The sequence below is a fragment of the Anomaloglossus baeobatrachus genome, chromosome 7, assembly GCF_048569485.1.
Source record: "Anomaloglossus baeobatrachus isolate aAnoBae1 chromosome 7, aAnoBae1.hap1, whole genome shotgun sequence".
Classification (NCBI taxonomy): domain Eukaryota; kingdom Metazoa; phylum Chordata; class Amphibia; order Anura; family Aromobatidae; genus Anomaloglossus; species Anomaloglossus baeobatrachus.
This window is the reverse complement of record NC_134359.1, coordinates 111,014,544-111,591,259: the sequence shown is the minus strand read 5'-3', so window position 1 is coordinate 111,591,259 and position 576,716 is coordinate 111,014,544. Positions and strand designations below refer to the sequence as shown.

The 576,716-nt window shown below is 44.5% G+C and overlaps 1 protein-coding gene across 2 annotated transcripts; it reads right to left on the bottom strand.

The window, feature by feature from the left end:
• Nucleotides 1–283,191: 283,191 nt before the first annotated feature.
• Nucleotides 283,192–571,715, bottom strand: SATB2 (SATB homeobox 2). 2 transcript variants are annotated; one of them, XM_075318964.1, is made up of 11 exons: nt 571,236–571,715; nt 570,011–570,232; nt 507,634–507,792; nt 474,578–474,704; nt 472,192–472,315; nt 443,833–443,935; nt 433,946–434,412; nt 393,241–393,453; nt 390,379–390,543; nt 334,016–334,213; nt 283,192–284,322 (listed from the first exon to the last, which is right to left on the bottom strand). In XM_075318964.1, the coding sequence occupies exons 1-11, from the start codon at nt 571,441–571,443 to the stop codon at nt 283,861–283,863; spliced, it is 2,448 nt and encodes an 815-aa protein (XP_075175079.1). In that variant the 5' UTR covers nt 571,444–571,715; the 3' UTR covers nt 283,192–283,860. The 2 variants fall into 2 exon arrangements, with proteins under 2 accessions (XP_075175079.1, XP_075175080.1); XM_075318965.1 differs by lacking the exon at nt 393,241–393,453.
• Nucleotides 571,716–576,716: the final 5,001 nt, after the last annotated feature.

The window sequence follows — 576,716 nt, the reverse complement described above, 5'->3', positions numbered from 1 at the left end:
ACCGTAAAGCTTTCAACTGAAGTAAAGCCATGACAGCAGCGTGCAGCGGCGGCTCTCTGCACTTGACACGATCATTCAGGGGTCTATGTGCTTGCGGACAGCAAGAAGCAGGTAAGAGGACACTGCGGGAATGGTGGAGTGGTGAAAATATTTTTTTTGTCTGTAAACAACAGTATAATAGAGAACAAGAAGTGAACATTACTAAATGATGGGCACATTGCTGCCGTGCAGATTACTAAACAATAGGCACATTACTATGGGGAAAAGAATGGGGCACATTACTACAAGGGTGGGGACAAGGATGGGGCACATTACTATAGAGCGGAAGGATTGGCACAGTACATTTTATTGATATCTATTTTATTTTTTTAAATGTTCCAGTAGCTGCTGCATTTCAAACCCTAAACTTATACTTCATTGAATAAAGTTTCCCAGTTTTTTTGTGGTAAAATTAGGGGCCTGGGCTTATACTCGAGTATATACAGTAAATATAAACTCTTTCTAGCTCATAAGTTGAATGAGTTACCATTTCCAACAAGAATACTGAAATTCTGATATCCAAAAAATATGAAAGCTGGGAAAATATCAGACTGGATATGGCGATATGACAAATAACCATTCAAAATTATGTAACCAGACTTTAGAACATTGGAAAATCTCTCTATGTAAAGCCATTTCCATACAGATTGCGGGAAAGATTTTTGTATTGTCTTGATGTTCACATGGCTGGGGCAAATTATTTGTCAGAACCCAATGAGGTTATGAAAGATATGTTTCTATCTATTGTGAGACTCATGTGGGATTAGTGGATGAGGGCAGGTATATCTCACCCCGGTATCGGTCCTATGTGACTTAGCCTGGCCAGGATCACCTGGCTACTAATGGATTAATGGGAGGTGAAGGACGGAGGTAAAAGGAATCTGGGAAGTTGGGGGAGGGTCTCCATCTGGGAACACAGTAAGCCTGTCTGTGTAGGAGACACTTGTGAGGAGCAGTGCCTGATGTTTGTATGGTGTAGCTGGAAGGGAGAAGCCCTCCAGTTGGTAGTTAGGATATCATCCTGTATAGTTAGCGCCGGACAGGCAAGGATTTATTTTGTTGGTGTTTTTTTTCTTTTTGTTTATGCTTCACTGCAATAAACCTGACCAAGCGTCAGTTACACCTTGAATTCGGCTGTCTGCCTGAGGTGAATACGTGCCCTTTGAACCCAGCAAAGGCGATCCCGGAGCGTGTTATCACACTATAACAAAAGACTTTAACTTTAATAACCAAAAGGTAAATACTCCTTTAAAGGGAAGGTGTTCTAAGAAAATGACCTATTGTTTAAAACAGATTTGTATGTTAAATGTATTTTTTAAATTTTTATAACATTTTTGCAATTTTTCATATTATTACCTGCAAGAAAAAAAAAATCAGAAATCTTGCAATTTTCTCTCTGGCCACTAAAACTAATGCCATATTTATATTTCCTGCTCTGATCAGATGACTTTTCTCATAATTATCACAGATAGCATTAAAATGAAACACCCTCTCCCTATATATACAGTAGTATAACAAAAATGAGTACACTCCATGCATTTTTGAAAATATTTTATTATATCTTTTCATGGGACAACACTGAAGATAGAACCTTTTGATACAATGTAAAGTAGTCAGTGTACAGCTTGTTTAAGAGTGTAAATTTGGTGTGCTCTCTAAATAGCTCAACATACAATCATTAATGAACACTACGTATCCTTTGCTGTACATATAAAAAGCCATAGAACTTAGTACAGTTATACACAACAAAAAAGAAAAGTATAAGGCCTAAAATAATTTTTATTAAACATATTAAAATCAAAAAATTGCAAACAACATTTATAAATGGTGGTACATGTACAAGGAGTAGACAGAAAAACCACAAAAGAATTACAATTGTATATATACTAATTTGTCCCTACCTGACAGTGGAGGTTGGTGCCCTAAAATCACATAATGGTGCCCCTGACTCGTGAATGGCTGACCCTGAGTGTTCTTAAGTGCGCCATAAGCTACAAACCAAGTGTAACACAAAAACAATTTTGAACATAAAGGAAGAGCACACAGGCACAGTGCTAGGAACTTGCAAACACAGTCATAAAGTAATTACATAATAAAAGAAATCAAAAGGAATAGTATCAGCCCCTTAAAATATAATAACAAGTTAGTTATAGAGGACAAACAAAAGACTGAGATATTAAATAGGCATTTCTCATCTGTGTTCACCAAGGAACTGACTGTACCAGGGATCATTCAACAAGTGAAAAATCAAAGTTCACCACCCGCTATAATTAATTTAACACAAGAAGAAAAACGCCTATGTCTGAGTAAATTAAACATTGACAAATCCCCAGGGCCAAATGGCATTCAACAATGAATATTGAGGGAAATGAGCTCCGTAATCGACAGACCACTGTATCTCATCTTTTTAGACTGGCTTGTAACAGGGTTGGTGCCTCAGGATTGGAGGAAAGCTGATGTGGTACCGATATTTAAGAAAGGTAAGAGGGTAGATCCAGGCAACTACCGTCCAGTATGTCTGACATTAGTAGTACGCAAAGTTTTTATGGGCATTTTCACCAATTTTTTTTCTTCATTTTTTTGAGGGAAAAATCCGCAGCGTGCGCACAGCTATTTTTTTTCTCATAGGATTTGCTGGGAAATGTCTGCACAAAGATTGCAGACATTTCTCAAGAAATTTCAGTAGCAAATCCGCAGGCAAAATTGCGGGTAAAACGGCCTAGTGCGCACATAGCCTAAGGCCACATCTAGAATATGTGATCCAGTTTTGGGCTCCACATTTTAAAAAGGACATTCAGAAGTTAGAGGCAGTTCAAAGGTGGGCAACTAGCCTACTACAAGGAAAGGAAGGCCTCCCATATGATGAGAGGTTGAAAAAGTTAGATATGTTTAGCTTAGAAAAAGACGTCTCAGAGGAGATCTCATTTATTTGTTTAAATACATGTGTGGTCAATATAAAGGATTGGCTCATGACGTATTTCTTCCAAAGACAATACTAAGGACCAGGGGGCATACACTGAGAGTGGAAGAAAAGCGATCCTGGCAGCTAAATAGGAAAGGGTTCTTTACAGTTAGAGCAGTCAGACTGTGGAATGCCCTACCACAAAAGGTAGTAATGGCAGATACTATAACTGCCTTTAAAAAAGGGCTGGATGATTTCCTCAGTACACACAACATTGTTGGTTATAAATGACTACGTGACCAAATGTAGAACTGGTGGAGGAAGGTTGAACTAGATGGACCTAGGTCTTTTTTTCAACCTAAGTAACTATGTAACTATGAATAACTGAATTCATGGAAACTCATACTGTGTTTGGTGAACTGGGGATACATCATACTGTGTGTTGAAGAATGTACTGCCATGAGGCTTCATACTGTGTATGAGAGAGTGTACTGTGGAGGTCAAACTGTGTTCAGGGGAATGGATTGTGGAGGAGTATTATACTGTGTGTGGAGTAATGTATTATGTGAAGGACATCATACAGTGTGTAGGGGTATAAACATTGTGTGCAGAACTATTAGGCAAGTTGTATTTTAGAGGATTTTTTTATTATTGATCAACAACTATGTTCTCAATCTACCCAAAAGACTCATAAATATCAAAGCTTAATATTTGTGGAAGTTGCAGTGGTTTTTTTTTAGATTTGGCTATCTTAGGAGGATATCTGTTTGAGCAGGTAACTATTACTGTGCAGAATTAGTTGGCAACTTAATAAAAACCAAATATATTCCCATCTCACTTGTTTATTTTCACCAGGTAAAGCAATATAACTGCACAAAATTTAGAAATAAACATTTCTGACATGCAAAAACAAAACCCCAAAAAATTAGTAACCAATATAGCAAGCTTTCTTTATAATGACACTCAACAGCCTACCATCTATAGATTCTGTCAGTTGCTTGATCTGTTTACGATCAACATTGCGTGCAGCTGCCACCACAGCCTCCCAGACACTGTTCCGAGAGGTGTACTGTTTTCCCTCCCTGTAGATCTTACATTTTATGAGGGACCACAGGTTCTCTATGGGGTTCAGATCAGGTGAACAAGGGGGCCATGTCATTATTTTTTAATCTTTTAGAGCTTTACTGGCCAGCCACGCTGTGGAGTAGTTGGATGGATGTGATGGAGCATTGTCCTGCATGAAAATCATGTTTCTCTTGAACGATACCGACTTCTTCCTGGACCACTGCTTGAAGAAGTTGTCTTCCAGAAACTGGCAGTAGGTCTGGGAGTTGAGCTTCACTCCATCCTCAACCCAAAAAGGTCCCACAATTTCATCATTGATGATACCAGCCCATACCAGTACCCCACCTCCACTTTGCTGGCGTCTGAGCTGGAGTGGAGCTCTCTGCCCTTTACTGATCCAGCCTCTGGCCCATCCATCTGGCCCATCAAGAGTCACTCTCATTTCATCAGTCCATAAAACCTTTGAAAAATCAGTCTTAAGATATTTCTTGGCCTAGTCTTGACGTTTTATCTTATGTTTCTTGTTCAAAGGTGGTCGTTTTTCAGGCTTCCTTACCTTGGCCATGTCCCTGAGTATGGCACACCTTGTACTTTTTGATACTCCAGTAACGTTGCAGCTCTGAAATATGTCCAAACAGGTGGCAAATTGCATCTTGGCAGCTTCACGCTTGATTTTCCTCAATTCATGGGCAGTTATTTTGCGCCTTTTTTGCCCAACACGCTTCTTGCGACCCTTTTGGCTATTTGCCATGAAATGCTTGATTGTTCGGTGATCACGCTTCAAAAGTTTGGCAATTTCAAGACTGCTGCATCCCTCTGCAAGACATCTCAGAATTTTGGACTTTTCAGAGCCCGTCAAATCTCTCTTCTGATCCATTTTGTGAAAGGAAAGGAAGTTGCCTAATAATTAAGCACTAGTGATGAGCGAGCATGCTTGTCACTACTCGGTACTCGCACGAGTATCACTGTACTCGGGCTGCTCGGCGGGGACCGAGTAATCTCGCGATACTCGTGCTTTACTCGTGGTCTTCATTTCTGCATGTTGGCGCTCTTTTGAGAGCCAGCCCTCATGCAGGGATTGGCTGGCAGACCACTGCAATGCCACAGCCCTGTTAGTTGTGGAATTGCAGTGATTGGCCGGCCTGCACAGCGTCACCGAGCCTTTATATAGGCCGGCGCGCTGTGCTCTGCTCACAGCTATTCTGACAGTGAGTGTAGGGAGAGTGTCGCTGATTCAGGGAAAGCTTTGCGGCCCTTTATAGCTTTTTCAGTTGCAGGGCTGCAAACAGTGTGACCAAAAGTCCTTCTCAGGACTATTCTAGTTGTATACAGGCAGGCAGGGTATAGCCAGGTCGGCGTACAGTAGCAGAGTCCTTCTCAGGACTATTGTTGCTATATACAGGCAGGGTATAGCCAGGTCTGAATACAGGCTAGTGACCAAAAGAGTCCTTGTCAGGACTATTGTAGCAGTATACAGGCAGGCAGGCAGGCAGGGTAGTGGTGACCGTATACCAGCCTTCATATCTGGGGCTGGTGTACACAGTGTAAAACAGTCCAGATAGTGTCTGACTTGTCTGTACTGTAATTGTCGCTCCCCAAAAAAACCTGTTAGGTTATTATTGCGTCCGTGCTTGGTTTTTAAAACCGCACGTGTGTGCCTGTTGGTGGCAGCGTACAGGTGCACTGGTGTGCGTTTTTACCAAACTATTATATAACGCACAAGTGTAGTGTATAATACACGTCAGTCAGCAGTGGCTGATAGTGTCAGAGTTCTTAATTTTTGCTCCTAAAACCTGTGTTAGGTTCTTAGTGCGTCCGTGCTTGCATTTAAAAACCGCACGTGTGTGCCTGTCGGTGGCAGCGTACAGGTGCACTTGTGTGCAATTTCCAGAAACTTTGATATAACGCACAAGTAGTGAATATACACGTCAGCAGTGCACAGCATTGCAAAATGCGCAAGGGCATTGGCAAGGAACAAGGAAGTGGACGTGATGGTGGTGCAGGCAGAGGCCGAGGTCGTGGGCAAGCTCTAATTTCGCCACAACAAAGGGCCACATCTAGTCGCTCGCACGTCCTGTCCCAAATTCTTGGGGACCGCAGCAGTACACCGCTCTTGAACCAAGACCAGTGTCAACAGGTTGTTAGTTGGATAGCGGATAATGCTTCCAGTCAGATTGGCACCACCACAAACACTCTGTCTTCCACACGGTCAAGTGTCAGTAGCCGTGATACTGCACCGCACATTTCTGAACCTGATCCTCCTTCCTACCACCAGGCTGAGTACACGTCCTCCTCGGACATTAATGATCCCACACTTGGACACTCGGAAGAGCTGTTCACGTTTCCATTCACACATTCTGGCCTCTCGCCAGCTCATATTGAAGTGGGTCATGAGGAGATCGTCTGTACAGATGGCCAAATATTTGAGCAGCCACGTTCTCACGAAGTTGGCAACGTGTCTCAACAAGTGGTGGACGATGATGAGACACAATTGTCAGCAAGTCAGGAGGAGGAGCAGGGTGCGGAAGAGGAAGACGACGTGGTGGATGATCCAGTAACTGACCCAACCTGGCAGGAGGATATGCAGAGCGAGGACAGCAGTGCACAGGGGGAGGGAGGCGTAGCATCACAACAGGCAGTAAGAAGCAGGGTGGTGGCCCCAGGCAGAAGTCAGGCAACCGTTCCCCGGAACAACACGACGACACAAGGTGCCTGTAAAAATGTTAGGTCTTCACGAGTCTGGCAGTTTTTTAAGTTGGATCCAGATGATTCAAAAAAGGCCATTTGCAACACCTGCCGTGCCAGCATCAGCAGGGGTACCAAAACTAGCAGCCTGACCACCACCAGCATGATCAGGCACATGTCAGCCAAGCACCCGACTTTGTGGGAAGTACAACAGAGTCGAGGAGCAGTGCTTGCTGATGTCACTGCTACGTCTTCGCTGGTTGTGCATGCGAGCCAATCCTCTGTCCATGCTGCCTGCGAACAAGCCTCCTCCACTCCTGCACCTGCAGTTGCCTACGCAGAAAGAACACCATCATCAAGCACGTCCTTGTCCCAGCGCAGCGTTCAGTTATCCATTCAGCAAACCTTTGAACGCAGGCGCAAATACACTGCCAACACCCCACATGCCACAGTTCTAAATGCTAACATTTCGCGACTGCTTGCGCTGGAAATGTTGCCTTTTAGGCTGGTGGAGACAGAAGCATTCCGTGACCTGATGGCGGCAGCTGTCCCACGTTACTCGGTCCCCAGCCGCCACTATTTCTCCCGGTGTGCCGTCCCCGCGTTGCATAACCACGTGTCACAAAACATCACACGTGCCCTGAACAACGCTGTTTCACCCAAGGTCCACCTAACCACAGACACGTGGACAAGTGCTTGTGGGCAAGGCCGCTACATCTCGTTGACGGCACACTGGGTTAATATTGTGGAAGCTGGGACCCAGTCTGAGCGAGGGACGGAACACGTCCTTCCCACACCAAGGTTTGCAGGCCCTACCTCAGTCAGTGTTTCACCCACACTCTACAGCTCCGGAATGTCATGCTCTTCAGCCTCCTCCTCCTCCTGCGCATCCTCATCCACTGTGCCCTCCACACCAGTCACAAGCTGGAAGCACTGCAGCACTGCCTCGGCGAAGCGGCAACAGGCTGTGCTGAAGCTAATCTGCATAGGTGACAAACCCCACAATGCAGAAGAGCTGTGGACAGCTCTGAAACAGCAGGCAGATCACTGGCTCACACCTCTGAACCTAAAGCCAGGAAAGGTCGTTTGTGACAATGGCCGGAACCTGGTGGCGGCTTTGAGGCGAGGCCAGCTGACACATGTTCCATGCGTGGCCCATGTGCTCAACCTCGTGGTTCAGCGGTTTATAAAGTCATACCCAGAGCTGTCTGATCTGCTGGTAAAAGTTCGCCGCCTGTCTGCACATTTTCGAAAGTCACCTACTGCTTCAGCCGGCCTTGCCGGCTTTCAGCGCCGTTTGCATCTTCCGGCTCACAGACTGGTGTGTGATGTCCCCACGCGTTGGAATTCAACTCTGCACATGTTGGTCAGGATATGTGAGCAGAAGAGGGCAGTTGTTGAGTACCTGCATCACCTAAGCCGTCGGGAAATGGGTCAAACTCCACACATAACACCTGAGGAGTGGAGATGGATGTCAGACCTATGTACCATCCTCCAAAACTTTGAGGACTCCACCAAGATGGTGAGTGGTGATGACGCCATTATTAGCGTCACCATACCGCTACTCTGCCTTCTAAAACGGTCCCTGCTGAAAAACAAACATGATGCATTGCAGGCGGAGCGCGATGAGTTGCAGCAAGAAACAGTAGTGGGTGTGGGTGATAACACACAGCCCAGCCTCGTCTCATCACAACGTGCAGTGGAGGACTATGACGAGGAGGAGGATGAAGACATGGAGCAACTCTCCGGCCAAATTGAGGATATGACATGCACACCAGTCATATCCTCGATTCAGCGTGGCTGGCCAGAGGACAGGGTAGATGAGGAGGAGGAGGAGGAGGAGGAGGAGGAGGACAGCATGTTCAGTCATCTTGTTGGTCAGGCTACTGAAGTCCTGGCTGTTAAGAGTCTGGCGCACATGGCTGACTTTATGGTAAGCTGCCTGTCTCGTGACCCTCGCGTTAAGAACATCTTGGCCGACAATCATTACTGGTTGGTAACACTGTTAGACCCATGCTACAAGGAGAACTTTTTGTCTCTTATTCCCGTGGAGGAGAGGTCAACCAAAATGCAGCAGTTTCGGAAGGCCATACTCACGGAAGTAGGCAAAGCATTCCCCTCACAAAACGCTAGCGGCATAGGTCAGGAATCAGTGGACAACCGAGGCGTACAGCCGAGAGAGGCACAAGTCCAATCCGCCAGAGGTAGGGGAACAGTCTTTAAGATGTGGGACAGTTTTCTCAGCCCCTCACGTACCAAAGCCCCTGAGGTGCGGGGTAGTGCCACAAGAAATCCTAAGTTTGCCCAGATGCTGAAGGAGTACCTTGCAGATCGAACAACTGTACTCCGACATTCCTCTGTGCCTTACAATTATTGGGTATCCAAGCTGGACACGTGGCATGAATTGGCTCTCTACGCCTTGGAAGTCCTGGCCTGCCCTGCTGCTAGCGTTTTGTCAGAGCGTGTTTTTAGTGCCGCAGGTGGAATCATTACAGATAAACGCACCCGCCTGTCAACTGAAAATGCTGACAGGCTGACTCTGATAAAGATGAACAAGGGTTGGATTGGGCCAGACTTCACCACACCACCAGCAAATGAGAGCGGAATTTAAAGTTTGCCATGTACCTCCACTCACCCATGGGTACACTTCTCGACTTTGGATAATCGCTGGACTGCTCCTCCTTCTCCTCATGCGCCATCATGATGACCGTTACAATAGTTAGGTCTTTGTTTCAGGTATACCCCCAGTGGTAAATTTTTTCGCCCATTCTTTGCAGAATGGACATTACAACGACAGGAGACCCGCTCCTTTGCAATGGGAACAATGTTTTGAGGCCCTCATGCACGTCTCTACCCAGGGACAACGTGGAGCCTCCCAATTTTTGGCTGCCCTGCCTAAGGGCTATACTGAAATACACCCACTTCCTTAAAATGGACACTTAATGTTTTGAGGCCCTCATGCACGTCTCTACCCAGGGACAATGTGGAGCCTCCCAATTTTTGGCTGCCCTGCCTAAGGGCTATACTGAAATAGACCCACTTCCTTAAAATGGACACTTAATGTTTTGAGGCCCTCATGCACGTCTCTACCCAGGGACAATGTGGAGCCTCCCAATTTTTGGCTGCCCTGCCTAAGGGCTATACTGAAATACACCCACTTCCTTAAAATGGACACTTAATGTTTTGAGGCCATCATGCACGTCTCTACCCAGGGACAATGTGGAGCCTCCCAATTTTTGGCTGCCCTGGCAAAGGGCTATACTGAAATACACCCACTTCCTTAAAATGGACACTTAATGTTTTGAGGCCCTCATGCACGTCTCTACCCAGGGACAATGTGGAGCCTCCCAATTTTTGGCTGCCCTGCCTAAGGGCTATACTGAAATACACCCACTTCCTTAAAATGGACACTTAATGTTTTGAGGCCATCATGCACGTCTCTACCCAGGGAGAACGTGGAGCCTCCCAATTTTTGGCTGCCCTGGCAAAGGGCTATACTGAAATAGACCCACTTCCTTACAATGGGCACTTCAGGTTTACAGGCCATAATGCACGGCTCTATCCAGGGACAATGTGGAGCCTCCCAATTTTTGGCTGCCCTGGCAAAGGGCTATACTGAAATAGACCCACTTCCTTAAAATGGACACTTAATGTTTTGAGGCCCTCATGCACGTCTCTACCCAGGGACAATGTGGAGCCTCCCAATTTTTGGCTGCCCTGCCTAAGGGCTATACTGAAATACACCCACTTCCTTAAAATGGACACTTAATGTTTTGAGGCCATCATGCACGTCTCTACCCAGGGACAATGTGGAGCCTCCCAATTTTTGGCTGCCCTGGCAAAGGGCTATACTGAAATACACCCACTTCCTTAAAATGGACACTTAATGTTTTGAGGCCCTCATGCACGTCTCTACCCAGGGACAATGTGGAGCCTCCCAATTTTTGGCTGCCCTGCCTAAGGGCTATACTGAAATACACCCACTTCCTTAAAATGGACACTTAATGTTTTGAGGCCATCATGCACGTCTCTACCCAGGGACAACGTGGAGCCTCCCAATTTTTGGCTGCCCTGGCAAAGGGCTATACTGAAATAGACCCACTTCCTTACAATGGGCACTTCAGGTTTAAAGGCCATCATGCACGTCTCTATCCAGGGACAATGTGGAGCCTCCCAATTTTTGGCTGCCCTGCCTAAGGGCTATACTATAATACACCCACTTCCTGACAATGGACACTTAATGTTTTGAGGCCCTCATGCACGTCTGTATGCAGGGGCATTGGTGAACCTCACAATTTTGGACTGCCCTGGCAAAGGAAAATACTACAAAGACTCACTTCCTCAAAATGGGCACATTAGACTCAAGAGGCCTTCATGTACGTCTCTTCTCAGGGACATCGGAGTGCCACACAATGTTTTCACGTAAAATCTTTCATGTATTAATCTCAAAAAGTAACATACACCAGATCTATCTCACTATTGGGTATGTGCCCTTAACATTTCCGCCATGAAAAATCATTTTGGGGTCATTTTGGAAGGTTTTCTGGTGAGTCCGTAAAAATGGCGTAAAACGCGGACAAAATTGTTCACAGCTGTGACTTTTGAGTGATAAATGCTTCAAGGGGTCTTCCCCATGCTGTTGCCATGTCATTTGAGCACTCTTCTGAGACTTTTGTGCCATTTTTAGGGTTTCTCCATGCTGCCGGGAGGTCATTTCACAAAAATACTCGGGTCTCCCATAGGATAACATTGGGCTCGTTGCTCGGGCCGAGTACACGAGTATCTTGGGAGGCTCGGCCCGAGCTTCGAGCACCCGAGCTTTTTAGTACTCGCTCATCACTATTAAGCACATCTTATATATGGTATTGATGTCATTACACGACACCCCTCCTCATTACAGAGATGCACATCACCTGATTAAGTTAATTGGTAGTTTGCTCTCATGCCTATACAGCTTGGACTAGGACAACATGTATAAAAAGTATCATGTGATCAAAATACTCATTTGCCTAATAATTGTGCACACAGTGTACTATTGAGGGATCATATTGTATGTGGGAGAATGTAGTTTGGGGCCATTATACTATGTGTAGGGGAATTTACTGTGGCAGCATTATGTGTGTGAGGGGGATGTGGGGACACCATACAGTGTGTCATAGATACTGTGGAGGGTAGCAAAAATGGTACACTACTGTAAAGATGAGCGATGTTCGATTCGAACTGTTCGCCAATTTCAAATTTGAGCACACACACACAACGAAAAATCCTTTACTTGGAATAAAAGACAAAAAAATACCCACATTTACCTCTTTATTAATCCCCAAACAACAATCCAGGTCCAAAGTAATCCACACGACGCTTGCAGCTCTGCTACATGAAGCTGACAGGGAGCGCCGTAGAACACGAGCGCTCTGTGTCAGCTCCACGCAGCAACTGAAGTGAGCCGCGCTGTGACCGGGGACTTCACTCAGGTAATGCCTGCATGTGATCTCTCTCTCTGTCACCGGAGACTTCACTCAGGTAGTGCCTGCATGTGATCTCTCTCTCTCTCTTTCTCTTTCTCTCTCTTTCTCCCTCTCTCTCCTCTTTGTAGCTGAATAATCCACTTCTAGATTCTCTACTGCAATACAGAGGTCAAGATTACCAAATCTTCCTATGCTTTTCATTCTATGCAGTGGCTCAATGGGTAGAGCTGCTGCCTAAGGAGATTTAGGTCATGAGTTCGAGTCCCGGCCGTCCCGGTAAAGAATTTAATTTATTTATAATTTTAAATTATAATTATTATTTATTTATCATTATAATTTAATTTAATTATGTACTCAGGGAAGGAGCTGGAAATCAGCTGTGAGCAGCGGGACACACCACTAAAATCGGAGCAGTTCACAGAATGAGGCTGCATTGCTCTCTCCTCTCTCTCCTCTCTCTCGTCTCCCTCTCTTCTCTCTCTCTCTTCTCTCTCCTCTCTCTCTTCTCTCTCTTCTCTCTCTCTCTCTCCTCTTTCTCTCTCTTCTCTCTCTCTCTTTTCTCTCTCTCTCTCCCTCTCTTTCTCTCCTCTTCTCTCTCTCCTTTCTTATCTATCTCTCTTCTCTCTCTTCTCTTTTCTCTCTCTTTTCTCTCTCTCAGACCTGGCGAGGATTAGCTGATGCAGTCACCTGACGGAATCAGCTGACACTATAAGTCGAGCGGTGAGGCCGGCTTCTTACCGCCCGGCCGGCTAAATTATCAGCTGATGCTGTCGGACAGGAGTCTGCACAGAAGTGGGTAGTTTGTTTTTTATATGTTTTTTGCACTGATGCATCAGCTGATTGTATAAAAGTCGTTTATACAATCAGCTGCTGTGTCATGTGATTCAGGCCCTTGAACCTGACACATCATCTGATCACTTTGCTTCCAGCAAACCGATCTGATGATATTGGATCCGGATTGGATGGCGCAGGACCCTTGACCCAGGATTACTGCGGAGGGGGGTTCTTTATTTCAATAAAGATGGAGTCACTAATTGTGTTGTGTTTTATTTCTAATAAAAATATTTTTCTGTGTGTTATGTTTTTTTTATCTGTAGTAGAAATTCATGGTGGTCATGTCTAATATTGGCGTGACACCATGAATTTTGGGCTTAGGGCCAGTTGATAATATACAGCTAGCCCTAATCCCATTATTACCCAGCGAGCCACCCGTCACCAGGGCAGCTGGATGAGTTGGATACAGCGCCAGAAGATAGCACTTCTATGAAAGCGCCATTTTCTGGGGCGGCTGCGGACTGCAATTCACAGCAGGGGTGCCCAGAAAGCTTGGGCACACTGAGCTGCGGATTCCAATTCCCAGCTGCCTATTTGTACCTGGCCGGACACAAAAATTGGGCGAAGCCCACGGCATTTTTTTTTAATTATTTAATGAAATTCATGAAATAATTAAAAAGAAAAAGGGCTTCCCTATATTTTTGGTTCCCAGCTGGGTACAAATAGGCAGCTGGGGGTTGAGGGCAGCCTGTAGCTGCCTGCTGTACCTGGCTAGCATACAAAAACATGGCGAAGCCCACGTAATTTTTTGGGGGGCAAAAACCTCCTGCATACAGTCCTGGATGGATTATGCTGAGCCTTGTAGTTCTGCAGCTGCTGTCTGCTGTCTGTGTGTATGGAGGAGAGCAGACAGCAGCTGCAGATCTACAAGGCTCAGCATCCTCCATCCAGGACTGTATGCTGGAAGGAGAGACAGGGGGAGCAGAATTAAAAGGCTCAGCATGCTCCATTCACTAGTGTATGCAGGAGAGCAGACAGCAGATGCAGAACTACAAGGCTCAGCATACTCCATCCAGGACTGTATGCAGGAGTTTTTTGCCCACCAAAAAAATGATGTGGGCTTCTCCATGTTTTTGTATGCTAGCCAGGTACAGCAGGCAGGTACGGCTGCACCCAACCCCCAGCTGCCTATTTGTACCCGGCTGGGAACTAAAATTATAGGGAAGCCCTTTTTTTAATTATTTCATGAATTTCATGAAATAATTAAAAAAACAAAGAAACGACATGGGCTTCGCCCCATTTTTGTGTCCAGCCAGGTACAACTAAGCAGCTGTGGATTGGAATCCGCAGCACAGTTTGGTCCGAGCTTTCTGGGCTCCTCTGCTGCGAATTGCAGTCTGCAGCCGCCCCAGAAAATGGCGCTTTCATAGAAGCATCATCATCTGGCGCTGTATCCAACTCTATTACTTTATTACCCAGCAGCCCTTAAGCCGGGTGGCTTGCTGGGTAATAAAGGGTTAATACTAGCTTTGTTTTACAAGCTAGTATTAAGCCAGAGATTCTTAATGTCAGGCAAGTTTGACCCGGCCATTAAGAATCTCCAATAAAGGGTTAAAAAAATACACCACACAGAGAAAAAATACTTTAATAGAAATAAATACACAGACACACTTAGAGACTCCATGTTTATTACTCTCTCCATGATCCTGGTCTTCTGTCTTCTTTCTCCTTCAACCCATGCAGCTCTGCTACATCAGACAGCACTGCATGGGAGGAAGACGCTGCTGTTCTCGTGCAGTCTAATCACTCAGTGAGTGAGCAGAGGCTGCGGGTTGTAAGCAGTGACGTCACTGCTGACACCATTGCTATAGTAATCTGACAGGCGGGTTACTATAGCCGCTATTCACTGGCTGTGGCATCCAGTCCCTGCATGTGGACTGACTCTGTAAAGAGCGCTGACATGCAGGAACGGGGAGCCAAGCATGTGCCCAAGCATCTTGCCGGTACACGGAGATGCTCAAACCGAGCACCGCGTACCGGAGAGATGCACTGACAGGACCTATCATGACGTCTAGCCATGTGACCAGTCTGTAGCCAATGAGATAATAGACATGTGACTGGTTACATGCTATGTCGACGTCACGGAAGGTCCTATCATCAGTGTTGCTTACCGGGAGGGCGCAGCGATGATCGGAAGGAAAAGCAGCAGGAGACAGAGTGCAGGACGCGTCACGGGGACCTGTAAGTATAATGGTAATGTTTATTAACTGTATGTGTACATGTATAATGTGTTTGTATGTGCTTGTGTTTACCTGCCATTGTTTTCAATGGGGTTCAAAGATGTTCGTCGAACGTTCGTTGAACGTTCACCGAACTAACCCGCCGTTTGACGAACCGAACTCGAACACTAGGGGGGTGGCTCAACACTACAATATTGTGAGAAATATTTCATTGTAGGTACATCTAAAGGGTACCAAGGGTGCAACGTTAGAGAAGTGGCTTAGTTGTCTTTCCAAGTGGGCATTCAATATGTAATAGCTTTTAGCATACAGTCACTGCTTTACCTGAGGAGTTTCAGACTCTGACCTTGGCAGGTACTCAAAAACATCATCTTTGAAGTATAGACCAAGTTTTGTTTACACCTGGAGGCAACTTTTTGGTTCTGTGCCTATAGTTTCACAGGACCTTTTGATAACCTTTCTAAATTGCCTCTGAGTGTGAATTCTGATGAAAAGTGGAAAAGTTCTATTTTATATTCCTTTAGGCATTAGACATTGTAAGTCACAATAGAGTGTGTGCAAAATGGAACCACAGATTAATATGTGATGTAGTGCATTTTCGGGATAATACTGTAAGATATATGCCAGGTGATGGAAGATACAGTAATTGTATGTTTCTTTCAGGTCTGCATAATAAAATAAACTACACGTTTTGCTTCACACCGGTTGATAAATATGTTATTAAAATATTCAAAATCTGTATGCGGCAGATCTTGAATATGGTGATGTACATAACTACGTAAGACTCCTTCAGATGGAATTTTTTTCTCATATATAAAAGAAACATATCAGTCTCAATGGGTGTTTGTCGTGAGGAATAAGCTGGGCTCAACTGCAAAGACCTGGTGCTCAGAAAAATGTTTCCATGGGTGTTTGGTCCGTTTTTGCCATCAGTAATTTTTTTTTGTATACTAAAAATAAAATAAAAAATTACATATCTTCTCCATGTGATATCCACTATTTCAACAGACCCATAGACTTGTTTGATGATTTTGAGGCATGTCTTAGATAAAAAAAAAACAGAGGTCGCCTTGCTGTTGGGCTCAGATAAAACTGGCCATTTTTGTGTGCTAAGTATCTAAATTTTTGCATGTTTTTCATAGCAGTAATGCATGTGCAACTATCTCCTTATTGTTAGCTAAAAATCAGGCACTTCTCCATGATTTTTTTGCATATGGTCCACCAAACATGCATGTGCAGCACCATTGACTGTAATGGATACATGTTCTATCTGAGAAAAACATGGATGAAGCAAAAATGATAATAATAATAATAATAATAATGAGAAGAAGAATCTTTTTTTCAATAGCGCCAACATATTCCGCAGTGCTTTACAATTCAGGAGGATCATATACAAACAAATAACAGTTATAGAAAATACAATAATTCGAGGAAAAAAAGACAACCCTGCTTGTGAGAGCTTAAAATCTACAATGAGGTGGGGAGGACAAGGTACAAGTGTTTATTTACAATGGCAATCCAGCCATCTCAAGGAATGGATAGATAATGGCTGCCTAGAACAGTTGGCCGGAACCTTGAGATGCATTTGGGTGCCATGGAGCTTGACTTGGGGTTATGTTCTGAGAATGCGTGGAGGAACTATGTGAATTTAGTTTGGCTAGGGAGTGTGATAGGCCGCCCTAAAAAGATGCGTTTTTAGGGTGCGTCTACAGCTGAGTAAGTTGTGATTCGTCCTAGCTTCTTGGGGTGGAGCGTTCTAGAGGATTGGTGCAGCTCGGAAGAAGTCTTGGATTCGGGAGTGGGAGGTTCAAGTTAGTGTGGATGTTAGTCGAAAGTTATTTGCAGAGCGTAGAGAACATGTGGAGTGATAGACAGAGATGAGGGTGGAGATGTAGGGGTTTGGTGCACTTTGGAGAGCTTTGTGAGTGAGAACAAGCAGTTTGAATTGGATCCTGTGATATATGGGCAGCCAGTGCAATGATTGGCACAGAGCAGAAGCATCCGAGTAGCGGTTAGCTAGATAGTAGTGATGAGCGAGTACCAAAAAGCTCGGGTGCTCGAGGCTCGGGCCGAGCATCCCAAGATACTCGTGTACTCGGCCCGAGCACCGAGCCCAATGTTATCCTATGGGAGACCCGAGTATTTTTCTGAAATGACCCCCGGCAGCATGTAGAAACCCTAAAAATGTCACAAAAGTCTCAGAAGAGTGCTCAAATGACATGGCAACAGCATGGGGAAGACCCCTTGAAGCATTTATCACTCAAAAGTCACAGCTGTGAACAATTTTGTCTGAGTTTTACGCCATTTTTACGGACTCACCAGAAAACCTTCCAAAATGACACCAAAATGAATTTTCATGGCGGAAATGTTAAGGGCACATAGCCAATAGTGAGATAGAGCTGGTGTATGTTACTTTTTGAGAATAATACATGAAAGATTTTACGTAAAACATTGTGTGGCACTCCGATGTCCAAAATGCACGTTTTGTGCTTTTTACTAGCGATGTCGGTCATTTTTTTTTTTCACTCTATCTCCCGTCGGTCGGTCTCGCTCTGTCGGTCTCTCTCTGTCTTGTCTGTCCCCCTCTCACAGTCTGTCGGTCATTCTCCCCCCTCTCTCTTACTTACCGTTCCCCGATCACTGCCGCGGCGCTGCACAGCTGTTCACTAAACTCCGGCGGCTTTTCCTCTTTTGAAAAAGCCGGCCGCTCATTAAACAATCTCGTATTCCTTGCTTTTCGGCGCCTATGATTGGTTGCAGTGAGACACGCCCCCACGCTGAGTGACAGGTGTCTCACTGCACCCAAACACAGCAGCCGGTGGGTGTGTGTATACTGTGCAGTGAAATAAATAATTAAATAATTAAAAAACACGGCGTGCGGTCCCCCCAATTTTAATACCAGCCAGATAAAGCCATACGGCTGAAGGCTGGTATTCTCAGGATGGGGAGCTCCACGTTATGGGGAGCCCCCCAGCCTAACAATATCAGTCAGCAGCCGCCCAGAATTGCCGCATACATTATATGCGACAGTTCTGGGACTGTACCCGGCTCTTCCCGATTTACCCTAGTGCGTTGGCAAATCGGGGTAATAAGGAGTTAATGGCAGCCCATAGCTGCCACTAAATCCTAGATTAATCATGTCAGGCGTCTCCCCGAGATTCCTTCCATGATTAACCTGTAAATTACAGTTAAAAAACACACACACACGAAAAATCCTTTATTAGAAATAAAAAACACTAACAAAGTCCCTCATCACCAATTTATTAACCCCGACAAACCCTCCATGTCCGGCGTATTCCACAGTCCTCCAGCGTCGCATCCAGCTGTGCTGCATGCAGGTGACAGGAGCTACACCTCCGCTCCTACAGAATACACCTCCGCTCCTGTCAGCTTCACACAGCAACTGAAGACAGCCGCGCGATCAGCTGAGCTGTCACTGAGGTTACCTGGATCCAGCGGTGGATGCAGCGGTGGCCGCGGGTAACCTCAGTGACAGCTCAGCTGATCGCGCTACTCACCGCTGCTCCGGTCAGCTCCACGCAGCAACTGAGGTGAGTATAGCGATCAGCTGAGCTGTCACTGAGGTTAATCGCGGCCACTGCTGGATCCACCGCTGGATCCAGTGATAGCGGATAACCTCAGTGACAGCTCAGCTGATCGCGCTACTCACCGCCGCTCCGGTCAGCTCCACGCAGCAACTGAGGTGAGTATAGCGATCAGCTGAGCTGTCACTGAGGTTAATCGCAGCCACCGCTGGATCCAGCGGTGGCCGTGAGTTACCTGACTGACAGCAGCTGATCGCGCTACTCACCTCAGTTGCTGTGTGAAGCTGACAGGAGCGGCGGTGTATTCTGCAGCTCCTGTCACCTGCGTGCAGCAGAGCTGGACGCGACGCTGGAGGACTGTGGAGTACGCCGGACATGGAGGCTTTGTCGGGGTTAATAAATTGGTGATGAGGGACTTTGTTATTGTTTTTTATTTCTAATAAAGGATTTTTCGGGTGTGCGTGTTTTTTAACTGTAATTTACAGATTAGTCATGGAAGGTATCTCGGGGAGACGCCTGACATGATTAATCTAGGATTTAGTGGCAGCTATGGGCTGCCATTAACTCCTTATTACCCCGATTTGCCAACGCACTAGAGTAAATCGGGAAGAGCCGGGTACAGTCCCAGAACTGTCGCATATAATGTATGCGGCAATTCTGGGCGGCTGCTGGCTGATATTGTTAGGCTGGGGGGCTCCCCATAACGTGGAGCTCCCCATCCTGAGAATACCAGCCTTCAGCTGTATGGCTTTATCTGGCTGGTATTAAAATTGGGGGGACCGCACGCCATTTTTTTAAATTATTTATTTATTTATTTTACTACACAGTATAGACACGCCCACCGGCTGCTGTGATTGGGTGCAGTGAGACACCTGTCACTCAGCGTGGGGGCGTGTCTCACTGCAACCAATCATAGGCGCCTGTGGGCAGGGAAAGCAGGGAATATGAGATGGCTGTGTGAAGAGCATAGCGCGCCCGCCGGTATAAAGGCTTGGTCACGCTGTGCGGGCCGGCCAATCACTGCAATTCCACAACTAACAGGGCTGTGGCATTGCAGTGGTCTGCCAGCCAATCCCTGCATGAGGGCTGGCTCTCAAAAGAGCGCCAACATGCAGGGATGAAGACCACGAGTACAGCACGAGTATCGCGAAATTACTCGGTACCCACCGAGTAGCCCGAGTACAGTGAGTATCGTATCGTATCGAGTAGTAACAAGCATACTCGCTCATCACTACTAGATAGGTGACCCTGGCTGCTGCATTAAGGATGGACTGTAGAGAAGAGTCTAGCTAGGGGAGATCAATTCAATTAATAGAGAGTTACAGTAGTCAAGGCGGGAGTGGATCAGGGCCACAGTGAGGGATTTTGTCGTTTCTATTGTGAGAAAGTGGCGGATTCTGGAGATGTTTTTGAGGTGCAAGCGACAGGAGCGGGCAAGAGATTGTATGTGGGAGGTGAAAAACAAAAATCTGAATAAGGCTTAAGGCCTGTTTCACACGTCAGTGAAAACCACTGACGTTTTTCGCTGACGTGTAAAACACGCATATGTCCCTACGTGTGCCGTGATTCGCGGCACACGTGGGTTGTCTAAGTGCAATCTGGGCTCCGTTTCCGTGGCCCGTGATTGCACTTAGAGATTAACTCACCTATGCGCGCTCCCGCTCTCCATGGTGCTGATGGCTCCCACGGTGCAGGATCCGGCCGGCGCTGACCCCCGCAGCAGCTGCTTCCGGGTCGGCTGTGTCGTGCATCATGAATATGCGCGACAGTTATGAGCCGGCTCAGAAGTAGCAAGCTGCACGGGCTGCAGAGGACATCGCTGGAGCCGGGTGAGTAAAAATGATTTTTATTTTAAAAGCACGTTTTTTTCTGGCACGTGTCTCACGGATCACACCACTGCGTGGTCCGTGGGACATTAGTGATGCCAGAAAAAATTGGACATGTCTCCGTGCGGCAATCACGGACACGCGGGTACGCCGCACGGAGACACGTGCAGTGAAAAATCACTGATGTGTGAGCAGACCCATTTATTATAATGGGTCTGCGTATGTCAGTGATTCTGGTACGTTTAAAAAAAAGCACAAACGTACCAGAATCACTGACGTGTGAAAGGGGCCTAACATAGAGAATTCCAATTAGCCCTGTTTAACACATCAGTGAAAAAACAGAGGTGTATCTATTTAGGCTTTCTGGCACCCGGGGCAAGACTTCAGTTTGGTGCCCCCCCATGTGACCAATCATTCATATGTGATTTGCACACTCACAGTCACGTGATGACGAGCTGTTCTTAATATTTTAATTCTCTCAATGTTCAAAGAGAAACATAGGAAGAAAAGCCAGTTGTCACATGCAAGCATGAAAATCTCATATGAGTGGAGTGGCCAAATGATGACTGCTGGAACCAGAAGCAGAGCTGAATCCTGACAGGGAGTATATTACATGCTGTTATGATTGCGCTAGAGTGCTTAATTTTATAAGTATTGGGGTTGTCCAGGTTTGAGATGAAAATCTGCAGTCACTATGTGACTGCAGACTTCTGAATTTTAACAGTGCGCACACTGCCCGCTGTCAGGATTCTCTGATGCCGGCGGTGAGAGTGGGAGGTAATGAAATTGCAAGTATGTAATTTACATATATGTGGTCACGTGCCGAATAGACATGCGTGGCCTTGCTCAAAATGAATTGACTGAGGCTGGTCACGTCAAATCAGAATGTGGGCAAAAAAATAAAAATCGCATACTTGCGCTCACATGACCGTCCATTATTGCCACTGGTACCGGAGAATCCTAAGTGTGCAGAGAATGCTTTGTGAGAATTCAGAAGCCTGTAGTCACCTAGAGTCACTGCAGAATTTAATCTCAAACTTAGACAAGCCCTTTACTGATACAATTAAGCAATGTATCCTAATTCTAAGTTAATGAGTTGTATCAATCTTACAATTTATGAATTGTTACTTGTGTACAGGATCAGAACTAATAACAGCACTAGAACCAGCAGAGGTACAGAAATACATAATTATAACACCCAACAGTACAGAAACACAGCATTACAACCCCCAGCAGTACAGAAATTCATCATCAGAACCACCAGCAGCACAGAAATACATCCATATAACCCCATCAGTTCAGAAACACAGCATCAAAACCCCCATTGGTACAGAAATACATAATCAGAGCCACAAGCAGTACATGGTACAACAATTGTAATGTCAGGTCAGACCCATACACATTTGTATTGCATGAACCTACAACTTCCAGTACATTTAGGGCCGGCTCCAGGTTTTTGTGGGCCCCAGGCAAAACAGTCTCAGTTGGCTCCATACACACACATAGAAACGTCCATATACATATTTAAAGACAAATTCACAAGAATACATCTAAATAGTCATAGTCACACAGTCATATACACTGACATACATACACACACATCATACTAGAGGTTTTAACCCTGCTGTTCTGTTCGCATTTGCTATACACTTGTACTGTTCCCGGTCAATATGACCCGACCTATTAATTCTTGATATTTAGCTACTCTAATTGTTTTATTTGAATACTTTTTTCATTGAAATACTGTATGTGAACATGGTTGATCATAAACAAATGAAAAATTTAAATTCAAACTTAGTTATTTATTTTTTTCATAAAAAGGTTACACAGGCTTTTTGCAATTCTCTTCCATTGTTGACATTCTGCACACAAATAATAAAGAAGCTTTACATTACTATTACTAAAACATGAAATTTAACTTTTTGAAAACAAATCTTATAAATCAACAAATGAAAAATCATAAAAACTTCAACCTTTTTAGAAAGAAAAAAGAAAAAACTGAACATGTTCATGCGTTTTTACACTGAACACAATAATAAGACACATGTCCTTTACACAGATATTTTGAACATCCAGCACATGTCAGATTAGTCTTATTGTCACAGGAAGATGGACAGAAGCTACATCTCTTCCTTTTTTTGCTGGTAGCTGTGCTGGTGGAGGCCGTGGATGTGGAGTCTCTTTCTTGAGCATGCTGGACACTTTTTACAATGGCTGTTGCTCCATCACTTCTGGGGGTCACTTTTCTGCTCTCAATATATGGCCTCACCAGGGATTTTCCCAATTCCTCAAGAAATAATCTTCTTTTATGCAGCTTATTCCAGTTCCAATCGGGGTCGATTTCTCTCCATAAGACAAATGCATTGTATGCAGAAACGTCCAGTATGTTATAAAATAAAATCATTGGCCACCGATTGGTTTTGCGTTTGCATGTATATGTTGATATTGCTTGGTCTAAAGTATCAACTGCTCCCTTTGTGGCATTATAATCCAAAATAATGTCAGGCTTTCTGTCTTCTCTATCACTTACGGCATTGTCATGGTGCATTGTGCTCATTAGAATTACCTGTTTGGTTTTTTTGGAACATAAGAAACAACAGTTGTATTTCCAGAAAATAAAAAGTAGAACTGTACACCTCTCTCTTGCTAAGGATACCTTGCGGTAGTTCAGGTTTATTTTTTCTCATAGTATCCAGCATGGTAAGTTGTTTTTTCTTCAACATCTGGTCTAGTTGATAGGATGTAAAAAAGTTGTCACATGTGACATTTTGTCCTTTTAGTCCATGAGTCAAATCTAGAACAACACGCATACCCTGATTTTTTTCAGGTCTTTCATCAGGGGTTTTTCCTGTATACACCATTTTGAGATGAAATACACATAAAAAACCATAACTTTTGCAGTCAGAAATAATCAGAGACCTGTAGAACAGTATAAAATGCTACGGGTCATATTGACCCGAACAGTACAAGTGTAACAATCAGCATGTAGCAAAAAGTAAACAAAAAAAAAACAAAAACAAAAAAAAAATGTAGAGCTCCACAAATGAGGAGAAGTCAAGGAACCACTAGTTTCAAATCCTGATTAAAAAAAATCTGCAGGGTCTCAAAAATCATTTCGGGTCATATTGACCCGAACAGTACAGCAGGGTTAATATTGGGAAGCCGGCAGCAGCCTCACTCACCTCCCCCGCTTGTCTCCCTTCCATCTCCTTCTGGGCATGTGGCTGTGCCGGGCTTATTGGTGTCCATGGCTAACAGACATGGCCACACACAGTGCACACTGACACTGCTATATACATCACAGGAGAGGCTGGAGACATACAGCAATGGGGGCACATACAGCTTCAGAGGGGGGCATACAGCTCTGAAGTGGCATACAGCACTGGGGTGGAAGGACATACATCTCTTGGGGTATGCAGCACTGAGGTGGTGGGAGATACAGCTCTGTGGGGTATACAGCTCTGGGTTCGTATACCGCACTGGGGTGGGTGGACATACAGCTCTGGGGGTATAGTGCACTGGAGTGGGGAGATAGACACTTCTGGGGGGTATACAGTACTGGGGTTGGTGGACAGACAGTTCTGGGGGTAAACAGCACTGGGGTCAGGGGTCAGACAGTTCTGGGAGCATACAGCACTGGGGTGGGGGGACAGACAGTTCTGGGGTATACAGCACTGGGATCAAGGAACAGACAGTTCTGGGGGTATACAGCACGAGGGTGGTGGGACCAACAGTTCTGGGGGAATACAGCACTGGGGAGAGGGGACAGACAGTTCTGGGGTTATACAGCACTGGGGTGGGGTGACAGACAGTACTGGGGGTATACAGCACTAGGGTGGGGATATACAGCACTGGGGAGAGGGGACAAACATTTCTGGAGGTATACAGCACTGGGGTGGTGGGGACAAAGTTCAGCACTGGGGTGGTGGGGGGTACAGTACTGGGGGTATACAGCACTAGGGTGGGAGTATACAGCACTGGGGTGGTGGGGGAAAACAGTTCTGGGGGTATACAGAACTGCGGTGATTGGGATAATCAGTTCTGGCGGTATACAGAACTCTGGTGGTGGGGACAAACAGTTTTGGGGGTATATAGCAAAGGAAGGGGGTGGGGACAAACAGTTTTGGGAGTATACAGCACTGGGGTGGGGGGAGTACTGGGGATATACAGGACTAGGGTGGGGGTATACAGCACTGGGATGCGTGGGACAGATAGTACTGGGTGTGTACAGCACTGGGGTGTGTGGGACAGATAGTACTAGGGTATACAGCACTGGGGTGGGGAGGATGACATACAGCTTAGCGGGATGTTGATGCGTCGGCTCCTCTGTGGGTTGAGCCTAGAATGTATGGGCTCCTTCCAGGTTAGTGGACGTGACCACCTTCATGACAAATTAAGTCATACCTAGAAGGAGCCCATACATTCTAGCATCTATCTTCATCTGTGGGACGGGAGTGCCAGTGCACAGTGTGTGCTAGCTCCGCCCACAGACAAACGACCCTGCACGCAGCAGTGAAAGCTGCGTGCAAGTGAAGAGTAAAGAGCCAGCAAATCAGGAAAGTGCGGCCTCCGGCAGGAGAGCTTTGGTACCCGGAACTCAGACCGGGCGCCACAGCATACATCACCGCACTTGCTGACAGCCAGGTGCTGACGCCGGCCCTGGCCGCCAGGGAAACTCAGAGTACTGCATCAGTTGGCCCGACAGCGCAGATGCCCTGCCAGCGCAGATGCCCTGCCAGCTCCCCCCTAGATACGCCTCTGGAAAAACACAGACTTTTTCACTGATGTGTTAAAAATGCATAGGTCCCTCCATGTGTCATAATTCACGGCACACGTGGGTTGTCCATGTTCAGTCCGTGAGACGTGAACCATCAGCACATGGCGATAAGCTCACCTGCCCCCGCTCTTGCTGTCCGTGGCGCTGAACTCTTTGGCTCTGCTGTGTTTCCACCCCCGCTGCAGCTACTTCCGGGTCGGCTGTGGCTGCATACATGAATATGCATGAAAATAAGCAGTCGATGAGTTAAAAATGCTTTTTATTTTCAATGCCCGTGTTTTTCTGGTACGTGTTTCACAGACCACACCATAGTATGGTCCGTGGGACATCAGTGATGTAAAAAAAAAACAGACATGTCTCTGTGCAGACACGCATGTACGCCGCACAGAGACACGATCAGTGAAAAATCACTGATGTGTGCGCAGACCCATTGATTTTAATGAGTCTGCGTATGTCCGTGATTCTGATACGTATAAAAACTAGCACATACGTACCAGAATCACTGACGTTTGAAAGAGGTCTTGGGTTGGTTCCATCATCCATAATATAAGTACTTTCTTGCAACAGTATTATTCATATACCTGACCTCCCAGAGAGCCACAGTTAGAGCACCACACACCAGTGAAATCTTTACACCTGATTGGAATTCTGTTGGTTTTCTAGATGTGTAATTTGTTATAGAATTATATATTTATATATATTTAGTTTTCAGCTTATGTGTTTTTACATTTTTCTGTTCTAATTGTTCCTCAGTGTAGAAATGCAAACATTTTGTTTTAATGTAAAGAGTCTTTGCATTCATTAAAAAAAAAAAAGCAGAATTCCCGGCATGAGCAGCAGAGGGGTTAACTGATGATGTATGCTGCAGTACACTCCTGCACCTGTTCTCAGCTGACTCCGGCCTCCAACTGCAAATTCAAGACCACAAACTGTGGTTTTTTATATTGAGCCATAGACATGTTAGCTATATTTAGAGCATAAGATATTATCCACATGCTAGATCATCCTTTCAAGACCTCATTTACGCAAAAATACTTATAGGACAGTTTGATAAGTAGGCACCTGTACAGAGATCAAGCTAATTATTGACATAGCATACACTTATTAGTGACCAAATCCAGCGTAGAGTATATGTTCACATCACATAGTCACTGAGCCTGAAAAACAGAAGCACAGCTATTGGTGAGAGCTTGGAGAAATCAGAATTTTACTGCATTTGTGATATCAATTATATGGATACATGGCTCATTTTAAATCTGGAATATATTTACAAATATACAGTATTAATTTATGGGTAGTTAGGAACAATGATTGGTCAACTGCCTATTTATATAACTGGATCAGCAATAATGATAACACCACACATTGACTTAGTAGTACTTTAGCAAGTATTTTGTATCCGTAATTGTAAACCTAATCCAGGAGTGAGCAGAAAACAAGAAAGAGGTGCTTATCTTTCCATAAGGCCTCATTCACATTAGCACTTAAATCAGATGAGTGCAATGCAAAAAAATCTTGCATTGCACTCCGACCAATGTTAATTAATGATGCAGGATAGATCTGTGATTTTTCTCTCATATGGATTCATCATCAGCAAAAAATCACAGTATGCTGTGATTGGTAGCATGTATGGGATCACACGCATCCATATGTAGCTCCCCTGACTATATCAGGGTGCTACAGGGAACTGCATCCTGTCCTTCAGGGTGCAGGACCCAACCCCCATGGTTCCAGGTTCCCAATAACCAGTGTCACACCATCAGCACTACAAATCCCAACCACACCTCACATCAAACCTGTCAGACACACCAGTGGGATGGTCAAGCTGGAGTAGGGCCACTCACCTAGGGGTCAGGCAGCCTGTTGGGAGGGAAGTTCCAGTGAGGTCAGGGGAGTCGAAGAGTTGAGAGTAGCCCTCAAAGAGTGAGGAACTGGGAGTAGTAGCTCCCAGGGAGCGAGACATAGGGTGGGTCGCAGACGGTGGTCTGGGACCACAGGAGTCGGGCACTGGTGGCAGTGACATTGGAAAGGGTGCGACGGACACAGTCTAGGAGGACTGTCAGCATCAGAGTAATAAATAAATAAATAGAACTCCAAAAGAACTAACCGGTACCGATACGACGGGGTACAGGACCCTAGGTCGGGTGCAGGTTTTTCCGTCCTGATAATTAACCTGGGAGAGAGAATATCTTCATGAACTTCCCTAAGAGCTCAGAGATTGAAGGCATCAGCACAACGCAGGGGATAAGGTTCTCCATAAAAAGCAGCCCAACTGAATTCCCAAGTGCCAGCCATCAAGAGCACAGCTACCCTACACACAGGTAGCGGGGCCCCAACAGCTTCATGCCAAGGGACCACAACAGACACTAAAATTGTGCATGGAGGCCAGGTCCGGACTATCAAGTGACACTGGTGGGAGCGGACACCTGGATGGGCTCCCTTGTAGAGACTGTGATGCACAGTGCCTTTGGTTTATCATCAGTGTGAGTGTCTGCTTCATAATCCTCATCCTGCACCACGACTAGCCACAGTGAGTAACCTGGTCCCCTTGCACCCTGCGCTCCCAAACATCCCACTAAAATCCCCAGAGGCCGGAGCCTTCCCTACCTGCGAAGGGACTGACACCTTGCTGCTCTACACCATCTGCCCCGGTACTCCTTGCAGCAGCGGCGGTACTCCCATTACCGCAACCTGCAGGTGTCGTCATAAACTTCTCCCCTGTAACTATCCCCTTTTCAAGGATCGGAGTGTTAGCCGAGCCCGGGTCCGGACCACTCGAGCCATGGCCACCCCCAGATCCGAGCACCCCGGTCTGCGCCCGGGGTGGCACACATACAAGTCTATGCGTGAATGTGAAACATCAGACTGCACTCAGATGTCATCCAAGTACAGTCTGATATATGCCAAGGTAGGCAATAGAGAAGTTTGAGTGATTAATCTCTCCATCTTTTCTGCACATGTGCGCCAATCCTTGCATGCAAGAGTATCAGATCACAGTGTAATGACACTCGTCTTCAGCCGAGAGTTATTAGCATTTTGCTTCCACAAAATATAATACTCACAGCAGGATAAAGCAGTGGTCAACTGCTCAGGCCAAGAAAAACGAATGCCCTAACAGGGTGCAGCGAAACTCCCAATAGATGGAAGTATCACAGGTGCAAGAGGAGCAAATCACTCACACAACTCCAGAATATAGAGGGGGTCATCGCTGGATGATAAAATTGCACACTAGTGGCTTGCATAGGGCTCCATTCAAACTTACAGGTGCATAGTAACCCAGTCTGCAGCCTATTACATGCCCATACTATTCGATCAGGCAGGCTGCCCGGTACTAATGTGCACCATACAGTATAGGGATGGGGACTCCATTATGCAAGTCCAAACATAAAGGGGCCTGGCTGCACCCCATATAAAATGTCATGTGTGGAAAAATAAAACCGTGACGTGGTTTGTCGGCTACCGTTATTTTGGCCATAATATTGCCTAATACCTCAGATATTTTGTATTTATTTTTATGCACATGACATTTTATATGGGGTGCAGCCAGGCCCCTTTATGCTTGGACTTGCATATTGGAGTCCCCGTCCCTATACTATATGGTGCACATTAGTACCGGGAAGCCCACCTGGTCGAATAGTATCGGCGTGTAATAGGTTGCTGACTGGGTTACTATGCACCTGTAAGTGTGAACGGAGCCCTATGCAAGCCACTAGTGTGTAATTTTACCATCCAGCGATAAGTGGTCTTCATTAAAAATGTTTTACCATTTTTGCTGCTGTAGTGTCACTAAGCTTTTTCTAGCTGAGTAATTTTACAGAAATGTTACAAATCTATCAGGACTCCTGCTCCTGATTCCGAGTGCCCTCTCTGTTTGACTCCATCCTTCCTTCTGTATAAGCGGTAGTTCGAGTGAGTGGGTTGTACATAAATCTTCAGCAAAAAATAATAGCGTATCTCAGAGGGCGCAGAAAATAGGATAAAGACAAGCAGGAAAGCACATAGTGAAAATGTATAGTATTGGAACAGTTGTAATACAGAAAAACAATTGGAATGAGAAGCACCTTGGATATACATACATTAAATCCAGTTTACAGTATATTTCAGGGAAAGACACTTCCACGTGAGAAAAATCTGTAAGTTGGATAAGGATGCAAACTGCATATCAGGAGGTCTGAAAATCTGCACACTGCAGAATCAGGAGCAATTCCTAAAAGAAGAAAGTATTGCAAGCATTTAAAAAAAACCCGGGATGGATTAACATAGAACTTAAGCACATGCTAAAAAAGAAATATATATATATCAAATGGAAAGAGGGGGCATATCTAAACTATTAAACTATATACGGTAATGCTATCTGCAATGACTGCAGGGCAAGGGTTAGAAGAGCTAAAGCCAGTAAAGAAGTGAGACTTGCAAGGGAGACAAAAAACAATTGAAAATGTTTTGCACAGTATGTCAATAGCAAAAGAAAAGTCAAAGATGCTGTAGGAATTTTACAGGATGAAAAGGTCAAAAATGATGTTGAGAAAGCCAAACTTTTAAATTCCTATTTTGCATCTGTGTTCACTTAATAAGCAAATGTAACATCAATTGATCTTCACTGTACTGTTGAATGGATAAAAGAATCCACACTATCTATAAACAGAGAGATGGTGAGGAACACTTAGCTTATTTAAATGAATTTAAATCTCTGCTCTAGATGAATTACATCCTAGGCTACTGAAAGAGATAGCAGATGATATTGCAGAATCACTAGCCAGAATCTTTGAAAATTCCTGGAGAACTGGAGAAGTCCCAGAAAATTGGCTGATCCTTATAGTCCCCTAGGGTGACTAGTAAAAGAAAAAAGTTAAGAAAAAAGTTTTAAAAAATTATAAAAAAATAAAAGATCAAATCACCCCCTATTCGCCTTATTAAAAATTAAAGGATTAAAAAAATAAAAAATATACACTTTTACACATTTGGTATCGCGAAGTTCAGAAATGCCCGATCTTTCAAAATATAAAATCAATTAATCTGATTGGAAAACGGCGTAGCGACAAAATATTCCAAACGCCAAAATTACGTTTTTTGGTGGTTGTGAATTTTGCACAAAATGCAATAATAAGCGATAAAAAGATAGCATCTGCACAAACATGGTATCATTAAAAATGTTAGCTTAAGATGCAAAAAATAAGCCATTACTGAGCCCCATATCCTGAAAAACGAGAGCGCATTGGGTTGTGGAAAATGGGGAAAAACATGAGCCACTTTTTTTGAACAAACTTCTGAATTTTTGTAACCCCTTAGCTAAAAGTAAACCTACGTTTGATGTCTATGAACTCATATCAACCTGAAGCATCACACCGACACATCAGTTTTACCATATAGTGAACACAGTGAATAAAATATCCCTAAAACAAGCATGCAATTGCACTGTTTTTGGAATTTTTCCGAATTTGCAATTTCTTTGTCGTTTTCCAGTACACTATATGGTAAAACTCATGGTTTGATTTAAAACTACCACTTGTCCCGCAAAAAACACGCCCTCCTATGGTAAGATTGACGGAAAAATAAAAAATTACGGCACTCAAATAAAGAATGGGAGCAAAAAAAACCCCAAAAAAAACAAACAGAAAATCGACTGGGGGTGAGGGGGATAAAGGTAACTACTAACATAAAAAACCATTATTTATGCTTTTTGTTCCCATAGCCTTTAAAGAGTTATTCTCAAAATAGCAAATTATGGGAATAAGTAAAACTATATAGGAGGGGGAAAACTTTTTAAATAACACTATATAAAAAGTATAACCACAGATAAGCATATTAAGGCTATGTGCCCACGCTGCGGAAAATGTGCGGAATTTGCCGTGGATTTTTCCCGGAAATTCCGCGGATTTTTCAAAAATCTGCAGCGCAGCTACTCCCCAGCCATTTCTATGGCATTTGGGAACTGCTGTGCTCACGCTGCGGATTTTTCCGCAGCGGAAATAATGCGGATTTCCCTGCGGAAAAATCAGCAGCATGTCAATTATTCCTGCGGATTTCTCCGCAGGGTCTCATATACTTACCTGCCTTGATAGCAGACAACCGAGTCACTTTCTCCGTCCGGTGTACAGCAGCACAGTGGATCCAGGTACAGGAAGGAAGAGGTGGGCGGGGCCAGCACGAGCTCCGGTCATGTGACAGCCGGAGCTAGTTCAGGCCCGCCCACCTTCTCCTGCAGATGCTGACAGAGTGACCCGGCCGCCGGAAAACGAGGTGCTGCATGATGGAGGTAAGTATGAACACCCGATCACTGCAGCACTTGTTCTGCATTGAGGATGCAGTGCCGAAGCCATGGTACTGTATCCTCAATGCAGAATGCCCGCAGCATATCCGCAGGACATTCCGCAGCATGGAAACAGACAAAAGTTGTGGTGCAGTTTCCTGGGAGCACCTGCGGAATGTCCTGCGGATATATCCGCAGGACACTGTCCCCGTGGGCACATAGCCTAATAGTAGCTTTACTACTGTTGAAAGAAAAATATAGTTTGTTTTTGTAGAACTATACAGTTATGGTGTGTATAACTTTACTAATGCGTCCAGTATTTCCATGAACAATGATTTCTTCAAGTAAGGAAAGCTTGAAAGAAAATGAGGACAGTTACAAAAATCATCCATATAATGCTGTCCAACAATGGAAGGAGAAAGCTGTATAGATGGAGAGGTGCCAATCCTTTCATAATAATACATGAAGGACAGAAGAAACAAAGCTTTATGCTGCTTCTTACAAATATTTACTAAAGTGGTGAAGGATGAAGCAGGTTAAGGTGCATTAATTGAGCTTAAGAGGTACAAGGGAAGCAAACGGAGATAAATATTACCGTCAATATAAAAAATCTTAATGCTGTGTTCAAGTACGAGACAATCTTATCTGCAATGCCGTTCTTTCCCAAAGTCTCGCTTTTTATAGAAGTACAATTGTTTCCTTTGTGTTTCAGGTGTATAGTTCATTGTAAATAACAGAAAAATATATTTGATTTCAGGTTTTATGCAGTGTAGCGTACTTCAAATGTTTTTTCTAATAGAATCAAGACTGTTTCATACATATAAAAGTATTCTTATTAAATGATTTTTGCAATGAGAAAAATCAGGATGAAATACAATCATATTTATGTTCTATGAAAGGCCATAAATAAATAAAGGTAATTAAATCTAGTATAAAGCTGAGTGAATGGTGCATTTACAATCACAAAATGTTGCACAGACACACCACATTTGACTCCTTGAACATCATAGACAATGTTTTGAGGGGAAAATTGAACACAGCGCTTTACAGTTATTCACACAAAAAATTACTTACATTAAAGTCAATGGAGCTGGGAGCTACAGGTAATTAATAGGAGCTTTAATTTGTTGCAATAGGCAATGAAAGACATTCTCAGTATAAGGGATCATTCACATGACCGTTCATGCGGTCCACCAAAAACGGTCCTTTTATTTCATGGATGCATCCGTTTGGCATCCGTGTGACAACTGCATCCGTCCCATTCCGTTCTGTATACGGTCCGTGTGTCATTCGTGTGACTTCCGTTTTCTTTACGGACCGCAAAAAAACGGAAGGAAAGTTACATGCAGTCCAGGGTATCTGGTCAAATGCTGGTCCCCATATAAAGTCTATGGGGAACAGAATCTGAGGCAAAGGGGTAGGAGCAAGTGCTGCATACTCACCGATCACCGACACAACTGTCACATTGCTCCCATGGCAGCTCTTTGATCTTCCCGAGCCGGACGCTCATTAGGCTTATACATATTCACTCCTCCCCCATCTGTGATTGGTTACAGTCAGATGCGCCCCCATGCTGAGTGACAGCTGTCTGACTGCAACCAATCACAGCCACTGGTGGGCGGGTCAATATCGTACAGTACAATAAATAAATAATTAAAAAAATAGCATGCGGTACCCCCTATTTTAATACCAGCCAACATAAAGCCTCACAGTTGCTGGCTGGTATTCTCAGGCTGGGGAGACCCATGTCATTGGGAGCCCCCCAGCCTAAAAATATCAGCTTGCAACCAGCCGGAATTGCCGCATCAATTAGATGTGACAGTCCTGGGACTTTACCCAGCTCATCCCGTTGCCCTGGTGCGGTGGCAAATGGTGTAATATATGGGGTTGATGCCAGATGTGTAATGTCACCTGGCATCAAACCCAGAGGTTTTAATGTCACGGCGTCTATCAGATACCCAACATCACAACCCAGGCAGTAATAAAAAAAAAAATACAGACGACAAAAAAATTTTTATTTGAAAAAACACTCCCCAACACATTTCCTCTTTCACCAATTTATTGGAAAGAAAAAACAAATCTGGGTCCAGCGCTCACTTCAGGAGGTTAGCCAGGTACATTACCTGAGGTGATTAAGTCTGCTGCATTCCTGATGTCAGTGCTCGTCACTGAGTTCAAAGACCGCCGCGTTCACAAGCTGAGTATCGTGAGCGGCCCATTACATCGCCACTAGTCACAGTCTCGGAAGTGATCTGAAAATGCGATGGGCATAGAAGTCAGTGACAAGCGCTGATGCCAGGAGTGCAGGACTTCATCACCGAAGGTAATGAACTTTACTAACCTCCTGGCGGCAATGCTCATCATCCCCGTGGCTGCTCGCACACTGCTGTGCGGGCAGCTGCTGACACTGCAGTGCGGGCAGATGCTGACACTGCAGTGCGCGCAGATGCTAACACACTGCAATTCGGGAAGCTACTGACACACTGCAGTGCAGGCATATGCTGACATACTGCAGTGTGAGCAGCCACGGGGCTGGTGCGGGAGTGGGACACAGACTGCAGGAGCACCCGACAGAAGTCACACTGAAGTGCTTCCTTGCGACTTCTGGGGATTTTGCAGAGCCATTGACTTGTATTCAGTCATGATCCATTATTACCGAACAGAATAGGACGTGTTCCATATTAACGGAACTGACATACGGCATCCGATCTGTTTTTTTGTAGGATCGGATGCACACGGAAGTGCTTCAGTGTGCCATCCGATCCTACACAAAAGACATTGAAAAGATGGACCAGTCAGTCACTGACAAACAAAACGGTCATGTGAATGAGCCTAAGACAGCTTATGTGTGAGATAATATGATATCGGTAGAGACAGACACACACACTGAGACAGACAAAGACAGAGACAAACACACAGAGACAGACACACAAACACACAGAGACAGACACAGAGACACCACAGAGTCAGAGACACACAGAGACAAAGACACACAGACATACAGTCATGGCCAAACGTTTTGAGAATGACACCAAAATTATATTTTCACATGATCTGTTGCCCTCTGGTTTTTAATTGTGTTTGTCTGATGTTTACATCACATACAGAAATATAATTGCAATCATATTATGAGTACCAAAAGGTTATATTGACAGTTAGAATGAGTTAATGCAGCAAGTCAATATTTGCAGTGTTGACCCTTCTTCTTCAGGACCTCTGCAATTCTCCCTGGCATGCTCTCAATCAACTTCTGGACCAAATCCTGACTGATAGCTGTCCATTCTTGTATAAGCAATGCTTGCATTTTGCCAGAATTTGTTGTTTTTTGTTTGTCCACCCGTCTCTTGATGATTGCCCACAAGTTCTCAATGGGATTAAGATCTGGGGAGTTTCCAGGCCATGGACCCAAAATCTCTATGTTTTGTTCCATTAGCCATTTAGTGATCACCTTTGCTTTATGGCAAGGTGCTCCATCATGCTGGAAAAGGCATTGTTGGGCGCCAAACTGCTCTTGAACAGTTGGGAGAAGTTGCTCTTGGAGGTCATTCTGGTACCATTCTTTATTCATGGCTGTGTTTTTAGGCAAGACTGTGAGTGAGCCGATTCCCTTGGCTGAGAAGCAACCCCACACATGAATCGTTTCAGGATGCTTAACAATTGGCATGAGACAAGACTGGTGGTAGCGCTCACCTCTTCTGTTAATAAGCTGTTTTCCAGATGTCCCAAACAATCGAAAAGGGGATTCATCTGAGAAAATGACTTTACCCTAGTCCTCAGCAGTCCACTCCCTGTACCTTTTGCAGAATATCAGTCGGTCCCTGATGTTTTTTCTGGAGAGAAGTGGCTTCTTTGCTGCCCTCCTTGAAACCAGGCCTTGCTCAAGCAGTCTCCGCCTCACAGTGCGTGCAGAAGCACTCACACCAGCCTGCTGCCATTACTGAGCTAGCTCGGCACTGCTTGTAGTCCAGTCCCACAGCTGAAACAGTTTTTAGATACGGTCCTGGCGTTTGCTGGTCCTTCTTGGGCACCCTGGAGCCTTTTTGGCAACAATGGAAGCTCTCTCCTTGAAGTTCTTGATCATGCAATAGATTTTTGACTGAGGTGCAATCTTTGTAGCTGCGATACTCTTCCCTGTTAGGCCATTTTTGTGCAGAGCAATGATGGCTGCACGTGTTTCTTTAGAGATAACCATGGTTAACTGAAGAGAAACAATGATACCAAGCACCAGCCTCCTTTTAAAGTGTCCAGTGGTGTCATTCTTACTTAATCATGACTGATTGATTGCCAGCCCTGTCCTCATCAACACCCACACCTGTGTTAATGCAACTATCACTAAAACAATGTTAGCTGCTCCTTTTAAGGCAGGAATGCAATGATGTTGAAATGTGTTTTGGGGGTTGAAGTTCATTTTCTTAGCCAATATTGACTTTGCAAGTAATTGCTGTTAAGCTGATCACTCTTTATGACATTCTGGAGTATGTGCAAATTGCCATTAGAAAAACTTAAGCAGTAGACTTTGTAAAAATTAATATTTGTAGCATTCTCAAAACTTTTGGCCATGACTGTACACAGAGGCAGACACAGACACAGAGACACACGCACACAGAGACAAAGTACACAAAGACACACACACACACAGAGACACACAAACACACAAAGACAGAGACACACACAGAGACACACAGAGACTAGTACAGAGATACACAGAGACTGATACAGAGACACACATAGACTGATACAGAGATAGGGACACACAGAGACACACAGAGACTGATACAGAGAGGCTGATAAAGAGACAAAGACACACACATAAACACACAGAGACAGTGACACACAGAGACAGAGACACAGACATAGACATAGACACACAGACACACAGACAAACACACAAGGAAAAAGACACAGACAGAGAGACAGAGACACACAGAGACAGACACACTCAGAGACACACAAAGTCAGAGACACACAGGGATACATAGAGACAGACACACAGAGCAGACACACAGACACACACAGAATCAGAAACACAGAGACAGACACACACACAGAGACAGACATAGAGACAGAGACACACAGAGCAAGTGACAGAGACCCACAGAAACAGAGACACACTCACACAGAAGAGACACACAGAGACACAGACACACAGAGAGAGACAGACATAGAGACAAAGAAAGAAAGAGATACAGAGACACACACACACACACACACACACACACATAGAGACACACAGAGACAAAGATACACAGAGGCAAATACAAACAGAGACAGACACACAGAGACCCACAGAGACAGAGACACACAGTAACAGAGACACACACACAGAGACAGACAAATAGAGACAGAGATACAAAAAGGCAGAGACACACAGAGACAGAGACACAGAGAGAGAGGCAGAAATAGACTGAGAGAGACACACAGACATAGAGGGAGACTGAGAGAGATAGAGAGACACTTAGCTACTATCCTGGGCAATGCCAGGTACTACAGCCTGTTTTTAATATTTTCTAATAATAATATTTTTATTATAAAAATTAAAAACTTTTTTTGCTGGTTATTTAAGTATTGTAGTATGGTGCTGAGACCTATTTTCTTTTAAAGTGAATCTGTCACCAGGTTTCTGCCACCTAAGCTGAGAGCAGCATAATGTAGGGACAGAGACCCTGATTCCAGTTATGTCACTTACTGAGCTGTTTAGTGCAGTTTTGATAAAATTACTGTTTAATAAAAAGTAGATTATCATTAGAGGACTACTTTGCGTCCTGGAGATAGTCCAGAATATTCATGAACTCTGTATAACTGCTAGATCTGCTGCAGAGAAAACATTGATTTTATCAAAATGACAGCAAACAGCTCGGTAAGTGACACATCACGGAATCAGTGTCTATGTCTCTATATCATGCCGCTCTCAGATGGGGGAGCAAAAACCTTTGAAAAATTCCCTTTAAGGGAATTGTTTTACCCCTTCCCAACCCATTGAATTTCTATTTTTGCTCATTTGGTTTCTTTCCTCCCCCAATTCAAGAGCCAAAATTTTTCTGATGACATTGCCAAATGAAGGCTTGTTTTTTCTGCAAAAAGTTGTACTTTTGAGTGCCATCATTCATTTTACTATAAAATGTACTAGAAAATTGTAAAAATAATAATAAATGAGCTGAAATGGCAGAAAAAAAAATAAACAATTTCAACTTTTTTTGGAGTTTTTCTTTCACGGAGTTCATTGTATAGTATAAATCACTTGGAAGCGTGATTTTTCAGGTCAGTCAGTAGTGTAGCTACCGGGTGAGCATCGGTGGCAGTTTGCCCTGGGCTCTACAATCCGAGGGGCCTGTCTGGAGCTACTGCCACTGTTAACTATATCAGTGTATACAGAGTCGATAAAGTTAATCTGTGTGGTGGAGCAGGAAGACAAAAGGTACCGTCACACTAAGCGACGCTCCAGCGATCCCACCAGCAACCTGACCTGGCAGGGATCGCTGGAGCGTCGCTACACGGGTTGCTGGTGAGCTGTCACACAGGCAGATCTCACCAGCAACCAGTGACCAGCCCCCAGCCAGCAGCGACGCGTGGAAGTGATGCTGCGCTTGGTAACTAAGGTAAATATCGGGTAACCAACCCGATATTTACCTTGGTTACCAGCGCACACCGCTTAGCACTGGCTCCCAGCACTCCTAGCCAGAGTACACATCGGGTTAATTACCCGATGTGCAGTCTGGCTATGCGTGCAGGGAGCAGGGAGCCGGCGCTCGCCGCGTGAGAGCGGCAGACGCTGGTAACGAAGGTAAATATCGGGTAACCAAGGAAAGGGCTTCTTGGTTACCCGATATTTACATTGGTTACCAATGTCCGCAGAAGCCAGCTCCCTGCTCACTGCACATTTAGTTGTTGCTCTGTCGCTGTCACACACAGTGATGTGTGCTTCCCAGCGGGAGAGCAACAACTAAAAAATGGTCCACGACATTCAGCAACAACCAGCGACCTCACAGCAGGGGCCAGGTTGTTGCTGGATGTCACACACAGCAACATCGCTAGCAAGTCGTGCCTCAGCAGCGATGTTGCTAGCGATGTTGCTTAGTGTGACGTGGCTTTTAATCTCCCTGCACTGCCACTCTCTGTTCTGTTGTTTCTTGCAATCTACAGAACAGCTGGGTAATGGCACCAGCACATGCACAGGACATCAGAGACCCAAAGTTGTGATGTCATTGTGTCGTGCAAGGACTCTGATGTCAAAGGATAGGTCAATGTTAAAGTATTGGACAACCTCTTTAATATAGCAATGTATATTATAATCTTAAAAGTTATCAATTGTTACTTGTGTACAAGATCAGAACTAAAAACGCCACAGAAATATATCACAAGTACCACCAGAGGTACAGAAACATATAACTACAACCCCCATCAATACAGAAACACAGCATCACAACCAACAGTACAACAGTACAGAAATTCATAATCAGAACAACCAACAGTAAAAAAAATTCATCATCAGAAACAACAGAAGTACAGAAATACATCCATATAACCCTCATCAGTACACAAACACAAAATCAAAACCGTCAACTTATAGAAATACATCACCAGAACCACCATCAGTACATAGTACTTCAATTGTGATGTCAGATCAGACTCATATACATTTGTATTGTGTGAACCTACAACTTTCAGTACATCCTTAACAATGGTAAGAAGACACTGAGCGTTATCAGTCATTATCAGACTGCAGACCATACAGGAATCACAGTACTAATGAGAATTAGTCAGTATTGAAAATAAACCTTTACCAAGGTACCTTATAGATGATATTGTCTGTGATCGAAGTAATCTTTCTTTTCTTCATCTTGTCCAGTTGCCATGATAACTTGTAACATGCACAATTCCTCTTTGCAGACTTTAATTTTTGTCTTCTGCAGCACATCCTGGCACAATACCCTTAAAAATAGTGGAATGATTAAAATAAACCTATATAAAAATATCTGCTCTACACTGTGCCCCTAAAAAAATAATTGTCCTGCACTGCCTGCTCCTTTCCATGTTGAGCCCCCTCTTCATACTGTTATCAACGCTGTGTACTCCTATACTGCCCATTCTCTATACTGTGCCCCATCATCACACTCCCCCCTCCTTAGCATACTGTCCTCTACTTGATGTGGCCTTACACTGTCCTCCCATGTTGCATACTCTCCATACTGCCCCCTCCCAACTAACCAATCTCTATTCTTTGCCCCTCACATTTTTCTCTTCCAATACTGTCTCCTCACTACCTCAGCACTCATCCCCCACACCCCATACTGTGTTCATATACATCCCACCTCACCCACCGTCCCCATACTGTGTCAGTATACATCCCACCTTACCCTCTCTCCCCTTATTGTGTCCATATACCTACCCTTCACACTCTCTCCACATACTGCATCCATATATACATTCCAGAATGACTGTGTAGTGAGCCACGGGGCAGGTGTTTTAACCTACTCATTGCCGGGCCGGGGATGCAATTCCTCTGTGTCATCATGGGGTGGCCTGGCCCCGTTCTGTTGCCCCGAAGCGTACAGGAAAGAGGGAAGGCAGTGTACGGGAGGCAGGATGCAGATAGGGGTAGTAGTGATGGTTAGAAAAGTCTTTTAAGATCATGAAGCTACCTGTGGTACGTGGCCAGGGATTGGGTCCACCACTGCGGGTGTTGCTCTCCAGGGCTGATTGTGAGGGTCGCAGCCGGTATGGTGTCGCTCCCCACAGGTGGAGCGGGATTACCCTGGGGAGGATGACGGAGGATGACGGGGGTGGTGGTAGTCCCCTGTTGGCGCCGAAGTGCTGGGTGACGGCGTCGGTAAAGGAGAGGCAGAGGCAGGGGATGCGGTTCCAGGTTTTTTACTCACAAGTAGTTCAAGCGCTGCCCCAGAGTACCGATCTCTGCCATGATGGGCTCCAGCTGATCCCGGATAGTCGGCGGTCACCGCCAGTGCTCGTGAAAGTCTTTTAGTGAAGTGTCCCTTGGTTGCTATCCAGCCGAGCCTCCTGCTCCAAGCGAAGGGCCCACAAAGAGAGAGAAACACTAACTCCAGTTGTCAGTGCTAGATGTTATCTCAAGCTGTGCCCGGGAAGGTCTGCTGTAAGTGTGATGGTTGCGCCTACTTCTACCCCATAAGGTACCTGCCCCCAGTGGTTGTTCTAGTGACTGGGAAAGTCCCATGCTTCGTGATGGCTAACTATTCTTGCTGCCCTAGTCCAACCCCCTGTGGGAAGGCACTTTGCTGTTGTGTGTGTGTGTTTTGTGAAGGCACCAGCAGTTAACCCCCTCCTAACCCGGGATTGATATTACCCCTGAAATGAGGTGTAATACCCTGTGGCGCCTGAAGCCCATGGGCACCACAACCGCTTACCTGCCGCCGATTCCGATGACATCTCACCTCCTCTGCGGTGTTCTGCAGAGATGCCGGTCGCTTGATGAGGTAAACTCATTATACTACTGTGATGTCAGGAGCCAGAGCACGTATCTACACATCAGGTGAGAGAGCTCATTGTAGCTCCACTGAACCCACAAGTGTCTGCCGGCTTGCATGTTGGTTTATTTGTATTAGGTTCGCCAAAAAAATTACTCCTAAAAAATAGCATTTAATATCTATTGATATAAACCTCACTCAAGGTACAATAGAATACATACAAATATATCTAACAACAACAATACACCAAAATAATACACCAATGACACCATCGTTATCATGCCCATGTTGCAGATCAGTTGGTCAATCCCTAAGTTAATGCTACTACCTCCCTACCTACCAACAGAGGTTAAATTCCCTGATTGGTTTGGCTCCCCTCCACTGAGGTTTTTAATAAAGGGAATCTGTCCCCAGATTTTTGCCACCTAATCTGAGAGCAATATAATGTAGGGGCAGAGATCGAGATTCCAGTGATGTGTCACTTATTGGGCTGCATAGTGTAGTTTTGATAAAATCACTGTTTAATCAGCAGGAGATTATCATTACAGGACTACTTGGTGTGCTGCAGGGTAGTCCAGCATAGTCATGAGCTCTGTATAACTGCTAGATCTGCAACAGAGAAAACATTGATTTTATCAAAATGACAGCAAATAGCTCAGTAAGTGACACATCACTGGAATCAGCGTCTCTGTCTCTACATTATGCTGCTCTCAGATGGGGGAGCAAAAACCTGGTGAGAGATTCCCTTTAAAAGATATTAAAGGTTATTTTTTTAACGAGTATTTTTTTCGGTGAACACAATCAAGCATATATACTCCTATTTTTGTTATACTAACGCCCTCCCCCTCAGCCCTTCCCAGCAAAGACTCCGGCTTTTGTATAGAGTCTGAGGGAGGGAAGATTTAAAATAATTTTCTTTTTAAATCTTGACCCTGGCACTGCACCTTGCAACCCGCCACCCTAGGCACTGGACTTTTGGTGCCTTGGGGTAAATGCAGGCTTGGTACCAGGTGTTGGACACCCATGGATAACACAGTCATGACTGACTTTTCCTATAAATAGGTCATCAATAGTTTATTCTTGGACAAGCTGTTCAACAAAAGAAAAGTCTGCAAAACAAGGTCACAACATTAGGGAGCAGAATGATACAGCAACAATTGAAATCAGTAAGCTTGTATAAATTATTCTTCACCGCCATCAAAATTTTGGTATTGAAAAAACTAATTGTGATCCCTTTAAATGTTTAGCCAAAAACTTAAAATGATCTAAAATGACAAGTCTTAGTATTTCTGACTTAACCAATGACCCACTGCTTTTCCACCAGTCTCTTATCACTGGGTTCCAGTGATGATATGTAATGATGACATTTGAGCGCTGCAGTCAATCATAGGCTGCAGTGGTCACATGTTGTCTCAGATCATTGTGGAAGCCTGGTGAGTAAAGACATAATCTCAGAAGCAAGACTCAGCCCTGGAACTGGGCATGATGAGAACGTCACAATTTGTTTTTTTACTACAAAGGGCACTCATAGGAAAAACTTTTCTGAAAGGAAACAATCCCTTAAAGGTACAAGTTTCATTTTTAATGGATATAAATACATCCAAAACTAAGCGCATGTGTTTTCATATAAATGAATAATATATCTCACAACGGGGAACCCCATTCAAGACAATTATAATATTCTATCTAAATAGCAATGCGTCTAAAGGAGTATATATACAGTATGTACACATGGCATCCCACAGAGTCTGCACTGTCGTACGCCAAGGCCGAGCAGCTCCAGACTAATGAATTGTATGGTTTCTGCCGTACCGGCTCCCTGTCCATATACATAAACCCTTCAGGTTTTTCTAGGCTCAGTCTAAATTCTTCAGCATGTTGTTCCTATTAAGCTGAATTGTTATTTAGCCTCTTTGACCTTAGCAATGCTTCTGAGCACTTAACACCTTGTTCTTTGGGAGATTATTGAAGGGTAGCATTACAGAAAATAGTGTTTTTCTAATTCTTTAAGTTTTATTTTTTTTGCATTCTACGTTAGTTTAAAACATTATTTTTATACCCAACTTGCAATTATCGATCTTCAATCTTAAGATCTCTCCCCATCTGCTAGCTGGCCGCTCCTGAAACCTCTACTTTCTCTTATGCACAAAGCAGAATATGTAAAAAATAAATCTTTCTCTGTGCAAAGTATAATTTCTTCAGGTGCAGAACAGGTTTGAAAAAAATTGAGTTTTTATTGCATGAAAATAATTTTAAACAGCAATAATTTAGGTATCCATAACGAAATAAAGCTTGGACTTGCTCAAGGCTGAAAACTGCACTGAATGTGGGCTGCTGTTGTATTTCAACTGCTTGATGCACTTAAAGTCATGGGTACGGGACTGCAATAGACCAGGTGAGTGCTGCTGAGAGCAGTTCTGCTATTTATATGTGAGGCCGCATGGCACATTTTATAAAAATATTTTAGTGTAGGACTGCTTCAAATGAGATTTGCCGTGACGTGGCGAAGCAGCTCAAGAAATTGCAATTTTTTGCCAAAAATCTCAAAAAAAAAAAAAAAAAAAAAAAAAAAAAAAATTTTTATAATGCAGTTTGGAATATTTGATGCCTTAGTGCACATTGGTGCTGGCTCTTTGTTGTTTCTTTGTTGAATTGGTCGGTGGTTGACCTCCACCTTGCTATGCACCCCAATTTTGGATGTATTCCATCTGTATAGATTTTGGCGTTTGGTGACTGTTCACATTGGGTCATCAGGCTTTGTCCACAGGCTATATATATACTTCATGCAGCATTTGCTTGGACCTGTCCCGCCCACAGCCATGACTCAGTCATGGGTACGGGACTGCAATAGACCAGGTGAGTGCTGCTGAGAGCAGTTCTGCTATTTATATGTGAGGCCGCATGGCACATTTTATAAAAATATTTTAGTGTAGGACTGCTTCAAATGAGATTTGCCGTGACGTGGCGAAGCAGCTCAAGAAATTGCAATTTTTTGCCAAAAATCTCAAAAAAAAAAAAAAAAAAAAAAAAAAAAAAATTTTTATAATGCAGTTTGGAATATTTGATGCCTTAGTGCACATTGGTGCTGGCTCTTTGTTGTTTCTTTGTTGAATTGGTCGGTGGTTGACCTCCACCTTGCTATGCACCCCAATTTTGGATGTATTCCATCTGTATAGATTTTGGCGTTTGGTGACTGTTCACATTGGGTCATCAGGCTTTGTCCACAGGCTATATATATACTTCATGCAGCATTTGCTTGGACCTGTCCCGCCCACAGCCATGACTCAGTCATGGGTACGGGACTGCAATAGACCAGGTGAGTGCTGCTGAGAGCAGTTCTGCTATTTATATGTGAGGCCGCATGGCACATTTTATAAAAATATTTTAGTGTAGGACTGCTTCAAATGAGATTTGCCGTGACGTGGCGAAGCAGCTCAAGAAATTGCAATTTTTTGCCAAAAATCTCAAAAAAAAAAAAAAAAAAAAAAAAAAAAAAAAATTTTTATAATGCAGTTTGGAATATTTGATGCCTTAGTGCACATTGGTGCTGGCTCTTTGTTGTTTCTTTGATGCACTTAAAGAGGTAGTTCTCTAGTTATTTTTCCAAGACACATTGATATTGTGTTGAGAAACAAGGTTTCTCTCAAATACCTTGTGTTGCCAATACAACCTGTGAGCGGCGCTATTGCGGACCACTCTTCCCCTTTGTGTGACCTCCACGGGCTATGTGACCTCTGATGTCCATTGATGTCATCTCAACTTCCAGTTGACCTGATATCACCGAGCCCGCCCTCAGGCTTCTGTGACTGACTGGTCTGTGGGCAACTTTTCACCGCTCATCACAGCCCAGTATCTCTCTGCTCTCTCCTTCACTGCAGAGCGCCACAAGTAGGAGTGATGCTGGGCTGTGATGAGCGGTGAAACAACGCCCATAGCCCAGTCACTCAGGGAGACTGGGGCCGGCTGCGGTGATGTCAGGTCAACAGGAAGTTGACGTAACTTCACCAGATATCAGAGGTCACGAGAAGGGGATCAGCAGACCGCAATAGCACAGCTCACAGGCACTATTGCCAACACAAGGTATTTGAGAGAATCCTTGTTTCTCAACATAATATCTATGTGCATTGGAAAAATAACTAGTGAACCACCCCTATAATTTTGCAGGTTAACAGCTGCCTCACACCCAAAACTGTGCATCTGATAGAGTTGCGCCATTTGCAGAGTTAAAAGTGGTTTTCTGCAAAACTAAGTGGATTTTGAAACGAGAAGCTCATGGGCTGCACTAACTTAAGCCTCTTCATTATCATCCCATCTATAAACACGTCCAGTGCACATACGCAACCTAGAGTCTTCAAGTGTATATATAGCCAGGACCAAGCTGTTTTCTTTTTGTTGCATCTCAAGTTTATTATGGGGTCTGCAGAGAATTCAGAACATAATAAAGAACAATCAATTCGCAGAGAGTAACTTAGCTGAAAATCGAATTTCCGGGACAAGTCCTCTTGAGTCTTCAAAATCAAATCTCACCAGATCCGCTTATCTCTAGTATATAACCACCATTACCCTATAAGTTGCACCACTATGATTTCTATTATATATAAAAACATATTGACATTTTTTAATTTCTCATTTCTCCATTGATTAAAGTAACTTTGCAATGTCACGATTCTCTATGCATTGCATCTCACAGACCAAGAGATGCTCTGCGGCGCTTACAGATCTGAAAGTGTGTCCATTCCCTGTGCAGAGCATCTTTCCATTTGAGATGCTCAGTGGCTCTTACAGATCTGGCAGTGTGTCTCTTCCTTTGTGCAGAGCATCTTGCCCTTGGAGATGCAGAGTCTAGGTTGGTTCTGGGAGGTGCTGATTACTCAGGTGTTCCATCTTCCAGGTAATTGCTCAAAAAAAGTTTGTTTAAAAGAACTGAGAGTCCTCAGTAGTTGATACCTTTTAATGTTCTGACGCCCTCAAGGTGATTGTCTCTATCTGTAGTGTTGGAACATATCCGATTGTACCTGATGGCCTGACTGTACACTATAGAGTTTTTTATGTGTTTTGGATGAAAACTGTCCCATTTAAGGTATGTTGGACGGTCAATTGGCTTCTTCTTTGCATTTGACAATAACATATATCTACAGGAGACTGGGACTGCAATGGGAAGCAAAATGGCACCACAATATGCAAATCTTTTGCAAAAAGAGTAATTGCTCAGGATTCTTTACTGAACATGCTCCCCCAGAACGCTGCCAGTTGTTTTCGCTGGCTCTGCTGTGTTGCCATAGTTTGTGTGTCTACTAGTATTCTGATCTTGGTTTTCTGACCCAGGATTGTTATTGGACTTCTATCTGCCTGCTCCCTATTCCTGTTGTGCATTCCTGTCTTGGACCCTGGACCATTATCTAACTATGTCTTTGCTTGCTCCCTTTTACTACTACATGCTCTTCTGATATTGTGACCCTCGGATTGTGCCCTGACTACGTCTCTGTTTACCCCTCATGATTAAATGTGACCTCCTGTTACCAGACCTCGGCTTTCCTGACTGCCCTTCCGTTCATGCGACCCCATAAGGTAGTGACAAGTGTTACATACAAATTGTCTATACTAAATATATCATACCGTTTTGTGTATATGACGCACCCGTGGGGTCTTGGGAATTACTCGTCACCAGGCCGGTTTTGGGGGTTTGGGTTGTCACAGTGGCCTAGCCCGGCACCGTGATCGCATAGTGTCAACCAAAATGATGGAGAGATGATGGTGATGTTGGGAGTAGTTGTCTTTTGTGACGCCACCTGTGGTGGTATGGTAGGGGAGCCGCCGCTGCGCAAGGTCTCTCTCTGCTGGGGCGGATGGTAACGCAGCTCAGATGTTGCAGCTCTCCACAGGCAGAGCTAAGCACCAGGGAGGTTGTTGAGAGTAGTTGTCCACCCCAGTGTGGAAAGCAGAGGGCGTCGGAAGGATCAGATGACACAGCAGTTGCAGTTTAAGGTGTTTACCCACTGAGTTGCTCTTACTGTTGGACTGCCAGACTCCACTGTGATGGGCTCCGTCCAGACGATCCCGGATAGTTCGGGAACCGGTACCGGTGGGATACTTTGTGAGTCCTTCCTCCCTGCGCTCTGTTGTGTGAGTCCCTGCGACTTGAAGCTACACAGGGACCCGAGTCCTTGGGGTGGTTATGTTCCCCGTCTGGTATATCAGGTAGCGTGAGTCCGTTGAGGGGCCACCCTCTGGTCACGGCTCCTGGCTCTATATGCTGCTTTGCCCCGGGCTCTGTTGTGGGCCAGAAGACTTGAAATCCTCTGCCCGGCGGATTCTTCTTGCAGGCCGTGAAGTGCCCACCCGCCTTGGGCTCCGCACCCTGAGAGGTGCACCGATCCTGAGAGAGCTATGAGCTCTCCTCTCAGCGATCGTGTGCTCCTGCGTCTCACTTCATTCCCGGTGGTGTCTTGAATCTCTAGAGTGTGTGTGTGGCTCCTACTCCCCTGATAAGTTGGCACGCCCACTCGAGCCCCAGAGCTAGTGGGTGGGATGCCCCAGACGATATGGTGACGATCCTAAATGACCCTACCCTAACCCCGGGCAACTGGCTTATGTGTGATTGTGGATGTTGTGAACCGGCACTGACCCGGGATGAGTACCACACCTCTCTGGTGAAATGCAGTACCCTGTGGCGATTGCAGCCTCAGGAGCACCACATATGCAGATCTTTGTCTTCCCCATTACACGCAAACAAACCTTGTATGTCATCTGATCTTGTGGTCATAAATGTAAAAAACAAACAATTATTTGTTTTCCTTTTAGCGGCTGATAGATCTGTGTAGAAACCCTCTAAGGTAAAAATTAATCTTGCAGAAATGTTTCCAGTTTGTCAAAATTATTTACAGTTTGTTGAGTCGTTCAGTTTGTTGAGTCGTTCACTTTAAGATTCTGCTGTCTGCTTAATGACTACATATATCTTGATTGTACAAACTATAAGGAGTGGATGCACTGAATAGCTTGTCAAAAACACACACATGGTTAAACATCGCCGGACCAAAGCACATTCTCTAGATGCAGGTCAGTGGGTTAGTTGGACGCTACTTGCCGCCTCCAGAATGGTTTAGAGATGTTTATAGTATCTCATGCCTGTTCTTTCTAAAAGATGAAGGCAGTGACAGCATCGCAGTGACCCCACATACTCAGGCTGAAAGAGGTTTTGTTCAGAAACACAGATCTGATTCTGCAGCAAGTGTCAGATAACAGCAGTCTGGTAATCCAGCAATGAGAAGTCAATTAGGTCAAACTCTGACTCCGTGCTCTGGTTTATTAACAGAGAAGTTCATTAATTTAACTAACTTCAGCAAAGCATGCAAAAGCAAGTTCCTTAGGCCGTCCTATTCCTACACACACTGGCTGCTATAACCTAGGTTTAAAACCGGCATCAGCTGTTCACAGTGGCGTAACTAGACTTTGATGGGCCCTGGTGCAAAGTTCGGACCTGGGCTCCCCTCTACCTACACCGACACTTGGGGTATAGAATAATGACGCTGACACTTGACTCTTTCCCTCAGCACCCAGCTTCCCCATGCTCTGCTATACATCTTTCCCTGAGCACCTAGCTTTCCCATATCAGAGCATGGGAAAGCTGGATGCTGAGAGATGTATAGCAGAGCATGGGAAAGCTGGGTGCTGAGGGAAAGAGCCCTTTTCCCTCAGCACAAAACGTTCCCATCCACTGCTTGTATCTTTGTCCCCCCTTGTATATAGTTTTCCCAAATACAATAATGGCCCCTTTATAGGCTTCCATATTGTATAAAGGGTCTCCCATAACCCTTCATATATTAGAATGCAGCTACATAGTCCTCCATGTATTATAATGCATTTCCCATAGTTCTCCATGTATTATAATTCACCCCAGGCCTCCATGTATGATGCAGCCCCCCAATGCTCCATGTATTCTACTGGCAGCCCCACATGCTTCATGTATACTGCTGGCAGTCCCCCCCCATGCTCCATGTATACTGCTGGCAGCCCCCATGCTCCATGTATACTGCTGGCATCCCCCATGCTCCATGTATGCTGCTAGCAGCCCCCGTGCTCTATGTATACTGCTGGCAGCCCCCATGCTCCATGTATAATGCTGGCAGCCCCCATGCTCCATGTATAATGCTGGCAGCCCCCATGCTCCATGTATACTGCTGGCATCCCCCATGCTCCATGTATGCTGCTGGCAGCCCCCGTGCTCTATGTATACTGCTGGCAGCCCCCATGCTCCATGTATAATGCTGGCAGCCCCCATGCTCCATGTATACTGCTGGTAGCCCCCCATGCTCCATGTATACTGCTGGCAGCCCCCCATGCTCCATGTATACTGCTGGCAGCCCCCATGCTCCATGTATACTGCTGGCAGCCCCCATGCTCCATGTATACTGCTAGCAGCCCCCCCCCCCATGCTCCATGTATACTGCTGGCAGCCCCCCATGCTTCTCTCTCCCCTAGCCCCCAGGTATGCACTGATTTAAAAAAAAAAAAAAGTTCTTACCTGTCTCCTCGTTCCCTCACTGCTGTCCTCACATGTCCTCGTTCCCCCGCTGCTCTGTCATCTCTCCTCCGTTCCCTTGCAGCTGCGGTCGGCATCCTCCCGACCTGCGCTCTGTGTCCGAGCACAGCGGACGCACAAGAGTGACGTCACCGCGCAGGCACAGAGGGAGAATGAAGGAGCGTGGAGCTACACGGGACGCTCCACGCTTCTTCATTGTTGCTGTGCGTGATGACGGGAGAGGGGGGCCCGGTATCAGCGGCGGCACGGGTCATATAGCGGCCGCGTGGTCTGCGCCAGATCAGCACAGCTCCTCTCACAGAAAGGAGCTGCTTGCTGATCTGCAGAGCGGGCCCCTAAGCTGACAGGCCCGGTCGCAGTCGCGACCTCTGCGACAGCGGTAGTTACGCCCCTGGCTGTTCGGTAAAAATTACATCCAGGAAATATACAGTCATATGAAAAAGTTTTGGCACCCCTATTAATGTTAACCTTTTTTTTATAACAATTTGGGGTTTTGCAACAGCTATTTCAGTTTCATATATCTAATAACTAATGGACTGAGTAATATTTCTGGATTGAAATGAGGTTTATTGTACTAACAGAAAATGTGCAATCCGCATTTAAACAAAATTTGACCAGTGCAAAAGTATGGGCACCCTTATCAATTCCTTGATTTGAACACTCCTAACTACTTTTTGCTGACTTACTAAAACACTAAATTGGTTTTGTAACCTCATTGAGCTTTGAACTTCATGGGCAGGTGTATCCAATCATGAGAAAAGGTATTTAAGGTGGCCACTTGAAAGTTGTTCTCCTATTTGAATCTCCTATGAAGAGTGGCATCATGGGCTCCTCAAAACAACTCTCAAATGATCTGAAAACAAAGATTATTCAACATAGTTGTTCAGGGGAAGGATACAAAAAGTTGTCTCAGAGATTTAAACTGTCAGTTTCCACTGTGAGGAACATAGTAAGGAAATGGAAGAACACAGGTACAGTTCTTGTTAAGCCCAGAAGTGGCAGGCCAAGAAAAATATCAGAAAGGCAGAGAAGAAGAATGGTGAGAACAGTCAAGGACAATCCACAGACCACCTCCAAAGACCTGCAGCATCATCTTGCTGCAGATGGTGTCAATGTGCATCGGTCAACAATACAGCACACTTTGCACAAGGAGAAGCTGTATGGGAGAGTGATGCGAAAGAAGCCGTTTCTGCAAGCACACCACAAACAGAGTCACCTGAGGTATGCAAAAGCACATTTGGACAAGCCAGTTACCTTTTGGAAGAAGCTCCTGTGGACTGATGAAACAAAGATTGAGTTGTTTGGTCATACAAAAAGGCGTTATGCACGGAGGCAAAAAAACACGGCATTCCAAGAAAAGCACTAGCTACCCACAGTAAAATTTGGTGGAGGTTCCATTATGCTTTGGGGCTGTGTGGCCAATGCTGGCACCGGGAATCTTGTTAAAGTTGAGGGTCGCATGGATTCAACTCAGTATCAGCAGATTCTTTACAATAATGTGCAAGAATCAGTGACGAAGTTGAAGTTACGCAGGGGATGGATATTTCAGAAAGACAATGATCCAAAAGACCGCTCTAAATCTACTCAGGCATTCATGCAGAGGAACAATTACAATGTTTTGGAATGGCCATCCCAGTCCCCAGACCTGAATATCATTGAACATCTGTGGGATGATTTGAAGCGGCTGTCCATGCTCGGCGACCATCAAACTTAACTGAACTGGAATTGTTTTGTAAACAGGAATGGTCAAATACAGGAAGCGACTAGAGGCTGTTATTTTTGCAAAAGGAGGATCTAAAAAATATTAATGTCACTTTTATGTTGAGGTGCCCATACTTTTGCACCGGTCAGATTTTGTTTAAATGTGGATTGCACATTTTCTGTTAGTACAATAAACCCCATTTCAATCCAGAAATATCACTCAGTCCATCAGTTATTAGATATATGAAACTGAAATAGCTGTTGTAAAAACCCAAATTGTTATAAAGAAAAAAGGTTAACATTAATAGAGGTGCCCAAACTTTTTGATATGACTGTATCTACTGACTATTATAAAACTCCTAAATAGTTGTAAAAATGTAGAATAAACGAGTCATAAAGCAGCGCACCTTCCTAGTGCCTATTCAGATGCGTTCACAGTATATTTAGACTCTATTGACCATCTGAATTTCCTGCACAGATCATAATCTGCTCCCCTGTTCTGTCTTCACACTTAAAGCTGTTTCTGATATTGGTATGTTAAACTGACCTATCCCTGCTGTGTAATTAGTTATGTGTTGTCTTCTCTTCTGTGAGTTGTTTCCATACATATTGTAACTCTTTGATCTGCTTCCTTCTCTCTTGCTCACCTGCTGTTCATCTTGTGTAATGAGACTGGTATAAATTTAGGGCACTAGGTCTGTGTACCTTGGTCTGTGTACTTCTACTAAGTGCTTCATAAGTGCTCAGAAATATACCAGAAATGTCCCAGAAGTGACCAGAAGGTGAATTCTACTTCTTTAACTGTGTGTCTTTCACTTGCATTTTGTTCCTTCCCACTTGAAAACCTAATTCGCACCATGTTCACTTATGCCCTCACAGTCTTTGCTCCACTCCTCCTCACTCTCCTTCGCTATCCCCAAACCCCAGCACTCTCCAAACAAATATTCATCTCCCCTTCCCTCTTACCTCCCCACCTGTCCTCATCTGCTGATCTGCTCCTAAACCTCAGATCGCTTCTAGTATCGCGCAGACCAGGCCGTCCACTCTCCTTCTCCCACCTGCTCTCCCTTTCTCTACTTCTCCTCACTGCTGGCGACATATCTCCCAATCCTGGACCCCCACAGATGGGACACTCCTCTTTATCACCCCCCTATCGCTCCCTATCTAGTAGTAACTACCGCAACCTCTCCAACATAAAATCCATTCCCCTCTCTGCCACTCCGCAGCCCCCCCTCTCTGGAGCGCTCTGGAATGCCCGTTCCGTCTGTAATAAACTGCACTTCATTCACGACCTCTTTACCTCTAGCAATCTATCCTTCCTGGCCCTCACCGAAACATGGCTGACACCCACCAACACTGCCTCCCCTGCTGCGCTGTGCTACGGCGACCTCCACTTCACCCACACTCCTCGCCCTGGCAATAGACAGGGTGGAGGAGTGGGCCTCCTCCTTTCTAACAACTGCAGCTTCACCCCAATGCCACCTCTACCCTCCCTTGTCCTGCCCTCCTTCGAAGTGCACTCTGTCCGCATCTATTCTCCCTCCAACCTCCAAGTGGCCGTCGTATACAGACCCCCGGGCCCAACCACTGCCTTTATCGACCAGTTCTCTGCCTGGCTTCTACACTTTCTCTCTGCTGACATCCCCACTATCATCATGGGTGACTTCAACATCCCCACTGACACCCGCCAGTCAGCAGCCTCCAAACTCCTCTCCCTCGCCTCATCTTTTGGTCTAACTCAGTTGTCCGCCTCTGCCACCCACAAAGATGGCCACACACTAGACCTTATCTTCACCCGTCTCTGCTCTCTATCTAACCTCACTACCTCCCCTCTCCCCTTATCTGACCACCATCTGCTGACCTTTTCAGCCCTGTCCTCCTCACCTGCCCCCCCTGTCCAGCACCTAACACACCCCCGCAGAAACCTTGCACACATCAACATACACACCCTTTCTGACTCTATCCTACCGCTGTCCTCCATATCTTCACTCCACGACACAAACAGTGCCACCACTTTCTACAACGCCACTCTCACATCAGCTATTGATTCAGTCGCTCCTCTTGTGAACGGCAGAGCAAGACGAATCAATAGACAACCCTGGCACAACAGCCTCACTAAAAAACTACGGCAAGTGTCTAGGGCCGCAGAGCGGCGCTGGAAGAAAACGCATTCCCAGGAAGACTTCACCACATTCAAAAATACAATTCACACATTTCACTTGGCCCTTACCTCCGCTAAACAGGAATACTTCAGAAACCTCATTTCCTCTTTAACACACAACCCCAAACAGCTATTTAATACTTTTACCTCCCTCCTTCGCCCACCACTGCCCCCTCCAACCTCCCACATTTCCGCAGAAGAATTTGCCACATATTTCAAAGATAAGATCGACCAAACCAGACAAGTCTTTTCTGCTGAACCACCACAACCCCTTCATATAACAGACCACTGCTCCTCCCCCATAAACTTCCTCCCCACCATCACCGAAGGAGAGCTTTCACATCTTCTCTCAAAAGCACACCTCACCACATGCGCACTTGACCCCATCCCATCCCACCTCCTCCCCAACCTCACCACTATCCTTATTCCAGCCTTAACCCATCTCTTCAACCTATCTTTAACAACTGGTACCTTCCCTTCTGCCTTTAAGCATGCAACAGTCACACCTATCCTAAAGAAACCTTCCCTCGACCCAACCTCTACTACCAGCTATCGACCCATATCACTACTCCCACTTGCCTCAAAACTCCTGGAACAGCACGTGCATGCTGAACTTTCCTCCCACCTCTCCTCTAACTCTCTCTTTGACAACCTACAGTCCGGCTTCCGTCCACATCATTCCACTGAAACTGCCCTGACTAAGCTCACAAATGACTTACTTACTGCCAAAGCTAACAACCACTTCTCTGTACTCCTACTTCTAGACCTATCCTCAGCCTTCGACACTGTTGACCACTCCCTGCTACTACAGATCCTCTCTTCCCTTGGCGTCAGAGACCTCGCCCTCTCTTGGATCTCTTCATACCTCTCCAACCGCACTTTTAGTGTCTCCCACTCCTACACAACCTCTTCATCCCGTTCTCTCTCTGTTGGTGTCCCTCAAGGCTCTGTCCTGGGACCCTTACTTTTTTCTATCTATACATTTGGCCTGGGACAACTCATAAAGTCCCATGGCTTTCAGTACCACCTATACGCCGATGACACTCAGATCTACCTCTCTGGTCCAGATGTCACATCTCTGCTGTCCAGAATCCCGGAGTGCCTATCGACTATATCTTCCTTCTTTTCCTCTCGCTTCCTAAAGCTTAATGTGGCCAAAAATGAACTGATCATCTTTCCTCCATCTCACCTGCACTCTCCACCTGACCTATCCATTACAATTAATAACATCACGCTCTCCCCAGCACCCAAAGTTCGGTGCCTCGGAGTGACCTTTGACTGCCCTGTCCTTCATACCACACATCCAATCCCTCTCCACCTCCTGCCGTTTTCAACTCAAAAATATTTCCAGAATCCGCCCTTTCCTCAATCCCCAATCTACAAAAATGCTAGTGCACGCCCTCATAATCTCCCGCATCGACTACTGCAACATCCTCCTCTGTGGTCTCCCTGCTAACACACTCGCCCCTCTCCAGTCCATCCTTAATTCTGCTGCCCGAATGATCCACCTCTCTCCTCAATACCACCCCGCTTCTCCTCTCTGCAAGTCCCTCCATTGGCTCCCAATCTTCTATCGTATCCAATTCAAACTACTAACCCTGACCTACAAAGCTATCCATAATCTGTCTCCTCCATATATCTCTGAACTAATCTCTCGCTACACTCCAAAACGTAACCTCCGGTCCTCCCAAGATCTCCTTCTCTCCTCCTCTCTCATTCGCTCCTCATGCAACTGACTCCAAGACTTCTCCCGAGCATCCCCAGTCTCCTGGAACTCGCTGCCTCAACACGTCAGACTATCTACTACACTTGCAAACTTCAAACGGACCCTGAAAACTCATCTGTTCAGAAATGCCTATAATCTACAATGACCTCACTGCCCCACCACCGTGCGGAGCTGCCGCCCCACCACCGTGCGGAGCTGCCGCCCCACCACCGTGCGGAGCTGCCGCCTCACCACCGTGCGGAGCTGCCGCCCAACCTACACCCCACCTACTGTCTCCTCCCCAAAATCCTTTAGGATGTAAGCCCGCAAGGGCAGGGCCCTCTTCCCTCTGTGATAGTCTGTCTATTGTAACGTGTATATGTATTCTGTATGTAACCCCCTCATGTACAGCACCATGGAATCAATGGTGCTCTATAAATAAACAATAATAATAATAATACATTTGGTGACTGTGCCAATTTTGCCATTGGAAACATTTCATAGACTGCCATTAATCAATCATGTGCGGAAAAGGCAGAGGACCAGCTATGGGGTGCTACATTTCTATATGTAATATGTCTGCCAAAAGTGGTCTTTTCGGCATAACAAGTCTAAGTAATGTGTAGGAAGTTTAGTCTAGATTGCAAGATTATTCTGGAGCACAGAACCATGTAACTTTCCTATTGTTGCATGTGGCTGGAAAAGGTAAGTACCAATTCAGTTTCCAGAATCATTGTTACTTCTAAGAGTTTACTTAACCATTTTCAAACCAATACAGCAGTATAAATCAGCAACTTAACCAACGCATTTCAATGTGTTATGCATCCATTCCTTACTGATGGTATTATGATATGCTTGGCCAATATACATTAATGTGCATTTACCTACACTGCATTAAAGACTGTAGTTGATTGCATATGTACATCTGTAGATGCAAAGAGATGCAAATTATTTTAGCTTTTTTATTTTTATTCCTCCTCCACATAAAATTATGTGGTTGTAAATTTGTGAACACCCTCTTATACACTGATGAGCAAAAGGGTAACAATGTTTTGATATTTTTATTTTTCAGGCTCCATATCTCACCATCCACTACAGCTTTGAATGCGAGACAACCATCATTTTATAGACAATCATCTTGGCTATCTCATTCATAAATTTGGATTGCAACTATTTAGCATATGATTATTTATGCAGTTTTTTGTCATGTCACTGCATTGCTACTGCTTTGATCCTAAAAAATCTAAATATTAAATTTTAATATTTTGTTAGCATTTTAAATATCTACCTTTGGCTTTCACCACTTTCTGAATCCTTCTTGGAATGCTCTCGATCAGATTCAAGAAAGTCTTGACCAAAATCTAATCACAGGTCTTTTCTACACATTCCCAATGTTGGTGCATACGGGTCGACTCACTTGGGTATGTATACTAATGAGCAAAAGGGTAACAATGTTTGGACCTTTTGATTTCAGGTTCCATATCTCACCATCTGTTACGGGGGGCTGTCTGATAATAACTTAAAGGAGTATCAGACAGTCAGGGTCCACCGTGCAAAGACTTTGCTGCAGACTATGGCAGAGTGCAATACCTCTGTTAACTCACAGAAGGATATAATAAGTAAGTAAAGCAATTCCTCCCTTACTTGGAGGGTGTGTGGAATGATCTCTATTAATAATCACAGAGACAAATGCAATGTGTGCAAAATGGCACCTACCTAGGTCCGCTCTTCTAGTGGTGCAAAAGAGACGAACAGCAGCGTAAGCCGCACAAAGCTCCTACCTGCGTTCGCTCCACTAGTGTGCGAGGACACGAACCACTAGATATGGCACCTGCCTAGGTCCGCTCTTCTAGTGGTGCAAAAGAGACGAACAGCAGCGTAAGCCGCACAAAGCTCCTACCTCTGTTCGCTCCCCTAGTGTGCGAGGATACGAACAACTGCCCGACGCAGTATAAGGAACGTTACCCTAGCGGCAACGTCCACCTACGAGTCGAATCACAAGGCCCAGCCAGACCATGTGCCTCAGGCACCTGCCTATGTCCGCTCCCCTAAGAGGTAAGGATACGGACAGCAGCCGAAGCTGTAAGGTATAAGAACGCTACCCTGTCGGTAGCGCTCACCTAGCATAGACAGAGAAATGCCTAGAGGAACGCGCACAGAGCGTCTACTCTTATGCATGAACCAAGAGGACTGAGCGCCATGCGGCGTGTGTCAGGGTCTTATATAGACTCTGTGCCTCATCCAAGATGGAGGACACAGAGCCAATCCGCTGCCAGAACGACAGGAGTGACGTCATGCTGGCCTATCACCGAGCAAGGCGTCACAAGCACATGACCAGCGACCAATCGGCATAGAAGGTGTCAGAGACATGTGACCTCGTGTCAGCGATGATGTCACCCGCACATGTGCAATGGCTCCAAGATAGGACTTAGTCTCTGGCGCTCGCACATGTGCAGTAGCAAGAAATCTAGACTTAGTCTCCAGCGCTCGCACATGTGCAGTAGCAAGAAATCTGGACTTAGTCTCCAGCGCTCGCACATGTGCAGTAGCATGAAATCTGGACATAGTCTCCAGTGCTCGCAGCAACCGTAACACCATCCACTACAGCTTTGAGTGTGAGACTTCCTTCTTTTATCATCTTGGCTATTTCATTCATAAATTTGGATGCAACTATTTAGCACATGAATAGTTAAGCAGATTCTTGTCATGTCACTGCATAGTTACTGTTTTGCTCCTAAAAAAAAAAAATCTAAATTTTTATTTTCAATATTTTTTTAGTATGTTGTAAATCCATCTTTGACTTTCAATACTACCTGAATCCTTCTGAGCACGCTCTTGATCAGATGCAACCATTTCTGAACCAAAATCTGATCACTAGTCTCTTCTACACGCTCTCAGTGTTGGTGCATAATGGTCGACTCAATTGCGTGTGTATATAGCTTCTTCTTTAACTCTACCCTCAAGTGTTCAATTGGGTTGAGGTCTTGGGACTGTGGGAGAAAATCCAGCTCCTCTACTTCATTGTCATTGAACCATTTCTTTGCCAATCTTGACGTATGCTTCGACTGCTTGTCCTGCTGGAGCACTATGTCATCCTTTTATGCCCATAGTACTTGAGTGTACAAAGTAACTCATCTTGTAGGATATTCACATATAGTTCAGCATCGAGACTACCATTGATCCTGGTCAAGTATCCAACGCCTTTTTCTGTGAAACAACCCCCAAATTATCAGCCCTTTTTCACTTGTTTCTTCCAGATCCATTCGCACCCATCAGAGCCTAGTCTATTGACTTTTGTCTCATCACTCTAAATCACTTGTTTCTAATCTTCTAATGTCCACTTTTTGTACTTTTTTCCAAACTCGAGCTGACGCTTCTTATGATGATATTGAAGTGAAGACTTCTTCACCTTTTTGCGGGCCACCATTCAAGACTCGTGTAATGTGCATTGCATATTGTTTGCATGGACATCTGTGATATCCCTATTATTATCCTATTATGAAGCATACGAGCCACCTCCACTGCCATGTCTGTCACGCCAGAACTAATAGACTTTGTGATAAGCCAACTTGTTGACTCTGCTATTTTGCCTGGACATACACCTTTTGGCTTTTGAATGGATCGATGGACTTAATTTATATTATTACAACTGTCATGGCGCTCACATGAGGCAGTTTAGCAATTTTCTTGACCGAGATACCGCGCTTGATGAGCTGTATGATGATGCTTTCTTTTCTTGGGAAATCTTCATGGCTGCTTCTCGTTTTGAACCAGTGACCTTTCCCTTTTGGAAACAACCTAAAAACACACTGAGCTATTAGGGAATGTGAGAACAGGTTGTAATTTATAATATACAGAAAGAAAAAGATTTTTCCACCACCAGGAGCAAGATTGTAATAATGCAGTGACATGACATGAGTTTGCACAACTAATCATATGCTACATAGTTACAAGTCAAATGTATATATGTTATAGCCAAGATGATTGTATTTAACATCATGGTATCCTCATGTTCAAAGCTGTAGTGGATGGTGAGATATGGAGCCTGAAATTCAATAGTTGAAAACATTGTTGCCCTTTTGCTCGCCGATGTAATTGGGGATGAGGTCATGCTTGGCCAATCACATTTAAGTTCAGGTTAAGTAGTAATCATTACACTGCTACCATCATTTAAAGGGATCATGATTATCCCCATATAAAGCTTAGTTATTCTAGTTTGATTTTCCTGACATTTTCACAGCTGCTTTCAACAGTAAAAGCAAGGTCCATAATCAGCTTACAATACAGCAAAGGGATTTCATTGTTGAAAGTTATCAGTCAGTAGAAGGTTAGAAAAAGTCTCCAAGACATTAGATATACAATGGAACATTGTGGAAATAAACAAGAAGTGGCTTAGGGGTACTTCTCACATAGCGAGATCGCTAGCGAGATCGCTGCTGAGTCACAGTTTTTGTGATGCAGCAGTGACCTCATTAGCGATATCGCTCTGTGTGACCCTGAGCAGCGATCTGGCCCCTGCTGTGAGATCACTGCTCGTTACACACAGTGCTGGTTCATTTTTTTGACGTTGCTCTCCCGCTGTGAAGCACACATTGCTGTGTGTGACAGCGAAAGAGCAACGATCTGAATGTGCAGGGAGCAGGGAGCCGGCGTCTGGCAGCCTGCGGTAAGCTGTAACCAAGGTAAATATCGGGTAACCAAGGGTAGCCCTTTCTTGGTTACCCGATATTTACCTTGGTTACTAGCGTCCGCGGCTCTGAGGCTGCCAGTGCCGGCTCCCTGCTCCCTGCACACGTAGCTGGAGTACAGATCGGGTAAATAAGCGAAGCGGTTTGCTTATTAACCCGATGAGAACTCTGGCTAGGAGTGCAGGGAGCCAGCACTAAGCGGTGTGCGCTGGTAACAAAGGTAAATATCGGGTAACCAAGCGCTTGGTTACCCGATATTTACCTTAGTTACCAAGTGCAGCGTCGCTTTCAGGCATCGCTGCTGGCTGGGGGTTGGGGGCTGGTCACTGGTCGCTAGTGACATCTGCCTGATTGACAGCTCACCAGCGACCATGTAGCGATGCACCAGCGATCCTGACCAGGTCATATCGCTGGTGGGATCGCTGGAGCATCGCTAAAGTGTGACGGTACCCTTACAACCTGCACAACAGGGACTTTATCGAGAACTGAATATTCCTCAAAAACTGATGAAGATACAGGTAGAGAACTGGTCCTGTATATTCCAAGAGGCTCACAGCAACATTAAAGGAGCTGCAGGAATTTCTGGCAAGAACCAGTTGTGTACTGTGTGTGATAACAATCTTCTATATTCTTAAAATATCTGGCCTGTGGAGTAAAGTGGCAAGATAGAAGCATTTTCCTACAAAGAATAACATCCAAGCTGATTTCTATTTTGCCAAAACCAACATAAAAAAGAGACAGTTCCACTCTGTAGTGCTAAGATATGTAAACAATGAATATTGGAATATAAATATGCATTATTTTATTATATGGAAAGCATGTAAAAATTGAGATACTTAGCATACAAAAATGACCAGTTTTATGTGAGCCCAACAGCCAACGTTTGCTAATTGCTGGGTCCCTATCAAACTAATGCCTCTCTTTTGGTTAAAAAAAACCTACTGTTAAAGGGCGGATAGGAACCTGCTAATAAAGATTTTAAAATTGCCTAAGGCTGAAGAGCAGGAGTGCTCAATCAGAAGGCATGACGCTATAATCTAAGAAAAAACGCTGATGGCACTTCTGTTATGATTCAGGGACCGAGGAGGATTAAAAAATGCGGAATCCCAAAAAGGTAACAGAGTGGCTGGAAACTTAACGGACTGCAGACCTAATCCTGACACACAACTAACAGTAGCCGTGGGGCATGCCTACGATGACCTGGACGCCTGGACAAAGCCGGAGAGCTAAATAATCTCACAGATAGAAATATAAGAAAGCTAATCTGCCTCAGAGTAGTCCCCAAAGATAGATAGATAGCCCCCCACATGTAAATGGTACAGTAATATAGAAAAATACCATACAAAGCCAGAAAAGACAGATTCAGCAAAGGTGAGGCCCAAACTATCTTTATAGGAAAGGATAGGAAAGAGCAACTTTCTGCTGCCTAAAAAACCCTAATATATACCAGCACTTCTGATATGAAAAAATCCTGAGGTCACACAACCTCTCCCCCACTGTACCAGCACTCAGGTGTTACTGGGATCCAAAAACACTAATACAGATGAGGGACTGAATTAATACCAAGCATGACAAACACAAACCTTGCAGAATAATGGAGCTAAGTATACAGACATTCCCAGCAGGGAATGATCCCATTCCACCAAGAACTCCACACAGACAAAATAGGAATCATGCATTAATATCAAAGCAGTGAAAACAACAAGAAGTGGAAAACAAACAGCAGAGGTACAAAGATCACTTATCTGAGAGGAGTTCTGGAAGTGAGCAGACCTGGTTACAGAATGTCCTTAACACACAGGAGCAATTGACCATTGGCAAGTAACCAGAGAAAACTATTCAGTTAAATAGCTCAATCTGACCCTGATTGCCATTCCTCCACAGGTGTGTGGCTTTCATTCCACACATCAACTGCACCGCCAGCACTGACCAGAAGAGGGAGCCCCAAACTGGAAAACAGGTGACCACTGAGCATGAACCATAGTAAGAAAAAAAAAAGAGACAGTTGCATTTTGTAGTGCTACGATATGTAAATAGTGAATATAGGAATATAAATATGAATTACTGCTATGAAAAGCATGTAAAAATTGAGATACTTAGCACACAAAAATAGCCAGTTTTTTGTGAGCCCAACAGCCAACACCAAAGTGACCTCTTATTATTGAGTCCCTATCAAACTAATGCCTCTCTTGGGTTAAAAAAATCTTACAATTTATGGGCTGGTAGGAACCTGCTAATAAAGAATTAAAATTGCCTAAGACTGAAAAGCAGAAGTGCTCAATCAGAAGGCATGACCCTATAATCTAAGAAAAAAGACTGGTGGCACATCCTAACTTTCTAATGTCTGCAGGTGCAAACTGAGCATGCATGCATGTTACTATGTTTCATGCTCAGTTTGCACCTGTTCACATTATAAAGTTAGGAAGTGCCATCAGTCTTTTTTCTTAAAACCTACATCATGGGCAGCATGGTGGCTGGGTTCAAATCCCACCAAGGACAACATCTGCAAGGAGTTTGTATGTTCTCCCCGTGTTTGCGCGGGTTTCCTCCAGGTACTCCGGTTTCCTCTCACACTCCAAATACATACAGATAGGGAATTTAGATTGTGAGCCCCAATGGAGACAGTGTTGCCAATGTATGTAAAGTGCTATGGAATTAACAGCGTTATATAAATGAATAAATATTATTATTATTATCAAGTCAAAAGCATGTGAGAAAATGTGTTACAGTCTGATGAGATCAAAGGTAACTTTTATGCAAAGCCACCAGTGCGCATCATCAAAAGAATACCATTACGTGCTGCTGCGTCTAACAAGTTGAATATCTTGTACATACAAGTTATATATGGAATAGTGACTACACAGCTTGATGCTGCTGTTTAATATCCTTCTTGCTGTTGCTGCTTCTATCTAGATGATACACAGAGGGAAAACGAGCAGGAAACTCTTTTCCGGTGTGCAGAGTTTGGAAGACATCATTGCAGCTAGTCTCCACCACCTAGCTCAGAAACAAATAAAAATTTGAGATGGATCCTGGTGAAAAATGCAGGATACAAGTCAAATAATGGCCATAAATAGTGTAATTCCACGCACATGACAGTCACTTCCAATGTCAAGCATGCTTTCAGTTTGTTTCAGTTGAACAGTTGGAATTACTGGTATTATAGACATAAGGTTGATGGTAAATCCTCCCGAAATAGTTTCAGAATAAATATGTCAAAAGGCAGAAGTTCCTTGTTTGCATATTTTAAAGTACTTTTGGGCACTTCATTTGGTGCCTATAGTAAGACATTATATCAATGTAAACATTCTTATACACCATCATTAGCCAAACATATCCCACAAGGAAGAATCACAGCTACAGGTAAAACCTTTTTCCAAGGGTCCTTTCAACATATGTTTGGTTGGCATAAAACAGTGTATCATTGCCTCGAGGATATTAAATAAGTAAAGAAATTGCAAGTTTCACCATCCCTTGTTGTTGAGCAACAGACATAAAGGACATCTCTGAAAGTTTCCTACTCTCTTCTCCTGGCTTCTTTACAATGTATCTTCTGAATTTGTCACTCAACCTGTAAACCTGTTAATGATTCCACTGAGATAAATTCCACTGGTCGTTTCTGTGTTTGTATTGAAACATTCCCACCACAACCACTTATTAAAAATCCATGGCTGTGTTCATTTTTCAAGTTAACACTTAATAAAAGCAGATTAATAAATAACAGTGAAGTGTTATATTGTTTTCTTAGTGTGTTCTGTTAACATCTCTGTTTATTCATTTGATACCTCATGTGAACCCATGACCCTGACATTTTTAAGGCTCAAAACAGAGATAATATATGCATGCAAAATATCCATGACAAATTGATCTTGTTTCATTTTTGCCTGTTATTCAAAATAATAATAATTATAATTATAACAATAAAACAATTTTTAATATTATTTATTATTATAGCGCCATTTATTCCATGGCGCTTTCCATGTGAAAAAGGGGAGGCATACATATCAAGTACAATAATCATGAACAGTACCAGGCACAGACAGGTACAGAGGACCCTGTCCGCGAGGGATAACGGCCTACCAGTACAATGTGGTATTAAAAATAAAACATAGACCAGCAGCTAGTAGAGATGAAACTTACAGCAGGGGTTGAGACATCAATACACATTAGATTAACATTGGATTTGGCCTACAGTCAAATGTGTATCAGGGCTCTTGACTATCAATTGACATATGATGTCAGATAAGGATATGGCGTGTCCAGTTTTGGACTTCAGATGTCTTTGTTTTTAGTAAGATAACCCACAACCAGAGATATCTGGAAGCAGCAGTCTCATGGAGAAAAGATGATACTGCTAGTGCTCCCATGTATTGGTGAGTCGGGTGAGACAGCTACTGGCTAAACAATCGGCGAAACCATCATTGAGTCAACAGCTATTTGAAAGGCATGGGTGGTTTTGGGATACAAGAAAACAATAGAAAGGGAAGAGTTTAGATAATGCTAGAAAAATAAGAAAAACACAGAAAAGAGAGGGGAAACAAAAATGGAGATATCTGTTAGGCTTCCGCTTTGCTGGATGGCAAGTGAACAAGGCAAGAGACACTGGAAACTGCAGAACCAGAAGGGCAGATGAAGAGGAAAACAGCAGATCTGAAGCAGCACACAGATGGTTAAGTATCAGGATCCAGAGCAGCTAATAGCTTATTGTAAACAGTCTCTAATAACATTTTGTAATGCTCACAGCAAATGATGGGTTAACTAGCAGAGAGTAAGCGCAGTCTTAACCTGCAGGTATGAATGTTTGTAGATATTACATTAGTTTGCAAAGTTGAATGCAGCATAGTGATCTGTCTCTAAATATCATTTCATAATATTTAGTGCAAAAGACGGGTTAAACATCATTTCTTGAGGAGCTTAAGGTGCTAATTATAGAAATCACAGACGTCTGAGACGAAAGAGCATGTTGTTTGTATTTTATTTCAAAATAAATGATTTTTGGTGTTTGTGTTTATTTGTTTTTACTTACAGGATTAGTAATGGGGGTCAAATAGACCCTACCCACTACTAATCTGGGGCTTAGTGTTATATGTGAGCTGTCATTAACCCCATATATTTCCCCGATCCCGATTGCACAATGGCAATCGGGATGAGTTGGGTAAAGTTCCAGGATTGTCGCATCTAATAGTTGCAAAAATTCTGGGCTGCTGCAGGCTGTTATTTTTAGGCTGGGGGACCCAATAACCATAGGCCTCCGCAGCCTGAGAATACCAACCCCAGTTGTCTGCTTTATCTTGACTGAGTATCAAAATTAGTTGGGGAGCGCACCCCATTTTTTAAATTATTTTTTTAAATAATTTAAAAAAGACACATGGGATCCCTCTGATTTTGATATACAACCAAGATAAGCACATAGCTGGGGGCAGCAGCCTATAGCCATATTCTTTATTTCTCCTGAGTATCACAATATATGGGGCATCCTATGCCATTTTTTTCTTTTTTTCTTTTTATTTTTACACCACTATATGGGCGAAGACAGTGTGTGTGAGTCCAACCAATCACAGAAGCTGTCACACAGGGGAGGTGCAGACTTACTTCAACTAATCACAAATGCTGGAACTGGTGGTGGGCAGGGAAAGCAGTGAATATGTATGAGTATTAATGAGCAGAGCAGGAAGTAGCGTTATAGCAGCGGGGAAGGTCGGTAAGTATAACGGTCCTGTTTTATTCTTATTATACTTTTTTCTTTTTTTTCCCCTGTGAAGCATAATTTTACAAATTAATACAGAGAGTTTGGCTACTTTATCTATAAGTTAGCAAATGTAAATTCTAGATTCAGGAGCATCTAACAAGTAACGTGAGCCTCTGTTAACCTTACCACAAATTTTTCTCCAGTCACGGAATGGAGTAAGATTTCTGGCATCAGGAATGGAGACAACAGTTTTAAACTGTGTACCTTGATGTACTTCAGTAATTTCAAAATCAATGAATTATGTGATTGTCACGACTAACACAAATAGTTGAACTCTAATCACAAAACTGATAAATATTCACAAATAGGATGTGTCTCACTATTCAGCAGTCTTGTGATTGAGTAATAAATAGCCTGTGTCACTTCAGTCTGTCTCACACAGTCATTAAATGGAATGAAGAAATCAGGGTATGAGTGATGAAAGATATTTGCAGATTGCAGAATTTGATGATAAAGGGTCTGCCATGAGAGCTGGTAGGGTAGTGCAATGTCAAAAAATGTGCATAGTATAAAAAAGATACATTTTAAGCTTTTAAAATTATTTCTCCTACATTTACAATGGTTGGAGTTATTGAAAGCATGGGTTAGAGCTAAAATCATAGGGGTATTCCCATCTCCAAGATCCTATCCCAATATGTAGTAAGTGTATTAATAATAATAATAATAATAATAATCTACATACATAATTGCCAGTTGCGGATGTAACCATATCACACAATGCACTGCGGCACTGTCAGTTGCGCAGCCGTGGTTTGCTCCCACATCATAGCCTTGGTAACCAGGGACAACAGTGCAGCTGAAACCCAAATTGTGGGCTGAGTAAGCACAATTCTGTTCCCAGTCTAACATTGTACTACCTATACAATATCCAGTTATAATGAGGTGTTGGTGTTTTAAATTAAACATTTGCGATGTAACAGAGCAGTAAGGAGGCGTGGCCAGGTATGTCCGCCCTTGCCGGACATCGCCATGCCTCGAGCAATGTTGCGGCGAGCGACGAGACATGGCGGCACTGACGAGACATGATGAGACATGGCGGCACTGACACGAGAGAGAGAGAAAAAAAATACATACTGTACCACCTTCAACAGCTTACAAGAGACCACATAGTATAAACACACACACAGCACACAGGAGAGACACCACATGGTGAACACATCTCAAGAAACACAACACCAGATACCAATATACAGCACACAAGAACACACAAGAAGGAAGAGACAGTGCACAGGGGTGAAAGAGGTCAAATGACACAACACATACAATACTCAAGTGCAGAGGGATGACATACAACAGATATGTTGGAAAGCGCAAACAGTGTGACACATGTCGACTGCTCCTGTCAGCACCACTAAGCATAGACAGATGTTCATTTCCCCGCACTCCTGATGCAATAGCATCGGGCCTATTTCTAGTAATAATAATAGCAAATACCTCCAATTAGAAATGTAGTATAGTTCTTCTGATATACCCATATCTCTTACCTCATGTGCAGGGCATTGCAGCTTACGTATCCATGGTTACTACCATGAGCTACTAAGTAACTTACTATATGAATACCAAATGGATACCAAAGCTGCAATGACCTGCCATGAGGTAAGTGACATGGCTATATCAGGAGAACCCCTTTAAGTCAAGGGTTAGGTTTAATTTTAGGCCTATGGTATAGCTCGGTTCCATTTGAGAAAAACAGTACAATTATGCTAATCAGACTCTGATCAGAGTAGAATCTGATTTTCTCAGAGGTGGAGAGAAAAAAAGTTCTCCACTTCTCCATTCTGTTAGTCTGTGAAAATTGACCATCACTCGAATATCATCCAAAACAGCAAGGCCTCAACAAAGATGGTTGAAAATCAGCTTCGCAAACACAGTAATTTTGAGTCCAAAATGGGCATCTTTGACGCTACACTAATTGTCCAGTAAGAAAACAACAAACATTAGTTTGTTTAGTATAATCATACAAAGGAGGATATGACATTGTTTTATGAAGTCATTTGCACAGATGACCAATGGTTTGTGCAACATTGATTGAAACTTTGATTTATTTATTTTTTCATTTTATTTTGAGTATCTGCAAAATGCAGAAAATAATATAGTTCTACAGAGCAGACTATATCCATATGTGTGAATGTTATGGTGTTTTGTTATGGAAATAATGTACTTTTGAAAAGTTTAAAGGAATCTGTCATCACTTTGACCTTTTTAAACTGTTAATATGGACACACAGGTTATATAATGCTGAAAAAAGCCATACCTTTATATCTCACATCAGATGCCTTGTTGTGGGAAAAATCATCTTTTATCACTTTATGTAAATGAGCTCCTCCAGGCTATGGGGCAGATGCTGCCTGGAACATAACTCCGCCTCCAGAGGTTATTTTAAATAAAAGGGGTGTTACCAGTGTGAAACAAGTAACTGACACAGAACAGGAGAAATTAAATTTGAGAAATGAAGTATGCTCTAATATACATAAAAAGGTTTTTAGATAATATTCTACTCTAAAAAATAACATACACCAGCATATTTGGTATTCATGTAATCAGAACAAAAAATAAATCTAGAGGCATGCAAAAGTAAAAACTGTATTTATTTAAACATTGGTATACATAAAATTTAGAAAACAAATCCTGCATTTTTTGTAAGATTTAGAAAAAAAAAAGAATAGCTATAATACAATGGGTAAAATCCATATGGAGAAAGGTCAGCGCTAAGACCCAATATTCCTATAGTTCTACAGCTAGATTTTTAAGGCAATAAACCCCTTATTGCTTGGAATTAGAGCTTTTTAGAGTCTTTTCAGGGGTATTTTGAGTATTTATCGTATTATTGTGCAAATTTATGTGTTTTATGTCTTACATTCTTGTAATTTTTTAACCACAAATATTCCCACTCTGTGAGTGGAAATGGAAATAAAAATATAAATACAGATATAATTTGGTTCAGCGCAGATTTTTTACATATAAGAATATATATATATATTTTTTTTTTTCTAGCTATAATACAACTCCACCTCAATAAATTAGAATATCCTCAAAGTTAAATCATTTCAGTAATTCAACACAAAAAGGGAAACATATACGGTATTATATAGTCATTATACACAGAGTGATCTATTGCAAGTGTTTATTTCTGTTAATGTTGATGATTATGGCTTACAGCCAATGAAAACCCACAAGTTATTATCTCAGAAAATTTGAATATTTTATAAGACTGAAAAAATGATTTTAAACTCAGAAATGTTGGCGCCTACTGAAAAGTCTGTACAGTAAATGCACTCAATACTCGGTCGGGGCTCCTTTTGCATGAATTACTGCATCGATGTGGCGTGGCACGGTGTAATACTATTGTATATACTGAGGATTTCGATTGCGTTAGGGCAATGACAACCAGAGACGAGTTCTTGGTGCAAAAGACGTTTTATAATATGTAACCGCAATATGTGCACAGAACAGAATATACACAATAATATGTAACCGCAATATGTACACAGAACAGAATATACACAGTGGAACATAAACACAGTAAATACCTGCTGGGTTCAGAGCAAAGGGGAATTCCCGGGGCCGCGCACTGGACTCCCCTAGGGAGACCGCCAGAAGCGAACCCCTATACAGGGGCTGTCCGGCAATCACCCCATAAGGCCCAAATGTACAGCAGCCGGGACACAAAAAGGGCAACAGATATAGTCCAAAAAATGTCCGTACGTGATGGGAGTCCTAGGGTGGATATGAATGGAAGGGACCGGGCAGAAGTGCCGACCAGAGACGGCAGACAGAGTCCGAGCACAGTTGGATGAGAGGTGAAGTCCAGAGCTGGTGTCAGGTGTTTCAACTGGATCCAAACAGCAATCAGGAGATGAGAGCAGCAGGGCAGGAGTACACAGGAAGCAGTATACTCAGGCAACTAGACTAAGCTTAGGGGCGGGCTTTTAAACAGATGAACAGGAAGTAGGGCAACAGAACAGAAAACTCCGATCCTTCAAAAGAAAACTGGAAATCCCGGAACTCTGACAGTACTCCCCCCCCCCAGAAACAGCCTCAGGACGGATCAGGGCCAGGCTTGTCCGGGTACCTCCGATGAAACTGAGCAACCTTCCGGGGCGCTCGGATATTACCCACAGGTTCCCAGGAATCGTCCTCGGGGGAGTACCCCTGCCAACGTACCAGATACTGAAGCCGATGTCGATGGAGCCGGGAGTCAATAATGTCCTCAACCACGAACTGCTCCTGGCCATCAACCATCACCAGCGGAGGAGGAGGCACGATACGACCATGAAACGTATTAGGGGAAACCGGTTTAAGCAGAGAAACGTGAAAGACCGGGTGTACCTTTAAATTGTGCGGCAACCTCAGCCGACAGGCCACAGAGCTCACTATCCCGGTGATCTTAAACGGACCAATGAATTTCTGCCCCAGCTTCTGCAAAGGAACACCAAATTTCAGATTTTTGGTGGATAACCACACCGAGTCCCCTACCTTATACATGGGTGCCTGTTTCCGGTGAGTCTCTGCCGACTTCTTGTAACGCTCCTGAGCCGAAGCCAAAGAGTCCTTTAAAACCTCCAGATTCCGTCGTAGCTCCGTCAATCTGTCCTCCACCGCTGGCACCGAAACCGCCACCGGTGACCTAGGCAAAATATTCGGATGGTAACCCAAGTTAGCAAAAAAGGGCGTTACCTTAGTGGAGCTGCTCTGAGTGTTGTTATACGAGAACTCCGCCAAAGGAAGCAGCTGCAACCAATCGTCCTGCAGATGGCTGACATAACATCGTAGGTACTGCTCCAGGGTTTGATTAGTCCGTTCGATTTGCCCATTTTTCTGGGGATGGTATGCAGAAGACAAACAGACATCAATATGGAGTGCCGAACAAAACCCTTTCCAGAACTTAGACGTGAACTGCACGCCCCGGTCAGAGATGATCTCATCCGGTACCCCATGCAATCGAAATATATTCTGGATAACCAAATCCACTGTCTCTGCGGCTGAGGGAAGACCGGTACATGGAATAAAGTGGGCAGCCTTTGTCAACCAATCCACCACCACCAAAATGGTATTGTTAAATACGTCGCTCTCTCAACCACACACCATTCCGAAGGACAAGAGTCACATCATTCGGGGGGCCAGCAAGAAATACGTCACCATCATAGGCCAGCTTGATGTCCTTCCACAAGTCCTGGTCCCAGATTACTCCAACAAAATTGGCATCTGATAAAACGGTCTGAGACGGGGTTCCAGGCATGGAGTCCATGGCGTGGATTCGGGACAAGGCATCGGCTTTCCCATTACGTGACCCTGGATGGTATGTAACGATAAAATTAAACTGGTTAAGGAACAGGCTCCAACGGGCTTGCCGTGGAGACAGGCACCTGGCAGATTTAAGGAATTCTAGGTTACGATGGTCTGTGAGAACTATCACTTGTTGCGCTGCTCCCTGTAAGTGGTGTCTCCATTCCTTAAAAGCAGAAATAATCGCCAACAATTCCTTGTCCGCAATGTCATAGTTCTTTTCTGAAGGGGACAACCGGCGAGAAAAGAAAGCACACGGGTGCAAGAGACTCTTGTCCCCAGTCCTTTGTGAAAGGATAGCCCCTAATGCATAATCGGAAGCATCGACTTCCACAATAAAAGGGAGTGCGGGATTTGGGTGTATTAGTATTGGTGCTGAGGTAAAACAAACCTTGAGACGATTGAAAGCTTCCTGGGCCTGGGCGGACCACACAAACTTCTGCCCTTTTTTGGTTAACAGAGTGATAGGACGGACGATCTCTGAAAAGTTACGGATAAAGCGTCTGTAAAAGTTAGCAAAACCGACAAAGCGTTGTACCTCCTTGATGTTTCCCAGTTCCGGCCAGTCTAGAATTGCCCGTATCTTGCCAGACTCCATGTTCAGTCCCTGAGGAGAGATGACATATCCTAAAAATTGTATCTTTGAGCAATGGAATTCGCACTTCTCCAGTTTAATATACAGGTGGTTATCCCTCAGACGGGTAAGTACTGTCTTGACGTGCTCCTGGTGTTCCTGTAGGGAATCAGAAAAGATCAAGATATCATCCAGGTAAATCACCATGAACTGGTCCATTATATCGCTAAAAATATCATTGACTAGGTGTTGGAAAGCCGCTGGGGCGTTACAAAGTCCAAAAGGCATCACTAGATACTCATAATGTCCATACCGACATCTGAACGCTGTTTTCCACTCATCCCCGGGACGTATGCGGAGTAGATTATATGCCCCACGGAGATCCAATTTAGTAAATATTTTGGCCTGTTGTACTCTCTCCAATAGTTTGAGAATCAATGGTAACGGATACCGGTTCCGGATGGTTATCTTATTTAGTTCCCGGTAGTCGATACAAGGTCTCAGAGTCCCCTCTTTCTTTTTCACGAAAAAGATGGGTGCCCCTGCTGGTGAGGTAGAAGGTCGAATAAATCCCTTGGCTAGGTTTTCATCGATGTAATCTTTTAGTGCTTGTAACTCAGGTGCTGCCAACGGGTAGATATGACCAAACGGGATCTCTGCCCATGGGAGTAAGTCTATGGGACAATCATATGGTCTATGCGGGGGAAGCCGATCCGCTTTTCTTTTGTCGCATATATCAGCGAAGTCATTATAAACCGGGGGTAGAACAGGTACCTGTACAGTGCCCTCCGCATTTGGTGTTACTGGAACCGGTACAGTTGGACTAATGGTCGGACCACTCTGGGGTGGGAAGGATATTTCTTTAGTCTCCCAATCGATGACTGGATTTGTAGACCGCAGCCAAGGAATTCCTAAAATTATCGGAAAATGGGGAGAAGAAATCAACATGAAAACAAGGGTCTCCTGCTGACCTGGTTTCATCACACATTCAAGGGGTACTGTCTCCCGATCAACTGGTCCGGAAACTAATGGAGAACCGTCTACCGTCTCCATGGTAACTGGTGAGGATCTTTGTTGAGTCTGGATACCGTGTTTCCTGGCAAAAGAAGAGTCCATGAAATTTCCCCCTGCCCCAGAGTCTATCATAGCAGATGTAGGAATTAACTGTCCCTCCCACCGTATCTGAATGGGAAGCGAGCAATGGGTGTATTTCCCTTCTGGGTCCTTAGGTGAAGTTGGCATCAATGTCGAGGGAAATACCGCATCCAGGTGTAAACTTGCCTCAGAGATATCGGACTCTGTGTCCGTGTTGTCACACTCTGCCATTGCTGCCAGTACCTTATTCGGGCGATTTGGACGTTTTGGGCAGTCAATCAGAAAATGGTCCGATTGACCACAATAGAAACACAAACGCTCACGGAGCCGGTGTTCACGACGTTCGTTGGTCTCTCGCTTTTGTAGAGAGTCCACTTGCATAGGAACATCCTCGGCCTCCCGTGGCGTCTTGTGAGCGGGCTCTCTATAAGGAAACGAAAAGTTGATTACCCGGTTTACAGCTGCCCATTTTTCCTGTCGGCGTTCCGTCAAGCGGGTATCGATACGCACACAGTGTTGGAGAAACAGTTCAAAATCCCGTGGAGATTCGGCACGAGCTAACTTGTCCTTGATGGTACCGGACAAACCCTTTCTGAACACTGATAATAACAGCAATATTTCCCCAGTCGGTGTCTACCACTAACCTTTTGAACTCAGTGGCGTATTCGACGACAGACCGCTTTCCCTGACGTAAGGAAAGCAGAGCCGATTCAGCGGTAGCACGGCGATTAGGATCATCAAACATTTGCGCCATTGCTGTTAAAAAGTCATCCAGGTTATTTAAACGGATATCATGATTCTCTATTATAGGATTAGCCCAAGCCAGTGCTCGTGAGGTTAACATGATTATACATAACACTTTTGACCGGTCAGACCGGTAATAATCAGCATGTACATCAAAAAACAGTATACACTGGTTAACAAACCCACGGAACTGACTTCGATCACCACTGAAACGAAATGGGGGTAACCTAGGCATACCGGCAGCTGATACGGACGTAGTGGGGGCGGCTTCTAGAGCCTCCACCCTGGTTTGCAAATCCTGAATAGCCGGACCCAGTACCTGGTGATCATGGCCCAGCTGTACCTCCACATCTCTAAGCTTAGTTTGCACCGCCTCCATCTCCTGCTGCAAGGAGTTAAGCATGGAGAAAAGCTGATCTACTCGTGTCTCAGTCATTGCCCCAGCGAAATCCTCTTATTGGCCTGAGTATAATGTAATACTAGAAAAAAACCAAAGAGAAAATTGCATGAAAAATACCCTGACTATAAATAAATAAATTGCAAGTGCTAAATAACAGGGTACTTAGTGTATACATTTTTGCAAAAAGGTAAAAAGCTGTCTCACCTCGTCAAGGTGTACCCATCTGAGACAGTCCCTAACCTACTGAAGTTAAAAACATTATCAATACCTGACTTGTGTCATGTCAAACTCCAATATGAATGGTGGCAAGTGGTCAGCTGTGTCCCAGATTAAATACACAGTGAAGTGAGACGCAAGTAGTTGTTCAGTCTCAGTATTAGGAGGGCTGCGCCCCCAACTTGCAAAAAAGCAAGATAACATACAAAAAACACAAAAAAAAAAACAGTTTTTTCTAGTCTTAAGGCTGCAATTCACATGCTTAATGCTGCATGTTTACTGAACATTGTTTCAGCTCAGGTTTTTTGTGTTTTTTGTATGTTATCTTGCTTTTTTGCAAGTTGGGGGCGCAGCCCTCCTAATACTGAGACTGAACAACTAATTGCGTCTCACTTCACTGTGTATTTAATCTGGGACACAGCTGACCACTTGCCACCATTCATATTGGAGTTTGACATGACACAAGTCAGGTATTGATAATGTTTTTAACTTCAGTAGGTTAGGGACTGTCTCAGATGGGTACACCTTGACGAGGTGAGACAGCTTTTTACCTTTTTGCAAAAATGTATACACTAAGTACCCTGGTATTTAGCACTTGCAATTTATTTATTTATAGTCAGGGTATTTTTCATGCAATTTTCTCTTTGTTTTTTTTCTAGTCTTAAGGCTGCAATTCACATGCTTAATGCTGCATGTTTACTGAACATTGTTTCAGCTCAGGTTTTTTGTGTTTTTTGTATGTTATCTTGCTTTTTTGCAAGTTGGGGGCGCAGCCCTCCTAATACTGAGACTGAACAACTAATTGCGTCTCACTTCACTGTGTATTTAATCTGGGACACAGCTGACCACTTGCCACCATTCATATTGGAGTTTGACATGACACAAGTCAGGTATTGATAATGTTTTTAACTTCAGTAGGTTAGGGACTGTCTCAGATGGGTACACCTTGACGAGGTGAGACAGCTTTTTACCTTTTTGCAAAAATGTATACACTAAGTACCCTGTTATTTAGCACTTGCAATTTATTTATTTATAGTCAGGGTATTTTTCATGCAATTTTCTCTTTGGTTTTTTTCTAGTCTTAAGGCTGCAATTCACATGCTTAATGCTGCATGTTTACTGAACATTGTTTCAGCTCAGGTTTTTTGTGTTTTTTGTATGTTATCTTGCTTTTTTGCAAGTTGGGGGCGCAGCCCTCCTAATACTGAGACTGAACAACTAATTGCGTCTCACTTCACTGTGTATTTAATCTGGGACACAGCTGACCACTTGCCACCATTCATATTGGAGTTTGACATGACACAAGTCAGGTATTGATAATGTTTTTAACTTCAGTAGGTTAGGGACTGTCTCAGATGGGTACACCTTGACGAGGTGAGACAGCTTTTTACCTTTTTGCAAAAATGTATACACTAAGTACCCTGTTATTTAGCACTTGCAATTTATTTATTTATAGTCAGGGTATTTTTCATGCAATTTTCTCTTTGGTTTTTTTCTAGTCTTAAGGCTGCAATTCACATGCTTAATGCTGCATGTTTACTGAACATTGTTTCAGCTCAGGTTTTTTGTGTTTTTTGTATGTTATCTTGCTTTTTTGCAAGTTGGGGGCGCAGCCCTCCTAATACTGAGACTGAACAACTAATTGCGTCTCACTTCACTGTGTATTTAATCTGGGACACAGCTGACCACTTGCCACCATTCATATTGGAGTTTGACATGACACAAGTCAGGTATTGATAATGTTTTTAACTTCAGTAGGTTAGGGACTGTCTCAGATGGGTACACCTTGACGAGGTGAGACAGCTTTTTACCTTTTTGCAAAAATGTATACACTAAGTACCCTGGTATTTAGCACTTGCAATTTATTTATTTATAGTCAGGGTATTTTTCATGCAATTTTCTCTTTGGTTTTTTTCTAGTCTTAAGGCTGCAATTCACATGCTTAATGCTGCATGTTTACTGAACATTGTTTCAGCTCAGGTTTTTTGTGTTTTTTGTATGTTATCTTGCTTTTTTGCAAGTTGGGGGCGCAGCCCTCCTAATACTGAGACTGAACAACTAATTGCGTCTCACTTCACTGTGTATTTAATCTGGGACACAGCTGACCACTTGCCACCATTCATATTGGAGTTTGACATGACACAAGTCAGGTATTGATAATGTTTTTAACTTCAGTAGGTTAGGGACTGTCTCAGATGGGTACACCTTGACGAGGTGAGACAGCTTTTTACCTTTTTGCAAAAATGTATACACTAAGTACCCTGTTATTTAGCACTTGCAATTTATTTATTTATAGTCAGGGTATTTTTCATGCAATTTTCTCTTTGGTTTTTTTCTAGTCTTAAGGCTGCAATTCACATGCTTAATGCTGCATGTTTACTGAACATTGTTTCAGCTCAGGTTTTTTGTGTTTTTTGTATAATGTAATACTATTGTATATACTGAGGATTTCGATTGCGTTAGGGCAATGAGAACCAGAGACGAGTTCTTGGTGCAAAAGACGTTTTATAATATGTAACCGCAATATGTACACAGAACAGAATATACACAATAATATGTAACCGCAATATGTAAACAGAACAAAATATACACAGTAATATGTAACCGCAATATGTACACAGAACAGAATATACACAGTGGAACATAAACACAGTAAATACCTGCTGGGTTCAGAGCAAAGGGGAATTCCCGGGGCCGCGCACTGGACTCCCCTAGGGAGACCGCCAGAAGCAAACCCCTATACAGGGGCTGTCCGGCAATCACCCCAGAAGGCCCAAATTTACAGCAGCCGGGGCACAAAAAGGGCAACAGATATAGTCCAAAAAATGTCCGTACGTGATGGGAGTCCTAGGGTGGATATGAACGGAAGGGACCGGGCAGAAGTGCCGACCAGAGACGGCAGACAGAGTCCGAGCACAGTTGGATGAGAGGTGAAGTCCAGAGCTGGTGTCAGGTGTTTCAACTGGATCCAAACAGCAATCAGGAGATGAGAGCAGCAGGGCAGGAGTACACAGGAAGCAGTATACTCAGGCAACTAGACTAAGCTTAGGGGCGGGCTTTTAAACAGATGAACAGGAAGTAGGGCAACAGAACAGAAAACTCCATGTTAACAAAGGGCAAGATCCTTCAAAAGAAAACTGGAAATCCCGGAACTCTGACACACGGAAGTGATCAGCCTGTGGCACTGCTGAGGTGTCATGGAAGCCCAGGTTGCTTTTATAGCAGCCTTCAGCTAGTCTGCATTGTTGGGTCTGGTGTCTGTCATCTTCCTCCTGACAATACCCATGGTTTCTCGATGGGGCTTAGGTCAGGTGAGTTTGCTGGCCAATCAAGCACAGTGATACTGTGGCTATTATGCACTTGCATATTACCAAAACCAAAGCATTCTGGCTCCTAGAAAAAAAGTTAACATCATGGGGATATATACAATTAATAACATTGCTAAACTTGCTTGTACCTTGGCTCCCAGAATGCATGATGGGAATGGGGTTAAAAGGATGTTTTGTTTGTTCTTCTATTTCAATGTAATAAAATTATTATATTTAGAATTTTTAGAAACAACTCAAAGATTATCTGTAAAACAAATGGCTAAAATAAATGTATAACTATTATATTAACAGGTAAAATACTTCCAAACCATATCTGTTGTGGCAGACCTATTTTCAATCAATGTCGTAAATACTAAAATGTTGAAGCAATAAGAGTTCAATATAATTTCATTAGTGAAAATATACTATTACCAGTTATTACATTACTCTAACAACACTAATAAACTATTACAAAAATAATATTTAGTAATGGCAGTTGTGGCTAATGAGTGCAAATAGATTTTGTTTACTTCGTATCCTGAATAAGGCCAATTCTATTATGGTGCAGGAAGCAGAAATGTCTCGGAATGGAGCCATCAAGCAGAAACTCACACTGTTCCATTGCTGTATAACTAAATCAAAACCAACTTTCAGTATTAATTCAACTGTAATAATGACTGTAATTTAAAATTAAGAACATGCTACTGATAATCATTCTTTAGAAAGAAAAGATATCTGTCAGTGATGGGATCTTTTCAGCTGAGCTCATTAGAGAATTTACTGGAATTCACAACCAATTTACGATGACTCGATAGCGTAAATTATGATCATGTATTGGTTTAGAGGAGGCAAAAGCAATGGGGAATCAAAAGTTTGCCCAACTAGCAGTGAATCTTGAGCCAAAGAAATATACAAATTAGCTGTAGATTTCAATTAATAGCAGATTATGAACCAATTAACTCGTATAGTGGTTCACTGTTTTTTTAGGCATTTTCTTGCTAAAAATGGATGTAGTGTGGGTAGGTTTCTTCCATTGGTTTTATAAGTGGGTTCCCCTTAAAATAATAACTAAAATAGTTCAGTATTGAGAAAATAAACCATAGGTATCCAGCAATGCAAAGAAATCAGTGTTGCAGACATAAAGACAGCAAAAAAGGGAACTTGTCACCACTTTTTTGCCCTGTAAGCTGTGGCCACCACCAGTGGGCTCTTATATACAGCATTCTAACATGCTGTATATAAGAGCCCAGACTGCTGTGTAGAATATAAAAAACACTTTGTAATACTTACCTAAACCGGTCGCTGCTGTGGATGTGTCTCAAATGGCGTCTTCATCCTCCAGTGGCGGCGCTGCCTCTTTCGGCAATCTTTGTCCTATACCTTCTGAAGCTGCGGTGCATGAGGCGTCCTACTTCATACACACTCGCCGAAATTCAGATCCTGAGCAGGAGCACTTTGATCTGCCCTGAGCACGGCAGATCAAAGTATTGTAGTGCGCATGCGCGGAACCGGCGAGTGTGTATGACGTAAGATACGTCTTGCACTGTGGCTTCAAAAGGAGGACGAAGATGGCCGAAAGAGGAAATGCTGGCACCAGAGGATGAAGACGCCTATTTGAGCAACATCCACTGCAGCGACCAGTTTAGGTAAGTATTATAAAGTGTTTTTTATGTTTTACACAACGGCCTGGGCTCTTATATACAGCATATTAGAATGATTAAGGCGTAGTCATAGGGCATCGTCAAAATGCATTGGTCTGGATAAAAAAAGGAGTGGAGGTCTATGGGTATTTGACAATTTTAATGCCACAATCTGGATATTTTTACTTTGATATATTAAAGCTGTTTTCATGTCTGCAACACTGGCTTCTTTGCATCACTGGATACCTATGTTTTTTTCTCAATGCTGCATGGCCCGGACCCAGGCTGATCCTGGGAACCTCATACAAGGTGGAAGGGTGGGCTGACTTATTACAGTGTGTGTAACAGAGTTCAGTGTTACAATTAATAAGAAAAAACATTATTGCAATTCCAATCTTGGTCAAAATTCTGTGATAAAAATATACCCTTAAAACCTTTTATTAAATATACTTTAAAATAAGGCTTAATACATACCAAATAATTAGATAAATAATATACCAATGGCACAGTAACAATGTCCAGGCAGATTGGTCTATCGGCAGTGATCAGTGTATTACAAAGGTGATAATTACAAAAAAGATTCCAAATATAGTTGAATAAAATAATCTAATAGAGTAGTATAGTCCTATCACTGAGAGACCCTATTTCCTAAAGGTGAACCCCTAATGGCAGAGGTTGCCACCCTAATAAGTACAAATGGCGTTCGCGCTCAATGCTGATCATCTCTGAGGATCTTTAGTTGGCACTATCCTGCCAGTAACCAGAAAAGGGGATGATCATGTGAGTACAAGTATGTGATTTGCAACATTATGACTAGACATGTACAGCCTCATTTGGTTCACTTGTATTGAGCGAGGACCTGTATTTCTAGTTGGCACTTGACTGTATGTGTGGTGCCCCTGAGGCGTCTGTCGCCACAGGGTACTGCATCTCCTTTAAGATGTAGTACTCATCCCAGGAAAGGAGAGGTTAATCGCTGGTGATTCTCACATTCACAACCACACACAGTCAGGTGCCTTCCCACTGGGGGGGATGGCCTGGCGTAGATAGGGGGTGGCCATCATGAAGCATGGGACTTTCCTGGTAACTGGGACAGCCACCTGGGGGGCGGGCACCACTTGGGGAAAAGGAAAGGAGCATCTTCACACATAGTCTGTTAGCCCTGGGCACAGCTTGGGGTGAGATACATCTAGGACCTCAGTCTAATCTTTTTCTACTCACACTTCTGGGAGCGTCATATGACCTGTGGTTTGGAGCATACAGCTCAGCCCCGGTTCTCTACAGCTATATGGGATTCCAGAGTCTGTGGTGAATGCTGGAAACACCCACGACCTGTTAGATATTCCACATATACCGGGATTGGAAGGACCCAGACCAGAAAAGACTCACAGTGGGAACACCGGTGATGACCTCGAATTGCTCGGGATCAGCTGGGGCCTATCACAGCGGTGGCCAGTGCATCGGAAACGGCAACCGGGTTACTTAAAGAACTGTGAGTAAAACACCTGGAACCCACAGAGACTGTGTCTGCCTGTCCTTGCCAGCGTCGCCGCCTTGCACTTCGGCGCCCGCCATTACTACTCCCCTCATTATCCTCCCTTGGGCCTGCTCCACCTGTGGGGAGCAGGAACACCTCAGCTGCTACTACCATCCGCCCTGGAGGACAGGGACATGCAGTGGCGGCTAATTCCCTGGCCGCATACCGCAGGTGGCATCACAAAATCAACCTCCACTATCATCCATCACCACCCTCTCCTTTATTATACACCTCGGGGCTAAAAAACTGGGTGAAAGGGCCACCCCCAAACCCGACATCGCTAGCCATGGCGACAAGTAATTTAACCCTTGTCGCGTTGGTGCTATATATGTATGAAAATCGCTCCCAGCACCGGCATGGGAGAATCATAACAACATGCTTACTCTGCACTGTGAGGATTCATAAGTCTACATAGAGTGACTGCAGACTTGTACCCAAAGCTTGGCTAAAGCGGGCTTTACACGCTACGATATATCTAACGAGATGTCGGCGGGGTCACGTCGTTAGTGACGCACATCCAGCATCGTTAGTTATATCGTAGTGTGTGACACCAACGTACGACCCTGATTATGCGTTAAAACGTTGGCCGCATACACGTCGTTAATTTTCTAAAAATTGTACGTCAGGTTGTTCATCGTACCCGGGGAAGCACACGTCGTTCCGTGTGACACCCCGGAAACGATGAACACATCTTACCTGCGTCCCGCCTGCAATGCGGAAGGAAGGTGGGCGGGATGTTTACGTCCTGCTCATCTCTGCCCCTCCGCTTCTATTGGCCGGCTGCCTTGTGACGTCGCTGTGACGCAGAACGTCCCTCCCACTCCAGGAAGTGGATGTTTGCCGCCCACAGCGAGGTCGTTAGGAAGGTAAGTACGCGTGACATGGGGTTACTCGTTTGTGCGACATGGGCAACAAATTGCACGAACCCCACAAACAATGGGGGCGGGTGCGATTGCATATGAGATCGCATATGAAATTGAAATGTGTAAAGCAGCCTTAACCCTTTTAAAGGTTAAGCTATGCTGCCTTTTTCACTGTCTTGTCCACCACTCTAGACTAATTCAGGAGGACTGCTCTACCAGGCTACACAGTAGGCCCAAAAGCCAAAAGAGAGCAAGACCAGCTTGTAGTATCTACTGATCCACAGGGATTCACTTTTACCCCCTTTACATGACTTATCTACAGCCTCCTTTGGTTTTGATCACACTGTCCCATCCCACTATGAGTACCCTCACTAAGCTACAGTACATCACCTCACATTTTTGTAATTTTTTTCCTTTCCATAGGACACCACTGAAGATATGACACTTTGATACAATGTAAAGTAGTCAGTGTACCTATTGCATAACACTGTAAATTTGATGTGCCTTCTAAATAACTCAACACACAGACTTAACTGTCAAAACCGCAGGCAACAATAATGAGTACACTCGTAAGTCAAAATGGCTAAATTTTGCCTAAAGTGTGAATATTTTGTGTGGCCACCATTATTTTCAAGCACTGCTTTAATTCTCTTGGGCATGGAGTTCACTAAAGCTTCACAGGAGCCAATTGAATCCTCTTCCACTCCTCCATGATGAGATCACGGATCTGGTGGATATTGGAGACCTTGCGTTCCTCCACCTTCCGTTTGAGGATGCCACACAGATGCTCAATAGGGATAAAGTTTGGAATCATTCTTGGCCAGTCCAGCACCATTACCCTCAGCTTATTTAGCAAGGCAATTGTCATTATGGAAGTGTGTTAGGGGTCATTTTTCATGTTGGAACACTGCCCTCCGGCCTAGTTTCTGAAGAGAGGGGATCAAGCTTTGCTTCAGTATGTTACAGTACATGTTGACAGTCATGATTCCCTTAATGAACTCTAGCTCCCTACAGCCAGCAGAACTCCTGCAGCCTGAAACTATGACAATCCCACCACCATGCTTGACTGTAGGTAAGACACACTTTGAACTCCTCACCTGCTTGCCTCCACACATGCTTGACAGTATCTGAACCAAATAAGTTTATCTTGGTCTCATCAGACCACAGGACATGGTTCCAGTAATTCATGTCCTTAGTCTGTTTGTTTTCAGCAAATTTCTGGCTTTCATGTGCATCATCTTTAGAAGAAGCTTCCTTCTGTAATGACCGCTATGCAGACCAATTTGATGCAGAGAGCGGCATATGGTCTGAGCATTAACAGGATGATCACCCATCCCTTTATCCTCTGCAGCAATGCTGGCAGCACTCCTACATCCACTCTGGATAATGTTGAGCATGTGTACTCAACTACTTTGATCAACCATGACAAGGCTTGTTGTGAGTGGAACCTGTCTTGTTAAACTGTTATATAGTCTTGGCCACCATGCTGCAGCTCAGTTTCAGTGTGTTGGCAATCTTCTTATGGCCTATGCCATCTTTGTGCAGAGCCATCCCTGAGGAAGCCACACTCCATCTTAGCCCATTGTATATTCGTATGATGTTCTGGTATGATCATTAGTTTGCCAATAGGCTATCTGGTAACTTACATTATTTTTATGTGGTTGCCTATACTTGGCTTGTATACTATTTTGTATGTGGAATGTTACTTTTTTATTGAGAGTTGGAATATACAAGGGTTTTGTCCATTGTTTTGTTGTACAATTCCCTATTTAAATGTTTTTATTGTTCTCTTGCACATGATTTTAATTAAGAAATATTTTGCACTTTATTTGGCTTAAACAGGTGATCTTGCTCATATTGTACATTAATTACATACTGCCTCTATATTACCTATTGTGGATGCATGTGCAGTCTCCAGCACCCTTTCTTTTCCCTTTTCACTTGTTTACCATTAGGTGCTTGCACAGCTTCCTTATATCCCAGGCAGTGCCCACTCTCCATTGTTTCGAAGTTTATGATTATCATCATATTTTATTTGTATGCACTAACTTTGGCAGTTGAGCATAGCTTATTCTTATATATAGTACATGAATACATAACCAAAACCACCAGAGGTACAGAAATACATAATTAGAACCCCTATTAGGACAGAAACACAGCATCACAACCTTTAGCAGTACAGTAATTCATCATCAGAACCACTAATAGTACAGAAATTAACCACCAGCAGAAAAGAAATTAATGATCAGAATCAACAGCAGTAAAGAAATTCATCCATATAACCCCATCAAATCATCACAACCCTCATCAGTACAGAAATACATCACCAGAAACACCATTCGTAAATGGTACATCAATTGTAATTTCAGGTCAGACCCATATATATTTGTATTGCATGAATCTACAACTTTAAGTACATCCTTAACAATGGTAAGGAGATACTGAGAGTTATCAGAATATATATTTATATATATTTATATATACACAAAATTATTGCAAATAAACATTTACGTTCAGGTACCTTATAGATGACCTTGTCTCTGATCGGAGTCGTAACTTTCTTTTCTTCATTTTGTCCAGATGCCATGATGACTTTTCACATCCACAGCTTGTCTCTGCATACCTCCATCTTGTCCAATCTTCTACAGCACATCCTAGCATAATACCTTTAAAAATAGAATGATTATAATGCTCCTATATAAATATATCTGACCTACACTGTCCTCCTGTATAAGTAATTGCACCTCACTGCATTCTGTGCACAAAATAAAACACACACACTGTCCCTCTTATGATACATGGCCTCCACACGGCCCTCATATGTCTGTACTGAGCCCCGTCTTCCCATTGTCCTCTACACTGTGTGTCCCCAAAACTGCCCAGTCTTTATACTGTACCCCCTCATTGCACAACTTTTCTCGCTATGGCCTCACAGGGCCCCCCATTCTGCCCCTCTCTATACCGCCTCCCAACTACCCAGTCTCTGTTCTGTGCCTCCTCACTTTTTTGTCATCCCATACTGTCTCAACACTACCTGAACAGCCATCCCCCCCTTTTTCCTCATACTGTGTCTGCATAGATTTCCCCCTCGCTCTCCATACTGTGTTCACACTCATCTTGCCTGATTGCTTCCCATACTAAGTCCTCAAATTTACCACACCACTCTCCATAAAGTCCTGAAATTCCCCTTCTTCTTGCTCTCCATACTGTGTCCTCAAATTTTTTCTTCCTTTGCTTCACATACTGTGTTCGTATACACTTCCCCCTTGCTCTCCATACTATGTCTGTATACATCCCCCTCACCATACTATGTCCATATACATTACCCCTTCACCCTTTCTCTCCATACTGTGTTAACATACTTCCCCTTCACACTCTGTCCCCATAATGTTTCTATATATACATTCCGCCCTCACCCTCTCTCCCCATACTGTGTTCATATACTTCCCCTCTCACCCTGTCTCCCCATACCCTGTCAATATACATCCCCTCACCCTTTCTACTCATAATGTGTCTATATATACATCCTCCTCACCCTCTCTCCCTATACTCTGTCCACAAATACATTCCCCCCTCACCCTCTCTTCCCATAGTGTCTCCATACATACATTCCCACCTCATTCTCTTTCCCCATACTGTGTCCATACGTACATTTCCCCCCTCACACTCTCTCACGCTGCACCTTCTCTGAGACAGCTGTCAGTTCAGATAATAGTCGACTCCCACCACACGGAGTGGCAAAATGGAGAGACTCTTGGACCACTGCATCAAAAGACCTGACAGCGGCCCCCTGCCAGCTGCACCTGGGGGACAGGCCTGCTCGCCCTTCCCTTGTTATGCCTGTGGATTAACATCACATTTGCAGGTTAATAGTGTTTTTTACCTGACAGGTTCACTTTAAGTGTAACTTGATAAAAAGAATACAGGAACATGAACGTTAAAGCCAGGTGTCATTTTAAAAATTACATAGTTACATAGTTACTTAGGTTGAAAAAAGACCTAGGTCCATCTAGTTCAACCTTCCTCCACCAGTTCTACATTTAGTCACTAAGTCATTTATAACCAACAATGTTTTGTGTACTGAGGAAATCATCCAGCCCTTTTTTAAAAGCTGCTATAGTATCTGCCATTACTACCTCTTGTGGTAGGGCATTCCACAGTCTGACCGCTCTAACTGTAAAGAACCCTTTCCTATTTAGCTGTTGGAATCGCTTTTCTTCCACTCGCAGTTAGTGCCCCCTGGTCCTTAGTACTGTCTTTGGAAGAAATAAGTCATGTGCCAGTCCTTTATATTGACCACACATGTATTTATACATATAAATGAGATCTCCTCTGAGACGTCTTTTTTCTAAGCTAAACATATCTAACTTTTTCAACCTGTCATCATATGGGAGGCCTCCATTCCTTGTAATAGTCTAGTTGCCCGCCTTTGAACTGACTCTAACTTCTGAATGTCCTTTTTAAAATGTGGAGCCCAAAACTGGACCCCATATTCCAGATGTGACCTTACAAGTGATTTATAGAGGGGTAACAATACGTTGGGATCACGGGATCTAATCTCTCTTTTTATACACCCTAAAATCTTGTTTGCTTTAGCAGCTGCTGACATTGAGTGCTGCTGCTCAGCTTATTTGTAATGAGAATACCCAAGTCCTTCTCCTGTTCTGTAGTCCCGAGTTTACTTCCATTTAATGTATACGCAGCTATAGGATTACTCCGTCCTAGGTGCATTACTTTACATTTATCAACATTAAATCTCATTTGCCAAGTATCTGCCCATTCTGACATCTTATCCAGATCTTTTTGTAATATTGTACTATCCAGGTCAGTTTTTAATATCCTACATAGTTTGGTGTCATCGGCAAAGACTGACACTTTACTATCAATCCCATCCACAAGGTCATTAATAAAGAGAGTAAAAAGAATCGGTCCTAGCACAGATCCCTGCGGCACCCCACTGCTGACTATAGCCCATTTAGAGAATGTACCATTTATGACTACTCTTTGTTTCCTATCTTTTAGCCAATTCCTTACCCAGTTGCATATTGTGTCCCCTAGTCCTTGCTTCTGGAGCTTTAGTATAAGGCTATTATGTGGTACAGTATCAAATGCCTTTGCAAAGTCCAAATAAATCACATCAGCTGCATTACCAATATCCAGGTTTGAACTTACCCCCTCATAGAACCCCAACAGGTTGGTTAGACACGACTTATCTTTCATGAATCCATGCTGTTTGTCAGTTATCATATTATTTTCTGCAATATATTTTTGCATGTCATCCCTTAAAATGCCCTCAAAAACTTTGCATACTACTGATGTCAGGCTTACTGGACGGTAGTTGCCTGGATCTACCCTCTTACCTTTCTTAAAAGTGTACATTACCAGAGCTACCATCTTCTTGAGTACTGTATGTCCTGCCTACAAATATCTAACTACATACAGATACAGCAGCAAGTGATCCTTTATTGCCATATTTTAAGCAGAAGCAAGTGGGGCACATATTTTCTTCCTATTTTCAATACCTATGTAGCTGTGCGTCTGGATTAACTCTGTGATCGAATTTAATAAGAGTAAATGTGGTTTTATTATCAAGCTGTGCCACTAAGATCATTGATATTGCAAACAGATAATCAAGGGGCACCCAGACTATCTTCTCTGCCTACGCAATAAATCCCTAGCAGTAAACGATACGGGCAAAACATTACCTTTCAAAAAAGGGAAACAAAAGCTCAGTAGGTTTATAGGACACAGGAATGACTGTGAAATGACAATCACGATTACACAGGTTATCAGCTCAGATACTTTACATAGAACAGAGGTGCCTCAAGCGCTGATTCTCTAATGATAACTCAGGCAAGTTATTGCTCTCCTGTAGTCTCTAGCCCAATTCTGTAGGACAAGCTGGGTCAATAGATTTTACCATAGCTGAGAAGGCAAGTCTTGTCTGCCTCTTCAGTGATATATTTTGTCTCTGCTATAATTTCAGGACCTACTTTTCTCAGCACTCTTTAATTGAATGATATTTCAGGAAATATGGGTTTAATTCAGGAAGAAATGTCTGATACTATGGGCTGTAAAGACTTAACGATATTTGGAAACAGACAAGAAATATCAGAAGAAGAATACAAAAACTTAAGGCATACTTAAAACTTTTGATAAGGAACATCAGAAACATTTATCATTGCAAGTCAAGAAAAATGTTTCCATGCGCTCCACCCATCTATATTGGACACTACCCTATCCTGCAGAATTTGAATCACAAATAGCACATATGACTCATTTTAGCCTATTTCCAAATGAATACATGCTGGAGTCAAAGGTGTCTAAATCATTACGAGGTGCACACCATTTAATGAATCAGGAGCAACTGAATAGTGTAATGCAGTCTCCGTGCTTCTGATCACAAATCTTACTTCAGTCACTGCTTTTTGAAGTTAGGTACTTCACATATTTTAATGAATGAGAAGCCCCACTCATTCCTCCTATGTCCTGCACCATCCCCACAAATTTGAGGAAGCTGAAGAAAATTGGGGAGAAAACACCAAACTTCGTGAATAGGGATGGACAAACTGAAACAGTAAAGTTTGAGGTACGTACCGGACACTGGGGTGTCCGGGTCTTGGACTCGAACATTGACTATTAAAAAAGTCTATGTCCAAGATCGAAGTTTGGATACTGTTCTTATGTTAAGCAGAGCCAATCAACAACTTTATTGCGTCTCAAAGTTTCCTGTACCCTGCTGTGAACAATAAAGAAAAACAATGACATGGGCCTCCACCTTTTTTTTGATAAGCAGAGCAGGTAAAGCAGACAGCTGGGGGCTGCAACCCTCATATGAAAGTTTTATCTTGGCTGGTTATCAAAAATAGAGGGGATTCCAGGCCATTTTTTAAAATCATTTAAAAAAATAATTAAAACAACAGCCTATGGTCCCCCCATTTTTATAACCACCCAATGTAAAGCAGACAGCAGAGGGCTGGTATTATCAGGCTTGGAGGGCCCATGGTTATTTAGCCCTTCCCAACCTAAAAAAACAGCCCGCCGCCACTCCAGAAGTGGCACATCCATTAGGGGTCAGTAATAGATAGGCATCTAACAGACACCCCACTACTAACTCTGTAAATATAGAGTTAAAAAAACACACAAATAGGTGAAAAAAGTTTATTTGAGTAAACACTATGCCACATGCTCTAGTTCACCAATTTATTGAAAAAAAATAACTGTCAATGTTCCGACGTAATCCAATTGAGGAATAAAGACTCCCTCACACCAATTTTTTAATTAAAAAGAAAACCTGGAAGTTGCGACATAATCCAATGGAGTAATGTCGCACAACATCAATCGATTCCTATGGAGCTTTGTTCTGAGAACACTTCCCGCTGATCAGGGGCAGCCTGGAATTTTTCAAGCTTTTAATCAATAGATATTAGTTTAATCATAATTTCCACAATTGCAGGGTACTGAACAAATTATCCTACCCGTGTAGTATTCAACCCCCCGTGGTTCTGGGTCTCTATGCTGCAGTGTTGCTTCCTTCAGCATTCACAAATCCTAACTACACTTTGCACCACACCTGTAAGGCACACCAGTGGGATGCTTAAGCAGGAATAGGGACGCCCACCTAGGGGTCAGACAGGTAGGTGGGAGGTGTCGAGGCCCGTCAGTTCTGTGGTGACCCTCGAGCTGTGAGGAGCATTGAGGAAGCTGGGAGTTGGAGCTCTAAGGGGAAAGAAAACTAGGTCGCAGATGGTGGTCTGGACCTAGAGGAGTCGGACTCCCGGTCGCAGGGGATTGAGGCTAGGTGCCTGGAACCTGTCAGAGAGGACGGTCAGCAGCCTGGTCCTATCACCGGTCTGGGACCGAAGGCACGACAGGGTACGCAAACCCTAGGTCGGGGAGAAGCTTCAGGCAACCCGGCAATTAACCTGAGGAGAACGGGGCCTTTATGGACTGTTCCCACTAGCTGCAGAATTGGGGCACTAGCGCAATGAGGGGGATAGGGCTTTCCTAGCAAGCAGCTCACTGAAATCCCAAGCGTGAGCCCTGAGAGCAGGCTCCTCCACTTAGCCACAGTGGGGAGCGAGGCCGGGATAGCGCCAAGCTACCGGACCACACCGGACACTCTAAAATCTTGTGCCAGGAGGCAGGTTACAGACCACCAGCAGCACTGCAGGGGACGGGACCTGGACAAGCTCCCCTTGAGAGGCAGCGGCATTCAGAGACTTGGTTTACCTTGTTGTCAGCATCTGCTTCATTGCTGAGTGAGAACCCGACTGATCCCTGCACTGTGTCCCCACATCACCATCCAGACTCCTGGGGCCTACCCCTACCCGTGGAGGGCAAAGTCACCTAGCTGCCCCACTCCATCACCCCGGTTACTCCCAACGGCAGCGGCGGTACGCCCAATTACCGCACACCACGGGTGGCATCATGAACTATACCAAATCTCTTGTAAATACCACCTTTTATATTTTGAGTGTGGTCCTGAAGCCCCCTGGTCCGGAGACCCTCGATCCACGAACGAACACCACCCCTGGATCCGAGCGGTTCGACCGCTGCAGGGGCGGCACATTTCTGTGCTGAGATAATCTATATATATGCCCCGGCTATGTACTGTGTAATGGCCATGTCTGACCCTACAAGGACATGGCCTGATCATACCTTATCTCCTGGGCAGGGGAAGAAGCAATAGAGAAAATACAGATATTACAGCACGTGAAAATATCTGATTCTTTTTGTGAGGTAAAATATTTCCCTACCTGTTTTTAAAAATATTTTACCTCAAAGAAAGAGTTTGCTATCCCGTACTGTATTGTCTTTGTAGTTTTTCTAATCCTCATCTACCCAGGGAGCTGTGGTATGATCTGACCCTGTTCCTGTATGGTCAGACACAGCCATTACACAGTACATAGCAAGGGCACTTTTATAAGATTATCTCAGTACAGGAAACATTTTTTAATCCCTTTATGACCTTGGATATACAGTAAAGGGGGCTTTACACGCTACGATATCGTTAATGTTTTATCGTCGGGGTCACGTTGTTAGTGACGCACATCCGGCGTCATTAACGATATTGCAGTGTGTGACACTTACCAGCGTCCTTAAGCGACCTCAAAAATGGTCAAAATCGTTCACCATGGAGAGGTCGTCCCAAACTCAAAAATCGGTAAGGGTTGTTTATCCACGTTGTTCATCGCTCATGTGGCTGCACACATCTCTGTGTGTGACACCGCAGGAGCGAGGAACGTCTCCTTACCTGCCGCCGGCCACAATGCGGAAGGAAGGAGGTGGGCGGGATGTTACGTCCCGCTCATCTCCGCCCCTCCGCTTTGATTGGCTGGCCGCTTAGTGACGTCGTGGCGACGCCGAACGTCCCTCCCCCTTGAGGGAGGGATTGTTCGGCAGTCACAGCGACGCCGCCGACCAGGTAAGTGCGTGTGATGCTGCCGTAGCGATAATGTTTGCTGCGGCAGCGATCACACGATATAGCATGTGCGACGGGGGCGGGTACTTACACGCTCGATATCGCTAGAAATTGCTAGCGATATCGTAGCGTGTAAAGCCCGCTTAACAGTACGACCTATTTTTTTGTGACTTCCCAACCTTGGACATACCGGTACCTCCTGGTAATCATGCACCACCGTGACTGAGGCCACTGTGATTGCAGGAAAGTTGCTGTTGTTTCTGTCAGCAGGTCACCAGGGGTCATCACCATGGGTGGTTTTGCCTACTACTCTGATTGGTTGCTCAATTTTGAACAGCCAATTACAAAATTTTTAATGTTTCAGGCAAATGAAATTGCCAGAAACATTGCTGTCCAGTTATGATCGGTGCTAAAACAGCACTGATCATACAGTAGGCTAGAGCTAGGCAACAACAGCGTAACCAGCCCCAGTACTAATTGGAGCGATCAGTGAGCAAAGACCCGGTCACACCTCACAGTGATTGCTCTGCTCCATCTCATTCCAGCTTGGAGACGTGAGGAGAGAAGTCAATCTGGTACCGAATCTGGTACCACAAGAGCTTGGTTTTGGCCTGGACTTTTATTCCCCATTTTTCCCCCTTTCGCACCACCTCCGTGCATGTGTCCTGCAGCCACTGAGCCACTGATCAGTGATGCACATCAGTCATCATCATGTATGCTCGCTTTTGGCCAGGACTTTTGTTTGCTATCCATTTTTTCACCCTATGCAATATGAGCAGGCGCCCCCGCTCAACAAAGTTTGACCCTCCTTTTCCCTGCACTGACCAAACTATATTGGTGCTGCTATAGTAAGTTCAGGGGCAAAATGCACACAGTGAAATACACCTAATTATAATACAAATAGAGATGACCAATACAGCAGGGAAACCCCCACAATCAATCAATTAGTCTTCAAGGGGATAGAGATGTTACTGAGCTGCACGGGGAGAGATGTAAATACACTATCATAAATAGCCTCCAAATCCATAGTGAGGATATACTCAATGTATCATAAATCGGTTAGAGGATCACCACTCAATATAAATAAATCTGATCTAATATGATCAATCAGCTATACTATATATTGGTCAAAGGACCTCATAACAGCAAAGGTCAGTCAAACACTAATATATGCTAGCACAGCACATCCACAGTGTGGAAGGTATTAATAAATCAGGCTATACACAAATAAAGAACATTTACTCAATGGCAAATAATAAATCTTATTCTCTGAGAATTTTGTTACTCTCAGAGTAGCCGAAACAAATTTATATGCCCAACATTTTTTTACATAGAACCACACTTCATCATTTTCTAACTGGACTCCCATTGACACAGTACAAATGATAAGGTTTCTGGAATAGTTCTTCAAATGGGGATAGTAAAGACCAGGGGCATAACAACCGCTGTCACAGAGATCACGACTGCGACCGGGCCTGGCGGGGTTAGGGACCCGGCACCCACCCTGCAGAGAAGCAGCCGGCTCCTCTCTGTGGGAGAGTAGCTACGCTGTTCAGTGGCAGACCACTCAGCCGCTATGCAGCCCGTGAGTCAGGGTGGCCCTGTGTCAGCGGCGGCTCTGGGCCCCCCTCGCCAGTCATTGCATACAACAATGATTCAAGATGTAGCGGAGGACTCGCTCCATCCTTTCTCATTCTCCCCCTGTGCCTGCTCTTGATGTCTCTGCCGATGGGTCCCAGAACCAGCAAGAGGCCCATGCTATGCTTCCTTGCAGCTCTCAGCTCTGCTCACTGCTCTACAGAACACTCTGCCCCTCCCCTGGCTAAGAGTGCGGGGGAGAAAATGTTAGGACTCACCACTCAGGAGAGGATGGTGACCTCAGACAAAGAGAAGCTGATTCCTAAAGTTGTGTGTGTTGAGCTGATTTCTGTAGGAGAGGAGGGCAGAGCTGATGGGGCAGCTGGAAGATAGAGGCCGTGTGACTTCCTGGACTAGCCAGGTAGTCACATACATACCAACATACACACCCCCCACCCTAAACAGTTACAACAGTCAATCAAAAACCCTTTTTGCCTCCCTCCTAGGTCTGATGTCCACACCAGGTGGGGCGGAGCCAGGCGGTTGGCCCCACCCACCAAGGAGTTCACAGGCCTGGAGGCGGGAAAAGTGTCAGATCAGTTTTGGAGGTGGAAGTGAGAGGAGTAAACACTTCAGGTGTCTGGGTAGGAGCCCAGGCACTGACAGCAAGGTTGGCAGATGGTGGTGGCCATCTGCAGGAGTTGGTGGAACTCTGCGAAGCCGTAAGGACTGGGGTCGGGCATTGGCCCGCCGGTACCGAATCGGGGAGCAGAGTGAAGCTAAGCACACAGGCAGGGCCATCGGACCCTGACCAGGCTTGGAGCCGCCGTCAATAATCAAATCGAAGTGTGACAGGAACCCCAGGGGTTCCCCAACAACCACGTCCCGACAGAAGGCAACAGTCCACACCGTGAGGATATACAGCCACTGCCACAGGCTAGAGATCCAAGGGCCATTGCCTGAAGGCAAAACGGGCTCCTACGGCACTATACGCCGGGGAGCGGACTACCGGTGGGCAACCACAGGAGTCAGAACATTCTAAAAGGTGCAGGGAAAGACAGCCACCATCAGCCGTCCGGGGAGAGCACAACAACAACACTGCAGCCGGCTGCGGGACCCGTCCATCCGGCCGTTTTGGTTTACCAGATACTCTGTCAGTGATTGCCTGAGTGAGTACACCAGTGCCGTCCGGCACCACGCCGCGCAGTCCCTGCACCCCAGCCATCCAGCCTCCCCATTACGTCACCGGGCCCCGGGATCACCAACCCTCTACCCTCGGAGGGGACAAGATCCTCGCTGCTCCCTACCATCTCTCCCGGGATCCCCGTCACCAGCAGCGGTGGTGCCATCATCACCATGTCCCATGGGTGGCGTCACGAACTCTCTCCCCAAACAAACCATCCCTTTTCACTCACGGGCGAGGAGCGCTGCTCGAGTCCCCGGGTCCGGCCCACCGCTCGAGCCTCGAGCAGTAGCAGAAGCCCCGGACCAGAGCGTGGCGAGCGCATCCCCTTCCGCCCGCGACAACTTGGCGTCACGAACAGGATAGAACCGATCTACTTACCAGTAGAAGTACGCCTTATGGTCTCTGCCGGCGGTGTCTGGCCGAAAAATTTGAAGCGCCGCCATCTTTGGCGCAAAGATTTCCCGCTCGAGCGTCTTCCCCGAGCAAGGAAGGCGCAAAAGTGAAGCCCCGCCCCCTGAGAGGAAGTGCTAAAAAGAACCAAGGGGGGACGGGAAAAAGATGTCTGCGCCCGACGGAGCCGTTGGAGGAGTGGCGGTTGCAGCCGCAGCAGCGCCCGCAGATGGCAACGGGGTAGCCCGTGCTCCGGCCGCAAGAGTGGGGGAGGCCGCGGGTCCAGCGGTCACCCAGGTAATGCCGTTCTCCCTGCCCTATGTGCCCGGTGCTACCTGGCTGCCGCAGTACGATGGGAAGCCTGATGCTTTGCAGGTGTTCCGGAAAAAGATTAGCCCGGTCCTCGAATTATATCCCTTAACTGACAGGCAACGGGCAGCGGTAGTGCTAGGACAGCTCACCGGCGCGGCTGAGCAGGAGACGGAGACCTGGACCAACGCGGACCGGGCCTCAGTGACTACCATTTTCGAGAAACTCCAAGTCGCTTTTGAGACCCACACGGAAGCGGAATTGCGGATACAGTTCTATCAGTGTCGACAGCGGCCTGCGGATAATATAAGAGACTATGCCCTGCACCTGCAAACAGCCCTCCGTACGCTGAAGCGGGTGGACACTATTAATGATGCGGACAGCAATAAGATGCTAGTGGAACAATTCCTGCAAGGGCTGGGGTCTGCGGAGGACCGCAACCAGCTACGGCTGTGGGCCCTGGAACACTCGAATCTGGACTTTGCAGTATTGAAGGAGTGGGCCATCAAGGCCCTGCAGGCCCCAACGCCGGATGTTCCTGAGGTGGCCCCATGGCTGGCTGAAACCGCTCCCATTACAGTGGCACCTCCTCTCCCGGCCCTACTCGCCCCTGCAGCGCCCGTCGGGATGAATGAGGAGCTAGCTGCCCAGGTCCGCAGCATGGATGGAGACCTAGCCAAGATCCTTGCCGCACTCCAGCTTCCCAGGAGAGTCAGGCCCCCGGGGAGGATCCAGCTCGCCGACAGCCTGGAGGACGTCCCCTGGATGCAGCGGAGAAGGACCAATGACTCACGGTATGGGCCTCCCATTTGTTACAGATGCAGCAAGCCTGGCCACTACCCTAGGCGGTGCCCGTTAAACGAGCAACCCCTGGGGCCAAGGGCCAATCCTCAGGAGTAGACACCAACGGCCCCCCCGATTGGCAAGACTGGTACGTTGGAGCTCGCCCCATCATCCCCCTGGCAGTGGACGGCATCCCGTTTATGGCCCTCTTGGACACAGGATCACAGGTAACCACTATACCATATACACTGTACCAGCAGTATTGGGGTACTGATGAACTTGCCCCCTCTGATGATAGCCTGACCCTTGTAGCAGCCAATGGACTCCATCTAACCCAAGTGGGATACAAACAAGTGACCCTGACCATGGGACGTGCGGAGTTAAAGGATCAAGGGATGATTGTGGTGATGAATGAGCCCAGTGATCATACCCCGAAAGTAATCTTAGGGACCAATGTGATGGAGCATTGTATGAGTGAGGTGCTGAGTCTGTTGCAGCAGTTGGCCGCCACAGCAGGAGGAGGCCGACAGAGAGCTGTGCAGCGTGAGATCCGGGCCCTTCTATATCGGCAGTAAGTGAACTCAACTGGTGGAGAGATTGGTGGAGTAAGGGTGATGGATGTGGCCCCCTTGGTAGTGCCACCCCGAAGCGAGATGATGATTTGGTGCAGGGCAGCAGTAGGCCCCCAGGGGCGCGACTACCCGGCGATGGTGGAACCCACGCCTTCTGAACACTGGCCCACGGTGATGGCGGCCAGAGGGGTGGTTGACGTCAAAAAGGGGAGAGTGCCTGTAAGAGTGCTGAATTGTGGAGAGGAGGAAGTCAGGCTCCCCCGTTACGCTACCCTTGCCAAACTGCTCACCCTAGACCCTCACACCATTCACGAGGCCGCCCCTCCTACCTCAGCATCCCCTGCCAGTAACCATATACCCCCTGAACAGTTAGAGGAGTGGTGCCAAGAACTACATGTAGGCACTGAAGCTACACCCACGCATCACAAGGAGGTGGTATACAGGGTGGTGCAAGAATATAAACAAGTTTTCAGCAAGCACCCATTAGATTTCGTGAGGATTAAAGGGGTTCAACACCATATACTTACAGGCGTACATCCACCCATTAAAGAAAGATATAGTCCCATCCCGCCAGCACATTATCAATGCGCCAAAGACATGTTGAGGAACATGAAGGAGGCAGGTGTCATTCGGGATAGTTGTAGTCCCTGGGCAGCCCCACTGGTGCTGGTGAAGAAGAAGGATGGCACCATGAGAATGTGTGTGGATTACCGGAAGATCAACCAGATCACGCATACAGATGCCTATCCTCTCCCCCGTATCGAAGAGTCGCTAGCTGCACTGAGAACTGCTAACTTCTTCTCTACCCTCGACCTTACCAGAGGATACTGGCAGGTGGCGGTTGCACCAGAGGACCGTGAGAAGACTGCATTCACCACTCCTATGGAACTCTGCGAGTTTAACAGCATGCCAAATTCAAAAATTCAAAAATATCTCCCGGATCCGTGCTTTTCTTAACCAAGAATCTTCAAAAACATTAGTGCATGCCCTCATCATCTCCCGCCTCGACTACTGCAACCTCCTGCTCTCTGGCCTCCCTTCCAACACTCTTGCACCCCTCCAATCTATCCTAAACTCTGCAGCCCGCTTAATCCACCTCTCCCCTCGTTACTCCCCAGCCTCGCCACTCTGCCAATCCCTTCACTGGCTTCCCATCGCCCAATGACTCCAGTTCAAAACATTAACCATGACATACAAAGCCATGCACAACCTGTCTCCTCCCTACATCTGTGACCTAGTCTCCCAGTACCTACCTGCACGCAACCTTAGATCCTCACAAGATCTCCTTCTCTGCTCCTCTCTTATTTCCTCTTCCCACAATCGTGTACAAGATTTCTCCCGTGCATCCCCCATACTCTGGAACGCTCTACCTCAGCACATCAGACTCTCCCCTACCGTGGAAAGCTTCAAGAGGAACCTCAAGACCCACCTCTTCCAACAAGCCTACAACCTACAATAGCCCTCAGCCCAGTAGACCACTGCGCAACCAGCTCTGTCCTCACCTATTGTACCATCACCCATTCCCTGTAGACTGTGAGCCCTCGCGGGCAGGGTCCTCTCTCCTCCTATACCAGTCTGTCTTGTACTGTTAATGATTGTTGTACGTATACCCTCTTTCACTTGTAAAGCGCCATGGAATAAATGGCGTTATAATAATAAATAATAATAATAATAATAATAATGCCATTCGGGCTGTGCAATGCCCCTAGAACCTTCCAACGGCTCATGGAGTGTTCCCTGGGACATCTCAATTTCAAAACGGTTCTACTGTATCTAGATGATGTGATCGTATACTCCCAGACATACGAGGCCCACCTGGAACATCTGGCTGAAGTGTTCGCGTCCCTAGCCAAGTATGGGATGAAACTGAAGCCCTCCAAGTGCCACCTACTGAAGCCTAGGGTACAGTACCTCGGACACGTGGTGAGCGCAGAAGGTGTCGCCCCAGATCCCGAGAAGATCACTGCTATCCAGGGATGGCTGAGACCGACCACAGTGAGAGAGGTGAGACAGTTCCTGGGCCTGGTGGGCTACTACCGTCGCTTCATCAAGGGGTACACGAAGATGGCCGCCCCCATGCAAGACCTCCTCGTGGGACAGACCAAGGGTGGCAGGTCCCCTGGATCTCCGTTTGTGTGGGAGAAGAAGCATGAGGAGTCCTTTCACCAGCTGAAGACGGCCTTGATGGGAGAGGAGATCCTGGTGTACCCTGACTACAGCCTCCCGTTCGTCCTCTACACTGATGCCAGCAATGTGGGCTTGGGAGCAGTCCTGTCCCAGGTCCAGAACGGGCGAGAAAAGGTGATCGCCTATGCCAGCATATAACTCCGGCCCACGGAAAGGAACCCCGAAAATTACAGTTCCTTCAAGCTTGAGTTCCTGGCCCTGGTGTGGGCAATCACTGAGAGGTTCTGACATTATCTTGCAGTGGCAAAATTAACGGCTTACACGGACAATAATCTGTTGACCCATCTGGACACGGCCAAACTGGGTGCTCTGGAACAGCGGTGGGTGGCCAGGCTAATTATGACTTCACTATCAAATACAAAAGAACACCAACGCGGATGTGTTGTCCCGGATGCCCCACCTGCCGGATGGGGGGTCGGAAGACGATGACCTTGAAGAAATTGAGCTGCCCGCGTTCCATCGGCCACTGGTCGAAAAATTACATGTCAAACAACAACAGGCGAACCTGGACCCGCTACCCAGTCAGGGATGGCGAGAAGCCCAAGACAAAGTGCCTGCCGTCCAATTGGTCAAGACCATGATTGAACAAAGCTCCTTCGGAATGGATCCGGCAACGCCCCCTGAGGCCTAGCGGCTGTGGAAAGAACGAGTTTGGCTGTACCTGCACGAGGGGAAGCTGTATCGAGGGCTGATCAACCCGAAGACTCACGAGAAAGTTTGTCAGCTGGTGGTCCCTCAGGCCAGCGTGCACAAAGTCCTACGGGCATATCACGATGGCGCCGGGCATTTCGGTTGGAAAAAGCTGGAGATGTTGCTGAGAGAGCGGTTCTATTGGAGTGGGATGCAAGAATCTGTGAGGCTTGGTGCCGAGAGTGCGGCCCCTGTGCGCTGAGAAGGAAGGATGAAGTCAGCCAAAGAGCCCCTCTACAGCCGATCATCACCCATAAACCGCTGGAGTTGGTTACCTTGAACCACGTCAAGCTTACACCCAGCCGGAGTGGATATGCCTACGCCTTGATCATCGTGGACCACTACTCCAGGTTCATGGTGGTTGTTCCAGTCAAGGATTTGACCGGCCGTACCGCAGCCAGCGCATTCCAGGCCTACTTATGTCGACCGCATGGATACCCGGAGAGGGTACTTACGAACCAGGGTTCAGCCTTTGAAGTAGAGATGTTTCAAGAATTCTGCCAATTGTACGGTTGTAAGAAGATCAGGACCACGCCATATCATGCCCAAACTAATGGGATGTGCGAAAAGATGAACCATCTGGTCCTGAACCTCCTCAAGGTGATACCGTTGGAAGAGCGGAACCTGTGGCCAGAAAAGCTGGTCGACCTGGTCGACATGTACAACAACATCCCCAGTAGTTCTACCAAATGCACCCCGACGTATCTGATGAGAGCCCGACCAGGCCGGCTGCCGGTGGACCTGGAAATGGGCGTGGAAGCTCCTGAGGCCCTCCCTTCAACTGATGGCTGGGATACTCGGCGGAAAATCCAATACCGTCAAGTCCATGAGTATGTGGAGAAGAATCTCGGTCAGAGCCGAGAGAACAAGCGCAACGCTTCAATAAGCGAGCGTCAGCCATCCCCTTTGAGCCGAGAGATGTCGTGCTGAAGTGGAAGAGATGGACCCATAAGCTGGATGACCAGTATGAAAGGACCCCGTATTTCATACAGCCCATTGAATGGGAGAATGAGAATGCTTATCTGATCAGTCGCGACCAGGGGAGGACTGCCACTACGGTTTCCAGGGACCACCTGAAGAAATGTCCTCACCCCTTGAGAGTGACAAACGAAGTTCCAGTTCCTACGCCGAGTGGGGAAAAGGAGAAGAAGGTGATCCACACAGTGATGGGTGATTTTCCAGCAGACTGGCCTATGCAAAACGGTGCGGTGATTGTTCCGGTGATAATGTTCCCACAACACGTGGAAGAAAAGGAGACGGAAAAGCCCGCCAGTGAGCCGCTCGAGCAAGCGCCCAGGGATGCACCTATACCCCCTCCCCTTGGGTCTCCACTTGCCATACCTGCCATAAGGGAAGAGGAACTGACTGTATCCTCTGTCCCCTTGCCCTCGACTGAAGACATTGGGCCCAGAAGGTCCACACACCCCAACCTAGGTCGGCCCCCACTTAGGTACAGGGAAACTACCATCTAGGGGTGTCGTATGTTAATTGTGTAAATAGCTGAATGAATGAACACTAAATCAAACCGAGCTTTTCACCTGATAGTCTACCATGATTATCCCGGCCGTTGCCGGCAAGTTGTCCCCGGAGGGACCCTATGTGTTTTACCGCCCACATGAGAAACTGCTCATGAACATGGCCGAGAACTGGCAGGCCACCTACGAACTGGTGGGTTTGTAAATAGTTTGGTGGGCTGGTTTCCGTTTGTGCCGCCTCCAGAGAGGCAGATTGGAGGAAGGGCCCGCAGCAGAGCAGGCTGGGGCCCGGCCACCAGCAGGACCGGTGGCCATCCTCCGGGGATCAGGGGTCCCCCTGGACGTGGGGTCCCCTGAAGTGACAGCCGGGTGCGAGACACCGTACCTGTTCCCGCTCGGGTAACCTGTAACTTGACTGGGGAAGAGGGGTGCTTCCCGTTTCTTAGGGGCAGCTGAAAGGATCAGGTTATTTGGGTGGGGGAGCGGATGACCATGAACCCATCCGTTTTAATAAAAATGTTTGAAACGTTAAAGCACTGTACCTCCCGTAAGGGAAGATTTGAAAACATACTTACGTTAAATGTTTAATATGTTAAATTATCTTTTGCAGTTCGAAAAATAAAAACGGTGATGGACGGGCAGCCCGCAGACGATCTGCATTTTACCAAGGGGGAGTGTGACGCCCTGGACTAGCCAGGTAGTCACATACATACTAACATACACACCCCCCACCCTAGAAAGTTACAACAGTCAATCAAAAACCCTTGTTGCCTCCCTCCTAGGTCTGATGTCCACACCAGGTGGGGCAGAGCCAGGTGGTTGGCCCCACCCACCGAGGAGTTCACAGGCCTGGAGGCGGGAAAAGTGTCAGATCAGTTTTGGAGGTGGAAGTGAGAGGAGTAAACGCTTCAGGTGTCTGGGTAGGAGCCCAGCCACTGACAACAAGGTTGGCAGACGGTGGTGGCCATCTGCAGGAGTTGGTGGAACTCTGCGAAGCCGTAAGGACCGGGGTCGGGCGTTGGCCCGCCGGTATCGAACCGGGGAGCGGAGTGAAGCTAAGCACACAGGCAGGGCCATCGGATCCCGACCAGGCTTGGAGCCGCCGTCAATAGTCAAATCCGAGTGTGACAGGAACCCCAGGGGTTCCCCAACAACCAAGTCCCGACAGAAGGCAACAGTCCACACCGTGAGGATATACAGCCACCGCCACAGGCTAGAGATCCAAGGGCCAGCGCCTGCGGGCAAAACGGGCTCCTACAGCACCTATACGCTGGGGAGCGGACTACCGGTGGGCAACCACAGGAGTCAGAACATTCTAAAAGGTGCAGGGAAAGACAGCCACAATCAGCCGTCCGGGGAGAGCACAACAACAACACTGCAGCCGGCTGCGGAACCCATCCATCCGGCTGTTTTGGTTTACCAGAGACTCTGTCAGTGATTACCTGAGTGAGTACACCAGTGCTGTCCTGCACCGCGCCGCGCAGTCCCTGCACCCCAGCCATCCAGCCTCCCCGTTACATCACCAGGCCCCGGGATCACCAACCCCCTACCCACGGAGGGGACAACATCCTCGCTGCTCCCTACCATCTCTCCCGGGATCCCCGTCACCAGCAGCGGTGGTGCCATCATCACCACGTCCCGTGGGTGGCGTCACAAACTCTCTCCCCAAACAAACCACCCCTTTACACTCACGGGCAAGGAGCACTGCTCGAGTCCCCGGGTCCGGCCCACCGCTCGAGCCACCGAGCAGCAGCAGCAGAAGCCCCGGACCCGAGCATGGCGAGCGCGTCCCCTTCCGCCCGCGACAGCCGCACAACTCCACATCCACAGCAGGAGTGGAAGAGCAGGACAAACAGAGAGGTGAGTATATACTTATTGGATCTGTCTGTGTTTACATACATATCTATTAGTGATGAGCGAGTACCAAAAAGCTCGGGTGCTCGAGGCTCGGGCCGAGCATCCCAAGATACTCGTGTACTCGGCCCGAGCACCGAGCCCAATGTTATCCTATGGGAGACCCGAGTATTTTTATGAAATGACCCCCGGCAGCATGTAGAAACCCTAAAAATGTCACAAAAGTCTTAGAAGAGTGCTAAAATGACATGGCAACAGCATGGGGAAGACCCCTTGAAGCATTTATCACTCAAAAGTCACAGCTGTGAACAATTTTGTCCGAGTTTTACGCCATTTTTACGGACTCACCAGAAAACCTTCCAAAATGACACCAAAATGAATTTTCATGGCGGAAATGTTAAGGGCACATACCCAATAGTGAGAGAGAGCTGGTCTTACTTTTTGACTACTCACCTCAGTTGCTGTTTGAAGCTGACAGGAGAGGCTGTGTATTCTGCAGCTCCTGTCACCTGCATGCAGCAGAGCTGGAAGCGACGCTGGAGGTCCGTGGATTACGCCGGACATGGAGGGCTTTTTGGGGCTTATTAAATTGGTTACGAGGGAATTGGTTTGTGTTTTTTATTTCTAATAAATGATTTTTTCATGTGTGTGTGTTTATTTACTGTAATTTACAGATTAATCATGGAAGGTTTTTCGGGGAGACGCCTGACATGATTAATCTAGGACTTATTGGCAGCTATGGGCTGCCATTAACTCCTTATTACCCCGATTTGCCAACGCATCAGGGCAAATCGGGAAGAGCCGGGTACAGTCCCAGAACTGTCGCATTTAATGTATGTGAAACGCCCACGCCGGGGCTTGCAGGGCTCGCACGGTCACCGGGCCGGTGGTATTCGGGGTCAGGCTGTGAGTGGCCCGACCCGGCTTCCGTGACCCCCGGCGGGTTTCAATAAAAAGGAATGTCCGACCGTCAGTCTGGTGTTACAAGGGGGACGGAAGGAGGGTAACGGGGTCCCTGGGGGGGGGGCTTGACATCGTTCCCCCCCAGGAAATGGTACGGGATGGGGTCAGGGGGTGCTTGCAGCGCCACCCGTGGTTTACGGCCAAGTGTTCAGCCGCCGCTGCGCGGTATCTCTCCGGGGCAGGTGTTACGGGCAGCCGGATGGAATCGCTTCCCACGGGTGGAGCGGGGGAGCCCTGAGAGGTTAATGAGACCCAGGGCAACAGTCCTCAGGGACACTGGGGGCACAGTGCGGCGGCATTACTCACAGCAGTCACGGTGTGCGGTTCCAGTTGTTCTTTATTTAAAGTCCGTTTCACATCGCCCCCGGGTGCTGGTCCTTGCCGCCTGTAGCCTTTGGTCGGTCCCGGGCAGGTAGGAGGAAGGGGTGTCTGGTGAGGTGTTCTGGGGCTCTCTCCCTTTCGGTGCGTTAGTGCCGTCCCCGTGGCATAGAGCATCTTGGGAACTCGCCGCCTCTCTGTCTCTCTCATCCCCGGTAGCGGACCCACACAACCGCCACCGGGTACAACTTTCTCCAGGGAACCCCAGTCCTCAGCTCCATTCCCCTCCTCTAGCTGTTATCAGCCTTGGTCTCGTGGCATCTCCTCAACAGGAGCTGTTCTCTGGACGTCTGCACTCCCTTGCAGCCCCTGACGTTCTGCCCAAAACTTGTGTGTGCTCTGCACTAAGCTCACTCCTTCAGGCCCCCCTCCCCTTGGTTGTCATGGGGACCTGCCTGTGTCCAGCCACCTGCTCATTAAGGAGACAGGATGAGTCATGGACTCAGAACAAACGTCATGCTGCAAATGCTGTTAACTCCTTCCTGCCAGTGTGATGTTATGGGGACCCTTCTTCCTCCTGCCCGGGAAAAATGGGGTAACATTTAATACCCTGTAACGACCCGTTTACAGGGGCGTTACATATGCAGCAATTCTGGGTGGCTGCTGACTGATATTGTTAGGCTGGGGGGGCTCCCCATAACGTGGGGCTCTCCATCCTGAGAATACCAGCCTTCAGCCGTATGGCTTTATCTGGCTGATATTAAAATTGGGGGGACCGCACGCCGGTTTCTTTAATTATTTAATTATTTATTTCACTGCACAGTATACACACGCCCACCGGCTGCTGTGATTGGGTGCAGTGAGACACCTGTCACTCAGCGTGGGGGCGTGTCTCACTGCAACCAATCATAGGTGCCTGTGGGCGAGGAAAGCAGGAAATACGAGATGGCTGTGTGCAGAGCACAGCGCGCCCGCCGGTATAAAGGCTTGGCCACGCTGTGCAGGCCGGCCAATCACTGCAATTCCACAACTAACAGGGCTGTGGCATTGCTGTGGTCTGCCAGACAATCCCTGCATGAGGGCTGGCTCTCAAAAGAGCGCCAACATGCAGGGATGAAGACCACGAGTACAGCATGAGTATCGCGAAATTACTCGGTACCCGCCGAGTAGCCCGAGTACAGTGATACTCGTGCGAGTACCGAGTAGTGACAAGCATACTGCATTATAAAACATGGAGAACTATGGGGCTGCATTATAATACATTCAGGATTATGGGGCTGCATTATAATACATGGAAACCTATGGAGTGCACTAAATGGTATGTGGGCTGCATAATACAATATGAAGGACTATGGGGTGCATTATAAAATATGGATGACTATGGGGGCTGCATTATAATATATGGAGGACTATAGGGGCTGCATTATAATATATGGAAAACTGTGGGGTGAATTATAATACATGGAGGACTATGGGTGCAGTAAAATATATGAAGAACTATGGGGTAAATTATAACACATGAAGGACTATGGGTGCAATTTAATATATGGAGGACTATCGGATGTAGTATAATATATGGAGGACTATCGGATGCATTATAATACATGGAAGACTATGGGGGTGCATTATAAAACATGCAGGACTAAGGTGGATGATCATAGAAAGCTGGGTGCTGAAGGAGAAATGTATAACAGAGCATGGGGAAGGTGGGTGCTGAGGACAAGATGGATATCAGAACATAGGAAAGCTGGGTGCTGAAAGAAAGAGAGATTTCAGATTATGGGAAACTGAAGGAAAGAGCCAAGTGTCAGCCACACTATCCCATACCCCGAGTGTCAGCGTCATTATCCAGTACCCCGAGTGTCGGCGTCATTATCCCATACCCCGAGTGTCGGTGTACACTTGGGGTATGGGTCAAAACTTTGTGTGGCGCCCTGGACTAGCCAGGTAGTCACAGGTACTGCAACACACACCCCCACCCCGAGACAGGCACATCAGCCAGACACAAAATCCTTGTTGCCTACCTCCAGGGGCTGATATCCACACCAGGTGGGGTGGAGCCAGGCGGTTGGCCCCACCCACTGAGGAGTCCAGAGTCCTGGAGGCGGGAAAAGGAAAAGAGTTCAGTTAGGGAAGTGCAAGTGTGAGGAGTGAAGAGGAGTGTAGGAGTAAACTGACCATGTCCGGGTGTCTGGCCTGGCCACTATGAGCAAGGTTGGCAGATGGTGGTGGCCGTCTGCAGGAGAGGCAGATCAACGCGGAACCGTAGGACCGGGGTCGAGCGGTGGCCCGCCGGTACCGAACCAGGGAGCGAAGTGAAGCCAGCACACACCGGCAGGGCCTGTGGACCCCGACCAGGCTTGGAGTCACCGTTAAGAGATCAAATCCGTTAGTGACTGGAACCCCAGGGGTTTCCTAACATCCAAGACCCGATAGAAGGCATTCGTCCGACCAGTATAAGGAAATACAGCTACCGCCACAGCTAGCGTTCCAAGGGCCAGAGCCTGCGGGCAAAAGAGCTCCTCTGGCACATATACACGCTGGGGAGCGGGTTACCGTTGGGAAGCCAACGGGACCAAACATACACAAAGGTGCAGGGAAAGGCAGCCACCACCAACCGTCCGGGAGAAACCACAGCAGCCGGCTGCAGGACACGTCCATCCAGCCGTCTGGTTTACCAGAGACTTTGCGTACATTTGTGGCTGAGTACAATCGTGCCATCCGGCACCGCGCTGCGCAGTCCAGGCGACCCTGCACCTTGCCAGCCCTGCCTCCCCGTCACCTCACCGGGCCCCGGGACCACCAACCCCTACCCACGGAGGGGGAAAACAACATCCCAGCCGCTCCCTACCATCGCTCCCGGGACCCCCGTCATCAGCAGCGGTGGTGTCCAACCTCACCACAACCCGTGGGTGGCGTCACGGACTAAAATCCCCCAAACCAACCACCCCTTTCACTCACGGGCGAGGAGCGCCGCTCGAGTCCCCGGATCCTGCCCACCGCTTGAGCCACCGAGCAGCCATCACAGCAGCGCCGGACCCGAGCGTTAGCGAGCGCAGCGCAGTGGCGTCCTCTCCGCCCGCGACAACTTGGCGTCACGAACAGGATCTTACCGTTCTGCCGGCTGGTAGAAGTGCAACTTGTGCCCCGCCGGCGGTGTCCGGCCGAAAAATTTCAAAATCCGCCATCTTGGGCGCGAGGCTTTTCCCACTCGAGCGTCTTCTCGAGCAGTGGAGGCGCGAAAGCTGAAGCCATGCCCCTGAAGAGGAGGTGCCGAGAAAAGACCAAGGGGGGGCGGCAACAAGATGTCTGCGCCCGATGGAGCCGCTGGAGGAGCGGCGGTCGCAGCCACGGCGGCATGTAACTAGCGCTGCAATGTGCAGGGACGCCAGGACTCTGCTGAACCATGTTCCTGGACCCAGCCGCAAGATGTGCCAGGAGCTCCAGGCCCAAGTCCACTTCATGCTGGCAAAGTGGACGTCGGAGATGAAGGGCCTGGCCGCAACCGTTTGGGCATCCGAAGTGGAGGTGGTCTCAGAGGAGCGGGTAAGCGACCCACGCCCCTATGTCCCCGAGGGATCGGTCGATATGGCTGAGGGGCCCGGCCTGCTGCCGTCCACCACACTACCTCCCTCACTGCCCATGCCCGCGGCCAACGCCCCGACCGACCCGTTACCCCTGTCACCAGTAGCGGAGCCCGCAGCGTTCCAGGGAGAGGGCCCAGACCTGCGACCCCTGGGCCTTATCTTTGTCACCGCCCTGGCACCCGTCCCAGCTTCCATCCCAACTGCGACGGAGATGACGACGGCCCGGCAGTCCGCCTGGCCTCAGCGGAGGCGATCCTCGACCAGAGGCAAGCACCGCAAGACCCGTCGACCGCTCCCAAACACCGGGCCTCGGCTGAGGCACGGCGGGGATGCAGCTGCCAGGAGGCAGAGCAGGCCACGTCACAGCTGGGTCCCTCATTACCGAAGGTACCGGTCGTAGTTGCCATGGTTGGACTCTGGCTGGGCCCATCCCCCACACCGCCTGAACCGGAGCAAGCAGAAGGAGCTCCACACCGTGAGCGGCAGCAAAGGCAGCTTGCCGCGGATTGCTGATTAAGAAAGAGAAGTCAAAGTTGTCCCCGTTGGGACCATCAGTACCGTTACTCTGTTAAGTAAATGAATGAATCAAACCGAGTAAATAACCTGATTGACACCGTGATTGACCCGGCAAGTTGTCCCCGCAGGGACCCTTTGTTACCACCGGCATGAGGAACTCTTCATGGACATGCCTGAGAACTTGCAGGGCACCCACGAACTGGTGGGATTGTAAATAAGTTGGGGGCATGTTTTCCGTTGCCGCCTCCAGAGAGGCAGATTTGGAGGATGGGCCTGAAGGAAAGTGATGGCCCAGGCCCGCCACTACCGCAACCAGTGGCGAACCTCTGGGGGTCAGGGGTCCCCCATGGATGTGAGGTCCCCTGAAGTGACAGCCGGGTGCGAGTCACCGTACCTGTTCCCGGACTGAGGTCTGGATCTGGACTGGGGTCAAGAGGTGCTGCCCACTTCTTAGGGGCAACATCAGGGCTAGGTTGCTTGGGTGGGAGAGCGAAAGCCGTCCATCCGTTATTATTAAAAATGTATATATATATGTGTGTTTTCCAACGTTTAAGTGACATGCCTCCCGTAAGGGAAGATTTGAAATCCATAGTGTGTTGTTTTTATATTTTTACAGTTGAAAAGAAAAATAAAATCGGTGATGGACGGGCAGCCCACGGACGGTCTGCATTTAACCAAGGGGGAATGTGGTGTCCTGGACTAGCCAGGTCGTCACAGGTACTGCAACACACACCCCCACCCCGAGACAGGCACATCAGCCAGACCCAAAATCCTTGTTGCCTCCCTCCAGGGGCTGATGTCCACACCACGTGGGGTGGAGCCAGGTGGTTGGCCCCACCCACTGAGGAGTTCACAGTCCTGGAGGCGGGAAAAGGAAAAGCGTTCAGTTAGGGAAGTGCAAGTGTGAGGAGTGAAGAGGAGTGTAGGAGTAAACTGACTGTGTCCGGGTGTGTGGCCCGGGCACTAAGAGCAAGGTTGGCAGATGGTGGTGGCCGTCTGCAGGAGAGGCAGATCAACGTGGAACCATAGGACCGGGGTCGGGCGGTGGCCCGCCGGTACCGAACCGGGGAGCGAAGTGAAGCCAGCACACACAGGTAGGGCCTGCGGACCCCGACCAGGCTTGGAGTCGCCATTAGAGGTCAAATCCGTCAGTGACCGGAACCCCAGGGGTTTCCTAACATCCAAGACCCGATAGAAGGCAACCGTCCGACCAGTATAAGGAAATACAGCTACCGCCACAGCTAGAGTTCCAAGGGCCAGAGCCTGCGGGCAAAAGGGCTCCTCTGGCACATATACATGCTGGGGAGCGGGTTACCATTGGGAAGCCATCAGGACCGAACATACACAAAGGTGCAGGGAAAGGCAGCCACCACCAACCGTCCGGGAGAAACCACAGCAGCCGGCTGCAGGACCCGTCCATCCAGCCGTCTGGTTTACCAGAGACTTTGCGTACATTTGTGGCTGAGTGAGTACAATTGTGCCATCCGGCACCGCGCTGCGCAGTCCAGGCGACCCTGCACCTTGCCAGCCCTGCCTCCCCGTCACCTCACCGGGCCCCGGGACCACCAACCCCTACCCACGAAGGGGGAAAACAACATCCCAGCTGCTCCCTGCCATCACTCCCGGGACCCCCGTCACCAGCAGCGGTGGTGTCCAACCTCACCACAACCCGTGGGTGGCGTCACGGACTAAAATCCCCCAAACCAACCACCCCTTTCACTCACGGGCAAGGAGCACCGCTCGAGTCCCCGGATCCGGCCCACCGCTCGAGCCACCGAGCACCCATCGCAGCAGCGCCGGACCCGAGCGTTAGCGAGCGCAGCGCAGTGGCGTCCTCCCCGCCCGCGACATTTGCACCAGGGCCCATCAAGCTCTAGTTACGCCACTGGTAAAGACGAAAGTTTGGCAATATTTGAATGTTGATGTTTTATATAACACTCCAATATACCATATGGCTATGACTCGTAAACGTTTTGAGGCCATCTACAAATTTTTGCAATTCAACAATATTTAAATTCTCATCTGCTCTTGTTTACCAGGACTCGGACTCGTGAGCTCATTGTCCATAGGCAGCAGCTCTACCATTGAGCCACTGTGAAAGACACAGGGGGGTTTTCATCCGACACATCCCTGGGCCGGGGTGCAGATCCTCTGCGTCATCACGGGCTGGCCTGGCCTGGTTTCATGACCCCGAGACATACAGGAGGGAGGGAAGGTAGTGGATGGGAGGCCAGACGGAGGATGGAGATGGTAGTGACGGTTAGGAAAGTCTTTAATGATCGTGATGCCACCTGTGGTACACGGCCAGGGATGGGTGCCGCCGCTGCGGGTGCTGCTCTCTGGGGCTGATGGTGAGGGTCGCAGCCGGGATGGTGTCGCTCTCCAAAGGAGGAGCAGAATTACCCCGGGGAGGATGATGGAGGATGGATGGGGGTGGTGGTTGTCCCCATTGGCACCACAGCGCTGGGCGACGGCGACGGTGAAGGAGAGGCAGAGACAGGGGCTGCGGTCCCAGGTCTTTTACTTACAAGTAGTTCAAGGACTGCCCCAGAGTACCGATCTCAAAACAAAAAACAAATTGTAATGTGCCTTTTCTCCTGTTACCCTTGTGAAAATGCTAACTTTGTGGCTAACATTTTGGTGGAAAAAAGTTAAATTTTTATTTTTTTCCTTCTACATTGCTTAGTTCTGTAAAGTCTGCCCTTGACCACAGACTCAGGATGACTGTCACAGACAGACTTGGGCTAGCCACCAAGTTGGCAGGATCTCAAGAACCCTGAAACCTTTAACCCCTGTATAGGGATTTGGAAGTACACAAGGTCCAGCAGATTGCTGCCTATATAAGGCTGCAATCCAAGAAAGAGTGGTCGCCAGGCAGGGTCCAAACCAGGAGGCACAAAAAGGGATAAAATTGGCAGGCATGAGCGTAGTAAGGAAATCAGGCAGAGGTCAAAACTGGAGATGGCAGTGAGGTACAAAAATGGCAGGCAGGAGAGTAGTCAATCAGCAGACAGAGATCAAAACACAGGAATCAATAATCAGAAGAGAAGAAGAACCAGACACTAGCAGGAATACAAAACTATCTCTGACAGTGACCAGCAGACAAGAGGGGGAATTAGAAGGGTGTGGTGTCTTCCCATTGGCTCTAGCTGAATGGTGGTAACTTTAGCTGGAAGACAGACGCCACCTACAGTCAGCCAGTGGTACTGCAGGTCCCAGGGAAACCCAGCTTAGTGGATGAGCAGAGCCTGCGCCCACCACAGCCACTGGCAACGAATCCTCTCCTATCACCAGCACAGTCCATGGTGGGAATACAGCAGCACCTGATGACTGAAGCAGAAGTCGCAGGAGCGGACTCTGGTGAGGATATGACAAGTTCCTGTGAAGCACCAGAAGGGTAAATAAACTTCTTGGAGCAGTTTTAGGGGTGCAGTTTTTAGAACGGTGTCATTTTTGGGTATTTTATGTCACCTAATTCCCTCAAAGTTACTTCAAATATGATGCACTCCCTAAAATAATGCTTTTGTAAATTGTGTTGTAAAAAGGAGAAATTGTTGATAAACTTTTGCAACAAAAAAATTATGTTTCAAAAATGATCCTGTAAAGTAGACATGTGATGTGAGAAATGTTATTTATTAACTATTTTCTATGACATATCTCCTCCGGTATTGTGCACTAGACCTCACTGAAGTCGGGACACGTACACCATAGTGAGCATGACCGGAAGTGCCAGGACGTCTGATCATGCGCACTGACCCTAAACCTGGTGTTCTGAAGTGGTGACAATTGACGCTCGTTACCGCTGATGCCGCTCGGCAATGGGCATTGAATAGGATGTTAGCACGCCCCTGTGGGTGTGATAACATGCAAAGAGGGTAGAATGAGTGCAAGAACTAACGCCCTTGTGACTAGTCTCTGCGCTCATTAGCATATCATAAAGGATCTTTAGAAATACTTTTCTAAAGATCCCTTTATCTATGCTACTAAATACAGAGACAGTTAGGCAGGGATTAGCAATATGCACCCAGAACTGGTTATGGCTCTGGGTGCATATTTCTAATCCCGGCCTAACTGTCCCAGGCTGACAGGTTCATTTTAGGCCTAAAACACACGTCCTTGAAAACCACGCACGTGTAAAACGGGCCGTTTTTTAGGTCCGTTTTTATGGTATGTGTGGCCTGCGTGTGTATCCCGTATGCTAGCCGTATGTGCGTGTGGAATGTCCATGTGTGCGTGAGTGAAATAACTGACATGTGTATGTGTTGTCCGTGTGAAATGTACGTGTGTGATGCAAAATGTCGTTACTACATGTTGGAAGACAGAGTAGCGGGATGAGAATGAACTCGGGTGAACTTCACCTGACTTCATTGTCATGCCGCGGCTCTGTCTGTGGGCCGTGTACTGATTAGCGATCACCTGTGAAGGATTCACCGGTGACCGCTAATCCCCCGAGTGACTGAAGTGTCCCCCCCTCTCTCATACTCACCGATCCCCGATCACCGGCGCTGCACGGCGTTCACACTGCTCCGCCGGCTTTTTCTAATTTGAAAAAGCCGGCCGCTCATTAAACAATCTCGTATTCCCTGCTTTCTCCCCCCACCGGCGCCTATGATTGGTTGCAGTGAGACACGCCCCCACGCTGAGTGACAGGTGTCTTACTGCACCCAATCACAGCAGCCGGTGGGCGTGTCACTATGGAGTATAGAAATAAATAAATAAATAATTAAAAAAACGGCGTGCGGTCCCCCCCATTTTAATACCAGCCAGATAAAGCCATACGGCTGAAGGCTGGTATTCTCAGGATGGGGAGCTCCACGTTATGGGGAGCCCCCCAGCCTAACAATATCAGTCAGCAGCCGCCCAGAATTGCCGCATACATTATATGCGACAGTTCTGGGACGCACCAATTGTTTTTGCCATTTGGGTTTTGCACTGCAAAGCTGAGTTTTTGACCAAAGTTCTGCAACAAAAAGGCTGCAGTTTGAACTGCATAGTGTGGACAAGAAACCCAAATTCCCATAGACTTTGCTTGAAAAGCAGAACACAACCATTTTGGCATTAAACGCTGCAGTTGAAAAAGCAGGTAAAAAGCAACGTGCGGACATAGCCTCACATCCAGAATTATTTTATGAAATGTTAAACCTCCAGTCAATCTATTTTCTTAAGAACCAGAGCACAGATTCCAATACAGCAATGAAGGTGATCAATATTGCATACTTTTGCAGGATTTGGCTCTATCGTGTCGGCAGCTGTCAGAAAACATTATCTTCCTGCAGAGAAGATTACAGCATCTCCCTCAGCCAGCTCAGGGCATCTGTGTATTCGCAGTGGTCCACAGCTTGCAGTTTGACAGCCTTAGGGGTTATTCCTCTACCTGTGAGGTACAAACTCTGATTAATCAGCTTCTAAATGTTGCTTTCATTTGACAGTGAGGTCATTTCAAATGACAGAACGTGTACATAACTGTACATTTCCTCTAAGTCAACTGGGAAACATGTAATTTCTGTGGACTTAATGTGTTTTAACAAGTCTTCAGGGTTTTGGTCAAAATAGTAACTTTATAGGACTAGGACATGTGTCTAAATCCCAGTTAAAAACAAATTTTTCATAATATTACGCAGTTTATATTATTTTGAAGTCTAATTATTATGATTATTTAGTTAAAATGTAAGTTCTTTACAGACATCATCACTCACTATGCGGCACACTATCTAAACCCCTATCAGTATTTCTTTGGAGCATGCGACAGAGTACCTGGTGGAAACCCAGAGCTGCAATACAACAGTGCCAACCACTAAGCTACTGCGCTTGACGTTGGCATAGTGGAGTCCTGGTGACCCCTTACACTGCTACCATACCCCCGCCCCCAATAGCTTAACCCCTTATTGAAATGACCACAGACACATAGTTGGATGAAATGGCCACAGCAGCCTTTTATTTAAACATAACTTATAATAACATTTATAAAACAGGGGGTTGTGGTCCTCGAAGCTCAAACAATCCTGTGATCACCCAATACTCTGATCCTACCTTCCCCCTCAACCCCATTACTCCCAGCCGCAACCACCAACTTGGGAGCACCAAACAAATATGAGGGGGAAAGGTTAAACCACCAAGCACGGGAACCGACCCCACCAAGCCGATGTTCCCCCATGATCACCAGACCACTCCCCAAACCAGTAATTAACGGGGGGGTTCCACCTCCATTGGGACCCCCCAATCCAATTTTCACCAACTTCGAGGACCCCACCCCCACCACCATAACGAGAGCGCTTTTACCCCCTCAAACGCTCGAGACCCCCTTCCACCGGACAATGCCATGGCCCACTCAATACCCTCCTGAATCCCCAAAGACCACAAATCTGTTCCCACTGCATTCAGGTGAACCCCATCTGCCAACCAGTAATCCTGATCCACCGCCTCCAAATCAAAATGACGGACCGCCACCCCCCCATTCCTCACTACAAAACCCGAAATGGCCCGATTGATTTTTATACGGGTCTTATGCAGCCTTTCAACTGACCGAGCCCTACGCCACGTCCGTCTCGGGACAATCTCTGACCAGACCGTCCGAAGTCCTGGTACAGACACCCACAGCCTAAGTAAATCAAGTTTAATATCTCTGATCAACTCCCGGCCCGCCACCATCCCCACATCATTCCCCCCAACGTGCAAGACCAGAATATCTGGCGCCCGGTCCAATCGCATTGCCCTGTGCATCTCGGGCAACACCCGTATCCACCGCATGCCCCGGATACCCAACCACCGGATTATCGCCACACTTCGTGCAAAGCCCAGCTGACGACCCTCCGATCGAATGTCTGCCCGGATCGCTGCCCAGTGCACAAAGGAGTAGCCCAATATCCAAACCAAACGGGAAAGGTCCCCTGCAAAGGAAGAACAAAAACATTACAGTACCATACCATAACCCAACAAAACCAAAACTCCCCACATCGTGAACCATGCTAAGGGCGCACATAACTCAAATATCTCCTGGATTCCCACCGACCTATCCTCCGTACTACCTCCGGACTCAACCCGCACACAGCCGCCTCTGTCGCCGCTCCAATCCTAAAAGAATGAGGCGCATAACAACCAGGATCCAGGCCAAGACCTTCCACACACCTCCGGAAAATTGCCCGAAACTGATAATTCGACAAGAACGAACCATCCTCGTGACAAAGCAATGGCCCATCTACCCGCGGTCCCAACCCCCTAAACTCCCGCAAACACCGCACCGGATACATTGCCGATTCAGCCACCAGCCCCAGTACCACACGCCGTCCTCTGCCGGCTTGATCCGTCTTGGACCTCCGGAGCCAAAATTCCACGCTGTTGTTGAATAAAAGAACATCTCGCGCCTGAATCACCCCAGAACCTTGCCGACTAACCGCCACCAGTTCCCCAATCCGGAGCGCTCCAAAAAACGCAAACGAAAACGCCAGACGAAACAAAATAACCTCAAAAACAGACAAACACACCGCACTCAGGTGGGCCCCCATTCGCTCCAAGAGAGCAAAAGACACTGGCCTCCTTCTATCCACACAACTCTGCCCCCGGCGAAACCCCCTCAACGCCTGCCGCACCAAAAAGGTTTTCGTCAAATCCGGCCTATTCCGCAACTTAAACCCAAAGGCCAGGCCCGCCACCACCCGACCCACCTTTGCCTGGGACCAACCCCATGCCGACCACCGCCCGATCCACAAGAGCAACACGCCTACCTGATCCTCCACCGACCGAATCAAACCAAAAGACTGCACCCAAGCCGCCCATTGATGCCAAGCCTGCTGATAAGCCGTCCAAGTCGCCTCTACCAACGATCCTTTGATCAAGTGTCCAACGGCCCTCATACCACACTCCATAGTTCAGGAGGGCACGGCAATCCCATGGCCATCGCCCCCGGCGCCAATTCCCTGAAGCGATCCCACTGGAAACGAGAGAGAGCATCAGCAATAGAATTCAACACCCCCGGCACATGCGACGCAGATACACAAGCATTGATGGACAAACAGGCCAGCACTAATCTCCGCAAAACTTTAAACACCGGAGGGGAATTGGCCGAGATATTGTTAATCGCTAACACGACCCCCATGTTGTCACAGTAAAACCGCACCCGCCTGTTCCGAAAATACTCCTGCCACAGAGTCACTGCCACCAAAATCAGAAAACTTTCCAACAGCACCAAATTCTTCACCAGCACACCACTCTCCTCCAAAATAAGCCCCAAAACCCTGACCCCCAGATGCATCGGTAAATAGGTCTAACTCCGAATTACCCACTAGAGGCTCCATAAATAGGGACCGCCCGTTGTAGTCCGCCAAAAAATCGTCCCCAAACCTCCAAATCCGCCTTAACGTCGGCTGACAGACGCACAAAATGGTGAGGCGCTAGCACCCCCACAGTGCCATCGCAAGCCGCCGTGAAAAAATCCGCCCCATCGGCATCACCCGACAAGCAAAATTGAGTCTGCCCAGCAATGATTGCACCTCCCTCAGGGAAAGCTTTTTGACCCTCAGCGCCCTCGCTACCTGCTCCCTGAGAGCGACCACCTTGTCCGCCGGTAACCGAAACTCCCACTTGTCCGAGTCAATAACAATCCCAAGAAAAGAAATACATGTCCCCGGACCCTCTGTCTTCCCCGGCGCCAAAGGGACTCCAAAACGCTGGGCTACCCACTCGATCGTTGCAAGCAAACTCTGGCAAACCCCCGCATTCCCTGGACCAACACATAAAAAATCGTCTAAATAGTGAATAATAGACTGCAAACCCGAAACATCCCTAACCACTCACTCCAAAAAGGAACTAAACGCTTCAAACAATGAACAGGACAACAAGCATCCCATGGGCAGGCATCTGTCAACAAAATAATTCCCTTCCCAAAAACAGCCGAGCAAGCGTACACTGTCCGGATGAACCGGCAACAACCGAAATGCGGATTCAATATCCGTCTTAGCCATCAGAGCCCCCCGTCCACACCGCCGCACGCAGGCTGCCGCTTCGTCAAACGACGTATACACCACCGAGCATGACTCAGGATCTATACCATCGTTCACCGATTCCCCCCCCCCCCGCAGGTAAGATAAGTGGTGAATAAGCCGAAACTTATTCGCCTCCTTCTTCGGCACCACCCCCAACGGTGAAACCACCAGATCCGGAAAAGGCGGGGACCGAAACGGCCCCGCCATACGCCCCAACGACACGTCCTTTTCCAACTTCTCCCGTACCACCTCCGAATGCTGGCTTGCCGACTGTAAATTCTTCAAATGCCCCTGCCCCGGACCCGCTCCCGAAGGAATGCAAAACCCAAATTGAAAACCTCTCGCTAGCAACTCTGCCTCCTCCCTCCTAGGAAACCTATTTAGGTAAGGGAGCATCTCTCGAAGCTTCACTGGAGTCTCCCCCTTTTGAATTACCAGGCCCCCCTCTGACCCTGCTACGTCGGAAACACCTCGACGCCCCGTGATTGGTACCACTACAGTGTGAGCAGTGGTGTTTAAACTTACACTGCTCCCCAAACTTGCACTGGCCCTCATTGAAGAGCCAGCAAAGCCCTGATTTTTGCGATCCCGACTGACCTCCAGCTCCCCCGCCGGCCTGCTGGCCATACCGCCCCCCAGCCTGGCCGGAAGCCCCGGCCGCCCCTGGAAAGGATTGCCCATACCGAGTCGGTGCCATGACCCGCAACCAGAGCCCAATATCCTTCTGGTCCCATCTTATGGATGGCCGAATGGCTTTCCGCTGACGAAACTGTTCGTCATACCGCAACCAGGCCTGCCCCCCATACACCCTATAGGCTTCCCCTATAGAATCCAAATAGCAGAAAAGGTGCGAACAGTTGTCCGGCGCCTTTTCCCCTATTACACTGGCTAAAATTGCAAACGCTTGCAGCCAGTTTGTAAACGTCTGAGGGATCAACTGCCACCGCCGCTTCTCATCATCCTCTTTTTTGTTGTCGTCTTTCTTAGGCTTGTCCAAATTAAATTTCTCTAACAGCAACAAAGAGAAGATTTCAACATAATCATCCCTCCAAATTTTCTCCCTAACTTCCTTCTTTAAATGCGAGCCCAGCGGCCCCTCAAAACACACGTAAACCTCCCCCCTCGCCTTATCATCCAAATGAATCCGATCCTTGTCTTTTTCTGTCTGCACAGAAACCGACACTGGCTCGGACCCCCGCCGTACCTCCGCCGTACTCGCGGCCGCCACCCCCACACTCGGGACCCCCGATCCCACCCACGCCGAAGCACAACTTCCGACACTCCCGCTCCCCTCCAGTCGCGCCAACAACTGCCTGACTTCCGACAAAACCTCCCCAACCCCTAGTGACCTCGGCGGAGCCGCCTGCCCCTGAGCCATCCCAGCCCCAGCCGGACCCACTACGCTACTTGAAACATCATTAGCCAAAGGAGACAAACAACAAACAGAGCTGTACTGACCAAGCTGCGCAGGAGCTGTGATCCCACCAGCCGTCAATCCAGAATCCTGCCGTCCAGCCATCACTGGCGCCGCGTCCCTCTCCTGCCTGAAGTCCTCCACTGGTCCGATCGGCGAAGGTAACCTCGGATCGGTCGGTCCCGAGCCCAATCCAGGTGGTCCACGCACCACCGCTCCTGGATCCCGACCACCAGGCTGCCGCTGAGACCCAGAGCAGTCCCGCCCTGGCCTGCCGACCTCCTGCCAGGGATCCCGCCGTCCGTCCTGTGCTTCCCGTGCCATCCAGCCAGGCCGCCCGACAGGAACATCGCCAGTGCGGCCCGCCGCATCCTCCAGGTCCTCCTGACGCCAGGTAGCAGTAGGCCCCTCCCCCATATCGGGCCGAGGCTTACTAACTACCGCCGACCTCAGCCGCGGCCTTGAATTCCTCCCGGCGCGGAGGGGGCTCCCGAGGCTGGACACCTCCCCCACCGCCGGAGGGTCCCTAACGGGGCTTCCCCGCTGCCGCTGAGGCCCCGCAGGCACTGCACCGGAACGCCCCGGCTCAAACCGCGGCCTGCGAGCAGGCTGCGCCTGCCCCGTGGCCCGCCCGGAGCCGCCGGGAGAGAGATGCTCCGGAGGCCTGGACCTGCGGCATGGCCGCCCCATGGTCACAGGAGAGACCTCCGCGGCCAGCTCCGGAGCCCCCCCGACCGCCGGCCGCAACAAGCGGGCCGCGCCTGCGGCCTAGCTGGGGCAGACGCACCCGACACCATGCCACCGGCCAGCACCACCCGCAGCTGCTCCTCCAACCAGCCGGGTGGATGGTGCCGGGCCGCTCCCCGCAGCTCCTCCATGAGACCGTCCATGGTAGGTGGGAGGACAGGGTTTTTTTTTTTTTTTATAGAAGTGTCCGTTTGTGCAGCAAGTGTACAACCACTTCAGCTGCAGCCGCAGCAATGACTCCTTTTCCCGCTATCTAGCCCTAACGGTCCCTGAACCCCCACCCCTCTTCCTCTTCACCCTATCCCCCCTAGCCACATCATGCCGGCCTCCACCTACCCCCTGGGACGGGGATGGAGGTTCCAGCCGGGCACTGTCCCATTAAATTATTCATTTACTTTTCTAAAACCTAACACCACCCAAAATAAAAGAGAAGCTTCACCTTTCAAACTACAGTGGATAATATATTAAGAGACAACCAATTTGGCTAATTTTCATTCTTTACTGTTCCATTCCTTGCTCACTGGTAGAATACAAAGATAGGGGCTGATTTATTAAACTGACCTTTCGCACACTGGTCTTAATGAAGACCTCATTGCAGTATGACGTGACAAATTCATTTTGCCAATTCGGCATAACTTTTTAGTGGCATGCGCACCCATGAGATGCTTTAATCTGGAGGGAAAATTGCATCAGTTGTACAAAGTTTGAGAAACTTCAGGTTGCGTAGAAAAATTGCAACTTTCAAAGCATTTTACACCAGTATTCTGGCATAAAAGCGTTAATGAATATATCCCATAGTTATCCCGGTATTCCTTGAATGAAGAGAAAAGAAGAGCAATTACAATATTCGAATGGCATTGTGACAGACCCTTTCTCATTTTAATTTTTGTGATAATAGAATAAGTGTCACAGCAGCCCTAGCTGTCCCTACTCGCAGAGATACATTTAATGGTGATGATGTCTGGGCCACCTTTCTTGCCCTGTTCCTGGCCAGCCCTGAACTAATACCCCCTCTCCCCCAATCCAGGGAAGGACCGGAACAGTAGTGGTAGAATCCACAGATATGGATAAACTGGGGAAACCAAAACTCTAGCATGCAGTACGCTCACACAGAGTAATCAGACAACAAACGATAAGAAGGAAATTAAAGAGCAGGGAGGACATAACCAGATGACAGGAGGAATTGCACAACACATCAAGTAACGCGCAGTAACTCACCAGTTATTGGAGCACAACACCACATGGACCAGTTTAGAAAAAGCTATAGTCAGCATAGCAGGACAGATTCCTCCATCTTAACAAGGCAGGGAGTAACTGTGATAGCTCTCCCACAACATGCGATCTAAGAAGTAATCAGCAGGCTAGTAGAAATTAACTCCTGCTAGTCCAATCAATAATGAGCATTCAGCTGGTCGACGACAGAGTCTGCCTGTGCAATGCAGAAGCCCCAGAGAAAGTATAGTGAGGAGTATCAGAGTCTATAGACTGAACAGCGTCTGATGCCGCTCTGATACTCGATGAGCCAGAATGTGAGTTCAACTTCACCATCTAAAACCATGCCTTTGCAGTGAAGAAGGGATGTCAAATCAATGAAAGAACTGTATATTATTGATTTGCCACAATTTATTCAATGTTAAGATATTGGCAGCTTTGTACACAGTTACAAACACCCTCATCAATCCCTACCCCAATGGAATTCCAAAGTTTATTTCCCTAAATTAGTCACACACTATAGGCACTTTAAAGCCAGGTAACCTGTTATTATATTTGGAAAGTGTGGAAGGACACTGGAGCAATCAGGAAAACCTACACAAATATAATCTGTGATATCAAAATGTCATAAGAAGCCATTTATACGGATGTAACCAAGTTTACCTTAACATAGATAACACATGACTGGGGTATTTGACACTTTATTTAACAATATCAAATAGCAAAATTAGTTTATCTTAACCCTCTTTAGTGAGAACGTTCTGTGACAAGATGGTGCATTATTTGTCAAATTAAGCTTGGCTACATCTGTATGGCAACGTTAAAGGTAGTTTAGATAGATGATACTGAAAGGTCAAATCTTGTAAGAGCAAGGATAACCTTGAAATAAAGAGCATAAAAGTCATCCATAATCTGGCAACAGGCAAACAGAAAAAAATAAAGGATGGTATTTCACAACCAGGCAAGGAAGATTTAACAATACAACATGACAAACTTGGAGTAAAGGGTACTTTACACGCTGCGATATCGGTACCGATAACGCTAGCGAGCGTACCCGCCCCCATCGGTTGTGCGTGACGGGCAAATCGCTGCCCGTGGCACACAACATCACTTACAACTGTCACACGTACTTACCTTCCCTGCGACGTCACTGTGGCCGGCGACCGCCTCCTTTCTAAGGGCAGCGTCACAGCGACGTCACACGGCAGCCGTCCAATAGAAGTGGAGGGGCGGAGATGAGCGGGACGAACATCCCGCCCACCTCCTTCCTTCCTCATTGCGACTGGCCGCAGGTACGAGGTTGTTGCTCGTTCCTGCGGTGTCACACATAGTGATGTGTGCTGCCTCAGGAATGATGAACAACCTCGCTAGTCGCTACTGAATAGTCAACGATTTTTGGTAAGTGAACGACGTCTCACAGACCAACGGTTTTTGCCTCTTTTGCGATAGTTTAAGGTCACTCATACATGTTACACGCTGCGATGTTGCTAATGATGCCGGATGTGCGTCACAAACACCGTGACCCGGACGATATATCGTTAGCGATGTCGCAGCGTTTAAATGGCCCTTTAGACAGAATACAACACCTCGAATTTGAAAGAAGAATCAGAGTTATTTTCTTTAGTCTGAACCTATTGCCACATCAGAGCCCTGTTTTCTAGAATAGGCTAGTCCTGGTGCTTATTTGGCTAGGGAGACAGAAGTGGAGTTTCAGCGAAACCATGAGGGAATTTTCATTCCAGTGTTGTCTGGCATTGGAGAAGTATCTGAACTTCTTCAGCTATATATGCTTTCATACAGGGAAATACAGGGAACAAAATCACTGATGAATAGACAATAATTAGAATTGAGGGTGCTATAGTTGGTGAAGGGACTGAAAAGGAAGGAATTCTGTCCATTTTCAGCAGCCATGCTTCTTATCCGCTTTAAAGTAAGTGGCACCATGCACATTAGCTGATATGCCATAAAAGTTTATGATCGGAAACTCAAACTTTATCTATTAAAGCTTCACTTGACTAATTTAATACCATGGGCCTCACCATCTGTAGAGGAAGTCCATTTTTATATTTAAAATATCTGTTAATTATGCTTGCTTTGCCTTCTAAACTGGATAAAACATTAAAATACAGACATAATGAGTTAATTGTGTTGCTGAACCATCGAAAGGACTGTCCAGAATGTCATCACTTCTGTAAAAACTGCCTCCTTAGCGAAGTGTCACCAACAGCACTACTGGGGGCTCCTCACTGGTGACACCAGCTTCATAGAAGCCCAGAATTATAGTGCCCATATTATAGATGGGGTTTTTTTTACCACAAAATTGATTGAGTTTTTTTTACTCTATCCTACCAAGTAGAGTTGTCCTCCACTATCCTGAGTCCCCCAAAATAATCTTTGCATCATTGTATTGTTGATTAGCTTAAGGCCCCCTTGACACGTCCATGAAAGTCACGCACGTTTTTCACGGACGTGTCAAAGGTGCGTATTGTCCTCCGTGTGCCGTATTTATGGCACAACATGTGTTCTCCATGTGTTATCCATGATAACACACGGAGAAGGGGAACTTTCTCCTCACCTGTGCCTGACGTCGCTGTCCGTGGTGCTGATCTTCAGTCTCCGCTCCTGAAGACTCCCCGCTGCTGCTGCTTCCGCCCGCAGTGGAGTGAATATTCAATGATCATAATGAGCGGGGGTCGGAAGCAAGTGACAGCAGCTATAGAGACAGCAGTGCTGGAGAAGGTGAGTATAGATTTTTTTTTTTACAAACGTGTGTTTTCTCCGGTGCGTGTCACACGGATCACATCCGTGCGGTCCGTGTGCGGGCCGAGTGACACCTGTGATGCCGGAGAAAAATGGACATGTCTACGTGTGGAGCACATGGGCACACGCATGCTCCACACGTACACACGGTCCATACGAAAACAGGCACGTGTGCGCAGACCCATTGATTTTAATGGGTCTACGTGTGCCCGTGTCTCCAGCATGTGAGGAAACGGACCAAACAAGTACCGGAGACACGGATGTGTGAAGGGGGCCTAAAGTGTATCCATTGTTTTATTTTTCGTCATAGGTCAATAGTACAGAAGAAAGTAAGCAACTTTGTAATGTATCTTATGAGAAAAATCTTTTTGGATGAATCCTACAATTTCAATATTCCCAATTCACAGGTATACTACGTATTCAGTGAACATAGATATTTATATTACTGAAATAAGAGATGGCATTGTGGAAAGGAGATGGGAGGAGGGGCAAAGTTTTTTGTCTATAGCTCCTCCCTCTGCCTATAGCTCCTCCCTCTTCATTTAACTTCTCCCTTCTCCCCTTCACCTTCGCTCTTCTACACAGAATCTCATTAGTAACAACTGCCATCTCCTATCTCAGTATTGGAAAAACCTGTCTTCACTGAATATAGATTGTACCTGCATAAGTAGGGAAATCTGCTGACGATAATGATTACTTTTCTACTGGAATTAATGATCCACTAAACAAATGAGCATTTTAACTTATTTGTTGGGCTATTGCTGGCATGTTTTCATGGGATCGTTATCAATTATTGGATATATGGACCATTATGTATATGGGCCATTATTATCAGGCAGATCAATAGGGCAGTGATAGTGATCTTGAAGCCTTCTTTGAATCCTCATTTCTGGATGCTGTTAGGAGCCCTTTGTCAGTGTTGGTAAAACATTCTGACAGAGTAATGGCATCCAATGACTGTATAAAGTGCTTTGCCGCATCATTAAGGAAGAGGACAATGTGATCTGGTGCATCAAGATATTTCTCTTGCTTGAAGAATAGTAACATAGTAATGTCGCGGGCGGATGAGGGTACACCGCGCTCTCCCACTGCTCGGGTCCGGCTGGCACCGCGGCCTGCTGCCGCTGCTCGGTGGCTCGAGCGATGGGCCGGATCCCGGGGAGTCGAGCGGCGCTCCTCGCCTGTGAGTGAAAGGGGTTGTTTGGGTGTGGGGATTGTTTATTGTCCGTGACGCCACCCAAGGTTGTGGTGATTTGTTGACACCACCGATGCTCTGTATGGGGATCCCGGGAAGGATGGTATGGAGCAGCCAGTTGTTGTGTTGCCCCTCCGTGGGTAGGGGTTGGTGATCCCGGGGCCCAGTGATGAGGTGGGTGATGCAGGGCTTGGTGGGCGCAGGGACGCGGGGGCAGCTGACCAGCTGAAGCACTGTGAAAGTGCGAAACGGCCGTCGTTTGACACGTCTTGGTGTGTGCTCCCTCCCCCACCAGCCCTCTCCACTCATGTAACCTCCACGATTGAATAAATCGCACATAGCACAGCAAAAATATCTGGTGAGTGCATTTTTTACTTTTTATTTTGGATAACATAGTAACATAGTTTGCAAGGCTGAAGGAAGACCTTATGTCCATCTAGTTCAGCCTATTTTTAGTGCCGCTGTTCTCCAGTGTTGAACCTCTTGAAGGCAAAAACCCAGAGAGTAGAAGCCAATTTTCTTGATAGGGAAAAAAAAAATATTTCCTGACTCCTAAGCTGGGTCAACTATCTACCTGTAATATGTTATTCATACCCTTCTATACTATTGCTATCAAGAAAAGCATCCATTCCTCTCTTAAATTCATTCAGTGAGTTGGCCATCACCACTTCCTCAGGAAGAGAGTTCCAGAGCCTCACTGCTCTTACCATGAAGAACCTTCTATGCTGGTGCAGAAATATTCTTTCCTCCAAATGAAGAGAATGACATGGATGCACAATGAGCAGGAAGCTGACTATACTTTTACCATGCGATTTTAGCTTGGCGGAACTGACTATGACTTGAGGGCCATGTGTTTGGTCCTGTTCCATGTCTATGTGTTTGGTCCTATCTAAAGTTCTATGATTACCAGATGATTCGGACAATATGGCTATCCCATTTAGAGGCACAGTAACATTTTTCTGAACAGTGCATATAACACACAATATTACTGTAAGTTGGTAAGTATGGCTACACCTTATGGCTACACCCAAAAACCTTAGAAATTAGATAAATGGCCACAAAAATGTGTAATTATTTTTACAATCATTACCTCTTATTGACTAATCTTACTATAAAGGTTTGCTTACATCTGAGTATAAATACGCCTAGTGTAATGGGATAAAAAAAATCGCATTGTACTCATACCAATCTTATTCAATGAGGCAGTGTTCATCTGAAAGTTTTTTCCTAAGCTGAGTAAAAAGTTACACCTTGGTGCATATTGCCACGTATATCATGCAAGACTCATCAATGCAAGTCAAGGGGTATGATAATAAAGTGACATCACACGGACCATCTGTATGTAGTCCGATTTTCACACACACATCTCAAAGGGGGAAAAAAACCTAATATAGATGGATAGATAAATAAATAGATAAAGTTAAAAAGTTATTAGCTAGATAGAAAAGATAAATATCCTGTAAATATATAATGTCACAATCCCCCCACTATACTAGTGCCTTTCATGTGCAGTTTATTCCATAGTTGTTTAGGTTTGTTTAAGGTAATAAATAAAGGGGGAAAAAAAATATGCAGTGTCACCTTAATTTTATGAAACCAGCAAAGGTAAAGCAGACAGCTGAGAGCTCATATGATCAGGCTGGGAAGGTCCATAGTTATTGGCCCTTCCCAGCCTAAAAATACCAGCCCACGGTAGACATTTAGCAATAGACATGGGAAATGTCATGGGAAGTGCTGGACTATGTCAAACCTGCTGGTGAACTTTACTTTCTAATAAATTGATGAACAAGGGGAAGTCTCCTGTTTTATTTCTCTCTTTATTTTGAGTGTCTTTTTTAATTAAGTATTTGTATGTGTTTTTTTTCACCTTCTAGGTTAGTAATGGGGGGTCTGATAGACACCTCTCCACTACTAATACCCAGGCTTGATGCCAGATATGATTTTGTACAATTCACATCTGACATCAACTTCAACTACCATTACCCCGATTGCCAAAGCACCAGGCCAATCGGGAAGAGCTGAGGCAAAGAACCAGCATTGGCTCATCTAATATGATGCCCCACTTCTGGGGCGGCTGTGGGCTTGTATCTTTTGGCTAGGAAAGGACCAATAACCATGGACCTTCCCAGTTTGATAATATCAGCTCTCAGCTGTCTGTTTATTTTGCTGGTTTCATAAAATAGTGGAGACCCCATGTGTTTTGTTTTCCATTTATTTATTTATTATATTAAAGGGAACCTGTCAGGTCCAATATGCACCCAGAACCATGAGCCTTCCTAACCGTCCCTGTGTACACTAGCATAGTTAAACAGATCTTTAGAAAAAGTATTTCTAAAGATCTTATATCATATGCTAATGAGCTAGGGGACTAGTCCTCTGGGTGTTAGCTCCCCTGGCTACTCGACTCCATTAGCATGTTAGTACACCCCTGTGGGCCCCTATGGGTGTGCTAACCTCTCCGAGGCCATCGCCGCCCGACGTTGAACTTTGGCTCAGTGCGCATGAACCCGGAATTTCGGTCATGCGCACTACGTCAGTTTGAAGCCAGGACGCATACACCCGGCTTCATAGTTCGCATGACCGAGACTCCATGGTCATGTGCACTGAGCCGAAATTCAGTGTCGGGTGGTGATGGCAGCGGAGAGGTGAGTGAAATCTTCATCTGATGCTGCGCATTCATTAGCATGTTTGCATACCCACAGGTGCGTGCTGACATGCTAATAGAGCCGACTAGCCAGGGGAACTAACACCCAGGGGACTAGTCCCCTTGCTTATTAGCATACGATAAAAGATCTTTAGAAATTCTTTTTCTAAAGATCCCTTTATCTATGCTGCTAGATACAGGGACAGTTAGGCAGGGACTAGCAATATGCACCCAGAACTGCTCGTGGTTCTGGGTGCATATTGGACCTGACAGGTTCCCTTTAAACAAGCCTAAAAATCTGTTAGAATGAACTGCACATGAAAGGCACTGAAGGGAGCACATTTATAATATGTAGAGGAGTTGTGACATTATATATCTGCAGGACATCTATCTCTTCTATCTAATATATTTCTATCATTTATCTTTTTATTTATTTATTTAGCTATCTATATTAGTTGTTTGTTTTTTCCTTTGAGATGTGTACGTAAAAAATGGATGGCATATGAATGGTCTGTGCGCCTTCCAGCGTCGGACTGACTACCGGAGAAATCTCCAGTAATGCCAGGCCTGGATTCAGGTACCTGCATTGCACTCCGGAGCTCTCACCTGAGCTCCAGAGTGCAGCCTAGACTGCACCGTGAGCGCCGAGTGATTGATTCCCCGGCGATTGCGGTTCAGTTCATGACAGCTGCAGACATCCCGGGCTGATCTCCAGAGTTCAGGTGAGAGCACCGGAGATCAGTCCGGGATGTCTGCAGCTGACATGAACTGAACGCAATCACCGGGGAATCAATCACTCGGAGCTCGCGGTACAGTCTAGGCTGCACTCTGGAACTAAGGTGAGAGCTCCGGAGTGCAATGCAGGTACCTGAATCCTGAGGCCTGGCATTACTGGAGATTCCTCCGTTAGCCAATCCGACACTGGATCCTTCTATTTTTTTTGTATTGGCAAGTCTCGTCTGATATAAGCGGCCATACACAGTATGCTGCAATATTCTACTCCAACAGATTACAGCTGAGGAAAAACTCAAAGATGAACACTGCCTCATTGCATGAGATTGGGGCGAGTGCAATGCGATTTTTTTTTATCAGATTGCACTCAGTATATTTATGCTAAGATGTGAGTAAACCCTAATACACATAATACACATAATATTCCTCAGGAGAGATCTGCGCAGCTAGATATAGCTAATATTAAAAAGGATGTGGCTTTTAGGGAAAAGCTTGTTCGGAGGACCACCATGAACTCAACTTAGATTTGGTTTGGAGCTCTTCTGCAGAATTCTTCGATAGATGAATAATTGCAGAGTGATGTGGCTTATGCTGCAAAGAAACCGAATTATAAAAAGGCTTTGTAAGCAATAGGAAAATGACACTAATAATGTCAGCCTCAACTATAATTACACTGCAGGATCCTCTGCTGGAGGAGATATTTCACAAAACAGATTTATTTTTGATCAATGCATAAACATTGAATAAAGTAGTATCATTTACAGGCTTTCAGAGAGTTAGCTAAGTATATTTTAATACTCAGTCATAACAAATAAATGTTATGCATATATATAAACAAAATATCATATCTTCATGTAAAATAATCACATCAAGAGAATCTCAATACAGTAGAATCATAAGAAATGTACACGTAAAACTCTTGTTTTGTTTAGATGCCATAGCTAAGTGCAAACCTTCACCTGAATACTCTACCACGTTTAGAATAAAGAAGACTAATATAGATCAACACTCAATGATGTTTTAATTTATTCATTATTATTTCATTATAGTGGAACCTTGGTTTACGAGAACAATCCGTGCCTGGGACTTTGGGACTTTGCTTGTAAACCAAGTTACTCGTCTAGCAAAGCAAGATTTCCCATAGGAAATAATGCAAGCTCAGACAATCCGTTCCACAACTTGTTCAATGTTCCATCCTGATCCCCTATTATGCCATTCCACACATACACAAACATGCGCAAACACACATGCACACACATATAAAATGCTCACCTTACCTTCCGTTCCATCGCTGGCCTCCCGGTTCTTGTAGTTCGCTGGTACAGGATGTCTATCGGGTAACCATCGTGACCAATGCCGGAGCTTCCGCTGCCAGACCGCTGACATCAAAGGCAGGAGCCGCTTGCCTCTGATTGGTCTGCCTTTGAGAAGTGCTGACAGCGGAAGTTCCTTCATCATCACAATGATTACCCAATACACATCCTGTACCGGCGAACTATAAGAACCGAGAGGCCGGCGAGGGAACGGAAGGTAAGGTGAGCATAATATGTGTGTGCACGTGCGTGTTTGTGTGTGTGCCTGTGTGTTTGTGTGTATTTGTGTGGACTGCAAGAGCGGGTCAGAGCGCGGTGAAAGTACGGAATCAGAAGTGTGTGCAGTATTTGCTCGTACGGCAAAGCTTGCTAGTAAACAGAGTTACAAATTTACAGCAAACTTTGCTCATATAGTGAAATACTCACACACCAGGTTACTTGAAAACCAAGGTTCCACTGTTTTCCATATGTTAGCTTTATCCAAAACTGATTTTTTTAAATAAATAGCTTGACATCTACTTTCCTCTATAGTTCCTTCCTTAAGTTGTTGGATTGTGGTCAAGAATAGGAATTTGAGCACCAAAAATAATGCAAAGCCCAATTAATTGTGAGCAATGTCCATTTCTGTTCTGTTAAACACTTAACTGAGGAGACTGGCATCCGCCCAGGGGCGTGAGATCGGGATGGGAAACAAGTTGAATAGGGTACTAATTTATCATTTTAGGGCTGGTGAATACTGATGAGAGAATGTACAGTTGAAACCAGAAGTTTGCATACACTATCTAATCAGACACATCTGCATATTTTTCTCACTATCTGACATAAAATCAGAATAAACCTTTCCCGTTTTAGGTCAATTAGGAAGCAAAATTATTTATATTTGCCAAATGTCAGAATAATGAGAGAGAGAGAGAATGTTTAAGACATTTTTATTACTTTCTGCAAAGTCAAAAGTTTACATATATTAAGAGTACTATGCTTTTTAACAATACAGGACAGCTCATATGATGATGTCATGTCTTTGGAAGCTTCTGATAGGTTTATTAGCAACATCTGAGTTAATTAGAGACACATCTGTGGATGTATTTTAATGCACAACTCAAAGATACTGATTCTTTGTGTAGTATCATGGGGAAGTCAGAAGAAATCAGCAAAGATCTTAGCAACAGAATTGTGGACTTGCAGTCTGGTCTGGTTCATTCTTGGGTGCAATTTCCAGAAACCTGAAGGTGCCTCATTCATCTGTACAAACAATTATGCGCAAATACAAACAAGATGGGAATGTCCAGCCATCATAAAGCTCAGGAAGGAGATGGGTTCTGTGTACCTGAGATGATCGTCCTTTGGTCAGACATGTGCATATCACCCCCAAAACAAAAGCAAAAGGCCTTGTGAAGATACTGGTGGAATCTGGTAAGATTGTGTCATTATCCACAGTGAAACAAGTACTACATCAACATGGACTGAAAGGCCACGCTGAAAGGAAGAAGCCATTACTCCAAAAAGTAAACATAAAAAAGCCAGCTTAATAGTTGCAAACGCACACAGGAACACAGACCTACATTTTTGGAAACATGTCCTGTGGTCTGACAAAACTAAAATTTAACTGTTTGGCCATAATGACCATCATTACATTTGGAGGAAAAAGGGAGAAGCTTTGAAGACTAAGAACACCATCACAACTGTGAAAGACAGGGGTGGCAGCGTCATGTTGTGGGGTTGTTTTGCTGCAAGAAGGACTGGTGCACTTCACAAAATAGATGGCATCATGAGGAAAGAAGATTATGTGGCAATACTGAAACAACATCTCAAGACATCGACTAGGAAGTTAAAGCTTGGACAGAAATGGGTTTCCCAAATGGACAATGACCCAAAGCACCTTGCCAAACTGGTTACAAAGTAATTTAAGGATAACAAAGTCAATGTTTTGGAGTGGCCATCACAAAACCCTGATCTCAATCCTATTGAAAATGTATGGGCAAAGCTGAAAAGGCCGGTGAAAGCAAAGCTAACGTACAAACATGACTCAGTTACACCAGTTCTGTCAGGAGGAATGGGCCCAAATTCCTACCAACTATAGTGAAAAGCTTATGGAAGGATATCCAAAACTTTTGACCCAAGTCATACAGTTTAAGGGCAATGGTACCAAATACTAATGAAATGTATGTAAACTTTTGCCTTGTCAGAAAGTAATAAAAATCCCTTAAAACATTTTCTCTCTCGTTATTCTGGCATTTGGCAAATATACTGTAAATAATTTTGGTTCCTAACTGACCTAAAATGGGAAAGGTTTATTCTGATTTCATGTCAGATAGTGAGAAAAACATGCAGATGTGTCTTCTTAGATAGTGTATGTAAACTTCTGGTTTCAATAGTTTGTTTTTTATGTAATTGAATTCTACTTGAATTTTAAATAGAGAGACCCCAGAGCATAATAATTCAATTTGTGGAGAAAAAATTCACTGCAAAACAAATTTACTGTAAAAATCCACAAGGTCTGACAAACTCAAATTTTGCCAGATCTGCTCAACTCATATAGGGAACCTTTTTTTTCTAACACTGAAAACTTCTAAAGCCCATATTGCTAATAGCTGCATTCTTTAAGGTGGCTTTACACACTGCAACATCGCAAACGACATCGCTGTAACGTCACCGGTTTTGTGACGTAATAGCGACCTCCCCAGCGACATTGCAGTGTGTGAAACACATCAGCGACCTGGCCCCTGCTGTGAAGTTGCTGATCGCTACAAATCGTTCAGGACCATTCTTTGGTCCTTTGTTTCCCGCTGTGCAGCATGATCGCTAGAAAGTCTAAGTGTGTAAAGGGGACTTTACAGCGACTTCCCTTTCAAAAAGCTGCTTTACAATGTCCCCAATGACTAGCTAGGTCATTCTGCAGGTCCGGTTCGCTGTTGCGTCGTTGGCCAGGTCTGCCTGTTTGACAGCTCACCAGAGACTTTGTAGCGATCCCGCCAGGTTGGGATCGCTGGTGGGATCGCTAGAAAGTCTCAGTGTGTAAAGGGGCCTTTAGAGACAAACGTCCTAATCTGCTTCTTTAACTGTTTGATCACACTGTTTAACTCCTTCCAATTGATGAAATTAGAAAATAAAACCAAACCAGTCCTATATATCCTTCCACTAACTGTTGGATGCTGCCATCAATCATCTTATACTCTACAAAAGAGCAATAGAGGACCTCCCTGACTATAAAGGGGGCTTTACACGCTACGATATCGTTAATGTTTGATCGTCGGGGTCACATTGTTAGTGACGCACATCCGGCGTCATTAACAATATCACAGCGTGTGATACTTACCAGCGACCTTAGGCGACCTCAAAAATGGTGAAAATCGTTCACCATGGAGAGGTCGTCCCTGTAAAATGATTAAAATTAATACATCTAGTTATCAAATATTTCATAGTAAGACATATACGTTCATAGTTCTGTTTATGTTGGAGGGCATAGGTTATTAATAAAGTTTATAAGGGTAAATATGCCCATATTGAATATACTTGAGTGCTGAGCATGGAGGGATATATTTAAATCCTTCCCGAAGCTTCTCGAAGCTTCTAGAAGCTTACGTAATATGGAACTATATTCAACTGTGTTACACTAGAATGCCCTATATGGTTTGAACAGCTGGTATATAATACACGATGGAGGGGGCTACGGGGCGCTCTCCACACTGCCTGCGGTGAGAAGACTCCAGTGCTGCAAGATATGACACGTTGTCCAGGCTAAGAGATGACATCCCCAGCATTGCCGTTCAGGAGCCAAAGAGAGATGGGTAAAGACTTCCCATTGTTCAATATGGACTAAATGAACTCTTTTTACATAAGCTATCAAAGTATATTATTTTTTTCCTTTCTGTAACTGAACCTTGGCAACCATTTTTAAATAGATAAAATACATTTATTTTTTACATTTTTGAGGTCTTTTCTTTTATGCGGCTTTACGTATTTGAAGAAAAATATATTTAAGAGTATATTTTTTAACATTTGGCGAGTCAGCTATTCGTGATTTTTTTATATATATATTTTTTTTGTTGTTCCTTCACTTTGCATAAGGGGGGTCGAAGTTATCAAAGTCATAAGTATTTTAAGTATCTCCTGCAAAGGATCAGGAATCAACAATTTATAAAAATCACGTAGAACCTAGGAAATACGTATAAGTCAAGTTGCATGAATGTTTTTTTTTTTTTTAAATGAACTTTAAAGTCTTTACAAAGTTACAGGAGTTAACTTTCGACGTATTTTTGAGCAAGAAAGATAAAGTCAGTCCATAAGAAGTATTGGACGTGTTGAATAAGGTGGATCAAGTCTTACAGGATCATCCATCAGATCATCTGATCATTTCAGGTAAGAAAATGGATTTTATCTCTTCATATGTGAAGCAAAGTAAACTTCAGTTCACATATCCAGATATTTCTAATGTAGAAGAGATTTGGTTACGCTTTTATGAGGAGTGTGAACTTGAGAATTCACGTATAGAATGTGCAAGGTCTTTTAATAGAGAGAAACAGAAAATCAGAAATGTCTGTCATTTAGTCTATGATTTTCACAAGTTAATCGTAGAAAAGTGTAAAAATGGTGGAAATAGACAACCTGAATTGTCAGGAGAGTCAGTGACAGAGAGATCCAAAGACTGCTTAGAACCTGGAATGTCAGTCAGTGATATTGTGAATTCTGACTGTAATGTTGGCTGTAATTTTGTAAATCAGAATTTTGATAATGGCGGCAGACATGTGCTACGTAATCAAGGTGCCTTTCAAGATACTGAGAAAGAAGCAGGAAATGACGTAGTGAAGCCAGAAGGGGGAGGAGCCAGAATGGGACACGTGCAGAAAAGACACGTGGAGAGAGAAAATGGCGACGATCAGTTTCTAAAAATAGAACAGGCTAAGTTAGGGATTACACTTAGAAAAAATTTATTGGACATATGCAAATTAATTCCCGCATATAATCCTAAAATACATGTTTGCAGAAATTCAGAGGTTTTTGAAGGTTCCATCGAGAAGTTAAATTTAACCAATAGTGAGACGAATCAGTTATTCTGTATGTGGTTACCTCAGCATTTTTTTAGACAATTGGCATTAAAAAAGTCTTCTGACAATGAGACATTTGATTGTTCAAATGATAACGACATCATAAGGCTGAAAAATCTCATATTCTGTACAAGGAATGAATCTGATCCAAACTATGAGATGTTGAAGGAATTACAAATTGAACAGAATGAGAGTACGTTCTCATTTATGTCCGTTTTTGAACGTTTATATAGGGCGGTTATTCCAAATGTCAGATTGGATGGAATGATACGTTTATTCATCAAGAAATTTAATTTCCTTGACAATGCAGCCTGTGCGGTGGCATTAAATAAAAAGTCCCTATTCGAATGTACGACATTTATCGATTTTGTTAGAAATCGCCAAAGTCAATCAAAACAGAAATTAATTAATTCTGAAAAACCAACACAAAAAAGGGTGAGTTTTTGTGAAAAACCAACAGTGTCTCCCAGATCCAAATATTTTTGTGACAAAATTTATGAAATTCGCAGGAAATTTCATGTGAATTATAAGTCATACACCCCCCCTCTTTCCTTGTCACCTTCAATGAAAGAGAAAATTGTCACAAAATCTGATACCGATTATCTCAGACAAGCGATTTTTAAAAGCCCTGAAAGACAGAAACAGGTGTCTTGTGCGGATTCTCTCCCCTGGTCACTAGTGAAAGAAAAAAAGTCGTCCAGAGAATTTGATAGGCAGCGACAGCTGGGTGGTTTTCCAGAGAAAGATATTTTTCCTCATTTAAGGAAAAAAATTGAGTTACAAAATAACTTCAATTCCAATTTTCTGGAAATTACTGTAATAAATCGAATCTTGCAAAAATTGAGGTTTGGTTTTTAGCTGGATAAAAGGGGATTTCTGGATAAATTAATTTTGCTATTTGATAATCATAATTTTTCATATACAGTGAATATATTTATATATTAGAAGTAGTGATAGTAAATCAAGGTCATATTTTCATTTAGTCAAATGATAGTTTAATGTTATAAATTTAATAATTTGATCTCTGTATATGAATAATAATATTTAAAATAAAATAATAAGAGAAAGTAACGGATTTTAAGTGTTTCATTTTTATCATAAAGATGATAATAATTTTATTCTTTTATTTCCCTCAGAATTTATCAGTAAAACAGATTGATGAAGTATTAACTTTTTATTTTTACATATGTTCTTGTCTTCAATCAGGTAACATATATTTTCTTGTGTAAGGTTAATTCGCGAAAGCATGATTGAATAATAATTATTATTTTCTCAGGTACCAATGGTCAGAGAAGTATACTTGAACGTTTTTTTTTATGAATATATATATCTCCTTTAGAGTTATTAGAAATGTAATCTGAGCTTTGGAATGTAGTAAAACTGCTTGCTGTCTTGGAATGGTGTTCCTTGCACGTGACCAGAGCATGACTTGATACTAAAAGCTAAAAATAAATGTTTGTTCCATGGTCATATGTACAGTGTGTAATACATTGGAATTTGTTTTTTTCGAGAAGTACTTCAAATTAGTAACATAATCTTTGAAATGCGCATAGAATAATTGGGAATACAGGGATTTGAGTCCGTCAATGTTTTTATGTGAAAGTATGTTACAGTCTTGTGTGCATAGATGTGTCAATGAATGATTGATTGTTTGAGCAGCTGCTAAAGTCAAAGTATTTGGATCCAGAGAGAAAAAAAAAAAAAAAAGAGAATTTTTGTTTTAACTTAGAAGTTATAAGATATGTATGTATACTATATAGAATAAATAAGTTATAGTACATAAGGAATTTATACAAGATATATATTTTAATTCTTAGACATAGTTCTTTAGTATAGAGATATTAGGATTTTTTATTAAGGGTTTATTCTGAATAGTTACATTCTAGAATAAGGTTATAACGTTTTGATTTTCTTATATCTTTTTGTGTTAGTCACTTCTTTTACTGATACACAGATTGGTAATCATTTTTTCTTTTCAAATATGGAAGTGATATTGATAATATGGTCTTGAAGATATACCACACAAATTTTAATTTAATTTAATCTAAACATATTAATTTTTATAATATCATATTTCATGATATTGAAAGGGGGAGGTTTGGTCTCAATCACACACATTTATATTTGATAAATATATGTGTTTACAGGATACTTTAATAATTAATATTTCAAGTACAAAGGAAGAATTGGAAAAAAAAATATATATATTTGAAGTATATCATAATGCATTTATATACTAAGAGAAGTGTATTATTTGCAAGGTTACATGACTTAATTATTTTTATTGGTTATTGATAGGCTTGGTAATTTTATAAGATACTGGTAACATTAAGGTTATGTATTATTAAAGACATAGGTGTTATATACATAGAAGGCCTTATTTTTATTTCAAGTTTTATTTTTATTCCGATTTTCATTTTTCTTTTTATTCATATTTTTTAATATTAATTATTTTAATATTCACATTTTTAAATTAAAATCTTAATTCTACAATTTTATTTTTTTCTTCAGATTTTAAATATCTCAATTGAGAAAACACTTCAATATTTAGTTCAGTAATATCTAATATAAGAATATTACTTTATTAAATATGAATCATATGAAAAGGGGAAAAGTTCCATTTTTTTTTTTTTTGGAAGAAAAGATACTTCCTTCATCAATACATACAATTGTTTACTTTCTGGTAATACATTATTTTTATATTAGTATGTTAACACATTAAGGGTGAAATATTACTTATAGTTACACATTTTCTTATAGTAGGTTATTTAATAAATAATAGACAAATCAAATAAATTAAATTAGAGTAATAAAGATGGAAGATTAAGGTACATCTAGGTTTACCTTCCTATATTTACAAATAATATATATTATATTTTTAATCAATAATAATTTATAATAGGTATTATTGTGTTTTGATGGTATCATCCAGTCTTTTCTAAAAGGTTATTTGCTTTGATTTATAATTTACAAATGATCTAACTAAAAGCCACATTGTTGCTTTCATATTTATAATATGATACATGTTATAGGTACACATTATATTGTTTCATACTTTATATTATATTTTGGTTACATTCAACACATTGCCACCTATGGGTTTGGAAGGGTAATGCACCAATGACAAAAAAGGTCATTACAAGAAAATACTATTGTCTATACCATTATGCAATATTTTATCATTCTGAGTATCAATTATATTAATACTTTTACGATAATAATAATGACATGGTATTATAGTATTAGAGTTATGGTACGCTGTGACATTTATTAGTGATAGTTATTGCCATATTTGGTATCTAGATTAGGGAATGAATCAGTCTTCAATCAAGATTAGAGAAGATAAAAAGACTTTATATTTTTTCCTAAAGTTAAAAGGGATTTTGCAAAAAGGTCCAAAAGGTAACGTCTCAAATAAGACTGTGTAACATACAAAATACACTTACTGTGCTTGCATCTCAGAAACACAATAGTCCTATGATTTCAGGATGGACAATGACACATGGTCTGTGCATTAAGACCTCCCTAAAGTTACTAAGAAGAGCAATGACGTGTTAAAGTTAACCCCTGTCGTGCTGACCAAGAACGTCTTAACATCTGTTATTCGACAACAGGCAGCATGGAGGATAAAAGGTGACTAATGTAAATTGCACTGCACAGACATCAAAGACTTTTGCTATTCTTCTTCTACACTCATGAACTGTGGTTTATCAACATTGGCTATGGACTTTGTAATAAAGAATAAAGTTTATGGACTTTGATCTAACAATGATAAACGCAATACGGGACTGTACTAAATCGGTAACCATTCATTTTTATCAAAGGATTTATTTCTAAGAGACTGTGTTTATGCCGGATTACATCGGAGATAAGAAGACATCAACTCAGAGGACATCATATGGTGACCGGATTTGGTTTTTGCATTTCTTTTTAGGTCTAGCGAAGTATAGTTATATACATTTTTATATGATTGATCAGTCACAGCCTGTCATAACAGGAATCCACAATATTATATTATTGAACTTACAACATGAATAATGCAAATTAATTATTATTCATCATTACTATTGATATTAATCCATTATCGCCAAATAAGGAAAGAAGATTTGTTGTTTTAATGATGTATTAATTAATTTTCGGGGTTGCTCCACCCACTTCAAGGGGGAATTGTAAAATGATTAAAATTAATACATCTAGTTATCAAATATTTCATAGTAAGACATATACGTTCATAGTTCTGTTTATGTTGGAGGGCATAGGTTATTAATAAAGTTTATAAGGGTAAATATGCCCATATTGAATATACTTGAGTGCTGAGCATGGAGGGATATATTTAAATCCTTCCCGAAGCTTCTCGAAGCTTCTAGAAGCTTACGTAATATGGAACTATATTCAACTGTGTTACACTAGAATGCCCTATATGGTTTGAACAGCTGGTATATAATACACGATGGAGGGGGCTACGGGGCGCTCTCCACACTGCCTGCGGTGAGAAGACTCCAGTGCTGCAAGATATGACACGTTGTCCAGGCTAAGAGATGACATCCCCAGCATTGCCGTTCAGGAGCCAAAGAGAGATGGGTAAAGACTTCCCATTGTTCAATATGGACTAAATGAACTCTTTTTACATAAGCTATCAAAGTATATTATTTTTTTCCTTTCTGTAACTGAACCTTGGCAACCATTTTTAAATAGATAAAATACATTTATTTTTTACATTTTTGAGGTCTTTTCTTTTATGCGGCTTTACGTATTTGAAGAAAAATATATTTAAGAGTATATTTTTTAACAGTCCCAAACTCAAAAATTGGTAAGGGTTGTTCAGCGTTGTGATTCATCGCTCATGCGGCAGCACACATCGCTATGTGTGACACCGCATGAGCGAGGAACATCTCCTTACCTGCCGCCGGCCCCAATGCAGAAGGAAGAGGTGGGCGGGATGTTTACATTACGCTCAGCTCCGCCCCTCCGCTTTGATTGGCCGGCCGCTGTGTGACATTGCGGTGACGTCACTGTGATGCTGAACGTCCCTCCCCCTTGAAGGAGGGATTGTTCGGCAGTCACAGCGACGCCGCCGACCAGGTAAGTACGTGTGACGCTACCGTAGCGATAATGTTCGCTACGGCAGCGATCACAAACAATCGCATGCGCGACGGGGGCGGGTACTTACACGCTCGCTATCGCTACAAATTGCTAGCGATATCGCTACCGTGTAAAGCCCCCTTAAGAGCTCACACTGTACAGAAAAAAGAGAGGACCTTGCTGACCATAAGAGCTTATACACTAAAGGAGAGAGAGGATCCCACTGACTATAAGAGCTTACAAAAGAGAGACTCACCCAGTGACTCAGGAGATGGAAGATGACTGAAATACAAACTGCTCCACTGGGAATCACTGATTTGTGATGGCCCAGGTCCTGATCATCACTGTACAAGGTGTGATAATCCCCTAGATGTCAAAGCTGCAGGACATTATAGGGAAGCTGCGCGGCTACACATAAAATAATATTAGCCCACTTTCTGATCTTTAGCATATGCAAATCAAAATTTCAAAATGTTTGAATTTACGTGAAACCGCTAATTATAGGAAATTTGACGCAAATGTGATCGTCTGCAAGATCATTTCACTGATCTCTACTAGTGAGGAACACTCCAAAGCTCCAAGAATCAGAAAACTTTTCCTAAACCCAAATAAGATACATTTGATGATTGATTCAAAAGATTTTAATTTGTTGAAAGCTGAAAAAGTTGTAAAAATATAATTTATTAGTATATGGTGTTGACAAAATTGAAAGAATATTTTGAATATTGAAATGATTATATTGATACTTTTATGTGTTCAAATAATTCTATAGTACAATGTAGCGGTGCCCAAAAAAATGGATTCTCAATATGGGTCAAGTGTTTGTAAAGCCAGGAGACTTCAGACAAACACATTTTGGAATTGCTATTTTTTGCATGTTATTTTTGCTCTTGAGTATAGTAGAAATTCTTCTGAAAACCGGACAGCAAGGAGATTTAAAATGTAAAAGCTTAGCTTCCACCAACTCCTCAGTTTACTAAAAAATTGGTGGAGAGTTAGAATCAGGATAAAGTACTGCAGTTAGAAGTAGTGTTGAGCCACTCCCCTATTGTTCGAGTTCGGTTCGGTTCGTCGAACGGCCGCTCAGTTCAGCGAATGTTCGACGAACCCCTACAAACCCCATTGAAAACAATGGGAGGCAAACACAAACACATAAAAACACATTATACATATACATATACAGTTAATAAACATTGCCATTACACTTACAGGTCCCCGCGATGTGTCCTGCACTCTGTCTCTCAACGCTTTCCCTTCCGATCATTGCTGCGCCCACCCAGTAGCCAGCACTGATGATAGGACCTTCCGTGACGTCAAAATAGCATGTGACTAGTCACGTGTCTATTATCTCATTGGCTACAGGCTGGTCACATGGCTAGACGTCATGATAGGTCCTGTCAGTGCATCTCTCCGGTACGTGGTGCTCATTTGAGCATCTCGGTGTACTGGCGAGATGCTCTGGCACATGGTCAACTCCCCGTCCATGCATGTCGGCGCTCTTTACAGAGTCAGCCCACATGCAAGGACTGGAGACCACAGCCGGTGAATAACGGAGATCACCGTTGCTATAGTAACCCGCCTGTCAGCGGTGACTTCACCGCTTACAGCCTGCAGCCTCTGCTCACTCACTGAGTTATTAGACTGCGTGGGAGCAGCAGCATCTTCCTCCAATGCAGTGCTGTCTGATGTAGTAGCTTTGTGGGCACCCCTGCTGCGAATTGCAGTCCACAGCCGCCCCAGAGTATGGCGCTTTCATAGAAGCGCCATCTTCTGGCGCTATATCCAACTCTTCCAACTGCCCTGGTGACGGGTGGCTCGCTGGGTAATAATTGGGTTAGGGCTAGCTGTATATTATCAACTGGCCCTAAGCTCGAAATTCATGGTGTCACGCCAATATTAGACATGGTCACCATGAATTTCTAGTACAGATAAAAAAAAACACAACATACAAAAATATTTTTATTAGAAATAAAACACAACACAATTAGTGGCTCCATCTTTATTGAAATAAAGAACCCCCTCCGCAGTAATCCTGGGTCAAGGGTGCCGCACCGTCCAATCCGGATCCAATATCATCTGATCGGTTTGCTGGAAGGCAAAGCGATCAGATGATGTGTCAGGTTCAAGGGCCTGAATCACATGACACAGCAGCTAATTGTATAAACGGCTTTTATACAATCAGCTGATGCATTAGTGCAAAAAAAAAAAAACTACACACTTCTGTGCAGGCTCCTGTTTGACAGCAGCAGTTGATAGTTTAGCCGGCCGGACGGTAAAAAGATGGCCTCACTGCTCAAATTATAGTGTCAGCTGATACCATCAGGTGACCGCATCAGCTGATCATCGCCAGGTCTGAGAGAGAGAAAAGAGAGAGAAAAGAGAAGAGAGAGAGGTAGAGAGGAAAGAGAGAAGAGAGATAGAGAAGAGAGGAGAGAGAGAAGAGGAGAGAAGAGAGAGAGAGAAGAGAGAGAAGAGGGAGAGAGAGAAGAGAGAGAGAGAAGAGAGAGAGAAGAGAGAGAGGAGAGAGGAGAGAGGGAAAGAGAGAGAGAGAGAAGAGAGAGAGAAGAGAGAGAAAAGAGAGAGAGGAGAGAGAAGAGAGAGAGAAGAGGAGAGAAGAGGAGAGAGAGAGAACAGAGGGAGGAGAGAGAAAGAAGAGAGAGGAGAGAACAAAGCAGCCTCATTCTGTGAACTGCTCCGATTTTAGAGGTGTGTCCCGCGGCTCAGAGCTGATGGCCGGCTCCTTCCCTCAGTGCATAGTTAAATTAAATTAAAATATAATCATAAATAAATAATAATTATAATTTAAAATTAAAAATAAATTAAATTCTTTACCGGGGCGGCCGGACTCGAACTCGTGAATAGAGTTGAGCGCGGTTCGTGGTTCTCCAGTTCGCGGTTCGAGTGATTTTGGGGGGTGTTCTAGATCGAACTAGAACTCGAGCTTTTTTCTAAAAGTTCGTTAGCTCGAGTTACATTCGAGAACGGTTCTATCAGCCAAAAGCCAAGCTAATTACTAGGTGGCTTTTCGCTGTAATAGTGTAAGTCACTCTGTGACTCATACTATTATGAAATTTCAGCGGATAGTGTGCGGGGACTGCGCGTTCAGATCACTGCTGCTGGGATAATGGCGATCGCCATTTTTTTTTCCTTTTCTTCCTTCCCTAAGCGCGCGTGTAGTGGGGCGGGCCAGCATGTCAGCCAATCCCAGACACAAACACAGCTTAGTGGACTTTTTGCCAGACAAGCAAGGGCATGTGTCATAGGCTGTCCATGTCACATATCCTTGCATTATAAAGACGGGCATTTTCCCGTCTGGACACCATTAACTGCCTTCTGCGTCTGGGTGACAGTCACCGCTGACGCAGCTCCTGCCGCCGATCCTGCTGTGTACGATCTACACACAGCGCTCTACAGATTAGGGATAGAAGTTTAATTCAGCCCTTTTCAGGGCTCATTTCATCCAGCTCAGAGCTATAGGTGACAGTCAGGTCCGTGGAAACAGTTTTTAACAGCTACAGATAACAGCGTCTGTGTAGCTAAGCTAAGGGACTTCCTTGCTGCATTTCACCATTAGGAGGGATAGAAAGTGAGGCTTCCTTTCCTCTACACTGACCCACAAGCCGGCCACTGTACCCTCCTGCCCTTTTTAGCAAAGCCATTTTAATTGCAGAGTGCTGCCAGTTAGTGCCATCCAAAGAGTGGCTGCTGTCCTCCATTATTGTGGCACTTGTGCCAAGCAAGCCCCACCACCTCTGCATTCTCCCCTCCTGCACATTTTTGCAAAGCCATTTTCATTGAAAAGAGTTCTGCCAGTTAGTGGCATCAAAAAAGTGGCTGTTGGACTTCATTAGTGTCCCACTGGTGCCAAGCAATTTGCAGCACCTCTGCATTGCACCCTCAAGCTCATTGTTACTAAGCCATTATAATAGCCAACACTGAGGAAACTTAGTGGCATCCAAAAAGTGGCTGTTGGACTTCATTAGTGTCCCACTGGGGCCAAGCAATTTGCAGCACCTCTGCATTGCACCCTCAAGCTCATTGTTACTAAGCCATTATAATAGCAAACACTGAGGCAACTTAGTGGCATCCAAAAAGTGGCTGTTGGACTTCATTAGTGTCCCACTGGTGCCAAGCAATTTGCAGCACCTCTGCATTGCACCCTCAAGCTCATTGTTACTAAGCCATTATAATAGCAAACACTGAAGAAACTTAGTGGCATCCAAAAAGTGGCTGTTAGACTTGTCCCACTGGTGCCAAGCAATTTGCAGCACCTCTGCATTGCACCCTCAAGCTCATTGTTACTAAGCCATTATAATAGCCAACACTGAGGAAACTTAGTGGCATCAAAAAAGTGGCTGTTGGACTTCATTAGTGTCCCACTGGTGCCAAGCTACTTCCAGCACCTCTGCATTGCACTGTCAAACTCATTTTTACTAAGCTATTAGAATAGCAAACTGTGCTGCCAGTTGAAGGGCCATAGTTGCATTGTCAGGGATAGTTATTCTTGTTTATTCTTCTGTCAATAAAGGTAGACCACCACTGCAATCTACACCACCTCTAAATTTTTACTAACACATTTTAAGTGCACAATCATGTCGCAATCAAAATGAGTGGCAAAATGACAGATGCTGGTGGAAAGGGGAACAGGCGTGTTGGAAAAGGAAAATAAGTGTTTGTCTGTGGGGAAGGTGGCAAAGCTCCATTAACAACTGCTGAAGATAGGCCATCTTCCAGCAAAAGTAAGATGTCTACTACTTACCGTGGACAATCAGATGTGCTCCCTTTTTTAAGAACACAAACAACTGGAACAAAGGTAGATGATGGCCAAAAAAAGAAAATGCTTGAATGGATCTCAAGTGGTCCAACAAGTGCCCTCTCCGCCACCTCAACTACCGCATCCAAAAAACACCAGTCCTCTGAGTTGTCATCTCAATCACACTTGCTTTCTCCCAGCTCTCAAGTCTCCATCCGCCCTGCACAGTATAGTGGAACTGAGATGGCTGAGTCTGCAGAGCTGTTCAGTCACACTATAGCCTGGGAATCAGAGGTCTGCTCCCAAGCTACAGTGAGTACAGACCAGGAAATGGTCTGCAGTGATGCCCAGAACCTTTGTGACTCGGATTCAGGCAGTGAGGACCACGTTTCTGAGCATAATGTTGACCCTTATTCACAAACTGTAACACCTGTTGTTATAGACAATGAGAAACATACTGATGACGATGAGACGCAGATACCAGATTGGGATGACAACTTAAATATTCGGTCAGGGCAGGAAGAGGCTCGGTCTGAGGGTGAGGGGAGTGCAAACACAACAATTGATGAGGAAGTTCTAGATCCCACCTACTGTCAACCCACAGTCAGGCACTCGAGGAGGTCAACAGAGGCGGAGGAGGAGGATGCATCTGACGACGAAGTTACCTTGCGCCTTCCTGGACAGAGGAGGAGTACTGGAACAATTTTCATGGGAAATGGGGATGCACACATATATCCAACTGTATACATATAAAAAAACAGGTGATATCCCCAAAATATTGGATTCCTGATGACAGGACATACTTCTATATATACTACAAAAAATGTGGAAACCACACAATGGAGTGATAAAGTCAAAAATATCTTTATTAGAAAAGTTCACAAACAGTTAAAAAAGTGGGAAATGCACTTGCACAATTCCCCAAAGTAACATAAATAAGGAGGACACTAAGAAAGACCTCACATCGTGGGGACCAGGGCCAAAGTATAGATGACTGGATATTATAGGCAATAATACTCAAATAGTGCAACAAGCCCAGGGCTTGGACCTAGGACCGGCTTTCTCCCCCCTTTCATAGAGTACTGGTATGTTGCTGGGTTTACCCTGAATATGTTTATATCGATTTGATGAGAGATTCGCTGTACCCAAAGATATATCTTTTTATTTTTTTAGGGGGGTTTGCACAATGTTGATAATGACTGGCATTAGGCACTTTGTTGCACTATTTGAGTATTATTGCCTATAATATCCAGTCATCTATACTTTGGCCCAGGTCCCCACGATGTGAGGTCTTTCTTAGTGTCCTCCTTATTTATGTTACTTTGGGGAATTGTGCAAGTGCATTTCCCACTTTTTTATCTGTTTGTGAACTTTTCTAATAAAGATATTTTTGACTTTATCACTCCATTGTGTGGTTTCCACATTTTTTGTAGAGGAGGAGTTCTGGTAGCACGTCTACAACTGCATCCTCAGCCACCACTCTGCCTCTGAGCACTAGTCGGGGTGGATCAGTAGGTCGCATGCCCTCTAAGCCTTGCCTAGCCTGGTCCTTTTTTGACCTTGCAAAGGATCGCCCAAATCATGTGATCTGTAAAATTTGTCGGGAATCTGTTAGTAGAGGCAAAAACCTCAGCAGTTTGACAACTTCTTCCATGAATCGTCACATGACTAAATATCATATTTCCCAGTGGGAAGCTCACCTTGCTGCAATGCGGCCTAGCGGAGCGGACCATCCACCGTCTGCCCCTTCCAGTGCATCCGCACACTTTTCCTCTTCTAAGACTGTGGAGACAGTTGTCACACCTGGTTTTCCACGCACAACTTCCACCACTGTAACCGCAACAGGCAGTTTGCTTGGTAGGCCGTCAGTTAGTTTGGAAGGGGAAACAAGTGCGTGTGTACAGCTCTCTCAGACATCGATAGCACCAACGTTGGATGAAGGCAACATCATGTCTACGCCTGCACTTTCCTCACAAAGCTGCATTTTTCCAGGGACACCCTACTCACCACTGTCTACACACAGCAGCCAGATCTCTGTCCCTGAGATGTGGACAAATAAAAGGCCATTTCCTCCGACCCATGACAAAGCTAAGAGGTTGACTTTATCCCTCTGTAAGCTCTTGGCTACCGAAATGCTGCCTTTCCGCCTGGTGGACACGCAGGATTTTAGAGACCTTATGTCTGTCACTGTGCCCCAGTACCAGATGCCCAGTCGCCACTACTTCTCTAAGAAAGGTGTGCCTGCGCTACACCAGCATGTCGCACACAACATCACCGCTTCCTTGAGAAACTCTGTGTGTGAACGGGTGCATTTTACCACCGATACTTGGACCAGTAAGCATGGACAGGGATGTTAAATGTCACTGACTGGGCACTGGGTAACTATGGTGATAGATGGTGAAGGGTCTGCTGCACAAGTCTTGCCATCCCCACGACTTGTGTGTCAATCCTTTGTCTGTCCAAGTTCCTCCACTGCTTCTGCCTCCTCAACCTCGTCTGGGTCCTCCACCTCCACCCCAAGCCTGCCTGATCAGGCTACCAGCGTTCTAACTGCGCAGAAGGAATCACGCACCCATCATTACTATGCTGGCAGCAGAGCGCAACGGCATCAGGCGGTCTTTAGCTTGAAATGTCTTGGAAATAAGAGTCACACAGCGGCTGAGTTGTGGGCAGCTCTGGAGACTGAGTTTAGTAAATGGTTGTCTCCACTCAACCTGCAGGCTGGTAAGGCCGTGTGCGACAATGCTGCAAACCTGGGTGCGGCCCTTCGCCTGGGCAAGGTGACATACGTGCCTTGTATGGCTCATGTGTTGAATCTTGTTGTCCAGCAATTTTTAACACACTATACCGGCCTAGATGGCCTTCTGAACAGGGCACGAAAACTGTCTGCTCACTTCCGCCGTTCAAGCACCGCAGCTGAGTGACTTGCATCGCTCCAGAAGTCTTTCGGCCTGCCGGTTCATCGCCTGAAATGCAATGTGCCGACACGCTGGAATTCGACTCTCCACATGTTACAGCGACTGTGGCAGCACCGCCGAGCCCTGGTGCAATACGTCATGACATATTGCCTGGGCCAACGAGATGCAGAGGTGGGGCAGATCACCCTGATGGAGTGGTCTCAGATCAAGGACCTATGCACCCTTCTGCACAGTTTCGACATGGCGACGAATATGTTTAGCGCTGACAATGCCATTATCAGCATGACAATTCCAGTCATTTACATGCTGGAGCACATGCTAAGCACTATTTGGAGTCAGGGGGTGGGACAACAGGAAGGGGAGGAACAACAGGAGAATTCATATGCGCAAGAGACAACAACATCAGCAAGGTCCAGACGTTCATCATCACCAAGGCGGCAGGCATGGGACCATGGGGGACAGGGATCAACAAGGGCGCATGGCAGCAGGCGAAATGTTGAGGAAGGTGCAGGAGAACATGAAGAAATGGAGGACGAACTGTCCATGGACATGGAAGACTCAGCGGATGAGGGAAACCTTGGTCAAATTTCAGTTGAAAGAGGTTGGGGGGAGATGTCAGAGGAAGAAAGAACGGTTAGCACCTCTATGCCACAAACACAGCATGGACTTGGTCCGCATGGCTGCGCAAGACACATGAGCGCCTTCTTGCTGCACTACCTCCAACATGACCCTCATATTGTCAAAATTTGAAGTGATGATGACTACTGGCTTGCCACACTATTAGATCCCCGGTACAAGTCCAAATTTTGTGACATAATTCCAGCCATAGAAAGGGACGCACGTATGCAGGAGTATCAGCAGAAGCTTTTACTCGATTTTAGCTCGGCTTTTCCACCAAACAACCGTGCAGGTGCAGGGAGTGAATCTCCCAGTTGTAACTTGACAAACATGGGACGGTCTTGTCATCTCCAACAGTCTACCCGTACCAGTAGCACCGTATCTAGTGCTGGTAACAGCAGTTTTATTGAATCTTTTCATAATTTTTTTAGACCATCCTTAGCAAGGCCACCAGTGACAACAAGTCTGACACATAGTCAACAGCTGGAGAGGATGATACAGGAGTATCTCCAAATGAACATCGATGCCATGAATTTGCAAATGGAGCCTTGCTCATTTTGGGCTTCAATTCTTGAAAAATGGCCAGAGCTCTCCACTTACGCCTTGGAGATCTTGTCGTGTCCAGCTGCCAGCGTTGTCTCTGAACGTCTCTTCAGTGCTGCTGGGTGTGTGCTGACAGATAAGCGCACGCGTCTGTCCAGTGACAATGTGGACAGACTAACGTTCATCAAAATGAACAAGTCATGGATCCAGAAGGAATTTACTACCCCTGTGTCATCCTGGGGAGAGTAAATGCTTGTGGATTTGGAATGTGCTTGATGCAAATCTACCTGTGAAGTGTACAACTGGGGCACAAGTGCTGCCTCTGAAGGGGTTGGTGTCTGTGTGGCCCAATTTTTGGAAAAAAGGGAGACTCCGCTTGGAGTAACCCTTGCTGTGTTTTTTAAAAGGAGCCAAGATGAACAAGTCATGGTTCAGCAAAGACTTTGCTAGCTACCCCAGTGTCATCCTGGGGACGGATAAGGATGGCGTATTTTTGAATGTGCTTGATGCAAATCTACCTGTGAAGTGTACAACTGGGGCACAAGTGCTCCCACTGAAGGGGTGGGTGTCTGTGTGGCCCAATTTTTGGAAAAAAGGGAGACTCCGCTTGGAGTAACCCTTGCTGTGTTTTTAAAAAGGAGCCAAGATGAACAAGTCATGGTTCAGCAAAGACTTTGCTACCTACCCCGGTGTCATCCTGGGGACGGTTAAGGATGGCGTATTTTTGAATGTGCTTGATGCAAATCTACCTGTGAAGTGTACAACTGGGGCACAAGTGCTGCCACTGAAGGGGTGGGTGTCTGTGTGGCCCAATTTTTGGAAAAAAGGGAGACTCCGCTTTGATTCACCCTGCGGTGTTTTACATGATTTTAGAAGGGCATGCCATGTCCATATCTATGTCTCCTCCTCTAGCTGTTTAGTTTTTGCATGAGTATTTGTCCTTGTCACTTTCCCATGTGTTTGTGTTGTGAGTTGTTTGTCACCTTTGAGGGTGTTTTCTAGGTGTTTTTATGATTGCCTCCCATTGTTTCTTATGGGTTCAAGTGGTTTGCCATACCGAACTAGAACCAGCCCTCGGTTCAGCGAACCGAGCTCGAGCCAAACCGCGACTGGTTCGCTCATCTCTACTCATGAACTAATTCTCCTTAGGCAGTAGCTCTAACCATTGAGCCACTGCCTCTAATGAAAAGCATGGGAAGATTTGGTAATCTTGACCTCTGTTTTGCATTTGAGAATCCAGAAGTGGATTATTCAGCTACAAAGAGGAGAGAGAGAGGGAAAAAGAAAAAGAGAGAGAGAGAAAAAGAGAGAAAAAGAGAAAGAGAGAGAGAGAGAAAATGAGGGAAAAAGAGAGAAAAGGAGAGAGAGAAAAAGAGAGAAAGAGAGAGGGAGAAAGAGAAAAAAAGAGAAAGAGAGAAAAAGAGGGAGAAGCAGAGAGAAAAAGAGAGAAAGAGGGAGAAAGAGAAAAAGAAAGAGAAAGAGAGAAAAAGAGAGACAAAAAGAGAGAAAGAAAAAATGAGAGAGAAAGAGAGAAAAAGAGAGAAAGAGAGAAAAAGAGAGAAAAAGAGAAAACAAGAGAGAGAGAGAACAAGAGAGAGAGAAAAAGAGAGAAAGAGAGAGAGAGATGAGGGAGAGAGGAGAGAGAAGAGAGAGGAGAGAGAAAGAAGAGAGAGGAGAGAGAGAAGAGAGAGAGAAGATAGAGGAGAGAGAAAAGAGAGAGAGAAAACAGAGAGAAGAGAGAGAGGAGAGAGAATGCAGCCTCATTCTGTGAACTGCTCCGATTTTAGAGGTGTGTCCCGCGGCTCACAGCTGATGTCCGGCTCCTCCCCTCAGTGCATAATTAAATTAAATTAAATTATAATCATAAATAAATAGTAATTATAATTTAAAATTAAAAATAAATTAAATTAAATTCTTTACCAGGGCGGCCAGGACTTGAACTCGTGAAGTAATGCTCCTTAGGCAGTAGTTCTAACCATTAAGCCACTGACTCTAATGAGAAGCACAGGAAGATTTGGTTATCTTGACCTCTGCATTGCAGAGTAAGTCTCCGGTGACAGCGCAGCTCACTTCAGGGGCTGCGTGGAGAGGACACAGAGCACTCCTGTTCTACGACGCTCCCTGTCATCTTCATGTAGCAGAGCTGACATTGTCGTGTGGATTACTTCGGACCTGGATTGTTGTTTGGGGATTAATAAAGAGGTAAATGAGGGTTTTTTGTCTTTTATTCCAAATAAAGGATTTTTCGTTGTGTGTGTTTATTTACTTTCACTTACAGGTTAATCATGGAAGGTATCTCGGGGAGACGGCTGCCATGATTAACCCCGTTATTACCCTGATTGCCACCGCACCAGGGCAATTTGGGATAAGCTGGGTAGAGTCGCGGGACTGCCGCATCTAATGGATGCGGCAATTCCAAGCGGCTACTGGGTGATATTGTTAGGGTGGTGGGCTCACCATAACGTGGCGCTCCCCATCCTGACAAGACCAGCCTCCAGCCATGTGGCTTTATCCTGGCTGGTATCAAAATTGGGGGGAACCGCATTTTTTTTTTTTTTAAATTATTTATTTATTTATTTTACTGCACGATATAAACCTGCCCGCCGGCATTTGTGATTGGTTGCAGTGAGACAGCTGTCACTCATCGTGGGGGCATGTCTGACTGTAATCAATCATGGGCGCCGGTGGGTGGGGAAAGCATGGAATATCTGATTGAATAATGAAACGGCAGCCATTTTCAAAAGAGGAAAAGCCACCGGAGATTTGTGACAGCCGTGCAGCAAGGCGCCCGTGATCGGTGAGTAGGAAAGAGAGAGGGATTGTGCTGGGGATGCAGGACGAATGCAGATACGCAATATGCGCATACTTACTGTGAGAAGCCACACTTTTGGTGATCGAACCGCTCTTGAACGGTAACTTGAACTGCCGAGCTTTAAGCAAATCGTTTGAGTTCGTCGATCAACTCGAACACCCCCCAAAATCACTTGAATTTGAAATTGGCGAATCGTTTAAATTGAACATCGCTCAACTCTAATTAGAAGATATATCCTGTCCTTCTTCCATCTTCATCTTTCATCTTCAACTTCCATCTTCTATACACCGTGTGCAGAATTTTTAGGCAAGTTGTATTTTAGAGGATTTTTTTTATTATTGATCAACAACTATGTTCTCAATCAATCCAAAAGACTCATAAATATCAAAGCTTAATATTTTTGGAAGTTGGAGTGGGTTTTTTTAGATTTGGCTATCTTAGGAGGATATCTGTTTGTGCAGGTAAGTATTACTGTGCAGAATTATTAGGGAACTTAATAAAAACCAAATATATTCCCATCTCATTTGTTTATTTTCAGCACGTAAACCAATATAACTGCACAAAATTTAGAAATAAACATTTTGACATGCAAAAACAAAACCCCAAAAAATTAGTGACCAATATAGCCACCTTTCTTTATGATGACACTCAACAACCTACCATCCATAGATTCTGTCAGTTGCTTGATCTGTTTATGATCAACATTGCGTGCAGCAGCCACCACAGCCTCCCAGACACTGTTTTGAGAGGTGTACTGTTTTCCCTCCCTGTAGTTCTCACATTTTATGAGGGACCACAGGTTCTCTATGGGGTTCAGATCAGGTGAACAAGGGGACCATGGCATTATTTTTTCATCTTTTAAACCTTTACAGGCCAGCCACGCTGTGGAGTAGTTGGATGCATGTGATGGAGCATTGTCCTGCATGAAAATCATGTTTTACTTGAACGATACTTCCTGTACCACTGCTTGAAGAAGTTATCTTCCATAAACTGGTAGTAGGTTTGGGAGTTGAGCTTCACTCCATCCTCAACCCGAAAAGGTCCCACAAGTTCTTCTTTGATGATACCAGCCCATACCAGTACCCCACCTCCACCTTGCTGGCATCTGAGTCGGAGTGGAGCTCTCTACCCTTTACTAATCCAGCCTCTGGCCCATCCATCTTGCCCATCAAGAGTCACTCTCATTTCATCAATCAATAAAACCTTTGAAAAATCAGTCTTAAGATATTTCTTGGCCCAGTCTTGACGTTTTAGCTTATGTTTCTTGTTCAAAGGTGGTCGTTTTTCAGCCTTCCTTACCTTGGCCATGTCACTGAGTATGGTACACATTGTCCTTTTTGATACTCCAGTAACGTTGCAGCTCTGAAATATGGCCAAACTGGTGGCAAATGGCATCTTGGCAACTTCACGCTTGATTTTCCTCAATTCATGGGCAGTTAGTTTGTGCCTTTTTTGCCCAACACTCTTCTTGCGACCCTGTTGGCTATTTGCATAAAACACTTGATTGTTCAGTGATCACGCTTCAAAAGTTTGGCAATTTCAAGACTGCTGCATCCCTCTGCGAGACATCTCACAATTTTGGGCTTTTCAGAGCTCGTCAAATCTTTCTTCTGACCCATTTTGCCAAAGGGAAGGAAGTTGCCTAATAATTAAGCACACCTTATATAGGGTGTTGATGTCATTACACCACACCCCTCCTCATTACAGAGATGCACAGCACCTGATTTACTTAATTGGTAGTTGGCTCTCAAGCCTATACAGCTTGGAGTAGGACAACATGTATAACAAGTATCATGTGATCAAAATACTCATTTGCCTAATATTTCTACACACACTTTATACTGTTTCATTAGATTCCATTCAAAACACCTCTCTCTCTCTCTCTCTCTCTCTCTCTCTCGTAAAAAAAATATAAAGCCAGGGAGAGGGTTGGAGCTTACCACCAATACCACCAATATTGGAAAAAGGAAAAAGTACTCCAGCACGATCATAGATCCACAGCCGTCTTTAACATCCAAATCTTTAATCAAATGGCTATATTTTGGACAAGTGCATGTCTCATGGACTTTTAACTAATATACATATATATATATATACACACACACACACACACACACACACACACACACACACACAGTATGTAAATATATATATAGAGAGAGAGAGAAAGGGAGAGAATAAAACTTCTCGCAAGTACTGCTGCTTTCCTCCTTGTCACTCTCAATCAGTCAACAGTTCCCCTTCCCCATTATGTTTGTGCACAATGTTTAGAATACATTACGCTGTATCTTATTATCCTATTATCCAGGGTTATTATAGCACTCAATAAATGTCTTATCAGCACATGTGGTAATCATTTTTTGCAGCATCAACTCCAGACTGGAGCTTTACGATGGTGTGGGGAGAAAAAAGCAACTAAGCATATACACTGTATATAATATTAAGAGTATGTGCACACATTAAGTATTTGGTGCAGAAATTTCTATACCATTTCTGCATCTCTCTGCAGGAAAAATGCAAACGTAAAAATGTGCATTTTTATTCATTTTTATATGCAATTTGGTGCAGATTTTTCCCACTGATTAGTATGGGTAAAACCTGCAACAAAAACGAAGAAATAATTATTTATGTCAATTATAATTGACATGTTGCACCAAATCTGCAAGGAGAAAATAAGCAATGTGTACATGAGACTTCGGGATTGTCATTCTATTTGCTGACACCAGGAAATTGTGACAAGTCTGTCAGAAAAAAACTCAACAAATCTGTAAAATGTGAATAGGCCCTAAAGACCTGGTTATGATAGGAACACTAAATACAGCTAATTTAGGGCCTGTGCACATGTTGCACATTTGTTACATTTTTTTCTGCACAAGATATGTGCACAGGTTGAGTATTTTCTCCATAAAGATTTGTTGCAGATTTAAATCTTGAGCATGTCAATTCTTTCAGTGTTTTTGCTGCAGATTTCCTCCATAGTTATAATGAAGGAGAAATATCTGCAACGAAAATGCATGTAAAAAAAATGGCAAAACCTCAGCAAAAACGCACCTACTTTACTGTCAAGAGATACAGCAAGTTTGCTGAAATGTCGGCACCAAAGACTTCAGATGTGCACATGCCCTCATACAATGGATCAATAGCTATAACAAATCCTTAATATGCTATCTAGCACATATACTAGAATGATACCGGCTTTCTTGTAGTCATACTATAAGTTCACATACTCAGTGTCTGGTGAGTTTTTATCAGTATTTGTAAGCCAAAAGCAGGAGTGGAACAATCCGAGGAAAAGTATAATAGAAACACATAACTAAAGATGAGCGAACCTTTCAAAGTTTGGTTTGCTAATCTTTACCGAGCCTCCCGATGTTCGCCGAGCTGTTCAGCGAAAGATTGGTGAACATACCAAACCCATTGAATTCAATGGGAAGCCAAACTTGTGTTGTGTGGTGTATGGGGCTGTAAAAGATATAAAATAAGGAAGGAATAAAGCAGGACATACTTACCAAATCTCCGGCGCAGCTGTAACTGCTCCCGTGGCTGAAACTGCTCGGTAGATGCTAAACTGTATGGGCTCCTTTCAGGTATGATGTCATTTCTGTCATGTGATAGGGGTGTGTTCAGAATGCATCCCTGTTTTTCCAGATGGAATAAGCATTATTTTTTCAAGTCCACATGGTGAGTTATTTAAAATAGAAGCGGAGTCTAGGAGTGCAGGGGGAGTCGAAGGCCCCCTTGCATGATTATAGTGGACATGAAGAAACATCGCCACGCCCACCAACCAAGACGGTCGAGCCCACTAACCTGGAAGGAGTCCATACTTTCTGTGCTCATTATCCCTCATACATATTCACTGTTTTCCCCACCCACTGGCATCTCTGATTGGGTGCAGTGAGACCCCACCCCCAGACAGCGTCTGCGATTGGTTGGAATCACAGACCCTGTCTGCGGGTCTATTATATTGTGGTGTAAAATAAATAAATAAAATGGCGCAGGGTCCATCCATCTATTGATACCAGTCCAGATAAAGCCCATGACTACAGGTTGCAGCCGCGTGCTTTTCTACGCTGTGTATCAAAATAAGAGGACTCGCATGCGGCTTTTTATTTTTTAATAATTTAAATCATTTTTTTTTAATTATTTAAATAAATAATTATAAAAACCTGGCTTGTGGTCTCCCCCAATTTTGATACCTAGCCCAGGTAAAGCAAATCAGCTGGGGGCTGGTATTTTCAGGCTTGGGAGACCCACGTTTATTGGGCGCCCCCAGTCTAAAAATAGCAGCCTGCAGCTGTCCAGGATTGCCACTTCCATTAGATGTGACAATCAAGAAGCTTTACAAATCTCTTCCCAATTGCCCTGGTGTGGTGGCAATCCGGGCAATAAGGAGTTAATCGCAGCTTATAGCTGCCATTAAGCCTTAGATTAGTAATGTGATGGTCTATAAGACCCCCAATAACACTGAAAAAAATCTTTTATTTGAACTAAAATCCAAAAAAGCACCCTTTTTCACCCCTTTATTAACAATGTAAAGTAGTCAGTGTACAGCTTGTATAACAGTGTAAATTTGGTGTGCCCTTTAAATAACTCAACACACAGCCATTAATGTCTTAGTGTTACAACATCTCAGGTGTAAAACAAAAAAAAAAAAAAACAATCACTGATCTCGGGGAGACCAGCCAGAGAAAACACTGCCGGCAGCCAGCGAGGGCGCTCAAGACAGTGAAATCCTAGGTACATTGCCCCCTGGGAAATATGCAAATCAAAAAGGTCCGTGGAGCCTCTGTTAGGAGTCTCAACACAGAAACCAGCCAGATATCCCTCCGGGAAGGGCCCAGCCTAGGGGTGACTCTATTTAGGAGACCACCATAACCACCATATTAAGTGGCCCTTTTAGTCAATATCCAACCGTCTGACAATTTTAAAGATATGACAAGGGAAATACCAAGGCCAGGTATCCATCCACAGACAGCTGTTTCGGGGTATTGCCCCTCATCAGTGTGGAGAAGGATTCTGGCTGGGTGAGGGCAATGCCTAGTAGACCAATAAAACAAAACAAAACAATCACTGATCTCGGGGACACCAGCCAGAAAACACACTGCCGGCAGCCAGCGAGGGCGCTCAAGATAGTGAAATCCTAGGTACATTGCCCCCTGGGAAATATGCAAATCAAAAAGGTCCGTGGAGCCTCTGTTAGGAGTCTCAACACAGAAACCAGCCAGATATCCCTCCGGGAAGGGCCCAGCCAAGGGGTGACTCTTCTTAGGAGACCACCATAACCACCATATTAAGTGGCCCTTTTAGTCAATATCCAACTTTTTGACAATTTTAAAGATATGACAAGGGAAATACCAAGGCCAGGTATCCATCCACAGACAGCTGTTTTGGGGTATTGCCCCTCATCCGTGTGGAGTAGGATTCTGGCTGGGTGGGAGCAATGCCTAGTAGACCAACAAAACAAAACAATCACTGATCTCAGGGAGACCAGCCAGAGAAAACACTGCCGGCAGCCAGCGAGGTCACTCAAGACAGTGAAATCCTAGGTACATTGACCCCTGGGAAATATTCAAATCAAAAAGGTCCGTGGAGCCTCTGTTAGGAGTCTCAACACAGAAACCAGCCAGATATCCCTCCGGGAAGGGCCCAGCCAAGGTGACTCTTTTTAGGAGGCCACCATATTAAGTGGCCCTTTTAGTCAATATCCAACTTTTTGACAATTTTTAGGATATGATAAGGGAAATACCAAGGCCAGGTATCCATCCACAGACAGCTGTTTCAGGATATTGCCCCTCATCAGTGTGGAGTAGGATTCTGGCTGGGTGGGAGCAATGCCTAGTAGACCAACAAAACAAAACAATCACTGATCTCGGGGATACCAGCCAGAGAAAACACTGCCGGCAGCCAGCGAGGGCGCTCAAGACAGTGAAATCCTAGGTACATTGCCCCCTGGGAAATATGCAAATCAAAAAGGTCCGTGGAGCCTCTGTTAGGAGTCTCAACACATAAACCAGCCAGATATCCCTCCGGGAAAGGCCCAGCTAAGGGGTGACTCTTTTTAGGAGACCACCATAACCACCATATTAAGTGGCCTTTTTAGTCAATATCCAACTTTTTGACAATTTTAAAGATATTACAAGGGAAATACCAAGGCCAGGTATCCATCCACAGACAGCTGTTTCAGGATATTGCCCCTCATCAGTGTGGAGTAGGATTCTGGCTGGGTGGGAGCAATGCCTAGTAGACCAACAAAACAAAACAATCACTGATCTCGGGGAGACCAGCCAGAGAAAACACTACCGGCAGCCAGCGAGGGCGCTCAAGACAGTGAAATCCTAGGTATATTGCCCCCCGGGAAATATCATAGTATCATAGTATCATAGTTTTTAAGGTTGAAGGGAGACTCTAAGTCCATCTAGTTCAACCCGTAGCCTAACATGTTGATCCAGAGGAAGGCAAAAAAAACCCCAATGTGGCAAACAAGTTCCAATGGGGAAAACATTTCTTTCCTGACTCCACATCCGGCAATCAGACTAGTTCCCTGGATCAATACCCTGTCATAAAATCTAATATACATAACTGGTAATATTAAATTTTTCAAGAAAGGCGTCCAGGCTCTGCTTAAATGTTAGTAGTGAATCACTCATTACAACATCATGCGGCAGAGAGTTCCATAGTCTCACTGCTCGTACAGTAAAGAATCCTCGTCTGTGATTATGATTAAACCTTCTTTCCTCAAGACGTAGCGGATGCCCCCGTGTTCCAGTCGCAGGCCTAGGTGTAAAAAGATCTTTGGAAAGGTCTCTGTACTGTCCCCTCATATATTTATACATTGTGATTAGATCCCCCCTAAGCCTTCGTTTTTCCAAACTAAATAACCCCAAGTTTAATAACCTGTCTTGGTATTGCAGCCCACCCATTCCTCTAATAATCTTGGTCGCTCTTCTCTGCACCCTCTCCAGTTCAGCTATGTCCTTCTTATATATCGGTGACCAGAATTGTACACAGTATTCTAAGTGCGGTCGCACTAGTGACTTGTACAGAGGTAGAACTATATTTTTTTCATGAACACTTATACCTCTTTTAATACATCCCATTATTTTATTAGCCCTGGCAGCAGCTGCCTGACACTGTCCACTAAAGTGAAGTTTACCATCCACCCATACACCCAAGTCTTTTTCTGTGTCTGTTTTACCCAGTGTTCTACAATTAAGTACATAATCATAAATGTTATTTCCTCTACCCAAGTGCATGACCTTACATTTATCTACATTAAACTTCAATTGCCACTTCTCAGCCCAATCCTCCAATTTACATAAATCTCCCTGTAATATAAAATTATCCTCCTCTGTATTGATTACCCTGCAGAGTTTAGTATCATCTGCAAATATTGAAATTCTACTCCGCATGCCCCCAACAATGTCATTAATAAATATGTTGAAAAGAAGCGGGCCCAATACTGACCCCTGTGGTACCCCACTATGAACTGAGACCAAGTCTGAGTATGTACCATTAATAACCACCCTTTGATTCCTATCACTGAGCCAGTTTTTAACCCAGTTACACATATTTTCCCCTATCCCCATTATTCTCATTTTATGTACCAACCTTTTGTGTGGCACCGTATCAAAAGCTTTTGAAAAGTCCATATACACAACATCCACTGCATTTCCCTGGTCCAGGCTTGAACTTACCTCTTCATAGAAGCTGATCAAATTAGTTTGACAGGATCGATCCCTCATAAACCCTTGTTGATACTCTGTCATAAGGTTATTTTTCTTGAGATACTCCAGTATAGCATCTCTCAAGAAACCCTCAAGGATTTTACCAACCGTAGAGGTTAAACTTACCGGCCTATAATTTCCCGGCTCAGTTTTTGTCCCCTTTTTGAATATTGGCACCACATTTGCTATGCGCCAGTCCTGCGGTACCGACCCTGTTATTAAGGAATCTGAGAAGATTAAAAATAATGGTCTATCTATCACAGAACTCAGTTCCTGTAGTACCCTGGGGTGTATGCCATCCGTGCCCGGAGATTTGTCAACCTTAGTGATTTCGAGGCGGCGGCGTACTTCCTGCTGGGTTAAGCAGGTAATATTCAAGGGTGAATTTATGGTATCACTGGTCATGTCATCTGCCATGGCATTTTCTTGTATAAAAACCGTAGAAAAAAAGTCATTCAGGAGGTTGGCTTTACCCTCATCCCCTTCCACCATTTCACCAAGACTATTTTTAAGGGGGGCAACACTATCGCTTTTCAGTTTTTTAATGTTTATGTAGTTAAAGAATATTTTAGGATTATTTTTACTTTCTCTCGCAATGAGTCTCTCTGTCTCAAATTTAGCTAACTTAATTTGCTTTTTACATATTTTATTTAATTTTCTATAATTATATAATGCCTCATCACTACCTACCCTCTTTAATTCTTTTAAGGCTTTCTGTTTTTCTTTTATTGCTTCCCTTACAGCTCTATTTAGCCATAGGGGTTTCCTCCTATTTCTAGCATGTTTGTTCCCATAGGGTATATTTTCTGCACAAGCCCTATTCAGGATGCTCATAAAAGTCTCCCATTTGCTTTGTGTACTTTTATTACTTAGTACATCATCCCAGTTTATTGCACTAAGATCATCTCTCAACCGTTTAAAATTTGCTTTCCTGAAGTTTAGTGTCCTTGTAGCCCCTCTACTAGACATCTTACTAAAGAATACATGAAAACTTATTATTTTGTGATCACTATTCCCCAAGTAACCCCCAACTTGTATATTTGATATGCGGTCTGGCCTATTGGTTAGTACACGGTCTAGTAGTGCTCCCCCTCTTGTGGGGTCCTGTACCATTTGTGAAAGGTAATTATCTTTCATTGTTATCAAAAATCTATTTCCTTTGCTGGAACTGCAAGTTTCTGTTCCCCAATTTATATCAGGATAGTTAAAGTCCCCCATAATAATTACCTTTCTGAGACTCGCTGCTTTATCAATTTGCTTTATGAGGAGATTCTCTACCTCTTCCATAATATTCGGCGTCTTATAACACACCCCTATCAGTATTTTATTATTCATCCCCCCCCCCTTATCTCCACCCATAGGGACTCTACATTCTCAGTACCCTCACATATGTTGTCACGCAGGATGGGTTTTAAGGATGATTTTACATATAGACACACACCTCCCCCTCGCTTATTTGTACGGTCATTCCTGAATAGGCTATAACCCTGTAAATTAACAGCCCAGTCATAGCTCTCATCCAGCCATGTCTCTGATATCCCCACTATATCATAATTTTCTTCCAACAATATTAATTCTAATTCCTCCACCTTATTTTTGAGGCTTCGGGCATTAGTGTACATGCACGTTACGTATGACTCTGTACCTGTATTCCTGCTTACTGTATTAACTGTCCTAACCCTTCCCCCCGTACCACCCCCAATTTCATTACTTGTGCCCTGGTCACTATCTGCACTACATTCCCCTTCTATAAAGTGAATACCCTCGCCCCCATTCCTAGTTTAAACACTCCAATATGCAAATCAAAAAGGTTCGTGTTATGAGTCTCAACACAGAAACCAGCCAGATATCCCTCCGGGAAGGGCCCAACCAAGGGGTGACTCTTTTTAGGAGACCACCATAACCACCATATTAGGTGGCCCTTTTAGTCAATATCCAACTTTTTGACAATTTTAAAGATATGACAAGGGAAATACCAAGGCCAGGTATCCATCCACAGACAACTGTTTCGGGGTATTGCCCCTCATCAGTGTGGAGTAGGATTCTGGCTGGGTGGGAGCAATGCCTAGTAGACCAACAAAACAAAACAATCACTGATCTCGGGCAGACCAGCCAGAGAAAACACTGCCGGCAGCCAGCGAGGGCGCTCAAGACAGTGAAATCCTAGGTACATTGCCCCCTGGGAAATATGCAAATCAAAAAGGTCCATGGAGCCTCTGTTAGGAGTAGAGATGAGCAAACCAGTCCCGGTTCGGCTCGAGGTCGGTTCGCCGAACGGAGGTCCCGTTCGAGTTTGGTTCGTCGAACGTTCGACGAACCGAACTCGAACCGCATAGGAAACAATGGCAGGCATTCACAAACACATAAAAACACATAGAAAACACCCTCAAAGGTGTCCAAAAGGTGACAAACAACTCACAACACAACACAAACACATGAGAAAGTGACAAGGACATATACTCATGTGAAAACAAAAGAGCAGGACAAGGAAAAAGAGGAGGAGACACAGATATAGGCATGGCACGCCCTTCTAAAATCATGTAAAACACAGCAAGGTGACTCCAAGCGGAGTCTTCCTTTTTTCCAAAAATTGGGCCACACAGACACCCACCCCTTCAGTGGCAGCACTTGTGCCCCAGTTGTACACTTCACAGGTAGATTTGCATCAAGCACATTCAAAAATACGCCATCCTTAACCGTCCCCAGGATGACACCGGGGTAGGTAGCAAAGTCTTTGCTGAAACATGACTTCTTCATCTTGGCTTCTTTTAAAAACAATGTAAGTAAGGGTTACTCCAAGCGGAGTCTTCCTTTTTTCAAAAAATTGGGCCCCACACACACCCACCCCTTCAGTGGCAGCAGTTGTGCACCAGTTGTACACTTCACAGCTAGATTTGCATCAAGCACATTCAAAAATACGCCATAATTAACCATCCCCAGGATGACACCAGGGTAGGTAGCAAAGTCTTTCCTGATCCCAGCTCTGTTCATCTTGGCTTCTTTTAAAAACAATGTAAGCAAGGGTTACTCCAAGCGGAGTCTCCCTTTTTTCCAAAATTGGGCCCGACACACACCCACCCATTCAGTGGCCGCAGTTGTGCCCCAGTTGTACACTTCACAGCTAGATTTGCATCAAGCACATTCAAAAATACGCCATAATTAACCGTCCCCAGGATGACACCAGGGTAGAAAGCAAAGTCTTTCCTGATCCCAGCTCTGTTCATCTTGGCTTCTTTTAAAAACAATGTAAGCAAGGGTTACTCCAAGCGGAGTCTCCCTTTTTTCCAAAAATTGTGCCCCACACACACCCACCCATTCAGTGGCAGCAGTTGTGCCCCAGTTGTACACTTCACAGCTAGATTTGCATCAAGCACATTCAAAAATACGCCATAATTAACCGTCCCCAGGATGACACCAGGGTAGGTAGCAAAGTCTTTCCTGATCCCAGCTCTGTTCATCTTGGCTTCTTTTAAAAATAATGTAAGCAAGGGTTACTCCAAGCGGAGTCTCCTTTTTTTCAAAAAATTGGGCCCCACACACACCCACCCATTCAGTGGCAGCAGTTGTGCCCCAGTTGTACACTTCACAGCTAGATTTGCATCAAGCACATTCAAAAATACGCCATAATTAACCGTCCCCAGGATGACACCAGGGTAGGTAGCAAAGTCTTTCCTGATCCCAGCTCTGTTCATCTTGGCTTCTTTTAAAAACAATGTAAGCAAGGGTTACTCCAAGCGGAGTCTTCCTTTTTTCCAAAAATTTGGCCCCACACACACCCACCCCTTCAGTGGCAGCAGTTGTGCCCCAGTTGTACACTTCACAGCTAGATTTGCATCAAGCACATTCAAAAATACGCCATAATTAACCGTCCCCAGGATGACACCAGGGTAGGTAGCAAAGTCTTTCCTGATCCCAGCTCTGTTCATCTTGGCTTCTTTTAAAAACAATGTAAGCAAGGGTTACTCCAAGCGGAGTCTTCCTTTTTTCCAAAAATTGGGCCCCACAAACACCCACCCCTTCAGTGGCAGCAGTTGTGCCCCAGTTGTACACTTCACAGCTAGATTTGCATCAAGCACATTAAAAAATACGCCATAATTAACCGTCCCCAGGATGACACCGGGGTAGGTAGCAAAGTCTTTCCTGATCCCAGCTCTGTTCATCTTGGCTTCTTTTAAAAACAATGTAAGCAAGGGTTACTCCAAGCGGAGTCTTCCTTTTTTCCCAAAATTGGGCCCCACACACACCCACCCCTTCAGTGGCAGCAGTTGTGCCCCAGTTGTACACTTCACAGCTAGATTTGCATCAAGCACATTCAAAAATACGCCATAATTAACCGTCCCCAGGATGACACCAGGGTAGGAAGCAAAGTCTTTCCTGATCCCAGCTCTGTTCATCTTGGCTTCTTTTAAAAACAATGTAAGCAAGGGTTACTCCAAGCGGAGTCTCCCTTTTTTCAAAAAATTGGGCCCCACACACACCCACCCCTTCAGTGGCAGCAGTTGTGCCCCAGTTGTACACTCCACAGCTAGATTTGCATCAAGCACATTCAAAAATACGCCATAATTAACCGTCCCCAGGATGACACCAGGGTAGGTAGCAAAGTCTTTCCTGATCCCAGCTCTGTTCATCTTGGCTTCTTTTAAAAACAATGTAAGCAAGGGTTACTCCAAGCGGAGTCTCCCTTTTTTCAAAAAATTGGGCCCCACACACACCCACCCATTCAGTGGCAGCACTTGTGCCTTAGTTGTACACTTCACAGCTAGATTTGCATCAAGCACATTCAAAAATACGCTATTCTTAACCGTCCCCAGGATGACACCGGAGTTGGTAGCAAAGTCTTTCCTGATCCCAGCTCTGTTCATCTTGGCTTCTTTTAAAAACAATGTAAGCAAGGGTTACTCCAAGCGGAGTCTTCCTTTTTTCCAAAAATTGGGCCCCACACACACCCACCCCTTCAGTGGCAGCACTTGTGCCCCAGTTGTACACTTCACAGCTAGATTTGCATCAAGCACATTCAAAAATACGCCATAATTAACCGTCACCAGGATGACACCAGGGTAGGTAGCAAAGTCTTTCCTGATCCCAGCTCTGTTCATCTTGGCTTCTTTTAAAAACAATGTAAGCAAGGGTTACTCCAAGCGGAGTCTTCCTTTTTTCCCAAAATTGGGCCCCACACACACCCACCCCTTCAGTGGCAGCAGTTGTGCCCCAGTTGTACACTTCACAGCTAGATTTGCATCAAGCACATTCAAAAATACGCCATAATTAACCGTCCCCAGGATGACACCAGGGTAGGAAGCAAAGTCTTTCCTGATCCCAGCTCTGTTCATCTTGGCTTCTTTTAAAAACAATGTAAGCAAGGGTTACTCCAAGCGGAGTCTCCCTTTTTTCAAAAAATTGGGCCCCACACACACCCACCCCTTCAGTGGCAGCAGTTGTGCCCCAGTTGTACACTTCACAGCTAGATTTGCATCAAGCACATTCAAAAATACGCCATAATTAACCGTCCCCAGGATGACACCAGGGTAGGTAGCAAAGTCTTTCCTGATCCCAGCTCTGTTCATCTTGGCTTCTTTTAAAAACAATGTAAGCAAGGGTTACTCCAAGCGGAGTCTCCCTTTTTTCAAAAAATTGGGCCCCACACACACCCACCCATTCAGTGGCAGCACTTGTGCCTTAGTTGTACACTTCACAGCTAGATTTGCATCAAGCACATTCAAAAATACGCTATTCTTAACCGTCCCCAGGATGACACCGGAGTTGGTAGCAAAGTCTTTCCTGATCCCAGCTCTGTTCATCTTGGCTTCTTTTAAAAACAATGTAAGCAAGGGTTACTCCAAGCGGAGTCTTCCTTTTTTCCAAAAATTTGGCCCCACACACACCCACCCCTTCAGTGGCAGCAGTTGTGCCCCAGTTGTACACTTCACAGCTAGATTTGCATCAAGCACATTCAAAAATACGCCATAATTAACCGTCCCCAGGATGACACCAGGGTAGGTAGCAAAGTCTTTCCTGATCCCAGTGTGGGGCCCTGAGGTTCGGTGTCGGTGCAGCGGTGCATTACCTTCAGGGACTCCACGCGGCTGGATCTTGTCACAGGTAGGAAATCCTCTATTTTGATTGTCGTGACGCCACTCTCAGAATTGCGGTCAGTGGAGACTGCCACTGCAGGTTAGGGGTGCCTGGGGCTGATAGTAGGTGCAGTCAGTTGTAATAGCCTCCTGAGAGTGAGGCATGCCCCAGGGTCCCGTGTAGGTGTGTGGAACTACAAGTCGCAGAATGACTCACACGCACAAGCAGGATGTCTTTCAGGGGTTTTACTCACTGATGGTGGCAGGGTGAGTAACCCGGGCGTAGCTGGGATGAACCAGGCTGGAACCAGGTGTCCTTCAGGCTGACTGGTGAGGGTGGCTACCAACTCGCCTTCCTTAGCCCGTTGTGTTTTGGGGTAACCCCTGCTTGAAGCCCTGCTGGGGTCGCCCAGGGAAGTTGCTGGTGCCTCTCTCCCCTTCTTTTTGGCCCGTTTGCTTGTAGCCTGGACCAGGTCACTCCGGCTGCTTGCCTCCTGTGAGCTATGGGCCCTCACTTTGGCTACGTGGCTGCGGACTCTGTGGTGATGTCTTGGGGGTGTAAAGTGCCCCCTCATGCAGGTTTGGCAAAGGACAGGTGGATCTATCCCTGCACTGGGACCTGTTACCCGTTTGGGCCTGGTATCTCCCTGACAGTCTCCTTACTTTCCACTCCGTTGCTCTCTCTTTAGCCGTGTGTGGATTTCGGGCAGCACTACCAGGTGACCGTTCTCCCCCGTCGGTAGTCACTGCGCGTACGTTGTCAGAATTGTGTAGAGCTACAGGGTCTGCTTCTGCCCTCCCTGAACTTCACCACTCAACTGTCTTCGGCTCACTCTTCCCTCCTCTCCTGTTCTTGCCTACGTCACCTAGCAACCAGGCTCTCTACCACACCCCTCGAGTGGAGATGGAGGCTTCGCCCCCTCCTGGGATCCCCAGGGGTCCTCTCAAAGGTAAATGTGTGAGACCTGATCACTATGCGCCTGTGTAGTCACACACCTCGGTCAGCCTTCTGGATTACCTGTTTTGTACTGTCCCCAGCGTAGGTGCAGTACTCAGTGGTGCCTGACCAAGTCAGGGGCGCCACATTCCCCCTTAGTTATCACCAGCACGTCCTCGGGCTGCAAGACAACATTTTAAAATGCATAAAACAGTAAAACATGGTAAAACGTTTTAAAAACCATCAGGTACCATACATCACCACCCTCCACCCACAAGTCCGTTAACCCACCCTAAACCCTCTCAGGCGGCAGGTCACCGGTTTCTTTTGGTAACCAGGTCTGGGCCATCAGCTTCCCCAGACCTTTCGTCCCATCTGCCTCTCCCGTTGGCCGCGCCTTCAGCCACTTCTGGCAGGATGTAGAGGCGGCTTTCATGGTCTGGTGGTTTCAGGGTATACCTGGCCTGGTGGAGCCGCGCCTTCAGCCTCTTCTGGCAGGATGTAGAGGCGGCCTCCACAGTTGGTGCTGACCAGGTACTCTCTTTGTGGTGGAGAGCCAGGCCCCATAAACAGGCATGCTCCCTGGTTGCAGGCGAGCCAGGCCCCTGAACAGGCTGGCTCTGGTGGTGGTACCTCTGGGGTAACTATTTACACTGCGAGAGTTTGTGGCTATAGCCAGTTCATAGCCTTAAGGTTCATGGGTTTCTCACATTAGTTCATGTGGGCACATTTCTTGAACATGTAAACGTTGCAAAACTTCAAACTTTAACTTCTGTACTTTACTTTACATGCTTTACACAGATTCCTCCTCACCAGGGCTTGGGCCTGTAGGGCTGCGGCACCTGTTGCTTTCTCCATCTCTGTCATCATCTGTAGTGGTCTCATCAATGGGTTCTTTGTCTTTTCTTTCCTCTTCTTCTGTGTCTGTTTCTTTTGCAGGATTACTGTAGGGACTTCTGGGACATGGTGTAACATCTAGTGCATACCATCCACGTTCTCCTTGGTGCATGGTGAATTCCACTGAGTCTCCCATCTGTAGATTTCTTCCTGGATGTCCTCTAGGCAAATGGGCTCTAACATCCCTTCTATTCACAAAGATGCCTTCTTTCATGCCAGGTGCAACTATGAAACCATATCCACTCTTCAAGCTGAAGTCTTCCACAACTCCACGACAAAGTGGGCCTCTGACCTGGGATTTGGCTCTCCTTAAAGACCGTTTCTCTTCCAAGTCTCTGGCTGTTACTTCATCCTTCCTATCTGGAGATTGCTGTGCAGGGGAAAACTTTGTTCTGCTGCGGCGCCGTGTCTTGCGGGCTGGATTCTGCTGGGTTGCTACTTCACTGCTTGCAGGCTCCCAGGTGAGGTTTCTGGACAAATCTTCCTCAGCGGAGGGTGTCGGGCTCTCTTCATCCCAGCGGGAATATGGCAACATCTCTGGCTCTTGGACTGGTGCTGCATCCACTGCTGATGGCTCTGGGGTCAGCTTCTCAGCTTCCTGGCCTCCCCTCCCCCTTAGTTCTTCTGGGCACTCCTCTGGTGGCAGCGCTAGGGATGGATTTTCATCAGCAGGCCAGGGCGGGGGGCCCTTTGACATGAATGTTGCAGGAGTCTTCCTGGGAGCATGCGGAGGGAGCAGATACCGGTCCACCATCTCCTTTGGGAAGTGGGCCTCTAGATCAGTCTTCAGCTTCCAGTATTCGGGGTCCTCCCCCAGCAGGGACTTCCTAGCCGGGACTTCCTTGGGCTGGGGAGCGGTGTCTGCTCTGGCCTTGCAGGCCGGGGTAAACAGTAGTACAGTCTTGTCTTGGCGGGCCGCGCCTGACATGGCGGCGGCCTGGTCTTGGCGGGCCGCGCCCTGCATGGCGACGGCCTGGGTCAGCGTCGCACCTGCGGCGTGGAGGAGGGTTGCGGTGGCAGCCGGATCTTTGCGGGCCGGGCAGGGCATCGCTGCGGCGGCCTGGGCTTGGCGGGCCGCACCTGGCGTGGCTGCGGCCTGGTTCAGCGTCGCCGCGCCGGGCGCCTCTTCAGGGACCGCGGGCGTGGCAGCAGGGGTCGGGGCACTCGCGCTGGCAGGGGCAACACTGGACTCACCCATCGGTGGCATCATCGGGGTCTGAGTCGTCGCCGCTCGGTCTGGCACTCGTCGCGTGGCTCTCCCCTCATAGGCCCGAACTGCCGCAGCCATCTCCAGAAGCTCCGTGCGTCCCTCTCTGATCTGCTGCACGATCCTCGCCTCCAGTCGGTCACTGAACTGGGCAAGCTCCCGGGCCCACCAGGCAGCGGAACCCGGCTCTGAGCTTCTATCTTCAGACGCCATCTTCACCGCGTCGTCGCTGCTCTCCAGGTCTTCTCTCAGCAGCAGACTTCTGACTTCTTCTTGCAGCCGAAGTGCCAATTCCTTCACTTCCTGCAACTCCTTTCCCAGCAGCAGACTTCTGGCTCCCTTTCTTTCCCGACGTCTCTGAACGCCTCTGCTCCCATCACTTGCGAGGCCAGGACCCTTCAGGGGATCTCTGGGTAGCCACACCTCTTCGTGGGCAGTAACTTCTCCCAGCGCGGGCTGCTGTTGTTTTTCAGCGCGCTTTTCATGGTGGCAATATGGCGGCGCTTCCAATTTTCCAAGCGGACCGCCCAGGCACATGGTCACCTGTCTGAACAGGTCTAGTCCTTATCCTGTTCGTGACGCCAGATGTGTGGGGCCCTGAGGTTCGGTGTCGGTGCAGCGGTGCATTACCTTCAGGGACTCCACGCGGCTGGATCTTGTCACAGGTAGGAAATCCTCTATTTTGATTGTCGTGACGCCACTCTCAGAATTGCGGTCAGTGGAGACCGCCACTGCAGGTTAGGGGTGCCTGGGGCTGATAGTAGGTGCAGTCAGTTGTAATAGCCTCCTGAGAGTTAGGCATGCCCCAGGGTCCCGTGTAGGTGTGTGGAACTACAAGTCGCAGAATGACTCACACGCACAAGCAGGATGTCTTTCAGGGGTTTTACTCACTGATGGTAGCAGGGTGAGTAACCCGGGCGTAGCTGGGATGAACCAGGCTGGAACCAGGTGTCCTTCAGGCTGACTGGTGAGGGTGGCTACCAACTCGCCTTCCTTAGCCCGTTGTGTTTTGGGGTAACCCCTGCTTGAAGCCCTGCTGGGGTCGCCCAGGGAAGTTGCTGGTGCCTCTCTCCCCTTCTTTTTGGCCCGTTTGCTTGTAGCCTGGACCAGGTCACTCCGGCTGCTTGCCTCCTGTGAGCTATGGGCCCTCACTTTGGCTACGTGGCTGCGGACTCTGTGGTGATGTCTTGGGGGTGTAAAGTGCCCTCTCATGCAGGTTTGGCAAAGGACAGGTGGATCTATCCCTGCACTGGGACCTGTTACCCGTTTGGGCCTGGTATCTCCCTGACAGTCTCCTTAATTTCCACTCCGTTGCTCTCTCTTTAGCCGTGTGTGGATTTCGGGCAGCACTACCAGGTGACCGTTCTCCCCCGTCGGTAGTCACTGCGCGTACGTTGTCAGAATTGTGTAGAGCTACAGGGTCTGCTTCTGCCCTCCCTGAACTTCACCACTCAACTATCTTCGGCTCACTCTTCCCTCCTCTCCTGTTCTTGCCTACGTCACCTAGCAACCAGGCTCTCTACCACACCCCTCGAGTGGAGATGGAGGCTTCGCCCCCTCCTGGGATCCCCAGGGGTCCTCTCAAAGGTAAATGTGTGAGACCTGATCACTATGTGCCTGTGTAGTCACACACCTCGGTCAGCCTTCTGGATTACCTGTTTTGTACTGTCCCCAGCGTGGGTGCAGTACTCAGTGGTGCCTGACCAAGTCAGGGGCGCCACACCAGCTCTGTTCATCTTGGCTTCTTTTAAAAACAATGTAAGCAAGGGTTACTCCAAGCGGAGTCTCCCTTTTTTCCAAAAATTGTGCCCCACACACACCCACCCATTCAGTGGCAGCAGTTGTGCCCCAGTTGTACACTTCACAGCTAGATTTGCATCAAGCACATTCAAAAATACGCCATAATTAACCGTCCCCAGGATGACACCAGGGTAGGTAGCAAAGTCTTTCCTGATCCCAGCTCTGTTCATCTTGGCTTCTTTTAAAAACAATGTAAGCAAGGGTTATTCCAAGCGGAGTCTCCCTTTTTTCCAAAAATTGGGCCCCACACACACCCACCCATTCAGTGGCAGCAGTTGTGCCCCAGTTGTACACTTCACAGCTAGATTTGCATCAAGCACATTCAAAAATACGCCATAATTAACCGTCCCCAGGATGACACCAGGGTAGGTAGCAAAGTCTTTCCTGATCCCAGCTCTGTTCATCTTGGCTTCTTTTAAAAACAATGTAAGCAAGGGTTACTCCAAGCGGAGTCTTCCTTTTTTCCAAAAATTGTGCCCCACACACACCCACCCATTCAGTGGCAGCAGTTGTGCCCCAGTTGTACACTTCACAGCTAGATTTGCATCAAGCACATTCAAAAATACGCCATAATTAACCGTCCCCAGAATGACACCAGGGTAGGTAGCAAAGTCTTTCCTGATCCCAGCTCTGTTCATCTTGGCTTCTTTTAAAAACAATGTAAGCAAGGGTTACTCCAAGCGGAGTCTCCCTTTTTTCAAAAAATTGGGCCCCACACACACCCACCCCTTCAGTGGCAGCAGTTGTGCCCTAGTTGCAAACAGGATGTTTTGATTTGCATCAAGCACATTCCAAATCCACAAGCATTTACTCTCCCCAGGATGACACAGGGGTAGTAAATTCCTTCTGGATCCATGACTTGTTCATTTTGATGAACGTCAGTCTGTCCACATTGTCACTGGACAGACGCGTGCGCTTATCTGTCAGCACACACCCAGCAGCACTGAAGACACGTTCAGAGACAACGCTGGCAGCTGGACACGACAAAATCTCCAAGGCGTAACTGGAGAGCTCTGGCCATTTTTCTAGATTTGAAGCCCAAAAGGAGCAAGGCTCCATTTGCAAAGTCATGGCATCGATGTTCATTTGGAGATACTCCTGTATCATCCTCTCCAGCCGTTGACTATGTGTCAGACTTGTTGTCTCTGGTGGCCTTGCAAAAGAGGGTCTAAAAAAATTATGAAAAGATTCCATAAAATTGCTGTTACCAGCACCAGATACGGTCCTACTGGTACGGGTAGACTGTTGAAGATGACGAGACCGTCCCATGTTTGTCAAGTTACAACTGGGAGATTCACTCCCTGCACCTGCACGGTTGTTTGGTGGAAAAGCCGAGCTAAGATCGAGTAACAGCTTCTGCTGATACTCCTGCATACATGCGTCCCTTTCTATGGCTGGAATTATGTCACAAAATTTGGACTTGTACCGGGGATCTAATAGTGTGGCAATCCAGTAGTCATCATCACTTCTAATTTTGACAATACGAGGGTCATGTTGGAGGTAGTGCAACAAGAAGGCACTCATGTGTCTTGCGCCGCCATGCGGACCTAGTCCACGTTGTGTTTGTGGCATAGAGGTGCTAACCGTTCTTTCTTCCTCTGACATCTCCCCCCAACCTCTTTCAACTGAAATTTGACCAAGGTCTCCCTCATCTGCTGAGTCTTCTATGTCCATGGACAGTTCCTCCTCCATTTCTTCATGTTCTCCTGCACCTTCCTCAACATCTCGCCTGCTACCATGCGCCCTTGTTGATCCCTGTCCCTCATGGTCCCATGCCTGGCGCCTTGGTGATGATGAACGTCTGGACCTTGGTGATGTTGTTGTGTCCTGCGCATATGAATCCTCCTGTAGTTCATCCCCTTCCTGTTGTCCCACCCCCTGACTCCGAATAGTGTTTAGCGTGTGCTCCAGCATGTAAATGACTGGAATTGTCATGCTGATAATGGCATTGTCAGCACTAAACATATTCGTCGCCATGTCGAAACTGTGCAGAAGGGTGCATAGGTCCTTGATCTGAGACCACTCCATCAGGGTGATCTGACCCACCTCTGCATCTCGTTGGCCCAGGCTATACGTCATGACGTATTGCACCAGGGCTCGGCGGTGCTGCCACAGTCGCTGTAACATGTGGAGAGTTGAATTCCAGCGTGTCGCCACATCGCATTTCAGGCGATGAACCGGCAGGCCGAAAGACTTCTGGAGCGATGCAAGTCGCTCAGCTGCGGCGCTTGAACGGCGGAAGTGAGCAGACAGTTTTCGTGCCCTGTTCAGAAGGCCATCTAGGCCGGGATAGTGTGTTAAAAATTGCTGGACGACAAGGTTCAACACGTGAGCCATACAAGGTACCTGTGTCACCTTGCCCAGGCAAAGGGCCGCACCCAGGTTTGCAGCATTGTCGCACACGGCCTTACCAGGCTGCAGGTTGAGTGGAGACAACCATTTATTAAACTCGGACCGCAGAGCTGACCACAACTCCTCACCTGTGTGACTCTTATTCCCAAGACATGTCAAGCTAAAGACCGCCTGATGCCGTTGCGCTCTGCTGCCAGCATAGTAATGAGGGGTGCGTGATTCCTTCTGCGCAGTGAGAATGCTGGTGGCCTGACCAGGCAGGCTTGGGGTGGAGGTGGAGGACCCAGATGAGGTGGAGGATGCAGAAGCAGTGGCGGAACTTGGACAGACAGAGGATTGACTCACAAGTCGTGGGGACGGAAAGACTTGTGCAGCAGACCCTTCACCATCTATCACCATAGTTACCCAGTGCCCAGTCAGCGACATGTAACGTCCCTGTCCATGCTTACTGGTCCAAGTATCGGTGGTGAAATGCACCCGTTCACACACAGAGTTTCTCAAGGAAGCGGTGATGTTGTGTGCGACATACTGGTGTAGCGCGGGCACACCTTTCTTAGAGAAGTAGTGGCGACTAGGCATCTGGTACTGGGGCACAGCAACAGACATAAGGTCTCTAAAATCCTGTGTGTCCACTAGGCGGAAAGGCAGCATTTCGGTAGCCAACAGCTTACAGAGGGATAGAGTCAACCTCTTAGCTTTGTCATGGGTCGCAGGAAGTGGCCTTTTATTTGACCACATCTGAGGGACAGAGATCTGGCTGCTGTGTGTAGACGGTGTTGAGTAGGGTGTCCCTGGAAAAATGCAGGTTTGTGAGGAAAGTGCAGGCGGAGACATGATGTTGCCTTCATCCAACGTTGGTGCTATCAATGTCTGAGAGAGCTGTACACACTCACTTGTTTCCCCTTCCAAACCAACTGACGACCTACCAAGCAAACTGCCTGTTGCGGTTACAGTGGTGGAAGTTGTGGGTGGAAAAACAGGTGTGACAGCTGTCCCCACAGTCCTAGAAGATGAAGAGCGCGCGGATGCACTGGAAGGGGCAGGCGGTGGATGGTTCGCTCCGCTAGGCCGCATTGCAGCACGGTGAGCTTCCCACCGGGACATATGATATTTATTCATGTGACGATTCATGGAAGAAGTTGTCAAACTGCTGAGGTTTTGACCTCTACTAAGAGAACCATGACAAATTTTACAGATCACATAATTTGGGCGATCTTTTTCTATGTCAAAAAAGGACCAGGCTAGGCAAGGCTTAGAGGCCATGCGACCTGTTGATCCACCCCGAATAATGCTCAGAGGCAGAGTGGTGGCTGAGGATGCAGTTGTAGACGTGCTACCAGTACTCCGACTGTGTCCAGGAAGGCGCAAGGTAACTTCGTCATCAGTTGCATCCTCCTCCACCACCTCTGTTGACCTCCTTGAGTGCCTGACTGTGGGTTGACATTAGGTGGGATCTAGAACTTCATCATCAATTGTTGTGTTTGCACTCCCCTCCCCCTCAGACCGAGCCTCTTCTTGCCCTGACCGAATATTTAAGTTGTCATCCCAATCGGGTATCTGCGTCTCATCTTCATCAGTATGTTCCTCATTGTCTATAACCACAGGTGTTACAGTTTGTGACAAAGGGTCAACATTATGCTCAGAAACTTGGTCCTCACGGCCTGAATCAGAGTCACAAAGGTTCTGGGCATCACTGCAGACCATTTCCTGTTCTGTACTCACTGTAGCTTGGGAGCAGACCTCTGATTCCCAGGCTATAGTGTGACTGAACAGCTCTGCAGACTCAGCCATCTCAGTTCCACCATACTGTGCAGGGCTGATGGAGACTTCAGAGCTGGGAGAAAGCAAGTTTGATTGGGATGACAACTCAGAGGACTGGTGTTTTTTGGATGCGGTACTTGAAGTGGCTGAGAGGGCACTTGTTGGACCACTTGAGATCCATTCAAGCATTTTCCTTTTTTGGCCATCATCTACCTTTGTTCCTGTTGTTCGTGTCCGTAAAAATGGAGCACATCGGATTGTCCACGGTAAGTAGTAGACATCTTACTTTTGCTGGTAGATGGTCTCTCTTCAGCAGATGATAATGGAGCTTTGCCACCTTCCCCACGGACGAACCCTTTTTTTCCTTTTCCACCACGCCTCTTCCCCTTTCCACCAGCATCTGTCATTTTGCCACTCATGTTGATTGCGACAAGATTGTGCACTGAAAATGTGGTAGTAAAAATTGAGAGGTGGTGTAGATTGCAGCGGTGGTCTAGCTTTATTAACAGCAGAATAATAAAGAATAAATATCCCTGACAATGCAACTACGGCCCTTAAACTGGCAGCATCAATTGCTAGTATAATGGCTTAGTTATAATGAGTTGGAGTGTGCAATGCAGGCAGAGGTGCTGCCAATATCTTTGCACTAGTGGGACTATAGCAAAGTCCAATAGCCACGCTTAGGATGCCACTAGGTACACTGAGTGTTTGCTAGTATAATGGCTTAGTTATAATGAGTTGGAGTGTGCAATGCAGGCAGAGGTGCTGCAAATATCTTTGCACTAGTGGGACTATAGCAAAGTCCAATAGCCACGTTTAGGATGCCACTAGGTACACTGAGTGTTTGCTAGTATAATGGATTAGTTATAATGTGTTGGAGTGTGCAATGCAGAAAGAGGTGCTGCAAATATCTTTGCACTAGTGGGACTATAGCAAAGTCCAATAGCCACGTTTAGGATGCCACTAGGTACACTGAGTGTTTGCTAGTATAATGGCTTAGTTATAATGAGTTGGAGTGTGCAATGCAGGCAGACGTGCTGCAAATGTCTTTGCACTAGTGGGACTATAGCAAAGTCCAATAGCCACGTTTAGGATGCCACTAGGTACACTGAGTGTTTGCTAGTATAATGGCTTAGTTATAATGAGTTGGAGTGTGCAATGCAGGCAGAGGTGCTGCAAATATCTTTGCACTAGTGGGACTATAGCAAAGTCCAATAGCCACGTTTAGGATGCCACTAGGTACACTGAGTGTTTGCTAGTATAATGGCTTAGTTATAATAAGTTGGAGTGTGCAGAGGACAGGAGGGTACAGTGCCAGGATTGTGGGGCTCTGGGTAGAGGAATGGAAGCCTGCCTTTCTATTCCCTCCTAATGGGGAAATGCAGCGATGAAATCCCTGACCTTAGCTACACAGACGCTGTCTCTGTTTTCAGGACCTGTCACCTATGGCTCTGACCCTGCCGGTACGAACCCTTAAAAGGACTGATGGAAAGTGCTATCCCTATGCTGTCCAGCGCTGTGTATGGAGCGCATACAGCAGTATCGGCGATAGGACAAAGGACGGAGCTGCGCCAGTGATGTCTGACACCAAGGACGCAGAAGAGATAATGGCGTCCGGACGGCCAGATACTCGTTTTTATAATGCAGGGACATGTGACATGGACATCCTATCACACATGCCGTTGCTTCTCTGGCTAAAAGTCCACTTAGCTGTGTGTGTGTCTGGGATTGGCTGACATAATGGCCCTCCCCACTACACACGCGCGCTTAGGGAAGGAAGACAAGGAAAAAAAAAAAAATGGCGAAATGTATAGTGTGCATGAACAGCGCCTTCAGATCACTCCTGTTTGCCATTATACAAACAGGAGTGATCTGAAGGCGCTGTTCACGCACACTATACACTGAAATTTCATAATAGTGTGAGTCACAGAGTGACTTACACTATTACAGCGGAAAGCCAGCTAGGAATTAGCTGTTTATTTGCTGCTAGAACTGTTCTCGAACGTTTCTAGAACTATCGCACTTTTGCAAAAAGCTCGAGTTCTAGTTCGATCTAGAACAGGCCCCAAAATCACTCGAGCCTAGAACTGGAGAACCTCGAACCGCACTCAACTCTAGTTAGGAGTCTCAACACAAAAACCAGCCAGATATCCCTCCGGGAAGGGCCCAGCCAAGAGGTGACTCTTTTTAGAAGACCACCATAACCACCATAGGACCTAGGATTTCACTGTCTTGAGCGCGCTCGCTGGCTGCCGGCAGTGTTTTCTCTGGCTGGTCTCCCCGAGATCAGTGATTGTTTTGTTTTGTTGGTCTACTAGGCATTGCTCCCACCCAGCCAGAATCCTACTTCACACTGATGAGGGGCAATACCCCTGAAACAGCTGTCTGTGGATGGATACCTGGCCTAGGTATTTCCTGTGTCATATCTTTAAAATTGTCAAAAAGTTGGATATTGACTAAAAGGGCCACTTAATATGGTGGTTATGGTGGTCTCCTAAAAAGAGTCACTCCTTGGCTGGGCTCTTCCCGGAGGGATATCTGGCTTGTTTCTGTGTTGAGACTCTTAACAGAGGCTCCACGGACCTTTTAGATTAACATCTCAGATGTGACTTGGTAGCAGGTGTGTTACATTTGGTGTTATTGCTCACACAGTCTCTCTTACTGGTCACTGGAAGCTCAACATGGCTCCTCATGGGAAAGAATTTGGTAAAGATCATAAAAAATGAATTCTTGCTCTACATAAAGATGGCCTAGACTATAAGAAGATTGCCACTACCCTGAAACTGAGCTACATCACTGAAGCCAAGACAATGCAGCAGTTTAGCAAGACAGGTTCTACTCAGAACAGGCCTCGCCATGATTGGCCAAAGAAGTTGATAGCACATGATCAGCGTCATATCCAGTGGTTGTCTATTCAAAATAGATGTATGAGTGCTGCCAGCATTGCTGCAGAGGCTAAAGAGTGGGGGAGTCAGCCTGTGAGTGATCAGACCATACACTACATCAAATTGGTCTGCATGGCTGTCGTCCCAGAAGGAAGCCTCTTCTAAATATGATGCACAAAAAACAGTTTGCTAAAGACAAGCAGACTAAAGAGATGGGTTACTGGAATCATGTCCTGTGGAATGATAAGACCAAGATAAACTTGTTGGTTCAGATGTAGAGATGAGCGAACCCGAACTGTAAAGTTTGGAGTTCGGGTGCTTTATGCATGATAACCACTCAACAGAGCAACGGGGTACTCGGGCACGCTCAGTGCTCGGCCCAGTGGGAGTCATTTGTAGTCTCTGAATGGTTCTCAATGGGGTTAAAGATGTTTTTGGATGTAGTGTGTACAAAAAAAATTACTTGTATCCTGCTTATAAGATAGGGTTAAAATTCAATTGTTAAGCCGGCCCACAGAGAAAGTCAAACATTTCATCAAAAAGCAAAATATTCTTTGAAGAGGGAAACTAGCCAGTCTGTAATTAGCATTCTCCTCTCTGAAAGGCAGTTATTGCATACACAAAGGGGCACAAAACCTAAAATTGGCATTTAGGTACTTGGTGGTATGGGATTTGCTGCCAGAAATTTGATTTCCTTCTGAGAAGTGGTTAGCCCTACGTGTGGGACTTTTGCTTGCAACTTATCTGTATGCTGTAGGTCTGAGTCATAACAATAGGCTGTGTTTGCGGGAGACCTGAATAATATCAACTACCCCTTTATTAGCGGCCAGGAAGAATGCACTGCCAGGAAATTTTCCTAATATTTTGTAATAAATGGCATTTTTCAATTACTCAGTTTTTATATGCAGAAATGGTAACGTTCAGACTGACCACAAAGCTAGGATGACAAACTACATAAACTTTAGTGGTCGATAGTAGTTTCTTTTAATAAAGGACCCTAATTAGGAAAAATCTTCAAGGGACAGATTTCATAATGTTTACTTACTAGACCAATTATAACACTTTCCTTTGACGTCAGGAAATTACTTAAGAATTTAACATTTACAGTAACCTATTTACTATATATTCAAAGGGAACTATTTGCTTCATATTTCTAGCTACCCAAACCTTTCAGATTTATGTCAATATACAGATATTGAAATATTAATTATTATGGAACTTTTTGATTCATGATTAGTATAAAAATATATTATTGATGACATCACAACACCATTCAACATCTAACTAATCTAAATAACTGATGGACATGATGTGAGTGTAAATGACACATCAACATATATTGTTCACATTTTCAAAGATTTGAAGTATCGGGTCTGGAAAAAAAATCTAAAAATAATTTTCTGTGGACTTTCTTCAGTAGACTCCAGTTTCTATAAAATAAGACTTCAAAATTCTGCTCAGAATGAACAGATGATGTTGTATTGGCCATCTTGACACATGTAGGGTACGTTTCTCTTCCACTAAAATGTATAAATTGTTTTCTCCAGGTTTGATTCTAGCTTTTCTACTGTGTGATATAAAAATTGAAATGGAGACTAAGGGCGGCTTTGCACACTACGACATTGCAGGTGCGATGTCGGTGGGGTCAAATCGAAAGTGCCGCACATCCGGTGTCACTTGCGATGTCGTAGTGTGTAAATCCTAGATGATACGATGAACGAGCGCAAAAGCGTCATTATCGTATCATCGGTGCAGGCTCCGACATTTCCATAATGCCGGTGCCGTGACAGGTACGATGTTGTCCCTCGTTCCTGCGGCACCACACATCGCTGTGTGTGAAGCCGCAGAAGCGAGGAACATCTCCTTACCTGCCGCCGGCCACAATGCAGAAGGAAGGAGGTGGGCGGGATGTTTACATCCTGCTCATCTCCGCCCCTCCGCCGCTATTGGCCGCCTGCCGTGTGATGTCGCTATGATGCCGCACGACCCGCCCCCTTAGGAAGGAGGCGGGTCGCCGGCCAGAGCGACGGTCGCAGTGCAGGTGACTGCGTGTGAAGCTGGCGTAGCAATAATTTTCGCTACGCCAGCTATCACAAGATATCGTACCTGCGACGGGGGCGGGGACTATCGCGTGCGACATCGCAGCATCGGCTTGCGATGTCGCAACATGCAAAGCCCGCTCTACTACCTAAAAAAAAAAACATTAGTACAGAAAAGCCACTCCAAACTAAAATCTAAAGTTTTCTTTCCCTAGTTACAATATCCGTTGTCCGGGACAAATTTATATTTTATCATAGACATGTAAAGCACCACTCCAGAGTTTTTTAATTACTGGAGTGGTGTTTTAATTTTAAGTCTCATGACCTCTGTCTTATACTCACCCTCCAGAGCCTTGATCGGTTATCAACACCCTCCTGTTGGTCTCCTGTGATTTGAGACCTGGCGGAAGCTCCAGTGTTGCATGGAGTATGCCAGAAGTCACTAACTCGATGCAAGTCTAGACTTGTACTGAGAGGATGTGACGTAACTGTTGACTTTCAACCAGTTGGAAATTGCGATCACAAAATGGCACAGCGAAACTGGAATGGAGTCGATAAAAGGTGAAGACGCCAGAGGGTAAGTATACAGTATCTCACAGCTAGGTACGGGAAAGTACCAAGTACACGGCAAAAGGGAAGGGAAGGGCACCTCGGCGTTTAGAGAAAGTGAAGACGGTGACTCTTGACTGAATCTACTGCTGGTCCCTGGGGTTCCTCATCACCTTAGATAAGTTCTGCACCTATGCGCCGAGCCGGATACCTGACCATAGGTATCCCTAGTGCTGGGCCCTAAATAGGGAACGTATGGGATGAGCTCTTCATTAATCCCACTAACTACTATAGATAACACAAGGGGGACAAAACAGGGGGAAAAGCATAAACTACTTATCATTAGATGATTCAGGTAGAAGTTCAGCAAAGTTTTAGCAACGACAGAGGAGTACAAGCCACCTGCTTGCAATCTCGGCTTGAAAGAACTGAAAATATCACCAGCACAGTCCAAAGGAAGGAAGGGGTATTTAAAATCCAAAGGAATACTGACAATCAACAGCTGGGTGGAAGTCGAGCTCCTGCTGGGTCCAAAAGGGAGAGAGATGAATCCAGCAGGAAAGCTACCTATACCAATGAATATTGACAGCAGGAACATTCTGTGCATCTGCGCAGCCAATCGATGTGACGTTCTATGGCCAGAAACCACATGACTGTCTGTCACACTTGACACTCCTCTGACAGTATAAGATTAATATGGCTTTGCCATATTTTTTGTATGCCAGCCAGGTACAGCAGGCAGGTGCGGGCTGCCCCCAACCCCCAGCTGCCTATTTGTACCCGTCTGGGGACAAAACATATACGGAAGCCCTTTTTTTAAATTATTTCATGAATTTCAAATTTCAAAGCCCACCCATATTTTGTGTCCAGCCAGGTACAACTAGGCAGCTGGGGATTGGAATCCGCAGCGCAGGGTGGCAAAAGCTTTCTGCCCCTCCACTGTGAATTGCAGTCCACAGCTGCTCCAAAAAATGGTGCTTTCATCGAAGCGCCATCTTCTGGTGCTGTATCCAACTCTTCCAGTGGCCCTGGTGCCAGGTGGGACACTGGGTGATAAGGGGTTAATACCAGCTTTGTTTTACCAGCTGGTATAAAGCCCGAGATTCTTAATGTCAGGCCAAGTTTGACTCGGCCATTAAGAATCTCCAATAAAGGGTTAAAAAAAAGACACTACACAGAGAAAAAATACTTTATTAGAAAAAAATACACAGACTCATTAGGGACTTCATCTTTATTACTCCCTCTCACCCCTCTATGATAGAGATTTCTGTACTGACAAAGAGAAAAAAAAGAGAGAGAGAAAAAATAGAGAGAAAAAAGAGAGTGAAAAAAGAGAGAGAAAAAAGAGAGAGAAAAAGAGAGAGAAAAAAGAGAGGAAAAAGAGAGAGAGAATGAAAAGAGAGATAAGAGAGAGAGAGAAAAGACAGAGAGAGAAAAGAAAGAGAAAAGAGAGAGAGAAAAAAGAAAAAAGAGGAACAAAAGAGAGAGACAGAAAAGATAGAGAGAAAAGAGAGAGAAAAGAAAGAGAAAAGAGAGAGAGAAGAGAAAAAGAGAGAGAAAGAGAGGGAAGAGAGAGAGGAAAGAGAGGTGCTTTGTTACATGCTGTACTGCATGTTACCACCTTGCTCCACTCTGTGACTTGTTGTGCAGGTGACAGAGTGGAGACAGATGGTTCCATGCAGCAAAAGTCACAGTGTGCAGTAACTTGGTCCCATGCAGCAGGACAGGTGAAAAAAGAGAGAGAAAAAGAGAGAGAAAAAAGAGAGGAAAAAGAGAGAGAGAATGAAAAGAGAGATAAGAGAGAGAGAGAAAAGACAGAGAGAGAAAAGAAAGAGAAAAGAGAGAGAGAAAAAAGAAAAAAGAGGAACAAAAGAGAGAGACAGAAAAGATAGAGAGAAAAGAGAGAGAAAAGAAAGAGAAAAGAGAGAGAGAAGAGAAAAAGAGAGAGAAAGAGAGGGAAGAGAGAGAGGAAAGAGAGGTGCTTTGTTACATGCTGTACTGCATGTTACCACCTTGCTCCACTCTGTGACTTGTTGTGCAGGTGACAGAGTGGAGACAGATGGTTCAATGCAGCAAAAGTCACAGTGTGCAGTAACTTGGTCCCATGCAGCAGGACAGGTGACAGAGCAGAGCAAGCTGGTGACATGCTCTGCTCTGACACATGCGGTGCTGCATGTCACCAGCCTGTGAGTCTCTTGCTGTGTCCTGTAGTGCTGGTGGGAGTATATGATCACACTGCCCAACACCGCCAGTTCTCCTGACATCGGAGCAGAGTGGGCAGGTGGATGGTGTGATCAGATACTTACATGACGGGGGGGTTTCAGCTGAAGAAACCCTCCCCCCGTACTCCACACTGGCGCCCCATGCCTCACCAATCTGCCGGATGCTCAGCCCTCTTCACCGCTTCACACTGGCGTCCCGTACTATCCTCTGGATCCTCCTCTCGATGCTGGGCTGTGACGGGCGGTAGTCACCGCCCACAGCCCAGTCAATCACTGTGAGTGGTGCCAGCATCCTCTGACGTAACGTCCAATTTGAGAGCCTGGAACTTGACGGTACATAAGAGGATACTAGCGGCAGCAGCACCAGGGGGTCATGTGACCGGCACTGAGCGTGCAGGATAGCGCCGCTCAGTGCCAGAACTGCAAATAGAAGCCAATCCAGAAAACACCTAAAATAGCAAGTTAAACTCATAGAGAAAATAAAAAAAATGGGTGAACCACCCCTTTAATGTCACTCCTACAGTCAGTAAATAAAATACCAGACCAGTGGCTGAGATATAGAAATAAATGGATCTGAAAGAAATGGGGGCAGAATAAACCCTGTGATTGTAATTTTAGTAGTTTTAGAGTTTATGATTAAATTTATCCACTAAGGATGACCTCTTAGCATCCCTATGTTATGTACCCATTAATATAACAACAATGAATAAACCATACACAAATACAGTTTATCCCTGTAGTGAATAAAATGTATGCCGTAATACTTATCTGCAATGAAGATCCCATACACATAAATATATACCTGTAGCAAATAGAACACAAACCTAAATGTATATCGACACTCCACACATAAAGTACTGTATACACCCAGAGTCATGGCCAAATGTTTTTGAACCCTTGAAATTGTTCAAGAAAATGAAATATTTCTCCAGAAAATTATTGCAATTACACATGTTTTGTTATACACATGTTTATTTCCTTTGTGTGTATTAGAACAACACAAAAAAAACTGAGAAAAAAGGCAAATTATACATAATGTTACACAAAAATCCAAAAATGGCACAGTCAAAATTGCAAAATGTTTTAATCCCTCAACTTAAAATTTGGTTGCACACCATTTGGAATAAATAAATGCAATCAATCGCTCCCTATAACCATGATCAAGCTTCTTACACCTCTCAACTGGAATTTTGGATTCTTCTTTTGTAAACTGCTCCAGGTCTCTCATATGTGAAGACGTCTTCTCCCAACAACAATTTTAAGATCTCTCCACAGGTGTCAATGGGATTTAGATCTTACTCATTGCTGCCACTTCAGAACTCTCCAGCGCTTTGTTTCCATCCATTTCTAGGGCTTCTTGTAGTTTGTTTGGGGTCATTGTTCTGCTGGAAGACCCATGACCTAGAAAGCAAACCCAGCTTTCTGACACTGGTCACTACATTGCAACCAAAAATCCTTGGGTAATCTTCAGATTTTATGATGTCTTGCAAACAGTCAAGGCACCCAATGCGAGTGGCAGCAAAACAACCCGAAAACATATTGGAGCCTTCACAATATTTGACTGTGGTACTGTGTTCTTAATTTTGCAGGCCTCATTCTGTTTTTAGTAAACAGTAGAATAATATTTACCTTGGTCTCATCTGTCCACAAGACACTTTCCTAGAAGGATTTTGGCTTACTCATCTACATTTTAGCAAACTGCTATCTATCTTTTTTTTTGGCACTATGTCGACGGACAATTTGCGCCGATACTGATGCACCCTGAACCTGCAGGATAGCTTGAATGTCTTTGGAACTTGATTGGGGCTGCTTATCCACCATTCTGACTATTCTGTGTTGCAACTTTTCATCAATTTTCTCTGCCATCCACATTCAGGGAGATTAGATACTAAAAAAAATTAAAACATTTAAGCTGAGAAAATGTCCATATTTAAAGTGTGGTGCAAGGAAAGATCAATGGTCCAGTTCTCAAGCAGCAGTGAGGTATTCAAATTAAGCAAAAAATCCAACATATTCATGGTAATATCCTTGTAATAAAAATGTAAAAAACCTTTATTTGTGTATCTTATTAATAGAGCAATTATTAAAAAAACAAAACAAAAAAATAAAACAGATCATATACTGTTCTCTTATTTTAATATTTGTTCATTTAATAAGATGCACGAATACAGCTGGATTTTTTTTGTTTGAATTTCTCAGATTAGTTACAATTGTAACTGTACAGTACAGTTGTACAGTTGTAAACTTCTTAATTATGTTGCGCACCATTTACAAAGGAACATCAAGATCTCTGCAGATGAACTTATAATCTTGACAGTGTAAAACATTTTCAACAATTTTCGTTGTCATGTCCTCAGACAGTTCTATTCTCCTCTTTCTGTTCTCCATGCTTAGTGTGGCGTACACACAGACACACAATGCAAAGATTGAGTCAACTTCTCCACTTTTTATCTGGTTTCAGATGTGCTTTTCATATTTCCCACACCTGTTACTTTCCACAGGAGAGTTTAACTGATCATCAAATGCTTAAAACAAAGTTGTGTACCCAAAATGTTGCAAAAGTGCCAAGAATTTTGTCTGGCCCATTTTTAGGGATTGGTGTGAAATTATGTCCAATTTGAATTTTTTCTGTCTGTTTTTTCATGTTGATCCACACAAAGGTAATAAACAAACGTCTATGACAAAACAAGTGTAATTTCAATAATTTTCTGGAAGAAATACATCATACATCATAGGCTATGTTGTGAGGCAAAATTTTAACCCCACATGTTCCAATTTACCAATTAATTTTGCCCCTATCTACATAATGGGGAAAAAGTGAAACGAAAAGTGTATCCGCACCGTCGCATTTACAATCACAAAGTTTTGCACAGACACCTCATGTGACCCAGAGAACGTCGTAGACTATGTTTTGACAGGAAAATTTAACCCCGCGCTTTACAGTTACTCTCCAAAAAACATGCCTTCATTAAAGTAAATGGAGCCTGGAACTACAGGTTATTAGTAGGAGCTGTGAGTGGTTGCTATAGGAACAAAAGACATTCATGGTTTAAGAAGCTTATATGTGAGGTAATAAGATGTCGGTAGGGAGACGGATAGAGAGAAACAGAGAGACAGAGAGAGAGAGAGACAGACAGAGACAGACAGGGAAAGAGACAGAGACATAGAGACAGACAGGTAAAGAGACAGACAGAGACAATCGGTGAAAGAGACAGACAGAGACAGACCTGTAAAGAGACAGACCTGTAAAGAGACAGACCTGGAAAGAGAGACCTGGAAAGAGACAGACCTTGAAAGAGACAGATGGGGAAAGAGACAGACAGACATGCAGACAGGGACAGAGACAGGCAGACAGGGAAGGAGGAGACAGCCAGAGAGACAGACAAAGATAGATGGGGAAAGACACAGACCTTGATAGAGACAGATGGGGAAAGAGACAGAGAAATAGAGACAGACAAAGACAGGCAGACACGGAAAGAGACAGACAGGAAAAGACACAGACAAAGAGACGGGGAGACAGACCTGGAAAGAGATAGATGGGGAAAGAAACAAAGAGACAGGCAGACGAGGAAAGAGGCAGACGAGGAAAGAGGCAGACGATGAAAGAGGCAGACGATGAAAGAGGCAGACAAGGAAAGAGGCAGACCTGGAAAGAGACAGACCTGGAAAGAGACAGACCTGGAAAGAGACAGACCTGGAAAGAGATAGACAGAGCACATTACTTGGCCAATTTAGTTAAATCTGTATGGAATATCTGTGGTGTTGAAATATATGTTGTGAAATGCTTCCATTAGCTTAGTTTTTGCCTTTTAATAACTACATTTATATCTATTTGTTTTGTGGTTTTTGTGTGCAGAATACATTTTTGTTAATACATTCTATTTTGTTAACAATAGTTATAAACCCGGGCGAAGCCGGGTAGTACAGCCAGTATATATATATTTTTATGTATATATATATATATATGTATATATATATATATATATATATATATTTATATATATATATATATATATATATATATCAGCTGATAACACACTTAAATATATAGTAATATTGATTAAACTGCCTATCCAAATATGTATCAGTATAATTAAACCACAGAAATCATACTGTATATACCATCATCAAATAAAAAGCACAAACATATATACATACAGTACTACTACCAAATAAACTGTAGATAAAACAGCAGATAAATCACAGAATAATGTACAGCATTCAAAAATATATTGTATAATAGCCATTAAGAAACCACACACAGATATATATCACCAGACAATAAACCACATACGTAAATATATGCCAACAGGGAAAATTCAACATACATAAAAAATATGTATGCAAACAAAATTGTTTAGCTACAATACATAAACATACATTACACATATAAAAATCCATATTATATACCTGCACTACACAATGTATATAGTATTTTTAGTATATTCTTCTAGGTATCCTTACACACAATTGTTAAAGGAAGTGGGAAGGGAGGTTGCTCCAAACATCATGTAGAACCAACCAGAGATCTTCTATGGCTGTAGGCTTTCGTAAGACCTTTTCTTTTCATTTATTCCCACACAGACGCAATGATAAGATTAGGGCTCTATTGGGGCCGTATCACTTTTAAGTCTCAATGTTCTTCTTTATGCTGAAGATACTGTATATGTATGTGAATGTCATGTACTGTGTGTAATATGTGTGTCATGTATAATGTGTCACGTATTGTATTATATGCATGTGTCATGTATTCTAATTAATATACTGTATGTCATGTATTTTTTAACCTCTTCACCCCCAGCCTGTTTTTACCTTAATGACTGGGACAGGTTTTTTAAAATCTGACCAGTGTAAATTTATGGTGTCATAGCAATAAGAATCATTTCAGATCTTTTCCCACCTTTAGTGTCACCCATAACTTCTACAATTCCAGTGAAGCCCTTTGAATTTATGGAAGCATTCAGTATTTTTGGTAGGAGTCTATCATCATGGCACATCTAAAATTGACAAACTGTGCCCACTCTTCATTGCAGTCGTGCTCCAAATCTGTCAGATTGTGAGGGTATCTCCCCTGTGTAGAGCACCCTCTTCAGATTTTCAATTGTATTCACATCTTGGCTCTGGATGGGCCAGTTGAAAACTTTGCTCCTCGTTTGCCGAAGCCATTCTTTTGTTGATTTGGACTTATACTTAAAAGGGTGGTTCACCCATATTTATTATTGGCCACAACGATATTATATTGAGAAACAAGGTTTCTCACAAATAGCTTGTGTTGCCAATAGTGTCTGTGAGCAGTGCTATTGCTGTCCGCTCTTCCCTATTGCGTGACCCCCTGGCTCCGTGACCTCTGGGATCAGGTGATGTCACGTCAACTTCGTGCTCACCTCACATCACCGCAGCCGGCCCCAGTCTCGGTGAGTCACTGGCCTGTGGGCGGAGTTTCCACACTCGTCACAGCGCAGCAGTTCCCTGCTCTCTCCTCCTTTGTTTGCAGAGCATGAAAGCAGGAAAGATGCTGGGCTGTGATGAGTGGTGAAACTCTGCCCACAGGCCAGTGACTCACAGAGACTGGGGCCGGCCGCTGTTATGTGAGGTAAACAGGAAGTTGATGTGACATCACCGGATCCCTGAGGTCACAGAGCCCGGGGGTCAGGCGATGGGGAAGCGCGGACCGCAATAGTGTCACTCACAGGCAGTATTGGCAACATAAGGTATTTGAGAGAAACCTTGTTTCTCAACATAATATCGTTGTGGTCAATAAAAAATATGTGTGAATCACCTCTTTAAGGTTGTTATATTACTGAAAGGTAAAATTCCTCTTCATCTTCAACTTTGTAGTAGAGGCCTGAAGGGTTAGTTGCAAAATTTACTGATATTTGGAACTTTTCATCATTTCCTTCTGGTTGACCAAAGCGCCAACTCCAGCTGTCAAAAAAAACAGAAAAAAAAAAAAAGCTTTACTGTGGGTATGATGTTCTTTTAATGATGAGCAGTATTTGATTTGCACTGAACATACCTTTTGGAATTATGGCCAATAAGCTCATCCTAAGGCAGTGATGGCGAACCTATGGCACGCGTGCCACCAGGGGCACGCTGAGCCCATTCTGGTGGCACGCGTGCCATCGCCCGATCCTGCAGTTTTGGTCTGCTAGTGCAGTCGCGCCGGCAGATCAAATCTGTGTTGGAGCGGAGGAGACATTTCGGCCGATTGCTGGCCGCGTGGGAACTGAGGACCCAGCAGCACGCAGCGGGAAAGCGTGTGCAGGTAAGTTGTGTGTTGCTTTCTTTTTTTTTTTTTTATAACTCGTGTGCGGCAGCACCAGCATGGGGTGGGAGAGGGGGAACGCACATGGCAGCGTGGGGTGGGAGAGGGGGAACGCACATGGCAGCGTGGGGTGGGAGAGGGGGAACGCACATGGCAGCATGGGGTGGGAGAGGGGTAACGCACATGGCAGCGTGGGGTGGGAGAGGGGGAACGCACATGGCAGAGTGGGGTGGGAGAGGGGGAACGCACATGGCAGCATGGGGTGGGAGAGGGGTAACGCACATGGCAGCGTGGGGTGGGAGAGGGGGAACGCACATGGCAGCGTGGGGTGGGAGAAGGGGAACGCACATGCCAGCGTGGGGTGGGGGAATGCACATGGCAGCGTGGGGTGGGGGAACGCACATGCTAGGGTGGGGGTGGGGAATGCACATGGCAGGGTGGGGGAACACACATGCCAGCGTGGGGTGGGGGTGGGGGAACGCACATGCCAGCATGGGGTGGGAGAACACACATGCCAGCATGGGGGGGGGAGAACACGCATGCCAGCATGAGGGGGAGCATGCATGCCATCATGGGGGGGAAACATGCATGCCAGGATGGGGGAAACATGCATGCCAGGATGGGGAAAACATGCATGGCAGGATGGAGGAAACATGCATGCCAGGATGGAGGAAACATGCATGTCAGGATGGGGAAAACATGCATGCCAGGATGGAGGTAACATGCATGCCAGGATGGAGGAACCATGCATGCCAGGATGGGGAAAACATGCATGCCAGGATGGGGAAAACATGCATGCCAGGATGGAGGAAACATGCATGCCAGGATGGAGGAAGCATGCATGCCAGGATGGGGAAAACATGCATGCCAGGATGGGGGAAACATGCATGGCAGGGTGGAGGAAACATGCATGCCAGGATGGGGAAAATATGCATGTCAGGATGGGGAAAACATGCATGGCAGGATGGAGGAAACATGCATGCCAGGATGGGGAAAACATGCATGCCAGGATGGGAAAACATGCATGCCAGGATGGGGAAACATGCATGGCAGGATGGAGGAAACATGCATGACAGGATGGAGGAAACATGCATGCCAGGATGGGGAAAACATGCATGCCAGGATGGGGAAAACATGCACGGCAGGATGGAGGAAACATGCATGCCAGGATGGAGGAAACATGCATGCCAGGATGGAGGAAACATGCATGCCAGGATGGAGGAAACATGCATGGCATGATGGAGGAAACATGCATGCCAGGATGGGGAAAATATGCATGCCAGGATGGGGAAAACATGCATGGCAGGATGGAGGAAACATGCATGCCAGGATGGGGGAAACATGCATGCCAGGATGGAGGAAACATGCATGCCAGGATGGAGGAAACATGCATGCCAGGATGGGGAAAACATGCATGCCAGGATGGGGAAAACATGCATGGCAGGATGGAGGAAACATGCATGCCAGGATGGAGGAAACATGCATGCCAGGATGGGGAAAACATGCATGCCAGGATGGGAAAACATGCATGCCAGGATGGGGAAATCATGCATGCCAGGATGGGAAAAAAAGGAAAGCCAGGATGGAGGAAAACATGCATGGCAGGATGGAGGAAACATGCATGCCAGGATGGAGGAAACATGCATGCCAGGATGGGGAAACATGCATGCCAGGATGGGAAAACATGCATGCCAGGATGGGAAAACATGCATGCCAGGATGGAGGAAAACATGCATGGCAGGATGGAGGAAACATGCATGGCAGGATGGAGGAAACATGCATGGCAGGATGGAGGAAACATGCATGGCAGGATGGAGGAAACATGCATGCCAGGATGGAGGAAAACATGCATGCCAGGATGGAGGAAACATGCATGCCAGGATGGAGGAAACATGCATGCCAGGATGGAGGAAAACATGCATGCCAGGATGGAGGAAAACATGCATGCCAGGATGGAGGAAACATGCATGCCAGGATGGAGGAAACATGCATGCCAGGATGGAGGAAAACATGCATGCCAGGATGGGGGGAAACATGCATGCCAGGATGGGGGGAAACATGCATGCCAGGATGGGGGGAAACATGCATGCCAGGATGGAGGAAAACATGCATGCCAGGATGGAGGAAAACAAGCATGGCAGGATGGAGGAAACATGCATGGCAGGATGGAGGAAACATGCATGCCAGGATGAAGGAAAACATGCATGCCAGGATGGAGGAAAACATGCATGCCAGGATGGGGAAACATGCATGCCAGGATGGGAAAACATGCATGCCAGGATGGGAAAACATGCATGCCAGGATGGAGGAAAACATGCATGGCAGGATGGAGGAAACATGCATGGCAGGATGGAGGAAACATGCATGGCAGGATGGAGGAAACATGCATGGCAGGATGGAGGAAACATGCATGCCAGGATGGAGGAAAACATGCATGCCAGGATGGAGGAAACATGCATGCCAGGATGGAGGAAACATGCATGCCAGGATGGAGGAAAACATGCATGCCAGGATGGGGGGAAACATGCATGCCAGGATGGGGGGAAACATGCATGCCAGGATGGGGGGAAACATGCATGCCAGGATGGAGGAAAACATGCATGCCAGGATGGAGGAAAACATGCATGGCAGGATGGAGGAAACATGCATGGCAGGATGGAGGAAACATGCATGCCAGGATGAAGGAAAACATGCATGCCAGGATGGAGGAAAACATGCATGCCAGGATGAAGGAAAACATGCATGCCAGGATGGAGGAAAACATGCATGCCAGGATGGAGGAAACATGCATGCCAGAATGGAGGAAACATGCATGCCAGGATGGAGGAAAACATGCATGCCAGGATGGAGGAAACATGCATGCCAGGATGGAGGAAACATGCATGCCAGGATGGGGAAACATGCATGCCAGGATGGAGGAAACATGCCACGATAGGGTACATTTACCAGGAAGGGGTACATTTACCTGGATGGGGTAAATTAACCAGGATTGGGAACATTTACCAGGAATGGGGTACATGCCGGGATGGGGGAACATTTACAAGAATGGGCAATATGTCAGGATGGGGTACATTTACCAGCATGGGGGAACATGCAAGAATGGGTAACATTTACCAGGATGGGGCCATGATGGGGACAAATATACCAGAATGTAGGAAATCTATATCAGGATGGGGGACATGTTTACCAGGAAGTGGCCGAGGAAGGGGACATAACTACACAATGAAGTGGGAGGGGAGCAACTCGTACGTCTTTCTGGGATTTCAAGATGTTCAGACTTTGAAATGTAGATGTGGATTACAGGGTGACACCTGATTGCATTCCAGGCTAAAATCTCTGTCTAATATGCTGCAATTTTTTTCCAGAAAGATCAATCCAACTGCTGTGTCTGGAAAGGGCAGGGGCTCAGCTTCAATGTGTGGTAAGCATGCGTGAGCGTTATGCCCCCTGCTGAAGAGAAGAGAAGACAGCAAAGGTAAGATTAAAATCAATTATTTACATAATAGGATTGGTTGGCACTTCGGAAAAAAAATTGGGTTTAGGGCTACAGTTTGGGCACTCGGCCTGTAAAAGGTTTGCCATGACTGTCCTAAAGGGTACTTTAGACAAGAAAAGAGCAAGAGACAGGCGAACACAGTCCCAATTCCTATTACAAGGTATTTATTACAAAAATTTGTACATATATAGATCTATAAGGAACAAGAGATGGAGGCACAACAATAATAGTCAATAAATTACAAAATTAAGCATATAATCACGCAGTACCTGCTGAATATCTGCCAAAGATCAACCAGCTATATTATAAATGGCATAGGCTTATTATATGTCACATCAGCACATATAAGGCTGTGTAACCCAGTCCCAAAGGGGTACTTTGCACACTACGACATCGCAGGTGCGATGTCGGTGGGGTCAAATCGAAAGTGACGCACATCCGGCGTCCCTGTCGACATCGGAGTATGTGAATCCTTTTCACTACGATTAACGAGCGCAAAAGCGTCTAAATCGTATGATCGGTGTAGCATCGGTCATTTCCATAATTGCGGAAGGACCGGTGTTACGATGTTGTTCCTCATTCCTGCGGCAGCACACATCGCTGCATATGAAGCCACAGGAGCGAGGAACATCGCCTTACCTGTGTCCCGGCTCCAATGAGGCAGGAAGGAGGTAGGTGGGATGTTTATGTCCCGCTCATCTCCGCCCCCCCTGCTTCTATAGGCCGCCTACCGTGTGATGTCGCTGTGATGCCGCACGACCCGCGGACCTTAGGAAGGAGGCGGGTCGCCGGCCAGAGCGACGTCGCAGGGCAGGTAAGTGCATGTGATGCTGCCGTAGCGATAATGTTCACTACGGCAGCTATCACAAGATATCGCAGCTGCGACGGGGGTGGGTGCTAATATCGCGGGCGGGGAGGATGCCGCCGCTGCGCGCTCGCTAACGCTCAGGTCCGGCGCTGCTGCGATGGCTGCTCGGTGGCTCGAGCAGTGGGCTGGATCCGGGGACTAGAGTGGCGCTCCTCGCCCGTGAGTGAAAAGGGTAGTTGGTTTGGGGGATTTAGTCCGTGACGCCACCCACAGGTTGTGGTGAAGATGGGCACCACCGCTGCTGGTGACGGGGATCCCGGGAGCGATGGTGGGGAGCAGCTGGGATGTTGTTTTCCCCCTCCGGGGTAGGGGTCGGTTGTCCCGGGGCCCTTTGGTGAGACGGGGAGGCAGGGTTCGTGAGGTACAGGGTTACAGGGACAGCGTGGCGCGGTGCCGGATGGCACTGGTGTACTCACTCAGTAAGAGATGCACAAAGTCCTCGGTAAACCAAATGGCTGGATGGACGGGTCCCACAACCGGCTGTAGTGTCTCTCCCTGGACAGGTGATGGCGGCTGTCTTTCCCTGCACCTTTGTGTACTTGTTTGACTACGATGGATCCCCAACGGTAGTCCGCTCCCCGGTGTTTGGATGCTGGAGGAGCCCATTTGCCCGCAGGCGCTGGCCCTTGGGTCTCTAGCCTTAGGCGGTATCTGTATACCCTCACGGTGTGGGCGGTTGCCTTCTAACGGGTTTTTGGCTGTTAGGAAACCCCTGGGGTTCTGGTCACACTCGGATTTGACTATTGTCGGCGGCGCCAACGCCCGACCCCGGTCCTACAGTTCCGTGTCGATTCACCACTCCTGCAGACGACCACCACCGTCTGCCAACCTTGTTGTCAGTGCCTGGGCCACAAACCCAGACACTCCTCTCACTTCAACCTCCTAGACTGTTCTGTCTGTTCTTCCCGCCTCTAGGCCTGTGAACTCCTTGGTGGGTGGGGCCAACCGCTTGGCTCCGCCCCACCTGGTGTGGACATCAGACCCTGGAGGGAGGCAACAAGGGTTTTGTGTTTGGCTAATGTTGCTGTCTAGTGGGGGTGGGAGTGTATGTATGTTACCTGTGACGACCTGGCTAGTCCAGGGCGCCCCATTCCCCCTTGGTAAAATGCAGACCATCCGCGGGCTGCCCGTCCATCACTGGTTTTATTTTTTTCAAAACTGTAAAAACATAAATAACATGTCAACATATCAAAACACAAGCATTTTTTTTTTGTTAGGTCACTTCAAACGTTACACATAAAAGAACATTTTAATACTGATGGACGGACGGATGTCTTCCGCTCTCCCACCCAAGCAACCTAGCCCTGATGCTGCCCCTAAGAAGTGGGCAGCACCCCTTGACCCCAGTCCAGGTTCAGGCTGCCCGAGCGGGAACGAGTACGGTAACTCGCACCCGGCTGTCACTTCAGGGGACCCCATGTTCAAGGGGGACCCCTGACCCCTGGAGAATGGCCACCGGTCCTGGTGGTGGCCGGGCCCCAGCCTCCTCTGCTGCGGGCCCTTCCTCTAATCTGCCTCTCCGGAGGCGGCAACGGAATAATCAGTAAACATTGGCCCCTCCTACGAACAGCTTATCCACAGATTGAGACTTTTGGCAATCCACCCTTATTTTGTCATAGGAGATCCCCCAATCTAAAAAATCAGTTAATTCGAGCTGACATTGGCTCATCCGTAGTGGTTTCACGTCAAACATTCCTCGATACATCACGAAACGGTACCTTTCCCTGTCTTGGTTGCGCACAATGCGCAAACGTGACAAAGGGCCACACTTTTACACACCTCAGGACTGGTAGATCTTTTCAGATCAAAGAGTTCTATACCTGTGACAGCACATTTGTAGTCTACCTCATTAAGTGCCCGTGCGGCCTCGGATATGTTATGAAACAACCCAGCATATCCGGGACCGCATTAGCCGTCACAAATCCGATATTCGATGTGGCAACACATTGTTGCCCATACCACAACATTTCTTATCTGCCGGACACCGGGTCTCACAACTTAAGTTCCAAGTCATAGATCATGTTGATGTCATTCGCAGGGGTAGTAATCGCATTAAAACTCTCCTGGATAGGGAAGACAAATGGATTCACATGTTAAACACACTGGAAGCAAATGGCCTTAATCGTAAATATGAAATGGGATATTAGAGGGTTATTTACATTGGATTTTGGCCAAGGGCTGTGTTGTAGGGGACTGATGGTGATCTTATGAGAACCCCATTAAATAAATTATTGCCTAGATTCATTTACTACTATTCAGTCTGTATATATGTCCTTTAATGTAATTTAGTTCTTCATATATTTCATTTATTTTCAGTGTTATTTTTGCAATGTTGCATAGTGTCTCATATGTTAGTGTGCCGCCCCCATGCCAGCAGCCGCCGCTGCTCGGATCCGCACTTCCTAATGGGGTGGCTCAAGGGTCTCCGGACCTGGGGTCTCGCGGACTTGCCAAATAAAAGGGGGGACGTAGATGTACGGGCTAGGCTGTATTAAGCTCGTGACGCCACCCACGGTGTGTGGTGACGTGGGACCCCACTGCTGCCATTATGGAATACCCGGGGGAGATGTAGTGGCAGCTGGATGTTAACCCCTCCGTGGGTAGGGATGGTTGCTCCGGGACCCAGTGTCTTTGTGCAGGGTATGGCGACAGCAGGGGAATGTTTTGGTTACTCACAGTAAATGAACCACACAAGACCAAGGTGCTGGTGGCCAGCCACCACGGCCGGTTGCATTCAGGTCCCCACCCGGGCTGGTGATCTCTGTCCTTTTCCTCTGCACTGACTTTGTGTATGGTGGACTGCCTGGTCTGGAACTCAGGAGTCCGCTCCCGGCTGGATGTGGACTAAGGAGTCGTGCCCGCCGACACTGGCCCGTGGGATCTATGGGCCCTGGCGGTGACCTCCTATCCCTGTCGGTGGGCTGTTGTCTTCTATGAGGGACTTTGGGTGGGACAGGACCTATAATCCTGGCCTCAATCGGTTAATTAACCAAGCCGCTGGTTGGTTTCTGGTCCTGGCTTCAGGGTCCAAGTACCCCCTTTTTGTGCTATGGTTTCCGGGACGGTTCCCCAGGTCGGTACCGGCGGGCTACAACCCTGTCCCAGTCCACCTCAGATCTGCGGAGCCGTCTTCCCGTATCCTGCTGACGGAGACCACCGTCTGCCATCTAGCCAAAGGCACCAGGGCTCCAACCCTGGCACCGTTCAACTTTAACTTCCTCTGCTGGAGCTACACCTAGCTCCAGCCCACACTCCTCTCCACTTGAACTCCAAACTGAACTAAGTACTGTTTTCTCGCCCCGGGCTGTTTAGACCCCCTGATGGGCGTGTCCAACCACCTGGTCCCGCCCACTGGTGTGTCTATCTTTCCCTAAAGGAGGGATGACTAGGGTTTCAGGTCGGCTGTGTGTTTCCTAAGTGAGGGAAGGTGTTTTGCGGGGACCTATCTGTGACTACCTAGTTTTGCCAGGGCGTCATATTAGGAGCTAACAAAGTCTCTCTTTTCTTGCAGAAACGCTAACATGTTTCACCACGAGCACTCCACTGCATTTACTGCAGCCACTGACCAGACTTGAATCACTAAAGGGTTAACTGCCAGATATCCCCAAGCACACTATACCTGCCACAGGATTGCTCGTCACCTTTTACCGCCCCATACAGTTTTCACTGATGTCACATCACTAGTAACATCCTTTCCACCAGACCGGAAGTGAGGCTGAGTCCCAGTCATCACGGCAACATGGCGTGCGTTCCACCACCTCACTTCTGCGTTTCATCTACCGGACGTGACGCCATGGCACCTGCTCGTTAGTCACATATGTCGCGGGCGGGGAGGGCGCTGCGCTCACCACGCTCGGGTCCGGCGCTGCTGCTGCTCAGTGGCTCGAACGTTGGGCCGGATCCGGGGACTCGAGCGGCGCTCCTCGCCCGTGAGTTAAAGGGGGTAGTTTGGTTTGGGGATTTGGTCCATGACGCAACCCACGGGTTGTAGTGAGGTTGGACACCACCGCTGCTGTTGACGGGGATCCCGGGAGCGATGGCAGGGAGCAGCTGGGATGTTGTTTCCCCCTCCGTGGTTAGGGGTTGTTGGTCCCGGGGCCCGGTGAGGTGACGGGGAGGCAGGGTCGGGCAAGGTGCAGGGGGCGCTTGAACTGCGCAGCGTGGTGCCGGATGGCACGTAGTACTCACTCAGCCACAAATGGATGCAAGTCTCTGGTAAAACAAACGGCTGGATGGACGGGTCCCGCAGCCGGCTGCTGTGGTTTCTCCCGGACGTTGGTGGTGGCTACCTTTCCCTGCACCTTTTGTGTATCTTCGGTCCCGATGGCTTCCCACCGGTAACCCGCTCCCCAGCATGGATATGTGCCGGAGGAGCCCTTTTACCCGCAGGCTCTGGCCCTGGGAACTCTAGCTGTGGCAGTAGCTGTATTTCCCTTTTGCTGTTTGGACGGTTGCCTTCAATCGGGTCTTGGCTGTTTGGAAACCCCTGGGGTTCCGGTCACTAATGGATTTGACCTGTTTAACGGCGACTCCAAGCCTGGTCGGGGTCCGCAGGCCCTGCCGGTTTGTGCTGGCTTCACTTTGCTCCCCGGTTCGGTACCGGCGGGCCACCGCCCGTCCTCGGTCCTACGGTTACGCGTTGATCTGCCTCTCCTGCAGACGCCCACCACCGTCTGCCAACCTCGCTCTTTGTGCCCGGGCCACGTACCCGGGACACAGTCAGTTTGCTCCTCTACTACCACTTTACTCCTCACCCTTTGACCTCCCTAACTCATCTGACTTCCTTTCCCGCCTCCAGGACTGTGAACTCCTCAGTGGGTGGGGCCAACCGCCTGGCGCCACCCCACCTGGTGTTATCATCAGCCCCTGGAGGGAGGCAACAAGGATTTTGTGTCTGACTGATGTGCCTATCTCGGGGTGGGGGTATCGTGTTGTAGTACCTGTGACGACCTGGCTAGTCCAGGGCGCCACACATACATAATGCTGCTCTGCTGAGCTGTCTCTCACTTCACTGGAGTGACCCGCACATACCACACGGCGAAATCTTCACTGGTAAGTCCGGCTACCGGCCTCTTCTATGTCTGTATTTGTTACTGCCTCTGTGATTCTTCCTAATCATGCAGAAAATTCACACACAATGTGCGTTTCTTATATACAGTAGGTGCATATTTATACCCGGCTCTGCCGGAGGGGTGAATGACCGATCCTTCATTGTATTTGACTCGCTTTCCATAATCAGCATATATACTGATTTATACACCTTTATAGGTAGGTCGTTTAATCCATTTTGTCAGAACTGTACTTTGACATTTGACATGTGAACACGACTAAGCTTGACATATATTGTGAGATACTCGTGGAGGAATTTTGGCATAAATCAAATAATAGAACAACGTGTTTTTGACACATGTTTTCATCTACAGAAGGTTGTTCCTGCTTCCGGCCCGGACGGTATACCATATACCCTGAGTATCGTCATTGAATTATTGATTCAAATCACACCTTTAGGTACTATAGGCTCAGTTCCAAACTTATTACAGGTACAATCTTACCTCCATTCCTTCTTTCTTTCTTCTACTTTTTCTGCACCGTGTTATGAGACATTATGCATACCTCCAATTTAGTCTTATACCATTGTTCACATGATGCCTATATACCACAGGACCTGATTCTGACAAATTTTTCGCTTTCTCGCTACTCTGTTAATCTTCTAATACAGGATATTGAATTGGGATAACTTTAGGTTATCGTTCACATCTTCCTACATTCTGTTAATCAGGATCTTACTGGGAACTGTACCCCTATCATCCCTAAGACAAATTTTAGCCACAAAGGTCATTTATTGGTAAGAGTTATACGCATTTACTTCTCTTCTTTCATTTATGTTTATGCTTCAATATTCTCTAACTTATCCCATCTTCTTTCTTCCCCCCTTTTTTCTTTCCTTTTCCCCCCTCCTCCCTCTTCTCCCCCCTTCTCCCTTAATCTCTTCTTCTTTCCTCCTCTTCCCCCCTCCCTCTTTTTCCCCCCTCTTTTTCTCCCTCTTCTCCTTTTTTCTTTCTTTTCCTTTTTTCTCCTGTTTTTCCGGTCTAAACTTCTTTTTCTCCCTGATTTAACTTTTTCTCCCCTTTTTTTCTGTGTCGGGTAGCCGGTACTGCACCATTTTCACTCGGTATACACATTCCTTTCCATAAATCTTTCCCTTTCTTATTTAGTCCTGTGATATATACTTACTCCATTGATATATCTCAAATCACGTTTATTACGTGGTGTTGTTGTCCTTAGACCTTTATCACGTTATATATTTGTTTTCTTTAATGTAATGTATGTGTATGAATTATGTACCTGTTATATTGTGATCGGTATTGATCATTGTATTGTCTATGTGCAGATAAAAGTCTGGTCTGACGAAGGCCCATCGTCCGAAACGTCGACATCTCTGGACGTGTTCATGTTGCATGTGTGACCTTTTTTTGGTTTTTGATCAATAAATAACTCTTTAAAACATTTTTCTCTATTCCTCTATCTGGGGGTTACGGTGTGCTGGGGTTCCCGCCTGTTTTCTTTTTAAAATAGACTTATGATTGCTGCCAGCATTGCTGCGGTTAAAGGGGTGAAGGGTTTGCCTGTCAGTACTCAAACCATATGCCACAAAGTACCTCAAAATTGTCTGCATGGCTGTTGTCCCATAAGGAAACCTCTTCTAAAGAAGATGCACAAGCAGAGTAAGGACATGGATTACTGGAACCATGTCCTGTGGTATGATGAGGCCAAGATAAACGCATTTGGTTCAGATGGTGTTAGGCAGATTTTGCGGCAACAAGATGAGAACTACAAGCAAGAACAAGTCTGCTTGCCTACAGTCAAGCATGGGGGTGGGAGTGTCATGGTTTGGGGCTATATAAGTGCAACCGTCTCTGGGGAGCTACAGCTCATTGAGTGAACCATGAATGCCAACATGTACTGTGACATACTGAAGCAGAGCATGATCCCCTCCTTTGGCAAACTGGGCAGCATGGCTGTATGTCAACTTGACAGCAACCCCAAACACATATTTAAAATGACCACTGCCTTCTTAAAGAAACTGAGGGTAAAGGTGCTGAATTGGCTAAGTATGTCTCCAGACGTAAACCCTGTTGAGCATCTGTGGGGCATCCTCAAATGTAAGGTAGAGAAGCAGAAGGTCTCTAACATCCAACAGCTCAAAGACATTATCATGGAGGATGGAAGAGGATTCCAGTGGCAACATATGAAGCTCTAGTAAACTCCATGCCCAAGAGAGTTAAGGCAGTGCTTGAAAATAATGGTGGTCACACAAAATATTGGCACTTTGGACACTATTTGTCAATTTCCACTTAAGGAAAAACAAATAGAAAAAACTCCTAAAATTCAATTTTAATATAATCCGATTAAAAGGGAAGGGAATCTTCCAAAACCAAATCAAAAATCCTTTCAAAAATACAATCAGTGTCAATGTTAAAAAGCCACAAGGGAGGGGGAGGGAATCTGACCCTCACAATGCCCTAGATTAACCCCTTCCCTGCCGCGGAGGTCGACGCCCTAAGAACCTGCGCAGTTGGCGCCCCCGCTCTACGTCGACTCTCCCTCCTAGCCCTATAATGGCCCTAGGAGTTGTGAGGTGATGGTACTGTGAAGGATTCACACATTCAAATGAACCAAATTTCAAGATAACATATAGATAATATCAATAACCTATGTCCAATATAATTAATTGGAAACATGTACGGGCACAATGACCCAGAGCCCAATCAATAAACTCCAGCGGTCCCTGAACGAAACCACCCGAAGCGTTTCCCCTCATGAATCTGAGGTTTAACCAGGTTCCAATTAATTATATTGGACATAGGTTATTGATATTATCTATATGTTATCTTGAAATTTGGTTCATTTGAATGTGTGAATCCTTCACAGTACCATCACCTCACAACTCCTAGGGCCATTATAGGGCTAGGAGGGAGAGTCGACGTAGAGCGGGGGCGCCAACTGCGCAGGTTCTTAGGGCGTCGACCTCCGTGGCAAGGAAGGGGTTCATCTAGGGCATTGTGAGGGTCAGATTCCTTCCCCCTCCCTTGTGGCTTTTTAACATTGACACTGATTGTATTTTTGAAAGGATTTTTGATTTGGTTTTGGAAGATTCCCTTCCCTTTTAATCGGATTATATTAAAATTGAATTTTAGGAGTTTTCTCTGTTTGTTATTCCTTGACTGCACTTCTATTTATTGATTTACAATTTCCACTTAAGGGTGTACTCACTTTTTTGTCAGCGGTTTTGACATTAACCCCTTCACAACCTTGCATGTACTAGTACGTCCTATTTTTCGGTTGCTTCCCAACCTAGGACGTACCAGTACTTCCAGCAATTGCATGGGCACAGGGCGCTGTGCCCCTGCAATCACCGCGTGGACTTGGCTTAACCAACAGCCAAGCCCCAGCCCTCAAAGCCAGGAATGGTGCCCGCGCCATCTGTGGCTGTTTAACCCCATATATGCCGCAATCGATATTGATTGCGGCACTTAGAGGATAGGGAGAGGAATCGCCCTCCCTCTCTCCTCCAAGTGGTGCTCCGCAATGTTATCGCGAGGGTCCAATCGTTATCATGGTGACCTGAGATCATCATGATAATCTCCGGGTCATCTGACAACAGAAAGCTTGTGTGATCATGCCTGCAGCAGGATCACTTTAGCTTTCTCAGTTAAGCTCTTGCAGCTGCAATCAGAGTACTGTAAATGTAATGAATAAATAATAAAGGTAATAAAGGTAATAAAGGTAATAAATGAAAAAGTTAAAAAAAAAAAAGTTAACATATTGGAAAAAAATGTTAAAATAAACAATAAAAAAAAATTATTCCAATAGTTAGATGTGTGTAAAAAAATAAACAAGAAAAGTAAACATCTATAACAACCCGATCTATAAAACTGTCCCACTAGTTAACCCCTTCAGTGAACACCGTAAAAAAATGAAAAAAAAAACATAGCAAAAACTGTCTTTTCATCATACACCTAACAAAAAATGTGGAATAAAATGCAATTAAAAAACATATGTAAATAAAAATGGTACAGCTGAAATTGTGATCTTGTCCTGCAAAAAAACATGCCACTATACAGCTTCATGAGCAAAAAATAAAAAAGATATAGCTCGCAGAATACAGTAATGCTAAAACTGTTTTTTTCCTGTAAAATACTTTTTGTGGTGTAAAAGCGGCAAAACATAAAAAAAAACTATGTAGAAGAAAAAAGAATAAAACTCTTATCATTTTTACAGCATGGTGAAAGGGGTACAAAAAAAAACGAAACTATTCCTGAGTTGCTGTGTCTTCTTGATTATGCCTCACAAAAATCAGAATAAAAAGCGATAAAAAAATATTATGTAGCCCAAAATGGTACCAATAAAACTCCAATTCATCCCACAAAAAACAAGCCCCCACATGATTGTGTTGGCAGAAAAAAAAACTATAGCCTTCAAAAGTCAGAAATGCAAAAAAAATCTTTATTTTGTAAAAAGCGTTTTTTAGTGTAATAGTCGCCAAATGTAAAAAAATATAAATCTTCGCTGTAATTGTACTGACTTGAGGAATAAAGCTGCCTAATCATTTATACCGTTAGGGGAATGGTGTAAGAAATAAAAAAATAAAGCAAATTCTTCAACCTCTATTGATTTGTTCATTCTGCCTCTAAATGATCACAGTATGGCGAGGCTAACATTTATCCTGCTCTCTACGCTGAGCGCTTACACCAGGGATTACGTGTATGAGTGCATGCCCATAATCAGTGTTAGCAGCATTTTGGACACAGCGTGTTTTCACTTGGTCCAAAACGCTGCATTGTACAGTACAAGCATAGTGGATGGATTTATAGAACTCCCATGCCCACTGTGCTTCTTTTCTCCGCAGCGTAAACTGACATATGGGGCGGCATCCTGTCTTGTCAATTTACGCTTGCAGATAACAGAGCAAACGTCCACAGCGCCTTAAAAACCTGATCATGGGCTCAGGTAGCTGCAGTCTCCTGGGCATCCAGGACACAGCTTGTGTGGCTATTGGACACATACCTTAAATCTATGAAAATTGTTATTCAGACAATATTTCCAATGAAAAATTCACTGTAATGAGCCACAGGGAGTCACTTTAATCTCATTCTTCCCTTTGGTCCGGCAGTGTTCATCTTTTTAGGCTTCCTTTTAGGCATGCACAAAAGTGCAGTCATCAACAGTTTTATTCCCCTTTGAAAAGACGGACACAACTGAACACAGGCCAAACAGTGTCCGGAGAAAAGGGTGCTTTACACGCTGCGACATCGATAGCGATAGCTAGTAATGTCGTGCGCGATAGCACCCTCCCCCGTCGCTCGTGCGTCATTTGGTGACCACTGCCGTAGCGAACATTATCGCTACAGCAGCGTCACACGCACATACCTTGACAGCGATGTCGCTATGACCGCCAAACAATCCCTTCTTCAAGGGGGGGGGGGCGTTCCGCGTCATAGCGATGTCACTGCGGTGTCACTAAGCGGCTGGCCAATAGAAGCGGAGGGGCGGAGATGAGCGGGATATAACATCCGCCCACCTCCTTCCTTGCACATTGCCGGTGGACACAAGTAAGGAGATGTTCGTCATTCCTGCGGTGTCACACATAGCGATGTGTAATGCCGCAGGAACGACAAACAACATTGTACCTGTGGCAGCAGCGGTATTAAGGAAAGAAGCGACGTGTCAACGATCAATGTTTTTGAACGATTTTGCGATCATTGATTGTCGCTCCTTGGTGTCACACGCTACGATGTCGCTACCGGCGCCGGATGTGCGTCACTAACGACGTGATCCCGACGATATATCGGTAGCGATGTCGCAGCGTGTAAAGCCCCCTTAACTCTGCTGGCTCATTAGTGAATGAATCCATAGGGGGTTTCACCTGAACCACGTATTTCAAAGATGCAGACGGAAACCCAATGTAAGTGCTCAGCATAGAGTACAGGATAAATGTGAACTGATCCAAAATGTTCGGTATCAAAATCACCACTAAATAGCATTCAACTCAACCCATGAAAACACAAGTCTTCAGTCAGGTCCGCCATCTGTTAACGGAAATATAGGGGGCTTCCACGTTACTGGAAACACAAAGACTTTGGAAAAACATGATGGCTCCCCTCAAAAAAGAAATCCAGCAAAATCTCTGCTCCTAAATCCAAGTGCCCTCCTCTTCTGAGTCTCACAATGTTTCTATACAAGTTAGATTCACATGTTTGCCATAATTGTGGTGATGACAGCCTGCCTAAATGTATGGGGTGGAGGTTCCAGAAGCACGAGCTGGGCACAATATATGGGTACTACAATGTACTGGGCAAAATAAGGACTCATTTGCAATTCACTGAGTTTGACACCATGGGTGTTTTCCAGAGACTAAATTGTCACTATTGTCACCCATAGATGAATTCGAAGAAGGGTGTTCCAAAATTGATCACTTGATGAGATTTCTTCTGTTCTGGCACTAAGGGTCTCTCCAAATAGAGTCCGCAAACTATTCTATGAAAATTTGTGTTCCAGAAATCAAACAATACTGGACGGTCACATGTGGGGTGTATTGCTATGTTCAGGAGAAATTGTATAACACAATATGGGGTCTTTTTTACTTATTCCCCTTGCGAAAATTGGAAATTTGGGGATTTTCATGGCTCAATGTTATAAAATTCTATGAAGCACCTGGGAGTTCCAGGTGCTCACTAAACATGTAGATAAATTCTTTGAGGGGTCTAGTTTCTTGAATGGGGTCACTTGTGTGGGAGCTCCACTGTTTAGGCACCTAAGGGGCATTGCCAATGTGACATTGCACCTGCAAACCATTCCAACTAAATCTGATCTCCAATATATGGAGCTCCCTCCCTTCTTCACTTTGTACTGTGCCTCAAAAGTCATTTTTGACCACATATGGGGTACTGGTGTAGTCAGGAGTAGAGATGAATAAACCCTACAAAGTTCAGTTCACTGGTCTTTTCCGAGCCAGCCGGTGTTCGCCGAACAGTTTGTCAAACGGATTTGGAAACATACAGAGCCCACTAAATTCACAAACTTTTGTGTTGTAAAATGGCGTAGGGGGGCTGTAAAAGAAAGAATATAAAGCAAGACATACTTACTGAGTCTCCAGCATGGCTGTAACTGCTCCTGCGGCTGTAACTGCACCCACAGCTGTACTTCCTGGGCCGCTGATTATCCCTCATTCATATTTACTGCTTTCCCTGCCAAATGGCGTCTGACTGGCTGCACTCAGATTCCGCCTCCAGACAGCGCCTGTGATTGGTTGGAATCACAGACCTCGTCTGTGGGTCTATCATGGTATAAAATAAATAAATAAAATTGGCGTGCGGTCCCCCATTTATTGTTACCAGAAAAGCCGTTTGTCTTAGTTGTGTATCAAAATAAAAGGAACCATATGCAGCTTTTATATTTTTTTAATCATTTAAATAAATAAATAAAAATACAGGCATATGGTCCCCCCAATTGACTGGGGGCTGGTATTCTCAGACTTGGCAGACCCATACATATTGAACCCCCCAGCCAAAAAATAGCATCCTGCAGCCGCTCAGGACTGCCGCATCCATTAGGTATGATAATCTTGGAACTTTACCAGGCTTTGTGTTAGCAATCAGGATTATAAGAGGTTAATGGCAGCTTACAGCTGCCACTAAGCCCTAGATTAGTAATGGCAGGCGTCTATGAGACCCCCCCATTACTAGTCTGTAAGTGAAAATAAATAAACACAAACACCGAAAAAGTCCTTAATTTGAAATAAAATACAAAAAAACTCAACTTCTTTCACCACTTTATTAACCCCAAAAGACACAGATCTGACATAATCGACACAAGGTCTCACAAAAATTACAGCTTTTCTACATATGAACTGACAGCGTGTGACCATAGAACTTGACCACCCACTATAACTTCCGGCAGAGACGGAGCTGCAGTGATCAGCAGTGATGTCACTCAGGTTAGTTGCGGCCACAGCTGAAGGTTCCCAAAGCCCTCCACCTGTGACTGCAGGTAAGCTAACATCAGGGGACCTCAAAGAACTCTCACTGAGTTCACAGACCTGCATCTCCTGGCTGAAAACTATTTTTTTTTTTGCCAAGAGATGCAGATTTAGTGCTGAAATTTCTGCATCATATTTCTGCACCCAATCTGCACCTCCTGGAAAAAAAAATGCATCACTACAGCATGTGGTATGTGGTATGATGTTGTGGTGATGCGATTTTTTTGCCAAAACACTATGAGTACTGTGGGACAATTCATGCCACTGTTCTGGTGTCAGCCCTTAATTTTTAGAAATGTGGAGACTCCAAGTTGGGTCTCCAAGTTGTGTGCTGTGTGTACTGGCAGGACACTCAGAGAAACAGGCCTACTACTGTCACTCATTCACCTCTTCATTTGGAAGCTATAAAGTCTGGGCCAGACCCTATCTGGTGCATGGCCCATGCCTCATTGCTGCACGAAAAAACTATGGGTACTGTGAGGTAATTGATGCCACTGTCCTAATATCTGCCCCATATTTTTGAAAATGTTGAGACTCCAAGTTGGGTCTGCAAATTGTGTCTTGTCTACAGTGGCAGGGCTCTCAGATTAACAGGCCTACTCCTGTCACTCATCTAACTCTTCATTTGGAAGCTGTAAAGTCTGGGCCAGACCCTATCTGGTGCAGGGCCCATGCCTCATTGCTGCACGAAAACACTATGGGTACTGTGAGGTAATTGATGCCACTGTCCTAATATCTGCCCCATATTTTTGAAAATGTGGAGACTCCAAGTTGGGTCTGCAAATTGTGTCTTGTCTACAGTGGCAGGGCTCTCAGATTAACAGGCCTACTCCTGTCACTCATCTAACTCTTCATTTGGAAGCTGTAAAGTCTGGGCCAGACCCTATCTGGTGCAGGGCCCATGCCTCATTGCTGCGCGAAAACACTATGGGTACTGTGGGGCAATTAATGCCACTGTCCTGGTATCTGTCCCTAATTTTTGGAAATGTGGAGACTCTAAGTTCCAAGTTGTGTCTTCTTTGTAGTGGCAGGGGTATCAGAGGAAAATACCTAATCTTTTCACTCATCCACATCTTCATTTGAAAGCTGTAGTTTCTGAGTCAGACCCTGTCTTGTGCATGGCCCATGCCTATTTGCTGTGCAAAGACATTATTGGTAATGTGGAGAAATGTATCAAACTGTCCTAGTGTATGCCCCTAATTTTGGGAAATGAGGATGGGGACTCCTAGTTGGGTGTCCTTGTTGTCTGTTGCCTCTAGCAGTAGGGCTGCCAGACTGGCAGGCATGCAGCTACGTTTCACTCATCTACCTCTCTTACTATCATTAAGTGTGTCTAGCAATAATAGTCTATGAAGCTAATATTGCAGCTACCTGAGTGTGGCTGGGCAGAAAGGCAGTTTGAGCTGTTGCATGAGGTATGACAGCTCCCAGCCCACCAGGCCTATACCTGTCACTCACCACCTCAATATTTCTTTTGTTAATACTCTATGAAGCTAATGGCTGTACCACAACAGAGTGGCTCCACTGTAAAATGGATTGAGCTATTTTGCCAGCTTTCACTCCCCCAAAGGTATTGCCAATGCCTTTGTTTTTGTGTCTCATTAAATTCAATGAGTTTTGGATATCTTTGTTGAGCCATTCATTGAGCCATTCAGTGAACACAGGTGAAGTCGGCAAACATAAATCGAATCTAGTTGCCATGGCTTGAGATTGAGCTAAAGGCCTTAATAAAAAGGAGGAGAGATGAAGAAGATTTCCTAAGAAAAGATTAAAAGCAGCATTACCTCATTGATAGTTGTCTCTCGGCCAAGAAAATTGCCAAACAGGGACATGCAAGTGCAATGACAGTTGTAAAAATACAAAATAATGTCGTTCATCCATTCAAAAACTAAGGGGTGCTTTACACGCTGCGACATCGCTAGCATTTGCTGGCAATGTCGAGCGCGATAGCACCCGCCTCCATCGTACAGCTGATATGTGGTGATCGCTGCCGTAGCGAACATTATCGCTACTGCAGCGTCACACGCACATACCTGTTCAGCGACGTCGCTGTGACCGGCGAACCGCCTCCTTTCTAAGGGGGCAGTTCGGTCAGCGTCACAGCAGCGTCACTGAACCGCCGCCCAATAGAAAAGGAGGGGAGGAGATGAGCGGCTGGAACATGCCGCCCACCTCCTTCCTTCCTCATTTTCCGGTGGACGGAGGTAAGGAGATGTTTGTCGTTCCAGCGGCGTCACATAGCGATGTGGGCTGCCGCAGGAACGACAATCAACATAGTTACTGCAGCAGCAACGATAATTGGAAATAGGGGGGTATGTCACCGATGAGCGATTTTGAAAGTTTTTGCAACGATTCAAAATCGCCCATAGGTGTCACACGCAACAACATCGCTAAAGCGGCCGGATGTGCGTCACAAATTCCGTGACCCCAACGAGATTGCTTTAGCGATATCATAGCGTGTAAAGCCACCCTAAGAGGTGGAATTCCAGGCAAAATATCAGAATCAACAATTCAGCTCATTACACGGTCTATTAGTTCTGGCGCGACATACACGACAGTGGAGCTGGCTTGTATGCTTAGTAATAGTGAGATTGCAGAAATCCATGCAAGCATCTTGCGATGCATGTTGCACAAGTTTGAACTGGTGACCGCAAAAAGGTGAAAAGCTTCGACTTCTACTGTCCACTGTCTGTTTTTTCATCAGAAGCATTGGCTCGAGTTTGCAAAGAAAGTACAAAACGTGGACAGTAGAAGATTGGAAATTGATGATTTGGGGTGATGAGATAAAAGTCATACTTATGATTACTGATGTGCATTTATTATTAATTATGAGTCGTGCCCACTGATATTCATATCTGTAAAAGCCAATTATGTTTTGGAATTGACCACCCTCATTCTAGAATCTTCTATTCATTATGGATGAAGTTCACCACTTTTTAAAATATTTTTAAATATCTGTCAAGTATGTTATTATAGTTATGTAAATCATTAAAATCGTCTACATATAACTATTTTTTTTGCAGTCATGCTTTAGGTTTTGTAACATGACTATGTATTTAATATGTTATTTATAAGTGGGGTTTATAATCTTCTGCAATGTGTAATAAATTGGTGGCCATTATTTTGGCGATTCGCTCAAATCAATTTCCATATCGTTCAAACTTGATTGGAGCTGGTATTTAAAAAAAAATATTTGACTTGGATTTGATATGCTTCATATCAATTTGATCTTCCTTAGTTAGAATTTTAATTTACGGTATTTATTTTTTGTAAAAAAAAAAAAAAACAAACAAAAAAACAAACTACCCTAAAATGTGATGACTTAAAAAAAATCTTCTGCTTCTGATAGAATATCTTCTGCTTCTGTAGGAAAATCTTCTACTTTTGATGGAATATCTTCTACTTCTGATGGAATATTTTCGGCTTCTGTAGGAATATCTTCTACTTCTGATGTAATATCGTCTGCTTCTGTAGGAATATCTTGTACTTCTGATGGAATATCTTGTACTTCTGATGGAATATCTTCTGCTTCTGTTGGAATATCTTCTACTTTTGATTGAATATCTTCTACTTCTGATGGAATATCTTCTGCTTCTGTAGGAATATCTTCTACTTCTGATGGAATATCCTCTGCTTCTGTAGGAAGATCTTCAACTCCTGATGGAATATCTTCTACTTCTGATGGAATATCTTCTGCTTCTGTAGGAATATCTTCTACTTCTGATTGAATATCTTCTACTTCTGATGGAATATCTTCTGCTTCTGTAGGAATATCTTCTACTTCTGATGGAATATCTTCTGCTTCTGTAGGAATATCTTCTACTTCTGATGGAATATCCTCTGCTTCTGTAGGAAGATCTTTAACTCCTGATGGAATATCTTCTACTTCTGATGGAATATCTTCTGCTTCTGTAGGAATATCTTCTACTTCTGATTGAATATCTTCTACTTCTGATGGAATATCTTCTGCTTCTGTAGGAATATTTTCTACTTCTGATGGAATATCTTCTGCTTCTGTAGGAATATCTTCTACTTCTGATGGAATATCCTCTGCTTCTGTAGGAAGATCTTCAACTCCTGATGGAATATCTTCTACTTCTGATGGAATATCTTCTGCTTCTGTAGGAATATCTTCTACTTCTGATTGAATATCTTCTACTTCTGATGGAATATCTTCTGCTTCTGTAGGAATATCTTCTTCTTCTGATGGAATATCTTCTACTTCTGTAGGTTTGGAGGTTTGATAACTATAGATTGGGAAATTGTTTTCTACAAAATAAATGCCATTGCTCTATCATAACCTCCTTTTTATCCAATCAGCAGAAGTTAATAAACTCTGCACTTTTCCTGTTCCTCACATATACTATCATGTCAAATATCCTTCTACTATGACTGGTAGTAGCCTCAAGGCCACAGTGACTGACACTTCCTCTAAACTGCTGGGTAGTATACCACACACTAACTACCTCTTTTTTTTTGTTTTCTAGAAATGCATAATACAAGTGAAAAACACATCTATTTAGCTACCTGAAACTATTATTTTCAACTTTATAAAATATTCCTATATCAGAAATTCAGCTTCTTTTACATTTAGAAAAAAAATAGCTCCTATGACTAATGTAGTAGAAAAGAAATCTTTTTTAGTTTCTTTGGGTTATTCATTTTGAAAGATAAATTAGGATAAACAGTTTAAAATTTCAAACAATGATTTTTAAAAATTCAGTTCTCGCTCCTTAGACACAATACAGCATGGTAAATTAACCCCTTCACCCCCGGACGATTTTCCATTTGTCGTTTTTTGGGGGGGTGTTTCGGTCCACTTTCTTACGAGAGCAATAACTTTTTTATTTTTTCCATCAGTCTTGTTTCCGGGACAAGTTGTACTTTTAAATGAAATCATAAGTTGTAACATATAGTGTACTAGAAAACGGCAAAAAAAGTTCCAAGTGCGGAAAAATTGCAAAAAAAAAGTGCGATTGCATGATTGTTTTGGGGATGATGTACCGAGCTGACATTTTTAATGGTACCATTTTTGCGCAGATGCTACGTTTTGATCACATAATAATGCATTTTTTGCAAAATTTGCAGCAACCAAAAAACGTAATTTTGGCATTTGCAATTTTTTGGTTGCTACGTTGTTTACCGATCAGATTAATTGATTTTATATTTTGATAGATAGAGCATTTCTGAAAGCGGCAATAACAAATGTGTGCATATTTGTTATTTTTTTAGGCCCTTTAATTTTCATTGGGGCGAAAGAGAGGTGTTTTGAACTTTTAGGTTTTTTATTTTTTTTTTTATTTCATAAAACTTTTTTTTATACCTTTATTTATTTTACTAGTCCCCCTAGGGGATTATAAGGATCAGCAATCTAATCGCTCATTCATTTTTGTTGATTACAGATACAAAGCTGAAATCATCAGAAATGCTCATTCTAATAGGCAGCACTCGGCCAGCTGAAACAGGAAGTGAGTGATGTGAGCTACAGGAGTCATCACATGAACCTGTGCTACCGTGGCAACCATCGGCTCACAGTGATCACGTCACGGTGCCGCCAATGGAGCCAGGTAAGTAAACATTTAAATTGCGCTGTCACATTTTGACAGTTCCACAGGCGTACAGCAAGCTTGCAATCACCCGCGGTATGCTGGAATCCACTGTGATGGGCTCCCGGTGGATGATCACTTCCTTACACTGGGATGGAATACCACACCTCTGGATGAGGTGCAGTACCTCTGTAGCAACGGAAGCCTCAGGGGCATTAACATCATAGTGTTCTGGTGAATCCTATCCCCATATTTACTATCAACTCTGTGTCACTCAGACAGGGGTGTTTGGCGCAAGTTGTACATAATTTGAACCTTCGCATAAGGGTCCTTCACAGTGAACTTATGTTGTGTCATGTTCTTGAAAGCCTCTCTGTCTCTATAGTAATGGGCCTCTGCTGGCTGGTTAGGCAAAGTCCAGTGGTTGATTGTCTGTCCAGGGAGATGATTGGGTGAAGTTATTTCTGTAAGGATAACTGGCCTGAACACGCTACCGTCTACACCGTGTGCTCTGATCTTGAGAGTGAGATGTTGAAGGCTCAGGGGGGTGCCCCAGCTGCTTGTCCTTCAGGGAAATTGTTTGTGCCTTTGCAATTGTGCCTCAACATTTTAGGGGAGCATCATAACTTTAATCTTGTAGGTCATCTGTGGCGCCCTGGACTAGCCAGGTCGTCACAGGTAACACACACACATACCACCCCCACCATACAGTAACATTAGCCAAACACAAAACCCTTGTTGCCTCCCTCCAGGGTCTGATGTCCACACCAGGTGGGGTGGAGCCAAGCGGTTGGCCCCACCCACCGAGGAGTTCACAGGCCTGGAGGCGGGAAAAGTGACAGTTAGAAGTTGGAGTTCAGTGGAGGAGGTTGAAGTGAGAGGAGAGTGTCTGAGTTTGTGGCCCAGGCACTGACAACAAGGTTGGCAGACGGTGGTGGCCATCTGCAGGAGTGGTGAATCGGAACCGTAGGACTGGGGTCGGGCGGTGGCCCGCTGGTACCGACCTGGGAGCGAAGTGAAGCCAGCACACACAGGCAGGGCCATCGGACCCCGACTGGGCTTGGTGTCGCTGTCAACACTCAAATCCGAGTGTGACAGGAACCCCAGGGGTTTCCTAACAGCCAAAGACCCGTTAGAAGGCAACCGTCTGCACCGTGAGGGTATACAGCTACCGCCTAAGGCTAGAGACCCAAGGGCCAGCGCCTGCGGGCAAACTGGCTCCTCCGGCAACCATACACCGGGGAGCGGACTACCGTTGGGGACCCATCGTAGTCAAAACAGTACACAAAGGTGCAGGGAAAGACAGCTGCCATCACCTGTCCGGTTGCTGTGTCTTCTTGATTATGCCTCACAAAAATCAGAATAAAAAGCGATAAAAAAATATTATGTAGCCCAAAATGGTACCAATAAAACTCCAATTCATCCCACAAAAAACAAGCCCCCACATGATTGTGTTGGCAGAAAAAAAAACTATAGCCTTCAAAAGTCAGAAATGCAAAAAAATCTTTATTTTGTAAAAAGCGTTTTTTAGTGTAATAGTCGCCAAATGTAAAAAAATATAAATCTTCGCTGTAATCGTACTGACTTGAGGAATAAAGCTGCCTAATCATTTATACCATTAGGGGAATGGTGTAAGAAATAAAAAAATAAAGCAAATTCTTCAACCTCTATTGATTTGTTCATTCTGCCTCTAAATGATCACAGTATGGCGAGGCTAATATTTATCCTGCTCTCTACGCTGAGCGCTTACACCAGGGATTACGTGTATGAGTGCATGCCCATAATCAGTGTTAGCAGCATTTTGGACACAGCGTGTTTTCACTTGGTCCAAAACGCTACATTGTACAGTACAAGCATAGTGGATGGATTTATAGAACTCCCATGCCTACTGTGCTTCTTTTCTCCGCAGCGTAAACTGACATATGGGGCGGCATCCTGTCTTGTCAATTTACGCTTGCAGATAACAGAGCAAACATCCACAGCGCCTTAAAAACCTGATCATGGGCTCAGGTAGCTGCAGTCTCCTGGGCATCCAGGACACAGCTTGTGCGGCTATTGGACACATACCTTAAATCTATGAAAATTGTTATTCAGACAATATTTCCAATGAAAAATTCACTGTAATGAGCCACAGGGAGTCACTTTAATCTCATTCTTCCCTTTGGTCCGGCAGTGTTCATCTTTTTAGGCTTCCTTTTAGGCATGCACAAAAGTGCAGTCATCAACAGTTTTATTCCCCTTTGAAAAGATGGACACAACTGAACACAGGCCAAACAGTGTCCGGAGAAAAGGGTGCTTTACACGCTGCGACATCGATAGCGATAGCTAGTAATGTCGTGCGCGATAGCACCCTCCCCCGTCGCTCGTGCGTCATTTGGTGACCACTGCCGTAGCGAACATTATCGCTACAGTAGCGTCACACGCACATACCTTGACAGCGATGTCGCTATGACCGCCAAACAATCCCTTCTTCAAGGGGGAGGGGCGTTCCGCATCATAGCGATGTCACTGCGGTGTCACTAAGCGGCTGGCCAATAGAAGCGGAGGGGCGGAGATGAGCGGGATATAACACCCGCCCACCTCCTTCCTTGCACATTGCCGGTGGACACAAGTAAGGAGATGTTCGTCATTCCTGCGGTGTCACACATAGCGATGTGTAATGCCGCAGGAACGACAAACAACATTGTACCTGTGGCAGCAGCGGTATTAAGGAAAGGAGCGACGTGTCAACGATCAATGTTTTTGAACGATTTTGCGATCATTGATTGTCGCTCCTTGGTGTCACACGCTTCGATGTCGCTACCGGCGCCGGATGTGCGTCACTAACGACGTGATCCCGACGATATATCGGTAGCGATGTCGCAGCATGTAAAGCCCCCTTAACTCTGCTGGCTCATTAGTGAATGAATCCATAGGGGGTTTCACCTGAACCACGTATTTCAAAGATGCAGACGGAAACCCAATGTAAGTGCTCAGCATAGAGTACAGGATAAATGTGAACTGATCCAAAATGTTCGGTACCAAAATCACCACTAAATAGCATTCAACTCAACCCATGAAAACACAAGTCTTCAGTCAGGTCCGCCATCTGTTAACAGAAATATAGGGGGCTTCCACGTTACTGGAAACACAAAGACTTTGGAAAAACATGATGGCTCCCCTCAAAAAAGAAATCCAGCAAAATCTCTGCTCCTAAATCCAAGTGCCCTCCTCTTCTGAGTCTCACAATGTTTCTATACAAGTTAGATTCACATGTTTGCCATAATTGTGGTGATGACAGCCTGCCTAAATGTATGGGGTGGAGGTTCCAGAAGCACGAGCTGGGCACAATATATGGGTACTACAATGTACTGGGCAAAATAAGGACTCATTTGCAATTCACTGAGTTTGACACCATGGGTGATTTCCAGAGACTAAATTGTCACTATTGTCACCCATAGATGAATTCGAAGAAGGGTGTTCCAAATTGATCACTTGATGAGATTTCTTCTGTTCTAGCACTAAGGGTCTCTCCAAATAGAGTCCGCAAACTATTCTATGAAAATTTGTGTTCCAGAAATCAAACAATACTGGACGGTCACATGTGGGGTGTATTGCCATGTTCAGGAGAAATTGTATAACACAATATGGGGTCTTTTTTACTTATTCCCCTTGCGAAAATTGGAAATTTGGGGATTTTCATGGCTCAATGTTATAAAATTCTATGAAGCACCTGGGAGTTCCAGGTGCTCACTAAACATGTAGATAAATTCTTTGAGGGGTCTAGTTTCTTGAATGGGGTCTCTTGTGTGGGAGCTCCACTGTTTAGGCACCTAAGGGGCATTGCCAATGTGACATTGCACCTGCAAACCATTCCAACTAAATCTGATCTCCAATATATGGAGCTCCCTCCCTTCTTCACTTTGTACTGTGCCTCAAAAGTCATTTTTGACCACATATGGGGTACTGGTGTAGTCAGGAGTAGAGATGAACAAACCCTACAAAGTTCAGTTCACTGGTCTTTTCCGAGCCAGCCGGTGTTCGCCGAACAGTTTGTCAAACGGATTTGGAAACATACAGAGCCCACTAAATTCACAAACTTTTGTGTTGTAAAATGGCGTAGGGGGGCTGTAAAAGAAAGAATATAAAGCAAGACATACTTACTGAGTCTCCAGCATGGCTGTAACTGCTCCTGCGGCTGTAACTGCACCCACAGCTGTACTTCCTGGGCCGCTGATTATCCCTCATTCATATTTACTGCTTTCCCTGCCAAATGGCGTCTGACTGGCTGCACTCAGATTCCGCCCCCAGACAGCGCCTGTGATTGGTTGGAATCACAGACCTCGTCTGTGGGTCTATCATGGTATAAAATAAATAAATAAAATTGGCGTGCGGTCCCCCATCTATTGTTACCAGAAAAGCCGTTTGTCTGAGTTGTGTATCAAAATAAAAGGAACCATATGCAGCTTTTATATTTTTTTAATCATTTAAATAAATAAATAAAAATACAGGCATATGGTCCCCCCAATTGACTGGGGGCTGGTATTCTCAGACTTGGGAGACCCATACATATTGGACCCCCCAGCCAAAAAATAGCATCCTGCAGCCGCTCAGGACTGCCGCATCCATTAGGTATGATAATCTTGGAACTTTACCAGGCTTTGTGTTAGCAATCAGGATTATAAGAGGTTAATGGCAGCTTACAGCTGCCACTAAGCCCTAGATTTGTAATGGCAGGCGTCTATGAGACCCCCCCATTACTAGTCTGTAAGTGAAAATAAATAAACACAAACACCGAAAAAGTCCTTAATTTGAAATAAAATACAAAAAAACTCAACTTCTTTCACCACTTTATTAACCCCAAAAGACACAGATCCGACATAATCGACACAAGGTCTCACAAAAATTACAGCTTTTCTACATATGAACTGACAGCGTGTGACCATAGAACATGACCACCCACTATAACTTCCGGCAGAGACGGAGCTGCAGTGATCAGCAGTGATGTCACTCAGGTTAGTTGCGGCCACAGCTGAAGGTTCCCAAACCCTCCACCTGTGACTGCAGGTAAGCTAACATCAGGGGACCTCAAAGAACTCTCACTGAGTTCACAGACCTGCATCTCCTGGCTGAAAACTATTTTTTTTTTGCCAAGAGATGCAGATTTGGTGCTGAAATTTCTGCATCATATTTCTGCTCCCAATCTGCACCTCCTGGAAAAAAAAAATGCATCACTACAGCATGTGGTATGTGGTATGATGTTGTGGTGATGCGATTTTTTTGCCAAAACACTATGAGTACTGTGGGCGAATTTATGCCACTGTTCTGGTGTCAGCCCTTAATTTTTAGAAATGTGGAGACTCCAAGTTGGGTCTCCAAGTTGTGTGCTGTGTGTACTGGCAGGACACTCAGAGAAACAGGCCTACTACTGTCACTCATTCGGAAGCTATAAAGTCTGGGCTTTACCAGACCCTACCAGACCCTATCTGGTGCATGGCCCATGCCTCATTGCTGCACGAAAACACTACGAGTACTGTGAGGTAATTGATGCCACTGTCCTGATATATGCCCCTAATTTTTGAAAATGTGGAGACTCCAAGTTGGGTCTGCAAATTGTGTCTTGTCTACAGTGGCAGGGCTCTCAGATTAACAGGCCTACTCCTGTCACTCATCTAACTCTTCATTTGGAAGCTGTAAAGTCTGGGCCAGACCCTATATGGTGCAGGGTCCATGCCTCATTGCTGCGCGAAAACACTATGGGTACTGTGGGGCAATTGATGCCACTGTCCTGGTATCTGTCCCTAATTTTTGGAAATGTGGAGACTCTAAGTTCCAAGTTGTGTCTTCTTTGTAGTGGCAGGGGTATCAGAGGAAAATACCTAATCTTTTCACTCATCCACATCTTCATTTGAAAGCTGTAGTTTCTGGGTCAGACCCTGTCTTGTGCATGGCCCATGCCTATTTGCTGTGCAAAGACATTATTGGTAATGTGGAGAAATGTATCAAACTGTCCTGGTGTATGCCCCTAATTTTGGGAAATGAGGATGGGGTCTTCTAGTTGGCTGTCCTTGTTGTCTGTTGCCTCTAGCAGTAGGGCTGCCAGACTGGCAGGCATGCAGCTACGTTTCACTCATCTACCTCTCTTACTATCATTAAGTGTGTCTAGCAATAATAGTCTATGAAGCTAATATTGCAGCTACCTGAGTGTGGCTGGTCAGAAAGGCAGTTTGAGCTGTTGCATGAGGTATGACAGCTCCCAGCCCACCAGGCCTATACCTGTCACTCACCACCTCAATATTTCTTTTGTTAATACTCTATGAAGCTAATGGCTGTACCACAACAGAGTGGCTCCACTGTAAAATGGATTGAGCTATTTTGCCAGCTTTCACTCCCCCCAAAGGTGTTGCCAATGCCTTTATTTTTGTGTCTCATTAAATTCAATGAGTTTTGGATATCTTTGTTGAGCCATTCATTGAGCCATTCAGTGAACACAGGTGAAGTCGGCAAACATAAATCGAATCTAGTTGCCATGGCTTGAGATTGAGCTAAAGGCCTTAATAAAAAGGAGGAGAGATGAAGAAGATTTCCTAAGAAAAGATTAAAAGCATCATTACCTCATTGATAGTGGACTCTCGGCCAAGAAAATTGCCAAACAGGGACATGCAAGTGCAATGACAGTTGTAAAAATACAAAATAATGTCGTTCATCCATTCAAAAACTAAGGGGTGCTTTACACGCTGCGACATCGCTAGCATTTGCTGGCAATGTCGAGCGCGATAGCACCCGCCTCCATCGTACGGCTGATATGTGGTGATCGCTGCCGTAGCGAACATTATCACTACTGCAGCGTCACACGCACATACCTGTTCAGTGACGTCGCTGTGACCGGCGAACCGCCTCCTTTCTAAGGGGGCAGTTCGGTCAGCATCACAGCAGCGTCACTGAACCGCCGCCAAATAGAAAAGGAGGGGAGGAGATGAGCGGCTGGAACATGCCACCCACCTCCTTCCTTCCTCATTTTCCGGTGGACGGAGGTAAGGAGATGTTTGTCGTTCCAGCGGCGCCACATAGCGATGTGTCCTGCCGCAGGAACGACAAACAACATAGTTACTGCAGCAGCAACGATAATTGGAAATAGGGGGGTATGTCACCGATGAGCGATTTTGAAAGATTTTGCGACGATTCAAAATCGCTCATAGGTGTCACACGCAACAACATCGCTAAAGCAGCCGGATGTGCGTCACAAATTCCGTGACCCCAACGAGATTGCTTTAGCGATATCATAGCGTGTAAAGCCACCCTATGAGGTGGAATTCCAGGCAAAATATCAGAATCAACAATTCAGCTCATCACACGGTCTATTAGTTCTGGCACGACAAACACGACAGTGGAGCTGGCTTGTATGCTTAGTAATAGTGAGATTGCAGAAATCCATGCAAGCATCTTGCGATGCATGTTGCACAAGTTTGAACTGGTGACCGCAAAAAGGTGAAAAGCTTCGACTTCTAGTGTCCACTGTCTGTTTTTTCATCAGAAGCATTGGCTCGAGTTTGCAAAGAAAGTACAAAACGTGGACAGTAGAAGATTGGAAATGGATGATTTGGGGTGATGAGATAAAAGTCATACTTATGATTACTGATGTGCATTTATTATTAATTATGAGTCGTGGCCACTGATATTCATATCTGTAAAAGCCAATTATGTTTTGGAATTGACCACCCTCATTCTAGAATCTTCTATTCATTATGGATGAAGTTCACCACTTTTTAAAATATTTTTAAATATCTGTCAAGTATGTTATTATAGTTATGTAAATCATTAAAATCGTCTACATATAACTATTTTTTTTGCAGTCATGCTTTAGGTTTTGTAACATGACTCTGTATTTAATATGTTATTTATAAGTGGGGTTTATAATCTTCTGCAATGTGTAATAAATTGGTGGCCATTATTTTGGCGATTCGCTCAAATCAATTTCCATATCGTTCAAACTTGATTGGAGCTGGGATTTAAAAAAAAATATTTGACTTGGATTTGATATGCTTCATATCAATTTGATCTTCCTTAGTTAGAATTTTAATTTACGGTATTTATTTTTTGTAAAAAAAAAAAAAACAAACAAAAAATCAAACTACCCTAAAATGTGATGACTTAAAAAAAATCTTCTGCTTCTGTAGGAATATCTTCTACTTCTGATAGAATATCTTCTGCTTCTGTAGGAAAATCTTCTACTTTTGATGGAATATCTTCTACTTCTGATGGAATATCTTCTGCTTCTGTAGGAATATCTTCTACTTCTGATGGAATATCTTCTGCTTCTGTAGGAATATCTTCTACTTCTGATGGAATATCGTCTGCTTCTGTAGGAATATCTTCTACTTCTGATGGAATATCTTGTACTTCTGATGGAATATCTTCTGCTTCTGTTGGAATATCTTCTACTTTTGATGGAATATCTTCTACTTCTGATGGAATATCTTCTGCTTCTGTAGGAATATCTTCTACTTCTGATGGAATATCCTCTGCTTCTGTAGGAAGATCTTCAACTCCTGATGGAATATCTTCTACTTCTGATGGAATATCTTCTGCTTCTGTAGGAATATCTTCTACTTCTGATTGAATATCTTCTACTTCTGATGGAATATCTTCTTCTTCTGTAGGAATATCTTCTACTTCTGATGGAATATCTTCTGCTTCTGTAGGAATATCTTCTACTTCTGATTGAATATCTTCTACTTCTGATGGAATATTTTCTGCTTCTGTAGGAATATCTTCTACTTTTGATGGAATATCTTCTACTTCTGATGGAATATCTTCTGCTTCTGTAGGAATATCTTCTACTTCTGATGGAATATCTTCTGCTTCTGTAGGAATATCTTCTACTTCTGATGGAATATCTTCTGCTTCTGTAGGAATATCTTCTACTTCTGATTGAATATCTTCTACTTCTGATGGAATATCTTCTGCTTCTGTAGGAATATCTTCTACTTCTGAAGGAATATCTTGTACTTCTGATGGAATATCTTCTGCTTCTGTAGGAATATCTTCTACTTCTGATTGAATATCTTCTACTTCTGATGGAATATCTTCTACTTCTGTAGGTTTGGAGGTTTGATAACTATAGATTGGGAAATTGTTTTCTACAAAATAAATGCCATTGCTCTATCATAACCTCCTTTTTATCCAATCAGCAGAAGTTAATAAACGCTGCACTTTTCCTGTTCCTCACATATACTATCATGTCAAATATCCTTCTACTATGACTGGTAGTAGCCTCAAGGCCACAGTGACTGACACTTCGTCTAAACTGCTGGGTAGTATACCACACACTAACTACCTCTTTTTTTTTTGTTTTCTAGAAATGCATAATACAAGTGAAAAACACATCTATTTAGCTACCTGAAACTATTATTTTCAACTTTATAAAATATTCCTATATCAGAAATTCAGCTTCTTTTACATTTAGAAAAAAAATAGCTCCTATGACTAATGTAGTAAAAAAGAAATCTTTTTTAGTTTCTTTGGGTTATTCATTTTGAAAGATAAATTAGGATAAACAGTTTAAAATTTCAAACAATGATTTTTAAAAATTCAGTTCTCGCTCCTTAGACACAATACAGCATGGTAAATTAACCCCTTCACCCCCGGACGATTTTCCATTTGTCGTTTTTTGGGGGGGTGTTTCGGTCCACTTTCTTACGAGAACAATAACTTTTTTATTTTTTCCATCAGTCTTGTTTCCGGGACAAGTTGTACTTTTAAATGAAATCATAAGTTGTAACATATAGTGTACTAGAAAACGGCAAAAAAAGTTCCAAGTGCGTAAAAATTGCAAAAAAAAAGTGCGATTGCATGATTGTTTTGGGGATGATGTACCGAGCTGACATTTTTAATGGTACCATTTTTGCGCAGATGCTACGTTTTGATCACATAATAATGCATTTTTTGCAAAATTTGCAGCAACCAAAAAACGTAATTTTGGCATTTGCAATTTTTTGGTTGCAACGTTGTTTACCGATCAGATTAATTGATTTTATATTTTGATAGATAGAGCATTTCTGAAAGCGGCAATACCAAATGTGTGCATATTTGTTCTTTTTTTAGGCCCTTTAATTTTCATTGGGGCGAAAGAGAGGTGTTTTGAACTTTTAGGTTTTTTATTTTTTTTTTTATTTCATAAAACTTTTTTTTATACCTTTATTTATTTTACTAGTCCCCCTAGGGGATTATAAGGATCAGCAATCTAATCGCTCATTCATTTTTGTTGATTACAGATACAAAGCTGAAATCATCAGAAATGCTCATTCTAATAGGCAGCACTCGGCCAGCTGAAACAGGAAGTGAGTGATGTGAGCTACAGGAGTCATCACATGAACCTGTGCTACCGTGGCAACCATCGGCTCACAGTGATCACGTCACGGTGCCGCCAATGGAGCCAGGTAAGTAAACATTTAAATTGCGCTGTCACATTTTGACAGTTCCACAGGCGTACAGCAAGCTTGCAATCACCCGCGGTATGCTGGAATCCACTGTGATGGGCTCCCGGTGGATGATCACTTCCTTACACTGGGATGGAATACCACACCTCTGGATGAGGTGCAGTACCTCTGTAGCGACGGAAGCCTCAGGGGCATTAACATCATAGTGTTCTGGTGAATCCTATCCCCATATTTACTATCAACTCTGTGTCACTCAGACAGGGGTGTTTGGCGCAAGTTGTACATAATTTGAACCTTCGCATAAGGGTCCTTCACAGTGAACTTATGTTGTGTCATGTTCTTGAAAGCCTCTCTGTCTCTATAGTAATGGGCCTCTGCTGGCTGGTTAGGCAAAGTCCAGTGGTTGATTGTCTGTCCAGGGAGATGATTGGGTGAAGTTATTTCTGTAAGGATAACTGGCCTGAACACGCTACCGTCTACACCGTGTGCTCTGATCTTGAGAGTGAGATGTTGAAGGCTCAGGGGGGTGCCCCAGCTGCTTGTCCTTCAGGGAAATTGTTTGTGCCTTTGCAATTGTGCCTCAACATTTTAGGGGAGCATCATAACTTTAATCTTGTAGGTCATCTGTGGCGCCCTGGACTAGCCAGGTCGTCACAGGTAACACACACACATACCACCCCCACCATACAGTAACATTAGCCAAACACAAAACCCTTGTTGCCTCCCTCCAGGGTCTGATGTCCACACCAGGTAGGGCGGAGCCAAGCGGTTGGCCCCACCCACCGAGGAGTTTACAGGCCTGGAGGCGGGAAAAGTGACAGTTAGAAGTTGGAGTTCAGTGGAGGAGGTTGAAGTGAGAGGAGAGTGTCTGAGTTTGTGGCCCAGGCACTGACAACAAGGTTGGCAGACGGTGGTGGCCATCTGCAGGAGTGGTGAATCGGAACCGTAGGACTGGGGTCGGGCGGTGGCCCGCTGGTACCGACCTGGGAGCGAAGTGAAGCCAGCACACACAGGCAGGGCCATCGGACCCCGACTGGGCTTGGTGTCGCCGTCAACACTCAAATCCGAGTGTGACAGGAACCCCAGGGGTTTCCTAACAGCCAAAGACCCGTTAGAAGGCAACCGTCTGCACCGTGAGGGTATACAGCTACCGCCTAAGGCTAGAGACCCAAGGGCCAGCGCCTGCGGGCAAACTGGCTCCTCCGGCAACCATACACCGGGGAGCGGACTACCGTTGGGGACCCATCGTAGTCAAAACAGTACACAAAGGTGCAGGGAAAGACAGCTGCCATCACCTGTCCGGTGAGAGACACTACAGCCGGCTGCGGGACCCGTGATTCCGGCCGTTTGGTTTACCGAGGACTTTGTGCATCTCTTACTGAGTGAGTACACCCGTGCCATATGGCACCGCGCCGCGCTGTCCCTGCAACCCTGCACCTCACCGACCCTGCCTCCCCGTCACACCACCGGACCCCGGGACCACCGACCCCTACTCACGGAAGGGAAAAACAACATCCCAGCTGCTCCCTACCATCGCTCCCGGGATCCCCGTCACCAGCAGCGGTGGTTCCCATCTTCACCACAACCCGTGGGTTGCGTCACGGACTAAATTCCCCAAACCAACCACCCTTTTCACTCACGGGCGAGGAGCGCCGCTCGAGTCCCCGGATCCGGCCCACCGCTCGAGCCACCGAACAGCAGCCGCAGCAGCGCCAGACCCGAGCGTTAGCAAGCGCAGCAGCGGCGTCCCCTCCTCCGCCTGCGACACATCCATAGCAAAGCAACATTGGACCTCCTTTCTCGTCAATTTGGTGACCAAGGTTGCATCAGGATGTGGTTAATTTTGTGCTACCTGTAAGATTTGTGCACATTCTAAGACCCCGCATACTCGTTCGTCTAGGTCTTTCCTACCATTGCCTAAGCCTGACAGATCCCGGACACATTTATCCATTGATTTTATTACTGAAATTCCTTCATCCACTGGAAAATATTTAATTTTAGTAGTGATCGATAGGTTTAATAACATGGCACTCTTCATTGCCTTAACCACTCAATGCTAAAACTTTAGCTCAAGTTTTTGTCACTGTATTTGTCACTGAGATTGTGAAGCTTCATGGGATTCCCTCTGGTGTGGTGTCATATCATGGGACCCAGTTTGTATCTTAATTTTGGAAAGTGTTGTACTCACCTAGGGGTAAATTAATCCTTTTCTTTTGGGTTGCATCCTCCATCAAATGGTCAGACAGAACATCTGAACCAAAGTCTAGAAACGTACCTTAGGTATTTTGTATCTAATAACCAGGAAAATTGGTCATCTTACTTACCCTTGGCTGAGTTTGCGTTGAACAATCGTCACAATAAGTATACTGGTAGGTTACCAGTTTTTGGTGCTTACGGCTTTCACCCTCACTCCTGTGCCTTCAGCAGAGATGTGTGTTTGGTGGTTCCTAAAGAGAAGCAAGTTTCTCATCACTCTCCTCTGTATGGCGAGGAGTACAAATCAAAATAAAGGTTGTGGTGGATAGATATAAACGCAAGGCTGATAAAAGATGTTTGTTAGGTCAGGACCTGTGTGTGAATGATTATGTGTTGCTTTCCACCAGAAATATTTAGTTGGAAATTGCTTCTTGGAGACTAGGTCTGAGGTTTATTGGTCTGCGCAAAGTGACCATCATGATTAATCTTGTGGCCTTTTGTCTTGAGCTACCTCAAGCACTTTAAATTCATAATGATTTTCACAGGTCAGTGCTCAAGAAATATGTTGTGTTCTTGAAGCCATCACACTTACCACTGCCTCCAGTTATTGTTGATGGTAATTTAGGGTTTAAAGTGGCAAGATCTGTGAATTCTTGTTTTGTTCCCTGTTCTCTCCAATATCTGGTACATTGGGAGGGTTCCCCTGTTTTTGAAAATGGACAACTTTAGGCATGAGCCAAATGTTTAATGGCAGAGGCTATGCAGAAACAAGCTCTTTGCTTTCTCTCTGTATTTTTAAACTATGGTCTCATTCACATATCAGTATTTTTGATCAGCATTTTATCAGTATTTGAACAACAAAACCAGGAATGTCTGCAAAACATTGGATAGGTGTCAATCTTTCAGTTATAGTTTTTCTAAGTTCCACTTCTGGCTTTGGCATACAAACACTGATGAAAAAATACTGATATGTGAATGAGTCCTGAGGGCCATATTATCAATTGCTAACAGAATAAAGCAAAAATGTTTATAAGCATCTGCTCAGAGGCTTAGCTGTTAGCAGCTGCTACTCAAACTACACACTGTGTAGACGGGAAGCAAAGAACAGAGCAGAGAGTATCCTGCTGATCGGTGTGCTCCGCTATGCAAACGTGCGGGGTTGAAAAAGAACTTGTAAACACTGTGCAGCAGACACTACACTATCTAAGGCCTGCGCCACACATCCGTGCCTCCGGTACGTGTTTGGCATTTTTTACACGTACCGGAGACACGTGCTTATGTTGACACAGTAATTTTAATCTAAATAGCCTCACGTCAGTGTTTTGGCACGGAGCGTGTGTCCGTTCCGTGCCTACGTTTGACCGTGCCGAAAAAGCGCTGACATGTCCGTTTTCCACCGGCATAACGTCCTCACGGATCCATTAAATCCTATGGGTCCGTGTTTACACGTACGTGATACGGATGGCCTCCGTATGCTATCCGTGTGGTCCGTGTCCGTGTTTTAAATTTGAAGATTGTTACAATTTCAAATACTTTCAGGTGGCGTAGCTAACATATTTGTTTTGCACAAAACTTACTTGGCATTTGCAGAAGGAGTGAGCAAGCAACCAGTTGTATTTCTGTGTATTGAAAGACCTATTTTGAGCACAATTTCTGCTTCAAAATATAATAATGGCTCCACGGGTGGACACGGAGAAACTGATAACAGCTGTCGAGACTCACCCACCATTATGGGATACACGTGTTGATGGTTACCATGACAGACTGACAGTTGACCGCCATTGGCTTCAAGTTGCTGAGGAAGTGTACCCCAATAATGCATGGGATAGATGTTCGCCTTCAAAGCGTGCTAAATATGGTAAGTTTGTATATTTTTTTTATCTTTGTTTTTGTGTTAGTTTTTTTTTTTTAAATGATTTCAAACTGTGAATGTTTTGTTATTGTAATGTTTTTTTTACTTAAATTTAACTTTATGAAGAATTGGTATATGTATTAATCTATTTATTCAGTTAATGTTAAATTTTATAAAAGGTTACCTAACATTTCCAAAGTTCAATAATTAAAAGTAAACTTTATTTTGTAATATGATTATTAATTCTTCATGAAGTTAATTAATTAACAGATAAAACTGTCATGTGATTTTCAATTCCATGTGTTGTGATTCAATATTTTTTTTTTTTAAAAATTATATTTTTTTTTTAAAAGTTTTCACAATTTTTGTAAAATAACATTTCTATATCATGTCATAAAATAATACAATAATATTTCTCTTTTTTAAAAATTAATTATATTGCAAATAAAAAAACATACCTTTTTAATATCTATATCACAATTACTTCAAAGTTTATTTCTGAGAAATATTATTTTGTTATGTGTGAATATAGCAAAATGTTTTTAAGTGAACAATATATAAAACTTTTAATTTTCCTCTAATGTATTTGGCCACCTTTATTTTTTATCATTGTATATTACATTTAACAAACATTATTGTCATTAATGTGTGCACAATAATGCTGAATGTTGCAAGTGACATATTTTGTTATATTCAACAGTTGACTTGGTCAAAAGACGTTGGCGTTCAGCACGTGATCAGTACCGAAGGGAGTACAACCCTATACCATCTTCATCCAGCCAAGGCCGCAAACGCAGATATGTTTATTATGAACAAATAAGCTTCCTAGCACCCATCTTAGAAGTAACAAAGTAAGTTTTTATTTTTTTTAAATGTTTATTTTGTTCCAAACAATATTTTTAAATATTAATCACTTTTTTTTCAGAAGTTATTTTTAAAAAGATAACTGTTAAGATTGTAATATGTTATCTATTTGATTATAGAACGGAGGATAATCTCGACGATTCTGATGACCAACCAACAGCTGGTCCCTCTGCTACAGCCACCTCAGCATCAGAACAAGAACCTGGCAGAGAAGACAGTGAAAATCAAGAGATTCAACAAGATGCAGCAGCAGCAACTGAATCACATGAGGGTGGGACAGAGAGTGCACAAACCAACACCCAAGGCTCATCCACACAACAAACAACAACACCAGCAACACAATCAACACAAACAAATGTACTTCCACGTTTTGCACCACAACCTCTCCGTGCAAGAAGAATCCGCAGACCTGAGGAAATGAGATCCTTACCGGAAATAATTGACACACGCATTATTCACATAATGAACACTTTAATTCCAGAAACAGATGCCGAGCGTTTTTGTCGGTCTTTATCTACTAGCTTAACCAAAATTCCATCAGATAGGCAGGAACGTGTACGTGCTGCTATGCTTACCCTACTGTCAGCTAGTCAGGCAGAACAGGAACCAGTGAGAGTTTATGAGGCCATAGAAAATTGGCGTACCATTATGCCACAACATACAGTCCCAAACACAACAGACAATCCAAATACCATTGCAACACAAACAACAATGGCAACAGTAGTTGTCACTAATCCAGTATTACAACAATCTGGTCAACCTTCTATTTCTTCAAGTACGGTATTCCCAACACCAATTAGGCAAGGGTATGTTGCAACCAATACTGGTGCCTTAAGCACTGTACAAAGTGCTACCTCACAGCAACCCATAAACTATATGAATTTACAACCCACTCCAAGTACTAGTTACTTTACTCAACCCACAAATATTGGTGGTTTACCTAACATGTTTCCTGGTTCAACATACCCACAATCATTCATGATGCCTCATTATCCAATCTCAACTATGTTACCTACACCACACTTACAAACAACAGTCAACTATCCACAAGGTCAACAACATACACACACACAATACCCACTTACCCATGTAGACCCACAGGTGTACTCAACAACAGGCAATGTGTTGGGCCAAACCAGCATGCAACAGACTGTTCCACACACTACTGTAGTTAGTAATAGGAATGTTGTTCAGCAATCAACTGCTTCCATTCCTGAAAATACTATTTCTGAGGCCACCCAAAACAACATACTCAGCAACACTCAGGTTACTTCCCTAGAAGATCTTGTTGACTTATGATACACATTTTTGGTAATCTTTACATTCAACAAACAATGAATGTGACCAAAAAAAGAAAAAGGATTGCCAAAAATGTTTAAAATCAGAGTCTTAAAAAAAAAAAACCATGTGTGATTATATTTGGTGCCGGATGACATATATGTTTTATGCCATGGATATGTTTATTTTTTTATTAACACAATTGTACCCAACTAATTTGATGGGTAGATGAGTTCATATCTTCTCAAAAACAAGTTACAAATTATTATGTCTATGTCAATGTCCAACATGAGACAAACATAATTGGTTGACAATTTACCAACATTGCAAGCAATCTAAAAAATTTGAAAAGTTTAAGATTTGAAGTAAAGTGTCTTAAAATTTTGTTCAAAAAACAAATAATATTTTTACCTTTGTAAAAGTTAAGAGAAGATGAGCACGATTTTCATTTGTTATTGGGAAAATAACAAAAAAACATCATTACTTTATGTAATAATAGGCATATTATTAATAAAAAAATATGTTTTCAAAATAAAGATTCTGTTTCTTTTTTATATTTATATATAATATAGCATTTTTACCATAGACGATTAACATTATGATTTTTGTAAGTTTCAACAAAAACCAAAACAGGATACTAACACAGAAATGTACAAACACATACATACAACATTCAGAAATCCATGTTGTTAACAGAAATGTCAGTTGGTGATTAACGCCGTTTCACTTTAATACAAGTACGCTTTTAGCTCTTAGATTGTTTAAACTAATTAAACATTTTCATCTAAGTGCAAATAAGACATTTTAACCAAAAAAATACATAACAATGTTAACAAACATCAATATTATTATTAGCATCAAAAAAATTAAAGTAATCAGTAAATAATTTTCTAATTTGTAAGCCAGATGTCACGGAATTATGAGACATAGGTTCACCTGTTGGATTAACAACATGGTTTATCTGAGATTCATCATCAACATAAGTTCCTCCTTCATGCATCCGACAGAAATTGTGAAGCACTATGGTAGCCTTGATGACAGATTTGACAGAGTTTGGCTGCAACTGAATAGTTGTCTGATAAATGCGCCATTTGTTAGCTAAAATACCAAATGCACACTCCACATAACGTCTTGCTTTAGTTAGCCGATAATTAAAGTAATGTTTCCTGTCATCAATTGATCTCCTTGGATATGGTCGCATAACATGTTTTGATAATGCAAATCCTGCATCTGCTACCATCACATATGGTGCCAACGGTCCAGATGTACCAGGTAGGGCAACTGGTGGTGGGATCAATAATGAATTTTCTTGCAGGCGTTGGGCTAATCTTGATGACCGGAAAATACGGGAATCTGAGGCACTACCATAGGCCCCAATGTCTGCATAAATAAAACGGTTTTCTGTGTCAACCAATGCCAAAATAACAACCGAAAAAAACTTATGAAAATTGAAATAACGTGAACCAGAGTTTGGTGGTTTTTTAACTCTGAAATGCTTGCCATCCAAAGCTCCTATGCAGTTAGGAAAGTCCACAGAGTCCTTGAAGCCCTTAGAGATTTTCAACCAATCTTCTCTGTTTGGCTGAGGCATCATTTGGTCTTTTAAATGTTGCCATATCATGTCGCATGTGTGACGTACTATAACGGCAATGGTTGATCTCCCCAACAAAAAATCAAAATGTAAAGCACTAAAAGATTGACCAGTCGCCAAGAATCTATGAACACAAGACAAACAATGATTTTCTATTAGCAATATGTTTTTGTAAAGAAAACCAAACAAAACAAAACACAAACATTGATTAAAAACTGAGATGAGATCAATAAATATCAATTACACATTTCAATGTGAAACATAACACATTTGAAAAAGAATGAAAAAACAACAAATACCTCAGAGTCACCATAAATCTCTCCTCTGTGGAAATGGAAAGCCGCATCCAAGTGTCCTGATGTTGCAAATGAGGTCGTAAAATATTTAGTAAATAATCAAAACTCTCAACTGACAAACGGCAGTATGAAAAAAACTTATCTGGGAAATTCCGTAACTCAAAAAATAAAGTATGGAAATGACCATGCATAGGCCGCATCATGATTAGTGGATGCACCCACAATCTGTTTCTTCTTACATTATCATATTGCAACATGTGCCGTCTAACGCCAAAACGACGAGATATAATCCAACATAAAAACACTAATGCCTCCGTGGATAATGGCATTGCGAAAACGTTGTCAAAACACATAGGTGCTCCAAGGCAGAATACAAGCAGGAAACAGTTTATAGGTAACTTATATTTATGTCCTAATCACATACACCTATGTGTCATTTAATTCCAACTGATCACCATTATCTCAATGTGTGAAACATGTGAAACACGCACAATAAAACGGACTGCACACGGAACACACACTGACGTATGTCACGCACAGGAAAACGCACACACGTACACACGTATCACACACGATATGCATACGGACACTACACGGAGGTGAAAAACGGACAGAAAATACGGAACACGGACACAAAAAACGGACTACAGCACACGTACGTTTTTTACACGTGAGTGTGGCAGACGCCTAAGACGCAGTTGTGTCTGAACCCTCTCCTATGACCTCTGCCACTAGTCAATGGTGCACTGTTAATAACACTGGTGGAGGCAGGCTTAGCCCTGTATCACATTAAGGGGGCTTTACACGCAGCGATATCGCTAGCGATATCGCTGGTGAAAGCACCCGCCCCCGTCGTTTGTGCGTCACGGGCAAATCGCTGCCCATGGCGCACAATATCGTTAGGAGCCGTCACACGGACTTATCTGCCTAGCGATATCGCTGTTGTCAGTGAACCGCTCCTTTCTAAGGGGGCGGTTCATGCAGCGTCACAACGGCGTCACTAAGCGGCCGTCCAATAAAAGCGGAGGGGCGGAGATGAGCGGCTGTAACATCCCGCCCACCTCCTTCCTTCCTCATTGCCGGCGGCCGCAGGTAGGCTGTAGTTCGTCGTTTCCGAGGTGTCACACGTAGCGATGTGTGCTGCCTCGGGAATGACGAACAACCTGCGTCCTCAACAATCAACAATTTTTTAAAAATGAACGACGTGTCAACGATCAATGATAAGGTGAGTATTTTTGATAGTTAACGGCGTTCGTTGGTGTCACACGCAACAACGTCACTAACGATGCCGGATGTGCGTCACGGAGTCCGTGACCCCGACGATATATCGTTAGATACGTTGTTGCGTGTAACGGGGCCTTTAGTCTATCTGTGACTTATGGTCCCACTCTAAAAGGGAGTCGATGTCTTACTGCAGGATGTCTGTTGTAATCAGTTCTGTTCTAAACTCCAAGCATCTACGTCTAAAGCGGGCTTTACACGCTGCGACATCGCTAATGCGGAGTCGTTGGGGTCACAGAATTTGTGACGCACATCCGGCCGTATTAGCGATGCCGTTGCGTGTGACACCGATAAGCAATTTTGCATCGTTACAAAAACGTGCAAAATCGCTAATCGGCGACATGGGGGTCCATTCTCAAATCTCGTTACTGCAGCAGTAATGAGGTTGTTCCTCGTTCCTGCGGCAGCACACATCGCTGCGTGTGACGCCGCAGGAACGAGGAAGCTCCCCTTACCTGCCTCCCGGCCGCTATGCGGAAGGAAGGAGGTGGGCGGGATGTTACGTCCCGCTCACCTCCGCCCCTCCGCTGCTATTGGGCGGCGGTTCAGTGACGTTTCAGTGACATCGCTGTGACGCCGCACAGACCGCCCCCTTAGAAAGGAGGCGGTTCGCCGGTCACAGCGACGTCGCCGGACAGATAAGTATGTGTGACGGCTCTGGGCGATGTTGTGCCGTGTCGCTCAACAGATGGGGGCGGGTACCCACACTAGCGATATCGGGACCGATATCGCAGTGTGTAAAGTAGCCTTTAGGCCGGCGTCACACTTGCGATTGAAAAATCAGTCCGATTCTCATGCCTGAGAATAGGATGAGCTCTGTCCGAGTGTTGATACGTGTGCAATGCAATTGCAATGCGAGTCTGTGATTTTTCTCATTATAGTAGTCTGTGAGCCATCCGTATTCAATCCGTATGTGATCCGTTTTCTTCTTAGCAGCTACTAGTCATTACAGTCATGTACAGGAGCATTTACAGTGTTCTCTGCTACATGATAGAATTGTATTTAGAAAATCAGATGTCACTAGACTAGGATGGTCCGTGTGCCGTCCGTGTGACATCAGGTTTTTTTCACACCCATAGACTTGCATTGGAGAGATTGGCACAAGAAACTCTAGAAATTGCAGCATGCTGCAATTTTTTTCATAGTCCGATTTGGACTGAGAAAAAAATGCAGATAGGAGCTGCCTCATTGGCCGACTGCAACACGAGATTTTCATTCGCAAGTGTGACACTGGCCTAACTGCCAGTTAGAGTGTATTACTATCCTAGTGTGTTATTTTGTTTATCCCTTGAAATGTTAATCTCTTTGCTTTTAGTTCTTGACCTTGGATTATTTTTCTGACTACTTGACTGTCCTGTGATTCTGTCTCTGAGTTTGATCTTCTGGCATATCTCCCAACCATCCCGAATCCTGTGGGACTGTCCCGATTGGAGAGCTCCCTCCTGCAGTCCCGCGGCTCACAGCTGTTGTCTTGGCTCCTCCCCTCAGTGCTGTGAATAAATTAAATTCTCATCTGATCTGGTTTTCTGGGACAGCCAGGACTCAAACTCGTGAACTCATTGTCCATGAATGCCTCTATTGAAAAACATGGATAGATAGAGGGATACATAGATAGATAGATAGATGATAGATAGATAGATGATAGAAACTGCATCTCTTTGTAGGTGAAGGAAAGAGTCAGATTCATTTGTTCCCATAAAACTACTATAAAGAAATGAGAGAAAAAAATACAAATATATGTAAAAAAATGTATTTATTTTCACCTCTTTAGATTCAAACCAGCAACTATCAAACATGTGTCCAGCAGCCTTTAGCTGCTGAGCCACAAGGAATGATGATGTACAAGTGAGGATTTCATATAGATGAACTTACAATGCAGGCTCTGATTACACAGCAGATTACACAGGACATAGAGCTCCATTGTACAGAGCAGCTGTTCTGTGTTCTATAGGGAGTGGAAAAGATTTTTTTTTTTCTTCTAATAAAAATATTAAAATAATAAAAAAAAATACAATAATGTCCTTTTATTACACTTTTTTTATAACATAATAAACATTACAAATCAACTACGGTAATAACATGGACATGTTTGGTGTCATGTGTAATCGTAACGATCCGAACAACACAGCTATCAGATTATTTATGGCCATCGGTAAATGACGTAACGTAAAAAAAAAAGTCGGAATTTATTATTAATTTTTCTTTATTAAAACCCATATCAAATGTAATAAAAATGAATTGTTGAGGCCGTATTTACACGTAGCATAAATGCTGCGTTTTTTCTGCAAGTGTCTGCACCACAAGCGCAATAACAATCTTCTCTGATTATTGCGTGTTTGCTGTATTTTTTATGCATTTCCCCCCTTATGTGATACATGTTTGGAGCAGATGTGAATCCTGAAGCTTATAAAGAAAAAAAAACACCAACCGCGCAGTTCAGCAGCGTCTTTAGACGCAAAAGGGGCAGAAATTTCATGATGTCTCATCCACTTTGCTTGGACAATTATAATAATAATAATAATAATTATCATTATTATTATTATTATTATATAATGGAGGAAAGGCATAAAAATGCAGCAAAAAATAGATTGTGTAGTTTGGTGCAGACAGCGGCAGAAACAAAAAGATACAGAATTTATGTAATGTGTGTGTGATGCCTCTGGACTAGTCAGGTCATCACAGGGTAGTGCACGCTCTTTATCTCTTAAGTGCAGGACTCAACCCCTCTTGGTTCTGGTTTCCCAACTTGCAGCACTGCCTCCATCAGCATTCAAAATCCCAATCACACCTCGCACCACACCCTGTCAGGCACACCAGTGGGCTGCTAAGCTGGAATAGGGCCGCCCACCCCGGGGTCAGGCAGGGAGTTGGGAGGTGACAAGTCAGTGCAGTGGTAGCCCTCGAGCAGTGAGGAGCTTGGGAGAAGCTGGGAATTGGAGCTCCCAGGGGAGAAGTAGATTGGATTGCAGACGTTGGTCTGGACCCGGAGGAGTCAGAGACCCGGTGCGGGATATTGGGACTGGGTACCTGGACTTAGTCTTGGAGGATGGTCGGTAGCTCAAGTACAATAGCCGGTCTGGGACCGAAAGCACATCGGGGTACTGGACCCTAGGTCGGGGAGAGGCTTCAAGCAACCCGGCAATTAACCTGCGGAGGATAGGGCCTTTATGGACTGTCCCCACGAAGCTCAGAGATCAGGGGCACTAGCGCAATGAGGGGGATAGGGCTTTCCAACCAAAGCAGCCCACTGAAATCCAAAGCGTGAGCTCCTGAGTAGAGATGAGCGAACCGGTCGTGGTTCGGCTCGAGGTCGGTTCGCCGAACGGAGCTCCCGTTCGAGTTCGGTTCGTCGAACGTTCGACGAACCGAACTCGAACTGCATAGGAAACAATGGCAGGCATTCACAAACACATAAAAACACCTAGAAAACACCCTCAAAGGTGTCCAAAAGGTGACAAACAACTCACAACACAACACAAACACATGGGAAAGTGACAAGGACATATACTCATGCGAAAACAAAAGAGCTGGACAAGGAAAAAGAGGAGGACACACAGATATATGAGTATATGCAAGGAAACATCGATGCCATTACTGTGCAACTTGAGCCCTGCTCATTTTAGGCTTCCAATCTGGATAAATTGCCTGAGATTACCACGTACGCCTTGGGGATCTTGTCGTGTCCTGCAGCCAGCGTTCTCTCGGAACCTGTCTACAGTGCTGCTGGGGGTCTGCTGGCAGATAAGCACACGTGTCTGTCCACTGACAATGTGGACATGGCTCTCAGAGGACTTTTCTTCCCCTGGGTCAGCCAGGGGAGGCGAAAGGCACGCGTATTTTTGAGAGTGCTTCATGCAAAGCATCTCTTTCATTTTGAAAAGGGGGATCAACTGATGCCAGTCAAGTGGGGTGTGTGTAGCCCAAGTAGTGGCAACGAGGGATACTGTGGTTGGAGACCCCTCGCTGTGTTTCTAAAAGAACCAAGATGAACAAGTCATGGCTCTCAGAGGACTTTTCTTCCCCTGGGTCAGCCAGGAGACGGGAAAGGCACGCGTATTTTTGAGAGTGCTTCATGCAAAGCATCTTTTTCTTTTTGAAAAGGAGGGTCAACTGATGCCAGTCAAGTGGGGTGTGTGTGGCCCAATTAGTGGCAACGAGGGAGACTGTGGTTGGAGTCCCCTTGCTGTGTTTCTAAAAGAACCAAGATGAACAAGTCATGGCTCTCAGAAGACTTTTCTTCCCCTGGGTCAGCCAGGGGACGGGAAAGGCACGCGTATTTTTGAGAGTGCTTCATGCAAAGCATCTTTTTCTTTTTCAAAAGGGGGGTCAACTGATGCCAGTCAAGTGGGGTGTGTGTGGCCCAATTAGTGGCAACGAGGGAGACTGTGGTTGGAGTCCCCTCGCTGTGTTTCTAAAAGAACCAAGATGAACAAGTCATGGCTCTCAGAGGACTTTTCTTCCCCTGGGTCAGCCAGGGGACGGAAAAGGCATGCGTATTTTTGAGAGTGCTTCATGCAAAGCATCTTTTTCTTTTTCAAAAGGGGGGTCAACTGATGCCAGTCAAGTGGGGTGTGTGTGGCCCAATTAGTGGCAACGAGGGAGACTGTGGTTGGAGTCCCCTCGCTGTGTTTCTAAAAGAACCAAGATGAACAAGTCATGGCTCTCAGAGGACTTTTCTTCCCCTGGGTCAGCCAGGGGACGGGAAAGGCACGCGTATTTTTGAGAGTGCTTCATGCAAAGCATCTTTTTCTTTTTCAAAAGGGGGGTCAACTGATGCCAGTCAAGTGGGGTGTGTGTGGCCCAATTAGTGGCAACGAGGGAGACTGTGGTTGGAGTCCCCTTGCTGTGTTTCTAAAAGAACCAAGATGAACAAGTCATGGCTCTCAGAAGACTTTTCTTCCCCTGGGTCAGCCAGGGGACGGGAAAGGCACGCGTATTTTTGAGAGTGCTTCATGCAAAGCATCTTTTTCTTTTTCAAAAGGGGGGTCAACTGATGCCAGTCAAGTGGGGTGTGTGTGGCCCAATTAGTGGCAACGAGGGAGACTGTGGTTGGAGTCCCCTCGCTGTGTTTCTAAAAGAACCAAGATGAACAAGTCATGGCTCTCAGAGGACTTTTCTTCCCCTGGGTCAGCCAGGGGACGGAAAAGGCATGCGTATTTTTGAGAGTGCTTCATGCAAAGCATCTTTTTCTTTTTCAAAAGGGGGGTCAACTGATGCCAGTCAAGTGGGGTGTGTGTGGCCCAATTAGTGGCAACGAGGGAGACTGTGGTTGGAGTCCCCTCGCTGTGTTTCTAAAAGAACCAAGATGAACAAGTCATGGCTCTCAGAGGACTTTTCTTCCCCTGGGTCAGCCAGGGGACGGGAAAGGCACGCGTATTTTTGAGAGTGCTTCATGCAAAGCATCTTTTTCTTTTTCAAAAGGGGGGTCAACTGATGCCAGTCAAGTGGGGTGTGTGTGGCCCAATTAGTGGCAACGAGGGAGACTGTGGTTGGAGTCCCCTCGCTGTGTTTCTAAAAGAACCAAGATGAACAAGTCATGGCTCTCAGAGGACTTTTCTTCCCCTGGGTCAGCCAGGGGACGGAAAAGGCATGCGTATTTTTGAGAGTGCTTCATGCAAAGCATCTTTTTCTTTTTCAAAAGGGGGGTCAACTGATGCCAGTCAAGTGGGGTGTGTGTGGCCCAATTAGTGGCAACGAGGGAGACTGTGGTTGGAGTCCCCTCGCTGTGTTTTACATGATTTTCAAAGGGCATGACATGCCTAAGAGGTTGAGTTTCATCATCTGCAACTTGTTGGCAACAGAAAAGCTGCCTTTACACCCTTTTGAGACCGAGGATTTTCGAGACCTTATGCCCATTGCAGTGCCCGAAGAGCCGATGGCCAGTTGTCACTCCTTCTCCAAGGAAGGCGTGCCCGCGCTACCACAGTAGGTCGCACACAACCTCACTGATTCCTTGAGAAACTCTGTGTGTGACAGGGTGCATTTCACCACAGATACTTGGACCAGTAAGCATGGACAAGGGAGTTACATGTTGCTGACTGGGCACTGGGTAAATATGGTGAAAGATGGAGAAGAGTTTGCTGTACAAGTCTTGCCGTCCCCACGACTTGTGTGTCAATCCTTCCTCTGTATGTACAAGTTCCTCCACTGCTTCTGCCTCCTCAACCTCGTGTGAGTCCTCCACCTTGGCCCAAACCCTGTGTGGTCAGTCCACCCTTCCTTGTAACTGCGCCCAAGGAATCCCACACACCTCCTTACTATGCTGGCAGCAGAGCTCAAGGCCATCAGGCGGTCAAATGTTTACTTTGAAATGTAGGGGAAATGTGAGACACCGCTGAGGAATTGTGGACGGTTAGCTCTGGAGAGTGAGACCGAGTTTCATCAATGAATGTCTCCACTCAACCAGCAGCCAGGGAAGGTCGGGTGCGACAATGATGCAAAGCAGTCTGCGACCCTTCTTCAGGGCAATGTGGCACACGTGCCTTGTATGGCTCACGTGTTGAACCTGGTTGTCCAGCAATTTTTAAAACACAATCCCGGCCTACATGGCCTTCTGCAGAGGGCACGGTGTAACGCCTGCCTGGATCGACACACTCAGATGGGCTGTAAAGGATAGGCTAGAGGCAAGCCACTCACCAAGCTGGACACCCAGAACCCTGAAACCCTTTAACCCCTATACAGTGATTTGGAATTACACAGGGCCCAAGTTGATCAATACCTGTGGAAGGCTGCAGTTCCAGAGAATAGTAGTCATGCAGGGTCAAAACATTAATTGAGGAAGAGGAACAGAATGGGATGGCCAGGACTTAATCAGAAAACAAGCAGAGGTGAAATGCGGATCGGCCAACGAGGTACATAAACAGCAAGCAGGAAAAGTAGTCAGGTAACAAGCACACAAAATCATAAAACTGAACTGGGGGTAACAGTAACAAGAGGTTCATAGCTTTGTCTGGCAGTGGTCTGCAGACAGGAGGGGCCTAAAAAAGGGTGTGGTGTCTTCCCATTGGTTGTAGCTGAATGATGGTACTTCATCTGTGAGATACCCACCACCTACATTTAGCCTGTGGTTCTGTATCTGTCAAGGTAACACAACCCAGTGGGTGACCATAACCTGCGTCCACCTGCGCCGCTGGCATCGACTCCTCTCCCATCATCAGCACTATGCACGAAAGGAACACATTGTCACCTGGCGACCGGATTACAAATTGATTGAGTGGACTACGTTGGTGACTTAACAGCCGTGTGCGGCAATGATGCAAACCTGTCTGCGGCCCTTCGTCAGGGCAATGTGACACACGTGCCTTGTATGGCTCACGTGTTGAATCTGATTCTCCAGCAATTTTTAAAATACCATCCCGGCCTACATGGCCTTGTGCAGCGGGCACGCTGCTATGTGCTCACTTTCATCCTTTGCACCCAGCAGCTCAACAACTTTCATCGCTCCTGAAGTGTTAGGGTCTGGCGGTTAAACGCCGGAAATGCGATGTTCCGACACGCAGGAATTGGAATCTGCACATGTTGCAGCGTCTGTGGCAGCACCGCAGAGCCCTGCTGAAATACGGTATGATGTATACCCTGGCCTAACTTGATCCAGAGGTGGTGAAGATCACGCTGCTGGAGTGGTGTCAGATGAAGGACCTATGCACCCTTCTACACAGTTTACAAATGTCGACGAAGATGTTTAGCACTAGCGATGCCATTCTCAGCGTGACAATTCTGGTCATCTACAAGATGGACACTGTAAGCATTATTCGGAGTCAGGTGTTGGTCCAAGAGGAAGGGGAGGAAGTACAGGAGGAGTCATATGCAGAAGGGATAATAAGATGTACAAGGTCCATACGTTGAGCGGCACCTAGGCGGCAGTCATGGTGGGGGATAGGGATTAACAAGGGCGCATAGTATCAGCAAAAATTGTTGAGGAAGGTGCAGGAGCCCATGAAGAAATGGAGGACGAACTTGCGATGGGCATGGAAGACTCAGCAGATGAGTGAGAGCTTGCTCACATTTCGGTTGTGCGAGGTTGGGGGGAGAGGGCAGAGGAAGGAGACACGATTCTCACCTCTCTGCCACCAACAAACCAAGGACTTTGTCCTCCTGGATGCACAAGACACATGAGCGCCTTCTTGCTGCACTACCTACAGCATGACCCTCGGATTGTACGAATTCGAAGTAATGCTAACTACTGGGTTGCCACACTGTTAGATCCCCGATACAAGACAAAATTTGGCGAAATAATTCCAGCCATAGAAAGGGACGCACGTATACAGGAGTATCTGCGGAAGGTGGTACTGATTCTTAGATCTGCTTTTCCAGTAAACACCAGTGCTGCACAGAGTGAATCTCAACGCTTTGTCATGGATAGGAGGAAATGGGCTTTTACTTGTCCACATCTGAGGGACCGAGGGCTGGCTGCTGGGCTGAGATGACATTGAGTACGGTGTCCCTGCAGAGTTGCACTTTTGGTCATATACCAAATGAGTTGAAAAAGGACAAATGCTGGTGGAAAGGGGAACAGGTGTGTTGGAAAGGGGAAAAAAGTTTTTGTCCGTGGGTTTGGTGGTTAAGCAAAAGTAACATTTGATGAAGAAACACCATCTGTTACGGTGGGACTAGCAGATTTGGATAAGGTGGTATATACTATGTTAGCGGTATATAACGAAAATTAATAAGAAAAGAAAGAGAAAGGTATATATCCCCATCAGCAGTCAATGTCCACGGTGCTCCCAGATGGAAAAGGAGAGGTTGGCAAATGGAAGGTTAGGTGGAGGATACAGAGCTGTGTGGCTATGAAACTAATAGTTGCCTGAACCGAGTTAGACGCCACTCGGATCTAGAGACTGGGAGCCCTGTTAACGTCACAGGGTCCACACGCCCACCCAGCCCAGGAACTTCCTGTTAACATCACAGGGGCCATTGAGTACGCTGACCATGTGCATTGGGGCCACACCTGTGGACAGCAGGCGCATCAGCAGCAGCAGGCCTGTTAATGCCACTGGGCTGCACAAGCAGGACTTGTAGGACAGGAGCTGGTCTTAACCGTTCTGCGTTACCAACTGTGGTGGCGGCCTGCATCGACGCCCTATCCCTGCCTACCTCTGGCCTAAAGCCGCAATGGGTTCAACACATGGAGGTGTGCTCTTTCAGAGCATAATAGAAGACTGCGCACCTCCTTGTTGGCTCCAGCCAGTTTTATAACCTGGGTCCGCCCCAAACCAGGGTGGACCACAATGCACCTCCTGGAGACAAAAGCAGAGTGACACGTCATGAGTGGCATAACTAGCGTCCTATTTGGAACCGCAACTTCAATAATGACCTCATAGCTGCCACGACACAAACACCTCACCAGTCATCGTCTGACCATCAATAATAAGGTGACAAGTCATAGGGGCGGGCCTCTGCAAGCCATTTGGGAGTGGCCTGGCCACATCGTCAGGACACCTGATGCCCTGTGGTCTATATGGGCCCCCCACATCAGGGGCAGAGCCAAAGAGTTCATTACCGGACCTAGTTTCTGATGCAGTAAGTGCCTGAGCATGGTCAGTTGCATGAAATACAGTCTCTGAAAAAAGACTATCAGCTTTAGCATGGTGTCTAGGCGCAAAACAGGACTTAGACCCGGCACGGAATGCAAGTACCTGTGCAAAGAGGCTTTTCACACTAAGTGTGGGAGCATGCGCTGTATCCCGAAATGAAGACTTAGCCTCAGGAATGGCACAGTCAGGCTGAGCATACTCACTAGGTGAAACACTGTAGTTAGGCTGCAGCTGGGGTAAATCAGCACACGCATGCGCACTAGCTGCCTCTCCACACTTACACGTGAAGGAGAAATTGCTCTTCGCGTGTGGACTTGGAGATGCTGTCTATGAACAGAAGGAAAAGCTAAAGAAAGCCTCACTTTCTATCCCTCCGAATTATCAAATGCAGCAATGAATTCCCTGGGTTTGCTATAACATTAGTGTAGCAAAATGCATGAGGGTATCCTGCACAGGTGCTAGAAATCGCTTGGCACCAGTGGGACAATAATGAAATACAACATCCAGTTCTATGATGCCACTAAATGGCAGTATTTTTTGCTATCATTATAGCTTATTAAAAACAGAGCAGGAGGGTGTCCTGCACAGGTGCTGCAAATATCTTTGCACTAGTGGGACTATACAGAAGTCCAACAGCCACGTTTAGGATGCCACTAAGTTTCCTCAGTGTTTGCTAGTATAATGGCTTAGTAACAATGAGTTTGAGTGTGCAATGCAGGCAGACGTGCTGCAAATATCTTTGCACTAGTGGGACTATACAGAAGTCCAACAGCCACGTTTAGGATGCCACTAGGTTCACTCAGTGTTTGCTAGTATAATGGCTTAGTTATGAGTTTGAGTATGCAATGCAGGCAGACGTGCTGCAAATATCTGTGCACTAGTGGGACTATACAGAAGTCCAATAGCCACGTTTAGGATGCCACTAGGTTCACTCAGTGTTTGCTAGTATAATGGCTTAGTTATAATGAGTTTGAGTGTGCAATGCAAGCAGACGTGCTGCAAATATCTTTGCACTTGTGGGACTATACAGAAGTCCAACAGCCACGTTTAGGATGCCACTAGGTTCACTCAGTGTTTGCTAGTATAATGGCTTAGTTATAATTATTATTATTATTATTATTATTTATTTATAGAGCACCATTAGTTCCATGGTGCTGTACATGAGAAGGGGGTTACATACAAAATACATATACAAGTTACAGTAGACAGACTAGTACAGAGGGAAGAAGGCCCTGCCCTTGCGGGCTTACATTCTATAGGATTATGGGGAGGAGACAGTAGGTGGGGTGTAGATGGGGCGGCAGCTCCACACGGTGGTGGGGCGGCAGCTCCGCACGGTGGTGGGGCGGCAGCTCCGCACGGTGGTGGGGCGGCAGCTCCGCATGGTGGTGGGGCGGCAGCTCCGCACGGTGGTGAAGCAGTGAGGTCATTGAAGGTTATAGGCATTTCTGAACAGATGAGTCTTTAGGTTCCGTTTGAAGTTTGCAAGTGTAGTAGATAGTCTGACGTGTTGAGGCAGTGAGTTCCAGAAGACTGGGGATGTTCGGGAGAAGTCTTGGAGGCGATTGCATGAGGAGCGAATAAGAGAGGAGGAGAGAAGGATATCTTGGGAGGACCGGAGATTACGTTTTGGAGTGTAGCGAGATATTAGTTCAGAGATATATGGAGGAGACAATTTGTGGATGGCTTTGTAAGTCAGTATTAGTAGTTTGAATTGGATACGATGGAAGATTGGGAGCCAGTGAAGGGACATACAGATGTAACGGGGAGCCAGGGGTGCCTCCGGCCTTGTAGTCGTGGCCCTTGCTGACAGGCTTACCCCTGGCGTCGCCGTCACTGGGGGGACAGGAGGTGCCTTGGTGGGGCAGAGTGTGGTTGTGCAGGTGTTGTCCGGCGCACAATTACTCTTCAGGCATGGTTCAATGCAAATAACAAACATGTTTTATTCTTCGCAATTCTTCACACTTGGCAGTAACAAAACACAGTGCTGTGGCGCTTCCTTTAGCTGAGGGGAAGCCTGCTCTAGCGTTCCCTCAAGTGGGTGACTTGCCTGACTACTTCGCTTCACCCGGCTCCCACTTCTGGCTACCCACAGCCCGGACCCACACCGGACTGCTTCACCCTACGAGGTTCCGCCCGCTCCTGTCTTCTCCGGCTTCCCTGTACTTCAGCTGCCACACTCTGCCCCTGGCTGTTCCTTCTTCTTTCCTGTCCCAGAGACAACTGCCTGACTCACACACTTTCTTCCCTCCTAAACTGCCGGCTCCTCCTTCCCAATGTGGTGACAGCCGTCCCACCCGGCCACTAGGGGGTACCCTTAGCTCAACATACACACAATATAAAACATTTTTATTAATAACGTTTCCGGGTTAACTAGGCTTCTTGGTGAGGGGTCTGCCCACCCCTTACACACCTCCCCTCTTTAAGCCTGAGCCTCCCGGCAAGGCTCCAATCTAAAATTACAACTTTTAAAACATGTTCAATCAACTGCGAACCTGTCCAGCGCCCGGAGGCTTAGCAGCGCTCCCGGTCTTTGGTGTGCCCGGAGGCTTAGCAGCGCTCCCGGTCTTTGGTGCGCCCGGAGGCTTGGCAGCGCTCCCGGTCTTTGGTGGTCAACTCAGGGACACGGAAACTTCTCTCTCAATAACGCGGAGGAGCCCCTGGCTCAGTCCAGCAAGCAGGCTTTCTCCGGAATCAACAACTTGAACATAAAACTTTCTCCGGCTTAAACACGCCGGCATCAAACAAAACAGGCCCGCCATCTTCCGGTCTTTATGCTCATTCCGGGTGGTAGGCCCGTTGCCACTCAGCTCTCTGAGCTTGGATATATTCCGACAGGGACTGCCCGGGTAGTCGGCGCAGCCTCCGGAAAGGCTCATGACTGGTGAGCTGCTCTGCTATTTCAGCCTCCGGCTTGGGCTCCTCAGCCTCTGACGGGGGTGAGGGGGTCGCTGCGCGGGACGGTGGCGGGCTGCCCATAACAATCATCGGATGGGTTGTAATGTTCTGGTTAATCGTCAGTACCAGCGAGGTTCCTTTCTCCGGGTCGGTACTCTGCACGGGCATGACTGCTGGAGCTACAGCTAAGGTATGTCGGGGTCCGGGAGGCTTCAGCCAGCGCCGGTCTTCGTTGTACTTGTCGCCGGGCCTGGTGCTCTTCCCATTCCACCTCCTGCTGCCATTGGGCAGCCTCCTGTTCGGTGGGCGTACGATGCACCCCCACCGCAAACAAGCCCCGGCAGCCCACTTCCCTCAGAAATCGTACCTTTTCCCCTGGGTACAGGGTATGCAGCCGCTGCGGGAGGCCTTCTGTATCCAGGTTGACGCGATTGTAAAAATAATCGTCACCGGTTTCTCCATCTCGGATAAAGCCATATCCCTCTCTCTGATTGAATTTGACGACCACTCCGGTGGTATACTGGCCCTCAAACTCTTCGCCGCGGGGACCCGCCATGATCTCCCGGGCGACGGTTTCAGCGAGCAGCCGCTCTTGCACTGGGTCCGGCTAAGGTGATGGGGATCTTCGGGTCGGTAGGGGAGACGGCAGCACCGGATCCCAGTAGAAACCCCAGTCGTCTCTCTCCAATTTCCGGGCGTATGTCTCTGCCGGAGTCCGTATTTGACTAGGTGTTTCGGACCCCACCGCGGCTGGCGGGGGTCCCTCTGGGCAGGGATATGGGGCTCCCAGCATCCGGCTCCCCGACGGTAGTTGGGCGGCATAGGTCGCCCGGACCTCTGTGGTGGTCGCACCGGTCTCCGCGTCCCACGTCGTGAGCCAAGTCACCCTGGTGGCTCATCCCGGTCCTCCGGGTACAGCCGGCAAGTAGGCAGGGAATCCCTCCGCAGACACCATCTGCTTCTGACGGCTCTCGTCCAGATTCTCCATTTTCTCTTCAGCGCAAGTCCTCAGTAATGGCGTCAGGGTCAGTGGCGAGACTAGAGGAAGTGGAGGCGGGCTCACTTTTCCCGCTCTTGAGGATGCTCCACCCTTAGTCTCACACCACAGATCGACCCCTCCGCGACGGCACTTCTTTCTTCTTACAACACCGCCCACTGTACATGTCTTCGTTCGTGCCCTGGGACCGGCACCTCCCCTCTTTGGGCGGAGCACTCCGAACTTCTTTTTCGGCACCGGCCAGCCCCAGGCTCTTCTTTTGGCGCCAATTTTTCGCGTGCTTTCCGTTTCTTCACAGACGACGGCCACCTTGCCGCCATCTTGTGCCCGGTCCAACGCCTCAGGCACTGTTTCTTCTTCCCACCATGGGACTGTAAATCTTCGCTGAAAGTCCGGATCAGGGGCTCTTGGCACCACTTGGTCTCCATCTTCTTGGAGCGGGTCCCCTTGCATACGATCCGGATCCTGCTGACTACGCCAAATGTAACGGGGAGCCAGGGGTGCCTCCGGCCTTGTAGTCGTGGCCCTTGCTGACAGGCTTACCCCTGGCGTCGCCGTCACTGGGGGGACAGGAGGTGCCTTGGTGGGGCAGAGTGTGGTGGTGCAGGTGTTGTCCGGCGCACAATTACTCTTCAGGCATGGTTCAATGCAAATAACAAACATGTTTTATTCTTCGCAATTCTTCACACTTGGCAGTAACAAAACACAGTGCTGTGGTGCTTCCTTTAGCTGAGAGGAACCCTGCTCTAGCGTTCCCTCAAGTGGGTGACTTGCCTGAGTACTTTGCTTCACCCGGCTCCCACTTCTGGCTACCCACAGCCCGGACCCACACCGGACTGCTTCACCCTACGAGGTTCCGCCCGCTCCTGTCTTCTCCAGCTTCCCTGTACTTCAGCTGCCACACTCTGCCCCTGGCTGTTCCTTCTTCTTTCCTGTCCCAGAGACAACTGCCTGACTCACACACTTTCTTCCCTCCTAAACTGCCGGCTCCTCCTTCCCAATGTGGTGACAGCCGTCCCACCCGGCCACTAGGGGGTACCCTTAGCTCAACATACACACAATATAAAACATTTTTATTAATAACGTTTCCGGGTTAACTAGGCTTCTTGGTGAGGGGTCTGCCCACCCCTTACACAGAGAGGAGAAGCGGGGTGGTAGTGAGGCGAGAGGTGGATCAGTCGGGCAGCAGCATTAAGGATGGACTGAAGAGGGGCGAGCGTGTTAGCAGGGAGACCACATAGGAGGATGTTGCAGTAGTCGAGGCGGGAGATTATGAGAGCATGCACTAGCATTTTTGTAGATTGAGAATTGATGAAGGGGCGGATTCTGGAAATATTTTTGAGTTGAAAACGACAGGAGGTGGTGAGGGATTGAATGTGTGGTATGAAGGACAAGGCAGAGTCAAAGGTCACTCCGAGGCACCGAACTTTGGGTGCTGGGGAGAGCGTGATGTTATTTATTGTAATAGATAGATCAGGTAGAGAGTGTAGGTGAGATGGAGGAAAGATGATCAGCTCAGTTTTGGCCACATTGAGCTTTAGGACGCGAGAGGAGAAGAAGGAAGATATAGTAGATAGGCACTCTGGGATTCTGGACAGCAGAGATGTGGCATCTGGACCAGAGAGGTAGATCTGAGTGTCATCGGCATATAAGTGGTACTGGAAGCCATGGGACTTTATGAGTTGTCCCAGGCCAAATGTATAGATAGAAAAAAGTAATGGTCCCAGGACAGAGCCTTGAGGGACACCAACAGAGAGAGGACGGGATGAAGAGGTTGTGTGGGAGTGGGAGACACTAAAAGTGCGGTTGGAGAGGTATGAAGAGATCCAAGAGAGGGCGAGGTCTCTGACACCAAGGGAAGAGAGGATCTGTAGTAGGAGGGAGTGGTCAACAGTGTCAAAAGCTGAGGATAGGTCTAGAAGTAGGAGTATAGAGAAGTGGTTGTTAGCTTTGGCAGTAAGTAAGTCATTTGTGATTTTTGTCAGGGCAGTTTCAGTGGAATGATGTGGACGGAAGCCGGACTGTAGGTTGTCAAAGTGAGAGTTAGAGGAGAGGTAGGAGGAGAGTTCAGCATGGACGTGCTGTTCCAGGAGTTTTGAGGCGAATGGGAGTAGCGATATGGGGCGATAGCTGGCAGCAGAGGTTGGGTCGAGGGAAGGTTTCTTTAGGATGGGTGTGACTGTTGTATGTTTAAAGGCAGAAGGGAAGGTACCAGTCGTTAAAGATAGGTTGAAGAGATGGGTTAAGGCTGGAATTAGGATAGTGGTGAGGTTGGGGAGGAGGTGGGTTGGGATGGGATCACGTGCACAGGTGGTGAGGTGCGCTTTTGAGAGAAGATGTGCAAGCTCTTCTTCGGTGATAGTAGAGAGGACGTTTATGGGGGAGGAGCAGTGGTCTGTTATGTGAAGGGGTTGTGGTGGTTGAGCAGAAAAGACTTGTCTGGTTTGGTCGATCTTTTCTTTGAAATATGTGGCAAATTCTTCTGCGGAAATGAGGGAGGTTGGAGGGGGCAGTGGTGGGCGAAGGAGGGAGTTGAAAGTATTGAATAACTGTTTGGGGTTGTGTGTTAGAGAGGATATGAGGTTTCTGAAATATTCCTGTTTAGCCGAGGTAAGGGCCAAGCGAAATGTGTGAATTGCATTTTTTAATGTGGTGAAGTCTTCCTGGGAGTGCGTTTTCTTCCAGCGCCGCTCTGCGGCCCTAGACACTTGCCGAAGCTTTTTAGTGAGGCTGTTGTGCCAGGGTTGTCTATTGATTTGCCTCACTCTGCCATGCACAAGAGGAGCAACTGAATCAATAGCTGATGTGAGAGTGGCGTTGTAGAAAGTGGTGGCACTGTTCGTGTCGTGCACTGAAGATATGGAGGACAGTGGTAGGATAGAGTCAGAAAGGGTGTGTATGTTGACGTGTGCGAGGTTTCTGCGAGGGTGTGATACGTGCTGGGCAGGAGGGGCAGGTGAGGAGGACAGAGCAGAGAAGGTCAATAGATGGTGGTCAGATAAAGGGAGAGGGGAGGTAGTGAGGTTAGATAGAGAGCAGAGACGGGTGAAGATAAGGTCTAATGTGTGTCCATCTTTATGGGTGGCAGAGGTGGACCACTGAGATAGACCAAAAGATGAAGCAAGGGAGAGGAGTTTGGAGGCTGCTGACTGGCGGGTGTCAGTGGGGATGTTGAAGTCACCCATGATGATAGTGGGAATGTCAGCAGAGAGAAAGTGTAGAAGCCAGGCAGAGAACTGGTCGATAAAGGAAGTGGTAGGCCTGGGGGTCTGTATATGATGGCCACTTGGAGGTTGGAAGGAGAATAGATGCGGACAGAGTGCACTTCAAAGGAAGGCAGGACAAGGGAGGGTAGAGGTGGGATTGGATTAAAGCTGCAGTTGTTAGAAAGCAGGAGGCCCACTCCTCCACCTTGTCTATTGCCAGGGCGAGGAGTGTGGGTGAAGTGAAGGCCACCGTAGCATAGCGCAGCAGGGGAGGCAGTGTTGGATGGTGTCAGCCATGTTTCAGTGATGCCCAGAAAGGATAGGTTGCTAGAGGTAAAGAGGTCGTGAATGAAGTGCAGTTTGCTACAGACCGAACGGGCATTCCACAGCGCTCCATAGAGAGTGGGCGGCGGAGTGGGTGAGAGGGGGATGGGTTTTATATTGAGTTATAATGAGTTTGAGTGTGCAATGCAGGCAGACGTGCTGCAAATATCTGTGCACTAGTGGGACTATACAGAAGTCCAATAGCCACGTTTAGGATGCCACTAGGTTCACTCAGTGTTTGCTAGTATAATGGCTTAGTTATAATGAGTTGGAGTGTGCAAAGGGCAGGAGGGTACAGTGCCAGGGTTGTGGGTCTCTGGGTAGAGGAAAGGAAGCCTGCCTTTCTATCCCTCCTAATGGGGAAATGCAGCGAGGAAATCCCTGACCTTAGCTACACAGACGCTGTCATCTTGTGTAGCTGTTAAACTCTGTTTTCAGGACCTGTCACCTATGGCTCTGACCCTGCCGGTATGAGCCCTTAAAAGGACTGATAGAAAGTGCTATCTCTAAGCTGTCCAGCGCTGTGTATGGAGCGTATACAGCTGTATCGGCGATAGGAGCTGCGCCAGTGATGTCTGACACCAAGGACGCAGAAGAGATAATGGCGTCCGGACGGGCAGATACTCGTTTTTATAATGCAGGGACATGTGACATGGACATCCTATCACACATGCTGTTGCTTCTCTGGCTAAAAGTCCACTTAGCTGTGTGTGTGTCTGGGATTGGCTGACATGCTGGCCCTCCCCACTACACGCGCACGCTTAGGGAAGGAAGACAAGGAAAAAAAAAAAAATGGCCATTATACATACAGCAGTGATCTGAATGCGCTGTTCCCGCACACTATACACTGAAATGTCATAATACTGTGAGTCACAGAGTGAGTTACACTATTACAGCGGAAAGCCAGCTAGGAATTAGCTGTTTTTTTTGCTGCTAGAACCGTTCTCGAACGTATCTAGAACTATCGAGCTTTTGCAAAAAAGCTCGAGTTCTAGTTCGATCTAGAACAGCCCCCAAAATCACTCGAGCCGCGAACTGGAGAACCACGAACCACGAACCGCGCTCAACTCTACTCCTGAGAACACAGCTCCTTCACACCAAGAAGTGGGGAGCGGGGCCTGGACAGCTTCAAGCTTACGGGCCACTTGGACTACCAAAATCTGTGCACAGAGGCAGGCTCTGGACCATCAGGCAGTACTGCAGGGGACTGAACCCGGACGAGCTCCCCCAAGAGGGCAGCGGCACCCAGAGACTTGGTTTACGGCGTTGTCAGCATCTGCTTTCTTCCTGAGTGAGTACTTGAGCATCCCTTGGCCCAGCGAGCCGGCGCTCCCCTGCAATCCATCCCATCATCCAGAGTCCCAGGGCCTTCCCTACCCGTAGAGCGTAACATCATCTAGCTGCCCCCATTCCATCACCCCGGGTACTCCCAACGGCAGCGGCGGTAGTCCCTATTACCGCACAACACGGGTGGCGTCACAAACTATCTAATCCCCCTGTAAATAACCCCTCATTACGTTTTAGAGTGACCCTGAGCCCCCGGGTGCGGAGACCCTCGAGCCACGAGCAGCTACACCCGGATCCGAACATTTTGACCGCTGCTGGGGCGGTACATGTGAACACAGCCTTCTAGGCATAAATAAGCAATATGTCATAGAGTGACACATATAAATATAAGAAAATTCTGGTTGCTATGACTATGAATGAACAGTCCGGGGCATCTGTTGAATGAGCCTTACTGCCAAATGGGTGTGGCTAGGGGTGTGGTCAAAATTTGCTGAGTACGCCACAGACTTTATCCCTTTTTCTTTTCCTCAAAAGTTGGGAAGTATGCTTCTGGTACTGACCCTTGACAACCCTTCTCTCTTCCAGATCACTCCACCAGCCAGCAGCCAGTCTGTGGATGTAACCCATAAATAAGGAATAACGTTTGGAACACCATTCTAAGTCTGAACTGGGTGCAAAAAACCTAAAAAAAAAATCACTATATGGAGATAAGGTATGCACACCAGTGACTATGTAAGGGGAATACATGTAATAGCAGAAACTGCTGTGTGAATACTGACATGAAAAATCCAATAGCTATATGTAAGAGTGAAAATGTGAAAAATGGAATCTGCATTACTGCCATGAACATATGAATCAAGAGAAATTTAGCTACTGAATTGATCAATGCAATAGAGCCCCAACACTACGCCAAAGTATTTCTCTACGTTGGTGTGCATACCTTATCTCCATATAGTGATTTTTTTTTAGTTTTTTTGCACCCAGTTCAGACTTAGAATGGAGTTCCAAGCATTATTCCTTATTTGTTAGTAGTTTTTCGTTTGTGAACCCTCCCCAACCACACCTATTGCCAATCCACTTGATACGCATATATAGCCTGGGTCTCAGCTTCCCATACACGGTAAGTTTTTTAACTGCATGAGAGGACACACACTAGCTAGGGACCCCAACGTAGAGACATACTTTGGCGTAGTGTTGGGGCTCTATTGCATTGATCAATTCGATAGCTAAATTTCTCTTGATTCATATGTTCATGGCAGTAATGCAGATTCCATTTTTCACATTTTCATTCTTACATATAGCTATTGGATTTTTCATGTCAGTATTCACACAGCAGTTTCTGCTATTTCATGTATTCCCCTTACATAGTCACTGGTGTGCATACCTTATCTCCATAATGTGGATGTAACCCAGAGAACCCTGTGAAAATCTAGATCCCTATATAGTGGTGAAAAGGTAAAGGCCAGAGTTAAGCAAGGACCAGTTAAGCAGTAGATTATGTAAAGACTGTAATCCTATAAAATGCCAACGGTCACTGACAAAATGCTATTAAGGCCTAAGCCACACGGCGAGAAAAACAGTGTGAGTGGAGTGCTATAAAACATCGCATTCCACTCGGACCAATTCTAGCCTGTGTGTCAGCACACATGAGCGATTATTTACTCAGCCCTAATCAGACTGAGAAAACAATCGCAGCATGCTGCGATTGTAATGCAAGACTTTTTCTCTCGCACCCATTCAAGTGAATGGGGCTAGAGAAAAATCGCACTGCACTCGCAGTACACCGGTGTACCGCTAGTGCAGTGCGAGCATGGCAATAGCCGGCTACGCAGGAGAGAGGGAGAGAAATCCCTCCCTCCCCTCCTGAGAGCCAGCCCGCCCCCCCCCGCAGCTGAGGTCTGCTCGCACGAACGGACCTCAGTTGCAAGGACACACGCATGACACTCAGCTCTGCTGTACTGCCAGCATGAGCCGAGTGTCATGCAAGAGGATCACAGTAGTCCCCGTGTGGCCCCAGCCTTACCCCCAACTACAGTTTCTAGAGAGATATTATAGTTGTGTAGGGAATCTGAGGGCCCATATACTGTTTTGAGGGCTATGTGCAAGGCCATTATACTTTATATGGGGCATTATACAGTATGGACCATTGTGTGGGGTCCATCATACGGTGTGAATGTCAATACAAGATTCATACGATATGTATAAGTAAATGGTGTCAGGGGCCAACTCGAAATGAGATTAGCCCCCCACAGTATCTGGTATATCACTCCAAAGGATAGCTAAATAACAACATATGTGGCCAGAACAACCAAATTAAATAACCCAAAATAAATAAAATATATCCATTTTTTATTGGGACATATTTTAAAACACATATATCAAACAGTTAATTGAGCAGAGGTCACAAGGAGTTAATACATGAATATACCCCAGGAGGGGCAACAACCAAATGAACGTGATGGATTAAAGAGCATACAGTGCAGGTCAAATGAATTTACAAGTGACTGGGCAAATGTTCCAATACAAATAATCCAATATATTGTATCAGACACGATAAATCCATACATTTATCATCTAATGCGACTAAATAGTGCACAACTCACCCATAAGGAAGACCCACACACACAGCCCGACACATGATGGTGGGATTGGTTGTGTGAGGACCATTACATTTGAAATGATATGTAGGGTGTCGTTTATACTGTTTTGAGGAACATGTGGGGTAAATTATTCTGTTTAGGCCCCCTTCACGCGTCAGTGATTCTGGTAAGTATGTGCTTTTTTTTTTATACGTACCAGAATCACTGACATACGCAGACCCATTATAATCAATGGGTCTGCTCACACATCAGTGATTTTTCACTGAATGTGTCAACGTGCAGCGTACACACGTGTCCGTGAATCTGCATGGAGACAAGTCCATTTTTTTCTGGCATCACTGATGACCCACGGACCACATTATGGTGTGATCCGTGAGTGATCCGTGAAACACGTACCAGAAAAACACTGACATATAAAATAATAAACATTTTCAACTAACCTTTCCAGCGATTCGCTGTGCAGCCTCTGCTCTCTGCAGCTCCTGCCTGGCTCATTAATATTCATGAAAGCAGGAACAGACGACCCGGAAGTATCTGCAGAGAGTGGTGGGCGGACGCTGCAGAGCCGAGGAATTCAGCACCATGGACAGCAGGAGCAAAGGCAGGTGATTAATGTCCATTTGCAATCACGGATCACGGATCACGGATTGCACATGGATAACCCACGTGTGCCGTGAATCACGGAACACGGAGGGACATGTTTTACACGTCAGTGAAGAACGTCAGTGTTTTTCACTGACGTGTGATACAGGCCTTAGAGGGTTTTCTGGGGGATAATTCTAAAGTTTGGAGGGTTATGTGGGGAGCAATTATACTGTTTAGTTGGTTATGTTGGGGTCATTATACTATTGGATGGCTGTGTGGGAGGCATTATATTGATTGCATGGCTGTGTAGATGCCAATTATACTATTTATATGGCTATGTAGGAGCCAATTATACTGTTTGGAGAGCTATATGGGGGCCAATTATGCTGTTTAAAAGGCTGTCTAGGGGTCATTACAGTGCTTGGAGGGTTGTGTGTGTGTCTTTATACTGTTTGAAGGGATGTGTGGGGGAGCAATTATACTGTTTGTAGGGTTGTGTAGGGACAATTATTCTGTTTAGATGGCTATGTGAAGGCAAATTATACTGGTTGGACGACTATGGGGGAACCATTATACTGTGTATGGGCCATTTTTCAGTATGGAGTGTTGTGTAAGATCTATTGTTGTACGTATACCCTCTTTCACTTGTAAAGCGCCATGGAATAAATGGCGCTATAATAATAAATAATAATAATAATCTATCTTTCTGTGTGGAGGGTTGTATGGAGCCATCATACTATATGGGGGCCACCTCTTCTATATGGTTTTATTCCCCATGCTGTGGAATGCTAAAAAAAAAAATTAATCAAAGTTTGAAACAAAGGAATGTTTTTTACTTGAAGACAAAGAATATTTTTATATGTTTTCTGTTGGATCTTGTTGCTTTCCTTCTTTCCTGATTCTGGATTGTGTGGGCTGGCTCCCACCCTATTTCCCTGCGGATATCTTCCAATATTGGAAAGCACTCCCCTGACCTCCACGGACACCAGTATGCTGGCTAATAAACATTTTTTCATTGTACAAATTTATACTGTCATACAAGCTATACACTGACTACTTTACATTGTATCAAAGAGTCATATCTTCAGTGTTGTCCCATGAGAAAATATAATGAATTTCCAAAAATGTGAGTGCTGTACTCACTTTTGTGATATACAGTATTTTTTACTAGTGGCCAGAATGGAGGTAGTGGTTACAAAATAAATTCCCTACCCTACATTACAAAAGAAAACCATGGATTTGCAAGGTACTGTGTGGGGTTTAATTTTTCCTGTGGGTGATGCAGGAGAAAAATAGAATACTTACTGGCAGTCTTCCTCTCAAATAACAGCTGATTGCTAGGGATTCCAGTATGGAGTCAAGTAGATATTTTCAAAAGCGTTAGACTCCTATACGAGGGTCATCCCTCTAGAGATATTGTAATCATTTCAGTAAAATAAGTAGTTGATGTTGAGCGAATGCATCATAACTCTAGAGAAGACAGTAAGGACCTCCACCCACGTTGCAGTTTTGCTGCATTTTTTCTGTGTAGTTTTGTCACAAAACCTGAAGGGTTTCCTGTTGCTAGCCAGGGCTACCATCAGAGCATTATTGCCCTAATTGGTGTATGGGGTCCGGTGAAAAGAAGACTACGGCCTCAAGGTAATTACTGTTTAACCCCTGGGCCCCAGTCATAGCAGTAGCCTGCAGATACTTAAAATATGGTTGCAGCAGAGGGGGCCGGCTGTGTCTGACATCATAAGTGAAGTCAGACGTTGCTGGCCTGCCTTCTGTTGCTTCGGTCACTTTATGCTGAGTAATTGTGTGCCACCACATGGCTAATTTGCATGCGCTGCTCTTCAGGTGCGTTGCAAGCAAATCAGCCATGCATTGGCACCAAGGGCAGGCTGAACCAGGGGGCAGGGAGGCATATGCCCTATGCCCCATAGGATGGTCCTCAGGCAGCTGTTTAGCCACCAGTGGACCGGCACTGTACCTTGAATACAGGTGCCAAAGATTCTCTTAAGGCTGGGAGACTACGGTTCTCTTCATCTTGTATCCAAATGTATTTGCATCTTTGAGACGCAAATGCATTTAAATACATGACAAAAAGCAGTGAATAAGAACAGTGCACATCATCCTCAGCCTGACATGCAGCAGCCTCATGACCTCATCTCATTGCTGTTGTTGACATAGTGCCACGCAGAGAAGGTGAGGATGCAGCATAGAATTGGAGTAGCCAACGATTATATGCTCTAACATTTACTGAGGAGGGGAGGGGAAGGGGCATGGGGCAAATGGCAAAGTATTACTATGAGGGCACATTATAGGGCAATCAGGGAAATTGTGGAAATCTGTGGGGGATATTATACAGAGTGACTGTGTGTTGGGCGAATATTATACAGAGGGGCAGTGTTTGGGGTTGTTACATAGACGGGAATTGTAGGGATATTATACAGAAGGGCAGTGTGTGAGGGGGATATTATACAGAGGGGCAGTCTGGTAGAGATATTATGGAGAAGGGCAGTGTAGAGGATATGTTATGGAGAGAGGTGGTGTAGGGTGCTGTATTATTATTTTTATTAATTTTCTGAGGAAATACTTAATTTTATGGAACAATGTCAAGGGTGCCAGCACTTTCGGCCAAGACTGTGTATATATAGTGGGAAAAATAAGTATTTGATACACTGTCAATTTTGCAAGTTTTCCCCCCTACAAAGAATGGAGAAGTTTGTAATATTTATTGTAGGTACACTACAATTGTGACAGAATGCCCCCCAAAAATACAGACAATCACATTGTATGATTTTTAAATTATTAAGTTGCATTTTATGGCATGAAATGTTTGATACAATAGAAAAACAAAACTTAATATTTGGTACAGAAACCTTTGTTTGTAATTACAGTCAGATGTTTCCTGTAGTTCTTGACCAAGTTGGCCCACTCCTCCATACAGATCTTCTCCAGATCTTTCAGGTTTTGGGGTTGTCACTGAGCAACATTGAGTTTCATCATCCTCAAAAGATTTTCTATTGGGTTCAGGTCTGTAGACTGGCTAGGTCATTCCAGGACTTTGAAATGCTTGTTATGGAGTCACTCCTTAGTTGCCCTGTTTATCTGTTTCGGGTCATCGTTATTCTTTGTAAATGGGAAAACTTGCAATATTGTCAGTTTATCAAATACATTTTTTCCCATACTCTAACTCATTTTGACTTTTCTCTAAAATAGTGCTAATTCTCTACCATGGGGGTCAAAAATGCAACACACGGTAAGGACGACTCAGTGGTTACTATAAAATGTTTTTATTAGGCAGGAACAGGGAGGAAGGGGGATAGGTAAGCAATAGGCAATACAGGAGTACAAGGCAAGTAAATCAAATGGCATGTTTCACAGTTACTCTAGATGGATTTGGTACATGCAATTAATGAAGGTTATAGTAAACCATTTCTTTTAACAATAACCCTATCCCGATCCTTCCATTATGGTCAAAATATGCAATTAAACAAGAAAACAGACTTTGCCTAATTCTATCTATGTTAGAGGTTTATTAAACGTTGCCCAGATGTGTTGCAATACACTGCACCAACAGTTAAATTTAGCAATTAGCTTTCCTCTCTCTCAGTACCTTAGGTCAAGGCAGGAAGTAACAGCCTGGTTCTCTTGGATGCTGCTCTGGAACAAATATTCATTTCTTAGTCTCTGGTTTTCAATGTCCAGTGTTCGATTTTTAATCATGTAGACTTATCCTCTTCCAGTGACAGCATTCAGTATTCGGTCTTCAGGTTCCTCTGGTGCTGATACTCACGGACTTTGGATTCTTCTGGCAACTGTATTCGGTCTTCAGGTTCCTCTTTAGGTGATATTCAGTTCCATTGGCAATGGTATTGGTCTTCAGGTTCCTCTTTAGGTGATATTCAGTTCCATTGGCAATGGTATTGGTCTTCAGGTTCCTCTTTAGGTGATATTCAGTTCCTTTGGCAACAGTATTTGGTCTTCAGGTTCCTCTTTAGGTGATATTCAGTTCCTTTGGCAACAGTATTTGGTCTTCAGGTTCCTCTGGCGATGGTAGGCACTCTTAGGGTTTCTCTGGGCTAATTAATGCTCCAGATTATTCCCCTGCAGACGACACGGGTCTGCTTCCCTAATTGTTTTGGCACCAACTCCATCTTCCCACTGCTGGCCCAGCTTTTTAAATGTGGTAACTGAGCCACAGTTGTCACCTGACTCAGCGTCCACTTCTAACTCTTCCCTTGAGGAAACACACTCTTTACAGATCAGTTCCTGGTGACCCTGATCCTCCGGAAGATGGCAATGTAGGTGTACAAATGTGTTGGAGCAATAAATGAGAATCTTCTCCTGGCCACCCCTCACACTCCCAATCAAGGGAAACTGAGTATAAACTGCATAGATACCTAGTCTTGAGTGTCATTGTCATTCCTCTATATTTGTGATCCATTATTGTGTTTCCTTTAAAAAAATGCTTTTGTAAACCACATCTGGACCGTGGTGTATGACCCCAGGCTAAACTTCTTAACTAAAGGTGAAATTTAATAGAGACAAACTATTCAATAGAAACAAGCCCTATGTGTGCTGGATGGGGCTTTTGACTTTCTTCTAAACTATACGCTCATAAAAAAATATACACAGTACAAGTACTTACTAACAACATACTGAAAATGCCGGAGTACAGCAGCCACTGTAATGTGATCCCAGTAAGTGTTACAAATGATAGCTTTCTAATTGGTGCAAAGTGAGGCAAGGGGGCCTATTCTGTGTGTGTTGTGCATGATCATACCAGAAAACTCAATTTAACGTCATGAAAATAAATCATTTGTGCACATTTCTTAGGGAGGTTGATACGTCTGGACTCCTTTTTCAGTGTGTCCGCTATAAATAAAATGAGCCTTTTATTATGACCAGTAACTATATACACATGTGCTACTAACATTTCCTGACAAGCAATCATATGTGGTTTTTAATTATAAACAGAAAATATTTGTGGGGAATGAAACAGAAAAGCGGAGCGGTGCACACTCGAATCTAGATTTATTTATAACATTTTTAGTTATTTTTACTTTGGTACAGCACATTTTCCAAAAAAAGACACTTGTGTAAAGCGTGGATTTGTGTTTATTCGGAGCTTTGATATCACTGCAGGGTTCACCGCAGAGGTTTCTCTATTTCAGAATCTATAAAAGCATTCAATCTATAATTCCCAATCATGACACCTGCAATGCCATGTTAACACCGTTTGTTTTGTGACATTTTGGGCCAATTTTCAGACATCACATAAAAATACAATAAGTAAAAGCCACTTGGGGGTTTGTAATAATTAGACATGAGTGGCTCAAGCAATATTCTAATTCCCCTGTTTGCGTGGATCGTCCAAAGAAATTTGATTTGCAGAAAAGTTATTTTTTGTAAATTTAATGTTGTTTATTATGTTCTGGGGTCTCTCAAGACCTTGAGTGAGATGTGAGTAACATGCGAATGTCATTCCATATGTCATGTGAGTGCTATGCTAGTGCGTTATCCCACCATTCACCTAGCTCCGTATGACAACCGTATGCAATGCATTTTTTTTTTCTCAGCAACTATTATTCTACAATAATTTACAAATTTACAGGACCATTTACAGTATTCTATGCTACAGAAGGCTAATGTATATCTGTAAAAAAAACGGATGAGCCGTGTGATGTCCGTGCACTGGGCATTATGCATGCTTTTATTTGCCCAGTATGCCAAATTTTGCACAGGACAAACTTGCAGATACTGTATACTGTATGTTCTGCCATATTTTTTAACATTGGTGTGAGTGTAATGCGATTTTTTTCTTTAAGTACCCAAATTTGAGTGAGCCCTTTTTTTGTCTTGTTCTATCTACACTGTGTGCATAATTATTAGGCAAATGAGTATTTTGATCACATAATACTTTTTATACATGTTGTCCTTCTCCAAGCTGATGTGCATCTCTGTAATGAGGAGGGGTGTGGTGTAATGACATCAACACCCTATATAAGGTGTGCTTAATTATTAGGCAACTTCCTTTCCTTTGGCAAAATGGGTCAGAAAAGAGATTTGACGGGCTCTGAAAAGTCCAAAATTGTGAAATGTCTTGCAGAGGGATGCAGCAGTCTTGAAATTGCCAAACTTTTGAAGCGTGATCACTGAACAATCAAGTGTTTCATGGCAAATAGCCAACAGGGTCGCAAGAAGCGTGTTGGGCAAAAAAGGTGCAAAATAACTGCCCATGAATTGAGGAAAATCAAGCGTAAAGCTGCCAAGATGCCATTTGCCATCAGTTTGGCCATATTTCAGAGCTGCAACGTTACTGGAGTATCAAAAAGTACAAGGTGTGCCATACTCAGGGACATGGCCAAGGTAAGGAAGGGGGAAAAACCACCACCTTTGAACAAGAAACATAAGATAAAACATCAAGACTGGTCCAAGAAATATCTTAAGACTGATTTTTCAAAGGTTTTATGGACTGATGACATGAGAGTGACTCTAGATGGGCCAAGATGGATGGGCCCGAGGCTGGATCAGGAAAAGAAAAGGAAAGGAAAATCAGGAAAGGGCAGAGAGCTCCACTCTGGACTGGTATGGGCTGGTATCATCAAAGATGAACTTGTGGGACCTTTTCAGGTTGAGGATGGAGTGTAGCTAAACTCCCAAACCTATTTCCAGTTTCTGGAAGACAACTTCTTCAACCATCTTTTTAAAATTTTTCTTGTGTGTTTGTCTAAATAAAATAATAAAGAATTTAATGTTTCATGAGAATTTGGGTCATTTGAATTATTCGGAATTTCTTCAAGCAGTGGTAAAGGAAGAAGTCGGTATCGTTCAAGAAAAACATGATTTTCATGCAGTCATGAAAAAATCAGATTCCAAATTTTCAAATGTGCGCCTTTCTAATATTGACCGCTCAGATTCCAATAGAATTTAGAAATCGTTCAATAAACAATATATTTAAGAAAGTTAAAAAAAATAGTTTTATTTAACAGCACCCATTAATTCATTAAGTGGGAATTACTGGAATTGTACAAAAATGTATGTAAAGCCATTTTCACGTGAATGAGCCATGTTTACCTGAGGACAGGCAGCAGAAGGTGCCAGAAGCATTGCCCCAGGGGTGCTACTTTCCATACAGAACCTCACAGACTTCACCCAGACACTCTGTCAGGACTTTTAGACACAGCTGCCGGATAAAAAGTGTCTCCATAGGGAGTAGAATAGCTACCATACTGCTGTACTAACTGCAAATTTGGCACTGCAGTAGATCTATTAAGTAGGTGATACCTAATGTACCCAAGCTGTGTCATCATCCAGCAAAATTGTCCTTTTAATACAAGAAATATGATATGCTTTGTGGATCACAACGCAGGTATGTCTTACATTAGCATTTGTGTTAAGAAATAGCATAACATTTGGTTGATGTTTCACTGAACTGTTAGTAACTAATTTAAAGGTTTTGTATGAGGTTAGAAAAATGTTCTGCTGATTCCATTTGAGTTAACCCCAATCTGCAATATCAAACATCCAATGGATAGAAATGCTGCGGTTTTGGGGAACTCTTTTTACTTATTTCATGCAACTTCCTAAAGAATTGAAAAAAAAATCCTAAAAGTAAAAAAAAGGTCAAAACAAAATTCAAATTTACAGTCATTGAAAGGTAGATGTAAGGGGAACCAATACACATTAGACTAATGTCGGCTGAAGCCACCGATATCAACGAGTTTGGCTTACGGTCTAATGTGCATGGGGGCACCGGCCAACTGATGGTCAAGGGAGAAGTCGATCGTGCATGTCTAATTTTGGACTGCTGATCTCATTGTTCTCCCTGAGATAAAGTATATCACAAAAGTGAGTATACCCCTCACATTTTTATAAATACTATATATCTTTTCATAGGACAACACTGAAGATATGACACTTTGATACAATGCAAAGTAGTCTATGTACAGCTTGTAGGACAATGTACATTTGCTGTGCCCACTAAATAACTCAACACACAGCCATTAAAATCTAAACCACTGGCAATAAACGTGAGTACACCCTTAAGTGAAAATTGTCAAATCGTGCTCAGTGTCAATATTTTATGTGACCACTATTATTTTCAAGCACTGCCTTAACTCTCTTAGGCATAGAGTTTATTAGATCTTCACAGGAGCCACTGGAATCCTCTTCTACTCCTCCATGATGACGTCATGGAGCTGGTGGATGTTAGAGACCTTGCGCTTTTCCACCTGCTGTTTGAGGATGCCCCACAAATGCTTGATAGGGTTTAGGTCTGGAAGCATACTAGGCCAGTCCAGCATCTTTACCTTTCTTTAGCAAAGTAGTGGTCGTCTTCGAGATGTATTGGGGTCGTTATGATGGAATACTGGCCGGAGGCCCAGATTCTGAAGAGAGGGAATCATGCTCTGCTTTAGTATGTCAAAGTACATGTTGGCATTCATGGTTCCCTCAATGAACTGTAGCTCCCCACAGTTGGAAGCACTCATGAATCCCCAAAACATGACACTCCCACACTATGATTGACTGTAGGCAAGACACACTTGTCTTGCACTTCTCACTTGTTTCTGCCACACATTTGACATCATCTGAATCAAATCCAGTAGTCCATATCCTTAGTCTGTTTGTCTTCAGAAAACTGTTTTCGGGTTTTCTTGTACATCATGTTTAGAAGAGGCTTCCCTCTGGGATGACAACCATGCAGACCAGGTTGATGTAGTGGGTGGCATATGGTCTGAGCACTGACAGGATGACCCCCTCACTATTTTAACCTCTGCAGCAAGCTGGCAATACTTTTATGTATATTTTGAAAAGACAACCTCTGGATTTGATGCTGAGCATGTGAACTCAACTTCTTTGGTCGAGTATTGCAAGGTCTATTCAGAGTGGAACCTGTCTTGTAAAACCACTGTATGGATTTGGCCACCATGCTGCAGCTCAGTGTTGGCAATCTTCTTATAGCCTATGCCATTCTTATGTAGAGCAACAATTCTTTTTTGCAAATCCTCAGAGAATTTTTGGCAATAATTCAGGCTCCATTCAGGGTCATCTAGACCTATGCATTCTTCTCTTAAGGGTCAGTTCTTGGCCTCAGGAAATTTCCGGTATAATGCTGGCATTCTCTTTCTATATGGCCACTACGATTGACTCTGGTCTAGGGAATCAAATCTGTTGACAGGTCTCCTAGCTGTCTGGTAGTCATTGTTCCAAGGATTGTAGGGTGGAAATGTCTGGATAAATCAAGGATTGTCCTCTTGACTGTATTGGTGTTTCAGAACCTTTACTTATTTGCACAGGGTTGCAAGACTTTTGGTTATGTCCACCATTTGACTAGGAAGCACTTCAGTAGAGACTTGTACCTGCTGGGAAGCGCAGTGAACAATGATAGGTTTGGCACTGGCAGATACAGCATGTTCTTGGTTATTCCCACCTTTATATCCATCCCATGGACGTTGATTCAAATCAACAAGTTCTATGTGGATTGGCACAGGTCTGAGTGTTGTATTTGGTGTGCTCTGGATTTTAAAGAGAATGCCATAAAACTATTAAGTCCAGACTTAATACTTTTATGTCAGTCTCTTTAAAATACAGAAAATGATTATCAGGATGCTGTAGTGCCAGCATCCTCAACTGTAGCTTGAAAATCAGCAAGAAAAAGACCAAATTTAGTGGTAAAGAAAGAACATATACAATTTTATCAGAATAAAATTCTACTCTTTATTAACGTAATGGATGGTGGTATATGAAAAAAATGAGCCCTCATACAGCAAACTCCGAACTTACCGATGAGGTACGTATATACGGTAGTGAGCAAAGGTTTTGCATTTTTTTAAAAGTGTGATTACTTCTGTCTGGTTGTTGTGATGCCATATTCCTGGTGATCAATTGAAAGTGAATGAAGTTGTCATCATGCAAGACTCTAATTTTAGTAGTGGTGTAGTGGTATACATCTGCCATTCATCAGTGTGAACAAGCCGGTGTCTTTACTTGAGAAATGGATATATATTTTTAATCGAATTGATACAAATAAAGAAGCATTTTTATTTATCCCTTTGGAGTCCAGCTGGATCCTGTCCACTGTTTTGTTCTATTATCTTTTTGGCTTGCTGCCGTAATCCGTGCCGGACCAAAGGTGATTAGCAGGAGGATATATTCAGGCTTGTCTCTGCAGTGGTGAGCGTTTTTGTTCTTTTTTTTATATTTAACTTAGTACTTTGTAGCATAATCTCTTGCTTTAATTAATTAATTAATTAATTAATTGTGACTGGATCAAAAAGAGAAAGTGAGCTAGATTAAGTGTAGGAGGGTAGAGAATGTGTGGAGTTATGAGGCTGTGACAAAATTTCCTGGCGTGTATGGTCATTTTTTTCTTTAAAATAATTGGCCAGGCCATCGGCACTGAGGTTGGTGGTTGGGACCAGAACTCTTGGTCCAATAAGGGAATGGAAAGTATCAAAGAGTCATTTAGGATTGTTGGTTAGAGAGGTGATGAGGGTGTTAAAGAGCGCTTGTTTGGAAAGGTGAAGGGCAGCATTGTAAGTTTTGAGCATAAACTTATAATGGATGAAACCTTTGGCTAGATTGGATTTTCTCCACAGACATTCAGCGATCTACATTCATTACATTTATAAGACATAAAATAATCCAATGCCTGTGACTATTTAGTAAATGCCCCCCTTCAATAATCCTAACAAATTGCTTGGGTATGGTAAATCAAAAGACATTTTCAAAATCAGTTTTATGACATGATGAAGTACTAGTAAATGGCTGATCCCAGGACAGTGACTTTAATAGAAAATGCATTCACTTAAGTGCCAAGTCCTTGTCCCAGGATAACAACTGCAATTAATAAATAAATATCCATGTGCAAAAAATTACTTAATAGCATTAGGAAAAAATAGTTGTAATACAAAGGCAATAGCTATTTTAAATTCACAGAATACTCAGGACAAAACAGGCTTTAAAAACCTGGGGTGTACATAGGGCAGAAGTCCTAATTGGGCCCTCCGCCACTAAAAAAAACATAATATATGGTAGGGTCATAGAAGAGCATACCCCACAACTTTGCAGCCCTTATACAATTATTTTGTCCCTATTGAAGCCTCTTAGTGTTCCCACATACTAAGATACCCCTTTCATGACCCCATAAAGTATGATGCTAACAAATGTGCCCACCAAACACAGTAAGATACCTTAGTATAGTATAGTGAATTTCTCAACATATACTGTATGATGACTATAATGTTAAAACTCTTAAGGTCCCTTATACCACCCCCAAACTCAGCACTAGCACAGATCGCCAAGACATTATCTGATCGGCCTGAGAGTTTTGGTATTTATGACCAGGGGGATGGAGCAGCTGGGGGCAAATCTGTGCACACAAAAACGTTTCTTTGTTCTCTTAAGTAGAAAAGCTATTAACTCAGTTTTTAGGTGCCACGTAATGCTAGAAAAATGAAAAGCATGTCGGAATCCCAATGAAGCGCTGAATGCGGAGCACCATTTGGCTTTGCTAGGAGATCACTGCCTCACAGATGCTGAATAGGGTTTAGGTCTGGAGACATGCTTAGCCAGTCAAGTTTGGGGCAGTTATGTTGGAATACTGTCCTGCGGCCCAGTTTCTAATGGGAGGGAATCATGCTTTGCTTCAGTATGTCACAATACATGCTGGCATTCATGGTTTCCACAATGAACTGTAGCTCCCCACAGCTGGCACCACTCATGCAGCCCCAAACTTTGACACTCCCTCCACCATGCTTGACTGTAGGCAAGACACACTTGTCTTTGTACTCCTCAGCTGGTTGCCGCCACAAACGCTTGAGACCATCTGAACCAAATAAGTTTACCTTGGTCTCATCAGACCACAGGACATGATTCCAGTAATCCATGTCCTTAGTTTGCTGGTCTTCAGCAAACTGTTTGCAGGCTTATTTTGTGCATAATCTTGGAAGACTGTTCCTTCTGGGATGTCAGCTACGTAGACCAATTTGATGCAGTGAAGTATTATCCTAATTATTTTTTTATTTCAACATATTTTGCTATTCACCTATATTCCCCATTGGGATAAATTATCGAACAGCTTCTTTTTTTATTATAAGTTTACCATAGTGGTTTAATATTTAAATATATATTTATTTTTTCACTCATTGCTTACACCTTCTTTATATAAGTATTTATTTATAATTGCATTTTTTTCAGCACTTCTTGCACTAAATGTATTCTGCTTTTTAAGCCAATTATGTATTATTATTAACTCTTCATTTATTATTTATTTGTGGATGTCCTCCTGCTCCCTCTGCTATTTTCCTTTTTTATTTTATCTTTGTATGGCCAATTTTATGTGTTTTTATTCAGCATCAATAAATAAATTGGTTTGATTAAATTGGTATTATTTATTTTATTTATACTTGAGTATTTTGCGGGGATTATACTGTTTTTAGTCAAAATTATCTTTTTTCAGGGTGTTGGCAATCTTCTTATAGCCAAGCCCATCTTTCTGTAAAGCAACAATTCTTTTTTTCAGATCCTCGGACACTTCTTTGCCATGAGGAGCCATGTTGAACTTCCAGTGACCAGTATGAGCGATAACACCAAATTTACCACACCTGCTCCTCACTCACACCTGAGACCTTGTAACACTAATAGGAAAATGGCTAAATGGGCACAATTTGGCCATTTTCACTTCAGGGTGTATTCACCTTTGTTGCCAGTGGTCTTGACATTAATGGCTGTGTGTTGAGTTATTTAGAAGGCACCAAATTTACCGTTATACAAGCTGTACACTGACTACTGTACATTGTATCACAGTGTCATATCTTCAGTGTTGTTTCATGAAAAGATATAATAAAATATTTACAAAAATGTGAGGGGTGTACTCACTTTTTTAATATACTGTAGCTGTCTGAGGAAGATTGTATATCCTAACTTTAGTTTGAGTTTGATAGGATATTGCATAAAGGGTGCCCAAAATGTTTACCCCCTGAGGACTAGTTTATTTTGAGCCTTAGGGACCATGTCAATTTTTGTTTTGTTTTTCCCTGTATCATTTGTTGAGCCAAGACTCTTTTGTATTTTTCACTCATTTACTTGTATGATGGCTTTTTTCTTGCAGGCCAAGTTGTCCTTTACAATGGTAATATTATGTTTTTCTGGGTTTTTTTTAACCAGATTTGCATGATATTACCCAGCTTCTTTAGGCCAAAAAGACATTTCAGACATTTAGATATCTCCCGCAAAGCAAGAACAAAATCTAAAGCCTGCTTTACATGTTGCAATTTCGCATTCGATATAGTATGCGATTTGCAACGCCCCCGTCGTATGTGTGGCACGTTAAATTTGTTGAACGTGCCGCACAAACGATTAACCCGCGTCACACGTACTTACCTTCCATACGACCTCGATGTAGGTGGCGAACGTCCACTTCCTGGAGTGGGAGGGACGTTCGGCGTCACATCGACGTCACGCGGCAGCCGGCCAATAGAAGTGGAGGAGCGGAGCTGAGCGGGACGTAAACATCCGCCCACCTCCTTCCTTCCGCATTACAGGCCGGGAGCCGTAGGACGCAGGTAAGATCTGTTCATCGTTCCCAGGGTGTCACACACTGCGATGTGTGCTACCCCGGGTATGATGAACAATCTGACGTTCAATTCATGAGGAATGAACGACGTGTGTGCGATGCACGTTTTATCGTTCAATCGCAATCGCAAGTAGCTGTTACACACTGCAATGTACCTTACGATGCCGGATGTGCGTCACTTACGACGTGACCCCGCCGACACATTGTAAGATACATTGCAGCGTGTAAAGCGGGCTTAACCTATCTAATAGTCACATATCATTTACCCGAAATTATTGAGTTTCTATAAGTAGTCAAAAGCACTGTAGGCTCTGAAGATATGGTGTTTCTTGTGTGACGCCCTGGACTAGCCAGGTAGTCACATACATACCAACATACACACCCCCCCACCCTAGACAGTTACACCAGTCAACCAAAAACCCTTGTTGCCTCCCTCCAGGGTCTGATGTCCACACCAGGTGGGGCGGAGCCAGGCGGTTGGCCCCACCCACCGAGGAGTTCACAGGCCTGGAGGTGGGAAAAGAGACAGTTTTGTTCAGGAGGTGAAAGAGAGAGGAGTAAAACGTCTGCGTGTGCCTGGGTAGGAGCCCAGGCACTGACAGCAAGGTTGGCAGACGGTGGTGGCCGTCTGCAGGAGGTAGTGGACCTCTGCAGAACCGTAGGACCGGGGTCGGGCGGTGGCCCGCCGGTACCGAACCGGGGAGTGGAATGAAGCTAAGCACACAGGCAGGGCCATTGGACCCCGACCAGGCTTGGAGCCGCCGACCCATCCATCCAGCCGTTTGGTTTACCAGAGACTCTGTCATTGACTGTCTGAGTGAGTACAGGAGTGCCATCCGGCACCGCGCCGTGCTGTCCCTGCAACCCTGCACTCCCAGCCATCCAGCCTTCCCGTATCACCACCGGGCCCCGGGATCACCAACCCCTACCTACGGAGGGGACAACATCCTCGCTGCTCCCTACCATCTCTCCCGGGATCCCCGTCACCAGCAGCGGTGGTGCCCTCATCACCACGTCCCGTGGGTGGCGTCACGAACTCTCTCCCCAAACAAACCATCTCTTTTCACTCACGGGTGAGGAGCGCTGCTCGAGTCCCCGGGTCTAGCCCACCGTTCGAGCCACCGAGCAGCAGCAGCAGAAGCCCTGGACCCAAGCGTGGCGAGCGTGTCCCCTCCGCCCGCGACAACTTGGCGTCACGAACAGGATAGAACGTGTGCCTTGCAGTCCCCGCTGGTGGCGTCCGGCCGAAAAATTTGAAGCGCCGCCATCTTTGGCGTGAAGATTTCCCGCTCAAGCATCTTCCCCGAGCAGGGAAGACGCAAAAAGCAAAGTCCCGCCTCCAAAGAGGAAGTCCTAGAAAGAACCAAGGGGGGCGGGTGAGAGCCTGCCTCATGTAACTGAGGACATAGGAAGCAGGGACGCCAGGACTCTGCTACACATCCGGTTCCTGGGAGCAAAAGTGCTGAAATGTCCGTCCCGTCCAGCCACGCAGAGGTCCCAGAGCCCATGCTAGGAACAGCGGCGTGGGTGGAGGCTTGGACCGCGCAAATGTGCTGCTGCCTGCAAGCCCAGGTCCGATTTTTGATGGAGCGGTGGGTGGCCAAAATGGAGGAGGTGGCGGCGGCCGTGCGGAGACGCGAGGTGGAGGCAGTGTTGAACGAGTGGGTAAGCGACCCACGCCCCTGTGTCCCTGAAGGACCGGCCGCTGTGGCTGAGGGGCCCGGTCTGTGCCCGCTCACCCTGCTGCCTCCCCCGCCACCCGCACCGGCTGTTGCCGCCTCGCCACTAGGCTCGCTGTCCCCAACACCGGCAGCGGAACCCAGTCCGTCCGCCCTGGAGTATCAGCCTGTTGGCGTTGTCCGTGAATGGCCCGCATCCCTCCCGCTGCCATGGAAGATCCCGCGGGAGGTGCCTGTCCGCGACAAGAAGCCGTCGGCCCCGTAGGCAGCTGCATCCGAGACCGTCCCGGCCCCGGCAGTCCGTCCGGCTACCAGAGAGGTGAAAGCCGTGAACCGGAAGGCCCAGCAGGTGAGGCCTGCTGTCCCTGCACCCCACGCCTCGGCTGAGGCTGCGCCGGGTCGTCGCTGCAAAGCAGCAGCCCAGGTCACGTCACCGCAGGACCCCCACAAGAGAGTACCGGTCGTGGCCGGTGTGGGCGCAGTCCAGCGGGGCCCGACCCCCGCGCAGGGGCAAGCAAACGCCCCTTATTGGGACAGGGAGCCGAGCCCGCTGGGCCAGGAAATTGCCGCTAGAGAGCAGCAGAAGACCGAAATGCTGGCACGCGTCATAAAGGAGAAGGACAATCTCTGCAATGCCACCTTTCGGGTGCGGGGCCAGGTGTACGAAGGCCATGTGAGGTGATTTGATCCTCAGCGGGGGTACGGCTTTGTGTACGAACCGGGCCTGGAGGCCGAGATATTCGTGGCCCGCCGAGATGTGAACTCTCACCTGCCAACCGGTCACCCTGGTCGCGACGTACAATCGGGCGACTTAGTGACTTACACCCGCCACTGCGGGGAAAGGGGCTGGTTTGCCCTGGATGTCAAGCAGAGGGTAGGCCGCAGTGCCCATAAACAGTCCCAGTCCCCTCCCCCACCGTGCCGTCCGGATGTTGAGTTGGAGGAGGCCTATGAGGAGGGTGACCTCAAGTAATGGCAGCGGTCCACCGTTGTAACCAAGTTGTCCCCGCTTTTGACCCTCAGCACTTTGTTTTTCCGATCAATGAGCGTAAATCAAGCCGAAGTCTCACCTGATCAGCAACCAGTTGATTATCCCAGCTGTTGCCGACAAGTTGTCCCTGGAGGGAGTCTATGTGTTTTACCGCCCACATGAGAAACTGCTCATGAACATGGCCGATAACTAGCAGGCCACCCACAAACTCGTGGGTTTGTAAATAATTAGTGGGCCGGTTTCCGTTCCGTGCTGCCTCCGGAGAGGCAGATTGGAGAAAGGGCCCGCAGCAGAGGAGGCTGGGGCCCGGCCACCACCAGGACCGGTGGCCATCCTCCGGGGGTCAGGGGTCCCACCTGGACGTAAGGTCCCCTGAAGTGACAGCCGGGTGCGAGACACCGTACCCGTTCCCGCTCGGGTAACCTGGACCAGGACTGGGGAAGAGGGGTGCTGCCCGTTTCTTAGGGGCAGCACCAAGGGCTAGGTTGCTTGGGTTGGGAAGTGGATGACCATGAACCCGTCCGTTTTAATAAAAATGTTTACCATTTGCAATGTTAAAGTACCGTGCCTCCTGTAAGGGAAGAACTAAAACATGCTTATGTTGAATGTTTATATGTTAATTTATCTTTTTCAGAAACAAAAATAAAACCGGTGATGGACGGGCAGCCCGCGGACGGTCTGCATTTTACCAAGGTGGGGAGATAAGGTATGCACACCAGTGACTATGTAAGGGGAATACATGGAATGGCAGAAACTGCTGTGTGAATACTGACTTGAAAAATCCAATAGCTATGTGTAAAAGTGAAAATGTGAAAAATGGAATCTGCATTACTGCCATGAACATATGAATCAAGAGAAATTTAGCTACTGAATTGATCAATGCAATAGAGCCCCAACACTACGCCAAAGTATTTCTCTACGTTGGGGTCCCTAGCTTGTGTGTGTCCTCTCATGCAGTTAAAAAACTTACCGTGTATGGGAAGCTGAGACCCAGGCTATTTATGCGTATTGTATGGATTGGCAATAGGTGTGGTGGGGAGGGTTCACAAACGAAAAACTACTAACAATAACGAATAACGTTTGGAACACCATTCTAAGTCTGAACTGGGTGCAAAAAACCTAAAAAAACATCACTATGGGGAGATAAGGTATGCACACCAGTGACTATGTAAGGGGAATACATGAAATAGCAGAAACTGCTGTGTGAATACTGACTTGAAAAATCCAATAGCTATGTGTAAAAGTGAAAATGTGAAAAATGGAATCTGCATTACTGCCATGAACATATGAATCAAGAGAAATTTAGCTACTGAATTGATCAATGCAATAGAGCCCCAACACTACGCCAAAGTATTTCTCTACGTTGGGGTCCCTAGCTTGTGTGTGTCCTCTCATGCAGTTAAAAAACTTACCGTGTATGGGAAGCTGAGACCCAGGCTATTTATGCGTATTGTATGGATTGGCAATAGGTGTGGTGGGGAGGGTTCACAAACGAAAAACTACTAACAATAACGAATAACGTTTGGAACACCATTCTAAGTCTGAACTGGGTGCAAAAAACCTAAAAAAACATCACTATGGGGAGATAAGGTATGCACACCATTTTTCACATTTTCACTTTTACACATAGCTATTGGATTTTTCAAGTCAGTATTCACACAGCAGTTTCTGCTATTCCATGTATTCCCCTTACATAGTCACTGGTGTGCATACCTTATCTCCCCATAGTGATGTTTTTTTAGGTTTTTTGCACCCAGTTCAGACTTAGAATGGTGTTCCAAACGTTATTCGTTATTGCATTTTACCAAGGGGGAGTGTGACGCCCTGGACTAGCCAGGTAGACACATACATATCAACATACACCCCCCCCCACCCTAGACAGTTACACCAGTCAACCAAAAACCCTTGTTGCCTCCCTCCAGGGTCTGATGTCCACACCAGGTGGGGCTGAGCCAGGTGGTTGGCCCCACCCACCAAGGAGTTCACAGGCCTGGAGGCGGGAAAAGAGACAGTTTCGTTCAGGAGGTGAAAGTGAGAGGAGTAAAACGCCTGCGTGTGCCTGGGTAGGAGCCCAGGCACTGACAGCAAGGTTGGCAGACGGTGGTGGCCGTCTGCAGGAGGTAGTGGACCTCTGCAGAACCATATGACCAGGGTCGGGCGGTGGCCCGCTGGTACCGAACCGGCGAGCGGAGTAAAGCTAAGCACACAGGCAGGGCCATCGGACCCCGACCAGGCTTGGAGCCGCCGACAATAGTCAAATCCGAGTGTGACAGGAACCCCAGGGGTCTCCCAACAACCAAGACCCGACAGAAGGCAACAGTCCACACCGAGAGGATATACAGCCACTGCCACAGGCTAGAGATCCAAGGGCCAGCGCCTGCGTGCAAAATGGGCTCCTACGGCACCTATATGCTGGGGAACGGACAACCGGTGGGCAACCACAGGAGTCAGAACATTCTACCAGGTGCAGGGAAAGACAGCCACCATCAGCCGTCCGGGGAGAGCACAACACTGCAGCCGGTTGTGGGACCCGTCCATCCAGCCGTTTGTTTTACCAGAGACTCGGTCATTGACTGTCTGAGTGAGTACACCAGTGCCATCCGGCACCGCGCCGCGCTGTCCCTGCAACCCTGCACTCCCAGCCATCCAGCCTCCCCGTATCACCACCGGGCCCCGGGATCACCAACCCCTACCCATGGAGGGGACAACATCCTCGCTGCTCCCTACCATCTCTCCCAGGATCCCCGTCACCAGCAGCGGTGGTGCCCTCATCACCACGTCCCGTGGGTGGCGTCACGAACTCTCTCCCCAAACAAACCATCCCTTTTCACTCAGTGCTGCTCGAGTCCCCGGGTCCGGCCCACCGCTCGAGCCACCGAGCAGCAGCAGCAGAAGCCCCGGACCCGAGCTTAGCGAGTGCGTCCCCTCTGCCCGCGACACTTGCTATATGTGAAGATGGTTTGCTAAGTATTAAAGTACCACTACAGCATTTTATGTTAATTTCACAGCTGGATTTATGCTTAAAATCTAAGTCCCATGTAATTGTTGTCTTATACTCACTTTCTGCCATCATCTTCTGTTATCACCGCTGCTTTGGACGGTCTCTGGGGATTTTTGACCTGCCAGCAGCTCCATTGTTTCATAAAGAGAGCTGTATTTTTCAACTCAATGTAACTCTATGAGAGCCTCGTTCCAGCCTTATTCTGGGCTCATAGACTTGCACTGAGCTCTTGTGACATAATTTCTATCTTCTGGCTAGTTAGAAGTTACAGGCACATGATGGTGCCACGAGACTAGAACGGCACCGAAAAATGATGAAAACACCGAAAGTTGAATATATGACCGGGGGCAGGGGACTTAAATTTATAGCACCACTAAAGCGGTGAAAATAAAAGCTGCAAGTGCATGAACCATTCTGTTGATTCTTACTAACCCACTAGATTTTAGGAAGAGGAGGCAAGTGCAATTTATATATAAGTTTTAGACACCTGTCCCGGGTCTGGGCTCTGCACCCTTCATCCCTATATGCTAGACTTTCATGTGCTCTACATCAGGGTATACAAGCAGCCCGGAGAGCTCTGATGTGATATTTCACCTAGATCTATATAAAACCATAAAACCTTCCAAGACACACAGCTTTGTCTTGGTATTACAACTTTAGTGTTCTTAGGACTTTAAGTTTATTTTCAGCAACCTGTGTGTGATCTTCAGGACGTTTCCTCTTTGTTTGTGGCTTCCAGTACCTCTGCAACCTCTCTGCAGTCTCCAGGATGTCTCCTTGATGTCTGTGGCTTCCGGTTCTTCAGTTACCTACTTGCCTGCAGCTTCCTGTTGCACAGCAACCTGTCTGCAGTCTTCAGTATGTCTCTGGCTTCTAGTACCTCTATAAGTCTGCTTTCACACTACGTTTTTTTAACATGCGTCATGAACGTTTTTTTGCTGTAAAAGTTGATCCTTTTTATACAAAGAAAAACGCAAGCAAACGCATGTGTTATTTTGCAGGATCCTGTCACTTGAAGTTCATGGGCGGGCATTAAAGTCATGTGATTGGGAGTGAGGGGAACTGAACGTGATAGACTGGGAGCTGGCATCTAACAGCTGCGGACGCTGGTAACCAAGGTAAACATCGGGTAACTAAGCTAAGTGCTTTGCTTGGATACCTGATATTTACCTTGGTTACGAGCGTCCGCAGCTGCTAGGAGCCGGGCTGCCTGCTCCCTGCACACGTAACCAAGGTAAACATCAGGTAACTAAGCAAATTGCTTTGCTTGGTTACCCGATATTTACCTTGGTTACGAGCGTCCGCCGCTCTCAGGCGGGGGAGAGAGAGAGGAGAGAGAGGGGGGAAAGAGAGGGAGGGGGAGAGAGGGAGGGGGAGAGAGAGACTGATTATGCCAGGCTGGTTTCTGGGCATGCTCTGTAGAGCAAGCAGGATCCTGTCTATTAGCATGCCAGCGTTCACATGCGTTTGCCTGCAGTATAGTCAGGATCCAGTGAAAAACAGTAATTGGACGCAGCTCAAAAATGCTACAAGTAGCGTTTTTGAAAAAAATTAAAAAACTGCAAGTCGCTGGATCCTCACTATAACGCACGCAAACAAACGCATGTGAACGCATGTTGACGCGAGTCCATTGCAAATGCATTGAAATGAAAACACATTTGCACTGGATCCGTTTTTGCGTTAAAAAAAGTTCATGACGCATGTTAAAAAAACATAGTGTGAAAGCCGCCTAACCTGTTTGCAGTCTCCAAAATATGTTTTGGCTTTCTGCAGTTTCCAGTTCTTCAGTAACCTACTTGCCTGGAGCTTCCTGTGTCAGCAATCTGCCTGCACCCGGAAGTGGCACGCACCTGCACCTCCTGCCTCACTCATGGTCCCCCTTCTTAAAGCAGCACTCACCCACTGACCAATGCAGCAGCCAGCCAGGACGCTCCTACCCAGACACAAGTATGTACCACTCTACCACCAATAATACCACCTCCTCACTTGAGCCTCACTATGTTTTTTGTGACCACAGGCACTGTCCAGCGCTCCCTCCAGGTCACCTGACATCCCCATCTCCTCTCAGTGGTATGTGAATGTGCTTTTGTCTCCTGTTCTATGGTGAACCATCTGGGATCTACTGATAACTTCTCTAATCTCATAGATACCCCTCAGGATCTGTCCTGAAACACATGTAGCTGGCACTGACGTGAAGTAATCCGGGACAGAGGGTAACATATCATGTGGATTTGTTTGCTCCCTCTTCAGTTATTTTGCTGATTTTCATACATATCCTGCATTCCCCACAACAGATTCCTCCTCTGATCCAACTGAAGGCATTTACCTTGCTACACCACTGCGTTATGCACCTCCTTACTTTTTATAACAGGTACATAGCACCAGATTTGTTTACTGCCCTTATTAGCATCCGTTACCCTCCTCACATTGAAAACTTCCCCTTTTCCTTTCCCTCCTTTTTGAAGGCTTGTTACTTATTAGTCCCATCCTCAGTGATCCGGCTATCCTGCTTTAAACACCTAGATAAGCTGCTACTGCCCGGTTTACCCTGTCATTACAGGTACTTTACTGAGAATTTTTTTACCCTCTGTATACCCATATACTTAGTATACACATGGAGACTCGTACAAGTGCACCTTACTATCCATTTTTTTCATTAGCACATCCCTCATGATACTATACATTTCATATTAAGCCCACCCCGTCCTGCAATATATGACCAGGTATGATCTCTGATAGATTACACCGAACAAACGACTGCTTAATGCATCTTCTTACATTTCTTCGTCATTAATTTTGACTTCTTTCATTTAGACTACACTTTAGTCTCCCGCTTCCTTAAGACATCCTAATACGGCTCCTCCCGATATCATAGTATTACCTATGTGGAAACTTTGTCACATAGTTACAGGTATCTATGAAATGTCCCAGATTGCGTTGTATGTCACGTATTACCTAACCTTCTAAATTGCTCCTCTGTTTTTTGTTTAGTACCTAAACTAGCATCTTCATGCCTATGATGACCCCATGCGGTTTCGCCTTTGGTGCTATTTGATTACTGACTCCTAATGTTTTAGGTATGTTCATGTATGTATTGCCTATCTGTCACTGCATCCATCCATGGTTCTAGATGTTCATATGTTCACTGAAATTTCCTGTGAAATTATTAAACAATTCATGGGTATCATGTGCTCATACGTACCCCTATGGACATACGATACCATTCCAATGAGACTAAAATTTTGTACTGTAATGTTTATCATGCTACGATATCTCATTGTACAGATATCTCACCTGTATACTTTTTTTCTCTTATAATATGATGTTTTTTCATGTTGTACGTTGTATCATGCTGCGATGTCTTATCTGTACAGATATCTTGTAATTTTTCCTCTCATAATATGATGTTTTTTCTTTCCTGTTTTCCTCACCAGTCTGATAGAACCCTTGAGAAAGGTCCTATTTGGACCGAAACGTGGGGACAGACTTTACTTTTTGTGTTCAATAAAAACTCATTCAGCACCACCCAAGACTTTCTGCCTTATTTTCTTTAAGGTGTGCCGGAGCTATATTTCTATTTTCAGTTTATTTGCTGTCTGTGCATTTTATTCTTCACTCTTCTGCTGCACCTTGCCCGTGGCCTATATGCTCACCCAGGCCTTGAGTAGAGAGTATCTACCTAATCTAGTGAGAGCCTAACAATAGGGTATACCGGCTCAGAATACTAGTTCGGTTAGTGATGTAAAGTGGCTTGCCAGCGGCCAAAGCAAGGCAAGAATTTTCAACCCCCTTATTCATGGACCATTACCACTCTCAGAGTCCCTTCCACCACTCCAGTATAGAACCCTTTGTCTGCCAAGAACGTACAATATGATTTCAACACGTTATGAATTTTTCACAGATGTTGGTAACAACCCACCCAGTCCACACAGGCAAACAAGTCAAAACATAGATATCCATAAATAAGTGATGTGTAATACTGACACAGGGAAAAAGTACTGAACATGCTGAAATGTATTTAATAGTTTGCACAACAACCTTTATTGATTATATGAAAGCTTCAAGATGTCTCCTGTATGGAGAAACTAGTTGCATGAATTACTCATGTGTGATTTTGGCCATACTTCCACACAAACAATCTTCAAATCCTGAAGGTTCTGTGTGCTCCTTCTATCAATTCTGAGCTTTAGTTCCCTCCAAAAATGTTCTATTGGATTCAAGTCAGGTGATTGAGTTGGCCATTCTAGCAGCTTAATTTTCTTTTTCTGACACCAGTTGAGAGTACATTTGGCTGTGTGTTTAGGATCATTGACTTGCTGAAATGTCCACCATCATTTAATCTTCATCATCTTGGTAGACAGCAGTGTAAGAGTGGTGGACTATTGCTGTCTTCATCCTGCTCTTGAAGAGATCATTCATGTTGTGCAGTGTGATGTGAATAATGATGTAGCGCCAGCGTCCCTGCACTGCTCGCCCTGCTCTCTGCAAAGACGCCGACTCACTAACCACTGTGGCTGGCCCACACCACGCTGCCTGGCTTCACTACCATCCTCCACGTGGGTGTCCTCTGCTTCCCTCTCTTGGGGCACAGGTCATCTGGGAGTGCTCCTATTTCATGCGCTTGCACCACTGCCCTTGTCTTAAAAGTGTGCCATTTCTCGGAAGTGCCTCTCAGCCTATTGCTGAGAGGCACTGGGTACTTGGCAGTCTCCCACTAGAGGCGGTGCCTGATCAACATGATTAGTTAGTTAGTGATTTGTTCCCTAACCAGCTAGTTGGCAGGAACCCTTGTCCACTGCCCGGTCCTTGCCTATACCAGTGACTGTGCCTTTCCACCCTTGCTGTGCTTTCTGCCTCATTTATCCTGGTGGTTCCTGTCTACACTAATGACTGTACCTGTCCATCCAGGCTGTGCTATCTGCCCCTGCCATCCTGGTGGTCCCTGTCTACACTAGAAACTCTGCCTGTTTGCATCTATGTCCGTCCTTGCCCTGGGGGTCAGCTGCTAAAGTCCTGGTCACTGCTCTGGAAGTGGCACCTGGAGTCTGCCTCATGATGGGCATTTAGTTAAGCCCCTCCCACTAAAGGGTAAGTTCAGGGTCCCCTGTGGTCCAGCGGGTCCACTCCTGCTCATCGCTTTACCATCTCCACTGGCGTGAGTTAGAAATGTCTTGCATGTTTTGTAAATATTGTAATATGTGATCTATGATGATAATGTGTGAATTGTAATGTACTGTGATGTATTGTAATGTGTTCTTGTGTAATGTATACTGTATACCATAGCCTGTGATATGTAGTAATGTTAATGTGTAATGTTTAGTATGTCATAGCACTTGTGTAGGACATTATCAGACTATAGGATAAGCAACAGTTAAGTGTTGGGGCTGGCCAGCAATGGGAAGAGCTAGTTGATAGGCTAAGAAATGGTTCATTCTATAAGAATATGTTAAGTTTAGAGAGTGAAGAGTTAGTGAGTCAAAGTTATGGATGGATAATCTGTAGGTCATGAGGTCACATACAGTAGGTGGATTGTGGCAGCAAAGGGAAGGAAGGAAACTGGAGAAAAGGGAGTGTGATGGACTATGGTGATGGTACCACTGATCCGCACTCTTGTAGGCCCCCTTCACACGTCCGTGAAAAACCACGCACGTTTTTCACGGACGTGTCAGAGATGCATTTTGCCCTCCGTGACCCGTGTTTATGGACTACATGTGTTCTCCGTGTGTTATCCATGATAACACACGGAGAACGGGAACTTTCTACTCACCTGTCCCTGGCGTCGCTGTCCGTGGTTCTGATCTTCGGTCTCCAGCCCTGCCAACTCCCCGCTGCTGCTGCTTCCGGGTGCAGTGAAGTGAATATTCAATGAGCATAATGAGCGGCGGTCGGCAGCAAGTGACAGCAGCGGCAGAGACAAGAGGGCTGGAGAAGGAGAGTAAAGGTTGTTTTTTTTTCCTCAGACACGTGTGTTTTCTCCAGCGCGTGTCACACGGAACACCTCCATGTGGTCCGTTTGCGTTCCGTGTGACATCCGTGATGCCGGAGAAAAACGGACATGCTTCCGTTTTTAACGCACCAACAAACGTATCACGTCCATGGACACACGCACCGTATGGAAAAAACGAAAGTGTAACTAAATACATTGATTAACGTTGGAGTACGTGTGCCCCTTTCTCCGGTACGTGCATGAACGGACCTAACACGCACCGGAGGCACGTGCGTTTGAAGGGGGCCGTAAGGTGACTAGATGAGGAGCCACTGAAAGGGAAAGTGACTGTCATAAGTGTACTGTAACACTAGCTTGCGCTGAAACTCACAGAACCAGTAATATCTAAAGCAACCCAGTGAGAACAAAGACTGTGTCTGAATATGCCTTGTAGAACTTTGCCAGCCCACAAGACACAAATCCACACACCTAGCCAAGACCAGCTTTTCCAAGTGGCATGGTAGAGTGTCCAGAGTCAATCCCTCACTAATGACTACTGCCCCGCAATACCCTACACTTATCGTAGATGGCAAGACCAAGCCTTGCCACCAGAAGATCTGAAGGCACGCAGAAGATTAAAGATGGCGACCATGGTATGGTCGAAAAAGGTGCTGAGCATAAGCTCTAAGATGGCAGACAGTGACACAGCTCCTGAAGAGAACTTCGTCCATTATGGATGTTGGATAAGTGAAACGGAGTGAAAATCTTGCAAGACCTTGATAAGCTATGCCCAGCAAAAGGAGTGCTATGCCTGAAGATTCCAGCCCATGACGATTTGTCAGATAAAGTGGAAGGAAAATGTCTGCCCTTTGCAAACTGATATTGTAGAATGGGCGGAGCCCTGCAGAAAATGGGAGGGCCAGCTGAAAGAGACACTATCCTGTCTGAGGCCGATCTGGCAACTGTGGTACAAGCGGGATGGTGCCATTTTGTGAAAAGGAGTTAGAATAGAAGGAGAGAACTCTAACTGGAGCCTAAAAGATCCAGGGTTGGCCCAACTCTGTGAATAGGGAAAATAAAGCTGCATTAATCTTGCAAATTAATAGCTCAGATGACTCTTCAGTGAGAGTAAATGGACAATGGACTTATAGTACCATTTCAATGTGAATGGTTGAAAAGAATTATCCACCTGGGACAAGGCATGGAGTAGAGGACAGCAATGAAAGGAGTGTTGTGGCTGCTGACTGGACCCAGGTGCAACTGATACAGAGGAGACAGGTCAGGTGATGCTTTCAGTTGCTCGGTGGACTGCTGTGGTCCAGGTGGCCTTTTTCTGTGGGTTGGGCATATTGTCGACACCAGAGCCCTAGTGACGTGCTGACCTACTTAAGAGAAGGATAGAGTCGGATACCTGGGGGTCCTTGCTGTGCCAGTTGAATCCCCAGACCGTTATAGTTTCTTAGCCCCTGAATATCTTAGGAACCAGTTAAATCCAGGACTCCCATGTTGTTGGCTGCGGACAGTCAAAGTTTTTTGCTTTGCTCCACCCCTTTTTTTCTGTTGGACTGCGGAACTTTAAGCTGCAAGAGGATTCTATACCCCTCACCCTGGACTTTGACCCAAACCCTCATGGACTGTGTCCCATAATAGACTTTGTCCCCAAGCCGCTTTATGGACCTTGCCCCATGCATCCCTGGACTTTTTCTCTCATGGATTGTGTCCTTGCCATAGGACTACTGTGGGGGAATGGATGAGAAGATGACCAAACTGGATTGAAGAAAACGGGACTGTGCCCTAGAACTGAGAGGGCTACTTGTGTTGGCCTAAGGGGCCCTTGTAATAAGAAGTTGGACTCTCTGTTTGTGGTGTCCTATCCTAGTTGGATTGGTGTTGTGCTGACCTAAAGGAGGTGAGGACACCATCGACCTTACTGGAAATGCAAACAGAGACTGTTGTTTTAATGTTTTATGTGGTGTCTGCCAGATTGCTGAATTGTCGAGGATGACCATTATTAAAGAAGGGAAGAATGTAACAGTGGTGGACTATTTCTGCTGTGTTTCTGCCCCTGAAGACACCAATCGCAGTGTGTAGTGTAATAAGGATAATGTCTGGCATCTTTTGCAAATATTGGAATATGTGAACTGTGATGATGTGTGGATTATGTAATGTGATGTGTTGTATTTGTGTTCTTGTGTAATGTATAGTGTGGCCTGTGATGTGTACTGTTGATAATGTGCTTTCCCAGCCGACATGACACAAGTACATTCACCAAGCCATGACCAGCTTTTCCATGTAGTGTGTCGGGGCGTCCAGAGTAAGTCCCTTGCCCATGACTACTGCCCTGCAACACCCTACAGCAGCAGATTTTTTATCAAGAATGTCTCAGTATATTTGTCCATGTATCCTTAATTCAATTAAATTAAGTATGCCAGTGCTGTATGCTGAAAAACAGCCCCACACCATGATGTTGACCTACAAACTTCGCTGTTGGTATAGTGTTGCTGGGGTGATAAGCAGTGCCTTTTGGCCTCCAAACATGGTGTGTATTATGGCATCCAAAGAGTTCAATTTTGGTCTCATCTGACCAGACTATATTCTCCCAGTATTTCACAGGCTTGTCTAAATGTTGTTGAGAAAACTGTAAACGTGCTTGAACATGTTTTTTGCATACAGGCCATGGAGGTTGAGTACATTACTCATTGATTTTTTCTAAACAAATTGTACCTGCTTATTTCAGCTCTTTCTGTAACTCTCCACAGGTGATCCTTGGGTCTTGGATAACGCTTCTGATAATTATTTTTCACTTCTCTGTCTAAAATTTTGTGAGGTGTATCTAGTTATGACCCGTTTATGTTAAAATTATGTTTTCACTTCAAGAGTATGGCTCCAACAGTGCTAACTGGAGCCTTATGTAGTTTCGAATTTATCCTGTAATCAATGCCATCAGTATCTTTTGCAACAATATGGTTGCAAAGGTATTGAGACAGCTTACTGGTTTTACCCATTATGAGATGTTTTTTGTGTGACACCTTGGTAATGAGACACCTTTTTATAGGCCATCAGTTGAACAAGCTGATATTATTTTTCACTAAGTGGAAGGGTTGCTTTCTAATTTCTGATAGATTTCAGCTGGTGTTATGACTTTCCATGGCTTTTTGCACCTCACTTTCTTCATGTATTCAATATTTTTTCCCTGTGTCATTTCTTATTATTACACATAATTAATTTATGGATATCTATGGTTTCATTTCTTTGCCTGTAAGGAAAGGATGGATTGTGACTAGTGAGAACTTCATGTCAATAGCACCTTTAAAAACATATTTATATTAAAAATTGGTGATGTGTTCAATACATACCGCTTCTCCCCGAAAATAATAATATTTTTGCCCTGAAAAAATGTGGTAGGGCAAATTTTTGGGGTAGATCTTATTTTCAGGGGGAAACACAGCTATTCCCTATTTACCCCCCTGAGGAAGTCTATTGAAACGTCTGTCAGGGTGAAGGGACAATAGAGCTATACCACTGCCCTTTTCAAGGTAAATAAATGCACATGAGCACCATGTTATCTGAATGCACTTTTTAATTTGGATTTTTACCTTTTTTATATCATCCTTATACTTACCGTTTAGTTGCACTTTATAGGTCTATTGGAGTTTAAGTCTTTCGGTGTATACCAGAATATTGATGCAGAATAGGAATGCTCATTCCATGTTGTGCTTGCTTTCATTTATATTTATACACTGTAATATATGTCCCTTCTAAGTTGAGGCACTGCTATAACATGTATTTGTAACTAAATTAATTATTAAATATTCTAATAAAGATATATTTTTTATCATTACTACGCACTTCTTTCCTTTTTTGTTAAAGTTTATATCACCTTAGCAATTGTTGTTGAATATTCTCTATGTACTGCTTTGTTTACCCCCAAAAGAAGGCAGACACCCCCCAGAAGATTTGCACTCATGAGACCCCAAACATGTATTGTTGGCAAGTGAATGGGTTCCTCTCACATACAAGTCTGCATCACTGTCAGAACCACTGTGTTCCACAGCATCGCTCCCCTGCATTCCACAGTGCTCACTCCCCCCGCGTACCACAGCGGTTGCTCACCCAGCGTTCCACAGCAGTCGAATCCTCTGTGTTTCACAGCAGTCGAACTCTGTGTTCTACAGTGGTCGATCCCTTTGCGTTTCACAGCAGTCACTTCACCTGCTGGCTGGGAGCAGTATCACTCATGCAAAGTTAGTAAGAGCGGAGTGATACTGTGACTCAACATGTGTGTGTGTGTGTGTGTGTGTGTGTGTGAGCAGAATGATGAGGAAACTGATCTCTGTGGGAGAGCTGATCCACAATCAGCACACCAGCTTTAGTTGTTTGGGGTCTCATGAGTGTGGGCTGTCCGCTTTCTTTAGAGACTGTTTTCTCTCTTTTGGGGCTGTCTTCTCTCTTTTGGGGGTGGCTGCTGTCTTTAGTGAAATGTCCTGCTATATTTTTTAACCTTTTTAGCTCCCTGGCAACTTTATTATGGAACCGCAACTAGGGCTTAATTTTGGAGTAGGGCTTACATTTTAAGCATACTCCAAAAAGGGCGAAAATTCCTGCTAGGGTTTATTTTTCGGGTAGGTCTTATTTTCCAGGAAACATGGTCTTTCACCTGCTGTATATTGTATTTTAAGACATTGTTGATGTAATTATAGTTTGCCATTTGACTTTCTTGTTATTTTCTACTGATATTTTTTTGCTAAAAATGTAATTTTAAAATGTTTTTTCTACTTTTATATTTTCATTACACTTTATTTTATGAAACTATCTTATTACATTAAACCTAAAGACACTATACAGTTTAGATTGGTTGAATGATTATTTGGCTGATCGTTCAGCCAACAGATGTATGGGTGAGTTTTCCCCGACTCACTCAGACAGGAATGCTCAGCTAATCGAGTGTTCCTCTGTTCTCAATGAGAGAGACGCTTCTGGACATCACTGGTGACAAATTATCTCTAATAGAATAAAAGCTATGATAGACCAAAAGTTCTGCATGCTGGATCCTTCAGTCCACCAACATAGTCTGATAGGGGAAAGATGGAAGGCCCCCGTACACATTAGGGTATGTGCCCACAATCAGGACCCACTGCGTCCTGGACGCGGCAGGTCCTGACTTGCGAGGCTGCGAGTCTCCTGTGCAGGAAACCGTAGTTGCCCGTGCCCACGATCAGGGTTCGGAGAGCTATGGTCTCTCGCTGTGAACTCCCTATGGAGAACGCTTGCGACTCCGCAGCAAAGAACTGACATGCTTGTGGCTCGGAGAGCACCACAGGTCAGTTTATGCTGCAGATCGTATGCACACAGTGGGCATGGGATTCCTATAAATCTCATCCACTATGCTTGTACTGTAAAACAAAGTGTTTTGGGATGCAACTGAAGCATGCTGCGTCCAAAACGCTGTGAACAGTGATCGTGAGCACGCACCCTTAGGCCCCCTTCACACGTCCGTGAAAATCATGCACGTGTTTCAAAGGTGCGTTTTCCCCTCCGTGTGCCGTGTTTATGGCACTACGTGTGTTCTCCATGTGTTATACGTAATACGCGGAGAACGGAAAGCCCCGTCTTACCTTTTTCTTCCGGAGCTGTCTGTGGTGCTGAATGACAGTGTCCGGCACAGGCCACTCCCCGCTGACGCTGCTTCCGGCCCCCAGTGAAGAAGATGCTTTGTTCAAATTCACTGGGGATTGGATGCAGGTGACAGCCGCGGCAGAGACTGCAGGTATGGTGGAGGTGAGTAGGTGTTTTTTTTATTTTAAAAATGACACGTGTGTTTCTTTGGTGCGTGTCACGTGGGCCTGCATCCACACTACATCCGTGTGATACGTGTGCGGGCCACGTGACACCCGTGCTGCCGGAGAAACACGGACATGCATCCATGTGGAGCACACGGGCTCACGTGTGCTCCACACGGAGGCACGGGCCAATGGCTGCACAGATGCGTGCATATAAACCCTTTGATTTTAATCGGTTTACGTGTGCCCGTGTCTCCGGTACATGCGGGCACGGACCTAGCACGTACCGGAGGCACGGATGTGTGAAGGGGGCCTTATACTGTATTCAAAACCCACTGACATTGGTGATTTAAGTTGAGGTTAGTCTAATGTGTATGCGGCCTTAACCCTACCGATAATCCTAGCACTATCTCTAAACCTAACCTTAACTCTTGTCATAACCCTAACCTTAGTCCTTTCCGTATACCCTAACTCTTTTAAGTGTTAGACAAAGTATTGTAAATGTAAAGTCTAGTAGAACGTTAGTATTTTTAATTTTTTTTTGACAGGGAACACATTTTTTTTCATTTGAGACAGTTTGCCCAGAAGATCCTGGTGTCTGCATTTATAAAAGTACAAGTGAAAGGAGAGTTGGGGAAATGTGGGAGAGTATAGTGTAGCCATTTTCATCTCGGTTGCTGCCTATGCAAAGCGCAACATATAAGATGAGTTTTTCATTATCTCCTGTATCTGCTCAAGCAGTGACAAAGATGATAACTCTCACCTCACCATACTGACAACTTTGTAATATTGGTTACCTTCTGAATAACGAATAGACTACAGGGTTAACACAATCTTTTAACAGAAAACGCTATATAAATATACTCAGCAAATCCTACTCTATAACATGATGCTTACAGGTTCTCATTAAATTGTACAGTGAAAAGAAACCATTAAATAAAGCAGTTGTAGGTGTAAAGATAAGTAAAATTAATACTTTCAAGAGAAAGTGAAGAATATCAAGCGTCATTTTACTATCCAAAAACATCCAAGAAAAATCCAGCAATCCCAAATGATAAAAAATTCCAAGACTTTATTTTACATTTTAAAATTCCATGGTTAAGACTCCCTTAAAAGGGAAGCAGATGACGCATTTTGGATTAAACAGATCCTTACTCATATATGAGTGAGGATCTGTTGGATCTGAAACGCGTCATCTGTTTCCCTTTTAAGGGAGTCTTACCCATGGAATTTTAAAATGTGAAATAAAGTCTTGGAATTTTTTATCGTTTGGATTGCTGGATTTTTTTGGATTGCTTCTTCTGGTGACCAGCTGTACTCTGATCCCGTGCATTCCTTTCCCTATACCAGGAATTGCAGTTGGTGGTGGAGTGGCTGATAAGTATTTTTTGTTTTTTGTCATATTACTATGAATTTCATCACTTCAATGACAAAACAGAACAACTCCCCCACTCCTGCTTGCAGAACAGGATCACGTTTTACGCCACCGTTGCTGATGTTTCGGCATTAACTTTTTGATGCATTTGTAATATTATATATTTTTATTGCATTTTTAAAGTTTTACTTCCAAACACATACCTTTAAATAAAAGTTATCCACCATGCGGCCAGAACAAAAAGCAGAGACTAAGAAAAAAAACATAAATCAAGAATAAACACAAGAAAAATAAAAGAAACATGGAAAAAAATAACCACTCCATGAGAGCAGGCAGTCTGTTAAGGAGGAAACCTAAAGCTTCTCACTGCAAAGTGGTACGTAGCCCAGTTTTTTATGATAGGAACTCATTTCACAGTCTGTTTTAGGAATGAAATGTTTGCTTCCCATGCATCATCAGTATGTGTGAATGTGAGCGTAGACATACTATACGTCTAGTATGCGTACCACACAGGAACACACTTATATGCATGTATATACACATATGCATATATAAATATACATATATGTAGACCTAGATATATAAATACTTTCCTTCATTGATTTTATCAATCTTGAGGTCCTGCAATTTACTTAAATCATCACTGTAAGTGCAAGATGATTGAAGATATAGTTTTTTTTACTAGTTCTCTTCCAGTCGGATGTCAGTACACTCAAGTGTCAAGGCAAGTTTTCAAGAGATCAATGCCAAAAACTCTGTGTTCCCCACTCTCACTGCGGAGATAGAACGTTACAAGTAATAAAAGTGATTTTCCTTTGCACAACTGTATTGCTGTTGTTGTTTTTGTTGGTGGTAGGTTTTATTATCTCTGATCCACCTCGGATAAGTTAGGCTTGACATTGCCGCTGCTTTCATCACTCTGTTCTACTGTATACATTTCCTCCATGCTTTCTTCGCTATCGTTCTCCTCTGATTCTGTCAGAAGCTCGTCATCTTTGTATTCTGCCACATCCACTGCGATGCCCAGATGCTCTTTGAGTATTCCATGGTGTTTGACGTGGTAACGCTGGTTCTGAAAAAATTTGATGATGGTGTGTTTAGGCAGATCTAGTTGAGCTGACAGTGTGTGGATGGCTTCTTGGTCTGGGTAGAGGCCCACATCATGGATGAAGCTCTGTAGGATGCCTAGTGCTTCTAATGAGATTTTGGTTCGAGACCTTGGCTTTTTGGTACAGCTGTCCTCTGATGGAGGTGGGACTGATGGGGCCTCTTCTTTTGGAGGTGAGCTCTCTTTGGGTTGCTGGGCTTGTTGTCCCAGTAATACCTGATGGAAAGAAAATATAAATTGAAACATTAATGCTCAATTAGGTTTTGAAAAGGTTTTAAACACTTAAAATTCAAGACAGGTCAATTTATTTTTCTCAATAAATACATCTAATTTAAAACAAACTAAAAAGGTGACATTTATGAAAGATCCTGCACAATTATTGCGGCCATAATTTTCTCAAAAATGTGACTTTTTTTTGTCTTTTAATACTGCCCTAGCCTCTTTTCTAAATCATTTGCAGAGCGTAGCATGTGAGCAGAGGCCACTGTGACCCCACAGATTTAATACAATTTCCATAAAAAAATTAACAAATTATAGATGAAGATTTTGGTTTGCAGGGAATGGGCGGCCCACTATGTGCCAAATATTAGGAGGTGTGGGCCAGCACATTTGTGATTAAAATTAGTATAAGAGGCCATATATATTTTACAGTGGTTGTTTACTATTTCTAAAAAATACCATTTACAAAAAAGGCAACCACTCAAAAGTACCGCAGCAAGAGTCCCCTGCTGATCTACTGGTTTTCTCCTCTGGCAGCATGATGGTCTCTTTTCCAGTTCAGACAGAATCTGATTACTACACCAATCAGTGGTCAATGATTGACTGCAGTGGTGGCTGGATGATGGTAAGTAGACTGACAGAGGACATTTGGAGCAGTACACAGAAGTGGCAGTTAAATATGCCATATATATATATGTATACAGTGTATATATATATATATATATATATATATATATATATATATATATATATAATGTGTGTGTGTGTGTGTGTGTTTATTTATGTATATACAGTGCCTACAAGTAGTCTTCAACCCCCTGCAGATTTAGCAGGTTTGATAAGATGCAAATAAGTTAGAGCCTGCAAACTTCAAACAAGAGCAGGATTTATTAACAGATGCATAAATCTTACAAACCAACAAGTTATGTTGCTCAGTTAAATTTTAATAAATTTTCAACATAAAAGTGTGGGTCAATTATTATTCAACCCCTAGGTTTAATATTTTGTGAAATAACCCTTGTTTGCAATTACTGCTAATAATCGTCTTTTATAAGACCTGATCAGGCCGGCACAGGTCTCTGGAGTAATCTTGGCCCACTCCTCCATGCAGATCTTCTCCAAGTTATCTAGGTTCTTTGGGTGTCTCATGTGGACTTTAATCTTGAGCTCCTTCCACAAGTTTTCAATTGGGTTAAGGTCAGGAGACTGACTAGGTGTTACGGTTGCTGTGGCTTTGGAGACTATCTTCGGATTTCTTGCTACTGCACATGTGCAAGCGCTGGAGACTAAGTCCTATCTTGGAGCCATTGCACATCTGCGGGTGACATCATCGCTGACACGAGGTCACATGTCTCTGACACCTTCTAAGCTGATTGGCCGCTGGTCATGTGCTTGTGACACGTGGTCACATGTCTCTGACACCTTCTATGCCGATTGGTCGCTGGTCATGTGCTTGTGACGCTTTGCTCGGTGATAGGCCAGCGTGATGTCATTCCTGTCGTTCTGGCAGCGGATTGGCTCTGGTGTCCTCCATCTTGGATGAAGCACAAAGTCTATATAAGACCCTGACGCATGCCGCCCGGCGTTCAGTCCTCTTGGTTCATGCATGAGGGTAGACGCCCTGTGCACGTCCCTCTAGGCATCTCTCTGTCTATGTTAGGTGAGCGCTACCGGAAGGGTAGCATTCTTATACCTTACAGCTTCGGCTGGAGTCCGTATCCTTACCTTTTAGTGGAGCGGACATAGGCAGGTGCCTGAGGCACATGGTCCGGCTGGGCCTTGTGATTCTACTCGTAGGTGGACGTTGCCGCTAGGGTAACGTTCCTTATACTGCGTCTGGAAGTTGTTCATATCCTCGCACACTAGGGGAGCGAACAGAGGTAGGAGCTTTGTGCGGCTTATGCTGCTGTCCGTCTCTTTTGCACCACTAGAAGAGCGGACCTAGGCAGGTGCCATATCTAGTGGTTCGTGTCCTCGCACACTAGTGGAGCGAACGCAGGTAGGAGCTTTGTGCGGCTTACGCTGCTGTCCGTCTCTTTTGCACCACTAGAAGAGCGGACCTAGGTAGGTGCCATTTCACACTCACTGCTTTTGTCTCTGTGATCATTAACAGAGATCATTCCACACACCCTCCAAGTAAGGGAGGAATTGCCTTATTTACTAATTATATTCCTCTGTGAGTTTAACAGAGGTATTGCACTCTGCCATAGTCTGCAGCAGAGTCTTTGCACGGTGGACCCTGACTGTCTGATATTCCTTTAGGTTTTAATATCAGACAGCCCCCCGTAACACTAGGCCACTGCAACACCTTGATTTTTTTCCCTCTTGAACCAGGCCTTGGTTTTCTTGGCTGTGTGCTTTGGGTCGTTGTCTTGTTGGAAGATCAAATGACGACCCATCTTAAGATCCTTGATGGAGGAGCGGAGGTTCTTGGCCAAAATCTCCAGGTATGCCGTGCTATCCATCTTCCCATGGATGCGGACCAGATGGCCAGGCCCCTTGGCTGAGAAACAGCCCCACAGCATGATGTTGCCACCACCATGCTTGACTGTAGGGATGGTATTCTTGGGGTCGTATGCAGTGCCATCCAGTCTCTAAACGTCACGTGTGTGGTTGGCACCAAAGATCTCGATCTTGGTCTCATCAGACCAGAGAACCTTGAAACAGTCTGTCTCAGAGTCCTCAAAGTGATCATGAGCAAACTGTAGACAAGCCTTGACATGACGCTTTGAAAGTAAAGGTACCTTACAGGCTCGTCTGGAACGGAGACCATTGCGGTGGAGTACGTTACTTATGGTATTGACTGAAACCAATGTCCCCACTGCCATGAGATCTTCCCGGAGCTCCTTCCTTGTTGTCCTTGGGTTAGCCTTGGCTCTTCGGACAAGCCTGGCCTCGGCACGGGTGGAAACTTTCAAAGGCTGTCCAGGCCGTGGAAGGCTAACAGTAGTTCCATAAGCCTTCCACTTCCGGATGTTGCTCCCAACAGTGGAGACAGGTAGGCCCAACTCCTTGGAAAGGGTTTTGTACCCCTTGCCAGCCTTGTGACCCTCCACGATCTTGTCTCTGATGGCCTTGGAATGCTCCTTTGTCTTTCCCATATTGACCAAGTATGAGTGCTGTTCACAAGTTTGGGGAGGGTCTTAATTAGTCAGAAAAGGCGGGAAAAAGAGATAATTAATCCAAACAAGTGAAGCTCATTGTTCTTTGTGCCTGAAATACTTCTTAATACTTTAGGAGAACCAAACAGAATTCTGGTGGTTTGAGGGGTTGAATAATAAATGACCCTCTGAATAAACTTTTCACCATTTAAAAAAAAAAATAAAGAAAGAAATAACATTCTTTTTTGCTGCAGTGCATTTCACACTTCCAGGCTGATCTACAGTCCAAATGTCACAATGCCAAGTTAATTCCGAATGTGTAAACCTGCTAAATCTGCAGGGGGTTGAATACTACTTGTAGGCACTGTATATACTGTATGTATATATATATATATATATATATATACACACATATATATGTATATATATATATATAATGTATACATACACACACACATACAGATATATAGTGGTATATAGTGAAAAAATAGCACAAAACGTGTTTTTGCTCACATTTTTCATGAGCTGAGCTCAAAGTTCTAAGGCTTTTTCTTTGTACAAAAGACCTATTTCTCTCAAATAATTTTCACAAATTTGTCTAAATCTGTGTTCGTGATCACTTCTCCTTTTTTGAGATAATCCATCCACCTGAAAGAAAATGTCTTAGATCTTTGAGTTCAGCTCATGAAAAATGGGAACAAAAGCAAAAATGTTATATATATAGACATATGTGTGTAAATAATCTTCAAAATTATAGATACTGTAGATAGCTAGAGTAGATACATACAGTATATAGATAGATGTACATTGTACGTTAGCACATTTTATCTTGTGACATAATCCGACCTTCGTTAGTACCGTATATAAGATAATTGCTTTTTTCTAAACTACTGTTTCAGAGCTGAGGCCTTCCCGTAGAGCAGAGCACATAAAACCGACTTGCCAAAGAAGCATTGTACTCTTTCCCTGATATAATCAACCACTATTAATAAAACATGTGAGTAGGAAAGAGTATTGGCTTGTTTGCTAAAAGTTGACTACATTAGATAAAGCGTCTCGCCTTCAATCTCTGTGTGTTCAAATATGTTTTGAAGGGGAGAATGGAAACCAGCTGGATCCCATGTGTAAAATATAATGGTCACTGCCTGCAGGGAAGGAAGTGAGATATTGAATGAACGAGTTTAAGAAAGTATATAATGTAGTGTATCATTATGGCAGTGATCTGGATTACATGTAATAAGCACTAGTTTAGTGGTATTTTTCTATCAGACAAGGAATTAAAAAGAAGCTTGAAGGGGTTACTGACACATTGTGTGACCAATCCCTCGGAGATATTTCTCATTGTTTCTGACGGGAGCATATGAGTACAGTTCAGGTGACCAAGAATGTGCGTGTCCAGCAAAACCAATGTCTGGAAAGCTTTTAGTTTTGTGAGTCCTAAATTGTACTTGGTTTTGGCTAGACATCAATCATAAATGGTCATTCCCGAAAAGATTTTGTCTATATTGACACACGTCATGGTGGTCGTCTGGGGGAATATGCCACCCTCAATAAAAAAAGGAATCAGAATCTGTTGTTATTATTATGTATAGTGGATCTAAAGCCACATAGTGGTTTTACTTTTAGGCTGCATGCTTTATGAATGGAAAAAATGCAGTACACTGAACAATCTTAAAGGGATTGTCCAGCCACAAAAAAAAGCAAGTTATTGTCTTGTGTCTAATATTTTATATATATATATATATATATATATATATATATATATATATATATATATATATATATATATATATATATATATATATATATATGCAAGAATAAAATACACGGATCTATAGGGACCAGGAGGACTGCATTTACTATTTACTGCTTCTTATAGATAAGTACATGGAGCATATGGAGAGACAGCACTATACCAAAATCAAAACATGAATACATGTTGCTCAATGATATCTACAGTATATTATATAAAAATGATTTAGCAGCCAAAAAAAAGGTTGGGGGCTTTATCTATGACTTCCCTGACACATAGTGTCATTGTTTGTGTGCAAGCTCGTGTGTGTGTGTGTATATGTGATCTGATGTGTATGTTCCACCGCAGGTCGTTGATGCGCTCCTCTGCTCCCGGTCGGCATCATGTGAGTATGATTGCGGGGTCTTCTCTCGTCTCTCTTTTGGGGGTGTCCGCTTTCTATAATGAAGTGTCCTGCAGTATTCTTTAACTTTTTTACCGCTGCATGGACACTTCATTAATGAACCGCAACTAGGTCTTATTTTCGAGGGATGTCTTATATTTAAGACTTACCCTGAAAAATCCTGCTAGGGCTTATTTTCGGGGGAGATCTTATGTTCGGGGAAACACTGTAGCATATACTCTCTCCTATGTCTCCAGTTATCTAAGAATCAGTATCCTTGTAGGAAATATATATTATTTTACTATTTTCTGACTATTATTCACAGCTTTGCTTAAAGGGAATCTGTCACCAGGTTTTTGCCACCTAATCTGAGAGCAGCATAACCTAGGGGCAGCAATCCTGATTCCAGTGATGTTTAACTTACTGGGCTGCTTAGTGTAGTTTTGATACTGCTGATTAAATAGTGATTTTGTCATTAGAGGACTACTTGGCGTGCTGCCAGGTAGTCCAGCATATTTATGAGCTCTTTCTAGATCTGCAGCAGAGAAAACATTGATATTATCAAAATTACAGCAAACATCTCAGTAAGTGACACATTGCTGGAATCCGGATAGCTGTACCTACATTATGCTGCTCTCAGATTGGGGAGCAAAAACCTGGTGACAGATTCCCTTTAAATCCAAGTAGATTTCTTTAAGTGCAATTGCACTTAATTTTATTATACACTAAGGGGTACTTTGCACACTGCGACATCGCTACTGCGATATCGTCGGGGTCAAATCTAAAGTGACGCACATCCGGCGCTAGTAACGACGTTGCAACGTGTAAAGCCTAGATGCACCGATAAACGATAGCAAAAGTGTCGAAAATCGGTGATCTGTGTAGCGTCGGTCATTTTCATAATGTCGCACCAATAGGAGATACGATGTTGTTCCTCGTTCCTGCGGCAGCACACATCGCTGTGTGTGAAGCCGCAGGAGCAAGGAACATCTCCTTACCTGCCTCCACCGGCTATGCGTAAGGAAGGAGGTGGGCGGGATGTTTACGTCCCACTCATCTCCGCCCCTCCGCTTCTATTGGTTGCCTGCCGTGTGACGTCACTGTGACGCCACACGACCCGCCCCCTTAGCCAGCCAGAGCGATGTCGCAGGTCAGGTAAGTGCGTGTGAAGCTGCCGTAGCGATAATGTTCGCTACGGCAGCTATCACAAGATATCGCAAGTTCGACGGGAGCGGGTACTATCGTGCTCGGCATCGCTAGCTGATGCTAGCGATGTCGCAACGTGCAAAGTACCCCTTACACCAAAAAAAATTTCACCTTTTCTAGCCATAGTCATGTGTTTTTTGAAAAGTGTAAGAAAAGTGGGCTTAGTGGTACTTTACACGTTGTGACATCACTACCACTATATCGTCGGGGTCATGTCATTAGTGACGCACATCTGGCGCCGGTAGCGACATCGCAACGTGTAAATCCTAGATGGAACAATGAACGAGCACAGAAGCGTACAATCTCGCTGATCTGTGTAACGTCGTTCATTTCCATAATGTGGGGTCGACCGAAAGTACGATGTTATTTGTCGCTCCTGCAGCTCCACACATCGCTGTGTGTAAACCCGCAGGAGCGACAAACATCTCCTTACCTGCGTCCCGACGGCAATGCGGAAGGGAGAAGGAGGGCGGGATGTTATGTGCCGCTCATCTCCGCCCCTCCGCTTCTATTGGCCAGCCGATTAGTGACGTCGCGGTGACGCCGAACGCACCTCCCCCTTGAAGGAGGGATAGTTCGGCAGTAACAGCGACGTCGCCGAGCAGGTATGTACGAGAGACGCTGCCATAGTGATAATGTTCGCTACGGCAGAAATCACCACATATCGCATGTGCGACGGGGGCGGGTGCTATCGCGCTTGACATCGCTAGCTGATGCTAGTGATGTCGCAGCGTGTAAAGTACCCCTTACTGGAAGTGGTCATGGTCTTCTACTACAAGTAAACCAGTATTTAGGTGGTTTTCTGTGTTAGCCCAACATTTCCCAAAATTTTGTAGAAAATGGCATAAAATAAAGCACCAGTAATCATCAAATAAATTCCCCACTGCTCTACTGTCACCACTCCGGTGGTCACGTCTAGTGATGACAATTACTGCTGTAGCCAATTGCTGGCCTCGAGGGTGATGCTGCGGTGCATGGCACATGGCTACTTAAGCCCGATGACTGCCTGCAGCGGTCACATGAGTAGACAAGTTTTGACTGCTGCAGAAAAATAAACAAATTTTGGGGAACTCAGGAGTGGCGGAGTTGGGAGTTTGAGTGCCAGAAAATTTAGTAGGTGAGTATTATTTATTTTGCTATTTTATACCATTTTCTTCTTTTCTCAAGCTTTTCCGATCTAGGAAAACGGTCTTTAAAGGTAACCAAATGTTATATGCTACAGATGCTGCCGGGGCAGAGATCGTTCTAGTAGGTCTTCAAATACTCCATGCAGCGATATTGTTTTTGTTCTAGAAGAAAATTAACCAAGCTTACATGTAGTAGCCATACCGTATGACAGATATGGTATATAAACCTCCATCGGTGCTTAGAAGAGTCTGTTTTAATTAAAACATAACTGTTGGAACACAAACAATCATAACCAACTTCGCGTCTATCGCTACAGTGGAGAAAGTTGAAAAATCCATGTAAGAGCTCGGTTAATCACTCCGATCCTCTAACTTTGGAGGTCAAATACCCGTGAGAGTCTGTGTATTATTAAATAGAAGTATATATATATATTTACAAGCAGAAATTGTTGAGTACAGGTGTTACATTACATTTTTACTTCAGGCAGGTTTAATATTACTTTGCGATTCTTTTTTCGTTACTATTTCTCCTTGCGGGTTCTATCAGTGGGAAGAAAATAAAACCACCTTCTTCAATATAAAAAGAGCGTGTCAGAGAAAATCAATAGCAGCGTGCAAAATGGTAGGAAGTCAGACATGGAAATATATGTTCAATTTTATCCAGCCCTAGGTCTACTCTTCCTTTAATATTATATATATTGCTCATGGCAACTGGTATATTGTTATAACACGACACTGGTTAATAATTGCTTTCCAACAAGTTTTTATGAAATGGAGATGGTGTCAGAATAGATTGCTATCAGTGTTTACTAGGGGTTAAAAGAAGATCAAACATGATAAATCTGTGTAAAGGCCCCGTCACACTAAGCAACATCGCTAGCAACATCGCTGGTAACGAACAACTTTTGTGACGTTGCTAGCGATGTTGCTGTGTGTGACATCCAGCAACAACCCGGCCCCTGCTGTGAGGTCGTTGGTTGTTGCTGAATGTCCTGGGCCATTTTTTAGTTGTTGCTGTCCCGCTGTGAAGCACAGATCGCTGTGTGTGACAGCGAGACAGCAACAACTAAATGTGCAGGCAGCAGGAGCCAGCTTCTGCGGAGGCTGGTAACCAATGTAAACATCGGGTAACCAAGAAGCCCTGTCCTTGGTTACCCGATATTTACCTTTGATACCAGACTCCGCCGCTCTCACTGCCTGTGCTGCCGGCTCCTGCTCTGTGCACATGTAGCTGCAGAACACATCGGGTTAATTAACCTGATGTGTGCTGCAGCTAGGAGAGCAGGGAGCCAGCGCTAAGCATTGTGCGCTGCTCCCTGCTCTGTGCACATTAGCTGCAGCACACATCGGGTAATTAACCCGATGTGTGCTGTAACTAGGAGAGCAAGGAGCCAGCGCTAAGCATTGTGCGCTGCTCCCTGCTCTGTGCACATTTAGCTGCAGCACACATCGGGTTAATTAACCTGATGTGTGCTGTAACTAGGAGACTGGGGGCTGGGACACTGGTTGCAGGTGAGCTCACCAGCAACTTGTGTAGCCACGCTCCAGCGATCCCTGCCAGGTCAGGTTGCTGGTGGGATCGCTGGAGCGTCGCAGTGTGACAGCTCACCAGCAACCTCCTAGCAACTTACCAGCGATCCCTATCGTTGTTGGGATCGCTGGTAAGTTGCTTAGTGTGACTGGACCTTTATGCCACAGCAATTAGGTCTAAACTGCTCAAAATAGTTGTAGAACAGCAATCACCTTCCTCCAATTACCATAACATGTAACCTGTAGTGGACCTTTAATTGCTTTGGAACATTGCATTATTTACTGCCATCACTACAGTGGAATCACCAAACTAATATTCCAAGTGGAGGTGTCACGGGGTATGTAATGACAGAACAGGGGTCCCCGAGCAGGCCTTCGAGATCCTGCACTGTCCCTTATCTTGGAGGTAAGCTTGATGGTAGCCAGGTCCGAGCCCCCAGCTGCGTGCAGAGCTGCACATCGCATGACAGGAGGACAATTCAGTAAGTTGTCACTCTCCTTGCTCAAACCTAATATATAAAAAAGAGCTTGTCAAAAATGCACAAACGAATCTAAATGCAAGCTTCACCACATAAGATTGGTGATGGAGTAATGTGAAGATATAACAAGTATAAAGTGCTAGGTGGCTACTGGTATCTACATAAACACAACTCCGAGAGAACAAAAAGTATAGTAATGGTAATAAAATATATCATCTTTGTCAATAAATATAATATTCACACTAAAATATCCAGGTGGGCACTCCTTCTCTTGTGGTGCATGAGTAATGGGTTGGTAGACCCAATGTCGAAGAAGCTTCTCAAAAACCAGCACTCATAAGTTAAATGGAACCTGTCAGGTACAATATGCACCCAGAACCACGAGCAGTTCTGGGTGCATATTGCTAATCCCTGCCTAACTGTCCCTCCATCTAGTAGCATAGATAAAGAGATCTTTAGAAAAAGTATTTCTAAAGATCCTTTATAATATGCTAATGAGCACAGGGACCCGGTGGCAATGGCATTAGATCCTGCGCTCATTATGCTCTCTTAGCACATTAGCACTCCCACAGGGGCATACTAACATGTTATTCACTGGCCATTGCCTAGAGTAAGCAGTGGTGACGTGTGTACCTGTGTCCGTTGCACCGCCTCAGAACACCGGGCTTTGGGTCAGTGCACATGATTAGAATGCTCTGTACTTCCGGTCATGTGCACTACACCAGTTAGAAGCTGGGACGCGTACACCCGGCTTCATAGTGTGCATGACCGGAAGTCCAGGGTTCATGTGCACTGAGCCAAAATCCAGCCTCGGGCGTGGTGGCAGCAGAGGTGAGCGCGACCATGCTTTCACTCTGCGCATTCATTAGCATGTTGGCACGTCCACAGGGGCTTGCTTAGATGCTAAGGGGACTGACTAGCCAAGGGAAATAACACCCTTGTGACTAGTCCCTGGCCTCATTAGCATATAATGAGGGATCTTTAGAAATACTTTTTCTAAAGTTTTCTTTATGTATGCTACTAGATACAGGGACAGTTAGGCAGGGATTAGCAATATGCACCCAGAACTGCTCGTGGTTCTGGGTGCATAATGCACAAGACAGGTTTCCTTTAATTCTTTTTATCCCAAATTTATTTTCATTTCCATGTTTCAATATAGCTGTTTAGAAAACATGGATATGAAAATAAATTACGGATAAGAAGAATTAACTTGTGAGTGCTGGTTTTTGAGAAGGTTCTTGTTAATAAATATATAGAGAAGACATTGTTAAGAGCCACATGGAAAAGGTGACAAACGTAGCGGGAGGAGACTTATGTATTTAAGTCTGTAAGTAAAATATAGCATAAGGAATGGTATACAGAAATTAAATGACCACTGTAATATGTTGGATCTATTAAAACATTTGCATTACAAGCTGGTGGCCATTGAAGAGTAATATATAGTGCTAAGGCCAAAGAATAGTGGGTGTAATATAAACTATACAGATTCAGGTGCACTGTATGCATAAGTACATACAACATAAGAATATGTACATATCAGTAATGAATATAGTACATGTACATACACTGGCCAAATAGCAAGTGAATATGCTATAGCAAATGATGTAAACCGTCATCCATGTTACAAGGTAAGACCAGTATAGGGTTATACACATACATTAATGTCTCCTTTGGCTGGAATGGCGCCAAGCCTTTGTCAGGTGGCGACTATGTACTGGCAAGGGACACCTCCTATACTACTCCTGGCCAATACCAGTGTGAGCCTAAAGGTGCGCTTTGATAAATTAATTGCCCAGACTTCCCGCTGCACATGTTCAGGCATCTAGATGGATGGGACACATCACATAGCGCGAGACACAAAGTCATGAGTAAAGCACCAACCAGGCGATTAGACACTGGATCAGATCAGCCCAAATCGGATACTAAGCTCACAGTAATACAATGTCGGCTCATTAGAGGAAAGGATTCTGAATCAATCATCGTAAATATAGGACATACTATAAATAAGATCTAATAATAATAATAATAATAGTTTTAGTTTTGAGAAGATATGTTTAAGGGGGACACGATTAATATGTACAAGTAGATAAATGGTCCGTATAGAAAGAATGGTCAAAAACTGTTTCATGTAAAAATCCCCTCAAGAGGCAAAGAGTGTATACCCTCCATATGAAGAAAGACAAGTTAAATCTTCGGAAGTGACAAGACTTCTTTACCATAAAAGCATTATTTTGTGGAATAGTCTACCTCTAGAGCTGCTCACAGCGGAAAGAGTGGATGGTTTAAAAAAGGAATTAAGATGGGGGAATTTTTTAAAGAAAATAAAAAGAATAATTATGTAAATGTGTAAAGTTATTTTCTGAATGATTTGTCAAGTGGATCGACAATTTAGATCATGAGGGAAAGATTAGCCATTTTGGGAAGGACTTGATCATTCATTAAGGTTGTTCATATACCCCATTCCCCATCCCGCAGTTGAATTTGATGGATATAGGTCTTTTATCAACAATATTAACTACAGTTAGGTCCAGAAATATTTGGACAGTGACACAATTTTCGCGAGTTGGGCTCTGCATGCCACCACATTGGATTTGAAATGAAACCTCTACAACAAAATTCAAGTGCAGATTGTAACGTTTAATTTGAAGGTTTGAACAAAAGTATCTGATAGAAATTGTAGGAATTGTACACATTTCTTTACAAACACTCCACATTTTAGGAGGTCAAAAGTAATTGGACAAATAAACCAAACCCAAACAAAATATTTTTATTTTCAATATTTTGTTGCGAATCCTTTAGAGGCAATCACTGCCTTAAGTCTGGAACCCATGGACATCACCAAACGCTGGGTTTCCTCCTTCTTAATGCTTTGCCAGGCCTTTACAGCTGCAGCCTTCAGGTCTTGCTTGTTTGTGGGTATTTCCGTCTTAAGTCTGGATTTGAGCAAGTGAAATGCATGCTCAATTGGGTTAAGATCTGGTGATTGACTTGGCCATTGCAGAATGTTCCACTTTTTTGCACTCACGAACTCCTGGGTAGCTTTGGCTGTATGCTCGGGGTCATTGTCCATCTGTACTATGAAGCGCCGTCCGATCAACTTTGCAGCATTTGGCTGAATCTGGGCTGAAAGTATATCCTGGTACACTTCAGAATTCATCCAGCTACTCTTGTCTGCTGTTATGTCATCAATAAACACAAGTGACCCAGTGCCATTGAAAGCCATGCATGCCCATGCCATCACATTGCCTCCACCATGTTTTACAGAGGATGTGGTGTGCCATGGATCATGTGCCGTTCCCTTTCTTCTCGAAACTTTTTTCTTCCCATCATTCTGGTACAGGTTGATCTTTGTCTCATCTGTCCATAGAATACTTTTCCAGAACTGAGCTGGCTTCATGAGGTGTTTTTCAGCAAATTTAACTCTGGCCTGTCTATTTTTGAAATTGATGAATGGTTTGCATCTAGAATTGAACCCTTTGTATTTACTTTCATGGAGTCTTCTCTTTACTGTTGACTTAGAGACAGATACACCTACTTCACTGAGAGTGTTCTGGACTTCAGTTGATGTTGTGAACGGGTTCTTCTTCACCAAAGAAAGTATGCGGCGATCATCCACCACTGTTGTCATCCGTGGACGCCCAGGCCTTTTTGAGTTCCCAAGCTCACCAGTCAATTCCTTTTTTCTCAGAATGTACCCGACTGTTGATTTTGCTACTCCAAGCATGTCTGCTATCTCTCTGATGGATTTTTTCTTTTTTTTCAGCCTCAGGATGTTCTGCTTCACCTCAATTGAGAGTTCCTTAGACCGCATGTTGTCTGGTCACAGCAACAGCTTCCAAATGCAAAACCACACACCTGTAATCAACCCCAGACCTTTTAACTACTTCATTGATTACAGGTTAACGAGGGAGACGCCTTCAGAGTTAATTGCAGCCCTTAGAGTCCCTTGTCCAATTACTTTTGGTCCCTTGAAAAAGAGGAGGCTATGCATTACAGAGCTATGATTCCTAAACCCTTTCTCCGATTTGGATGTGAAAACTCTCATATTGCAGCTGGGAGTGTGCACTTTCAGCCCATATTATATATATAATTGTATTTCTGAACATGTTTTTGTAAACAGCTAAAATAACAAAACTTGTGTCACTGTCCAAATATTTCTGGACCTAACTGTATGTAACTATGTATCTATAGGTTACTTGTAAATTAACCCATAGGAAATAGAATCTATTGGCAAATGGTACAAAAAGTCAGCTCCCAATAGGGTTCTGTTTGGCAGATGTATTAAAGGGATTGTTCATTAATTTTACATTTATGGTCTATCCTTAGGATAAGTTATCAATGTCTGATCAGCCAGGGTCTGATACCCCGCCAATCAGCTGTTCTCAGTTTCGATGGGGCAGCAGGCAGCCAGAAATGCTCAGTTCTGGAGCTGCTCCGTCTTCTGATAGTGGCCGCGTCCGGGTACTGCACATTCACTTCCTATTGATTGGAAAACGGAACAGGGCCGGAACTGAGCATTTCCAGCAGCCTGCTGCTGCTGTTGGGACTGGGAACTGCTGATCAGCGAGCGTGCTGGGTGTCGGACCCCGGCCAATCAGACATTGATGACCTATCCTAAGGATAGGCCATCAATTTTAAATGTAGTGGACAACCCCTTTAAGTTTCCACTTCGCTGGACACCCTGAAGGATCCTTGGATACTCTTGTAGACCAGTCTGACCCTGTAGTACTAGCTAAGGAAATACATTGTGCTAATTAGAACAGTAAACAACTTTACTCCTAGAATTATGTAAGTCACGCTTGATTGTGTAGAAAGTAATTTGGCACACTGGGGTGTAACTAGGGGACCGAGGGCACATATGTCCTAGGTTTGCTTGAAGAAGAATACCAACATGCCGCTATGCTATCTAAATACTGGGCTAGATTAGTAAACTAATATCTGTGCTATATTAGTGTATGATACATGAGTTTTTGCTAAATGAAGCTTAAAATATAGTATTTATTGTCTTAGTTGGGTTCTGAGGTCCTACCACAGGTCCATCTTACTGTAATGGACATTAGAAGATTAAGGGGCAAACAAAGTATGTATGTGAAGTGATGCCAGATCTCTGCTTTTCAGACGTGTACTGCATATTTAAGCAAGAAGATTACAATGGAGAATCTCCAGTATCACAGCCTGTCATTTGTGTGGTAGAAGTCATTCACATAAGTGTGGCCTCTGGTTAAAATGCTTTGCTCCCGCTGCCCGCACTGTAACACATATAGTCTGGCTGATATACCGGGACATCCTGAGTCCTGTCATTAGGCGTCTTGGCTATACAAGGAGCTGGCCTGGGCTCTCCTCTGCCACGCTGGTACTTTTAACATACCATAATCATACAAGTGACCAGTGGTGACCTGATGACTTTCCCTCCCTCCCCCAACCCCAAAACCACTACGAGTTGGTAATTGAGGGCACTGATATGAACTCTGTGACATGGAGAATAATTCCTGAAATCTGTGGAGGACCTCAATCCGCTAATAAGCCCTTTCACTAAAAATATGTTTTAAAATGGTCACTGAATTGGTAAAGTCATCAAAATCATCCTAAGCATATTATTTGCTTATGGGAACAAACATAATTTTAGACTATTTAAAGCTCGAATGACAAGAGCGAACTGAACAAATATAGTCTTCTATAGTATAAAGCAGTTTACATACGCCATGCTATATAATTTCTTAGGAAAGCATTTCCGCATCTTTGAAATCTCTGAAAGATACGGGTAACTGAGGCCACAAGGGTCACGGCCGGAGAATCCTACATTTGGCCCTTTTGCCCTTTGTTCCAAACTAATACAAAGAAAGGTTCGACCTTAAAAGCTTGTAAGTAGTTCCATTCTCAGGCTTCCCCCGTGTTCTTGCATTCACCCTGCAAGCAGCTGTTTCTCAGTGGAGACGGCACCACAACCTGCCCCCATTGCTTCCTGAATGCCTTTGTAGCTTATCTAGATGTAATCTAGGTACACGGTGCAGAAATTAGAAAAACTAAATGCAGAAATTACGGAGGCTAAACACAAACCACACTATTGGCACTTGATGTGCATTAACCCTTTCGAAAAAGCCTGTTTTGGTCATTGCTCAAGTTCTAATATTCACTTTCTAGAGATTGAGACGATATGACAACTGCTAGCAATTAATATAGCATTGACTTATGATAAGTGATTTTAACAGACTTTTAAAGACATGTTCCATAACTTTTTTCAAACTGAACAGAAAGAAGGGATCATTATAAAAACAAAAAGGGGCTACCATTTTAGTTCCTGCTGCTCTGTTGGACTCCACGTAGACCAAAGGTGATTAGGTTCCAGCTATTCAGTCACCCGATCTCCGAGTCACTGATCGGCTGCAGGGTCAGGTGATTGATTGACAGGAATAGAGATGCGTGAACCCGAGTTTGGTGTTCGGTGTTCATACCAAACACTGAATTTATAAAAAAAAAACAGAGTTTGGGTTTGGAGATCGAGTGCTTTAAATATGAACACCACTCATTGTGCTTAGGTACGCTCGTTGCTCAGCCCAGTGGGAGCCACTTGCAGTGTTTGATCAGCTCTCACTTGGGGTAACAGCGTGATCAGATGTAGGGTGCACCCAAAAAAATGGAAGAATGCTGCCCAACCGCCTCAGAAGTGTTCTGTTTATGGCTGGCTGCATGTGGGCGGAGATCCAAACTGCCAAATTAGTGACTTCCATTGGGGTTCAGGTCAAGTCCAGGTCCCTAGCAGAACTTTATCTAAAGTCTGAACCCACTGAAGCCGAACTTCCATGGGTTCCCTCATCTCTAGACAGGATGTCATCAATTTCAGTGTCATGAAGTTCGGCTCTTCAGTCACCTGACATTGACCTCAGTGGTCAGGTTGAAACAAATATTTCTTCCAATCTCAGGTAAGACCACTCAAGAAATGGTGTGGGAGCAGTGGGGGCTTTGTAAGGAACACTTTTTATTTTTTAATAATCCATTCTCTCTAGCCATTTTTAAAAATGTAATGGAAAATCCTTTGAAGCTGAACTGCATTTTCACAAAGCTTCTGACAAGTTAGAGACATGTCAATAGTTGTGTGGGTCTGGAGGCTGAGACCTGTACTAATAACTAAAACTGTGAAGCAGACATGCTCAGCTAAGCGCTGGTCTCCTCAGAAGCCGAAGACGAACTTCACTGAAAAGCTAAAGGCTCGTCTTCAGCTGAGCACTTCTGACACTTTATTAAAACAATTCATGGGGATCTTAGAATCCAGAGCCCCACTGATCAAAATGTCTGGAAATCTCTATGACATTAAAGGCCGCTTTACACGCTGCGATATCGGTACCGATATCGCTAGCATGCGTTCCCGCCCCCATCGGTTGTGCGACACGGGCAAATCGCTGCCCGTGCTGCACAACATCGCCCAGACCCATCACACTACTTACCTGTCTAGCGACGTCACTGTGACCGGCAAACCGCCTCCTTTCTAAGGGGGCGGTCCGTGCGGCGTCACAGCGACGTCACTGAGCGGCCGCCCAATAGAAGCGGAGGGGCGGAGATGAGCGGGACATAACATCCCGCCCACCTACTTCCGCATTGCGGCCGGCGGCAGGTAAGGAGAGGTTCCTCGTTCATGCGGCGTCACACATAGCGATGTGTGCTGCCGCAGCAACGAGGAACTACATCGCTAGCTGCAGCGATTTTTGAAAATAGGGGGGCATGTCACCGATGAGCGATTTTGAATGTTTTTGCAACTATTCAAAATCGCTCATAAGTGTCACACGCTGCGATAACGTTAATGCCACCGAATCTGCGTCACTAATGACGTGACCCCGATGATAAAACATTAACGATATCGTAGGTGTAAAGCCCCCTTAAGGCTTCGTTCTTAAAGGGCAGAATAAGAGGAGCCTGAATGAGGCACATCCTTGTCATGATTGACAAACAACCCTGTGGTGTTTGGCTGCACAAACTGCTCCATGATATTCCATTATTTCTTACTTGATGTGGGTGGAGTTCTATGTATCTTCCCTGAGAGGGATAACTCTTTCCCTTTGGACCCTACGGACATTTTGGCAGTTCAGCAGCAAATCCTTATCCCCACTTCCTGTGTCTATATATACCTGCATTTCCCCTTGTTTTTTTCCCGGTGATAGAGTTTACTCCGATGCTGTCCAGATTACGAGCAGTTGGCATGAAATCTTCTGTTGTAACACGTTGTTGTATGTTGCTATTATTCCCAAAACTTATCTTGCAGATAAATTGACCATTTGCATTCCCCTGTCTGTTTTTCCTGTGTCTTCTTTAGGTCTTAGTGAGGGGTTGATTAGTGCTTAACCTGTCCGGTCCCCACCTCGGATCTAATTTAGGGTCAGCCAGGGCCTAGGTATCCTGCTCAGAACATAGGTGCGGAACCTCTCTAGGGATGTCAGGGGAGCCAGAAGTAGAGTTTACCAGTGGTCACCATCTTCCCCTTTCCCTATAGGAAGAGTTTCCCTTTACCCCACCCCCTTTACTGTTCATCTGGTATTCCCCCATACCAAGCGTGACAATCCTACAGATGGCGTGTGGCTCTGTGTGCTTCACCAGAAATCTTACTCCAGTCAAAGTCTAGAGGAAGATTTCTGATTTAAGATACACTATATCAAGTAATGAATTAGACTGATGGGTGCTGTTATGCCTCCAGAATTGAACGGGACTGATGTGAAAATGCCGAAAGTCGCTAGATCTTTGCAAAACGTCAGGTAGTGCAAACATTTTGCAGCCTTTTAAAATGTTTTAGAGAATTGCTTAAAGGGATATGCCCAAGTACAACTCTTTAATTGCATGTGCTGTAATAATGCACATATTATGTAACAGGGGATTGAAACTTCACTGCACTGCCACAGATCTTTAAATCTTTAAATCATATATGTATATATATATATATATATATATATATATATATATATATATATATATATATATATATATATATAATGCTCATAACAATGAAGGGACCACTAAGACAAGGACTTTGTATTTTGGTGTTCCCTTTAGTATTATTATTATTATGAGCGGTAAATATATATATATATATATATATATATATATATATATATATATATATATATATATATATACTTGCAGAGTATATCATCAGTAGAGAATCAGAGTCGCTAAAAGCAATCAGTTTAAATGAGTGCTAGTATCACAGTCGCTAATTGTTTACAGAGTACAGTAGTTTTTGCAGAAAAAAAAAATCCATCTAATTTCCATATAATAAAATATAGGCTGCCATGTACAAAATCAATCTTTATTTTAGAAATGTTGACCCTAAGTGACCTGCCATGATTACCTTGAAGTTCACCCTGGCATGTAGGGAGTTAAAGCCCAGTCATCCATTTAGTGGGGAGCGCTAATGGTCCTACAGGAAGGTCGCCCTGCAATTTGCTGAAAGGTTTTGATTGAAAATGTTATTGAGCGGCTCTGCATCACTCCGCTTCCTGTTTATTATATTTCATAGGTAGGGTAGGTGCCAAGACATTAAACTGCCAATAAACTATTAATACCGATTTCCTTCTGCTCCAGTCTTCATCACCAATGCAAATACAGTCCGGCTAAGAACAGCACAATGGGGATGCAAATCTTAATGCTGACACGGAAATTTGCATTATTTGATCTATCTGCCTTTCTCATATACACTGGAAGGTTTCTCAGGGATACATGAAAGGAAATATTTTCTGCAAAGAAATGTAACCATGCTGATCTGACGGAATGAATAATGATGTTTATTTAGAAATGGCAACATACACCACAGCACTTTCCAGGGCATGGTCACTCAGTGCGCAGGGAGCGGGGCAGGTAACTGCACCGTCATTATAGTAATGTGCCACATGACACATGTGGGTGCAAGGCTTTTTCCAGCTAACCTATTACCTTGCTTAATGTAACATATACAAGACAGATATTCCCATTCCAACACTATATATCTGCTCCTTTGGGGTAAAAAAATAAGTTTTCAGGTTTTTTTTAAATTAAAAAGTCGCTGCTTAACTCAGTCGCCATGATTGGCCCTCTGAGGCACTGACATGTTTATAAAAAAAAATCTCTTTACCATATAAATTATTATATTTATAAAAGGGAATCTGTCAGCAGGTTTTTGCTATTCAGAGAGTTGGATAATATAGGGCAAGAGAGTTTGATTGCAAGGATTTGTCCCTTATTAGCCTGTGAGTTGTAGTTTCAATACAATCAGTGTTTTATCAGCAGGAGATTATCATTGCAGGGCTAGGTCTCCTGTTTGGCATTTAGGATAAGCTGTGTAACAGGGCCCTCACTACTGATTGGAAGCATGCTGGAGATTATCATTACAGGGCTAGGTCTGGTGCTTGGCCATGAAGCTAATCTGTGTAACCCCGCCCCACCACTGATTGGCAGCACAATACACAATATACACAGGAAGCTGCCAATCAGTGATGTGGGTGGGGTTATACAAAGCTCAGCAATTTCAGCACTACTGTATCTACAGAGAAAACAGGGATTCTATCAAGACTGCACCAAGCAATCCAGTAAGTGATACATCCCTGTAATCAGGCTTTAATGCCCTATATTTTGCTGCTCTCAAATAATATAGCATAAACCTGACAGATTCTCTTGACTTAAAAGTCTCCTTACACACGGGTGATAGCTAATTATTTTCACAATTGGCTTTGTCATTAGACATTTGCAATCTTTAGTTTATCTCAAGGTGAGTATGAAAATGTTAGGTGTAACCTATGACATTTGGTAACAAACTGGGGACATATGGAAAATACATTGCAAATTCAAGTGTCAATATGAGTGGCTAATGACTTCCATCAATACATGTGTAGTATTGTTCAGCTCATCAATTAGACCAGTCTCGGTCAGGGGCGGTACAAGGGGCTGGTGAATTGGGGCACTAGTAATGAGGGACGATGTTATAACTATAAGACAACACTTTGCCTTAACTTTTCCTTGTACAATCAATTGGGCTCTGTCTGAGATGCTAGAGTGGCATCCCTGAGGGTCCAGTCACCACAGAGGTACTGCACCTCAGCCAGAGGTGTGGTACCCCATTCACTGGTAAGGAGGGGGGCACAGGTGATGTCCACGCACTCATAGCATAGACACACCACTTCAGGCCAGGCCAGGGTGAGGGTAAGATTGCTCCTAAGGGAGAGCACAATCCCGGAGCCAGTCTGAGGTGGAGCTTAGGTAGTGGGTGGAGCAACACAAAACAAGTGAAACGAGATAGAACGAGGAAGGACACAAAAAGGAGAATAAGGAAGACAGTCTGTGGAGAGAGAGGTCCTGAGGACTGGAGCCGGTGGAGCTCGTCCCAGGACAAGAAGAAAGCAGGAGAGGAAGAAGAGGTCCCAGAGCCACAGGCAGTGAGAGATCCACCCATGGGGCTCACATCCATATCTGATGCACCGGGGTGGAGGGACTAGGCCGCAAGGGGGAACCAGCCCCTAGACTAGTGGAGAACAACCAGGCTCAGCTAGTAAACTAGAGGCTGAGGTATCTTTATGTGCCGAAGCCACATGCGAATTCGCTGAAAAGGTGACCGACCACAGAGGGCTAGGAGATAGGGCAGAGGAGCCTCCCAAACAAGGCCCGCGGACACAGAGTACTGCATGTGATGCGCAGGGCAGGAGGGTGAAGCCAGCGCATGAAGATGACCAGGAAAGGGACTGCAGAAAGGGACACCGGTTTTGTGCCTCCAAATTACCTGGGGATTGGCTGGATCCCATTACCGCAGGACTCCGCGCTCCAAGGTTAGTATGTGATTGGCCGACCGTGATAACCTGGAACTGCCAACTGTGAGTAAACAGCTAACGACTGCATCCCGCTGTGTCCTGGATTTCAGTGTCTGCGCCTCCAGCCCCGCGCTATTCAAACACTTCATCTGCTAAAGCCTACGTACAGCTGCCTTGGGGCCTAGCTCCACCTGTGGGGAGCTGTACCATCGTTGCTGCATCACCATCTGCCCCAGCAGTCCCATCCAGCAGCGTCGGCCATACATTGCCGAATATCACAGGTGGTGTCACGACTCATGCCTCTGTAAATATCCCCCCCATTTAGTAAATACCCCCCCCATTTAAAATGACACCGCCAGGGTCACGGAGCCGGGCCCTGCCGCCGTGACCTCCCAGACAGAACCGGCCTGGTCCCGAGTGCCCCATGGCCCTGGTGGGCGAGTCACTAGTAGTGCTGAACGATGAGCACTTTCTTTTAGTATGACAAAAGACTATTACAATTTGCCTATTTGACAGTCATCATATTGAGCTTCAAGATCCTCGGGGATGTATTATAAAACCCTATCACGGGCACCAAAAGAACTTGTCCCCCTTTGAAACAATCAACAACTTTATCCAAACTATTGGAAACCTTTCCTGCATTGGGCGCTCCACCTATGTAATTGTGAAGTCAATTTAGTTATTACGTTTGTATCACAAATCTCTGTGTATATCAATGGTTCTTGCAATTTTCCTGGGGATGAAAACATATCAGCCCAATCCTAATATATTTAAGGCCCCGTCACACTAAGCAACATCGCTAGCAACATCGCTGCTAACGAACAACTTTTGTGACGTTGCTAGCGATGTTGCTGTGTGTGACATCCAGCAACAACCTGGCCCCTGCTGTGAGGTCGTTGGTTGTTGCTGAATGTCCTGGGCCATTTTTTAGTTGTTGCTGTCCCGCTGTGAAGCACAGATCGCTGTGTGTGACAGCGCGACAGCAACAACTAAATGTGCAGGCAGCAGGAGCCGGCTTCTGGGAAGGCTGGTAACCAATGTAAACATCGGGTAACCAAGAAGCCCTGTCCTTGGTTACCCGATATTTACCTTCGATACCAGCCTCTCTCACTGCTTGTGCTGCCGGCTCCTGCTCTGTGCACATGTAGCTAGCTGCAGGACACATCGGGTTAATTAACCTGATGTGTGCTGTAAGTAGGAGAGCAGGGAGCCAGCGCTAAGCAGTGTGCGCTGCTCCCTGCACTGTGCACATTTAGCTGCAGCACACATCAGGTAATTAACCCCATGTGTGCTGTAGCTAGGAGAGCAGGGAGCCAGCGCTCAGTGTGCGCTGCTCCCTGCTCTCTGCACGTGTAGCTGGTCACTGGTTGCTGGTGAGCTCACCATTAACTCGTGTAGCCACGCTCCAGCGATCCCTGCCAGGTCAGGTTGCTGGTGGGATCGCTGGAGCGTCGCAGTGTGACAGCTCACCAGCAACCTCCTAGCAACTTACCAGCGATCCCTATCGTTGTTGGGATCGCTGGTAAGTTGCTTAGTGTGACGGTACCTTTACTATGGGGTGAGGCAATTTAATTAAGCTCTGTCGAGGAGGATTGTATTAATGGCTTCACACATAGGAATTTTACCAAGCCAAGTTTATTCAGCAAACAGGAGCAATACTTCTGCAGACTGAAGCTATTTTGCATCGTGATGTGGCCTGCAGCTTTCCCATGCCAAGGAAAACCAGTTATGGTATTAGACGTGATTTTATTTATTGTGGATTTATTAACGTTTCCAAAGCCGCTGGAGGAAAATCTTTTCTTCCATTTCCAAAATGAGACTCACAGGCGTAGATCGTTTGCTCAATCTCTTAGCAAGAAGATGGGGTGAAATTAACTTGGTTAACCTTTGTCTCTAGGGAACAAGTACGAATATGAAGTTCTTCCGATTCCAAAGACGTGGTTCATAATGGGAGATACTGTTTTAATTAACAATAATAATTAATCATCAAAACAGAAATGAGAATACATAACAACTTCAACTAGATAAAACAATCATAGCCAGAAAATAACTATACAGACGAATACACTAGAAGTGGCCATGTGAAGCATTCTAGAAATTACTGTATGCTGCCTTAATATAAAACTTTTTCTATAATTGCAACTACCATCTATAGTGCTGCAGTTTCTACAATCTCTTCTACAGTATCACATCCTAATACTGAGTACCGACCAGATATATAACCTAATATGTCTGTGCCGCAGTAAAAGTGTCACAAGTGTGGCATGCATGGTCTCTTGTGATCTCGGGGCATTCTGGGATCAGAAGGTCACAGCATTTTGTGGATCGCAGATCCGTTTTAGTGCCCCCGTTTGAAATTTACCCTGAGGTGGAGCATATCTAATTCCACTGGGCACTGAAGGGGTTAAGGATCAGTCTATTTTGCAGTGTTCTAACAGGTAGTTGTAACCTCAGCTCTAGCCACTCCCTTCAGCTATAGCTATCCGCTCCCCACTCCTTAATATGCCGGCTAAAGCTCAAACCTACGCTGACCAAGTTGAAGGAGCTCGTCGCTGCATAGCTGATGTGTTGTTTCTATTGCAGCTATGAAGCTCCTTACTGAAGAAATCTTGGAGTGCTTGTTCTTGTGTCTTTCCCCACCCATTTGTCTTACCTAGCGCATGTTGTCGTATTGTAATGGCGAGACTAGTGTCTCACTGGCCTTCACTAACCAGGGTGAGTTTAGGGTCAGCAAGGGCCTAGGCACATGACCGGCACATTGGGGAAGGACCTATCTATGAACATTAGGGAGTGCAGGGTACAATCTCAGATGAGTGCTAAGAGGTGACCTCATGCCCCTCTGCCTAGTGTGAGGGTCCGCTGTTGTATTGTTTTCCTCTGTGTGTTACATCACTCGTCAGGGGTTTTCCCCCTCCACCAGAGTGACACTACCCTGGTGTTCCCGCTGTGTTGCGCTACTCATTGGGAGTCCCTCCCATGACCAGGCTAGAAAGCTGCAGTCACATCATGACAAAAAGCCGGACCCTGGGAGCCGCTGCAAGCCTCACTGCTGGACCCAGGGAAAGCGAGTACAGCGTGGTTTGTTTCCTTAGAATAATTTGGAGAGGGAACAACATCAGGTAGTTTTTGTATCTTGTATGCAATGCATGTATTTCTTAGCCCAAATTATCCCTTTTGTTTCAAGTCAAACCCGAATAGTTTCCATTTCATCAACTGCTTCATTTTTTTTCTATATATTTGCTTTAAATTATGGCTTTATTTGCATTTTTTCTGTTGATGAGACCACAGTTATTACATTTGTTAGTTAATAGTGTCTTTGTATAAGGATAATAAGTAATTTTTCACGCTCCTCTTTGGCATTGAATTTTCTGCCTCCTTTAGTCCATCTCAGTGTAAGTGTGTGAGTATTAAGCCAATATGAAAATGCTAGGTGTAACCTATGATATTTGGTGACAGACTGGGGACATATGGAAAATGCATTGCAAATAGAAGCTTAGAAGGCCATATACAGAGCAGCAATGTGCTGTGTGCGTGTTAGCACTTTCATCTACCATAAAGCAGAATATGCGTTACAGCAAGTCACACCTGCATGAAAGCCTTAACACATAAAGACACCATGTATTAGGTTTCACATTTGTTGGCCTTTCATGACCTGTTTGTAGTAAAACCTTCATGTAGAATCGTTCAGGAGTATAAAGTATTTTACATCTGCATGGTTGGTGGAGGGGGGGTTGATTGATGGTACAAATTAAGGCAGGTGTACCCCTTCAAGGCACTGGAGACTGTGGTGGAATAACCTGGATGTCTCACAATTCAAAACAGAATTTGGTACTGATATTGCCCGGTGAAGAACAATCCACAATACACTTTGATGATATTTTGTCTTTACTCTCTGACTGGCATTGAGACTGCAAAATAGAGTCTTGTCAAGATAGACTACATATATCTACTAATCCAAACATTATAAGTTGTATCAGAACCTAATAAAGATGAGTCCCCACCAGGACTGGTTACTTTAATATTCATCATATCAGTAAGCTCTGAAAGCCTGGAAAATTACTTGTCCCATTGAGTCCTTAGCCTTTCATAGAGACAAGAGAGCTTATAGGACATGATTGATTACCATCATGATGCCTACCTAGTATGTAGAAACTGTACAAACTTGAAAGTAAATTTCACCTACATCAGCTCTTCTCAACGATACACTAAAAGTGGCCATGCGCATTTGTTAAGAGTAGGTTGACGATTGTACAACTGTTGAATCATCTGGTGACCAATTGTTTTACTGACTCAGCCAGAGGTGTAACTAGAGTTTGATGGGCCCCTGGTGCAAAGTTTGGACCTGGCGCCCCCCCAACCATACACCAATACTCGGGGTACGGGATAATGGCGGCGACACTAGGGGTATGGGCTAATTATGCTGACACTCGGGGCTCGAGATAGTGTCACTGACACTTGACTTTCCCTCAGCACTCATGTTTCTGATGATCTGAAATCCTTTCTATTAGCACCCAGCTTTCCTATGTTCTGATATCCATCTTGTCCTCAGCATGCACCTTCCCCTTGCTCTGCTACACATGTTACCATCAGCACCCAGCCTTCCCATGCTGTGATATACTGTACATCTTTCCCTCAGCACCCAGATTTTCCATGATATCAGAGCATGGGAAAGCTGGGTGCTGAGTGAAAGATGTATAGCAGAGCATGGGAAAGCTGGGTGCTGAGGGAAAGAGCCTCTTTCCCTCAACATAAAACTTTCCCATCCCATGCTTTTATCTTTGTCCCACCTCGTCTATAGCTCTTCAAATACTACAATGGTCCCCACATAGCCTTCCATATAGTATTATGGGTCCCACAAAACCCTTCATATATTAGAATGCACCCCCATAGTCCACCATGTTCTATAATGCACCCCCATAGTCCTCCGATTATTATAATGCACCTCCCATAATCCTCCATGTATTACAATTCATCCCATAGCCCTCCATATATTACAATGCAGCCACATATTCCTCCATATTATATTATGCAGGCCCAATACCATTTAATGCACCCCCATAGTTCTCCATTTTTTATAATGTACCCCCATAGTCCTTCATAGTACACAGCCCCCATTCCATTTAATGCTCCTCATAGGCCTCCATGAATTATAATGCAGCTCCATAATCCATGTATAAGGTGTCCTTCATATTGTGTTATGCAGCCCCATACCGTTTAATGCACCCCAATAGGACTCTAGCTACTGTATAATCATTGATTAAAAGAAAACAAAAAAAAAAGTACTCACCTCTTCTCATTCCCCCGCTACTCTGGTCAAAGCGTACTCCCATCCTGCGCTGTGCATAGCAGTCGCACAGTAGGGATGTCACCCGCTCTGCTGCACTGAGACGTCGAGAGTCAAGCGTTGAGCTCTGCTCCATCCTCCATCATTACTTTGTGCGATGACGGGTAAAGGCCCGTGAGTGATGCTCACAAATAGCTCAGCATGGAGACCACCATCAACCCTGGTCAAGTATACAACGCCTTTTGAAGTATAGTGGTGAATTATCCAGTGCCTTTGGCTATGAAACAACCCCATATGATAAGGCTTCCTCCACCGCACTTGACAGTTTTTCAATATCTCCATCTTTTAGCCTTGTTCCTCCAGACCCATTTGCATCCATCAGAGCTTAGTCTGTTGACTTGCATCTCATTGCTCCAAAATCACCCGTTTTTATGACTATATTGAAGTTGAGGCTTCAAAGTTTTTTGGGACACCATTTCAAACTTGTGTAATATGCATCACACTCTGCTTGCATGGATGTCTCTGCTCTGACTTTTTTAAAGCATACAAACCACCTCCACTGCCATGTTTGTTGTGCGAGTTCCCAAGCAGACATTGAAGAATCTGTCCATATGGCCACAATACAATACACAGTACACTCCATAGAGCTGTATTTTATGGAAGAGTGGAAAGACAAAAACCTTTACTTAGAGCTAACAACTAGAAGGCTTGTTTTGAGTTTGCCAAAAGACATATTGAAGATTTCTCAAATATATGGAGGAAGGTGCTCTGGTCAAATGAGACCAAAATTGAACTTTTGGCCACTAAGGTAAACACTATGTCTGGTGCCAAACCAACACATCTTATCACCCTAAGAACACCATTCCCACAGAGAAACATGGTGGTGGCAGCATTATGTTGTGAGGATGTTTTAGCCAGCAAGGACAGGGAAAATAGGCCAAATTGTCAGGAAGATGGATGGTGTGAAATACAGGGATATTCTTGAGCAAAACATGTTTCAGTCTGTCAATGCTTTAAGACTGGGATGGAGGTTCATCTTCCAACAAGATAATGACTCAAGCATACTGCTAAAGCAACACTCAAGTTATGTAGGGGAAATGTACATTTATTGGAGTGATCTAGTCAAAGCCCAAGCTTAAACCAATTGAGAATCTTTGGTCAGGCTTGCAGATTGCTGTTTACCAGGAGAAACCATCTAACTTGGAGTAGCTGTAACAGTTTTGTCCTAAGGTATGGGCAAAAATTCCAGTAGCAAGATGTGGAAAGCTCATAGAAACTTATCTAAAGCGAGCTTCAGCTGTAAATGCCGCAAAAGGAGGCTCTAAAAAGTACTGACTTTAGGGGGTGAATAGTTATGCATACTGAAATTTTCATTTTTTTTGTCTTATTTGTTGTTTGCTTCAGAATTAAATGAAAACCAAATATTCACAGTTGTCGGCATGTTCTTTACATGAACTGATGCAAAAACAGTGAAATTCCAGGTTGTGAGGTGGTAAAGCATGAAAAATGCCAAGGGGGTGAATACTTTCGCAAAGCAGTGTATCCCTGAATAAACGGTCTTCTTGCATGAAAATTTCTTTTGCATTAGCCAAGTTTCTAACTCATGGCTGAATTTAAAGAGCCATAAATAGTGGCTTTTAAGCTTCTAATATATTATCTAACGTTTAAATGGCTGTGTGCTTATTAAAGTCATGTGTCCTATTAGTCCGGTGAATGCAGCTTTTGTATCTGTACAAATCTTTTATTGGTGAGAGCTGCACTGCTCTGCGTGTTTTTGCCAAACAGTTATTAGATTCATTTCTTTGTCTGAAGGAGAAATAAAGAGGAGCATGATATCTGTAAAAGTACACGCTGTGTAAATGAGATATTTATGGTATATAATTGACCCTTGAAAGGTTACCAGGAATTGCTCTGGAATAATGCGATGAATATTTCCACAACATTGTACATCTATACTGTACTTTAACTCATTATTGGATACTCTCGTGTGTTTGCTTATGGCTCAAATGTGAATGCAGTCTCTCGCCAGTTCCCAAATTGATAATTGATTTTTTTATCTGAATTGCTTCTACTTGATAATAAGGAAGCCAGCGGCAGACTGTAGTTTCTACACTTCCCTAATAGATAATATATAAATAGTCCTCCTTTGACACCTTCCCAATAGTCACTCCCGTCCACCTACATTTATTGTTTCTATAGGTATTAACCTTTATACCTTTTTCTCAAGAATGTGGCATACTGCCAGAACTCAGTACGCATACAACGGTATCTTCCAAATAAGACCTGTTTCATTTCGGAGAAGTTTATTGGACCAAAACTAGAACTGGATCCAAAAGTATTAGGCTTGGATCACATGTCCTGTAGTCATCTGTTATCATGGATCTGTTAGGGATCCGTTTGCGAAAACGTTGTGCAAACTTTTTTGTCCATTCTTAAATAACGGATGTCGGCCGGATCCGTTTTTAATATATGGAGTCTATGGACAACGGATCCGTTAATGGTTTGATATTTATCGTCCATTTGTAACGGATCCCTTCAGAAAACAACAGCTCTCTTTCAAATGCAAGTACAATGGATGCTAAATAGCAATCCGTTAATGGATCTGTTGTCCATAGATTCCCATGTTAAAAACACAGATAAGCCAAAAAACTGTTTCCCAACGGATCCATTCTAACGGATGACTACAGAACATGTGAACGTAGCCTAATCATGTATTGGTTACAGAATATTGGTTGCGTTATCCACAACAACATTTCACATAAATCATCACTTTCAGTGCAAGAGCTAATTCACACAACCATATTGCAGCCATATTTTCTTGTCCAGGGAACCAATAGTCATACAGTCAAGCTCAAAAGTGTTGGCACCCTTGAAATTGTTCCAGAAAAGGAAGTATTTCTTTCAGAAAATTATTGCAATTACACGTTTGGTAATGCACATATTTATTTCCTTTGTGTGTATTGGAACAACATAAAAAAACTAAAAAAAAGGAAAATTAGACACATAATGTTACACAAAACCTCAAAAATGGTCTGGAGAAAATTGTTGGCACCCTCAACTTAATATTTGGTTGCATTGCCTTTGAAATAAATAAGTGCAATCAATTGCTTCCTATAGTCCTCAACAAGCTTCTGACACCTCTCAACTTCTCAACTAGAATTTTGGACCACTTTTCTTTTACAAACTGCTCCAGGTCTCTCATATTTGAAAGGCGCCTTCTCCCCACAGCAATTTTAAGATTTCTCCACAGGTGTTCGATGAGATTTAGATCTGGACTCATTGCTGCTACTTCAGAACTCTTCTCTTCTGCACTTTTTTTCCATCCATTTCTGGGTTCTTCTTGAAATATGTTTGGGGGTCATTGTTCTGCTGGAAGACCCATGACTTAGGACACAAATTCAGATTTCTGATACTGGGCACTACATTGAGACCCAAAATCCTTTGGTAATCTTTAGATTTTATGATGCCTTGTACACAGTAAAGGGATCCAGTGCAAGATGCAGCAAAACAACCCCAAAACATCTTTGAACTTCCACCCTATTTGACTGTAGGTGCTGTGTTCTTTTCTATGTAGGCCTCATTCAGTTTTCAGCAAACAGCAGGATGATATGATTTAACAAAAAATCCATCTTGGTCTTATCTGTGCACAAGATGCTTACCAAGAAGGACTTTGACTTTCTCAAGTACATTTGGCCAACAGCAGTTTAGCATTTTTTATGTCTCTATGTGAACAGTGAGGTTCACCTGTGCCTCTTGCCATAGTGTTTCATAAAATTCAAATGTTAATGGATAGTTTGCAATGACACTGTAGCACCCTGAGCCTGTAGAAAAGCTTGAATTTCTTTAAACATTGATTGGGGCTGCTTATCCACCGGACTATCGCTCATTGCAAACTTTCATGAATTTTTCTCAGCCATCCATGTCCAGGGAGATTAGCCACAGTGCAATGGATTGTAAACTTCTCGATTATGTTGCACACCATGGACAAAGAAATATCAAGATATCTGGAGAGGGACATGTAACCTTGACATTGTTGATATTTTTCAACAATTTTGGTTCTCAAGGCCTTTTCTGCTCCTCTATCTGTTCACCATGCTTGGTGTGGCACAAATAGACATACAATGCAAAGATTGAGTCAACTTCTCCCCTTTTTATTTGGTTTCAGGTGTGATTTTCATATTGCCCACATCTGATATTTGCCACATGTGAATTTGAATGAGCAACACATGCTTGAAACAATGTTTACACACAATTTTGGAAAGGTGTCAACAATTTGAAAGAAACTTGCATTTTGTATTATTATTTTCTATACATGTAAATTTTGTCTTACTTTATTTGTTGCTAACGTTGATATTTCTTATTGTTTAATTAATAAAAACTAAATGTTTTTGTTTTTTAAATGAATAATAAATAAATGTATCATCATTTAAAATTCTGCATAACAGTAGTTAGGGAGATGAGCAATATTATTTACTAGATCCAGAACAACCGAATGGTATGAATAACTGGAAGCGAAGCTGCCTTGTTGTGGCTTTAGTCCACTGCCTGCGCTTCAAATGACTCATCAAAGCCTGTATGTTACTGTTTTGGTTCTTCTTTGGTTTTACAGCCATGATAGCTCATGAATATGAGTGTGTGAAGATATGTTAGCTGGGAAAAGTATTCTCTTTACCCCAAGTCTATAAATGTTGCTTTCGAATAAAGTTTCCAATCCCTATCTATCTAAAGGTCCAGTCACACTAAGCAACTTACCAGCGATCCCAACAATGATAGGGATCGCTGGTAAGTTGCTAGGAGGTTGCTGGTGAGATGTCACACTGCGACGCTCCAGCGATCCCACCAGCAACCTGACCTGGCAGGGATCGCTGGAGCGTGGCTACACGAGTTGCTGGTGAGCTCACCAGCAACCAGTGACAAGCCCCCAGCGCCGCGTGGAAGATGCTGCGCTTGCTAACTAAGGTAAATATCGGGTAACCAACCCGATATTTACCTTGGTTACCACCGCACGGAGCTACACGTGCAGAGAGCAGGGAGCAGCGCACACTGAGCGCTGGCTCCTCGCTCTCCTAGTTACAGCACACATCGGGTTAATTACCCGATGTGTGCTGCAGCAAAATGTGCACAGAGCAGGGAGCAGCGCACAATGCTTAGCGCTGGCTCCTTGCTCTCCTAGCTACAGCACACATCGGGTTAATTAACCCGATGTGTGCTGCAGCTAAATGTGCACAGAGCAGGGAGCAGCGCACAATGCTTAGCGCTGGCTCCTTGCTCTCCTAGTTACAGCACACATCGGGTTAATTAACCCGATGTGTGCTGCAGCTAAATGTGCACAGAGCAGGGAGCAGCGCACAATGCTTAGCGCTGGCTCCTTGCTCTCCTAGTTACAGCACACATCGGGTTAATTAACCCGATGTGTGCTGCAGCTACATGTGCACAGAGCAGGAGCCGGCACTGACAGTGAGAGGGGCGGAGGCTGGTAACGAAGGTAAATATCGGGTAACCAAGGACAGGGCTTCTTGGTTACCCGATGTTTACATTGGTTACCAGCCTCCGCAGAAGCCGGCTCCTGCTGCCTGCACATTTAGTTGTTGCTGTCTCACTGTCACACACAGCGATCTGTGCTTCACAGCGGGACAGCAACAACTAAAAAATGGCCCAGGACATTCAGCAACAACCAACGACCTCACAGCAGGGGCCAGGTTGTTGCTGGATGTCACACACAGCAACATCGCTAGCAACGTCACAAAAGTTGTTCGTTAGCAGCGATGTTGCTATCGATGTTGCTTAGTGTGACGGGGCCTTAAGCTATGTACAGTATTTACCGTACAGTATCTTTCCATCTCTCTATCAATTAACTGCAAAGAGTTAAGTAGCACTCCAATTTGTTTGTGGAAAAAGGGTGGAGGACTCTTTAGTTACTCGTGTGGCAACGTTTGCATTCCACAACAAAACCTTTTTTGGCTTGATAAAGGTTCTGTATCGGACACCGAAACGTAGGCACACGGGCTAATAAAGAGTCCGCCATGCTTTTTTGCACAAACAAGTTGGAGTGCTGCTTATTTTTTTGCATTTAATAGATTGGACCTATGGATATGTGTCTGGTATGCTTTGCACCCACAGCTAAAGACTTTAGTGCTGCTTCACTATATATCTTCTGCCTATCTATCTATCTATTGTTAACTTTTCCACTTTTTTCTCGTTACACCCACAAACATATGTATTTTATTGGGATTTTATGTGATGTATCAACACTAAGCAGCAAGTATTTGTGAAGTGTAAAGGAAATCATACATGGTTTTCTTTATATTTTAAAAATATACTGTAAATCTGAAAATTGTGATGCTCATTTGTATTGAGCTCCCCGTAGTCTGATCCCCCTAAATAAAATCCAAAGTAACCAATTACCTCCAGAAGTCACTTAATTAATAACTTGAGTTCAACTGTGTGTAATTTATTCTCAGTATAACTACAGCTGTTCTGTGAAAGCCTCAGAGGTTTGTCTGAAAACATTAGAGATCAAGCAGTGTTGTGAAAATCAAGGCACACACTAGACAGGTCAGGGATAAAGTTGTGGAGAAATGCAAAGTAGGGTTATGTTTTAAAAAATAGCCCAAGCTCTGAACATCTCACAGAGCACTGTTAAATTCATAATTTAAAAATTAAAGGAGTCAGATGAGACCAGAGAAGAACTTTTTGGGTTAAATGCAAAACACTAATGTGTGGTGCAAAACTAACACTTCACATCATTCTGAAAACACCATCCACTCCATCACACATGGTGGTGGCAGCATCCTGCTGTCGGAAGGCTTTTCTTCAGCAGGGGCAGGGAAGAGGTCAGAGTTGAAGGGAAGATGGCTGGAGATAAATACATGGCAATCCTGAAGGAAAACCTTTTTTATGCACTATAATCTGAAGTGAATATCAGTGTTTTTCTGGTCTACACACATATGTAAAGTGAAGCAGTGATGGGAAGGTTGTTTATTGGCTAACATCCCCTTTTCTATTTTGCATATAAAAATGTTTTTATAAAAAATGTTTTTTAATAATGTCTTCAATAAAATAATTTTATTTAATGCTATTTACTCTAGTCGCTTCATTGGTATTCTTGGATTCTAGAGTTAGCACTATTGTGATTGGGCCATTAATTTGGTGTTCCTGAAGGAAAACCTGTTGAAGGCTGTAAAATCTTAAAAGTTGGGGGTGTAGGTTCACTTTCCAGCAAGACAACCCTAAACATACTGCCAGAGCTACAATGAAATGGTTTAGACCAAAGCATATTCATATGTGTGAATGGACCAGTCACAGTCCAGACCTTAACCCCATTGAGAATCTTTGGCAAGACTTGAAAATTGCTGTTTACAGAGGCATCCATCCAAACTCACTGAGCTAGAGCTATTTAAAGAAGGTAGTTAAAAAATGTCAGCCTGTAGATGTGCAAAGCTGGTAGAGACATCCAACAAAAGACTTGCAGCAGTAATTGCAGCAAAATGTGATCCTACAAAGTATTGACCCCGGGGGCTGAATACAAATACACATCACAGTTTTCAGATTTATATATATTTTTTTTAAATTTAGACTACCCTGTATCATTTCTTTTACACTTCACAAATATTTGCTACATAGTGTTGGTATATCACATAAACTCCCAATAAATTACAATTAAGTTTGTGGATGAAATGTGAAAAAAAATGTACAAAAATTTCATGGGTATGAATACTTTTTTAAGGCACTATAATGTTAATATTTTATATTTTCAGTAGCCTTGGAATACCAATTAAAAGTCTGCGGGAAAAATGCTTAAATTTAATCAAACGATACAAATAAAGACTCCAGACTAAGCCAGTTTTGGTTGAAGTGTTCTGTACAAGGTTAATGCTTCATTTTGGTAATTTAATTAGATTTGTTCTATTATTGCAGAATTTCATTTTTTGACAGATAAAAAGCTATTAGAGGTCTGGCTACTGGAGGGTTAAGTTGCCACATTCTGTTAGCGTGTGTCTGTAGCCGGCGACATACTGCAGCCCTCTAGAGTAAGCTGGCATCTCTTACCAGCTGGCGGCAGCTCCAACCACTCTCTGTGCGCTCCACGGCCACAATAAATATTTAATCCACACTTTCAAAACTTGCTGACAAGCCCAAACGCAAACTTGCGTTACAATGTAACATGTCATTGTGAACAGAGATGCAATTGGATGGGGAGTTTGGGCAACATAACCCCATAACTGCTGTAGATTGGCGACTGAATCTGCAGACGTACTGTACGTGCCACTGAATTCATCCAGGATAATGAGTTTCTAGAGTGTGGAAAGGAGTTCCTAAGGCCATGTGCGCACGTTGAGTATTTGGTGCAGAAATGTTCTGCATCTTCTGGTAGAAAAACGCACCAAGTGTTTTTGCTGCTTTTTTGGTGTGTTTTTTTGCATGCGTTTTTTATACTGAAGTCAATAAATAGGTGGAAAGGCTGAAAAACGCAGGTAAAAACGCACCAAGAAGTGACATGCTGCAGATTGTTTTCTGCATCAAATCTGCAAGGAAAAAATAAGGTTCAATGCTGGAGAGGAGAAACGGGGTTAATGCCGCGCTGCTGTCGAAGTAACAGACTGTTGATTTAATCAATTCTTCTTTATTTTACGCATTTCAGAGGTCAGAGCCTCCTTCATCAGGGCAAACGACACACACGTTTTTTACTGACGTGATGAAGATGCATATGTCCCTCAGTGTGCCGTGATTTTGGCATATGTGTATTCTCCGTGTGTTGTCTGTGTTAGTACATGGAGTTCAGGCACTTATTATAGTCACCTGTCCACGCCACTGCTGTCCGTGGTGCTGAAGTATCCCACGATGCTGTGTCTAGCCCGCTACTGTCTCACCAATGCTATTACTTCTGGCCGCGCAGTGAATATGCATGAGAATAATTAGCCGGCCTGGAAGCAGGAGACAGCAGCGGCTGAAGACAGCATTGCTGGAGACGGGTGAGTTTAAAAAGCTTTTTATTTAAAACTAGAAGGTGGCCCGATTCTACGCATCGGGTATTCTAGAATTTACGTATTGTGTAGTTCATGTATGATTTTTGTTATAGATATAGATATAGATATATATATATATATATATATATATAGATGTTGTTGTGTGTAGTTACCAAGTGTTTGTGTAGGGCGCTGTACATGTTCTGGGTGTTGTCTGGGTGTGGCGGGGGGTGAGAGCGGTGTTGTATGTGTGTTGCGTTGTTTGTGGAGCGCTGTGTGTCTGTCGCGTTGTGTGTGTGTGTGTTGCGCGGTTTGTGTGGGTGTGGTGTGTTTTGGGGGAGGTATGTTTGTGCAATGTGTGTGTTGTGCGGTATGTGCGTATATTTATGTATGCCGCGGTGTTTGTGTGTTGGGTGTTGTGTGTGTGTGCAGCGTTGTCTGTGTGTGTGGGTGTCTGTGTATGGCGGTGTTTGTGGTTCCCTGTGTGTGTGTGTGTGTTGGGGGGAGGTGTGCACCTCCCATCGTGCTCCATCCCCCATGCTGCACACCCCCCATCATGCCCCATCCCCTATGCTACGCATTCCCCATCGTGCTCCATCCCCCATGCTGCACACCCTCCATCGTGCTACATCCCCCATGCTGTGCACTCCCCATCGTGCTCCATCCTCCATGCTGCGCACTCCCCATCGTGCTCCATCCTCCATGCTGCGCACTCCCCATCATGCTCCATCCCCCATGCTGCGCACCCCCCATCGTGCTACATCCCCCATGCTGCACACCCCCCATCGTGCTACATCCCCCATGCTGCGCACTCCCCATCGTGCTACATCCCCCATGCTGCGCACTCCCCATCGTGCTACATCCCCCATGCTGTGCACCCCCCATCGTGCTACATCCCTCATCGTGCTACATCCCCCATCGTGCTACATCCCCCATGCTGCGCACTCCCCATCGTGCTACAACCCCATGCTGCGCACCCGCCATCGTGCTCCATCCGCCATGCTGCGCACTCCCCATCGTGCTACATCCGCCATGCTGCGCACTCCCCATCGTGCTACATCCCCCATGCTGCGCACTCCCCATCGTGCTACATCCCCCATGCTGCGCACTCCCCATCGTGCTACATCCCCCAGGCTGCGCACTCCCCATCGTGCTACATCCCCCATGCTGCGCACCCCCCATCGTGCTACATCCCCCATCGTGCTACATCCCCCATCGTGCTACATCCCCCATGCTGCGCACTCCCCATCGTGCTACATCCCCCATGCTGCGCACCCGCCATCGTGCTCCATCCGCCATGCTGCGCACTCCCCATCGTGTTACATCCCCCATGCTGCGCACTCCCCATCGTGCTACATCCCCCATGCTGCGCACCTCCCCATCGTGCTACATCCCCCATGCTGCGCACTCCCCATCGTGCTACATCCCCCATGCTGCGCACTCCCTGGGTGTGGTGTGTTTTGGGGGAGGTATGTTTTGGGCAATGTGTGTGTTGTGCGGTATGTGCGTATATTTATGTATGCCGCGGTGTTTGTGTGTTGGGTGTTGTGTGTGTGCAGCGTTGTCTGTGTGTGTGGGTGTCTGTGTATCGCGGTGTTTGTGGTTCCCTGTGTGTGTGTGTGTGTGTGTGTTGGGGGGAGGTGTGCACCTCCCATCGTGCTCCATTCCCCATGCTGCACACCCCCCATCATGCCCCATCCCCCATGCTGCGCACTCCCCATCGTGCTACATCCCCCATGCTGCGCACTCCCCATCGTGCTACATCCCCCATGCTGCGCACCCCCCATCGTGCTCCATCCCCCATGCTGCGCACCCCCATCGTGCTACATCCCCCATGCTGCGCACTCCCCATCGTGCTACATCCCCCATGCTGCGCACTCCCCATCGTGCTACATCCCCCATGCTGCGCACCCCATAGTGCTACATCCCCCATGCTGCGCACCCCCCATCGTGCTACATCCCCCATGCTATAATAGTTCTCCTATTATACTCAAAGAGGAGTATAATAGGAGGACTGTAATAGGAGGAGTAGTCCTGGGGGGAGAGGAGTATAATGCCGGCTCCCTGCACATGTGTACCGGGAGCCGGTGTACACTGGTAACTATGATACACATCGGGTAACTAAGGTACCTTAGTTACCCGATGTGTATAATGGTTACCAGCGTTCACGGGCTTCGTCAAGATCCCAGCATCGCAAGGTTATGTCTGGCGCTGCTGGGATCCTGACGGAGCCGGTGTACACTGGTAACTATGATACACATCGGGTAACCAAGGGACCTTAGTTACCCGATGTGTATAATGGTTACCAGCGTTCACGGGCTTCGTCAAGATCCCAGCATCGCAAGGTTTTGTCTGGCGCTGCTGGGATCGTGACAGAGCCGGTGTAGAAGCAAGCGATATCCCAGGATGTTGTGAGTGTGTGGATGTGATGTGTGAGGTGTGTGTGAGAGTGAGTGTGATCTGATGTGTGTGTGTGTACTCACCTGGGAGTCGGAGCTCCGTGTCAGTTGGGCCAGAGCGAGCGTGCATTGCGTGAGGGGGGTGGGGCCTGCAGAGAGCCGGGGCGAGAGGCCAATCCGTGGGGGGGGCGGGGCCATGGCAAGCCCAGCGGCCAATCAGCTTTGTGTCACCGTAAGGACACAATTTTGGAGCATGACAGACAGACAGACAGACAGACAGAATAAGGCAATTATATATATAGATGTACCTGTTTTTTCTGGTACGTGTTACATGGATCACACCACTGTATGGTCCATGTGACATCAGTGATGCCAGAGAAAAACGGACTTGTCTTTGTGTGGAACACACAGACACGCGTGTACGCCGCACGGAAACGCAATCAGTGAGAAATCACTGATGTGTGCGCAGAGCCATTGATTTTAATGGGTCTGAGTATGTCCGTGATTCTGGTACGTATAAAAACTGCAACATACATACCAGAATCACTGACGTGTGAATGGGGCCTTATACACATCTTTTTTGGGCAATTTGCCTCGAATCGCATTTTTAACAAGAATTTACCGACTCTGGCAATTTTACATTTCATTAGATTTCACAGTCTCTTATACTCATTGTCCTGTTACAGCAGGAAGTTGTTGTAAATGGTCATTTTGTGTCACATTACTGGCAAAACTGTGTAGAAGCATGATCAATAATTTCAGTTTTAAGGCCCCGTCACACTAAGCAACATCGCTAGCAACATCGCTGCTAACGAACAACTTTTGTGACGTTGCAGCGATGTTGCTAGTGATGTCGCTGTGTGTGACATCCAGCAACAACCTGGCCCCTGCTGTGAGGTCGTTGGTTGTTGCTGAATGTCCTGGGCCATTTTTTAGTTGTTGCTGTCCCGCTGTGAAGCACAGATCGCTGTGTGTGACAGCGACAGCAACAACTAAATGTGCAGGCAGCAGGAGCCGGCTTCTGCGGAGGCTGGTAACCACAGTAAACATCGGGTAACCAAGAAGCCCTGTCCTTGGTTACCCGATATTTACCTTTGTTACCAGCCTCCGCCGCTCTCACTGTCAGTGCCGGCTCCTGCTCTGTGCACATGTAGCTGCAGGACACATCGGGTTAATTAACCCGATGTGTGCTGTAGCTAGGAGAGCAGGGAGCCAGCGCTAAGCATTGTGCGCTGCTCCCTGCTCTGTGCACATTTAGCTGCAGCACACATCGGGTAATTAACCCCATGTGTACTGTAACTAGGAGAGCAAGGAGCCAGCGCTAAGCGGTTTGCGCTGCTCCCTGCTCTGTGCAGCTGCACCCTGTACTCTATACCCTATATATGTACCCTGTGCAGCTGCACCCGGTGTGCGCTGCTCCCTGCTCTGTGCACATTTAGCTGCAGTACACATTGGGTAATTAACCCGGTGTGTGCTGTAACTAGGAGAGCAGGGAGCCAGCGCTCAGTGTGCGCTGCTCCCTGCTCTCTGCACGTGTAGCTGCGTGCGCTGGTAACCAAGATAAATATCAGGTTGGTTACCCGATATTTACCTTAGTTACCAAGCGCAGCATCTTCCACGCGGCGCTGGGGGCTTGTCACTGGTTGCTGGAGAGCTCACCAGCAACTCGTGTAGTGACGCTCCAGCGATCCCTGCCAGGTCAGGTTGCTGGTGGGATCGCTGGAGCGTCGCAGTGTGACATCTCACCAGCAACCTCCTAGCAACTTACCAGCGATCCCTATCGTTGTTGGGATCGCTGGTAAGTTGTTTAGTGTGACTGGACCTTTAGTATCACAATCACAATTAAGTGGAGCTTTACAAATCTGCACGTTGTAAGGTTATATACTGCTAGTGGCGACTCTGCCCCTTCCACATTCCCTATAGATTGATGCCTTTATCTGATTCTGTATTGTGCTCAGTGACTTCCTAGGGACAGGACAGCTGTATACTTGTAACGTCTGACAGCAGCTGTGCAAGGGGAGGCGAGTGTTACAGTAAACAATAGAGAACATGCAGGTGCTGTCACATTCCGAAGATTCCAGTCATTAACCTACTTTAAAGCCCTGACTGGCAGCATATCATAGAAGATGGTGGAGGGTGTGTGCTGGGGCCCTGATAAGGTATCTCATCATTATCAGCACAGCCTTATAATAGCCCCTTGGCTTTGCACCCTCACCTGATCACCTGTGCACAAGATAATCTACTAATACCTGCTCTGTCTATCTTCATTATTGCTTTAAGGTTATCTGGCAGTTCAAGAGTTAACAAGGGCTAAATTCTACATAAATGATATGCACTATCTACATGTTAGATTTTCTTGACACTATTTCTATACAAATCTTTACAGACACTATTTTACACAGTACCCACAGTGGTCAGCTGCTCATACAAACACTCCTTTTGGGAACATTATGACAAGCACACCCCATTCACAGTACCGTCCAAAGGACAGTTGGCAAATATGTAGCATGATGGTGGTAAAGTTATTTCAGCAGGGAAGAAGAAAAGAAAAGACCAATATCCAGGGGATTGGGGTTCTGTGACGGAGAGTCTACATTAGATAATGGTATCAGGGCCAGCTCTAGGTTTTCATGGGCCCCGGGCGAAAAAGTCTCAGTGGGTCTCTTTAACATGTACCACCAGGTAGAGCTGTCTCCCCTCCCTGTTACCTGTCTCCTCCCCTGTGCTCTGTCTTCCTCCCCTGTGCACTGCTTCTTTCTCCTGTCTGTGGTTTCCTTCCCCTGTGCGCGGTTTCCCTCCCCTGTGGGTTGTCTCCCTCCCCTGAGTGTGCTTTCCCTGAACCCTGTGCATGGTTTCCCTCCCCTGCGGGTTGTCTCCCTCTCCTGAGTGTGGTTTCCCTGAACCCTTTTCGTTGTCTCAAATCCCTGGTTTCCCTCCCCGATGTGCTGTCTACCCCACCCCTGTGTGCTGTCTCTCCACCCATCCCATGCACTGTGTACCCCCCCTCCTGTATGCTGTCTCCCCCCGTGCAATGTCTTCCCCCTTCATCACCTTGCACTGTCATCAGCAGAGCTGTGCCACTGTACCAGGTGGTACAGGAGATCAGCACTGCTCCACAGGTGACGTCACTAGTCTTTGCCGGGGATAATGACGATGTTCTGCTGCCGGCTTATTATTCATAAGCTGACAATATTCCAGCTCGGGACGCTACGCTCATCACACAGGGAATGAAGAAAGACACTGCAACAGGTAAACAGTTACCCTGGACCCCATACACAAGTAAGTTCTGGGGACACCGTCCAGCAAGCAGCGTGGATGATGTCACCGGCGACAAGTGGCCCTCCCACTGTATCTGATAAAAAGTCTGTAACTGGTGTGGTGCAGGGCAGATCAAAGTGCGCCTGCGCAGGATCTCACTGTCGGCTAGTGTAGATGACGTAGAACGCATCATCTACACTAGCTTCAGAAGGAGGACAAAGATGGCCGAAAGAGGAGGCGCGGGACCCAGAGAACGGAGACGCCCATCCGACCAGTCTGCTCCGCACCGACCATTAGGTAAGTATTATAAACATCCGGTGACAGGTTCCCTTTAAGGAAGAGGAGGGCAAAGAGTTACAAAACAAGTAAATGGGGAGATGCACTGGACGGTTTGGCCATATCAAGAGTACATGAAGTGCCTGTACTTTGTTTGAATTGTTATATTGTGTCGACAGATTTTCCTTCACACAAGTTTGTAGTGTTACAGCATGCAGTTGGTGGGAACCATTAAGCATATGCGGTTTTCTAACACGTTCTGCTCCAGTATTTGCTAAGACTTTCTGTCTCCCAATAGCAGGGCCAACACTTTCACCTGAGCCTAATGAGGAGCACATACAAAACCTGCACTAAAGTAAATGGGAACATTGGGCCTTCTGCGACCTTTGCACTACTTCACCAAAAATCAATAGGGAAATATCCTCTTTAGAGAATAAGAAGAAAGAAACTCTAGCATCACATATTGGATGTAGCAATCCTAAAAGTCAATATCAATCCTTTTAATGAGCCTTGCCATATGAATTAGGATGTGAAACTAAACCAGAAACTCCATTCGCAGACACATGTTTAAGGGTGTTTGCCGCTCATCAGTGCAAAGCAGAAGTGGTTTAGGTCAGTGAGAGACCTCTGTTGGGGTAAAGTTTCTCGTTGCGGACAGCATAAGTTGACAAAAAGACTTATAGGCCCTACAATGCTCGCTGGAAATTAATATGTGCTAATAGTCTCTTTGACAACTTGGCACTCTCCACAAGGGGAATAGTTTCTCAGACTTACTAACAATCAAGGAGCAGACACTTACTAAAGATTTCCGTGAATTAAGATGGTGTTGCTATATTTTAAGTGCATATGATGAAAATTGCAAAGATTCCACTTTAAGAACTATTTGGTGATTGATATTAGGAATAGAAGTTGTTGTTCTGTATGGATCATAGTTACATAGTGTTGTTACATATATAGTTACATAGGTTGAAAAAAGACCTAGGTCTGTCTAGTTCAACCTTCCTCCACTAATTGTACACTTTTTCATTAAGTCATTTATCGATTTTTACAAGTCACCTTAGGGACTTCCTGATGGATTCCCGATTATTATATGGCTTTAAAATCAGCGTCAAGTGCTTGATTCTCCATAGGATTGTGCCTAATATTTGTACAACAAAATATATTTGTTTTTCTGTAATGTACCACACTCTACATACCTCCCAACCGTCCTGGATTCAGTGGGACTGTCCCAGTTCACTGCTTTTGACCCGGCTCCTCCTCTCAGTACAGTGAATAAATTAACTCCAGAAGAGCAGTAAATAAATTAAATTCTCATCTGCTCTGGTTTCCAGAACTCATGAGCTTGGGAACTCTTTGCCTATAGGCAGCAGCTCTACGAATGAGCCCCTGCCTACTGAGGGGCATAGGAAAATTTGGTAATCTTGACCCGTATTGCAGTCAGAGAATCCAGAAGCAAATTATTCAACTACATAGAGATATAGTTAGATGTAATACTCTATCTCTATGTAGGTGAAGGGAAAAAGTTTGATTCTTTTGTTCCTATAAAACTACTATGAAGAAATGAGGAAAAAAAATGACAAGTAAAAATACTTTGTCCCTCTTTCTGTTCTCCAAAAGTTGGGCGGTATGCACTCTGTGCTCTCTTACTGCACCCAGAAAGCGCCCATCTCTCACCATTTTACACTGATTTGTATTCTATCTCCGCTTTCTCCACAGCATGAAATGCTGACATATACTCTGCTTCTATCACTGTTTTTAACAAAGGTCTTACATATTTTAATACAAGTTTTGTGAGATTCCAGATCATCTTATAGCCAGAAATAAAAAACTGGACTTTCTGAATTTTTGATTTATCACATGTCATTAAAAGAATTTATATAATGTAGATATTTTCATAATAATGTACATTTTTTTATATACTATTGATCAGTCTGTGGTTGACAGTATACAATATACTGCTTATAAAGAATGCATCCATTGTACAGGTGGAGGCAATATTTTTACTATACTTCTTTGTTCATAGAATACGTTAAAAAATATAGGTCACAAAGAGATAACAACATATATTGTAGATAAAGCAGATGTGTGCGGTAATCATATATAGGAAAAAGTCAAACACTAAGTCTGCGTTTTACATTCAGGAAACACTCTAAGTACATTTTGTAATGCTAAAATCAATGTGCATATGTTCCTAAAGTAACCCACAATACACAGATAACGATGTATGGCCCTGAGACAGCCATGATACGTTATGTAACATAATTCAGTAACGCAGATTACTGCAATACTTCATATAAAGAGCATAATACACAGCTTCCCCGAAGTCTGAAGTATACTAAAAATGACACTAAATTATGGAAGTTCAATATTTATAAGCAGGCTGAAATATAATCCTGATAGAATAATCACAAAGTAATTGGATGACATATCTGAGATCATTCCTAACTACTATGCAGCCGAAAGCTGAAAATATGGAGAGATCTGGTGATCCCAAATCAGATAACGAGGGTTTTCTGCTCCTTACTGCTCCTTTTCATTAGATTGGTCTCCTGAAGATTATCTGATCTCTGGTGAGCTCTCCAAGGGGATCCTGGCAGAGAGGGGTCAATTTGTGTGTAGTACCACCACAGAGAATGTAAAGTTTAAAGGGAACCTGTCAGGTGCAATATGCACCCAGAATCACAAGCAGTTCTGGGTGCATATTGCTAATCCCTGCCTAACTATCCCTGTATATACTAGCATAGATAAAGAAATCTTTAGAAAAACTATTTCTAAAGATCCTTTATGATCTGCTAATGAGCTAGGGGACTAGTCCCAAGGGCGTTAGTTCCTGCGCTCATTCCACCTTCTTAGCATGATAGCACCCCCATCGGGTTGTGCTAACATTCTATTCAATGCTCACTGCCCAGTGTCATCACCAACAGTGACGCGCGTACCTGTGTCCATTGCATCGCCTCAGAACGCCAGGCATAGGGTCAGTGATCATGATCAGAAGTCCCCGGCACTTCCGGTCATGCGCACTACAGCAGTGTGAAGCCGGGATGCATAAGCCAAAGTTTTATTCTTCTAGCAACATTTTTTTGAGTTGTTTGTTTAATATGGCTTTCTTTTGGAGTACATGAAATGCTTAATATATCTTGCCTTATTTCTTTTTGTGGGAGTTGAACAAAGTAGTATTTCGTCCATTGTCCTTTCTTTATTTTAGGATATAACCGAATATGAATGAAATTCTGTGAAACAGTATAATTCCTGTGTGCGTTAGGGAACATGATACCAAATTTATACTCTTTATGTTTTCCTATTTTACAACATATTTTTTTTGTATCACCACATCCAAGAGACATACCATTGCTATTGTGCTAGCAGTGGGTGACGAACCGACACTAGTAAATGGTACCATTTGGGAGAACAGATGACTTTTTGATCAGTTCCTATTGGATGGTGAAGGTACAGTTATACATTTCTTTTATACTTTTATACTTCAGGTAATTATAGACATAGTGCTACCAAATATGAATAGATTTTTCTTTTTTAATTTTTTTTTTACTTCATTCGTTATTATTATGCATGTTCCATTTTTTACTTAAGATTTGTTTTTATTATTATATTATATTACATTATTTTTAATTTAGCAAAAAAAAAATCTCTATTAATCATCTTTTTATAGCCTCTCTGTGGGACCTAATCATGCTATCATATTTCTATATTGCAGTGTATTAATGCCTAGTAGGGATGAATAGGCATGCAATGATGGCAGATCTAGGACATTCATTAGGGACTAGGTGCAATGAAAGCATATTGGCAGCAATCGACTGAGAGAAAGGACTAACTCCATGTGTCTAACCACTTAGACGCTATGGCATTATTCACTGCAGCGTCAATGGGGGTCAACTGCTGGGCCTTGAGTTATCTACCGTTCCTAAATGTTACAGTAGGATGTCAATTGTTATTTACAGTTGGCTGATGATGCCAGTAGCAGCACAATAATGTTTAATTAGTAAGCCTTATCAACCTCCTCCTCAAAATGTAAAGAATTGTTACAAATGTGTATATGTATATGTAGTGTAGTAGAAAGCAGAATTGTAAAGCCCGCTTTACACGCTACAAGATATCTTACGATGTGTCGGCGGGGCCACGTCGTAAGTGACGCACATCCGGCATCGTAAAGTATGTTGAAGCATGTGACAGCGACGTACAACTGCGATTGAACGAAAAACCGTTCATCGCATGGACGTCGTTCATTCCTGACGAATTGAATGTCAGATTGTTCATCGTACCCGGGGTAGCACACATCGCAGTGTGTGACACCCCGGGAACGATGAACAGATCTCACCTGCCTCCTGCGGCTCCCGGCCCACAATGTGGAAGGAAGGAGGTGGGCGGGATGTTTACGTCCCGCTCAGCTCCGCCCCTCCGCTTCTATTGGCCAGCTGCCGCGTGACGTTGATGTGACGCCAAATGTCCCTCCCACTCCAGGAAGTGGACGTTCGCTGCCCACATCGAGGTCATATGGAAGGTAAGTATGTGTGACGGGGGTTAATCGTTTGTGCAGCACGTTCAACAAATTGAACGTGCTGCACATACGATGGGGGCGTTGCAAATCGCATACAATATCGTATGCAAAATTGCAACGTGTAAAGCAGGCTTAAGACAGAGAAGCGCAATGTGATTGTGTCTGAAGAAGAAGATGGAATCTCCGCAACGCATTACATATTAAATCTCTTTCAAGTTTACTTGGATTGTGTCTGCAACCCTTTCATCACCACTTCATCCCTATGTAGTGTAGTGTGTGTGTAATAGTGTACTCATCTACAAAGCTATTCTGCTCGCCTTCTCGGTGATGTCATCGCTCTTCTCAGTGATGTCATCGCTCTTCTGACTCTATGATTTATGTGTGAGCTTGAAGTCTCTTATAAAATTTAAGTCTAAAGAGCCTCATTCTGAGCCTTGTTCTGATGCTCCATATACTTACATTGTAAAAGCCACTTCCAGATCACATAAAGTGCAGTGGGATATGGAGAGTCTGAAGAGCGGTGACATCACTGAGAAGAGGAGCAGAACGGTGCTGGATTCCAGAAAGGTTGGCAGTAAGTGAGTATATTATCCCACACCTTCATAGGAGAGCTTCTTTAATAGTATCTCATTTAGTGGAAAGGGATGGAAGAAAGATATAGTCTGGGATTAATTAAAAGGTCTGTTTTTTAATAGAAACACTACCATTCTTGTCTTCAGGCTTTGTCTGGTATTACATCAGATTTCTGATATGGTTGTCATGTATGACTGAATGGTGCAATATAAAGCATTTAAATGCTTGCGTGAAAAGAATTTGGGATCACAACAGGATCTATAGATGAAGGATATGCTTGTCACAAAAGAAAACACATGAACTTTATCTCATGAACAGTGAAGGGTAGTCTAAATAAATCTCTCATTTCAGTTTAATAGCACTTAATGCAAAATACGGGTTTGTCAAGGATTCCTGTTCATAGCTATATCTAATTGAAAAATAGAGGTACATAAAAAAACAAGTCCATCAAGAACATGACATTACACTGTAATTGTTGACAAAGAGTTCACAGCCTTATGCAACAAATGAAAAATTACAGATGTAGACGGGATATTAGAATGTGACTATCATTCAGGTGCGTGTCTACAGATGTACATACCAGATTTTTCCACTACCTGCATTTCTTAACAAATGATCTTTGCTGACACAGCGATAGCAGAAAATTATAAGATTATCTGGCACAGGACAGGTTAAAGCCTTCCATATCTAGCTGGTGAGATTCTCCCCTTATTGCTCGTATCCTTCATGTACTTTAGTAGAGACAAATCTTCACGAGCAATAAGGCCTTTTGCAGTGTAGGCCAGAGGCCATACTTAAACTAAGGTAGAGAGGTGAGAAGTAGATCCCTAGTGAGAAGTTTATGAGATAGGAGGCAGGTAAAGCCTCAGAAGCAATTGTAGAATGTCTCGAAGGTGCAGCAGAGTTTTCGATAGATAAGGCTGTAATCTTGCCATGCTGCAGCTTACACATCACATTCTTTTGCAGGGGTTTTCAATGCTTTATTATGGCAAGTGTTTTATTTTAATGAATATTATCATCGTAGGTATCTGAACTTTCATTTGTATTTGATGACTGATTTTATATCTTTTATGGGTAATGTTAGAGCGATGGCACAAAGATTCGGTTAGACAGCTCAATCCAATGATTGGGTTGCATAAGGAGTTAAGATATGTAGGACGTTTGATGTAGGCATTGTCCAACAGGTCATCAATCATAGAAAATGTGAGGATGGTGAGTACCACCTCTTTGCCCATGGTGAGATCTATTGAATCACATTGGTGGCCATTGGTGTAACTAAAATGTTAATTGATCTCACAGCAAGTAGGAACTAATAAATGTCTGCACTTTGTAACAGTTCCTTCATCTACTAGAGTTCTTTACTCTTCTTATGAAGTTCATTCTTAGTTACAACTTGGAACATGGTCTTGCATGATTATAAAAAGTAGAATTTCTCATGTGGACATAGTTCAGAACAAGACCTTGGACAGGTCTCGGAGAGGCTCCAGCTAAATATCTGACTGCAAATGGCTGAGTTCTGACAGTGTGTAATATGGACATTGTCATGGTTCTGCTCTGTCTCTTCAAGTGGGTAGTCACGTGACCATATTGCAATTTTGTGGTCACCTGCAGACTAACGTCTCATCCTATTTTCTCAATAGACCATTGAGAGTAGAAAGAAAACTTACTAGTCAACGCATGACCACAAACGCACTCTTGTAGTCACGTTATGGTCCACTCGATTAAGCAAGAGGGTGAAATCCTGAAAGTGTCCACATTGCACACTGTCAGGATCTAACAATCTGCAGTGCCATACAGTGACTGCAGAAATGTAGCTGAATCCTGGAAAACCCTTTAAGTTAAAAAAAATCAAAGATGAATTACTCAAATTACTTATTTTTCCTACGTTATATGGAGACATCAATTGTGGTTAGGGTTAATAATTATATTTCCATATTTACCACACCAACAGCAATTTTCCTTTGAGCGCTCCATGAATAATAATTATAGAAATATCACATTTTGAAGTCAGAACCTGAAAATTATACATATTTCCAGAATAATTGATCTTTCCTAGACCTTATTAAAATATATAAAGTTATAAGAAGTTCAGCTGGGCTTCCCTCTTTCACCTACTCAGAGGTTTTCACGGTGTTTTCCAAGTTTTCATTGACCAATTTTGCAAGACTTCCCTTCTCCTATGCAAATTACTGACTGAATTGCTTCTTCTCTTTTAAAGTAACTTGTTTATCAGATGCTGTGTGTAATATTAATATACGATTTGGTGTTCCAGCTGCTGCAGAACATCATAATACATACCTTAGGCAAAGTTATAACGCTACAGCTGATCTGGGATGGGAGCATAGCTGGGCATGGAATAAGGGAAATAGAGGTTGCCTCCTTGTTCTCTTGTTTGATACAGTTTCTAAAGGTTGATCCCTCATCGATAATAGATATGTGGCAGTGGCGTAGGGTTTTTCAAAGGGGTGTTCACACCCTTTCATCATGTGGATGCCAAGACAATCGGCTGATCTCCCATTTTTCTGTTCCTTATTCTCCAAGTAAGCAGCTGATTTCTGCAGGGGAAGCCAGGCTGTACCAGGCAGAGTCCCTGTAGTTTGTACGGAATCAGATAAATGTAATGTGAGGGTGGCTTGAGTCCACCATGGGGCTCGCTAATATATAACATTTCAGGGTTCTGGTGAATCAAATATAGATCTGTGTATAAACCTTGTAATGATCCTGTGAAATAATTTTTCAGGATTTATTAGTTGTCATACAATAGGCTCCAGTGGTGCCCAACAGACCCCACCCAAAAGGGGACAGTAGGCTACTGCCAATCTATCTGACGTTTTGACCTGTGACCTGTACCAATCCACTCAGCTTGTGACCTCCTACTTTTTTTAAATTGCATTACTAAATTTTACTTTTATTATAATTATTACTAAGGTATTACATTGTATCATAAAAACAATTTACAATATAATGCAGGATAATGTAAGATGTAGAAATGATGCAGGAGGTACAATATCAATTCAATTAATTCATTGCCGTGTACTTTTCGGCCTGTAGTGGTCAGGACTGAAGACTTTTGGTATTTCTTACCTGCACCGGTTCAGGGGTTAGCTGGACTACATGCTGAATGCGCTCACTATGATGATGTCTGGACTCTTCTTCATAAACAGCGTCTCTTTCATGCTGAGGGAGCCCAAGAAAACGACGAATGGTGCACAGATTCTCCCACAAAGTTCGGTTTTCTGGGCTTGGATTTTCTTTCCAGCGGAGAAGTTCGCAGAGCCAGCCCTGTAGGAAAAGAGGAAATAAAACAAGATTAGAAATTTGATAAGTTTAGGCTATTCTGTACGTCAGACTCATGAATAGACTTGATTGATATAGACTGTCCCATGACAACATTTTATTTACTTTTTTAATTGGCTCCAAGTGGTTATTATTGTCAGAAATACAGAACGAGCAAGGACTATCCCTTAACATAGACTTCAATGAGGTCTTCAGAAATAGCCAAACAAGGACAAGTGAGCAGGTAAATGAGCACGATACATTCAGAGCGTTTTGTTGGTGAACTTATGCAATAGGACAATCGCTGAACTGTGGTTTGAAGACATTTTAAAATAGACCTGATCTTCTCTGTAGAGTTGTCAGGAGTCATATCTATCTATATATATAATTGCCTTATTCTGTCTGTCTTGCTCCAAAATTGTGTCCTTACGGTGACAAACAGCGGATTGGCCGCTGGGCTCGCCATGGCCCCGCCCCCCCGCACGGATTGGCCGCTCGCGTCGGCTCCGCCCCCTTGCACGGATTGGCCTCTCACCCCGGCCCTCTGCACGCATTGGCAACTCGGCCACGCCCCGCCCACCTCACGCATTGCACGCTCGCTCTGGCCCCGCCGCCCGCACGCATTCCCCGAACCGACTCCCAGGTGAGTGCTGTACCCCCGGGAGCCCACATCAGCGTGGTGTGGGCTCCCATGCGAGCGGGGGGCGGGGTACGCTGGTAACCATGTAATATTGTAGCATGGTTACCAGCATACACCGGCTCCCAGGTGAGCACATCAAGGTCCTGCAGCGGCGGAACACACACACACACGCACACACATAAGAACAGACACACACACACACACATCAGATCACACTCACTCTCACACACACCTCACACACACATCAGATCGCATCCACACACTCACAACATCCCGTGATATCGCTTGCTTCTCGGCGGCGATACTGTGCGTGCAGTGACCTTCCAGGACCTTCCGGAGGATCACATGGCCGGAAGCATGTGGTATCTCCGGATGTTGTGACTGTGTGAGCGCGTATGTGCGATATCGTCAGTGTGTGTGTGCGTGTATGCGATCGGATGTGTGTGAGTGTGTTCTGATGTGTGTGTGTGTGTGTGAGTGTATGCGATCGGATCTGTGAGTGTCGGCAGAGGAGCACGGCGTGCAGCACAGCTGCTGGGACCGCCCACCGGTGGGCACAGGGAGAAGTGGGGTGTGTGTGTGAGTGTATGCGATCAGATGTGTGCGTGTATACTGTCTGATGTGTGACTGTGGAGCACGATGGGGGGTGCACAGCATGGGGGATGGAGCACGATGGGGAGTGCGCAGCATGGGGGATGGAGCACGATGGGGAGTGCGCAGCATGGGGGATGGAGCACGATGGGGAGTGCACAGCATGGGGGATGGAGCACGATGGGGAGTGCGCAGCATGGGGGATGGAGCACGATGGGGAGTGCGCAGCATGGGGGATGGAGCATGATGGGGAGTGCGCAGCATGGGGGATGGAGCACGATGGGGAGTGCACAGCATGGGGGATGGAGCACGATGGGGAGTGCGCAGCATGGGGGATAGAGCACGATGGGGAGTGCGCAGCATGGGGGATGGTGCACGATCGGGAATGCGCAGCATGGGGGATGGAGCACGATGGGGAGTGCGCAGTATGGGGGATGGAGCACGATGGGGAGTGCGCAGCATGGGGGATGGAGCACGATGGGGTGTGCGCAGCATGGGGGATGGAGCACGATGGGGGTTGCGCAGCATGGGGGATGGAGCACGTTTGGGAGTGCGCAGCATGGGGGATAGAGCACGATGGGGAGTGCGCAGCATGGGGGATGGAGCACGATGGGGAGTGCGTAGCATGGGGGATGTTGCACGTTTGGGAGTGCACAGCATGGGGAATGGAGCATGCTTGGGAGTGCGCAGCATGGGGGATGGAGCACGATAGGGAATGCGCAGCATGGGGAATGGAGCATGTTTGGGAGTGTGCAGCATGGGGGATGGAGCACGATGGGGAATGCGCAGCATGGGGGATGGAGCACGATGGGGAGTGCGCAGCATGGGGGATGGAGCACGATGGGGAGTGCGCAGCATGGGGGATGAGCACAATGGGGAGTGCGCAGCATGGGGGATGGAGCACGATGGGGGGTGCACAGCATGGGGGATGGAGCACGATGGGGGGTGCGCAGCATGGGGGATGGAGCACGATGGGGGGGTGCACACCTCCCCCCAAAACACACGCACACACCGCCACACACGCACTGCACAACACACCACACACACACTGGGAACCACAAACACTGCCCTACACAGACACCCTCACACACAGACAACGCTGCACACACACAACACCCAACACACAAACACCGCGGCACACACAAATATACGCACATACCGCACAACACACACACATTGCACAAAACATACCTCCCCCCAAAACACACACACCCCACACCCACACAAACCGCGCAACACACACACACAACGCTACAGACACACAGCGCTCTACAAACAACGCAACACACAAACAACACCGCTCTCACCCCCCGCCACACCCAGAGAACACCCAGAACATGTACAGCGCCCTACACAAACACTTGGTAACTACACACAACAACATCTATATATATATATATATATATATATATATCAAAAATCATACATTAACTACACAATACGTAAATTCTAGAATACCCGATGCGTAGAATCGGGCCACCTTCTAGTAATAGTATAACCACAATAAGAATAATTGTCTAACGATCAAGAACTGTATGAATATCTTCTGATTATGTTTTCTTAGGTGCTATAATCCATCATGCCTGCCTTACCATTTTTTACACAATCTTTCCTATCTCATGCTTAGATGAATCATGAATTTGCACACCTGACTTCTTCACCTCTATTTGTCAGCTGACAATATCAGAAATGAGATCTTCCAGATGTGTAGCTTGAAGCTGCTGGAACATTATGCAAATTGTATTTACATTTTATGAATGTGAATAAACAAAAGAGAAATCTAAATCAGATCAATATTTGCTGTGATCACCTTTGCTTGAAGAAAAGCATCAAAACATCATTTCTTTTAGGTCAAGTTGTAAACCGATTTTAAAGAAAGGGAGGTTGTTCCAAACATCATAGAGAACTAACCACAGATCTTTAGGGAATGTAGACTCATTCAAATTTCCCCTTCCTCTTCAGTATTTCCACACAATCTCAATGCTATTGAGAGCTTGGCTCTGGTGGTGATATCATCACCTTGATGGCTCCTTGTTCTGCATTATGGTCAATATAGTTCTTAATGACATTAGCTATGCATTTGAGGTGGTTGTCCTGCTGCAGAATACATTTAGAGACAATGAGACACCTCCCTGATGTTACTGCATGCTGTATAAGTAACTGCCTGTGTCTCGCATCATTGAGTACACTACCTGCGGAAATTCATTATTATATCACTTTCCAGCCCTTCTGCAATCAAACTTCCTTATGTTACATCCAAGTAATTCAAATTTGACTCATCAGTCCAGACACGGTAGAGTCGCTTGGCATTATTTTCATGTCAAATTTTTCCATGAAGTCCACTTCTGGCAAGACTTCACCAAACAGTAGATGAGTGTAATTGGGTCCCATTGGTTGCTGTCAGTTCTGAGATAATGACACTGCTGGGCTTCTTTTGATTGTTAAGGTGGCTTTACACACTGCAACATCGCAAACGACATCGCTGTAACGTCACCGGTTTTGTGACATAATAGCGACCTGGCCCCTGCTGTGAAGTTGTGATCGCTACAAATCGTTCAGGACCATTCTTTGGTCCTTTGTTTCCCGCTGTGCAGCAAAGTCTCAGTGTGTAAAGGGGACTTTACAGCAACTTCGTTAGTGACTTCCCTTTCAAAAAGCTGCTTTACAACGTCCCCAATGACTAGCTAGGTCATTCTGCAGGTCCGGATCGCTGTTGCGCCGTTGGCCAGGTCTGCCTGTTTGACAGCTCACCAGAGACTTTGTAGCAATCCCAGTCAGGTTGGGATCGCTGGTGGGATCGCTAGAAAGTCTCAGTGTGTAAAGGGGCCTTTAAAGTAAGCATGATGTGTCTTCCATCTGTTGCACTAAGGTTTCTTGGCTGGCCACCGTGTCTACGGTCTTCAAGGTTGCCAATTTCTTGGGGCTTCTTCTAAGGGTACGGTTCCACTTGCAATTTTCATGGACAAGTGCAATCCGATAAAACATCAGATTGCACTTGCACCCATACAAACCAATAGGCAGTGTCCATCTGCGTTTGAGTTCTCATGCCATAGCGGCATGCGGAATGAATCGCAGCATGCTGCGTTTTGCAGCGAGTCTCGGCTCACGCACCCTCATACAAGAGCCTCTTGCAGTATCTCAACGGCTCTGACATGGGGGGTAAAAAGAATGTTTTTGAATGCTGTGTCAAAATAAAAAAAAAAAACACTCTCCCTCCCCTGGAAATGTTCTATTTATGGCCGGACTGCCCAATCATTGACATCCAATAGGGTTCAGGCTCCAGGATCAAGTCCTGGTCCCGAATTGAACTCTATCTATAGTCCAGCTGAACCTGCGGGTCTGCTCATCTTTAATCACAGCCCAGTGCAGCTGTACCGTCTGCCTTTCCCTAAATCTTCGTCCTTATTCACATATCAGTTTTCTCATACTTTGTTTTTCACAGATAGAACTCATACTTATAATAGTGAATGGGGTCATTCACATGACCGATTTTTTTGTGGTTCAAAATCATTAATTCAAGTCCATGCGTCAGTGAAAAGGGAGTTAGGCCAAGGTAAGGAAACTTTTTTTTCACACACACAAGTAAAACTAATAAAAATCAAACCAAACTGATAAAATTCTGAAGAAAATAAGATCAAACTAATCAGTTCATTTTTCTTGTGTATGAACTGATGTGTGAATGAGTCCTTAGCATGTTAGAAAGTCACAACATGACATGCGTGTATATTGCTATGGTCGGTCATTTGCGGTCAGATCATAGCTGATATCCTGCTGTAGTACCTGTAGCAAACAGAGGACAAGTTCTTTTTGATTTATGTTGACTTTTTCAACACTTAAAAGTTGTTTTAAGGCAAAGTTAAGAAAATAGTAATACATTCCTGCACTGACGCTGCATTCCTGTTTAACGATTCCAATTTTCTCTTTCCAAAAAAACGAACCTTAAGACATCGAGCACAAGATGTTACATGCCCGAACGCTCTTCAAGTAAGGCCGGATGAGCTTAGTCACCAACCCTACTAACGTGAGCCGGCCATATGCAGACAACAGTAGTTTTTGCCAGGATAGGTAAGAAATGTTAATAAAATAAAGCTTTGGAATTTCTTGTAATGAGGTTTTCTAATTTCATTCAATATTTATTCTTCGGAATTGCGAAAATATCGGTAATTGGATTGGAATTTCTTTATACCGCTACAATCATTTTCAGATTTATTATTTCATCTGATCATCTTGACGATTCAATAATTGTCTCAATCAGATCTTTTCATCGAATCATTGTAAGAACCGCTATGGGTAAATCCAGTCTACCGAACGCTACAACCAATCTGTCAATAAGAGCCTCAAAGTGACTCTGTGTCTTACAGATTTAACAATTAACTCTTTAACCTCTAATGCCCTCATTTCCTCCCATCCTCCACTACACATCGCTCCCCAAACATAAATAAATAGGGGGGAAAAGGCAAGATTTGATTATCTTCGCTGTATCGGCCAAGGCAGAAACACCAGCTGTTCTTATTGTGCCTCGTCTTCCTCACGGCTCCGATGTTAATAGCCTGATCATTCCATTTTCTCCTTCAACTGGCGGCTGCACAGCACAGAGCAGAGACAGAGAGGGCTCCTGCCCATCTGTAGCAGCTGTAGGCAGTGAACTGTGAAGGCACTGGGGATTTATCGGGTAATCTGTAACACAAGACTGCCTTGTTTTTACAAGAGAAAGGCCACATTTGCACAGACCTGCTCTATTCTGGATGAGGGAAAGGATGAAAGATTTTTTTTTTTTTAGAAGTGAACAGATCCACGCTGCCCTACTACTCTACTTGTCACTGATCTATGCAACTTTTAACTTTGTGGTGCTGACAGCATTGTGAATGCACGTAGATATTATCGTCAGCTGAGAAATTACATATATATCCTCTGAATTGTAAAGCGCTGCGGAATATGTTGGCACTATAGAAATAAAGATTATTATTATTTTTATTTTTTTTATTATTATTATTATTATATAATTACTGCTGTAAAAACATCAGCCCTTAGATGCCCTCCGACACTTCCTAACAAAACTGGACAATAGTTTCTACGCAATAAGACCATGTGCCCACAAGACAACGTACCCACGGATTTTGCTGCGGAAAACCTGCAGATTTGTCTGGAATTTCTAGATAAATCCGCAGGTTCTAGGAAGTACAGACACTTCCCATGTTACCCTATGGGATTTGGGGAGTGCTGTATAAATGCTGCGGTATGTGCGGCTGCGGAATATGCCGTGGATTTCCCACAGCCGCACATAACTGCATGTCAATTATTCATGCGGAAATATCTGCGGAATTCCTGCTCTTCCACTATGGAGATACAGGGCAGAAATTCCGCAGGTATTTCCGCACTTGTCCCGCAGGTTTACCGCAACAACTCTGCACATATACCGCAGCAATGGAAAGCTGCGGATTCCGGGGAGCAGCTGCAGTAAACCTGCAGACAAACCTGCGGAAAAGTCCGCGAGTACGTTGTCCCGTGGGCACATAGCCTTAAAGTACCAAAAAAAAAAGGTAATACAATGCATTGAATTATTTGGACTAGTTTTGATAATATATCATATGGGAAATAAGTTATCGGATAATTTGCTGTTAGGCTCAAGTATCCTATCATGTGCAAAAGATAAAAGCACCACTTTTTGGGAGGCAGTTTTGATAGAAATAATGACATTTTCTGTAAACATTTAATTTAAAATATATGAGGACCTTAATTAATTACTTTTTGAGCCATGTTGGGCCATTTTGTGATTACGTGTCACGCTCCCCGGGTCCTTGGCTCCCCTCCCCGGGTCCTCTGCTCCGCTCCCCGGGTCCTCAGCCCCGCTCCCCGGCTCACCTGCCACGCTCCCCGGGTCCTTGGCTCCGGTGCCCGTCCTTCCCAGGCCCCCTGGTCTCCGATCGCGGCGCCCGACGGCTTCCCAGGCCCTGGCCGGCTCCCCTGCGTCCTCTTCTCAGCCTCCTTCCCTGGCTTCTGGCACCCGGGCTGCGCGCATGCGCATTAGGGCGCGCGCGCGGTCACTGACCCTTTCTTAAAGGGCCAGCGTCCATTAACAGGAAATGAGGCTAAACAGGTACAGGGTATAAAGGGGTGTATTGTCCAAGAGGGCGGGGCCTGATCTTCGTGTTTTCCAAGCTAGGAGTCAGGTCTCCTTGTGTCTTCGTGCCATACTCACGTATCTCTCTTCTAGAGCTGATCCTGCCTCGCCATCCGGTCCTGCTGAATCCCGAACCCCGCACGCTGTCCGTCTGCCATCTGACAGTCCGTACCATCTCGGATCCCTGCGGTGACCCGTCATCTCGCTCCAAAGGTTCCGGACCCCGCCTGACATCACCTCGGCTTCCGAACCTGAGCTACGTCACCCGGACTACCATCTGTGACGCCGTGGTCCCAGGGACTTCTTCGTTACACTCACTGGCACGGACTGTTCTACTGCCCATAGTGCTTCAGCTACCGGACTCCTTACCACCATCTTAGAGTTCGGCCCAGTGGATCCACCTCCTGGGTCTGCCCGACCGCCTGGCCCTGACAGTAAGATCAGGCCATGGATCCCGCTGCAGCACTAGCAGCCTTACAAGAGGAACTCCAACGCCAGCGTGAAGTCCAGACCCGCATGCTGAACTTTATGACTTCCGTGGACACCCGCCTGACCACGCTACAAGCGGCAGTCACGTCTTCGACATCCCAAGCCGCCACTAGTCAAGCCACGTCCCCCGCTCCCGTGGCTGCTTCTTCGGATGCTTCTAGACTGCGTTTGGCCTCACCACCCCGGTACGCCGGAGATCCCAAGTCCTGCAGGGGGTTTATAAACCAATGCTCCCTCCATTTCACGCAGCTGCCACATCTGTTTGCCTCCGACCAAGCCAAGGTCGCCTTCATCATGTCTCACCTGGAGGGCGAGGCACTGGCGTGGATGAACCCGTTGTGGGAGAAGGAGGACCCTATGACCAAGGATCTTCAAGAGTTCCTGCAGGCCTTTCGCAGCACCTTTGACGAGCCGGGACGCGCCTCTGCGTCTGCTTCATCCCTCCTCCGCTTACGTCAAGGAACACTGACGGTGGGCCAATACGCCATCCGTTTCCGCACTTTGGCTTCAGAACTCGGGTGGAATAATGAGGCCCTAACAGCCGCCTTCTGGGAAGGACTCTCGAGTCGCATCAAAGATGAGTTGGCGGGTCGTGACGTGCCCTCCACCCTAGATGCCCTGATTGCCCTAGCAACTCGAGTGGACATTCGTTTTCAGGAGCGCTCCAAAGAGCTGTCTCGTGAGAGACGTCCGGTACGGCATTCCTCTCCTCCACAGAAGCCCTCCGTATCTCAGTCATCAACAGCTGGGATTCCCGTCCACGAGCCCATGCAGATCGACCGAGTACGACAGTCTGAACAACGTCGAGCAGAGCGGCTCGCCAAGGGTCTCTGCTTTTACTGCGGAGAGGACACACACCTCCTACGCTCCTGTCCGGAAAGGCCGGGAAACTCCAAAGCCTAGGGTTGGTAGGAGAGGCCACCCTAGGTGCTGGGACTCTCTCAGACCCGGTTATGTGGACTGTGCAAGTGTCAACGGGAGAGATGCGCTTCACGGCTGAGGCATACCTCGACTCTGGAGCAGCAGGCAATTTCATCCAGCAGGCCACGGTGGACAAGTACCAGCTGCCTGTTACTCCACTCGAGAAGCCCCTAGTGATTGCCTCTGTGGATGGGAGACCCCTCTCTGATACCATCTCCTGGGTCACCAGTCCGGTCGAACTGCGTATCGGTGCCCTGCACACCGAGAACATCGCTCTCTACGTCCTTCCACACATGTCCCATCAAATCCTGCTGGGACTTCCCTGGTTGCGGACACACGAACCATCAGTCAGCTGGGGTACTGGCGAAATCACCCGATGGGGTCCTGCTTGTCATGAGAAGTGTCTGAAGTCCATACAACCCATCCGACGACCTCCGGTTCCAGAGAACCTACCGGAACTGCCTTCGGCCTATTGGTCCTTCGCAGACGTCTTTGACAAGAAGGAGTCTGAGGTACTTCCGCCACACCGTCCCTACGATTGTGCCATCGACCTGCTCCCAGGAACTACACCGCCTCGAGGACGGATATATCCGTTGTCTCCAGCCGAAACCAGGGCCATGTCTACCTACATCACAGAGAGCCTGGCAAGGGGATTCATCCGGAGATCCTCCTCTCCTGCGGGAGCAGGCTTCTTCTTCGTTAAGAAGAAAGAGGGTGACCTACGCCCATGCATCGACTACCGGGGTCTGAATCAGATCACCGTAAAAAACAAGTACCCTCTGCCGCTCATCCCCGAATTGTTCGACCGGCTCAGAGGAGCCCGTGTGTTCACCAAGCTGGATCTTCGGGGTGCCTACAACCTAGTTCGTATCCGCTCTGGGGACGAATGGAAGACCGCGTTTAATACTCGCGATGGGCATTATGAATACTGCGTGATGCCCTTCGGCCTGTGTAACGCACCAGCAGTCTTCCAAGAATTGGTGAACGACATATTCCGGGACCTCCTCTACATCTGTGTAGTAGTTTATCTGGATGACATCCTTATCTTCTCTCCGGACCTCCAAACCCACAGAGAGAACGTACAGCTGGTTCTACAAAGACTGAGAGAGAATCGTCTCTACGCCAAATATGAGAAGTGTGTCTTTGAGCAGTCTTCTCTCCCTTTCCTGGGATACATCATCTCGGGCACTGGACTGCAGATGGATCCAAAGAAGGTCTCCTCCATACTCACCTGGCCTCCCCCTTCTGGACTGAAGGCAATCCAACGGTTCCTGGGATTCGCCAACTACTACCGCCAGTTTATCCCTCACTTCTCTGCCCTGACTGCTCCTCTCTCCGCTTTGACCAAAAAGGAGGCTAATCCAAAGGACTGGTCACCTGCGGCCGACGCCGCGTTTTGCTCACTGAAGCGAGCATTTGCCTCCGCTCCTGTACTCCACCGTCCGGAGTTAAACCGCCAGTTCACCTTGGAGGTGGATGCCTCCTCCTCGGGAGCCGGAGCAGTGCTCATGCAGAAGTCCTCCTCCGGCAAGATGGTGACGTGCGGTTTCTTCTCCAAGAGCTTCTCAGCGCCTGAACGTAATTACACCATCGGTGACCGAGAACTATTGGCGGTCAAACTGGCTCTGGAGGAGTGGCGCTACCTTCTGGAAGGAGCAGTGTACCCCGTGATTATCTACACGGACCACAAGAACCTGGAATACCTGCGGTCCGCTCAGCGACTGAACCCACGGCAAGCCAGGTGGTCCCTATTCTTTGCCAGGTTTGACTTCCAGCTCCATTTCCGACCCGCGGACAAGAATGTACGCGCTGATGCCTTGTCTAGGTCTTTCATGCCCATGGAGCAGGAGGAAGAGACTACCCAACCCATCATCTCTCCTAGCAAGATCATTCCGGTGGCCCCTGTCACCCTGGCCCAGATACCGCCCGGAAAGACCTATGTCTCTGAGACTGACAGGCAAAAAGTGTTACACTGGGGTCATGCCTCAAAAACAGCCGGTCATGCAGGCCAGAAGAGAACATGGGGTGCGATTGTACGCCATTACTGGTGGCCATCCCTTCGCACGGACGTCGCTGCTTTTGTCTCTGCCTGCTCCTCTTGTGCCAGGAACAAGACGCCCAAACACCTGCCCTATGGCCGTCTTCTGCCGCTGCCTATACCCTCAGTTCCGTGGCAACACATAGCGATGGATTTTATTACGGACTTGCCATTATCCTCTGGACACACAGTCATATGGGTCGTGGTGGACCGGTTCTCCAAAATGGCTCACTTCATCCCCATGGCTGGACTGCCCTCTGCTCAGGAACTCGCGGAAGCCTATATACATCACATCTTCCGCTTGCATGGCTTTCCATCCCACATCGTGTCCGACAGAGGAACTCAGTTCACCTCCCGCTTCTGGAGGGCGCTCTGCAAACATCTGGGAGTAACTCTGGACTTTTCTTCTGCATACCATCCTCAGTCTAATGGCCAAGTGGAGAGGGTCAATCAAATCTTGACATCCTTCTTACGTCACTATGTCAACGCCCATCACGACGACTGGTCCACGCTTCTGCCTTGGGCTGAATTCTCACATAACCACCACATCAGTGAGTCGTCCTCCAGCTCTCCCTTCCATGTCGTTTACGGACTTCAGCCCTCCGTCCCATTGCCTATATCCCCTTCTTCGGATGTCCCTGCGGCTGATACTGTAGCCCGTGACTTCGCTACCATTTGGGACTCTGTCAAGGCGTCCCTTGGACGCGCTTCCCAGCGGATGAAGAAACACGCTGACAAGAGGCGTCTGGACCCTCCGTGTTTCTCTCCTGGTGACCTGGTCTGGCTTGCTTCCCAGTACATCCGATTGAAGATACCTTCCTACAAGCTGGGTCCTCGCTACATCGGGCCGTTTAAGGTCCTCAGCAAGATCAATGAGGTCTCCTACAAGCTACAGCTCCCGGCCACGATGAGGATACCCAACTCATTCCACGTCTCCCTGCTCAAGCCGGTTGTCCTTGGTCCCTTCTCCGCTGCTGCCAGTCCGGCTCCTCCACCTATTGCCGATGACGACGTCTATGCGGTAAGGGATATCGTGGCCATGAAGACCGTACGAGGTCGACAGTTCTTCCTGGTGGACTGGGAGGGGTATGGTCCTGAGGATAGGTCCTGGGAGCCCAGGGAGAACGTGGGCACTCCTCTGATCCGTGCCTTCATGTCCCGGTTGCGGGGAGGGGGGCGTGGGGGGGGGGGGTACTGTCACGCTCCCCGGGTCCTTGGCTCCCCTCCCCGGGTCCTCTGCTCCGCTCCCCGGGTCCTCAGCCCCGCTCCCCGGCTCACCTGCCACGCTCCCCGGGTCCTTGGCTCCGGTGCCCGTCCTTCCCAGGCCCCCTGGTCTCCGATCGCGGCGCCCGACGGCTTCCCAGGCCCTGGCCGGCTCCCCTGTGTCCTCTTCTCAGCCTCCTTCCCTGGCTTCTGGCACCCGGGCTGCGCGCATGCGCATTAGGGCGCGCGCCGCGGTCACTGACCCTTTCTTAAAGGGCCAGCGTCCATTAACAGGAAATGAGGCTAAACAGGTACAGGGTATAAAGGGGTGTATTGTCCAAGAGGGCGGGGCCTGATCTTCGTGTTTTCCAAGCTAGGAGTCAGGTCTCCTTGTGTCTTCGTGCCATACTCACGTATCTCTCTTCTAGAGCTGATCCTGCCTCGCCATCCGGTCCTGCTGAATCCCGAACCCCGCACGCTGTCCGTCTGCCATCTGACAGTCCGTACCATCTCGGATCCCTGCGGTGACCCGTCATCTCGCTCCAAAGGTTCCGGACCCCGCCTGACATCACCTCGGCTTCCGAACCTGAGCTACGTCACCCGGACTACCATCTGTGACGCCGTGGTCCCAGGGACTTCTTCGTTACACTCACTGGCACGGACTGTTCTACTGCCCATAGTGCTTCAGCTACCGGACTCCTTACCACCATCTTAGAGTTCGGCCCAGTGGATCCACCTCCTGGGTCTGCCCGACCGCCTGGCCCTGACAGTAAGATCAGGCCATGGATCCCGCTGCAGCACTAGCAGCCTTACAAGAGGAACTCCAACGCCAGCGTGAAGTCCAGACCCGCATGCTGAACTTTATGACTTCCGTGGACACCCGCCTGACCACGCTACAAGCGGCAGTCACGTCTTCGACATCCCAAGCCGCCACTAGTCAAGCCACGTCCCCCGCTCCCGTGGCTGCTTCTTCGGATGCTTCTAGACTGCGTTTGGCCTCACCACCCCGGTACGCCGGAGATCCCAAGTCCTGCAGGGGGTTTATAAACCAATGCTCCCTCCATTTCACGCAGCTGCCACATCTGTTTGCCTCCGACCAAGCCAAGGTCGCCTTCATCATGTCTCACCTGGAGGGCGAGGCACTGGCGTGGATGAACCCGTTGTGGGAGAAGGAGGACCCTATGACCAAGGATCTTCAAGAGTTCCTGCAGGCCTTTCGCAGCACCTTTGACGAGCCGGGACGCGCCTCTGCGTCTGCTTCATCCCTCCTCCGCTTACGTCAAGGAACACTGACGGTGGGCCAATACGCCATCCGTTTCCGCACTTTGGCTTCAGAACTCGGGTGGAATAATGAGGCCCTAACAGCCGCCTTCTGGGAAGGACTCTCGAGTCGCATCAAAGATGAGTTGGCGGGTCGTGACGTGCCCTCCACCCTAGATGCCCTGATTGCCCTAGCAACTCGAGTGGACATTCGTTTTCAGGAGCGCTCCAAAGAGCTGTCTCGTGAGAGACGTCCGGTACGGCATTCCTCTCCTCCACAGAAGCCCTCCGTATCTCAGTCATCAACAGCTGGGATTCCCGTCCACGAGCCCATGCAGATCGACCGAGTACGACAGTCTGAACAACGTCGAGCAGAGCGGCTCGCCAAGGGTCTCTGCTTTTACTGCGGAGAGGACACACACCTCCTACGCTCCTGTCCGGAAAGGCCGGGAAACTCCAAAGCCTAGGGTTGGTAGGAGAGGCCACCCTAGGTGCTGGGACTCTCTCAGACCCGGTTATGTGGACTGTGCAAGTGTCAACGGGAGAGATGCGCTTCACGGCTGAGGCATACCTCGACTCTGGAGCAGCAGGCAATTTCATCCAGCAGGCCACGGTGGACAAGTACCAGCTGCCTGTTACTCCACTCGAGAAGCCCCTAGTGATTGCCTCTGTGGATGGGAGACCCCTCTCTGATACCATCTCCTGGGTCACCAGTCCGGTCGAACTGCGTATCGGTGCCCTGCACACCGAGAACATCGCTCTCTACGTCCTTCCACACATGTCCCATCAAATCCTGCTGGGACTTCCCTGGTTGCGGACACACGAACCATCAGTCAGCTGGGGTACTGGCGAAATCACCCGATGGGGTCCTGCTTGTCATGAGAAGTGTCTGAAGTCCATACAACCCATCCGACGACCTCCGGTTCCAGAGAACCTACCGGAACTGCCTTCGGCCTATTGGTCCTTCGCAGACGTCTTTGACAAGAAGGAGTCTGAGGTACTTCCGCCACACCGTCCCTACGATTGTGCCATCGACCTGCTCCCAGGAACTACACCGCCTCGAGGACGGATATATCCGTTGTCTCCAGCCGAAACCAGGGCCATGTCTACCTACATCACAGAGAGCCTGGCAAGGGGATTCATCCGGAGATCCTCCTCTCCTGCGGGAGCAGGCTTCTTCTTCGTTAAGAAGAAAGAGGGTGACCTACGCCCATGCATCGACTACCGGGGTCTGAATCAGATCACCGTAAAAAACAAGTACCCTCTGCCGCTCATCCCCGAATTGTTCGACCGGCTCAGAGGAGCCCGTGTGTTCACCAAGCTGGATCTTCGGGGTGCCTACAACCTAGTTCGTATCCGCTCTGGGGACGAATGGAAGACCGCGTTTAATACTCGCGATGGGCATTATGAATACTGCGTGATGCCCTTCGGCCTGTGTAACGCACCAGCAGTCTTCCAAGAATTGGTGAACGACATATTCCGGGACCTCCTCTACATCTGTGTAGTAGTTTATCTGGATGACATCCTTATCTTCTCTCCGGACCTCCAAACCCACAGAGAGAACGTACAGCTGGTTCTACAAAGACTGAGAGAGAATCGTCTCTACGCCAAATATGAGAAGTGTGTCTTTGAGCAGTCTTCTCTCCCTTTCCTGGGATACATCATCTCGGGCACTGGACTGCAGATGGATCCAAAGAAGGTCTCCTCCATACTCACCTGGCCTCCCCCTTCTGGACTGAAGGCAATCCAACGGTTCCTGGGATTCGCCAACTACTACCGCCAGTTTATCCCTCACTTCTCTGCCCTGACTGCTCCTCTCTCCGCTTTGACCAAAAAGGAGGCTAATCCAAAGGACTGGTCACCTGCGGCCGACGCCGCGTTTTGCTCACTGAAGCGAGCATTTGCCTCCGCTCCTGTACTCCACCGTCCGGAGTTAAACCGCCAGTTCACCTTGGAGGTGGATGCCTCCTCCTCGGGAGCCGGAGCAGTGCTCATGCAGAAGTCCTCCTCCGGCAAGATGGTGACGTGCGGTTTCTTCTCCAAGAGCTTCTCAGCGCCTGAACGTAATTACACCATCGGTGACCGAGAACTATTGGCGGTCAAACTGGCTCTGGAGGAGTGGCGCTACCTTCTGGAAGGAGCAGTGTACCCCGTGATTATCTACACGGACCACAAGAACCTGGAATACCTGCGGTCCGCTCAGCGACTGAACCCACGGCAAGCCAGGTGGTCCCTATTCTTTGCCAGGTTTGACTTCCAGCTCCATTTCCGACCCGCGGACAAGAATGTACGCGCTGATGCCTTGTCTAGGTCTTTCATGCCCATGGAGCAGGAGGAAGAGACTACCCAACCCATCATCTCTCCTAGCAAGATCATTCCGGTGGCCCCTGTCACCCTGGCCCAGATACCGCCCGGAAAGACCTATGTCTCTGAGACTGACAGGCAAAAAGTGTTACACTGGGGTCATGCCTCAAAAACAGCCGGTCATGCAGGCCAGAAGAGAACATGGGGTGCGATTGTACGCCATTACTGGTGGCCATCCCTTCGCACGGACGTCGCTGCTTTTGTCTCTGCCTGCTCCTCTTGTGCCAGGAACAAGACGCCCAAACACCTGCCCTATGGCCGTCTTCTGCCGCTGCCTATACCCTCAGTTCCGTGGCAACACATAGCGATGGATTTTATTACGGACTTGCCATTATCCTCTGGACACACAGTCATATGGGTCGTGGTGGACCGGTTCTCCAAAATGGCTCACTTCATCCCCATGGCTGGACTGCCCTCTGCTCAGGAACTCGCGGAAGCCTATATACATCACATCTTCCGCTTGCATGGCTTTCCATCCCACATCGTGTCCGACAGAGGAACTCAGTTCACCTCCCGCTTCTGGAGGGCGCTCTGCAAACATCTGGGAGTAACTCTGGACTTTTCTTCTGCATACCATCCTCAGTCTAATGGCCAAGTGGAGAGGGTCAATCAAATCTTGACATCCTTCTTACGTCACTATGTCAACGCCCATCACGACGACTGGTCCACGCTTCTGCCTTGGGCTGAATTCTCACATAACCACCACATCAGTGAGTCGTCCTCCAGCTCTCCCTTCCATGTCGTTTACGGACTTCAGCCCTCCGTCCCATTGCCTATATCCCCTTCTTCGGATGTCCCTGCGGCTGATACTGTAGCCCGTGACTTCGCTACCATTTGGGACTCTGTCAAGGCGTCCCTTGGACGCGCTTCCCAGCGGATGAAGAAACACGCTGACAAGAGGCGTCTGGACCCTCCGTGTTTCTCTCCTGGTGACCTGGTCTGGCTTGCTTCCCAGTACATCCGATTGAAGATACCTTCCTACAAGCTGGGTCCTCGCTACATCGGGCCGTTTAAGGTCCTCAGCAAGATCAATGAGGTCTCCTACAAGCTACAGCTCCCGGCCACGATGAGGATACCCAACTCATTCCACGTCTCCCTGCTCAAGCCGGTTGTCCTTGGTCCCTTCTCCGCTGCTGCCAGTCCGGCTCCTCCACCTATTGCCGATGACGACGTCTATGCGGTAAGGGATATCGTGGCCATGAAGACCGTACGAGGTCGACAGTTCTTCCTGGTGGACTGGGAGGGGTATGGTCCTGAGGATAGGTCCTGGGAGCCCAGGGAGAACGTGGGCACTCCTCTGATCCGTGCCTTCATGTCCCGGTTGCGGGGAGGGGGGCGTGGGGGGGGGGGTACTGTCACGCTCCCCGGGTCCTTGGCTCCCCTCCCCGGGTCCTCTGCTCCGCTCCCCGGGTCCTCAGCCCCGCTCCCCGGCTCACCTGCCACGCTCCCCGGGTCCTTGGCTCCGGTGCCCGTCCTTCCCAGGCCCCCTGGTCTCCGATCGCGGCGCCCGACGGCTTCCCAGGCCCTGGCCGGCTCCCCTGTGTCCTCTTCTCAGCCTCCTTCCCTGGCTTCTGGCACCCGGGCTGCGCGCATGCGCATTAGGGTGCGCGCGCGGTCACTGACCCTTTCTTAAAGGGCCAGCGTCCATTAACAGGAAATGAGGCTAAACAGGTACAGGGTATAAAGGGGTGTATTGTCCAAGAGGGCGGGGCCTGATCTTCGTGTTTTCCAAGCTAGGAGTCAGGTCTCCTTGTGTCTTCGTGCCATACTCACGTATCTCTCTTCTAGAGCTGATCCTGCCTCGCCATCCGGTCCTGCTGAATCCCGAACCCCGCACGCTGTCCGTCTGCCATCTGACAGTCCGTACCATCTCGGATCCCTGCGGTGACCCGTCATCTCGCTCCAAAGGTTCCGGACCCCGCCTGACATCACCTCGGCTTCCGAACCTGAGCTACGTCACCCGGACTACCATCTGTGACGCCGTGGTCCCAGGGACTTCTTCGTTACACTCACTGGCACGGACTGTTCTACTGCCCATAGTGCTTCAGCTACCGGACTCCTTACCACCATCTTAGAGTTCGGCCCAGTGGATCCACCTCCTGGGTCTGCCCGACCGCCTGGCCCTGACATTACGTTATTGAAGGTAGTTATGGGCAAAGTTATTCTGTAGACTTTTTCATATTTGGTGCTGGAGAGAAGAAACGGGTTTAACGCCGCGCTACCGCCAATAAGGAAAAATGATCATTAATCAACATTTTTTCCTTATTACGGTAGTTCGGCGTTAACCCGTTTCTTCTCTCTAGCACCGAATATCAACCCACGTGTGGCTGCGGCAGCTGCCATTATCACTTATACTTTCATAGGGATTGTGCCTTTCACAACCCTGCCAGGTGAGTGTTAACCTTCACACACCACTATTTTTAATCTGGTAAAACCCTATTGCACTCCCTCCTTTTAAGTTTGTAGCCTTTTTCATGAAATTCAATGTTACGAAAGTGTCGTATTTGGTCAGTATTTTACATCAGTATTTGTAGCCAAAACAAGAAGTGGGTAAAAACTGCAGAAGTGGTGCCCATGTTTAAATAATAATAATAATATTAATATTTATGCAGTTATCACCAATAATTCCATAGCGCTTTACATACATCATCACCCCCATTGGGGCTCACATCTAAATTCCCTATCAGTATGTGTGTGGAGTGTGGGACGATACCCATGCAGAACATCCAAACTCCTTGCAGACATTGTCCTTGGTGGGATTTTAACTCAAGACCCCAGCGCTGCAAAACTGTAGTGCTAACCACTGAGCCACCGTTTCTATTAAACTTTTCCTCTGATTTTTCCACCCTTGGTTTTGACTTAGAAATACTGATGTAAAATACTGACCAAATACTGAAATTGTGAACATAGCCTAAGACATAGAAAAAAAGACTAAAGGCCGCTTTACACGCTGCGGCATTGCTAGCATCGGCTAGCGATGTCGCGTGCGATAGCACCCGCCCCCATCGGTGGCACGATATGTGGTGATCGCTGCCGTAGCGAACATTATCGCTATGGCAACGTCACACACACAAACCTGCTCTGCGACGTCGCTGTGACCGGCGAGCCACCTCCTTTCTAAGGGGACGGTTCGTTCAGCGTCACAGGGACGTCACAGCAGCATCACTGAACCGCCGCCCAATAAAAAAGGAGGGGCGGAGATGAGCGGCCGGAACATGCCACCCACTTCCTTCCCTCCTCCTTTTCCGGTGGATGCAGGTAAGGAGATGTTTGTCGTTCCAGCGGCGTCACACGTAGCGATGTGTGCTGCTGCAGGAACGACAAAAAACATCGTTACTGCAGCAGCAGCGATAATAGAGAATAGGGGGGGGGATGTCACCGATGAGCGATTTTGAACGTTTTTGCGACGATTCAAAATCGCTCATAGGTGTCACACCCAACGACATCGCTAAAGCAGCCGGATCTGCGTCAAAAATTCCGTGACTTCAACGAGATCGCTTTAGCGATCGCGTAGCGTGTAAAGCCACTTTAAGGCCCTGTGCGTATACTGCATTTTTTGCTGCATTTTCTGGAACAAGGTGTGTTTTCTTTCCAGAGAGTGCGTTTTTCAATGAAGGCACAAAACTGCAGCATGTGCACATAACCTTAGGCCACTTTCACACTGCATTCCTCTCCTCGTTCAGTGGTCTCGTCGGAGCTTCCGTCCGAACCCCCTGCAAAACAGGATTTGGATGTATGCGTTGACAGAACTACTGATTATAATGGTGCAGATAGTCACCGTGTGCTCTGCTTTGCACAATTATTGGGAGTATACGCATAGTATACATAGGACACCCAGACGTAGCCTGCTACATCTGGTTGTCCATCTCCAATAGGCGTATACCCCTGAGAATAGTGCACAACAGAGCACACGATGACGCTGTCTGCCCCATTATACGCCAAAGGACATGTTGGGTATATAAAGGAAAAGTGTGGGAAAAGGGGACATTTGGGGGGCCCAAAGACTGGAGTTCCCCCCCCTTTTGGTGTTCTGGAAGAGTTATAGAAAAAAAAATTGGAAAAGAAGTGTGGGAGATATTTGATCATGGTTGCGGGGAGTTTTTGGGGTACTTCATGTCACAGTGGTCGTGGCGGTGGGGTCCTTGGAGTTGGTAAAGTCAATGTTGGTGGCGGATTTATATGGATATGTGAAGCCCCACAGGTGTAGTGTCGGTGCATTACCTTCAGGGACTCCACTCGGCTGGATCCTGTCACAGGTAGGAGATCTTCTTCTTGTCGTGACGCCACTCTCAGTATTGCGGCCAGTAGGGACCGCCACTGCAGGTTGAGGGACGCCTGGGGCTGATGGTGAGTGCAGTTAGTTGGAATAGCCTCCTGAGAGTGAGGCAAGCCCCAGGGCCCGGTGTAGGTGCGTAGAACCACAAGGCGCAGAATAACTCCACACAGGCAGAATGTCTTTCAGGGTTTTTACTCACTTCAGGTGACAGGGTGAGTAACCCGGGCGTAGCTGGGATGAACCAGGCGGGAACCAGGTATCCTTCAGGCTGACTTCTGATGGTGACTACCAACTCGCCTTCCTTAGCCCTTGGTGGTTTTCTGGTAACCCCGACTTTTAGTCCCTATGGGGGTCACCCAGGGAAGTTGCTGAAGCCTCACTCCCCTTTGTTTGCCGTTTGCTTGTGGCCTGGACCAGCTCACTCCAGCTGCTTGCCTCCTGTGAGCTATGGGCCCTAACTGTGGCTACGTGGCTGCGGCTTTTGTGGTGTTGTGGTGTGGGCTTTGAGGGCCCCACACCGGCAGGTTTAGCAGGGAAAGGTGGATCTATCCCCACTCCGGGATCTGCCGCCCGTTTGGGCCTGGTTCTCCCTAGCAGTCTCCTTACTTCCCACTCTGTGCTCTCTCTCTAGCTGGAGATGGGTTTCGGGTAGCACTCCTAGGTGACCGTTCTCCCCCGTCGGTAGCCACTGCGCGGACGCTGTCAGACTACAGCAGCCCAGGGGAAGGGGTCAGCTCTCCTCGGAGCTCCCTGGACTCTGCTCTGAACCGGCTCACATCTGGGACCTTCACTGCTGCTCCTGTCAGAGCTTCACTTTTCTGCTCCTCACTCCTCCACACTCTGCTGCAGACTGTTTACTCCTCCTTCTCTTTTCCCTTTTGTGCCTGCCTACGCCACCTAGCAACCAGATTCTCTTACCACACCCCTTGAGAGGAGATGGAGGCTTTTGGCCCCCTCCACTATTCCAGTGGAGGTGAAGGCTTTTCCCCCTCCTGGGATCCCCAGGGGTCCTCTCATAGGTACATGTGTGAGACCTGATCACTATGCGCCTGTGTAGTCACACCTCGGTCAGCCTTCTGGATTACCTGTATTGTACTGTCCCCAGCATGGGTGCAGTACTCAGTGGTGCCTGACCAGGTCAGGGGCGCCACATTCCCCCTTAGTTATCACCAGCACGTCCTCGGGCTGCAAGACAACATTTTAAAATGCATAAAACATTAAAACATGTAAAACATTTTTAAAAGCACCAGGTACCATACATCACCACCCTCCACCCACAAGTCCGTTAACCCACCCAAAACCCTTTCACGTTGGCCGCGCCTTCAGCCACTTCTGGCAGGATGTAGAGGCGGCTTTCATGGGCTGGTGGTTTTCAGGGTATACCTGGCCTGGTGGATCCGCGCCTTCAGCCACTTCTGGCAGGATCCAGAGGCGGCCTCCACAGTTGGTGCTGACCAGGTACCCTCTTTGTGGTGGAGAGCCAGGCCCCATAAACAGGCATGCTCTCTGGTTGCAGGTAAGCCAAGGCCCTATATACGGACGGGCTCCCTGGTTGCAGACGAGCCAAGCCCCTAAACAGGCTGACTCTGGTGGTGGTACCTCTGGGGTAACTATTTACACTGCGAGAGTTTGTGGCTATAGCCAGTTCATAGCCTTAAGGTTCATGGGTTTCTCACATTAGTTCATGTGGGCACATTTCTTGAACATTAACGTTGCAAAACTTCAAACTTTAACTTCTGTACTTTACTTTACATGCTTTACACAGATTCCTCCTCACCAGGGCTTGGGCCTGTAGGGCTGCGGCACCTGTTGCTTTCTCCATCTCTGTCATCATCGGTAGTGGTCTCATCAATGGGTTCTTTGTCTTTTCTTTCCTCTTCTTCTGTGTCTGTTTCTTTTGCAGGATTACTGTAGGGACTTCTGGGACATGGTGTAACATCCAGTGCGTACCATCCGCGTTCTCCTTGGTGCATGGTGAATTCCACTGAGTCTCCCATCTGTAAGTTTCTTCCTGGATGTCCTCTAGGCAAATGGGCTCTAACGTCCCTTCTGTTTACAAAGATACCTTCTTTCATGCCAGGTGAAACTATGAAACCATATCCACTCTTCAAGCTGAAGTCTTCCACAACTCCACGACAAAGTGGGCCTCTGACCTGTGATTTGGCTCTTCTTAAAGACCGTTTCTCTTCCAAGTCTCTGGCTGTTACTTCATCCTTCCTATTCGGAGATTGCTGTGCAGGGGAAAACTTTGTTCTGCTGCGGCGCCGTGTCTTGCGGGCTGGATTCTGCTGGGCTGCTACTTCACTGCTTGCAGGCTCCCAGGTGAGGTTTCTGGACAAATCTTCCTCAGCGGAGGGTGTCGGGCTCTCTTCATCCCAGCGGGAATATGGCAACATCTCTGGCTCTGGGCATGGATCCCCTGCTGATGGCTCCGGGGTCAGCTCCTCAGCCTTCTGTTCTCCTCTCCCCCTTAGTTCTTCTGAGCACTCCTGTTGTGGCAGCGCTGGGGATGGGTGTTCATCAGCCGGCCAGGGCAATGGACTTTTTGGCGTGGATATTGCCGGAATCCTCCTGGGGGTGTGCGGAGGGAGCAGATACCGGTCCACCATCTCCTGTGGGAACTGGGCCTCTAGGTCAGCCTTCAGCTTCCAGTATTCGGGGTCCTCCCCCAGCAGGGACTTCCTAGCAGGGACTTCCTTGGACTGGGGAGCGGTGTCTGCTCTGGCCTTGCAGGCCGGGGTAAACAGTGGTACAGTCTTGTCTTGGCGGGCCGAGCCTGGCGTGGCAGCGGCCTGGTCTTGGCGGGCCGAGCCTGGCGTGGCAGCGGCCTGGATTGGCGTCGCAGCTGCGATGGGATCTGTGCGGGCCGAGCAGGGCATCGCTGCGGCGGCCTGGATTGGCGTCGCAGCTGCGATGGGATCTGTGCGGGCCAGGCTGGGCGCTTCTGCGGCCTGGATTGGCGTCGCAGCTGCGATGGGATCTGTGCGGGCCAGGCTGGGCGCTTCTGCGGCCTGGATTGGCGTCGCAGCTGCAGCCGGTCCTTGGCAGGCCGGGCAGGGCATCGCTGCGGCGGCCTGGGCTTGGCGGGCCGCACCTGGCGTGGCTGCGGCCTGGTTCAGCGTCGCCGCGCCGGGCATCTCATCAGGGACCGCGGGCGTGGAAACAGGGGTCGGGGCACTCGCGCTGGCAGTGGCAACACAGGACTCACCCATCGGTAGCATCATCGGGGTCTGAGTCGTCGCCGCTCGGTCTGGCACTCGTCGCGCAGCTTTTTCCTCATAGGCCTGCACCGCGGCAGCCATCTCCAGAAGCGCCGTGCGTTCCTCGCTGATCTGTCGTATGACTCTGGCCTCCAGTTGGTCGCAGAACTGGGCAAGTTCCTGATACCACCAGGCAGCGGAGCCTGGCTCTGGGTCTCTGCGTTCAGACGCCATTTCCTCTGCGCCTTCTTCTGCACGATTTCCCAGCAGCGGACTCGTCGCTGCCTCCAGTAGCAGGCTCTTCAGTTTCTGCTCTGCCTCTTCCAGCAGCAGGCTTCTGGCTCCCTTTCTGTCCCGACGTCTCTGAACGCCTCCGCTCTCATCACTTGCGAGGTCAGGACTCTGCAGGGGATCTCTGGGTAGCCACACCTCTTCGTGGGCGGTAACTTCTCCCAGCGCGGGCTGCTGTTGTTTTTCAGCGCGCTTTTCATGGTGGCAATATGGCGGCGCTTCCAATTTTCCAAGCGGACCGCCCAGGCACATGGTCACCTGTCTGAACAGGTCTAGTCCTTATCCTGTTCGTGACGCCAGATGTGAAGCCCCGCAAGTATTGTGTCGGTGCATTACCTTCAGGGACTCCACTCGGCTGGATCCTGTCACAGGTAGGAGATCTTCTTCTTGTCGTGACGCCACTCTCAGTATTGCGGCCAGTAGGGACCGCCACTGCAGGTTGAGGGACGCCTGGGGCTGATGGTGAGTGCAGTTAGTTGGAATAGCCTCCTGAGAGTGAGGCAAGCCCCAGGGCCCGGTGTAGGTGCGTAGAACCACAAGGCGCAGAATAACTCCACACAGGCAGAATGTCTTTCAGGGTTTTTACTCACTTCAGGTGACAGGGTGAGTAACCCGGGCGTAGCTGGGATGAACCAGGCGGGAACCAGGTATCCTTCAGGCTGACTTCTGATGGTGACTACCAACTCGCCTTCCTTAGCCCTTGGTGGTTTGGGGTAACCCCGACTTTTAGTCCCTATGGGGGTCACCCAGGGAAGTTGCTGAAGCCTCACTCCCCTTCGTTTGCCGTTTGCTTGTGGCCTGGACCAGCTCACTCCAGCTGCTTGCCTCCTGTGAGCTATGGGCCCTAACTGTGGCTACGTGGCTGCGGCTTTTGTGGTGTTGTGGTGTGGGCTTTGAGGGCCCCACACCGGCAGGTTTAGCAGGGAAAGGTGGATCTATCCCCACTCCGGGATCTGCCGCCCGTTTGGGCCTGGTTCTCCCTAGCAGTCTCCTTACTTCCCACTCTGTGCTCTCTCTCTAGCTGGAGATGGGTTTCGGGTAGCACTCCTAGGTGACCGTTCTCCCCCGTCGGTAGCCACTGCGCGGACGCTGTCAGACTACAGCAGCCCAGGGGAAGGGGTCAGCTCTCCTCGGAGCTCCCTGGACTCTGCTCTGAACCGGCTCACATCTGGGACCTTCACTGCTGCTCCTGTCAGAGCTTCACTTTTCTGCTCCTCACTCCTCCACACTCTGCTGCAGACTGTTTACTCCTCCTTCTCTTTTCCCTTTTGTGCCTGCCTACGCCACCTAGCAACCAGATTCTCTTACCACACCCCTTGAGAGGAGATGGAGGCTTTTGGCCCCCTCCACTATTCCAGTGGAGGTGAAGGCTTTTCCCCCTCCTGGGATCCCCAGGGGTCCTCTCATAGGTACATGTGTGAGACCTGATCACTATGCGCCTGTGTAGTCACACCTCGGTCAGCCTTCTGGATTACCTGTATTGTACTGTCCCCAGCATGGGTGCAGTACTCAGTGGTGCCTGACCAGGTCAGGGGCGCCACAGATAATTCCTTCCTGGATGGAATGAGGTATTCATGATTTGGCACTTAACGGGCTCTGGATGGGGTGGTGCCCTGAGAGCTAGTAGTTACACATTTTCGCCACTTAATGTGGCATGGTGCCCTCGAGCTGGGGGTTCAAGGCTGAGAGTAAAATAGAGATACCTTGTAATTTGATATGTGCCAGATCTGGGGTAGCTTCAAGTACCTCCCCCCAATTTGTGGTTATTTATTTGTTATTGTTAATTTAAGTTAATAAAGTAGCTGTTCTGGCCAAATTTATCCAAAGTAGGTGTAGTGTGGTTATTTATATAGGATAATTGTAAAGGGGGTTATGGGCGTGTGAACATAAAAGGACAAAGTATGGAATGGAGGACATTGGGCCATACCTTGTCATTCAATAGGAAATCCAATACATTTGGAAACATTTACGACTCTGTTGCAATAGGTCACAAAGTGATACCAAAAAAATCAGCACAATGACTTCAATGATACTTAATACATGTAGACCTTCAATAAATAATCCTTGATTTACATAGAAGCATGATAAAGCTTGAGAGAAGGTTCTGCTATTATATCAATGCAATAATAATATAAAAAAATTTACATTTTGAATACAATCTTTTTCCAACAGCTGAGGAACTACAAATTCCAGCAGGCACCGAATACTTGTATTTTGACATCAGCTATTTTCTGCATCATCTAGATTTAGGAAGAATAAGGATAGAATCGGAGAAGGTCTTTAAGCTATAACGAAAACCAATTTGAAGTTCACTAAAAAAAAATATTTACCACAAGAGCGACTTTTCAGAGAAATGGCATGACTTCTATTTCCTAGATAAGACTGTCTGGTGTATTTCTCCCCCTACATGAATTTACTGCAGCAAATACCAAAAAAATCTGCTCAGTTGCAGCCATATTGCTCAGTGTGTACCCAGCTGCCGAAATAATTAGCTTATGAATGTATCAGCTGCTTGTGTGATTTTTATAAATAATAACCAACCTGCAGAGCAGAAACACTTTCATGAGCTAATATTAGCAATAATTTGCACGGTAATTGGAAGAGTTATAAATCTGCCATATGGATGAATAGACGGATCCTCGGATTAAAAGAAAGTGTCAGGCAAATATTTATTGGAAATAAAAGAAGAACATAAACACATAGAAATCCGAATGATCTATCTCATATCATCTATCTATCTCATATTATCTATAATCTATCTATCCCTCTATCTATCCCATATTCTATCTATCTATCTATCTATCTCATATTTTATCTATCTATCTATCTATCTATCTATCTATCTATCTATCTATCCCTCTATCTATCTATCTATCTATCTATCTATCTATCTATCTATCTATCCCTCTATCTATCTATCTATCTATCTATCTATACCTCTATCTATCTATCTATCCCTCTATCTATCTATCTATCTATACCTCTATCTATCTATCTATCCCTCTATCTATCCATTATCTATCTATCTATTTATCTATCCTTCTATCCCTCTATCTATCCCTCTATCTATCTCTCATATTATCTATCTATCCCTCTATCTATCTATCTACCCATTATCTATCTATCCCTCTATCTATCTATCTATCTATATCTATCCCTCTATCTATCCCTCTATCTATCTATCTATCGCTCATATTATCTATCTATCCATTATCTATCTATCCATTATCTATCTATCTATCCCTCTCTCATATTATCTATCTATCTATCCCTCTATCTATCTATCTATCTATCCATTATCTATCTATCCCTCTATCTATCTATCTATCCCTCTCTCATATTATCTATCTATCTATCTATCTACCCCTCTATCTATGCCTCTATCTATCCATCTATCTATCCCTCTATCTATCCCTCTATCTATCCCTCTATCTATCTATCCATTATCTATCTATCCCTCTATCTATCTATCTACCTACCCCTCTATCTATCTATCCATCTATCTATCCCTCTATCTATCCCTCTATCTATCCCTCTATCTATCCCTCTATCTGTCCCTCTATCTATCCCTCTATCTATCCATCTATCTATCCCTCTATCTATCCCTCTATCTATCCCTCTATCTATCCCTCTATCTATCCCTCTATCTATCCCTCTATCTGTCCCTCTATCTATCCCTCTATCTATCCATCTATCTATCCCTCTATCTATCCATCTATCTACCCCTCTATCTATCCATCTATCTATCCCTCTAACTATCCCTCTATCTATCCCTCTATCTATCCCTCTATCTATCCATCTATCTATCCCTCTATCTATCCATCTATCTATCCCTCTAACTATCCCTCTATCTATCCCTCTATCTATCCCTCTATCTGTCCCTCTATCTATCCCTCTATCTATCCATCTATCTATCCCTCTATCTATCCCTCTATCTATCCCTCTATCTATCCCTCCATCTGTCCCTCTATCTATCCCTCTATCTATCCATCTATCTACCCCTCTATCTATCCATCTATCTATCCCTCTAACTATCCCTCTATCTATCCCTCTATCTATCCCTCTATCTATCCATCTATCTACCCCTCTATCTATCCATCTATCTATCCCTCTAACTATCCCTCTATCTATCCCTCTATCTGTCCCTCTATCTATCTATCTATCTATCTACCCCTCTATCTACCCCTCTATCTATCCATCTATCTATCCCTCTAACTATCCCTCTATCTATCCCTCTATCTATCCCTCTATCTATCTATCTATCTATCTATCTATCTATCTATCTATCCCTCTATCTACCCCTCTATCTACCCCTCTATCTATCCATCTATCTATCCCTCTAACTATCCCTCTATCTATCCCTCTATCTATCTATCTATCTACCCCTCTATCTACCCCTCTATCTATCCATCTATCTATCCCTCTAACTATCCCTCTAACTATCCCTCTATCTATCCCTCTATCTATCTATCTATATATCTATCTATCTATCTATCTACAAAAGCCAAAATTATGGCATCACTGTGAAAAATAACCCAAGATAAGATACCAGGCATCAGGATTTTAGTATTACACCATTTCTCTATCTCAGATTATCTATCTTGTATCTTGGGCACTGATTCTATCAAAATCAAATTAATGTCAATATTTTAGGAATTCAAATAATTTTGGATTCAAATCAGCAAAAATGTACACTGCCTTTTTACATATTTCAGCAGATTGCTTTAGCCAGAGAACACTCACATGAGCTTGGATATAGCCGAGCGCACTTCACCATAATGCCTAGCAGCTATCACATCACATTGTATAACACAGCCAATCAGAAGGGAATATCTTAGTCAGTATAAAAGTAGAGGCAGGAAATTCAGCAGTCATTTTATGGTGAATCTGAATAGTGAGAGGATGTCAAAGCTCAGAGTTTAGCCATATAGGAAGGAAAAAGAACAATAAAACATTGAAGAAACTACACAGATAGTAAGTGTTCTAGAACAGTTAAGGTCAGCACACACGGCGAGTAATACGGAGCCAGTGGAATGCGATAAAACATTGCATTTCACTCGGACCAGTATTACTCTATGGGGCTGCTCCCATGAGCAATTATTTTCTCAGCCCTAATAAGACCGAGAAAACAGTCGCAGCATGCTGCGGGTGCAATGCGATCCTGTTCCACTCGCACCCATTCAAGTCTATGGGGAAGAGAAACATTGCATTGCTCTTGCGTTACACCAATGTAACGTGAGAACCGTGTGATTCTCTCATCAGCCGGTAATGGAAGAGATGGGGAGATAAATCCCTCCCTCCCCTCCGCAACTGTGGTTGAATCACACAATCGGACCACTGAGCATAACACTTGGCTTCCGCTGTGCTGCGAGCGTGAGCTGAGTGTCATGCGAGTACTCGTACTAATCACCGTGTGGCCTCAGCCTAACCATCCATTTACCCACAAACATATATATGAAGGTTACTTTAACATTATTAAGCTTGAAATGAGTTGGAGAAACAGCTTGAAATAAGTTGATACAGTCATAGGAGACCTCAGAGTGTGATACGCTTCTTTTAAGAGCATCTGGAGTACCTTCGATTCACCACAAATCGATTTTTTGGGGGAAAATTTGGTGAAGTGGAAAATTACAATTTCAAAAGATTAGTTTATCTTTAACACCTAGTATCTTTTTATTGATTATCTATTCAATTATCTTGTACTATCTATAAATTCAGTAAAAATGCAAATACATACACTGCTATCAGGTCCAGAATGCAGTTTTTGTGAAAGTTTTATGAGAAGTGGGTCCAAAGGAATAATGATAATAATTTAAATTCTAAAGTGTGAACAAATTCCCTTTACAATTTAAAGGGTACTTGTACATACAAAACAAATATTTACAGAGGAACCCATAGTTCAATGCATATGAAGAGTCGTGAGAGCCCTGCTTACAAGTTTCAAAGGAAGTAAAAGCATTAAAGGAAAGACTAATATGTCTTGGTGTAGGGATTGCAGTTGCTTCCAGGTCCTGAAGCCTAGTGGGGCCCATATGAGAAACCAATGCTATTACATATCCTTATTATTTAGGGGCAGGGACGAAACAATACTTGGCGCAGGTGAACTTGGACCCTAGGTCATAAGGGGCCAAAATGGTCCCTTTGGCCATATGAAAACATTACTACTTGGACAACCCCTTTTCAATCTCTATTTTTGCCCCTCTATAAAATGATAACACTAAGGCGGGCTTTGCACGTTGCGACATCGCAAGCCGATGCTGCGTTGTCGCACGCGATAGTCCCCGCTCCCGTCGCAGGTACGATATCTTGTGATAGCTGGCGTAGCGAAAATTATCGCTACGCCAGCTTCACATGCACTCACCTGCCCTGCGACCGTCGCTCTGGCCGGCGACCCGCCTCTTTCCTAAGGGGGCGGGTCGTGCGGCGTCATAGCGACGTCACACGGCAGGCGGCCAATAGTGGCGGAGGGGCAGAGATGAGCAGGATGTAAACATCCCGCCCACCTCCTTCCTTCCGCATAGCCACCAGCGGCAGGTAAGCTGATGTTCCTCGCTCTTGCGGCGTTATACACAGCGATGTGTGCAGCCGCAGGAGCGAGGAACTACATCGTACCTGTCACTGCAGCATAATTATGAAAAAGTCGGAGCCTGCAACGATGATATGATAACGACACTTTTGCGCTCATTAATCGTATCATCTAGCATTTACACACTACGATCTCGAAAGTGACGCCGGAAGTGCGGCACTTTCGATTTGACCCCACCGACATCGCATGTGCGATTTTGCAACGTGCAAAGCCGCCCTTAGGCTGTGTGCGCACTTTGCGTTTTTATCTGTGTTTCCGCAGCGTTTTCAACTGCAGTGTTTTAGTGCCAAAATGCATGCGTTTTGATTTTCCAGCAATGCCTATGGGAGATAGGGTTTTCTTATGCGCACTATGCAGTTCAAAACGCAGTGTTTAATTTGCATATTTTTGGTCAAAAACTCAGCGTTTAAAGAAGCAACATGTCAATTGTTTTTGCCATTTTGGCAGCGTTTTGCTAATCTTAGAGTCAATGAGAAGTTGCAAAACGCATTAAACATCAAAATCCTAGCGTTTTACATGCTTTTTGGATGCAGAAAACAAGCGTTTTTGACAATTTAATTGCATGTGTTTTTGACATTATATGAAAGGCATGATATGTCCCTTTACACACACACATAGTTCGACAATAAAAATAAGAAAATCATTAATTTAATTTTATTTTATACATAAATATTAACAAACATTTATCATTTTAATTAAGTCAGCTATTTTGTTTATGATTTGAATCTTGATATTTGTTATCAATTCTTTCCCATTTTTTCATAGTGTTTGAATGTTAAAACTTTATTTAGCAGTGTTTTTGTATTCAAAACGCATCTGACTTTAAACAATGAAAAAGCATGTAAATCGCTGTAAAAACGCAGCCAAAACGCGGTAAAAACGCAAGCGTATTTATTGAGTTTTTGTGGCCAAAAGCAACTTTGGCAAAAACCATTTCTGCCAAAGGATGCGTTTAAAACTGCAAGTAACTCAACGCAAAGTGCGCACACAGCCTTATACTCACCTTGCATGTCATTACTATCCTATGAGTTAGTGCCGACACTGCTGGATCGGCACCCGCACTGGAGATGAGTATAAAGCGGGCTTTACACGCTGCGATATCGCTAAGGAGATATCATCGGGGTCACGGTGGTTGTGACGCACATTCGGCCTCGTTAGCGAGATTGCAGCGCGTGACTCCTCTGAGCAACCGTAAACAATCGCAAAACAGGGAAAAATCGGTGGTCATGGAGAGGTCGTTCTAATACAAAATATCGTTTTCTACTCAGTAGCGATGTGGTTCGTCGCTTCTGCGGCACCACACATAGCTATGTGTGACGCCACAGGAGCGACAACCATCAAATTACCTCCGTCCACCGGAAAAGGAGGAAGGAAGGAGGTGGGCGGCATGTTCTGGCCACTCATCTCCTCCCCTCCTTTTCTATTGGGTGGCAGTTCAGTGACGCTGCTGTGATGCTGAACGAACCGCCCCCTTAGAAAGGAGGCGGTTTGCCGGTCACAGTGATGTCGCAGAGCAGGTATGTGCGTGTGACGCTGCTGTAGCGATAATGTTCACTGCGGCAGCGATCACCACATATCATCGGCCGTACGACGGGGGCGGGTGCTATCGCGCTCGACATCGCCAGCAAATGCTAGCGATGTCGCAGCGTGTAAAGCCCCCTTAGGTGTTATTTTATTAGACGCAAATATACGGATTAAAAAGGGGGTTCCCAATTAGCAGACAACGCCTTAATATTATTGCAAGGACCTCATAGTAAAGGGGCCCCATTAGAAATTTTGCATTAGGGCAAGATTCAAGTTACACAACTTGTTAGGGGAATTATTTGAGATTTTGCAGCTATAAATTACATCACTGTATCCACTACTAACTATGGTGATAAAAACTGCCATAAGAACAGTGTTGTTTTGGGTCCCCATACTAGAGTGCGTCAACAAATTTTAAAAATTAACTTTAGCTGTGTGGATTAAAGCATCATTCCAGTGGGGGGAGGAGTTTCAGCGCTGGAGTGGCACTTTAAGTGTAACCTACATGCCCCCTGTCTTATATTCACCCTCTGGCATCTTCACCTGTCACCGACGCTGCTCTGGATCTGGAAAGCATCAGAAGCCTCCTCAAGTAGTTAGGTATTGATATTGGATTTTATATGCTCTTTGGATAAAGTAGCTGTGAAAGCTTTTTTAAGTTCCAACCCAAAGGATGTCTAAGACATGAATCATCAGTCAATTTTCTGAGTGTTATTGTTTTCTTAGGGCCAGGACACACAGCGAGTAAAATGGGCTGAGTGCAATGCGATAAAAAAAATCACATTCCACTTGCACCCATGCTACTCTATGGGGCACCTCCTGTCTTAGGCCTCTGCCACACTCACGTGAATTTCACGCACGTGCCGAGAGACACGTATTTCCCCTGCGTGTTGCGTGCAGGTAAGTACGTGTCTCTGGTACGTGCGTGACACGTGTGTTCTACGTGTGCTATCCGCGATAGCACACGTAGAACCGGTAATTATTATACTCACCTGGTCCTTCCTGATGTCCGCGCTGCTGTCCGTGGTGCTGATCCTCGGTCTCCAGCCCTCCTGTCTCCCCGCTGCTGCTGCTGCCAGGCAGTGAAGTGAATATTCAATGAGAATAATGAGCGGCGGTCGGCAGCAAGAGGCAGCAGCGGCAGAGACAGGAGGGCTGGAGAAGGTGAGTTAATGTTTTTTATTTTTTTCCCTGACATGTGTGTTTACTCCGGCGCGTGTCACACGGGACCGCATCCACACTACACCCGTGTGGTACGGGTGCGGGCCGTGTAACACCCGTGCTGCCGGAGAAAACACTGACATGTCAGCGCTTTGAAAATCGCACACACGTACAAACGCACACGGACACACGTTCCGTGTGGTTTTACGTGTGTGTGCCTGCTACCATAGGGTAGCATTGCTGTACATGTCTCCGTGCCGCCGGTACGTGTAAAAAAATGACAAACACGTGCCGGAGGCACGGATGTGTGGCGCAGGCCTAAGAGATTTTTTTCTCAGCCCTAATCGGACTGAGAAAACAATCGCAGCATGCTACAGGTGTAAACCGATTCGTATTCACTCACACCCATACAACTCTATGAATGCGAGTGAAACATTGCACCGCACTCGGATGGCAACGGAGTGCAGTGCGATAATCACATCAGCTAACAAAGGAGGAGATGGGGAGATTGGTCCCTTCCTCTCCTCCGCAGCTGTGCTCCGATCACAGGATTGCATCACAGTTGCATGACACTCGGCTTACACTCGCAATAGAGTGGAAACTGAGGGTCATTAGCATATCACATCTGATGCCATACGTTCGTGTGTCCCCAGCCTTATTGTTATGATATATAAGCTGATGAATTCTTCTGCAGAGCACCAAATGTAACTCATGTATTTAAATTAACAAAAACATTTATAGCTTTATTAAAAGACGGTAATGCTTTTTTTCCCGGGTTAACATTAATGAGAATGTCAGTGACGGAAAATACATCATCAGTACTTTTACGTAAAGGGGTATTCCCATCTCCAAGATCCTATCCCTATATGTAGTAGGTGTAATAATAATAATAATAATAATAATAATAATAATAATATTAGCAAATACCTCCAATTAAAAATGTAGTATAGTTCTCCTGATTCACTATGTCGCTCACATCATGTTCAGGACATTGGAGGACCTCGGGTGTCCATGGTTATGACCACGAGAAACTAACTATAAATAAATGCTTGATCGTAACCATGGATAGCTAAGGTCATACAATGCCCTGAATATGAGGTTAGCAACATAGTGAATCAGGAGAACTATACTACATTTCTAATTGTAGGTATTTGCTAATATTATTATTATTGCTCCTACTACATATTCGGATAGGATCTCGGCATTTGGAATAACCCTTAAGGCCCGTTTCACACGTCAGTGAAAAACACAGACGTTTTTCACGGGCAAGACAGCCATGGATCCCCCCTTGGGGAGGAGGGGCGACATGACCAAGGGGGAGTTAGGGAGTGATGGGGTTAATAGGGACAGTTTGGTAGGCAGGCCTAATATGGCATTAAGGGGTGGTTTTAGCTTAGGAGGAAGAGGAGGAGTAGGGAAAGGGTTAGTCTGGGAGAGGAGGGGGTTACCTCCTCTTCTTCTTCCGGACGCCAAGGGATCCCCGCCCACCCTCCCTTTTTGTGTTGTCATCTGGGGGACGTGGTTTGGGATGTTGGGATGCTATTTGTCACAGCGGCGGGGGGTAGGTCTGGTCCAGAGGTTGGAAGTGACTGGTAACTGGACCGGGAGTCATTGTCTCGGTATGGTGGCTCTCGGTTCCGGGATGTGGCAGGCACGGGGTTCTGTCAAAGTGTGGGGGTGTCAATCCGGGGGTGATTGGCACCTCGTCTCTGGGTCGGTGTGTTGCGGCCAGGGGCAAGGGGAGTAGTAGTTATGGACTGGGCCTGCCCCCGGGAGGGTCATGTAATTGGCATTGTCTATTGTTATCTGTGTGTTGTTTTGGGTCGCCCGTTGTACGGCGTCCCTAAGGTGCTTAGTTTGTGAACAATAGGCAATAAAAGGCTGCTGTGGCCATTTGAACCAAGTCGCATGCAGTTCGTCTGTTTATTTATAGTATAAGGGGTTTGGTAACACAGACATCACGACTGGAGAATACTCCCTCAGCTGGTCATGTAAAACACGCACATGTCCCTGCGTGTGCCGTGAATCACGGCACACGTGGGTTGTCTAAGTGCAATCCGGGCTCCATTCTCCGTGATTGCACTTAGAAATCAACTCACCTGCGCCCGCTCCCGCTGTCCATGGTGCTGATCGCTCCCGCGGTGCAGTATCCGGCCGGCGCTGACCCCCTTCCGGGTCGGCTGTGTCGTGCATCATTAATATGCGCGACAGTAATCAGCCGGCTCAGAAGCAGCAAGCTGCACGGGATGCAGAGAGTGCCGCTGAAGCCGGGTGAGTAAAAATGTTTATTATTTTAAATGCACGTTTTTTTCTGGCACGTGTCTCATGGACCACACCACTGCGTGGTCCGTGGGACATCAGTGATGCCAGAAAAAAATGGACATGTCTCCGTGCGGCAATCACGCACACGCGGGTACGCCGCACGGAGACACGTGCAGTGAAAAATCACTGACGTGTGAGCAGACCCATTCATTATAATGGGTCTGCGTATGTCAGGGATTCTGGTACGTTTAAAAAAAAGCACAAACGTACCAGAATCACTGACGTGTGAAACAGGCCTAAAAGGGATGGGTCTTGTGGTGAAAGTATGTAGTCAGTATCTGACTGTAGACTTCTAAATCCTTATAATTTACACATTGCACACTGTCAGGATTCTCTGATATTGCCCCTGAGACTGAGCAGTTATGTAAGATTTGAATACTCGCTGCCACATTCCAACTAGACATACTCGGTCTCGCTCAGTTCACCTGCATTGAACAAGGTTGAGCACATCTAGTTGGCACGTGACCGCATGTATGCAAAAGTCATTCTTGTGATCATGTGACCACCCAGTCACAACAACAACACCAGGGAGTCCAGACATCATGCAATACACACACTGTAAGGATTCAAAGGTCTGCAGACATATAGAGTGACTGCAGACTTTCACCACAAGCCCAGACAGCTCCTTTTAGCAGACAACAAGGCTGACCTGGCTGGTTTATTATAAGTTCCCCTTTATGGCAACAATACACATTAGATGAATGTCGGCTAAATCTGTTGATTTTGCATGGACCGGCTGACCAGCTAATGTTTATGGAGACCTCATGACACTTGCCCAACAGTTGATGTGGTGGCCGGAAAGGAGCAGGCAGTTGGAACGTCAATGCCAATCCTTCTGTTTTTCTTTCCCTGATTAAACTGATAGAGGTGGGAGAGACAGCTTTCTACCAAACAAATGTTCGGCCAACATCTAACTCATGTATGGCTAGTTTTAGTCTCTGAGCTTCATAGGAACTTCTTTGGTTGGTACAGCATTACGCCCATTTTTTTCACTCTTCTTATGCCATAGATCATACACTATGGTCACCTTTGTTTGTTTTTTATAACAAAAGAACAGCTTAGCAGGGTCAAGAATGTAGAACTAAATTTTTTACTCTAAATTAGTCAGGAAAAGTAAGGCAATAACCATAATAATCCCCGCTATACACAGGCAAGCACAGTGATAACGAGACAATCCATGGTGGGAATCCTCTTCGTCTCTTATGAGCCATGTTCATGTGATACATGGGAATGGGAAATTAATATAATGGGCTTAAGTAGAATCCCACCTGAAATTTTAGGATTTGTTAGGATCTCAATTTTGCTTGTTTTTTTAGAGTGAGTAACACAATCGTCATGCAATTTGCTAAGGTTTGTCACCAGTTTTTGGCCAGAATCACTGTGGTGCCGATGTAACTCAGGATTTCAGCAACACAATGATAACATATTACCAAAATACATAACATGCCCCCATATTGTTCATTAGTCTCGCCCTCTTAAATATCAAAAGTCTCGGTTTTTCATGGAATTAGCATGCTTGAGAGCTATGCAGAAACCCATAAATCTCCGTGCTGTGATCTTAACAAGTAGTGTTGCAAGTGACAGCAAGATAAGAGAATGAGGAACGTAAAATATGTCAAGTCAAACATATTTACTTTGCTAGTGTGGTATAAAATACGAGCAGAGTTTCAAGCTGACACTTTGGTATTTCTCACCTTCAGAAAGGTCTAAACTACCATAGTGAAATGTTTGTCTGAGTTTGTAAGAATAAGGTGTGTATTCAAGGTCCTTCAATGTCAAGGTCAAGAATACATTTTTCTTTTTTTTTTCTCAGTACTTTTTGAGAATACCAGGTAATCACGGTACTGTTAGTTTAACAATAAATAGTGAGCAAGCATATTCCTGCATAGGATACCCTTTCATATAACATTTCTTCATATATTAAGATAAAGCAGGCTAATGTTCTTCCAGTTAATAATCCCCATACAATGAATACAGGATATGGTGGGTTTAATAAGGGGCGACCTCAACCATTAATCAACCATTAATCATTTAAGCACATGGTGCTAGGACTGACTGCTATTCCAAATCACCGGTAAAAGTAAACAATAGAATCATCCGTCCAGTCCCTTCCAGTCAATTCACTAAGCAGTAGGGTAGTCTGTACTTTTTTATAGTAAACTGATGGTGGCCATAATTTACTATCGGGCCCCTGTGCAGGTGCATAGCTTGTACAAATGGTATATAGGGAGCACAATGCAATGTTCCTTTGATCCTTATGTACGGTAACCAATATTAAAGGGAACCTGTCAGGTGCAATATGCAGCCAGAACAACGAGCAGTTCTAGGTGCATATTGCTAATCCCTGCCTAACAGTCCCTGTAAAGTATTTCTAAAGATCCCATATGATATGCTAATGAGCTCAGGGGTTAGTTGCAAGCGCGTTAGTTCCCTTGGCTAGTCGGGCTCCCTTAGCATGTCAGCACGCTCCTGTGGGTGTGCTAACATGCTAATGAATGTGGATGGTCGCACTCACCTCTCAGTTGCCATTGCGTCCGACTCATGGATTTTGGCTCAGTGCGCATGATCCCAGACTTTCAGTCATGTGCACTATGAACCCAGGTGAACACATCCTGGCTTCAAACCCGTGAAGTGCGCATGACTGAAAGTCCGGGATCATGCGAACTGAGCCGAAGTCCTCAAGGGCGTGCTTACATGTTAAGGGGGCCAACTAGCCAAGGGAACTAACGTCCTTGTGACTAGTCGCTGGCCTCATTAGCATCTCATAAAGGATCTTTAGAAATACTGTTTCGAAAGATCCCTTTCTCTATGCTATTAGATACAGGGACAGTTAGGCAGGGATTAGCAATATGCACCCAGGACTGCTCGTGGTTCTGGGTACAAATTGAACCTGACAGGTTCACTTTAAATAAATTAAATCAAGTAAGTTAATGGTCAGTATCCACTCAGTAATGGAGATGGCACAACTCAAAAGTATTGCTACACATCTGTTCCAGCTATCCTGGGCTTTGCTTTCTTCCCCTGGGTCCACTGCCCTGTGTTGTGCACGACGTCAGGTTTCGCAAGTTTCCGCCATGGCTCGCAGACTTCATCTGCCTCAGTCTACTTAAGGCCTACTAAGGATTAGGACTAACAAGTATGTGTTTTGTTTGTTTGAAGTGCTCCACAAGCAGCTCCAAGTCTGCATCTACCCTTGTAAACCTGCCTTGCAGGTTAACCTTCTGCAAACCTCCTCCTGGATGTACCCCTTTGTTGGAGGAAGGCATATTCTGTTCTTTACCTCTGTTCATATTGCACATTCATTGCTGCACTATGTCTGTGGTTTCTCTGCTTTCCCTGGATACCGTTTTGGATGTGCTGTGTGTCCCCTTAATGTTGTGTTCCTCTGCACACTCCATGTGCTTTCCTGCCTGCTGTAAAAACGTCAGTTTTGTTTGTGTCAACCACCCGCACCTCAGGCTTTGTGCATCCACCTCATCAGGTGAGCCAAACAAATATCTTGAGGAATCTAAATGTAAGGTTCCAATCAGTTCTGTTTTGGCGATAGCTCTTAACTTTCCTATACTTATCTCCAGGTTCAAGAAACCAGAGGGAATAAATAATTGTTGTGAGCTCTGAACAGATTCCCAAAATATTGCAGTTGCAACCAGGCTCTCATCCATGGTTGTACTACCAATAAAGTCAGTGGCTGACCATGTAGTCATCTGGAGGAAGTTGTGTGGAGCCAACAGAAGATGAAGTCCCGTGGTCGTACCTAATGCCATTTTTTTTTTTTATTTTATAAATTCTATCAATGTCATTCTTGAGACAACCCCTTCTAAAGGGGATTTCCCAAGACTAGAGAATTAATAGCCTGTCCTTATGATAGAAAATCAATAATTGGTAGGGATTTGAGGCCCATCGAGCAACAAAATAAAAGAGTTGTGTTGCCTTGTAATGCGGTTGGAACACCCAAGTTTAGCCAATTTTGAAAAAACCTTTATAGTTTCTACAGATGGTCTATAGCTTCATGAGTAGCGTTTGTCTATTGTTCTAATATTGACTTACAAGTACTGAAATCGCTGGATAAGAGGAAACAAGAGAGCAAAATAGCGTTCAATCTGTAAGATGCGGTGAACCTACAAACAGGTTTTAGTCACCTGGGAGAGTTGTGTCAGACACAACCACTGGAACAAACCTTGGACAAACAGCTGCTACGGCCCCAGTATTGAGGATACTTCATGATAGCTGGTAGGCGTAGAAAAGGTTAATTGCTGTGCTGCTGTGCAATAAAGATGAGTACTTCAAGATGTGACTTTATTCTACATGTTTCAGAGTTACTCTCCTTCATCAGGATCATCTTATTTGTGTAAATGTGATGATCCTGATGAAGGAGGGTAACTCCGAAACGCATAGAAAAAAGTTACATCTTGAAGACAAAGTACTCATCTTTATTGTACAGCAATCAACCCTTTCTTTCCTCATCTGCTGGCTATCACGAAGTACGGTAATTAAAAGGGTATTCCAATCTTGTAAATATAGCATAATCTTATGATTGGTGGAGAGTCTGAGCTCAAAGACCCCCACTGGTCCTGAGGATGCAGCTTCGTCATTGTTTTTTCCTACGCTCTTCCACCTTAATATACAGGTAACTTCAGCCAACCTCATTCAGTTTAAAGGGGTTGTCCACTATTTTTACACTGATGGCCTATCCTTAGGATAGGTCATTAATGTCTGATCGGCCAGGGTCCAACACCCCGCACCCCTGCCGATCAGCTGTTCTTGGTCCCAACAGTGGTAGCAGGCAGCCGGGAATCTTCAGTTCCAGAGCTGCTCCATCTTCTGATAGTGGCTATGGCCAGGTACTGCACATCTTTCTTATATTCTAATCAAGGGGAGGCAGATGTGCAGTACCCTATCAGAAGACGGAGCAGCTCTGGAACTGAGCATTTCCGGCTGCCTGCTGCCGCCGCCAGGGCTGAGAGCAACTGATTGGTAGGGATGTGGGGTATCGCACCCAAGCCGATCAGACATTGATGACCTATCCTAAAGCCAGCTTTACACGCTGCAATATATCTTACAATGTGTCGGTGGGGTCACGTCGTAAGTGACGCACATCCGGCATTGTAAGTTACATTGCAGTGTGTGACAGGTACGTGCGATTGCGATTGAACGGTAAAACGTTCATCGCATACACATCGTACCTGTCTCTAGAATTGCACGTCAGATTGTTCATCGTACCCGGGGTAGCACACATTGCAGTGTGTGACACCCCAGGAACGATGAACAGATCTTTCCAGCGTCCTGCGGATCCCGGCCTACAATGCAGAAGGAAGGAGGTGGGCGGAATGTTTACGTCCCGCTCAGCTCCTCCCCTCCGCTTCTATTGGCCGGCTGCCGCGTGACGTCGATGTGACGCCGAACATCCCTCCCACTCCAGGAAGTGGATGTTCGCCGCCCACATCGAGGTCGTATGGACGGGTAAGTACGTGTGACGGGGGTTAATCGTTTGTGCGGCACGTTCAACAAATTGAACATGCCACACATATGATGGGGGCGTTGCAAATCGCATACGATATCGTATGCAAAATTGCAACGTGTAAAGCAGGCTTAAGGATAGACCATCAATGTAGAAGTAGGGGACAACCTCTTTCCTGAAGCTGTGCTGCAGTTCCCTGTGATATACAATGGATGATGGGTTGCTGGTGGGGAGATACTGTCGTCTTTAGGAGCGGTTGAGGCTCTCAGAAGTTGGAAGCCATAGATGCCCTTGAGGCTACTACTACCACCGGATATTTTATGCTGTATACTTTTTTGCCTTAGAAATTACATAAAATCTTATACAATAAAATCTATGTAGGATGATTATGATTTACGTTACATAAGCCTCCCAAGCTGCATATATTTCTATTCTTGTTATATTAACAATTTAATCTTTAACACTGTATGGCCTATTACACTGCACAAAGGGTTAACTATATTATGGTAGCCGCAACTAGCAGCATGGAAGCTGGTATCTCATGTAGACATTTATAATACCAAGTATGTGACCCACAAGTCTTGCTAAGGCGACCCATAAAACCATCCATTACAGGCTGCACAACTTTGATATCCACACGAAGAAGCACAGAGAGAAATAAAGGGCACGTTTGCTAAACCAATTGTGCCGTTTTTCACATTCACTGCACGTTTTCCACATATGTCATTTATTACAGAGTGGAAAACCGTTAAATGCACAGTAGTTTTGCCAAGTAGCATTATGCATTTAGCAGTTTCAGTCATTTAACAGTTCCAACCCTCATTATATTTTGCCATGTGGTATATAGGGGGGTTTGTGTGTCTATTCATTTAGCAGCTTAAGTAGGTTCCTAGTGGTTTTCGCTACAATGCATTTCACAGCAAGGCTGGTGACGTAAGCGGGCAACGTAAGAGCCAGCCAAAACGGCTATTCAGCCAATAAAACCACATATCTTTTACTTATTTTGCAACAATTGATTAAACACTGCCAGGATATAAAGTGGCTCTTTTTTCTTTTCTGGGAGTTACATATTAATGATATGGACAGGTTATCAGTATCATAGTGGGCGTCTGACACACGGCACCTCCACAGCTCAGCTGTGATCTGCTCCAATATTGTCAGATGGGAGCAATGTACAGGAACAACTCAGCTCTGTACATGATTTAGTGGCCACTGTTGAGTATTGCAGTTTATCTCCCATTTTCAGACCAAGGACATGCTCAAAGTTCAAGGAGGGCAGTCTTCACTATACACCTTTTGTAGATTTAAAGGGAATATATCAGAAGGTTTTTGCTATATAATCTGAGACCAGCATAACATAGGGCAGGAAAACCGGATTCCAGGGATGTGTCACTTACTGGGCTGCTTGGTGCATTTTTCATAGAATACCTGATTTATTTGATGGAAATGTAGCAAATGTCTATAAACCCGCCCACAACCCTGACTGAAAGCTTCCCGTGTACACTGTGAATTGTGTGGAAGTGGGTTGGTGCTGGGTTACAGAGATTAGCCTGACTGCTCTGCCTGTGAGCTGTAGTCTGGCAGTAATAATCTCCTGCTGATAAAATACTGATTATATTGAAACTACTATGCACAGCCTAATAAGTGACACATCCCTGTAATCAGTGCCTTGTTCCCTATATTATACTAATAACAGAATAAATAGAAAAAAACATAGTTACAGATTCCCTTTAAAAAAGGTTTCAAATCCCACAATGTCTGTTATTTCATCTTTCTTTTCTGCTCAATTTCTAAAACTAAACATGGAAAAAAAACAGAATTCATCATCTTTCCCCCACCTTACTCTACCACTCCACCTGACCTATCCATCAAAGACAATGGCTGCTCACTCTCCCCAGTCCTGTGTGCTCGGTGCCTAGGGGTATCCCATGACTCTGCTCTCTCCTTCGAGCAACATATTCAAGCCCTTTCCACCGCCTACTGACTCTAAAGGGGGCTTTACATGCAACGATATCGCTAACAATATGTCGTCGGGGTCACGGAATTCGTGACGCACATCCGGCGTCGTTAGCAACGTCGTTGCGTCTGACACCTATGAGCGAGTGTTAACGATCAAAACTACTCACCTAATCATTGATCGTTGACACGTCGTTCATTTTCAAAATATCGTTGCTGGTGCTGGACGCAGGTTGTTCGTCATTCCTGAGGCAGCACACATCGCAACATGTGACGCCCCAGGAACGAGGAACAACAGAGTACCTGCGTCCTCCGGCAACGAGGTAGGCATGACTTTCATGCGGCTGCTCTCTGCCCCTCCGCTTCTATTGGACGCCTGCCGTGTGACGTCGCTGTGTTGCCGCACGAACCGCCCCCCCTTAGAAAAGAGGCTGTTCGCCGGCCACAGTGACATCGTTAGGAAGGTAAGTATGTGTGATGGCTACTAGCGATTTTGTATGCCACGGGCAGCGATTTGCCCATGACGCACAAACGATGGGGGCGGGTGCTTTCACGAGCGACATCGCTAGCTATGTTGCTGGGTGTAAAGCAGCCTTAACTAAAAAATATTTGCCAGATTTATACATTCCTTGACCAAGAATCTGAAAAAACACTAATGCATGCCTTCATTATCTCCCGTCTGGACTACTGTAACCTCCTGCTCTGTTGTGTTCCTTCTAACACTCTTAAGGTGGTGTCACACACAGCGACGATGACAACGACGTCGCTGCTAAGTCACCATTTTCTGTGACGTTGCAGCGACGTCCCCTCGCTGTCGCTGTGTGTGACATCCAGCAACGAGCTGGCCCCTGCTGTGAGGTCGTTGCTCGTTGCTGAATGTCCTGCTTCATTTTTTCGTCGTCGCTCTCCCGCTGTGAAGTACACATTGCTGTGTGTGACAGCGAGAGAGCGACAAAATGAAGCGAGCAGGGAGCAGGAGCCGGCGTCTGGTAGCTGCGGAAAGCTGTAACCACTGTAAACATCGGGTAACCAAGGGAAGACCTTTCCCTGGTTACCCGATATTTACCTTCGTTACCAGCCTCCACCGCTCTTGCTGCTAGTGCCGGCTCCTGCTCTGTGCACATGTAGCTGCAGTACGCATCGGGTAATTAACCCGATGTGTACTGTAGCTAGGAGAGCAAGGAGCCAGCGCTAAGCAGTGTGCGCGGCTCCCTGCTCTCTGCACATGTAGCGACGTTATGATCGCTGCTGCGTCGCTGTGTTTGACAGCTAAGCAGCGATCATAACAGCGACTTACAAGGTCGCTGTTACGTCACAGAAAATTGTGACGTAACAGCGATGTCGTTGTCGCTGTCGCTATGTGTGAACCCAGCTTTACTCCCCTCCAATCAGTCCTAAATTCTGCTGCCAAACTAATCCATCTGTCCCCTCGCTATTACATGGCCTCTCCTCTAAGCGAATCTCTCCACTGGCTTCCCATTGGCCAAAGACTCCATTTCAAAACACTAACCATGACATACAAAGCCACATTCAACCTGTGTCCTCCATACATCTGTGACCTAGTCTCCCGATACTTATCTGCTCGCAACCTGCAATCTTCACAAAATCTTCTTCTCTCCTGTCCTCTTATTTCTTCTTCCCACAATGACATACAAGATTTCTCCAGTGCCTCCCCCATACTCTGGAGCTCACTACCCCAATATATCAGACTCTCACCTACCATGAAAAACTTCAAAAGGTACCTGAAGGACCACCTCTTCCAAAAAGCCTAAAACCAGCCGTAACCTCATTCCATCATAGTGTCGCACAACCCGCTCTAACCTCACCTACTGTATCCTCACCCATCCCCTGTAGACTGTCAGTCCTCGTGGGCAGGGTGATCTCTCCCCCTGTACATGTCGGTACCTTGAATTGTTCACGATTTTGGCACTTGTCTACATATGCCCCTTTTTCACATATAAAGCGCCAAGGAATAAATGACGCTATAATAATAATAAATAATAATAATAATAATAATAATAGTTAAGGCTCCAAACTGCCCTATGTAAATTTGGTCTATATAACCAGTGTGATTGAAGGGGCACTCATGTTTGCATGTATCCTAAAGGCTTTACCTTATGGTTTAAAAAAGTAATACTGTACTAATAAAATTGGAAAATGGATTTACCAAAATTGCAAATCAAATCCTATCCACAGGATAAGCAAGAAATTGGTGATCATTACTCTATTTGCACCTTTTTTAAGTATATTTAATGTTTGCTCGGCTCTTTTTCTTCTTTCAGCTTTGTGGATAGAGTCTAGCGATTCCAGATGTTTTCGCCTGATTCATCAATTGCAACCCTTTAAAAAGTTGCAAAATTTGGCAAAAGCTCACTCCAGTCCCTCCCCTCCCTGGTATAAAATTATAATAATATTTATTTCTGTAGCGCCAACATATTCCGCAGCACTTTACAATTCAGAGGGGACATGTACAGACAATACATTACAGAGTAACACATAATTCAACACATACCAAGAGGAGTGAACTTCAGAGTACGCCACAATCTGCCCAAATTTTTGTGACTTTTGGTGTTGAAAGTCACTAACCAGTTTAAAACGGGAAAAGAGGCCTTTTTTTACTTTGTGCCAAATTCATAAATCACATGCACCATTTTGAATTTGGAGCCAAAAACAGCAACAAATGCAACAAGGCAAAAAGGAAAATGACTTAAACATGCAAATGCTGAATTGGGCTTTTGTCTGCTATCTTTGTAAGACTAGAGTCCCACTTGCGAGTGACTCGAGTACTCGTACGAGTCTCGCAACACCTCATCTGGCATAGCCAGCCGCTCTCCAGACAGGAGTGGGTCAGCTGCATAGAAATACATGCAGCTGACCGCTCCTGTCCGGAGAGCTGCATGCCATGCCAGATGATGCGATGCGACACTCGTGCGAGTTACGCACGAGTCACTCGCAAGGGTAACTCTGACCTTATACAGCATTCAGACATCCCTGTGAAATGTCAGTGAGTTGCCTGATTTTTTCCATTAGACAGCATAGGGACCCATTGAATGTATTCAGGCATCCATTAAAATCACAGATCTGAGACTCAAATCCGTGAAACTCGGAGCAAATGCTATTTTGACTCTAGTTTGATCAAAGTAGAATATGCTAACTTTGCCGTGTGAATGCACCTTATCTTTATATACTATAAAGGGATTTTGAAATATTTGACAACTTTACACCTGTTTTGGTTCCATTTATTTAGAGGAGCTTGTCTCCTGTTTTTTTCCCAAACACTACCAATATGCCTTGTTACATAAAGTGATAACATGCCCCTAGAATTCTAAATCCAACCTTGGGAAATCCTAGATATCACTTTATAAAACGCTGTGCATTACATGTAATTAGTCATACAACAGTCATATGGGCAGTACCTAGTTCAGGAGCAGTCATTAACAAGGTTGTCGACTACTTTAACATTCATTGGTCTGATTGGTGGAGGTGAACACCCAGAATCCTTGCCGTTCAGCTGTTCTGAGTGTCGGCAGATGCTAAAACTGCACAATAATGGAGTTGCACAGCTTCGCCTACTGTGTAGCGGCCGCGGTACGGCGCTGCATATTAAATCAATAGGGGGCAGATATGCAGTATCCAACCATGGCCACTATACAGTAGATAGAGATGTGCTATTCAGCTCCGTAATTGTGCAGTACCAGCCGTCGCTGACACCGAGAACAGCTGTTCGGCGGGGATGCTGGTTGCTGAACCCCCACCGACCAGGCATTGATGACCTACCCTAACGATAGGCCATCAATATAAAGCAGTGGACAATCTCTTTAGGTCATGTTTCTAACCCCACCTGGTTTGATTTACTGCTCCCCTGCTAATGTAGGTCATCAGCATCCTCTACCAGAGATGTCAATCAATCCAGGAGTGGCAGGGGTGGAGCGTTGACTAAGTCACTGTTTCTGATCTGGACCTTGTCAAGATAATTATTCAGTGGTAATGTACACGCAGCCCATAATGTTTTATGAAATGATTGAAATCTGATCAGAATAATTGGTCTGTTTTGTCTCGTATGTGGAAAAATCAGACATATGAATGAGGCCTAAAGGGCACTTTACATGCTGCGATCTCGCTAGCGAGATCGCTAGCGAGCGTACCCGCCCCCGTCGGTTGTGCGTCACGGGCAGATCACTGCCCGTGACACACAACATCGCTTACACCCGTCACACGGACTTAACTTCCCTGCGACTTCGCTGTGGCCGGCGAACCGCCTCCTTTCTAAGGGGGCGGTTCGTTCGACGTCACTGCGACGTCACATGGCAGCCGTCCAATAGAAGCGGAGGCGCGGAGATGAGCGGGCGGAATATCCCGTCCACCTCCTTCCTTCCTCATTGCTGGCGGCCGCAGGTAAGCTGTAGTTCCCCGTTCCTGCGGTGTCACACGTAGCGATGTGTGCTGCTGCAGGAACGACGAACTACAGCGTCCTGCAACAGCAACGATAATTGGGAATGGAATGATGCGTCAACGATCAACGATAAGGTAAGTAATTTTGATTGTTAACGGTCGTTTGTGCGTTTCACATGCAACGACGTCGCTAACGAGGCCGGATGTGCGTCACGAATGCCGTGACCCCAACGACATCTCGTTAGCGATGTCATTGCATGTAAAGCAGCCTTTACTCTGAGACACTGCAGGGTTTCAGGGAAACCATACTTTGAAAAGTCTGAGGTTGGTCTTTGGACAACTCTCCCCGTCTCGACTTTCTAGAATGACAAGTCTTTCCCTATGTGTGTATAGCGAGCAGGAAGAAGCCACCAGGGGCCTGCCTTGGATTAGTCATCTGAGAAACCTGGGTCCATGGCCGACTTGTTAAAGTATGTCTTCTCTGAAATACAACGTTCAGAGTAAAATATATACGGCTGCAACAACAGCCAGACTCTTCATGCTGCCCATGGTTCAGGCACCGTGAATCTAATGACAGTTTCCCTTTAAAACAAAACTCACGATGACAAGAGATTATGTGAATGTTCTGCATGAAAACAGTAGCCTCAACCCCATAAAGGTTTCAGGTTTCATTATATTTATTACTCTAGAATGTGATTTGATTAATGGAGAACAAAATCCCCCAAACTATGAAGTCAGATGACCTTGAGGACCTCTGAGCAGCTCTGGTGTATCTCATTTGCCTGTCATTTGCATGAATTGCTCGCTGTGATTATTAGTTGCAGCTACACAGGTAAGCTAAGGTTATCACTGACAGAAAACAAGTAAATTGCCGTGTTTATGAAGATACTATGTGAAATCATATAAGGACAGACAGGCATAGTCTATACAAGGTGCCCATGGTTATGTGCACACCATTGTTTCACGCAGCTTTGAGCAGACTCATTGTTTAGATTGAAACAAAGTCCACATTAATTCTGCCATTGATGTTATAATCCATGTTGCTGTTGATATTTTTAATGAACATTTAAGATTCATACAGTAAAAAAAAAAAGTGACAGGTCAGGAATTGAGAATTCCTAATGGGAAACCTGATTGGCAGATTTGCTTAAGGATTGGTCCTATTGTCATAAAACAGGGCTAATCCTTAGTTATTGTCATCCAAATTAAGTGGTGTGCCACTGTTTTCCATAGCGTCATTTGTCTGCTGCACGTCTGGAAAGCTATATGGGAAATGTTGTGCATATTACATACAGTAGTTTCATGCAGATTTCTTACAAAAGTCTGGTACATTTTCTGAAAAAAATCTGTCCTGTGTGAATGTAGCCTATAAGCCGGTTGACTTAAAGGAAACCTGTCACCAGGTTTGTCCCCTATAATCTGCGGCCACCACCAGTATTCCCTTATATACAGCATTCTAGAATGATGTATATAAGAGCCCAGGCCACTCTGTATAATCTAAAAAACACCTTTTATTTTACTCACCGGAGGTGCGGTCCGGTTCGATGGGCATCCTATTTTACTTCCATCGCTATCCTCCTTCTTGTTTCATGTCAATGACAAGGTCCTACGTCATCCACACAGAGTCCACCATTATGCGCACTCCTCTGTCGTGCTGAGGGCAGAGAAAAGTAATGTAGTGCACATGCGCGGGTGGTCTTTGACCTTTTCCCGCGTCTGTGCAATACAGTAATTTTCTTTGCTGCATCAGGCAGAGAAATGTGCTCGTGCGTGGGAGCGTAATGGTGGACTCTGCGTGGATGACGTAGGACACGTCATCCACATGGAGCTGGGAAGGAGGACGGCCAAAGCAAGAAGATAGAAGGCACCAAACTGAGATGAGCGATGCCCACCGAACTGGACCTCCTCACAGGTGAGTATAATAAAAGCTGATTTTTATTTAATACGGGTCTGCCTGCGCCCTTATATACAGTATTCTAGAATGCTTTATATAAGGGTTCACAGCTTACAGGGGACAAATCTGGTGACAGATTCCCTCTAATAAATTGAACTTCAGATTGTTTCAGTTGAATGATTAGGTGGTTGTGACTCTTGATGGCTGGATACAATTCAGGGCCCCACTTTGCTTTCTCCTACTTGCAGTTCAACGCACGTTTTGGGCTTATGTGATTTGACAAAAGTTGCCTTTTTCAGAAATTTAGAGCTGAAAACGCATGCGTATTTACCGCGTTTTAGATGCGTTTTCAGTGCTTTTTGCATGCTTTTCCACCTGCGTTTTGACAGATGCGTTTTGAACATCATGACACTGCTAAATAAAGTTTAAATAGTCAAACAATGAAAAAATTGGAAAAAAAGAAACAAATCAATATTTTTGTGAAAAATAATGAAAATAGATTAATTTAATGAAATTATAGCGGTAATATGATATTTAATGGAAAAATTGTAATAATTTCTTAAAAATCTTAGTTTTAATTGTCGGACTATGTGTGTGTGTAAAGGGACATATGAAATCATTATTTTGAAGTCCAAAACGCATGTTTTCTGCACTGGAAAAGCAGGTAAAATGCAGGAATTTGATGGAATCTTGGTTTTTGCCATTTCTCATAGACTTCTATGTTAGCAAAACGCACCCAAAATGGCAAAAACAATTGACATGTTGCTTCTTTGAACGCATGGTTTTTGCCACAAAATATGCAAATTAAACGCAGCGTTTTAAAACGCAAAGTGGGGTCAGAAATTTCACAATTTCCACAGGATAACATAGAAAAACAAAACGTAAGCCATTTGGCCATAAAACGCTGCAGCTCAAAACGCTGCAGAAACGCAGGTTCAAAACGCAAAGTGGGGCTCTAGCCTTAGTGGTTTTGTGTACTCGACAGGATGGTACAAATAGGAGGCAATATATGGCAATATATGTGCCAAACCCATAACAAACTCTATCAACATGCAGATTTCTTTATTGTCTATACCACTAAAGGTGGTGTCACACACAGCGACGACGACAACGACGTGGCTGCTACGTCACCATTTTCTGTGACGTTGCAGCGACGTCCAGTCGCTGTCGTTGAGTGTGACATCCAGCAACGAGCTGGCCCCTGCTGTGAGGTCGTTGCTCGTTGCTGAATGTCCTGCTTCATTTTTTCGTCATCGCTCTCCCGCTGTGAAGCACACATTGCTGTGTGTGACAGCGAGAGAGCGACGAAATGAAGCGAGCAGGGAGCAGGAGCCGGCGTCTGGCAGCTGCGGAAAGCTGTAACCACTGTAAACATCGGGTAACCAAGGGAAGACCTTTCCCTGGTTACCCGATATTTACCTTCGTTACCAGCCTCCGCTCTTGCTGCCAGTGCCGGCTCCTGCTCTGTGCACATGTAGCTGCAGTACACATTGGGTAATTAACCCGATGTGTACTGTAGCTAGGAGAGCAAGGAGCCAGCGCTAAGCAGTGTGCGCGGCTCCCTGCTCTCTGCACATGTAGCGACGTTATGATCGCTGCTTCTGCTGTGTTTGACAGCTAAGCAGCGATCATAACAGCGACTTACAAGGTCGCTGTTACGTCACAGAAAATGGTGACGTAACAGCGATGTAGTTGTCGCTGTCGCTATGTGTGAACCCAGCTTTAGGGTCATTTACACACAACAATTGGTTGGATCTTGTGAACAAATTGTTCAATGTAAAGCAACCTTAAAGCCCCCCATACACCCCGCTACACACCGATATTGACAGGTTTGGATGAGAGTTTAATGTATATTAGGATCTCAGACAATGGATTATCAGGGGAGGTAAGGATCTAGCATATCTGATTTCGGATTGCTGAGGTTTTGTTCTCCAGGAGATCAGCTACTGCTAAACATATCTTATAGATGAAACAAGAGTGTTCGGCCGAACGCGTGCTCCTGTGTATGGGAGGGCTACTGGCCAAACAATCGCCCGAACCATCTTTTGGCCAACAACCATCTAATGTATGGGAGGCTTAAAACCTGAGAATATGAAAAGTAAGGAACAACATTCATGAATTCACCTTCTGAACACTGGACATTGTGTACATCGTATGAAGCTCAGCTAGCTAAAATAACTCAGCTGTAAAAGAGCCGAAAGGAAAACCCTGTAATACACGAGTTTGCCCTTTAATGTGGTTTGCTTGTGGTCAAGGCCGTAATATACATAAAGAATATGTCCGCATGTGAAGAAAACATATTATATATAGTACATTGTTAAAGTAACTAGAACCTCCACAACACAAAACTAGTCTCAGGCTTGGCTGCCTGCATAAACGTATCTTTGTTGTCTGGCTCTCATTATCAGACCACTTGGCTCTGATACCTTCAATATAATTCATCTTAAGCCCCATAAACAGCATCCGTGTGTTCAGTACCTTATTTAGAAGATTCCTTTAAGTGAGCCTTATTCTTTCTTATTAAACTTGCACAATGATGGTAACCTCACCCAAAATGCTGGTCATTAACTGCAAAAGCCCATGAAACGGCTGTATGACTTATATCTCCCTAATGGGATGTTAGGACCTTATTTAATGTCTGTGAAAGTTTCCTTATTAGACAGGCTTGGGACTATCTGTGAAATTCAAAACAGGCGAGGGTATTATTTATGGTAGCGCACTCCATGACCAATCAGGTGTAAGGTTCCCATCACGGATAATGCTGCACAGTTCTCGCGGGCTGCAGATCCTCCACATTCTATTAACATCAGCTGGAGCATTAAGGGTTTTGACACTAAGAATATGGGACCTCAAAAATGTCATAAATTAACCTGTTGTGTGATTTTCAGCTCAAAGTACACCATAGAATCGCTGTTTAGTTTTTATATACACATGTATGATGTTAGATATAGATATATACCAAAAAGTATTCTTCCTTAGATCATACCTCTATATAGAAAACATATACCCTTCACAAGGTTTCACTTTTTTAGTGTGTTCCATTTCTGCCATATAAGTCATCTTAAAGGGAATCTGTCGCCAGGTTTTTACTCCCCCATCTGAGAGCAACATACTGTAGAGACAGTAACCCTGATTCCAGCGATGTGTCACTTACTGAGCTGTTTGCTGTCATTTTGATAAATCAATGTTTTCTCTTTTGCAGATCTAGCAGTTATAAAGAGCTCCTGAATATGCTGGACTACCTGGCCTGGCAGCACGCCAAGTAGTCCTCTAATGATAATCTACTGCTGATTAAATAGTGATTTTATCAAAACTACACTAAACAGCTCAGTAAAGCTGGGTTCACACATAGCTGTTACGACACCATTTTCTGTGACGCAACAGAGACCTAATAAGTCGCTGTTATGATCGCTGCTTAGCTGTCAAACACAGCAGACGCAGCAGCGATCATAACAACACGCGTCGCTGTGGAAGCCATTCTGCACTTGGTAACTAAGGTAAATATCGGGTAACCATTACCCGATATTTACATTGGTTACCAGTGCACACTGCTTAGCGCTGGCTCCCTGCTCTCCTAGCCAGGGTACACATCGGGTTAATTACCCGATCTGTACTCCGGCTCCGGCTACGTGTGCAGAGAGCCAGCACTAAGCAGTGTGCTCTCACGCTGGCAGTGCCGGCTCCCTGCTCACGTAGCTGGAGTACACATCGGGTAATTAAACCGATGTGTACTCCAGCTGCATGTGCAGGGAGCAGGGAGCCGGCACTGGCAGCAAGAGAGCGCGGTGCTAGTAACTAATGTAAATATCGGGTAACCAAGGAAAAGGCTTCTTGGTTATCCGATGTTTACCGTGGTTACAGCTTACCACAGGCTGCCAGCCGCCGGCTCCCTGCTCCCTGCTCGCTTCTGTTTGTCGCTCTCTCGCTGTCACACACAGCGATGTGTGCGTCACAGCGAGAGAGCGACGAGCAAAAAATGAAGCAGGACATTCAGCAACGAGCGGCGACCTCACAGCAGGGGCCATGTCGTTGCTGGATGTCACACACAGCGACAGCGACGGGACGTCGCTGCTACATCACAGAAAATGGTGACGTAGCAGCGACGTCGTTGTCGCCGTCGCTGTGTGTGACACCACCATAAGTGACACATCACTGGAATCAGGATCTATGCCCCTACATTAAGCTCTTACTTTCTGGACACTGAGAGCCAGATTCATTAAAGTTTTTTTTTTCCAAAAACTAAGATAATTTTAAAGGTCATTTTAATCAACAGATCTTGGATTAAAAATAATCTCCACAATTGGAAGTGTTTAATAAAAATGTTTCTGTGCTGAGATAATCTTATAAACGTGTCCCTGCTGTGTACTGTGTAATGGCTGTGTCTGACTGTAAAGGGACATGGTCTGATCATATCACAGCTCCTGGGAAGGAGAGGAAGCAAAGAGCATAAGGACGTTACAGCACAGGATCATTGTTGATTCTTTTTGTGAGGTAAAACATTTTCCTGTCTGTTTCTAAAAATAACTTACCTCAAAGAAAGAATTATTTGGAATCACATGCTGTAATATTTGTATACTCTTTTACTTCCTCCACGGTCCAGGATATGTGGTACTTTCAGACTTTGTCCCTGTACGGTCAGACACGGCTATTACACAGTACATATCAGGGACACAGTTCTAAAATTAGGAAAAAATGTAATAATAATAATAATTTCCACAATTTGATGTGTTTATAAAATGTTCCTGTGCTGAGATAATCTTATATATGTGTCCCTGTTGTGTACTGTGTAATGGCCGTGTCTGACCGTACAGGAACATGGCCTGATCATATCACATCTCCTGGGCCGGGGAGGAGGCAAAAAAAAGTATAAACACATTACAGTGCGACATCATAGCTGATTCTTTTTGTATTTTTTAAAAAAATGTTTTACCTCCTAAAATTATTTGCGATCCCATGCTGTGTAATGTCTGGATACTCTTGTGCTTCCTCCCCTGCCCAGGAGATGTGGTATGATGAGACCATGTCCCTGTACGTTCACACACGGCCATTACACAGTACACAGCAGGGGCACATAGAGTGTATCCACCCATATCCTGTTCACCACCATTAACTTGAGAACGGCGGCAGCTATAGGCATAGAAGTGGTGTCTAGGTATAGTAAAGTATCCATGCAATACCCAATGAAACCACCTATAGCACCATTGGTGGAAAACAACGGAGTTAGTATTTTTATCTCAAAAAGGGAACGAGATAGAGAAAAAAAGTGAATTACAAAGTTGTAGGGCATCATCAATTCAATACGAATCGACACTTTGCATACAGAAATGCTATGATTAGAATGTGCAAAACTCACAAGGCTGTGGATGGGAAGCGATACCTCATGGAGACCTTCCTTCAAGTCATTGGGTATGGTGGCTGCATGGAGTGGCCCCCACGCTCACCTGACCTGACCTCATTGGAATTCTTTCTGTGAGGTCATACCAAACAGCAGGTGTATGCGACCCCTCCACCAACATTGCAGGACCTACGACGACGTATCACAGATGCTTGTGCAAACGTGTCACCTACCATATTGCACAACGTGCAGCAAGATACAGTATGCTGTCCAGAATCCAGATGTGCATTGCAGCTGACGGTGGCCACTTTGAGCATCAAAGTTAAATGAGCGCCATATGCGTGACCACCATTCAATGTTTTGGGGGGATCATGGGTTTCATATGATAGCATTTCTGTATGAAAGGTGTCGATTCGTATTGAATTGATGATGCCCTACAAATTTTCACTTTTTTTCTCTATCTCGTTCCGTTTTCAAGATAAAAATGCTAACTCCCTTGTTTCCACCAGGTGCCGCTATAGGTGGTTTCATTGCGTAGTGCATGGCTACCTTACTATACCTAGACACCACTTCTATGCCTATAGCTGCCGCTGTTCTCAAGTTAATGGCGGTGGACAGGATATGAATGGACACACTGTATATAAAATTATCTCAGCACAGGAACATTTTATATAAACACATCCAATTGTGGAAATTATTATTATTCCCAGATCTACTGATTAAAATGACCTTTGTTTGTGGGAAAATCCAAATCGGGCCTGACTGTTTAAATGCCCGGCTGAATTTAGGGCCTCAAAAAGTGAAAATAAGTGATCCACAGGTCACTATCATCAGTTTAAGGGGATTGTATTATTAGGACAGTCCCTTCCCATTTGCCCATTTAGCATATTTAGATGTAATATACAAATTGTCTCCCCAGGTAGGAAGGAGACAAACTCTAGCGCCACCTATTGGAAGTAGCAATCTTAAAAGTCAAAAAGTGGCCCTTTAACAAGTCTTTTCATATGACTTAGGGGTACTTTGCACGTTGCGACATCGCTACTGCGATCTCGTTGGGGTGAAATAGAAAGTGACGCGCATCCGGCGCCGGTAACGACGTCACAGCGGGTAAAGCCTAGAAGCACCGATAAACGATCGCAAAAGCGTCGTAAATCGGTGATCTGTGTAGTGTCGGTCTTTTTCATAATTTCGCAACAGCGACAGGTGCGATGTTGTTCCTTGTTCCTGCAGCAGCACACATCGCTGTGTATGAAGCCGCAGGAGCGAGGAACTTCTCCTTACCTGCATCCCGCCTGCAATGAGGAAGGAGGTGGGCTGGATGTTTACGTCCCGCTCATCTCCGCCCCTCTGCTTCTATTGGCCGCCTGCCGTGTGACGTCTCTGTGACGCCGCATGACCCGCCCCTTAGGAAGTAAGCGGGTCGCTGGCCAGAGCAACGTCGCAGGGCAGGTAAGTGCGTGTGAAGCTGCCGTAGCGATAATGTTCACTACGGCAGCTATCACAAGATATCGCATCTGTGACGGGGGCGGGGACTATCGTGCTCGGCATTGCTACAATCGGCTAGCGATGTCGCAGCGTGCAAAGTACCCCTTAGGATTTATTCCAGATGTAATATATATATATATATATATATATATATATGTAATATAGGGAGCCTCCTCTATTAGGCACAGTGAAGAGCCCATAGGAAGAGCAGTTCTTACTCTGATGGTCGTTCGGTCATTGGAATATAATACGTTACTGTAAATGTGTGACCATCTACCTTTTTCCTCCGCAAATAAAATGGATCAGCTAATTTTCTATAGGGCCATGCTTAGAAAGAGGGTCTTCCAGATACGAAAAACCCTTTCAAATAATATAACATGAGGATGGATTGGTAACAGAATCAATGACTATGCGCAGCTGATATTATCAGACATGATAGATAAGTCTAAGAATCCCAAATGTGACATTACTTTATAGCAAAATTATGTAAATTGGGTGATGTCTAGCAGACCGCTGTAAATATGCTACATGTTCTTGTCCAGCCTTCTATGGTTCTTCTAAAATAATGCTTACATGAACAGATGCAGTGTTTTATGGGGTGTATGGGGGTTGCAGGATATCATAGACACATCACACAGCCAACTCCCCCTTCCCGCGTGCTCACCTGACTTTTATTAGCAGCTACTTTGGCAAAGAGAGCTTGGGACACCTTTGCTCTTTTCATCTCCTGCTGAATCTCATCGTAAACAGCAGCTGTGATGCTAACGTTGGAAGCTTCCCCCTCCACTTTCACCTGGATGTCGGATGTTGGAGTATTGGAGGGTTTCATCTGTAGGGAGATTGAAGGGGGAAGAAAGAGGCAGAAAAAAAGGGAAAATGTTTTAGCTGAACCATCTGTGCAGAAATTGTCAAAGGATTCAATAGGGTCGGTGCCAAGGAGCATTAGCTACGGTGGGACACTTCCTGTCCATTATTCTAATCAGGTTAATTGTGATTAGGAATAATTGGAGTGAGGGAACATGCGTGGAACGAGACCTTGACTTCTCTCAATAAACTGGAAAACAGTGGATCCTTGAGCCAACATTACAGTTAATATTTCATAAACCATTGGCTAGAAATTTAATAACCCTTATACCAACAGACTTATGAATGACCATTCATTAGAAAGAATAATTATGCATTCATCTTCTTATTAGATGGCAAAATATATTTCAAGTGACAGTGGATAAAGTCACGACAGAATACACCTATGTAAAGCATGCATCCGTCTCATCATCTCATCCCTTGCTCATTCTTTCTGTTCTTTAGAATATTATGAACCGTATTTTTCAGATTGTAAGACGCACTTTTCCTCCCAAAAATTTGGGAGGAAAATGAGGAGTTTGCTTTATAATGTGAATATAACTTACCGAGAGGTGGAGAATGGTCACAGGAGGCAGGAGCAATGCTGCAGGCGCTGTGCTGGCTCCGGGGGGTGGCGCAGGGGCTATCACATCCTGAAATTGTGCGGGCTTCAAATAATGATGCCCGGAGTCAGCGCATGTGCAGATAGAGCTTTTGCTTCAAGATCTCATCTGGCATCTTCGGCACATTGATCTCACAACAGTGGACTTAATGAAAATGGCGCCCGGAGGTGGCGCGTGCATAGATGAAATCTTGGCTTGTCATTGAGCTGATAGCTCAATCAGCGCACGTGCTGACTCCAGGTGGAAGCACGCACCGCCTACAGTTTCTGGATGTTTCCTGCCTCACAGCACCCACAGCGAGCATCCGGGGGACACCCGCTGCACCGCCTGAGGCATCGCCCTACCCCAGTACCGTCCCTGCCTCCCGACTCCACCATCGCTGCCATCCCCCCAGGTAAGACACCACCGGATTATAAGACGGACCCCCTTTTTTCTTTAAATTTGAGGTGCGTCTTATATTCCGGTACATCTTATAAAATGAAAAATATGGTATATATATATATAAATGCAGATATACATACATAGATATATAGATAGATTAGATAGATAGATAGATAGATAGATAGATAGATAGATAGATGCAGATATATTTGTGTGGAAAATTAAAGCATAAAATTAGTACAATCTAGCATATAAAAAAATCATAATAAATCATAATACTAAATAGATCATAGTAAGTGGAAGTATAACTTATGTACATCTTATTACCATACACTGCTCTTAATGCTGCGACCTCCCTTGATCTAGCTCTGAGCCTGCAAAGCTTTTCTAGTTTTCTCACCCACCGCGTTTGAATATTCTGAATGGGTTAACTCCTAAACAATTGTAGAATAGATGAGGTGTGTTAGCGCATCTTGTTCTTCTTTCCTGTTGTCTGATAAAGTCTTCAGTGCAAGAACCAATTCTCCCAGAAAAAATGAGAAAATGGGTACAGGTCTCTAAATAATAAATTACTACTCAATTTACGGCACTCCCTCATGTCCCTCTCATTCTTTATTAAACATGTACGTATGTCATCTGAGCACATAGCTCCAGCTACGATTATCCTCATTATGCTAACCAGTCGGACACCCAATTTCACCTAGGAAATGAGCGGAAATGAAAAGAGAAATTTCATTTTCGAGTCCCAGGCCCCAGGTTGCCTCAGATTTGTGCCTTTAATTTTCTTAAACTGTTATTGTTATTTTCTGTATTCTGCCACAATGCTTTAATTGAATGATTTCCCCCATCAGCTGACAAATCAAGGGCAAAATAAAAGTATTGTTCTGAAGGTCTCATCAGACGTGTGTCACCTGTAGGCTTTATGAAGACTACACCATACTCTTGGAAGACTCATGTCTCATTCACGGCTATTCTTTTTTAGGTGGACCTCTGTGATAACAGAACTTTATAAATCTTAACTAAAGTAAAAATGAAATGGGAGAATACAGAGATAATGGAAATTTTGTAAATCTACGGAATAAGATAAATCTATTGGGTTCCTGTGGACATTTATCAATCTTTCTTGGATGCACGGATTCGTAAACTCCTGATTAAGGATCTAAACATTAATAATCTGCGTTCTCTGGGTAGCCCTTACTAATAAGTAACTTTGATCACAGCCACTTTTCTAAGAAGAAAACTTCCCATAGAGAACATTTAGTAAATGAGTCGTGCTTACCCGACCAGAAGGCCATGACACCTTTTTACCAACACTCATGAAAAATTAATTTGTGTCAGTAAAAGTGGTGAAATACCTTCATGCCTGTGACGTTCATGCTGAACACATTTTTTTTCAATGCAGTTACATCAGATAACTGATGTTTTTGCATTGACACCTGACCTCCGATGTGTGTGATCTTGGATGATTGGCCAACAGGGATCGCCCAACTTTTTTCACGACACATTAAGAAATCATATAATCTATTAATCCTCATATTCTCATTAGTCACATGGGACATTGTATCCTGCACTTACAGACAAGTAAGGAATACATATCTTATTAAAGATACATACATAGTGTACTGGACACACATATAGGCTGTGTAGCAGACCATAAAAGATGGACTGGCTGGACATACCTGTGGAACGCGGGATGAGCTGGGGCTGCTGGATGATGAGGACAACAGGCTTACGTTAGGGTTCATGCTTCTTTCCCTCTCATCCTGATAGATACGGTCTCTTTCTGCCTCTGGCAAGTTTAAGAAGTTCTGCATAGCCCTAAGGTTCACCAACAATGACTGGGATGCTGTTCTAGGATCTTCTTCCTTACGTAAGATTTCTGACAACAAACCCTGGTCCAAGAGAATGAAATGTCCAACTTATTTTTGTTTTACATGAGACAAGCTTAACCAAGAGTCATAAACGAACACTATACACAAGCATTCAACAGTCTAAAATTGCTAGACTATCCATACAATATTCTCTCAAGGTATGATTAGTGGGGGTCTGACTCTTAGCACCCCCACTGACTGAAGAACCTGTGGCGCTTGGCGAGCACCGCAGCCTCTTCAAGGTTTATAGCAGCTTGTAGCTGGTTCGTACTTACCTACACTATAATTATCTTACTGGTGCAAAGTATAAAGGAGTTTTCTGGTTCGATTGAAAAGGAAAGAACTGAAGCATCATCCACGGCCACTGCCTATTGTACACAGCAGTGCCAGTACTGGTGCATTACTGCCCCTCAATTCTGCTAATACTGAAGATATCAGGACTTATCACAGACGCTGGTGGGTGGGGAAAACAGTGCATATGCAATGAAGGTAATGAGCGGCCACAGAAGGGAGTGAACGGCCGTGGGAGCAGTTATCACCACGCCGAAGACTTAGTAAGTATAGCCCACTTGCTTTATATTATTTTTTCCTTTATTTTTCCTTTATTTTATTGTATCACTCGAGTGGCGGATACAAAAAATACCCGGAATGCCCTGAGAATTCGGGGCCCGGCACTTAGTAAGTGACACATCACAGGAATCAGGATGTCTGACCCTATATTAAGTTGATATCAGATTATTTAGCAAAAACCTGCTGACAGATTCTACATTTACACATCCATGTCTTGTTTTAAAATCATGTAAAAGGGACTGTTTTCTGCTGTCAGTCATTTTGTGTTGGTTTTATTTTTCTCATCTATGTTTAGAAACTGAAGGCTGTAGACTGTGAACTTTTTTTATCAATTGGATCTCAGCATTGGATTAGTTAGAAATGGATGAAACGTGGAAGGAGCAGTAAAGCACAAAGAATGTCGGCAGTTTTTCATCCGTTTAATGGATCCCCATAGACTTTAATGGCCGAATCTGATCTGCAAAGCAGCTGAGAGCAGCACAGGCTCTGAATCTGACAGATCCATTTTTAAAGTAGACGTGTGTATGGATCAATGAAACTCGATGGGTCAATGTGCTGGCTGCTCAAAAAACGGACAGCACACAAACGCGTATGAAAATGTGTGAATGTAGCCTAAGGCCCGCTTTACACACTGCGATATCGTTACTGATATCGCTAGCATGCGTACCCGCCCCCATCGGTTGTGTGACACGGGCAAATTGCTGCCTGTGGCGCACAACATTGCTAGGAACAGTCACACTACTTACCTGCCTAGGTACGTCGCTGTGACCGGCGAACCGCCTCCTTTCTAAGGGGGCGGTTCGTGCGGCGTCACAGCGACGTCACTAAGCGCCCAATCAAAGCAGAGGGGCGGAGATGAGCGGGACAAACATGCCGTCCACCTCCTTCCTTCCTCATTGCTGGCGGGATGCAGGTAAGGAGAGGTTCCTTGTTCCTGCGGTGTCACGTAGCGATGTGTGCTGCCGTAGGAACGACGAACAACATCGTTACTGCAGCAGCAACGATAATTGGGAAGAGGGGGGCATGTCACCGATGAGTGATTTTGAACATTTTTGCGGCGATTCAAAATCGCTCATATGTGTCACACACAACAACATCGCTAAAGCGGCCGGATGTGCGTCACAAATTCCGTGACCCCAACGAGATCACTTTAGCAATATCGTAGCGTGTAAAGCCACCTTAAGGCGGGCTTTACTAGCTGTGACATCGCTAGCAATTGCTAGCGATGTTGAGCGCGATAGCACCCGCCCCCGTCGCACATGCGATATCTGGTGCTTGCTGCCATAGCGAACATTATCGATACGGCAGCGTCACACGCACATACCTGGTCGGTGACGTCGCTGTGATCGCCGAACAATCCCTCCTTCAAGGGGGAGGTGCGTTCGGCGTCACAGCGACGTCACCGCAACGTCAATAAGCGGCCGGCCAATAGAAGCGGAGGGGCGGAGATGAGCGGGACATAACATCCAGCCCACCTTCTCCCTTCCGCATTGCCGGTGGACGCAGGTAAGGTGATGTTTGTTGTGCCTGCGGTTTCACACACAGCGATGTGTGGTGCTGCAGGAACGATGAACAACATCGTATCTGCATCAGTAACGACATTATGGAAATGAACGACGTGACACAGATCAGCGATTTTTTATGCTTTTGCGCTCATTCATTGTCGCACCTAGGATTTACACATTGCGATGTCGCTACTGGCGCCGGATGTGCGTCACTAACGACGTGATCCCGACGATATATCGGTAGCGATGTCGCAACGTATAAAGCCCGCCTAAGGTTAAGTTCTCACAGTGAGTATCTGCTGCATTTTTCTCCACTACATATTAGTACAAGGAAAAAAATGCAGTGTATTACAGATCCAGCAAAGTGGAAGAGATTTTTATAAATCTTATGTTCCTATTCTATTGTTTTTTTTAACTCTTTGGAAATTTGGAGTGAGATTTTGAAATTTGCAACATGTACATTTCTATTGCAGTAAATAGTTTTATTTACAAATTCTCCCCATCGACTTGAACGAGGTGCAGACATTCCACTAACAAAAAGTGCAAGAGTGTTAAGCTATGTGCACACATTGTGCAAGGAAAAACGCATCCCTGCAAAGTCTATGAGAATCCTGACTTGCTGTACACACGCTCCTTCTTTTTTCCTTGCAGATTTTGTTGTTGAAAAAAGAAGCAGCATGTCAAGTCTTTCTGCTTCATCACTACAGTGGATTATATCTGTCAGGGCTGCACTCGCAGCACTGACACTTTGCTTCACACACCATGCATACAGCATGGTGTGTGAGGCTCTCTCTAGCTTAGTAACCCGGGTTCGTCATGGTGATGACCCAGGGTGCCATGGCAGCATTCGAGTCCCTGTGATCGCATTACCGGAACACAATTACCAAGTAGGCATAAGTGATTCCTGTCCCTGGCTCCTGAATGCTGCACTCGCATTGATCTCAGCATTCAGGGGGTTAAATTGCCAGGAGTGGTGCAAGTACCACTCCTGGCAGTGAGAGCCGGGTCTCGGCTGTAACATCAGCTGGAGATCCGGTGGCGATTGTAAGGGTTCAGTACAGAACCCCTGCGATTGCCATGATTAAAGAAAAAAAAAAGCCTGAAAAAACGCACAAATGCGATAAAAAAGTGTGCATTTTTTTCTGCTGTTTTTTTTCCCAAAACATGTTTTTAATGTACAGAAAATCTGCACGCATTAAAAGCAATTTGTGTACATAGTCTTATAATTGCATTTTCACTGCAGAAACACATATAATCTGCACAGGGTTTATCAATAAAGCTTCATGAAAGTTTCAAAAGTTTCCAAAACAAATAGTTTTATGTAAAACTTGATCTCCGAAAAAGAAAAAAATACACAATAAAAAATGCATCTAAAAAACGCGCTGAAAAAGTGCAAGTAACAAATTAGCGAGTTGGTGTTGAAATGCTGATGAAAATCTGCGGCATCAAATCTACCCCAAATCCACACCATATACAAAAAATACCAAGAGCAAAAACCTAATATCGTGTTTACCAAATAAGTGTAACCTCACTAAATATATTAGGAGGTGCTTAGATATTAGGGCAGCATTAATTAGAATATCTAAAAGGTTTGCAAAAAAAAACAGTTATGTGATGATGACAGTATATAGAGAGGTACGTTTGTCACATAACCAAAAACTAAAGTTGGCAGCACCGTACACAAAATACTTTATGATCATCAATCTTTAATGGAGTTTTCCTGGATATTATTTCATTTTATTTTATAGATGTCCTCTATTTCACAATACTAGAATAAGGCATACTCACTCACTGACACTTAAGCACTGCCTCTCTGTCCCTGTCCCAGTCTTTATTGACACAACTACAGTGGTAAGGTCATGGCTACATGATGTGACCACTGCAGCCAGTCACTGGGCTCAGTGGTCTCATGCAGACTACATCAGCATCTCATGGTTCTGTAGTCGTGATTTCACTATTCTGACCACATCGACAAAGACGCAAAGGGGCAATGGAGTGGGGGAAATGTGTGAGCTGCAGGGGAGAGCTATGGCTCACTTTAAGTAGAGGATATCGGTAAAATAAAAAAGTTTATCCCAGAGAACCTTTATCTTACATGAGCACTGCACTAAGAATGGTGACTACTCACTATATAGTTTCATAGTTTTAGGTTGAAGGTAGACTTAAGTCCAACGAGTTCAACCCATGACCTAACATGTTGTATGCCAACTGGAAATATAACACTAAGGATCCGAACACTGGCGGACGTAGACAGATAACAGCCCCTGTGGAAGAACAGTATATGGGCCCCTTTCAGTCCACCAACTTATTAAGGGTAGGATTCCGCTTGCGAGAGACTCGAGCGTATCTCGCATCGCAGCACCCGGGACGGCCAGTCTCTCTCCCGACAGGAGTGGGTCAGCTGCATCTATTTCTATGCAGCTGAGACGTTCCCGTCGAGAAAGAGGCAGGCCGTCCTGGTGATGCAATGCGAGATACGTTAAAATCTCTCGCAAGTGGAATCCTAGCCTAAAATGCACTATTTCACCTGCTTTGGAGGTAGAAATGGGTCCCTGTACCTTTTGAGCCCCTGTGCGGCTAAACTGGTTGAATCAATGATAGGTGAGTCCTTGGATCCAAAGATTACTGTGTTTCTTGTCAACAATCAGTATCAAAATGATGTCTCCTTTAGAAAGGTGCCAATATTTTTACATTGTTCCTAAATATGTCTAAACTTTCATGCTCTGGACAGTGATTCCTGACAGATTTTCTTTGAAAATCTGAAAAGATGGCCGTAAACATTACATTTGGGCCAAACAGCTATCTTTCCCACCCCTATCCCCAATACACAGTGGGCATGTGTTTCCAGTAGCAAGAGGTGTGTAATATACTGACAGCTACTTATCCCCCTTCGTCCCACCCCTCCCCCCAAAAAGGAAAGAAAATTGGCAACTGAAATCCCACTACCTGATCCTTATATCCTCTCACATTGAGCAGAACATCTGTCAGATTTTACTATGAGTAGAGCATGTCAGGCGTCCTTCATCTCAAACCCTATCACATACTCCTTAAGACCCGCAACACACATCCGTTTAATTTGTACGTGTGCGGTACATATTTGCACGTACCGGAGACACGTACACACGGAGACCCATGTTATTCAATGGTAGATGGCACACACACGAAAAATCACACGGAACGTGTGTCCGTGTGGTAAGTGTGCGCTTTTCTACATGGATGACATGTCCGTTTTTGGCTGGCAACACGCAGGCACGGACCCGCTTTAGTCTATGGGTCTGTGCCTGCACGTACAGCACACGGAGTATGTCCATGTCGGTAATTAACCCGATGTGTGCTGTAACTAGGAGAGCAGGGAGCCAGCGCTCAGTGTGCGCTGCTCCCTGCTCTCTGCACGTGTAGCTCCGTGCGCTGGTAACCAAGGTAAATATCGGGTTGGTTACCCGATATTTACCTTAGTTACCAAGCGCAGCATCTTCCACGCGGCGCTGGGGGCTGGTCACTGGTTGCTGGTGAGCTCACCAGCAACTCGTGTAGCGACGCTTCAGCGATCCCTGCCAGGTCAGGTTGCTGGTGGGATCGCTGGAGCGTCGCAGTGTGACATCTCACCAGCAACCTCCTAGCAACTTACCAGCGATCCCTATCGTTGTTGGGATCGCTGGTAAGTTGCTTAGTGTGACTGGACCTTTAGACTAAAGGGTGCTTTACACTCTGCGACATCGCTAACGATATACTGTATCGTCGGGGTCACGTCGTTAGTGACGCACATCCGGCGCTGTTAGCGGCATCGCAGCATGTGACACCAAGGAGCGACGATCAACAATCACAAAAGCATCAAAAATTGCTGATCGTTGACACGTCGCTCCTTTCCATAATATTGTTGGTGGTGCATGCCGCTGGTTGTTCGTCGTTCCTGCGGCATCACACATCGCTGTGTGACACCGCAGGAACGACGAATATCTCCTTACCTGCATCCACCGGCAATGAGGAAGGAAGGGGGTGGGCGGCATGTTCTGGCCGCTCATCTCCACCCCTCCTCTGCTATTGGGCGGCCACTTAGTGACGCCGCAGTGACGTTGCTATGACGCCAAACGCACCTTCCCCTTGAAGGAGGGATTGTTCAGCGGTCACAGCGGCGGCGCTGAAAAGGTATGTGCGTGTGACGCTGCCGTAGCGATAATGTTTGCTACGGCAGCAATCATCAAATGTCGCACGAACGACGGGGGCGGGTGCTATCACGCACGACATCGCTAGCTATCGCTATCATGTCGCAGCGTGTAAAGCACCCTTAACGCCGGTCAATCTCCAATATCGATGGGCTCGGATGACAGTCTAATGTGCATGGGAACTTCCCAACTCTCCCTCATCAAATGATGGCCGAGGAGATTAGGATCTGGCATGTCCAAGTTTAAAATGTCAATCATTTTGCTCTTAGTGAGATAAGCTGCCATCAGAGGAGCCTAGAAGTGGTTTTCTCATACAGAACAGTCGCAATGGGTAGACTGAATGCTCAATTCACCATTATATTGCTCTGTAAACAGACTGCCAATCACCCGATAAAAGAGCAAAACGATTGTTCAATGGGTGAAATGATCTTTCATGCAGCACAAAAAAAAAAGATTGTTCTTGGCGGTGCATTGTTCTGTGTAAAGAGGGCTTACACTGCTGAGAAGTATGGTCTGCATTTGGAAACAGGCAATTAAACGACTTTTGATAAAAGTAAAAGTTTACTGACTGACCATCGTATCGTGCCTCCAAACAAATCCTTAGTTTACTAAATTCTCTGAAGTAAGACCATAGAGATGATTGGACCCGTGGAAGTTCAGTTCGGCGGGTTCAGCCGAACCTTAAATTAACATCGGTCTGGGACCCAAACTTGACCTGAACCCCAATGGAAGTCACTAATTGGGCAGTTAGGGTCTTTGTCCACATGCAGCCAGCCATAAACAGATCACTTCCGGGGTGCTTTTTTTTTTTTTCATTTTTGGGGTGTTCACACTACAAACAAACACGCTGTTGTTCAAACACTGCAAGCAGCTCGCACAGGGCTGAACACCGAGCGTACCCGAGCACAACGATGCTCTCACGAGTGGTTTACATACATAAAGCACCCGAACTCCCAATCCAAACTCTGTTTTTTGTAAAGTCTATTTTGGTCCGAACACCAAACTTACGCAGGTCCTCTAATTAGTTATTTGGGAATAATAGACTCCGAATATAGCCACCCTATACTGGCGCACGGATTACCTATGCATGCACTTTGTATATCGCCATCCAGGGACGGTGCATATGGCACAGATTAGTTTCTTTGATAAAATGCTTGGCGCAGAACAAATATTTTTGAGGTATATGTTTTACTGATTTTAGGCAAAGTTACACCCACCACCAAAAATATCTCTTTAAACTTTTAAACACTACAATCATTCTCTTTTTTCCACTTGATACAATATACAACACAACTGAGCATTCATGTTTTAAGTAAATTACAAGGCCTTAAAGCACAGTACATCACTGTAACACCAATGTGACTATAATTACCTACAAAAGAAGCCGGTGTTTTATGTAGGACTAATTTCCCTCACTTGTGTCCCATTATTGAAATACTTCACACAAAATTTGCTTTTATTAATAGCCATTTTCCACAGAGCCTCTCTTGTAAATATGTCAACTTTCCATTACACACGAAATGATCGAACCTGCTTTTTTGTCACCTGCAAATAATTAGTCCCTCAATATGCAAAGCAACCTCCTTGAAGAAAAACAAATGGTCATAATTCTGTTTAATTGTAAGTAAATGAGGCAGAATTTATTTTTTAAAGTGATAGACTCCAGGTGTGTGTTACCCAATAAGGTATTTTTGTGATGGCTTTAAACTATGGAGTTTAGGGCCTTAGGGGCACTTTGCACACTGCGACATCGCAGGTGCGATGTCGGTGGGGTCAAATTGAAAATGACGCACTTCCGGCATCGCATGCGACATCGCAGTGTGTAAAGGCTGGATGATACGATTAACGAGCGCAAAATCGTCGTAATCGTATCATCGGTGCAGCGTCGGCGTAATTCATAATTACGCTGACGCAATGGTCCGATGTTGTTCCTCGCTCCTGCGGCAGCACACATCGCTGTGTGTGAAGTCGCAGGAGCGAGGAACGTCTCCTACCGGCCTCACTGCGGCTTCCGTAGGATATGCGGAAGGAAGGAGGTGGGCAGGATGTTTACATCCTGCTCATCTCCGCCCCTCCGCTCTGATTGGCCGCCTGCCGTGTGACGTCGCAGTGACGCCGCACGACCCGCCCCCTTAACAAGGAGGCGGGTCGCCGGCCACAGGGACGTCGCACGGCAGGTGAGTGTGTGTGTGAAGCTGGCGTAGCGATAACTTTCGCTACGCCAGCTATCACCACATATCGCTGCTGCGACGGGGGCGGGCACTATCGCACTCGGCATCGCAGCATCGGCCTGCGATGTCGTAGTGTGCAAAGCCCGCCTTACACTTCCTGCACTGACAGCCATGTACTGAGTCTTGTAACCTTTCCTCTGATGAGCTAATGGCTACATTATAAATTAGTTACTATCATTAGGTCTTATATTTCTAGTTTGTTCTATACCTCTCCTTATTTCTTTTTATTAAAGGAGTTGTCCACTTCTTTTACATTTATGGCCTATCCTTAGGATAGGTCATCAATGTCTGATTGGCCGGGGTCTGACACCCGCCGCCACCACCGATCAGCTGTTCTCGGTCCTGTTAGCGGCAGCAGGCAGAAAATGCTCAGTTCAAGAGCTGCTCCGTTTTCTGATAGAGGCCATGGCCAGGTACTGCACATCAGCTTCCCATTCTAATCAATAGGAGACGGATGTGCAGTACCCGGCCACAACCACTATCAGAAGAAGGAGCAGCTCCAAAACTGACCATTTCCGGCTGCCTGATGTCACCGCCAGGACCAACAACAGCTGATCGGTGGGGGTACGGGTGTTGGATTTCAGCCAATCAGACATTGATGACCTATCCTAAGGACAGGCCATCAATGTAAAAGCAGTATGTCAATATTATCCTCTCATCAATCTGTAATGAGAGTGTCAGCACAGTGTGATCCAATTCTCTTGGAAGACACAATCGGAACACACTGTGAAGAGAAGATGGAGAACAAAATGTCTCCATCTTCTCCATCCAGTCGGATTGCACTCTAATGTCATCCGATTGCAGTTCGATGTTTTCACTGACTTTCATAGCCAAATGCAATCCGAACATCAGGTCAAACTCGCTTTTTCTCCTCGGACACACACTGCCCAAGGAAAAAACCTGACATGTACACGGCCCCATAGACTAACATTGGTCCAAGTGCGATCTGATGATTAGTTGTATCCCACCGAACGAAAATACGGCTGTCTCCACCTGACCTTTGAGGTAAACATACTTTTTAAAAAAGGATTTATCTATAATTTTGCCTTCTAATTCTTTTGTCTATCCCCTGAAATATTCAGACTGATTGTGAATTGTGATGTTAAGCTGGTTGTTTGCGACCAAAATACCTACAGAGGTGAACTGTAGATATCTGTCCATTTTTAGGATTCCTACAATGAACTGCAGAAATGTAACACTTTGCTGGAAAATGTCTTTTGAACAATATTAAAGGGTGATTCCTATTTCAGCCTGTTATGGCGGAGACAGGAATAATTCCATCAAGCAGCCGACCATTTACTGTACATATAACACCTGGGAATTGTGGAAACAGTGTACTTGATTTTGGTTGTTTCCATACCTCATACAATGGTGGTCGGTGCTTGGACACAGGTTTTTTTTCCATTTCAGCCATAAATGTTTTCCCATTAGAGGGATTGGAATAATCTTTTAACCCCTTCACCTTTGGATGATTTTCTATTTTCGTCTTTTCCTCCCTTCCTTCCAAGAGCCATAACATTTATTTTTCCATCAATATAGCCATATGAGGGCTTGTTTTTGTTAGGATAAGTTGTACTTTTGAATGACACCATACATTCTATTCCATATTATGCTGAAAAATGAAAAAAAAAAATTTCGGAGTAAAATTGCAAAAAAAAGTGCAATTGCATGATTGTTTTGTTTTTTTTTATGTACTGTGGTCAGTTTTTTGAAAAACTGACCTGGCAATATGGCTCAGTGACGGTTTATTTTTTGCATCTTGAGCTGGTGTTTTTAATTAAACAATTTTCGCGTAGATGCAATGTTTTATTGCCTGTTATTGCATTTTAATGCATTGTTGCAGACCAGAAAACGTAATTCTGGAGTTTGGAATTTTTCAATCACCACTTGAATGCATTAGGCTGTGTGCGCACTTTGCGTTTATGCATGCGTTTCCGCAGCATTTTCAACTGCAGCGTTTTAATGCCAAAATGCATGCGTTTTGATTTCCAAGCAAAGTCTATGAGAAATAGGGATTTCTTGTCCGCACTTTGCAGTTCAAAACGCTGCTTTTAATTTGCATATTTTTGGGCAAAAACTCAGCGTTTTAAGAAGTAACATGTCAATTGTTTTTGCCATTTGAGCTGCGTTTTGATAACATTAGAGTCAATGAGAAGTTGCAAAAAGCATTCTACATCAAAATCCTAGCGTTTTACATGCTTTTTGGATGCAGAAAACAAGCGTTTTTGACAATTTAATTGCCTGCGTTTTTGACATTATATTAAAGGCATGATATGTCCCTTTACACACACACATAGTCCGACAATTAAAATTAAGAAAAACATTAATTTAATCTTATTTTATACATAAATATTAACAAACAGTTATCATTTTAATAAAATCAGCTATTTTGTTTATGATTATAATCTTGATATTTATCTTTTTTTCCATTTTTTCATAGTTTGAATGTTAAAACTTTATTTAGCAGTGTATTTGTCATCAAAACGCATCTGACTTTAAGCAATCAAAAAGCATGTAAATCGCGGTAAAAACGCGGCCAAAACGCGGTAAATATGCAAGCGTATTTATAGTGTTTTTGTGGTCAAAAGCAACTTTGGCAAATACCATTTCTGCCGAAGAGTGCGTTTAGAACTGCAACTACCTCGACGCAAAGTGGGCACACAGCCTTAGAGTGCGCTGTTAAGAGTTTGAAAGCGTGATATAAGGGGTTAAAAGGCATGGGTGCATCAGACATCCACCCGCACTTGTTAGCCTCACATATCTCCTTATCAGATCAGCAGACATGTGCGGGGATTACAGCACGCTCGCCGCCGGAGCCTGCGGTAACAGGACAGACGCGGCCAAGAACATATCAGTGCATCCTTGATTGTGAAGGGGTTAAAGGGAAGCTACCATGAGTTATTTGAATCAGGGTTTTGTGTTACACATATTTTAAAATCTTCATATCCTTCTTTATTTAAAAAAAAAAAAGTTAGTGATCTTGCAATTTTCACACTGGCCATCGGGTTTTTTTAAACTCCTATGTCCTGTTCTTTCAGGATAGATTACAGCAAAATCCATATTATCAGAGGAAGATAACACCTCTATAGACAGGGGATAACACAAGATCCAAGAATACCAATACATCAAACCTCTCCCTGTCCTCCTCTCTTTCAACATGCTCATTAGATATTTCAGTACAAAAGAAAGGGTCGGGATCTCACTATTGTGGCTAATGTACATGTGTTATTTCCTAAGGATAACATGAAGCAAGAGTCTGAAAAAGAAACAATGGCGCGTTTGAAAATTGCAAGACTTCTTTTTTTTTATACAGGTTGTAATATATATATATATATATATATATATATATATATATATATATATATATATATATATATATATATATACATATATATATATATATATATATATATATATATATAATCCTAAAAATTAAGAATACCATAAAAACCTAAGTTAAGCATTAGGTTCTTTTAATCTCTTCCAATCAATGAGAGTGCTTCATGTATTCTTCCACATGGCCCCGGTAATGTTGTGATTGCTAGAGAGATTTGGCCTTCTTAATGACTACACAATGACAACTCATTTATACAAAATCATGCTTAACCAATATAAGGCATGGACTTATGTAAGGATGTTGGCTGTTGATAGTGATGAGTGAACACTACCATGCTCGGGTGCTCGTTACTCATAACGAGCAGTCGGACGGTCGGATGGGCTCAACATGTCTTCCGAGTCTAATGGAAGTCAATGGGGAACGTGAGCAGTTTTCCGGAAGTTCATCCAAAAAAAATGCTTGAGTTCCCCATTGACTTCAGTTATATTTGGTACACGAGCCCGAACTGCTCATTACGAGTACCAAGTACCATTAATATCTGTATACAAGTCCATGCCTTATATTGGCGAAATGTGGTTGAACCAATTAATTCTTACTGATGCAACCATCATGGCAAAGCATCTATCTTTGGCTTATATGTAGGAAAACAACTTTAGTAGATATCTTTTTCATTGTCAACTGGAATCTGCTATCTAGCTCCTTATTCTTCACAATTCAAGGCTGGCGTCATGGATAGAACTATGCTCCGTTAAGGAAAAATGTTAAACTTTTAAGACGTGTCATTTATAGTGTAGCAGAACATCCCTTTAGAAATGTTCTGTGGCCTAATTCATCTTTGTTTAATCATGTAGTTATTGGAATAACTTTGTTAAAACACGACAGCCGGGAGGTGGGAGAATGTTTCCAACCTTATGTGACCTTACTGCGTCTTTACTATAAAGGCTGAAAATTGTACGCAGGAACATAAACTCCTTGTGAATTTTACAATGACATCTATGTAGCACCAGTACAACTTCCAATGAACATAGAAGACTTGATTATGTTGCATTAACTAATAAAAGTCAAAACAAAGACCCACTTCTCAAAAATCAGAAATGACTATTTGTATTTTTTTTTGCGTTATATGTAGACAGCATCCACACCCATCACTCAAATCCTAAACAAAAACACACTTCTATATTATGAACCTGACCTATTATGGCTGTGATTAATGCCGTATGCAAAAAATAACCCCAAAGAGAAAATCAATGCAGTAAAAAAAACATTTTTTTGTACAACGTACTGTAATGCTGTGTTCACACATTGCATTTTTGCAGCTTTTTTATGCAAATTAAAAGCTGCTTTTTTACAGTACCAGTAATACCTGTGAGATGCAAACAATTGCTTTTTTATGTGTGAACATAGCCTAAATGTTGAATAATTTGTCAATACAACATTTTAACTCTGAAATGTTATTAATTACCTGTACCAGCTTTTTTTGCATTTATATATTATTATATGGTTCAATTTGGCATTTCCAGTAGCTGGTATCCTCCCTGAATGATGAGTTTGGTCAGCACTAATGATGGTTGAACATGCACGGCACTGCTCGGCACTTGACCGAGCATCGGGGTGCTCGGGTACGCTCAATGTTCGGCTGAGTATTGCGGGTGCTCTGATGAGTCATGTGTGAAACATTGTAAACAAAGCACAGGCTCACGTCCGTGAATGATGAGAGCCAACAGCTCAGTGAGAGTCATTTGCAGTCTCTGAATGGCTCTCACTGGGGGAAAAAATACTGTTTTTGGATGTAGTGTGTCCAAAAAATATATATATATATCTATATAATATATTTCTAGCCTTCATCCTCCAAAAATGCTCTGTAAATGGCTGGCTGTATGGGGGTGAAGAGCCGGATTGCCCATCATTGACTTCCAATATACTAGTTACTCAAGTTGAGCCCATCTTAGCATCTGACCTCCTCAACAAAGAGCACTTGAGCATCGTAGTGTACGCGCTTCATTACTCAGCACAATTGATGAGTAAAGTGTTCTTTGCTCAGGTGCTCCATACCTGTAACAAGTATTTTGATACTCGGTACTCATTTACCGAGTAAAATGGAAAGCAATAGGGAACCCAAACATTTTTCCGGAAAATCTTCAAGAAAAATACTCAAGTTCCCCATTGACTTCCATTTTACTCGATAAACAATTACCGAGACTCCTAGAATCAACATACTTGTTACGAATACCGAGCACCTGAAAACCCAACATTTCGCTCATCACTAGTCAGCACCCTTCTACCTTCATATTGCAAGATTCTTATGGTTGACTTATTTTGCTATTACTTCGGAAAAATATCTATAACAGAAGGGTGAAATTACATTCCTCTAAGAGAAATGCTAAGCCACTGTAATATTTCTAGAATATTCCATAACATACGGATTCATAGGGAACCAACCGCAAGGACCCCCATAAACAATAGAATTTGAATGTCCTCCTCGTGTTTGTGTGGGTTTGCTCCAGATACTCCAGTTTCCTCCCACACTCCAAAGACATACTGATAGGGAATTTAGATTGTGAGCCCCAATGGGGACAGTATTGATCATTGTAGCAATTTTAACCCAGCATTGTGCAGATACTATAAGGTGTGTGCCCATGATGAGCTTTACTTGTGTTTTTGAGTCAGAAACGCATACATTATCTATTTCCGCCCCTGTCTGCCTGCCTGGCCTTCCTTCCCCTGTCGCCATCATAGACGTTAATTCCATCGCAGGCAGGCAGACAGAGGTAGGAATAGATAGCGACCCAACCCACATATTCCCTTCCTGTTGCATTTGGCAATCAAATAGCAGTGCATTGCTGGAACCTTACTTGCACATATTTCTGAAATAAAACATGCAATCTCTGAACAAAAGGTATTCTTAGGCTATGTGCGCACGTTGCGTCGGAGTACCTGCAGTTTATTCTGCACGTTTTCCTTCCCTTGGTTTTTGACCAAATGGCTTTTGACCATTTTTTAGCGCTAAAAATGCATGCGTTTTTACCGCGTTTTTAGTGCGTTTTCAGCGCTTTTTACCTGTGTTTTCACCTGCGTTTCTGCAGATGCGTTTTGTAGATCAAGACACTGAGAAATAAAGTTGGAATAGACAAAAAGAATGAAAAAAGAGAAAAAAAGGATAAAATTAACTTTTAATAAAAATATATGGAACATTATCAATTTTAATGAAATAATAGCGGTTAAGCACATTTTAACAGAAAATTAGGTAAAGTTTAATATTTTTTAGCATTTAAATTTTCGGTTCTTGCGTGTGTGTAAAGGAACAACCCTTTAATTTTATGCCAGAAAAGCATGCGTTTTTGAAGCCAAAAACGCAGTGGAAAAACAGGTAAAAAGCATGAAAAACGCAGGAAAGTTGATTTTGGTTGCGTTTTGCCATTTCTCATTGACTCCAATGTTAAGGAAACGCTGCAGAAATGGCAAAAACAACCGACATGCTGCTTCTTTTTCAGCATGGTTTTTGACCACAAATATGCAAATTAAACGCTGCAGAAGAAAAGCAAAGTGCAGACAGGATTTCATCTTTTCCCATAAACTTTGCTGGAAAACAAAAACGCATGCGTTTTAGCGCAAAAACGCTGCAGCTAAAAACGCTGCGGAAACGCGGGTAAAAACGCAACATGCGCACATAGCCTAACATTCAGCATCCTAGCATCAGTATAGCACTGGCTTTACTTTACATATGAAAATCCTGTTGGTTGTTTCTGTCACGGGCGGGGAGGAGGGTGTCAGCACACCGCGCTCACCCCTTCTGCTCGGGTCCGGCAGCTGCTCCTGGTGGCTTGAGCTGTGGGCCGGATCCCGGGGTTTCTCGAGCGACACTCCTCGCCCGTGAGTGAAAGGGGGTGTTTGTTGGGTGTGGGGATTGTTATAGTTCGTGACGCCACCCACGGTTGTGGTGATTGCACCACCGCTGCTCAGTATGGGGGTCCCGGGGATGGTGATGCGGAGCAGCCAGGTGTTGTGTTGCCCCTCCATGGGTAGGGGCTGGTGATCCCGGGGCCCGGTGATGAGATGTAAAGTGTAGGGCCTGGAGGGCGCAGGGACGCGGGGGCAGCGCTGTGCCTTGCGGCACTATGGTACTCACTCAGCCTGACACACGGACACAGTTTGTACGGTAAACCAACGGCTGGTAGGACGGTCCCACAGACGGCTGCACCTGCACTCCCGGTAGGTGACGGTGATGTCTCTCTTCCTTGCACCTATGTTGACTGATGGTAGCGGTGGATTCCCTCTGGTTACCCGCTCCCCGACTGCAATCTGGGCCGGAGGAGCTCTACACTTTGCCCGCAGGCGCTGGCCCTGAGAAACTGGTGCCGTGGCGGTGGCGGTGTCTCTCCAATACGGGTTGGACTGTTGCCTTCAATCGGGACTTGGTTGTTGGGGGATCTGCGTCCCCGTCACTGACGGATTTGGCAAATCTGGCGACTCCTAGCCTTGCCGGGGTCCGAGAGGCCCCTGCCCTGGTGCTGACTGTCCTTCGGAACACTGCTCCAGACCACCGGGCACACAGTCAACGGGGTCCTTCCAGGAACTTCCAAACGGTCCCCCTCCAGACAGTCACCGCCGTTGCTGACCTTGCTGTTCTGGCCCTCACAAAGCTGGACCCTTCAGGCTTTCTTTCCTTCTGTCACTTCACTTTCACTTAACTGTTGTTTACTCTCTCACTTCAGCTCCTCACACTTGCCCTCCCTGGGCTAATCTGCCTGGTTACTTCCTGCCTCCAGAGCTGTGAGCTCCTTGGTGGGCGGAGCCAACCGCCTGGCCCACCCCCTGGTGTGCATCATCAGACTCCTGGAGGAAGGCAACAAGGATTTGTAGGTTAGCTGTGATGTGCCTACCTGGAGTGTGGGGTGTGGTGGTGTTGTGACCCGTGTCCCCTGGCTTGCCCAGGGCGACACATTCCCCCTTAGCAAAATGCAGACCGTCCGCGGGCTGCCGTCCTACACTGGTTTTATTTTTCTGTAAAAAGGGGTAACAGGGTTAAGAAAACATAAATAACATTTTTAATAACTCTTCCCAAGACGGGAGGCACATTTACTTATAACGTTGCAACGGTGTACGGTCACGGTTTCCGCTCTCTCCCACCCAAGCAACCTGGCCCTGATGCTGCCCCTAAAACCCAGGCAGCACCCCTTGACCCACAGTCCAGCACAAGTCACCCGAGCGGGATCTGTCCTTCCCCTCCAGAGGGTGGCCACCGGTTCCTTTGGTGGCTGGGCCCTGGCCTGCTCCGCTCAGGGCCCTCCCTCCAACCTGCCTCTCCGGAGGCGGCATTGCGGAAACGGTAACGGTACCCAACATATTTACAAGCCACTTAACGTTTGTGGTGCCCTGCAAGTTCACGGGCTTGTCCATGGATAGTTCCCATGCCAAACAAACTTTAAACGGTCCCCACGGGGACAACGGTGCCGGCTCCAGCCGGTTCAATCACAAAAGCAAATCAACAAACAAATCAGGTGACTTCTTCGGTAATTTCACTTATCATTTACTTTTTCAAACAAACAACTTCAGTGATGGTCCCAACGGGGACGGTGCAGCGGGCATCCGCTGCCCTACTCCGGTCCCTTTGCTGCTTCATCCGAGGGAGGGGATGCAGAGCTCACCTTGCTCTCCGGGCTGCCCTTCAGCTTTACATCCAGGGCAAACCACCCCCTCTCTCCGCAGTGCCGGGTGTAACGCACCATGTCCCCCGGTATAAGATTGCGGCCAGGATGCTCCTCGGGCAGATGGGCATTCACGTCCTGCCGGGCCACAAACACCTCGGCCTCCAGGCCCGGTTCGTATATGAATCCGTAGCCCCGGCGGACATCAAATCGCCTCACCTGCCCCTCGTAGAACGGGCCCCGGACACGGAAGGTCGCTTGCCGCAGGTTTTCTTTTTCCCGAATGGCTCGGGCCACCAGCTCGGCTTTCCTTCTCTCCCTCTCCGCGATCTCCAGGCCCAGCTTCGTCGGCTCCCTGTCCCAGTATGGCGCTGCTGCCAGCTCCGGCGCACGGGTTGAGCCCCGCGGGACATCCAGCACGTTACCCACTGTCAGGAAGGTGGGTAGCGTATCCCGCGGTGTCATGGCCTTGGGCGCTGCCTTGCAGCAACAACCCGGCGCCACCTCAGCCGAGGTGTGGGGGATGGGCACAGGGGCTTTCCGCAGCCGGGCCTTCGGCTCAGAGCGGGTCGTCGGCTCCGGCTCGGGAAACTGCTCGGGGACTGTCTCTGGCACAATCTTCGGGGCCTTCCAAGGTAATGCCTCCGGTTTGCTACGGGCTCCGGCTACAGGTCGGTCCGCTGGGGCGGACGGGCTGGGTACTGCTACCGGTTGCGGTGGTAGCAGGCCTAGTGGCGGGGTCACGGCCTCCGGGACGGGTGGCGAGGGAGGCAACGGGGGGAGAGGGCTTGGACCGGGCCCCACAGCCGCGATGACCGGCCCTACAAGGGCATCGGGACGTGGGTCACTCACCCTCCCTTTCTCCGCTTCCTCCTCGCGTCTCCGCACGGTGGCTACAACGTCCGCCATGTCGGCCTCCCACTCCTCCACGAGGAGCTGCATCTTCACCTGCAGCCGTTGGGAGAGCTGCGCGGTCCGGATCTCCACCCACGCCGCAGTTCCAGGCGCGGGGGGTACGGTGTCGCGGGACGGCATCCACATGGTGTCTTCACTGTTTGCTTCCAGGAACGGTATTCTCGCAAGGTCCTGGCGTCCCTGCTTTTATAGCCGCAGCTACATGCGTCCAGCCGCCATCGCGTCCCCCTTAGCTCTTTTCGGCCCCTCCTCTCTCGGGGCGGAGTTTTGGCCTTCGCGCTTCTACTGCTCGAGAAGACGCTCGAGCGGGAACTTTTCGCGCCAAAGATGGCGGCTTCTGAAATTTTTCTGCCGGATGCCTCCGGCGGTAACAAGGTGCACCTCTACCTGACGGCAGAGCGGTAGGATCCTGTTCGTGACGCCAAGTTGTCGCGGGCGGGGAGGAGGGTGTCAGCACACCGCGCTCACCCCTTCTGCTCGGGTCCGGCAGCTGCTCCTGGTGGCTCGAGCTGTGGGCCGGATCCCGGGGTTTCTCGAGCGACACTCCTCGCCCGTGAGTGAAAGGGGGTGTTTGTTGGGTGTGGGGATTGTTATAGTTCGTGACGCCACCCACGGTTGTGGTGATTGCACCACCGCTGCTCAGTATGGGGGTCCCGGGGATGGTGATGCGGAGCAGCCAGGTGTTGTGTTGCGCCTCCGTGGGTAGGGGCTGGTGATCCCGGGGCCCGGTGATGAGATGTAAAGTGTAGGGCCTGGAGGGCGCAGGGACGCGGGGGCAGCGCTGTGCCTTGCGGCACTATGGTACTCACTCAGCCTGACACACGGACACAGTTTGTACGGTAAACCAACGGCTGGTAGGACGGTCCCACAGACGGCTGCACCTGCACTCCCGGTAGGTGACGGTGATGTCTCTCTTCCTTGCACCTATGTTGACTGATGGTAGCGGTGGATTCCCTCCGGTTACCCGCTCCCCGACTGCAATCTGGGCCGGAGGAGCTCTACACTTTGCCCGCAGGCGCTGGCCCTGAGAAACTGGTGCCGTGGCGGTGGCGGTGTCTCTCCAATACGGGTTGGGCTGTTGCCTTCAATCGGGACTTGGTTGTTGGGGGATCTGCGTCCCCGTCACTGACGGATTTGGCAAATCTGGCGACTCCTAGCCTTGCCGGGGTCCGAGAGGCCCCTGCCCTGGTGCTGACTGTCCTTCGGAACACTGCTCCAGACCACCGGGCACACAGCCAACGGGGTCCTTCCAGGAACTTCCAAACGGTCCCCCTCCAGACAGTCACCGCCGTTGCTGACCTTGCTGTTCTGGCCCTCACAAAGCTGGACCCTTCAGGCTTTCTTTCCTTCTGTCACTTCACTTTCACTTAACTGTTGTTTACTCTCTCACTTCAGCTCCTCACACTTGCCCTCCCTGGGCTAATCTGCCTGGTTACTTCCTGCCTCCAGAGCTGTGAGCTCCTTGGTGGGCGGAGCCAACCGCCTGGCCCACCCCCTGGTGTGCATCATCAGACTCCTGGAGGAAGGCAACAAGGATTTGTAGGTTAGCTGTGATGTGCCTACCTGGAGTGTGGGGTGTGGTGGTGTTGTGACCCGTGTCCCCTGGCTTGCCCAGGGCGACACAGTTCCCTTTAACAAAGTATGTAAACTAAGATGTGGAGATGCTGCAGAAAGTCTTCAGAGTCAAAAACTCGACGGATACTGATAGTGGGAACGTAACCCAACACCCTAATTCAGATGAATGGAGCTGTGTTATGACTCTTTACACAGCTTTTAATTGGGAACAGTGGCATCCAAAGAAAATGTAAAAGTATCTTTGAAGGCCTAATGGTGGGCCAAGGCATTGTTGTTCCAAATATAAGTTGAGCTATGTTCACACTGTGTTTAGTCTACGGTTAGTGGCTCTGTCAGGGATTGCGTCTGAAGCCCTGAATAACGGGATCTGAGTGTATGCACTGAAGGGGCCAATGCCAGCAGTGATGCAATCAGAGTCACTGCGTGCTATGTTGGACATCATTTTCAGCCATATACATCTATTTGAGGCGGGCTCCAAGACCTGGTTAAATGCGTTTTAGTGCATGACTAAACTAGTCGAATACTACTGAAAATGTTCTTCCACAGAGCACCTAATGACACCGCCTGCATCATTGAAGTCAATGGCCCAATCAGTGCATGCGCCCAAATCCCATTTACATCAACTTCAGATGTAAGCCACGATGGACCATTGGGATAAGGCTAAAAACATGTGAATGAAGCATTAAACCATAATGAAATACTAGAAGTTATGGTTACTAGCTAACGTGAGATGGGTAACTGATTCCGGGATTTAGGGTATGTGCGCACGTTGCTTTTTACCTGCTTTTTACCTGCTTTTTTGCTGCTTTTTCTTCTGCGCTGTTTAATGCCAAAATGGATGTGTTCTTCTATTCAAGCAAAGTCTATGGGAATTTGGGTTTCTTGTTCACACTATGTTGTTCAAAATGCTGCCTTTTTGTGGCAGAACTTTGGTCAAAAACTCAGCTTTGCAGTGCAAAACCCAAATGGCAAAAACAATTGACATGTTGCTTCTTTGAAAAGCTGAGTTTGTGACCAAAGTTCTGCCACAAAAAGGCAGCATTTTGAACAACATAGTGTGAACAAGAAACCCAAATTCCCATAGACTTTGCTTGAATAGAAGAACACATCCATTTTGGCATTAAACAGCGCAGAAGAAAAAGCAGCAAAAAAGCAGGTAAAAAGCAGGTAAAAAGCAACGTGCGCACATAACCTTATTCTGAATGTCAGATTTCAATGTAAGGAGTTAAAAATGGATATTAAAGGGAACCTGACTCATGAAAAACTCTACTAAGCTGCAGATGTGGGGATAATCTGCAGGTTAATAACATTTGGAACCTGCCCGGTGCCTGCATTTTGAACCCCGCTGCTGGGAGGAAATGACCGTTATCCCTCCTGGCAGTGTTCAGGTTTCAGTCGTTGGGGAGGTGCCGGTGTGGGTTTAGTCACTGGTCTGTGTATTGAGAATGGAGGTGACCACACCCCCACAGACTGACAGCTGGCTCATCATTAGAGGAGGTTGCCAGTCAGTGAGGAGGGGAGCAGCGACAGCCCCCACTCTTGATACACAGAGTGATGACTGAACCTGCGCTGGGGTCCACATGACTGAAACCTGAAAACTACCAGTAGGATTAAAGTTAATTTCTTCCTGGCAGCAGGGTTTAAAGTGTGGGCAGTGGGGAGGATCCAAACGCTATTAACCTGCAGATATCCAAACGCTATTAACCTGCAGATAAACAGCAAACCTCCTGGTTAACAGCATTTTTTCACTTGACAGGTTCCCTTTAAATTTGGGAAATACATACCTGCTATTTAGTTTTCTAATTACTATTTGCTCTTTAAGTTTATCCCTTTAGGGCCTAAATCTAAAAATGTAAAGTGTGTCTAAGTCAATGCAGAATCAGGCTGCTGTTCGGTCCCATTGGCATGCTTTATTCTGCAGCTCTGCATGCTCTGATTGGCTTCTCTGAGTACACACAAGCCCCTACAAACCCAACAGGAAGTCACCTCATGAATGACAGATTTGCATAACAGTACAGACGAAAGGATTCTCTATGACATTTGCACTAAAGGATACAAAAACTATGTGACCTGGTATGAAGAAATGACTGTACTGTAAATTATTCACATTTTTCTAAAATATATATAGACTTTGCCTGTGGGCCAAATAATTAGTAAAATGTTGTATAAACAGCATTGCACAAAGCTGAATTTTTGTCTAAACCCTTCAGTATAATAGAGTACACGTGAGCCCATAAAGCGTTGTATTTGTAGTGTCATCGACACAACACAGCTACCACACTGGCACCAAACCCACTACCAGACCTAGCAGCTGGAAATAAAGATGGAGAATTAACACCACTCACACCCCCACCCTATGATGAGTAATCTGACCATAAATCACATCTGTCAGTATTGAAGACTTCAACTATTCTACAAAGGCTAATTTGCTTTCATGCGATTGTCTAAACTCCTGCAATAATGATAACCAAACATGGAACCCACACGAAGCCCTGTAATTATGACAAGGTAGCTATAAACAAAGCATTGTCCCGGAAAGACTTCTCGGTGCTGTTTAGTTCAATTAGAAAAGTTTGACATGAGCTTTAATTATGACATATGGGCTATGTATGCAATAATATATTTTATATTCCAGCGGACACAGAAGTGGATTCATGTGAACCTTATTCTCATGTCAATCAAACATTGGAACTGTTATTTCTATAACCAAGGATCTTGTGAGATAAAAAATAAGGTTTGATTATCTTTCTTCAAAGAATTTAACTGAACATATGGCAAATATGTGTATGTTATGTGTGCACTGTATATATAGTTGTTACTATATTTAAAGGGATTGTCCACAACCTGGAGCACCCCTGTTTTAAATTAAAGGGAACCAACCACTAGGATTTTCCTATATAAACTAAAGCCAGTGCTATACTGGCGCTATCATGCTGATTCTATACATACCTTTAGTTGTGAGATCGGATGTATACTTTCTGAAATATAGGCTAGTAAAGTTTGTGAAATGCACTGTTATTTGATTGATAGCAGCTGCTGAATATCTAATAGGTGGGTCGGGTATTGCTAGTCATAACCGCCCCTGTCTGCCTGTCCTTCAGTGGGAACGTTGGTCCACAATGCTCTGATATTTATGACCTGTCAACCCCTGTAACTATTGTTCTTTCCCATACTATTTTTTCAGACCACGTAAACAGATCAGTAAAAGAGCTCTGATCATCCTGAATTTAGTGCTCATTAACTGGCTGAAATTGGCAGGTCTAAAAGGACCGTAAAGGGGGCTTTACACGCTGCAACATCGCTAACGATATATCGTCGAGGTCACGTCGTTAGTGACGCACATCCGGCGCCGTTATCGACATCGCAGCGTATGACACCAATGAGCGACGATCAGCGAGCGCAAAAACGTGAAAAATCATTGCTCGTTGACACGTCGTTCATTTCCTTAATATCATTGCTGCTGCAGGTACGATGTTGTTCGTCGTTCCTGCGGCAGCACACATCGCTATGTGTGACACCGCAGGAACGACGAACATCTCCTTACCTGCGTCCACCGGAAATGAGGAAGAAAGAAGGTGGGCAGCATGTTCCGGCCGCTCATCTCCGCCCCTCCTCGGCTATTGGACGGCTGCTGTGTGACATCGCTATGATGCCGCACGAACCGCCCCCTTAGAAAGGAGGTGGATCGCCGGCCAGAGCGACATCGCAGGGAAGGTAAGTCCGTGTGACGGATGTTAGCAATGTTGTGCGCCACGTGCAGCGATTTGCCCGTGTCGCACAACCGACGGGGGCGGGTACCCTCACTAGCGATATCGGTACCGATATCGCAGCGTGTAAAGTACCCTTAAGTCATTCGAGATGAACACTATTTCAATATAATTGAGAGGTACCATATCCATACCAACCAATCTGACTCAATATGCTCAGAATGGTTGATGAGTTGAAGGCAATCAGTCAATAAGATTACCCCCCCCCCCCCAAACACACCCCTAGGTAGCTAGGTCTTTGAAATATAAATCCTGTGACACCTTTATTTCTTCTATTTGCTGCTGCATTCCAGGTAAATTAGAGTTTAAATTCATATTCAAATGAGGTGTTAAGTGCTTTGGGCATGATAGAGTACTTCCCACGCCTCTCCTTCCTGAGATTGCTTCTCTGCTCAACATCAGCCTCTTTTAGTTTGATTGATAGCTCATAGTCTGATTTCCTTGCCTGGCACTTGAGATCATATAGATAGATAGTTAGCTGTCAATCAAGTTAAAGAGTCTGGTGCAGGACAGGAAAAGAACCTCCGGAGCAGAGGCTTGTTAACATAAGTTATCATGTTCAGAGCATGTCCCACTTCATTTGTATATGAATTAAAATGATTAAAATGCTAAATTGTTGGGAATGCCGCAACAGATAGAAAATATAAAAGGTGTTAATCCATGTATTTTTCAAAGACATGCATGACCACATGTGCAGTTTTGGGGGATTTGATCTTACTGACAAGATTCCTTTTAATAACTGCTGTTATCATAAAATATATGTTCTAGAAAGAAAACTAAGCGTAGACTTTGTAGAGCAAATGGATCTTATTTTAAAACACATTCTTCTTTGGTGATGGCTGGAGGAGATAAAAGACTAGGAATTTTAGGAGTACAGGTAAAGAGCTTGATGGCCTCCTTCACCCACTCAGTACTGTTACTTCTACATGGCTGGTTAGTGTCATTACTCCTTTATGGAAATGTCATAACAATAATGGTTTTCTAGCTTATTAAAGCAGTATTCTAACCATAGAAATTGCCATAGGATATGTCAACTGTCAGATTGGTAGGGCTCCTGTATGAAGAATTATTTATATATATGTGGCGCCCTGGACTAGCCAGGTTGTCACAGGTAACACACACACACCCCCACCCCCTAGACAGTTACATTAGCCAGACACAAAACCCTTGTTGCCTCCCTCCAGGGTCTAATGTCCACACCAGGTGGGGCGGAGCCAGGCGGTTGGCCCCACCCACCGAGGAGTTCACAGGCCTGGAGGCGGGAAAAGGAGCGGTTTTAGTCCAGGAGGTTGAAGTGAGAGGAGTGAAGTGGAGAGTGTTTGGGTTTGTTGCCCAGGCACTGACAACAAGGTTGGCAGACGGTGGTGGCCGTCTGCAGGAGTGGTGGATCAACGCGGAACCGTAGGACCGGGGTCGGGCGGTGGCCCGCCGGTACCGACCGGGGAGCGAAGTGAAGCTAGCACACACAGGCATGGTCATCGGACCCTGACTAGGCTTGGAGCCGCCGTCAACAGTCAAATCCGAGTATGACAGGAACCCCAGGAGTTTCCTAACTACCCAAGACCCGTTAGAAGGCAACCGTCCGCACCGTGAGGGTATACAGCCACCGCCACAGGCTAGAGACCCAAGGGCCAGTGTCTGCAGGCAAAACGGACTCCTCCGGCATCCATACACCGGGGAGCGGACTACCGTTGGGGACCCATCGCAGTCAAGACAGTACACAAAGGTGCAGGGAAATACAGCCGCCATCACCTGTCCGGGGAGAGAGACATTGCAGCCGGCTGCAGGACCCGTCCATCCAGCCGTTTGGTTTACCGGAGACTTTGTGCATCTCTTGCGAAGTGAGTACACCCGTGCCATCCGGCACCGCGCCGCGCTGTCCCTGCAACCCTGCACCTCACCGACCCTGCCTCCCCGTCACACCACCGGGCCCCGGGACCACCAACCCCTATCCACGGAGGGGGAAAACAACATCCCAGCTGCTCCCTACCATCGCTCCCGGGATCCCCGTCACCAGCAGCGGTGGTGCTCATCTTCACCACAACCCGTGGGTGGCGTCACAGACAAAATCCCCAAACCAAACCACCCCGTTTTCACTCACGGGTGAGGAGCGCCGCTCGAGTCCCCGGATCCGGCCCACTGCACCGAGCAGCAGCAGCGCCGGACCTGAGCGTTAGCGAGCGCAGCGCCCCGCCGCCCGCGACATATATATACACACACACATTTTTTTTTATGAACAATAAAAATTTTAGTAATGTTTATTTCTTGTATATTTAACATTTCTTCTCCAGTTCTTAAAGCACCACTTCAGTGTTTTTTTTTTGTTTTTTTATTGCACCGCTGGAGTGGTGCTTTAAATGTAGGACCCTGCCCCTGTTTTATATTCAACTACTTCCATCTACTTCCATCATCGCCTCTTCGATCAATTAACAGCTCCGGTGTTTCATGGAATGCGCCGCAGGTCACAACTCAATACAAGTCTATGGGAGCCTCGTTCTGTTCTTGTTCTGGATCTCATAGAGTTGTATTGAGGGCTTTTGATGTAACTTTGGACACAGTTACAATATGGCGCAGTGGGACTGGAGCAAAGCTGAAAAGCATGAAAATGCCAGAGGCTGAGTATAATTCTAGGGTCAGGGGACTTGGAATTAAAGCGCCACTCCAGCACTGAAAAAACTGGAGAGGTGCTTTAATGACAAGTCTTGATTTTCTTTTTTACCCTTTGCTACAATATAATGTATAACACATTATTATACTTTTAATAGCACGGTGGCTCAGTGGTTAGCACTGCAGCCTTGCAGCGCTGGGGTCCTGGGTTCAAAGGACACCATCTACAAGGAGTTTGTATGTTCTCCCCGTGTTTGCGTGGGTTTCCTCCCACACTCCAAATACATACAGATAGGGACTCTAGATTCTGAGCCCCCATGGGGACAGTGTTGCCAATGTATGTAAAGCGCTGTGGAATTAATAGCGCTATATAAATGAATAAATTTATTATTATTAATATATATTTTTATGCTTTGACCAATCATCATTCAGATTACATTGCTCTTGTGAGTTTCTACCCACTGGAATTCAGACTATTTTCAAGTGGACAGAGCCAAGTGTAAGTTGGATGGGAGACACAAGTGTCCTTCTGAGGAGAACGCTGATCCTCAGCCAGCATCTTCTGTCTGGCAACCTGACTGTTCTATTCACTGGATTTAAGTTCCTGGGAACCAGTCTTCTCCTCTAAGGGTGGAGTTTATCCTCTCTGGATCCAGGCCTGAATTCGTTTTTTTACTGGATTTGGCTACTGTGTGAAAACATTGGCAAAAGAATGGCTCACTTTTGAAGTGCAGACAGAAACTGTGGACACTTGGGGCCTCATGATGTGTCTAACCAGGCATGAGCATTGACAGCAGCTCTAAATGATGAATTATATCTAAAGAACATTCCTTTATTCCTGCCCGGGGAACAACAAAAAAAAATTGGTCAAAGCATTATTAAGTATTAGCAACTGATATGCATATCGAATCCACAATGTAAAAAATGTTCCCAATCTGTTCTTTCTTTGCATGTTTAGCGACGATTTGGGGGTTTGTTTAGAGCTTTGTTCACATTGATTTTAGACAATATTGAGATCTTCAGCATAGAATAGAAAAACCTGTATAAACACTATGATCTATGTTTGATGAATTTGCCATATGTGGAGCAAATATAACCTCAGGTCTTATGGAAACAACTGTATTTTGGGACTACATACATGTATTTCAATAAGTAAAATACATAAGAAATCTGGTGATACATAGAAATTTATCATATATAGTACTGAGTCTCAATCTAGAATTATGGAAACACATGCAACTATATTCTACAACAATGCACCCAATATTATCATTCCATATTACACTCATATTACTGAATGGAATGCACACGCTTGTGTTACTGGTTAAAGAGGACCAACTACCAGGATTTTCCTATATAAACTAAAGCCAGTGCTATACTGGCGCTATCAAGCGGATTCTATACATACCTTTAGTTGTGAGATCGGATGTATACTTTCTGAAATACAGGCAAGTAAAGTTTGTGAAATACACAATTATTTGATTGATAGCAGCTACAGAATATCTAATAGGTGGGTCAGATTTTGCTAGTTATTCCCGCCCCTGTCTGTCTACCTGTCCTTTCTCCACCTGTTGTTCCTCCCGCCTTCCTCCCCTGAAATAACAGAGACAGGTAGAGGAACGACAGGCAGCAGACAGGGGCGGGAATAACTAGCAAAACCCGACCCGTCTATTAGATATTCTGTAGCTGCTATCAATCAAATAACAGTGCATTTCACAAACTTTACTTGCCTGTATTTCAGAAACTATACATCCGATCTCACAACTAAAGGTATGTATAGAATGAGAATGATAGTACCAGTATAGCACTAGCTTTAGTTTATATAGGAAAATCCTGGCTGTTGGTACACTTTAAGGCAGTTAGACGACAAATAACCTAATCAACTTTTATTGACTAATAATTATGAAATCAATAACTATTTAGTTTACAGTTGAAAGTGAATCTGTCATCAGGTTATTGATAGGTAATCTGAGAGCAGCATATTATAGAGACAGAGACACTGATTCCAGCGATGTGTCACTTACTGGACTGCTTAGTGTAGTTTTGATAAAATCACTGTTTTATCATCAGGCAATTATCACTAGAGGACTAGTAAACCTGCTTCTATGTAGTCCACCACATTCATGAGCTCTGTATAATCCCACCACTGTTCGGTAGCTTTCTGCCTATGCACAGTGTATACAGCAAGCTGCCAATCAGTGTTGTGGGCGGGGTTATACAGAACCCATTATTCAGAAAACTGGTAGATCTGCAGCAGCTAAAACTGTGATTTTAGCAAAACTACAGCCACCAACTCAGTGAGTGATACATTGCCAGAATCAGGGTCTCTACCCCCTACATTATGGTGCTCTCAGATTGGGCAGCAAAAACCTGATGACGAATTCCCTTCTAGTAATATATGAGCCTGCATCTTGTGTTGAATAGGATAATAAATGTATTCCTCTCATTACACTGTTTTTATATCTCAGAGTTCCTATGGGAAATTCTGTCCTTCTCTAGAGTAAATCTGTTGCAGTAATACAGTAGGTAAAATAAGTATTTGATACACTGCTGATTTTGCAAGTTTTCCCACCTACAAAGAATTGAGAGGTCTGTAATTTTTATCATGGGTACACTTCAACTGTGACAGACAGAATTAGAAAAAAATCCAGAAAATCACATTGTATGATTTTTAAATAATTAATTTGTATTTTGGTGCATGAAATAAGTATTTGATACAATAGAAAAACAGAACTTAATATTTGATACAGAAACCTTTGTCTGCAATTACAGAGGTCAGATGTTTCCTGTAGTTCTTGACCAGGTTTGCACACACTGCAGCAGGGAATTTGGCCCACTCCTCCATACAGATCTTCTCTAGATCTTTCAGGTTTTGGGGCTGTCACCGATTAACATTGAGTTTCAGCTCCCTACAAAGATTTTCTACAGAGTTCAGATTTGGAGACTAGCTAGGCTACTCCAGGACCTTGACATGCATATTACGGAGCCACTCCTTAGCTGCCCTGGCTGTGTGTTTCGGGCCATTGTCACGCTGGAAGACCCAGACACAACTAATATTCATTGCTCTTACTGGCCAAAATGTCGCAATACATGACGCCATCCATCCTCCCTTCAATATGGTGCAGTCGTCCTCTTTCCTTTGCAGAAAAGCACCCCCAAAGTTTGATGTTTCCACCTTCATAATTCACTACTGGCACAGTGTTCTTGGGGTTGTACTCATCCTTCTTCTTCCTCCAAACACGGCAAGTGGAGTTGATACGAACAAAGTTCTAGTTTGGTCTCATCTGACCACATGACCATCTTTCATGCCTCCTCTGGATCATATAGATTGTTATCGGTGAACTTTAAATGGCCTGATATTCTTGCATGAGCATGGGGACCTTGTGTGCCCTGCAGGATTTTAATCCATGAATATGCAGTGTGTTACTAATGGAAATTTTTGAGACTGTGGTCCCAGCTCTGTTCAGGTCATTGACTAGGTTCTCCCATATAGTTTGGTGCTGATTCCTGACCTTTTTCAGAATCATCTTTACCCCATGACGCAATATCTTGTAAGATTAACAGCCATCTTGTGTTTCTTCTATTTTCTAATAATTGTGCCGACAGTTGTTGCCTTCTAACCAAGCTGCTTGCCCATTGTCCTGTAGCCCATTCCAGCCCTGTGCAGGTCTACAATTTGTCCATGGTGTCCTTTAACAGCTCTTTGGTCTTTGCCATGGTGGAGAGGTTGGAGTGTGATTGGTAGTGTATGGACAGGTGTCTTTTATACAGGTAACAAGCTCAAACAAGTGCAATAAGTACAGTTAATGAGAGCAGAGTAGCAGGGCTTCTTAAAGAAAAAATAACAGGTCTGTGAGAGCCAGAATTCTTACTGGTTGGTAGGTGATCAGATACTTATTTCATGCAAAAAAAATGCTATTAATTATTTAAAAATCATACAATGTGATTTTCTAGATTTTTTTGGGGATACTGTCTGCAATAGTTGAAGTGTATCTACGATAAAAATTTCCGACCTCTCCATTCTTTATAAGTGAGAAAACTTGTAAAATCAGCAGTATATCAAATACGTATTTTCAGACTGTAGTTGCATTTCTAGCACCCATTGCATTGTGATCACATTAAATCACGCAGATTGTGTAAATCATACATTTCTTAAAAGTGCAGAATGCTGATTCCAGCTTATTAAAAAATAAGGCGGAATACAATCATTTTTGCTAAAGCCTAAATTATTATTTTCTCCTTTGGAACTTTCTATTTTTATGAAGTGCTAAAGGTTTAACACATCCTCTCTAATTATGTCAAGCATTATGGTTAATATTTTACTGTTATTGGTCTCCAAACTTTAGTTGTCACTTCAAAGTGTGTTCAGCATGACTGATATCTGATAGACAAGTTATATTGTAAATATGTGAGCAAGTTTATTTAAAATAAAGTATAAAAAAAAGTAAAAATAAATCATAATGTGAAATGTAGTTATACAACTTAGGTCTCCTTCACATGTCCGCGCAAAACACTAACGTTTTCCAAAGTCCGTAGTGAAGGCGTGTGTGTATATGTATTTTACATGTGCTGTCCCTGTGTTATCCATGTGACATCCGGATAGCACACGGACAACATGAGCTGGTATACTTACCTGTCTCCAGTGCTGCTATTACTTCTGGGTCTGCGGTGAGTGCAGTGAATATGCATGAGGCATAATGAGCGGGCGCAGAAGCAGAGGCAGAGGCAGAGACAGCAGCACTGGAGACAGGTAAGTATGAAAATTATTTCTTTTTATGTCACCTGTGTTTTCTCTGGCACGTGTCACACTGATCACATCAGTGTGCTTGTGTTGCCGGTAGAAAACAGAGATGTCACCGTGTGGAGCACACAGACACACGTATGCTCCACATGGCCACATGGTCCATGTGAAAACATGGACGTGTGCGCAAACACATTGATTTTAATGGGTCTATGTGTGACGCCCTGGACTAGCCAGGTAGTCACATACATACCAACATAAACACCTCCCCACCCTAGGCAGTTACAACAGTCAGACAAAAACCCTTGTTGCCTCTCTCCAGGGTCTGATGTTCACACCAGGTGGGGTGGAGTCAGGCGGTTGGCCCCACCCACCGAGGAGTTCACAGGCCTGGAGGCGGGAAAAGTGTCAGATCAGTCTTGGAGGTGAAAGTGAGAGGAGTAAACACTTCAGGTGTCTGGGTAGGAGCCCAGGCACTGACAGCAAGGTTGGCAGACGGTAGTGGCCGTCTGCAGGAGTTGGTGGAACTCTGCAGAGCCGTAAGGACCGGGGTCGGGCGTCGGCCCGCCGGTACCGGACCAGGGAACGGAGTGAAGCTAAGCACACAGGCAGGGCCATCGGACCCCGACCAGGTTTGAAGCCGCCGTCAATAGTCAAATTCGAATGTGACAGGAACCCCAGTGGTTTCCTAACAACCAAGTCCCGATTGAAGGCAACAGTCCACCCAGAGAGGATATACAGCCACTGCCACAGGCTAGAGATTCAAGGTCCAGCGCCTGCGGGCAAAACGGGCTCCTACGGCACCTATACGCCAGAGAGCGGACTACCGGTGGGCAACCACAGGAGTCAAGAACATTCTAACAGGTGCAGGGAAAGACAGCCACCATCAGCCGTCCGGGGAGAGCACAACAACACTGTAGCCGGCTGCGGGACCCATCCATCCGGCCGTTTGGTTTACCAGAGACTCTGTCGTTGATTCTCTGAGTGAGTACACCAGTGCCGTCCGGCACAGCGCCGCGCAGTCCCTGCACCCCAGCCATCCAGCCTCCCCGTTACACCACTGGGCCCCCGGGATCACCAACCCCTCTAACCACGGAGGGGACAACATCCTAGCTGCTCCATACCATCTCTCCCGGGATCCCCGTCACCAGCAGCAGTGGTGCCATCATCACCACATCCCGTGGGTGGCGTCACGAACAATCTCCCTAAAGAAACCATCCCCTTTTCACTCATGGGTGAGGAGCGCTGCTCGAGTCCCCGGGTCCGGTCCACCACTCGAGCCACCGAGCAGCAGGAGCAGAAGCCCTGGACCCGAGCGTGGCGAGCGCGACCCCTCCGCCCGCGACATATGCGTGTCCGTGTCTCTAGTACGTATGAAAACTTATGTCACAGATGTGTGAAAGAGGCCTTAATGTAGCTGTATGGCCTGAGTGTACTTTTTTAAGAAAAGAAAGAGTACATGCTAACCCCCGCTCACCAGAAATAGCACTGATTCCCCCATCAATCAAATCAAATGACAGATTCAATTTGTTACAAATAAATTTGGCCCAAGTTATAACTGATTGGTTATAGGGGAAGAAAAGGGGAAAAAAAAATTAAAAAGAAGCCTCTTCTCCCCTGTTCTTCTGGCATCTCGGCCATTGCAGTCACACCACCTTCCTGATCTTCTGTTGTTCTGTCACTCCATTCTGGTACCGAGGACAATTTGAGGTCTATAATTGGCCTTGCCTGTTTACATGGGGGGAGGTGACGCACGTCATGATGTGTACCCCTGCTCCACATGACCACATCAGGCCGATCACAGCCCTCAGTACCATAATGGAGAACAAAAGACTGGGGAGAACTGATGGAAACAGCGTAATGAAAGGTGAGCATTTTAACCCCATCAAAATAATGACATTTTGCTGGACTCCTGGGAATTGTATCTCAAAACATTTGGTTTCTGGCAAGTTGAAATTTTTCAAGAGATTCATAATTAATTCAATTTGTTACAAATCAATTTGCTCAGCTTTGCTGTCTAGTGTAAAATGGTAGATATGAGACACGAAAGAGGAAAAAGGAAGGAGCTGTGACTGCCTGTATGTCTGTATGAGGCTCTTAGAACTCCCTTAATGTGTAATTGTCATTTTAATTTTTATTTACTAAATCAGTAGATCATATGAAAATAAGCAACTTTGTAATATATCTTATCAGACATGGGTTTCCAACTATTTTTGATAATCAGCACAGGTAAGGCAAACATTTGCAGGCTGCGAACCTCAGCTCTTTGCTTTACCTTAGCTACCTTAATTATCAAAAATAGAGGGGATCCCACGCTGTTTTTTAAATTAGTGAAATAAATCATTTAAAAATATAGCTCTGCTCTATTTTTGATAACTGTCCAAGGTAATACAGACAGTTGGGGGCTGATATTATCAGGTTGGGAAAGTTCATGGTTATTTAGCCCTCCCAGCCTGAAAACAGAAGCCTGCAACCGCCCCAGAAGTGGTGCATCCATTAAATGTGCCAATTCTGGCACTTTGTCCAGCTCTTCATGGTTTTCTTTACTATTAATAAATTGGTGAATGATGGAGTGTGGGGGGAGTCTTTATTCCTCAACTGAGTTATTTTTTAATCCAATAAATTGGTGAACGAGGGAGTGTGGGAGAGTGTTTATTCAAAACAACGTTTTCCCATATGTGCATGTGTGGTTTTTTTTTAATTCTATACTTACCTGGTTAGTAAGGGGAATGGCTGATAGATGCCTCTACATTACTAACCCCAGGGCTTGATGCCAGCTGTCAATTCACAGCTGACATCAACCTCAAAAGTATTAACTCGATTGCTACCGCACCACGGAAAAGTGCCAGAATTGGCACATCTAATGGATGCGCCACATCTGGGGCAGCTGCAGGCTGCTATTTTTAGGCTGGGAAGGGCCAAATAACCATGGACCTTTCCACCTTAATAATACCAGCTTCCAATTGTCTGTTTAACCTTGGCTGGTTATCAAAAACAAGGGAGACCCCATGCAGTTTTTTTTAAATTAATGATTTAAATGATTAAAAAAAAAAAACGCATGAAATCCCCTCTGTGTTTAATAACCAGCCAAGGAAAAGCAGACAGCTGAGGGTTGCAGCCCTGTGCTGACTATCAAAAATAGGGATGAGCTTACATAATTTTTTATTATTTTATTATTATTGTTCACCGCAGCATACAGGCAACTTCTGCATGGAATCAAGCTTGTTCATTAACAAATTTTATTAACATACCAACAGTACCCAAACTCCAAACTTGGACACAGACTTTTTGTTAAATGTCCATGTTTGAGAACGAGACCTGGACACCCGTTTTCGCTGCAAACTTCAAACTCTACAGCTCGGGTTCGCTCATCCCTACCGGGGACCAAATCTCTCTCTCTTGTCCCCAGCCCTCCTTTTAGGAGAAAAATATAAGACAAAAACTATGCTGGGTGGGAAAGCGAGCATATCGTGCACTCGCAAGATACTTGAGCCAGTACCGAATGTCTTAAGCACCTTGATACTCGACTGAGTATGGAGCAATACCAAGCATGCTCGCTATTCGTTATATTCTATTCATAAAGAATGACTGTATTAATGATGCTTCAGTGTACATAGATATCGTTAGTCTGTGAAAATGAACGGGAATTGACTGACAGAGCCAATCGTCGTTTAATGGCCACAGTCAGCTCATATATTAATAACAGAGGAGAGGACATCAAGGGGGAGAAAGGAAACATCCCAACTCTGACATCGCATAGAAAGAGTTTGCCCACTTAGCTGCATGGACAGAAAATTTTAGGGGGTGATCTTATTATTATTACTATTATAATGTTAGAGAGAATCTTATTAAAATGTCCCAATATTTGGTGGATCAGTACACAGATCTTTCAAATGATCTTTTTATATCTAGGTGGACAATGACAACAAGGGGACATCCTCTACAAGCAAAGAAGGTTTCATCATCATAACAGACAGTGAATCTTTACTGTAAGAGCAGTGAGACTTTGGAACTCTCTGCCAAATGATGTTGTAATTACAGATTTACTAAAAAAGTTCAAGGAGGCCTAGATGCCTTTCTTGAAAAATATAATATTACAGGTTATTGGTACTTATCTAGTGTGACTGGAGGTGTGGCGCCCTGGACAAGCCAGGGGCCACAGAGAACAACACCTACACACCCCACACTCCCGGTCAGGCACACCGAAGTCACACAAAAACCCTTGTTGCCTTCCTGCAGGGGCTGATGTTCACACCAGGGGGGTGGGCCAGGCGGTTGGCCCCGCCCACCGAGGAGTACACAGTCCTGGAGGCGGGAAAAGAGGTCAGCTCAGTTTGAGAGTGGAAAGTGGAAGGAAGGAAAGTGGTAAAGGAGCAGACTGAAGTTGGTCCGGGTGTGTGGCTCGGACGGATCAGCAAGGTTGGCAGACGGTGGTGACCGTCTGCAGGAGTGGCCTATTGGAGCTGACCGTAAGGACCGTGGACGGGCGGTGGCCCGGCGGTACCGTACCGGTACACAAAGAGAAGCCAGCACCATCCGGCAGGGGCTTACGGACCCCGGCAAGGCTAGGAGTCGCCGTGAATTTGCCAAATCCGTTAGTGAAGGGAACCTCCTGGGTTTCCCAGCAGCCAAGTCCCGATAGAAGGCAACCGTCCAACCGAGAGAGGGAAACACAGTCACCGCCAAGGCTAAAGTTCCCAGGGCCAGAGCCTGCGGGCAAAAGGGGCTCCTTCAGCAACCATCCAAGCTGGGGAGCGGGTTACTGGTGGGAACCCATTGGAACCGTTACACTACATAGGTGCAGGGAAAGGCAGTCACCATCAACCTGCCGGGAGAAACAACACCGCAGCCGTCTGTGGGACCCGTCCATCCAGCTGTGTGTTTTACCAAGAACTGTGTCCTCATCATTGGCTGAGTGAGTACCACCGTGCCGTGCGGCACAGCGCTGCCCCCGCGACCCTGCACCTCACCAGGCCCCGTAACCCGCCTGCCATCCATCCCTACCCCATCACTGGGCCCCGGGACAACCAACCCCCTACCCACGGAGGGGAGAACTAACATCCAGGCTGCTCCCTGTCATCGCTCCCGGGATCCCCGTCCAGAGCAGCGGTGGTGTCACCAATATCACCACAACCGTGGGTGGCGTCACGGACAGTAACCAAATCCCCACCATCCAATCCCCACCCTTTTCACTCACGGGCAAGGAGCGCCGCTCGAGTCCCCGGGATCCGGCCCACTGCTCGAGCCACCACCGAGCAGCCGTAGCCGCAGCAGCCGCGGCCGGACCTGAGCAGTGGGAGAGCGCAGCGTCCCCTCCTCCGCCCGCGACAGAGGCTTTTAGTCAGATATCTGCCACTCTTCTCTCAAAGTGTCGTTTCATTAACAATTGATCACCAGACGGGTAGTAGTGAGAGATGATAAATTAGCTTCTTATACCCCAGGTTTGTTTTTTTTACCAATGTGAAAAATAATTCAAAATAGGAATCCATGTGATACCTTTGTTACACAAATATAAGTGAAAACCATCAAAAGAGAAGTTATAACATCTCATTGTTAGAACAAAGTGGCTAAATTTAGGGCAAGGTTAAAGAAAAACTAATATATTAGGTGGCACGGTTGCTCAGTGGTTAGCACTGCAGTCTTGCTGGGGTCCTAGGTTCAATATTCCCCTCCCCCAAGGACAACATCTGCAAGGAGTTTGTATGTTCTCGCCGTGTTTTGCGTGGGTTTCCTCCCACACTTCAAAAATATACTGATAAGGAATTTCGATTGTGACCCTAAGGCTGGAGCCACAAGGGGACTACTGCGATCCTTGCATGGCACTCTGCTCACGCCGGCAGCACAGCGGGAGCTGAGTGTCACTGTGACTGAGGTCCGATCATGCGATCGGATCACAGCAGCGGGTGGTGGGCTGGCTCTGAGGAAGGGAGGGCCGGTGCTGCGGAGGGGAGGGATTCATCTGCCTCTCTCCTCCGTAGCCGGCTATTGCCATTCTCGCCCTGCACTCGCAGTACACCGGTGTATGCGAGTGTAGTGAGATTTTTCTCTCGCCCCATAGACTTGAATGGGTGCGAGAGAAACAAGGATCGCATTGCACCTGCAGCATTCTGCGACTGTTTTCTCAGTCCCATTAGGGCTGAGAAAATAATCGCTCATGGGTGCTGGCACATAGAGTAATATTGGTTCGAGTGGAATGTGATGTTTTATCGCATTCCACTCACTCCGATTTTCATGCCGTGTATCTTAAGGCCGCTTTACATGCCGCGACATCGCTAGCGATGTTGCTAGCAATCGCACCCGCCCCCGTCGTTTGTGCGTCACGGGCAAATCGCTGCCCGTGGCGAACAATATCGCCGATACGCGTCACACCAACTTACCTTCCTAACGACGTCGCTGTGGCCGGCGAACAACCTCTTTTTTAAGGGGGAGGTTCGTGCAGCATCACAGCGACGTCACACAGCGGCCCACCAATAGAAGCGGAGGGGCAGAGAGCAGCCGCATGAATGACACACCCACCTTGTTGCCGGAGGACACAGGAACGCTGTTGTTCGTCATTCCCCGGGTATCACACGTAGTGATGTGTACGGCCTCAGGAACGATGAACAACCTGCGTCCAGAAGGAGCAACGATATTTGGGAAATGAACGACGTGTCAACGATCAATGACTTTAGGCACTCTTCGGATCGTTAGCGGTCGCTGGTAAGTGTCACACGCAACAACGTCGCTAACGAGGCCTGATATGCATCACGAATTCTGTGATCCCAGCTATATCTCGTTAGCGATGTCGCTGTGTGTAAAGCGGCCTTAAGGCCTAATGGGGACAGTATGTAAAGCGCTGTGGACTAAATATTATTATTATTCCAGCTAGATCACGTATATAATCTATCAAGACAGCCTATGAATACAAGATTGGTGCGGCCTGACCGATGAGATCTCCAGAATGGGGGACTGTGGGTGACCATTGAACAGGCATATTGCCTCTCCTTTTTTTTTTTATGGGACTGACATTGTGTTTGCACCCCAACCGATTTATTACATATTACCTCTCCTGTGCATAATTGATAACTTGACCTTACTGAAAAACTATACACTGATTACTAGTAACAATGGGTTGAAATGGGCAGTATGATTTTTTTATTCTCAACTTGCAATTTCTCATCACAATACAGTTTTCATGGCATGAGCCTTTAGTATAGCTGACTTGGTCCTGTACCAGGAGGCACAAGATGGCCGCGTCCACTAGAGGCAGTGACTTAGGTACTGGGAAAGAAAGACAGAGGATGCTATACAGCTATACACTGCTTTTGCCTTCTCCATAGGACCCTGACTGTCAGTAAATTTATAGCGTGTGGTGCTAAACAGGTTAATAATTTGGCTTAAAAAGCATTTATGAATCAATTTCCTAACCCCTTCATGACCAGCCGATTTTGCACTTTCCGTTTTTTTTTCGCCATTTTCCTTCCGAGAGCCATAACTTTTTTATTTTTCTGTGAATCTGGCCATGTGAGAGCTCGTTTTTTGCGGAACGAGTTGTAGTTTTAAATTAAATCATAGATTTTACTATAGTGTACTGGGAAACGGCAAACAAATTCCAAATGCGGAAAAATAGCAAAAAAAAGTGCAATTACACTATTGTTTTCGAGATATTTTATTCACCGTGTCACTATACGTTAAAACTGATGTGATGCTGTGATGCCTCAGGTCAGTGCGAGTTCGTAGACACTAAAGATGTATAGGTTTACTTTTATCTAAGGGGTTAAAAAAAATCAGATGTTTGTCCAAAAAAAGTGGCATACGTTTTGCTCCATTTTTTGTGAGCTATGCATAGCATTCTTATTTTTCAGGATCTATGGCTCATTAATGGCTTATTTTTTCCATTATGAGTTGACGTTTTTAATGGTATCTTTTTGCGCAGCTCCTACGTTTCGATCGCCTGTTATTGCATTTTGCGCAAAATTTGTAGCAACCAAAAAAAATGTAATTTTTTGCGTTTGGAATTTTTCTGCCGCTACGCCATTTACCAATTGGATTAATTGATTTTATATTTTGATAGATCGGGCATTTCTGAATGTGGTGATACTAAATATGTTTATATTTTTTTATTTTTTAACCCTTTCATTTTCAATGGGGCGAAAGGGAGGTGATTATTTTTTTCATTTTTTTTAATTTTTCAAAACTTTTTTTTTTACTTTTTTTTTTAATAGTCCCCATAGGGGGCAATAAGGATCAGCAGTCTGATCACTTGTTGATTTCTCATGATCAGAGCAGCACAGCTCAAATCAGGTCTCCTGTGACACAGGGCAGTTAGTTGTGTGTAAGAGGAAGTGACTCATGATAGCTACAGGAGTCATCACATGACCCTGTGCTGCCATGACAACCATCGGATCCACATGATCACGTCGCGTGACTTCCGGTGTTGGGCTGTAAGTAAAGTTTTAGCGCGATTGCGATTATAATGGCGCTGTCACATATTGCCAGCGCCATTTAAGGGGTTAAAAGGCACGGGTGAAACGCGATTCATGTCAGCTGAACAAATTAGCTGACATGTGCGCTGATCGCCACGGGCTGCTTGCAGCAGTCAGCGGGCATTAACACTATAACCTCTAGGACTTAATGTTACCGCTCGCAGTGGTTAAGGAGTTAATCTTTATCAGATTGCTATTATTACTTAGTTCTCAATTTTTAGATGAGAAGATGTACTAATTCCCATTTTTTACTTAATAGTCTCTGCATAGTTCACAAGTTGGGGGCCGCGGGCACCAGACATCCCTGACCAGTTTCTTCTTTTCAGTAATTTACTTCTGTGCTCAGCTCCTTGGAGAAGATGAGCTCCAGCATTGAAGGAAAAAGCTGGCACTTAATAGCAAACTCGTATACAGATCAAGCTAGGCCATTAATGTAGAACATATATTTGCTTAAAAAATACAAACAGATAACATAGGTCCTATTTAATGTCAAGTAAAAACATCTAAAATCCATATTTTAAAGATTAATACGTGACATATTCTAATGTTAGCCTAAGTACTCATTAAAGATTAACCTATATGGTCTATTTATTGAGCTTATATACTGTACAGTGCTATGCTTTTCAGTACATCCATCAGCATGAAAAGTAATACATCATGAAAAATGCACCAAAAAGCTTGATTAAAATCTTTCCTAATTCTTGAATTACACTTCACATCCTATGACCTACATTAGAATTTTCTAAAACGTCTCATCTTATCTTGAAATGAAAATTCCCTTGGGTATTTCCATCTATGCAGATCTGATGAAGGAAACGAGCAATATTGAGATCTAGGAAGTTTTTAATGGGATGTACATTGTTGAGTGTCCAGGTGTTAAATAGGGGACATGCATGTCTTCATTAAGGTGAAATTCTTCATGTTTAACTTCTACAAATAACAGACATTCTCGTATAAAGTTTTATAAGTTGGTGTAAAGTAGTGACACTTACCTGTGTACGATTGAAGGCCACTCTTGCAAAAACAGCTTGAGACACGCTTGCCCTTTTCAGCTCGTCTCGGACTTGTTGGTAGATGTCTGGAGATACTTCTACTGAAGAGTTGGAGGTTTCCACTGGTTTGACAGGTCTGGGAATTGGTGGATGATTTAGAAACTGCTGGTTGATGGCCTGAGGATGTTGATGAGCTAAAAGTCTGCTGACAGCTATCTGCTGGTTTATTAAGTGTGCCATAGCTATTTGCTGCCGTACCAATGAAGGGCTGAGCTGAGGAGACAAGAGTCCGGGGCTCATTATTGGCTGTAGGGCAGGTACTTGACTTCTAATCGGGGTGCTGTGATGTAGTGGGCTGTGAGGAGCTTGTTCATTGCTTTTTCCTAGGCTTGCCAACTGGTTTATATTCGATAGGTGTGTTGGTCGTTGACCGAGCACGCAGTAATCTGTTAGATTATCCCGTTCAACTACAAAAAGGAGAATACTTTATTAAGACAGATGTCCCATCACACCACAGCAATACACATAAGATACTTCCTTGTATCACTAAGCTAAACAGTGGTCTTGTAAATCAGCTGGTAAGTTGGGTACGATGATTGTCCTTTCGATATAAATTACTACTGCTAATTTTTTATTGATTAGAGAGAAAAAATTGCCACCGCCATGCCCCTTATTTTTGAAATATTTAGAAGTTCATGACCATTTTCTTTTTCTTTCATGCTTGGGAATCTTCTTTGCGTCATATAATTACCACTGGACAATATTTAAAGGGCTTACCCAGTTTAAAACAAAAAGATCTTGATATACCTAATTTGTTCATGACTCAATACTAGATTCATAGCATAATGGACACCCCAGTATATGAAGAACCCTATTATCCTACAAAGTGGGAAGCAGAGTTCCTGCATGGTGGCTGTAGTCTGAACCAATTTGAAAAATGTTAGATTAATGTCTCCAACAAAGGAGGACCTGTCCTGCATTACATAGGTGTAAATCTCCCAGCCTGTATAAGGGCAGCAAGCGGGTTTATTGGACCCTTCTTGGGTCACCGAGGGGACCCAGGTTTACCCTTTAATGTGAGGGGCTTAACTAAGTGCCCATCGTGAAGCGGACACCAGGTACCACTTCCAGGGCAGCGACCAGGACTGTGGCAGCTGATCACCAGCACGGAGAAAAAGCTGTGGAAAAACAAGCGCATAGGGTCTTACCCCAATATGTGAGGGGTGGGGGTGGGGGAGTGAAACTACTCACCAGATGTAGTTGTGAGAAGCCACAACTACTGTAATCGCATGTATCACACAATCCAAGGCTGCAGCCACCAAAACGGTAGATAACAGAGAGCACAAGAGAGTGGTGTTTTAATGCCGCGCCAATAGATCACTTCAGATGATGTTCAGACCAGTGTTACTTTATTGTTTTCCAGGTCAACGCGTTTCTGGGGCATCTGCCCCCTTCATCAGGACCACCAAAGAAACAGATAACATGAAGGGGGCAGATGCCCCAGAAACGCGTTGACCTGGAAAACAATAAAGTAACACTGGTCTGAACATCATCTGAAGTGATCTATTGGCGCGGCATTAAAACACCACTCTCTTGTGCTCTCTGCAGCTGATCACCAGGACACATGATGGACTCAGGTAAACGCACAGGTACAGGTGCAGGCAGATATAGGTGGGATGGCTAAGGCAGACAAACATGGACAAATATTGTGGGCATGCCAGGGACAGATAGGGATGGGAAGATAGGTACAGGTGACAAACACAGGGATAATGAGACACAAGCAAGGGAATCTAACAACTAGCTAGCAGACTGGTATACTGACTAACTAAAGTGGTTGCACAGGCATCTACCCTAATGGGAGGGTACGTTAAATACATAGTGCGTCTCAGTCATAGGCTGAGAGGCATCTCCTAGAAATAGCGCACCAGCCCTTTAAGAGGAGGACTAGTGTGCGCGCACCCTAAGCGCACTCCTGGGAGATCTGGGCTGCATGCACAGGCCTCGGGAGGTGAAGGATGCAGAAGCACACATACAGGGGAGTGCGGAGGAGGATGTGACCTGGCTGGGGCAGTGAGTAAGTTAGCGTCCCTTCAGGAACTATAATAGAAAACCCATTAATTTGAATTGACACTGGGTAAATATTTTTTCCCCGATGTTAGAGCTTTTTTAAAAACTGAACACTTAAGAACCACCAAACACATTAGATGGCTGTCAGCCAGACAAAACTTCAACCAGTCATTTGGTCGACAGCAATCTTGGCCATCTCTCTTATACACAGGAGCTATCATTTGGTGTTGTGTTCTCTATGAGAAAGCTGCTAACAGACATCTATCAAATCAGCTTATCTCCAAAAGAACAAAGCAAGAAATCAGACATGCCAGAATGACTTCTCCATATCGGTGCCTACATTTGGTTAATGTTAGAGGGGGGTTTACTGCCAAGTAGTCCTACAGACAACAGGTGATTGCTGGAGGTCTCAGTGAGGGAACACTTTATGATGCGTTTATTTTTAAGGTCCAATCTGCTTCCAATAGACATAACTTTTTTATTTTTTCCGTCAACACTGGCTTTTTTTGGATGGAGAAAAGTTGTCAGTTTCAATGATACCTGTAATTTTACCATGTAATGTACTGGAAAAGAGGAAAAGATTCCGAGTGCTGTGAAAGGGTGAAAAAAATGTATTTCTGCTATTGTTTTATTGCTTTTTTGGATTTTATTTTTACGGCATTCATTGTGCAATAAAACTGTCCTGGTAACATGATTCTTCACGACAGTATGATTTCAATAATACCATATGTATGGTTTTGTTAAAACATTCAGAAAAAAAAAATTGCATTATTTTAGTTTTGTCATTTTTTTATGTTTTTTTTAAACTTTTAATTAACCCTCTTAAGGTACATGTACCTGCAATCAATTGCTCCTAAACCCAGAATATGGTAAAGTTAATCATTTCCTTTGAAGCCCAGTCAGGGGCACACATTGGCAAAGATGGGGGTTTTCAGAAAGCGGTTCTTCATGATTGTGTCGTTAGAGGTGCCGATTGCATTCAGAACTGACAGCCAATATGTTGAAGCCTACTAGATGCTGCCATGTTGCTTGGCAGCAGCATTTAAGAAATTAAACTGATGTGATTGGAGCTACTTACCACTCTGTATTTGCTTTGAAAAAACGTGTAAGAATGCCTATAATATAATTTATTAAAGTTTGACATAGTCTCTGCCCACCTAGCCTAATTGACAGATCCTCAGTGTCCCTCCGTCCTGCTAACATCTCTCACAATTCACTACAAGCTGCAGCTGTCAGTCAGGCATTGTGGGTGGGCTGAGAAAGAATAGACTTAGGCCATGTACACACACTGCTTTTTTATGCATTTTTGGGTGCAGTTTTGTCACAAATCTGCATTTCTATCCTTATGCCAGCAAAGTCAATGAGAATTCTGAAGTGTTAGGAGCACGTTGCTTATTTTTTCCTTGCAGATTTGGCGCAGAAAATAATCTGGAGCATGTCAACAATTGCTGGTTCATTTTTCCCTGGGTTTTTCAGCCCTTCAACTCATTAATTTCATTATGAAAACACATGGCAAAAAGGCAAGGCAAACGTGCCCCTGTTTTTTGGTCAGAAGATGCAGATTTGATGCAGAAAATTTCAGCACCAAATACTCAGTGTGCGCACATCACCTTATACTCATAAGTTCTCTTAGGCCTTGTGCGCACACTGCGTTTTTACCCGTGGTTTTACCCGCGGTTTTGCTGCAGAAATTTCTTGAGAAATGTTTGTAACCTTTCTGCAGAGATTTCCCAGCAAAACCTATGGGGAAAAAAATAGCTGTGCGCACACTGCGTTTTTTTCTCAAGAACATTCTTTCTGCAGAATTTTTTGAGAAAATTTCTTGAGAAAATGTGCATGTCACTTCTTTTCCGCAGGTACCTGCGGTATTTCACTCCATTCACTGTAATCGTAAAATACTGCGGGTATACCGCAGGTAGCAAATGATGTGCGGTATACCCTCGGTATAGCCGCGGTTTACTTGTGGTAATGTTCATCATTGCCTGCGTTTTACAGGGAAGTGATGTCATTATGACAGGAAGAGGAAGCGGAGCAGAGAGTAAACACACAGATCAGACACAGACATATAGTAAACACACATATTGCAATCACATACAGACACAGACATATAGAATACACATAGAAATCAAAACGTACATATATAAATAAAAAAAATAAATAAATAAAACGCGGGCTCCGCTGTATTTTTACCGTCCAGCAGGGGTAAACACACAGCGGCGGACTGGTATTCTCAGGCTGGGGAGGGCGAGGGCCAGAATTAATGCCCCCCCTCCTGCAGCCGAGAATATCAGCTCGCAGCTACCCCAGGACTGTTGCATCCATTATGCGGCAGTCCCGGAGTGTCCCCGACTCTTCCAGATTGCTGTGATGCGGTGGCAATCCAGGTAATAAGGAGTTAAATGGCAGCAGATCGCTGTCATTTAAGTCCAGGCTTAATCATGGCAGCGTCTATGAGACAGCTTACATGATTAACTCGTAAGTAAAGTGAATAAGCACACACCGAAAAACCCTTTATTTTAAATAAATGACAAAAAAGCCCCCTCTTTCACCTCTTTATTAACCGCCCCCAACACACAGCTCCGGCGTAATCCACACAGGTCCCATGACGCTTGCATCCAGCCACGACTGACACACTGTACTGAATGCAGCCTTGTAACGAGACTACAGAGAGGTAATTACAGGTAATTTCTCACGGTCGGTAATGTGAACACACTACCGACCGTGAGAACTGCAGTGTCCTCACAGGGACTATCTATTGATTGATAAAGGACAGATCAATCTATTGATTATCTATCCTTCTATCTATCTATCATTCTATCTATCCCTCTATCCATTATCTATCTATCTATATATCAATTTATCAATCAATCTATCTATCTATCTATCCATTTATCTATTTTTTTTCTTTTTCAACATGCTTATTTATATATCATTGCAGTTACAGCATAAAAAAACGCAGGGACCAACCTGCGGAAAAAACGAGGCAAAAACGCACCAAAACCGCGGCAAAACCGCATGCGTTTTCCCCGCGGTCTTGGTGCGGTTTTTACCGCATATGCGGTAAAGTTCAACTCCCAGAAGTTTCTGAAGAAATTTTCTTGAGAAAAATCACTTTTCTAGTGCGCACATAGCCTAAAGCGGTCTTTACACGCTGCGATCTCGCTAGCGAAATCGCAAGCGATCGTACCCGCCCCCGTCGGTTGGGCTACACGGGCAAATCGCTGCCCGTGCGGCACAACCTCGCTTACACCCGTCACATGGACTTACCTGCCCTGTGACGTTGCTCTGGCCGGCGAACTGCCTCCTTCCTAAGGGGGCGGTTCATTCGGCGTCACAGCGACGTCACACGGCAGGCGTCCAATAGAAGCGGAGGGGCGGAGATGAGCGGAACGTAACATCCCGCCCACCTCCTTCCTTCCTCATTGCCGGTGGAGGCAGGTAAGGAGATGTTCGTCGCTCCTGCGGTGTCACACACAGCGATGTGTGGTGCTGCAAGAACAAGGAACAACAGCACAAATAAGCAGAAAACGATTTGTTGTTTCAGGACGACCTCTCTGCGGCAAACGATTTTGATAACTTTTGCGATCGTTTAAGGTCGCTTATAAGTGTCACACGCTGCGATCTCGTTAATGACGCCGGATGTGCGTCACAATCACCGTGACCCCGACGATAATTCATTAACAATATCGTAGCGTGTAAACCCCGCTTTACTCTATAACTTAACCAATAAAATACGCAATTTAACATCAAGATTATACAGTTATTCTAAAATTGATGTTCAAAGTCAGTACAACAGTCTCACTGGGTCTAAACCCTCTATTTTAGTGTATGCGGTTTGTGTTGTGAAATCTGGTGATAAATCTTTTGTAAGTTTATTTAGTAAAGGTGTCACCCTTCTATTAGTAAAACTAATAAATACTTCAAGCATCTGCAATATCCATCTATACTTAAGCAAGAAATGTGATATTTCTACATATAGCTCTAGACACATATGCTATCACAGCCCATGCATTTTTTCCAGATGTCCGCCTACACTTTAAATAGATTTGGATCTAGACTGCTATAAATTAGGATTATTCTAATACATACTACAACAACCATATCTGCAGATGAAAGCCAGCGCACCGGTGTTTCATGCAATCGTAAGTATATATTTATTATGCATTACAGCGCACCATAGCAGAATTGACAAAGTTTGGGCTATGGAGACAAAAATCTCCCTCAAGCTGCAGCAATGCACTCAATAGTTTCTTGGTTCTAATAATATTCTAGAAGTATGATAACTTACTGTAGGTTACTTAAGTAGTAAATAAAAGTCTGAAATCAATGGTTTTTTTTCACAAATTTATGTTGAAAAGACCTGTAATATTTTCGTTTTTCGTCATTGGTATGAGAGCTTGGTTTGCTTTTTATGGCAAACTGATTATTTTATTGATAACGTTTTTGGGTAAATATTATATTCTAGTTTCGTGTTGCGGTGGCCGAAAAAGTGCAATTCTCACCTTTGAATTGTTTTTCTCTTAACAGATCTTATTGTTCTGGTTAAATAATTTTATATTTGAATAAATTGGACTATTATAGACACAGCAATACCAAATGTTTAGTTACTTTTTCATTTTGTTTTTATGGGGAAAAATGGGTGTGATTAAAATTTTTCATAAACATTTTTTGTAGTCTTTGGAGTAAAGGTCGCTTTACACGCTACGACATCGCTAGCAATTGCTAGCGATGTCGAGCGTGAAAGTACCCGCCCCCATCATACATGCGATATCGTGTGATCGCTGCCGTAGTGAACATTATCGCTACAGCAGCGTCACACGCACATACCAGCTCTGCGACGTCGCTGTGACCGGCGAACCGCCTCCTTTCTAAGGGGGCAGTTTGTTCAGCATCACAGCGACGTCACAGCAGCGTCACCGAACCGCCGCCCAATAGAAGCGGAGGGGCGGAGAAGAGCGGGATGTAACATCCCGCCCACCTCCTTCCTTCCTCATTGCGGCCGCCCGCAGAAAAGGGTTAGACATTCAGCTGACCTCTGTCTATGTGGGGAACAAAAGAATCAACTGAATAAATTCAAACTGCCAAAGAGCTCCTGTGTATAATGTCACTGGTGATCTCTGTATTATCTGTTCCCTATACTATATAAAGAGCCCCTGTGTATAATGTCACTGGTGATCTCTGTATTATCTGTTCCCTATACTATATAAAGAACTCCTGTGTATTATGTCACTGGTGATCTCTGTATTATCTGTTCCCTATACTATATAAAGAGCCCCTGTGTATAATGTCACTGGTGATATCTGTATTATCTGTTCTCTATACTATATAAAGAGCTTCTGTGTATAATGTCACTGGTGATATCTGTATTATCTGTTCCCTATACTATATAAAGAACCCCTGTGTATAATGTCACTGGTGATCTCTGTATTATCTGTTCCCTATACTATATAAAGAGCCCCTGTGTATAATGTCACTGGTGATCTCTGTATTATCTGTTCCCTATACTATATAAAGAGCTCCTGTGTATTATGTCACTGGTGATCTCTGTATTATCTGTTCCCTATACTATATAAAGAGCCCCTGTGTATAATGTCACTGGTGATATCTGTATTATCTGTTCTCTATACTATATAAAGAGCTTCTGTGTATAATGTCACTGGTGATATCTGTATTATCTATTCCCTATACTATATAAAGAACCCCTGTGTATAATGTCACTGGTGATCTCTGTATTATCTATTCCCTATACTATATAAAGAGCTCCTGTGTATTATGTCACTTGTGATCTCTGTATTATCTGTTCCCTATACTATATAAAGAGCCCCTGTGTATAATGTCACTGGTGATATCTGTATTATCTGTTCCCTATACTATATAAAGGACTTCTGTGTATAATGTCACGGTTGATCTCTGTATTATCTGTTCCCTATACTATATAAAGAGCTCTCGTGTATTTTTCGTTGCATATTGTACTATTCAGTCACTATGTGGTGGTCATATATGCTCTGGTCATAGTGTGGTGATATTTCTCCCTTGTATGTGGAATAAGTATACACAATATCTTCTGGTGCTTTTTCTTTGGCTACATCTATATTTTATGTTTTACAGGTGTTGTAATGGGTACTCTGCATTCACAAGAAAAAAGTATATATGGTATATGGATAACTAATCCTTATTAATGATAGGTGAATAGTAACTATTCGAGTTCGGATTAGTCATAACGAATCCCAAAGTATTATTCCGGTATTCATCAAATTAATGAACCTAATGCAAGTCAATGGGGAACCCAAGCATTTTTCTTGTTTGATGGATACAGGAATAGTACTTTGGGACTAGTACTGGTATTCGGTAAGCATTATCCAAACACGAATAGTTACTATTGCTTCTGTGAGCTGTTTTGTGCTTTCCAATCAGATCACTTTCACAAATTTAATATACACATATTTAGTATGGGTAAAAAAGAGCTGCTGCAACACAGATAAAAGTAAAAATGTTTGTCTAGACTCGCCAGTTGTCCTTCATCGATAATAAGAAAGGCTAGACAACATGGAAAGGGGCACTTTGAAGCTAGATAATCCGATATAAATCAAACAGATAACCTGGTAATAACAGTTTCCTACAACAATGGCTTGTCTGACAGACCATTGCTTACAAAGTAGCCATTATTTCCCTATCACACGAGATTAGAAAGAGATGCATTTTCCTAAAACAATTCTAATATTACCTTGTCTCATGGCCCCCTGCATTCTTACAAGATCCTAAATCTTTGTATGCAGATCAAAAACACTTGACCCTATTAAAAGCAAATCCTGTTTACCTAATTCAGCACCTTGGGCCCTCTTCACTCACTTATGTTCATGAGCGGGCTTAGGAAACAATGTGATATAAGAAAGCCAATAGGAGCGTCTCTTTAAATTGTAAATATAGACAATGTCTGAAAAACATTGCTGGATCCTTGACCTCATTTGAAGGTTTTTGTTTTGAAGATGTGCTGTGAAATGTTAGAGGTGTCCAATAAAACATCTCAATGACAGCAAAACTTTGCACAAACCATTAAAAGTCTGAGAATTTTTTTTTTTATTCTTAAAGGGGTGGTTCACTTTTCTGCAATAGTGGCCACATTGCTGTAAAACTGATAGGGGAGGCTTTTTCTAAATACCTTGTTCAGCCAATTCTGCCTGTGAACGGCGCTATTGCAGTCCACTCATTCCAATCAAGTGACCCCTCCCCCCCGGGCTCTGTGACCTCTGGAATCCAGTGATGTCAGGTCAATTTTCAGTTGACCTAACATCACCAAGGCCGGGTCCAGTCTTCCTGAGTGATTGGGCTGTGGGCAGCATTTCATCGTCACAGCCCAGCATTGTTCCTGCTTCTGGCACTCTGCAATGAAGGAGAGCGCGCACAAGATGCTGAGCTGTGATGAACGGTGAAACGCTACCCACAGCCCAGTGTTACAGCCCAGCATCACTCCTGCTTCCGATACTCTGCAGCGACGGAGAGGGCACGCACAAGATGCTGGGCTGAGATGAATGGTGAAACACCGCCCACAGCCCAGTAACTCAGGAAGACTGGGGCCAGCCTCGGTGATGTTGGGTCAACTGGAAGTGGACGTGACATCACTGGATCTCAGACATCACGGAGCCCCGAGGGTCACTTCATGTGGATTAGCAGTCCACAATAGCGCCGCTTAGAGGCAGAATTGACTGAAGAAGGTATTTAGAAAAATCCTTCCCTATTAGTTTTACAGGGATGTGGCCACTATTGCAGAGTAGTGAACCACCCCTTTAAGGAACGGAAAAAAAAAAGATAAAGAAATTTACCTTTCATCTTCTTGAACTTCTTATACCATCTCCCAAATTCATGACATTTAGTAGCCGACACATTGGCGTAGTATGTACTGTTAACAATGGAGGAGATCATGCTCTGGAAGAAAATACAGAAAAAGAAAAGGATATTAAGTAAACCTTGGCAGACAGAGGATGGGTTGATGGATTATTCAATGATGAGCCAGTATTGTTTCTCATCTGGATGAAAAAAAGCAATGTCCTGGCTGAACAGAACATAGTGATTCATGCAAAATTAATTGTCTAACTTGCTACCTATGTCCTTCGCATTAAATGTCCATGAACAAAACAGTAAAAAGTGTCAACCACTTAGACGGACTTTCTATGGAGACACATAACCTCATACATTCACTTATCATTTTATACAAAGGGAGTAGTTGCACCTTAAGGAAAGATTCTTTCTTATAGCACGTATATTGGAATAAGTGCAGAAAATTGCCTTGATACTGTATATTAATAGTAATATTAAAAAAGGTAAATAAAGGGGTAGATTACACACTGCAGTGGCCACCGTAAGCTTTCTACCATTTTAATAGGCTTGAGGACACCATAGCCAACTCACAAATGTATCAAAGATGCATTAGGCCTCATCTGGAGGTCCATTTATTTCTCACATGTGAAAACACTTTTGAAGTTTGGTCTTTGCAACAGCTTTTACCATCAGAGTTTCAACAGGTTTTCTTGCAGGCAAAAAAAAACCAAATGTCACAATGTTATTTTCGGATAGCAAGGGACAGGAGGCTACCATGCTGTCACTAACGCTAGGGTACTCTAGGCTATTGCTCACCTCTAAATTACTAGTAATGGTGGAGATGCTGGAGTCCAGTGCCTTTCTATAGTCTTGAAAAATACTATTCTAATAGCCCTCTCCCCACAGGGAGGGATAGGGCAGGATTGAGATAGTAAACAGATAATGATAGACAAGAGAAAACCAAAACTCTGGCACATTGTACACACACAGGACTAGACAAAGAGAGACTAAAGCCTGCTTTAAAACTTACGATATCACATACGATATCGTATGCGATCATACCTGCCCCCATCGTATGTGCGGCACGTTCAATTTGTTGACCGTGTCGCACAAACGATTATTTGCCGTCACGCGTACTTACCCTTCCATACGACCTCGATGTGGGAGGCGAACATCCACTTCCTGGAGAGGGAGGGACGTTCGGCGTCACAGCGACGTCACATGGCAGCTGGCCAATAGAAGAGAAGGGGCGAAAAAGAGCGGGACGTAAACATCCCGCCCACCTCCTTCCTTCCGCATAGCCGGCGGGAGCCGCGGGACACAGGTAAGATCAGTTCATTGTTCCCGGGGTGTCACACACTGCGATGTGTGGTACCTCGGGAACATTAAGCAATCCGACGTGCAATTTTAAGGAAATGAACGACGTGTATGCGATGAACGGTTTTACGTTCAATCGCAATCGCACATAGCTGTCACGCGCTACAACACCACTAACGATGCCGGATGTGCGTCACTTACGACGTGGCCCCGCCGACACATCGTTAGATTTGTTGTAGCGTGTAAAGCCCGCTTTAGGAGTAAAAGAAGAGCAGGAGGATAGAAACAAAAAGGCAACAAGGGTTAACACCACAATCGCACACAGCAACAGATGACACACCAGATGAATCACCCACTTCCCCAGATCAACTAAAATAAACTATAGCTGGCATAGGAGGAAGGATCTAGCTAGCATATATAGGAGGCTCCTATATATGTGATTGGCTCCTCCACAGAAGTTGATCCAAGGAGACTAACAAGCAGACTAGCAGAGATTAAAGGTACCGTCACAGTAAGCGACAATCCAGCGATCCCACCAGCAACCTGACCTGGCAGGGAACGCTGGAGCGTCGCTACACGGGTTGCTGGTGAGCTGTCACACAGGCAGATCTCACCAGCAACCAGTGACCAGCCCCCAGCCAGCAGCGACGCGTGGAAGCGATGCTGTGCTTGGTAACTAAGGTAAATATCGGGTAACCAACCCGATATTTACCTTGGTTACCAGCGCACACCGCTTAGCGCTGGCTCCCTGCACTACTAGCCAGAGTACACATGGGGTTAATTACCCGATGTGTAGTCTGGCTATGTGTGCAGGGAGCAGGGAGCCGACACTGACAGCTGAGAGCGGCGGACGCAGGTAACGAAGGTAAATATCGGGTAACCAAGGAAAGTGCTTCTTGGTTACCCGATATTTACATTGGTTACCAGCGTCCGCAGAAGCCGGCTCCTGCTGCCTGCACATTCAGTTGTTGCTCTGTCGCTGTCACACACAGCGATCTGTGCTTCACAGCGGGAGAGCAACAACTAAAAAATGGACGAGGACATTCAGCAACAACCAAGGACCTCACAGCAGGGGCCAGGTTGTTGCTGGATGTCACACACAGCAACATCGCTAGCAAGTTGTGCCTCAGCAGCGATGTTGCTAGCGATGTTGCTTAGTGTGACGGTACCTTAACTCCTGCTAGCCTGTCTCTGAATTAGCACTCAGCAGATCGTCACCTGAGTCTGCCTGCATAGATCACAGACACCAGAGAAGTTATTAGGCGGAGTGTCAGAATCTGTAGTGTGAACAGAACCTGAAGACGCGCTGACAGTCGGTGAAGTTTGTGAAAATCTCCATATGACACCAAGCTTTTCACAGAACTATAGACTTGTATTGGTGAGTTCGGCCCATAAACATGTCTTGATTTTTGTTGTCAGTTTTGTTGTTTGGTTTTTTTAGGTGTTCCCAAGTCCACAAAAAGCACGGCCATATTTGCCACAGTAATAAAAACTGATTGGGGTTCAGAATCTTGTGTGTAGATTCCTTGCCAACTCTTGGGCTTTCAATCCTTTACGACGACTCCCTTCCTTCTGTTTAAAAAGTAAAAAATTTATATAAAATGTAATTTTACTCTGTTGTAAACGTCACTTTCTGTTTACTCTCTTTAAGCACATCGAATATGCGATAGGTCTTATGTCCACCTGGAAACTGCATTCAAAGCTTGGCAACGTGTGTTACAAATCTTGCTTAAGAGTCTTTTATTACTATAAATTTACTACATTTTTTTCTAACCTGAAGTTTATTCAGTTTAAAAAATAAATAAATAATGCTTCAGCGTGTGGACGAGCATTAATGTCACCTGCTTTGCAGCAATGCTAAGCGCTAATAATATCTCAAATATATTATCGTTTCCTGCTGATCAAGTTCTGGAGATTAGTGTTTTGCAGAAAAATATTTACTGTATGAGAATAGGTATTTCCAGTGAATAAGATAGGAGGAAATGATATTACCTGTTGTGAAATATCACAGCTTTGATGACAAAAATTCACAAAAATATTTTCCTATGAGGATATTTTTAACAGAATTATTGAGAGTGGTACACGTGTATTTTAGCATGTGATACTTAGTGGATCCACAGGTTTGTGAATTTACAATTGCAGTAATCAATTCTAGATATAAAACATAGTTCACACTAGCAGAAAAAAATGTTTTAGGGCCACACAAATATGACAAAGCTGAGTACACAGAGCTTGTGTGCATATAGTTAAGTTTTAGGGCTCTTCTCTATAAGGGCTCACTCACACAAGCCATGATTTTCTCTCCCGAAAGAATCAGATCGATTATGGTGATAATACTCAACTGAAACCCTGATCACAGTTTAAGCAGTGTCAGTTTACTGTGATCCAATTCTCTCATCTGATAGAATAATTACAGAAGATGGAGAACTTAATTTCTCCACTTTCTCCAATGTTTGTGTCTGCGAAAATCAGACTGCACTCGGATGACAGGCTCGGATACACTCTGCTCATGCTTACAGCAGATGACACTCTGCTCATGCTCACAGCAGATGACACTTAGCTCACGCTCGCAGCAGATGACAATCGGCTCACGCTTGCAGCAGATGACACTTGGCTCCCACTAGCAGCAGATGACACTCGGCTCAAGCTCGCAGCAGATGACACTTATCTCACGCGCGTGGCAGATGATACTCAACTCATTATCGGAGCAGATGGCACTGGGCTCATGCTCGTAGCAGATGACAATCAGTTCACGCTTGCAGTAGATGACACTTGGCTCCCACTAGCAGCAGATGACACTCGGCTCACGCTTGCAGCAGATGACACTTGGCTCCCACTAGCAGCAGATGACACTCGGCTCAAGCTCGCAGCAGATGACACTTATCTCACGCGCGTGGCAGATGATACTCAACTCATTATCGGAGCAGATGGCACTGGGCTCATGCTCGTAGCAGATGACAATCAGTTCACGCTTGCAGTAGATGACACTTGGCTCCCACTAGCAGCAGATGACACTCGGCTCACGCTTGCAGCAGATGACACTTATCTCACGCGCGCGGCAGATGATACTCAACCTCAACTGATTATCGGAGCAGATGGCACTGGGCTCATGCTCGTAGGAGATGACAATCAGCTCATGCTTGCAGCAGATGACACTCAGCTCACGCTTGCAGCAGATAACACTGCTCACGCTCGTAGCAGATGACAATCGGTTCATGCTTGCAGCAGATGACACTCGACTCACACACGCAGCAAATGACACTCGGCTCATGCTCACAGCAGATGACACTCAGCTCACACTCGCAGCAGATAACACTGCTCACGCTCGCAGCAGATGACACTCGTCTCACACTCGCAGCAAATGACACTCGGCTCACGCTCGCAGCAGATGACACTCAGCTCACGTTCGTAGCAGATGACACTGGGCTCACGCTCGCAGCAGATGACACTTGGCTCATGCTCGCAGCAGATGATACTCAGTTCACACTCGCAGCAGATGACACTGGGCTCACGCTCGCAGCAGATGACACTTGGCTCACGCTCGCAGCAGATGACACTTGGCTCATGCTTGCAGCAGATGATACTCGGCTCACGCTCGCAGCAGATGACACTTGGCTCATGCTTGCAGCAGATGATACTCGGCTCACGCTCGCAGCAGATGACACTGGGCTCACGCTCGCAGCAGATGACACTGGGCTCACGCTCGCAGCAGATGACACTTGGCTCATGCTCGCAGCAGATGATACTCAGTTCACACTCGCAGCAGATGACACTTGGCTCACGCTCGCAGCAGATGACACTTGGCTCATGCTTGCAGCAGATGATACTCGGCTCACGCTCGCAGCAGATGACACTTGGCTCATGCTTGCAGCAGATGATACTCGGCTCACGCTCGCAGCAGATGACACTGGCCTCACGCTCGCAGCAGATAACACTCGGCTCATGTTCGCAGCAGATGACACTTGGCTCACGCTTGCAGCAGATGATACTGGGCTCATGCTCGCAGCAGATGACACTGGGCTCACACTCGCAGCAATTGACACTGGGCTCATGCTCGCAGCAGATGACACTGGGCTCATGCTCGCAGCAGATGACACTGGGCTCATGCTCGCAGCAGATGACACTCAGCTCATGCTTGCAACAGATGAAGCTCTTAATGGTGCCTCTGTGCAGTATTGCCAATATTAAAGCATCTGGTAGCACATGGCACAATTATCTTCTCATTGATTCTCTAGGAATTTTTCTAGTAAAAAAAAAATGCTAAGCTCCATATGAAATGTGGAGGCATACCGAGCTTGGGCCTATAGATTTCTACAGGTTCATGAGCTCTAAACGTGTGTGTTTTAGGCCACGTGCACATGTTGAGTATTTGGTGAGTTGTTACCTCAGTATTTGTAAGAGAAAACCAGGATTGGAACAATCACAGGAAAAGTAGACTAGAAACACGGCACCACTTCTGCAATTTTTACCAATTCCGGGTTTTCACTTACAAATCCTGAGGTAAAAACTCATTATGACTATTTTGGTTGGTACAAAGATTTCTCAGTTTTCCCACAGATGAATCTAGAAAATGTGTGAGTGAAACTTTTAGACAAATGACCAGGATTCCCTAAAGAAAGTTTTGTTCTCGTGACTTTTTGGATTCTCGGAAATAGTACATTTATTAGATATACGTTCCAGGCTCTGCATTTTTCTTCCAAGGGCCTTAATTCCTGAGGACTGTCTTATATTATAGGATTAAAATATATTATGGCCAGTACTCATTCCTTATAGACTCATACGGTTGGCCATGTTGCACGGACTCTATAGTGACAGAGTGTATTAGCATTATATACTTAATCTTTCCTTATTCTGGAAGGAAAGGGATTTTAAAAGTCTATAGGGCTGGATAATCCTACTAACACTTTTGGCTCAGGAGATCTGCTTTTCAGAGTAAATCCGCAATAAAACAACTTTGCTTTCATAATATTTATGTCACTTTAAATCCCTTCTGTCCTGGGGTCCCAGTCATTAGAGATGACATATGGAAGGACACACACATTAGACACAATGGGCGAGAACAATGGTGATTTAGGAAGCAGAACCTAAAAGGTAAGATTAGATGCCATGCCATGAATAATCCCATTAATGCTTCTCAGATGTTTCAGTTCAGCTTCCAACTGCAACAAGACCACACAGCCAAGAGCCTGGGAACGTACGTGCTGCTACCCCAAGTACAACGCTTAGACTAATAAGGAGAATTAATATCAGTTATAGGAACGTGTCATTAGCACCTGTGCTGAAATTCACTAAACCGAGAATGCTTTAACCCTATTCTCTCTGCTTGCAGTATGCTGCTGCTGTATGCTATACATGATCTGATTTACAACTTATATAGTGTTTGTAGGATGAAAAAAAATCAGATGCTTTGCACAACATTCAACTAAATATTTAATGCTTAAATACAAGCTAATTAATGCATATGTATTTTTATATTTATATAATTATACATATATTTTATATACCATATATACTCGAGTATAAGCCAACTGAGTATAAGCCGAGGCCTCTAATTTTACAACAAAAAACTGGGAAAACTTATTGACTCTAGTATATGCCTAGGGTGGGAAATGCAGCAGCTACTGGTAAATTTAAAAAATAAACATAGATTAGATAGCAATAAAATATTAATGACCCTGTCCTTGTGTCCTGTAGTAATGTGCCCATCCTTGTGCCCTGTAGTAATGTGCCCATCCTTGTGCCCTGTAGTAATGTGCCCATCCTTGTGCCCTGTAGTAATGTGCCCATCCTTGTGCCCTGTAGTAATGTCCCCATCCTTTTGTCCTGTAGTAATGTGCCTATTCTTGTGCCCTGTAGTAATGTGCCCATCCTTGTGCACTGTAGTAATGTGCCCATCCTTGTGCCCTGTAGTAATGTGCCCCAACCTTGTGCACTGTAGTAATGTGCCCATCCTTGTGCCCTGTAGTAATGTGCCCATCCTTGTGCCCTGTAGTAATGTGGGCCATCCTTGTGCCCTGTAGTAATGTGCCCCATCCTTGTGCCCTGTAGTAATGTGCCCATCCTTGTGCCCTGTAGTAATGTGCCCATACTTGTGCCCTGTAGTAATGTCCCCATCCTTTTGTCCTGTAGTAATGTGCCTATTCTTGTGCCCTGTAGTAATGTGCCCATCCTTGTGCACTGTAGTAATGTGCCCATCCTTGTGCCCTGTAGTAATGTGCCCTTCCTTGTGCCCTGTAGTAATGTGGGCCATCCTTGTGCCCTGTAGTAATGTGCCCCATCCTTGTGCCCTGTAGTAATGTGCCCATCCTTGTGCCCTGTAGTAATGTGCCCATACTTGTGCCCTGTAGTAATGTCCCCATCCTTTTGTCCTGTAGTAATGTGCCTATCCTTGTGCCCTGCAGTAATGTGCCCATTTTGTACCCTGTAGTAATGTGCCCCATCCTTTAGTAATGTTCTCATACTGGTCCCCTTCTTATCCCCTATTATGCTGTTGTTCACATACACACAAAAAAAATTATTCTCACCCCAAATCATTCAACTGAAGTAAAGTTAGGATGGCAGCATGTAATGGCCAAGATCATTGAAGGGTGTATGTGCCTGTGCTTTGCAAGAAGCAGGTAAGAGGACACTGCGGGAACGGAGAACAGGTGAGAGTATATAGGGTAAGTATTAGGGATGATCGAATACCTCAAATATTCGGCTTCGCGAATATTTTCCGAATAGGTCGCCGCTATATGAATATTTGATGCGCAATATTGGAAAGCCCGAATAGTTCCGAATAGTTGTTATTTGGGTTTCCCATAGGCTTACATTGTGCATCGAATATTCACGAATAGTCGAACAGCAGCGACCTATTCGTAAAATATTCGCAAAGCCAAATATTTGAGGTATTCGATCATCCCTAGTAATTATATATCACTATCACAAAGACAAACACTTTTAAAATTAAGCCTGTAAGATTCCTTTGCACTATGTGCAGATGACCATATTAGCAGTTTGAGTGAGATTCGACAAAACATCAGGTCACACTTGGATCCAAGGTTGCCAACTTGACTTTTTACTTTTTTTTGGACAGCTTATCAAAAAATTATGGACAAACAGTATTTTTTACTGATACACTGGAATAAATCAGTATGATTATCAATGATCCATGTCTGAAGACATCAGCTGTATTCACTGTAAAATGTAAAATGATGAAAATCACAGTCAAAATAATATGTATAAGTTTCTTCAGCTTCAAAAAAATAATGGACGTCTTAATATTTTTTCATGGACAGGGCAAGAAAAAGTGCACTATTTTTACATACTGTCCTGCAATTTCTGGACAGTTGACAATCCAGCTAGAAATCCGAAATCAGAGCACTCCCAATTGCGTAAAAAATGTTTTTTATTTGACAGTGCGGTGAATTCAGTTGTGGGTGAAAACGTTTCAGTCTTCACTCAGATCTTCATCAGTTCAACGTGTTGCCTCCTGTGAAACTGCCTGGAGAGATTACAGCGGTGTCCACCGCCAAGAATAGCGCTAAACACATTTCTGATTCTTATATTATGGGTTTGGAACCTAACGAAGCACCCCTACTTATTACCAGAAGAACCACATGATATCTTATTGAGGCACCCCAGCTAGGGGCCATGTTATTCTATAGGGAATAAGTCCGAATTTTTTCTTCGGACCAAGTCTGTCTAAAGAAAAAATTGCTGTATGCCTGAGTTGCCTCCGTAGATCAGACCGCACATGGCCATGCAAGTCAATTAGAAAGAAATCTGATCGCGCTCAGTCGGTATCCGAATAGGTCCGCTTCTCAAAACTGACAGAATGAAGAAGATGAAGACTATATTTTCCACATCCAAGAAAATCAGATCACACTCTGATCAAATTCTGATCATATTCTGATCAGAGTGTGATTTGCATAATTGATCCAATTATTCAACCTTCCTCCACCAAATACCTATTTACCTTCTTCCACCAATTATACTTATATACTGTGTATATATATATATATAGATATATATATATATATATAGATATATATATATATATCTATATATATATATATACACACACAGTATATAAGTATAATTGGTGGAAGAAGGTTGAACTAGATGGACCTAGGTCATTTTTCAACCTACGTAACTAAGTAACAATGATCTGATTTTCCCGGATGAGAAAATAAATGGCCTTCTTCTGGCCGTAGCCTGAGCAGTCACATATTATACTTGGGGCAGCCATGTCTCACTGGATGCTCTCATAGGACATGATTTTACCAGTATACATTAACATTTTATAGACTTGGCAGATAATATTCCTAAATCCTAATACAGCCCATGACCAAAAAAAAGTAGTGAAAAATAATTTAAATTGGCATTGTTCTTTCAATAAACATAACTAAAAACACAACCTAATTCTTTATTTACCCAATATGATATTTTAAGTCCTCCAAATATCATTCAAAGTTCAGACCACAAAGAGTTGTAGTCAAATGTACTCTTCTCCAGCAGCAGATAACAAAAAGTGAGGACGGGTGTTGTTCATCTGCTCCAACTGTTTTCCCCATACAAAAAGGATGTGTTTCAGTTCAGGGCAAGCAAGATAATGACATGAGCAATCATTGCTGGGATGTCTTAGTACCTGTAGTGCTGGAAGATTGCCGTTAAAGAGGAAATTGCATTAAAAAAATGAATGCAATATGATAATCAGGACAGTTTCTGGACATATCAGATTGGTATGTAGCAAAACCAATTTTAACTTGTAGGGTATGAGGATATGAAAGATCATTAGACCATGACCTGACTTCAGGAAAATATTCAACCTGGTGATACAAAAATCCTTTTAATTGAGGTCTCAATGTCTTTCTGGTTGTAGAAGTTCATACATATGATTTTTTCTCTTTCACCTGATGTACATGGCTGCTAAGTTGGATCCACTTAAAGGCAATACCATGGACCAGGGGGCACTCACTGCGAGTGGAAGAAAAGCGATTCCAACAGCTAAATAGGAAAGGGTTCTTTACAGTTAGAGCAGTCAGACTGTGGAATACCCTACCACAAGAGGTAGTAATGGCAGATACTATAACAGCTTTTAAAAAAGGACTGGATGATTTCCTCAGTGCACACAACATTGTCTGTTATGATTTAGTGACAAATGCAGAATTGGTGGAGGAAGGTTGAACTAGATGGACCTAGGTCTTTTTTCAACCTTTGTAACTATAAGCCTTCAATTTTAAACTATGGCTAGAGTTTATTTTCTGAATCTGACAGACAAAATAGCCGCGTTTTGTTCCATCTGATTCCATGTTATAGTTAATATATATATATCACAAGACAATATGTCTAAAATGAGATTTCCCAGAACCACTGATACTGGCAAATATCTGATTCTTCATTCTACTGTTTTAGATAAAAGGGGAGACAGATCTGGAGCGTGCATATAGCATTACGTACCCTCAGCGACTGGCACAATGTGGCAGAAAGTGATGATATCTCGTGCATTTATGGCTTGGCTCTGTATTTTGTGCATGTGTGAAAACAATTCAGTGTAACCATGTTACGAGCTGTGAGTGTTCTTTACTCCTGTTAAGTGGAGTTCATTGCAGCCACAGCTACAGGCTCCACTCAGCAGATGTCTAAAGCTGAACCCACAAGGGAGAAGATGGAGCAGCCTGCGTAGAGGTCACCTTGCAGCGTCAAGCATTGCAGTCACATTGCTAGAACTGTAAATGTCGCTTCTGACTGCTGCATAGTGACTGATTACTGTAGAATATCTCTATCGACAAAGTAACGCAGAAATAATGATGTGCAGCAGCAAGACCTTTATATAAAAAGTAGTCTTGTAGGGGTGTCGCTCCTACAAATGGAGAAGTACGCTATGACTTTAAGGCCTGTTTCACATCAGTGAAAAACACAGATGTTTTTCACTGACGTGTAAAAAACGCATATGGTTCTCCATGTGCCGTGATTCACAGCACACGTGGGTTGTCCATGTGCAATCCGTGATACGTGATCCGTACTCCGTGATTACATATGGATGTATACTCACCTGTCCCGTTCCTGCTGTCCATGGTGCTGAAGTTTCTGGCTCTGCAGCTTCCGGCCACCGCTGTCTCTCACCTCTGCAGCTACTTCCGGGGTCGGCTCTGGCTGCATAAATGAATATGCATACCATAATGAGCTGGACAGGAAGCTGAAGAGAGCAGAGACTGCACACAGCGTCACTGGAGGTGAGTTGAAAAAGTTTTTTATTTTCAATGTATGTGCTTTTTTGGTATGTGTTTCACGGATCACACCATAGTGTGGTCTGTGTGATATCAGTGATGCCAGAAAAAAATGGCAATCGCGGACACGCGTGTACACCGCATGGAGACACGGTCATTGAAGATGATGTGTGCGCAGACCCATTGACTATAATGGGTCTGTGTATGTCAGTGATTCTGGTACGCATAAAAAAAGCACAAACGTACCAGAATCACTGACGTTTGAAACAGGCCAAAGAGACAGTGCTCCCCTGTGTTCTGTGGATTAGCCGTCAGAGTGGCCTCTCTCCTCTTAACTGTGCAGTTGGATTAACCCTGCCCAAAAAGTGCGAAGAGGAGAAAGAGCTGGAGAAGAGGTTAGGAAAGTAACAGAAGTCAAGTCGCCTAGATGAAAAAAGAGGAGACATGACCAGAGAGACTGTCAGACAATGGCGGATGGGAGAGAAACACTGCACCGGGCTGTGAGAGAGACTGGGAGCCAGACCATGGCAGAGCGTTAGTATCCATCGAGTCAGTACCGGAGTGGGAAGCTCCTGAGGTTGGCATTCCCAAAGACGAGAAGAGACGACATCCAGAGGAGTAAAGAAACCCTTGGTCTGCGGAAGAGAAGTACCCCCCTGCCCTAAAAGGAGAGTGCACACCAACGAACCACCGGAGCATCACAGAACCGTGAGTTCTCTATAGGTGTGCACACCCATTAAGGGATAGTGCAGGCCTTAGTAGCAGAGCGCGGTAGCCGTGCGGTCCAATAAGTGGAGGCCAGTTAGGTCGGTATCATAGTGTAGCTGTAAGCTAAATAGCTAAATCGTTTGGTACATTTTTTTATACTGTTACGCTGGTTTCTTTGCCTCCATTACAGTCTGTCAGCACAAAATGACTACTCAAAACAAAACAAAAACATTCTGTAAAATTATCAAGTTAAAGGAAAACTATCATCAGAAAATTATCTATTATTTAAATTACGGTCTTGCGGTATATATACTTTTTTTTACGTTTTTGGAAATTTTTTGTTACATATTGCCATCTGTATTAAAAATAAAAAATAGAAATCTTGCAATTTGCATACTGAACACTGGGGCTTATCTAGACTGTAACTTCCTATTGTTTCAGAAAGTAACACACGTACATAAGCCACAATGGCCAGACCGATATAGGGCCATTTACACACTGTGACACCGCTAACGATATATCGCCGGGGTCACGGTGTTAGTGACGCACATCCGGCGCCGTTAGCAACATCGCAGTGTGTGACACGTATGAGCGACTTTCAACGATCGCAAAAGAGGTAAATATCGTTGGTTTTGGAGAGGTCGTTTATTTACTAAAAATCGTATGTGCAGTGAGGTTGTTCCTCGTTCCTGCGGCAGCACACATCGCTATGTGTACACCGCAGGAACGAGGAACATCTCCTTACCTGCGGCCGCCAGCAATGACGAAGGAAGGAGGTGGGCGGGATGCTACGTTCCGCTCCTCTCTGCCCCTCAACTTCTATTGGGCGGCTGCTTAGTGACGTCGCTTAGAAAGGAGGCGGTTCGCTGGTCACAGCGACGTCGCTAGGCAGGTAAGTATGTGTGACTGTTCCTAGCGATGTTGTGCGCCACGGGCAGCGATGTGCCCGTGACGCACAACCGACAGGGGGCGGGTACGCTCGCTAGCGATATCGGTATCGATATCGCAGCGTGTAAAGTACCCTTATCTCTTGTATTGAAGTGTCTAATGAGAGTGTGCAAAAATTAATGTGTAGGGAGGGTGAGCAGGAGGGTCTGTGACATTGTCTATTGCTATTGGTGGATCCTTTATCAGCTGTGTATAGAAGTGTTACCTGCCATTGTAATCCTGCCTCTGACGGTAAGGATCCTGTTGAAATCTAAAAAAACAGGAATTGTAAATCTATAGATTCCCATGTTACCGCTGTGAAAATTACAAGATTATTATTAGGTTATTATTAGTATTAGGTTATTTTTTGTTGTTTTTTTTTTAACAAAGATCATAAAATAAAAAAAAACACAAACATTGTCAATATTTAAAAAACAGTGCTGGTAACATAAAAACTCAATTTAGGAAAAAGGCCGCCTTACACGCTGCGCTAGCAATTGGACCCGCCCCCGTCGTTTGTGCATCACGGGCAAATCACTGCCTGTGACGAACAATGTTGGAGATACGTGTCACGTACTTATCTGCCTAACGACGTCGCTGTGACCGGGGAACAACCTCTTTTCTAAGGTGGCGGTTTGTGCGGCGTCACAGCGACGTCACACCAATAGAAGCGGAGGGGCAGAGAGCAGCCGCATGAAGGTCACTCCCACCTCATTGCCGGAGGACGCAGGTAAGCTGTTGTTCGTCGTTCCCGGGTTGTCACACGTAGTGATGTGTGCTGCCTCAGGAACGATGAACAACCTGCGTCCAGCACCAGCAACAATATTTTGAAAATGAACGACGTGTCAACGATCAACGATTTGGTGAGTATTTCTGATCGTTACCGGTCGCTTATAAGTGTCACGCGCAACAACGTCGCTTACGAGGCTGGATGTGAGTCACGAATTCAGTGACCCCCCCAACGACATCTCGTTAGCGATGTCTTTGCGTGTAAAGCGGCCTTTAGGCTAAGCAATGAAATGTGTCACATGATATCGCATTGTGACGTTACATTTAATGGTTTCTTATGGTGTCCCTATTAATGTGTAATGATGGATTGCAAGCCCAGCCACACTGCCGCGTCTCCTGTCCTGAGCTGCTTTTTATAAACTTATAAGGCAATTACCTTCAAGGGGTGGTCCGAAACCGATATTGGTTTTATTCTGAAATGGCTATATGTTTATTGTAATAATCTAATCTCTTTTTTAATACACTTCAATTAAAAATGATTTATCGTTCCCTTTCTATGCGATCTAACCGATTTTTTTTATCAAATTCCTGTTTGATGACGCTTCATTTGAGAATCCCAGAGCATGCTGGGATGCTCCTCTGTTTCTACCCTGTAACAAAGCATCATCAGTGACATCTGTTTCAGGTGCTGGGCAGGTCCCTACTCTACTGAAGATGCATCGATTGTCATTTCTGAGGTATGCTCAGTAGGAGGGCCCTGCTGCAGCATGCTGTAAGAGTTAACATGACATTTACAGCCAGCCTTCTCTTATCTCAAAGTCTGTTATTGTTTACCTGCAATGTTAGTTTAAGCCTCTTATCTTTATCATTAGTGGACCTCAGCAGTGTGAGCTGCAGTCTGACTCTGCCTCCTTCCCCTCTCTCTGTGATTAGCCGCTTCTGTCTATGGAAATGTAGATTGAAAGCCTGGTGTGGGCGGGTGTGCTCTCTCAGCACTGCTACATAGAAAAAATAAAATCCTTAACTGTGTCAGAACAGCTGCTCCCACTAATCTAAGTGATACATCGTTGGTTTCAGAATGTCTTTGCCTACATCATGCTCTCAGATGAGGTAACAAAAACCTGCTGACAGATTCCCTTTAAAGGCTGAAAGTAATGAATAAAAGTAATCTCTTACTTCACCTATGTGAATGATTTCTCTGAAATCAAAATAGGAAAGTGAGGCCTTTAAATTGCCACATCTAAACAGACTTTTTTTTATCATGGCATCAATGATTGCCCTTGTCTACACAGCACAGCCTTAAGAGGAAGACTGTATGGAGACAGAACAACCTTCTCCACTCTACAACAGATCCGCGGAGACTTGCGAGCCACCATGGGCTGCTTTGTGCGGGGTTATTCATCTCTACCTTGATGCGATGTTCAGAAGAGCATCGGATGAAAAATGTCTCAATTTGTTTATGTTGGTTTCAATTGCAATCTGATAGGAAAATATGTCTCCATATGAAATTGGATATATCGTGAACCACGAATGCCCCGTACTCTTTTGCATGGACTGTGTTACTATTCTGGATACAGCCATGTCCAAGAGGCCGAAGCAACTGTCCATATGAGTGGACTGCAAGGGTTAATTTCATTCATTTTTATGTTATTTTATTTATTTAAAAAAAAATAAAAAATCTTGAGCAAAACAATCACTGATGTTTGGCCATGAAAGTGCCTCATTTATCAATGTCATATTAAAATACTTCTATAAGAAAACAATGGCTGGGATTAAATACTAGGTTTGTTTTCCCAGCAGAGGGTTAACCTGCAATTGGTAATCTTCTTCAGGTCTCTTTAGCAGCAGGATTGGGTTAATAAACAAGTGGCTTTTTCCCTAAAGCCCTAACTCCTGTGAGGCGGCTTTCCAACCTGCAGCTGACAATAACATATTAACCTATGGGGACACATAATAACATTTCACACATATGGCAGGGTATTTACTTTTTAAGTAGATTTACCAAATGAAATTGCCATGTGAGATGTGCACAGGGGTTGTTAACACAAATGCTCGAGAAAAGAAGTCTCAGATTTGAAGGTGAAACGCGCATTGGAAATAGTGGCTGCTGAACCATAAGTAGCAGCGTGAACAAAATGTCATAGAATGCAAAAAAATGCACAATTACTAAACCACAAAACATTGCTATCAACTACTGAATAATGCAGAACTCCAAACAATTCCCTCCACTATCATATGTCATTTATAGCATTGGAGCCAGACCGGGTATTTGGCCAGGTAATGGTTGCTATCTTTGTATATAATATATATAGCTACACCCTTGGAACCTAAAAACAATGGGTTTCATTTTACTAAAATATGCAAAAGAAAAATTGTTTTTCCAAAAATAAGCCCTACCCCGAAAAAGCCCTAGTCCAACGTATGAAGGACCTGTGGTGGACTGCAGCGCTACGTTCCACCTCAGGTCCTCTATGGGTTCCACAGCAGGCCCTCGCGTTCCACTGCAGTGCGTCCCATCTTTCCCTGCCGGCCAGAAGCAATCAGTATCACCAGATGTGGTGTGTGTGTGTGTGTGTGTGTATGTGTGCGCGATCTGATGTGTGTGTATGTGTGCGCGATCTGATGTGTGTGTATGTGTGCGCGATCTGATGTGCGTGTATGCGTGGAAGATTTGATGTGTGTGTATGCGTGGAAGATTTGATGTGTGTGGGTGTGCGATCTGATGTATGAATATATGTGCGATCTGATGTGTGAGCGATCTTATGTGTGTCTGCGCGTGGAAGATCTGATATGTGTGGGTGTGCGATCTGATGTGTGATTGTATGTGCGATCTGATGTGTATGTGCGATCTTTTGTGTGTGTGTGTGTGTGGAAGATCTGATGTGTGATTATGTGTGCAATCTGATGTGTGATTGTGTGTGCGATCTAATGTGTGTGTATATGAGTATAAGTGTGTGTGCACGATCTGATGTATGTGAGTGTGTCGGCCAGAAGCATGGGAGGACCGCGTGCAGCATACCTGCTGGGAGAGACTGCCGAAGATCGCAGGAGGACCTGGGAGCCACACAGACATCCGGGGTCTGGTAAGTATGATTCTCCTGGGAAGTGGGATCTGCTTTTTTGGGGGAGTTTCAGCATTTTTCGGGACAAATAAAATAATATAAGACAGTGTCTTATTTTCAGAGATACACGGTATTTGGTATCCGTTATGACTCATACTATAAAATGAGCATGCTAGTTATCCCACTTAGTAAACACCAAATAAAAGTCAGAATTACTGTTTGTACATCTCACAAAACATAAAAGCACCACTACAGCTTTGTTTTTTTTAATTCACTGCTGGAGTGGTATCATTAACCCAAGTTCCCTGCCCCTAGTTATATACTCATCAGCTGTCATCTTCTGTTCTTTCCAGCCCTGCTCCGGTCCCATTCCGCCATCTTGTAAACACAGCTTCTAACTGACTGGAAATCAGAAGTAAGGGTCACATGTTCACAAAGTAAGTCTATGACAGCCTCATTCTGGCATCAATCTTGCTCTCATAGACTAAGGCGGGCTTTGCACACTACGACATCGCAGCCCGATGCTGCGATGCCGAGTGCGATAGTGCCCGCCCCCGTCGCAGCAGCGATATGTGGTGATAGCTGGCGTAGCGAAAGTTATCGCTACGCCAGCTTCACACACACACTCACCTGCCGTGCGACGTCCCTGTGGCCGGCGACCCGCCTCCTTGTTAAGGGGGCGGGTCGTGCGGCGTCACTGCGACGTCACACGGCAGGCGGCCAATCAGAGCGGAGGGGCGGAGATGAGCAGGATGTCAACATCCTGCCCACCTCCTTCCTTCCGCATATCCTACGGAAGCCGCAGTGAGGCCGGTAGGAGACGTTCCTCGCTCCTGCGACTTCACACACAGCGATGTGTGCAGCCGCAGGAGCGAGGAACAACATCGGACCGTCGCGTCAGCGTAATCATGGATTACGCCGACGCTGCACCGATGATACGATTACGACGCTTTTGCGCTCGTTAATCGTATCATCCAGCCTTTACACACTGCGATGTCGCATGCGATGCCGGAAGTGCGTCATTTTCAATTTGACCCCACCGATATCGCACCTGCGATGTCGCAGTGTGCAAAGTGCCCCTTACATTAAGAAATGACCCCTAGATCGGCCAGTAAACACTGAAGCAATAAGGCAGGTCACAAGCTACTGGAGACTGACCGGATCGGCACCGATAACATAAAGATAGTGGCTGGTAAGTATATTGAAGGATATTATATTAGTGGTACCACTCCAGCAGTGAAATGAAAAAAGAAAATGCCAGAGTGGTGCTTTAAATAAAACACAATCAGTGTTAATATGGTACCAATAAATATTACAACTCATCCTACAGAAAATAAGCCCTCAGATAAGTTTCTCAACAGAAAGATAAACAGGTCACATGTCCCCCTGATTCTGGCAGAAGAAAAATATTTTTGTTTCTAATAAAGTATTTTTATAGTGTAAACTTAGAAAAAAATGAATAAAACAATATCATTTTGTTGATAGTAGAGATCGCACAAAATAAAGTTGAAGGGAATCTGACAGCAGGCTTTTGCTATGTAAGTTGAATGCATCATGCTGCAAGGGTTAAAACATACAATTCAGGGATGCCTGTTGTTTATTTGCTATGTTTGTTTAAGCAGCAGGACTTATCATTGCTCTGACTACAATGTCACAAGCACAGCAGTCCAGCACACCCTTCTTCTGATTAACACCTCACTGCCAATGTATAATCTCTATGGAGAACCTGGTGTGGGAGAAGAAGCTCTCTCAGCTCTGCTACATGACTAAATCTGAACATCATGATTATGTCAGAACTGCTGCACCCAGTAATCTAAGTGATACATTGTTGGATTCAGAATCTCTTTGCCTACATTATGCTGCTCTCAGATGAGGTAACAAAAACCTGCTGACAGATTCCCTTTAATATGTCATTTATGTTAACAAATAAAGCCTTAAGGCCCCGTCACACACAGAGATAAATCTTTGGCAGATCTGTTGTTGCAGTGAAATCATGGACATATTGTTCCATTTGTACACAGCCACAAACCTGGCACTGATTGTCCACAATTGCCACAGATCTGCCACAGATCTGCCACAGATCTGCCACAGATTTATCTCTGTGTGTGACAGGGCCTTAAATTGGGAAAAGTATTCCAATTTTCACTGTTTGTGAACTGCTGCACCATTTATTTCTTGAAGACACTTTTGGAGTCAAAATGATAACTGCATCCCTTAATAGATAAATGTCTTGATGGGTATAGTTTTGTTTGAGGTTTCTCTTTCCCTTCTGTGCCTCGCTGTGTGCCCAAACAGTATTGTATGAGCACACGCAGGGCATGGCCGCACTCTGGAGATATTGAATACTAAATTACAGGAAACATCTTTGACTCCGGAATGTCTGACTGAAGGCCTTTGACCTTCCCCAACAACCCCCTACCCCCTAGGGTTCTTATCTAAAATAAACACAAACACTGCGTGACGTTGGATATAAAGGCCACAGCAGCCCCATTTATTCGTAACAGAAACATAAGCCATGTAACAATACAATTCTTCATTGAAGAACCCCCCGAAAAGGAAGGGGGGGGGGGTACCTGAAGGTTAAGCAAAATGTTCTTTGCAACATCAGCCCATCTCCTGACCCTCAGCCGCAACACACCGACTCGAGAGCCCAAGCCAGATGTTGCCCACACTATGTCCCGCTGAGACTCAACCCAGCACGGACCCGTTTACCAAACAATTGCACCGCTAGAGGTAACCCGCTCCGGCACTGGGTTCCGTCCTCTCCTCTGTGCAAACCCCCACCTTCAGACACCCCCCTCCTTTCCGCCGCTGCGACAAATACGATCTTCCTTCTTTTCTTCATTGATGTCGAATCCACAATCAGGGCGGGCGGGCGGGAACGATTACAGTCACCGTCCAGGTAGGAATGGCCCACCCCCCCTCTGACCTGCCCTATATACTACCCCCTATAGCACCACCCCCTGACCAATCACACTGACCCCTGATCCTAACTGCCCCTTAGCACCACCCCCAAATTTCGCGCCCAAACTGACTTCTCCATTAACCCCTTATTAACCCTATGGCCTGGCATCCCTCCTAGTCATGTAGCCCTCCCTTGAGCCCCTTCGGGTCAGCAGTCCGGGCTCTTCCTTGACTCCGGAATGTCTGACTGAAGGCCTTTGACCTTCCCCAACAACCCCCTACCCCCTAGGGTTCTTATCTAAAATAAACACAAACACTGCGTGACGTTGGATATAAAGGCCACAGCAGCCCCATTTATTCGTAACAGAAACATAAGCCATGTAACAATACAATTCTTCATTGAAGAACCCCCCGAAAAGGAAGGGGGGGGGTACCTGAAGGTTAACCAAAATGTTCTTTGCAACATCAGCCCATCTCCTGACCCTCAGCCGCAACACACCGACTCGAGAGCCCAAGCCAGATGTTGCCCACACTATGTCCCGCTGAGACTCAACCCAGCAAGGACCCGTTTACCAAACAATTGCACCGCTAGAGGTAACCCGCTCCGGCACTGGGTTCCGTCCTCTCCTCTGTGCAAACCCCCACCTTCAGACACCCCCCTCCTTTCCGCCACCGCGAGTGCGCATGACCCCTTGTGCGCGCGAGTCCTCCCACACCAACAAAGCCTTCTCAACCCCCTCCATCAGCCCTAAGGCCCAAATATCATTTCCCACCGAATTTAAATGGACCCCGTCCCGGCGCAACAAGTCGGCGGACGCCGCTTCCAACTCCGGGTGTCGAACAGAGACACCCCCGACCCGGGAAATGAACCGCCCAATCTCCCGATTCACTTTACTTCGCGCCCTGTTTACTGCCTCCACCGACCTGGCGTGCCGCCATGCCCGCCGCGCAACCATATCAGACCAGACAATTATTAGACCCGGGTGGGAAGACAGGAGCCGCAGGCAGTCACATTTTATGTCTTGTATCAGGTCCCTGGAAGCCCGGAGACCCAGGTCATTCCCACCCGCGTGTAGTACTACCACGTCCGGTGCTCTGTCCAACTGCGAATGGTGGCGCCAGGTAGGCAACACCTCACTCCACAGCATGCCCCTGACCCCGATCCATCGCACAGTCGCCTTTTCCCTGGGGACCCCCAACTGGCGGCCGTCCGGTCGTATTCCCGCACGAAACGCCCCCCAATACACGTATGAGTGGCCGAGCACCCACACCAACAATGGTAAACCTACAAACAAAAGGTGACAACACAGAGGAGGGGGGGGGGGGGAGGCACGAGGAAGAAAAAGATGGGTAATGAATACCAAACAATTACCGCCCCCGACCCCCCCCCCCCCACCAATATCTCACAACAAGTTCGGCCGGACGTAAGATCTAAACCTGGCCGAGTCCCATCGTCCAATCTTACGGAGAGCCTGCGCGCCCAGACCCCAACGAGCCGCCTGAGTCGCAGCCCCAATCCGAAAGGAATGCGACGCGAACTCCGCCTCGTTGAGACCGCAACACTGCAGGCACCTCCGAAAGATGCAGACAAATTGGTAACTAGACAAGGCTGACCCGTCCTGGTGGGACAAAAGGGACCCCGGGCGAGCTCCCCTCACTTCTAAAAACGCCGACAGCCATCTGACAGGGCACTCCGCTAAACCAGGGACACCCCATAGTTCCACCATCCGACCTCTATCCAGCTGGTCCGTCTTTGACCGTCTCAAGCAACACCGTACCACATCCATACCGCATTCCACGTCCTCCAACAACAAACCTCCGTGACTCCTCGTGTTTCTGCTCACCAGTTCACTAATTCTAAACGCCCCAAAAAAGGCCAAAACAAAAGCGGTCCTGAACAACTGGCATTCATACTCCGAAAAGCACACCCGAGGCAAAACCGACAACAGCTTGCCCAGCAGCTCAAAAGATACCGGGCGCCGAAGGTCTCGGCGCGCCCCCGCCCTCCGGTAACCCTTCAGCGCCTGGCGCACCCAGAAATCCTTCGTAACATCTTTCCAGCCCAGTAACTTGAAAAAGAAAGCAATGCCCGCCAACCTGCCCGCCACGGCCGACCACGAAAGGCCTTCTTCCTTAGCCCTGCCCATCATGAACAAAACTAAATAAACTCTGTCACCTTCAGATACATGACCTCCCACCTCATCAACCAACTCGAGCCAACGGTCCCACGCTGAATTATAGCTGCGCCACGTACTGGGTGCCACCGAATGTCTGATCAATTCCCAGGCCGGCTGCAAACCAGGTCCCACAACCAGACGGGCCACATGGTCTCCTGCTGCTCCGCGTCCGGCGCCAGCATTCGAAAGCGGTCCCACTGGAAGCGAGATAAAGCATCAGCCACAGAATTCAGCACCCCCGGCACATGTACAGCGCAGACCCACAAGTTCAACTCCAGACATTTCAGCACCAAATGACGCAAGAGATCCACCACCGGGGGGGAATCAGCTGTCAACTTGTTAACACACTGAACGACCCCCAGGTTGTCACACATGAAACGCACCTTCCTGTCTTTCAAATCCTGTCCCCAAACCTCTATGGCCACGACAATAGGAAAAAGTTCCAACAGGGCCAAATTCCTAGTCAGACCGCAAACCCGCCACGAATCAGGCCACCTGCCGACACACCATCTCCCCCCAAAATATGCGCCAAAACCACTGGATCCCGCCGCGTCCGTATACAGTACCAACTCCTCATTTGACACCACCTCGCGAAGCCACAATGACCGTCCATTATACAGCTGCAAAAAACGGGACCACACTCTCAGGTCCGCCTTGTGCTCCACCTTCAAACGCACAAAATGCAAAGGGTGCAACACATCGGTAGTGGCTTGAGCCAAGCGACGGGAAAAAACTCTCCCCATCGGCAAAATCCTACACGCAAAATTCAACTTCCCCAACAGGGACTGCAAGTCCCGTAAACGAATCTTCTTGGCCTCAATGGCCCCTTGAACGCAACGCCTCAAATCCGCCAGCTTGTCCTCCGGCAAGCGGCACTCCATGGCAACCGTATCCAGCTCGATACCCAGGAATTTCAAAACAGTAACCGGACCCTCCGTCTTCTCCGGCGCCAACGGAACGCCAAAGCGGCGAGCAACCTGCTCCACTGTCCGAAGCAAAAGGGAACACTGCGAGGATCCAGCAGGTCCCATGCACAAAAAGTCGTCCAAGTAATGCAACACTGAATCTAGACCCGCCTCCTCCTTAATTACCCATTCCAAAAAACAACTAAACTTCTCAAAATAGGAACATGAAATTGAACAGCCCATAGGCAAACAACAATCTACATAAAACTTGTCCTCCCACCAACACCCCAACAGGTGAAAACTGTCCGGGTGCACCGGCAACAGGCGGAAGGCCGCTTCTATATCCGTTTTCGCCAAAAGCGAACCACAACCCAACTTCCTTAACCATTCCACCGCCTTATCAAAACGGACATACGATACTGAAACCAGCTCAGGATCAATACCGTCGTTCACCGACCGGCCAGTAGGATAGGACAAATGGTGGATAAGCCGAAACTTGTTAGGTTCCTTTTTCGGGACCAACCCCAACGGGGACACAACCAAGTCCGGCAATGGAGGGGCATCAAAAGGCCCCGCCATCCGTCCTAGTTCCACCTCCTTCTGTAACTTATCCGCAACAATCTCACCATGTAGGCGAGTCGACTGTAAATTTTTCAAACGAATCTCTCCCGTCTTAACCACTGACGGTATCTTGAAACCAAAACTAAAACCTTCACTCAACAATTCCGCCGACCCCCGATCCGGGTATCTACTTAGAAACTGCGCCATCCGATCTACCCTCACTGGGGTCCTCCCTTTTTGACGAAGACTCAGCGGCCTTCCCTTTTCCCTTCCGGAAGCACTTAAGGTGACTGTGGGCGCCACCACAGCCCGAACACTCGTGCTTGAATCGGCAGGAGGAACCAAACCGGCATTCCTTTTCATTGAACTGCCAGCAAACGCCCTTTTTGGGCCCCGGCGAGGTGCCAAATGATCCCCCGCCGGTGCCCCCTGGAAAGGACTGCGATGCCGACTTCGGCGCAGCCATCAGCCGCATCCATAGACTAATTTCTTTGTGGTCCCACCGTAAACTGGGTCTGACCGCCTTCCTCTGGCGAAACTGCTCGTCATATCTTAGCCAAGCAGTCCCCCCATAGGTCCTATACGCCTCACAGATAGAATCCAGATAACAAAAAAGCGCCGAACAGTTATCCGGAGCCTTTTCCCCCACCACACTGGCCAGTATCACAAAGGCCTGCAACCAGTTCTGAAAAGTGCGAGGAATAAGGCGATAACGCCGCCGTTCTTCCTCGTCCTTCTTGCTCTCATCCGGTTTAACCCGATCCAGATTAAACTTTTCCAACAGAAGCAATGAGAATATTTCAACATATTCATCCTTCCATATTTTTTCCCTGGTCTCCTGCTTCAGATGCGCCCCCAACGGTCCATCAAAGCAGACATACACTTCCCCTCTCGCCTTGTCATCTAATCGAACAATGTCCACTGCAGCCGCAGCTGCGGCAGCGGGAGCCGCAGCTGCGGCCGCGGGAGCCGCCACCACCGGCTCACCAACCACATTGCCACTAGCAACCCCTCCAACCGCAGGAGTCACAACCTCCTGCCCCGTCGCTCCCTGCCACACCAAGCTAGGGCCCCCCACAGAGGCAAACAAACCCCTGACCAACCTCAACAACTCAGCTGCCACACTGCCGTCACCCGTCACCGCATTCATGACCTGCCCTCCACTCGGGCCACCAAGCAAACCACCCGTACCACCAACCACATTCACGCCCTGCACGCCATCCATATCACCAGACACACCATCCATAGCCAAACCAGGTGTACGAGAAATAGGAAAAACCGTGGTCTTACCAGGCTGACTCCGAGAAGATCCCGAAACAGCCGTCACATGTCCTCCACGTCGCACTCCAGCCGCTTCGCTGACCTCCACGATCTGGTCCCCGGTGTCGTCCTCCGCGGCGTCCTCCTCCAAGGTGGCCTCATCTTCCTCGCTGGACCCAGGCCCAGGGAGCCCACCGTCCGGCAGACTCGACCTTAGGCCCCGTCCGCCCGCAGCACCATCCATCCTCCGCGCCGTCCGCGACGATCCAGACGCTGGCGCCGCCACGTAATCACCGCCTGGGGCATGCCGTCCGGCATCCCCGCGTGCTCCAGCTGATCCCGACGCCGTCCCATCGCTGTCCATCCGCTGTGATCCCAGGCCGGGCCCCGCTGATCCGGGCCGTCTCCGTACGGACTCCCCCGCCGACACTGGGACCCCATGCTCCTGCATGGGCCCCGCTCTGTTCCTGGCCCTTGCTGCCGCTGCCACTGCGGCCTCATCCGTGCCCTGCGATCCCGCTGGCCCACGCAACCCAGCTGGCCCCCGTGACCCCGCTGGCTCATGCGACCCCGCCGGCCCACGCGACCCTGCCGACCCACGCGACCGCGCCGGCCCACGCGACCGCGGCGGGTCAGGTGACCACACCGGGTCAGGCAAGCCTGCCGGATCGCGGGGACGCGCCGGGACGGGTGAGTACGCGGGGTCACATGACCGCGCCAGGTCAGGTGACCGCGCCCGGTCAGGTGACAGCGCCCGGTCAGGTGAAAGCGCCGCCCCACGTGACCGCGCCGCCCCACGTGACCGCGCCGCCCCACGTGACCGCGCCGCCCCACGTGACCGCGCCGCCCCACGTGACCGCGGCGGGTCAGGTGAGCGCGCCCGGTCAGGTGAGGCCGCCGGAGCACAAGGGGACGCCGGGCCATGCGAGCGCAGCGGGCCACGTGACCGCGCCGGGTCAGGTGACCGCGCCGGGTCAGGTGACCGCGCCGGGTCACGCGGCCGCGACGCGCGCGTCACTGCCGTGCGCCGCGAACCGGAAGAGGAGGGGAGGCCGGCCATGTCGCTCACCGCCCCGCTGCCTTGGTGCCCGCGGCCCGACTTCCGGCCGGGGCCTCGCGACGTCCCGGCTCCCGGATCCACCGCCGCACGTCCACTTGGGCTCCGTCTCCGCTGCCGGCTCCTCGGCGTCATCTCAGGGCTAAGGCGCTCCGGGGGCCGCGTTCTTCGCTGCCGCTTCGGAGGCAGGGGGTCCCATCTTCCTCACCGACGCCGGACCATCGCTGGAGCTGTTCGTCCATCCAACGCTGTCCACGCTGCTCCGCCATCCTCTTCATCTGTGCCACGAAGTCCTCCATCTTCGGGATCCAGCCACAACGATTACAGTCACCGTCCAGGTAGGAATGGCCCACCCCCCCTCTGACCTGCCCTATATACTACCCCCTATAGCACCACCCCCTGACCAATCACACTGACCCCTGATCCTAACTGCCCCTTAGCACCACCCCCAAATTTCGCGCCCAAACTGACTTCTCCATTAACCCCTTATTAACCCTATGGCCTGGCATCCCTCCTAGTCATGTAGCCCTCCCTTGAGCCCCTTCGGGTCAGCAGTCCGGGCTCTTCCTTTCTTATCACCTTTTGTAGAAATTTGCACCACCACACCCCACACTCCAGGTAGGCACATCACAGCTAACCTACAAATCCTTGTTGCCTTCCTCCAGGAGTCTGATGATGCACACCAGGGGGTGGGCCAGGCAGTTGGCTCCGCCCACCAAGGAGCTCACAACTCTGGAGGCGGGAGAAACCAGGCAGTTCAGCTCAGGGAGGAGCAGGAGTGAGGAGCTAAGTAGAGGAGTTAAGACAGTGAAAGTGAAAGTAGAGAAGTGGAAAAAGGAGGAAAGCAAGTGAAGTGGCAGTAAAGAAAGAAGCCTGAAGGGTCCAGCTTTGTGTAGGGCCAGATCAGCAAGGTCAGCGATGGCGGTGACTGTCTGGAGGGGGACCGTTTGGAAGTTCCTGGAAGGACCCCGTTGGCTGTGTGCCCGGTGGTCTGGAGCAGTGTTCCGAAGGACAGTCAGCACCAGGGCAGGGGCCTCTCGGACCCCGGCAAGGCTAGGAGTCGCCAAATTTGCCGAATCCGTCAGTGACGGGGACGCAGATCCCCCAACAACCAAGTCCCGATTGAAGGCAACAGCCCAACCCGTATTGGAGAGACACCGCCACCGCCACGGCACCAGTTTCTCAGGGCCAGCGCCTGCGGGCAAAGTGTAGAGCTCCTCCGGCCCAGATTGCAGTCGGGGAGCGGGTAACCGGAGGGAATCCACCGCTACCACAAGTCAAACAAAGGTGCAAGGAAGAGGGACATCACCGTCACCTACCGGGAGTGCAGGTGCAGCCGTCTGTGGGACCGTCCTACCAGCCGTTTGGTTTACCGTACAAACTGTGTCCGTGTGTCAGGCTGAGTGAGTACCACAGTGCCGCAAGGCACAGCGTTGCCCCCGCGTCCCTGCGCCCATCAGGCCCCGCACCCACTTCTCCATCACCGGGCCCCGGGATCACCAACCCCTACCCACGGAGGGGCAACACAACAACTGGCTGCTCCGCATCACCATCCCCGGGATCCCCCATATTGAGCAGCGGTGGTGAAATCACCACAACCGTGGGTGGCGTCACGAACTATAACAATCCCCACACCCAACCACAAAACCCCCTTTCACTCACGGGCGAGGAGTGTCGCTCGAGAAACCCTGGGATCCGGCCCACAGCTCGAGCCACCACTGAGCAGCTGCCGGACCCGAGCAGAAGGGGTGAGCGCGGTGTGCTGACACCCTCCTCCCCGCCCGCGACACATACACCATGACTCAAAAATGGGGTATTCCCATCTCCAAGATCATATCCTAATATGTACTTGTAGGACCTGAGGTATCCATGGATACCTAAGGTCCTGCAATGCCCTGAACATAAGGTAAGCCACAGTGAAATCAGAAGAACTATACATTTCTAAGTAGAGGTATTTGCTAATATTATTTTTATTATTAATATTATTATTCCTCCTACATATTGGGAAAGGATCTTTGAGAATGGGAATAACCCTTTAAGGACACTTGAACATCCAAACAGCATGGGAATGTAAACCAGCTTCTAGTCTAGAATATAATGGGCATAACTTTCAGATGTGAAAAAGACGGATGAGGCCTAAACCTGGCCATATTCATTAAATTTCTGCCGACCAAGTTATCCACCGATTAATTGGCCAACAGCCATCTTAACTGACTCTCACATAGGAGCACTTGTTCGGCTCCTGTGTTCTCCATCAGAAAGCCACCGACTGACACTTCAGCCCGCAGCTTATTTCAGGGAGAGCAATGCGATCTGGCAATCTGAAATTAGACATGCGCGAGCAACATCTCTCTCGACCATTAGTTGGCTGGTGCCCCGACACACATTAGACTGCCAAGCAAACCCATCTATATTAGTAAGTTCAGCCAACAGTAGTCTAATATATATGGGGGCCTTAACATTGAAATAATCAATGACAATCCTTTAGGATTCTCTTTCCCCTCATTTCACAACATCATTTTGTTTGTGTAGATAAGAGAACTGACCTGAGATAGGGGGCATTCTTTGGCAAGGGTGCTCTGATTCATCTCCTTTAGCAGCATTCGTAAGGCATTGCGGACAGTAGCATGGTTCCACTGTTCTGCCGGCAAGTCCTCAAGTTTTGAACAGCTAAGAAGAACAGAATAAGAAAATAAACATAAAACACAATATAATACAATATAACATGAATTAATGGGAACATGACAGCAGATTCATCCATTATTGCAGACGTGGATGTTTTACTCTGAAACATTGTGGTGTTTGGATGACTAGTCCATGGTAGAGTACCGGCAGCATCTCCTTTACGGGAAAGCAGGACAAGAATGAGCCACCAGGATCATGCCTTGGATTGCTCAGCCAAAATGCATAGTCTCCAGTCGGGTTTTCAAAGTATGTTGGAAGTGTGCATATACAACTTACACAGCACAAATCTGCTGTCAGGTTCTCTTCAAGGTATAAATGTAAAATGTGAATGGAGTTTGTTTATTGTAATATCATTATCCATACACATTGTCATTAAGGTCCATATATTCTGCTGATGGTGCCAAATACTACGCTCCTCAACAGTAAAATTCCAACTTCAAGAAGGAAAAGTCATGAAATTATGTACATAAAACGACTTAATTTATTCAGTATTAAGTATGCTACACCATAGTCAATGAGTAGGATCAGTATGACATTCTTTTGTGAAGGCCACTTCATGGCTTTGCCCACGTGGTCTTCAGTCCAATTTCAGGCTATCAATGAGGTCAAAACAAAAGTGAGAATGAAGATAGACTGATATTCCAGCCATCATTGCTCCATTCCAGCTTCTGTGCTGCTTTGCACCATAATAACCTTTGACAGTGGTAGCAATAGGTCAATGAAGAGGCCTACTACTTCGATTATGGTGTGGGGTTTCATAATGGACAGTAGCCATCCCCTAATAGCATTCATTCCAGGTATCTTAAAAGCTTGGCGTTACAGTGATTTGATGGTGGAACCCATGGTTTGTACATTTCTCCAAAACATCCCAGGAACCGTTTTTCAACACAAAAACACCAGGCCGCATGTTGCTCATACTACTGTAAACAGTCTGCACGGCCCAAATGTCCTATCATGGCCTTAAGTGTCTCCAGATTTGTCTCCCATCAAGCACATCAGGGACATCATTGGTCAACAACTGCAAAGGGAGCTGCCAGCAGAGGATCTTGCTGATTTACATACCCAGGTGCATTCAGCGGGGCAGGACATTCCTAAGACAGCCATTAATAACTTCATTGATTGCATGCCAAGGTTTGTATTTCTTAGTGTGTTGCTCATACTTGATACAGAATAAATTGAGTTGTATTGATTTTTTTTTAATCATTTGGATATTATTAACATGTCAATAAATCCTGTGATTTCCATAATTCTGTGATGTTTCCTTATTTGTGTTGCAACACACCAGCTTTTTTTTTATTACACAGCTGGAGTGGTGCTTTAATTCTAAGCCCCCTGCCCCATCTTATATTCGCCTTTTGGAGGCTTCATCTTCTTTCCCCGCTGCTCCTGTGTGTCTCCGGTGATTAGTGATCTGCCAGCAGCTCCAGTATTTACTGGAGCGCGCCAAAGGTCACAATTCTATACAAGTCTATGATAGCCTCATTCTGGCTCTCATAGATTTGAATTGGTAGCTTGTAATGTAACTTCTGACTTCCAGCCAGTAAGAAGTTACAGTCATGAGAAGGCATCATGGGACCAAAGCAGCTTCAGTAAAAGGTGAAGCGGCCAAAAGATAAAGTATAAGACAGGGTTCAAGGGACTTAGATTTAAAGTGTCACTCCATTGGAGTAGTCCTTTAACAAATGTATATTGTAAATGTAATCTCTATGTTATAACTGTATCAATCATTACCAAATATTAGGCTGAGGCCACACGGGGATTAGTGCGAGTCCTCACATGACACTCGGCTCACGCTCAAAGCACAGCGGGAGCTGTGGTCCGATCATGTGATCAGACCACAGCTGAGGAGGGGAGGGCCGGCGCTGTGGAGGGGAGGGCTGGCGCTGCGGAGGAGAGAGACAGATTTATCTCCCTACCTCCTTCGTTGCCTGCTGATGCGAGAATCGCACTGCACTCGCGTTACACTGGTGTAATGCGAGTGCAACGCGATGTTTCTCTCGCCCCCATAGACTTGAATGGGTGAGAGTCAAACAGGATCGCATTCCACCCGCAGCATGCTGTGACTGTTTTCTCGGTTCGGTTAGGGCTGAGAAAATAATCGCTCATGGGTGCTGCGCTATAGAGTAATATTGGCCCGAGTGGATTGCGATTTTTTTTATCACATTCCACTCGCTCCGTATTACTCGCCGTGTGTGCTGACGCTTAGTCTACAGCTACCCTTAAATACCCTTAAATATATTCACGCACCTTTGTAACTGGATCTTCAATGTGACCACATGGTAGACATCTTGTAACATGTCAGATACTGTCACGTCTGGGGCATCTGTAACATAACTGAGGGGCAGTGGGTTCCAGCGGCCAATTTTAATGATTCCTGTAAATGAAAATAATAGGTTAGGCACACTTTAGACATAACATTTTGAAAGATTTATGTATATTTTTCAATGTACTGCCTAGTGGATATCCATCTATCTCTGTTTTCTAGTTCCTGTGACCCCATGTACTCAGGGCGCCTGTTTATTCCTGTAATTCTGTACATTATCTAACTCTGGAGATTTACAATATATCAAAAGCACTATAAATAAGTGAAATAAATCTCACTATAGTGTACGCCGCCACTTCTACGCCCACTTAAGAGATTTACGCATTCAATGTCACCCAGGTTTTCCTTATTGTATATACTATACACATTAAATGGTAGAAATAAACAATCATATACATTATAGAACTGTTTAGGGTCAATTTTCCTATGATCTAATATCAACATAGTCGTATTGACAACACAGATGTTCAAGAGGCCTCGGCTCAGGGCTCTCCTGAAGTAATGATGTAGTGGCTTGGTTAATGTTCTTCCAGCTCTGCAGTTCCATCAGTTTTAATCAATATGTTAACCCCTGCAATGCTAATGCTGTGCTGTAAACCTCTGTGCTGTGTGAGCAGGAAGCTGTCCAACTGCCCTAACAGTTAAAAAGGTGTTGATGGGATGAGAGCTTTTAGTTTATAAAATCCGAGCTGCACAAAACATATTTGTGGTCTCCTCAGGAGCCTGTTATTACCAGTAAGGGTTGTTACAATTACTCGTGCTTATTAATTATTAAGCCTATATTACAAATTCCATAAAGACCTCACACTTAAGTGGCACCATTTAATTGAAACTTGAAGACCCGAGGATTAAAAGGGGCTCTCTTTAATTAAAGGCTGAGGCGATATTTACAGGAGGGTTTAAAGAGAAACACAAGAGAGCAGAAAAATCTCCAGATCTGATTCCAAGATTGGGAGTCACTATAATTTTGGTCAGAACCGCATGCAGAAAAATGTATCATTTAAAGGGGGTATAGAATTCAGCCTAAAAGTAGCGCCACTGCAAGAAACAAAAAGAGTGTTCATTTTTACAGAGAGAAAGCTAGGACTGTACTTAAGAGATTTTTGTGAGCTTTGCACACAGGGTAATTTTCTTGTAAGTATGTTTAAAGTGTTTACATTCAATTTTCCTAAATATCCAAAATGTGTCTGCAAGGTACAACATTCCAGGACACTTATTAACACTTCTTTGTTAGGAGATTAAGAAAAGAAAATATGGAAACAAGCTATATGTGTTCAATTTTAAATAAATGTATATATAGTATTAGGTAGCAGCAGGACCAGTCTTGGACAGGAGGTATGTGTCACTGAGGTGGCAGGTCTCAGTGATTTAGAACCCGGAGAAGTAGGCTCCAGCACATATAGTGCTGAGAGGAGTTTTAAATGGGGCCTTTTGAGTCCGGGTTTTAGGGATGGCCAATAGAGCTGGGTGAGATTGGCCATTCCCTTACCTCCATTTCCAGGATTTGGAATAAGTGATAAAAGGCAGCTCACCTTCCTTTATTAGTCAGCTCAGCTAAAGCCTCGGAGGACATGTGAAAGATATGGACTGTATTTTATTGTGTTTTTCCTTATACTTATGCCGGAGAAAACCCGTTGTTTTTGTTCCCTGGAGGTTTATGGACTTTAAATAAATCTTTCTGGTTTTGATAAAAATCACACTACCTGAGCCTACCTAGACTGCTGCCGGTGAGTGAATCCCTTACAATTGGTGTTTGAAGTGCAGGCACAAATCCCAATGAGCACAGATGACTGCTGTATAAAGCATGATCTGAAAACATGGAGGAGATGATTAAACAGCTGGTACAGGCAAGTATCCAGCAGCAGCAACAGCAGACCCAGCAGGAGACCAACACACACCGTATACAACAGCACCAGCAACAGACGGAACGCCAGTCGAAGGATGTCCACAGCAGGGCAACTGCATCAACCCCAATCCAAGGTGACAATAATCAGCTGAAGAAGACGGTAAGGAGGGCATTGAAAAGATGACACCGGGTGATCGACATCAACATCAAGGCTTTGGCGGACCGGGAGTAGTTGCCTCTGGAGCAGTGGGTGGAGGTTCTGGCTGCGTATTTGACTGGGGAACCACAAAAGGCCTTTTATGACTTGACCCTACAGGACACCAAGAACTATCTAGCTATGGACTTGGTGGGACCCCTGGTAAAGGCTGCCAGGGGGTATCAATATATCCAGGTGGTCATAAACTATTCTACTTGGTACCCAAATTCAGCGGCATTAAGAAACTCCTCTGCAAAGTGCATAGCTCGGGAGTTTGTCCATATCTTCTCTTGAACGGAGATTCTAATATATCAAGAGACCCCTTTTTTCTATTTCTCTTCTGCAGTGTTATACGCTTCTGCTTAGGCAAAAATAGTTTGGTTTATATCAAGGAACCCCGGTCATGTCCAAAGTCACAAGAAAATAATGCAACATACTGCAGATCTCAAAGATAAGGACCTCAGAGTACTATCCACAGATAGAAAGATTCAATAAAACCTTGAAGGCCATACTGAGGAAGGTGGGATAGTTCCCTCATGATATGTTCCCTTCTTCAGATAGTTCAGTCTAGTAAAGATATGATTTTTGCTTTGGTGAGAAAGTAATTTTGTTTAGGTGATTCCTTAAAATGATTAACTACAGAGTTATAAAAGTACCCTGCTAACACTACCTGGCTAAACTATGCAATGTATTGATTCTCTAGTGTATCCTAAAGATGCAAAAACCTATCACAAGTAGAGTTGAGCGGATTACTAATAATCCGGGTCCGGCGGATCCGTTGTGGGTTGCCAGAGAAGTCTGGATCCGATCCGGAATTCGGCATAATGTAAGTCAATGGGGAGCGGATCTGGGGAAGAGAGAGAGGAGAGAGAGAAAAAAAAAACAAAAAAAAACTGCCGAACCCGGATTGTGCAGCCGGATTTCCGGGCAGATCCGGATCGGACGCTGAAACCGCGCGGATCCGGACTTTTCAAGTTCGGGTCCGCTCAACACTAATCACAAGCAGAAGGCAGAGGAACAAAGCTGGTTGCTTCATTTAGAATACAATCTGACTGCAGTGTGAGGGCAGAGCAGCTATAGGTCACTGATCTATCTCTGCTGCCCTAAGTATGTATATAGTATGGGGAGACTCTGCCTCCTCTACAAAGCCAGAGGCATCATGTAGGCTGCATTAATCAAAATTTATTAGCACGGAGGAAGGAACCTAGATTGCAAAAAATGGAAATAACACCAACTAAAATAGATATGTAGCAGACATATGTAAGAAGATCTACAATATTTTTTAAAAAATAGCCAATGCTGGAAAAATAAATGTTGTAGTGCTGGTTTAAAAGGATTTGTCAATTCTGGACATTCATATATTGCCTAGATTAGCAGCATTTTCTGTGTACTGCAGATTAGTTGCTGTGATTGACAGGTCTTCTGCTCCTGTCCTTTGTTGGGTAATCCCTGCACACAGCCATCAGCACTGTAAACACATCTGACTTTACCACCCTCAAAGAGTAATATGAGTTGCCATACTTTTAACCTCTTATCAACCTCTGAAGTTAAGTATCGTCACAGGTCACTGAGTGGGGACAGGAGCTGAGCCTCCTTCATGCGCTGGATGCCAGCAAAGACATGGACCACAAATCCAAATATCATACATCGATCTAATGGCACTGGTCAAAAGTTTCCAAAACTCAACATGAGGTTCTTAATTAACATTGTGATCAGACTGCATGAAGCCCATTTCCACATTTTGATGAACCTCTTAGTGCATCCCTACCTAAAGGTGCTCTATGCCGACAGCACACCAGCAGGGGGCGCGACCCGATGGCCTCACAGTAAGCGCTCATGTGTCTATGTCAATAAAAAAAAAAAAAAATATGACGGCGTTTTAAATAGCAAAAACGAAATAAATGTCCAGGCCCTTAAAGGGTTAAATACGAGAAGAAGAAAAATTCATCCTAAACAGTAAAGAAAGCATCTGTCATCATTCACTCTAGGACTATTAAAGGAAAGTAAAAGATCTGATGTGCACAGTGACAACCTCTGCACAGCCCTGAAGAATATGCTGGTGCTAAATAAGCAGCGGAAGTTGAAAAAAGGTCACATATACTATATACCGTACAACCCGGGGGACAGGGTTCATACTGCAAGAAAAGATGACCATTTAACCAAGTAACTTTCCTGACTACAGTATGCCTATGAAACCATACACGTCGTCTTGGTGCCCCCGTCATACTGTAACATGTCATATTTGTCTATCTAGTACAATAATAGTAATATTCCAGAAAGAAATGTTAGAATATTTAAGTCATAGTTCTTAAGACCAAATTTCATTTTTATGCATCGGAAATCTATATATTGGCAATACTGATAACAGAGGACAATAGCTTTTACTAGACTATCAAGCACTGAGCATATCAGATGTAACAGAACTGAGATTGCTGTTTGGTACAAAGGTAATATAAAATTATCTGTTGTTTTACAAGAGACTGAATCTGGGGAATCTGGGACCAGGTTTTTGCCACCTAATCTGAGAGCAGCATAATGTACAGACAGAGATCCTGATTCTAGTGATGTGTCACTCACTGGGCTGCTTAGTGCAGTTTTGATAAAATCACTGGTTAATCAGCAGTTGATTATCATTAGAGGACTATATGGTGTGCTGCCAGGTAGTCCAGCACATTCATGAGCTCTGTATAACTGCTAGATCTGCAACAGAGAAAACAGTGATTTTATCAGAATGACAGCAAACAGCTCAGTAAGTGACACATCGCTGGAATCAGGGTCTCTGTCTCTACATTATGCTGCTGTCAGATGGGGGAGCAAAAACTGGTGACAGATTCCCTTTAATTCAAAACGTTAATGTAAATGATGACTTCAGCTCTGCTACCTCTGCACATGCAATCTAGTGAACCTGTAACTAGTAACACCCTCTGAATAGGTCATTATCCAACAGTTATCTTACTATGAAGGCACTAAAACTAAAAAATGGCATATACAAGATCATGAATCCCTTATAAATGACACCGAATGTAGCGTAACTTCATGTTATATCTTGAAATACATTCCCATGTGCTTTATCTTTCCGAGAAAAGTGGAAAAGTTATTTGTGAAAGGTTTAAATGAAATGTATCATCCACCAATGACGTATTGTTAAAATATAATATTTACACTGAAGATTTCTTTTTATGCTTCAGATGTTTCTTCCATGGCATTATATATCGCAGTTTTCATTTTAGCCACTAAACGCTAAAGGAAACTAGAGTATGATCTCCAGCACTTCAAAGAAGGTTAAAAATATTTATTGAGGTTCTATTAGAAAAGATCCATCGATCATTAAAACAGTGAGGGGGGACACATTAAGAGAAATCCAACATGTTTCAGCTAGTAGAGCCTTATTCAAGGATTGCCAATCCTTGATTAAGGCTCTACTAGCTGAAACATGTTGGATTTCTCTTAATGTGTCCCCCCTCACTGTTTTCATGATCGATGGATCTTTTCTAATAGAACCTCAATAAATATTTTTAACCTTCTTTGAAGTGCTGGAGATCTTACTCTAGTTTCCTTGTCCTTGTTCTGCCTGAGGCCAGGGCAGCTCCGTGCACCAACACCGATTCTGACCTGGACTTTAGGAAGGGTGAGCTGAACTACTTTTTCTATTTTTTGTCACTAAACGCTAAAGGTCCAGCCACACACAACGAGATCGTTAACGAGATCGTTACTACGTCACGGTTTCCGGATCGTTGTTAAATCGTTGGTGAGATCGTTGGTGAGATGTCACAGTCATTTTCCCAAAGAATTTAGTAACGATGCAGCGACCTGTATAGCGATCTCGTTCGACGTTGGGACCCTGTCACACAGCAGCTATGTAACGATTCCGACCTTGAATAGGGGCGTAGTGTTTGACGCTGTAAGCCACGTAGGTGTGCATACGCGTCGCCTGTTCCACACCTCTCCGCTCCGATTGGTGGCCAATACTGCGTTCTGATTAGGCTGCCGGCCTAGAAGGCAACTTTGTATCGCTTCATCCTTTGTCCCTTTTTCAGCCTTGCTTTGAGGATAGAACCTGCGACTTCAGCTTCGATCCGAAAAGCAAGCAAGCAATCGGTAACAAAGTATGAATGAATCTGGATGTAGTCACAGGTTCTGTCCTCAAAGCAAGGCTCAAAAAGGAACAAAGCATGAAGCGATACCCAATCAGAACGCAGTACTGTTGTCAGCGTCAACCAATCGGTGCAGAGGGGGTGCGGAAAAGGTGATGCAACTACACGCCTATGTGTCACACTTTAAGTTCTCATCTAGGTTGTTAACGAGATCGTTGGTAGGTGTCAAACATACAGATCCCTCCTGACCAGTAGGACTCAAAAAATGGCCCAGGACATCCATCAACGATCAACGATCTCACAGCAGGGGGCGGACCGTTGGTATGCGTCAAACATAACGAGATCGCTGGTGAAGTCGTTTCGTCACAGAAACTGTGACTTAGCAATGATGTCGTTAGCGATCTCGTTATGTGTGAAGTGACCTTTAAGGCCCCGTCACACTAAGCAACATCGCTAGCAACATCGCTGCTAACGAACAACTTTTGTGACGTTGCTAGCGATGTTGCTGTGTGTGACATCCAGCAACAACCTGGCCCCTGCTGTGAGGTCGTTGGTTGTTGCTGAATGTCCTGGGCCATTTTTTAGTTGTTGCTGTCCCGCTGTGAAGCACAGATCGCTGTGTGTGACAGCGAGACAGCAACAACTAAATGTGCAGGCAGCAGGAGCCGGCTTCTGCGGAGGCTGGTAACCACGGTAAACATCGGGTAACCAAGAAGCCCTGTCCTTGGTTACCCGATATTTACCTTTGATACCAGACTCAGCCGCTCTCACTGTCAGTGCCGGCTCCTGCTCTGTACACATGTAGCTGCAGGACACATCGGGTTAATTAACCCGATGTGTGCTGTAGCTAGGAGAGCAAGGAGCCAGCGCTAAGCAGTGTGCGCTGCTCCCTGCTCTCTGCACGTGTGGCTGGACACTGGTTGCTGGTGAGCTCACCAGCAACTCGTGTAGCCACGCTCCAGCGATCCCTGCCAGGTCAGGTTGCTGGTGGGATCGCTGGAGCGTCGCAGTGTGACAGCTCACCAGCAACCTCCTAGCAACTTACCAGCGATCCCTATCGTTGTTGGGATCGCTGGTAAGTTGCTTAGTGTGACTGGACCTTTAGTCTCACCATGATCACATCTCCTGTTCTGTAGAGATTACCTGTGCGGTGTTCATGGAGACCCGGCCAACAGTCACCACTGATCAGAATTATAAGGAAACCCAATAATTCATTATAAATCTGAAGACAGATAACAACTGTTAACTATAGATAAAGATGCCGCTGTATTCCTCCTCCTCATCCCTCTCTGTACTAGGATCTCTGCACAGTGTGTAGAGCATGCCCACTACATTATCTTCTAATAAGTTATTTTACTGCTCAATTTATTTATTCTATGTTTTTTCTTTTATAGCAAATCTCTGGAGCTACTGTTCACAGTTAAGCAGCTCTGGCTATATTGTTGAAAATATCTCTTATCAGAGCATTTACATTTTTACATTTTTTGCACTTACATTATAACTTTCCCTGTCAGTATAGAATGACTGTTCAAGCACAGTAGGGTGTAGGAGACCTGGCCCTAATGAAGAATTTTACCTTTGGGGTACGTGCACACGATCAGGTTTGTAGTGTTTTAGACGCAGCATCTTTTTGCAGCAGCAAAAACGTTGCGTAGTACAGTACAAGCATAGTGGATGGGATTTCTACAAATCTCCTGCCCACTGTGCTTCCATTCTATGCAACGAACACTGACATGTGGCGCGGGTTTCCTAACCGGAGGATGCTAATTTATGCTGCGAAGACGCGAGTATTCTCAGTGGGAGAACACAGCGAAAATCTGCCCTGAACCCTGATCGTGGGCATAGACCGCTGCGTTCTTTCACGGAGAATACTAGCATCTCCGCAAGAGAAAAGATACTGCATCTAGAATGCAGAGTCTCCTGATCATGTGCACATACTTGTTGTGCGGTGTTCTTTGTTGCACAAGCTAGGTGTCATGGTGGAGTCAGACTCTGTTCACACTACAGAGTCCAACAAGCTGCCTTGGATTCTTTAATTGCACAGCCTGTCATGGGCTTCGGCTGGTTCTGGCTTCACTGCTCTTCAATACAGCAGGAGTCAATTTCTGCTGGCCTGTGATCAACTGCTGGGAGCTCAGGCTGCTGATCACTATCTCCAGCTTTTATAAGGTTCTGGATTCTGGGGCTGTTTGCCGGATATAGCTTTTTGCTTCCTGGTTCCTGTGGTTATCCAATTGTATGGTGATCTTCAAGTTGCGGTTCAGCGAGGTGTGTGAGTCATCTAGTTGTGTATTTATTTCCCACCCCTTTTGCATTACTCCCCAGTTCACATACTGTCCCTCCTTTGTGTGCGCATGTTTTCGTTTACCCTTGTCTGTGATTATTTGTGGGATTTGGTTACAGGGTTTCCGGTCCGCTCCCTGGATGGGGAAGGAGTAGTATCAGGGCTTGGACAGAGTCACGTTGGAGGTTTGAACTTGGCAACTATCAAGTCTACCTTTGAGATAAGGGACATCACAGGGTCCCCAGTTTTAGGGTCAGCCTAGGAGCCTCTGTTCCATCCATACTCATCCGTCACACTACCCTTAGGGTATGTGTCCACGATCAGGGTAATGTGGCATTCTGAAATCAGCATATTTTCACTGCATCTGCTGTGTTTTCCCGCGCAGAAGACTCAAGCGTCTCTGCATGAAAAATTGACATGCTACAGATAGGAAACCCGCACCGCAGGTCAGTATGCGCAGCGATAAAAAAAAGCACCATGGGCATGGGATTTTTTTTTAATCCCATCCACTGTGCTTGTACTCTCTATGCAGTGTTTTGGAAGCAGCAAAAATAAGCTGAGTCTAAACGTTACTAATTGTTGCCACTTACCCTAAATGTTAAAATCCATTTTTTTGTTCACAGTGCACCCTTGGCGTGGCCGAACAGTTCAGTTCACTTTCCACATAACCATTTTCTATACATCTTTGCTTCCTTTGGCTCCTGTAAAGCAAGAGCTTTCAATCAATGAAGGAGATAGATGAAAAACAAGTGTATGGGAAAATGCATTGAACTTGTCGGCCATGGCAAAGGTGCACGATGTGGCTCATTAGGATATCCGAATAAAAAATGATCTCTGGTGAACAAAGCAACTGATTTGGACACGTAAGGTATTATTTTTATTTTTATTGGGACTACTTCCCCCTCAAGGTGCTTGGTTTGAACAGTCTTTAGGTGATGACTAGAGATGAACAAACCTGAGGTTCAGTTTGCAAACTGAACACCAACTAAAAAAATCAAGGTACTGGTTTGGTGTTTTATGTGCGAAGTTCACTGGCGCGGGCAACGCTGTGCTAAGGTACGCTTGGTGGTCAGCCCTGTGCGAGCCACTTGCAGTGTTTGAACAGCTCGCACTGGGTGTAACATCAGCGTTATTAGATGTAGCATGCAACCCAAACGTTTTTGGGAAAAGCCTGTCCGCCCTCCCCGGAAGTGATCTGCTTATTATTATTATTTATTATTATAGCGCCATTTATTCCATGGCGCTTTACAAGTGAAAGAGGGTATACGTACAACAATCATTAACAGTACAAAACAGACTGGTATAGGAGGAGAGAGGACCCTGCCCGCGAGGGCTCACAGTCTACAGGGAATGGGTGATGGTACAATAGGTGAGGACAGAGCTGGTTGCGCAGTGGTCTACTGGACTGAGGGTTATTGTAGGTTGTAGGCTTGTTGGAAGAGGTGGGTCTCGAGGTTCCTCTTGAAGCTTTCCACGGTAGGAGAGAGTCTGATATGCTGAGGTAGAGCGTTCCACAGTATGGGGGAGGCTTATGGCCTGCTATATGTGGGTGGAGACTCAAACTGCAAATCAGTGGCTTGCTTCGGGGTTCGGATCAAGCTCAAACCAGTGGAGGCTCGGATCGTTTGCTGCCAGTGAACTGAACCTCCACGGAACTGTTCATCTCTAGTGATGACAGACCCTGTATATCTAGCTGTATTCATGTGCTACACTGGAGACATGTTATATAAGGTAAGTAATGTAACTTGCATCTTTCCCTTTACCATTTCACTTTATTTCATTTCATCTACCCTATAATTCAGTTTGGTTGGCTTGGATGATCATAACAATAAACATATGCCATGTCATGGTCAATAGCATGCCTACGGCTCCGAAAATTCTGCATTTCCTTATTAAGAACTAAGCAGCATGGACAAGACTTGCCTTGTACAACTCACAATACCATCTTGTACGAGAGGCAATAAAACGAAGCCGGCATCACAACGCGAGCGTAATACCTGGTGCGAGCCTTCTGCTCGATTTTACCCGTACTCTTAGGATGGTAGCATTCTCATGGCCTCCATCTGCCTGGATTTGAAGTATGAAACACTTTCAATAATTACAGCTATTATAATTATATGCCACCAACTTAAATGCTAAACGCTGTACTTTTAACTTTATTTCAATCCCTGCGTATGCTGCCAACCAGCTCTATGCTGTGAAATTGCTAGTTGCCTTTGGCACTGCTTGGCATGAATGAGCCATTTTGTACTATACAGGTAGACCTAGTTCTTGATGAGTTATAAAATGCTGCATTGTAGGCAAATGTGACATCATAATAGGGCGGTGAACTTGGAAAGCTTCTACATATTTTCCAACTAAAATCCTGTTTTTTATAAATAATTAGCAATTTATAGTGTGTTCATAGACACGCAGTAGGTCATTAGCAATTTCCATGTGAAATAAAAGACATTCAGAACCCAGCAAGGCTAAAACATATGACTTTGTGCCAGCCTTTCCATATGTAAGATATAAATCCTTGCACTATACCATCTTACAGCAGTGCAAAAAAAAACGTGCTGGCCATCCTTTCCAAATTAATAATTCTCTATTGAATAATGGCTGCCAAATCAGACAAGTCCTCTGTCGCAGGTGTTGGATATGAAAGGATAGGGACACTTCCCTGTTGAGCTAATTGTGACCCAATTCTTTGCAGCCCCTGTTGTATATTTTACTATGTGTGAATATACAGGTTGACATTATTGCAATTTTTTGGAAGGAGAGACTAGAAAAATAATGATCATCTTTTTTTTTTTTTTTTTTAAATTCTTTATTTTAAAGACCGACTCGAGAACATACAAAGTAACACCTGCTCCACAAAGAGCAGAATAACAGATTTCAAATATTTAACATTGACATGTAGCCCACCCTTCCGCACCCCTGTACATATCTAGTCACTGCAACTGCTCGAGTCAGGCCCAATTTAATCCTTTTATGAACCAACCCAACAAGGGTAGAATACAAAACATAGAAAGAGAGAGCAAAGCCCGAAAAGAGTTTAGAACAGGTTAAGAGAAAGAGGTAGAAAGGGGAATAGGGGGGAGGGGAGGGGGAGGGGAGAATAGGGGAAGATAGGGGACAAAGAAGTGAGAAGAAGGGAGAGCGAGAGAAGAAAAAAGAGGAAAGGGGGAGAGGAGAGAAAACAAAAAAAAAAAAAAAAGGGGGGGGAGAGTGTTTCCCCAGAGCAATAATGATCATCTTTGGAAATTTAACATTAGATCATCAAATGAACCCTTTTTAAGTCCATTTTTGGTCACTTTCACATAGAAATGATCCACTGTCGAATTCATGCAGAAGAAAATCCTCAGCAACAAAATTAAGCACCAAATTGTGTGAAATTTTGGCCAGATATTTATATAAAAATGCAGTCATAATCCGCAGCATCAATGAATAAACTGTGGATTTCAAGTCTAAAGGCCGCTTTACACGCAACGACGTCGCTAACGAGATGTCATTGAGGTCACGGAATTTGTGACGCAAATCCGGCCTCGTTAGCGACGTCGTTGCGTGTGACACATACGAGCGTCCGCCAATGATCAAAAATACCTCATCGTCGATATTTGACACGTCGTTCAAACCCCAAATGTCGTTGCTGCTTTTGGACGCAGGCTGTTAGTCGTTCCTGAGGCAGCACACATCGCTACGTGTGACACCACAGGAATGACGAACAGCACCGTACCTGCGTCCTCCGGTAATGAGGTGGGAGTGTCTTTCATGCGGCTGCTCCCCGCCCTTCCGGTTCTATTGGACGCCTGCCGTGTGACGTCGCTGTGACGCCCCCTTAGAAAATGGCAGTTCGCCGGCCACAGCAACATCGCTGGGAAGGTAAGTACGTGTGATGAGTACTAGCGATATTGTGCGCCACGGGCAGCGATTTGCCCGTGATGCACAAACAACCGGTGCGAGTGCGATTGGCAGCGACATCGCTAGCGATGTCGCTGCGTGTAAAATGGCCTTTAAAATTTCATCCAAAGCAGATATTTTAAATGCAAATTATGGCAGAAAATCCACTGAGTACTTGACCCATGTGCACATACATTAACAGTCTTATTAGGCGATATTCATTGCATGCAGCAGAATTACTGTAAAAATGTCTAAAAAAATTCTGAAACATATATACTCTAAAAACACTTTAAAAACAAAAGTCTAAAAGTGGTCCTAAAAGTTTAACCCTCAGTGTAGTGAAGTGTGCCTACAGTACTTCCCCATGAATCACTGTGCAGATGCTCGCATACTTCTAGTGTTCTTGCTGAATAGTTTTAGTAGGTGTCTAGGTGGTGCCCTTTGAGGGAATCTGTCTGTCTACAGGTTCTCTATGAATTAGAGATATTCTGGCAGATGGGGACTTATAATGTGTAAGCTGTAGATACTTAAAGTAGCTTAAGGTTCAATAATCAAAGATATGGGGCTTGGGTGTACATCAAGCATGCCTTAGGCTGGCCACAATAAAAGGCCACCCTAAAATGAGCAGTTTTACAGTATTGGTGGGACCAGTTTAGTCTGAAAACCAGTCAGTATCTGGTGTGCTCACCATTTGTCAGTCTGCCATCTGCATTGTACAGTGAAAACAGGAATTCATCCGTCAAGAGAACACCTCTCAACGTGGCAGATGCCGTCAAATGAGAGCATTTTCCCACTCATTTCTGTTAGAACAACGAACTGCATAAAAATAGACTGCAGAAGAGAAAGCGCAATAGGGTCTTAACCAATAACTTTTAGGAGAAAAAGAACTGTACTCACCTATAGTGATTGTGCCAGTCACAACCACTATAATAGCCAAAATAATGGTGGTTAGCTGCAGCTTCCCGGATTAGATGATTGCATGTGTTCTAAATAAAGGGATTTATGCCGCGCTCACACCACGTAATTCAATCATAGATTTATGTCTCTTTATTATCTGTAGGCACAGATCAACGCGTTTCGAGGGACGCAGCCCTCTTCATCAGGACAGCAGACCACAAAAAAAAATATAAATAGAGTGAGTCCCTCGAAACGCGTTGACCTGTGCCTACAAAGAATAAAGAGACATAAATCTATGATTGAATAACAAACTGCAGTCAGTTACAGACCCCCAATGAGGATGACGAGCATGGAGATGAGTTTCCCAGAGATCGTTTCTGACAGTTTGAGCAGAAATTCTTTGGTTATGGACCGATTGTTGCAGCAGCTGTCTGGATGGCTGATCTAAGACTATATCGGAGGTGACGATGTTGGATGTTGAGGTTCTGGCTGGTGTGATTCCAAGTGGTCTGTGGTTGTGAGGCTGGTTGGATGTACTGCCAAATTCTCCAAAATGCCTTTGGAGATGGCTTACAGTAGAGAAATGAATATTCACTTTATGGGCAACAGCTCTGCTCGACCTTCCTGCAGTCAGAATGCCAACTGTACGCTCCCTCAAAACTTACAACATCTGTGGCATTGTGCTGTGTGATAAAACTGCACATTTTAGAGTGGCCTTTTATTGTGGCCAGCCTAAGGCACACCTGTGCAATAATCACACTTTCTACTCACTAAAATGGATTTAGACAAATATGTGACCAATATTTGAGAGAAATACGCCTGTTGTGTACATAGAAAAAGTCTTAGAACTGACACCTGAACTAGTTTTTCACTTATTTGTTTTATATGGACGTGTGAAGCTGAAGTCTTACCATAGAAAGATACAAGTATGTTTTCTCATATGGAAGACACTCAGCGGCAAGGTGCAAGTACACAAGAAAGGCTTTTTTTTTTTTTAGTAAACTCAATGTTACAATCTTCCTGCAATTGAGAGAAGTTGACTGTCTACCCCAAGCATAAAATGAAGAACATAAGAGTTGTATTAGGACACAGGATGAATGTATAGCTCACCATACACACTAGATGGCTATTGGCTGACCAATGATTTGGCTAATCATCCAGGAGCCATCATGGCCGACTCTCACATACACAAGAACGCTCATTCAGTCAATTGCTCCTGTATTCCCTATGAGAGAAATGTCACCAGACATGTCTGCCTTATTTCCGTGAGACAATATGATTGTCAGTCTGAAATTGGACACACTGGATCAATATTTCCCTCACTAATAAGTTGTTCGAGGCTAGATTGTTGGCTGAATTGGTCGATGTTGTCGCGTTTGGCCGACATAGTCTAATGTGTATGGAGTCTTAATCCTTTCCATAGTTTGATCATGATTAGCGTGATCTGCTCCTGTTCATTTCTAGGTGGTTAGTTCATACTGCAACTATATTGGGCACTATATGTTCATTCTATAATAACGGCCCACAACAAGAAGCATGGGCATATAGCAAAATGGAAAAGAAGTAGAAATGACATATTTAAGAAGATACGTTGCCCTCAAGGGTACAACAGCTTGAGGTTATAAAATTCATTGACGGCTGAAAGTACAGACTATTCTGACAGCTATCCATTAAATGGCTTCCATAAGAGAACAGCAGACAAAATATGACTCCTAATACACAGTCAAGTAACAGCATAAGTTTTATGTTCTTTTCCCATTATCCTGAAGCGATGGATAAATCTATCCTAACTCTCCTCATGTGATGTATAATGTACAGTGTCAGAGACCACAAAGCAGTGAAGCAAATTAAAAGATGCCTGTTAAATTAGTCTTTGCAAGCAAAGAAGCCATTTTGATGATAATGTCCTCATGCTCTGATATGAAAGTGCAATACATGGATAAAACCTATTTATAAAATGGCTTGGGTAAATGGGATTGGGATAAATAGGGGGGTATAATTGACTAATAAACATTCAGGGGACTTTCGAACTACGGAACAGTTCCAAAACCGATCTTAAAATTCTTGCTGCGTTTGGAAAAGCTGTTAATACTAAGATCTCTTAGAAAGTAGACAAGTGTCAATCTGAAAGGAGAAATACATCAACAAACAGGAGTAAATTTTTCCAAAATCTCGTGAAAGAAGACGCTTGGATTAGAAAAACCCTTGTAATATCCTGTATATAGGTGAGCAATTTTTCGGTGATCCCCCAGAGATATCAATTGGCATACATTTTCATGTCAAGATTATTGTAAACGAGCAATCTCAGGAAAACTGTTTTTTTGCCAATATTTATACAGTCCAAAAAGGCTGCTGATAACCCAACAAATAAGCAAACCCCTCCTTCATAGGGTTATCTGCCTAAAGGATCATTATTAGCAGGTTCTTATCCAATGTAACCAGGAACTGTGCTGCTGAGAAGAAAGTAACAGGCCGGAACCTCAACCCCGGTTGTGGGTGGAGGCCGGCATGACTTTGGTTAGGAGGGAGGGAACAGTATCCGAGGGTGGGGTTTTAGGCCGTGGGGAGGGGTTTATATAGGGTAATCCAGAGGTAAGGCCCCCTTTTTGGCCTGCACTTATCAGGATAGTCCCGCCTATCCTCCCTAGTAGTTGTAGCAGGGTCATGGTGGCTTATGGTGGTTAGGGTGGTTCCTCGAAGTTGGTTTAAAATGTACCTGGGATTCATGGAAATATGGATCCCTTAATTAGTCTGCTTGGGTTAGTGGTCTGTTGATTTGGGGGCACCACCGGCAATGGGATGTCGGGTCACGTTGTTTGTTAGTCAATTATACCCTTACCCCCTTTTGTATTGGTGCTCCTGAGTTGGTGTTCACGGCTGGGAGTAAGTAGGGGGTCAGGGAGAGGTTACTGTTATTATTGTTGGTAATCACCAGATTTATGAGCTTTGAGGACCCCACCCAATATATAAGTTATTTTTGAATTTTGTATTTTGTTAATTAAAAACCTGCTCTGGCCTTTATCCAATTTAGTGTCAGTGTCTTTTCTTTGACCGACGGGGAACCGTGAGAGGAGTTGGGTCCAAAAGGGGTATATATGTGGTAAGATCCCAGAGCATCGACTATATCAAAGTCAAGGCAGCAAATGTATACCGAGCAATCTGTAGCAGATTTTACAGAACAATCATAAAATGCAAAAAAAAATGCTGCAAACAGGTTTTGAAAAAAAACTGCAGCAAAAATACATAAAGAAGCAGCAACAATGCACAAAACCTGCATTTTGAATGCAGAATTTTTACTTCCAAGAGAGCAGGCTTTCGCTACAGAAAAATCCTTTGTCATTCTGTAGGACCCCCATTGTTTAGTTTCGGTCAACCTATAATCTGGTGTTTGTATCAACATGACTTATATTATTACAATATAGATTTTCCACAGATACATAATTCAGTGTCATCATGTACAGAATTTCCTGTAACTCATCTACTAGATATCAGAATGTGTTCATAAAAAGCCTAAACCATTACCCTTAAATCAAGTGCCCATGACAGGTATCTCTAAAAAGTATATGGCAATGCCAGCCACAGTGTTCTCACAAATGTGAGTCAGCCACAGTCCCCCTTAAAAGTGGACTTCTTCCTCATATTTTCTTATGGTAGCCTACAATAAACTATTAAGTCTCATAGATTGGAAGCTATTTCTTTGAATAGAATTAAACATAAAAAAAACCTGAATCGTCTATAGAACCGGGCTCTGTATAAAGGCCTCTTGCTTTCCTTTTTACAGAGACATGTAAAATCTGGCAAACAAATACCAGAAAGTGTACAAAGCACAGATGACTAAATGCATTCTGATGATTGTCCAGCAATTCCAGACCGCTGTGTAGCAAATAAATGCAGAAATATATAGATTTTTGCTCTGAGACAAATATGTTCCTTAAATGTGGTGAAATTATCCACATCTGAGCTGATGACAACGCATGTCCTATATGTTATATAATATTTACGGCTCAGTGGTTAGCACTGCAGTCTTGCAGCGCTGGGGTCCTGGGTTCAAATCCCACCAAGGACACCATCTGCAAGGAGTTTGTATGTTCTCCCCGTGTTTGCGTGGGTTTCCTCCGGGTTCTCCGGTTTCCTCCCACACTCCAAAAGACATACAGATAGGGACTCTAGATTGTGAGCCCCAATGGGGACAGCGTTCCTGATGTATGTAAAGCGCTGCGGAATATGTTAGCGCTATATAAAAATAAAGATTTGATTTGATTTTTTATACAGTGGTCTTCTTGTCACCTATTCAGCCCGTGATGCATGACAGATGCTTTTTTTTTAAGTATTAGGACTGAATCACATACAATAAATAAATACTATTCTCTAAGCCAGGGTTCCTCAAACTGTGGCTTGAGAGCCACATGTAGCATAACGGGGCTGTAATATGTGGCTCGTGGCTGTCTGCCAGCTTGGTGCATTAGCACCAGGTGTACAGCTATTAAGAGAAGATCTCAAGATGGTGACTTTTGTGTGTAGCCCTGCACAAAAGAGCAGATGTCAATAGGGGGAAAATAGGAAAGCCTGGAGCTTGGCATACTGCCTTGGTGTGATTTCAGTGGAAAAACTTTGGCATTATACCAGTAATGAGGGCTCTGGCTGCCAGTAAGATGAGGGTGGCAAGAGCTTGATTTGGCTAGTGACCCTTTAGCAAAGCTGAATGTGGCTTTTGACCCTCTCTCAGAGCTGTATGTGGCTCGTGACCTTTTTATCAGAGCTGGATATGTCTTGAAACTCTCTCTCAGAGCTGATCGTAGTTTGTGACCCTCTTTCAGAGCTGGATGTGGCTCATAACCCTCTCTTAAGGCCACTTCACACATAACGAGATCGCTAACGACATCGTTGCTACGTCACAGTTTCTGTGACGAAACAACGACTTCACCAGCGATCTCGTTATGTTTCACACGTACCAACGATCCGCCCCTTGCTGTGAGATTGTTGGTCGTTGCTGAATGTCCTCGGCCATTTTTTGTTCGTTGGAGTCCTGCTGGGCAGGAGGGATCTGTATGTTTGACACCTACCAACGAGCTCGTTAACGACCTAGATGAGAACTTAAAGTGTGACACGTAGGCGTGTAGTTGCGTCACCTTTTCCGCGCCCCCTCTGCACCGATTGGTTGGCGCTGAGAACAGTAAGCAAACACTCGGGAACGAAGGAGGGATAAATCCGGGTGCAGATGCAGCTTCGATCCGAAGAGCAAGCAAGCAACCGGGAACAAAGTATGAATGAATGGTGGAGTCGCAGATTCTATCCTCAAACAAGACTCAAAAAGGGACAAAGGATGAAGCGATACAAAGTTGCCTTCTAGGCCGGCCGCCTAAGCAGAACTCAGTATTGGCCACCAATCGGAGTGGAGGTGTGTGGAAAAGGCGACGCATATGCACGCCTAGGTGGCTTACAGCGTCAAACACTACGCCCCTATTCGAGGTCAGAATCGTTACATAGCTGCTGTGTGACAGGGTCCCAACGACCAACGAGATCGTTATACAGGTCGCTGCATCGTTACTAAAGTCGTTGGGAAAATGACTGTGCAACATCTCACCAACAATCTCACCAACGATTTAACAACGATCCGGAAACTGTGACGTAGTAACGATCTCGTTAACAATCTCGTTATGTGTGACTGGCCCTTTACAGCTGAATGTGGCTTGCCACTCTCTCTCAGAGCTGAATATGGCTCATGACCCTCTCTGATTAGAAATTGCCTCATGACCTTCTCTGAGCGAAATGTGGCTTGGCACCCTCGCTCAGAGCTGAATGTGGCTTGTAACCCTCTCTCAGCTGAATGTGGCTTGCGATCCTCTCTCAGAGCTTAATATGGCTCACAACCCTCACTCAGAGCTCAATATGGCTTGCAACTCTCTCTAAGCTAAATGTGACTTGCAATCCACTTTCACAGTTAAAGGTGCTTCATGACCCTCTCTCCGAGCTGAATGTGGCTCATGACCCTCTCTCAGAGCTGAATGTGGCTCATGACCGTCTCTCAGAGCTGAATGTGTCTCTCAAGGTCAGAAAGGTTGGGGACCTCAGATCTAAGCTGAGCAATTTGGAAGAATGGATGGTCCTTCTACTATATCGATGTCTACCAGCAGGAACATCTGTAACACAATCATCAGATAATTTACATTAGGAGTCAGGCACCCAGGCATATTATAGCTCTGTTTTCTATAGAATCATGATAGGGCTTCATGATAGGCCTATGAAGCTTTTACTGTGGCACCTGTGATTGTTATTGGTAGTATTTTGGTGCACCCCATTTGAAATTCATTATGAAGCGATTACTGTCCCTCCGTAAGGTTCTAGTTCCATACCAAGGCATTAATGACGCAACAGAAACCATAGATGGACATAATATATATTTGAAGTATTGTGTTGCACAGGGGCCTTCTATAAATAACAAGGAATTTCTTACTATTTATTAGATTGTGGGAGACTTGGTTAATGAAATTCATAGGTTTCAATTAATTTTGTACTGTAAAAAAGTAATGACCGGGTGCTCTATTTTGAGCCATCAGTGACCATATTGCACATTTATTGATCCCTCGCAGGGTCCCCTATCTCTGTGAAATGAAACTGTGGCATGCTTGATAGAACTTTGTCTTTTCAGAGGTAGACTCCCCTAAAATCATCATTCCTAAAAAGTAATATATCTTTACACAAGGAAGCAGATTTATCAGGACTGGTGCTTTAATCTACAAAAAACGTTATTGGAGAAAATTGTGTCTAATTTATTAAAAAGACCACATCATTTAAAGGTAAACCATCACCTGACTCATGGTCCGCAAACCACAGCCGTCATGAATAAGAAGCTGGATACATGATTGCAGCCAGGTATATTTTTCTCTGAAATGCGCTGACATTTTAGAGAAAATATATTTAGATCCAGTTGGGGATTGGTGCAGCGTCACCCCTGGTCGGCTTATCCCAGCACTATTCCAAGGGATTACATTGTTGGAGAGATCTGTTAATCATCAATAGCGGTGCTGGGAGCAGCCATCTGGTGGTGGCACTAGACTAGTCCCCGGACAGATTTTCTAAATATATTATCTGTGAAATGCGAAGAATCATAGAGAAAAATATACCTGGCTGCAATCGTGCAGCCAGCTTCGTATCATGATGCCGCTGGTTTGAGCAACATGAAACAGCTAACAGGTTATCTTTAAATCTTGCACAATATTACTGTCCTAAAGTGAGAAAATAAATGTACAACTCTTATGAGCAGATGCAGATTTGCACAAAAATTAAGCTTAATAGCTGTCTAATCTGTGGGTCACGGCTCGAGCATGGACTGTCCGCAGGTCTCCTGACCTGAACTGGACAACCACAAAGGCAGGAGGAGACCTGTGGACAGTCCGTTCATCACGGTGCATGCTTGGATCTGGACACACAGAGTCTGAATGTTGCATAATAGTTGTTAGCCATTCTCCCTTCTGGTACTTAGATGCCCACTTTTACAAAGTTTGGCCAGCATGGTGTAAGAATCAAAAGCTGTGTTACTACTTGCAGTGCCAAACACTGGTATAAACTCTTTGAGAAATACAGCCCCTCAGAACAACAGAGACAATATGTCAGGACTCATCCATGTAAATGAGTCCGCACTTGAGCAATGTCAACAATCAATGGATTAAAATCATCATTTTTAGCCATGCCAAGAATAAAAAATTTCAGTTGGAATCCATGATTTTTCTGCTAGTTTTAGCATACGACAGATACAGAGATCAATAGATGATAACACTGACTCAGTGAATGGAATCCACATGAAAAGTAAAACTAAGACAACACATAGATATTTTATTAAGTTTGGTCTGAAAACTGCTCTTTTGAGAAATCAGCGGTAAAGAAAAAAAATCAAGAAAGCCAAGATGAAATGCCTCCATGTGTTCAGAGTCACAATTGTCTACAAGATAATACATAAACTGGCAAATAACTGTGCAGTACATCTCTGCCAATAAATCCATTTTCTCCTCAGAAAAGAAACAAAATCAGAAGCAAAATCATGTTGTGCGATTGACATGTACAGCTGACAAGACTGAAACTTCATTTTAGGCTTCCTTCACAGGACCGCGTAAAACACGTGTGTTTCACGGTCCGTGGTGTAGGTACGTATGTGTGTCCGTGTGTGTGTGTTATGTGTGCTGTCCCTGTGTTATCCATCTGACATCCGGATAGCACACGGACAGCATATGCTGGTATACCATACTTACCTGTCCTCAGTGCTGCTGTCTCCAACGCTGCTGGTACTTCCGGGTCTGCGGTGAGTGCAGTGAATATTCATGAACATAATGAGCATGTCAGGAAGCGACAACGTAGGCAAAGACTGCAGTGCTGGAGACAGTAAGTATAATTTTTTTTATTTTTATGTGACACGTGTTTTTTCTATTACAAGTCACACTGATGTCCCACGGACACACGTGCTGCGAGCAGAAAATGTACATGTCGTCATGTGGAGCACATGGACACACATGTGCCCCATATGGTACACGGTCTGTGTGAAAACATGGGCGTGTGCACAAAACCATTAAGTTTAACAGGTCTATGTGTGTCCATGTCCTGGTCATGTCCTGGTATGTGTGGCAACGGACGTCACATGTACCGGAAACATGGATGTGTGAAGGAGGTCTTATTGAGAGGGTGAATCATATGTTCAAGACCAAATACATCAAATAGCACCACACATGTTCTGTACAAGATCCGAGGACTACATTTCCAGGGGGGGGGGGTTTAATATATTCTGCCATGCTATGTCCACAAAAACATTTGGAACTACTTGTATGACAGAAATATTTAAACATTACATTATAGAATTGAAGTATTTGGAGCCTGTGGTGGCCTTGGGTTGTGCATTGTACAGTGGTATTACTCACCCTATGTAACACCATAGAAACCATTTTAATATGTAAAGTCAACTCTTTTGTCATTAATTTAGGCAAATCTCAAAACATGTTTTTGAGATTTCTAACCAAATATAGAAATTTACGCAATATATCTGCAAATCATGACCAGATCATTCCTGAGAGACTTATATGATAAAACATTATCATCAACCTGTTGGAAACTCCCAAGGAAAACATAAAAAATGGTTGCATCTTCCATGGACTAGAAAAGATAAAAAGTGGACAGTCCAATAAAATTCTGAAGGGTCTGGCAACTTTCACTATTTATGTATACAAAAAGTGAAGAAGGATTTGATTATTAGGGAGTACAAAGGGCTCGTGTGTGTTTGTCCGGGATCCTGGCTTTTTTCTGACCTCGGTGATGAGAACTAGACTACATATCAAACGTATCATCTATTTAATGAGTGGGAAAAAAATTATATGGAAAACTGTACAGTATCAGAATCTAAACTAGTAGTATACCAGGAGTGGGACTAGTGAAAGGCACATGCGGAGCATGGAGGATGGCTCCTTTTTCAGCTGCCTTAGCGTACTCATAATAGTTAACGGGACTCTGTCAGCAGGTTTCTGCTATGTAATCTGAAGATAGCATGGTCTAAGGGGTGCTTCACACACAGCGAGCTCGCTGCCGAGATCGCTGCTGAGTCACGCTTTTTGTGACGCAGCAGTGACCTCATTAGCGATCTCGCTGTGTGTGACACTGAGCAGCGATCTGGCCCCTGCTGCGAGATCGCTGCTCGTTACACACAGCCCTGGTTCGTTTTCTTCAAAGGCGCTCTCCCGCTGTGACACACAGATCGCTGTGTGTGACAGCGAGAGAGCGACAAATGAAGCGAGCAGGGAGCAGGAGCCGGTGTCTGACAGCTGAGGTAAGCTTGTAACCAAGATAAACATCGGGTAACCAAGGTGGTTACCCGATATTTACCTTAGTTACCAGCCTCTGCAGCTCTCACGCTGCCTGTGCTGCCGGCTCCGGCTCTCTGCACATGTAGCTGCTGTACACATCGGGTTAATTAACCCGATGTGTACAGCAGCTAGGAGAGCAAGGAGCCAGCGCTAAGCAGTGTGCGCGGCTCCCTGCTCTCTGCACATGTAGCTGCATTACACATCGGGTTAATTAACCCGATGTGTACTGTAGCTAGGAGAGCAAGGAGCCAGCGCTCAGTGTGCGCGGCTCCCTGCTCCCTGCACACACAGCTAAGCGGTGTGCGCTGGTAACTAATGTAAACATCGGGTAACCATACCCGATGTTTACCTTAGTTACCAGTCTCCGCAGCTTCCAGACGGCGGCTCCGTGCAAGCGCAGCGTCGCTTGCATGTCGCTGCTGGCTGGGGGCTGTTCACTGGTCGCTGGTGAGATCTGCCTGTTTGACAGCTCACCAGCGACCATGTAGCGATGCAGCAGCGATCCTGACCAGGTCAGATCGCTGGTCGGATCGCTGCTGCATCGCTAAGTGTGAAGGTACCCTAAGAATTAAAACAGATAATTCAGCCCTGCATCTCTTATCTCATAGTCTGCTTTTGTGTACTTGCAATGTTAGTTTAAGCCTCTTATCTTTATCATTAGTGGGTCTCAGTGGCAGCTGAGTTGTAGTCTGACTCTGCCTCATTCTGTGATTAGCAGCTTCTGTCCATGGAAATGTACACTGAAAAACTGGTGTGGGCGGGGGCAACTCCTAGAGCTCTGCTACATGGAAAAAATAACATCTTTCACTATGTCAGAACAGCTGCAGCCAGTAATCTAAGTGATACATTGTGGAACTCAGGGTCTCTGTCTCTACATTATGCTACTCCTAAGCCCCCGTCACACACAGTGGGATCGCAACCAAGATTGCTGAAACGTCACAGGTTTTGCGACGTATCAGCGAGGTCGATGACAGTGACAAAACAATCAGGACCACTTTTTCTCGTTGGTCTCACGCAGTGCAGCACGCATCGGCGTGTTTGACGGCAGGAGACCAATCAGCGCCCAGCGTCGGACTGGCTACCGGAGGAATCTCCAGTAATGCCAGGCCTGGATTCAGTTATCTGCACTGCACTCCGAAGCTCTCACCTGAGCTCTGGAGTGCAGCCTAGACTGCACCGTGAGCGCCTAGTGATTGATTCCCCGGCGATTGCGGTTCAGTTCATGACAGCTGAAGACATGCCGGGCTGATCTCCGGTGCTCTCACCTGAACTCCGGATTGCACCCCGGCCTGTCCGCAGCTGTTATGAACTGAACCACAATCGCCAGGGAATCAATCACTCGGCGCTCGTAGTGCAATCCTGCAAACTCTGAGATCAGTCCAGGCCGCAGCTGAGAGTTCCGGAGTGCAAAGCAGGTAACTGAATCCAGGCCTGGGCATTACAGGAGATTCCTCCGGTAGCCAGCAGGGAGCCGTCGTTACATGGGTTGCTGATGGCTGGTGGCTGATCTCTGTGGCGATCTGCTTGATTTACGGCTCACCAGCGACCATGTAGCGATGTTCCAGCGATCCCTGCCAGGTCGGATCACTGGTCGGATCGCTGGTGCGTCGCTACGTGTAATGGGACCCTTAGAAGAGGTGGGAAAAAAACCTGCTGACAGATTCCCTTTAAAGGGAATGCATTTACCATTTTTAAAAAGATCTTGCTACCTCACATAATGCATTGTATCACTATTATAGGATTTTCCAAAGTGACAGGTTCCCTTTAAATTAAGATCTTATTTTATTTTTTTTTTAAATGTTTTTTTTTGTCATCAATAGCCTGACCCAAATTCTATCTTTTGTTTAGAAGCCTTTCGGGGCTTCTAATCTGAACATGCTTTAATCTGGACAAAACTCATTGAAAAGAGAGGGGTTAAGTGTTACCTTATATTAAAATCCTGTCTGTGATGATAATGAGACTACTGAAAAATCTTCTCTAATGATCAGAAAGTGTGGGTTTTTAGTATAAGACCCAGAGGACAATGTGAAAATTGTAAGATTTCTGGATTTTTATTTTCTTTTTTTTTGGGGGGGGGTTGTTTTTTTATTTACATGCTAAGATGGAACACTAAAAAAATATAAAAATAAAAAATATACTTTTAAAGGGGTTGTACACTACTCAGATAACCTTCTCAAATTGAATCGAACATCTAGGGCAAGTCAGAGCTGTGGCTGGCCTTGATACATCCGACGGCAGGGAAAGTAAAGCCAGCGCTGTTCCAGTGGGAGGGTGAGTACCGACACCGCTGGAACGTCGCCGGAACGTCGCCGGAACCGGGGGTGAATATAAGTATTGTTATTTTAATGGAGGCAAACATGCTGATTGAAAATAAGTTGTCCGAGTAGTGGACAGCCGCTTTACCATAAAAATCTGATTTAAATAATAAGTAATTTTCAATCTACACATCCCATAAAGGCGATTGCTGCTCAAGAGCTATACCTTTCTTTTTCATATAGAAAAGCATAGCTGGAGGCAACCACTATATGTGCACCCAGTGTTGAGTTTCAGGGAGCATTTTCAAGTTTTCAGAGAGGTATTTAAATAGAAAGCAAGCTCCTCTCTTGCATCTTACATTGTGCGAGAATTGCCATCGAGTCCCTATGGCTCATCAGTTAGGAAAAGATGGTGATAAGCATGCTGGAATTCATAGATAGCTGTCTAATGTCAATTTCTGACGATTCCATTTCTGATGTGTATCTAGGACATTACTGGGCCGCTGCTGCAGTATACGGTAACCTATACTGAAAAGAAGTTCTCTTAACTAAGTATTCTAGTGCCCTAATTGTATATAAGGCAAATAAATCCCAATAATGGTCCAAATCCCAATATTGGAGGACTGATACACGCTGGATCATACTTTACTGAAATTAAAAATAGTACTAAGTAAGAAACTTGGTGACTCCTTCACTGACAAGCAAAAAGGTTCCAATGTTGTGACTTTTTGACTTTCAGGCTCCATACCTCTCTATCCACTACAGCTCCGAAGTAAAGCTGGGTTTACACACTGCAACATCTCAAACGACATCGCTGTAACGTCACCGGTTTTGTGACGCAATAGCAATGTTGTTTGCGATGTTGCAGTGTGTGAAACCTATCAGCGACCCGGCCCCTGCTGTGAAGTTGTAATCGTTACAAATCGTTCAGGACCATTCCTAGGTCCTTTGTTTCCCGCTGTGCAGCATGAAGTTTCAGTGTGTGAAGACTTTGCAGAGACTTTGTTAGCAACTTCCCTTTCAAAAGGCTGCTTATCAACGTCCCCAACAACCAGCTAGGTCGCTCTGCAGGTCCGGATCGCTGTTGAGTTGTTGGCCAGGTTTGCCTGTTTGACAGCTCACCAGCGACTTAGCAGAGACTTAGGCAGGTCGCTATTGCGTCACCAAACCGGTGACGTTACAGCAATGTCCTTTGCGATGTTGCAGTGTGTAAACCCAGCTTAAGACTACCATCTTTTTATAGACAATCAACTTGGCTATCTCATACATAAATTTGACTTGTAACTATTTAGCATATGATTAGTTATGTAGATTATTGTCATGTCTCTGCACTGTTACTGTTTGCTCCTAAAAAAATCTAAATTTTAATTATTATTTTGTTAGTATTTTGTTAATCCACCTTTGGCTTTCCAAACTGCCTCAATCCTTCTGGGCATGCTCTCAATCAGATTTTTGTATCTCTCGATGGGAATCTGAAACCAGGTTCCCAATGTTGGTGCATACTGGTCGACTCACTTGGGTATGTATACAGCTTTTTCTTCAACTCTACCCACAAGTGTTTGATTGTGTTTATGTCTGGGGACTATGGGGGCCAATCCAGCATCTCTACTTTATTATCATTAAATAATTTTTTCACCAATCTCAACGTATACTTCACATCATTGTTCTGCTTGAACACTATATCATTCATTTTATACCCACAGTTCTCAAGTGTACGATGTAACTCGTTTTGTAGGATACTCACATATTGGCTTTCAGCATTGACTGAATTCTTCTGGTCATGCTCTCAATTAGATCCAAGCATCTCTCGACTGAAATCTGATCCCAGGTCTCTTCTACACGTTCCCAATTTTAGTGCATAGTGGTCAACACACTTGGGTATGTATATAGTTTTTTATTCAATTCTACTCAAAAGTGTTCAATTGTGATGAGGTCTGGGGACTGTGGGGGACAATCCAGCAGCTGGACTTCATTGTTATTGAACCACTTCTTCACTAGTCTTAAAGAAGCTTTAGGTCGTTGTCCTGCTGGAACACTAGGTCATCCTTTTCATACCGATAGTACTCAAGCGTACAAAGTTACTTCTCTTGTAGGACACTCACATATAGCTCAGCATTGAGACCACTATCAATCCTGGTCAAGTATCCAGCACCTTTGGCTGTGGAAAAAGCATCATCAGGCTTCCTCCACCGAACTTGACAGATCTTACACTTTCTCAATTTGTTGGCCTCTTTTTCCCTTGTTTCTTCCAGACCCATTTGCCCCCATCAGAGCCTAGATTTTTGGCTTTTGTCTCATTATTCCAAATCACTAGTTTTCCAATCTTCTACTGTCTACTTTTTGTACTTTTTTCAAACTCGAGATGACACATCTTTTGACGATATTGAAGTCAAAGCTTTTTCACCTTTTTTCAGGCCACTCTTCTAAACTTGTATGACATGCATCACATGGTGCTTGCAAATACTTGTGTGATTTAATTATTACGAAGCATACGAGCCACATCCACTACCGTGTGTGTCACACCAGAACTGAGAGAAATTGTGATGAGCCCACTTGTTCACTGCAATATTTTGCGTAACATTCACCTCTTGGCTTTTGAATGGATGGACGGACTTCAATTCATATTCTTCCAATGCCCATGGCACTGATATGTTGTAGTTTGGAACCATTCTTGGCCGAATGATCACTAACAATGAACTGGATGATATGGTTTCACTTTCCTTGAGAAATCTTCATGGCTGCTCCTCGATTCAAACCAGTGACCTTTCACTTGGGAATCAACCTAATAACATGCTGAACTATTAGGAATTGTAAAAACAGGCTGTAATTTGTAGTATACAGGAAGAAACCGATTTTGCACCACCAGGAGCAAAACAGTAACATGACAAGAATCTGTTTAACTAATCATATGATAAATAGTTGGAAGCCAAATTTATTTATAAGATAGCCAAGATGATTGTCTAAAAAATGAAGGTAGTATAACAATAGACACTGTAGTGGATGGTGAGATATGGAGCCAGAAAGTCAAAAATTCAAAACATTGTTACCCTTTTGCTTGTTAGGGTAAACCCCATACATACCAATGGGAGGTGACCACACAAATGCAGTGATATTTTTCACAAGTAGATGGATGTAGTTCACCCCATGTGGATCTGTATTTTATTCATTACATATCTGCTGTCTGATGGGTATTCATTATGATTGATATTATTCTAATAAGTCAAGATCATGGAGAGGTCTGCCACATGGTCAACGGACCAATTCTACTTTTCTATATGACTGGAGATGTTTTCAAAAAATTACAGAAGTTGAAACTGATGACCAAAGGAAAATGTACAATCTGGTATGGTATGTTAAAACATTTTAACCCAGTAATTGAATTAGATGCTTTCAAAGGCTCCCGAGAAAGCAATAAAGGAAAATGGCATTGTATTTATTTTATCCATTTCTTATAATGTAACTAACCTAACTGGAACCCATAAATCCATGTAAGGTAGTTAGCGTTAGTCTGGTTTGGTTGGAAGCCATATCTTAATTTTACCACAATGACTGCTATAAGGATACGCAACCTGTCCCCGTCCCCTTCTGTAATGTTCTGCTCATTGTAACGATGGCTTTATATAAAGACTTTAATTAGAGCTCAATTCATTCTTTTTTCCCCGCATATTTTTGCTCACAGAATACCAAAGACCAACCATAAAACTCTGCCTTCAAGGTCTGCAACATAAAGATGTTATTCCAATATTAGATTAAACAGCAAAGCAATGAGAAGTCCAACCATAAATACAATTAGATTTACATTCATGTGTAATTGAAGAGGACAAAGGCCCCATTGGAAGTGTGGTGTGTGACTCACTCTTATTTGGAGCTGCTAACCATGTTCATATGACACAATCCAAAGGAAAATATTACCTTACACAATAATAAACTGCTTTATGGCCCAGCACTAGCCGGCTCGGTGGACTTAACTGGGCACTCGTTGATGGTGTGCAGGTCAAAAACTATTAGTAAGGTCATCTTAGTAACTCAAAGAATGTGACAATTGTAAAACGAAAACTATGTATTATTTAGCATGATGTTGTTTACTTCCAGCATGGAAATAATCATAAAAGACAGAAAAATCATTTCTCATAAAGCAGATGCGCTGAAACAAAAACCAACTGAGGATGTGGCCATGCATTATGATATTTAACCTAGACAACGCAACAAGACCTAGAGGCACAGTTTTACAATTAAATGGAGAACGGAAAAAAAAACTTATTTGACTTCTCATTAAGAAAGCTCACACCAAGATGACCATTTACGAAGCAGAAAACATGAAAGTGCGGCGGTTTTTCCATTCTTTAGTCTTCTACACGTTTACATTGTAAAGGACAGATCATGTTTTTACAATCAGTAGCTTGGATGATAAATGTTATTTCACAGAGGGTTAATCATGGTCTGTGCCTCATGGCTCATTCAGGAGACAGTTACACTTTGTAGTGCTAAGATATATGGAACAATGAATAAGGGAAAATAGAGATACTTAGCACACAAAAATGCCCAGTTTTATGTGAGCCCAACAGCCAACGGCAAGGCGACCTCTTTTGTTGGGTCACAATCAAACTAATGACTCTTTGGGTTAAAAAACCTACAATTTATGGGCGCACAGGAACCTGCAAATGGAGAATTAAAATCACCTAAGATTGAAAAGCAGGAGTGCTCAATCAGAAGGCATGACCCTGTAATCTAAGAAAAAGACTGATGGCACTTCCTACCTTTCTAATGTGAACAGGTGCAAACTGAACATGTTCATTGTCCCAAATATCTTAGCACTTCAATGTGCAAGTGTCTCCTTTTTTTTACTATGCTTCCTGTTCACTCTTCACCTATTCACATTAGAAAGGTAGGAGGTGCCATCAGTCTTTTCCTTAGATTTCATGGCTCTTTCAGAAGTCCCTTCTTTTAAAGTACAAGAAAACCGGTGAACATTTCATCTGTGCTTTTGATCAAACTTTTAACAGAGTTTCGTCAATGTGTCTGTGTTTACCATCAAAGTTTGGTCAATGTTTCATCAGTTTTTCTCGATTGGAAAAAGAGGTTTCTCAAAGTTTCTCCTATCAAACAATCCATGAAAATTGAACAGCACACCGATGGCACCCCATGTTGTTCGATTCATTCACTGAGCCATAAACTTGTATTGGCAATTTTGATCTGAGAATCAGATTGGAAAAGTGTCTGTGCTTTTGTGCGAACCGATTGGTCTAAGGAGAAAATCGGACATGTAAACTAACCCATGGACTATCATAAGTATGAGTGCTGTCCATGAAAAAACATGAATAGCACTTGTGTGAGAAAAACTGATGTCTCAATTAACCCCTAGGTGTGTACAGCGTATCACTAATTACAAGGGTTGTCTGGTCTAAATCCACAAGTCTGCAGTCACTTTGTGAATCCTCACATTGCATACACTTGTATTGAGCAATGCTATTCCATTTACCGTATTTTTCGGACTATAAGACGCACCGGACTATAAGACGCACCCAGGTTTTAGAGGAGGAAAATAGGAAAATAAAATTTTAAGCAAAAAATGTGGTGATGACACACTGTTATGGGGCGAGGATCTGCTGCTGACACTGTTATGGGAGTAATGTCCCCAAATTCTCTACTAAGGTGCCGCATCCTGGTAATGATCCTCCTGCCTTGTATATACAGTATATGTCCCTCATCCTGCTATATACCGTCATCCTGCCATATGGCCGCATCCTGCTATATACTGGCATATGGCCACATCCTGCTATATAACACATCATGGCATATGGCCCCATCCTGCTATATACCCCCATCCTGCTCATATACCCCCATCCTGCTCATAATATACCCCCATCCTGCTCATATACCCCCCATCCTGCTCATAATATACCCCCATCTTGCTCATATACTCCCATCCTGCTCATATGCCCCCATCCTGCTGATATGCCCCCATCCTGCTCATATGACCCCATCCTGCTCATATGACCCCATCCTGCTCATATGACCCCATCCTGCTCATAATATACCCCCATCCTGTTCATAATATACCCCCATCCTGCTCATATGCCCCCATCCTGCTCATATGACCCCATCCTGCTCATATGATCCCATCCTGCTCATATGACCCCATCCTGCTGATATGACCCCATCCTGCTGATATGACCCCATCCTGCTCATATGACCCCATCCTGCTCATATACCCCCATCCTGCTCATATGACCCCATCCTGCTCATATGACCCCATCCTGCTCATATACCCCCATCCTGCTGATATGCCCCCATCCTGCTCATATGACCCCATCCTGCTCATATGACCCCATCCTGCTCATAATATACCCCCATCTTGGTGTATGGCCGCATCCTGTGGCACATAAAAAAAATAAACGTTCATACTCACCTCACCTTACCTCACTCCCTGCAGCATCGCTCGTCCTCCCGTCTGTATCAGCGGCAGCGCCGCTGAGTGGAGCCATCCCCGTTACCCTGCTGCATCGCGATCATCTCCTGTGTCTGTGCCGGAAGCTGCGTGTGGACACGTGCGCACGGCGATGACGTCATCGCCGTGCGCGCCGCTAGTCTCCACCCAGCTGCTGGCACAGACACAGGAGATGATCGCAATGCAGCAGGGTAACGGGGACGGCTCCACTCAGCGGCACTGCCACTGACACAGACGGGAGGGCGAGCGATGCTGCAGGGAACCAGTGAGTACTGTACACTGATTCACTGTTCCCCGCGCTGATGATGATGCGCGGGGAGCAGTGAATACAGCCGCACATGATCACTCCAGGCCATAGTTGCCAGGGGTAATCATGCGGGCCGGCTGTTTATCCTCCGCCCATCATCCCGCCCACCTGTCAGTGCCTGCTTTAGCGCTGAGGGATGATGGGCGGGGGATGGGCGTGAAATGAGCGGGTCCACGTGGTCACGGCAGGCTGCTACAGCCTGCTCGTGCCCCCGATGACCCGCTCCACCGAAGCACCCTCATTCCCCGCAGCCACATTCAGACCATAAGACGCACCCCCCACTTTCCCCCAACATTTGGGGGAAAAAAGTGCTTCTTATGGTCCGAAAAATACGGTAGTTGGATTCTGGCTGGGAGTCTGTATATCGCATAATTTTGGCCATGTGACCGCCATTGCTCGCTCCGCTCTGACACCGCCGAATCCTCTCAGTGCACAGTGCGTGCAATATGAGGAACCACCAGTCTGCACTCATATAGAAAGACTGCAGACTTGTAGATTTAGACCAGACAACCCCTTTAAGGGAATAGGCACTCTTGTGATTGAATCCCTGATTTTACACTTGGTGCCTAAACCTATTGGAAAGCCATTACGCATCTTCTAGTTTATTAATGGGACAGTGTTATGGAATTAATCTAGTAGGGTTATTTGGATACCTTAGAGCAGTGTCTTTTGGGGATTGTTTGATTGCTTTATTTGGGAAATGACTGTACAGTATTCCTACCAATATGACAGAAGTGGATACCTGAAAAATGTATATTTACAAGTAATACTTTTTTTTTTAGATTGTAGAATGCTATTTATACTACATGTGCACTAACCAGTTTTTCGGCATAAAATATTAATCATCCCTGACAGTCACAACCCTTGCACAGACAAAAGTCATCTTACCATCCAGAAGACACTAAAAATATATTCATGATGTATCATACCTTGTGCTTGAGCTGCAGATGAGTGAGAATATCCCAGTGCTAGAAGAGCCGTCTCTACCAATTGATTGAAAAGGACATCTCTCCGAACCAGTACAAACTCCGCATGTTCTTCCCGATTGTCCATTTGTTCCACCACACAAAAAACAGGCAGCATAAGTCCTGAAAAGAGAAGTGGACACATAACGTAAGACACTTTAATGATGGCCTACTAACATGTCTTTGGGCAACAAACTAAGATCCCTTTATATAGAATATATGTCTTAAGAACCTTCTTCATTAACAATTTTTCATACATGATGGAGTTTCCACAACATTAGAAAAAGAGTAGAGCTACCGTAGGAAATGAGGTAGACAAAAAAAGCAGACTCCAAAGACACGATTGAGGGATGCTGCCCAATTTATGGACTAATAACAATGCTCTTCCTATAAATGTATTGGGTCTATCAGTTAGACACTATCCATTGGACTGATTATGTTGTAGGTGTTTGGATCCGGGGACGATTTCCGTTTTGAAAACTTGTAGGACCAAAGTGCTTTGCACACATTAAACAAAACCAGAAGAGGCGCTGAAGAGCCAGAGAACCCTACCACCAATATGGTTTTAGGGGTGGAAGTGGTCAACACTTACTGTTGCTAATGTTTTCACAGTCTAAATTCAGCATCATACATCTATGGCGTGTGGAAGGGAACCAGAGTACCAGGAAGGAACCCATAGAAACATAATGAGAATATACAAACTCCATGCAGATGTTGCACTTGATCAGACCCAGATCACCAGCATTGCTCAGCTTCCGTATAATGCTTACCACTGAGCCACCATGCTACATAAAATAGGAATGCTAGAGATCGGATGTAATGGGGTAACTGTCCATTAGATACAGTAGCTATCATGGTGAAGTCCAGGGGCATGCCCGACAACATTGGCAACTAAAAGAGTTTTTCCAACCTATAAAAATGGGACAGGACATTCCTCTGCCACATCCGCATTCTGTGACATCTGACTTGAACCACAATAAAACTGCTATGTCCTCTGTTTAATTTCATTAGAATTAGTAGTGAAGAAATTAAGAAGATTTACAACACCACTGACCAATCAGATTGCTGTCCTTACTTTTTAGAAAACTTTTTGTAAATGAAAGTTTCAGTGATACCGTGTTTCCTCCAAATTAAAACCTACCCCAAAAATAATCCCTAGCATGATCTTTCAGGACTTTTAGAGTATGCTTGAAATATAAGACCTACTCCAAAAATAAGCCCTAGTTACATTCAAGGCCAATTTCTCAGGGCCTCTAATCTCTTAGGGACCCTAGCAGTTGTATTCCGAGGTTAAGCTTGTTTAAGGACCCTTGCTGACTTCATAGTCATGTGGCATGATGTAATCAAAGGTCTCTTAATTGCAGGAGTCTAAAAGAACTGAAAAGGAGACAGGCTTATATACAGGACTGCCTGTAGGGGGACCGGAGGGCAAACGGGGCAATTTGAAAGGGCCTCCAATCTATTAGGGACGCCAGCAGTTGTATTCCTAGGTTGCGCTTGTTTCAGGACCTTTGCTGACTACACAGTCATGTCACATGATGTAATCAAAGGTCTCTTAATTGCAGGAGTCTAAAAGAACTGAAAAGGAGACAGGCTTATATACAGGACTGCCTGTAGGGGGACAGGAGGGCAAACGGGGCAATTTGAAAGGGCCTCCAATCTATTAGGGACGCCAGCAGTTGTATTCCTAGGTTGCGCTTGTTTCAGGACCTTTGCTGACTACACAGTCGTGTCACATGATGTAATCAAAGGTCTCTTAATTACAGGAGTCTAAAAGAACTGAACAGGAGACAGGCTTATATACAGGACTGGCTGTAGGGGAACAGGAGGGCAAGCTTGGCAATTTCAAAATCTCCTAGGGGCCCCAGTGTTTATATCCTGATAAGACTGTTTAAGGACCTTTGTGACATCAATGTGATATGTTTTTTTTAGTTCAAGAATAAATGTGGATTTTTGTTCATGGGAAAAATAAACAAGACGTCCCCTGAAAATAAACTAGAGCCCATCTTTCGGAGCATAAAATAATATAAGACCCTGTCTTATTTTCGGAGTAACACATGAGATATGAAACTTCTTCAATTTTTATTTGCACTACTTTTAATAAATATCCCCTAATCAAAGGAAAAATGTAACTTCAGTGTTAATTACTTTATCAATTCTAAGAACTTCAGATAAAACGTAAGTAACAAGCATCTTAAAAAGGTCACGTAGAGAAGACTGTGTAGATTAGAAGGGACCAAATACATGCTACATAAAACTTCCCAGGATTTAACAGCCACTGTTACACCTCCTTGTTCTTCCATCCTCACATCAGCCCTGTTCTCACAGACTATGCGTGTCAAGGCTCCTTATTTTTTATATGCAAGCAATGCTTATTTTATTTCTCATACATAACATAGGAAAATAGGAAGATTCTGCATGACCGTGTCTGGATCCTATTAATGCGTCTCCTCCATGTCTCAGCCTTTTTCTAATAAATCATCTTTTTATATGGACATTTTATTTTCATCTGCAGGAAAGTCATTAGCTGAAAAATAGATGTTACAACCACTTGGCTGCCAGCAAGACTTTCAATGTGCCGCCGACCCCTTTGGCAGCAAAGGAGTTAAGGAAGCTATCATGTTTAATATGGGTTTAGAGCCGAATTAGCTCTATAATGTTGCCTTGTTCCTGAACAATGAAGGCATCATTGTAGTTATTTTTTTTTTTTTTATTTCACTTTATTCTTTTTCATGGTGGCCATTTTTACTGGCCAACAACATACATATGAGGTTTACACGGCAAGCCCTAAAACGTGAAGGGGGAAAAAAGGCTTAATTTTGGCTACTCATTACGCATACGATTTAAATTAAAAGGGGAGGATTACAGAAATAAGCATTCATCCTTGTATATACTTTTGCTAATTAATATATGTGGTTCACCATTATGGCAAGTGGCTCAAAAAGACTCGGTGTCCGGCTGCACAGTAAACTCTAGCACCAAATAAAACAAAATTGTGATATTGGCATACGACCCTCTTAATTGGGTTTCATAAACTTTTTAACTGTGGACTTTACATAGAAGCTACTATTGTCCTAGATGTGCCAATGTTTGAAGAATTGCAGGTCATCGATCAATGGAAAATATTTTTTCAGTTTTGTCACATAAGCCCCATAAAATCAGCAATGTCATCTGATAAGGAGCATTAGAGAAGTAGCCCTGTCCACTGCATTATCTAACAAGGACAATTAATACAATTATTGCAGGTTACTTATTTATGTAATATGTAATAAAAACTCAGTGCAAGCATGTAAGAGAATAACACGAATGATAGTTATGTGTATCACCAGATATTAGTGCTAATAAAACTAAAAAATACCGAACACCAGAGCAAAAGTCATGTCCCTCTATATACCCTAAAGGCTGCTTTACACGCAGCGATATCGCTAGTGAAAGCACCTGCCCCCCTCGGTTGTGCGTCACGGGCAAATCGCTGCCCATGGTGCACAACATCGCTAGGACCCGTCACACGTACGTACCTGCATAGCGACATCGCTGTGGCCGGCGAACCGCCCCCCTTAGAAAGGCATCACAGCGACGTCACATGGCAGCCGTCCAATAGAAGCGGAGGGGCGGAGAGCAGCCGAAAGAAAGCGACGCCCACCTCATTGCCGGAGGACACAGGTACAGTGTTGTTCCTCGTTCCTGGGGTGTCACACGTAGCGATGTGTGCTGCCTCAGGAACGACAAACAACCTGCGTCCAGCACCAGCAACGATATTTGGGATTAGAACGACGTGTCAACGATCAACGATTAGGTGAGTAATTTTGATCATTAGCGGTCGTTCGTACGTTTCACATGCAACAACGTCGCTAACGAGGCCAGATGTGCGTCACGAATTCCGTGACCCCCAACGACATCTCGTTAGGGATGTCGTTGCAAGTAAAGCCCCCTTTAGGTCAGTTAGGTTGTAATTCAGTTGTTTGGTGACCAGTGAAGGAGAATTCAAGGGCAATTTTTGAGCCCCGAGTGCTTTGAAAAAATGAAGTGTTGGTGTTTACATTATTTCTGTATTATTTTGTACTGGTCCATTATTACTTTATACATGATATCTATGTACACTATAAATATTAAAGATGGCAACATTTTTTCTTGAGCCCATAGTTTCTAAAATGTAATATAGTATGTTTATGAACATTAACGTTTCACTGATTTTTGTATTTTCTTAGTTGTGTTATTTGTTTGAGTTCATGTTATGTAAATCTGTATACATAATAAAAAGTTATTGGTTGAACATTTAGCATAAATGTATATTAAATTTGGTGTGTACAGTTGGCATATAGGCCAGAAAAATCTCCAATATACAATGGAGAGCAAAAGGGTAACAATGTTCTGAACTTTTGATTTTCAGGCTTCATATCTCAACATCCACTACAGCTTTGAGCATGAGAATATTTTAATTTTATAGACAATCATCTTGACTATCTCATACATAAATGTGATTTGTAACTATTTAGTATATGATTACTTAAGCAGATTCTTGTCATGTCACTGCCTTGTTACTGTTTTGCTGCTAAAAATCTATTAATTCCACAGCACTTTACAGATGTGATCATCTAACTTCCCTATCAGTATGACTTTTGGAATTTGGGAGGAAACCAAAGAACCCAGAAGAAACTCACACAAACACTGGGAGAACATGCAATCTCCTTGTAGATGTTATCCTTGGTGGGATTTGAACCCAGGAGCCCAGCACTGCAAAACAACAATGCTAACCACCGGGCCACCTATTTTGTAAATCCCCCTTTGGCTTTCAAAACTGCCTGATCCTTCTAGTCATGCTCTCAATCAGACTCAAGCATGTGTCGACCGAAATCTGGTCCCAGGACTTTTCTACATGTTTCCAATGTTGGTGCATACTGGTCAACTCACTTGAGTATGTATACAGCTTTTTTCAACTCTACCCACAAGTGTTCAATTGTGTTGATGTCTGGGGTCTATGGGGGCCAATCCAGCATCTCTACTTTATTATAATTAAATAATTTTTCACTAATCTCAACATATACTTCAGGTCATTGTCCTGCTGGAACACTATATCATGTGTTTTATACCCATAGTACTCAAGTGTACAAAGTAACTCATTTTGTAGGATACGCACATATAGCTCAGAATTGAGACCACCATTGATCCTGGTCAAGTATCCATCGCCTTTGGCTTCAAAACAACCCCATATCATCAGGCTTCCACCACCAAACTTGACAGTTCCTTCAAATTCTCAATCTGTTAGCCCCTTCTTCAAGACCCATTTGGACAAATCAGAATCTAGTCTAGTAATTTTACCGTCATCACTCCAAATCCCTCATTTCCAACCTTCTACTTTCCATATTTTGTTCACTGAGCCAGTTAGTTATCACTTTTGTCTTGTGACATGTTCTCCATCTTGCTGAATAGGAATTGTTCATCAACAAATTGCTGTTGGATCGTTGGGACAAGTTGTTCTTGCAGGATGTTGAGATACCATTCTTTATTTATGGCCAAGTTCTTAGGCAAAGTTGTGAGTGAGCTCACTCCTTTGGATGAAATGCATCTCCAGACACCAATGCTCTCAGGATACTTACTGGTGGCATGACACAGGACTCACGGATGTGCTCCCCTTTTCTTCTTTGGACAATCCTTCTTCCAGATGTCCCAAACAGTCTAAAAAGGGCTTTATAAGATAAACTAACTTTACCCCTATTCTCCGCAGTCTAATCCCTGTACATCCTGCAGAATGTCAGTTTGTCCTTGGTGTTTTTACTTTAGAGAAGTGGCTTATTTGCAGCTCTTCATGGAACCAGGACAGCCTCCAAAATCTTTTCCTTCACTGCGCATGCAGCAAGCTCTGCACAGGTGTTAAACTGATCCTGGAGCTGAATCCTCTTAAACAGATGGTTTTGGCACTTGCTGGACTTTTCTGGGTGCCCTGAAGCCTTCTTCACAGCAAGTCAAGCTCTATTTTTGAAGTTCTATATGTTTGGATAAAAGGTTCCCTTAACTGCAATTTTTCTAGTATCCATGTCCTTACCTGTAAAGCCCTTTTCATGCAAAGCAATGAAGACTACACAAGTTTCTTTGGAGGTAACCATGGTTAACAAAAGAACACAATGATTTCATGTACCAGCCCCCTTTTAAGCAACCATTCTGCACTTAAAATTCAATCAGCATGACAGAGTGATATCAGCTGCTTAATAGCAAGGAATAATAGCAATTTTTTGTGCAATTCATCTGATCGCTCTTCATAATAATCTAGAGCTAATGCAACTTGACAAATTTATAAAGTTCATCAGCAAACGATGTAAAAAACCCAAAATTTGTGTAACTGTTGGCCACGATTGTATGCAGAAAAGCATATACATAGCATTATGCTTTCAGCAAAACATGCACAACAAATGAGGTCACAATTTAGAGTTACCTAAAATTCAGGTAACAAGAACAAATGCCGCTAATAAACACTGAGTTCATAGCAACTATGTCCCTAGAGAAAGTAGTTTAATTGTTAATATGACAACAAAGAGGAAGTCCATAATGCAGTATTATTACATTGATTGACTCTCTTATGACATCATAAATATAAGTAATATAACAAAGCACAAAACATGCTGAGATATTAACCTGATATCTATTTAATTCAGACTCCAAGCAGTGATCTAAGGTATTGAAGGTGTTAGGAGCATTGGTTGCTCCTTATGTTTTATACATTATTTCACCCCCAAATTTTGGGCTGCATGCACTACTATCTTTTCCTTAGCCAATGTGACATGGTTTGGGGCTGACATGGACTTATGGTCAGGTTGAGAAGTCTGATTTTCATGTACATTTTCTATTCGTAGTCACAGCTTGAACACGTACCTATAAGGCTACTTTCACACATCCGGTTTGAGCACTGCGGCTCAATCCGGCTGTGAAAACTATGCAACGGATGCGGCGAAATCACCGCATCCGTTGCATAAGTTTTTACATGCGGCCCGTCCGTTTTTTTCCGGTTGCGGTATGCTACTGAGCATGCGCAGTGGAAAAAACCGCATGCGGCGACCGGATGAGTTTTTTTCCGCATCGCGCCGCATCCGGCCTCCATAGGTATGCATTGAAAAATGCGCCGCAGCGGCGCGATGCGGTGTTTTTTGCCGGAGCAAAAAACGTTGCAGGGAACGTTCGATCCGGCCGCGGCATCGGCTAAATCTGCCGCATGCGGCCAAAACCGGACCGAACGCAAGCCCCTGCGGCACAATACGGCACTAATGTAAGTCTATGCAAAAAAAACTGCAACCGGCGTTACAAAAGCCGGTTGCGGTTTTTCTGCAGAACGCCGTATTGTGCGGCAGAGCAAAAATCCGGATGTGTGAAAGTAGCCTAAGGCTATGTGCCCACGGGACAATGTACCCGCAGATATAGGTATGTCCGCAGGTTTCCAGCAGCAGCTCCCCGGAATCCATAGCTATCCACTGCTGCGGGATTCCAGTGAAATATCTGCAGAAAACCTGCGGACATTCATGTGACTTACCTGCGGAAGTCCCGGCCTCTATCTCCATAGTGGAGAAGTGGGATTTACACAGGAATAATTAACATGCAGTTACGTGCAGCTGCGGGACATCCGCAGCATATACCGCAGCCGCACATACCGCAGCATGGACACTGACACTCCCCATGTCCCATAGGATAACATGGGGAGTGTCTGTGCTTGATAAAACCTGTGGATTTATCTAGAAAATCCAGATAAATCTGCAGGTTTTCCGCGGCAAAATCTGCGGGTATATTGTCCCGTGGGCCCACAGCCTTATAGTCTATGGTGCTGTTCACATATCTGTGGGGTTTTTTTGTAGACCATGCATTATAGATAAGTATGTTATTGATTCCATATACAGATCCAAATCATTCACAGACATTTATTTTTTCATGAAAATTATGGACAGCAAATTTTTTTTTCTCTGGCAAATGTGAAAATCACTAATGGTGAAAACTGACATACCGATGAAAATCTGATCCAGCACACTGATGGAAATCTGTCAGATTTTTTAACCTCCAAGAAAAAAAAAAAAGCCTATGTCTGAATGAAGCCAGACAAATCTTTGAGACGCAGCAGTCTAAAAAATAAATAAAAAAAAAAAGGAAAATTCCAAGCCATCTTTGGGCTGGCTTACTGTAAGCCACAAATTTAAAGTGGCTGTGTCATCAGAAAATAACAGACTATTTAAATCAGACTTTAATTTTAAATGTATTTTTAAAAAAAGTTTAATCATTTTTTCCTATCACCATCTGCATCTAAACATGGCAATCTTGCATATTTCACACTGGCTGTTTTAGATCTTTTCTGAATGTATTGTCAGCTGTGTATAGAGGTATTACCTGTCTTTGCAAACATCCCTGTGATGATAATGAGGTTTCTGAAAAGTCAGAAATTTTGATTGTAAAATACTATAGCCCTGGTGGCTAATGGGAAAATTGCAAAAGATCTTCTTCTTCTTTACTACAGAATGTGATATAAAAAAAATAATGGCAAAAAATCAAATATATATTGAATACAAAATCATAATTTATACAATCGGTCATTTTCCTGATAATATATTCCATTTAAGCCAAAATATTTGTACTCTCTCCAGTCCAAAATGCAGCAAATTTATCAAATGTCAATTAATATTAGGCACATCTAGTGCAATACATACTGCAGAACATGACACAGAAGCACAAAGAATGTATTATATTTTGTTATTTCTTATAAATTGTTGTTTAATGACAAAATGCATTTTCAATCTGCAAAGAAAACCTGAATAAAGATCTTGTGCGATGCTTTATGACGGGGAGGTTATTTCTATTATTATCGTCTCACTCACTTCTCTGGAATTGGCTAATTTTGCTCTTTGCCACCGGCAGATTGTAAATGCGTTTGAAGTGATAACTTGTAACTAATACTAATATTCATTCACTGTAAGGTACTCGTATATATCACAATTTCCTGACTACAGTAAATGCAGGTTTGGGCTGATTGTCCTTAGATTACTATGGGTGATCAAGCAACAGTTTGTCAGGATTAGCTACATTTTCTCCCATCTTAGGCTATGTCCGCACTTTGCGTCGTCCTAGTTGCAGTTCTAAACGCATCCTCTGGCAGAAATTGCTTTTGCCAAAGTTGCTTTTGACCACAAAATCGCGGTAAATACGAGTGCGTTTTTACCGCGTTTTAGCCACGTTTTTAACGCTTTTTACCTGTGTTTCCATTGCTTAAAGTCAGATGCGTTTTGATTACAAAGACACTACTAAATAAAGTTTTGACATACAAACACTATGAAAAAAGGGAAAAAAATGAAAAAAATATAATTATTTAAATTATAACGAAAATAGTTATATTTAATATAATTATAGCGGTTTTATACTATTAATCGCTAAAATAACAGTAAATTAATATTTTTCATTAATTTAATTGTCGGACTATGTGTGTGTGTAAAGGGACATATCATTCCATTATTTCGATGTCAGAAACGCATCTTTTCTGCAGCCAAAAAGCAGGTAAAACGCTGAAATTTTGATGTTTCTTGCTTTTTACAACTTCTCATTGACTTCAATGTTAGCCAAACGCAGCCCAAATGGCAAAAACAATTGACATGCTGCTTCTTTGAACGCAGAGTTTCTTCCAAAAATTATGCAAATTAAACGCAGCGTTTTGAACTGCAAAGTGCGCACAAGAAATCCACTTTTCCCATAAACTTTGCAGGAAAATCAAAACGCATGCCTTTTGGCATGAAAACGCTGCAGTTCAAAATGCTGCAGAAAATCAAGTGAAAACGCAAAGTGCAGACACAGCCTTAAAGAGGTTGTCCAAAATTTTACTTTAATGGCCTATACTTAGGACAGGTCATCTATGTGTGATCGGCCGAGGTCCGACACCCGGCAGCCCCACCAATCAGCCGTTGACGGCGGCAGCAGGCCGCCACCTCAGGGGAGAAGAGGGTTGGAATACTTCTCTAATGCATCAGTTGCATATATGCATAAATGATGAGTTCTGTAGCTGCACCGTCTTCTGATAGTGGCCACCGCCGGGTACTGCACATCAGATTCCCATTCAAATCAATAGGAGGAAAATGTGCATTACCCAGCCGCAGTTGCTATTAGAACATGGGGCAGCTCCATAACTCATCATTTCCGGTTGCCACCGGCACTGTGAACAGCTGATCAGCGGTGGTGGCGGTAATCAGACATTGATGACCTATCCTAAAGCCCCTGTCACACATTGCAAGATCGCTAGCGAGATCACCGAAACGTCACAGGTTTTGTGATATATCAGCGCCCTCACCAGTGATATTGCTGTGTGTGACAAGCAGCAGCGAACGGGCCCCTGCTGTGAGGTCGCTGATCGTGACAAAATGATCAGGACCATTTTTTGCTCGTTGGTCTTCTGCTGTGCAGCACGCATCAGCATGTTTGACGGCGGAAGACCAACGAGCGCCAGTTCTGAGTCTGCAGGGAGCCATCGTTACACGGGTCGCTGGTGGCTGGTCGCTGGTCTCTGTGGAGATCTGTCTGATTGTCAGCTCAACAGCGACCATGTAGCGACGTACCAGCCATCCCTGCCAGGTCGGATCGCTGGTGGGATCACTGGTACGTTGCTATGTGTGATGGGACCCTAAGGGCGGCTTTCCACACTACGACATCGCAGGTGCGATGTCGGTGGGGTCAAATCGAAAGTGACGGACATCCGGCGTCACTTGCGATGTCGTAGTGTGTAAATCCTAGATGATACGATTAACGAGCGCAAAAGCGTCGTTATCGTATCATCGGTGCAGGCTCCGACATTTCCATAATGCCGGTGCCGCGACAGGTATGATGTAGTTCCCGTTCCTGCGGCAGCACACATTGCTGTGTATGAAGCCACAGGAGCGAGGAACATCTCCTACCTGCCGCCAGCGGCTATACGGAAGGAAGGAGGTGGGCGGGATATTTACATCCTGCTCATCTCCGCTCCTCCGCCAGCCGTGTGACGTCACTGTGATGCCACACGACCCGCCCCCTTAGGAAGGAGGCGGGTCGCCGGCCAGAGCGACGGTCGCAGGGCAGGTGAGTGCATGTGAAGCTGGCATAGCGATAATTATCGCTACGCCAGCTATCACAACATATCGTACCTGCGACAGGGGCGGGGACTATCGTGTGCGACATCGCAGCATCGGCTTGCGATGTCGCAACGTGCAAAGCCCACCTAAGGACAGGCCATGAATGTAAAACTAGTGGATAACCTCTTTAATCAATTTCATTCAATGGTCTATTATTAAATGGGTGCATTTGCACATGTAGACTTTATGCTTTGCTTTGACACGATTTGTAAACAAAACACAGTTTATATTCAAATATTAAACAGATTATTTGAATTAGGCGTATACAAATGAAAGAGTGAAATTTGATTGGCAGAACAAAAGCACTGGTAGATTAAGACTATGTCCGCACTCAGCATTTTTGTGGTGACCACAAAAGTGCACCAAAAAGGCACCCTGTGGTAAAAAAAAAAGGATCAAAAATAGTACATTTTTTTGACTATGCATTTTATGCGTTGACTATGCGTTTTTTTATCATCAATGGTTGAAAAAGGCAGGGAAAAAGCAACCTGCTGCATTATTGTGGTCACCACAAAATGCAACCAAAATGGAGCCCAGAAAAAAGCAACGTGCGCACAGCAAATCTGAAATCTAATAGACTTAGCTGGAGAAGGAAAAGCATGCAGATTGTGGTGACTAAAAGATCACCACAAAATGCACCAAAAAAAGCATCCAAAACTGCAGTGTGTGCATGAGGCCTTACTGCACATGTAGACGTCTTGTAGATTTTGTTTCATCACCTACTAGTGAACTCATCTTCAGGGTAGCTGCATAACTGCAGCCAATTGCACAAGCGCCCTACTTACGTATGGAAGTGATAATGGTAGTCAATCATCATGGTTGGCTATATTCAACAACTCCATATAGAATGGAGCAGTAGGACAGATGGGCAACTCACCACCTCAGGGGAGAAGAGGGTTGGAATACTTCTCTAATGCATCAGTTGCATATACCATCTACCAATCCAAAAATAAATTGCAGTAGTAAAAGCCATTTGTCACCAGGACAAACCACAATCAATGGAATAAAGCATATTACACACAACGTCAGATATATTCCACTCCACAGTGATTCCATTTAGCCAGTGAGAAAAAACAGGGAGGATAATGAGAATTTATAGTATATCACAAAATTGAGTACACCCCTCACATTTTTTAAAATACTTTATTATATCTTTTCGTGTAACAAAACACTGAAGATAGGACAATTTGCTATAATGTAAAGTAGTCAGTGTACAGCTTGTATAACAGTGTACATTTGGTGTCCTCTAAATAAATCCGTACTATTCGCTACTCGCACGAAAAGTACGGCTTTCAGGTTGACTTACATTGCGCCCACTACTCGTAACGAATTTGCGAGTAGTGGACAGTACTCGCCAAGAGCTTAGTGAGTATGAATAGTCAACTACTCGCTCAACACTAGTTGGGAGCCATACATTTAATGAAAAAAAACATTAGCCTAATTTAGAGAAAAAAAGACTTGAAGTAATGCTCTGAATTCTTTTTTAATGTACAGTACAGATCAAAAGTTTGGACACACCCTTTCATCTCTAGAACAACTGTTAAGAGGAGACTTTGTGCAGCAGGCCTTCATGGTAAAATAGCTGCTAGGAAACTACTGCTAAGGACAGACAACAAGCAGAAGAGACTTGTTTGGGCTAAAGAACACAAGGAATGGACATTAGACCAGTGCAAATCTGTGCTTTGGTCTGATGAGTCCAAATTTAAGATCTTTGGATCCAACCACCGTGTCTTTGTTGAAAAGGTAAACGGATGGACTCTACATGGCTGGTTCCCACCGTGAAGCATGGAGGAGGAGGTGTGATGATGTGGGGGTGATTTGCTGGTGACACTGTTGGGGATTATTCAAAATTGAAGGCATACAGAACCAGCATGCCTACCACAGCATTTTGCATGCTATTCCATCTTGTTTGCGTTTAGTTGGACCATCATTTATTTTTCAACAGGACTATGACCCCAAGCACACCTCCAGGCTGTGTAAGGGCTATTTGACTAAGAATTAGAGTGATGGGGTGCTACGCCAGATGACCTGGCCTCCACAGTCACCAGACCTGAACCCAATCGAGATGGTTTGGGGTGAGCTGAACCGCAGAGTGAAGGCAAAAGGGCCAACAAGTGCTAAGCATCTCTGGGAACTCCTTCAAGACTGTTAGAAAACCATTTCCGGTGACTACCTCTTGAAGCTCATCAAGAGAATGCCAAGAGTGTGCAAACCAATGATCAAAGCAAAAGGTGGCTACTTTAAGAACCTAGAATATAAGACATATTTTCAGTTGTTTCACAATTTTTTAAGTATTTCATTCCACATGTTTTAATTCATAGTTTTGATGCCTTCAATGTGAATCTACAATTTTCAGAGTCATGAAAATAAAGAAAACTCATTGAATTAGGTGTGTCCAAACCTTTGGTCTGTACTGTATATATACAGTATATACATATATATTCATGATATTAACAATTTCACAATATAGGGTGTTATATATATACATATATATATATATATATATATATACACATATATATATATATATATATATATATATATATATATATATATATATATATATATACTATAATGCTCAAAAAATCAAAAAAATAAAGGGAACACTAAAATACCATTTTGTTGATTAAGTGTTCCCTTTATGTTTTTGAGCAGTATATATATATATATATATATATATATATATATCTATATATATGTATATATACAGTCATATGAAAAAGTTTGGGCACCCCTATTAATGTTAACTTTTTTTCTTTATAACAATTTGGGTTTTTGCAACAGCTATTTCAGTTTCATATATCTAATAACTGATGGACTGAGTAATATTTCTGGATTGAAATGAGGTTTATTGTACTAAGAAAAAATGTGCAATCAGCATTTAAACAAAATTTGACCGGTGCAAAAGTATGGGCACCCTTATCAATTTCTTGATTTGAACACTCCTAACTACTTTTTACTGACTTACTAAAGCACTAAATTGGTTTTGTAACCTCATTGAGCTTTGAACTTCATAGGCAGGTGTATCCAATCATGAGAAAAGGTATTTAAGGTGGCCACTTGCAAGTTGTTCTCCTATTTGAATCTCCTATGAAAAGTGGCATCATTGGCTCCTCAAAACAACTCTCAAATGATCTGAAAACAAAGATTATTCAACATAGTTGTTCAGGGGAAGGATACAAAAAGTCGTCTCAGAGATTTAAACTGTCAGTTTCCACTGTGAGGAACATAGTAAGGAAATGGAAGAACACAGGTACAGTTCTTGTTAAGCCCAGAAGTGGCAGGCCAAGAAAAATATCAGAAAGGCAGAGAAGAAGAATGGTGATAACAGTCCAGGACAATCCACAGACCACCTCCAAAGACCTGCAGCATCATCTTGCTGCAGATGGTGTCAATGTGCATCGGTCAACAATACAGCGCACGTTGCACAAGGAGAAGCTGTATGGGAGAGTGATGCGAAAGAAGCCGTTTCTTCAAGCACGCCACAAACAGAGTCGCCTGAGGTATGCAAAAGCACATTTGGACAAGCCAGTTACATTTTGGAAGAAGGTCCTGTGGACTGATGAAACAAAGATTGAGTTGTTTGGTCATACAAAAAGGTGTTATGCATGGAGGCAAAGAAACACAGCATTCCAAGAAAAGCACTTGCTACCCACAGTAAAATTTGGTGGAGGTTCCATCATGCTTTGGGGCTTTGTGGCCAATGCCGGCACAGGGAATCTTGTTAAAGTTGAGGGTCGCATGGATTCAACTCAGTATCAGCAGATTCTTGACAAAAATGTGCAAGAATCAGTGACGAAGTTGAAGTTACGCAGGGGATGGATATTTCAGCAAGACAATGATCCAAAACACCGCTCCAAATCTACTCAGGCATTCATGCAGAGGAACAATTACAATGTTGTGGAATGGCCATCCCAGTCCCCAGACCTGAATATCATTGAAAATCTGTGGGATGATGTGAAGCGGCTGTCCATGCTCGGCGACCATCAAACTTAACTGAACTGGAATTGTTTTGTAAACAGGAATGGTCAAATATACCTTCATCCAGGATCCAGGAACTCATTAAAAGCTACAGGAAGTGACTAGAGGCTGTTATTTTTGCAAAAGGAGGATCTACAAAATATTAATGTCACTTTTATGTTGAGGTGCCCATACTTTTGCACTGGTCAAATTTTGTTTAAATGCGGATTGCACATTTTCTGTTAGTACAATAAACCTCATTTCAATCCAGAAATATTACTCAGTCCATCAGTTATTAGATATATGAAACTGAAATAGCTGTTGCAAAAACCCAAATTGTTATAAAGAAATAAGGTTAACATTAATAGGGGTGCCCAAACTTTTTCATATGACTGTATATAAAATAATAATAGCACCTTATATTGAGAATATCATGAATGTCTTGGTAAGTCAATAGGTAAAAAAAAAAAAGAAATGCATGCTAAAGAGCTAAGAAGAAGCCGATCTCTCATTGTCCTCGGTATAATACCCCGTCATCACATCAGATGTAGATGGGACTCGTATTTCAATGTTGCACATAATATTTGCCTTAACTGATGACATATTCTGGTGTTTCCATAACATCAGCTACAATTTACAGTACATTTATGTTACATGATCATTCATTCTCTCCCTTCTGAAACCCTCAGGAAATGTTTCCATTGCTCTTGTTAAACTGAATATCTGTAGACTACAATTCTTTTCTCACCTGGACTAAGGTTTATAATGAATCTTCCACTGCAGCTGCAGCCTCGCAAAATTATATAGTGGCCAGATCAGTTCCACATGGAAATAGGGAGTGATCAAAGCAAGAGGTGTGACGTCACGCCGGCGAAGCCGAAATAGATGAGGCCTGGAGCAGGTCATTTACTTTACTTTTTTATTTCACTTAATATGACTAATACCTCATTTTGAGCATTGGGTTTGCGAGAATCGGACAGAATAAGCCGCCAGCTCTGATTATCTCTATTAGCTTATATAATGTATGGAAGCCACATAGTTAGAATTGAAATTTCATGTTTGTGGTACAATTACACAGCCATGCATTGCTTGTTCTAGTCCAGAACTAATTTAATCTACAATCTAAATTATATTTGCATAATCCAATGTGAATCAATCAAAAGTCACACTGTATATAGCAGCCAACAGAACTGTACAAAACAGAATCAGTAGGGTTTGTTCACACCTTGCGGTTTTTTCTTTATAGTTTTTGCTGTGTTCTACCAATTTGACTGAATACCTAAAAATGGATCAAAACCGCATAAAAAAAAAATCCTTATTAAAGGCATAAAAAAATACTTGCAATATACGCTGCATTCTTCCTGCCAGCCCTTTATGTTTTTTTATGGGGAAAAAAATGACAAAAAAGCCCTGAGCCCCATAGGGTTCATGTACATTGCTGTGCAGGGAACAGTGAATCCATGCTAGGATTCTCTTTGGATAAATATGATCTTTATCTTTTCCAGACCCGTTCTCTTCTGTTTAGCAATGTTGACAATCTTATCAAAGAAATGCAAGGAACAAAATTATGGACACAGAAACAGATTTTCTTATTTTGAAACCACATTTTTGTTCCTTTAATCACCAATTTTTCCATTAACCAATATGCTTAAAGGCTACGTGCACCATCACACAGTATTTTTTCCATTGTTTATTTATTTCCCAAATGCAAAATTACCATAAGTAACTTTCTAAATTGTCTTTAAAGGGAACGTATCAGGTACAATATGCACCTAGAACCACGAGCAGTTCTGGGTGCATATTGCTAATCCCTGCCTAACCTCCCTGTATACACTAGCATAGACAAAGGAATCTTTAGAAAATGTATTTCTAAAGATCTTTTATCTTATGCTAATGACCTTGAGGACTAGTCACAAGGGCATTAGTTCCCTTGGCTAGTCGGCCCCCTTAGTATGTATGTAAGCATGCCCCTGTGGGTATGCTAACATGCTAATGAATGTGCAGGGTCAAGAGAATGGTCGCACTCACCTCTCCACTGCCATCGCGTCCAACTCCTGGATTTTGGCTCAGTGCGACTGCGCATGCATGATCCCAGACTTTCGGCGCACGACACAAGTTTGAAGCGAGGGCGTATACACCTAGCTTCATAGTGCGCATGACCACCGGGTGTATGAGTCCTGGCTTCAACCTATGTAGTGCACATGACCGAAAGTCCGGGATCATGCGCATTGAGCCGAAATACAGGCGCAATGGCAGCAGAGAGGTGAGAGCAATCATCCTGTGATGCTGCGTATTCATTAGCATGTTAGTACACCGACAGGGGCGTGCTTACATACATACTAAGGGGGCCGACGATCCAAGGGAACCAACGCCCTTGCGACTAGTCCCTGGCCTCATTAGCAGATCATATGGGATCTTTAGAAATACTTTTTCTAAAGATCTCTTTATCTATGCTACTAGATACAGGGACGTTAGGCAGCGATTAGGAATATGCAACTGCTCGTGGTTCTGGGTGCATACAGAACCTGACAGATTCCCTTTAAAAATGTTCTACCGTTTTGCTGCTGCAGAGTGTTTGGAATTCCCGATGGCTCTCCCTCCCTTTTCTCAGCGCTACAGACAGCAGGAGGGACAGGATTGTATGCAGAGCTTCATTGGAGAAAGATTATGGAGAGGAGAGAAAAGATGCTATAGATAAGTGATAAAAGAGCAATAGAAAAAGGAAGTACAGTTGTGGAGCTGTGTGGAGACATGAAATCAGAACCCTGGATATGCACAGAACTCACATCCAGCCTGTATTACATGGAGAGATGCTCCCAGAAGAGAAAAATCTCAATCTTGGATCTGAAAAGTGCCGATCGGGGTACCTGAGCATGAATAAAGGAATGAAGATTGCAGATTGAAACTTATCATAGAAAGTATCATAGAATGATAGAGTTGGAAGGGACCTCAAAGGCCATCGGTTCCAACCCCCTGCAAGTGCAGGCTTTCCTAAATCATCCCAGCTATATGTTCATCCAGTTTCCTCTTGAAGATTTCCATTGATAGAGAGCTCACTAGAAACTTAGTCAAATTTTATTACCTAAAGGTAACTACTCAGTGAAGATGCGCGAATATAATCAAATGGAATTAAGCTCTACTCAAATATTGCAAAAAACTGCATTCATCAGATCACTTACGTATGGATTCAGAAACATGTTGGTCAGCTGGCAGCCATTTTGATGGTCATCAAAAGGTTAAAAATAAATATATATATATATATATATATATATATATATATACTTACTAACCTTACTGCTCATGTCTCTAGTCCATCCATTCTGCACCATCCCCTGTCTGATTCTTGGTCCGTTTTCTTATCACTGCCGCTGAGTGCTGAATTTCTGGGCCTGTTCATGCTAGGTCAAGACCTATGGTCCACACCTACACACGCAAGGTCACCATGATACCATAATATTATGAACTTACACATACTTGTGTAGAAACGTTCTGGGCTTCACCAGAGTTGGAAGAACTGGCCTAGCGTGAAGAGGCCCAGGAGATTTGGTGCTCGGTGGCAGTGGTAAGAAGATGTGCCGAGAACTGGACGGTGAACAGCACAAAGGTCAGAGAGGTGAGAGGTAAGGTAGGCTTTGTTTTTTCTTTTATCTTCTACATCTTTGTTTGTTATGCTCTGGAGTCTAAAGAAACTCCGGAGCATAAGGCTATGTGCACATGCTGCGTTTTTTTGACGCTGTGTTTTTGTGCGTTTTTGGCCGCTAAAAACGCACAAAAACGCACCCGCGGCAAAAACGTATGCGTTTTTACCGCGATTTGGTGTGTTTTTGGCTGCGTTTTGGTGCGTTTTTGATCTCTGCGGTTTTCTGCGTTCTTCCAATGCATTGCATGGGGGGAAAACGCAGAAAAACGCAGGAAAGAATTGACATGTCCATTTTTTTTTTTAAGCTCAAAAACGCAGCCTAAAAAAAAGTTGTGTGCGGACAGCAAAAATGAAAACCCATAGACTTTGCTGGGGAAGCAAAGTCATGCAGTTTTGAGGCCAAAAACGCACCCGAAAAACGCGCAAAAACGCAGCGAAAAACGCACTGTGTGCACATAGCCTTAGAAAGGACATTCAATCAGCAGAGGAAAACTTTGCTGCAAATTGAATTTCCGCACAAACAGATTAATTTGAATCCTACCTGGTCCGCTCATCTCTACAATACTTTTGTATCCATGTTGACAGTGTCCTTAGCTTTTCACGCTGGGGTGCAAGAACGGTGACATACTAACACTTGGGGTGCCAGAACAGTGACACAACAGCACTTGGGGTCAAGAAATGATAGAAATGATGGCATAGAAACTTTTGCTCTTAACAGAATGTAACACAATGGTTTACAAATACACTGGATCTGAGAACAATGACACATTGAGAATGACACAGATTCATTGCCACCACTCTTTTATTACAAATTGATTTCATTACTGCGCACAAATACAGAGTATCATGTGCTTTTCATCACTGGCGACATACATACAAGCAATCACCATTTACAGGCAGACAATTAAATTATACTGCGCTTTTGCAAATTAATATCAGAAGAAAAATTGCATAATCAGTGCGATTATACTACATTATAATAGTATTAAGGATATTTTTACTATAAAAATCTAATTCCGAGGTGAAAATATAGTATTATGTAACGGAAGATTATCAATTGCTTTAGTTGGATGAGTTTGTTGAAAGAAGATACATGCACTAATACGTTATCATATAATAAGGGATAAACATAGCCGCCACAACAGGTCTGTTAAAAAGGAACAATGGTTTGGATTTATGCCAATCGCATTCCATGGGCACATTAAAAAGCAAGCAATCCTAAACAATGCCTTTTCAGTTCTGCAGTGGGTGGTCGCCATCTTCTAATTTACAGATGTTTGCTATTAAAATGTACCCAGCAAATGGAACGGCACTGGTACATCCCACCGGCGATCATAGAATAGCTGTCCCAATCATAAAAATAAGATCTTCCTGGGATCAAGTGCCTTAGTGGGCTTAGGACACAGTCACAGCTACATGGCCATATGGCAGAAGGACGAGACAGACCACCCAATTTATTGATGACATGGTGACGACTGTCAAAAAAAATAACAATGGGCACTTGTTGTTTTCTGGACAAGGGTCTTGAATGATCTGGAGCACTGAACACTGATACTTTGCTGAACTAAGTAGCAAACCCATATTATATACAAACACTGATGTTTTACCCTTTCCATCTAATCCAGGAAATCTGAATTATTATTTGCTTAAAATCTTGGTTTTTCGTGACCCCCAATATTAATATCATTACAAATCTCGTATTCTCCAGATAAATCACAGTAACAAAATATTTATATTACCTAAAAAAAACACTTGGCTTTCCTGACTTGTCTATTTTTTTTTCTCATTTCAATACTTTTATCTACAAACAAAAGAAATGGGCTACATTTGCAAAAATCATAGGCACAGTGGATGGCTACCCCCAATTGGCTACTAGAAAACTATTGCGGAATGAAATGATAGCTCACTTCATACCGGCCATAGATTAGGAAGGGACAAGCGCAAATAGGGTCTTATCTGTGAAGACAGTGGAGAAACAAAATCGGACGACAAGTAGCCTGCTCACCTGAAGTGACTGATGACAGATGCAGCAGCCCCCACAGCGGGAAGTGTAGAAATTGGAAATGAAGGGTTAAAAGCCACGCTGCTGTCCATAAGGAACATGCTGGTGCTGGAAACAGTGATTTTATTCAACGCGTTTCGGAGTTGAGCACTCCTTCATCACGATATTCACTATTCTGTGAACATCCTGATGAAGGCGTTTTCGACTCCGAAATGGGTTGAATAAAATCATTCCTTCAAGCAACATCATTTTCCTTGTGGACAGCAGCGTGGCTTTTAACCCTTCATCTCCAATTTCTACACTTCATACTGGCCGTGACACCCAGAAGCGTAGCACAGTGCAAGAGGACCAAACATGTAATGCAAGTGACAGGGGATCAGAAGATGCGGTGAGGACCAGACGGGCGGCGGTGAGTGGCCGAGGGGAGGGAGAAGTGAGTGGTGAGGTGACTATAATGATTTTTTTTTTACATATTACATTTATTATGATAGAAAACAGGAGAACAAGGAGTATATCTTTTTATTCAAATGTTTTAATATTTTTATCAATTTTGATTTACAGTAAGAAAAATTCAAACATACATATTACAAAAGGACAGTGAACATGTAAAATTCATGGTCATAACTACTAGTTTGATAATGGGGGGGTATATGGGTATCAATAAATAAGCCACAAAAAATTCCCTATATAAAGTGCATATCTAAAAAAGATGAAAGGGAAACCCAGGGGAGTACCTATATTGTATAAATGGGTGAGCATGAGTCAGTGGAAAAGACTGCTTTGAATGGATTCCAAAGCCAATTATCAAAAGCCACCACATTATAGGTAATAAAACCCAGGGAGAATAAGCATATAATGAAGAATCAGATTCCACCCCCCCAGTAGGAAAGACCCCCAACGTACGTTTCACAAATTTCTCACCATGGGGTACAGAAGAAATTGACCAGCTTCATCAGGGGAGACCCAGAACATAATAAGGAATATTAAATTCACGAAGAATAACTTCTCCACGAATCTGATTTCCTGAGAAACAACGAGCAGAAAGCCGAGTTTGAATTTTGCTTCATCAGCTCATTTCTACCATTACCTCCTCATGACTTGGACATGTATGTACACCAAGTGCGAGTGTATGGATTCGGCTCAGGGGCTAAGTCCACCCCAGACACAGCAGGTGCCGGCTGTGCTATACAGCCAGCATCTGCCTCAAGCAGTAGCAATCAGAGATAGCTCAATCTTTGACATTTAAGGCAATCCAGGTGACACCCTATTTGAGGCACCCATCAGCCCAACAACATTATAACAAAGTACCAAAGGTTAATCATGACAACTGGTGAAGGTGTATGGATTTGGCTCTGGAGCTAAGTGTGCCCCAGACACAGCAGGTGCCAGCTGTGCTGTACAGCCAACATCTGCCAGAAACAGCAGCAACTGGTGATAGATCAATCTTTGACAATGGCATTTAAGGCAATATGGGCGACACCCTGTTTGAGGCACCCATCAGTCCCCAGAACATAACAGGGTGTCAAAGCGTAACCATGGAGGCACCCATGACTGTCATCTTGGAACTCCTAGATATGGAAGAGATAAGCACAAATAGGGTCTTAGCTGTCAAGATAGTGTAATAGGACCACAACACTTGCTTGCTCAACTGGTCCAGTTGTGTGAGACAGAACCAATGTAGGAGCAAAAGTATAACAGCTGCAGCAGCCCTCATGTTGTCAAAGTAGAGAGTGTAGAGATGAGAGGGTTAAAAGCCGAGCTGCTGTTCACAAAAGGTTGATACCAATTCCTGGACAAGAGATTTTTATTCAACGCATTTTGGAGCAGATACTCCTTCATCAGGATGATCACAATACATACTGTGAATATCCTGATGAAGGAGTATCCACTCCGAAACACGTTAAATGAAAATCACTTGTCCAGCAATGGGCATCATCCTTTTGTGAACAGCAGCGCGGCTTTTAACCCTGTCATGTACTGTCTGCACATCTTGGAACGCCTATAAAGCTCAGCCATTGGCTTGTCTCCATAAGAGTTCATGATTTTGTTAATATGGTGCAATATTGTGGTATTGCAGTATACAGAAAAAAGGATCAAACAATTGTAGGTTCAAGTCCCCTGAGGACACTAAAAAAGTAAAAATAAAGTTCCATAGAAAATGAAAAAAAAAGTATTCCTAATTTAAAACCAAATAAATAAAAATAAACATATTTATCTGTAAAATTCTGATCTATTAAAATAGAATAATTTAACCTCTATGGTAAAGGCTTTATCTGTTTTCCAATAAAATATATGGTAAAATGAATGCTACTATTGAAAATTTTACCCATCTGGCAAAAAAAACAAAACATCATAAAATGTGGGCAGAAAAATTAAAAAGGTACGGCTCATGTAAGAAAGAAACAAAAGCAGAACAATGAAAATTCTGCCTGCAGATGTTAATGTGAAATCAAAGAAAAAAACAAACAAAAAAAAAACAAAAGGAGCATCTTAAAGGGAATCTGTCATCAGGTTTTTGCTATTCAATCTGAGAGGAGCATAATGTAGAGAAAGAAACCCTGATTCCAGCGATGTGTCACTTACTGAGCTGTTTGCTGTCATTTTGATAAAATCAATGTTTACTCTGCTGCAGATCTAGCAGTTATTTCAATATGAAACTCTGTAACCCTGCCTACACCACTGATTTACAGTTTTCTGTGGACACTATAATTAGAAGTGTGGTTGGGGTTATACAAAGCTCATGAATATGCTGGACTACCTGGCAGCACGCCAAGTAGTCCTCTAATGATATAATCTACTGCTGATTAACCAGTGATTTTATCAAAACCACACTAAGCAGCCCAGTAAGTGACACATCTCTGGAATCAGGATCTCTGCCCCTACGTTATGCTGCTCTCAGATCAGGTGGCAAAAACCTGGTGAAAGATTCCATTTAAGCACTGTGACCCTTTTACTGCAGAACTCAACATAGCAATATTCATATAGAGACTGCTCTGCTTGGCATTTCGGCTTCAGACACTCAGGCACATTTTACTGAATGGACTTAGCTGCTGAACTCAGCCATAATTAAAGGGAAGCTGTCACGTGTAAAAACGCAATTAACCTGCAGATATGGGGTTAATCTGCAGGTTAATAGCACTGAGAGCCTGCCTGGCACCTTCACATTGAACCCCACTGCAGGGAGCAAAAGAATTGTAAATCTACTGCTGGCGTCCTGGTTTTAGGCAAAGGAGTGGTGCCAGCGTGGTTTCAGTCACCACCCTATGTATGGAGAGGGTCGGTTGTAATAGTGTCCCTGGCACTGACTGACAGCCACTCAGCATTTGAACCAGCTATCAATCACAGCGGAGGGGGGAGTGCTCATAGCCGCCGCTCTCCATACACCAAGCAGTGACTGAACCCGCACTAACGCTGCCCCTGTGACTGAAACCAGAATGGAACAATTACCGTTCTTTTCCTCCCGGCAGCAGGGTGTACCGTGCAGGCACCGGGCAGGTCCAGAATGCTATTAACCTGCAGATTTCCCCACTTGCAGTAATAAGCTCTTATGTAAACACTGTGCTAGGTACTGGTAATTGGTAAGGTTTGTAAGGACTAATGGTTATATTTGATGCACATGTGCTTTATCCGTTTAAGTAACTACAAATATTACTATGTAACTATGAGCATATATTGATGACCTGTCCTAAGCATTAATATAATACATAAAAAGTCTTTATTAGTTAATCTGTCAGCAGGTTTTTGCTATTGAATTTGAGAACAGCATGATGTAGGGGCAGAGATCCTGATTCCAAGGATGTGTCACTTATTAGGTTGTGTACTGTACTTTCAATAAAATCAGTGTTTTATCAGCAGGAGATTATCACAACAGGACTAGGTCTCATCTGCACACAGCAGTCCAGCTAATCTGTATAACCCTGCCCCATAAGTGACTGAAAGCTTGCTGACAAGGTAAAGTGTACACAGGAAGCTACCAATCAGCAGTGTGGGCGGGGTTATACAGTGCTCGGCATTCTAACCACTGCTACATCTGCAGAGAAAACAGGGATTCCATCAGAACTGCAGTAAGAAGTTCAGTAAGTGACAGATTACTGGAATCAGGCTCTCTGCTCTAACAACATGCAGCTCACAGATTCCATAATAAAAACCTGGTGACAGATTTCTTTTACAGAGTATGTCACCAGATCCAATTTAGCCACTTTCTACTCTAATTTTATGCTGGCTGCTCACCTGAGTATTTTATTTTTTTAACACCGCCATATGGTTCCAGATAGATGGGCCTTTTTATTTAATGCTAACTGTTATGGCATTTATCAAAAGGGTGTGGCTCTCAGAATTATTTGTGGGTGTGTCTTTGGGCTGCTCCACATAATTACACTGTGAGCCACACCCCCTTGACAAAGATCATAAAAAGTAGCACCAAAAAGAAAGGCTCATATTTCTCAAACTATATGGCAGATTTAAAAAAAGAAAAAGTAGAATAGTCAGGGGAGCAGTAGGTAACTAAGTTACTAAGCCTAAAATATAATAATAATAGTAGTAATAATAATAATAATAATAATATTTATTCGTTTATATAGCACCTAGCACCAATAATTTCACTTTACATACATCATCACTGTCCCCATTGGGGCTCACAGTCTAAGGTCTGTATGTCTTTGGAGTGTAGGAGGAAACTGGAGAATCCGGAGGAAACCCAAAAACACATAAAGAATATGATCACTGCATACGTTACATGACATCTTAGGCTATGTTCCCACGTGAGATTAAACTTGCAGATTTATCTGCGGAAAATCCGCAGATTTTCTGGATTTTCCAGATAAATCCGCAGGTTTCAGCATGTACAGACACTCCCCGTATTATCCTATGGGACATGGGGAGTGCTGTGTCCATGCTGCGGATACGTGCGGCTGCGGAACATGTTGCGGATGTCCCGCAGCCGCACGTAATTGCATGTCAATTCTTTCTGCGGAATTACCTACGGAAATCTTGGCTCTCCACTATGGAGATAGAGGCCGGGACTTCTGCAGGTAATCCGCGGGAATGTCCGCAGGTTTACCGCAGCTATTTCGCTGTACCGGCGATCAGCTGCGGGAAACCTGCGGCCGTACCTGCGGATATATCCGCAGGTGCGAGCTCCCGTGGGCACATAGCCTTATAACTTCCCAGTGTATGTATTATCTCCGTCCAGGTTGGAGACCATGCGGGCAAAGCAGAATGCTATGAATTCTACATACACAGGAAGGGCAGGAGCAAAGGCCGTACTTTTCAAGTCCATTTTATATAATGGATGTGATGCATCAAGTCAATTTTAACTCATTTGGCAGCAATTAGAGGAGTACATGTTTAATTGATTATCGATTATAGGGGGGGGGGTATCTATATTATGAGGATATTGGAATGATATCACATTGTGTTTACAAATTCCTAAAGTGCACGGATCACCATACAGATACATTACAATACCTAAGCAGCTGTTTGCACCAAACACACATGCATATACACACTAACACAAGTATCAAATCCATTAGTCTGTGTGTCATTTTCACCAGCTTGGAAAGTGATACATTTTTCCTGACAATAAGGATAAATCTATGTAAATATTTAGAATTTAGTGTCGTTTAACACATTGGTCATATGTTCCACGTAATGGCCAATTGTTATCTTCACGTATAGTATCAAACCCTAAATAGCGGTTATTTATAGCCCCTGGACTGTGCTAATCTCCCGGTGTAGAGTTCTACAGGATTTTCTATTGTAGCAGAGCTCTCCGGCCACAATGAGTACATGTAATCCATAGCATTGCCGGATCTAGGCTACAGAAGGCGTAGATTTCTCTCTGCCCGGCTGCCATTAACTACAGAGAACCTTTTCATTATAAAGATAGTGATTATTTATAAGACAGTTATTATTTATTCTCCAGAGGTGTAATCCTTGCTTTCTAAATTAAGGGACTCTGTAGAATAAATGACACACACAAATAATCCCACAAGTCCTATCCAACGCACATGTCTTTTAACCCTTTTAGAACTTTAGTTCTTCCTAATGTGTTGAAAAAAATAGAATAAAATTCTCAATATTGTGTACATGTTGTACTAAGCCAGCAATGATTGTGTTAAACACGGTCAAGATCTGCTGATTTTTGTAAAATATAGGTGTTGATACAAAGGTCATGACCCATAATAACTATAGAAGAGATACCCTTTGACACCTTTCATCAGATAAAAGGTAAGTCAACTTTCCAGCCGGCAATATCCTTCCGTATTGCAAAACTTCCATCCACGTTTTTATGGTTCTACGCCCTTATTTATATGAGACCATTGTTTATTACCATATACAGAGTGACTTTCTATCACCTGCACTCAGAAGTGTCTCAATAACTTGGATTTAAACAGCATTATGTGATGGCAAAGCTTCTAGATACACAGAACGTGCGAATGATACCGCAGACTACAGACTACTGCATTATGGATGCAAACCGCTTATTGTGACGCATCAGAGCTTCCACGTAAAGACCGATTCCCAGTTTAGACCACAAATGCTACAAGCCCATGGCTAAACATTGACTTGCTTGACTGATGACATAAAACTGAACATTTGTACCCAATTTAATATTCTTACCCAACCCACATATTGCTAACTAGTGTTCAAGAAGAGTATAAGCAGCGCAGCGCTACCTACATGGAACAATTACGTAACTTGCATCAGCAGAACATATGGATTGTATTTGCTTTCATATGTAGAGAAACTGTTTCTTTCCAGTAAAGAATTGCATAAGCTTCTGTATGGATCAATGAAATAAGGTGTTTCCCAAACTCCAGTCCTCACGGCCCCCAACAGATCACAAATAGAGATGAGCAAATCCCTGGAAGTCACAGTTAGAGATGAGCGAGCCGTGGAAGTCACAATATGAGATGAGCAAGCCGTGGAAGTCACAATTAGAGATGAGCGAGCCATGGAAGTCACAATAGGAGATGAGCGAGCCGTGGAAGTCACAATTAGAGATGAGCGACCCATGGAAGTCAAAATTGGAGATGAGCGAGCCGTGGAAGTCACAATTAGAGATGAGCGAGCCGTGGAAGTCACAATTAGAGATGAGCGAGCCGTGGAAGTCACAATTAGAGATGAGCAAGCCGTGGAAGTCACAATTAGAGATGAGCGAGCCGTGGAAGTCACAATTAGAGATGAGCGACCCATGGAAGTCACAATTAGAGATGAGCGACCCATGGAAGTCAAAATTAGAGATGAGCGAGCCGTGGAAGTCACAATAGGAGATGAGCAAGCCGTGGAAGTCACAATTAGAGATGAGCAAGCCGTGGAAGTCACAATTAGAGATGAGCGACCCATGGAAGTCAAAATTAGAGATGAGCGAGCCGTGGAAGTCACAATAGGAGATGAGCAAGCCGTGGAAGTCACAATAGGAGATGAGCAAGCCGTGGAAGTCACAATTAGAGATGAGCGACCCATGGAAGTCAAAATTAGAGATGAGCGAGCCGTGGAAGTCACAATAGGAGATGAGCAAGCCGTGGAAGTCACAATTAGAGATGAGCGACCCATGGAAGTCAAAATTAGAGATGAGCGAGCCGTGGAAGTCACAATAGGAGATGAGCAAGCCGTGGAAGTCACAATTAGAGATGAGCGAGCCATGGAAGTCACAATAGGAGATGAGCGAGCCGTGGAAGTCACAATTAGAGATGAGCGACCCATGGAAGTCAAAATTAGAGATGAGCGAGCTGTGGAAGTCACAATAGGAGATGAGCAAGCCGTGGAAGTCACAATTAGAGATGAGCGAGCCGTGGAAGTCACAATTAGAGATGAGCGAGCCGTGGAAGTCACAATTAGAGATGAGCGACCCATGGAAGTCAAAATTGGAGATGAGCGAGCCGTGGAAGTCACAATTAGAGATGAGCGACTAATGAAAGTCACAATTAGAGATGACCGACCCATGGAAGTCACAATTAGAGATGAGCTACCCGTGGAAGTCACAATTAGAGATGAGCGACCCATGGAAGTCATAATTAGATATGAGCGAGCCGTGGAAGTCACAATTAGAGATGAGCTACCCGTGGAAGTCACAATTAGAGATAAGCGACCCATGGAAGTCATAATTAGATATGAGCGACCCATGGAAGTCACAATTAGAGATGAGCGACCCATGGAAGTCACAATTAGAGATGAGCTACCCGTGGAAGTCACAATTAGAGATGAGCGACCCATGGAAGTCACAATTAGAGATGACCGACCCATGGAAGTCACAATTAGAGATGAGCTACCCGTGGAAGTCACAATTAGACATGAGCGACCCATGGAAGTCATAATTAGATATGAGCGACCCATGGAAGTCACAATTAGAGATGAGCGAGCCGTAGAAGTCACAATTAGAGATGAGCGACCCGTGGAAGTCACAATTAGAGATGAGCGCGCCATGGAAGTCACAATTAGAGATGAGCAACCCATAGAAGTCACAATTAGAGATGAGCGAGCCGTAGAAGTTACAATTAGAGATGAGTTGCCCATGGAAGTCACAATTAGAGATGAGTGGCCCATGGAAGTCACAATAAGAGATGAGCGACCCATGGAAGTCACAATAAAAGATGAGCGACCCATGGAAGTCACAATCAGAGATGAGCAAACCATCAAAGTGACAATTAAAGATGAGCAACCCATCAAAGTCACAATTAGAGATGAGCGACTTGTGGAAATTTGGGTTCTGTTGGTCCAGCTGAACTTTTTTAAAGTTCAGATTTGGACCTGGACTTGACCTGCACTTAATTTGAAGTCACTGATTAGGCAGCTTGGGTTTCCGCCCATATGCAGCCAGCCATAAACAGATCACTTCCGGGTGGAGGGTGGGTGGGGTTTTGTTTTGTCTTTTGTTTTGTCTTTTTTTTGTGTGTGTACACTACATCTGAGCACGCTGTTGTTACCCTCAGTGTGAGTCATTCAAATACTGCAAGCGGCTCATACTGGGCTGAGCACCGAGCGTACCCGAGCACAGTGAGGTTCGCGAGAGTGGTTTGCATTCGGAAAGCATCTGAAACCCGAACCAGAACTCTGTTTTTTTGGAAAAGTCTGAGTTCGTACAGAATACCATACACCAAACTTAAGGTTCGCTCATCTCTAATTACAATATTAACATATTGGTATATAAAGCTGACCTTAATATCAGGTGGGTCCTCCAATTGGATTCAATTTACCTCAACGGATCATGTTTTCAGGATTTCCCTAGCACAGGGATCATTATCAAGGCATTAGAAATTATCACAGGTTCTCTCCCATGCACAATACTAAGGAAATCCTAAACTGTTGGGGGCTGTTAGGACACACTTAAAGGGTGCCAATCACCAAAAACCTAATGGTATTATTCTTATTCTATTCATTGAATGTACACCACCATAAATCAGTAAAGGGGATATCCCACTCTTACAATCCATCTTCATATGTCCTGTTTGGGCATATGGACATCTAGAAGGGGGTTCACTACCTTGTGTTCCCTCCGGTAACAAAATTGGGCCTTTAGTAAGGATATATTTTCTGTATATATTTATTTTATTTTACTCACTCATATAGAGCTAACAATTCCACAGCATTTTACAGATGTGATCATAACTGTCCCATCTAAATTCCCTATCAGTACGTCTTTGGAGTTTGGGAGGAAACATGAGAACCTGGAGTAAACCCAGACAAACATGGGGAGAACATACAAACTTACTAACTCCTTGCAGATGTTGCCCTTGGTGGGATTTGAACCCAGGACCATATATATATATATATATATATATATATATATATATATATACACACACACAATAATGATTTCTCCAACGGACCAGTTTTGGCATGACTGGCCAACTGTCTTACGTGTAAAGGCGCATTGAGGGGATTATTAGAACACTTGTTCTGCGAGTATCGGCTTATGTAAAAGTGTCTGCAATCAATGGGCAAACTAGCAAAACAATCATTCCTCATGTGATTGGGATTGTTGACGCTGGCTTTAAAAATCAACATTGTGGACAAGACATCATCCTGTGGAAACAGGACAAATAGTACCGATAGCAATGATAATATGTGCACATAGAACGATCATATTAAAGATCGTTCTGTGCTCCCAGAATTTTGGTTGGCCCTTTTAAGCAAGCTAATAAACGATCTAATACACGACCACTGATCAGCACATCTAAGCTCTTCATACAAATTAGATAGCGGTCGACAGAATGATGGTTTGGCTAATTGTTCAGCTTGCTCTCCCATACACAGGAGTGATTCTTCAACCAAACACTTGTGTGTCCACCATGAAAAAGTCTCCACCAGATATATTAGGAAGAAAATGCAATGGGCAGTCTAAAAACATGCCGGATCGATATTTCCCCCACCATAACTTGTCCAGGGCCTCCATACACATTAGACTGTCTGCCGAGCCCATCAATATCAATATTAGTCTAATGTGTTTAGGGATCTTTAGGGTTCTACTATCTTTCTCCAGGATGCAACTCTATGAAGAATGGATTAGACATGTTCTATTTCAACATGTCCAATCCTTTGTTCTCAGGGGGAGATAACATACTTTACGGTGTGGCCTGGTAGCAGCTAATGCTCTTTGAGCTTTGAATGCATTGTTATGGTGGAACCAGGAAAAATAGCTGTCAATCAGTGAACATCTCATCCACCTATGTATGATATGGCCAGCTATATATTTGAATGACTAGCAAGTACCGTAATACAGCAGGAAAATACATGCCCAGCTGGTGAAACTTCACTTGGGTATTTCAGAAGTTGTATTTGGAAGCCACTGATTGATTGCCAGGGAGGCTTCAATTAAAAATTGAAAAATCTAAAAAAAAAAAAAGGGTGTTTTCAGTTTTATCTTGAGACAGGGTTTACTTGTCATCCCCCTGTATGTATAGGTAACTAAAAATATCTGTAATCTAATATATAAAGCTGAGTGTGTGTGTGTGTGTGTGTGTGTGTGTGTGTGTGTGTGTGTCTGTGTGTCTGTGTGTGTGTGTCTGTGTGTGTGTATACAGTATGTCCGCTAAAGGAATCCGCACCGTCGCATTCACAATCACGAAATTTTGCACAGATGCCCCATGTGACTCAGAGAACGTCATAGACTATGTTTTGAAGTGAAAATTTAACCCCGCGCTTTACAGTTACTCTCCAAAAAAACTGCCTCAGTTAAAGTCAATAAAGCTGCGAGCTAAAGGTTATTAATTGGAGCTGTGATTGGTTGCTATAGGAACGAAAGACATTCATAGTATAAGAAGCTTATGTGTGAGGTAATAAGATGTCGGTGGGGAGCCGGCTAGAGAGAGACAGAAAGAGACAGACAGACATAGGCACAGACAGAGTAGGAGGCAGACAGGGAAAGAGACAGACAGACATACAGGCAGAGACAGAGACAGAAAGACAGGGAAAGAGACAAAGAGAGAGAGAGAGACAGAGAAAGACAGAAAGAGAGAGACAAACAATCAAAGAGACAGACAAGCACAGACAAGGGAAGAGACAGACAGGGAAAGAGACAGACAGAGGCAGACAGACAGGCACAGACAGGGAAAGAGACAGACAGAGACAGACAGGGAAAGAGACAGAGAGAGACAGACACAGACAGGGAAAGAGACAGAGAAAGAGTCAGAAAAGGAAAGAGACAGACAGGGAAAAAGACAAAAACAGGGAAAGAGACAGACAGACAAGGAAAGAGACAGGGAAAGAGACAGAGACAGACCTGGGACGGGACAGACCTGGAATGAGACAGACCTGGAACTAGACAGACCTGGAATGAGACAGACCTGGAACAAGACAAACAGAGAAAGAGACAGATGGGGAAAGAGACAGACGGGGAAAGAGACAGACCTGGAAAGAGATAAACGGGGAAAGAGACAGCTGAGGAAAGAGACAGATGGGGAAAGAGACAGATGGGGAAACAGACTGACAGACACAGAGATAAAGAGACAGACACAGACAGACACAGAGATAGTGAGAGACACAAAGAAAGACACAGAGATAGAGAGAGACAGACAGACAAAGAGATAGAGACAGTCAGACACAGACAGACACAGAAATAGAGAGAGACAGAAAGACAGAGATAGAGAGAGACAGAGAGACTGATACAGAGACAGAGAGATAGATATAGAGAGACAGAGACAGAGACAGACAGACAAACATGGATAGAAACAGGGACACATATAGATAGAGACAAACATACAGACAGGGAAAGAGACAGACAGACACACAGAAGCAGACAGAGAGACAGACACACAGAGACAGACACACAGAAAGGAACAGAGACAGACAGACAGGAAGAGGCAGACAGACAGAAAGAGACTGACAGACAGAAAGAGGCAGACAGAAAGAGACATAGACAGACAGAGACTGGGAGAGAGAAAGAGAGACAGTTACTATCCTGGGCAACGCCTGGGTACTACAGCTAGTGTAATATATATTTGTAATGATTAACCAATAAACTAATTTTTTCGTTATAAGACTTCCATTTTGGACTCATACATTTTATATTACCGTGTCTTGTCTGGTTTGTATTTCCTCGCTCACTTAGTGCTCATAAAACATAATGTATAGAAAAGCATGGATGGGCGCAGGAGGCAGCACATCGCCTCCTACATTTCAAAGTTACTTAAAGACAGGCTGCACAGCAAGAAAGACGGAGGAGCTGTTAACTGCTGACAAGTGGCGAGATTACTCTGAATGGCAGATTCCCTGCCGAGCCGCATTGTCCTATAGGTCGAACACAGCATGATCTCTGCCTTACAGGCTTGGGTTATCCCAAAAGAGCTAAAGCTATAAAAACAGAATCAAAAGACAAAATCCCACCCTCCTCTGACAAAGCCACTGGAAATCCATCATTGATCAGTATAGTGCCAGTCGAACAGGGGTTAAAAGTGAAAAGCGTGATGTACTTTTATAATGTATATTTCATGGGAGTATCCCAGTTATTCACTTACTGCAAACATCACATCCAGTCCTCTGCTCCTTTTGTAACTAAATATGTAGTTTTGTTAATAACAGACCAGGATATGAACCAAACCTCAGAAAAAAAAATGACCCGGGGAAGTTTTTAGGCGGCATTAAAGGAGTCTATTTTCAACCTTTCAAAAGAATTTAAAGTATAGAATCTGGAGAGAGATAATATCCACTCGGCCCACCTACAATGCTATGTAAGCGAGTATATATATAGAAGCCACAAAAATGTATTAGAAGGAGAATCTGTATTGAAGGGTGGAGCAAACCGTCAACAAAGCGAAAACGAGTGATAAACATTCTGTGTATAGAAATAATAAAATATTAGTTTGTTTTTATTATTATTTTTATAAAACTAGATGATGATAGATAAGTAGCGAGATAGATAGATAGAAACAGCGAGAGATAAGGCCGCTTTACACGCTGCGATATCGGTATCGATATCGCTAGCGAGTGTACCCGCCCCCCACCGGTTGTGCGTCACAGGCAAATCGCTGCCCGTGTCGCACAACATCGCCAACACCCGTCACATGCACTTACCTGCCTAGCGACGTCACTGTGGCCGGCGAACCGCCTCCTTTCTAAGGGGGCGCTTCGTTCGGCGTCATAGCGACGTCACTAAGCGGCCGCCCAATAGTAGGGGAGGGGCGGAGATGAGCGGCCGGAACATCCCACCCAACTCCTTCCTTCCTCATTGCCGATGGGACGCTGGTACGGTGAGTTTCCTCGCTCATGCGGTGTCACATATAGCGATGTGTGCTGCCGCAGGAACGACGAACAACCTCGTTACTCACCTGACAACGATATTTGGTGTTTGGACGACCTCTCCAAAACCAACAATTTTAACCACTTGTGCGATCGTTGAAGGTCGCTCGTACGTGTTACACGCTGCGATGTCGCTAACGACGCCGGATGTGCGTCACAAACACCGTGACCCCGACGATAAATCGTTAGCGATATCGCAGCGTGTAAAGCACCCTATAGACTAAGGTCTCAGGTAGACAAAATGTTTTAAGCCCTGTGCGCACACTGCGGATTTACAGCGGATGTTACCGCGGAATTGCTGCAGAAAATAGTCTAAGATTGCTGCAATCATTCCCCAGCAAAACCTATGGGTAGAAAAAAATGCTGTGCGCACACTGCGTTTTTTTATACCTGTGGTTTAACCGCTAATTTTCCACTGCGGACTTAATCTGCATGTCACTTCTTTTCTGCAAAAAATGCGGCAAATCCGCACCAAACTGCGGGAAAACCGCATGCAGATTTCGTTGCAGTTTTGGTGCTTTCTTTTACCGCAAGTGTGGGATCCTTTAACAGGGACCGGAATTTCCTTGAGAAAAAGTCACTTTCTAGTGCAGCTCTGTATGGCTGTGTGCCCACGTTGCGTTTTTTTCATGCATTTCCGCAGCGTTTTCAACTGCAGCGTTTTAATGCAAAAATGCATGCGTTTTGATTTCTAGGCAAAGTCTATGGGAAATAGGGATTTCTTGTGCGCACTATGCTGTTAAAAACGCAGCGTTTTAGTTGCTTAAAATTTGTCAAAATCTCTGCGTTTGAAGAAGCAGCATATCAATTGTTTTTGCCATTTTGGCAGCGTTTTGCTCTTATTAAAGTCAATGATAATGATCAAAACGCAAGCAAAATCAAAATCCTAGCGTTTTACATGCTTTTTGGTTGCAAAACGCATGCTTTTTTGACATTATAGTGAGGTCATGACGTCTCCTTTTTCACACACATATAGTCCGACTATTAAAAAAATGAAAAACAATAATTTAACGCTATTTTATACATAAATATTAAATCACATTGATCTTTTTAGTAAAATTATCTATTTTGTGTATGATTTAAAGCATGATATTTCATTTTTTCCCATTTTTTTCACAGTGTTTGAATGTTTAAACTTTATTTAGTAGTGTATTTGTATTGAAAATGCATCTGTCTTTAAGCACAGAAATTGCATGTAAATCGCGGTAAAAACACGGCAAAAACGTATGCGTATTTTCTGCGTTTCTGTGGTCAAAACCAAATTTGACAATGAAAAATTCTGCCAGAGGATGCGTTTATTTCTGCAAGGTACTGGACGCAACGTGCGCACATGGCCTATAGCTGAGTTCAGATGTTTGATGTTTATATTTCCTCCATTTGAGAAATCAGAGTCTGACCACACTGGGATCCATTTTTCTTAGGCTATGTGCGCACGTTGCGTACAGTTCACTGCAGAAACTTCTGAAGCGATCTGAAGAGCACATGTGCGCTTTAAATCGCTGCAGAAATGTCCGTAGTGAAGCCGATTCCATGCGCTCTGCCTGCAGCTCCTCCCATAGACAGAGCAGGAGCTGCCGGCAAAGCGCACGGAAGAAGTGACATGTCACTTCTTTTTACGCAGCGCTTCGGCAGTAGCCGAAGCGCTGCACTCTAAAACGCCACGTGCGCACGGCCCCTGCACAATCTCCATAGACTGTGCAGGGGACGCAGGACGCATGCAGTTACGCTGCGCTACAAAGCGCAGCGTAACTGCATGTATTTACGCAACGTGCGCACATAGCCTTAGAGGTGCAGGGCAAAAAAATGGTTTCTCTACGTTCTCCATTAGGTCAGGCCTTAAAAATCACTAAAGAATGTACGTCTGGAACACCAATGGTGTGAACAGGGTGCAAAACTCAAAAAACATAACTATACAATAGGATAAAGAGTTGCACATCAGTCACAATGTATAGGGGAATAATGAAAAGCAGAACTGCTATGGGAATACTAGACTGAAAAATACAATGGACTATCTGAAAAAGTGAAAAAACAGGAAAAATGAAATATACATAACTGCTATGAATAATAGGAATGAGTGATGCTTAGCCATTGTATTGATCAATGCAAAGGAGCCCCCAAACCAACGCCAAGGTAATCTCTATTTTTGGAGTCCCTAGCCTATGTGTAACCTCACCTGCAGTTAAAAAACTTGCTCTGTATGGGAAGCAAAGGACCAAGCTATATATGTGAAATGAAACAAATGGCTGTGGGACATTTGTTTCACTTCACATATATAGCTTGGTCCTTTGCTTCTGTGCCGCCCCCGTGCCAGCAGCCGAGCTGCTCGGATCCAGGTTCTCAGTGACTCAAGGGTCTCTGGACCTGGGGGTCGTGCAGCCACTCAAATGAAGGGGGTTATTTACAAGGAATTTTATAGAGCTTGTGACGCCTCTCGTGGTTTGTGGTAATTAGGAGTACCACCGCTGAGGTTGGGAGTACCCGGGGGGTGATGGAATGGGGCAGCCAGGTGTTAGACCCCTCCACAGGTAGGGGGGAATAGCCCGGGACTCGATGATGGTACGGGAATGCCGTTTGGTGCAGGGGGTCACTTTGGTACTCACTCAGTCCATTAAGCAGACACCGACAACTGGTATACCAAGTCTCTGGACACCGCTGCGGCTGAGGGGAGCTAGTTCGGGTCCCATTCCCAATGGTGCTGCTTGGTCATCCGTGACCTGCCTCCTGGCACTTAGTTTACTTCTTTAGTGGTCCTGGTAGTGTGAAATTTGCCGGGTCCCGCTCCCCACTGTGGCTAAGTGTGGGAGCTTGATCTCAGGGCTCACACTTGGGATTTTTTGGACCGTTTTGGATTGGAAAGTCCAATTCCCCTCGTTGCGCTAGTGCCCCGATTTTGGAGCGGGTGGGGAACAAATCTTGAAGGCTCCGTTCTCCGCGGGTAAATTATCAGGTTGCCTGAAGCTACTCCCCGACCTAGGGTCCACGTACCCCATCGTTCCTCGGTCCCGGACCGGTGATTGTGCAAGGCTGCTGGCTGTCTTCCTCGACAGATCCGTGCCCCTTGCAATGAACCCCTGCGACCAGGGGTCCGACTCCTCTAGGCCCAGACCCCCGTCTGCCACCTAGATTGTTTCCCAGGAGCCCTGCTCCCGACCTCCTCTCACTTTCACTACTCAGACAAGACTACCCTTGACACTCCTCACCTCTCCTCCCCCAACCCCCAGGTGGGCAACTCTATTCCACTCAAGCCGTCCACTGGTGTGTTTGGTGGGTGTGGTGTTGGGTGTATCTAGGGTTTGATTAGCTGATGTAGGCAACACCATACGATTAGGGACCCAAAACCACGAAGGAGGTGGATACTGCACGGGAGGACAGATTGTGCAATACCCTGTGATGACCCAATAGTCCAGGGGCGTCATACTTCCCATACAGAGCATGTTTTTTAACTGCAGGTGAGGTTATATATAGGCTAGGGACCCCAAAAATAGAGATTACCTTGGCGTTGGTTTGGGGCTCTTTTGCATTGATCAATACAATGGCTAAACATCTCTTATATTCCTATTATTCATAGCAGTTATGCATATTTCATTTTTCATGTTTTTTCACTTTTTCAGATAGTTCATTGTATTTTTCAGTCTAGTATTCCCATAGCAGTTTTGCTTTTCATCATTCCCATATATATTGTGACTTGTGTGAAACTTTTTATCCTATTGTATAGGCCTTAAAAATAATACCGCACTCAGATGTCATCCAAGTGCAGTCTGATTTTTTTCACTAATGCGTAGATTTAAATGTCTTGAGTGCCATCTGATTCTCAAAGCTAAATCGTGGTTGCTAGAAATTTTATTCCTCGAACCTCATTGAATGGCATTGGAATCTGATTTTTCGACGGCTGGCACTAGGACTGAAGATTTGTATACATAAGGCCTTAGGAGGTACAATAGATAATCCATAACGCCCACAGGCTATAAACACAGTCCACAATACAAAAATTATTGCACACATAATTGGACATCATATATAAGAATTATTGTTCTGTACTTAGTATACTTTTTTGAGGCATCATATGGGTGTGGTAATCATATGAACTCTTGGGGGATCCCCAGCAGATTCAGCTGGACTTTAGAAAAGTTCTGTTATGGAGCCAGACTTGATCTGAACCCCATTAGAAGTCACTGATTGGGCAGTTCAGTTCTCTGCCCACATACAGCCAGCCATAAACAGAGCGTACCCAGTGAGAGCCATTTAGAGACTGTAAGCGGCTCGCACTGGACTGAGCACCGAGCGTACCTGAGCACAGCAATGCTCTAGCGAGTGTTCAGCATACGCAAAGCAACTGAACTCGAACACTGATTTTGTGGGGGAAAGTCCGTGTTCAGTACAAATACTGAAGTTAAGGCTAAGGACACACGGCAAGTAAAACGGAGTGAGTGGAATGCGATAAAAAAATCACATTCCACCCGCACCCATGTTACTCTATGGGTTTTCTCAGCTCTAATTGGACCGAGAAAACAATCGCAGTATGCTGCGGGTGAAATATGATTTGTTTTCTCTCGCAGCCATACAAGTCTATGGGTGCAAGAGAAACATCACATTGCACTCACGTTACAGGGAAGTTCAGTGCAATATATGCATTAGCTGATAATGGAGTAGATAGGGAGATTAGTGCCTCCCTCTCCTCTGCAGCACCTTCCTGTGCCTCCACAGCTGTGCTCCGATCGCAGGATCGCATGACACTCGGCTTACACTCACAGCAGAGCGGGAGCTGAGTGCTATGCGATGCACTTGCAGTAATGCTCATGTGGCCCCAGCCTTATGCGGGATTTACACGAGACGAGCTATCGTGCGATACATCGTCGGGGTCACGGTTTTCGTGACGCACATCCGGCATCGTTCACGACGTCGTCTCGTGTGACACCTCCGAGCGACGCAGTATCGCTCACAAATCGTGAGTCGTGTACTCGTCGCTCAGTTTTAAAAAATTGTTTAATTAAAATGGCGCCGGTTGTTCATTGTACCCGCAGCAGCACACATTGCTCCGTGTGATACCCCGGGAACGATGAACACAGCTTACCTGCGTCCCGCGGCTCCCGGCGGCTATGTGGAAGGAAGGAGGTGGGCGGGATGTTTACGTCCCGCTCATCTCCGCCCCTCCGCTTCTATTGGCCGGCGGCTGTTTGACGTCGCTGTGACGCCGAACGTCCCTCCCCCTTCAGGAAGTAGATGTTTGCCGTCCTCAGCGAGGTCGCTCAGCAGGTAAGTACGTGTGACGAGGGTTTCACGACTTTGTGCGACATGGGCAGCGATTTGCCTGTGACGCACAAACGACGGGGGCGGGTACGATCGATCGTGAAATCGCACGATCGGTCGACTCGCATAAAGCAGGCATTACTGTATGGGTCCATTTATCTCCAGATGGGACATCATGTAGGGGTGCAATAGCACCAACAGGAGCACATTTATAGTTAAATAGTTACATAGGTTGAAAAAAGACCAATATCCATCTAGTTCGACCTTCCTCCACCAACTATACATTTTGTCACTAAATCATTTATAAGCGACACATTACCATTGTCTTCTTATAACTGCTCATTATTAAAGTTTTCATCTAAAGTGGCCCGATCAGGAGCGGGCAGGATTGATATCAGAATATATTACGCTCTCTAATGAAGCTCTTGTCATACATTTCTGCTATGATTTGAATAGCCCATTATTTTTGTTGCTGTGTTTGGTCTCACTGCTGCTTTGCAATATATTTGCCAGGTTAAAGCTAAATTCTACACCCTCAGGGCGAGGATCGACTGGTAAACTGCTGCCTTACTGTCCAAGGAACTTAATGGACAAGGCAACGTAAAGCACGATGTGAGAGTGTCACGCCTAACTTATCAGAATAAATCAATGATCCTATCATCAAACATCAAGGAAACAACTTTCAATGAGCTGCATTCAACTATGTCCGTGATATAGTGATGTAGGAGAACTCTGGTCTTTGCCCCAGAAAATGGGAGGAACAAAATTATTTCGCTATAGACAAGTACAATGTAATAATTTCTTTACACTTGATCATCTGCAACAAACCAACACACAAACATATATTATATTAATACAGAGAAACTGCAACAAATCTGAATATAACTGAAAAAAAAAAATATATATATATATATATATATATAAAAATAAATAAATTAAATAAATAAATCTTTATTTTTTTATATAGCGCTAACTGTATATGTACAGTATATATATATATATATATATATATATATATATATATATACTAAGGAAGTGTGCACTATAATTTAGCTAATGATATGTTTTGTCTCCTGATCTGAATTCTACGGCATGAAAAAAAAAAGAAAGAGATGGTAATTGAAAAAGTGCAACAAAAAAGTACGAAAGTGTCTACATACATGTATAGATTTGTAAAAGATGTGATAAGCCGTATTAGTATTAATAGACAACTTTTAGTATTGTATTAAAATATGAGAAAGCAGAAGGTAAAAAATGGCTGAAAAAAACAACATAATCTTAAAAAATGTTAAAAATGTAATGTTTAAAAATAAATAAAAAAAAATTCTTCATTTACCGAGTGTCTCTCATAGTTCACTCATTCACATTTTTCTTTATCAAGGGTGTGATATGTGGCTGCTCACGTGAAATCCAAGCATCAGCGATACAGAACAGCCGGATCGGATCTTATACAGATCAAAGTGCTAAAGCTGTGTCTCTATGCATGAGTTTCATGTCGAACATTGAAATATGAGGATCAACTTCTCAAATACAATGGTAAATGGGATTTTAAGTGAGACTTTATTGTGTTGCCAACACTGTATATTACTTTTAGAAATCCATCTTTATTATGAAGAAGTTTATAATCAATAGGATTATCTGGTTTCGGAAACTCATTTTCAAAGGCTCAAATAGATTAATAAAGGGGTGACTTTATATACACCGCCATCAATTAGTCAGAGATCATCTATGAGAAACATTTTTCTCCCTGGAGGCCCTGCTCATTGTTCGGGGTCACAGCGGTGGGATACTGTGTGATCAGAGTATCAAAGGTGACACTTCTCACAAAAAAGCCCAAAGTTGACATTCTTTGTGTAGGATACTACATTGGCTTGTTGTTTACTTATTTTCCAATAATATTTGTATAATCTTGCAATACCGTAACCAATTAAAATGATCAAATAACATTTCATTTGGAGGATTTCACCCCTCCAAAATGGTTTATTTGCATATGTAATTCTTGGACAAACAATTCCAGCAATAGCTCTACATGGCCAGTCTGTTCCTCCATTACTGAGAAATCAATGTTAGAATTGAGATGCAAATGAGGCTGAATGGCTAAAGTAGATCTCATGCCTCTGTCACTCCAGCTCTATTCCTCACCCAGCTCTGCCTCCTCCTGCTTGACTGAGGTCACACAGCACAGAGGCTGCTAATGAAGAAGCAGGAGGCGGCTCTGGGCGGGGAATAGAGCTGGAGTGACAGAGCTTCCTTTGCCATTCAGCCACATTTACATATCAATTCAAAAGCTGATTTTTCAGTAATGGAGGATCGGACTGACCATGTAAAGGTATCCCTGGACTTGTCTTTGAAAAAGCTACATGCGCATAAAAATAGATTGGTGGGTGAAATCCTGCTGACAGATTCCCTTTATCATAGAATTATACTTTAGTTTTCCTCAAGCTTTCCTATATAGGAGACCTCAATACAACATGACAGACGGCCCAGTACTGTACTCTATGTTCTACGAATAGAATTCAGACTGCAAAATTCAACCACCACATAATAAAAGGCTTTAAAAGAAATAATTACTATAATATTATAAAACCAGTATTTTTGCTATAAATCTAAGAGTTTTCTGGTTTCACAATATATAAATAATAATCCTATGCGGGTATTAACAATCAATCCAGAGGACTGTACACACTTTCTGTTGTCCATTAGCATGAGCCAAAGGTGGCTACAAAGCGCATCCTCTCTCTCCCTGGTTATCATACAATGCTTCATTTCCCCTGTGGTGGCGCTGTAGAGAAACAATGGTGTTTCTGATAGGTTCCCATGTAGAATACAGTCGATCTCTAGGGTCTCCAAATTTGCTATTAATACAGAATTGCACTAATGGCCATTCACTTAGGTTAGGGCCACATCTTAGTGTCGCACTGCAACTTAGTGCACACGTGTCTTTTTTGTGGGACTTTTCTGAGCATTGATGTCACCGTGTAGCCCTAGCCTTTTATTTCCAGAGTTACAATGTTTTTTTTTTTTTTTGCGTGTCTTAATCTTTATTGCCTTTCTAGTTCAGTTTTTGACACATGACGACTCATAAATCTTGAAATACAGTACAGAAAAAAGGAAAAATTCAACCTAGGAAAGCAGGTGATAAAACACATTACAAAATGCACTGTAAAATTCTAAAGAGAGCAAGAAAAAGAATGCATGAAAAAAAATGCTGGCAAAAAAGTGTATAATATTAAGGCCCAGTCACACACAACGGCTTACCAGCGATCCCGAAAACGGTGCGACCTGATAGGGATCGCAGGTAAGTCGCTGGGAGGTCGCAGGTGAGATGTCACACAGTCAGATCTTACCAGCCATGCAGGAACAATACAGGTCGCAGTAGCAACCTGTATAACGATCTCAGCAGTCACTGTGACCCTGTCACACAGGGTCAAACACAGCGATGTGTCCTGCCCAGCAGGAAATCGCCTTTGAAGAAAATGGCCTGGACCATTCTGCAACGACTAGAGATCTCACAGCAGGGGCCTGATCGCTGGTAGATGTCACACATAACGAGATCGACAACGGGATCGCTACTGCGTCACAGAAACCGTGACTCAGCTGCGATCTCGCTAGCGATCTCGTTATGTGTGATGGTACCTTTAGCCTAATGGAGATATCCTTCCCTAGACGCAATGACTCCAAAGAATTTTTGGGGGGTGGTGGCCAGGGAGCTATCCTTCCTTAGGCTGGAAACACATCTATGCGAGTAAAATCGGTCCGACTGGGCTGAAAAATACTCGGCTGATTTTAGTTCACGTTAGGTGCGAGTGCAACGCAAGTGCGATGCTTTTTGCTCGCGTGTGTGTCGCGTTTGCGATGCTAGTTTCATGCAACATCTTAATTAGATAAAAGCTATTACACATGTGTCATTTAATTAACCTATGGGAATGTGCTGTCACATTCATCTAATGAGCGAAGTTACTGCCACACTCGCAAATGTGAACGCTGGTGCGCGTGTGTGATGCTACTTTTAATCCCCTTCCATAGGAAATCATTGGGACAAATGGTGCGAGAAACTCGCAAAAAAGCAGCATGCTGCGATTTTTTTCTCAGTCCGATTTGGACTGAGAAAAAAATCGCAGATGAGAGCTGAATCATTCACTAACATGTGTCCGATTCCAATGCGAGTTTTTCTCGCATTGCTCTACTGCGAGAAGCTCGCAAGTGAGAAGCAGCCCTTAGAAGCAATGAGTCCATTGCATTTTTTGGGGAGAGGGGTGGGGAGATATCCTTCCCTAGAAGCAATGACTCCTTTGCATTTTTTTGGGGGGGGAGGCCAGGAGATATCCTTCCCTAGAAGCAGTGACTCCATTGCCTTTTGTAGGGCGAGGGAGACGGGGAGATATCCTTTCCTAGAAGCAATGACTCCATTGCATTTTTTGGGGAGAGGGAGGCAGGGAGCTATCCTTCCCTAGATGCAATGACTTCATAGCATTTTGAGGGGGAGAGGGGTGGGGAGATATCCTTCCCTAGAAGCAATGGCTCCATTGCATTTTTTTGGGGGGAGTGGGGTAGGAAGATATCCTTCCCTAGAAGCAATGACTTCATTTCATTTTGGGGGGGGAGAGGGGTGGGAAGCTATCCTTCCCTAGAAGCAATGACTCTATTACATTTTTGGGAGCTAGAGTAGCAGGGAGCTATCCTTCCCTAGAAGCAATGACTCCATTGCATTTGTTTGGGGGGGAAAGGCGGGGAAATATCCTTTCCTAGAAGCAATGACTTCATTGCATTTTTTTGGGCGGATGGAGCTATCGTTCCCTAGAAGCAATGACTTCATAGCATTTTTTTGGGGGATTGGGGTGGAAAGATATCCTTCCCTAGAAGCAATGACTCCCTAGCATATTTTGGGGGAGAGGGGCGGGGAAATATCCTTCCCTAGAAGCAATGACTCTATTGCATTTTTTGAGGGAGGGGGTGGTTTATATGAAATCCAACAGGAAATGGGTCTGTTTTTTTGTTGTTGTTTTGTTTGGTTTTTTTTAGGTCTTTTTTTAAAACCAGAGGCATATGAAGATATAGCAGACTTCTGACTGCATTAGGCTATGTTCACACAGGGTGTTTTTTGTATGTCTTTTCCATTGTTTTTTTGCTAATAAAAAGCTGCTTTTTACAGTATCAGCAAAACCTATGAGATTCCAGAAATCTCATGGACCCAATTGATTTTTTTTTCTGGCAGAAATGGCAAACTGTGTTTTTGAAAGAAGCAGCATGTCAATTTATTCAGCGTTTTTTTGCTGCATTTTTTATTTTTTTTAACCATTGAAAGCAATGACAGTAAAAATAAATGGGGCTGCATTTTTGCTCCTTTTTTGGTGAATAAAACTAAATTTGTTTAACCAAAAAATGCAGCAAAAAAAAGGGGTTAAAAAGCGGAAAAAAACACAACTTTTTATTGCTAAGAGATCAGGAAACAAAAAAGCACTAAAAATGCCCTGTCTGAACATAGCCTTATAGCTCTATATATCTCTGAAGCTGTACAGCGTGGTAATAGCAATGTACATGAGCCATTATTATCAGAATCTATTGCACTTAACAGCTTTTGAATAAGAGATTGTTTTTTTTTATCTATTTTTTAAATAAAATCGCTTTATTCAGTATTGAACAAAGGGACCATATAAAATTGTATCCATTTCACATGTAAGTGGCGGTGTGCGGTGGCGTCGGATCGCCGGTGTAATGCGCCTGTTCCTGGGGGAGCTGTTTTTCCCACAGTCAGATATCTGTCCGTCTATGACGAAGCTCCATTGGAATCAGTTGAATGTTCTCACTGTCACAATACATTTTACATTCACCACCTGGGGCAAATGACTCTCATTATTAAAATCCTTTTCAGGTTTTTTTTTTCTTTTTTTCAAAAGAAAATAATATAAATTTCTGCGGACGACAATAATATTTCTGTTGTGTGAGTGTAAATCCCGAACAAATGTTTTTATAGCACGCAAATGTTTAACAGGTTTTACATTTTTCCAGTAGCACAAAGAAACAGAAAAAAAAAAAAGTATTCAGAGACGATTTAACTCTGTACAACAGAACCCGCAGCTCACGAGAGGCAGAAAGAAAAATCCCAGTATCTGCAAACGATTTTTATTTACAATACAGTGTGGGTAAAAATAAAAGAACGCAATTACTCCCCGTGGATTTACAAGTTCTAATCAACAATTTCATAAATAGGCATTTGCAGTCATCAATCATCCGCCTTTATGCTGAAATCTTATGGAGTAAATTACTAGCCGAAAGACCTTGCCAATTCAAGTAAGCGAATATTACCCAGTAGGGATATAAAGCTGTCAGCACCAAAGCACTTTTGATTTTACTAAATACTGCCTGGTTATTAGGACAATTTAACCTGTCCACTGCCAGCAGGATGCAAAATCCTAAGTTGCTTCAACTGTTGGTAGATTTTAGCTGTACAGAATTTTGTAAAATGAACCTTCTTGAAATTTTTACATATACAGTTACATAGAGGGCACAGAAAGAGAAATGTATAATGCTTTATGGAGAAAAGTAGTCTATGTGCTGTTTTTTATCAACAGTGTAGTGAAAACAGTACTGTTAGGCTATGTGCGCACAGTGCGTTTTTCGCTGCGTTTTTGTGTTTTTCGGGTGCGTTTTTGGCCTCAAAACTGCATGACTTTGCTTCCCCAGCAAAGTCTATGAGTTTTCATTTTTTCCTGTCCGCACACAACTTTTTTTTTAAGCTGCGTTTTTGAGCTTAAAAAAAATGCATTGGAAAAAACGCAGAAATCAAAAACGCAGCAAAACGCAGCAAAACGCAGCCAAAAACGCACCAAATCGCGGTAAAAACACATGCGTTGTTTGCCGCGGGTGCGTTTTTGTGCGTTTTTAGCAGCCAAAAACGCACAAAAACACAGCATCAAAAAAACGCAGCGTGTGCACATAGCCTTATATTCGCACGGTGCGGACATGCTACATTTAATTGTCGCCCATGCACAAAATAATGTAGAATACTTTATGGAGAAAAGTAGTCTAAGGCTATGTGCGTACTACAAAGTGCCTTTTTCTTAAGAAAAATCCGGACCCTCTGAAAGAATCCCGCACCCGCGGTAAAAACCGGGGTAAAACCGCACCCGCGTTTTCGCCACGGATTTTCCGCGGATTTTCCACAGGTTGGTCCCTGCGGATTTTTACCATTATCTATGGCAAAAAACGCGGAAAAGAAGTGACATGCTCATTAATTCCGCAGCGGAAAATCTGTGGTAAATCCGAGGGTATAAAAAAAACGCAGTGTGCGCACAGCATTTTTTAAAACCCATAGGATTTGCTGGAGAATCACTGCAGCAAGGTTAGACACATTTTCTGCAGCAATTCCGAGGCGAATCTGCGGCTAAATCCGCGGTAAATCCGCAGTGCAGTGAAAACAGTATTGTTAAATTCACACAGTGGGTACATGCTACATTTACTTGCCCCACATGCACAAAATAATGCAAAAACACCACATTTTTTGCTAAATTGCTGCAAAAGCTGCAAGTAAGTGGTAATTGTGGCAATAGACTACTATTTATCTATAACCTTAAGGCCCTGTGCCCACGCTGCGGATTTACACAGATTTTCAGAAATCTGCAAGTCCATTGTGAAGCCAGCAAAGTCTATGAGAATTCAGAAGTGCTGTGCCCACGTTGAGTATTTTTCCCTTGCGTATTTGGTGCAGATTTCTTTTTTTTCTGCACCAAATCTGAACCAAATACACAAGGGAAAACTAAGCAACGTGGGCCCCAACACTTCTGAAATCTCATAGACTTTGCTGGCTTCACAGTGAACATGCAGATTTTGCTGCAGATTTCTGAAAATATGCGTCAAAACTTACAGTCTTTTGAGAAATGAGTGGCACAAAAGACTTGGATTTGTTTAAGGCAAGATTAAGGCCAGAATCACACATGCTAGTGCCTCGCGTGTAACTCGCGCGAGTCTCTCATTGAATCACCTGGCATGGCCGCACACTATGCGTACAGGAGCATCTGAGCTGCATAGAGATACATGCAACCGACCCGCTCCTGTCAGGGGAGTGTGCGGCCAAGCTGGGTTCTACCATGAGAGACTCGCGCGTGTTACACGTGAGGCACTAGCAAGTGTGATTCTGGCCTAATTCAACAAGAAACTGCTTGAGGGTATGTCCGCACACTGTAGTTATGTTGTTAACCCAAAAATGCAACCCAAGGCCAAAATAAAGCATCTTATGGAAAAAAAACTCATCAAAAAACCGCATGCCTTTTTGGTTGCGATTTTTTGACCGTGCATTTTTTATGCATTTTTTATCACCATTGAGTAAAAACGTGGGGAAAAACACACAGCAAATCTGAAATCTCATAGACTTTGCTGGGCAAGTAAAAGCATGCAGTTTGTAGTCACCAAAAACTGTAGCAAAAAAGCATGAAACACTGCGCGTATACCCTAAGGCCCCATGTGCACGCTGCAGATTAGGTACAAAAATGTTCTGCTCCAAAAAATGTACGTTGTGGCAGAAAAACAAACCTAAAACTGCATGCATTTTTGGTGCCCTTTTGGTGCATTTCTTGGTGCGTTTTTTTGCCATGAAAAATCAATGCCTGGAAGGGATAAAAAACACACAAAAAGAAAGCAACAACAATTGACATGCTGCAGATTTTTTTCTGCACCAAAACTGCAAGGAAAAAGGAAGCAACGAGCACACAACACTTCAGAATTCACATTGGCTTTGCTGGCATAAAGATAGACATGCAGATTTGTGCAACAAACTGCACCAAAACATCATCAAAAAACGCAGCATGCGCACAAGGCCTAACAGCGTTTTGAGAAATAAGTGGCACACAAGCCATGGATTTATTTAAGGGCAGATTGATTCAACAACAAACTGCTTAATTTTCTTAAAGGGAGACAGAAATGGATACATAAGAGAGGAAGGAAAAGAAAACTTTCTGCTTGCTGCAAGTAACACATACAGTAAGGGAACATTCAGACACACCTACGCTTTCTATTTGTGTTTTTCACGGATATAATTCCAACCTTTTATAGTCTACGGTGCTTTTTACATTTTTGTTTTTTCTTGGTAACCAAATTTTTGCAAAAAATAAAAAACAAAAAGAAACCCCAGAAGAAAACATTTTATCTGAGTTTCGGATCCAACTCATCCATTCAAATCGATGGGTCTCTGAAAAAAAATAGACAGAGCACTGCCCACTGGTAAAAATGGGCACATTGCCCAAAGATGGGTGAAAATTACATTTAGAAAACTGATGAAAACCGGTGATATATTACAGATGGTGCCATAGGTCCAATGGGTGCCATATCAAGGACCCAGTTTTACCTTGAAAGTACTGAAAATAGTGAATCTTGAGTGAAAAGTCAGATACATGGCATCCATGTGAGTTTGATGCACTTAATATTAGCAGACTACACGTAGTAAAAATTGTTTAACAAGACTTCTAAAAACAATATATATATAGTAACATGATAAATCGCTCCTGTCACTCAAATTATAGTGACATGAAGAATAGAAAACAAATTGCATGTCACACGTAAACTATTTAACTCTTTATTACAAGACCTTAAAAGTCAATCTCTCCATTACCATACTGGTGAACATTGCAGTGAGAGATCAAGGATGTGCTTGTAGGAAGATCCAAGATCCATGGAGTAATGTATTACAGTACATGGATGGCTCCTAAGGCTATGTTCGCACGTTGCGTTTTTTCCGCGTTTCTGCAGCGTTTTTAGCAGCAGCGTTTTTGCGCTAAAACGCATGCGTTTTTGATTGCCAGCAAAGTCTATGGGAAAAGCAGAAATCCTGTCTGCACTTTGCTTTTTTTTCTGCAGCGTTTAATTTGCATATTTGTGGTCAAAAACCATGCTGAAAAAGAAGCAGCATGTCAGTTGTTTTTGCCATTTCTGCAGCGTTTCCTTAACATTGGAGTCAATGAGAAATGGCAAAACGCAACCAAAATCACAATTCCTGCGTTTTTCATGCTTTTTACCTGCTTTTCCACTGCGTTTTTGGCTCCAAAAACGCATGCTTTTCTGGACAAAAATTAATGGGTTCTAATGTTCCTTTACACACACACAATAACCGAAAATTTAAATGTTAAAAAATTAGAAACTTCACCTATTTTTCTGATAAAATGTGCATAACCACTATTTTTTCATTAAAATTGATAATTTCCCATATAGTTTTATTAAAAGTTAATTTTATACTTTTTTTCTCTTTTTTCATTCTTTTTGACTAATTCAACTTTATTTCTCAGTGTCTTGATCTCAAAAACGCATCTGCAGAAACGCAGGTGAAAACGCAGGTAAAAAGCGCTAAAAACGCACTAAAAACGCGGTAAAAACGCATGCGTTTTTAGCGCTAAAAAATGGACAAAAGCCATTTGGTCAAAAACCAAGGGAAGGAAAACGTGCAGAATAAACTGCAGGTACTCCGACGCAACGTGCGCACATAGCCTAAAGACTGCTCTGTCAGCAGCCTGTGCTGCCAAATGCAATGGTAGAAAAGTCTCCAATCCTAAGAGCCAAAACAGCATACAAAATACATTGTGAAAGTTTTGTAGTAGGAGTGAACAGGGTATATTCTTAAGACCTCATTCTGACACCAGTGAAGTGCGCATCACTGTTTTTCATCCGCATTTCATTAGTGTTTGGTTCATGCATCAGTTTTTACTATTAGTATTTCACATATGAAAAAATAAATACAATACTAAGCTTTTCCTAATCATTGCACTGGTAATAATGGGCAGCATGGAGTGTACATTGATGCCATCCATATGCTGTCAGTGATTTTCATGAACCTATAGACTCGTATGGATAATTTCGATCCAAGATGCCCAATAAAAACAGATGTGTCTTGGTGATTTCTTTTTGAAGAAGACAAGATCTGTAAAAAAAAGCACAGACTTCCATAGACTATATTAGGCTATGTTCGCACGTTGCGTTTTTTACCGCGTTTCTGCAGCGTTTTTGGCAGCAGCGTTTTTGGGCAAAAATGCATGCGTTTTTGATTTCCAGCAAAGTCTATGGGAAAAGCAGAAATCCTGTCTTCACTTTGCTTTTTTTTCTGCAGCGTTTAATTTGCATATTTGTGGTCAAAAACCATGCTGAAAAAGAAGCAGCATGTCAGTTGTTTTTGCCATTTCTGCAGCGTTTCCTTAACATTGGAGTCAATGAGAAATGGCAAAAAGCAACCAAAATCACAATTCCTGCGTTTTTCATGCTTTTTACCTGCTTTTCACCTGCGTTTTTGGCTCCAAAAACGCATGCTTTTCTGGGCAAAAATTAATGGGTTCTAATGTTCCTTTACACACACACAATAACCGAAAATTTAAATGTTAAAAAATAATAAACTTTAGCTATATTTCTGTTAAAATGTGCATAACCACTATTATTACATTAAAAATGATAATTTCCCATATAATTTTATTAAAAGTTAATTTTATACTTTTTTTCTCTTTTTTCATTCTTTTTGACTAATTCAACTTTATTTCTCAGTGTCTTGATCTCAAAAACGCATCTGCAGAAACGCAGGTGAAAACGCAGGTAAAAAGCGCTAAAAACGCACTAAAAACGCGGTAAAAACGCATGCGTTTTTAGCGCTAAAAAATTGTCAAAAGCCATTTGGTCAAAAACCAAGGGAAGGAAAACGTGCAGAATAAACTGCAGGTACACCGACGCAACGTGCGGACATAGCCTTAGTGATGAGTGAGCACTACCATGCTCGGGTGCTCCTAACTCAGAACGAGCATTTGGATGCTCAGATGGGCACTACTCGAGTACCCGAGTATAATGGAGGTCACTGGAAAACTAGAGCATTTTTTTCAAGATTTTTCAGAAAAATGCTCGATTTCCCTATTGACTTTCATTATACTTGGGTACTTGAGTCGCGCCCAACTGCTCGTTATGAGTATGGAACACCAAAGCATTGTAGTGCTCATTCATCACTAATTATAATGTGTCTTCTATTCTTGGAAACCACTGATAGAGAACAATCGGTGAAAACTGAATGTGTGATTGAGGCCTTACAAGCATTTTAAGTCCAATGTATTAATAGGTAGCTAGCTCCCCACTCCTCATTGGTGACTGATGGCTGGCTACCATTTGTTTGCATACACAACAGCCCATCAATCACCATGAGCAGGACAGGGGTGGTTGAGGAAAGCCCTACCATCATGACTGGACTCATAATCTATATATCCGGTGTATTCTGTGATTGCTACTATTAGCCAAACACTATTACATTTTTTTTGCCTTTTTTATTCATTTGTGAATAGATCTGTACACTTTTAAGGCACAGATAATGTAGGGACCCACTCAGAGGTTCACTGTGACATTGCAGTGGGCTTCATACAGTTTGATCAGAATGTTAAACCATAAATGGGGCAAGCTTTGTATTTACTACAGCACAGTGAGATGCCGTTGTCCACGTACAAACACTCTCTCTTAAGATTTTTGATTATGCATTCATGTGTCCCCATAAACTGGAGGAGTGTTACCTGTCCATCGGTAGCTCTGTGGATCTCGAGAGTCAATGACCTTATGCACATGGAGGACTTGACTTCTTCGATCCATGATGCCTATGAAAAGTTCTGGGTCACCTGATATTACTGGATGGACTTTCAGCAGACACACAAGTATAAGGAGGCACTAGATAATTCGGGAGAAGTGTTGGCCCGTTGACTTCAGGGTGAATTGACGCCCCTTCTACACCCCCACCGGACTCCCCCCCCCTTTTTTTTCTTTCTACTTCTCCCCTTTTCTTTTGTCTTTCTCTCTTCTTATTCTCCTGACTTCTCCTCTCCTCTGTCTAACATTGAGCAGGGGTTTCCTTTCTCTTGTAAAAGCTGTTGACAACCTTGTTTACCACTACTTGACTTTCCTGTGATGATTTGCATTTTGTGAGTAATCTTGTTCTTGAATTGTAATTTACTGTTGTACAATCAATCGTTGTCAAGTTAAATAAAGAATTATAAAAAAGAATGTTAAACCATGTTCAGGTATATAAATTTTTGCCTAGCGGCATTAGATCAGCTGATGATTTTTGGATGTGCGGTCCATGTCGTTTTCTTCAGCTATTGCACATTGTCTATCTATATACTAAGCTATCTTTAAAACAGGGCAGGTATCCCATAATCTGCCCAAAATTTTCATTTACTTTATTAGACCCCTTTATAACAGAATTTGTTGACATAATAAAAATGTGAAAAGTATATAAAGTATGTTAAAAAAAAAGTACCGGTATGTAACTGGCAACGGCATGGTCCCGGCTGGTTAGCTTGTTACTCAGCAAACAGGCATATGTGGTTTGCTTCCCAAATAAGCTGTCATACTGGTAAATGATGGAAGAATGCGTGACCTGGATATTTAGAAACTCCTCCTACAGTACATGAAGTGAAACCTGTGCTCCAAATGTTTCCTTCCCTGTCAATACCACAGTGTCTTTGGCATTCTGTGACCTGTGACCATCAGATTCATAGAGGAGTACCAGATCTGAGTGTAATATTCAGAAATTAAAGAAGAGGACAAACTGAAAAGGTTAAACGGAACAAAAAATATTGCCAACAATTCTGATTCATTTTTCAAGACTAACAGACATTAAAGGTTTCTATTTACATTGGAATTTTTTGGTTAGAAATTTTAAAATAAAAAAGTAAATAGATAATTAGTGAATAAATAAAAAAGGATTGTATTGTTTACAAAATACATGTATAAAAAAACCTATCACGCTACGCCTTACAATGAACCTCAATGGGGCATGTTTTGTGAGGGTTGGTGTCTGGATATTTTTTAGGAAAATGAATGAGATCATGTAAGCAGACGTCTGTCTACGTGCAAACAAATCAAGCAGAAACGTTCTGTGTCCCATTTGTAATCACAGCTCGGAAACTGTATTTTCCTACATTTTTCTCAAAGTATAAATCTACAAATATATTCTTGGTGTTTAACCCCTTATCATCCCATGACGTGCTATGTACACTATGGGTCATCTCCCCGCCTTTGATGTGGGTTTACACGGCGAGCCCGCATCTGTGCCTGAACATGACGGCTGATTCGATCAGCCGGCAAGTGCCACTAACAGCCAAGAGTGCACCTTGAGACACCCATGGCTGTTAACCACTTAAATCTCGCTGCAATTTCCAACAGTGGGATTCAACACACACCGGCAGGGGAGCACGTCATTCCCCGCTCTCATAGACGCTCCCGTGAAGTGATCGAGGGGTGCCGATTGGTTGTCATGACAGCCAGTGGTCATTTGATGACCCATGTGTCTGTCATGAAGCTCTTCAAGTGAACGCCACCTACGCGCTGGCATTCATAGGAGATCATGATTTGTGCAATACAGAGTAGTGCATGAGCACTGCTCTGTATAAGGCCGGAGTGACACTTGCGATTGAGTCACATGTAACTTGCGCAAGTCTCGCATTGCATCACTCGGCACGGCTGCACACTCTCTGGACAGGAGTGTCTCAGATGCATAGAAATACATGAAGCCGACCCGCTCCTGTCCAGAGAGCAGCTTGGTCACACATGGGTCAATTGCAAGTGTGACTCCAGCCTCCAGTGATCAGATGAATTGTAACTTCAAGTCCTCTAATGGGACTAGTAAAACCTGTAAAAAGTAAAAAAAAAGTTTTTAAAAATTTGAAAAAAAAAGTTCAAATCTCCTCCCTTTTACACCATTGAAAATAAAACAATAAAAAATAAAATACACATATTTAGTATTGCTGTGTTCAGAAATGTCCGATCTATCAATATATAAAAGAATTTAATCTGATCGGTCAACAGCGTAACGAGGAAAAAAATAAAAACACCAAAATTACAATTTTTCGGCTGCTGATGCAACAGAAAGAAATGCAATAAGAGGAGATCAAAACATTGTATATACCATATCAATAAAAACATCAGCTCGGGGCAAAAAAATAAGCCCTCACACAACTCTAATTCCCAAAAATTGAAAATGTTACGGGTCTTGGAAAGTCATGATACAAGCAAGATTTTTTTTTTTTCCAAAACTTCAGAATTTTTTTCACCAGTTAAAAGAAAAACTATACATGTTTTCTATTGACTTAATCATATTGTCCTGGAGAATCCTACTGCCAGGTCAGTTTTATGGTAAAATGAAGGCTGGAAATAAAAAAAAAAACTATTGCAAAATGTCACTTTTTTTCTATTTTTGCCACACTTCAATTTTTTTCTCGCTTATCATTACATCATATGATAAAATGAACAGTGTTATTCAAAAATCCAACTCATCTCGCAACAAAACAAGCTCCCACATAGCTATATCTATGGAAAAGTAAACAAAGTTAGGGCTTCTGGAATAAGTGAAAGAAAAAAAACGAAAGTGCAAAAATGAAAAATCGCCCGGTCCTTAAGGGGATAAACAGTTCTATCTTTGTACCCACACATAGCATAAAAGACATGTTAGCAAGACGTTCAACAAGGATAATAATCTTGGCCCAAGACTTTTTCCAATTTTTCATTCATAGAGAAACTTATCAAAATAATGAATGTTTAAATCATCCTTGAAGTGAAGTATTGTCTGCTCTCCATATTATCAGATACGCATGTCCGAAAATGTACACAGCTTTTTTGCAATTCACCATGGGATGTTATTCAAATAGCTTTTATATCTGACACTTATCCACTACATATCTTTATATGGTGATCAATTAGAAGAAAGAAAATGCATCAAATTCTTGCATCGATGCCTTAGTATCTGAGGCTGTACAATAATTCTCATTAGCAAGGACGATACATTCTGATCCTTCCATAAGAAAATAAACCTTTAAATGTCAATGATATAAAATTCCATACGCACATCATCCATGTAGCTGTATAAGTTCCCACATACACAATTGCTCATATGTCACAAATCTGTGCCAATCCTCCAGTGAATCATCCTTCAATTGGAATTGAGTAGAAGAGATACGGCTCTATAGATAGTTGGCTAAAGTAAAAATATTGTGATCATCAATATGGCTTACACTACTGTTTACCACCAAGCTGCCATAAGTCAGCCACGATCAGAGCATCTATGTAAGGGATAGCTTACTGGATATGTCTGATATGAACTGTTTTACAGCTAGAATAATACACAGACCAAATCAAATTTATCATCCATCTGGCATGGAGAGCATGTAATGGGCAACAAGCAGTGACCAAAGGCAAGCACTACTGGTTACTGTATCATTGTGCATTTAGTGTTTCTTTACTATGATTATTATTGTATTTCTGTTGTTCCTTTTTTACTTAGCGCTTCCTACCGGGATAACATTATTTAACAATCCTATATAGCTAGTTTTCTAGACTTGAGCGTACACTGAAACATAACAGCTTCCAAACTGTTTAGGCTATGTACACCTAGTGAGTTTTTTATTTCTTTTTTGATGCGTTTTTTATGCCTTTTTTTATGCGTTTTTTATGCCTTTTTGATGCTTTTTTTTAACTTTTTTGATGCATTTTTGAGTGCAGTTTTGTCACAACTCTGCATGCCTATCCTTATGCCAGCAAAGTCAATGAGAATTCCGAAGTGTTGTGCGCACGTTGCTTATTTTTCCTTGCAGGTTTGGTTCAGAAAATATTCTGCACCATGTCAAAGCTTTCTGCGTCTTTGCCTGCGTTTTTCACTCCTTCCACCTATTGACTTGATTAAGAAAAACACAAGGCAAAAACACACCGAAAAGGCACTAACAATGCATTGCGTTTTTGGTGCCTTTTTCTGCCAAGAGATGCAGATTTGATGTAGAAATTTGTGCAACCAAATACTCACATATTCTTAAGATCCAAGACAATGGCTCAGTATTTTTAGCACTGGGGTCCTGGGTTTCAAATCCCACCAAGTACAACATCTGCAAGGTTTTTCTACGTTCTCCTCTTTTTAGCGTGGGTTTCCAATGGGTAATCCGATAATTAATTAGGCCATAATGATAGGGAATTTAGATTGTGAGCCTCATTGGGGAGAGCAATAAAAAATGTCTACAAAATTTGTTGGTGCTATATATGGAAGCATATTAAATAAACAAGATCCCAGAAACTGTACAGATCTTAATTTGTTTTCCATCCTGGTTTCATTATTTGTTCTTCGAGAGTCTGTAAAGGCACAAGTGACCATCTTTAATGCTGATAACATGAAGGCAAAAGCCTAACAAAAATTGTCATGTTTCCTTATAAAAAAGCATATGAGGTCAGTGCCAGTATATATAATTACAATATATGAAAATTGACTTGGAAATAATAATATATATAAGGGTCAAATCGCCTAATCGGAGTTTGATGCTCTGTTAGCAGCCGCAATCATGTTGGACACGCATAGAAGAGGCACATGTGATGTCCATATACGCAGTCTTTAGGGATGAGGGCAGACTAACGTTAGCTAAGGAATTTACATCTATATAAAAAAACATTATATCTGGGCAAATCTTGCATCTGATCTAGATATAATATTAATTGATAAAATGGATATAAATAATTGATGAATTGCCACGAACCCAGACAAACTGAATTATTAACATTTACACAAAGTGTAAATGTAAATCTAAAAAAAGCCTAAAAATTGGCATCAAAAAAATATTAATTTGACCATAAAATGATAATGCGACCTTAGAAAATGAAGCTAAATTACTATTAAATAGGGCATACTTAAGCCAATAAATATTCAAAAGTTCGGAAAATTGTAAAAGTAATCCTGAATGGTGTTTGATTTTCATTATATGGTGATATAATGCTGGTTTTTCACTTTGCATATGTGTCTCATATCAGTCCACTAGTGTCTATATATGAATGTACGTGTTGATGTGTACACATTTACATCTATATCTGTATTTTATGGTTTGTTAATTGATATAAACTCTGATAATATCACCAAAAAATCTCCAAATAACAAATATAAATTGATATAAACTCTGCTAACATCACCAGAAAATCTACAAATAACAAATATAAGGCAAAACTAAAATAAATAAGTAACATCCTATGACTATTATATACACTACCAGTGCCTTTAGGTAATGTTAACAGGAAAAAGCGCAATCAAAAGCTGTGAAATGGATTTTATGTCAAATTTTTGTCCCAATTTACTTAAATGTATTTTAATGTAGTGGAAATGTGTACGAATCCCTGGAAGTCTGGCGGGAGGCCCATGCTTAAATCCCAGTGTCATCTCCTTGTGACCTTGGACAAATCACTTCATTACCGTTGAAAGTATGTAACATTACAACCCTGATCAGGGAACTGATAGCTGAAAGTGTATACTGTGTTGGGTAAGATTATTTGGAAACATTACGTTGGCCCACCATATATTCTGTACATACACATTACACACTCACAGCACTAACTTTACACGAAATAGTACTAAAATCTAAGTTCCTTCCTATTATTCCATTGTATAGAGTAAAAAATTTGATAAATTCTCTTCAATGTTCTCAGCCACCAATTGGACCAGATAAGCCAATAATGTGGATAATGCAATGGGATTGGCAAGGAATTTGGGTTCTGCTAGATTTATTACACTGCCGAGTATTTAACCCAACAAAAAAATCATTATCTCACATCTAAAGGACTTTAACTTGCCCCTCTCCTTAGCAGGCCAACAATCTTCTGTAAATAGCTGCAAGATAAATTATTTAGTGTTTACAGGGCTAAGCCGTCAACTTTTAATTCCGCAAAAGATTTATTGTTGGCTAACCGGTAGCGTTTTCCCAGACAGACCATACTTATCCCATAAACACTAGAGGAGAATTTAGGATATACATCAGCCTTAGGTTGGAAGCACAGCGCGTATTCAGTAAGCAGTGAGCCTCATAGAGCCGTCTGTCTCTGTCTGGTGGTTTATAATCATGTCCAGGTTGCGGCTGAACTTTTGTTAAAAAAAATATCTGAACACACCACTAGACTTTGTGCAAAATGGATTGAAGCCGAACACATGTATCGGAGCAGTGAGTAATAATTTTATAAGTTCTCTTCTCCTTAAGTGTGCCAAGGTAATAGCAGACACTGGCACAAGATATCATCATTGCAGCCATAGTGCACAATCCTATGTGGCTCCTTGCTGGGAAGCCCATTGCTATGCAGCGAGGCGAGAAAACGACTGTAAGTCAATACTGATGGTCAACCAGTTTTTGTGTATTCCTATGAGACTGTAAATCAAGTTTAGGGAGGGGTGAACATGACATGCCTATGTCTCCTGGATGTATCTTACATGTTCTAATAACCAAGCACATAAAAGCTACTAAATTGAAGGTATATAAAAAAATAAATAAAAGAATTATTATTATTAATAATAATAATAATAATAATAATAATAATAATAATAATAATAATAATAATAATAAGTAATCAGAAGTTTAATATCTGATACTATCACTCCAAATAAACCTTTTTACTATAACATAATTGGGGCTTAATTTTTAATTTGATTTTTAATTCCTTTAAAAATCCCAAATTTGGGAAAAATGCAAATATATTGGACATCATATTTTCCAGAAGATTAATATTATAATATTCAGTTTAACCTTATTAGAATTTAATTAATGATTATATTTTCTAATACCCGCAAAAGATCAAATCCACCCTTATTATTGATTATTAATATTTTAAGAAATTGTTCTTCTATTTCCTAAATATATGAATATGAGATAGAAGAAATCCCAGACAAGTTGCTTCCACACCAGTGTGGAGCATGATCATCATTAGAAAAGTCAAATTAAATGAAAATTCTTTTGTGTACTTCCACTAAAAGCTTTTTGGTCTGAAATCAAACAAGTAAATCAATTATCAAATAACTGCATTAAATTATCAAAGATGTCCTCCCCTAACTGCTTTAGGATTGAGTATCCTTCACACATAATTAAATATGTATTTCTGTCCACAAACATATCTATACATCTAATGGAAAATTAGCATATGCGAAAGCGAGCAATCGAGACTACCGGACTCTTACCTCCCACTATGTAGGGCTCTTATAAATATAGTTTAGCGATTTGTGCATCACAAAGATTATGTAAACTAAATGAAAACATTTTCTACCACGTAATATGGAAATTTGAGCTAGATGGTGTTCCACAAAATGCATGTTAATAATTGAAGGAAATATGGTGAAGTGACAAAGGGCCTATCCCAGCAGGAAAAGCGTAAGGCCATGCCATGGTGAATGTGTGAACATCTTGGTGGAAGGGATTTCACCCTACCCTGCTGCTTATCAGGAAGTATATAAAGGGCCATATGATTCAACGCTAAATATATTAAGACAATTAATGCGTTAAGGACAGACGAGTTCAGAACTATAAATGACGGGGAGAGAAAATACTCAACCATAATAAAAAAGTATGTATGGAAAAAATAGGCAAAAATAGGCAAATAGGCAAAAGGACTTCCCGCAGGCAAGCTGTTGGTGTGTGTATGTGTACCCACACAAATATACACGACCCATGTACATATATATATATGCATATATGCGTGTAAATTGATATAAATATGTAAGCACATAGGCAGCCTAATGTATATATGTATCTGTATATATAGTATATTTTTTAGCTATATGTAAATATCTTATATATAAATATTATATAATATATATAATTTTTGGGTATCGTTATGTGTGTAGAGGTAACAAATATGTATATATAACATATTTATAAAGAATTAGATACAACTAAGAAATTCAATACTGACAATTGCCATACTAAAACTTTCCTTAACAATGACATACAAACTTAAAAGTTTTTCAAGATAAATGGACTCCCCCCATGAAACCCTCCACCACACAGACACTTATTTTCAGTGACCCTAAAAACTGCTTTCTGGACAGAGTCTAACATTTCCTGCATTAACTGTTTACGTGCTGTCACAGGGAGAGGTACATTGCACAGCAGGATTCCAGTCTTTGCACAGAGCAGCACAAGCTCAGAAACACAAAGTGTGGTCTGTCTGCAGATTTGTGACGTTAATTAGAAAACTAAACACTATCGGCCAGACAAATCTATACATGATTTTCAAATGATTAAAGGGCAACGGTCAGACCAAGCACAAGGGGTCATTCGTATTAGCAATGCCACATGGCACAATCCAGGACGTCTGCAAGGCAGGCAATAGACGGAGTCTGAGCGATATTAACCTAAATATCACGTCCTCTGGCACCAGGGATATTTACACACCTACTGTTCATTTTCAAGGCTGTATTTGGGGTTCTATGTGTCAACTGAGCTCTGTTTAAGAGTATTAGTGAAGCTGATGACACATTCCCAATGGCAAAAACACCAACAAGTAACTACTTTTACATGTATATGTAGCCATTTACAGTACATACTGCAACTATGTTAATTGACATATTTTGTAGTAACCTACTCTAAAAAGTCTTCCATTATATATATATATATATATATATGTATATATATATATATATATATATATATATATATATATATATATATATATATATATATATATATATATATACATATATATATATACACATATATATATATATATATAGCCACGCACATATAATAACATACTGTGCAACCTGTATATTATTAATTTGTTAGTATGTTAATCATTGAACACTATGTTTGTACTACTTTTATTTATTAATTTATTATCATCTCATTTATTATTAAATATTTACTTGTTTTTTGAAATTTGAAATCCACAATAAAACTACCAAAGAGTAAAGAAGATAAAGGGCCTTCAAGCTCACGGCCCTTGCATATTGTTCCTTGTTCCATTTTCTATTGTCACATTTCCCCAAAACTTTGGACTTCCATTCTACCAAATATACTGTTTTTGTACACGACGTGACACCAGCACATACATCTTACACTACTGCAGCCTACAAGGACTTTTTACTCATCCATCTGTTATAAAAACTTTATTGAATACGTTTTACAGTCCTGTATCTATAAATAAATATAGATAGGCAGACGGACGTACAGATAAATCAATAATAGATAATATAAACTATGCTAATTATTTTAAATGAACCATACGCTAATTGAATTTCTTCTAAATGCCGTCACTGAATAAAACAGTAAAAACAAATTTTAAATGAAAAATATTACCCTGAATCCCGGTAGTAAACTATTTAATTATTGCCAATATACCCAATATACAGAAAAAATCTCATATCTGGGTTATAATTTTTGTGCAAAAACGGGTGTAAACACCAAAGAGTCATCTACCAGACAATAAACGGTGTCAACTGCTGCCTGAGAACATGAACGGAGAATGCTAAACATATGTCGTCTCAACATAAGTGAAACCTAGAATTCCGACCTCAGGGTGCTACAACATTAAACACCAGCCTGATCTGTGGAGCAGAAGCTTTCATGCAGGGAGCAGAGGGAAAAGGGGTAAGCAGGATGCAAACTTTCGAGGAATAGCTAGAAACATTTACATCACAGTGACATAGAGCTGCCAACAGTTCATAGTGGCACCGTGCCTACAACATGCCAACCCTTGGGTCACCCCACTCTTCATATACAACAAAGAACAAGCTATCGTTAACTTCCTGTAATGCAACACCAAAGACAAAAATGCCATAGTCAACATGAACCTTGACTCTCGCTGCCATTGTATTATTACCACTTTGTTGTGTATACATTAAAAGTGCTGCTTCATTACCTCCCACAGATTTGGAGAGTGAGCCGTTTGGTCGTCCTCTGGATCCTAATGGACTCCCGTTCTGCTCCAATCTGGCCACTTTGATTGGAGGAGGACTTATCGCATCTGGACTGTTGCTTCTTCGGTCTGGACTGTCCCTTAAGCTGGGACTTTCACTTCTCATTTCCATGCTGTTCTGGTTCGGGGATAACGCTCTCCCAGGCAGATCGCAATAATATGGATCTATGTGGAGAAGTTGAGAAAGAAATTAGATTAGAAAAAAATGACTTGTATCGTATACTAGATCGGTCAATATACCAAGATGCCTAGATTTAAAAAGTAACACAATAAATAATTTTTATAAAATATATTTAACACAACATTTTAGCAAAATTCTAATAACAATATCCTCATTCCAATTTTGTTTATAAATAATTAGCAAATTGACCTTATTTATGTAGTATCCATAAACATATTTGAGTGTATATATTTATCAACACACACATACAGAGTTTTATGTGTACATGTGTGTATAGATTTATATATGTATATATATACATATATCTATCTCTATACACACACATATATATGCATACATATATGTATATATATATACATATCTATCTATCCATCCATCTATATGCACACACATATACATGTATATATGTGTATATACATATAATATATATATATATATATATATATATATATATATACATATATATATATATATATATACATATATATATATATATATATATATATATATATACATATATATATATATATGTATATATTCATATATCTATCTATATATATGTATACCTATATATATATATATATATATATACACGAGGTATATATATATATATATATATATATATATTGTGTATACACTTTTGACTTACAATTAGTCTTCAGTATAAGTTATGGGGTTTTCTTGTTTTCTTCAGATCGTGCCACATGCAAGTTTCTAAGACATGCACAAGACAACGCCAAATCTTGAAGTTATAGAAAAGACTCTGCAATAAACTTTAAGAGCTGTGACGCAGTGAAATGTATATTATTTATACACGCTTACATATGGCTTGCTTTATTGGCCTGCCATAACCTTTTGTGTGCAAGGAGGGGGCTTCTGGGTGACAATTGCAATATTTAACACTAATATAATACAATCGCATGCATAAATAATGACGTCTAATATATTACCAAGTGACATAAGGTAGCCAGGTAGGTAGGTACTTACTGGTTAAAGCCTGTCTGTAGGTTGCCTGGGATGGGCTGAAGCTCTGCCCATGGATCATAAGTAATGACTCCAGGTTTATAAGTTTATCTTCACTTTTTATTTCTCTTCTTTTCTTCCCTTCTGGAGCTCTTCTGGATAAGCTGTTGTTCTCGTCTTCCTTATTGTCTTCTGCAATACTATAGGTTGGTGATCGGGGCAGAAAGGTCATCAGGATCCCCACAATCTTCCTGTTTTGTATGGAGAGGTAAAAGGGGACTTGGTTAGGAAAGTTCACACGTTGGACGAGGAGCAATTGAATGTACAAGGATCTGGCAGAATGACACAATTCACTTTAAGAGTCCCTTCAGATGGCTGCAAAGGAAAAAAAAAACTTGATATGACAGACCCAATCTCTCTCGTCTGCCAGCAACACAAAGTGACTGGCACAAGACACACACAGACAGCACTGATTATTAGTTAAGTTCGAGTCAAGTCCTTTCGGGGCTGTCCTTGGTTTCCTTATTTCAGCTTTTTTTTCTGTGTCTTTCTTACACACCCCCATCCAGGCTTGATCTCATGCATGCGAGCATGTATGCAGCTATTAAAAAAGAGAGGAATTGAGACAGAGGATCTGATTCAGATATGGGGAGGGGAGGATCAGTACACAGGAAGAAAAAACACACAGATCCACAGGAGGAGGGCGAGCAACACAGAAAAGGGAAGAACAAGACAGAAACCTGCTCTGGATTGCTGCTGGGGAAGACGTCTTTATTCCAGTCCTGTACTTTTTTTTATTTCTAGGAGAGGGAGATTCTGGAGCCCGGTGACTGGATAAGGAGCATAATACAGAGGAAGCATGGATGAGAGGAGCACACGCTGAATATGCTGAGCATGTGGTTTCTCTGTCTACGCTGTATGAAGGTTTGGCATTTATTATGGGTAATAGAGGAGCATATGATCTGTTCCATTAAAATGCTCATCCCTTGTCAGATGGGGCTGGCCAGAAAGCAGGAAATGTGAACAGGCATGGACAGTGGACAGACGTGGAGCAACATTGTAGTGCATGTGCCTTGTGTGTATACAACTGTATATATGTTAGTTTATTCTAGATGTGACGTATGTAGAAATGTAATACAACTCTTGTGCTCATATATTGTGCTGTATATAGCTAATAAGTTGCAGACAGTGATATTAGATATCCAGGGACATAAGGGAAGTGTTTGAGGGTAGTTAGAGGTAAGTTTGACCTATGACTATTACACAGTACACTATATGCAATTATCATAATACACAGTCCTTATCCTCTTCTAACTGAATTGCAGGTCCCAGAAGAATTAGTGGATAGGTTACAGGAGTCCTTATTGTGTCAGGTTACATTTGTATTTTAATTTACCAAGTAATTGTATTGTGGGCCTGTCTGTCATGTGCTACATCCCAGATCTACCCAGAGAGAGCCACAGAGAAGAGGCACCGGACCTAATCCTGGCTGTATACATGGCAGGCATATTATACAGCGTAAAATATGGAAACATTTCTAGGCAGATGGCAGAAGGTAATGAACACTGAATCACTTACAGTTCACACATAGCTCTACTGGCGGGCATTACACTGTTGTATGGTGGCGCCAGAGATCCATTTATGTCCAACAGTTACACTTTAGAGTAGTTTCCTTTTTTCTCATAACCACCCATTGTGACCAGGCAGGAGAACTGGATATACATTGCTGCAATCAATGCTTGACTGTATACACACACACTGATATTTACACACACACACATATATATATATATATATATATATATAAATTATATTTATATATATATATATATATACACACACATATCTATACATAAAATTATGTATGCATAGCATATAATACACATGCACGCACACACACACACATACAGTATGTGTGTATGTATATATGTATAGCCGTGTGCATGCATGTATTATATACATACATAATTTTATTTATGTATATAAATATATATATATATATTTATTTATATATATGCATGATGGGCTGTATACACATGATAAACTTTTATATATATATATATATATATATATATATATATATATAAATATATATATATTTAATTTTTAAAGTAAAATATGGAAAGGGTTACTTATATATAACATGAAATAGATGAAAATAAATATATATAATAAATATGAGATAAAGGAAACAAACTGAAGGGCTGGTTTTAAATAAATAAATAAATATATATATATATATATATACACTTTTTTTATATATATATATATATATATATATATATATATATATATATATATATATACACATATAACATACAGTATATAGATACATGTAAATATACATATATATTATTATTATATGTGTGTATATATTTTTTTTTTTTCTAAGATATATACTATATATCTATGTATATATACATATGTATATATATATATATATATATATATATATATATATATATTAATATGTGTAAATAGTTTTGCATTTACTGAAAAGACATATAAATCATCAACTCAACAAGTCACAGTATAAATGTAACATACAGACTATCACTATTCAAAATTATTAATGAACCCCTGTAGCATTTCTGTCCATTCTGTGATCATAAACAGGCAACATATGAGCCATCAGTGAAGTATTAATCTATTAACATGTTGGAAGTGAACCAAGACATGCACAATATGTTCACAAACCATGTAAATTGCTTACCTTATTGCATGAGATGTGTCCCACTTACATAAAGTACATGAAAGCAAAGTTCTTCTAGAACACCCGAACTAAGAGGGATTGGTAATAATAATCGACTTCCTGGCTTCCAACAAATATAAATAATTGTCAGAGTCTCCAAATGAATTGATGGTAGCTGATTGGTCGCAATTATTGTATGATGTGATTGGGTAACCTTGAAATAATAGATAGATAGATAGATAGATAGATAGATAGATAGATAGATAGATAGATAGAATAATGGATATTTCATACAATTGATATAGATCATTTAGATAGATTTATGTAGTTACATATATATAATTAGATAATACATTTAAGATAAGTAGATTATGATAGATCGATAGATAGATAGATAGATAGATAGATAAATAATGGATAGACAGATACATGGATAGATAGAGAGATAAAACTATATAGATGAAGCAGTAAATGCATGTTTTAGTGTAAGATTCCAAATAATTATTAAGATTCTAATAAAAAAATTGTTTAAAAGAACAGAGAGTCCTCAGTGGTTGATACCTTTTAATGGCTAACTGAAAAGATGGTAATAATTGCAAGCTTTCGAGACTACTCAGACTAAGATTCTAATAAACATTTTCTTTGTCTATAAATAAGTCTAAAAGTAAATAATCAAAATACATACCTGCAGATGTAGCTTTCTTTACTCTGCCAATAGTAAAATCAGTAAATCCTGCAGTTTGTGTTTATTATTACAGGTTCCTACCTCCCTTTTTTCAACAGGGTCTCGTAAAACTTTTGGAGCGATCTCTCACTAACCAGATGCTGGCAGTTTTTGTAAATACATCATAAAGAATAGACTTAGATTGTTAATTTGTTAATATTTTATCAAGTGTAAATATTTTATAACGTTTTTAGGGAAACTACTGATACTAAATTATTAAGGTTGTCGGAGGGATGTTTGAATTATGCATACAATTAAGCACTTGTTATTATAAATTGTGGGCAGATCACAAGGTGAGACTTGTCCTGCGTACAATCAAATGGATGTTATTTGACTGTATCATACAAACGTTATTTCATTTTTGCTTCTTTATGTTTGCTATTTTTATGAAATGAATAAAATTTTTACCTGGACCAAATGTTGTGTCTGATTTTGTTTTATGCACAGCTTTAATGAGTAATTTCACTTTTTATTATTTATTTCTGACATCAACCTAAAAAGGAGACATTAGCAAACAGCCTTCATTACAAAACACGTTATGGGTAAAAAGCCTGTCAGTGATTTGCAAATGATACCTGATTTTGTATAAATATATTTATATATATATATATATATATATATATATATATATATATATATATATATATATATTCTATATCATATTTTATACATATATAATATATATATAATATATATGTTTTATATATATATATATATATATATAAAAAAAAATAATTTATTTATTGTTTACAAAGAAATCTTACCATATTGTATATTTATATATAGTAAGATTTCTTTATTTCTTTGTAACAAAATTTTAAAATAAAACAAAAAAAAATAAAATTTTAGTCTTCTAAATTCTTTACATTTACTTGGCTGATAAATTGAGAGCAATATAGTTCTTAGCAGGATTCTGCTGGTTTTAAATACTATTTAAGTGTTTGTAGTCGTGTAGACAGCAATAAAATGTTTGTCACACAACAAATACCTGTCTGTAGATTATTGCTAGTTAAAGAATAATCTTAAAGAGCTTTTTTTCTTCATGTAGTTTCAAATGTTCCTTTAACCTTCCTTACTTTTGAATGTAATAATCCACTAACATATAAAAATATCTATCTACCTATCTACCTATCGATCGATCTATTTATCGATCTAATAGATATTCAATTATTCTGAGTGTTCTTTATATAAATATTTATATTTGGGATTTCAAATATCTATTCTTTAATAATTAGTCTGCTTTCTAATGATTGGGGGGCAGGAGTGTATTCCACATACCTGACATATTTAATTGCTTATTCCGAGGTTGTTCAAAACTTTGTTTAAAATGAATTTTAATGATAAATGAGATTTTCCTTTCTGGATATTTTGGACTTTTTTTTTCTACCCTCCAACCTATAATCCCTGGAGAACAAGGTTTGACAACATAAAAATACATGGATTGCTTCTGGCATACATCATTCTTTATTTATGAAAGAAAGATTAATAGACTATCAACATGTGCTGATATAAAGAAATTCACTGTGTTTTCTCTATAAGCTCAAATGTATTTAGAGGAACTTTGAGAGCTGTGAAAAGATGTTTTTATGGAATCTAGTCTTTCTTGGATATTACTTTTTATAATTGAACATTATTAACTGCATTTTTTTAAGTTTCTGTGTAGGCAAAGCACTAAACAGGCTACCTGCAATCCACATACATGTCCAGGTATACGCTTCATGGAGACTGCAGTTGTCTCTACTTGTTTTTCCTTAAATACTGCCACCTACTGGGCTTATGATGACATTGAAACACACACTTCCACTTCAACTTACATTGTCCTCTACCTATGATGTACAATACAAAATTATATTATGGAACCCTGTTAGCCAAAAAAATCAAGAAGTAATACTATAAAACTTTTCTCATTTTTGGGCACAAAAGTATTTACATCAATTGTCCTTCATAGAAAGGATTTCTTGTTTAATGCTTAAATGTACTGCTTAATGGTTTTTTTATGAATGACAGAAAATTCTTGGCCATTTTTTAAAAAAATTTTTTTTGACCAATTAAGATAATTGTGAGCATTGTAAAGTGATTTTGAATATAT

Excerpts from the sequence above, each read along its gene's own strand:
- SATB2 (XM_075318964.1), bottom strand. The coding sequence starts at position 571,443 with ATGACCTTTCTGCCCCGATCACCAACCTATAGTATTGCAGAAGACAAT. Across the intron at positions 507,793-570,010 it reads ACTCTCCAAATCTGTGGGAG|GACTTATGCTGCCTGTTTTT; the intron begins GTAATGAAGCAG and ends TTCTCTTTTCAG. Across the intron at positions 443,936-472,191 it reads AAGAATGCCCCCTATCTCAG|AGCATGATCTCCTCCATTGT; the intron begins GTCAGTTCTCTT and ends ATTTTCTTCCAG.